Genomic DNA, 513,730 nt, shown 5'->3' with positions numbered 1-513,730 from the left:
TGCATTGTGTCAGTGGATTTTTAAGTCAGTTCATTCCACATGGTCCATCTTCCCTCAGACAAGTCAATTGCTAAAAACAAGCAATAAGTCATCTCCGTTCTTTTATTTTAATATTGTAAAAAGTATTTGTTTTTATAACCAAATTGATTTAAGACTCAGCCTGGCCACAAAACATTCTAAACAGATGTCTAACTTGAAAGACACTAATATGCTTTCTTTCCACACTGTTACAGAAATTTGGGGTGCATGCAATCTGAAACCTAGACTTTAAAGCTCAAATGAAAACACATTTAGAATATATATATATTATTATAAATAAGTATTTTTAATAATGTATTCCAGTGAATAGAAAACATGCTTGCTACACAGCTCTGTAACTGAATTAAACATCATGCTGTCAGAAAAGTTGTTATGAAACATTGGATTTAGGTACAGATAGGTACAGAGGAAGTATCACTGTATTAGTACAGTGGATTTTGTTTATAGCTATAGAGGGCTCAGAGTTGAGAACATTTTTATTGACACATATATGAAGAATATGATGTGTTGCACAGCCCATGAGCTTTCATGACTGTGTGTAGCACTTCCTCTGGTATGCATCCAAAATGTTTCATCCTGAAAGATGCAATAACAGAGGAGCACCAAATGCTTCTTCCTTTGACCTTGGGCTCTGAGTTATGACAGTATGGTAACCATATTCTCTTCAGAAAATTGCCTGCTGCCTTCCTCTGCCTGGTGCATTGACTGATAAAGTAGGAATTGCACATTCATCAGACTCTTCTGGAGCTTTTCCAGTAGAGGATTAGGACTGCTAAAGAGGCTAAGCTCAAATCAAAGAGGACAAAACCAACCACATTAAAGAAGGGAATCATCCTGAACTTTTTCTGAGTCCTGCATAAGATAGAGGGTATTTCTTCTATGAGGTAAAAGCTCATGGATCTGATATGAAGCTACACCAGTGCACCTCATCCCTGCACACAACTCACTTGGACAGTGCAGGCATAAGGAACGAGTGTGGCTGGCAAGAACAGATCCCACAGTGCTCCACCACTGATTCTCTGTGACTCCTAGCCTGCTCCCTCTCTACAGCCCTCAACAAAAGACTGTCTGAGAAAGGCAAATTAAGCTGCTTCCTAAAGGAGCCTCTGTCATATGAAGCAGAGTGATATGGGAACAAGTGCCAGGCTGTGATGTGGATGGGAAAAAGGTGGTGCTGGTCAGGGATGTCCTTAGCTCAGTTCTCAGTTCTTCTGTGGAGAGCTTCCTGAGATACTTGGAGCAGCCTTAAGCTGCCCCCTCCCAAAGGGCAGCAGCCTAGAAACTGAGGATAGGGCACAGCTGACTTCTGCTGAGGAAGACAGAGATGGAGAGCAATTGCTCATGCTTTGGATGTCCTTATGAATTTCAAACTGTCAGAGCAGCACTTACAAATGGTGTATGCTTGTGTACATCCATAGAGTGATGAAGGGGAAGGTACACATGGGGATATTTTTATATTTTCGTTGAATTTGAAATTTTGACTATTGTAAACTGTCATTTGATGCCCAGTTTGAGCACCTGGACCTGCCAGGTTCCTCATGGAGGATTTCAAGAAACAGAGAGATTGCACAACTGAATGAGAACTCTGCATATGCAGCAGCTTCTTGCCTATTCTACCATAAAGTATAAATGTTAGTGGGGAGTCTCATTTGAGAATGTCTCCCACTCATGAGACCTCGATACGGCCTCATTTTCCCCCAGATTATAGTTTGGCTGTAAGTATTTTTTGGGCATGATTTTTTCCTAAAATATAAGTGTTACCAAAAGTGCAGATATTATGCATTGTGCTAACAGTAAAAGCTCAAATTAAGGGAAAGGGAGAAGTTGAGATAATATTACAAACAAAATGAAGTTACTGGAGTGGACTGCATTCCTCAGGGTTGTTGTAAGAGGACAGCATCCCAATTTTTAGATCTAAAAGCACTTTGCTCCCTTAAGAAGGGGAGAAGTGAGGCAGGTGCTTGTCAATTCTTGTAATTCATGGTTTTCTTGTTTGTTTTTTTTTTTTTTCCTCTCTCTCTCATCTATATTATCACTATAATCATCAATAGTATTATTATTTTTTTCTGGGTTTTTGTTTCCATTATCAAACTATTCTAAACTCAAAAGTTTTATGTTTTTTTCTCATTCTCTTCCCCATCCTTCTGAGGGCAGAGAATGCGTGAGAAGCTGTGTTTAACCCAGCTGCCAGCTGGGGTTAAACCACAGCAACCTGGTAGTGGTTTAAACACTTACATGCTGATAGAAATTGGGTTTGGGAATACTGTAGCTTAGAAGATAGGAAGCAAATAGGAAGGCCAATGAGTATTTAAGGCTGAACATGAGGTAATCAGACATCTTGACTCTACCTCCTCTTGGAATTTCTATCTGAACACTGCTGGAATCCAGGAACTGATAGCTGTATGCATGCTTTTCTGTATCTTTTTTGTCTTTCTTTCTCTTTCTTACTCTTCTAATTCCCTCTTCTTGGAACTTTTGAGAAACTTAAAATTGAATGGGCTGAGAGTTCTTTAATTTGCATGGACCAAGTTAACTCTTTGAGAGGTGTTGTATGTTAATTGAATGTTGCACTAAACCTTTTGCCAAAGTTTCTCGATTTTCTAAAGTTGCCAGTAAAATCTTTTAGGTTGTTTAGATCTCTTGAGGATATCTTATCGGTATTTCTCCTTTGTGTCTAACTCAGAGTACGTGAACAACCGTGATCCCTGTCAAGTACCTCATCAAGCGAGTTGTTTGGGGCCTTACACTTGTTCTCATGGGGTTTGGCTGTTCAGCTTTGCTATGTACCATGTTACTTCTAGATCAACTGGTATTTTTAACAACCATATACCATTCAACCATCTCGAGTCCCTCTTCTTGAGAGGTCAGGTCATCTGGCGAGTTTAATGCTTTCACCTTCTTCTACTGTCATCCTTTTCCTTATTCTTACTTTTCCTTACCTTACTTCAGAGACACCTTTGAAAAGTCCCAAAGGCCTCCCTTTCCTCATTCAAACCAGAAGTTTGGTATTTCTTTATCTCAGCAGGTCAGTACATTTCAGGAACAAGTGAAAACCTTGTGTTTGGCAGTACAAGGCTCCATGGAAAAAACACAGCCAAAGTGTTGGTTCAGTGCTCCTTTGCCATCTTCTTCACTGTGATTTATAGGGGACTTGAGACAGTGATAGATAGATAGATAGATAGATAGATAGATAGATAGATAGATAGATAGATAGAACTGTGCTATCAAAAAATGTTCTGAAATTATATATACTGAAAACTCAGAAACTTTTTGTGAGGTCCATGATTGCTTTGTGATCCAAAAGGTATTTTGTAGAAAACAAATCCTTACCTTGTGCAGTGCTCTGGTCTTGAGTGTTTCTGTGATGGGGCTCATGGTGTGTTGGGATGGCCCACGAAAGCCAGGTACACAGCCCTGCAGGAGAAGCAATGGCTAGGTTAGAAAGCTAATGCAGGGGACATGCAGGGACTGATTTGATTGATTCCAAGGAGTGAAGGGGGAATAAGGTAGGTTTTCCCTTTAGATATTAAATACTTCTAGATTTTATGGTTAATTATAAAACACACTTAATACAATTAATTATGGAATTGCCTTTACTCTTTAGTGGACAATTTAGATATTGGGGACAAATTTTGGCATCCTTTGTAAATACAGGATGCATAGTATTAGCAGGTCTCATGTTGAGTATCCTGAAATTTTCTCAAAGGCAATGAAATGTTAGAGTTTTGATGCGGCAGGTCAGCTGAACTGGATGGCACTAGACCTTTACACTTATTTCTCCAGCTCTGGCCATTCTTTGTCCCTTGGTTTCCCAGATTCTCACCACTAGAGTTGGGGGCTGGGGGGAGGTGGATTGCTGTCTTTTTTCTAAGCTTACAAGAGGCAGATTTTACTCTCCAGAAATAAAGGAGACAAACCAGAATAAAATCAGACTGAGATGGCACACACAGAAGAATGTGCAAATGTTCACATTCAGTCATTTTCACTAGGGTGCTAATTCTGATCTTCTAGTAGTAAAACAGAAGGAAATAAGAAACATATAGTCTTTTCTGTAGGGAATCCTAAGGAAATTCTTCTGGCACATTTTAGTTTTGAAATCAGCATACCAGCCCTGGGCAGAGAGCAGTTTTTACTATCTTCCTGAAATGTTGCCGACAGGACAAGTGTTCTCAGGGGAAGGAAGCTGGCTGATGTTGGAGCAGGAGGATAGTGTGCCATCTCCCATTTCTGCAAAGTCTTGTCAGGCGTCAGCTCTCTGGTGCACTCTTTCAGGAGAAATCGTCAATCTTGTTTCTTGGCACTTGTTGTCTGTCATCAACATCTCCTCTGTTGGCCATGCCTAAAAGTGTGGATCTGAATGAGTGTACGACGCCAACAATCCTGTCCAATTTCAGAGCTGGGAGACATGACAGGAGTCTTGCCAAGAGTGCCGTTTGCCTCAAGTGGTGTTGTTGGCCACTTTCAAATCCTTGATCATCTTTTTATGTTGTAATGTCACATCTGCAGCTTTAAACAAGCATTACAGTGTCGATACCACCAGTTTATCTGTCTATACAGGATTGCCTGCATCACCACTTTATCCCAGGGGCAGGCATCTGTTGACCTGATAAACTCCAGCAGGATTTGCCAGTGTGTGCCTGTTGACTCCTAGATTGTGCAACTTGGCTGTACCACAGCTTTACGGTGGAACCATGCCATTGGTTCACTTTGACCCCAAGAGTGGTAACATGCTTCAGATTTCTCCCTCCACCCTCTCATTCTTCCCATGAAGCAGCAGGTGGTGCCTTGCCTTGAAGCAAGAGACAGCTGCAGAACAGCAGGCCTTTGCAAATGACTAGCCAGTCCTTGACTACACTCCTGTGATTGCCCTTGTGGATGGAGCAGGTTTGCATATCCTTCTAAGACAAGAGACCACCTTGGGCAGCAGTGGGATTTAGTGCTGGACTCTCAGACAAGGGCATAATGGGACCAGAGGTTGTATCTGGCTCCCTCTGTCTTTCATAGGACGTGGACTACAGTCCTACATCAGGAATATTGCCAGAGTCACTGTGATGTGGGAAGCTCATCTACCATTCACCAGGATTCTGATAGTTTTCTTGCACTGTCTTTCCTCAAGAACTCTCTAAATCTCCTCTATATGCCACTTCTTTTCCAAATGGAAAGCCTTTGCTTGCTTTTGAGTGTCCAGATGTGCAGATTAGTTTTCCTCGTTTGGGAGTAAGAGGTTCAAGACGTCTTAAGCATTTTGGTATGTACGTCTGGAAATTGAATCCACTTCCTTTTACAGTTAACTATTGCTTGACAAAAAGGCATACATATATATAAATTTGTTTGGTGAGGCAGAACATAATACTACGGTCACAGATTTATACTAGCAGTGGGAAACACATAATAATGCTCTTTTTGCAAACTTGTTGATAGTTTTGAACTTTCAGAGCTTTTGCTTATGTTGTTCTTCACCTCTGCCCTTGAGAAGCTCATTCTGTGTATTTAAGGACAGAAAGTCACATACAAATTCTGGTTTTGTTTTAGGTTCTTAGTGAAAGAAGCTAATACTAGAAAAAAATCGTGGTGAGTAGTTGTAGTATTGTCACAGCAACTCATGCTTTTCATGCACTCTAAGCAATTGAACTAAGAGAAACAGATTTCTGACCAACAGGTAAAATGACAGGGTGCATCCCATTTCCCTCTTCCTCTCCTGCTCCAGCAGGATCTGCTAATGTTATTCAAATTCTTGCAACTTTTAGGGACAGATATAGTTAGTGAAGGACAGTGAACAATTTTGGCTTAAATCTTTGTTCTAGTTGTAATGCTATTCTGTGGAACCTTTGGAGGAAATAGGCTCCTAGAAATTTCAGTACAGTAATTTGTGGAATTCCATTTGCGATTTCTATTTTTTGACTGATAAATATTTGTAATTAAATTATGTTGTGTCGTGTCACCAGTTATTTGAACAGGAAATATGCCATCTGATGGTTTGTTGTGATTCCCAGATATGGCTGAATTGAACTAAAAAGTGGAATAATACATATGCTGTTGTGCCTGAATTGCACTTTTTTGATTTCTTTCCTGTCTTCATTTGATCATTGGAATCTGGGAGTTCTTAAACCTTTTTCTGCCTGGTATTTTCCAAAAAGGGTGTTGTGATACAAGCAAGTTAACTTAAAAGCCAGGATGTTTCGGAAGGCATAATCCTCCTCAATTGTGCATTTCTGAATCTTACCTTTGTCCTTATGTATGGATCTCATCTTGCCTTGAAAGTTTTACATTTTGAAAGTAACTCTTTAGAGAAAGGTGGTAGAAAATCAGTGGTTTTCCCTCTCTCCCCCCCACGTTTGAGAGTACGTTTAGGTACTCTTCCCTTTAGTATTCAGGGAAATAATTTCAGGTAGGAGTTTATCTAATAGTTGGGTTTGTTCAGTCATTAGATGATTGAAGTTTTCAAACAAATGTAATTAAAGCACACGGTTTTTATATAGTCAAGCGCTGCTCTTTGTACTCTGCCAGAGCTTCAGTTGTGATGACTGCTGTGGAGCGTGTGTCTTCTTTTGGTGCTAATTCAAGTGACCAGAAATATGCATTAAAATGGGGTGTTCTCTGAAATGCTGTCGCAGCTGTAGCCCTGTAGCCAGCTGGTGTCTACTAACAAGCTCCAACCTAAGGATTTTGGTGTGCTGTGCTCAATAGAAATGCTTTAATATTCTTGAAAAGAACTGAAATGAAATCTAGCAGGATATTTGTAGGACTTAGATTTGTATTCCAGTCTTGAAGGTGGTATCACATAGGATGCTGGTGAGAAACCTGTCTCTCCTCAAATGTGATAAAATGCTAAGCATGGTTTAAAATGGTAACCTTCCTTTTAGCTTGCTTTGATTTGTGGCAGAAGACCCCAAATGGATGTTGAATACGTCTAAGTTTGGCTAAAAAAATAGAGATGGCACAAGTGGTTTAGGTTAGTAGTTTAGGTAAGTCTCCCTCTTGAGGCTGTAGTGCAGGCAAATTGCTGGTGCCGTGGGTGGCAGTGCTGTACCACAGCACGGTACTTGATCTCAAGTGTGTTCAAATGGCAGACTAAGTTAGGCATGCTGAAATGTCTCCTATTCCCAGAGTACATGACCTATTTTGAGATAAGCATCTACTGGCGAATATGAAGAAGGAAAAATAGTCAGTTACATTAGCTTTTGTGGTAGTTTTTTCTTTTGTTTTGAGGTTTGGGGTTTTTGGTTTTGTTTGTTTTTGGGGGGGGGGGTGTTGGGTTTCTTAGCTTTCTGCAATCCTGTGAAAACTGGATGAGAGGAAAAATTTTGAATTTTTGATTGAGTCTGCTGCAAGTGACATGAGGTGTTTTGCCTTTTTTCTCACACTTGTTTTTAAAGCTTTCCTTTGAAAAACAGGACACACAGATTTTGCAAGATAAACTGGATACACTGTGTGACCTCACTGGTGGCAGAGTAGAGGGGAGAAATTGAAGAGCTCTCTAGACAAAAATGTATAGATGTGTCTTTTATGGAGTAACTCTAGCTTTTATTGTCTAGCCTTAGTCTGAATTGTCTGGTAATGGCTTCTGAACACCGGACACCGTAAAGGAGAGGAAGGTTGAAGCTGTCTGTGTGATGGGGTAGCAGATGGCTTAGCAGGAACAGAAAGCTCATGCCTTTGGCCAAAGTTATTGGGCTGGCTCTTGCCTGCAGGAAACTGACTGACTGGAAGTTCTTGGAAATAGGAACACCACATTTCTTGAGGAAACCATTCTTGCATGGCTTGAGGGGATATAGAGATGCCATAAGTGTAATTGTGGATCCTGTTTATTTCCTGATGCTGTTTTTCAAAAGGTTGGTTTCCTCTTACTCGTCCTTGGCTGGTGTTTCCTAAGTGAATCTCCCTGTTCATCATGATGTTGTCTAGACTAACATGCAAAATGAAACTCAGTAAACTTCAGCTTAGTTTATCTGGCTTATTGCAAATGTACTATTTGGTGTGGACTTAACTCGTATTGGAGGAAAAGGTAGGTGTTGATTACAGTCATTGAAGTTACCTTTTTTTAGAGACATATTATGTTATGCTCCGTTAGGAAGAGAGTCATGGTGACCAAAGTTCCATGGACATCATGTAGAGTCAAAAGGAGAAAATGAGTAGAGAGGAAGGTAAGAAGGTCTCTATTCAACACAGACAACCAGTCTGAGTCATTTAAAATTGATTGGATGACAAGGGTGGTTATGCTGTGTTACTGAATTTTCATTTTTTTATTTGGGGAAATAATTTCAAGTAGGAGCTTGTCTAATAGTTGGGTTTGTAATGGAAAGTAATGGAACTCCATTGGAGGGAATTCCAGTCTCCTAAGCAGCTTTTTACCTGCTATTGAAAGTAGAATCTGGTCCATCTTCTACACATCTACCAGTTGTTTCTCTACAGGTACTCCAGCTAGGAAAGGGAGGTACTCCTTGTCTCCTTTTCTTCTCGTATTAACTGACCACGGAAAAGAAACTAGCCAGGCCCTCTTTCCCCTGTATTCCTTTTGCTGTGGAATCATAATCTGTGGTGGGGAGACAGATGCAGTTGGCACATAACTACTAAAGCCTCAAACACAGAAGCAGGAATACTCTACAGATCTGAAAAGAGCAATCCATTATTGTATCGTTTCATGTGTTGTGCTTGTTTTGCTCAGCTGTGAATGTCGGCGAGGAGACGGCTTCATTTCACACTCAAACTTCCTCTGCTGCAGATGGAAGTGTGTGGCCGCCTCCTAAAGTCCTGCTCCTCAGCATACATTACTTCTGCCTGCAGAGAGTACCTGCTGCTCTTACAATTCATCATCCATCTTCTTCTCTGGGTGGGCAGGGAAGAGAAGGATTAAAGCAGTGAAAGCATGGAGAAGAGCAAGGGAGAATGGTTTGGGAAGAAAGTAATCAAAGCTGTTTAGAGTAGAGCTATTTCCTGTAAGGCCATCCTTAACTACTACCTCTGCTGTGGAAGGGCCCATCCCCTGGATACAGGTGAGGTGCACGGTTTAAATGAGATTATCCTCTCTAGGGCAAACCCCTGCACTGTCAGTTGTATGCAGACCATGGGCAGATGGCAGACTGACTGTGTGGCTTCAGAAATTCCTTTTTCATCCTGTTTAAGTGCTTCAATAACCTATTAAAAGCTTTCCCATAATTGTTTTCTGCAAAGCACGTTCTTTTATTCTGGTCCTTTTCTCAGTAAAGACAAGTAATCATCATTCCATTCTGAGAGACTTAAATCTCTTCTAGAAAAGAGAAAAAAAAAAACCACCAAAAAACCAAAACCCCAAAACAGTCTCCTGTCTTTTTCCACACATCATTATTTCTAAGTTCTCATAATTCTTGCTGCTGTACTTGGGTTCACTTTTGGGTGGTCTTGTATTTAAAACTAGGCATTGCTTCAGTTCGCCAGTAGCCTCTTACCTGAAACCAGCACTCCCACATGGCTGGACCAAGATAGGCTGATGCTTGTCCAGCATGGCTCATTTTTCAGTGGAAAGGTAGGTAAGATGTGAGCAACAAAGTAGTTTACTTCTATTTCCCTGGAGAATATGTGGGCTGGGAAACACAAAGATTCCAAAAAACCTAATCAATACAGAAATTAAGTGCTCCTATCTGTCTTTAATAGAGCCTTATAAAGTTACCCAGCAAAAATCTTTTTTGCTACATTCAAATATTTGGAGAGAAGGCAAAGTACATGTTTGTCCCAAAACAGAACTCAACTCTGTATGTCATTTCTCTTTCTTCAAAGGTTATAGACAGCTTTTCAAAATAACCTGATTTTTTTTTTCCATAAAAATACTCTTCAAGGTAAGATGCAACAACTTCTTTAGAATTAGACAGCCCCAAGCCACTTATTGCTTTGTGTTAATTCTTGTTTATTCCTTGTATGAGTGGCTAATACAGCAAAGAGTGACAAGATTAATTAAAACAGTCTGGCAAAGTTGCTTAGGGTAGGGGGCCTGCACTGGAATACCCTTAGCCATATTTGAATGAAGAGCTTCGTAGATTGTGTCACTGACGGCAATATGGTCAGGACATTTTCTAGCCTTAGCTAGAATCTAAGCTAAAATCTGTGGGGAATACTATAGCTCAGTGCCAGCCCTGTGCTAATAGTATTCCCCACAGATTTAAGGATTACAAGTCTCAGCAGGAAGAAAAAATTAAGCAATGGTGATTTCTGGTGGTGTTCTCTAGCAATTTGGAAGCTTTCCACCTTCAAGGCTCCATTTCCCAGTATGGACAAAGACTGTGGCTGGAACTGGTGCTTCTCAGTGCTGCCACTGGTAGTCTTACCTTCACTAATGATGTTGGGAGGGGGAAGCAGGAGTGGGAGATATTCACTGTGCATGGCAAAAGGCAGATCTGTAAGACTTCTAATACATACTTACTGCCTGTTTCCAAAACGTAGCTACAGCATGAGATCTGTCCCTAAGCAGATTGCAGAGACACACGTTAACCAGCTGTTCAAACCTGCGGACTGCTACCAGCATCTCTACGTGTCTTGCTCCTCAACTGACCTCTGTGTTCTGGTGTTTTTTCTCTATGACATTTGCCATCTTTCCTAAACTCTTCACAAAAGCCTGTGCCATGTGCCATGCCTGAAATCATTGATAGGAACGAGCTCTTTTCCCTTCCAGTAGCTGACTTGCTTCTTGCAATCATCTGTGGAGGAAGGAGAGATGGCACAGATCTTTGCATAGGAAAAGGAGTGGACTGTTCCTCTGCTGGTCCCAAGAAGGTCTACTCCCACTGCAGTGAGACAAAGAAAAGAGGAAGCATCCCCAGCAGTCCCTCTTGCATGCCAACTGGAATGCTGTCGTTTCTGAGTCACCCACCACTAAGGCTTTGAGTGCTCTCTTCACATCCTCTTATCTTCTAGTCCAGCCCTGACAGACAGTGTGGAAAGAATGTAAGTGGTGTCATTCCAGAAGTCATCCCCCGCTGTCCTCATAGCCAGTGGAGAGGGTTTGAGGCACGGACTGTGCTGCTTCTCATCTCTACTGGGCCTCCTTCATCCTGGGCTCCAGGCTTGTCCCATGGGGAGCAGAGCATTCCTGCTATGCAGGAAGAACAAGGCAACTGCTACAAGCCACTTGCCAGCAGAACTTCTATGCACTGAAGATTCATTTTCTGAATCTGTTCTTTACTCTTTTTCAGTCTACCATTTGGATTAAAACCAAGTATTTTTAAAGCACAAAAAGGTCATCATCACACCATTTTGATAATAGCTAATGATCATTCATACATGCTCTGTGCACTTAGTGCTGAAGTTAGATTTGCCAACTTTTCAATTTGGTTTGCGTGGTTATATTTAGATAATAAAGAGTATACTACAGAGCAAACAAATGAAGATACATATGGAAAAGGGAGACTCTTATCAATGTATATAATTACCTGAAGAGGGGCTGCAAAGAATAACCAGGCTCTCTTCATTGCTATACAGTGCCAGAACCAGAGGCAATGGGCACCATCTGAAACATAAGAGGTTCCCTCTAAACATCAAGAAACACTTTTGAACTGTAAAGGTGACTGAGCACTGTCACAGGTTGCTCAGAGAAGCTGTGGCATGTACCTCCTTAGAGATATTCAGGAACCATCTGAAAATAGTCCTAGGTAAGAGTGTCAGGGTGACCCTGGTTGAGCAGGGGGCTTGGCTCAGACAACCTCCAGAGGCCATTTTCCCTCCTCAGCCTCTCTGTGATCTGCTGTGATTTATGATTCCATGAAAAAGACACAAAAAAAACTTGTTCAAAATTTACAATACTGACTCAAAATCTTTTTTTTTTTCTGTCACTACAATAAATTATTGGCAGAATCATAGTTTAAATGTGTCTTTTTATTTCCATAAAGTTCGATAGTAATTAGATAGTAATCAACATCATGTCAGAATGCAGAATTTCTACTTTTCTACCCATTTTCTCTGGATCTTCTTTGGCCACACAGAACTCTACTGCAAGAAAGGGCAAACCAATTCTTTGATGAGTCACGCTGCTTATTTTTCTGTCCAAGTTCAAAGTCAATGAATCCTGGCTTTCTTACTACTCAGAAGGAATGGAAATACAGAGACAGAGATATGTGGGGTATTTCTGTGACAAGTGCGTCAGTCTTTCCCTTAGTACATTTCTCCTGTGGTTTTTGTGGTATCCAATATGATACACACCATTCTCACTTTTGAGTGCATTCAGTTCATCTGGTGCCTGATCTCTGTCTCTTGTTTATTAGTAGCACTGTTGACACACTCTGTAAACCTAAAGGCAAGGAATTTATCATGAAAACATAGGTATTATCAACAGCACAACAGTAATTCTGTGTACAGTGGTCAAAGAGTCAGAGATCCTTGGTGGTTTTGTTTGCAATAGCTTTGCTTATGTATCAGTGTAGAAAAGAGGGTGAAGCTTGGTGCTATTCTGGACATGAGTCCTTCACAATCCTTCCCCCAGGAATCATCCCAAATCCCCGGGACAGAGAGAAGGAACCCTTTAACTGTGTCTATAGGTTTGACACCTCAGTGTATCTGACAGACTTCTCCGGTGCAGAAATTGCTATCAGGCTTGCAGGACAGACAAAAATGGTGTCTGGAAAGAAAGTGTGGAGTCAATAATTTCAGAACCATACATTGGAGATGCCAACAGAGCAGTGAAGCTACATTGATACCTGGTGGAAAGGAGGAGAACTGGAACAATCCTGTGAGTTATATAGTTCATGCAGGTTTTGAAAATCCTGACCCCAGTTTTCTTGGTGGCATGGGAAGTGTCCTCATGCTTCCTGCTTAGACAAGTGGTGCAGTCTTTGATACATGCCAAGAGAAGGAAGGACGAGCAGAGCTGGTTCGGACCTTCTGCTAATGGTCATGGCTGTAATGCTTTTAGGAAAGAGCTCATCTATTCTGAGCATTAGCACTTTAATAAAGCACGGAGCTCAGACTCACAGATCCTGCAGGATCTGACTGTTTGCATCGACTGTGTTTCCAACAGCTGTGGGTCTCAGGAAGCCTCATCAGCTTGGGCACGATGTCAGAACCAAAACCCCTGAGTACTTACAAGGGCCTGCACATTGCCAAGTAAGCATCCTGGACAGTGAGGGACTCGAGAGCAGGAGGGAGGAACCTAAGGAGTTCTCCTTGTGTCAGCATGGGTCCAGCGGACTGGCGCAGATCCAGAGCTAATGGGCCCCTGCTGAACTGACCCAGCTCTGCCTCATGTATTCACCACTGAGGAGTGTTCCAGTGGTAGAACACTTTCTGAAGCTACTAAATACTGTGACACAAAAGTTGACACAGGTTCTTTCCCATGTCTTGCTTTCCTTATCTCCTCTGCTGATCGCTGTGTTGCCCATAGTTCCTTTATCCTGCCGTGACACTAGCCCCAAAGGTTCACATCCAGGAGGTGCTGCATGCTGCTACCTGGTTGAGCAGTGAGCTAATAAGCCTTCCTGGATTTAGATAAGCACTAGGTAGTGACATAAGATGCTCAGGAAATATTGGGATTTTTGCCAAAGGTAACAAGCCCAATGGACTCAAACTAATTGGTGTTCATCTGACAATGTAGCCCAGAAATAGCTTGGTTATTCTGCTGACAAGGATAGTATAAATTTGTGGACAGCTAGCAGGAGCACTCCAGACTTACCCAGATGAACAGTGGTCCTTAGTTACTTGTTTACATTCTCTTTCTTCAGTAATACAATAAATATCAAGTTTCCACTCTTCTGGAACTTGAGATAGAGATCTGTCACATTTTTCAGTCTTGGCACAAATACTCTTTATTAAAAACAAAAATTGGGGGAGGAGGGGGAGTCGAAACCAGAAAACTTCTCATAGATAGTTCCTCTGCTGAAAAGAAGGAACTGATAATATCAGTAGATTTGACTTCACATAGTTTGTGTAAGTGCCTGGACAGCAGGAGTCCACAGGTTCATCTTTACCACCCATTGCAGTCTTCTGTTTTTCCCTGAAGTGACTGGAAGCAGAGAACAGTTTGTTATTCCTTCAGTTTACTCTGCTTACATAGCTTACTATTTACTCCCTGAAGTCTCACTCATTTATAGAAAACTCCTTGATATTTTTGCATATTATAAATATACAGGAACACAAAAAATATTTCTGTGTTCAGGAGCTCTGCATGTTTGACTGTGCCATTTCCAAAGAGATCCCAGTGGCCAGAGACCACAGAAAGAGCTCACTCATGAGGTGTACGCGCATCTCTCAGGTTTCTTCCCTCCAGCAGAAAGGCTGTGCCAGCTGCTGACTAGAGTGGAGTGGATCTCAATTGATGCCTCTTTGTAGCTTTTGGATTACAGCTATCCCATGAAAATAAAGGTCTGTGGGACTAAATTTGTATTCCGTGATAGAGGGCCAAGAGAAGAGTGAGAAAAAGCCTATGAGGCTTTGATTGCCAAGGTAAAGGAGCCCTGGGCAACTAAGATGGGAGAAAGAGTGGGGAAAAAAGTTAAAATAAAATAAAATAAAATAAAATAAAATAAAATAAAATAAAATAAAATAAAATAAAATAAAATAAAATAAAATAAAATAAAATAAAATAAAATAAAATAAAATAAAATAAAATAAAATAAAATAAAATAAAATAAAATAAAATAGTATGTCTTCCTTTTGCTTATAGGTGTTAGATGTGGATCCTGTTTGCCATTCATTTACCTCCTAAAAAAATAAACTTGTGGCACCATTGGGTCTGTAATGTCCCCAGACAGCTGAAGAGGCTGGGGAGGCAAAAAGGACAGTGGGCTGCTCCGTTGGTTTGGCATGGTCTGATTTTTGGTAGCAGATGAAGGCTGCAGAAGTAGCTTCTGTGAGAAGCTGCTAGAAGCTTCCACCACAGACCCAATCCCTGATGGCTCTGAAGATGGACATGCTGCTGGCTCAATTACAGAGGTTGGCAATGCCTCTGTGATGACATATTTAAGAAGAAAATCAAAGCAGGCCATGTGCAGTTTTTCCCAGGAGCGGCGAGGTGCCGCTGCCGGGGCCATCGCGGCACGGCCCGCAGCACTGTCCCGCTGCAGCCACCGCCATCTCAGCGCGGCCCACGGTGAGCCTTGCTGCCTGGCCACCCTCAGGCAGCCGCACCGCGGGCAGAAGGACAGAGGTGGCAGCAGCAGCAGCGGCTTCTCCTTCCCCGCACCCCACACGAGGAGAGGCATTAAAAAGCACCCGCGCTGCGATGGCCGCCGCTGCCCACACGGTGGTGGCAGGGCCGCCGGGCCGCCAGCGAAAGCATGAGGAGAGATTCCCCAATGCGGAACCTAGGCAAGATCCACTTCTTGGTGCTGCAGGATCCTGCAGGAATCTTTGAATTAGTGGAGCTTGTTGGCAATGGTACCTATGAGCAGCAGTTTTTCTTCTAGTCAGAGAAGAGGACACATGAGGGACAACAACAACATGGCGGCACCAAGGTCAGTGGGAAAAAAGAGGGAGAGGAGATGCTCCGAATGTCGGAGCCAAGATTCCTCTGCAAGCCGTGGTGAGGACTATGGTACAACAAACTGTCCCCTTGTAATGCATTAAATCCATGGAGGATGCGGAGATCCACTCACAGCCCGTGGGGAAAGTGCTCACACTGGAGCAGGTGGGTGCCAGAGAAAGCTGTGATCCAGCGGCAGACCCGAATAGAGAGAGAGGTCCCCTGCTTCCAGAGCTAGAGAGAAGACCCTTTCTTCCAAACTAGAGCAGCCTATCCTTAGAGGACTGCATCCTGTGGTTGAGTGACCCACGCCACAGCAATTTTGGGAAGACTATTTGCCCATGCAAGGGACCCCACGGCACAGCAGAGAGAAGACGCCTCTTCCTGAGGGAACAGAGGAAGATCTTGAGTGACAAACTGACCAAACCCCCCAAGCCCTGTCTCCCTGCGCTGTTCGTGGGAAGGAGGGAGGAGCTGGGGGGAAAAAAGGTGTTTCAAAGGCTTATTTTACTTCTCATTATCTCATTATTACCCCTCTGACTCTGTTGATAATAAATTTACTTTATACCTGTAAATTTGAACCTGTTTTGCCATCAGAGTGTTTTCTCCCTATCCTCAACTCATGAGGCTTTCATTAATTTTTTTTTCTCTCCTCTGCCCAGCTGAGAGCAAGAGGGGTGAGCAAACAACTTTTCATGGGTGCCTGGCATTTGGGCAGTGTCAAACCACGACAGCTGCCAGGACTTCAGTGCCTGGCATGGGCAGTAGAGCCATGTGCAGGCAGCAGTGGCAGTGACTGCTTTGGTGGGCAGTGCTGAGGCTGCTGCCTGGGGAAGAAGCACTGCTGGTGCCTGAATACAAACCCCCAGCTCACCAGGACACATCCAGGACAAAATGATAAGCTGGGAGCAGGGTGCTGCTACCAGCTGGTATAGCTGCTAGTGGCTGTCTTACCAGCCATGCAGTGCTGAAAGTTAGATTGGGTCAGGATGATTGTTGGGATGTCTTTTTTTCCTATTAGTCAAGCAGGTTTTCCAAGTTTATATGTTGTCGCAATTTTTATTTTTCCGGGGCCTCTTTCCTTGGGTCAAAAAATGTGTAGTCTAGAGCTCTTTTGTTTAGCTCTCAGCTTGAGAATGGGAAAAAGTTACTCATGGCTGAGTTCTCTGCATATAATTTATTTTCCTGGGTCTATGAACAGCGATTGAAACTGGTTCTATTTAGGACATTTGTAGCAAGAGCACCTAGGAGTTGAGTTGGCAGGTACAGGGATGCTTTCTCTGAAAACCCAACCCAAGTAGGAATGCTACCATTTGGTTATTTTGTGTGTACTTTAGTGTTATCTGTGCTGATCAGCCTCCTCAGTATTTGGTTGTCTTTGTTTTCATTTTCACATGAACACAATGATGGTGCTTTTAAACCGAGGTATTTCAGGCACAGTCTTACGCAATTTGCTCTTATACAGCTGAGACATGGGAGCCTATCTGTCTATGACAAGGATTAGTTTATTGCTTATTTAAAAGAGATCTTGAAAACTTGTTTATAACTGTTTACATACAATTTTTCCAACAATTCGGATTGCCTAAGGCTACGGCATGTTCCCTATGCTTATGTGCAGTGTGCAACCCCCATGTGGCCTCAGGCAAATGGAGTGGTTAAAAGATTTATGCACTATGTGGATAAACAAAATCTGGGAGAATTTCCCTGAGGCTTTGCCTGGATTGGCAAAATGGTGTGATTTTAAAACATGGTAGCTAGTACCTGGTATTTCTCATATATGCTGGCCTGATGAGGAAAAACCTGTATGAAAGAACACGAGTTTTTTAATAAGCCCTACTTTGGCATAGAAGATGCTCACAGCTTGCCCTAACTAATGTTTTATAATAAGGACAGCAGCTACCATCACTGAAAAAAACCCTTTTTTCTTAGAGTAGACATAACCTGGCACAAAATAAATACTTTGAAGACTTTCAAGAATTTCCCTGACCAGGCCATGCAAAGAACACACCAGACAGATGGAAAATTAGGGAATTTCTCTGAGTAGGAAGCAAAGAGTAGGCTGCCAAAATCTCCTGCGGGTTAGAATTCTGGCCTGACCCTTGTGGAGGATTTCCTGGAGCCCAGTATCAATGGGAACAATTCCACAGGCTGAAAAATTGGAGGATTTCACCTGCAATGTGTTTCCCTTGTTCTGGTTTTGTGTTAAACCCACAAAAGCCTAGAATTTAGTGGAGTGGAAGTAGCCAAAGGATATGAAAAGCCTTGCTCGCTCTTACTCGGCTATTTGTAGGAGCGTGCAATACTGATTTCTCTACGGAAGTGATTGATCTTCTCTCAGAGCAAACCAGTCCGTCACCGGCTCAGCCCGAAACGAAATAGAGATGCTGCCTCGGTTTCCAACACCGACGAGGAAATAAATTTTCAAACAGCCCCGTCCGTGGCAGCGGCACCGCCCCCCCTTGCGCAGCATCCTTGCGCCGTTTCGGAGCCCCTCTCCGGGGACAGCTCGGTGGGTGCCGGGGTGCCCGGGGGATCCCCAGTCCCGGCGGCGCCCCTGGAGCCGCTCGCACGGAGCAGCTTTCCCGCTCGGGGCTCGCAGGCGTCCCGGGACAGCGGCGGTCCGCGCCGCTGCCGCTCCTCGGGGAGGAGCCGCCTTCCCGCCGGGAGCTCCCGCGGCCCCGGCCCGCGGCTGCCGCCCGCTGGAGGGAGCGGGCAGGGCCGGGGGCCCGGGCTCTGCACGGCCCCGGGACTCTGGCGTTTCGTCCTCTGCCACCCGCTGCCTCTGGATCGAGTTACCGCAACCCTTGGAAAGGCACCTGATCTCAGCGGGACGGCATCGGGACGAGGAGCAGCCCCAGTTACCTGCGAGGCGGGTTGGCTGCCCATCACTTTCACTCTCAAGATTACTCTGCTAGAAGTCTCTCTTTTTTTTTCCCCCTAATTAAAAAGCCATTCAGCAATCCTTTTTATTCCTGAGGGGATTTATTATGCATTCAGCTCATCCTAGTTCGCCAAATTCCAATTTATAACCCCAAAATTAGGATGGCTGGTAGAAGACATCCTCTCTCACCCATCGCTTTGAGAGCTCCTGTCAGCACCCTCACCTGTTCTGTTTCAACATCGGTGTGAAATGTAGGTGTGAGGTCCAACAATATTTTGTTGTTGCACTGCCCAGGGCTATATGGGAAGGTAGCACTTCCATGTCTTACCACCATCCTGCCTTTATGTATCATTTTAATCCTTTGTGCTGGTGCGAACCCTCAGGAGCCCCTGTTAGACGCCTGCCCCAGTGATCCAGAAACACTACCGACTCAGAGTATAGGCTTTTCCCTGTAGCCTCTGCACACCAGTTCCAAATTCAGAGTTTTATTTTTGCTTTGAGATGCCTTTGTAAACCAGCCCATGTCACAGAATAAGCTAGGCTGTATCACATGTATCCCTGCCCAGTCACCTTTCTCTTGGTAAAATTGGTGCCAGCTGTAAATGACAATGATGATTTGCACATTTCCTTCCATATTATTCCTGCTACTAATGCCTGTGGAACAGCTCTAGAGAAATCTTTGACCAACAACTGCTTTTCAAGAGTTTTTATGCCTGTCAGCTAAACAGATTTAATTTGGACAGTTTCTTTTCCATAAGTCATGCTAGACTGAAGCAAGGAGTTTATCAATGCTCATGTGACTTTTATCAGTGCAGTTACCTTTTTCTATCATAATTCTGACTTTGCCTAAGAACAAAACCAGATTTATTTTATAAGGTTGTGGGGTTTTTTCCTGTAGAAGGGGCACTAATTACACACAGCTTTCCCTCGTGACTCTTTTCTCAACAAGCAGCCACCAATGGGCCTCAAGATTTCAGAATTTTCCATCTTCCAAGGTGAGATAATAAGTTGAGCACTAATGGTCAGCCATTATTTTGGCACAAGCGTCCTGCACATGTTAATGAAAAATCCCCAACCACCCAAATTTGGTCTTTCCCTCTAGCAGAAATCCAGTGTTCTCTTTTTGTAGAAAGAACTATGGGATTCTTAGCCATCCTCATATGTCAAGTAAGCCATCACTCATAAAACAATATCTCACTGCTTTCTAAATACATAAGGTACTAATACTTTCAATATTTTCCTTTTTTGTATCAATAACAATTTACCACTGGCATATACTAATAGGAACATACAGTTTAAAATTTTAAGTTGTTTTGTTCTCTGTCTAATACACCTCAAAAACTCTCTTCTTGTATTTAGGTCTGCTGGTCAAAACTTCTTTTCCTACTATTTATTTATTACTGTTGAACTTCATTGGCTTCTTCTCTATATTTATTACTATCGATTTCCATTTCCTTCTGTTTGATAAACAATGCCCTTTGCCAACAGGTACATTTATCTCCACTTTTAAGTGAACTCTGCTTGTGTTGTTCTCTTCACTTTATCACTAAGAAGATGAACTGTGAAACCTCCCAACACAGCTGGTTTAGAAATTAAAGGGGTTTGGTGGCAGCATGGTAGTGAGCCACTTCAGGGAACCAGACAAGTTTATAACCATTTGTCATATGAGGTCTTTCAGTTCATGGTTTTACCTTTGTCATCGGACATTCAAATTATCTGGAAAAAATAAAATCCTGATTATGGCCTACTCTGCTGAATCTTGTAGATTAGATTGTGAGGAAAAACTGTTGAGTTTGATGGTTTCACCAGCCACAAACCAGGTTGCTTCTGTTCAGGAATTCCAAAGTGGTAAGATAAAGGTTGTAGACAGAAACTTTCAAACCTTTCTTTCGCTGTTCTGTGGTCACATTCTGGAAATCTTCAGTAAGATTAAATGATTTAAGGAGAATTCTGCTGGCCAGAAGCAATCATCTAGCATGAAGGGTTTTTTAACTCAGTGGAACTATTTCTTCTCTTACTGAAAATGACTTAGCAAAGAAATGAGTTAGCAAAGAAGAGTTAGAAAAGAGAAACTGCAAACAGTTTTAAGTGAAGAGTGTATGCTTGAAAACTATCAAAGTAAAGTTCTGACCTTACTTCTCTATATAATTATTCTACTCTTGCTCTTTTCTTTCATATCTCATGAAAATATTTGTGGTTGTCTGATCAAATGCACTGGAAGAGAATTGCTGTTCTTTTTCTGTATCAATTTAAAACCAACCTTGTGTTGCTGTAAGAGAAAAAGACTAAATGAGCTATTAATATTATTAGCCCTTATCTTATTTGGACCAGATTTAAGATCTGTGAGTTCCTAACTCGAGGTTATATATTGAGAGAGAGGGCAGCAAGATAAATTGGCAGCAACTGGCTTTAGAGCTGGTCATGAAAGGTATTTCTTAACCCTGCTTATATTTGGAACCCATCGTTACTTATAGCTTACATAGGTTCAGAAATATCTTGCACAGATTTCTACAAGAAAAATCCAGTGAAGATCATTATATGCAAAGATTCCACTAAGTTCTCACAGACACACTGTCTCATGGAGCAGTGCATGCTGGGAAATATTGTACACCCATATTTATTTTAACTATATACAGAGCAGATGCTAAAAACCACTTTTTAAGGTAGGACACTGGATTAGATGGAGCTGTGGCCTGACCCAGAACAGCCTTTGCGTGGTCTTATGTACATTAATCCAGCTCTCCCTACAGCTGCATCCCAGTTCCTCTGGGACATTGGAATCCTCACTATCAGGTTGTGCATGTGGCATAGACAAGACACCACAGGAAAACTGCCCATGCCAGCGTGGCTTTCAGCACATATATCCTGTGCAGGAAACCTAGAGAAGTAGGGAGAAGGGTCAGGTTATCCTTATCCATTTATTGCTCTTGTTCTCTTCTCCTTCCTTCTAAGCACTCAGCCTTGTGGGTTTTCACTGCTCATCTTGCTGCTCATGAGTGGCACAGATTTTGGCTTTCTTGGATGTGTCACAGCATGGTTTAGTTTCCTGGATTTCTACATAGTCTTTGAACTGAGATTGTGAAGGTGCTTTTAGTAGGAACAAATTCTTTTTACTGCCCAGCTGTGCCTGACACAGGCTGTCCAGAAGCAAACTGCTGTTGCTTAACTCAAATTCAAACCTGGTCTGCCAATAGGTCTACAGTGAGAACATTTGAGAGGAACCTATGACTGTATCAGCACTTAATCAAACCAAATATAAAGTTCTGTGGTGAATATGTACAACAGGCCTCACAAGCAGCACTTTCTCCCTCAAAATCTGGCAGTGCAACTAAGAAAGTTGCTCTGTTCCATGCTGTTGAGTGGAGTTTAGTTTAAGAGACAGAAATAGCACAGTTGTGTGTAAATTAAATGACATTATTTGAAAACAACTCTGAAAGAATGGAGACTAAAAATCTCATCTAATTAATGTGTAACAATAGATGATGATTTATTGACTCCTCTGTGAATATACAGTTTCTATTGGCAATATTTAGATATGATTTCTCAGAAATTTATAATTATTTATGTTTAGTAATTTATGATTAAACATTTTACAAGAAACAAGGCACTAAAATGTACAGTTAGTCATCCTCATTACATATGCTGGGAGTGTCAAACATACAGTACATTCCCCTGGCTAAACAATTATTAAATTTCTTTCCCCAGTGGTACTTTTTGTTGAAGCCATGAGAATATATGTATTTTAGGGTCCTACTTTTTTTCCTTTTAATCACTGTTTCCATAGGAAAACCAAAGAATTTGCTATGAATATTAGCTACACAATAAAGATAATGAAAACTACATTCATCACATTTCTAAGGACTCAGACATACTATGAGATCCTTACAGATTCAAACTATAAAATGGGTGTTTTTTATTAATTAAAAAAAAAAAAGACAGTACAAAAAAATTTTGTTTCATGGTGCAATTCCAGAAGCTACTTCCATGCACTCCAGAACCTGGAGCTCTGGTTGTGTCTGAGGCACTAAAATACTAAAACGACACTTTACAACAGGTGAGATGACTGGGCTGACAGCATACTAGGAAAATCAGATCAATCTAGGGGCAGCCACTTAGCTAAAAAGGGGATCTTAATAGTGTATAGTTTTTAGCACAATTTAAAAAGCAAACCCCAGAAAAAACTTGCTACAAAAAGTGCAAAGACCACAAGAGATACCATCTAATAATCCATTAAAATACTTAATATCAGAAGGAGTGATTGATGTTCAAGTATCATATGACAAACGGCCCAGTAATTAAGTGCTCGTTTCAGGTTCTTGCTGACCATTAGCACAAACATGACAAAAATATAATTTCACATATTGTTAAAATACAACAAAATTTAATGTCACATACAACACCATGTAAAGAAACAGTGGTTTCCTAATTACCTGACCATTTATACAAAACACAGTGAGGAGTGCCTAGATTCAGGTTTCTCCTTGAGATTCTCAAGCTCCTGTGATGGCAACATTTTAGACAACCAATTTTTAATGCCTCTGCATTTGGACTGCAGTGATCCTGAGCCTCCTGAACACACATGGAAAGATTACCACTTTCAGAGGTTTTCATAGGATCCTTGCAGTCTCCTTAATCAAACAATCCAGGTGCAGATTCAGCACTGGTGGAATATACATGCAAAACAGGGGAAGATTCTTCTGGATAAGAAAAAGTGATGATGGAGAAATAACCACATGGCACAACCTCAATTAATACCCTTGGCTACTGCCAAATTCAAGTGAAAGTTTCTTTTTCACCTTGGAGAGATAAAACTTCTCAAATATGGCCGTGTCTTGGTTTGGAAAGACACGTGTCTGCTAAGGAAGGCAGGAGCCTCCCCTGAAATGGAGAATGTAAACCCACCCCACCCCTCCAAATTGCTATAAATTTTAAATTAAGGCGCTCTCAGGCAAAACATATGGGAGCAGGAAATAACAGTTCTTTACTAGGGAAGAAAATAAAAAAAGATAAAATAAACAATGCAGTAAACTAAACAACACTGACCAAGTCAGAACAGAATCTGACACCCTGTGGATCAGGATGCTGGTAGCAGTCCAATTGGAATGGTGGCTGCAGTCCTCCTGGAGTGTCAGGCGTGGTTCTGTTGGAGCAGGGATCCTGTAGAAAGGCTGTAGTCTTCCTCTGAAGATCCACTGGAAGAGGCAGCTGTTCCTCTGGGAAATCCAGTGGAGAAAGCCATGCTGGTGTTTCAGAATCTCCACATTATACCTGGGTAGGAATGCTTGGCTCCTCCCTCTGGGCAGAGCATCTCACAATGGGGTGCTGCAGTTCTTATCAGCCATGCAGGGACATTCAATTGCCTCTTATCAGCAGATGTCTCCTCGGTGGGAGGAGTGGTTGTGGAAAGGGAAAGAAAACTGCCCACTTAACAGAAGACAACTGCCATACAGATGGCAAATAGAGCACAATTTGCTCAGCATTCCAGGACAGGCCACCATTAATGTATCATCACAAGATGGCAGTACTAGCAGAGACAGCCGTAACACATTTGAAAACATATTGTCTCTTAAAGCATTTCCACTTCTTGGGTACTGTAAAAATAATGCTGTTAAACTGTGTGATTTTTTGGAATCAAGAGTTTCTTCCTCAGCAGTGCCAATCAGTCAAAAACCCAGAAGGTCAGCACCTCTGAAGAACAAGACCTGTACAAATGAGTGATGCTGGATGGTAGCTGGTGGTAGAAAAACTTGTGCAACTTGTGACTGGAAGTTCAGAAATGCAACCACAAAAAGAAGGGCATGATTAGGGCTATGCCTTTAGGTCTATGGGAAGCAGGACAGACTGGAATATCACTATATTTGGATTTACTGATTGCCAGAACTTTTTCTTCAGCTACTGTTGTAAAAAGTCATAGCCTCTGCATCTCAAGAAGATGAAGATCAGACCTCTCATTATTGAACCTTAAACTTCTGAGGAAAAGAAAAAGTGGAAAGTATAGACAAATGCAAAAGTCCACATGTAGCTGAGAATACAAAATATTACAAAAAAGGTAATTGGTTTATATGAAACATTTATTTGGTTGAATTTATGTATATATTTAAGTGGGCATGGATTAAAACCGTTGGCTTTTTTTTTTTTATTATTTAAGAATGCTGACAGAAAACTGCACCTGTCAGACTGAAGCTGTGTTAATTTATTGCTCTTGGTAATTGAACACTGACAAGGCATAATTTTAAGTTGCCCCATGATTTGGAACATTTTAATGTACAATAATTTAAAAAACCAATTGTTTAGTACCCAAAGCCTGTTTTATGCATCACTTAAATTTCTCACGGCTGTCACTATGTCCTTACTTGTGCTTGAAGCTGTGGCAGGATGTGGGATTAAGTTTGCTGTGCTGTGGGGCTTCAGCCACTTGTGTCTATGCTGGATATAAGAGAAGGGGCCAAGTTTAAGCCAGTCTTGTCCCACACCTGATGTTCTCAGCCTGGCTCCCTGACAGCACACTTGCACTGGATTTATAGAAGTAGAGTTTGTGGCATTTGGACCAGATTGAGAGCAGAGATCAACACGTATCTACTGAGGCCATGGCACGGTGTAGAGAAATTTGCTGGCTTCAGTGGGATTGTGGAAATGTAAACTGGAAGTATCCAACTTATTTATCAGTCTACTAGAGAAGTAAAAGCAAGATTTACCCCATAAGACAGTGTTTTAACTGGCTGAGACAAAGCACCGTCGTGATCATTTATTTATTATACCTCTAAATTTGATGCCTTATCAATTTTAGAAGGCACCTCAGCTATACAGTTAGCAATGATGGTTGTCCTTGCTGGCTAAAACCTCTTATTTTTTTATTCAAATACATTCACCACGGCTGTTTTGGTAACTGTTTTCCAGTTACCAAAACTGGATTCAAGATGCCAGACAACTTGAGAATGTGAGCAGCTTGCCATGGTTGAACTGGCACCACCGTGTGGCTAAATATATCCCAGCAGAAGTATTGCATTTGAGGTCAACAGCATAAAATCAGCAGGGGAAGATTTCCTATGCTCTGAGCCACCAACAGAGTGCAACTTAACGTCCATTGCAGCCTCAGAGCCCTCCTGCAGGCCAGTAATTGAAAGCAAATTAAGTGCATTTTGGAAACCAGTGTTGCTTTATTTGGCAAGGACTTCTCATTATGTTTCATTTGAGACAGAAATTTGGAGGTAAGGCAATATTTGTATTGGATATTATTGTTCCCAAAGCAGAGGTTGAAACTTTCTATTAGGTCAGCAGTGATAACTCCCAGCCTGCCAAAATTTCTGCCCTGGTTTAAATACCAAATTCATCACATCACCTTCCTAATTTGCACTATTCAGAATCTCAGTATTTATAAAACCTTTCCCAAATAAATGGAATTTGTGTTGGTGTGTGTCAATTCAGACTTCCCACAGTCCATGGGATTGGAATTCAAATAGTTATAAAGCCAAGCAATTCATTGAGCTGAAGGAGTGATCAGTGGGACCATGTAGGTGTCTAAAAGAACAAAACAAATTTTGGCAAAGCTTTGGTGTGAGTAACAGGTCAAATTTCAAAACTCCACAATTTAACAGATGCAGAGGGATTTCTCCCCATACCCACATTATAGTATGACACAGAATGTGTGGCAGGAGTTTATATGGGCAATTCAACTGGTCCATTTGTGGCTTAGTACATAATTTCAGAGCATAACTCAAAGTAAAGAAGAGGGATCTGTACATGACCAAACAATGGGCAGAGCTTGACCAGCTCATATGGCAACTTGTAAGTGCCATATAAAAAATAAATTACTACTAAATAGGCATATAATTCCAGTTTCATGTTCTGGTCTCTTCAAGAACAGCCTCTTATAGCTGAGAAGGAATATCTGAAGATTTGTGGAATACAATTAATCTCAAGTTGTGCTGAATACAAACCCACTTCAACTCTCTTGCCAAACAAATTTGATTAATGAGGTGCTCCAGCAGTTGGTTAGAGACTGAAGCACACAACTATTCTGATGCCGGACTGAACAACAAAAGAAAGACAAACAACCTTAATCAACATTTTTAAAACTCAACTAAATAAAATAAGGACAATCTAGGACAATCTACAAATCTATCTTGACTTATTTCTGTTAAAACAGGGACTTGTTTCCCTAAATACATACATGTTTAGTGTAGGCTTAGTATCTAGCCAGCTCTTCATCAAGAAGGGAACAGATTGCTTCTAGCAATTTAAGTGCTTAATTTTTTTTTGTTCCTTTTACTTTTTTTGTGTGGCCGTTTTGACAGATTAGAAGACTTGGCAAAAATACTTCTTGATTCTTAGAGAGGTTGACTGTCTGGTCAGATTCATCCACACACTCTCCTGAATACAATAGTTTTACAACCCACAGCCATGGAGTGGACAACCTTTTCCTGTTCCTGGCTGTATATCCTCTGCCATTTGGCAGACCGTGTGCTGGATAGATTTCACGTGGCTTTCCACAGTGTGTGTGCATGTGTGTCTGGATAATGTAGTCTTGGAAAACTGTCCCACCTCAGTTTTACAAAGAGTGAGGTCTAGTAACTCTGGTGAGATTCCTACTTGAAAGTAGCTACTTTTCTTATTGTCAGGCACTTGTGAATGCTATGATAGAGGTGTCCAGAGTCTCAAAGGAAAGAGAAGTGAAGAACATAAGCGGAAATTGGTTGACATGACTGACAATGTTACCTCTTGGGACAGCTAAAAGCTGTCTTCACTTTGACTCATCCTGAAAACCAGCCTTTTTTTTTTTTTCTTTTTGACTTTGCAAGTTTTTAATTTGTTATTAACATGACTGATGGTGTTGTCAGATGCCTAATCCCTTCACCATCAGAACAGTAAAATTTTCGGAGCCTCAGCTAGTATATTTCTATTTTCTAGCTCTAGTTTTAGGTCCAGCAATCTGTCCACATTTCTACATGCACCTTATTTAGATATCAGAGAATCAAGCTGACCATCAGCACAGAAGTCAGTCTGTGATACCAGAAACAGAGGATACTGCTTGCTTTCACTAGAAAACATATTACCCTATTCTTACAGGTGGCAACCAATGGTCATCTTTCTTTTTATCAAATGTACAAAATTCAGGGAGAGTGATGATGAGTGAATATACAGTCAACTGTCTTGAGAAGAAACAAAAAAATAAAGTGGGAATACAGGTAATTATCTTATGAAAGCAACTAAGGTACATCAGACTTTTGAAAATAGCAAGGTAGCTCAAAATATGAAATCACAGGACTACCTGTGTGGGACTTGTCTGGAAAAAAAATCAGATGTTATTTTAAGATTTACATGTAATTCCTCTACTCACAGAGTAGCAAAATACAAATGTGTAGCAGTTTATTATTTCAATGTCATAATGAGAAAAATACCTGAAAACATGATGCTACATGATACTACATGTAAGTGTGGTTGTACAGACTGCAACCACAGAGATTCAGAACAAAACTGTAACATTATAATGCAAGTGAGGAGGAAGGAAAAGGACACATAAAAGCCACTGTAACTACAGCCAGAAAAAAAAAATCTGCAAAAGATCATTGAAAACACCTGTGCAATCATACAAAAGCTTGGGAGACTGCTAAAATTTGGTATTGGAAGCACACAGAGATGAATGCTCATTAAACAAAATCCAGGACAACATCCCCAGCTGCACTAAATGCTCCAAAAAAGGCAGCCCTGAGCCACCCCTCTTTCTCTGGTCACAGGGCTGCAATGAGAAAATTGCAACCCTGAGTAGCAATAGTTCAAAGTCTGAGAGCTGAGTCCAAAACCTGAGGGCTGAGCTCAGCCACACCAGGTGCACCTGCTCTGTAGGAATCCCTTCTCTGAGCAGTGCCTGGGGAGGGCTGCATTTTCAGCCCTGCCTAAACACATCTCTGCAGCGTAGGAGCTTCAGAGAGAGGATTTGTGGCAAGCAGCAAGCTCCTTTGCTCTGGTGATAAAGCAGCCTGGGCATTGAAAGTAGAATAGGTGTCAGGATAGGTTGTTTGTCAAGGTAAGAACTTTCATTTGAGGAAGCTGTGAAAGGGTTCCACTGAGACTCCTCAACTACTGAGGAAGAAGGAAGTTTTTTACCAGGAAACCTCAAACCTAACTTCAGCAGAATCCCAAGAATTTAGGAAGAATCAAAACCAATAACACAGCTTCAGCATCCTGCATTAGCTCTGGTCCTGATGAATAACTGGTCACAGGCTGTCCTCCCAAATTATATGGAGCTGGAATGGAGGAAGTGCTCTTCTCCATACAGACCTTTCTCAATACCAACCTCTCCTCAAAATCCTCTAATATGTTTCCTAGCCTGCATGCAGAATCCAGAATGTACTGGCAGCTGTGTGGAAAATGTAACTAACCATGCTTTCTGTGGAAAGGGAAGGTGAGCACCCATTCATGTTCAAATGCTGTGATATGAGCAGTCTGGGCAAGAGAAAGGAAAAAGGAAAACACATGTCTCTGAATGAAACCTCCTGCTCATACTGCTGATTAAAAAACTAAGGGTGAACAGAGACATAAGGAAAAACATGCAGGAGGAAAAAAAAAATCAAGACATGGAAAAATTTATACTGGGCAAGAAATTAGATTACCTCCAAGGAAAGACAGCACGTAGAGCTAGGTTCATGTTAATTTGGGGAGCATAAAGGAATTCATCACACCTTGTCTAGAAGGCCCTTGTTTTACTTCATAAGAATACAGCAGCTGAGAACAATGGCCACTATGTATCTGGTCCATATGCTTTTGTATGGAGTTAAGAAGGGATCATTTTGCCCTGTGTATCTTTTACGTTCATTCTTGACAAAAAGTTTTATAGCAAATCCAGAAAAGAACAGGCATGTTCTTCTTAAAATACTGCTGTATTCTATCTGTGGAAAAACCTGTAGAATATACATATATTACTTGGCAAAATGGTTAATAGGAAAACACAATTATGTGAAGGTATTTGAATGCTGTAAGCTAGAAAAAAGGAGAGAGAAACAAATGGACATACTGTCTGAGATGGCTATATTACATATAAGAAAAGTCAAACACAAGTGAAGATAAACTCTACTACCAGAGGGAGTAAATGCAACAACAATTAGGGCAAAAGTAATTTCTCAAGTAATTTCAATTCCATCACATTGATCACTTTATAAAGCCAAAGCATGGCAAGGAGATACATTACTTCCTCCTGTTGATCTTTTACATTTTTCTGTGCTTGTCACCCAATTTAACATCAACCAACAGTAAACTACAAATGGGAAAGCAAGAGCCTGTGTCACCCGTGAACGATCTATTGTCCGTACCACAAAACCATCTTGTATAATTTATGTTAGGTGCAACATTCCCATTCTTCCCCTGTGCATGTAATGGTCATTCTTTCTTTCATACCTTCATCTTGGCTCTTTCTAATATTTCTCTTATGATCTTCTTTCTTGTAAATAGAACCTGAATTAAAAGGGTCTATTGTTCAGCCTAAGAACTTAACTTTTGGTCTCAGAATAAGAAAATATACCAAGAAGCAAGGCATTATCCACCTAGCACAGTTTGAAAACATGCTTATTTTAAAGGATTTTAAAATATAAAAATAAAACAATCTTTCATGAGCAATCATATAACTTCCAGGAGTTCAAGCTACCCTTATCTCACATTTTGTGAGATCCTCTCTGACTATTTCATCATTTTCACAGGGCTATCAGACCTGGATTGTCTCTCTATTCTTGCCCTCTTCACAGTGCTGAAAATGTCTCAATTCATTACCTTCTAACGCCTGGTTTTCATTTACTTTCACTTAGAACGAGTGTAGGTTAAGACAAATGTCTTAATTGGTTAAGACAAATGTCTTCCCTATCCTTTTTTCTGGATGGTGCCTGAACAATTGTAACAACCAGTCAAATAACTGACTCATGTTCCAGACCACAGAATGCAATCTCTCAGAACAAGGTCCTCACTTCTGTTTACTTTTCTTTTGCCTCTACTTTATTATACCTTCCAAAAGTGTTTTCATTCAGCAGAAAAATAGAAGTGCACTTAACAGCATCCTTCTTTAGAGTTTCTGCACTTTCTTCACACAGCCAATTCATAAGAATATTGAGTTTGTGGTCAAAAAGATGTCTTCAGATTTCACCCAGGGCCTATTTTTTTTATCTTGCAGCAGCCCAGCATATTTTTTTTCTCTGTCATATAAAATGAGTTGTAATAAACAGCTCTCATTGTGATTGCTGGTTTTAGCACATTTAAGGAAGTAGCACAGGTACCACAGTGTTAACCACAGTGAGTCCTGTGGTTGATAATGGCAGTGCTAACAAAGATGAATCACCAGCAGTGAAAGCAGGTCAAAAAAACCACACACACACACACACAGAACCCTACTCAATCCAAAACCAAACCAAAAGGAACTCACTCCACCAGAAAGGATATCCAGGGAAAGAGACAGGAGTGTAGCTGGGAATGTATGCTTTGTAATATCCTCTGCTTTGCACACCTTGCTCACAGTATGGACTCACCCTCAGGAGTCATGATCTGAAAATACTTTATTGAATAATGCGATACTCAGATTTTTCAATGAAAATTTATGGTTTTGTTCATTTTTCTCACTGCTTCAAATGATGGTTGTACACCTTCCTGTAAAACAGGTTTTCAAACACCAGAAGTTCTTATGAATCCTTGCGGGGTTCTGCATTTCACATTTTCTTAACTCTTGCCCCACTAGAAAAATGATTGCCAGGGTAAAGATTATTTTTATTTGTGCTTTCCTACTACCTACCATTCTGGACATCCAAAATCTGTGGGGACTTTCATGTGAATGCCTTCATATAAAGGGTCACCCCTCACTGACAGCAAAGGCAAGAAACACACCACCATAACGCACAGGACAGAACAAAACAAAACAAAACAAAACAAAACAAAACAGTGCTTCAAGATAGGAATGATTCCCTTGAACTGCTTTCCACCCTATGAGAAGGAAAAGAGGGTGAGTCTTAGTCTTTTCTTCTAGCTAAGGAGAAATAATCAAGCTAGCTGCTACACCATCAAGTATTGCATAGGAAAACAGAGGGAGACTTTGCCAATGGACTGGCTGGCTCACTGCATTTTGAGAGCTTTATGAATTCTTAAAAAGCTCTTCCCTTCAGAATGACTTCAGGTGAACAGCACACAGTGCTGGCAGCAGCATTTGACCCTCCTGTTTGGGTATTCTAATTCAATACAAGATGGGCCTAGAAATGAAAGAACAAGCACAGTGGCTTTTGAGGAAGAAGTCACCTTCTTTTTTACTTCCCTAGTGTCAAGGCTCAAACAACTGGAGGACCATTCCACAACCATCCTCTCAGTCAGCCAGCCACTACTGTTCTTCAGAAGGAGGGGCTGTTACTGCAGTGGCCCTCTTGATCTATCCTTCATATTTTCTATGAAAAATAAGTTATGGACTGTATTAACTACCTTATTTTCCCTAAGCTTCAGCATAATGATCCAACTAATAGCTGTCCATCACCTTTTGTCTCAAGAGCAACTCCAACCCTTGCCTTCATGTGAGAAATGGCAGATAGGAAGAGACAGAAATCAAAACAAACACTACAGCCCAATGTTTAAAGCTGTTCAGTTTTCTTAAGAACTCCCAATGTAAGAATACCCAGAGTACCTTAAACTTCACAACAATCAAGGGTGTTCTGAGAGGAGAAAATATGTTCGTATTTTAGAACACTGTGCATGTCTGTGAGTTAAACAAATCAGAACTACCTACAAATAAACAACAGAGTTTTCCTCTTGGTGAACTATACCACTGTTTCCCTAAACATTAAGAGTCATAGTGTGTTCACTATCAGCCAGGCACCTATCCTGTCACTGTACATTCACAGTAGAAAACCCTCTTTCCAGTGTGTGTTACTCATAAATGTGCTAAATCAGACTGACTCTCTGCCCTCCTGTGTTCTAAGGTGAATTAGGAAAGGGTCTGTTATAGGATGATACAGGCCATTCTTTTGTAATGGTCTGCAGTTTTCTCTCCCAATACATTTTCTTTTTATTTAGCACTTCCATTTTTATCCTGTGTTCTTCTTCAGCCATCTCACACTCTCTTTCTATTTGCTGTATCTTTGCCACATGAACTTCATTCATTTGGATTAACTGGAGTTGCAAAATCGACATTTGCTGATGATGTTCTTCCTCATGCATCTTTTTCAGAGCACTTTCCTGAGATGCTTTACTTCTGTAGTTCTTATCTGCTGCTATTCTGACATCAGAACACGAAGGCTCAGGCTGGGAGGTGCCTTCGCATACTGGAAAATGTACCAGCTCTTTGTCTTCATCACAAAGTTCTCTGTTTGACACAACAAATGACTCTGCAAACAAAAGAAGAAAAAGTGTTATATTATTCTCTTCCTTCAAGAAACAGAAATGTGATAATGTAAGTTACTGACACGTGCATATAAAACTTGTGCTCCAGCAGCAAAGCACAGGAGCCACTACATAATGCAGTTCTGCTGCAGAATACTAAGGGCTCAATGGGCTGAACAGAACCACTTGGGGCTCTGTTGAAAGACCTCCAAGGCTATAGTGGGAGTTCAGAAGGTTCAGAAGACTAAAGTGAATGCAGACACTTGTAAGTGGACACCTAAATTTAGGTGGCTGAGCCTGGAGCTAAACCTTAATGCAGCCATTTAAGCAAAATCCATAGGTGATTTGCAATATTTTATGAAAGATCTGAGTGTCAGGTGAAGCTGTGTCAACATGAATATCAAAAAACTGAGGAAATAGCAGGAAGAACACTTTTTATTCTTTCCTTATTTCTGCAGCAGATGTTGTAAATATAGTAGTGTATATTTTTAGGGAAAAATCACACTATTGTAACTTAGAGAAGGCTCTACCAATTCTTCTGAAATAAAAGAGACTACACAGGGAACAAAATAGTTACCACTGCAAATGAGGATCAGAAAACACATTCCTATCCAAATCCAAATGACTAATTATGGTAAATACAATTATGAAAGAGGCATTCTAAGAATATTATCTAACAATGTAGCTGCTGTTGTCTTTTGAGCAAGGACAGTCTTCTGTGTGAGATCCTGACATAATAAAATTTGCAAGAAACTGCTGTAGCCACTCTCCCTCCTGGTATTGAATTATTCCTTCTGGGTATGTTTGCCAAACAAAGAATGTAGTGCTGAACTTTTTCAGAAAAGCCATTCTCCAGTGTGGACTGCAGTGTGAAATATGGCTCCATACTCTTTTTAGTCCTTGAAAACAAAGGAGGAAAGACCACTGGGAACTCTTGCAGCAGGCAATTGTGTATCAATTTGCTGCTGGTAGCTTTTTTTTTTTTTTTTTTTTAACCAGCAAAATGATACTTTAAAACGATAAAGATATCCTTGGGACTGTTCTCTGGAAATCCAGCATGTGATGCTTGCCACAAAGCAGCAGATATGTCAAAAACAGATGAAAAAAATCTGTAAAAAACCTCACACCCGTTTAACTCCTGTAGGCCTTGGGAAATACAGACAGCCTTGAAATATCATAGTTCTGAAATTACTTTTCTATATCCAGCAGTGACAGCTAAGTGGAGAGATTTGAAAAAGAATCACTGGCAAAATAACATACAAAACAATAGGACTTGCATCATTACAGCAACATTTATACCTTGACTAGAAGCATCAGGCTGATATTCAGAGTCTTCTTCTGGTGGGCTCTGCAAAAAGTACATTTGCTCAGGTATTATGCTTCCAATCTTCTCTTTCCCTACGATGTGAGTATTTATAAGTGGACTAATACTTCTTTTTACCTTCTCCCGCCTCTCATGTGCCATTATCTTTTTTGTCCGTGCCTTGATATTTTCCCAGCATTTCTTTAACTGTTTGAAGTCTCGCAGTGATACACTGGGCTGTGAATTATATTCATGAGCTAGTGCTTGCCAGGTGCGTTGTTTCAGAGCAATAGTTCTTGCATCACTTTTTTTACATTCAAGCACGTATTTGTATTTCTCAACTAATGCAAGCAGCACACTCTTCTCCACTTCTGAGAAGTATTTAGCAGGCTTTATTATTTCGTTTTGCATTTTCTACCGTTGCTCCAAGAAGTCAAAATTCCTACAAAAACAATAAGAAGAAAAAGAAAAAAAAGAAACACAAGTTAGAACTGGTTGCAGTATCAGGATTCTTGTTTTCTAGAATAGCTTGTGAATAGTTCTAGAGTACATAATGGAATGAACAGGTAAGATAAAATAAAATTACACGCTAGTTTGTGTTGCCACTTCAGTGGATACACAGCGCCAGAAGTAGACTATAATGAATAGTTGTCTTTGCTACAATTTGCCTGGATACAAAATACTGAGTATTTACTTAGTATCTTCATTTTAATATCTTGTTTTCCTGTTCATTGCACTTTTTCACTCCCAGAAAGTTTTCCAAGACCTCAAGTAAGGAACAAGTTTCAAAACTCAGCCCTCGCTAGCTTCAGGTTTTTGTCTGAAGCCACCTTCAGCATGTTTGGGTTTGGTTTTTTTTTGGTATAGAAAATACCCATTTCTCTCCTTGCTGATTGTGTATAATTAATTTCTCCTACCTCTCTCCAATATTTGAAAGCTGTATGAGCAATGATAGTAGGAAGCTGTCCTTTTAAAGACCTGCCAGCTCCGTTCTCCCCCATGCTCCATCCCCTCCTGGCTGACACCCAACCGGCAGCAGGATCCTGACCTGTATTACAATACTGAGAAGCAGCAAGAGTTCCAAGGAGACAAGAAATAGCAACAGAAACCAACCACGTGGAAGGTACAGGTCCTTCAACCTTGACTGCTGGCCCTGCACGTGTGGCACTTCCTTGCACTTGTGCTGCTGGTCACTCAGGAGCCAACAAACAGGCTAAAAAGAGTTTTGGCCTTAACACAGCCACTGCTGTACACTCACACCATGTCAGCAACCATCTCTCTTCTCAAGCCCAGCACTCACATAGTCAATAGGAAAAAGGTAGCTGATGACCAGGGAATTTGTGGTCATTAAAAAAAAAAAAAAAATCTATTTTTGCTTCTTCTACCTTTTCACACTTTTCTCCCCCTTCCTTTCTGCTGTAACTGTGTAACCCAAATTACTTTTGGATTTTGGGCAGAAATGCTGCCTAGCTCTCATTTCTTTTGTTTTTAATCATTAAACCCAGTGATACAACATCTATAAGATAACTGGTTCATATTCCTAACAGTCTAGGACTCTCCCAGAATGAATTTTCTAGTTTTTTTGCCTGTTGTTTCTACTACTCCTCTTATAACCTTCCTTGTTGGTGAACTAGATATTACCTTCAGGTTTCCTCTTCTCAATATATTTCTTCCTCAACTCCACTGCACTAGGACTCTCTTTGTGCCATCCTTGTAGTTCCTTTCCTCCAAACATCTTAGTACTTACAGTTATTCCCACCTCTTTCAGTAAAGGTAACTACTTATATTTATAAAGAAAGCTAACAGACAAACTAATATTGAAATGAAAACCCAAGCCTGACATAAAAACAGTGGCTCTCTTGAGTAGCCCATAAATATGACAAAGCTCAGCTGCCCTGGTTTCAGCATAGACAGAGTTAATTTTCTTCCTGGAGGTTGGTACAGTGCTGAATTTTGGATTTAGAGAGAATAATGCTGATAATACATGGATGTTTTAGTTGATGCACAGTGATGTTTATTCTCCATGCTCTGCCAGAGAGCAGGTGCACAAGAAGCTATGAAGGAGCACAGCCAAGGCAGCTGATCCAAACTGGCAAAAGGGATATTCCATACCATAAAATGTCACATTCAGTGTATAAATGAGGAGGGAGTTGGCCGAGACCTGCAGGTGCTGAGCAATTGTATCGTGCATCATTTGTTTCTCTTGAGTTTTCTTCCTCTCTCTTTCTCCCACTCTCTTTTCCACTACAATTATTATTATTGTTACTATATTTTATGTTGTTTCAATTATTAAGCTGTTCTTATCTCAACCTACAAGTTTTACTTTTTTTTCTGATTCTCCTCCCCACCCCACTGCAGGCAAGGGGTGAGCAAGCAGCTGCACAGCACTTGGTTGCTGGCTGGGGTTAAACCATGATGCCAGCAAAACAAAGGAGTCAAAGAACAGGGGACACACTGGAATAGCAAAAAAGCCTGGAATAGGAAAACTGAAGCAAAGTGAATAGAAGTAAGTAACAGTCTAGGTCAAGTCAGTAGCTAAGTTGTACTCCTACTGAAAAAGGAGCAAACACTTGGTTTGCACCTTCTGTCAGTGCTTGTCTGGGTTATTTCTGGGCACCTATGTGGGTCCTGCATAGTCACAGTTCTGCTCTCTCTTACCAAATCCTGGTGTCACAAGGACATGGGAGAGCTGAAGTTTTTGCAGCAGACAGGATCTAGGGGACTAAGGGAAAGATCCATAGGAAAATCCAAATAGTGCTACTGCTCATAGAAGAACTAGTTTATTTTACATGAAAGCAAAAGGAGGAAGAAGGAAGAGAGTTGGGTGGCTGAGTTTAAGGAAGACAGTTTCTTGACCCAGTATTTCCTCTGTCACACTGTGTCAAGTTATTTTTTATAGTCTGTGAAAACTCAAGTCACCCCCCATGTTGGTGACAGGAATTCTTAAACAGCTATAAACCCAAAGAACAAACAAAGTGTAAGTAAAGAAACATCTTTCATTGCATACCAGTGTACAGCTGCTTCAGGAGTTCCTTAAATAAAACACAAATTAGGAAAAAAGTAGTCAGGAAATTGACATCCTAGCAAAAATACTGAAAACTGGCAAGTTCACTCCATGAAACCCCTTTGAAAACACTTAAAAGAAAAGAGACCTAGAATGGAATAGAGTGTATCTACTAATCTATTTTATTTCCATACTTATTGCACCATTCCAAACCATTCAGTTGCTTTGGACAGATGCAAATGAAATTCTTGGGACTAAATATCAGTTCTCTATCTTAACCTCAATTCCACCCAGGAACGGGATGAAATGCAGTCCCACCAGCAAGTTGTGAGGCCCAACAGTTTATGACCCTGAAAAATCAGGATCACTCCATGCGATCAGAAAGGACTGATTCTACCTTCTGCTGATGCATGGAAATCTTACTTCTAGTTTTGAAAAGGTGAGAGAATCTCAGATGAAAAAAATCATTACATGTTTATGTTTAGAAAAATCCCTTTATTTAGAAAAACAAGATTTTCAGAACTTTGGAGAGTATATTCAAAAAGTTAAACAACATTACTAGGATCCCAGGTGCTAAATATCTAGCTCCACAGGCTGGCCATCAGCTGGGTCAGTAAATCAGTGATCAGCTGATGTCAGTAAATATCAAAACATTTCTAAATATGACTTCTGATATATTAACACATTATGTACAAGAATAAAGGCTCATCTTTCATGGATGGAGCATGATTTAAGCATCACTTTCATACCACACTATGATTTACTTCTATTATTTTTCACTATTGTAGCTTGGGACTGAGGACTGAGATCCCCAGTCGTAAGTTCAAATACTAAACATTAAAGAATGGAAAGAAAAGTCCTACTCTGAGAAGAACATATTGGTCTTTCCTTCCACTAATCACATTCCTAGTACTTGTTTCCTAAACATACACACTGCACTTGTGTCCTTTCTGTGAAGAAGCCAGGATTATGATCTAGTATGCATAAAGGAACTCAAGAACTCATGTGGGCAGTTTAATACATAGAAGAAAAGAGTTTTGGAAGGCTCTTCTCAAGCTCTTACATGCTTAACCTACTTTCTTCAATGTATTAAAGCCCATTTGCAATGAGGTGAACAAGAAAGCACTCTGAGATGTCAGGAGAAGTTAGAATAGCAAGAAGTTGTGTCAGAACACCACCATGTACTTATATTCACCTCTTTTTTCTTTATGCATATTATTCACCTTCTGCAGCCCACTGGTACTTCTGCAGAATATGAGAAAGGCCTCACAAGCCCACAGAATTTCCATTTTGAGGCTAAACAGTCCTTTCAGGACATTTGCCTGGGATATAATTTAGCAGGAATCCGTGCTGAAATCAAAGTAGTTTACTGTGCATAGCTCATCCCGTAAACGGGATTGATTTGTGTGGGCACATGAGGACAGCTGCAGAGTAAATTCTAAGAAACAAAGACTGGGAAGCTTCTCCCACTCTTACAGGTGCCTAGGCTCCAAGACACATGCAGCAAGAAAGCACTTTGTCCTAAGTATATACTCCTGGCATAACTCAATTCACAACTTGCCTTAAAGCAGTGTCCTAAGCATTTGTCCTCTCACACAAACCGCTATGGCTTTAAGATAACAGAAGTATCACTCAGACTCAGCTCCTCATCTGTACTGTGAAATGTCGTGCAGCATTCCTCTTTTAAAGGCTATGTGATGTGATCTGCTCGAAGAATAGCTTGAAAAAAAATTACAGAAGTTAGGAAAAGCACATCTGTTCAAAAAAATCTCACACACGTGCATTATTTTGCTTGCACACATCTAAACAGACACCCAAGCTCCAACCAGTTTGCAAAGAAGCACAGTAAAAGGAAAAAAAAATTGGTTTAAGCTGGCATGTGTCAGCATTTTTAGTCTATGAAATGTCTTTTTAGGCACAAGAAAACGCAGAGAGAAAGTTATGGTGGAAGACTTATCCCAAATGTTAAAAAGGTTACACTAACCAAACCCAAAGAAAAGAGTTTGTTAGCAAACTGTGATCACTTATGCACTTATGGGGTGAAAATGAAGTGCACTAACCAGTGCCAACAGAATTACTACCAGAAATATTCAAAGGTTGATAAAAATAAAATCTATGACTCTAACTTCAATTGCAGGTGAAACTCTAAAGATACCCAGTAATTAACAACATTGGAAATCAAACATAGTTGTCCTTTTTATCCAGTGCTTGAGGACTAAAGAAAAGCATGGAAATGCAATGACCCAAACTAGTCACAACAGGTTTATATTTCGTTTGAATGACAGAAACCGCAGTAAACAGTGTTCTTCCTTAAATGTTTCCTTGGTTTTCCTCACCAAGCTTCCATCAGTGTTCCAGGCCTGACCCTGCCTACCTTGAGACTTGAAATCAGCAGGTAATTAAGAGCACATTGCAAATATGAATGAGATCTATACAGAAAATGTGTTTTAATCAGATTTTTAAAAATCCCACCTCCTCGGGTGCTTGCCCCCTATGCTTTAATACAAATGAACAGTTATCATGGATCATTCAGCAAACAAGATCATCTATTAGTAAAATTCACAGTACTTTACCCAAATTTCTCCTATCAGGTTTTATATAGTTATACAGGGAAATGTATTAAAATATATATGTACCTGTACCATATTACACTATAGATACACACAGATTTTAAGCGGGTCATCCCGCTACCTATGGAGGACATCCAAAGCACTTCCCGCAAGCAAGGTAATGGACGCAGGTTGTTATTCCGAACGACTGCCGGAAATCCACGAAAAATAGGCACAATACAGCAATCTTACCAGACTCTCCCGTACCCGAACTTCTCAAACATTAACTCGAGCTTGGTGCGGTTTTTCTAATCTCCTCACTAGCTCCTCTTCTGCTTGAAGGAGAACGGAGAGCGGGTCCCGGCTCCACAAAGGCGGCCGCTCCCCGCCGGGCGGGCGCGGAGGCTGCGGCGCGGTGCGGGCGCATCAGCCGCGGCGGCGGGGGGGGCTCGGCGGGCGGCCGGCCGCTGTCACCCAGCGCCCGCGGGGACCAGCACCGGCGGCGGGGACAACCCCACCCTGCGGCCCCGCCGGCTCCTCGTAACAAAGCGCCTCTCGGCTCCCTCCCTCCCTCGTTCCCCGCCTCCCTCACCTCCCCGCCCGCAGGCCGCCGCCGCCACCGCTCCCTCCAGCTCCCCGCAAACCCCGCGCTGGATTCCCGCCCGCCGCAGCACGGGCGGCGCGGCGCCGGCCTCTCCCGCGGGGGACACCGCCGTGTGCCGCGGGGACACCCGGCCCGGGCCACCCCGCGGCGGCGCTGCGGGGAGGCGGCCGCGGGGAAATGCGGGTGTGTATGTGTGCGCGTATGTGTGTGTCGTGGGGAGCGGCGTGCGAACACCCGGCGGCCGCCAGGAAGGGGGTGGGCAGCCCCGCCTGCACCGGGCACGGGCGGAGCTCCCAGGAGGCACGTCCCTAGCGCGGCGTACCCATCCGCATCCCGATCCCGGGGCCCCGGAGCGGGAAAGGGAATTCCCGGCCCGGTACGGTGGCCGCGGACCCAGCTCGGGCTTTACCTCCGACAGCGCCCGGCGGCCCACGCGCCTGCGCGCCAGCGCCCCCAGCGGCGGCCGCGGGAAGGGCCGGGGGCTGCCGCGGCCGCCCCGTTCCGGTTCCCGTTCCCGTTCCCGTTCCCGCCCGCCGGCGCCGAGCTCCCGGCCCGCGGCCCCGCGCGGTGCCGTGCCCGGCCCCGCCGGGCTCCCGCCACCCCTCCGTGCCTCCTCGCGCCCGGCGTGGCGCAGTTCCCTCCCGCGAGCGGGTCGGTGGCAGGTGCCGGTGCGGCAGCGGGGAGCGCCCTCAGCTCCTCCGGGCTCTGGACCCTGCCCGGTTAGTTGTGGGCAGCGGCGGCCCGGCGGTCTGCCGGCTCCGGCGGGAGCAGTGCCTGTGTCCTCCCCGCCGGGGCTGGAAGTGCCGGGAAGGGCGCCCTCCCGCCTGCGCCGCTCTTGGCGAGGGGTTTGGAGCTTCGGGGCCTCCCTGCTTCCCTTTCTTCGCTCCATTCCCTCTCTCCTTCCTTTGCTTCCTCCCCCCTTCCTTCGCCGCCGCGGTCCGGGTGGGAGCGTGTCTTTCCTCCCGAGCCCCGCCGTGTGCCTCCTGTTCCCCAGGCGCCCCCCGGGCACTGCGTGCTGGTAGTTCCCGATGTCATCTGTGCCAGGCCATGCGCGCAGTCCTGTCCCAGGAAAGAAGGGGGAAGCTTGAAATGCTCCGGATTAGTTTTTGTTTCATTAGTTTTTGTTCTGCGTAATCTTTTGGTGACGTTAATGTTTCCCGAGGGAAGCTCGCGGAGAACAATTGTTTCTTTCCGTGCTGTAGTTTTGCTCTCGAGTTGAAAATAGGATCATTAGCCTGGGAATTTGAAGGTTGAATATAACTCAAGGCGAGGGGCAAAATAAAGCTGGAAAGTGCCCAACCCTTGTATAGACGGAACAAAAATGTAAATAATTTTGTGAAGCTCAAACAACAGTTTGCAATCTTTCTGCAATTTTCATAGAGTGTTTTATCATCTGAAGATTGAATATGGACCCTGAAAGTGAAATAAAGAAGCAAATAAACCCCTTTTACTGCAATGTAAGTATTCACTTAAAAAGTTGTCCTAAATCAAATGTGAACGTTCTTTTTTTTTATTCTCTTGAGCAAGCTTGATAAATAGCATTGGGCCTGAACTTATTTTGGTGACTTTGTCATGTTTGACTTGGCTGTGTGTTAAGAATGGCTTGTTAAAGTGAATAATATTATGTTTCTAAATAAAGGCATTCAGTTTAGTGGGTGATTAAGTGTAGATCCTGTTCAGAACAAAAAATCCTGATTTCCCTAGTTGTCAGGTTTATTGCTGTTTTTTTTAAAGCATACTGGGATGTTAAGAGGAGAAGAAAATATTTGGGCTGCTGCTGTTCATTCACGTGGATTTTAAAACCTAATATGCTCCAGTTCTGAGCTGGCCCAGGCATAAACCAGCTGTGATAGGGAAGTTTCCCAAGGGAAGGGAGCGAGGCAGGCCCTGAGCTGATCAGAGTGAGTGTGTTAGTGTGGATGCAGCGCTGAGGGGAGCTGGCCACCTCTGGCAGGTGTCATGCCTTGTCACAATTACGCCCTGCCTGTGGCTCACCCTTTCTCTGGAGTGTGTGAGGAAGGTCTTGGATCTGTCTTCACTTATCCACACATGCCCACGCAGACAGTGTTATGAGACAGCTGCAGAGTTCTGGAGCATCTGAAATTCTTCTGTGATATGGAATCTGGTTCATTCCACTGTGTTTTGGAGGTCTTGGAGCCTTATAAATTCAGTTTCAGGAGACTGCTCTAGTTTGTCTTTGAAGTAGTAGTACTTTTGTAGAACTTAAGCTATACCAACAATTTGATAGTAGATCTGTTTTGATATAAGCGGTATTTTATTTCTCTTGGTCTGTGTCCAATGCTAGAAATACTTCTCTTTAATCTAGATATGCAAAGTCTGGTGTTCTTCTGCATTAAACTTGCAGGCTCATTTCCTTGGGGCAAAACACAGGACGGTAAGATCAGTTTTTGAATGGACTTTTGGTCAGATTTTACCAATTTATTTAGCAATGGATTGTGGGGTTTGAAATCTAGTTTTTATTGTGGTGGTGAAACATAGAATTTCAGATATTTAACTAGTTTTGCTAATTTACTGTCTTCTCTACGGTGATAAAGTAGAAAGTGGTTTTGTACATTAGTCCTGTCAGAAAAAGTTGCAACTTTATGTCTAGTAAAGAGAGTACATGAGAATACATGGCTGTTAATAAAGGGAAAATGAAATTACTTAAATCATAGACAATCTCCAGAAGAAAAAGGGACGTTTTCCTTGTTTAATTTTCATGTAATTGTTTACCTAAGATAGTCTGTGCTCTTCTTATTAATCTAAGTTATATATAATGAAAGCTTTGCATTGTTGTTTTTTGAATCTTGAGTGCCTTTTTTTTTTTTTGGTTGATAACTTGGTAATTTAGATTGAAGAAGTAATGAAAACTCATGGCATGAGTAAGTGCAAGATTTTTTGCTTCCTGTTGTGTCCTGTACCCACATCTTTCTCCCCACCCCATTGTAGTTGTTTATGAAACAAATGAGAAAAAGACTTTCTCAAGACTTGTGCTTTAAGACCTGTCTTGTGTTTTTTAATGATATAACTGCCTAATCAATCAGTAATGTGAGCAAGAGGTACTCAAAGTTGATTAACAAGTGCTAGCTAGAAGCCTAAAAATCACCTACATTAAATTTTTGAGAAACCCTAAAGAATTCAAGATGTTAGAGACCTTCAAAACCTAAAATATAATTTAAAAATCTATGCTTCTTAAAGCATGTAGAAATACTGTATATACTTTATATTTCTTTTTGGAAAAGGGGTTAATTTGCTTCAACTAATTAAGATATTTTTAATACTTTTAATAGGCTTAATAAATTGTTAAACCTCCTCTGGGTCTTGATGTACTGGTCTAGTTCCAGAAAGAGTGAAGGTCTAACAACATTTGCAATTGCTCTCCTCACTTGGTTTCATGATGCACCAAAATGTCTTTTCAGGTTTCTACAGTTCACTGCTCCTAGAATTTGGTTTGAAAGTTGTTGTTCAAGTCAGACATAGTCATTGGACCTACCTGATCTGAGAATTTTTGTTTGGACTGTAATGGAAATTAAAGTGATGAAATATTTAGCAGCTGTATGCTTGCTGAAATAAATGTCCTGAAATTCCTGGATGCCCTCAAATGTTTAGAGACATTGGACTTGATGGATCTTCCTCTCTGCCTGTTTCATTGAATTGCCTGACATGAAATAACTTTGTTGTTGTTTAGTGTGAATGTTTTTGGTGCATCTTCTAGAGCATGGTGCTAATGACACCAGGGTCATGGGTTCAGTCCTTGTATGGGACTCGATGATCCTTGTGGGTCCCTTCCAACTCTGAACAGTCTGTGAATCTGTGAAAAACATCTCTTAGCACATTCAAAACAACTTAAACATAGCTTAGTTTTCTCATGTCAACAGAAGCTCAGAGTTTTTTTCGAGTAGTTAGTCAGTTATTTTACCAAATTATTTTTTATACTAACAATTTTATTTCCACTTCTGTGGAATTGTTTTGTTTTCTTTGGTTTTCTTCTTTGTTGGTTTTTTTTTAGTTAAAACAGAAGGTTGCTTAGGAAAGAAACTGAAAACACCTGTGAAAATTCCTGATTTTGGTAAGAATGTTTAACATCTCCCCCCAGACCTCCCCCCCACCATGGGACCATGTATGAGAAGGGATTCACTTGTATGTGAATTTCTTACAGTGCCACTTGAGCCCGAGAAGTTTCATGGACAGACATTGGAAGACCAGCTTAATGCATGTAAAGATTCAGAACCTGCACTTGGTGAGGGCTTTTAATACTGGAATTGTTTGGTTTTGTGGTATTTACTTTTAAAGAGTACAGACCAGTTTTTTAAAATGTAAAATTAGGTAATGGGTTACAAAATCTTCTTATGGTTGTACTGAGTATCCAGTAGTATGGTATGGAAGTGACAGATTCTAGTGACAAAATCATTGGATTTCACCTGAAACATATTTGATTTGATACTTCATGTTGACAATATTCTCCTGACACAATCTAAAGTGATATGACAGACATGAACTTGACCTTAAGAGATCAGTGTGGCTCTTTGCAATTTAACTACCCATCTAGTGGAGGGGAGATAGGAGTTGACAGAAAAAACAACTAGAGACTTATATTAAAATACATTCTCTTCTAATTAGTTAAATAATTGTTGCTATTACTTTTTAAGATTTTTTAAAAAAATTGTTGAGTCCTATGTAATAAGCATAAGACGTCCTAAAAACACCAGTTTTATACCTTTGGTGATCAAAAAGTCTAGACACCCAAAGGATTTATAAAATATCTGATGGTTCCAGAAGTCTTCATTGATGTATTTGACATGCAGTAGTATTCTTTCCGTATATGTCAGCGCTTTAAGATCAGTTCTTTTGCAGCCAGCACTGATGATTTTTTCAGCAAACATAAAATTTCCTAAATTAGTTGTTTGTTTTTTTCAATACAGGACTTAATTACATAACAGAATATCGAACAAAAGACAATGTTCCTTTTCTCTATGAATGTCAACTATGTTACTGTAAAACAGCACTGAGTAACATGTTCATGCATGTTTGTGGTTCCAAGCACAGACTGGCATACTTGGTAAGTTGTTTTGTTTGTTTGTTTTAATGTAATGATTTAAGGAGGGCATTTGTTAGTCATATTTTGATTTTTAAAAAAATCGAAATTACGGTTTTACATAAGCTTCTGTGAGAATCTTGGTATTGCAGTTGTGCAGCTGTGATGAATAGACTTAAAATTCTTCTCATCAGTAATGTGTATATCTGTCCATTGCTTGATACTGAGTTTAGTTTATTCTGTTTTTGTCAACCAGTAACGAAATCTATAGCTAAAATGGACTAGAGATAGATGTTTGACTGATTTTTGTATTTTATGTAAGAGAACACTATCTATCAATGAAGAAACTATTCCATCTTTCAGATGCATTGAAAGGAACGTATTTGTAAATGAACATGATGTATATTAGAGAATGTGATACATATTAGATTATTAGATACTGTGACTTGGAATCAGTGGGGGGAAACCCAATTCCTGTTCTGTTTTGAGGCTGGACAAGAAATGTCTGTTCTGTTGCTTATTTTATGACAAAGGTCTTGAGATTCATGTCAGTTCACAAACATTCAAACATGTTATCATTTTCAATATGTTCAGAGAAATGAGGCTCTCCAGTCTCTGAATGTTTGGGGGTATGTTGGCTTAGGATGGGCTTTAACAAAACTGAGAAAGCTATGTTCTGAAAAGTATTTTGCTGCTCCCCATAAAAGTCTCTCAAAATTGGTATTATGTTGAACACATCTTAAAGTCATAGACAGCTGAGTTCACTTGGTATTTTGGGGCAGCTTTAGGCCTAATGTTGGGTGTGCTGCTGTGGATCTGCAGTGATGTCTTTCATAAACACCATGCTGTTTCTGGTCATTCATTCAGATGAACATGCTGAGTTTTGATGTTCTCAGCTATTGCATTTCTTGCTTACATGGAACTGTTTGCTGCAGTTCTGAATCTTACACTTGTTAACTGCATCTCTGCTAAATTCTTAAATACTATAAAAACATAATAAGTCATGAAGGATAACTTTTAAGTTGTGTACTTGAGCTGGATTACCCTAGGTAGCAGAAGAGTCAGGAGACTAAATGACTGGAATTTGCTCTGCTGAAAAAGGAGCCTGGTGGTCCTGGTGGATAACAAGCTCAAGATAAGTAGTGTAGCTTGGTGTCAGTGAAGGCTAGCAGCAAGCTGAGCTCTACTAACAAGGGTACAGCCAGTAGATCAAAGGAAGTGATTATTCCCCTGTTCTTGATCCTTGCTAGGCCATATCTAGGGTATTGTGTTCAGTTTTGTGCTTGTGCAGAAAGGAGGCTATTTATGAAATTGAGCTAGTCCAGTGGAGAGCTGCCAAAATAGTCAGGGGCTGAAGCACACTCGTACTATGAAGAGAAGTTGAGGTAATTGGGTTTCTTCTGGCTGGAGAAGAAAAAGCATCAGAGGGATCTAACAGTAAGCCTCTGGTACTTCAGAGGAGGTTATTAAGAAGGCAGAACCAGACCCTTTTTGGAGCTTCTTGGCAGGAACATAAATTCAAGCAGGGGATTTTCCTGTATGACATAAAGAAGCTTTTTGCTGTGAGGGCAGTCAAGCATTGGAGCAGGTTGTCCAGAGAAAGGGGAAAATCTCTCTCTCCAGAGGTTTTTAAATCCACGCAGGCAAAGCCCGACACAACCAGTTCAGCATTCAATGTCAGCCCTGATTTGAGCTGAAGATTTGGCTTCAATTCCTTAAATTATTCTGTGCATAACTATTTTAATAAGTTCTGTTCTGTATATGTAGAAGTTGATTTATCTCCTGTGAGATAAATTATTATCTGTGATTATTAACTGTGCTAGATCTGGAAGGAGTTGTGTGACTTAAGGACTTGCATTTATTTTCTAGAGACAACATTATCCAGAGATAGCGAAATCTGATGAATTTAAGGGTAAAGGCTCTGAACTAAACAAAAGAGTTAAGGAAATTGGATTAACAATTGAGAAGAAAGAAGGAAGAAAACAAATACAGGTACATTTCTCTTAAGAATTTCAGAGGCTTTATATTTAGTAAAGGAAAAAAAAAAGTAATTTCCATTATGGTGGGCAGATTTGCTTTGAAGCATGGGCAAATCTTGCTTTTTTAACCTTCTTTATAGGTGCTTTTTGTCATTTTGGTAATTCTTCCGGGATTATTCTGGACAGAATTTCTCTATCTGAGTGCACAAATAATGCAAAATATATATTCTAATACTTAATCAATTCTCAGTTCTCTGTGTGTGTGTAAAATAAGTTGGTTTTTTGTTGCTAGGAAACTGCCTTTATAACTTTTCTGAGTAGTTTCTGCTTTGTAAGCAGCTTGTGGCAATTCTCAAGGAAGCCAGGTAAAATTTCTCATAGTACAGATGGAATTTGCAGGTTGACATGAGATAATCAGCAGTGCTGTGGCATCACAGAAGTGCCATAAACATAAATTCTTAGGGAGCTGCACCCTTAGAAACACATTCATGTGGAGATATCTTCATATTGCTCTCTGTTGATACTTACTTACACTGCAGCAGTATTTATAATACTTTTATGTGGACAAGATATTGGTGGAGTTTCTTCTTGAGGTGCACCTTACCACCAGCCGGTTCATGACAAGCTTATTGAGGTGCTCACTGTTCTTCATGGTACACGTTAAATTTGTTTTCTCCATCAAGTTCAGTTTCTGTCAGCAACCTGCTTGTTAAGCAGTGTTTCTTGACAGGATCCCTAGCTAATGCTACATAATGTGCATTTGGAAGGATGTCTCCTTCCAAAGTGCAGCTCCCAAGGTTCCTATGTTAAAGCGGGCGGTGTCCTGCCCATTTTGCGTGATACTATGACACTTAGGTTCAAGGATTAGAGCCTGCTCTGATCCTACCCTTTTCTGATAAAAAACAAGTATGGAAATATTGGAAGATCAAGTCAAGAATGAATGCTGTAGAAGGGATAGATTTCAGATTATCAAATCTATTCTGTATGCCCTTCATTTTTAACTTCTGCTTTAAAAGAAAAGCAACTGACTGTTGGTGGCAACATTTGAATTTGACTTACTTGAATTTCTTCTTGACTTGATATTGTTTATTTTACTTGAGATTTATGTTCATGGATATGGAAATATTTCCTTCCATCTGTATTTTGTAGACCTTTTTGTTTTTCTGGGTAGTTTATTACCTCCATAGCAATCCATTCTTGATGTAAGGAACTTTTAAAGAAAGTGTGTGTAACCTGGTTTAATTTTACTGCTATATCTTCTGAAACCAGCTGTTTAATTTTCTTTTTTTTTCTAAACTCTAGAAGAAATTAATTTGTGGTAAATAAATGTCCAGGTAACTAACTTATTGACTTTTTGAATGTCCATTGAGGGATTTACACACATGTGTTTTACGGTACTGGTCATATATTCCTAAAAAAAAATAAAATTAATGCTGATGAAATATCTATGAAATAATTATATCCACAAAATAACTAACATAAGTTTTATTTTTAGGTTGTTATAGGTGTTCCAAAAATGAGAAGGAAATGGCAAGAATGTAAGTGTGATCAATGAGGTGCAAATTGTCCACTACTAATTTGGCCCTTTATAAATCAGACCAGGGTAGTCTCTGCAGTGCTAGATACTCACCAGCATTTTGGTGAACTGGACAAAAGGAGCAGGTTGGGGCTCTATGCTAGTAGTTAATTTACAGTACTGAAATCCACACAATTCTTAAAGCACAGCTATAGATCTTATCTCTGAAAGAACACTTTTTGTTTTACTAGCCATTGATACTCAGCAAATTGTAGGAATGTGGTATCTCTGAGATTTCTCCACTCAGTTAATGTTTTAAAACTCATTGTAGTACAGTGTTATCCAGGTGGACAGACAGTATGACTGAATGCCACTTGAGGAAATTGCTAAACTTTGCTATGATTTGCATTACCTGGGAAATAAAGGCTTGAATTAAAACTAAGGTACGTAATTTTAATGTATATTAGCATGTAAGCAGTACCTTAAAATAACTCAGTAGAAGTAATGAGATCATCTGAATTAGCAGTGTTTTACTCCAAAGAGAAAAAATAGCCATTTTGAATCTAAAAAAGTGGTCTGAAATAAGCTGAGCCCTATTCAAATTAGATTTCTTGACTGTAACCTGTTGGTTAATGTGTTTTATTTTGCATGTGACTTTGTAGCATTCTACTACATTTATAGTATTTACATATTTTAGGAGATGCAAGCATGTAATTACAACCAGGCTATAAAATACTTTAAACTTTGTTGCCGATTTATAGTTCGCATTTAATATGGTATCACATAATAGTGCTTATAAAATTATTCTTGATGTTTGTAAGTACTATTGCATAGAAACAGAGCTAGGTGAAATTGAAGTGCAGTAGTAGAACCACCCTCTATCAAGATAATGTCCATTGTGCTACATTTCAAGCATGTTTGTTTAGCTCTCAGTGCACTGGACAGCCCTTCAAAAGCTAAAGTTCAGCATGTGGATGCACCCCTTAGTAATGCAGAAAAAACAGATAATAAAGATGGGAAACTGACAGAGCCTATGCAAGGTAAGAGGAGAAATTATTTCTTTTATTGGTTTTTTAAAAAAATTTCATCAGTGCATGAGTTATTTACTACTGCATGTGCCTGTTCATGGCTTCCACAGCTGAGTTATAAAGGTGAATTTGCACAGTTGTGTGGGTGGCTTTGGGGTCTGTGGCAAAGGAAGGAATAATCCCAGTGTTTGTGAAGAAAACGTTCTACTTCTACTGATTCTTTTACATTCAATTTTTATTTTACTTCTTCAAAAGCTACATTACTTCCACCTTTAGGTTTTATGGATGTTGTCTTTAGAAGTATTCTTTGCTTAGAATATTTTTTAAATTAAAACACTGGAAAAACATCACTTAATATACTTTTTTATTGTTTTAGATGAAAATAATGTTCAGGAGGAGAATGAAGAAAGGCAGAAAGAACAGGCAAAACCAGATGAAATAGTTGAACCTAATAATGCTATTGAAAGCAGCAAAGGCAACAACTCAGAATGGTAAAAGAAAAAAAATCACCACCTTCAAACCCATTTAAACTAACTTAAAGGAAAATGTGCATCACAATTGTCTTTATTGGATTTGCATAGTGAAATCCATATCTTCTGAAATTGTGCTCAGCTGTAAACTTCTGTAATCGACAGAAAACCTGGTGTATGTAAAGTGACCTCAGACTTTGCTCTGGATGCAGCTGGCTCTTGTATTTACCTATTATCCTTAAGGTATAGTTGTCATGTGCTGCTCAAAATGTTCCAAAAGTATGTCTCCTCATGGTTTAAAACTGCCTCTGTTACAGGTTCGTGTCAGATAGTTAAAGTGCTATGTGAACTGATTTTGGAAGGGAAAGACAATCAGTAGTAGTTGAAACAGTTGGGGTGTCTCCTTTACAAATGATTTTGTGGAGGAACAATAAGTGTTTCTAAATGGTGAAACTGTGCTTGCTGCTTGTGAGCATCTTACTAGTAACAGAGTTGTGAGTTGAGTAACTGTGTGAGGAGGACATCTCCAGCATTGGCCATCTTCCTGCAGCACCATGAGCCCACAGGAGGGCAATTGGTAAGGGATATACAGGCATCAACCCAGACACAGGATTTTTGTTCCAATTATTTAGTTACTTGGTTTTTTCTTGATGGCGTTCCCATGGAATGTGTTTTAACTTTAAACCAGGCATGGGGGGCTAACACTTTTTGCTTGTTTATTGTTAAAGGAGAAATTTTCATGTTCCTGAAGTACATTTTTTCAGACTTGCCTCTCTGTGGAACAGTCATTATGGAAAACAATGAGTTGAAACCAGATTCAAGTCCAGGTTTATGAATCTTATTGGCTTTCAAATAACTAATAGTTCTGAATCGGAACCAGTTTGTGAAAACATGAAGAGTAGGAAATGGATAAAAGCTCAGCTCTCCACATCTGGAGATGCTGAGGACTACTTCTGCCTGGTACTGATCTTCATTGTGCAGTCTTGTACTTTAAATTTTTAAGAACAGCTTCCTTTGGAATATCACTTAATGTTTTTCTTTTCTGGCTTAGATGGATTCTGGGTGACTATAAACAGCCAGGTATTTCAGTGAGAGACTGACTTGGAAGTTAGTTACTAAATTAGGGCTTCAGCTTGTTCCTTTACTATTTATTTATTTATTTATTTATTTATTTATTTATTTATTTATTTATTTATTTTTGTGAGACTACTGAGAAGATATGAACTCAATATATAGTGTCTTAAAAGAACTAAGATCAGATCCTCACTGACAGCTTGTTTCCACTTAAAGATTTTGCAATGCCTGTCTGAGAATTTCCATGACTCCTCATTTCTTTGTAGTTAAGTTTCTGAACAAACAGTCATCTGAAGATGTAAATTATTTTATCATCATCTGTTTTTACTAAACTTTTGATTCCTAAGAAACATTTCAAGGCAGAAGAGGGCTTAGGCTTGGCAGTCATATGATTTTGGTTAATTTAAGAAACACCCAGCCACTCTCAGCCCTGGTTCCTGGGCTTGCAGAGGGATGGAATGTATCTATAGTAGTTGTAATGGCAGAACAGCACAAATATGGCACAGGAATGTTTTGCCATATGAATATTTTTATGCCCATTATTTGGTAACTGCATTGTAAACCACTAATTTTTTATAACTTAATTTTTTAAAGGCTAGTTTGTAAAGTGCTGATAAAAATCCAACTGTAATTAGGAGCCTTGTCTTGCTGCAATGTGTACAAAAATCTTACAGCTATTACCACCAATCTCAAGCTTTTTTATTAACTCTGGGTTTTAAAGCTTATGTGCTAGATAATCACACTAAAACAAACCCACACTGCATAAATAATTTTTATGATGATCTGGTATGACTAGGATTTCTTTGAGGAAATAATATGTGACCTTTCTTTCAGAGTGTGTCAGAGCTACTGTAGTAGTAGTGTGTCAGGAATTTAAACTGATTATCAGTTATTGGCTGGCTACACATTTTTGCTGGATCAGCCAACTGAATGTTTTATTTATTCCATTTTAAGGTGTGAGACCAATGAACAATCAGAGGAAGAAAACAAGGAAGCTCAGGTGAATCTTTTTCTGTTAATGGGTTACTTCACTTTCCAAATAGTTGGGGGAATAATTAATATATGATTGGCAATGGTGTTTGCTTACTCAATATTATTCCCAATAAATTAGCTACAAAGTTCATAAGGTAAAACTATTAACAACAAGGTTTTTTTCTACTTTATTATGAAAACCTATGTACACATTTCATAACAGCACAAACAATTTGAATTTTTAGAGTAACCATAATTGTTTTTGTTTATTTGTATTTACTGCATATAACAGATCTAAGGATTTCTTTCTTTTTATGTTAAACAGCAAGAATTTACAGCAGATCCTGAAGAATTCACTAGTCAAGAAGAACTGTTGGGTTATTTGGTGAGTGTTAAATCCTACTTTGCAAGATAATTTTCGGAAGAAAAATTAAGAAATAAAATTACTGGTTTGCTAAGTCTAAAATGTAGCAAGTAATGAAAGGCAGAATGTAGGCAGTCTTGTAATATAACAGATTACCATTTTGCCAGAAGGCAGGATTCAGAATAAAATGAATGTCACTGAATTTATAATGTGTCTATTAATTTTCAAGTTTCTAGACATTGCTTTTGCCAAAATATTGGTTTATTGTCAGAGGAATTACTTGCATTGAAAATTCATTTTTTTTCAACTATATCTTAGCTTCACTCCTTAACTACATGTTGAGGTAATATGACCTTCTTGAACTTTATTTCTCCTTTGTTTCTATAACTGGTCTATAATTTTCATATGAGGAATTTGGAAAGATGCAATTCAGTAACGGAAAGAAGCAGAATGAAGACATATATCAGAGATATGTAGAAAGGTAACAAGGGATTTTTAAGAAATAAAATGCAAGTTGTGTATTTAAAACAGCGCTTCCCCACCACTATGGCCCAGACTGCCATAACTGCAAAATCTGCCTCTCTAAAGTAAGTGTCAGTACACTGGAATTCTGTCCAGTTGTTGAAAATGTCTATTAGGTACACATGCACAGCAGTGATACAATCACTAACAGCGAAAAACTGTCAGTTTTCAGTTGTTGGATGTATCAACAACAACTGTGATCTTGCATACAGAAATGGTGATTTCCATAAAAGCACTGAAAAACTCAATGGAAATCTTTACTGATAGTTGCTTGACTGATCTACTGCATGGTAATTTAGGCACTATTGACTATCATAAAATGGTTTTGCCCTCTTTTTTTAAAGGGAATTATTAGGTATAGAGATTATGCCTTGTTAATAAAACTTGAATTTGTTTTAAGACATCTTCTTTCTTAGTATGATTGTCCTCTGAGAAGAAAAGAGGACTCTTGGGAATGTAATTGGAACAGTGTTGTTTTGGAAAGTGTGAAAATCCTTTATTTTTCCATCTACAGTAATTTTTTCAAAAGCTGCATTGTGTTTTTATTGTTCTTGGATTCAAAGGTTTGCTATATGGTGAAAAGTAATTTTACAGGTATCTTTATTGCACTTGCTGTTTGTATTCTGTAAAGCTGTACAATAATTTTCCATACTATATTCTTTTATTACCTCCTAGCAAAGATATCCTTGCCACAATTTACTCTTCTTTATCCAGCTAGCTTTTGACAAGATCTTCCTTAAATATAACTTGTGCAAACCAGGAGATAGAAATACTATTAGTGGTAAAAATATAATACAGTCCCTGTTACGCTGTTTCATAAGAATTTAATGCAAAGTTTCTGTTACTTATTTTCCATTGTCTGTCTGGTGTGTTTAAAGGTGTTTGTTTCTAATCCAGAAGACTTTGAGCTGTTATGACACACCTGGAGTTCTTTGCTTTGTCCCCAGGAAAGTTTTTTCAGCAGCTTTCTTGGTATAGACAAGAGGATGACAAATGTAGCCCTTTCTGTGAGTGCTGTTGTTGCTAGAACTTACTTCTCTAGTAAAACATCACAGCTTCAAGACTGCTTTTCCTTAGACTTTTAGGGAAAAAGAAGGTTAATGTAAGGCAATGCAGCATGTACATTTAAATTCAGTAGCATTCTGGCTTTTTGCTACATTCTAGAGAAATAGGTTATGACTATATTGCCTCAGGGAAGGTGTACGCATTCATTTGTATGAAGGCGTCTTGGCAAGAGATCAAAATACTTCGGAAAAGCATTATCTTCTATATATTTCCAGGCATATTTTTGTGTTACTCCTTTTCAAATGATTGTGTTGGGTAGCTGCATCTTCCTTCTCTTAGGTTTCTCTTTCATTCTACCTTCCTTCCCCCAGTTTATGGGATTAAAAATAAAAACTGTATTTGCTTTGTAATTCCATCCAAGTCTGACAGAAGGGTGGAGATACAGAGAAAATGAGGTTCCTGCAGGTTTGTTTATAAATTTTGATACTTCCGTTTTTTTGAGGAAAAATCTTTTATGGTGTGTTGTTTTGTTTCTTTTTTTTTTTTTCCCAGCAAAATTTTGAGATACTGAATGAAGATGATGCTTCATTTATCCTGAAAGTTACACAGACTCTCACAAATGCACTGGTGGAATATCGTCAGCAGGCTGCATCAAACAAAGTAATGTGGATTTTGTTTTGGTTTGTTCTACAAACCTGTAGATTCCTGTGATTGTGCATTTTTATTATTATAGATTATACAATAAACCAAAAAATGCTGTGGAGACTGTATTGTAAGTTTTGCTCGCTAAATACATAAATTTTGGTAGTGATGATAGGGTAAAATTTTAGATTTTCTGTTAACAGCTCTTTAATTTCTGTTCAACAGTGCTTGCTTATTTTTTATTGTTGATAGAAACTAAAAATCATCTTGTCACTTATTTCCTTCCATCTAAGTTTTTCTACTACTTTTGCCCATTTTTAATTTGGACTTAAGCTTTTCTCATCTCTACTGACTTGCATAATACTCCTGTTTCTGTTCCCAGGCTTCACTTTATTCACCATGTAATCACGCATCAGTGATGTGATTTTTTTTTTTTTGTTATCCAACTTCTGGTCCTACTCTTTGGACTGTTCTTTCTGAGGTCTCATTTTCCCTCCATTATTAGAAACCCAGTTTTTCTCCTCTCTGCTATTACTTGTGACTGACTTAGCTTTACCTAGGCAGTACACATGGCGGTGTTTAGAGTACTTCTCTGAGACTGCCGACATGTTACAAAACAATGAAGTTCTAACTGAAAAAACTTCTAACCTATAAGGTGCGGAAGACCAAAATGTTTTCCTACATTAGGCCTTGTTAGTATTCTAAACTGTGATCTTTCAACTGTTAATTTTTTAGCTAAATCGTCTATTTTCAGTGTAAAATGCTTCCTTTTTAGAGCTGACAAATTGAGAATTAGGCTCAGTGAGTATCACTTCATTGCCTAATATAGAGCCTTTTCAGACATAGTGTACAGAGAAGTTATTAGCCCTATGATTTGCAAAGAAATATGTGATTTTTCAGATTTGGTAGCAGAAATACTGCTCTTTTATTTTGTTTGTGATCATTAAAAATGTAATAGTTCATTGTTCCAAGAAGCTGTCCTGACGAGATTTAAATTTTTTTTTTTAACTCATAGGACCACTTGGGTGCTGGATATAATGGAGAACCAGAACTAGAATATTCCACAGAACAGCCTGGCCCAACTTCAGCAGATATTAAGGACTCTGACACTGGTAATGTTGGCTTTGCAGTCTTTAATATGGTTTAATCTTAATATTGAACATTGTATAAGTGATAGTAAGCCTTTCTTTCTGCTTTTCTAAAAGCAGTGCTTAAGAGTAGAATAAAGCCAGAGTCAAGTAGCATAAATGAATAGTTTTGGGGTTTTTCCCCCTATTCTCTACTAATATTACAAAGAGAAGACTATTAAAACACATTGTTCCTGCTTAACTGTAGGATTTGAGGAGAAATTGAGTTAATTCCAACTCTGACTGTCCTGTGTTCAAAGGCACCTGTTTCTAAGGAGACTTTGAAAGTCTCTTTGGCTTTTTTTTCCCTCAATATTTTTTTCCCTTCTTGATGGAGGAGATGTTTCCTGCAGGTTTAGTCAGATCAAGAGGTTAGTAGAAAGATATGTGGCAGAGGATGGATAATTCTCTTTAATACCCGAATACTTCAGCTACTTGGGCTCAGTATTTCTGATTAATTTTTTCAAAGAATCCTGGATTTCTTGGAGGTCATTTTCTTCTGATAGAAACAAATGGCTGTTTTTCTTAAACATAGGAAGTACAATCCTATGCTTGGAAAGCCAAAATAACTGGAATGCTAGCGAAGCTATTTTGTGTGATTTTTTTTCTGTACTTTGTCAGTTTTCTATTTTTTCTAGAAAGTTTAGCTTTTGAAAACCTTAATTTTTACAATGGTAATACCAAAAATTGCAGTGACTTTGAATATATGAGATTTGAGACTTTTATTCTGTTTTTGTAAGTGTAATAAAATAGCTTTCACCTACCTGTCCCCCCTTGTTTCTCCAGGATTTTCTGTAACTGGACAGCATTCCTGACTCTTGGTGGTTTGAAAATGCAGCAAAGTCAGGTGTGATCAGTACCAGCAAAGTTGCTGTGCCAGACTGGACATGCTTGCTTTGAAAAGCCCTGTTTAGAGAAATAAGTGGTGAAGGCTCTTCAGAATCCTCTTTTACTGACAAACAGTATTTCCCTTCTTTAGACTACTCAAGCAGCTGGTCAGCTAAGCAGTTCTTACCAGCCAATGAAGATGAAGCCCAGAACTTTTCAACTGGCTCTTTGGAAACAGCATATGAGAACAACATCACGACTGAGTTTTTGAACAGTGTAAGAAACATGAATGCTGAGGAAGTTACTGACACCCTACACAAAATAGCAGCATCAAATCCAGCTTTCAGAGGTAATTTGCATACACGTGTACACACACACACATGCACATATATGAACATATACATAACATTATTTATCATCTCTGGGAAATATTAAGGACCTACATGAGTCGAAGAACTTTGAAGTATTAAGGAGGGTTGAAGAGAATTCTTTTTTCTCACCCTCTAACTTTTGCAGGATCCAGTTTAGGAATGGTAATTCAGAATAGCTGCTTTCCCACAGAGGCATTAGTAATTGCTGATTCTTTTTTAAAAATTCTTCTCTTGTTTTTGCATAGTAATATTTGCATGGCGAGAGACAGTAAACTAAAACCAAATATATTGTTATTAGAAAATTAGAATCTTCTCTGAGCTGTAAGTGGAGAAATGCTAGTTTTTGAATAGCAAAGTGAAGAATTTTTTATTTACCAGTTCCTGAAAGAAGTGTATTTGCACATTATTAGAAATAATAATGAATCAGAGAGAAATAGTCTCTCTTTTGCTTACAACTTTCTAATAAGCGTCAGCTATTAAACCTTCCCACGTCTTCAGTCAACTACTGCTCTCTGTTCAGAAGCTTCCTGTGTATGTTTCTAAGCTTCTCAGAGTGTGTAACCTCATAAAGGTTAAAAAAAGAACATTAGAGATGAGTACATTGTAGGAAAGCTTACAGTTTCCAGGCACATACTGATTGTTCTCTGTTAAGGTATTTTTCTTTTAATAAGGAAAGATCCAAAACTCATCTCAGCATCTGAATGTTTCAGTATAACATATGTTTTTTAATGAATTTTATGAATTTTAGCTTGTTTCTTGACTTTGTTTGTTTCTTTGCCTTTAACGAAGGAATTGATATACCGAATGTTATAAGGATCCTGACTGAAAGTGGAACTCTGAGGGGAACAAGCAATGGCAGCACTCAGTGACATGGTACTTAAAAGAGATAATGTGGCAATATTTACTTTCTGTAAGTTTGTTGTTCTAGTTCATTTTACCTCAGTGGAGTTATTTTGTTTTACATTTAAGTTTTGTACAGTGGTTTTTATATTAAATAAATAACTCGGTTTTGATATTCTTGTTGTTTTTCCATTTAGCTGAAAGTACTGTACCGTGGAAAGGTTGTAAAACTCATTCTTTCTGTGTTAAAACAGCTTTTTAAAACAGGTAACTTGCTTTCTTCAGTATTATTAAATACTGTACATTGACAGTCTGAACTTTTCTTAATGTTGATTCTTTTACAAAGAATCATCAGCAGAATGAACTACTGCACTCAGCAGTATAAACTCATCCTACAACAAATGCTTGGAAATTATTCCCTGTGGCTGCTGACCAAAAACCCTTTGTAATCAAAAACCCTTTTCCATATAAGGGTTATGAACAGGTCTCCACATATTTTTCTTTATAAGATTAAGAATAATAATAAAAAGTCAGCGCTGTCAGTCTCGTGCTGAGATGATAAGTGCCTGGATTATAGCAGATTTAGAGAGCATAGAAGCTCAGCAAAGTTAGTAGAAGTTAGGTATGTTTTGCAAATTTAGAGATATTTCCCCACAGGAAATATAAGCAGGCACTTGCTAAGAGGCACTGATGTGGTGGCAAAAGTATCTTTTGTCTTTTATCCTGCCAGTATGAGAATGAAATGAAAGCTGGCTTGCACTGTCCTTCAAGCTCTTTTAACATAAACTTTTTTCCAACTAAAGTAGTACTGGTTCTGATTGAATGTATATGTCTCTATATTAATGACTTCTGCTTTTGTAGGAGGGTGAAAAAACATTTTGAATGGTTATAGATGAGTTTGCTTTGAAAAAATATATTTTTTTAAGTGATTTAAATTCACTTCCTGCTCGTGGTGCTGGGTAGCATTCAGTGGTTCTAATTAGAGCTCTTCAGCTTTGCAGCCAAATACTGGTGTAACTTAGATACGCTGGGGCCAGATGGCAAATGAACTTTTTAGTGTTAACTTACATTTTTTTTGAGATCTGGATAGAATTTGAGAATTCTCATCCTGATGGTTTCACATCTTCATACCATGGATTGCAAGATGCAGTAAAACTAAGGTAACAAAGAAAGCAGCAACAAAATTTATGAGTGTTATTATGTGAATGGACCCAGGAAGAAAAACAGTTCACAGAAAAATTAAAACACTGTGTTTTAAAGAAACTCTGAGGAATTTCTGGAATGCATCTAAATCTGTTCTTATCAGAGGCAGAGATGGAACCAGAGTTCTTACAGTTCATTTACTCTATATAGGAACAGTGTTAATGCCTACTTAATGGAGGTGAACAGTAAAATTCTGAATTCTGAAAATAAAAATAGAAACATCTTTTTCCTGTTTGTTTTCAAAATGCAGAACATTCTTTGTGTTAAAATAACAAAATTAGAATATTCAGCTGTTGTAAATGACTATCTCTGAGACAGCTTCTTTTTCCTCTTACTGTGGAATCAAAGTTGAAATAACTTGGATTTGAGGTGGATTTTTTTTGCTTGGGTGCAGGAGGAGTATGCTGAAAAAGGAGAGACCCCTAAATCTGTAGTACACTGTAGACATAAAATGGTTGAATGGTGTGCTGCAGAGTGCTGCTGTGCCTCTAAAGACAACTGAGAAACCTGAACTGGGTAAGAGTCATTAAGTTTATGCTTCTGGAAATGTTTTCAGAAAACACAGTCCAACATAGTCCATTCAGCTGTACAATTATTTTTATTTTTTCCTGTCTTACTTGGTGCAAGTACTTACTTGGTACTTACTAGATGCTGAAGAAGCATTGTATTATTTTGTTCTTGTATCTGCCTCTGTTTTGTGATGGCTTGGTGTATTCTTATACTAATGGAAAACTGTATATTTGTTCCAAAACACATTTTAATGTTTTACTTGTGCCAGTACTGCACACTATGGGAAAAAAAGACATTATTGATAATACTCAAACAATGGTGTTGGCTGTATTTAATATTACATTAGTATTTATGGTTTCTCAAAATAACAGGCAGACTTCTGACATACCTAGAGAATTAATAAAAGTTAAGCAATAACAAAAATTAAACCAAGAGAAAATTAATTTTCTGTAAAGCTTCATCTGTGTTTTACATATTTTATTGAGACCAGAGAGCTTTGAGGAAATTATTTTTAACAAAAAGCTGTAGAACTCCTAGTCCTCACAGAAGGCAGAAAGGGGAAGGGAGAAGGGTGTTCACAGGTTAATTGACAAGAAATGAGAAGTTTAGAGTGTGTAACTGCAGAGTTACTGTCTCATGTAAATCGAGACATTGTTGTAGACAGGTGTGGAAACATCCTCCTCGTTTGCTGCTTCCTGGTTCTCCCCGAGTTTTGCACCCTCTTTCTGATGTGAGAATTCATTACCCCTTTGGAGCAGCAAGCTTTATCTGGGTATGCACGTACAAAAGCGTGCAGCACGCCTCATGGTTTACATGTGAAATAATAACAATAACCTCAAATGCCAATGCTGACCCTGCAGTGCCTTCACTGCAAGAATCACAGAATCAAGTGGGTTGGAAAAGGCCTCTCAGATCAAGCCTAACCCATGACCCAACACCGTAATCTCTACTGAACTGTGGCACTCCTGTCTTTCCTTAAATACCTGCAGGGATGGTGACTCCATCACCTTCCTGGGCAGTCCATTCCAATGTTCAACCCTTTAGCAGTAGAGAAATTCCTCCTGATGTCCAACCTAAACTACCCCTCGCATCTCAAGACCATGTCCTCTCATCCTGTTGCTGATTGCCTGGGAGAAGAGGCCAACCCATGCCTGGCTACACTCTCAGGTGCTTGTAGAGTGATAAGGCCTCCCTCCACCCAGCCTCCTTTTCTCCAGGTTAAACAACCCCAGCTCCCTCAGCTACTCCTCACAGCACTTGTGCTTATTTGGGTACTGGTTATTACTAATGCTTTCTTCTTTCTGCTGTGCTGCCCGAGCAGCCATGCTTCAGGGGGAGGGAGAACATCTTCGCAGAGCCACAGAATAAACCAAGGTGGAAGGGACCCACAGAAATCACTCCGAGTTCAGCTCCTGGCCGGGGGTATATCCTGCACAGGATACCTCAAGAGCCACACCATGTGCTTGAGAGCCTTGCACAAACACACCTTGAGCTCAGGCTTGGCGCTGTGATCACCTCCCTGGGGATCCTGTTCCAGTGCCCAGCCACCCTTGGCGTGAAGAACCTTTTTCTTACCTCCAACCCAAACCTGCCCTACACAACTTCAGGCCATTCTCTCGGGTCCTGCCCACTGGTCACCACAGAGAAGCGATCAGTTCCCGCCCCTCTTCTTCCCCTCTCGAGGAAGATGCGCACAAGCAGAGCTCTGTCCCAGACGAAGCCGAAGTCTTGGCGCTGCGTTCCCGCCGGGCCGGGAACACCGCCGGGACCCCCGGGGCCGCCCCGCCTGCAGGGGGCGACAGCGCGCGCGGCCGCGGCGGAAGCGCGCGTCCCTCTGGCGCGCGGGGCGGGCGCTGGCGGCGCCGCTCACGTGGGCGGCCGCTTCCGGGCAGGAGCTCGGCGGGGGCGGAAGCGGGGCTGGCGCTGCCGCGCGCGTGGTTGGTGAGTGAGGGAGCGAGCGGCCGCGCGCGGGCGGAGCGGGAGGAGGCGGACGAGGAGGAGGATCGGGATCCCGAGCCCGGCGCGGTCCCTCTCGGTCCGTCCTTGCTCGCGGCGGCCGCCGCGCTCGCCCGGCCCCTGCGCCAAGGGCCGCCCGCCTTTTGTGCGACCCGCCCTCCCCTCACGTTCCTGCGCCAGGGAGGCGGCGGGAAAAGCGGGAGCCGCGGTGGCGCGGGCCAGGTGCCGCTCCCGGGGAAACCGGCGGCATCGGCTCCGCCGCGCGTCGCCGCCCCTGCCCCATCTCCCCCGGCGGCTTCTCCTCGCCGCCGCTCCCGCTTCGCTCGGCGCTCCCGGGGGCCGAACTCGCGGCCTCCCCGGCGCTGCCGGGCCGACACTGACGCGCCTTTATTTGAACGCCTCGTAGAGCGGCTGGAGCGGGGCGGAGGGAAGCGGCGTTCGGGGAGCGAGCCGAAGGATGTCCCGGGACGGCGAGGAAGGCAGCGTGACGGCCTAGACCCGCGGGAGGAGCGGCCGCTCCGGCGCTCGGGTACGGCGAGCGCGGCGCGGGGTCGGGCGGTGCGGTGCGGTCCGGTCCGGTCCAGGTGGCGGCGGCGGGGGATGCGCTGCCGGCGCGGGAGCCGCGCGGAGGTGATCGCATGTAAGTATCGCTGTGCTGTAGCGAGGGAGAGCTCGCCCGGGGGGAAATCCTTATCAGATCGGAGGAGTCGGTTAGGGCGTGTGCCTTGCCTTCGGGTTTCTCAGGATTTTCCTGACTGAGCAAGGTTGTGGGGTTCCCGAAGGATGCCGCTTGAGAGTTGCGAGGGAGTGAAACCAGAATCGTTTGGTTGGAAAAGAGCTCCGAGATCATCGGGTCCTACCTGTAACCGAATATTTTCTCTGAGCCTGAGGTGTGGGTGCCTGAGTGACATCGGAAGTGGTGTCTGAAAACGATGCATGCTGCTTTAAGTTTAAGAAAGCCTGCATCATTGGACGCTGTTTTAATGTTTTGGGTTGTAAAACCGTGTTAGCGTTTAACTGTTAGGTGCATTTAGTTCAGTCTTGCTGGAGGAGAGCCAGGTGAAAATGCACAGAATCACAGATTAGTTAAGGTTGGAAGGGACTTCTGGAGATCATTTAGTCCAGTCCGCCTGCCAAGGCAGTATAACCTCGAGCAGGTGACATAGGAATGCATCCAGGTGGGTTGGATTGTCTCCAGAGACCTTTCTGGGTAGCTTGTTCCAGTGCTCTTCTACTCTTTAACTAAAGAATTTCTTCTTCACGTTGAAGTGGAATTTCTTGTGTTTTGGTATATGGCTATTGTTCCTCATCCTGTTGCTGGGCGCCACTGAAAACACTCTGGTGCCATCCACTTGGCACCCATCTTGGAGAAATTTAAATGCAATAATGAAATTCTCTCTCGGTCTTCTCCAGACTAAACAGGCCCAGCTCCCACAGTGTCTTCTAAAAGGCAGTTTGTGTGAAAAGGCAGCTGTTTCAGCAAGAAGTTTCATTGAAATGGTTACATAATTTCATCAGCTGTAGACAGTTTTGCCTGATGTCTTATTATGTAGCCACTGTGGTGCTTACATCTGTATATTTTGTAAGGATTTCATCCTTTGGTATGGCATGGTACATATGAATTGGAAACGGATGGGCTTAGATTACTAATTATTCCCAGAATATTTATTGTGAGGTAAACTGTGCTGCTTTTAGTAGGAGAAAGGATATTTTACAGGTCTTCTCCTTTAAAAAAACTTAATTGACTCTGTTCAGTTGTGTGCACATCTGTATTGCAATGTTTTTATGCTGATTGGGAGCCAGACATCTACTCTTGTAAAAGCAAACCTTGTAAGTGGAAATAGCCTCTAAGCCAAAAGCTTCTAGCTATTTCTATATATCAAGTGGTGAAATTCTTGTAATTCTTTCCTAAAAAGATGCATATGGTAAAAATCAAACGTTTATAAAGCCATGGTTGTTATAGTTGGACACTAGAGGACCTTTTTCTTTTGGCACCTGGCTCCAAGTTTTTTAAAAGCCCTTTGAGTTGATAGGTTACTTGCACCAAATTTGTACTTTAGTAAAGTGGTCTTGCATATGGTTTTTTAACCTGGTGTGTGAAAAGCAGAAAGTAAATTGTAGTCAAATTTTGGTGTAATCAGTTTGTTTTAAAACATTCTTTAATGATTATCCTGTTGATGTATATGTTAAATACTCCAGTACAGTACAAATTTCAGCTTGAAGTCTGTTGGGAAAATCAGCTGTAGGAATATGATCACATCCACCAGAAGCGAATCATTATTTGGATATGTTATTTAGAAATTTCTGGGTTTAGTCAGTTGTATTGTTGGGGTTTTTGGCTTGGGTTTTTCTTGATTCAGGGTTTTTTTGGTGGGGAAAGTGGATGGTGGTTTGAGGTTTTTTTGAGAGGATTAAATAAAGCAATCTGTGGTGTAGTGTTTGTTGGGGCCTTTTCAATGTGTTCATTTTTTTTTAACTCGGTACAAGTGTGCTTCAGTATCAGAACAGGTAGAACAAAAGCAAAAAGCTATTTAGAAACTTATGGGGGTTTTAATTTGTTTTGGTTATTGTACCTCTATTCCAGTATGTTTGTACAGCTTACAAGTATAGTGGCTTAGATTCTCATTTCTTATGCCTTATTAAAAATTTCTTTGTTTTCCTTTTTTTTTTTGCCTGTAGGTGCCCATTTGTCCTCTTCTTTCCCCCTACTTCTAGTTATATTTCAATGCACAGACTGGTATTTTCAGTGTAACTTTTCTTAGGTGTTTTGTGTCCTTTTATTGGCAAAGGCCTGTTTAAACCTATGATTGTAAATGTGCAGGCTGTGTGCTGTTAGTGATGGACTTAGTGAGCAATGTACAATTGAAAGGGAACGGGTCGCTGAGCTCCTTGGCTTGACAAGAACTGAGTATGTTGCTTTGTTGGCAGGAACTTTTTAAAACAAAACCAAATCAGCAAGTTAACTCACGGTAAAGCAGTGGCAGATACAGATATATGAATGCTTTTTTATAAAGTAGTTCTCAAAGCAAAGACAGCCGAAGGAGCAGCAGAATGTTTTCTGCATGCTGGTAGAGCAGCTGCAAGAAATCAGTCTGCATGTCTGTTTAGTCTAGCATCTTGTCTTATGAGTGGACACTCATTTATGCATAGACAATAGAATGAAAACAGTAGATGTTGTTAGTAGGTTGCTGCTCTTTGGTGGAAAAACTACTTTTGTTTTGTATTTAATCAAATTAAATTCTCTTTTTGCAGAGAATCAGAATGACTAAAAAAAGGAAACGTCAGGAGGATTTCCAGAAAGTGAAATTAAAAGTTGGGAAAAAAAAGCCTAAACTAGAGAATGCAACTGATACTACCTTCAAAACAAAGGCCATACAAATTCCTGAGCAGCTTAAAGAAGATGGAGTGCTTCCTACACAAAATAGAAAACTTAACATAAAGGTATACTGTGATATTACATTCTGAAATGATAAAAAATTGCTTGCCTTTTATCTAGGTTGACTATGTTTACTGCAATTTGGGAAAAAAACATTTATAAAATAAAAATAAATGCAGCAGGCTATCTGAATGCAGCCTTGTTTTTAAACAATCTTGTATTTCTCTGTGGGGTGGATTTTTTTTACTTCCTTTGTGTCATCTTCTGTCTCTTGGAGCTCTGTGCTTAAACGGAGGAAAGGTATTCAGGCTGAGGTTTTGTAGTTCTGCTTTTGAGAACAAGAGTGAGAGGACTTTCCTTTGGTCATCCCTCTGCTGAGTCAGTAGAGTTGTGCATAGACTTTAGAACCAGACCTAAGGACTAGTCATTATATCTTGTTTTTCCTATGACTGAATTTTGATTATTTGTTAATTGTTGTGCTATAAAATGCATACCATGTTTGTTCTAAACCCATATTGTTATTATGAACAGCAGTACATCGTAAGGATATTCTGTATTTTTAAGTTTTTAGGAAAAATGTGCAGAAAATACATGGGGGGAGTTTGAACAACCTAAAATAATGATGGCAAGTGTATATGTTTGTTTCCTTATAGGATCTGCTCTCACAGATGCATCACTATAGTCCTGGGGTTAAGCATAATGCACTTCTTGGACTCAAAGAACTCCTGTCTCAGTATCCCTTTGTAATTGATGCACACCTTTCCAGTATAATAAGTGAGGTGGCAGCTGTGTTTACAGACAAAGATTCCAGTGTCAGAGGAGCAGCTGTTCACCTGCTGCAATTCTTGGCTTCAAAAATAAGAGCAGAACAGATTGCTCCATTTTTTCCTTTGGTAAGTGCCCATCTCTCTAGTGCCATGACTCATATCAGTGAGGGAATTCAGGAAGATTCATTGAAAGTCTTGGACGTTTTATTGGAAGCATACCCAGCTCTTCTTACAGACCGCAGCATTATATTGTTGAAGAATTTTGTAGAGCTTATTTCTCACCAGCAACTCTCAAAAAGACTGAAAAGCAGGGACAAACTTTCGTGGATGCTCTCTGTTAACCCAAATCGCAGAGTAACTTCTCAGCAGTGGAGGTTGAATGTCCTTACCAGGCTCAAGAAGTTTCTCCAAGCAGTGGTAGATGGATCCAGTGATACAGACGATGAAGGTCTTCAAGAGCAGAAGGACAACTCTCATTCTGTGAGGAACCCAATATATATTAGTTGGAAGCTCCATGCAAATAATCAGCAGCATATACAACTGTTTGAAAGTGGTGGCTTACGACCAAAGATCAACTCATCATTTAGACTGAGGTGAGAAAATGTTAACTAGTTTGGGAATTAATGTCAACTGTGTCATTGCAATTTAATTTTTTTGGGGGATTGTCCCTTAGCCATATTTTAGGACAGTGTAATGTGTAGTCTTACTGCAGAGGCTTGAAAATACAGAAGTACTCAGCAGATAACTGTGTTATGTGTATATCATGAACCTTTCCGTTATAAAGTCTTTATTTTATGCTGTTAGTGATAATTTTGGATTACCAGCTCTGTTGGAATATTTTTGGAATGTAAACTGACAACTTCTTGCAAGATATCTATCAGACCTAGGGGCAAGTAGGCAAATTCCTTTATGTGAAATGTAAGTTTGTTTGTGATAATGAATTTTACTGAAACTTCGTGCTTTTACCTTCAGGAGTCTATTATAACCTTAGGAGTGTATTATCTTTGACTGTAGCTCCTTTTAAAAAGGACAGCAGGATGAGATGTGTCTGGTGGTATGAAGTTCTGCTGAGTTTCCAATTCTAGATATTTTAATCACTTCACCAGTTTATATATTCTCTGTGGATGAAAGATGTCTCGGCTGAGACATGCTGATGAATATGAAAGGAAGCGTAGTGTGCTTAGTCACAGGAGGGTTTGTGTGGGTTTCAGTAGTACTCTAAACAGATGTGACCTGAAGTTAAGGGAGAAACAAACAGCTGTTTTGATTTCTCTTCTCCACTCTGATTCACCCACTAGAGGTGAACCTCCCACCTCACTTTATGGTGCTTTTTGAACACTGGCATCCTCATATGCATTACTGTGGATGTTACATACCTGCTGGCAGGAGACCTGGAATGTTGACTTAAAAAATGGATGCAGTTTAGCTGTTACACAGTTCTGTTTCCTGTAGATACCAGAGTGATTTGAAGAAAAACCACAGTCCTTGTTTTACTGCTGGAGAGGACAAAATAAGAGGTATAAAGCAGTTACACCAAATTCGTCTAGAAAGTCAGTGGCAAAAAGGGGTCTTAAACCCACTGCCTACTCCATTTCTATGTCAGTCTTATGTCTTTGAAGGAATGAAGGACAGAAGAAGAGGTGTTCTTTCTGAATACCACAGATTGACCTGAACTGGCAGGTGTTTTCCATCTCTGTCAGGGAGAGACATCCATTCCTGCTCTCCTAGGCTTCCTCTTTGGAGGTAGCATATTACTTATGGTAGGTATAGGAAACATATTAAGCTAAGTAAGAAGGTCAGCTTTTTCTCCTAAAAGTGGTTGTCAGCATAAGTGTTCAGTCATGACCAGCAGTATCTGCTGCAGGTAAAATTTTAGCTGGCAACTAAAATCACAACTAAACATCACCAGCTATGCTGGTGATGCCCCCTTGAGGCAGGGGAAGGGTTCAGTTCTGAGCACTGAACAGTCCTTTTGAGTTCCTCTTTGCAGTCAGAAGCACACCGTTGTGGACCACTGTGTATCAGAGGATGCTTGTACTGTGCCCTGGGTGATATGCAGTGTATGATGTACCAGGCTGTGTAATAGCTGAAGATGCATTGTATCCAAGGTCTAGGAAAATAAATTTTACATCTGGTGTCATCTGAATTGGATTCCGCTTTTCTGAGGAGCTAGATTTTGGTGGGACATCGTGATGTGCTTCTGGTTATAAATACTTACAAAAAGATGTTTGCAAGCATGAGGAGGAGCCAGAAGAATAGAAGGAAACATGGCTAGAATCCAAGGCGAGATTGGCAAAGCAAGCTGATGGCAGCAGAACAGAAGAATAGAAAGGGAAGGATCATCTGCTGAAGGTACTAACATGTTCTCATTTTATTGCATTTGTGCATATTTTTGGTGTATTCGTTTTTCACAAGGGTACAGCTTGTTTTAGTGACTGTGTGTGAAGTTCCAGTAGTGAAGAGTTGTGGTGGTGGTTTTTGTATTGGCCACTGAAATAATTTCTAATAATCTCAAGGTTTTTAATTCTGTCACTTCCAATCCCGATTGTTGCCTTTTATGGGCATTCCCAGGCCTCTGCTATGGCCACTACTACAAGGATAGAAATTAGTTGTAATAAAGAGGTGCCATACTCTGTGTGTGTGTTTAAAGTCAAATAGTCAAGTCTATGACTAGCTAAGGAAAATGAGTTGACCAAACCATAAGTAATTATTTGCAGTGTGTGCGTATTGGTGGTCTTGTCACTAATACTGCAAGTAAGTTTCAACTTTGTTTTTCCAAATAGCATAATAGCATACTAAATTTTTTAAGTTCCTGTATCTATTTAATCTTGCAAGCTCATTGGACAGGGCTGACATATCAATGATAACCTAGTGATTATGGAATGAGATTTTCTGAATCAGTTTGCAGTATTATTATTTAATAAAAAGGATAGATTCTGAGTTTGGAATGCTGGATGATTCAACGATGCAAATCTTAAGACTTCATTATCTTCTGTTATGTGGTAGATCTACCTACTGTGTGTAAATTAAAAATTACAATGTATTAGAAAATTGTTAGAATGTATTCTCTGCATTATGTGCTGACTGTGCTGCTTTTTGTATCAAACTCATTTCAGGTGTGGAAAAACAGCTTTCACAACTCAAATGTGGCAGTACCAAGGCATGTGATTTTTTTTTTTTTTTTTTTTTTTTTTTTTTTTTTTTTTTTTTTTGACTGGAAGAGAAACAGTTGAGCTTCAGATTCTGCTGAGAGAGTTCAACATGAAGCTGCAGAGAAAAGCAAAAATGACTTGAGAAACTGAAATGGAAGATGAAGCATAGCCAATAAATATGTACATGTGCATCAAAGAGAAATGGAGAATGCAGTTCGCTTGGTGTGTTGTGTGTTTGCTGCATTTGGCAGTGCACACAGGAACGGAGGACAAGTCACCTGGCTTAAATTGCAAGCCATAAAAACTTTAACTTCCAAAGACTTTTCCTGTTTTAAAGAACAGCAAGTTATTTCCTTGTTTTCTATTTCTTTTGTGCTTCCTTTACTTCCCTTTGCTGAATTTCTGTTGTCTTCTTACTGTCAAATGGAAGATATTTACACAATTTTTGTTTGTTTGGTCCTGGTGTATAAAAATACTGGCATTTTAAAGAAAAATGGCAGCTTAGAGGGTACACAAATATCTTGCAGCTCCCTTCAATAGTATTTCATTCTGATATAAAGGTAATATGGTTTGCAGTGTTTTTAAAAGTGACCCTACCGCTCAAGAGTAGTGATAATGGCTATGTGACAGCGCAATTGCCATCAAACCTGCCCAGGTCAAGTGAACCTGTATTGTTAAGGATACTGTACTAATCAAATAAATGCTGGACAGATTGCTCTAATACTTTGTCATCATCTGTTACTGGCACCTAGAATCTATTTTGCACTTTTATTGTTAACCTTGAATATATGGAGGAATCTTACCTTGAGAGATAGGGGCTTCTTCTGCAGGGCTACATGAAAGCTATGCTAAGTATTCTTACCCCAGTGCTTTTAGCAGCTGGGAGCAGTACCCCTTTTGGCATTAATTCTTCCTTTTTCCATTCCTTTTTTCAGAAAAGTACTAAAATAATTGTGTGTGTTATACTTCTGTAGAAATCTTCCAGTGTGGATTACCAGCTCCTCAGGTTTCATGCACTATTCACTTTTTAATTGGGAGATTTTTGTGTTCCTTAAATAAATAACTGGAATTCCAGAGTTCTGCTGTAATATCAGGTATTTTTAGAAAAGAAATTCCTAAAGACTACTACTTCAGAACTGTTCTGGCCAATTACTGAAATTTCAGACTCTCATCTGAGAGCATAATCCTGTTACAGCATAGCATTTACAGGACAGCCTCACTTTTTCAATGAGATTATAGTCTTGGTATCAACAGGCTTTAGAATTCATTGTGATTGTAATTGAAAGATGGGATTTGTCTGCTGTATTTGAGCTGACTGAGAATTAAGAAGTCTAAGATAGAACCACTCACCTTAAACTCTTTCTAGTCTGAAAGAAGCTGGTGTCTACTGCAGTGCCTGCACTGCTGAAAGGAAATAAGACAAAAAAAACGGACAAATAAACCAAATTATATTTATTGGATATGTTGGTTGCTGCAGTTAGAGCTAAGTTTAATAAAATTTTAACGTTTGATAACTGTAGTAAGTAATAGTAAAGCAATTTTTTTTCTTATGATCAGTTATGTTTCCACTTATCCCTTTTATTTTGTGGTGGAGATCTAAATTCTCTCCCCCATCTTGCCTTCATTGAAAATAGCTTGTATTTGTCTCATAGTTTTTTAATTCCTTCTCCCTGTTCCTTTTACATGTCATTAATACCTGGGTTTTGGTTTAGTAATTTTCTTGATACACTGTATCAGCTAGAGAGAAATGGCAGAATAAAATTATTATTATTTGTATTGTAGATGATGGCAACAACATGTAGCTAGAAGGATATAACTAATAAAATATATAATTAATTGGATAATTTAGGAGTGACTAGGGAAAACTGCTTTACATATTCAATATGAAATTAAAATACTTGTCAACAAAACTTCTGTAGGTCTGTTGAAAGTTTTTCCGTTCCTATTTTGAGTATATATGTAAAGAAAAATTACTTGGAGATCATCACTGAAAAAGAAGGGAGTTTAACAGGAGGTTCAGTGTGCTAATCTTATGTATGTTAGGAAATTAGAATTAAAATAGGAATTCCCTGCTATGAATTAGGAAACAAAATCATAATGGAAACCAATTTTACAAAGAATCAATTGAAACTGTTGTTGCCTTTAAAGGAATCTCTACTCCTTAAAATTAATAGGATTTATTCAGGGTTTTAGTTCTTTTAAGGAATCTGCTTTTCAAATTGGATACAAATTGCTTGAATTTATCCAGGTAGCAGTGTTGGGTCATATCTGCTGATTATCCTTTCAGAGATACAAGGTGTTTTTTGAGTAGGGGGTGAAAAAGAGTTGGTTTTCTTTATTTCTGGGAGATGTTATATCAATTTAAACTGTATCTTAGTTTTTTCATTTTTTAAACTTCATTATCAGATAATTTTCTGTTTAGTTGCTTTTCAGAGCATAATAGCTAAACATCAGGTGGGAACCAAAGGTGTATTTTTACAGAAACATTTTTTTTCATTGTGTTTATTATAGTTGGAGATGATTATTAACTGTAATAAACCTCATGCATTTGACAACACCTTGTAGTCAGCTTCGTTATTTTGCTTTAATGAGCTTAAAAGGGTTTTTAATTGTTTTGTTGTGCTGAATATAATTAATTCCTTCCCATTGGTTGAAGGTGATAGGATAATGCATATTGTATTTCTCCATTTCATAGACTTTACATGTAACAATGGGGAAAGAAATACTGAAATCTAAGAAGTTGTTAAAGAAGCGCACAAACTTGCAGGGAGACTTGGGAGCAGGTTTGTTGTAGATGGTTTGAACTCCCTTTTTTTCCATACTGAAATATCTAGCATGAAAGCCAGCAAATATTTAATGTGTTAAAAAAAGTAACTTTTCCCATTATTTAGAAATCAGGAAAGTGGTATTACTGTAATCTTGTTTTGAAAGGTGTGATCTTTATCTTTTTATGCTTTTTTGCTTTTGTTGTTTAGGTCTCTGACAAGTGTAATGGACAGTGCAGAAAAAGGCCTGTCCTCGGCTGAAAACTTAAAAGGTTTTATTGAGATAATAATTCCATTACTGATTGAGTGCTGGATTGAAGCATCTCCTGCACAATCAGCTCCCATTCTTGGAAACCTTTTGGAATCAGAATCTCAGCAGCTTATGCAGCAAGTTCTTAGCATAATACATTTATTGTGGAAACTCACAAAGCGGCACGATGAAACATACAAAATGGTAAGGGACAAATGATCCTTGGCATAATGATGACAGTTCATTTTGTTTTGATTAGAAAATAGTGGTTTGGTGATTTGAAGTACTGAAGACACTTTGTTAAGAGAGAAAAAGCCTGGGTGTTGAATAGATTTTGAATCTGGATTTTGTTGCCTCTTACTGCAGAAAAGAATCTGTGAAGTGAGCCATGAGTAAATAGTAAAGTTCAGTAATGAGTAAATTGAGTAAAGTTCAGTAAATAGTCTCCAGGAATTCTCCTTGACTGCAGCACAAAGGTTTTGAAACTGGAAATGGTAATGGAGAAGAGGAGTATTTTGTCTCCCAGAAAACCTCTAGAATATAAATTGGAACCAAGTGTAGACTGGAGTTGGTTGTCCCTTGTGTTTGTGTGTTGGAAAATTTCTTGGGGGAGGGTGGGAATGAACAAACCCTAAATGTTTGGAAAGGTAGAAGATAATGGTGGTCTGAGATCCTGTAGTTGCTTGGTGCAATCTGTGTTGCTGTGTCGTGACTGGTAGGATCGTAAGACATTGGATCAAAAATTATTTTAGGAAGTATCCTCTGAAGTTTTTTTGCCCAGGTTATTTTGTCTGTATTTTACTTAGATAACTGAATTGCTTTTTTTGGTAACTTTTGCCGCTATTCCAAAAATATTTGGAAATTGGAAAATTTGGCTATTGTGTAGTTGGAAGAAATGTCTTGACAGCTCTTGGTTTAACCTGTGTATAGGACTGTAGGTCCTTTTGCTAAATGAAAAGTTACACATAGGGTAATAACTGGAAAACATTTATGGAATCATTACCTTAGACCAAAATTACCAAACATACCCAGCTTTGAGGGATGGATTCAGTGTGTCTGAGCAAAGCACACTGTTGCTCTTTTTTCTTCATCTTTTCTAGAGGCCCTCTTGGAAGTGGGCAAAAAGCAGGCACTTGACCTAGTAAATTCCTGTGGCAGCCTTCTGTCCCTAGCCTTTTTCTGAAGGATCCTGGAAAATTGCTGCCCTTAGCCATAGGGTGCCTGTGGTTTGGTCACGTGAATGGCATGCTCCTCTGTCAAGTTATGAACTGGTTTGAGTACACACAGTTGTTTGTGGGGAGAAAAAAATCTGAGGTTCATACAACTTGTTTTTTTGTGGAGTAAATTTCATTTTAGATTTATGGTTTGTTTTATCTTTATAGTTACCATTATATACAAAATGCATTCAAATGGCTCAGTTAGAAAATGAAAGCTTTGCTTATTTAGTAGCCCTTGGGCTTACAGGCCAAAGTGGTTATTACAGTCACTGTGGATAACCACTCTGAATATGCTTGGAAAGCTATTGATCTTTGAAATAGTTTAATGGCCATTCTTTGCTCTTAATAGTCAAATATCGAAAAGATTATTCTGCCTGATCAATTTGACAGCAATGCAGGCTTTTTTAGTGGTGAGTTTTGCCGGGCACTTTGTGGAATGGTGACTGTCTGCTAACCTGCTAAGCAAAATTATTTTAAAATACTGAATCATTTTTCTGTAAGGGTGGCCTCTCTACTGAAAAATGTTTTGTCAGTGGGCTTTGAGCCACGAGTACATTAATGATAGGGAAAGGTGAAAGAAGTATCGGAATATGTTTTAATGAAAAAGTCAGGATAGTCATTGCAAGTTGAACAGAGTCCACTCTGATTTTAAGAACCCTGATAAATTGATATAAAAGTACTTTCATTCAGATCTGTAACTCAGATTAGTATTGCATATATCTACATAAATATGAGCTAAAAAATAAAGTGGTTCAGTTAGCAACATGTTGTTGCTCAACCTTAACTTACAGCATCTTGTTATACTCTCTTATTTTGTGGACCTTCATGCACAGCGCTTGAAAGTAAAGATGTATAAACAACTTGGAATCAGAAGCTAAAGTTCCTAGTTTCATTGATTCCAATAATGAATTTTGGGACATAATTGTCTGGATTTACTTAATTTGCTATTATGTTTTCTGTCTATCATCTGCTTTCCTTAACAGGAACTATGGCTTCGAATGAATTACCTTGTTGATTTCAAGCACCACTTCATGCGTCATTTTCCTTATTCTTTACAAGATACAGTAAAACACAAAAAGAAAGATCCATGCAAAAGGTAAGAGTAAAATCTATGTCATGTATCAGCTTTTAAATTCATAAGAGAAGTGGGACAATGTGACTCACGTGCTTTATCAAATATTAAGTTTTTAATGGTGGAAAATAAAACTTTTTTATTGCGTATTTCTTGAAGATATGTGGGGATGTAGTTGTCGGAAGGTTGCACTACTTCAAATTGAGAAGTTTTAGTTGTTCTTTGTAAAAGTATAGGAAGTTGTCTGAATAGCAGCCAGTGGAAAATTAAGTGCTGCCTTAGGGAAATGAAAGCATTTTATTCAGCTCTTGATCTGGAATTTGCATATTGCTAAATGGTGATTGTTTTAGGCTGACTGTTTTCATATTTCTGCATGTTTTCTTCAGCTGACTGCTGAATTACATTAAACCTAGTTCAAACATTCTTTTCACCTCCGTGTAGTCTTCTCTAGTTGTACTATGGGGCTGGGTGAGGACGGCTTGGAGGGGAGATGGGCACACTGTGGCTATCCTGTAGGGCAAAGCAGTACTGGAGCAGAAGCCAAAGATACATTTCTTCACTATTGAGCTGTCAAAACAGATGCACCAATTCTGTTTTGCTACAGGCCAGTAGTAACTTTTCTCCATTCTTAGCGCCCAGATGTGAGACTAAGTTCATGCTAAAGTTGTTCTGAAATCATTCTACGCCTATGCAGTCTATGTAGAACACTGGTGTATGTACAAGGGATATCAGCTGGTGTCCATTTTTATTTCAAAAATAATTTTTTGAAATCTTTCTGTTCCCCCCCCCTTAGCAACAGGAACTGTATGAAATCCTCAAACAACATCGACCATCTTTTACTGAATTTAACCTTGTGTGACATAATGGTTTCATTAGCAAGCGCTTCAACACTTCAGACTGACTCTGGTTGGCTGGACATGATAAGGAAATTTGTGACAGACACTCTTCAGGATGGCAGCAAGTTGAATAGCAAGCAAGTGAACAGATTGCTTGGGGTGACTTGGAGACTAATGCAAATACAGCAAAACAAGGGTAAGATGAGTAGTTTCTGGAAAGCAAAATTATGCACTGACAGAGCTTTGAGTTGTTTTAGCATTTTAATGTGCACTTTACGTTCTCAGTTGTTGCATCAAAATGCATTTTGTCATAGAGGCAAAATGAATTTCATGGTGATATCCTTGCATGTAGCATTGGAGACTTTATTTTTGGAATGCTGTTAGATTCATACTGTTGATATCCGAAGTATGAATATATTTATATCTGTTTTCTCGTTTTGCTTCTAAGATACTCTTATAAATGGAAGATTAGCTTTATATTGAAAAAGTAACTACTAGGCTGTAGAGGGGCATGATACTTTAATGTACCAGTCCTTATGTAAAGTCATTAACATAGCTGATAGACTGTCGCAAATACTGTCAGATGATCATTTTAGTTCTGTGGTGATGTGAAATGCCAAGATACTTTTGATGGAAGCTGCTGTTGAGTATTTTCCGAGGTGTTTGATTTGAATTCTTTTCCAAGAGAAGACATTTCCCATTATGACTTGCAGAACCAGTCTAATATTTTATCTTGCTTTTTTTCTTTCATTTCAAGTGCTACTTGGTTGTATTCCAAATGTGACCTTGGATATATAGAACTTTAAGAAAGGACTTTATCAGTAACCAGAAAAGTGACAGCAGTCTTTTATGTTTTACCAGTGTGATAGAAATGAATTCCACATCCAAGTAGTTTATAGAAAAGCCCTTAGCAACAGATACAATTGTTTGAGTTGTAAAATGAAAGGTGCCAAATGTCCCTCAAATACATTTTGGCAGTTAGTTATATTTCCTGCCAAATCCATTTTAATTGGGAATCTGTCAATTCCTATGTCTCTGGTGGCAAAGGTAATAACTACTCATTCCTATCTGCACTTCAAATGTAACTTTGTGTTGAAGGAAAATAATAATCCAAAGTTAGAGCCTGTTGCACCACCTGAGCTAAGGCAGAGGAGCTGCTTCTCAGGAAAGTAGCTTCCAAGCAGTCGTTAGACTGTTAGATCAGACACTTCAGGCTGTTCTTTGTAATGAAATATTGATTTTTTTTTAACTTTGCCAAACTTCTACCAAATAGTGAATAATTTAATAATTTTGTGCTGCTCCTGTAGAAGTTCAATGTCAAATTAGTTACCTCACAAAGCTGTGTCTGTTTGTGTGAATGGTTTATCTCACCCCTTTGAGATAATCCTTGTGCAGTACTAAAAACCTGATTGAGTGTCAGATTGTAATTCATCTACCAGCTGTAGAGGAGATACAGCCTTGACATACTGGAGCAACAGGAGAATGGTTCAACAAGGAGAAGTGCAAAGCCCTGCACCTGGAGAGGAGCAATCCCATGCACCTGTACCTCCTGGGGGACAACCAGGTGGAAGCAGCCTGAGAGTAAAGGACCAGGGGTCCAGGGGGAGCCAGCAATGGGCCCTTGTGACAAAGAAGCCCTGTTGGGTCCTGGGCTGCATTAGGAGTGTTGACAGCAGGTTGAGGGAGGTAATCCTGCCCCTTTACTCTGTACTGGTATGGCCACTCCTGGAGCAGTGTGTCCAGTTTGTCACTCCCCAGTAGCAGAGTGGCGTGGACATACAGGTATGAGTCTAGCAAAGGCTGTGAAGATGCTGAAGACCCTGGAGCATCTCACCTGTGAGGGAAGGCTGAGTCAACTGGAGATGAGAAGATTTGGGAAGCATCTCATCAATGTATGTAAATACTTAAAGGAGGGGTGCAAAGAAGAGGGAGCCAGGCTCTTTTCAGTGGTGTCTAGTGACAAGACAAGCAGCAGGCACAAACTGAAACACAGGAGATGGTGTCTGAACATGGGGAACACCCTTTTCACTGTAAAGATGACCAAAGCACAGGTTGCCCATAGTCATAGTGGAATCTCCATTCTTGGAAATACTCAGAAGCCATCTGGACAGAGTTGTGAGCAGCCAGATCTAGCTGATCCTGTTTTAAATAGCTCAGAGTCATTCATTTCCACTTTTATCATTATGTGATTCTATGGAAGAAAAACATTCTGTCCTTGATTGGTTTTTTCATAACGTTCTAGAAATTTTGAACTGTGTTGTGTCAGATGGGACTGCAAGAAAGATGGTACATAGAAAAAAATTAAAATTTGACATTGAGGTTAAAGCCTGGAAGGGTATATGTTATTTAGAAGACAATGCAAGGTGAAAAATGAGCCATGACAGTAAAAAAAAAAAGTTAGACCACAATGGAAATCAAAAGAGGGGAAGTTTACATAGAAAAACCAAAAGAGCTAATGAAAAAGAGATTAAATAAAACTGTAGTGAACCTCCTGTACATTATCCTGCACAAGCATGGTTCCATTTTTCCGGATTGCCTGTTTTGAGTAGAGATTTATGCTGGGGTGAAATGCAAATATCCCCTTTTTTCTGGGAATGTGTAGAAGAGCTTGTAGCTGTGTTGTCTCAAGATTTATCTCCATTGCTTAAGATCAAACTTGGGACATCTCTAGTTAGGAGGTCTACTCCTTTCTTGCATTTCTCAGGTATAACTTCAACAGCAGCTTGCCTGCTAGTTGTGTTTTTGATAAATTTTCTTCATGCAACAAATGAGAGCACACACAGTCACTTCAGAAGGAAGCTTGACATGTGCCAGTTAAAACAAAAGTATTTTAAAACCTCATGAGTTCTTCAGCTGTGTTTTGGACATCTCTATGATGTGGGCCTTTTAAAGTATTACTTTTTAAGAGTACCTTTTAAAATTGCTTCCATTTTTAAACTTGTCCAGTTCACATGGAACAATTCAAATAGTAGGACCTGTTTTACTTAACATACCATAGAGTTTTAGGGAAGTGAAATTCTACTCACTTAGAGTACTTATTTATTTTTATATTTTCTGTTAACAGTTCATCAGTTAGCTATAAATTACATAAAGTTGTAATTGTTATTCATTTAAGAATAAGCCAGTGTTCTGTTTAAAAAATGCTGTCTGAGGTGAATCTTCACCTGAAGAATACGTGAATTGAGTAAGCTGATACTCCTGATGCATTGAAAATAATTTAATAATATATATCTTAGTTACATGAAATATTAGAATGGATTTTATTTTTCTGTTGAAAAATATGGTATATTTTAACTTCTAAATGGCTCCTGCTTCATGCTGGCATGTGACCATGCCATTTCAGGTGATTTTTGTAGTGTGCTTTGTAGTAGAATCCTTATAGTGTAACTTGAAGTTGAGTAAGAGTTTTGCAGACCAAGACTGGCCCTTGACTGGATCCAGAATCATTTTTAGAAAGGAGCATTCTTGTCTGTCTCTGTGGGCAGAAGCTGAAGTGTGGAACACAATATTTTATCTGGTTTTGCACACATAACTTGCTAAGACTGATCTGTATACCTGGATGAAAAGACAGATGTTTCTGTCTGTGGTTTATGAAGATAGTGAAGTGATTGCTGCTACTTAAGTATGCCTTAATTGGATTGAATTCCTTGGGACCACAAGCTCTTCTGTGACAAACTAAGCCAGGTCTCATACCTTTCATGTATTGCTTATGTTTTCAGATGCTTTCCTATTCTTTCCAGGCTTGTCTTCTCTGAATTCAGGTATTTTTCCATGCTTTGTTAATTTTTCCATCTGGTGGTTTAGTCTGGTTTCCAAAGGAAATGTTTGGTTTCTTTTTCAGTTTATTACAGTAAGTTCTGTGTTTGCTGGCTAATTTTATCCAATTTGGTTACAGTGGTAAAGCTTTCAAATGTTGTGTTAAGTCTGGTGATAACACATGGTTGTTGAGAGCTTCAGGGCAGGAAGGGTTGCAGGGGAGTTAGCAGTTCTTGCAGTGTCTTGCCAGCAGCCTCTTGAGGTATTTATTTTCTGGTTAATTAGCAAGTGTAACTTGGAGCCAGCTGGTTCAGAGACAGGGAGAGCTGGTGAGTGTGTGGCAGGGAGAAAGGGATAGTGCAGGGAGTACTGAAGGCACTAGTGATAGTGAGGTTTTAGGGAGCAGAAGTAAATGAGAACATTAGTCTGAAGTTACTGCACTAGGGGAAAAGAATTGGAAGATAGCTGTGAAAAGCAGGAATTAATTACTTTTCAGCTATTTTGCAACCTGTCTTCAGGAAGTTCGGAAGTTTTCACTTGCATGTTGTCTCTATTCTTTTGTGTTTCTGTTTCTTTTTTCTTTGTTTCTTTCACAAGCTGCACAAGAAGAGTTGTTTCAATGGTTTAGAAGTCAGTTCAGAAGTTACTTCAAAACTTCCCTCTGGACTACAGTGTAAACAGTTGTAAATAAAGATCAGTTCTGTGTGTGTGCATGTATAAAATCAGAAAATTAAAAAGTATTACTTCCAATTTTTTTTTTCCCAATAGCAACGGAACCCTTGATAAAAGCAGTATATACACTATACCAGCAAAGGAATCTGCTCTTTCCAGTTCGTACATTGCTTTTGAAATTTTTTAGCAGAGTTTACCAAAAAGAAGATTTGAGGACACAAAGAATCAGGTAAAAAAAAAAAAGGTGTATTATTTTTAATTTCAAAATAGTGTATTTATTTTGGGAGTGAGAATACTGAATTTACATGTAGATGTCATAAAACTTCATGCTGAATCTGTTTGGACACTGTGTCACTGGAATTTGAAAGTTTGTGTGCTCTGTGAAATGGAGATGTACCAGCTTAATTGTCTATCTTAACATAAGTACTAGATAGATGTTAATGACTTAAACTTTAGCTTGAAGTACACTGCTAAAAGCTTATAGTTACTGACTGTGTGGCAGTCAGTGGATGTGTCAGGATCATGCAGCTGTAGCCGTGGAGCATTTCCATCACTTCAGCCTGAGGTCATAAGCTTGTCACTTAGTGCCTTTGTTGGTGTTCTGATAGTGGCTGGTGTAGCCTTTCTGACTTACTTTCTTCAAGAAAAATACTCTGTTGTTCATCTAGTTCCAGGACATAAAAACCTTTAATACAAATCATGTGTTCATGTGTATGCATCAGTCCTGGCTCGTTTAGGAGCTGCAGCTGCCCTTCAGGTACTGTAAAGCAGCTCTAAGGCTCTGGGAAGACCTTCTCTTCTCCAGGCTGAGCAACAGGAGCTCTCTCAGCCTGTCTTCATAGGAGAGGTGCTGTAGACCTCTGACAATCTTTATGGCTACCTTGGACTTGCTCCAGTGGCTTCATGTCCTTCTTATTTCTGGGGACCCAGAGCTGGATGCAGGACTCCAGGTGGGATCTCGCCAGAGCAGACTAGAGGAACATAATCCCCTCCCTTGACCTTCTGCCCACAGTGCTTTTCATACAGCCCAGGATGTAATTGACTTTCTGGGGAATGTGATCTGTTTCTGCCACTAAAAAAATCAAACCTCAGGTCTCGGAAGTTATGGTATCTGCTAACACAGTCAAGTTTTGGGAAAATTGTTCCCTTCTACAACTTCGTTGCTTTGTTTAATCTTCTGCTGTAGTAATGCCTGAGTACATGTAATTAGATCTACAGCCAGAAATAATCTAGTGCTATGCTCTGAGCATTATAAAAAGTGTAGGGAATATGAAAGACAGGGAAAGCCACTTGGGAATAGCCCATTTTTCTCCTCTTTTCACACAGAGTGAAAAAGAGATCTTCATGCTAATTAATTTCCCTGAGGTTACGTAACCACTTTTCCCTGTGCTTATCTGAAAGTCTTGAGCATCTCAATCAGTTTCATGTGATCATATGACCATCTGGAAAGCTTTAATTTTCTATCTTTAGACATCACAAATAGCAGTAGTTTTGCTGCTGTTCCTCTTAGTCTTCTACATGGATCTGTGACATTTTTTAGTAACAGATGAACGAAATCTCAAAACTTCTTTGCAAAAAAGTATGACTGTTTTAGGTCTGACAAGACATTTGAAGACAACATAATATTTGTGTACTACACTATTCCATTTCTTTCCTTTAGGAACAAGTGGGGTTTTTTAATTTCTTCAAAATGTGGGTTGTTCAGTAGCTCCTGGACATTCATATTGTTCCATTCAGTTTGATGTCGTAGCTCCTTCAGCCCTCTTCTGACTGTTCTCCTCATTCTTTTAATTTATTTTTTTCTCAGAATCTTGTCAACAGTGGTCTAAGAGGAACAGAATTCACATTGGAGCATTTTTCAGAATTTTTTGTGAATGTGTTTATTTTTTAAGTGTGTCTGATTCAAAGGATAAAGTAGGAGCTTTCAGTCTGTTGCTGCCTTGTGGGAAAAAACCCCAAATTGACTAGTTTATTACATGGTTCAGAATTAAGTTTTCTCTTGAAGTTTTAGTTTATCTTTACCCCTAATCACAGCACCTAATCAATACCGTGCACTGTGTGTATATATGCATATGTAGTGTGTGTCTGTGTGTGTGCACATATGCATTTATACTGCATTTATACTGGTAAGAGTCAGTGAGTGTCTGTATCATGAGCTTTTCTCATCATTCCTTGGACCAGTCTAAATCAAGAGCAACTGCAGCATCCTCTGGCAGGGAGTGACGAAGCTCAGCTGTGTCAAGACCCAACTTACTTTTGCTTGTTTAATCCTGGCTCCTTCTAGCTTCATTTGGTACTAGCATCTGCTTCTTTCTGTGGAAGACAAATCGAATGTTTTATTCCCATGTCAAGTGATTTGAGACCTCTGACCCAACCTCCAACTCACCCACTTCAACAGTCTGTTCTCCAGGCTTTTCCTGCTATTGAGCAGTTCATCTCTATGCAAGACCCTTCTCTCTTGTGTCATGGGTACTTAATTTCCTTGAAAAGTTTTTGGTTGACAGGTCTTCAAAAGTGAAATAATCTGTATCATTATCATGCTACTCTTGTTGACATCTTCAAAGACCTACTTTCAACTTCTTGATTTGCACTTGGCAGCTTTTTTTTCTTGTGATCATCACTTTAGTAATAAGCTGATGAAATGTGTTTGGCTTCTAAATGATACTTGATTTGATAAGCCAGAGTGGCATAGAAATTGTAGCCTATGAAACAGGATTAGTCCATGCAGTTGTTTCAGTTTGAGCCAGAAAGGAGAAATAAAATCAACTTAGTCAAGACTGGGAAGAGAAGTTTGTGTGGGTTTCTGTTGTTTTATCTTCTTTTTTTGCAACTGATTTTTCCCTCTTTCTTTAGAAGTCGAAGTAAAGTTTTATCTCGTTGGTTGGCTGGCTTACCTCAGCAACTGGCTCTGCTTGGCTTGAGGAACCCTGAGCTTTCCAATCAGCTCATTGATATCATCCATTCCGCTGCTTCTCGTTCAAACAAGGAATTGTTGCAAAGTTTACAAGCCACTGCTGCTCGAATATACGGTAAGACTTTGACACTACAGCATGAGGCAGTTTTCCCTCACCTGGCAGGCAGGTTCCTAGGTGAACCTAAAGACTGCATGGGGGGCAGGGTTGCAAATTAGTTCAGTCTGCTAAAGGTTAAAATGAACTATGTGTGTCATTTACTAGAGAGTAAAAAGACTGAGATCTTTAGTTCAAGTTAGTAGGACTTAAATCTGATAGACTGGAAACTTCAGTTTTTTGTTTGTCATAGAATCATTTGGGTTGAAAAATACCTCTAAGGTCCAAGTGGTAACCCAGCGCTGCCAAGTCCACCACTAAATAGTGTTCCCCAGATGCCACATGTTTTTTGAACACTTCAGAGGATGGTGATACCACCACTTCTCTGGACAGCTTGATCCAATGCCTGACTACCCTTTCAGTGAAGAAATTTTTCCTACTATCCAATCCAAACCTCCCCTGGTACAACTTAAGGCAATTTCCTCTCATCCTGTCCCTTGTTACCTGGAAGAAGAGGCTGACTTACTCTCACCTGGCAGCAGCCTCTTTTAAAGTAATTGTAGAGAGCAATCTATTCTTCTCTGAGCCTCCTGTTTTCTAGGCTAGTATTGCCTTATTTTTTTCTCCATTTTTTCCCCTCTTTCATGTTGGTTATAACATCCTCTTGTCAGTGGGTAGCTGGGGTGGTTGGTTGGTGCAGCTGGGGTGTGTGCTGACCGTGTGTTGTGTGCCGCAGATCCGCTCGAGGGCACGCTGGTGCTGCTGCCGGCCGAGGCGCAGCGGCGCCTGGTGCAGCTCGTGTACTTCCTGCCCTGCCTGCCCGCCAGCCTGCTCGCCTGCCTCAGCCGCTGCTGCATCATGGGCAGGATGTCCTCCGACCTCGCCGCCACCCTCATCGGCATCCTGCACATGAGGTAGGGTGCTCTGTGCTCCGCTCAAGCCAAAAACAGCCCCGGGTGGGAAGAGTTAGTTATGAGCCGTGAACTTGGTGATCAGTTTGCACACAGGAAATCCATATAGTGTGCAGGAACTGGTGGTGTGGTTGGCCTGCTGCTTTGACTCTGTCTTCACATTGCCATATTTGCTACAGTACCTGTTGAGAAAATCGTTCTGCTGTTTAGGTTGGAAAACACCTTTAAAACCGAGTCCAACCATTAATCCAGCACTGCCAAGTCCACCACTTAACCATGTTTTTAAGTGCCATGTTAATCTGTCCATCTTATTTTACTGTCTTTGTATATATTAATGAAGTCTGCCAAGAATGTTCATTTTGAAATATAAATATTAGTGCTTTCAATACCTGGGTCTTTTCAGTAAGGATGCAAAGCAGCTTTAGCCTATCTCTTATAAAATCTGTAAGGCTGCACGGTATTGAGCATCTTCTACCCCGAACATCATCACCAGTGGTCTTTGTTCTGCCACTAATAGCAGCTTCTCCTTGTGAATGCTTCAGCTTGACACAGCTGATTGGGAGAAACAACTGACCAGTTTTTCTCATGTTCTGCTTTCTTTCAGCTCACTTTTTCTCCAGTTACCACACCTAAATAACCAATTTACAGTTGCTAGGCAAGTGCCTTGTTTGAAATTATTAATGCTCTTGGTTTTTTTGTCCTGGCTTAAAAGAGGGTAGGTTTGCCTGTGAGTCAGGGAGCAAAGCTGCTGTTCCATTGAAGTGAGTGGAGGGCTTGCTGAGATTTCACAAGGGTGTCTTGCTTTGCTGCTTCTGGGAAAAATACATTTTTGGTCAATATTGTGGAACTTTGGATAAGCAAGCAGGAATTAAGCTTATATGAATTATGCTTAAAGTGATTCTTGATGCTTTTTGGATCTGAAGCATTTTTGATTAAAATAGGACACAACACAATGTACTGTCAAATAACAGACCTGTTTGTATTAGCTGTGTAACATGTGGATAAGGTGACTAACATAAGAAACAATAGTGGTGAAATTTATATCCTATATTTGTAATGCATTACTGCTGTAAAAGTGAAATTCTGTCTAGTTTTGGGAAGCTGGGCATCAGATTTTATTTTTAAAAATGGAAAATTGTCTGCCATATACTGGAAGCTCAGTGGCAAAGTGTAACCAATTCAAAGACAGTCATTTTAAGAACTGAGGCCAGTGATAAGCACTCAGGTGCTTGAACTGTTGTTAGATCCGAGTGGATTTTCATTGTGGGAGATTTTTGTAGTAATGAGGTGCCTGTTTTCTAAAAATTACCTTAATGGTGCAGGCGGGTTGTGGCCATATGATCCTTTTGGCAGAAGATCCAAGTGGCAGACAGAAGGCAGTGTTCTTACCAAAAGTAGGTTACATTCTGAGAGCAGAGGAGGAGTAAATTCTTTTGTTTTCAGAAGTGCAAAGGAAGTATTTTGATTTAAATTTATGGCATTTGAAACATGTTTTAAACTTACTTTGGATACTGTAGATAATCAACCAAGATCAAGAAGTCTATGTGAAATCACTAATTGAAAGAAAAATGTACTGATGTACTTACAATGGTGCAGTTTTTTTTATATTGGTAATCCCTGACAGTCCATCTTACTGGAGGCCTGCATATTTTGATGAAACTTGAAAAAGAGAGATTGTTCTTGACTAAGCATTGTTTTTACTTGATAAGGCTCTTCTCACTTTATTGAGAGGAATCAGAATTAAGAACAGGAAGGTGATTAGTTTTGTTTAGAAGCACAATCTCTCTGAAAATAATCCAAGCCCTTGGAAAGATTGAAATTACTTTTTCATAGACAAAGTGAATGGAAGGTATTGAAAATAAATTCTTACTTATATATCCAAGTTAAAAACTTGTACAGGTTACAAAGTGCTTGTAGATGACTGCTTTTTTTAGCTTTGGCTTAGGTGAAATGTATTTTGTGGAAGGAAGACTCCTTTTACTCTCTCGTTTTTTTAGTTTTCTTTATTTTACCAATGATCATGGCAGTAAACATTTTATCCTAAAAGATTCATCTAGGGTGTCTTAAAGACTTAAGGAACCAAGATGATAGGAATGTTTTTTGCTGAGGGGGTTGTCAAAAAAAAGTTGCTTTGTCTACTTAAAGATGCAAAGATAGGGATATAAGTAAATATTAACTTTTCAGGAACAGAAGAGTCTGATACTTCTTTTTCATTGGAAAATAAGTTGTATAGTCTAGGAAACAACAGTAGATTTTCTAGATATGAACCTTAGCTGGGCTTTATGAGCTTCATAACCTGTTATTGCACACAGGATAAATGAACCAATTTTCTATCTTTTATCAGAAAGACCAAGCCAAACTGTTGTATCCCGTTTTCTGGCTCTTTTTTAGATAATGACATGGACAGACTGAATTTTCAAGAAGATCAAAGAATGATAGTCTGTCAGTTGTGATAATGGGGAATGACTGACAAATTGTCATTTTAGGTAGATAAGGCTGGGAAGAAGTCAGAGTCAGCGGTGTACAAGGCTGTTGAAAAGGAATGGGAGAGTGCAGTTTTTAGCAGGATTAAAAATACAGACCTTAAATGTCAAAAGAATGTTTGGTTTGAGTGCTAGCAAATTTTTATGGAAGCAGAGATGCATACTGGAATTGGTTGTGTAGCAAGGGGACACAAATATACTTCACTGGAAATACTTAGCATCAGGCAGTTGGGTTGGGTGTGGATGGCGGAGGGTAAAGCCTTGAAGGAAGTCAGACTGGGTAACTCCTGGTCATCACGTACAGCTCTTGTGATACTCAGAGTTAAACTTTCAAGTTTGTAAAATGCATTTTAGTATAAAAAACTTGTGTAATTCCATATTTCTGTGCCACAGCCTGGTTCCTGGGACATATTCTGTACTTTTAGATTGTGACTTGCACGGAAAGCTGTCCCAAATCCACGGGGAGCCGTCATTTACGAGTACCCCGCTGCCGTCAGTAGATGGCGCTGTTTCTCTTCCGGTACATTCCCGTTCCCTGTGCTGAGGAGGGACTCTCCCCAAATTTCTTTCCTCCTTTGGAATCTACTTATCAGTCAGGCTTTAAATACAATGGATTCAGGAGCGTCAGAGGGTTTGGTACTTGTTCTTAATTTCTTCAACAGCCTTTATTCCCGTGCTATTTTGACTGGCAGAGGACGGCTGTTTTTACATGCATCCAAGAGTGCTCGTATGGAGCTGTGTGTATTTGTCAGGAACCAGCAACGTTAAGGTGGATTCACTGAGAGTACCTATGGATCATCATAAAACTTGCAGTTATTCCCTGGACAATCATTAGAAGCTGAAGGAACTCGTAGGTTTTTTTGTATGTAAACTATAAAACTAACAGTAAGAGTATCCAGGTGGTTCAAAGCCTGTGATGATATCAGGTGGTAACATTAAGTTATAATTATTGTGTGTTACCTTTCAGACCTTTTTTTTTTAGTTTATTAGAAGAGAATTTTGAAAATATGTAATAGTTTTGCTTTTTATTTTTGCAATGGTGAAGTGAATACCCGAGTGGTGTGTCGGAGGCCATTAAGTGAGCTGTGTGTGCTGAGAATCAAAATGATGTTGGCAGTATTTCCATATAGATTGGGAAGGTTTGTGAGCCCCTGGGAGGTTGGTTTCTGAAAAGAGAGCTGAAATGCACCCACCCCGTTTTTGATGCTGCTATGAACATGGCCAGGTTTGCACTAATTGGTCATGATCTCTGTGCCAGAGAACAGACATTGCTGGTGTTGAGGTCACTGGGATGGCTACAGCTGGTGAGTTTCAGGTGAAACTGAGGACCAGAAGGTCTTGTAGTGGCTTAATTTCCCTGCTGTTCTCCTCAAATGCCTCCCTTGTGCCTACTGTATGGGATCTGAGATTTAAGTAGCTTCAATAAATCCAGGCAGGTGGAGTTCTGAGAGATGGAAGCGTGCCAGGGTTTTGGGTATAAGTCATACAGGTGAGGAAGGGTGCAGAGTGATGTGAGTGAGCAGTCTGTCACTTCTGCCTGAGAAATGAGAGAGAGCAGCTTCTTGACAGAAGATGAGTTCTCTGATTTGGTCCCTGATTTAAGCCTCTGATAAGCTTACATTTATGGAGTAAAATTGAAGGGTCAGGGTAGTATTTTAGAAAGTCTTTTGCATCAAATCTACTGGATAGATTTCTTTTGGATCTTTTAGGTGGTACTATTTTGATATATTGAGATAAGCAATTCATTATGATGCAGTGTGCCACATTTCTAGAAGAGTTAATGTCAGTATTTATTTTTCATTTATGATTTATTGGAATAGCTATTAAATAAGCAAATAGTAGTTCACTGCTACTTCAAGATAAATGGTTTGAGTGTTGGTTTGGAATATACAATATATGGTGTGAGTGGATCTTTGGCTTGACAGTGGAGTTCTGGTAATTCCTTGAGGCCATGGATATGGACAGGTAGACAGTTCTCTCCAGGAAGTGAAGAAATATGTAAATCATTGATGGCCTGATATGGACTAAGGTTATAAACTTTAGCAGTGTCAGAAGTAGAGCTGGAAAAAATTTTGGTGTAATCTGCCTGTGCCTGTTTTCCTGCATTAATAGGGCAGAAGGGCTACTTCAAAATGGTTTTAAAGAACCAGTGAAGCATCTGCTTAGGTTTTGAGCACTTTTTGGAAGACTGACTTTGAGGCAAGTATTTTTGTCAAATGTGGAAATATATTAAATATTATAAATGTACCTTCTTGTAGAAGGTGCATTACTTTGTTTGCCTGAAAAAGTGGTCTGCTGCACCAAACTCTGTACTGTTGCCATTGCAGAGAAATCCATTTGTCAGGCTCAATGTCTTTTGCCACTCAGTGATTTTGTGGTGGTTGAGTGTCAGATACTCTTGCAAACAGAATTATCTTTTTTCCTTCCCTTTTGTATATGGTGTTGTGTTTAAGATGAATAATATATAATCTGCGTACTTACTGTTACGTGTTCTATTCTGTGAATTGTGGATTAAAAAATGCAGATTATGGTATTGTGATAAAAAAATATATATATATATATCAGGAAGTTAGATTGCTGACTTTATGGGAAAATTTTGCTGCCTCCTCTCATTCCTTGAAGTACAAATAAGGAAACTGAAATGCAATTTATTTATGTGCCTTATTTATGCATAATAGTTATGGCTGTTTTACAACTTTTTATCCATTGGAACAGTGTGTCTGGAAATTATTTCACTGTAATAGAGAGTTGGACAGATAATATTTCACTGTCTAGATAAAAAACAATGGGAGTTAATTTATGGCATTTCTCTCTTGAAGTAGAGTGTCCATAAATGAGATCTCCAATGGCTTCAAACAGCCATTTCTTATTCTTTTGGGACTCTTTCCCTGCTGGGGTCTTGCCAAGTGTTGTTTCTGTTGCTGTAGCAAAGGAGCAGGGTGAGGACCATATAAATGAAAGCTGAGTGCTCTCTGGCATAAATTGTGTGGGAGTTCCAAGTTTTCATAGGTTTGAGATAACCCTGGGGGTAACTTGCATTCTGCTTGATGTAACTGTAAATGAACTCTTAAGAGGTAGTGCCTTTAAAATATTCTGCTGCTTTCCAGACAATAATGAGGGAGCTCAGCTGGCATCTCATCAAGCATCCAGGCATGCCTGTTGGTTCCTGCTATCCTCTGGAATCTGGTGCTTAGAAAGACCTGAGATGGACATTTTAACATTTGTTTACTGTGAGGTGTAAAAAAATTCTATGTCTTCAGATACATTACTCAAAGATGTTTTAGGGTTATAATAGAGTTCTTTGCGGATATTTCCATTGTAATTAAAGGCTACTTTTTCTTTGCTTAGTCTTCCTAGTTATTTTATCTTCAGCCTTTGCCAGTACAGCATGAGGAGGCACAGTGAGAATGCAAAATGTAGCTAATGAAGACCTTCTACACTACTTGATTAAAGAATTATTGAATGCATAATTGTAGCCAAGGAAAAGAAAACTAGCACATTCCCCCAAAGTGTTTGCAACCAGGAGAGAACTTGGAGAGGATATTGTAACCCATTATTGTGATTAGCAATACTGATAGAATAACTGAATTCAGTAATTCTCATGTAAGTAAAAGTGTAGAAGGTGTTCCAGAAATGTATATTTATTTTTAAAAGACATCAATAAAATGAAAGTTTTTCCAAAATAAGCTAACTTCATATTAAATAAATAACACAAAACAAAGAGGAAACTCAGTTTTTATATACAAATGGTATATAATGGAAAGTCAGCTCAGTACATATTGGAGAATAAGTCAAAAATCATACATTTATAGAGAGGTATAGTAGTTATGAATGGGTTGCTAGGAAAAATGCAACAATAGTAAGGTCTGTGTTCACTGAAGTGCCTTTTCTGGCTGTATGTTTACACCTCTCAATTTAGAAACAAAAGTAAAGGAGGAAAGTATTAAAATAGTAACAAAAGTGCTTAAGGCAGTGTTGAATAAGCGAAACATTTATGCTTTCAAAATGCTTGCTTTTCCCTGTTGGGGTACTACTGAGGATGAAGGGTAAAAAAATGATCTGTTTTCCTTGCTGAAAGATGAGAAAAGATCTGTAATTCTTGAGAATCAGACCCCGGGGTGGGTTACACTGCATTCCTTCATCCACATCTGGTCAGCAAATTTCCTTTTCTTGCTCACTGTTTTGTAAATGTCTAGGACTAGAAAGAGGGAGAAGTCCAAGCTTGTATTTAAGGACATAGCCCCTAAATTTTTCCCCAGGTTGGTTGTAGTGTGAGGTTCCTAATCAAAGGCAAAAGAACTATATTGCTGCACTACAATTGCCGCCGTCAGTAAATGCCGTTTGCTCATTAGTGAATGTTTCTTCTGATTTGTGCTCTCATTTATAATGTGAAAGCAGTGCTTTGCTTCAGACAGCCTCTGCAGCTCTGGAGCAAATGAGCAGCTGACAGGCTTACTTTTAACAATGCATAGCTTAAATTGTTGTTTTCTTAAAATAGGCTTCATATTTTCCCTCAAATCCCTGGTAATTCCTTTCAGATGTTTGTTGTATTTTGCTGCATTTTCAAATGGAAAGACTTGATCCTTCAAAAGAGATAATGAAAGTTAAAACAAAAAACTCACGCTAACAAACCAGTGGCTATACATGGTAACCTGTTGGAGGAAAAGGAAGATAAAAACCCCTCACTTGTTCTTGGAGCTTACATTCAGGCCCTGTACTACCTGGAGCTAAGCTGGTCTGAATGATGAGATGGGTATACGGTTGGAGAAGTATTCAAAGATTCAATTTTTTGTTTTTTCTCCTTTTTTTCTTTAGCAATTCAGCATAATTTTTACAAGCATGGTTGCCTGTCTTTTTCAGAACTGATATGAAAACTGAGAGTGCTGATCCTCATTAGCAGTAGAACTCAAAACTGATTTGATTAAGTTGATGCAGGGACATGAGTTTATACTTTATTGCAGTTGCATTTCAATCTGACAGAAATTATTTTTCATTAAAGCTGAACAGGAATAAACTGTGCCAAAGCTGAGATAAATATTGGCACAGGGCTTTTTAATGTTTTAAAAGAACACGTTTTACAGAAGTGCAAGTACATGCCTACTCTGGGAGAAAATGTTGTATATTTTTCTTCCATAAAGGTGCAACAGTCCTGATGTGGTACTTGCATGTAATTTTGCTCTTTTTAGTGTGTTTTGTTGTTTAAACATAGAGTTCCTGACAATGATAATATGGAAGTTTTTGGGATGTACTGTAACATACTTTCCATGCTCATAGGTAATTCCATAAGTGATCCATTACCTCATATTTGACAGGTGTTTTAACATGTAAGCACTATTTTAAGTGGCAGTCAGACAATGAAGCTGTCATTACACAGCTGGCTGGCTGTATGGCATGCAGAATTCATAACAGTCCTGTGAGAAGGCTGGCTAGGAGACACACATGTACAATGTTGTCCCAATGTGGTTTTATCAGCAGAGCAGTGTTTCTGGGCTCAGATAGTGACCCCTGGGCACTGTGCTGAAGGATTTGAATGGGTCCTCTAGAGCTAAGGGAAGGATGATGCAGTATCTGTTGTGGAAATCTCCCACTTCTGATGCGTACTGATCAGTAGCTGAACGGTTCTCTGTTGATAGATAAACTCTGGGCTGATGTTAAACTTGCTGTGTTGAGAGGTCATAAGTAGCACAGCTCATAAAAATTGAAAGCCAAAAGAAACACACTCTACACTCCTCTGTGTATCAGCAAAGACCTTTTTCTCAATGCAATTTCTGATTGAGCACAATGGAAGATTCACAAGTGGTAAAGGAGTGCTGTTCTACGTATCTGTGGCCCTGGGTTGTGAAGGAAACTCAGGCCTGTTTCATGCAGTGGAAACAATTCTTTATGATCTTTGGTTGCAGTGTGATTATTTTGGCTACTGAGGAAGAAGCACTTTGCTTCTTATATTTCCAAGGCCTTAACTGAACTCCTGGAAATGCCAAAAGAGCTGCTCTGCTGTATCCTGATGAGTTGCAGAACAACAAAACGTGGGAGGTGCTGGTGTGTCATTTCCACTGTTGGGTAGATAAAGTGACCAAATTGCTTTGTCAAGAGACAAAAAAGGCAGGGTAGCCTTGATTAACTTACATTTCTAAGTACTTTTGTATAGAAATAATGTGGACTTTTGTCATGTCTCTTTCTGGATTGTACCTTAGTAGTCACCAGTGGTGTCCAGTGATGTCTGTCTTCTGCTGTATCAGCTGATCACTTCTACCTACCATCTCCTGCCTTTAAACCAATTGTCTCTTGATATGAGGACTTCTGTTCCTACCCTGAGGCTGCTTAAATTTCTCGGATTTTTTTCCTAAGTGTTTTTGATATTCATGTGCAGCTACCATTAACAAGATTTCTAGGAGATGCATAATGTAAAAATTTTTTTTAGAAACCATTTGGTTTGTTTCCAAGTGTGACACAGGTGTTGACCAGAATACCCCCACCAGAAAAAAACAACTGAAAAAAACCCCAAAAACACCCCGGCGTTTTTCACTCCATGTTCTAGCGGGTGTCAGGGAAGTTCTCAGGTATCAGAATGCTCACGGCTGCTAATTCAGTTCGTTCTTGCCTTCCCCTGGAGTTCTTTTGCAAGGTGAATGCCATCTCATTCTGGTAATTCCTTTATGGTTTTTGTGCAGCTGTTTGAAGTTACAACAGATTATCTTGAGGAGTTGTTCTGGGATGGGAACCAGAACAGTTTCTTCTCTGGGGATCAGATTGGCAGAGTTCCTGTAGCCACTCTTCTAGAGCCTTTTCATGCTTGATTGCCATCCTTTTGCAGTGCTTGTCTGCTGAGTGTACAGAATCTCAGGAAGTTTTCTGCTCCTGATGTGTTTGAACAACAATTTAATAATAAATTAGTAATAGTATTGTGGTGGTTAAAGCCCTTGCTAAGGTTGTGGAAAGTCTGTCTTCATTGTCTTCATCTGAAGGGGAGATTGATTTCCTATTTCCTAATGTAGTGACTTAGTCATTGAACTATTAGGAGGATTGGTACTTAATAATTTTATTAAATTTTCAAGAAGTTGAGGCCTAGAATGGACTTAGTTTTTTTCAGGAAATGAGTGAATCAGCTACTGACTATGCCTGTGACTGTTCAAATGTTCTGTGTGGAATGGAAGTATCAGCAAAAGAAATAAAGGGGAAACTCCTTTTGCAATGATTTTTAACCTAGAATTATAAAAACAGTTGTGGGAGGGCTTGGTTTAAATCTTTGATCAGTGGCTGATAAAATCAATTTAAAATAGGATCACTTTGTACTGTACAAGTTGTGTATCTCAGGCTGTTGTCTTGCCAATGATCAAATAATTCTGTAAAGCTTTGGGAATGCTCTGCACTAGGCATTCCCTCTGATGGTGCTGGGAGCATTTTCCTGTAAGGTGAAGGAATTGGATTTTATTTTCCTTGAACAGAAAACACAAACCCTTGACCTTGCACTTCTCGAGTGTTAACAACCCTCAGATTTATGAGCAAAAGGGCGATAGTATTAATGCCTCAGAAGAACTGTGAACCTTCCATTTGCTTTTTTATGTTTTACTTTAAAAATACTTGGAGGCTGAATTTGGGATTGAAATTAGTCACACTTTTTTTTCCAATTTTATTGCTAAAAACCATAAAATCAAAACCCAACCCCAATCCAAATTCTAAGGAAAACTTAGCAAGTGCTAGACAGGTGAATTGCTGTCTGTGCTAGAGTTTGTGCAGTGTGTTTTATAAGAGGACAAGTGGAAGGATAATTTCTAAAATGAGTGCAGCAAGGTTCATCAGAGTTCTTCTACTAGAGACCTTTAAATTACCCAAAGACTTCTTGTGCCTGTATAAGCCAAAATCAACACCTTAAACCTGAACCATAAATCAATTAGCTAGTTCAGGTCAGGAGGCACAGAGAGATAGTAGTCTGCAGTTGAGGAATACCAATTGTGCACAAACTTCAGTTCTTATTTTGCAGCTGTGTGATATAGCCAACCTGAAAATAACGGCAGCATAAACTAAAGTAGTGAAGTTAATCTGGAGTTAAAAGTTTGCAGCAAGTGATAAAAGAAATGCACTGCACACTTGCTTTGACTGAGAAATATTTGCTCTACTAATGACAAGAGAAGCAGTAATTTTTAAGTTAATTAGATTCAGCTTTTCTTTTAATACCATTTGGTGTACAGAGGAGGTTACCTAAAGGTGCAATTCTAAACCTCCAAAGAGAGGTTCCCACTGAGAGCGGGTGACCTTATGGAAATTACAAGATGTAATTCATCATAGTTAATGTGGGTTTGGACTACATGACTGGAGAGGTCTCACTCATATGTAGTTTGATAACAGGTTCCCATTGTCAGTAATAATTCATACAAAAAAGTGTAGTTATAATATGCTTATTACCTCTCTTCCACATATAAAGCAGATAATTTTTTTAGTCAGATGTCTGACATGTAATTTACAAGCATCTTGAAAACACATTTGAAAAGTGCATACAGTCCCCAATTATTCATGGTAGTCTTAATATATTAAATGGAGATTTAAAAAATAATTTTAATGTACTTGTAGTACATCAACATCTGTTCTAGAATCCACGTTCTTTACCTTATTTTTTATTTCCTTTAATGTGAACTTCAAAATTGCGCGTCTTTAACGAGTGTCTACATTATAGGCACTTGGGTTCTAAGGTAATTGGGGTGCTGACAGCAGGTTAGACTTGTATTTAAACAAACTTCTATGCTGTAATGCTGCTCTGTTTGTGTTTTTATTATTAGAAAGACATTGCTTTTGGTCTCAATTTATTGTGAGAGTCTCATGATTCTTAATTTATTGCGTGATTCTCATGAATTACATGACTTCCTGTTTTTTTCCGTCCTGCTTTCTGTATGGAGTACATGAGCACTGAAGGAGCATTTACTTCATGTTACAGTTTGGCCCTGTTTCAGTAGGACGCTCCATGTTTTCTCTATTGTATTAGGTCCCACTTGGAAAACAAAGGGATTCCCTACCCCCACCCAGGGAAGTTTTTTGTTGTGCTCAAGTAATTTTCTCAGCTGCAGGAGATGGGAAGGTGATGTTTTTCCCAGTTTAAAGATGAGGAACTGAGGGAAGGAAAAGGTGTAGGCAGAAGTGCGTAGAAGTCCTGGATAACTTTAGGAATTCAGTATGAAACATTTGGGCTCTGATTTTTCAGAGCGTCTTCTGTCTTGAAAACAAAAAATTACCTCACATTCACTGTAAATTCAAGTAGAGAAGTAGAGATCAGATGGGTGCTACTCTTAGAAATGTTTGAAACTGTATCTCTCCACAGCTGTTAGTGACATTTTAATCTTTTAATCACTGTTGAGCTGTTGCAGGACTGTGGATAACTAGCTGAAAAAAAGGGATGAGAGAAGCTTCCAGTATGAATTATGTGAGCTTATTCTGTCCTGAAAGTTAAAAAAAATTAATCTGATGATACTGGTAGAAATTACTTACCACTGACTTTTGTTCCACAATTTCAAGAAGTATTTATCTCGCCTCTTGTATAACCTACCTGAATTTTTGAGCTTGTGCTTTCTTCTACCTTTTTAATTATGCCTCATACACTGTGCTCATTATAGATGATGCAATAAATAGGGCAGGGACAGGTCAGACTATGTTGTCCTTCATGGTGTAATCCTGATTGATCCATTCATCCATGATTTGAATGAGACATAGATCTTTAATTTTTTTTTCAGAGAAAATATGACAAATAATATTATCATGCTCTAAGGCGTACGCACAGAGAGGCCAAGTTGAAGATCAGAGTCAACCTTCTCTGTCACTTTCTAAATTTAATGCTAGATTATTTTTAACCTTATTGCTCTTTTAACATTGAGGCTGCTTCTGTGCATGTAATAGCTTTCACTTTTTAAAAAAGCAAACTGCAGCTGAATTTGGGGATCTTGATTTTGTGTGTGTGTGACTCAGTATAACTCTGTTTGTAGAGATGAATCTTAAATTAGACCATTTAATAGCTCTGTCAAGGGTTTGTTCCGTATGCTGCCTCCATGTTCCCAGGGCTGAACTGCAGGGATTCTCTCTGCTTCCCCTTATGTCTGTATCAGTGGCCCTTAGCCTTTCTCTTAGGATGCTTAACATGCTTGTCCTGTTTGTGAGTTTGTAGATGCGTGGGAAAACAAAACTGATGAAGTGTTTGATTTCCAGATGTTTAGCAATAAGCTTTGGAATTATTTTTCCTGTCCAGGCATCTCCTGAGCCAATTACAGTTTCTGCTTACTAACCTGCAGTGAATCTTGAGTTTTTGTTCAGTCTCTTCTGGAGGTTATATAAAATTCTTGAGTGCACTAGTCCTGTTGTAAGGAATTCAAAGCATCTGCTAACTATTGCATATGGAAATGGAATTTTTCCAGTATGGAAAAATATTTTTTTATTTGATTCTCTTAAATCAGATTCTAACAAGATTTATCATGCAAGTCCCTACTTCCTGAACTGGGGCTTATTACATGTTCTTTCTTTCTCTTTTCATACCCAAGATTTAGTTATTTACACATGTGTCTGATTGCCTTTTCAGCTTCTCATCTGTTATCTCTCCCAGCCTCTTGCATTCCCACCTTTTTGCTCATCACAGTTTGAATTTCTGTGTCTAGTCTAGCAGGTCCTAAACTCCCTTGAATCTCTCTCCATGCTCCTCAATGATTATTTTGGTAAAAAGGAGTGACCTCAAGTCAGAATCATGGTCTTTCTGCATCAGATTTGGGGAGATTCTTCTGCTGTGCTGAACAGGACATGGATTTCTCTCTCTCTTCTGGTGTATGGATCTGATTTCTGTGTGAATATTTGCCTTATGTAGGGGAGTAATGGCAAGGGCTCCTGCTGATTTAATTGAGTATGTGTGAAGTCTCTTCCATGCTGTAATGAATGAGACTGGGACCTCCTTGGAAGGATAGAAAAAATTCACCAGTCTCCAAGAGACCATTGGCCATGGCCAAGGGATTTGTCCTGGAAGAACTTGGCAGCCAAGTAGCAGCCTTAGGTCTGGGGAGAGATGGAGAGACTGCAGGTAGTGAGCCAGGCCTCAGGGCAGGACCAAAGGCGTGCTAGGAACCAGAGGGGAGCGTGCAGAGCTGCCTGCACTGCAGAGTCACTGCATCACCTGGAATATGGCAGATCCCTACTGCCAGGCATCAAGAATTCAATGTGAAGGGGGAGCTTTATTTAATAAAGCCTTACTTAGTGCTCTCTCACCTATGATTTTTGTCTCCCTAAAATTAACTATGTCCTACATGGTAGTCTGATGGAATCCTGAATTTTTTCTTTAATTTAAAGAAATTCTGAAACTCTCGGGTTTTTCTCCTTCCTTTTTGAGCAACTCCAGACACGTGCATATTCTAGCTGTCATTTTTGTGGATGCTGAAATATTATGGGTGGATTTTTGAGGGTGGCAAAATGTATATGCCTGGCACAAAAGTATTCCAAATTTGATATTTTTGCTCTCAAAGCACGGAGCTGTAAAAAATTCCTGCGTAACAAGCTTTCCAGAATTTTGTTACCCATGAGCTAAGCCATTTTGGCTGTTGGCACAGAGAAATTAGGGAAAAAAAAAGTGATCTGAGGCAGATAGTTGGCTTGGAAAATTGCATTCAGAAGCTCTGAAATTTCACAAGATTGTAAGAGTGGAAAGCAGCAATCTCTTACAGCAAAGATCCATAGTCTGCAGTGCCAGTGCCAAAAGCAGCATACAAGGCAATTTGAATAATATGCATTTTTGCATAATGTGATGTGGGTTTGAGCTGCAGCCTTTGAGGAAAACATGCCTGAGATGTCCTTGTTCCCAGCTCCTGGCTTCCTCCTGGTTCAGCACTGACACATGGACCAGACTGCTATTAGGTGGTCATTGGTGTCTGTTTGCTCTGAGTTTCCACAAGCACTGCCTTCTAATTTGGGCCACCAAAGCAGGCTGGTGTTCCACGTGTTCCAGATTGCCCTTGAGATGGAAAGTGTCAGACAGCTTTGATAACGGGTTTTGCATATTGCTCCTTTTTGTGTTCTAAATCTCCAACCAACTTTTTAACTAAGCTGTGTTTTAATAGCTTCAGCAGTTTTGAATGAGGTGCTGAGACTACTTTCAGTGGGGTTTGTTGTTTGTGTATAAAAAGTAGAGGATATGATGAAAAATATAACCCAGCATTTGTAATATAAAGACTTTTACCAAGTTATGGAAATAAAATTAGTTTAATTTATGGTGTCATCACTGTACTGAAGATTATACCAGTATTAATGAAAAGTTGCTATCTCCGTTAATTTAATCATCTTAGCAACCTAAAGCCATGCAGGAATACAAAGTTCAGTCTTTAAAAGAGCCAGTTCTGGTTTTGAAGCTATTTAAAATGCTATTCTAACAACAATTAGAAACAGGAATGCTAAAACTGTAACAATTTAGGCATGCTAATTGATTGCATTGTGCAGGTAGGCTATGAATTCTTAATTATATGGTTTTTAATAAACTGTCTGCTATTGGTTTTGTGTAGATCATCCTTTGCAGGCTGGAAGTGCCAAGTGCAGGATAATTCAGTGAATGATGTGGACTACTTCAGCTTCTTGTTTTCAACCCTTATAGGTAATCCATATGAATGTAATGATTCAGAATTAACAAAATAAAATTTGTTGTGATAGTCAATTACTGAATTTAATTTAGAGTAAATGGTTTAGTAAGTGCTTCCTGAAAATAATTCTAATCTTGTTATATATTTTTGATATAAGATTTAATTTTCTTGATCTGATTTTTGACACTCTAGTTTTACACTTTTCCATTTGGGCTGAGTATTTGCATACTTTTCCTTCATTCTAGCAACTTTTTCAGGAAAGTCTGAGGAAAACCTAAATTTAGCATATGACATATAAACAAGATTTTTTTTTCCTAGCTTGAAGTAAATGCCTTTTGGCTCATAACAATATAAATGAGTGCCTCTGGGATTTCCTGTGAACGTGCTTACGCTCTTGAAAACATTCCATCAGAATAAAGTAATCAAGTACGTTAAAGTGAGCTGGCCAAGGTCAATGTGAGCAGAGTTACTTCTGCTACTGGATTCTTACTCAGCTATAAAAATAGTTGCATTCTGTGGTGATGCAACTTTAGGAAGTTACAGTGCTTAAAATGGTGTAATACTGCTGAGAAGTAATTCCCACTAACTTGTGCCATGGTAAAATATAGTGTGTTTTCTTTATCACCTTGGTTATTTGTAATGTTCAGATACTTTGTATTCAAAAATTACCTTTTTGTTCCTAAAATAGTAAAAAGAGTGCTGTACTGATAGCAGAGAAAATGAAAGCAAAGCCCAAGTTACTCTTGTGGAATGGTCATCGTGTTTTACTGAGACATCTTGTACCTATCTAGAAATAATAAGCCAAATGATTTTTTTTTTTTTATCCCTGAGGGTATATTGTTTATTACCAAGTTATTGGGAATACATGAAGTAGTTTGCATTATATCCATTTTTGTTATATTTTTTAGAGATGCATATATTGAAAATAGCATGACAGGCCTCTTAAGGTGGTTTTTATATCACATTATAGTACTATTGAGCTTTAAAAATATTTTTATTTTCTGTCAAAAGTCAAAATTTGTACTTTAATATACTTAGTTTAGTAAACCAAGCAAGTGCTTTTAAGAAAAAATTGTTATGTTGACATAGTGTAAAAGACGGTGTTTGTCAATGATGCTGTTGAAGTAGAACACTGTTTGGCTTGTTTTGTGATACTGTTGTACTGCTTCTTCTTCCCCAGGGTTTTCAAGAGAGGAGCTGACTAGTCTCCAGGGCATTAGAGGAAAACCACACATTAGCCAGACACAGCTTTCACCTATCCGTCTTTACCTAACTGATCTGGACCAGTTTTTACACCACTGGGCTGTGACAGAGGTAATACATCAACCCTAATTCTAAATGACAGCATACAAACTCTGAGTGCTCTCCATCCCTTTTCCACAGATGGCTAAATCCTGTCGTGATTTGAGTTGACAAAAGAATGAAAAATGTAAAAGCTGTCAAACAACCAACATTTTTCTACAGCCATCAGATAATATTTTGAAGGAAGCTGCTTTAGAAGTTAAATGTTTAGACACATAGTATGCAAAGTAATACTCAAGGAAAAGATTGGTAGAAATCTTGGTGGAAATTCTTAAGCACTAATATTAGGACCAGCAATATATTTTGGCTTTCAAAAACAAATTAATTGTAAAAATATTAATTACAGTTTTTCTGGAGAATAAGTGCCACTATTAATTAAGAAGCACTTGCATTGAATAAGATTTGAACTTTCAAGTAATATTAAGTTGGCATTAGTCATTATTTTGAATAATTCCTGATTAGTTAACCAAAATATGCTGGGTTCAGAAACTTCACTCTGAATTCAGTACCTAACATCATAAGAGCTGAAAACTTAATTTGATTGTCAGTTCTAAAAGGGATTTGAGCCACCAGATTTTATTCAAAACAGGTGCATTAGCTGTCTTTCTGCATCAGCTCTTTTTATTGTTTAGCTCACCAGAAACCACTTTGAAGTGTGAAATCATGTAGGTGATGTGCCAGTTTGACAGTATTTATGAAGTTGTAGTCCTGCATTCAGAAAGAAGAGCGAAACAGAAGGTTTTAGTTGTGTGTTTTTTCATTCAAGAAAGCAATATAGTAGATGTTTTCTACTTTGTAGTGTTTAACTGATAATATTCTGAAATTGATGATAGTCTGAGATGCAGATTGCATGTGTGCTGCTTGTTTTAAGCAGGGCTGTTGTTTGGTACCATGACTCACACACATTTTAAGGCCTTCAATCATTCAGTCTGTGGAGCAGTTGAACTTTCTAATTTGTTTTGCTTTGTCTCTTCTGGACAGTAATGAAATGTTTTCTCAACAAAATATCCCTCCAGTTTGGAGGGATCAGAATACTCTCTTTCTTGTTGCTCTGTGAATGCACAGGGCGACTGTTTGTTTCTCAGAGTTAACATAGTCCCATACAGCATCTGAAGGATTTATGTACACCTTACCTGTTTCTAAAAATGTCACTTTTAGTGTTTTCTCCTTCCTCTTTTTCCTTCTATTCCATAAATTTTTCCAAGTTGGCAGTGAAATAGGACTATTTTCACAAAGGTAACAGTGGAGTAGTTTGATTTCTTTTTGTGCCTTTGGTTCCTGGTTGCAAGTTTGGGTCTCTTCTACCACAATGTTCAATGTTTTGGTGCTGTCAGGGAGAGTCAGTATTTTCAGAAACTTGAGACTCACTTTTCTTGAAGTGCCTTTTCTCAGGAAAGAGACAAGGTGCTCTCCCAGGTTGTTAGAAGGGGATAGTGGTCAGTAAGCAAAGAGCTGGATATCCTTGGTTAGTAATGAAAGATGATTTGGACATCCTGTGTAGCACTGCACTACTTCTGCACTTATGTGTCAGCCCAAAGTCTATTCTGGAGACTATTTTATGAAAGAAAATAGGAGCAAAAATCCCATACATCAAAAATCTGAGTGAAGAAGGATGAGACCTTCTAGACCCACCTGATTTTGTGGGCTCTTAACCAAAGAGAGTTCTGAACTGCTGCATTTTCCCCATGAGGGTGGTCAAATACTGGAATGAGTAGCCTAGAGACATTCTGGTTCCCATCTATGGATGTGCTCAGAACCAGGGTGACTTGCCCCAGGTGACTCCACTTCAGCAGGACCCTTGGATTAGAGGAACTTGGGGGTATTCCTTCCAACACTAGGGATTCTGTGATTATTTAAAAGCTCCTTTTGAAACAAAGTCTTTTTGTTTCACCATCAACAAATCTCTTTGTTATTTTTGCTTTTTAGACAAAATGGAATTCACAGTATGAGTAGGGGTTTGTTGTTTTCTTTTATTTGTTAGGTTTGTTATGCTTATATTTGATCTAAAAGTCAAGCTGCTCCCATTAAAGGCCTGACAGGTACTGCAGTGCTGTTTGGGGTGTTCCCCCCAGTTTTGCTAGGTTTTTTTCCCCCCATGGAATTTTGGGATCAAAAAAGTAGGGGCACCTCTTCAGTAGTTTGCTTTCATACTGGAGAAAATTTAGGATCATTTTGGCTTTGATCTGGTAATAATGGTGGCATATCTGGTTGTGTTACAACAAGAAGAGATCATTAGTATTGAGGCAACCACTTCCTTTTATGAGTTGCAGAATTACATTCATTTTTCACTCGTCTGGTTTTGATTTCAGATGCAGCCATAGATATGGTAAATGGTGCATAAACAAAACATGCTGAAGCTCTTCAGCTTTTAGATAACTTTTTTCTCTATGTTTAAGTATCTAATATAGCACTGTGTTCTTCAAGTTTTGGGGGTTTTATCTTTTCCTCATATGGGTACCATTCTCCAACCTCAAACATGTTGACCAATATGGTATATAATGCTCAGTTTCTGAAAAAAAATGCTCTGGGGACTGTAGTCCATTAAAACCTTGGGATTTGGAGTCTGCACAAATTTTTAAAACCAAGAAGGTAAAGAAGAAAAAAAAAGAAAAAGGCAAGCTTGTTAAAAAACTTTGCATTCAAGATTTGCCACAAGCTGCACAGGAATACTTTTTGTAGATCGAGTAGTTTTCACTAGGTACTGAACAATCTAGTCTGTTCTCAAAAGGGAAAAAAAAACCCTAAACAGCTACAACAAAAAAATCCCAGCCAGAAGAGCAAAGCCCAGAGTTGCAGGCTCTGGGGAGAAGAAAACTGCCAGCAAATTATGGGGCTCTCCTAGGGTGTCTGGAAGCACAGTGTGATATGAGGGTTCCATGTGCATTGAGTGTGAGGGAGGTAGGCTTGGAGACTGCCTTCTTGCAAGTGGAGATAGTTCAAGGTGTGATAGAATTTTGGAGTCAAAATATTTTTAGCTGTAGCAGAAAATTGCTTTATTTAGATAGAGAAGTGCTACAGGAAATAATAAAGCCTGACTTGAATTAGTCATGCTTTTGGTGGAATTTGGTATGGTGCAGAGCTTCTGAATGCTAACCTTTCATCTGTTCCCTTGCTGGATAAGGAAGGACAATGGTGATGCTGTAATGCTAAGCAGAGTGTTTGTAGTAATTTTAAATACCTGCTAAATGAGAACAGTGCTTGTTGGCTGCAGATCAGGCCTCTACTCTGTGTTGAGAATTGTTTGTTTAAGAGTTCTCATTATGTAGTTGTAATTCAGGATTTCCTCTCAATGGAAAAGTAGTTTAATGTGGGTGAAAATAAATAAGGAACTCTGATGGAATCAGAATTTGATGACCTGGTTTCCTATCAATAAATGAGACTAGTGATCAGATTCCTATTAGTCCTTCCACCATCTTCTTTCATTTTTTCCGCCTCTAGTTTTGTCTAAACCATTCTTTGTTTTTAGCTCTCTGCTGAAAAGAATAAAGTTGCAAACACTAATTCCCTGTAAGTTCTATGAAAATAAGCAGGTGGAAGAGAAAAATCTCTAGTTTAGAGCAGGGTGAGTTATAACTCCATTCCAGCATCCTGCTTGGCAGCACCCAGCCTGCAGGGGCTGTTGCTTGGCCAGCGGGGTGTCGGGGTTGTGAGGCAGCAGCAGCAGGGATGGTGGACTGAAGAAGGGTCCCAGGTGGGAATCTGGAGGCCACAGCTTGTTGGCCTTACTGCTCACTGCTCAACTTTGTTTCCCAGTGCAGGGAAAGGCAGTCCCACCTTTCTGTCCGTAGCTGTGCTATGGGTGACGTGTGTTTTTATGGGTAAAGAGCTGGAAGAGGGAATTTCATGTCTAACGTATGCCTGTCAGAGATTTGGGAGAAAAAGCAGTGTGCTTCTGGGGAAAGGGCAGCTTCTGGAAAGGAAAATAATAACTTGAGGCATTTTCAAGCAGCAGTTTGCACTTCTGGAGTGTTATTATAGCCAGGGCACTTGGTAGCATGTGGATAACAGTAACAAATGCACTTGTGATAGGAAGTAATGCTTTTAGGTAGTTTTTTAAAAAAACTTGTTTTCAGATGGATATTGTTTGTAATTTTCTTTTGACTAGAGAGTGGTTTGGAATTGGAATCGTGGCAATCTGAAATTGTTTTTTCAGCTTTTTTTTGGAAGCTTTTAAATAGTGGTGATTTTAAGTTAAGAAGCGATGTTTCCGGAAAGTGTCTCTTTAGAGCTATGCAAAGCAGCATTTAAAGGTTAGTCTTCATGATTTGTCTAAAAGAGATGTTAAATGTGGGAACATTGGTCCTTTTTCTGGAGGAACTTCTGCTTAAAATTACTTCTGTCTTGTTGAAGCCAATTATTTAAAATCACCCCCCTGTAGCTGAAATAAATGGGACTCCAGAATAAATGGTTGCAGCCCGAGGGAAGAGCTTCAGCCTTGGCTCATTTTAACTGTGTTTGTCAGTGATATTGTTCACTCCCCTGTAATTGAATTGCTCTGCCAGGATCGAATGAAAAAGTGCCCAGAGAAATGAAGAGTTTAACAAGGTAACAGTGTACACATGGTAATTTCTGTTGTAATATTTGATGTTTGTGACGGTTGAACATTTCAGAGGGGGAAAGCAAATGATAATTGGAGGGTTTGCTTGAAGTCGAGATTCCAGAGCTGTATTGAGCCCACAGCAAACTCAAAGAAATAAAATATTCAACCAATTGTTTAAAATTTTTAAGAGCAAACACTAGGGAAGGTCAGCTGCTTTTAAAAGCAGACTTGAATTCAAAAACTTGGAGATGAATGTAGTGTAATACACTAATCTGTGTCCAAATCTGTTCAGTCTTATAAGTGAAATACAGTTGGGAAGGCTGGATCTGGAGAGATGTGCTATGAAAAAATCACAGCCAATCAATAAAGATAGCAAGTCAGTGAATATAAATTAAAAGCCCTGCAAGGATGTTTTCCTTGAGAAGTAAATGGTTGTATTGGAGTGCTGTAGCTTAATTTGAAGCAGAGATTAATGCTTTAAAAAATCCCTAAAAATTTTTTACAATTTAGATTTTTGAATTGAAGTTCCTGAAAGATTTCAGCTTGTTGTCTTTATTGAGATTTACAGGTCAAAGTTACATTAGGGAGAAAAGGCAGCTGAGGGTAAATAAACTTCCTTCTAAATAAAATTCCTTCTAAACTATAGAGTACAATTTTAATCTTCTTTAAGGAAGACAAAAAATTCTGTATAAGCCTGTTAGCGTTTAGTAAAGCTACATCCTATCCCAGCTTTAATGTTTAGAGGTGAAAATATTTACTTTCTTGGAAAGTAATGCAAAGTCCAGAGAAATAGAAGGGAAAGAATTTAAGTAAAAGGAATGCCTCCTAAAATTAATCAAGCTCTTTAAAGATCTCTTTCATAAGATGTAAAACTTAAACCCAAAGCAAACAAAAAAGCACCAAAACTAGCCCCCACCTGTAAAACACAAACAGTAAAACACAAACTTCCAGAAAACCTATGCTGATCTTCAGGCCAGTGCTCCATTGTACCTGCATCATATACTTCCAGCATATCTTGTAACACCTTGGAGCTGGGAGCTCACTGCAGTGTTACTGCACATAACTAGCATGAATTTACAACTCCACAGGTACCGTGTATTGTGCTTTATATTCAAATCCTGGTTTGTGATACCTAACCTACGTTTGCTTAGAAAGACAGGCTTTGTGGGCCAAGAGCTGAATGTTGGGTTTTGTGTGTTCTCACATCCTTTTGTTTGTAGAAGAGGCAGGCAGGTGAATTTGGAGACTTCAGCATCAGGTGTTCCTTAGACTGTCCTGCATGTAGTCTGACAAGGAGGCATCCAGAGAAGGAGCAATTGGCTGGGGTGACATTTTATAGCTGTGAGGAAGCTGCAGAGCCATGAAAGAAGAACATATTATGGCTGCAAGAGGATGAAACAAAAGCTGTTTTGTGGTGTCCTTTCTTTGAATTTTGTTAGTAAGATGGCTCTGAGAACCTGACCTGTGACATTCTTCAGGTATAGCTTTGCGTGCTCTTGGATAGCACAGTGGCTGTTGAGCTTAACCCCTGGTTTTGCTAATAACAGTGTTTTCAGAAATGCCCCTCCCTTAGAGAACCAGGGTGATTGTCTCCAGCCCTCCCTGCCTGGTAGCACCAAATCTTGCTGGTACTCAGACTTGAACACACGATCAAGTTGTTGCACAGGAGGTGAGCTGTGGTGCTTGCCATTCAGGTATTTGTGTCCAGTGGCAAATAAAGATAACTTCACTTAGTTTAATTGATTCTCAAATATAGATTTTGTATCAGACCTCGTGTCACAGCCAAGGAGCCTGCAACCAGACAAGCATCACAGTTAGCAGATGCAGTGAGTTTGTGTGCTGCAGTTACACTGTCACCAGGACGTGAACTGTGTGTCATAATTCTTTGAAGTCTTTGGAAATACCAAGTCTCTATCAATATGTGGGACATCATATATGTTCTTAAACATTTATAATTCTTAAATAAGTTTTTGCATTCCCATTTTGCTACCTTGAATGTAAAATTAGCCCAATAGTGTGTTTTTTTTCCCTTGTTGCTCACCTGTGTATGGTTCTCCTGCAGACTCTGTTCCTCTTTTTGGCTGTTTCTTTTTTTAACTTAGGTTTTGTTTTGTTTTACTGCCAGCGTGTAGAGTTTTCATGTGGAGGTTTTTATGGGATTTTGTTAGGGTTTTTTTTTTTCTTTCTGGAGTCAGTGAATCAGGAATATCTTTCATATCCACCCCTGTGAGCTTACCCAAGGCAGATGAACAAAGATCTCTTGTTGTACGCGGCTTTCTCAACAACTCAGGGCACTGTTAATATTGCCCTGTCAAATCAATTTATTTCAGAAGGAGAAGCAGCACCTGTCAGGGGAGTACAGTGTCTGATAAGTGAGAGTGCTTCGGGGGAGCTGGCCAAGCTTCAGAAGCCAAGCTTCATTGCCTGCCCCATCACCTGAAAACTTCTCGTTTTCTACGCTCTGCACTAACATGTTACACTGGATACAGTCCTGCTCCAAACAGGCATTTCATGAAGGCTGGGGAATTCACCACAGAACAGCCTGTTACATTTTAGTTATCCATGTCTGAGGTCCATGTCAATGGGAGTTGAAAAATATATTTTAAAGTTCACCTTAGGTTATAGTATCTGGTGTGTGCCAACTTTCTTTTTTTTAATAAAATCATTTCTCAGGGAGTCTGAACTGCCTTTGGTTTGGCTCCACATAGTGGCATGCTAAAATACTTGATCCATTATCATTCCTTCTTGCTTGGGTTCCTCTCTGTGCTCCTGCTTGTGTGTGTCTTCAGAGAAAGGTGACTATTTTTCTTTGAAAAAAAGAATACTTTGCAGCATGACTAAACGTGAAATAATACAAAAATTTTCTCTGGACAGTTGCTGATTATTAGTAGTTTCCTTGAGACTTTGAATCAGGATTCTGTTGTGTTACAGGAAGCATTGAGGGAGTGGGAACAGTTCAATAATGAACAAAACATTAGTTTCGGTTCATCAGGTGTGCTTGTTCCTGCTGCCATGAGGGCTCACACTGAGACTGGGCTTCCTTGGGTCATCCCAGCTCTGTCTTCTGGAGGCGAGAGCATCTTAGAGATGAACAACATTAAACTGATGAATTCCTCTGATTCTGCATTAGAGCTGTGAAAAGCCTGTGTGGGATTGCATTGTCAGTCAGGGGGCTGACAGTGGCAAAAATGCTTTTAACTCATTCAGTTGAAGTAAAATCCTCCATGGTGTCAGGATCTCCAAAAAACCTGGGTCAGGCTACGCCTCTGAGAGGCCTTTACAGCATTTTTTAAAATTTGTTTGTTTGGGGCTGTTTGTTTTGTTTTGTAGTGGTTTTTTTTGTTGTTGGTTTTTTCTTCCCTGTTGTGGTTGGCTGCTGTTGGAGTTTGTCTTCAGTGTGGCAGGCAAGGAGGCCCCTGTAGCAATGACTTCCCAAAGCACCAGTAGGGAACCTGCTGTCACAGTTGTGTGGCTTGTGATACTTGGCCTTGACTGATCAATAGGGTTTGGTTTGAAAATCTGCCAATGGATTACAGGGCCTGTAGCATTTGCTGCATAATGATAACAGATAATCCCTGTGTTTAAGAGAATTATTTTCTTTAGGTGAATTTATTCAAATGACCATTCAAACAAAATCAAAAAGAAAAAGAAACACCCCAATAAAATGTCTAAGCCTAAGCCAAACCTGTTATAAAATACTTGCTTCAAAAAGTAAAAACCCACCCCTCCCTGATCAAAAATGCCTGTTCTCAGTCCATTCACTTCAGGATTGCTTTGAAACAAAACTACTCTGGCTTTGGTCCAAAATCAATCTATGAATGTGCCAAAAATGTGATAAATGTTAATCAAATGTAATGTAATGAATCAGCTGTGACATTTTATTATGGAAATTAAAAATCATGCAAAACCTTGCCTAAGGAAAATAAATTGTCAGGGAAAATACTAATTTTCATGTAATAATTAAGTTTTCTTTTCCTTTCATTTCCATGTCTAAAACCGTTTCAGTTACACTTTTTTATAACAGGCATTTGATATGAAAGCCATTTCAAGCAGGATTTAATTTATGGATTTGAAAAGAATCACCTCTCCCACTTAATTGTAGGAAAACAGAAGTGATGTAGGGAATGGTACTGCTGTTTTGAGGGTCCAAAAGATCTAAAAGATTGAAAAATCAACTTGCACTTTACCACAACCCTTGTAAGGAATTATGCTGCTGTCCAGTAGTGCCTGTTTTCCTTGCCAGTTGGGGAAGAATCTATGCCAGAAGGGCATATTGTACCCGTAATGAAACGCTCCTACAACTCATCCTCTCAGGGAGAGCCTCAGTGGATGGTGGGCTTTTTCCAGGGACAGAATCCCAAGGGTGAAATATTAATAATCCCAAGGGTGAAATATTAATAATGGAGCTGTATTTTTGTTGGGTGGGCCTGGTGGATTTGCCTTCAAGGTCTTTAATTTGTGGGTTTGTACTGAATCAAAAGGGATCTCTCTGGCAGACTGTGTCTGGTGTGATGTGCTCACAAGCGCATGGCAAACCCCTTTGTAAAGTGCCCAAGTTTTGCCCTATGAGTAACAAATGTCTTCTGCATTTTCTCCTTTCATAATCATCCTTCCCAATTTCCATCTCACCTGTGTTCCCAGCCAGCCATGATCATCGTTATGTTTAGTTGTTGTTTGGTTACATTTGTTTTGGTGCATCATTTTTCACCACTCTGTAAGTGACAATAAGATCCCTTCTTGGGTGTCACTTTGCCAGCCCAGGCAGGTTCAGTTCTTTGCCTTGACACCGGAAAGACGGGATCTTTCTTTGTGCAATTTTTCTGTTTGGTTTGAATTTGCCTTTCCTGAAAATGAGTGGCTCCTACTTTGCACAGTATGTCAGAAATTGTCTAATTCTAAGTAAGATCTTACAGAGTAGTAATGGAGAGATGATCCTTATTCTGTCTGAACACTTCTGTTGGGATTATCATTATTTTTACATCCTGAAGTAACATTTGCCCCTTTTGTGGTTGTATCACAACCACTTGTGGTCAGCTGTTACAGAATTTCCCTCTCGTTTCCAACTGGTAAAACTCATAGCTGCATACAGAAGTTTTTATCAGTCTCCAGGCACATGACCCACCACTTTTTTTCACTGATTTTTTTCTGTAGCTGTTACTCATCAAACCTGCGTGATCTTTTCCATAGGTTAGTCCAGTCCTCCTGCCTTGGCAGGGTTTCTCAGCTTGGAGCTGTCACCCAACAGATTTCATCAGTGCAGCTTTACCTTTTGTGTAAGTGCTGCTCATTAAAATACCAGATCAGATTGGTGTCACAGTTTGTCCTTGACATGACAGTCCCCAGTAATAACCTCGGTTGCAGCTTCATTTTATTCCTTGACACTGCTAATAACACAGATGTTTTGAGGGGATTTCTTGGGAGTATTCCAGAGTACTTAATATTTTATCACTTTGAAATTGCAGTGGACAAAAGCCCTACTATATTTAGGATGGTGTACTCAGTTTTAATAATATTGTTTCATAAACTTTCATTCCATAAAATAAATGTATAGTAAAGGTATTCAGTGCAAGAGTATCTATGAAATTGTCTTTTAAATAGTCCTGCTAGTCAAACAAAACACCTGCACTACACCTGTGATACTGATTAACATGAGCAATGTCCTGACAGCCCAACAATGTTATGTGCCACTAGGCAGATGTGTTAAGGATCTCCTAAATTTGGCTGGCATAAGCAGGGCTAAAAACAGGTGTGGCATGTAATTTTGGAAAAAACTGAGTGCCCTTCTGTATCACCACAAATGGTGCCTCTTGGCCATTTCTGATTAAACCAGCATTGGCATCCACGTTAGTTAAAGCTGAGTTTTCATACCACAGGACCTTGAGCTAATGGTTCTTTCCCATCCTCCAGCTGCAGATGTTGTGGACTATTATTTTTGACACAACATGGTTGATATGTTCTATTTTGTCATTATCTCGTTTGGGTGTCTTGACCTGTCTGATTGAACTAAAGTCTCAAAACCAAAACAGTATCACAGAATTTATTCCCTCAGGTCAGATCCTCCTGTGCAAGTTCTCTTTAGGTTTTGAGTCATGATGCATCTTAGAGGAATACATTTTGCTTAGTCGAGATATTTGTAAAACTCATGGACTTGAATTCTTTCATCCTTCAAACACCTGATCTTGCTGCTCTCTGATTCCCTTAAGCACACAGGGAAGATTCCATTCCTCACCTCTTGGTTCTTCCATCTTCCTTGTCCTTAGGAGGACATCACAATTGCTCATGGTCTGATAATGCACTTGTGCTGTGCTTGTTGGCTTCTCCAGAGGCTTTAGTTGCCACTCTGGTGAGATAAGCAGTGAACGCGAACAGAGAGAGGGCATCCAAGCTCTCCAACTAGGTTGCGAATCATTGGAATAGAGGGGAAGGAAAGGAGGAACAGAGAAAGCCATCTACTGAGGATTGCAGTACAGCTTACCAGCAGTTCTGCTGGAGCTCTGGTTTCTTTACCCTATTCAGGAGACAGAACATTTCATGGTAGTTTGCTAGTGCCTGATTATACAAGCACCAGAAAGTTTTATGCAGTTTATAAAACAAGATTTTCCATTTTGGATCATTTTTGACCATAACATTTTTGGCACTGGAGAGGAAAATATGTTGAAAATGGATCATCGCTACAGTCTTCTTTTTTGTATTACTTTCCTGTTTCACTGTGATCCCTGTGTTTCATGCTTGATGCAGTTATTTGAGAGGTTGTTTTCTGAAATTCTTCAGCTCCGAGGAAAGGCATTTGGAGGCTTTTTGTAGGAGTCTAGCTTGATAGAATATTTTTGGCCTTCTATCACACAGATAGCAGAGAGCCTTTTCCAAAAAAACCTAATGGTGTAGACCATCATCTCTTTAAGCATGGAACAATTTATGTTGACAATGCTACTCTTCTACACTGGAAGAATCAGTAATTTGAGACAGAGCTGCTTAATGTCCCTGTAGGTTCTTTGGATTTAGGTCCATCAGCAAAGTATGGCTGCGCACTGAGTGATTGCTGGTTGCATTTGGAGTGCTTAAAAATAGTTTTGTTTTATTAAAACAGGTGATCTGTCACAGCTTGTCCACTATACCTTCACAAAGTCAGTGTTTTGACATTCTCCAGACTGGCATCTGTAAATATCTGGTAAGTACCATTTTGTCTTCTACATTAAAACTTACTTATGATAAATTTGCTATCAGTCTCATTAATCCTCAAATCCACTTATCCTGTGTATTTAATGTATAATTTCAGCATTTGAAAAAGCTTTAAACAGGATTTGGGGGAGTTTAAAAAATACATGATAACTGTTGGTATCTAAACTTATATGGGTAATTCTTCTCAGATTTGTGAATACTTGAGTTTGTCTTCAAGGCAGTTTGTCCATAAATGAAATACTTCTTGGTTTGGTTTGCTTTTCAAAAGAGCAAACAGCAGCTTTAGATGAGGTTTTTTACTTCATCTATGTAAATATGTATCTAAAGAATGCCAAGATGATGGATGCCAGGTTCTTTGTGGTACTGAGCAATAGGGCAAGAGGCAGCAGGCAGAAACTGATGCTCAGGAAGCTCCAATTGAACATGAGGAAGAACTTCTTTATTGTGTGGTTGACTGTGCCCTGAACAGATTGCCCACAAATGATATGGAGTCTCCCTCACTGGAGATACTCAGGAACTGTCTGGACACAATCCTGTGCTTTGGGATGACCATGCTTGAGCAGGGCAGGGAGGTTGGACCAGATGACCCCTGTGATCCCAACCTGACCCATTCTGTGGGTTTTACAGCCTGTCTTCTATCCTGAACATGCATGAGCTGAGGAGGGGATGGCAAAGCCAGAGCAGTCAGGGACAGAATCTGCAGTACCCTGTGATGCTGCCTGATGAGAGGGAGGACCACAAGGTCTGTCCCTGCTCTGCTGTCAGGGTGGTTCTGTGATCTAACCAGTGTCTGCCATTCCCTGCTTGGAGCCATACTGAGAAGTTACGAGAGCAAAGCTTCCATAGGGAGTAGCTTACCTATAACCACAGTCTGGATTTTGAGGGGTGGATGCTGACTTAAATCAACTTTAAAAAGGCTTATATGTTCTACTGCCCTGTCCCTTTGAGAGCAAACCATTAAGGTGGGTTTTATGGTTGGCAAGGCTGCTGCCCAAGGTCTCCAGCTGGTGGCTGACACCTCTCAGGGAGCAAAGGCACCACAGAGGCAACATCCTATATGAGAACCTATCTGAGCAGCCTCATCTACTGGACTTGTATAAATTGAAATGTCTCTGTTCCTGTCATCTTTCAGACTGGCTGACCAGCACATTCCATCAGTACTGTTGCCTCAGGTGGTTTTCAGGATGGTTCTTTTTATCCACCTAGATCGCTGCCATTATTTCTTTCTTACAGTTGATCAGGAAGAATGTTACTCATTTTAATTGTTTGGTGCCTCAGTGTCCTGTAGTATTCAGCAGGGTCGTGGTGACAGCTGCAGTCCCACCTTTTGTCAGACAAAAGACCATCATCATCCTCCTCCTGCCTCTGCACCTGACTGGCACAGGTCAGCCTGGGACAGCAGTCTGTGTTTGTGGCCTTGAAATACACCCAGTGTCTTAGACTGGAAGGATTTAAAATTTCAACTCATAGTTGTTCTGTATCTCTTACCTCTCACAAGTAATGGTATGAATGAAACACATTTCACATTTCTGTAGCTTGTACTTTATTGATCTTTTTTCTAAACATTTCTGAAAGAAACAGCTGACCTTGTTAAGTGAACCAATTCCCTCTGTCAGCTTAAAACAGTGTACTTGCAGGTGAGCAAATTAGACTACTCTCAAATTCCTTAAATAGTTCTTTAAAGGTAAATGGTGCCACACTAGCAGTGCATGATTTTTTTATGGCTTTACAAGACAAAAATCTAGGGTACTTACCCCATAGTACTTCAAAATTTAACTGCTTTCTAATTCACTGCCTCTACAAAAAACAAGATTTTTTCCTAAATTATTTATCATGCCTATAAAATCCTTACTCAAGATGATGTTCTCTCTTTAACAACAGCAGAGCATCACCCCACTTTGTGCTCACCATATATTTCATTAGCTTTGATTAACCTTGGTTCATAAAGCTCCTGTTGGGCTTCAAAGGAGACGCCCTGGTGACAATCCAGAAGAAGCTTTCTTTTCTGTAGCATAAATCAGAGTTTCCTTCTACCTCAATGACTGCTCACTGCCATTTCAAGACTCGGAAGGCCTTCCCAGTCCCATGATATATGCTTAAAAGGAAAGACCTGTTCTGCCCAGAAGATTGTTTTGCCTGCATTGTCATTCAGAGCAAGGCTCAAAGCAGTGCTATGTTTTGCAAATATGTTTTGAGATGAGTGTTTGTTTAGAAGGCATGGAATGAAGATGTCAATTTAACCTTCTGTTGGTATGGGTGGCAATTTATTGGGAAAGCAGGGATTTGAAAAAATGCAGTGGTCTGTAGAGTTTGAACAGAAACAAAGTAATACATGTCACCACAGGAAAGCTCTAAGACTGTTTGAATCCCAGCAAAAAAACTTTTGTATAAAGTGATGAACTTGGGTTGTTGTTTTTTTTTTTTTGTCTTGTTTTAATACAGGTTGGATTGGTTGTAATACCCGATAGCACAGCTGGATCTGTTCTATGTGCCATAAATAAGCTCTTGGATCAAGCCTGCATCATAAGTGAAAACCTGCACAGGTTCTTGGCCTCTTGTTGTTACAGTCTTCTGTACTTTCTGCTAACTATAGACAGAGAGGATGCAGAACATTTACAGAAAAGGTAAAGCTGCTCTTCTTACCATCTTGTCTCTATCTTTGCAGCCACAAGTATTTAGAGATATGAAATGAAAGGATACCACCCCCCTCCCCTCAGATGTTTTTTTTTCCTGTCTCTCTTTTGCTTACTTCAAATCAGTACTTAGATTTAAGAAAAATACCTGCAAAGTTACCAGGAATTACTTAAAAGAGTAACTGAAGAAGGTTTCCTCTCAAATTGTTCTACTTGGGTGTCAAAACCCTCCTGATTTTGTAAAGCTGGATATTTATACCTCAATCTTTAACCTTCGCTTCATCAGATACATTGAAACGCACCATGTAAAGGATTTGGCTTTATGAGTATGTACTCTTAACTGAGCTGATGTTTCAGTTTTAAAACTTCTTAGACATCATTACATAGACTGCAAAGCCATTTGATTTAAAAAACCCAAAAGCTACAGATAATGAGTTCAAATAAATTCACCTGGAGGTGTCTTTTAACAGGAGTGTCTTTTAACAGGTCAGACTTTTCCATACACAGAAAAGTTGTTAAAAGCATCCTGAAAATTCAAAGCCCAAGTCCTTCTTCTCTTACTGTATTTAATGACTTGCATATCACAAATAGCTGACTCCATTATTTAACTTCTTATGAATCTTAAACTAAGGTTCAGGTGTACCTGAAAAGTGACTGAAACGAAAACCTCTTTGCAGCTGCATGAAGCAGAAATTGCACTGCATGAGAGATTAAGCAACATTTGCAGCTTCCAGGGCAAAGCCTTAAGGCTTTTCCAGTGCTGGAATATTTTCAAGTTTGGCTTTTTCAGGTACAGATTTTCTGCTTTGCCACTAATTGTGGTGAATGCAGCTGGCGTGATTAGGTCCACAGAAACAGGTTTCCTTGTACAGCCATGCAGCCAGTTCACAGAAGCATCCTTGAAATGTGTATCCTCAATCATTTCAGTTTTGATTATCTTTTCCTCTCAGGGACATGCTGTGGAGATCATGCATTTCTGCATTAGCACTCCTGCCACGGCTACTGAGGCTGATGCTGCAAAGCCTGCAAGTGAGCCGGATCTGTCGGGAAGAGCTGCCCGTTGTTGCTCAGCTGCTTCGCCTGCTAATGCAGCACGGGCAGCTCAGGAGCCATATGATCACAAACGAGTTTCTGGTGCAACAGATCATCAAGGACATCATGGTATGAACCTTCTTGTTTCCCAGACACCACATGTATGTCATGTTTATTTAAAAAATCATTCCAAACGGTCAAGAAGAGCTGTTTGCAAACAGTGGTGGTGAAAGCAGATGTAAGACACTATGGTGAGGTTCTCTAACCTGCAGGTTAGGAGGGGGTTGTTTCTCTTTAGCATTGAAAATGCTACAGCCAGTTGTTGTGCTGTTCCACGGTGGGTGGGTTGTGTTTGTTCTTGTTGGGTTTTTTAAGCCACCTACATAATCCTGAGAAGATGTAATTCCAGGGCTGGGCTCATCTGTTGGCAGCAGTTCTCCTTAGACTGGGCTGGGGTGGTCTCCTGCACTTGGTAGCACCACGTTCTTTTGCATTTTAATTGCCTATAAATTGCAGAATTGCAAAGTAAGTGAGCCATTCTAATTAAGAGTAAGGAAAGCACATCTGGTGTTAACTCACACACTTGGTAATGCAATGACTTTATGTACCCAGTTGTAACACTTTATTATTTGGGCTATAGCAAACATTGTGTTGAAGTGTATAAAAGAGAAGAACAATGTCACTGTGTCCAGGGGAACAGGGCTGTCTTGTACCTTTAACAGTGCACCTGATTACCTGTACAAACAAAGCCAAGTTTTGCAAATGCTTGAGTTTTACCTTTTTTCTCCTTCTTTCTAGACACTGAAGAGCGGTGAAGTTCAGGAGCAGTGGCTCACAGACCTCCATTACTGTTTCAACATCTACCTTGCCTCTCATCCCCAGACACCTGGCCCTATAAACACAGTATATTGAAGAGGTCAAACTGCATTTATTGTAAAGCATTTACTTCTATTTAGTTTTGAATGGAAGATGTTGGAACAAAGCTTGTCAATTTTTTTGTAAGTGAAACAATAAAAATTTTACAGAGAACTGCAATACCTCTATTGCTGTTTTTGTCAAGCAAGTAAGATCTTACTGGAAAGTGTTTTAGTAAAATATGGTCACTAGAGTGAGGGGTGTTAAAGAAAGTCCAGTCCTTGATGCTGAAGAGCTTGCAGAGAAACAGACTTCAACTGACTCTGCTCATCTATTATTTTGTAACATCACATTATTTAAAAAAATAATAGAATTGTGTAGTATCAAGTAGGAAAAAAAATTAGAAAACAATATACTTTAGAGTAACATTTTTTATTTTTGCTGAGTTCATATTTTTAAATAGTTTGTGCAAGGTAAATACTGTACACTGTGGCAGCTCCAAAGCTATTACAAGAACTATTTTTTTTTCTAGAATAGGGCCCATCTTTTCTTGCTTTTTTAATTTAATGCACATAGAAAAAGAGTTTTTTAAAACATTGGTGATAATTTCAAAGGGTAGAAGACACAGCCCTAATATTTTCCATAGGTTATGAAAGCAATTTCTTTAGTGTTTTATGTCAACATGTCTACACTTCCTTCCAAATGCATAGTTAGCTAAGGAACAATTGTTTCTTTAGTAGAGAAGTGGAGCATGAAGGCTGTTCTTCCATTCCTGCTTGGATTTTGAAATTAATGAACTTGAGGTAAAATTGAACATTGGTCTCTCAGAACTGTCGTATCTTAGGTACAGTTTCCCTCTTTTTTGAAATGCTGTTTGATGAACACATTCAAAATTCTTACTTTTTGCAATGGAAAGCTTTGATTGCCTCTACAATGTTATTGCAATACTGGGCTTAGTACTTCATTTTCTGTCTTCAAATGCAATGCAGATTTCATTCTGTGTTGATAAAGAAATTAACAGTTGCATTTAAAAAACAGTTTGTATACAGAATGAGTCCAGCTCCTTAAGTGTCTGCTTGGCATGTAATGCTGTGATAATACAAAACTGAAAATGTTCAAGTTTAATACATCATAGATGGCTTATACATTATGAAAGATAACAGCTGTACTGGAATGGATTTTAAATTCCAAACATCGTTTTGCTTAATGTTTCAGTCTTGCATTTTTTGGTTTTGCAGAAGTGGTTGGTCTCATGTTGTAGGAAAATTGCCTTGATTTTCCCATGTTCTCCAACAAATTAACACACTGTAAGTTGCTCACTGTAAAAGAACAAAATAGTTTTGATGAGTAACCCTGGTGGGTGAAAAGCAGCTTCATCTACACTGTGTTCTAGATTTCATAAGCAGCCAATCTTCTGGGAGCAGAAAATGCCTTTTTCCTGGCATCTCACTGCTGATTGTCTCTCAGTGGAGTTTGGTTTCTGCAGCGCTGGGTACAGCTTGTGTGGAACATTGATGCTGCTGCGTGTGGGACTTCAGCAGCCTCTGATGGGCGCAGTGAGGTTCACTCCCATAAATGAATGCAGGGCTCCAGACTAACACTACTCTTGTGAATTTGCTGAAGAGCAGAAAGAGATTATGTTGAGCAATCTTTAGCAACATGAGCTAGGCAGTGGGCTCTTTCTAGAAAGTCAGGGAAACTAGTCCAGGGGCTAAAGTGAGTGCTCTGAATTGCTCATGCAATGTTTTTTTATTTCCTGTAATGTGCTATAAATAATATGCAAGTTTTCCTTGCCCTGGTTTGTAAAGATTAGCTGCAAACATTTCAATGCTTTATCCCAAGCTAGAATGGGATAAAGGGTTCATCCCAACTGCAAATCCAAATGTTTCATTGAGGGTGTGAACTCAGCATATCTTAAGGACTCTTTCTAATGCCAAGAGTTGCAAAACCTGCTCCTTTGCAACTCTGAACACACTTAATGTCCACAGTGAAGCAAAGAACCAGGCTGTCTGCTTCTGCTGCAGAGCACCTCTTTTAAGTGCCACTTGCTGAACTGACAAAAGGAATCTATCTACTTTTAAAAAGCCAAACAAACCAGAGAAAGAACAAATTTCAAGTTCCGAAATGTTTGAATCGTAACAATCTTAAAGGGCCTATTTCCCAGAATATTCCAAAGCACTTACCCCATGCCTGTATAACCCATCCCTTTTCTGCCTGTCACCTTCCTTACTGAACTTTTCCTTTGCACACCCTCTGCATACCCCCCTTCCAAAGTGTTTGACTGAGTTGGGTGTCAATCTCCATCACACATTTGTCACCGCATGCTTCTTCCACGAGCCCTCTGAACATTAAAGCTCGGGCTGACAGTCAGCCTTCACCTTCCCAGATGCACCTTCTGCAGGGGAAGAGTGAAACTGAACAGTCCATTCTGACCTACTCCAGGCACCTACGTCAGAAACGGAGTATCTGGCATTAGCCACTGACAGCTCTGAACTTTTCCAACAAACGTAATGTTGTCATGCACAAAGGCAGGCAGATGAAAAACATGTTATTGTCTTTTAAGTAAGGGCTAAAGTTCCCTGAGCTCCTATTAGGTGAATAAAAGTAGGTAGTGTTCTAAAGGAACTGGGCAGAGTTCCTATCACTAACCTATTCGTCACCAAGTTATGAAAGCAAAGGCCACTCCAGCCTCAAGAGAAAGCCTTTTTATTTCAGAAGACAGGGAGATCTGTTGTCCTGAAAAGTTAAACAAAAAGAGCTAAAAGCTCTTTTAAAATTTAGATTCTTATCTGCGTGAAGAGGTGGCAATCAAACACCTGTCTGGTCATGCCTCTTAATTAAAACAGTTCCCAGACAGTGAAAGAAAAAGGCCTCTGTCTCTTCTTAGTGAGGCAGAAATTCACCTACAGTTTTAACAAAGTTCAGGATAGGTCCGCTGTCGGATTTCCTTCTGACTTCAGAGTTGTGTTAAGCTACTTGAAAAATGCATTTTACTTTCCTTTGCAAATTACCTGAACTTCTGACTCCTTGAAGCAGTTGCTGTGTTCCCATCTAGCTGTGGCCTGTCTGACTGAGGTGAAGCACAGCCCGGAACACCAAATGCCCAGCAGGGCACTAAACCTTCACGTGGTGAAGCACCAACATTACCACAGCTCCCAGCCCCAAGTAAGTCCATAATGCACTTTAAAAAGTCTGACAAATGTTATTTAGTAAAGAAGTTTTTCATCCAAATCACTCAAGGATAGAAGTGCAGTGCTCAGTTAATCCCAAAAGTAGTGAAAGGAGTGTGCAATCACAACAGTTTGCCGCTAGTTATGCATTTTGGTAAGACAGCCCAGTCTTTAAGCAGATTGATTTCTTATCTAAGGAGAAACCAATCTCAGGTATATAAACATCAAAGTATTCTTCAAATGGATGTGTCTTACCTGAGACCAGCTGCACATCAGAAAGTTTCAGCTTAGAAGGAGATCTTGCTGACTGACACGCTTTGCCTTCCTGAGAACGCCCTTTAACAAACAATGTGAACAGCTCTGTATTTATCACATAGACATGTGGAGCATAGCTACAAACTATTTCAGTAAGCTTTATTTTATCCTAAAAATTACTCTCATTTTTATGGGGAAACTCATGAGACATTCCATTTGACAGAAAATCTTGACAACCACAACTGAAATTTTACTAATGTTAGAATACATCTTGCTATTAAAAAAAAGCTGCTATTAAAAAAAAAAAGGAAAATAAATTTCTTAGCTTTATTTATTTTATCCTTTTTGGTTCTCAAAGCCCAGAGCCAGGATAGAAGTGACTTACCACCTGTTAAAGTACAGATGGTTAGCATATCCTTACTCTGTGAGTGATCCACACTGTAAAAGAACTCAAGGTCAAGAAGCAATTATTTTCCTCTACCTTTTCTTGAAGATGCACTCCTTTGCCTGTGTACGTTCAGACACAGTGCAAAGCAGTGCAAAATTATAAAAGACAATCTTGGTCTTGCCAAGAAGACCACATCTTCATACAGGAAAGTTATCAACATGGAACATATTCTTCATATGAAAATGTTTTTAAAACAGTACAAAAAAAACAAACAAAAAGTTTAAAACAATGCTTTAAAAAACCAAACCATGATCCAGCCAGCCACTCTGCATGGATACAGCCAGCTATCCCCAGCTTAACTACTCTGTTCTCTTTCCACATTGATATATGCGAGCAGCTCTGGCAACAGAATTATTTGATTGCTCAAGACCTGTGCTGAAACAATGCTGTGTGGGGATTCAAGCAGCTTCAGCAGCAGCCATTTTAAATCACTGAGTTGTTTGGTTTATTTAACCTGAAACAGAAATACAATTGCCCAGAACACCTGAGACTAATTTTTATAAATAGTTGAAATTCTTAACAATTAGGTAAGAAGTGCATAGATGAATACATTCTGTTATAAAGATAAAAGCACAGTTATACAAATAAATTATACTGAAAAGAAAATTACCATATATCTGCTTTAGGATGGACTGCTTGCTGGTTTTTATGGCTGAGCTGGTTTTGTTTACAGATTTCAGATTTTTACATGAAGGAGCTGATTTCAGAGGGCTATGGTTCAGCTGCTTCTTCCAAGCAACCTGAATGAAGAAGGCAGCTGCCTCTTGTCTCCATTTGTCTTCATCTTCCTTGCAGTGCCGCTTAGCACGAAGGAGCTGAAACAACTCCTGTCTTAGCTGGTAACTAGAGAGCAGAAAAGAGAAGAGCACTTGTTTTAGGTGACCTGTTTTAACTTCCGTGCTTTCCACGCATCAGTTCACCTGGTGGATTACATGAGTAACTGGGAAAACAGAACTCCCACTGATGTGCTAAGTCGCTTGGATGAGAAATGTTTGCTCAGAAGAAAAAGTAGGAGTTGGGGTCAATTTTGGATGCATCCATTATTTCACACAGTTAGTACAGATCTGGCATTACAGGTATCAAAAGTTACAGTGCTTCAACATCGGCTGCTTTATAAATAGAAAATCATCAGAAGACAAAACTATAAATATTTATGGTACCAGTATAATCAGTACCGCTTCCTCATTTTCACTATATTCACAGCTTAGCAACACCAAACTTTCTCGTGTGCCTTAGCACCTCATGTCCTCAGTCAATCAGTGCAAGACACAAATCAAATCTGCCTCCTGTGGGTTCCACTGCACGTTTCCTCTGCAGAAAGCTGAGCGGCTCTCCACCCCTCCTCTGAAGATGCTCCCCTCGCCTTGGTTTCAGCAATCTGTGTTTTTTCCCTTCCCTTGAAAGGCTCCCTGTCTTCTGACCCAGCCTTGCCCCAGCTGCTTTGATCTTACACACAGCCACATCCCTCTGTGAGTGGCAGCAGCAGATTATCTGTCCCTCACACTCCGGTGGCGAATGGCACTGGCAGCAAGGAGCTGAGGAGCTGTTTGGGGTTTTTTTCCCGCTGGAATCGGACGCAAGTGTTCAATGGGATATCGGCATTTCACAGTCCCAAGTCAATCAGCTGGCTTAGCAATTAACTCTGAATCCTCCCAGTACAAACCTGTCACAAATGAGCATTGAGTAACACTTGTAAAATATTAATTATAAGTGTTTGGTAACAGGCCAAAACACATTGATCATCATCCCCTCTGGCATTCAAAAAGGCTTCTGCTGGATGCCCTGGTAAAGCAAAGGAGGAAGGAGAGAGAAAGAGGTGATTTTTTCTGTTGCTCCCTCTGCAACAAGTTTTAAATTAAAACAAAAGACAACAAGCCAAATACAAATTGTTTAAATATACGTTCTAAGCCAATGAACTACATAACTCAAACAAAGCAGCAGCCATATACAAAAAATGAGTACATAAAAGCACAATAGAATGCCAAAGGGGGATGATATGCTCCATTACAGCCCAAATAATTTTAAACTTCCAATAAGCTTAGTAAATTACCTCTGGGAAATTTGCTGGGTGAGACAAATGTATTTAATCTTAATTTAGTGAAGCTTCAGAATTCAGGCATGTACTGTTATGCAGCTCATTGAAGTACAGAAATGCAGGCAGCAACTGCATCTTGCCAGGGCCTGCAAGTTGTGAAGCATGGTTTGAATTCAGAACAGGAGTATTACTGAGACAGAGGGAAAAATGATCCAGTCTTCTTAAATAATATGCCACTTTTAACTTTTCGACAGGCTAAGAGAGGAAAAGAAAGTGAAGAGAGAGCACAGTTGCAGTGACTTGGTAACATAACTTGAGCTAAGGATGGGTTAAGTGAATACGTAACTGCAGAAAAAACAATTGGGGAACTGTTTTATACTGGAGCAGAAAAGAATACTAAGCTACTCTCTTGGAATTCAGTAATTACTGCCAGATGCCTTTGCTGATTCGTGAAATGACCCATTCACAGTCACTGCACCTTTGCACCCAGCTGTGATTTCAAGTTTGCAGAGAACTTCTGGTAGTTTTTAGCAACAAGAAAATGACTGAGAGGTTCTGACACTGAAAGATGTAGGCAATTATCTGTACAGCAAGTGCTCTATATTGTTTTAATTCAGCTCTCTCATAAGAGATCATTCTGATCCTAGTGAGAAAAAAGGAGAATGGGACCAAGTTTGATGCAACATGAATCTGACACGGTGCCTTAAAATATACCTGATGCTTAGTCAACAAAACTGCTGCACATAAAAGAAAAGTGGAATATCCACGTGCAGAACAACAAAGCTGGCAAGTGGTATTCTCACTCCTTGTTACAGAAGCTCTAATCTTAAAAACCACTGCTGGCCAAAGTATGCACACAGCAATAATATATTTTAAAAATACAGTTTGACTCCAGTGGGAGAACAGTGACAGCAGCCAACTTATTCCAGCTTCTGTGGGCCCTGGAGCATGGTACAGGCCCTGGTGCTCCCCAGGAGAGAGAACAGACACAGAATCTGTAAGCCTCACTGAGCAGGATAAGCAATTAACCTTTGGCAAGCCACACACCTTAGAATACACACTTTTGAGGAGTACACTTATAAAGTTTGCAGATTTGGGAATTGAAACATTCTCCTGAGAACAGCAAGTATAATACACTGAAGTAGACCAGTACCAATCTCCTGTTGTGTTTGCTTTCAATAAGTAAATCAAGACTATAAAATTTGCAGAGTAAGCCAAATGCATTTAGTTCTAATTTAGAGAAATTCCAGAACTCAAGCATGTACTTCTACATGTTTCTAATGTAGAATTACATGATAACATTGCATAATTTTACTGCTGTCTACTGGTACATGCTATTTACTATGTGCAAGTTTGGAAGAAAAGCAAACACAGGACTGTGGAAGAGCTGCCCAACTAATGTCTCCTGCAACCTTGCAAAATTTATGATCTTTGTTAGTGTTCTATGAGTTCTTGCAAACAGAACAAAGATATTTATTTTTCACTATTAAGTATTTAAACAACAAATGTAACTTAAACAATCTTTAATGCCCACAATACCCATAAAACAAAGGGTTAGTAAGCACATGCACTTCTGGGAGAGAACACACACCATCCCTGCTTCAGCAGGTGCACAGTTTTGAAAGGCCTATCCAAAATCTGTAGTGTGAATGGAATGCAGATTTCTGTGCAGGTAAGGCAGCTTAGCAGAGCTTTGGATCCCAGTTCTTGTGGGGAAATTTGCACAAGCACTCACTACACGTGGTTCTGCTTTGTCTTAGAGCCACAGCAAGTGCCTGCCCCTCTGTGACAGAGGATTTTAAACTGGTGTTGAGAGAAACCACCAGCAGCAGCATCACTCGCAGATACGCTCTCCTTTCCTACTCCTGGCTTCCTTTAGCTTTTGGTACCTAAGTGACTTGAACCCATAAGACAAGAACTTGGGATCTAAATCAGAAAAGAAGGCCAAGGAGCAAGCAGCAGAGAGAGCAGAAGTGGTGGAACCCTGGGAGAAAAAGTGGCTGCTTTGCCTCACAGTTCAAGGAATATGGCATGGAATCACAGGACCACAGAGTGGTTTGGGTTGGAAGGGATTTTTAAAGATCAACTCTGCCATGGACATCTTCCACTCAGAGTGCCTCAGAGAAACTGTTAAACTAGTGAGAGGGCTGGAAAGAATACTAGTAAACATATGCAATTTATGGTTTTCTGCATCAAAAATCAAAAAGTTTAAATAAAAACAAGAAATAAGAAAAATTTGCATATTATATACTTGCCTTACGTATTCTTCTTGCCTGTTTTGATAAGAAATTAAATATTAAGGAGCATGTACTTGTAGAATGACTCTATTTCTGAGGCTGAAACTCACACATTCATGAAAGCAGGATAAAGCTGTGGAAAGCATACTTCTAGAATTCTAGAGCAATTGCTCCTGCTTAATCAAGGTATTCAAGCTACCCTCAAGCTTTGTCAGTGAACACTCAAAGCTCCCAAACATTCTGTGGTTTGATTACCTGGTTAAATGTTAGATCAGAGCACAATTTCAAGTATGTCACTGCACTCCAGGTTTAGGCAAATCCTGATTTGCACTCTCTAAAGAAATATCAAAGCTTGAAATAGAAGTTTATTATCAAAAGTCATCACTTACCTTGCACTTTTAATGAATTTACTAATGTAATTCTACACCACTGGAACCCACTTCCCCTTTGTGGAGAAAGATTATTGTGGAGAGGGATCATTAACTGCCTTGTTTAGCACTGGCAACATTGTAAGCAAAATAAAGCACAATGCCAATAAGCCTAGTTCCATTTACATCTACTTGTATCTCACTCTTCTCTAGCCACTGAAGCAGTAATCTTACCTTCTCCACGTCCTCTGGATGACTGTGGCAGCGTAGTTCTTCTTCCGAAAAAGCTCTTTCCTTTTTCTTTCTTTTTCTATGATCTGCATTCGAATCTCTAAAGGGATTAGTTCAATATTTGTACTTTGCCACGGAACAGAACATAATTGATCATCTGCATTCCTGGATCCAATTATGCCTGTTTTTTCCAAGTTCAAACCGTCAACAGAAGCAGAACTTGCTATTGGGTTTCTTGGCACAGTCCTGGTGGGTTCTGCCTCAGCAGGCAATAATGAAGAGGCCTTTTTTGCTATTTCATTGTTTCCCACTTTGACAGTTTGTTCTACAGCATGCAGGCTGTCATTTCTGGTGCTTACAAACACTGTTTTGGCACTTCCTGGTCTACTAGAACCAGCTGGTGAACATCTCTTATCATTTACCTCTTTATTTCTGGGTTTGTGCTGGTGCCTTTTGCCTTTGGAAGAAGCTTCACCCAGCTTTGAGTTTTGCGCCGCTCCACCGGTACAAGCGACATCGCAGAAGAACACAGCCCTTCCTTCGGCGTGGTCTCTCTTGCCAGAGGGAGGCTGACTTGGATCCTTCAGCTTCTCCCCAGCGCTGGCAGTCCTACAGGCAGAAGCAGAAAGCCTCCTGCTCCTCCGAGCACAGGCATCAGTTGTGTCGACAGCGCGTTCCTTGTGCTTCTCTCCGCCCAGCTCCGCAGCAGCTGCAACCTGATGTTTCACTTCAACTTTTGCTCCCTCGTTTGCTTTGCCACAGTGGAAATGGACACAGCTTGACTTGCTTTTGATGTGTTTCCTCAGTGAATCTTTAGACAGAGGAATTGAAAACAAATTCAGTCTCTGACCCAGCAAAACATAATTTAGGTCTCTGATTTTTTTGCTCAGTTACCTTTGGGGCAGACTAGGAGTCACTTAAATGAACAAAAAAATGCAAACAGGAAGAATGAGAAGAGGACATGATTGCCTGTCACAGTAGATCCCAAATGCCTTCATTTGCTTAATGTTGTACAAATGGTTTTCTTTCTAACATTACATTTGAGTTAGATGCCTGAAAAACTCCTGCTCTATCCATGATGTATCATAGCACAGGACAACCCACTGACGCAGGAAGCCCAAAGCACTGGGCTTCTCAGTACTTCCCTTGACATCCTGAATGAAATTATGAAGTCCTATTTCTCCCTTGCTGCTGTGTGATCACTGCTTCTAAATACTCTGGTGAGGGTGACCTGGAAGTCAGATTGGAATGCAAAACTGAAAATTCCCCATCTTCCATCCATCTTTCATTCTGCTTGTAAATTAACAGAAGAATGAAAAAGGAGACCAGAGAGGATGAAACATAACAGACAGGATGTTACAGGGAAGGTAGGAGGTAAAAAAGAAAAGAAAGAGATCTTTGATACACTGTCATTCCAGAAAATCATCTGGATCATCCAAAACCTGATGAAATTATGCTATATTTGTAATGCCTTTTGATAACCAGATCAGAAAACACCCAACAACTGAATCACGGTTTTCACAGCCCAAAGGGTCTAAATTTATATGTAATTCCAATAAAATGACCAGTGAAGTCCATTAAGGTTTTGGTCATAAGAGGATTGATTAAAACACCTAATGAGAACTGACTGTACAACTTCATGATTTGATCCTTGTTCCATCAACTTTCCTGGCATCACTTCAGTAACAAAAAGAGAATGCATACCTAACAAAGGCATAGCACTCTTTCAAACCAGTGGGATTGAGCGAGAGGATAAATCCAGCTTAAAAACCAGAGTCACCATTTCTCCATTTACATTCTTCATGTGCACTACAGATATGTCAAATATCTTTAACCTTTTTTTCTCTGAATGGTGCAACTAATAGAACAGTTGCCCACAGCCTATTTTCCCATATTCTAGGTATTTTTATAGACACCGTTAGACACTGTACTGGTGTTTTTCACTACTTCACCCAGAGTAAAAGAATCTGTATCTAACTGCACAAATCTGTATCTCTGCTGCACAAATTGCTCAAGTGATGAAAGAATATGAAATCACAGAAGGACAAAATGGGTTCTATATATAAAACACTCCCAAGAAGTGGACAAAGCAGATAAAAAGCACAATTTAAAAAGATCACAAACCTTGCCTGGTCTTATGACCTTGGCTCTGAGGCTCTGCTGACAGGCAGCTCTCCTTTGGGGTCCCTTTGTCATGACCAGATTTAGGTGAACCTCTGCCGTTTCTCCCTGGCTGGATCTGTGAAGCATTGAGGGACAGAAGCCTCTTGCTCTGTGTGTCAGCTGCTTTGCAGGGTAACCCTGGGACACTGGTGGCCTTCTCCCGATTTGCGGGGTTCTGTTGTACCTGAAACTTGTTTTGTTCCGCATTCTGCACCCCCTTCTGCAGCTTGGCTTCTTTCCTCTTACTTTCCTCTTCACGTTTCCTGCAATTACAGCCCATACCATAAGAATTTTGAAGATTAAATCTTGGGAGCACGTATCTAACTTGAACACACTCCTCTCTAAAAATCTGACACTGCCACAACAAATCCTTGATTTGACATTTTTTTGGTGAGAAAAGGACACATATTGCACTGAAATGTCTTAACTTGATCCAAAACAACAACTGACTTGCAGCTACAGCCTGATGAAGGTTAAGTCCCTGTCAGCCAGCTGCCCATTCAGTTTGCAGTTGTTTTGACTGATCTCAAAACACTCACTTACTGAAAACAACTAAATTTAGGGGGTTTATAAATATACAAAAATTAAAAGCAGGATTTTAAAAAGAATCACGACACTAATAACTGTGTTTGTAATTACGAATGAGCAATGTTTTCATGTGAATAGTAATGCAATGCACTGTATTGGAAAAGCAAAACAATTTAACAAAAGACACAATATCTTAGAAAATTATCTTTTCTTACTTAAATGTGTTAGTACAATTATAAACCAACTTTGAACTAGCTACTGGTAGCAACTTGCTGCTATGTATTTGTCATTGGTGGATAACTAATTTTACAGAAACATTACATGTCATTTAAATTACAAATACTGATAATATGAGATGTGAATTAAAAACTCGTGTGCACATAGTATGCCAATTACAATGGCAACATTTGGATTTCCAAAATTAAATACGGCATGCATCTCTTAATGGAGTAGCCATAAATGAGAATTTTGGACAAACTTAGGAAAGGCACATTCATTGAATAAAATCTTGCAGCCCATTTTGAAATATAGTGGGCTGTCACTGCACTTCATCATTTAAATTCTTGTTCCTACCGAGCAGAATAAACCCAATAGCACACGGCAAATGTTACATACCTACTCCCACTGCATTCGTTTTTATAAATGAAGCCCTGGCTGTTGGATGAAGTGACACTTTTCCTGTTGGAACGGACAGGCGGTAAATGCCGTATCATGTAGCTGCCTGGTATTTTAACTTGCTTCCAGTGCTCCAACACAGCGTGCAGACTGTTGCCACATCACCTCCCAGCACGGCGTGTGACAGGTGAGTTATGCAGCACGCCAGCCCCGGTTCCTGTGAGCGGTGTCACTGCCAGCGCGTGTCACTGCGGCGCGAGCTGCCAGCCAGAAGCCCTAACTTTATCTGTCAGTGCTATCTTATCAACTATGCTCTGCAGAAGAAGCTGATTGAACTTTGCACCTGAAAAAGCTGCTAATTGATCTAAAAAAATACACTCCTAGCAGCCTGGGATTCAGTATTCCCTCTGGCATGAAAAAAAGTGGCTGCTTTCCATTAATATTGGCATTCCACAACCGGACTAGGCGGGGATGTTGGGACTGCGTACAGTATGGATCTCGCTGCCATTACTGCGCCATTTGAGCTGATAAATCAGATCTTGCTATTCACAGAATAGTAATTTTCTATTCTTCACAAGAATAGGCTGCCTGTTAGCAATGTCCTCCATTCAGGGTATTAGAAAAGGAAGTGTAAGGTGTGCTGTGTGATACACAATCAAGCTGGAGTGACCTGCACTCCTGTGATGAGCAGATCAACTCAAAACAACAACTTCAGCAACATACCAGTTGTGAAGTTATTGAAATGATGCAGGACCAGAAACCAAGAAGTAAAAAGGGTTGTTTTTTTCTTTAAAAGTTTTATCTGTGTGCTAATTTTTCAGATTCAACTCGAGAAAAAATAAAGCTCCCTATTCATAAAGCATCATCACAATTGTCACAGTACAGCTCAGTTGAATAGGCTCCTGAATACATAAGACCCTCGCCTTGTGTTTTGCTTTATTTAATCAGAAATTCAGTTTGTATTACAGTGAAGGATCTCTTTGAAATTAAAATTTCCAGGTTTTACTGTTGTCCAATTTGAGAGGCTAGGTTTCATGAGTAAGTGAAGGAAGTAGACAGGATTCTAACTTCAGGGCTCCCAGTCATTCTGAAGGTTCTGGCAAACCCAACAGGATCCAAATCTGGGCTCACAAGTTAGACAGCTACAACTCAACAGTGGAACAGAGCTGTCAGGCCAACATTTTCCATTGTAAATGTAACTGGTTTTGCAACAATTTTGCCATGAATGGTCATAAGCTTGTATTTTGTTGCAAAAGTGAAAGAATGAAAACTGAGCCTTTAGCAGATGGAAAGGAACAGTTTCCGCCTTACACGCACATTTGTGAAGACACAGAGATGTTTTGAATTTTTAATTCTGCTAAAATGAATTCAACCTTTTCTATTCTGTTAAGAATAGAAACTTAACTTTTTAATCTACACGCTGAAGGATATTTTAAAGGAGAGTGCTTTTAAAGTTATCCTTGCAAAAAGCCCCCAAAAACTTACTTTAAAAATCTCAACTAAAAATAGATCTCCAGGTACGATCCTATTACTGATATAGCTTTCTCTGGACTATGAGCAGTTACATTTCATGTTGTATAAACACCATTTCCTGCTACACAATCTAGCATAAGGATTATTTTCAAAAGAATGATACCCCTGACTCATGATGTGTTCAGATTCTGATCTATAACTATCTTTTAAACTGATAGTCCTTAATAAAAATGTTAACAGTCATTTTCTGTCCAGCATTCCTATGCTGATGAGTCCTCCCAAACATGTAGAGCAGTCTGTTAGTTCCTACCTAAGTACCTATTTTTTCCTCAGTCATTTCTTGTATGTATTTTACCACTACTCTGATTTCTAATTTAGTCTTCAATGTACTTATAATCTTCTGCATCTGGGTGCTATTTTCAAATTCAAATTTACTTCTTAAATGAAAATACAAATTCTTGATGGATTTGTATGAAATTCTCATCAATACACACTTCCAGTTTAAAGGTGGCAAATGAGAAATTTCCCATGAGGAAGGATGAAGGATTCAGGCAAGTCTGAATGACAGTTACTGTTTCTCCATAGCCACAAAACTTGTTATTCAGACACAAAAGAAAATTGAGTTGGTTTGATATAATTTCTTCTGAAGTGTAAAAAAAAATCCCACAGAACAGTTCAGTCTACTTAGCATCTCTCATGGACCAAATGTTTCTTTACTCTTCCTTTTCCAATGAGTATGTTTACAATGTTTTTTTGTGATACCTACCTCACATCCTTTGTCAGTTCTTATTTAGCACCTCAGCTTGTTCAGCTTTATCATTGTATGTTCTTATTACTGTCAATTTTAGTAATTTCATCAAATTTCCAATATGTGCTTTCCTTTTTCAGGTTGCTGAAGAGCTCATTATTTTCTCTGTTGCCACACTCCCCTATCTTTTCTCAGCATGCAGGACTAACCACCAGTCTTCTGAAAGACCTCATAATCTACTTGTTCTCTCTTGGCTTGTGAACATTTTTCTAAATCTCCTGAAGGCTGTTTAATTGAACTGCTTATTTTCTTCCTGCTTTTCTCTTCCTAAATATCATGAGCTACTTACTCACTTTCATCCATTTCCCTTTCACATCCACATTCTCAATCAGTTTCCTTCAACTGGCCAGAATGAAAAACAGAAGTATGGATTCAGGAACTCATCCTGAGAAATTGAAAGGGGAGGTGAACAAATGAGGAATGAATTCTGCAGCCCTTTCAAAATTCAATACATTGGAAATTAGTTTTCTCTGAATATGTTTTAAACACGTAAATATTGTTTTCTTAAATACCTGGTTTTGCAATAAGTAAACCAAAATCCTCTTTTTAAAGTCTGGAAGGGATCTCAGGAAGTCAGCAAGGCTAACAGGCTGCTCAAAACAGGGTCAGATTGGGTGGCTCAGGTTTTTATCCAATTATGTCTTGAAAACCTTTATGGACAGAGACAATACAACCTCTTTGGGTTGTTCTACTGGTTGATTGTCCCAAGGGTGAAAGAATTTATCTTTATTTCCAGACAAAATCTCTTGTCCCAACTTTTGCCTGTTAAAAGTTTCCTGGAGACCAGAAACACTGACCAGACCACAGATCCCCAGATTTTTTTTTTTTTTGGCCCTTTTTGAAACTGGGTGCACCATTTTCTTTCCTCCCATCACAGGGGGCTCTCCCTGGTCTCTGTGATCTTTCAAGGACATTGGAAAGTGACCTTTTAAGGGCATCAGTTAGTTCCTTCTGTACCCTTGGATGCAGCCAGCCTGGTCCCATGGACTTGTCTGGGCTGAATTCTCTCAAGCCTGACTTAATCTTTATTCACAGCTGGCAGTTCTGCTCCTCCTTGAACCAATTCTCTTAGCAAAGAGGCTGGGAGACTTTCTTCTGGCAGACTGAGGAACAGAAGGCATTGAGGGCTTCTGCCACACCTGTCTCTTGTCACTAAATGCACCATTCAGCAACAGGCCCAACATTCATTGCTCAGCCTTTTACTAATGTATTACTACTTTTATTTACGTAGAAACACAGACTCACTTTGTAACCTGGAACATTTTTTTTTTAAGTCTCAACTCCATTTGAATTTTGGTGTTTCTGACACCACCTACATGCCCAAGCAATGCATTTCCACTCTGCTTTTGCAGTCTGTGCCAGCTTCTGCCTTCTGTGAGCTGCATTTTTACATTTGAGCCCTGTCAAGGATTCCCAGCTTACCCACACTGGTCCCCTGGGGTGTCTCTTTGCTCAGTGACATGATAGTGTGCATGTTGTTTTGGCCTTCATCAAACTTCATTTTATAAAACACAATAAACATGGGAGATTATGTTTGTATAGAAATATTTCATAGGCTTTAAATACAGTGAATGTAATTTTACCAGAAAATAATACAGGTATGGATGACTTTTTGTTACTGTAAAAAGGAAAAAAAAAAACCAAAACAGAAAAAGAACAGACTATCTAAACCCAAGTAGATTAAGGAGTGATTTATCTTAGAGAGACTCTCTAAAGTAACATATTACAAAGCAAGTTTAAATATCTACACTGACATAGTTGGGGAGAGGGTGTGTGTCTTCAGTCTAGGCGTTCACCATCATTCTGGATCCACACATAATGTCCCCTTTTATCTGGAGACCAGATTTTTAAACAGCAGTAGGGATAATAGTTTTCTGTATGCAGGAGCACCCTGGCCAATTTCAGCTGTGGAATGCACAGATGGGTACACAGAATGATGACAACATAATGTCCCCTTCAGTTTATTACAGACCATAAAATTGCAATTAAATAAAATTTGTTATGTGACAACCTGATTTGCTTGTACACTCCAATTGTACTGTAATTCTCTTTTTATGGTATTTGGTACACAGACTTTGTTTCTATTGTTTTCAAACAAATCAACAACAGCTAAGTAAGTTTCAGAAACTACATCAAAAACTCACAAAGGAAAACTATTATAAAAATACCCCCAAATTTCCATGAGGCAATTCTTTTCCATTTAATCTTCTACATGGTGGATCAGAGATTCTTCTAAAAATGACTGTCATCACAAAGGATAAAACTACCTCATTTGGTAAAGTCAGTTGTGACCACACAGCAATAAGCAGAGCTCTCCACATTAAAAAGAAATATTTTCCAAGGCAGCTTCTCCATGCATAGTTTTGACTTGCATTGATTTCAGCACAAAAGGCAAACAGTAGGAGAGCTACAGGTTACAACTTCAGGATGTAGAGATGTGAGTAAGAGATGAATTATCTGGTGTTTCTAGCTTTGATTCTTCCTAGGGAATAATAATTGTTTTATAGTAGCAACAATCAAACCCAATGAAGGTCTGACTATGCAGAACACCAAACTACCAAATTTGATACAGAGGGGAGTGCAGTTGAATTTGATACAGAGTGAAGTGCAGCTGAATATGTCTGTGATACACAGATGCAGCAAAAATACCTCTAGGTGCAATAATTATGTAGTGGGGTTTTTTTGTATGATCTCTCTTTATCAGAATAATACTCCCAAATTATGCAGAAATCTTTTCAGACTGTTATGTTTTTTCATTTCAGAATCAGATTTCTTCAAGAGAAACCAGGTGCTAATTTCATACTAAGAATCTTAAGGATAAGCTCCAAGGAAGGAATGTATTGTGATAATCTTTATGTACCTTCTGATTTTAGAATTTCACCACTGTGCTACCATTACCACATTTAAATTGGGCTGAAACTCAGCCAGAACCTACACATCTTGCTGACAACAATTTGAATTGCATATGTTAGTTAGCTGTAATCCAGTATAACCAATTCCTAGGAACTCTGTAATTCAAGACCAGAAAATGTAAGTGCAGAGAATAATAAGGCTCAAAATGAAATTGCAAATAGAAACCAGGAGTCCAGGTTGCTAGAGAAACATCAAGTTAAGCCTTACTAAACCAGGCTTTCCCTGGTTTGTTTTTGGTTTTTTTTTCCTCAACTACTGATTGACTTCTGTTCAAAACTGATATCAAGACTTGATAGGCAAATAATGATTTTCACTACCTTAAAGTGATAGATGTTTTCCAAGCCATTTTGTCATACAGAGTATCAGGCAGAGATTCATGGACACTTACATGCTATTTCCTCAGCTTTTGGTATTTTCCCTTGCTATGGTATATTATACAAAGTTTGTTATTTAAACTGGGATTATATGGAAGATAACTTCCATCTGTCCATGGTTATATGGAAGTTATACACTTCCTTTAGTTTCATTAATTTTACCAAGAGAAACAAAAACTGATGAGCAACAGATAAAATCATGCACAGATAAATACAAGCTTACAACAAATGTCTATGTGCTGTAGTAGGTTTCAAGCCTCAGACTTACTTGGCAGCAGCATCTTTTCTCAGCTGTTCATGTTTCATTAAAAGATTCTTCCTCTCTTGAAAAGCCTTTCTAACTTTGTATCCTTTGTAGACAGCCTGAATTTTGAAAGCAGCAATATCCTGAATGGCAGCTATAGACAGAGCCCCGTGTTCTAACATGAACTGAATCACTTCGTGGTGTTCACCAAGCAAGGCATAATCAAGTGGAGTATATCTAAAAAAATAAATAAAAACCATAACAATTACTATTGATCTAGAATTCTAGCTATCATGTTTCTTCACCCTCATTTCATAATAAAGCAACTTCTAGCATGAAGACAGATTAAGCACTGTTTCAGTAGGCTGTTTTTCTCATCTTCTTAGGCATTATTTTGCTACTCTATTAATTCTACACACCATGGTTATATTTAAAGCTTATTTTGGTCTCCTAATATGGGAGGGGGGAGAGGGGAACCTGAAGTGTTTGGACTAAATCTCCCAAGGCCCCATCCACAGCAGTAACTGCTTTAGGAAAGCAGTCTTTAAAATGTGTTATTGAAGTTTTCATGTAGAAATATATTTTTTAAAAAAAGTAAGTTAAAACATTTTAGTGTTATTTCCATATGCATTTAAAGTTCTAGAAAGCTACTGTCAAATCTGGCTTAGCTTCTATACTGAAGACACTATGACTGAGAGAGCAGCAGGATTAGATCCATATAGAAGGATAATATCTATTTTAAGGTACTAGGAAAACTTAAGAGTGTTTTCAAACGGACACAGGTGTTCAAAATATTAAATTGCTTTGGGGTTTTAATGGTAGCAAGGACGCCTAGGCCTTTTTCAAAATAATTCCCAAATTTGCTACATGGGAGCAAAATCTATCTCCCTCACCAACACTGAAACTTCAGGGAAAGACATTTAGTGACTGAAAATTATCAGTCACAAACCATAATCAAGACCATGTAAGATAAGACTAGCCAATAGCAGGTGTCAATGCCTGTGACTGTGAAAATTAGGGCTCTTGCTGATGGTAACTTGCTGGGACGCAGTGCTGGTAAGCAAAGAAAAACAGACAGAAAGCACAATTGGACCTGCCACACAGCAATGGTTTGATGGAAGGATAAACAGTATCTGAACTGAAGTGTCTGCAGGAATAAAGACAGTGACATAACATGAAAATTTGGATGTCAAGGTGTGCTGCTGATAGCATTTAAAGAGATACAGATTTTTGATAACCCAGAAATGGCAACTTCAGAAAGAACGTTATTTCAGAGAAACATATTTTTAAAGTATTCCTAAATTTTGAGTACTTTAAAGACACAAAAGATACAAAGTAAACTTTATGAAGTTTACTTTAGCAGTCATGAAGATCCATATTTTTAAACATGGATTCTCTAACTCCATCTGAGCTACCTTTGAAAGTAAAAAGATCACTTAAATCAAATCTGAAGAGGGGTTTTTTATGCCTGCACACTTACATACACTCCTCTGTTATGTCAGTTCAAAGCTTGATGTAAATTTCCTTTTCCCTTGGTTCTCTCTAAAGCAGATAGCTTTTAAATCAAGCTGGCTTCACAGGGAAACACATGAAGACATCAGCCATCAGCTGCTAGAGGCAATTTACCATGAAGGTGGTCAAGCAGCAGCTGGATGCACCCAGGACATTAAACTGGATTACAAAATAAATTTGCAAAGAACAACAAACCCAATACCCTCCAGATTAGCACTCGATCACATATCTGGCCAGCAAGCAGAGACTTTAAAATTCTCCATGCAATCTCAGCTCTATCTTTTCTGTAATCTTTTAGTTATAACCACTTTGTTTGAATTTTAATTGCTATCTCATACTACACTCTAAGAAAGTAAAGAAGGGAAGCTTTTTTTCCTATAGTGAAATTGTTACTGATTAAAAACCAGTTTCATCCAATGACAGGTGAATCATATCCATGAGGTTATTTTTCCTCTCTCTTACAACACTCAACTTTATCTTCCACTTTCCAAACTCCCACTCTCTTAACAATAACACAAAGTTTGTAGATATTTATTAAGATGCAAGTATGCCATTTTTATACGTATTTTAGGAGAATTACATTGAAAGATCGAGCCATCTAGAAATAATGGGGATCTCTTTTGTTCTGCACATGCACTAGTGCTTATCAGCAGACATTTGGAATACTGCTAGCTGTATTTTGATTAATCTAGATTTACACATTAAATATATATTCATTCCAGAAGGGAAACAAAAATATATGCTATCTGAATGACTGTGATAAACCACAACTAAGGTCTTTTCTTGACATTTGAGCATCATGAGTACATTTCTACAAAGTAAGGATAACAGCAGTCTCCAGTCTGGCAAAATTGTGGCTTTTAATCTTACTTATTAAAAGTAATTTAATTAAAACTGTTTATTCAATTTTCTATCAAAAATTACTAAAGAGAGCCTTGACACTACTTAATTAGAAACTGGTTATACTTTCATTTGTGTTTCTCAAGAAAAAATAAGAACAGAAAAGGAAGATAGATCTGAATGCTTTAGAGTGAAGAATGAAAGAAAAAATGATAGGGGAAGAAAGCAATTAAAACATGGGGTTAAGTACCGAAGTCTCAAATTGAAATATGAGGTTGCAAAAGCCTTAAGTTATTTAAAATGCTGAAATATTCACATTTATATGGCATGCTGTTCATAATCTTATAATTATGAGGAGGTCATCTACTCTAAAAAAAGGCATTAGAAATTTCTGCTAATAGTAATTATCTTCATGGTCAGGTGATTAATTCAAACTCCACAACCCAAATCACTTTTAAAAATCTATTATTTATATGTCAATGAAAGACAAAGAAAAGAGATGCAAATGTGCTGTCTCTTTATGATTATAGGAGACCTTTTGTTAAAACCAGGCCTTTCGAATACAGGTAACCACCAGGTACTTTGCAATCACCATTTTAAAACATAACATTACATTTATCCCATTATCTTTCTTCCTGCTGTATTTGTATCAAATATAAAATTCCAGTCTATTCCAACAGCAGCAGAACTGCCTTTTCATCCTTTGGCCATATGTATCTGCCATCAACTCCATATAAATGAGAAAGCTCTTTAATATCTCCAACAACACTAGAATGAATAAATACTTCCAGAAGATGGTTCAGAAGTGTGAAAGTTGCAATGTCTTAGTTAAAGAAGTGAACTTTCACATCAGAAAAGCTGCTTACACTGAAGCCCAAGGTTACAGCACTGCTTTGAGATACAAAATGAGGATTCTCTTGCAGCATCTGAACATTTAACATTTAAAGGGAAGGCACTGCTTTGGCACAATTACAAAATAACACCTTGAGACAAGCAGTACCTCTCCTCACTGTTCTCCATGTGATTGGGGAAAGCATCAAAGCCCAGCAGTAACTTTATAGCATCAAGGTAGCCGTTGTTACAGAGCCAGTGCAGGGCAGTTCTGCCCTGTAAAACAATAGAACAGAACAAAAATAAACATTACCCCCAAACTCTACCACGCCACAATAAAAGTCATAAATCATAGTGCAATTCAATGCTTTTCTGGACATGAAGAACAAACAGTTCTTCTAAATAAACTTCCTTGTTAAAATAAAAAGAACACAACACTTAAGAAATGGATTTTTTTTTAACAGGATTTCAACACCAGTGCTTTTTCACCTAAAAGAGCTGAAAAGCAACATCAGAAGACTAGCCTTACAGCCTGTACAGCTTTCTTTGCAAAAGAAGTACAGCATGCTCTGTAGAACTCATACTGAAAAGCACATTTCCATTACCTGGAATTATCTATGCCCTACGACAAACAGCTCCAGAAAATTTCAATAAATTGGGTGAAGCTCTTTTGACTGACGAGGTTCTACTGACTTCTGAGAAATTATGTCATACAACAAAGAAATCTGTTATACATTGCACAATTATCCTGGCTCCTAATTTCAATTACTGCCTGAATAATGGCATGAAAAACAAATAAACCAATCAGGTTCTTTTTTTTTTTCACCTGGAAGAGTGATACAAATGTGGGTACTTAATGTGGACAAGCAATTGAAGCAGTTACTGTGCAATCTCACTTGCAGTACCTTACTTTCTTACTTGCTCTCTCTTTCTATTCTGGAGAAGAGACTAAAATCACATTCCCATGTCAGCTGTTAATAAGGAATTATAGAAGAAATCAGATCATTAATATGATTCCTCAAATGATCATGCATTGATAAGGAAAAACCAAAAGTGATCTGGAAAAATACCAATCTTCATGCTACATATTAAAATACTACTTTTCTTTTGAGATTTTAGAAGGAAATAGGGGAAATGACATCAGGATGCATTTCCTTTTATGACAAACAAACAGCAGCACAGATGTTTCTATGTCCTGGAAAAGAGAAAGACTTTGAAGAAAAGGAAAATGTTGTGATTTATGGTTGTTCTAAAGTTAATGATATACCTCAGTGAAGAAGAACAACATACCTCTTTATCCTGAATATTTGGATCTGCATTGTTTTCCAGCAACACCACCATGCAGTTAATGTAACCTCCATAAGCAGCACACTGCAGAGGTGTTCTACCTGCATAATCCTGCACATTAGGGTTGATTTTGTTTTCTATCAGGATTTGGCACACATCAGCGTTTCCTCCCAGGGCTGCCCAATGAAGGGGTGAATGCCCATCCTGGTCAACCAAATCTACTCTTGCTCCTCCTGTAAAAACATACATTTTGAGCACAAAAAGAAAATTCTGCTGAATTCGAAGAAAAGAGTGAGTTTATGTTCAACTAGAACTTATTTCATAAATTGACAATTCAGAGAAGTATTTCAGAATCCTAAATACTCAAATCCTAAAACTTAAATCAAAATGGGAACGAAATAGTCTCAAAGAGGGTCAGGAATCTACCTTTTTAAAAATCTGCTGACTATCCTCTAACATGCTTTAGAATATCCAGACTTATCAATTGCCTATGAATAATCTATTTTATTTGTTTCAGGTCCACGAATTTTCAGTAGAACTTTTCTTTCTTAACAACAAAATAACTTCTAAAAATTAGATTTCAGATTAAATGTCTTTTTAAATCTCTAAAGCAGACAAGATAAAATATCCACAATGTAATAATGATTTTTAAAATAAGCTTATTTTTTTAATTTAAGCATGATAAGACTCTTTTATGCAGATAATTAATGTCTCTATATGTTCTTGCAAAAAATCTGTACAAAAGTAAAACTCCACAAATACCACAAATACAAGAACTTGAACCAACCAGCAACAATGACTCTCTATATCATAAAATATTTAATTAAACTCAACTCAGATTCCCATAGCCAAGCTTCTTCCACCTACAAAAGCTAAATGGCATAAGGACTGGGGGAGAAGAGCTTAACAGGAGGTTAAAATATGCCCAGCAGATCATGGAAGGAAGAACACTTTTCAGTAAGAAAGGCTGATTGACGAAAAACTTGCAAACTTTAGCTTGGATACTTCATCTGTCCATAGGTGGGATAAGGTCTGAAGCAGGAAGGAGATGTTTCTGGGAAGCTAAAATGACAGAATTTTGCACCTAAGATGCCACTCTTCTTTCACTGCACTTCTTACCCTTCAGCAGATATTTTACTATTATCTAAAACTGTGTACTTTATTAAATCCTATTTCTGTCTACAAAGAAAATACCGTTTTTAAAAACCAACCAGAAGAAAATATTAATGATGTAGGACGTTTGATATCTATCTACATTAAAAAATAAAAACTCACTTAAAAAGTCTTCAAAGAACCCTAAAAATGGTTTTTCACTAAAGTGAAGAAAGCTTAATTTGGTCTTATTTACTGGGGAAAAAACAAAAAAAAAAAAACAAAAGAAAGAAAGGACTTGCTGGGGGAAGAGTTGGTTTGAGAGACTAGAATGTACTCGCAAAGGCTTGAGCAGAAATAAGCTTTGAAAAGAACAATTCCATTTATGAAAGTTTTGTATTTAACACTTCTATCCATTTTTGCACAACTCTGATAACCTTTTAGATTCACAAGGGGAACTTACAAACAAAACCTGCTTTAGGGAAGCAATTTCCTACCCCACCTCTTGCTCATCTGTTTATTTCCCATCCCCACAGGAAGCAGCAGCAGAAATCCTGAAGAGGTTTGGAAAGCCCTGAGAGCTGACCTTTGATGAGTGTTTGAATCACCTCCTTGTGACCCATCTCACAGGCTCGGAAGAGCGGGGTGTGCTTCATCACATCCAGGGCATCCACCTGTGCTTTGTGCTCCAGCAGCAGCTTCACTGTGCTGACGTGGCCAGAAAGGGCAGCAGCGTGTAAGGCTGGAAGGATAAAGTAGCAGGGGAAAAGAAACCACAATACCACGAGCTTTAGAGGTCCACAATAAGAACAGTCAAGATAAAAATTAGTTACAACTATTTTAGTGGAAAAAGTACTTTTTAACCTCAAGAAACTGAAGAAGAGGTGATGTAACAACACTTTCTTGCCATACAAGCAACAAGCAGAAAAACTATTAGCCCTGAAACATGTTTCTAACTCGCACAAATAGAAATTTTACATTTAACACCACCGAGATTGGCTTATCGTGAGGATTTGTGGAAGAATAGCAGCTTCTGATTAAGGGAACAGAACATGATTTACTTCTGCCTCTGCTTTGTGGCATTTCTGAGATTGCTCATCATCAGTGAAAGAAAGCTTTCATTATTTCTTCAACGCTTTCCTGAAAATGACTTTTTTCTTTCAAGTAAGCAAAGTTGTCTCAATTAAAACTAACTTCAGAAAACCACCCAGCTGTTCCTACCCCTCCTTGCCTCCCCCTTTAGTTTCGGAATTACTTGGAGAAAATTTTATATGAAATTATGTAGCAAGACCATCATATCTTGCACAGTATCCGTCTCCCTATTTTCTTCAAGAAAAAGAAAAATGCAGAAAAACCAGATGCTGCTACTTCAGATACTTCAGAACTCAGGTAAGGATGTGGTGCCCTGTAACTGGAGTTGCTATTGCCTAACACAGCATCCCGCAGGCACTGTCAGCCAGAGTTGTGGACAGCCAGTTCATGGCTCTTTTTGAGGGAAAGAAGAACTGCACACAGCAATGAGATTTCAAACCAATGGAGAGCACAGGTCTTGGTGGCTTCACTTACAGTTTGATTTCAAAATGCTTTGGGTTATTTCCAACAGTTAGCAGTCAAATCAGACAATCTACATTCTCATGCCGCCTTAAATGTAGAATATATTACAGACAATTAAATCAAAATAATGTGGAATAAAACCACAAAACAATGCTGTTTAAAAGTGTGCATTTAATAAAGTGAATTCATATTTCTCCATGAAATTTCAGAAATATTCATGCTTAGTGAGAACTGAATCATCTGCTCATGCAAGCAAAATATGGGGCTCTAAACACTACCTACATGTCCACATTTGTTCAATGTTAAGACAGGGTCAGGATCCAGCAGAGGCATTATACAGAAATGCACACCACAAAGACCAGCATTAGAAGGAGCAGCTTCTTGGACCGTAGGCAGAGTATAAAACCAGCATTTTTGTATTTGCCAGCCGCTGTTTACAACCAGTACCAGCTTTTGAGACAGTAACCCAGCACAACCTGTTACACAGGCCCTCCTAAAGCGCTCAGGTTGCTCATGCTGTCATTGACCCGAATCCAGCTGGTGAACAGAGTCACAAAAGAAGTGACAGTAACACTGTGACACGGACTAAGCACCGGGGGCAGAGCCAGAGACGCTGCGAGGAGTGAAAATTGAACTCGTGCCTTTGAGAGGACGCTGATTTAAGCGCAGCAGCCCGAGAGCCTTGCGCTGGCCAACAGCGAGTGCCTGTGCAGCGGCCCCTGCGAGTGGGTGGCTATCGGTAGGCGTTGGACAGGGATGAGATCCCTGCCGTGCCGTACACTGGGATGGGCCTGCTTTCCATGGTCTGACCTCACAATAAACTCTAGGTTCTGGTTTTTGTCCTGAATCCCTTATGAAACCCAAGGCAGTAAACCACTCCATCAGATGACACATGGGGTGTGTGTAACAATACAATAGAAAAAGAGCTGCTGTGTCAGCTTGGCCAGTTCTTCCCCCCTATCACTCATTCTGACGCAGGCATCTTGTTTCGCACTTTGTGCTCAATATTTTCTTGTAAGCCAAATTTTCTGTGATGGAGTCACGGTGACTGAAGAGATTCTTCAGCCAGCTGGTCACAATGGGCCCTTTGTTCGGCCGACAGACAGAGCCCTCTCCATTGTGCGCAGTGACGGCAGAGCTATAAAGCTGCCCCTGTAATGCTCCTGCAGCGCTGATCTCTGAGAGGAGGGAAATTCCTTTCCCTTGGTGTCATTCTCCTACACAATGCCCAGAGTCTCGATGTTCTAGCGGAGCTCAATGGAGAGCTTGCTCTTTTTGAGAAAACGCAAAAGGCTGCGTTAAGGCAACATTACAAGCGAGCTGAACTGAGCCTGCACACAAAAGTCAGAAAAACACAGCCTTGAACTCTGCTCAGCAACTGTATCCCAGGCACGGAGGCATGTGCGCTATTTTCTATTAGCGCATAGTTTCCTGTCCGAACGCTACACTGCTTTTCCCTCACGAAAACTTGGGAATGATTAAAGCCCTTTGGGAAGAAAAAAAAAAAAAAATAAATCAGAGTGTGATTTACTGGTGGGCTTCCTTTTATGTTCGGAGCTCGTTACAATAAAGCCCATGCTAGGCGCTCGCTGGCACAAGGGTGCAGCTCGGGCTGCTCGGCAGCGCAGCTCCCCACTTCCAGACTCCTCTGTACTCTACACAGCGGCACTCTCAAGCAAATGGAAAATCCATTCATTTCCTTGGATTAAAAGCCCTACAAGGAAACTCAGATTAAAAGGTGATTACATATCACCGCGAGGAAAGGTTTAAGACTGAAAGATAATAAACCCAAGCACCTGAATTATTCAAGCATGAAATCCACACCTGAGTAATTTCAGAAACACAGTATGTGATTACCGATTACTGCCTGCAAAGAAAAAAACCCTTTGTAAGGAGGTTTGCACAGTAGCAACAACATTGCTGCACCTTAAGGTCTGAAACAAATACTGAGAGCTATTTGAAAGGGAACTGTCATGAAGTAGCAAGAGTAGGTGAGACTGATAAAAGATGAAATAAGACTAAAATTGTAGAATATTTAGTTTGTACTGCCATCAAACATGAAGACTGAGATTTTATTTCTTGCACTATATTTCCTACACTCAAAAATTTCAAACTATCACAACGTGGAAAAACTGATGTATTTAGTGTGTTTTACATTGCAAGAAAAACAAGAATTTAGATATTTAAACAGAATTTTATGTTAACTGCAAATTGCTTTTTGTTAAGATCCAGCATATCATCAAAAGAAACTTGAAAAATTCAATATTGATGCATACTAAGTTTCAAATCCTGAACCACACAACCCTGACATATATTTTGCACTTCTAACTCTGTGACTGTATCTGGCATTGGGTAGTTCCTGATCTCTCTACACACAGGTCACCCTGAAGCCCTGCTATCAACCCCCCCAAATTTATACCAAATTTACCCACATCCTGATTTTTCATTCAGATGCCATCAGCATACTATACAACTCTACTTTTCCTAAATTTCCAACGCTGCTGAATACATAAACACTTCAACACCTGCCTCTCTCACCTGTCAAAACTGTTATTCTGTTTTTGTTGAAAGCACTGCATAGGTACAATATTTCTACCTTTTTTTTTCCTTAAAGGAGATAAATTCGTAGTTACTACAGGAATTTCTGTATTTCATTACTTGCACGCTTGAATTCTGAAACACTGTGTTGCCTACTTTTGTTTCAGGTAGATAACATTGGGGGATATCAAGCTCGATTTCTTGTTTGGACAACAGAAGTGCAATAGATCTAATCTTTATTTCACTATCTTGAAAAATAACTATGGAATGATTTTCCTGATAATTTAGCTACTTCAGTGGTTAGTTTGCTCCATATTGTTTCAAAGTACTTGTGTACTGTCAAATACATTTTTGAACAGGCATTTTCAGGAAGAGCTTTTTATGCAACTATGTTTCATGTTATTCTTCAAATTACAGAACAACTCTTCCTTTCACAGGATTACAGAATTTACTAAATAGCATTGCAGTACATTTCTTCTTTCTACATTTCAAATGCACTGCTCCAATCTGTGCAGGAAAGGTTTGTTTCTTTCCCACAATAAGGCGAAGAATTGACTGACACATATAATTACGATAATGCAGAAATGTTTTCAGGATTGAAGTACACATTCAGAAAAACATTAATACAGACTATCAATATTTCCACTTGGTGGAAATCACACAGATTGGAAACATGCAGTGGCTCTTTACTGCAAAGCATCTTACCTGTGCCGGCGTATTTGTCTGTCATATTGATATCAATATCCAATTTTAAAGTCAGCATAGTCCTAATGACATCATCACTGCCTTTGCCAGCTGCCCACATGAAGGACGTTCTTCCCTCAAGATCTGAGTCATCTTTTACAGAAGGATGTTTCAAAAATACTTCCACTGTTTCCTGAAAAGACATACTGTTGAAATTAACATTAAAAGGAATCTGCAACAACAAGAAACCATTGTCTCATGTAGCTGTCTATGAAGCAAATCAAAGTTTCATTTTTCTTTTTATATTTATAAAGAGTAACTGCTTAACAGCAGTTACTATATCTTCTGCTATGCCTTTTCCCTCGCCAGTGATCACAGTGCACCCTTAAGTATGAGTTTAACACTGTCATTTAACACTTTTTTCTTTTCAGTGTCAAATGCGATGTGTTCGCCACAAGGAAGCAGAAGACACCGTAGTCTCTGTGAAGAAAGAGATGGGAAAAATATCATGGGTTTATTCAAACATGACTGTAATACTGTGATGAAAAAATTACAGAATCCTTTAGGCTGGGAAAGGCCTCTGAGATCATCGAGTCCGACTATGACCCAAAACCACCATGTCAACTACACCGTGGCACTGAGTGCTACATCCAATCCTTCCTTCAAGACCTACAGGGACAGTGACTCCAGCACCTCCCTGGACAGCCCATTCCAACATTCCATCAGCCTATCTGTGATGGGACTCCTTCTGACATCCAACCACAACCTGAAAATAATGTTCTTTCAAAATATTTTCCCAATATATTTTTTTCTCTCCAATTATAAATACAACTGCACATGCAAATATTTTACTTTGCCTTTCTCTAATATTTTGACTGTTAAAAAAAAGGGGGGGTCAACATAGACATATTTCCTCATGTTTAATAACATCATCAGGTTACTAATTACTGAAATACTATATTTCAAAAAATATTAAGGAAATCTTTACACCTGAGTCCACTCTTTGCACTGTAACTGTTAAACTAAAATCTCAAATCAAGGACAAGAATAATTATTTCTTTAAATGCTGTGTTTGTGTTAAGCTGTCAGCAAACAAGTCCACTTGTTTAAACTGCTGCTAGATTCTTAATGAGTCACCCAGGAAAGCAAGGGAGAGAAAATCACAACTATTAGAAAAAGACTAAAAAGGAATATTTTCCCTTTTCTATCTAATGCCTTAAAAGGCCATGTATGTAACAGCTGGGAAATATCTGATATGAGTCACTGGTAGGCTAGCCAATAAAAACCTGAAAAAACCCAGGTTTCATTACTTTACTTTATATTTTACTATCAATACTATCTTAGCCTTTCCTCTGTGTGACCCCACAATAGCTCTATCCCTACTCTTGGCAGGACAAGAATTTCCTAGCTATAACAAACTAAATTCTTTTAATCATGAAGGTGTTTGAATGCCTAAGTACCATGGATCAATTTGGATTTGTTTTTTCACTACTACTTACTATTTCATCCCTCTAAAGAAATAGGAAATGTCTCATTTATCTTATGCTACTGATCTAGGATCCTTACAGCTTTGTGAATTTAGGTCTGAAGTACCAGTTTAATGTGAAAAGGTCCGGCCAGAAGCAGGGAGAGATGGAAGCATAAAGCTTTCCACACAAACCCAGCATGAGTTTATATCTCTGTGTATTCACACTGACCACCACTACACCTCAGACACAAACAGCCTCTCATTAGGCCAGAAACTCAGCACGGTCCCAGGGCTCTGCCCTGCTGGAAATCCTGCAGAGTGAAAAGCACTGCAAAGGCTGCACTTCTTCAACACTGAGGCAAACAGACTAAAAAATACAAATATTTTATTCTTCCACTAAGTTTTGGCAAAGCAACGCTTCTTTCACTGACTCTTTCTTTCCTACAGCTTTTAATTGGAAAAAGTAGAAGAAAACCCCACAGTACTATAGGCATTATTTTCCAAAATGAAGTTACCACAACTTGAAAACAAAACAAAATTTAATTACACCAGGATAACTAACAAATCAGGAGATAGAAGTATCAATCAATTTAATTCTACATGTATTTTGTTATGAAAGATCATGTATTCTAACACTACTAAAAAAAGTGGAGGAAACAACATAAAAAACAACAAATCTGAAAAACAACAGTAAAGGAGAGAGCTAAATGTGAAACATTTAATTTTGTGCTATCAGGAAACTGAAAAATACTACATATTATTTTTGAATATTTAAAAATAAGACAGGGGTCTCCACATTTCATTTACTAGATCAATCTATATAAATACATGAATGGAAAGGACATTGTTTTGAACACCTCTGGGAAAATTCAGGAAAAAAATTTAGTCCTGCATACTAAAATCAATATGAAGGGAGCATCTTAGCTCAGTTGGGTCGAGCACGGTGTTAATATCTAGGTTCAATCCCTGTTTGGGCCATTCACTTAAGAGCTGGATTTGATGATCCTTGTGGTCCCTTCCTACTCAGAATATTCTGTGATATGGAAATAAAGATTCTCTGATCTTCCTTCACATGTGAAGTTCAAAAATCTAAATAGCAGTGTTTCTTGGGACCTCCTTGGGACACCCAAGACATCTAAATTTGGGTGGTTATATTGGGTAATGTCTTTTCTTCTATAACTTTTCCTATCTATAGTAAGTAGGGATAAGTTAGTCTTAAGGAACAAATGCTTCATATACATTAAGTACTGGCTAATCCTCTTCAGTCTTTAAAAAACCTAAAAATGCCATATTATAGTGAGTAACCCATAGAGAAACAGAGCAAAGAACAAGATATCAAAGCAAATAAAACTGAAAGCCATGCAAACATTTACTGTAAACACAAAAGAACAAACTTTCTTCTCGTTAGGGACTAAGAAATATCACATTTTAACTGAGAAAAACCACACCTAACCAAAGTTGGGCAGACTGAATAGAACTGAATAGAACAATGTGGCTCTCAAACCATGAGATGCTACTGCCAGAAGAAACATGAATGTATCTCCACTCAGTTGTTTGACCACGTATATGGAGTGCAGTGGTGGGAATTACTCAATGATATGCATGTAAAGGAGACAAAAAGGCAAATAGTGGTGCTCAGAAAAAACTGGACCAGTGAAAACAGACTCCAGCTATAATTTAGGCAGGGGCTGTTGGGTACATCACCAGCTAAAAGAGGCTTGCAGATCTGAATGAAACTCTCCTGTGTGATTTTTCATGTAAGATGGGAAACAGTACATTCATTGTAAGCACACAAGATTACAAAAGAATGTCTGATTCCACCATGTACTTCACTTCCCCTTAAAACACAGATGATATCACAGTTTGGCTGGCTGATGGGATCAAAAGGCAGCAACATAATGAAGATGTTTCATTTAACTGAATCAAGCCCAAGGAAAGAAAACCAGTATGAAAAATCTTTTTAGGAATACATCAATATAGAAAAGAAAAAAAAACAAGATAAAAGAATGTGGAGATTATCTCCAAATGGTAAATAAAACTTCTTTTTCCCTATGAATGTAACTCAAACATGAAAGATAGGCTTTTACAACACAAATATTTTAAATGTGTGAGTATACAGCCCTAAATCGACAAAAATTCTCTAAAGTGAAGATTACACAGAGAGATATGTTTCAATAAAAATCTGAATTTAAAAAACATCTGGATGGTTTTAGTAAGACCATCTCCAAAAAAAACCCCGTCAATGCCCCAAAACTCACTCGGGAGCAAAAATATTTTTCAATACTACTTCTAGATTTGTTAACTTGAATTGTTCTCAGGGGCATTTAAATTCTCCTTTTTTCTTTTCCTTGGTATGCAAGAAAGATCCAAATTACTATCCCTGCTAAGAAAATGTTACAATGTGGACCACTCAATTATTAAATTAATTAGGCACGAAATAACTCTTTCTATAAAGGGAGGGTATGGAAACTATGAGAGGTAAAGGAGCTTAAGAAAAGCTTTCTTAATTTCTAGTGTTTGAGAACTACTCCTGCAACATCTGTAACCAGCAATCATTGAAGTGCTGAGTTTTATACTTGGCTCTACTGTACCTGATCTTGCTCTGGAAAAAAAAAATTACCTATTATACCAAAGTATAAAAATTAAGCTGTCTGAAAAACCAATGTTCTTTGTTGTCTGAGTTTAAAAATATTTCTAAAAATTTAAAAAATATAGTGTTCCTGAAGAATTATGACAAAAGGCACTCAACTCTTTAGCTGTGCCTCATGAGACAACAGTTCATTCATAATGCCAAATATTCATAAATTAACTACCTTCTTGAATGCAAAGACTGGTTTGACTGGTCCTGCAGCAGCTGTGCAAATATTCCTACAGGTCATCTTACTCTTGATACCTTATAACTGCTTAGACTTCATTATAATGAGCCCTAAAACCTGAAAGCACTGTGAAATAGTAGGTGTCATTCTGCTTTCTGTTGAAGTAACTGAATGCCTGTTGTGTTTTGTGATGCAAAGATATAGGTCAAAGGGCCTGTTTTTTGTACAGAAAGTTCGTTTTTGTACATCTATCTTTTAATAGTTTGAAATTAACCACATTTGTATCAGATTACATAGGAGAACTTTGAATTAACTCAAGCCAACAACACTGCATTTATATTATTTCAAAAACAAACACTCTGCTAAACTATAAAGATTTCAGCAAAATATCTTTACTTCACATTTAGGGTGTGTTCTACTTACAGCAAAGTTGCTCTGTGCTGCATAATGTAGGGGTGTTGCACCTTGACTATCAGATGGGATAGTTCCAAACTTATTTCTTTCTAGCAAGAGATGGACAATCTGTGCATGACCTGAGAAAAATAACGTAATAAAAACAAATTTGTATCAAATCCTAAAGTCACTAAAAAGCTTAGTTAATAAAAAGGTAAAAAAAAAAAAAAACCATTGCTGACAAATGAAAAACCTAAACTCAAACAGAACAGAAGAAAATGAACAGACTTTCATAAATAGTCACATATTTGTGTTGTAGGCATTATAGTTTAAATGTAAGAGAGAAACATAAGACTTGATATTTGAACTATTAAGCCTGGCATGTAGTTTATTCCCAATAGTGGTCCAGTGCCCTACTCTGTATTGTCATATTTGGGGGGCATCTATAAATCAGAATGACTTATAAATACAAAATTTCTTTTAACAGAAATCACTAGAGCTTTTCCTTAAATAAAGGAACCAGCAGTAACTGGTCTGATTGCTATGATATTAACTTCATGATGAAGTGGTTGAATATTTCCAAAAAAGCTTATAATAACTCCATTGAGATGCTGCATTTGAGTGACAGGTCAGTCAGAAACAGAAAAGTGAGCATAGGCTGACGATGATGAGCATTTGTCCATCTGCATTAAAAGACAAGCTAAATCAATGTTGACAATTTCATCACACATCATATTGTTTTACAGAAATCAAGTGTAAATTCTTCACTTCACTTAACCAAAATGTCATCTGAGAATGTATAGCAGAATCAGAGGCTAGTCTACTACCAGCTGCTATAAACAAGCTCACACACAACTCCTTCATAAAAACAGATCAAAATATTTTGAGATTAAAATCACAACACTTTTGGAGGATGGGTAAACTTTATATTCACTTCACAGACAGGAAAACAAAGACAAATACAGTATATTGCCACTAAAACCAACCAGTCCATTCATACACTTGTTCCTGTCGGCATATGCAGCTTACAGAGTATCTTAATGATTTTGTATTTCAAGCAATACTATAAATCCACTCTGATTTTACAGGTGAAAACCTCAAGTACCTCATATGTCAGAAAAGCAATCAATTTTGCAGCTTGTTACTTTTGCACAGTTGTCTTGAATCACTTTAGAACAAGTGAAAAGGTAGGTAAACCTTCCTGCTAGCAGTAGATGAATGAAAACACCAACAGTTGCAGAATGAAGCTGCAATACAGTTGTGCTCTGTAGCTCTTTAAAACCTAAGACATGGAGGACTAGGCAAGCCCTCTTTTGTGAAATGAGACCTTATATGTACAGAAGTATCAGAAATGAGAGAAAATGGTAACTTGATTCAAAAAGGATGAAGAGTTATGTGAGCATTTTTTCTTTCTAGGGGCCTTAGGGTGTACAGGAAGGTTCCTCTTTCTTGTTAGCCATTAAGAGAATGCTGGATACAGAACATCACATTATTCTGTCCCTTCCTGCAACAACAACAACAACAAAGAAAACAATTAAAAAAAGAGAGATATAATGTTGCTATGCTAGTCCCACCTGAAGAGTATAAGATGTAAATTGAGGTTCACTGGAAGAAGATGCTTTGGAGTGAAATCCTAGCAGAAAAACTTGAGGAGTACCAAAACTGAAAAAAAAAGATTCCTGAACTTTCAGGACAGACAACTAGAAAAAGTGAATCTAACTCCATAATGAGAACAGGGTCTAGCTAAATTATCTATGAGAATAAGGCTTGAGGGAGTTAATAAAACATTGCCTTGGGTGCAACAGTAAAGAAATAAGTGGATCTCACTTGACTATTAATGTAAGGAATAAAACTAATTTCTTGGGGTCAAGAACAACTGTCATTACTGTTGTACTGTTGTACTTTCATTTAGCAGAGATGTAACTGGTAAGACTTTTATCTACACAAAAAAAAAAGGTAAGAGGAGCAGCAATTCCCTTAAGATGCAGCCACATGCAATCCATCACATTTAAGAAAAGTTGTGGCAGCACCCTGGCATTGCTTTAAATTTCCTGTTGTTAACCTATATAGTAACATCTCACTCTCTTTAAGACCTACATAGAACATTACCTTCAACTTAAAACTATAACCCTGAAAATTAATCATGATTTACTTACCAGAAATTCCCAAAGAGCATATGCCACCTAGAGACCTCATCAGGTTCACAAAATAGTCTGGAGGTCTTGGCACATCTTCCCCCTTTATTCTACATTGATTAGACAGCCCATTTTTCCAACAGACAAAACTTCTCTCAAATACAATCAATTTCAAAATACAATAAATTTTGGTTCTTGGACAGAACCAAGTGATAATGACTATTTCTTTGGAAAGCTGATCCTATGACATTTAAAATGCTTCACAATTTCACTGTTAAAATTCAATATCCTTACATATATACAAATTTGAGAACACCCTTCCCTCTTTTTTGTTTTAATAAACATAATCAAATTACATGCATACTGCCACTAGAGTTGCAGTAACCCGCTCCAGTGAACATCTGATTCTGATTCTTATATTGGCATTCTTTGCAGTGTCCCAAAGGATCATTGGGATGAAGCCAGTTAAAAGGGGAGGGAGACTGTTTGAAGATTCTTTTATCCAGTGGTTATTTTCTCCTCCTGAATGGAAACAGGAGGTAAATTTTCTAAATCATATTATTTTTTTGTCTGTCATTTTACGGGTTGTGTTTCCCTGCATTTAGACTATTTACATTTAATCACATTTTAACTTGCTTTGCAAGGATCCAGTTTTTGTAAATACAAATCAAAATTCAAATATGCAAGGTTACAATTTACAGAGTGTCTGAGTCTCAGGGTAACAATCTAAACAGAAAAGAACTCTATACAAATAAAACTCCTTGTCAGATCTGATTAGATTATCATAGCGTGTCTGATGAAGAGCTTACACTAGAAGTGTCAACTCTGCCATTTTTTGTTGTTTACTTGCGCTGGCATTATCTGAGTATCTGCATTTTGTTTGTGGGAATCTTCTTAAGCCCCTTATTTAGTTTGTGAAGGGTAGTTTAATAAAAACTAGATAATATAATCATAAATCCGCTTAACCAGGCAGACATGAACTGCAGCACATCACAGTAGGCTGAAAGTGAGCATGTGACTCATGATGCCACCATCAGCCACTCTGCATTGTGCAGCAGCTCAGCTCCGCCAGGCACCCTGCAAACACCATGTGACCCTTTTACATATGGGCCAAACAAGGGTACTAGCTTGAATCTCTATATGAAATATTAGTCAAGTTATGTTTTCAGATTAAAAAATAAACTCTGATATTTTCTTCATGCACACCCATAGACTGTGTTGCTTTCATGCTGGGCTGGGCATACCCCACTTCAAACACCCCTGTTCTAGAGCATTTTAACCATAGGTTTTTTTAACCTATGATCCAAGCTGCACATGCAAGAACAATATCAATATACTCTAATTGAAATCACCAGCATATATAACCCGGTGAAGGGATGCATTGCACAATGCTTTGCAGAATCTGAAGCTAAAATAAGCACTCTACACACCAACTTCTAATCCTTGTTGAGCAGAAACTCTTACTGCTCTAAGAGATGAGTTATCATACTGCCAGCTGGAATTAAATAAAAATCAGAGACAAAGATTAAACAGCACAGTTAATTCATGACTAAGTGACTTCAGCACTGTCCAGTTTACCAAGTAAGGCTGCCCAGTAGAGGGGAGTTCGAAACAAGTTGTCATAAGATGTCACATTGCAGCCTTCATAGGAGGTCAGGACATCCACAACTGCCACATTCCCATCTGCAACAGCAAAATGAAGAGGAGTTCGTCCTTCATAGTCTTGCCAGTTCAGCAGAGATTCTGTAGGTGCAGCTTCCTTCAAATATAAAAGAAACAACAAAATTTGAAGAATATTTAAATTTAAAAGAAAACTTATACAATCTTGACAGGCGCTTTTTCAGAGAGATACACTGTCCTTGTTCAGTATAATGTAGCTCTACAACCAAATGCTTTTGCTACAATATAGTATTTCTTTCAATATATATATTGAAAGAAATACTTTTAAGTATTTCTTATGGAATGCTTTTTTATACTTAATTACTGTACGAGACCAGATTTCTGGTACATACCTCATAGTTTTACCAGTCTGCTGTGCACGTGGTTCCTTAAACAGATCTTTACAAGATTAACTCTGGCTCTTATGAAAATAACTAGAAATTCTTACATGATTTACAAGTTGAAAATGACATATATTTATCTTCAGATTTTCTCCAACAACATTTCCAAATTTTTACACAAATTACTTTTATGACTTTTGCTATAATATTTTTCTAGTGTTTTATACCCCTGAAGTATTTCCAAAGGAGATGTCTACATCTCTAGCTGACAGGATAGAAGTGAGACAGTACTTGTAATAATGCATCTACTTCTAATGGGCTTAATTTTGAATTTTAAAACTCTTCTAAAGTTTCATGATTAGTCACTTAATCATGTAACACAGGCATTAATAAATACTACTTGACTTTTCATCACCTTTCCTTAAAAAAGATGCTAAATTACTTTCACATAAGGTCCCTAGCTATATAGCTTTGTATTGTGAAAATTTAATCTCTCAAATGTTTTTCTCTACAGATTTCTCTTCCTGACTTTCTTTTTCAGGCAGAAGAGCAGAACAGGTACAAATGAACATCATCTTAGCATCTGAGAGATCTTCAAATAGCAAATATTAAAAACACCCATGAAACACAAACTTTAAATATCACTTTTCTGAAAAAAAAAAAATTACTAAAAAATGTGCTAAACAATAATAGAGTAGAAACTCAGGAAGCAGGACACTAAACATCTAGAGTAGAAGCAGATTGTCAAAACAAGAGTTAAAGTAAACCAGAGGGAGTGAGTCTGCTTTTCTGTCTCCAAGAATTCAGAACAAATCAGTTAAGTCAGGGGAACCCTGTGCAGAATTAAAAGGGAATGTAGTCCTGAGATTTTTAACTTCCAACACTAGAGGGGATTTTAACTCATAATAAGTGAGAAAAGCAATCCTAAAAATACAGAGCCACACTATATATCACAATACATTTATGAAAGAGGAGCAAGGAATTGTGGTAAGTGCAGCTTGTTAACTGTTAAAGCAAGTTCCTGACCCCTTTCTCACTAAACTAACTGCAATCTTTCCTTTGGACTCCACTAGGTTCACAAATTGGCTGTAGAATCACTTGCATTTGCATTACTTGATGTGTAGTAACTATTACGCAGAAAACAAATATCTAACATTGAGAACAATAAATCAAGAAGAAGAAAGGAAATTCCAGAATTATGGTTTCTACGCAAATACTAATTGACCAAAGTTGTACAATCTGTATTTTCTATGTAATGGATAAATAAATCCTCAAAACCCTTCAAACACTTAGAGTCATATTCCACTATATTTTTTAAGTGCAATCTGGCTAAGTTAACACAGCAGTAGTAACTTCAATTCTGCAATGCTCTGATTCTTTGTTTCTTACTATTTGCTTTCTTGCAGTGCCAAGTTAAACCTCCTACTATTTGGTTAATGTAAGTTTCCTAGATCTAAGGAGCTACATACTCTGCACACTGTATGTAAATCACAGAATGGCTGGTGTTGGAAAGGATCACTGGAGATCATGTAATCCAACCCCCTACTACAAAAGGTTCAACCACAGCAGGTTGCACGGAATTAAGTCCAGATGGGTTTCAAATATCTCTTGAGAAGAAGACTCCACAACCTCTCTAGACAGCTTGTTCCAGTGTTCAGTCGCTTTTCATCTCAGTAAAGATGCTTTCCTTCATATCCAAATGGGAATTCCATGTTTCAGTTTGTACCCATTGCCCCTTATCCTGTTGTTGAGCACCACTGAAAAGTGTCTGGCTCTATCCTCTTGACATCCACACTTAAGGTATTTCTCATTGATAAGATCCCCTCTCAGTCTTTTCCAGGCTGACTGGTCCCAGCTGACTGCTCCAGATCCTTCCTCTTCATAGCACTTAGCTGGAACCTCCCCACTCACTCCTGGTCTTTCTTGAACTGGGGAGCCCAGGACTGGACACAGCATTTCAGATGCTGCCTCACTAGGGTTGATCCCTAGGTTGATCCTCACTAGATCACCTTCCTCAACCTGCTGGAAATGCTCTTCCTAATGCACCCCAGGGTACCAATGGCCTTCTTGGCCAGCAGGGCACACTGGTGCCTCATGGACAGCCTGTTGTGCCTCAGGAGCCCCAGGTCCTTCTACTGGCACACAGTATGGTTCCTCCCCCCGTGCAGGACTCTCTATTCGCCCTTGTTGAGCTTAGATGAGACTGCTCTCTGCCCAGTTCTCTGCCCAGTCCAGGTCCCACTGACTGGCAGCACACCATGGTGCTGTATCAGCCACTCCTGCCAGTTTTACATCATCAGCAAACCTGCTGAGGGTACAGTCCTTCCCTTCATCCAGGTTATTAGCAAATAAATGGGAAAAGACTGGGCCCAGTACTGACCTCTGGTGAACACTTCTACATACAGACCTGCAACCAGGCTCTGTGCCCCTGAGCTCTGACATCCAGCCATCCTCAACCCAGCCACTGCCCACTCAGAGAGCGCACCCTCCTCGAGCTCACCTATGACAATGCTGTGGGGGACAGTGCCAAAAGCCTTGCTGAAGTCAGGCAGGCAACACCCACTGATCTTCCCTCATCTCCCCTGCCAGTCCTGCCATCACAGAAGGCTCTCTTACCGGTCAAACATGAATTCCCCTTGTGAATCCATGCTGACTACTGACAACCTTATTTTCCTTCACATGCTTAGAGATAACATCCAGGAGGAGCTGTTCCATCACCTTTTCAGGGATTGACTGATACCTGCGGTTTCCTGGGTTGTCCTTCTGGCCCTTTCTCAAGACACTGGAGTCACACTGGCTTTCTTCCAGTCCTCAGGCACCTTTCCTGTTCTCCATGCCTTTTCAAAGATGATGTACAGTATCTGAGTAATAACATCTGCCAATGCTAATTAAATGCTAATTAAGCTGCCCATCTCAGACAAAAAACGTCATCAGTTTTAGATTAGGTATCAGTACTGTCAGCCATGCTTTGTTAGAGTCAAAAATTAACATACTTAAAACATACTGGAGTTCACTAACATATGTAGTCACCAGTACAATAACAAATAATCTATTAAAAACATAAAAAAATTGATAATTATGACTCTCAACTAAAAATGGAATCAAACTTAACATTGTTACACGCACAAACCACAATAATAAAAGCCTGCATAACAGTTCTTTTGAAAAGCATTCAAAAGCATTTACCTGAACCACTACAGTGAAAACTTGTGTGATGTTCCCTGACTTAAATAATTCTGAAGAGAAAGCTAACTGATAATATGCTTACTTTTTGTCTATTCATAGAGCTCAGCAGGGGGAGCATAGAGCCTACTGCAAAAATTCATTTTATGAGAATCACTTTTAAGAACGGCTAAACATGAATTATGATAGGCACAGAAGTTATTGCTGAAATTCTAAGTCCACCAGAGGAAAATGTGTTTGAACAAAATGGACAAACAAGAAAACAAATGCTTCTTCACTCATAATTTGCTGATGTAGTCCTGACAGCTAATTTTCAAGCCTTCCAGAAGCACAACAACATCCTAAATAAATGAATCCTAAAACTCCTGGCTTAAAGTCATTGACGTTGCCAAGAAATATCCCCATACTCAAAAGCAGTACTTTTGCAAAATGGTAAAAATTCTCCAGTGACAAAGCCACTATTTATATTCTAATCTAAAAGTATTCATGTGTTTTGAATTTTTTGGCCACCTAAATTAAAATTTTCTAGGTCTGTTTCTGCCTACATTCATGAGTATAATGTCTTTAGATTTTAAGTGGGTTTGGTTAGCTATAATTAAACTGTCATACTGTATTAATATTTTAAGCACAATACAGAGAAGAAACAGAAGCTAAGCATTTTTCTGTGGCAATTAGAACAATGGAATCGTAGGCAATAATGGAAAGTGTGGTATAAACAAATGTCATGCCTCTTACCATGAAGAATAAATAAAGAGAAGAGATACAAAATAGACAGAGAGTACTAAGCAGTTGCTTCCATCATAATAATGGAACCTTATGCTGTTCTTTTCTCCTTAAATCTTCCCAACGGTTTTCACGTAAACAAGCACAATCTGGAAAGGTGGAAAAGGAAGCTGACCATGACAGGATCTCCAGATTAGGGTTTCTCTCAACTTCACATGTTTACTTTCTCCATACATTGAGTTCTGTTTTGGCTGTATTTCATGGATTTCAATATCAGATATAACCAATTTGTGCCCAGCTGTCACCCCTGCATACCCAAGCTACTTTCTCAGCATTCAGCTGAGCTCTTTTCATAATTGTTTATTTTGACAATACCAATGGACTATGTACTATACAAATACAAACAGAAAGATGATCCTTAATTTTAAGAATTTATAAACAGAAGACAATATTTGGTCACACCCAAAGGGCAGAGCACAGAAAAACAAGACAGTATTTTTCAGTACCATAGACTGTGGTCTCAATAAAACCAGTAGCTAAACTCTTGTCAAGTTTTTGTAAAGCAGCACTGGAGAATTCAAAGTGGGATACTAGAGAAAAAATAATTTTCTGGGGAATTCTTCCACAGTGTTAAAGACAACAAGAGAGAAACAAGAGCAGTGTTGTTTTTTGTAATTTGGCCAGCAGGCACCAAAGGCAGTCTGGAAGCAGACACTGATACCTCACTGCTGCCTGGGCAATGGCACAGTGCTTAGAGAAAGCAAAGTGAAATGGTTTGGTTGGATGTGATTAAAAATGGAGAAGCAACAGTGACACAGACACTTGCCTTTTATACTGCTATCACCACAAGACTGTTTTTGCAAACTTAAAAATGCAATTATATGTTAAGACACAAGATGAAAGAAATTTTCACTCTATGGGTACATCCATTAGAAATACAATGTGGAATGTGAAAAACTGTAAAGTTAGAAGACCTAGAGAGGACTGAGAATCAAACATGATGCTTAGACAATAGCCTTGGAACTGAGTCATATGGCAAAAAGCAGCTAAGAAAGGAGGGGAAGACTGTGAGCTCTGCTGTGTCTGTGCTATGAAGCTCTGTCACTTCAAGACAAGTAAGAAAAACACTTCAATTTGGAAAGAAGCTGTCACTACAGAATTAAACTCAGGGCACTACCACCAGCACAAGAAGATATTTATACTCAACAAAAAATTCAGTCAACCGATTGAGTACTAATAACAATATTATTCTATCATCAACTTTACAGCATAGCTAAATTACTTTTCCATTTAAACTTGTTATTCACTTACTCCATTATTAAGGACATATAGATGTAACTAATTGCAATACAAACAATTAAGCTGATGCATAAAAAAGCCTAGATGAAATCACGAATACACTCTTTTCAGCCCAAAGTGCCTCTATACCTCTGCACCCAGCATGAGCAACCAACAGGAGGAGTTGGAAGCCTTCAGAAGAAAGCCATGACCCAGCTGCCACTACTGAAACTTGGTGGGATGAATCCATGGCTGGTGTGTGGCTACAGGCTGCTCAGAAGGGACAGGACAGGAAGGAGGGTCAAAGGGATTGCTCTCTACAATAGATGGATAAAGTGCAACGTGCTGTCCCTGGAGAACAGCCATGAGCAGGTAGAAAGCCTGTAGGCAGGAATCAGAGACCAGGGCAATAAAGGGGACCCTGTGGTCAGTATCTACTACAGGCTGCCTGACCAAGGGGAGCCTCCCTACAAAGCCTTCTTGCTCCAGCTGCAGGAGGCATTGTGCTGGAGGCTCTTGTCCTGCAGGGGAGCTTTAACCACCTTGTCATTTGCAGAGAAGCAGCACGGTGAGCTACAGGGAATCGAGGATGGGATGAATGGAGGATAACTTCTCAAGACAGGTGACAGACAGCCCTAACAGAGGGAATGTGTCACTGGACCTGGTGGTCACCAAGCCCTGCCTGACCAACCCAGTGGCCTTCTATGATGGAGTGACTACACCAGTGGAATGGCTATGGATATTACTGTTCTGGACTGCTGCAAAGCCTTTGATGCAGTCCCCCACAGTGTCCTTGTCTAAAATTGGAGAGATTTGATGGGTGGACTGTTTGATGGATAAGAAATTGGTTGGACAGTTGCATTCAGAGCAGCAGTCACTGTCTCAATGTCCCAATGGAAAATGGAGATGTCCCTCAGGAGGCTGTGCTGGGACCAGTGAGATGTAATGCACTCATTAATGACACAGGTGAAGGGATTGAGTGCACCCTCAGCAAGTCTGCAGGTGACACCAAGCTGAGTGGTGCAGCTGACAAGCCTGAAGGATGGGATACCATCCGGGGGAACCTGGCCAAGCTCAAGAAGTAGAAGTTGGCCATGGGAAACTCATGAAGTTCAATGATGCTGAGTGCAAGGTGCTGCACCTGGGTCAGGGCCACCCTAGCACTAACACAGGCTGGGGGATGAACAGACCAAGAGCAGCTCTGCCAGGAAGGGCTTGGGGGTGCTGGGTAAAGGATGAGAGGCTGGACATGAGAGAGTAAGGATTCTGCTCCTCTGTTCTGCTCTCCTGAGACTCCACTTGGAGTACTTCATCCAGCTCTGGGGTGCCCAGCACAGGGAAGATATCAAACCTGGTGGAGTGAGTCCAGAGGAGGCCACCAAGATCATTAGAGGATGGAGCACCTCTCCTGTACAGAAAGGCTGAGAGAGTTCTCACACGCAGAAGAGAAAGCTCCAGGGAGACCTTACAGCAGCCTTCCAGTACCTAAAGGGGGCCTACAAGAAACCTGGAGAAGGATATTTACAAGGGCATGTAGTGACAGGACAAGGGGGAATGATTTTAAACTGAGAGTAGCTTTAGACTGGATATTAGGAAGAAATTCTACCGTGAGGGTGGTGAGGCACTGGAACAGGTTGCCCAGAGAAGCTGTGGATTCCTCAGTCCTGGAAGAGTTCCCAGGGCTGGACAGGGCCCTGAGCCACCTGATGTAGTTGAAGATGTCCCTGCCCATGGCAGGGTGGTTAAATTAGATGACCTTAAAAAGTTTCCTACCAACTCAAACTATTCTCTGATTCTTTTAATTGTCAGATTTAAAAAAAAAACAACTACTAACACAGACCAAAAAAGTCCTCCAAAAATCCTGGACATGATCGTGATTCTGGATTACCTAAAGAGAATCTCTGAGAATACTTTCAGTAAAGAGACAAGTATTTTTGACATTTTGTAGTACATCTCTCTGAGATGGAGTTAATTTTCCTTGCAGCAGCTGGATTTGTATTTGTGATTAAAACTGTTGATAACACACCCATGTTTTGGCTATTGTGGAATAGCATGGATTCCTCTTTTTCACATCCTGCTCCCCTGCTTACCCCAGTAAATGGGCTGAGGGTGGATAAGAGACTGTGACAGCACACAGCTGGGACCTTTGACACAAACTGACTCAAGCAATACATCATACCATGCAGTATCAGGCTAAGCAAAAAACCTTAGGGACAGGGGAGGGCAGGAAGGATGTTCATGGCTACACCATTTGTTTTCCCAAGCACGATTAAGCACGCTGAAGCTTTTTTTGCATTTTGACAGAAGTGGCAAAATCTGCCTGCTGATGGGAAGAGTGAATAAATTTCTTTTTCTGCATGCAGCGCTTCCTTTCTGTACTGGGCTGGCATTATCTTCATCCACAAGACTTCTTGCCATCCTTCTATTTTGTCTGCCTTGAAAGAGGGCAGGTGAGTGAGTGGCTGTGTGGGTTTGAGGCTCTTGTCTGAGCCCAACACGCACAACTTTAAAAAATATTTGTCTTTTGACTACCCAATGTTTGAAAAAGTCTGTACTTAAATACAAAGATCTATATGTATTTTGCAGCAAGTTTACTTCCCCAGTGTGGCAGAAAAGCAGATACAAATTCAAAGTTTGTGACAAAATTGTGTTTCTAACAAATTGTTTCACAGCTGAATACAAATTACAAATACATTGAATAAAGAGCAGTATTACAGAAATTCAAGCTCTTTGATGCTGGAAACTTCTCTAAAACTATTTTTTATAGTAAAAAATGTATCAGTAACTGTAAGATTGTCAGTGAGATTTGAGAAAAGCAAAGAAAGTTTTCATTTTCATATTTAAGTTCTCAGCTTAGCAGCTAATCAGGCAGACAGACACACAAGTCCTTGTAGTTAAAGCACAATCATCATGTGCCTACTTCTGAAAGACCTTTGAAAGACAAAGATACAGGAAGATTGTTCTAATGTGACAGAAAATTTAAATTGAGACTTCTGTATCTTTCCATGTTAGTGAAGCTCAGAAATTTTCACAAAATAAAAATCAAGGTAAAAATCAAGCTGAGCATATGATTTCATTGTACCCATTATAACTTTCATTGCAGAAGATAAACTCAGATATTGCAGAAAGAGAAAATATGCTATCAAGGAAACAGTATTAAATTCATACACAAAAAATCATGTTGAAAATCTCTCAGCAAACTGATTGTGGGCTGACTGACAATTGATCAAATATTTCCCAGAATTCTAACCTGAAAAACCAAATTAAACTAAAATTTTCAGTACAGATAACTAGATATAAACTGTCAAATAATGAAGGAAAGACACATAACAAATAAATCAGTGTGCAAAATGCAAGTGAAATGAGCAATATGACTGGCCATTTTATCCATGAAAACTTTTAAGTCTTTCCTCCCCCCCTTACAAGACTTAGAGCAAAGACATTCACCCATAGAACTCGAACACTTTTTGAGACAGCAAAAATTTTTAGGATTATTTCTTACAAAGTTCTGGATGTTAGGAAAAGCAAATTATTTCATTCTCAAAGAGTCAGTGGACCAAAATGAGAAATGCTAAGAGAATAAAAAAATATTTATATCGGAGGAAAATATTAAGTACACAAAGTGTTATATATTGCAGACTTTCTTACCAGAATACATTTCACCGTGTGGATTGCACTAGGGTCCTTGTTGTTAGCTGCCCAGTGAAGTGGGATTTTTCCTTCAATATCAGGAATACCAATATTTGAATCATGTTTGATGAGAAGTTTCACATGCTCTGGGTTGTTGTAGTAGGCACTCCAATGCAACGCAGTTTGCTGCAATATAATTTTCACAACCTTTTTCAACACATTGAAAAATTGTTGAAACATGAAAATTAAAGTTGGCTAAAACCAGATTTAAACAACAGGTAAATAAGCAAGCATTTGTTGCACTTCAATAAAGTGGACTGACAAAAAACTGAGCACATGTACCTGGGGTGGCTGACAACTGAAAATCTATGAAAATAGGCTTTAAACAAAGGGCTCTTTACTTTAATAAGAGCAGATAATCACACACCTACTGAGGTCTGAGTCAAGTCTAAGCTGCACCACCTTAGAGGAGATCCAAACTGAGAAGCCCTTATGCTTGGAACATAAGTATCTCTGCTAGGAGACTACTTTTTATGAAGATTTGTTGGACTATGGCAAGAGAAAAATGTTCATGCCACTTAGCACTGCCCTGATGGCTATTTGGTGCAGCAGTTCAGACCTAGAGAAAATATCTGTGCTTGGTATTAAGCAATGACATCCAAGCCAGAATGATCTGAACCAGGCCTCAGCCCCCGAGCTGCACTACAGAACAACTGCAGTGATTAGTGTGGTCCCTCTCAAATTTCAGACTCTGTTGGGATAACACAAATTGACAGGGACTACTTTTCACTAGGGGAAGGTGACACTGTATGCTGACACTGGACTCGGATCCATCTTGAACTAAGGTTTTGACTTTACTGTCTGGGATAACTCAGAATTCTGAGGCTGAATATTAGTGAATCTAATGTCCAATGGCAGACCAATAAAACTTCAAAAGGCAATCCACGCTCCTACTGCCAATTCCTGACTGCCAACAGCTTTTTCACAGGCCTTATCAACATTCATAACTACATAAGCAAACCAACGTGTGGGGGTTTCTTCACCAGCAAAACATTGGCATATTAACAAGTATTTCATTTACCAGACACACCTCTCCCAGCTGCCAAGTAACAGAGAGTTATAAGATAAAGAATGATTTTTTTTCCCCAGCTCTCTTACCCCCTCACCCCTACTAAACATTACCTGGTGCTTCAATTGGCAACAGAGAAATAACTCCTGCAGGACATTGTGTATTGAGGTACAATACCCTGTATTAGCATCCTGAAACAGTGACACGGAATTTGTAAGTTCACCATCATATCCTTAACTCCTCTGTGAAGGAAGAAGGCAAAAAGGAGACTATTTGTGTTCCTTGCTGCCAACTGTTAGCTCAGTACCGTGGTAACAACAATAAGATATCACAGCCTTTTTTTCTGTTGGTCACTCACTGAAGAAGGGCTCCGCAAAGTGCCACCACAGCCTTGTACCAGTAAAAATTTGCACTAAATCAGTGAGTGTTATTTATTAAATGGAGCTGACCAGGGTTCCTGGAAACTGGCAGTTGCAATGAAAGCAGAAAGTTTTGGTTACCAGAAGGCCAACATGGCCTTGGTTCACTGACTTCTCTCACCTACAACCAGTTTCAGTCAGTTACTGACATGGAAGCAGATGGAAAGGACACTTGTTCTCCCTCATGTTCAGGAATTGTATTTGACAATTTTGATGTGCACAGTTGCAGCAAGGAAAGTGAAAAAGCCACGTGCCCAACATGATCAGGCAGGTTGGACTCTGTGCCTGAGATCATCTTTCACCAACCTGAATTCCATTTTTCTACTGTGACTACTCATGACATGAGCCGGGAGAAAAGTGCTCCATGTTTTGTGGGGAATCTGGCAGTGCTTTAAATACTGGCTTGGAAATCTGCTGAACAGACAAGGTTGCTAAATGGTTTTGGCTGGTTTATCCATACCTTTGCTAATTAATTAGCATGGTCATGAAGTCAGCATGACTTCTCCAGAATGACTGCTCCAATTATAGGCAGTTTTCTAGTGACTCTTATCATTACAAGATTCTAAATGTGAGGTTTTCCAAAGGCAGAAAAGCAACATAAGCACATGCTATCCAGACTCTAACAAGGATCACAATGGTACAGAAAGACTTGGATGGGTTTTGAATCCTCTATTGTTGTAACTGCTCTCAAGAAGAATGTCAGTGGAGCCAGTGCAATGAACTTTGACATCATTAACATCAGGAAAATATTAATATTTCTACTTTGAAGACCTAGAAAAAGTTTATGACAAACAATTTTTTGAGCACAACTGCTTGATGTAAAACCAATTTTTAAAGTTGCTACAAATCTTAAAATAAGCAGTTGTAAAATAAGCAGTTGTCTTCAAATAAGCAGTACCTTGTTTCTGTCCTGGGTATCCACTTCTCCAGGTGCCATATGTTTTAACAACAAAGCTAAACATTTTGGACTTTTGTGACGTGTAGTTAAATGCAATGGTGTCATATCCTCTAAGTCCTTCTGCATCCAGTTCCCTCTACGAGCCAGCAAAAGTTTCATGAAGCGGTAATTTCCCTGGGCAAAGAAAAATACCAAAAATTTATGTCAGTTTATCAAAGCAAATTATGATACTTAGATATATATATGTATTTCTTTTTACTATATTGCACTGCCTAAAAAATCTTGAAGCAAAACAGCTCAAAGCTTTGGAAACATCTAATGAAGATTTTTTTTTTGTTAACATGAACAATTTTTTTTGTAACATCTTGTTAACTCTTCATTTTTAGGTCTCTCATGCTACTTGGTTTTAGATATTTATATTCCATTAGCAGAATAAGACAGGGTTCATTAATACCAAAAATTCTGTAATATTATCAGTGTTTTAACTGTTTAACCTCAGTAAAAATAATGTAAAAAACTGAAATAAGATCATTACATGCTGGTTTCAGCAAGGTAAACAGTTAACAGATGAGGAATAAAACTAAATATGAAGAAAGAATATAATTTTCAAAATGAAAGTAAGAAAAATAACCAGGAATGATTCAGAGAGGTAACATGTACTTATCTGAATACATAGCAAATATATGCAGAAGTGATTTTTTCTTACATTTTTAAATTGAGAACTGTATGAGTTTTGGTCTACAATATATATAATAAATTAATGGGACAGCTAGCTTTACAACACATTGAAAATACTTCACACTAGGACTTTCACTAGGTTTTCACTATGTCTTCAAAAGAAATAATGTAGAAATAGTTCTTTGATATAAATATAATGATATGATAAATGAGGGTGGATCCCAAAAAACCCAATCTGCTTTTATTTCTCAAATCACTGAAGAAGCCAGTGAAAAATTAAAGACATGAACATGCAATCATGAAGAAGCTGTACTGATTTAGTAGTACAAGCAGCCTTGACTTGCTACTACCCCTTGCTTGAAAGTTATTTTCCATATAGGAGAGATGCCACACACAACATTTTCATGTTTCCACTTCCCAAAGTCTATGGGTTTATCAAATCACCTTCAGCACTTAAGTTGCAACTGAGGACCAGCAACTGCTGGAGCAATAACTCATTAAAGCAAAACATCTGCACCTGCCTTCAGTCATCATGATTTAAACACCCCAGCTCTTTTCACACTGTAACTTTTAATCTTTCCTAAAGTGAAAGGAGTATGTTGGCTCCTAATTTTGCTCACTGTCTTCCAATTTTTCCCCACGATACTAGTTTTTGCCAATTTCCCATATAGATCATTAACTGTAACTATAATGAAAACAGAAAGCTCAAAAGAGAAGATAAATTCTACTAATTCTCCCCTACTCAGGGAAAAGCTGGAGCATTTGATGAAGCTTTATCAGACAATGTACACAGGAAAGGTGACACTCAAATCAATAGAAGTCATGTCTTTGGATTCTTCTGCTTATGAAACCCTCCGCAAATTAACATACTTCAGTCTGCTACAATTCTTTTACAAATTCTGCATGTTAGCTTAGTTCCCTTAGGCTGTCTTTGGAAAAACAATGAAAAAAGGCAACCAAGTAGACAAGGGCAAGCAGTGCTAATGAACGGGGGCCCTTTGGTACCTCATAAGGCAAAGCGTTTTTGTCAGCAGAATGATAGGATGGAGACAGGCCAAAGGATTCCAGAGGCCTCCACAGGATCTAGTGCCAGGGCATAAAAAAATATACAAATTTCATTTTTCAAAGCAGCCATAAACACTGGAAGGGCATACTTTACAAAAATTACTGTATTTTTTTTTTGTCTAATAGCAATGGAAGACTCGAGCTTTACAGATGCAGAATGGATTTCACCAGGTATGGCCAAAATAAATGAATGTGACTTTTTTTCCTGCTACATTATTTTATTTTAAAATACAAATCAAGGAAAGCAAATCATGAATGAGCTCAGACAAAATTACTTCATCCTGCTTCTACTTTTTATTGTTACTAATCCTTGCCAGTCAGTGACAGCTTACAAGAAAACTCTGCCATGGAACCTACCAGAGACCTGCCTGAACATGCAAACTTCTCTTGCCAGAGACAGCAGGGCTACTACAGCATTCCCAGTGAGAAGGGACCAAATACACCTTTTTTCTTCTGCTGGGTGTCAGGGAAAGCATAACCTCAGGATTTTGTCCCTGTAGTACACAGACAAATACCAAGCATACTCTGAAGTACAGGGGCAAAACAGCGTGATGTCTGCAGAGCTCTTAAACCACAGGGAACATACTCAGAATTAATTCATTATGCATTTGGGGTGGAGTTAAGGATGAGAATACTCCTCATTATTAGCAAATATGTACAGGTAAATATGAAAAAAAATTTTCAAAACTCATTAAAAAAAATTAAAACTAGCAAAAAAATCTTGGTGTATCATGATGTGATTAAACTGGAGGAGGAAAATATTAAATAAAGAGAATATTAGTCTTGGAAGAAATATAGCTGCTTTTCTCCATCACAGAGGATAATACATTTTTTACATTTGTTGTTTTCAATATTTCCTGTACACAGTGCATGCATACCCATGAGAGAAAAAAAATTGGTTTTGTCTTTTTGATGGGTACTTATTGGAAGATTTACAAGTATATTCTGCTTTTTGAATGAATTCCACTGTAAAGAAGACTGAAAGTTAAAATAATGCATAAAACTAAGGAAACATGCCCTTTTATTATTAGAATTTCTCTCCCTATACTGTATTTTATATTTGCTATTACACATTTTTCCATCAGTTACTACTACATTATTCTCTTGCATGCTTAGCCAACAAATTCCTCTCCTTAGGAAATGAATTTGTAATAAATCCCTTCGTTCTGAAACACAAAGATTCTGTTTCTTCCAAGTGATTTAAGATTTTTTAAACATTACCACAGAAAACACCTGTACTTACATTACTTATTTGAATTATCTTATTCATGCTTTTGCTTCTGACTACTATTCTTTTCTTTAGTAATACCACGAATTTTACTGTCTTCCTTTCACTTGTTAGAAAACAATATTGTACTTTTTAATGACAATGGAAAATTTGCCCACCTTCAATTGATCACTGCTTAAGTTTATAAGTATGGAATGTATCAACATGACTTGAAGGCAGACGTAATTTAGGTCTTATTAGGTGGAGGGAGGGAGGGAATGCTTAATTTGAAAAGCCAATTCCTCCATTTTTATAAAGTTTTTGTGTATAAAAAGTCTTTAAGCTGGCTAGGTTTTTACTCATAAATAATGCACTTGACTGGCCTAAACATTACTGGGCAGCATGAAGCTCTCTGAGTCAGTCCATAGTCTCTTACCCTTGATAGTGACTCAAAATTTATTCTACTATAAACAGAAAATATCATGAGCAAACAGGATTAAATACTTGTACAGAAAACCTGGTTCCTGGCAGCCAAAATTTACCATTCCAATGCTAATTCTTAATATTCCATTAGATTCTGTTAAATTTTTTTGAAAATCAAAATACTTGACTCTGCAAACTACCAGAGTTTCAGAGAACAGCTGACTTCAACGTAATCAGAAGAAATCCTTCTGCTATTTCAAAAATTCAGCCATAGGTAGTAGTAGAACACATTTTTTGGTAGACAGCTCAATAAGCAACCATGGCTCTGCCATCAAATAATGACTTCAAAAAAAGTTCAGGACTCCAAGCTAAGCAGTAAGAAAAACTTTCTGAACGTTTTAATGGAGAAGAGAGTTATGGAAGAAGTATTTAGTCAGAACCAATGAGTTTGCCAGAATTTAGATTATCTCTGAAATTGAAAAAATTATCCCCAAAATTGCAAGTTTGGTCATTAAAAAAAGCTGTCTAGCATATTCAGTATGATTCTACTGCCAGGGAAAGGTTTCAGTGGAAAATCACTGGTAAATTTTTCTACCTAGTTTTCTGGGTCTAGAAGAAAACATGTTTATTTCTTTATTATTCTAAAGCAGCTTTTTCAACCTATTTCCTCTCCCTGGCTTGCCGAGGAAGTGTAGTGAGAGAGCAGCTGGGTGGGCATCTGTCAAACAGCCACAGTCAGGCTGTCCCATATGGTCACCTAAGTGAAAGGCTGAAGAAAAAATGAGCTCTGCTCAGTGGTGCTATAATTCTAATCACAGGTTGATGCTGAAACTACTGGTTGTATTGCCACTGCACTAAAAACACTGGCCTCACACTTCACATCTTTCAACTCTGTACAGCCCACAGAGTCCTGCTCTGAGTCACCCAGTGCCATGTGCCCGTTTCAAACACTTCCTAAGAACTTAAGTACTTTTTACCGCAAATTTTAAGTATTTCACAAGTATACAAACTTGCTTTAAAGAGTACACCTGGGTTCTAGAAACGTTTGCTGATGTGCAACAGAGGTGTGTGAAAATTTATTTCCATTCTCATCCTACTATTTCTTGGTGAGTTAACTTGGTCATTATGTTAAGCTGTGTGCTTCTACACCGACTAACCCCCTCTCCTACCCTGTAGTGTGGGTACATTTCTGACACAAAACTTTTCATATTCAGGTTTTAAAAACACTCTGCATATATAAATACAGCACAACATAAATAAGCACAACACCTTTTAGAAGGGGAGAAACTGAGCTGTACAGGGTAAAGCTAAGAGTCAGAGGAATACTGCATCTCTCCAAGCACATCAAAAGCACACCCACAGTTAGGCTCCCATCCCCTCATCATCACTGGGATAAAAGGGGACAATGCATGTAGAAAAATTGCTTATTTCCCTATCAATTGCTGAGACCACATTTTCAAAACTCTAACAGTTCAAATCCACATGAAGTACTTAATATGACTTGAAAGACTGATCTGTAATAATTTACAATGTAAAGCACATGAGCTGACAACGCTTGGAGTACAGCTAGACTTGAATTTTGGAATACCTACAATGGAGCCGTGAAGATTTAGGGCACTGTAAGGGTTGCTAGAGGAACTGGGGAAAAAGCAGCCCAGCATCTCTATACAGCCTCCTGGTAAAAACAGCAGGGGTCATGAAAAAGAATGCCAAGCTGTTAAACCGTGAAGATGCTACTTTGGCTCCACTCCAAAATTACATACCTGCTTTCCCAGTGCTGGGAACAGACAGACCAAAAGAACACAAACCCTTACAAAGGAGGTGGTTTTCCAGGGCTTTGCACTGCTGACAGTCATAAGCACTGAAGATGCAGTCAGAGCATACACTTGCAGAAGAACAGAAAGCCTTAGAAATATTTACAGATAAACCACAAATTAGAACTGAAGGCTGAAATTGACCCTCTGGATTAGTAAATCCATCCTCTAGCACCGTAGGGAGCAAGAACATCTAATCCTTTTCAAAAATTCCTAGTGATTCCTTTTAAGTGGAATTACAGTGTTCAGGATTTTCTCCTCCCAGTTCTCTGTTTCAGACTCAGGCTTTTAGGTTTTGTTTCTTGTTCGGATTTTTTTTTTTAAGCCAACACACACACACACAAGGACACATTTCATTCTTCTACCCATGAAAATACAGTGTGGCTTTTAAAATCTAAACAAGCATTGGTATTTTTACCTCAGTAACAAAGGATAAACCCTACACTGCCCTCAAAAACTCACCAGCTCTCTGCACTCATTCTAGTTGGAACTCTTCTGTTTTGAACACAAGTAAGCAGAGATTACAGGGCTACCAGGGGGGTCCCACAAAGTACCCTACTGAATCCCAGTGACACTTGTCTACTGCTAGTGCATGCATCTTGTCAGATATACCTAAAACAGCACTTCTCCCATAAATTAAGTACATTCTCCAGTTAGCACATTTCATCCTTCTCAGTCATGTTTCAAATAGTACATTTATAATCCATAGAATTAATCATTAGGTGCGTTGTCTGTTATCCCCCCACCCACCCCCTGGGACTTGCATTTTGGACTATAATGCTTCTAATAATTTCAAGTACTTTCAGTATTCCTACTCTTCTGATATCCTAGCCACTGCCATCCTCTCTTTGACTGACAATCATGCATAACACTGTGCCACTCTTAAGGATCCTTCAAAGAAATACTACTCATGATTCTGTTTGCTCATGAAAAATACTGGCGAATATTAGATTCAAGTGCAACTATCAAGGAATTCCAACACCTGCCTTCTGATCTTATAGCTCATATTTCAATTGAATCTGTTTTCAGTTCATTATCAAATAATAATTTACCACTCTTTTACATTTTGTGCCCTAATTTCTAATTAAGCTTGCAATTTTCCATCTAGCATCACAGTTAATATTTTGTACAGGCCTAAAAAGGCAACCTTTTGAATTTATTTCCATGAAATGAGCTAACTAACTATCCAGTTACTCTTAAAGAACCTGCTGCTGACAGAAGGTGCTCATTTTACCCAGTTTTCTATTTCTGCATACATATTTATCCCCACATAATTTCAAATTCTTATTTGCTTCTGACGTCAAATAGGCTACCTCTCTCAGCTGCTTCCTTCTTAAAACATTATTTACCACTATTTTAAAGTGCTGTAAATGTCTGTAATGTCACAATTCCTAAAGAATGATTCATTGATTAAAATTCATCTGCACCTTATCCCTTGCTGTTTCTGTACTCATGCGATGAAATTTACCAAAAATCAGGCGTTAACCACTGGCCACAGCCCCAGACAGAGAGCCCTGCAGTAACTAAGCCTGGTCAGTAAGTGTGCAGGCAAGTGGTAAAACAGAGGCTCCACAAAATCAGGAGCACAAAGGTCAGCCTATTGAAAGGGCTGTGTTTGAAGACTGCAGCGCAGCAAGTCCTCCAACCACGACTGAAAGGATTTCAGAGATCTGATAATTATACATCTCTGCCACAGGTTAATAATTTATTAGCTTATTAAATTTTGATTGCTGAAATATATTCATTATTAATTAAGCAGCACTTATGTAAGACATTTCAGCAAAATTTTCTTAGCGATCTTTTGTGCATTTAACAATCGATAAATCCACTTCAGAGGAATGCAATATATAATTCTGTTACTTTTACTCTTTCACAAACAGAACAGCACAAAATTATTACAGTTAAATTAATTGTAAAGATAAAACATCTCCTGCTCTAATACTACACCAATCATAACACAGGCAGTGATTACACAACTATTAGATTATTAATATTTAAGTACAATAATAATTACGTTTTCATTTTTCTTTTAAACTCCTAAATAATATTTAAGAAAGTAGAGCTGGAATATATATATAACAGCATCTTGAGAACAGAAAACAAATTATTTCATGGGTTATAGCATACATATTCACTCATGTATACTTCATTTGCTTTAGACCCAGATTAAGAACTGGTAATGTACATTGAAATTTAGCATACCAGGCCAGTCATCTCCTTTTTCCCAGAGAAGCACATTCTGTCCCAAGCATATAAATAAATAAATAAATAAATAAATAAATAAATAAATAAATAAATGTAAAAAACCCAAAACAGATTGTTATGATCTTTTAATAGTCAGATTAGATTACTTAAGCCTTTTAAACCCAGGACTCCTTAGAAGCTGGAGTCAGGACTTAATTGTTGCTCGTGCCTGAAACACAAAAATGTCTATATTTTTTTAATAGTGGCACATCAGTTTCTAAAGCCTGTAGAAATCTATACCTTGACAAATACTAAATCATATTGTACACACAGACACTCATGGAGGTAAAACATGCACAATGTGAAAGTATTTCAGATTTTGCCTTAAAAACCTAGGGAGAACAGATCAGCCCCTTGGTACTGCATTAACAAGCTTCACCAACAGATAGCACAGATGCTAAAGCCAAAGTTGAGAACAGTTCTTTGCTGTCAGATGCTTTCAAGAAGCAGTGAAAGTCAAAAAACTTGAACTCCTTAATTGCTAGCTAAACCTTTGAAAGACAAATACATCCATGAAGTTTCTCTTTAAAACCAAAATGGCAACTGAATTTAACCTGCTTACCTTCACAGAGTAGAAACTGCTCTTTGATCTACCCCATCTTACAGAAGATAATCTTACTGTATACACAAACATGCTCACTCTCTCTCCAGTGAGGAGGTGCTGAAGAGAGGATGCTTTACCTTACAAATAAACTTCACACAAAATAAACAAATTTTCAACCCCCAAATAGTTTAATAACCTTGGAAAGGGGCTGTGGACATGGTTTCTTTAGAGGTTGTTTCATCTTTTAGCGTCTCTTTGAGAAGAGGCACATTCTAAGAACGTCAGAAACCACTTGGAATGATGTGGACTTCTGTCACCAACACCTACCAGTTTCAGTACCTTTTCAGGAAACAAACTAAGCACTTAGAAAACCAGAATCTGTTCTATCATACTTCTAACTTGATATCTATAGGAACAGACTACTGTTCCAAAAGTTACTGAAATCCATACATCAAAAGGAGTATTTTGATTGGCTTATATCATCAGCTACTTGCCAGAAATCTCACAAGAATTCTTCAGAAGAAAAACTACTAAGAGCAAGTAGATATATAAAAAAATTTAATTGCAAATAAGAATTATTTGGATTTATAAATTAGCACTTGTGTTTTGAAATCTTACCTATGCATAAAATACTAGAGCTTCTTGTTTTCAAATACACTGAAACTGAATTCATATTGCCTGGTTACAACAGCGACAAGCCCTGTAAAAGTTACCCTTTACTGTATATGACTGCACCATTCTTACACTACTTGAATATCAGTACATTTGTTTTAAACAGCTCCTGAAAAAAACCCAAAGTCAACATAGCTACTTAGAACCCCATTTTCTAGTTAAAATTAGTAAAGTTACCATCAAAATATCAGTCTCTCTGGTTATCACTAAATAAGGGTTAACAAAGTAACTGAAAAATAAAAGTAGAAGAAAATCTTTAGGGTTATTGTCTTAGACATAACCCTTAGCAGTTATCCACTGGACTAGAGCTTTGAAAAAAAAAAAAACCATCTGCAAACTCTTTATTACCTCTGGATAGTAAGGATGATGCCTTCTATCTAACAAACCACTGGTGGATTTAAATATGTAATGCTCTGCTAACCCCTTCAAGTCAACCGTGACAAAAACTTCACTGAGTTTTGACATTGGGTTTAATTTTGCGAAGTACCCTTTTAGCAACTTTGTTAGCAGCATTCTAAACTCAAAAGTAAAACACTCAACTGGAGAAAATCTCTCAGACAGCTGAACAGAAACCTTATTTACCAGTTTTCAAGCTGAACGTGTTCATCTGTCTGGCAAAGCATCCTAGGCAATACATCAGCAGAGAACATCAGCAGGACTTGAGGCCAGCTCTGACTATCAGACATTTTGACTGAAAGCAAGGCAGTGTCTCAACTACAAGCAATTCTCCCTAAAGCCTCTTGCAAGATTGGCTTTACTCTCTTGGTTTCCATAGGAATAGACAGAACTATCAACTGGCACACAGTTAAAGAACACAATAGAGAAGACAATGGACCAATGTTGTAAAAGCCAAGGTAAAACTGTTTCCCAGCATAGGCTGAAAGAAAATAGGTGTTTGTATCTTCCAGCCTTTGGCCTCGTTTATCCATGGCCTGTGCATGTTGCTCCTTTGTAGTGTTCTCAGCTCCTCAGCAATAAATGTTATGGTCAACCTACAGAAATTAGTGGCTTTCATGTAAAAAAACACTTCAAGGATGAAAATGCAATTAGCATTCTCATTTCCAGTTGATCTCTTCCACTGTTACTGAACTTGTTTTCCTGTAGTGTTCTTTTGAAGTCACTCAGGCAGAAGTACCCTCAACACACAATCTCTGGGGATTTACAACAAAGCCTGAGACGCATCATCCATATTTACAGGATCACTGCCCACCTCTCCATAAAGAATCAAACACTAAGCTTTCAAAAAATACTTTATTTCAAAAAACAGTGATTTGAAAGATTTGTCAGAAAGTCCTGACTCCCTCCTCTGCCCCCCAAAAAAGTACTAGAAAATAAGTTACTACATTTATTTTCTTCATCTTAATGGCTTTGAGTTGAATTGTCTTGAACTAAGAGCACTGTAAGAAAACTAAGAAAATATACCCCTGAAACTGATGTATGCCTTTTAAAAATGTAATAAAAATGTTACAAATCACAGGATAATCCATGACAGAATTCTACCTGAAAACAAGTCTAAATAACAGCCATTAGTCCAGTCCAACTCTTTCAATCCTACCTTTGTGCAGTGCAATTTCATTCTGGAAGCAAACTAATTGCCATTACTACTAAGCATCACTCAGACTAGTACTGTGTCACTACTGCCTTGTACTTCTTAATTGCACCCCTCTATGTGCATGTCATGTCCTTACAGACTGCTGGAAGCAACAACGCTTGCAAAGTGAAAGCGTTGCATATATGTTCATTTTTGAGCACAGCTTCACGGAATTTTTTGTTATTATTTTAACTGCTGTTTTATCTGCAAATAAAAGCATGCCTTTTGTGTGATTTAAATATATTTCAAACATAATAAGTCCTATAACAAACCGCTGTGTGAAATAATTGCAAATCTACCTATCAATTTCTATTGGATGAGAAAAGGTCTCCAGCCACAGTGAAATCTCCAGGACTATTACAGAAGTAGACAGACAATCCATATTGAAAACAACCAGCAATAAAGGTAGGTTTGCTCTTAATTTAAATAATTATTCAGACACTTCAGGCTACTTTTACATATGGCATAATTTTATAGTTTCTATAGATACTGCAGTGATGTTTGATATTGAAAATGAAGCCATAATCTATTTAAATACTGGTAGATAAATCAAAGCCTTCATAATCTACTCAAACTGCATCCTAGCAATAATAAAAGTACTAGATTTATTTCTCTTTGTTTGGACTAGAGGCAGATAAAATAACAGCTCAAAGCTGGTGTTGCAAAGCCTTCCCAAATCCACATCGTATTAACAATGTTGAAAAACACATCCTTTTTGTATAAATGTCTATCTATGTTTAAATGTTGCCATCACAAGGCTGAACACAGAGATTATATTAATAAACATAAATCAGTTAATATTTCAGCAAAAATTATTCCTCATTAATAAAAACTGGTAGCATTTTTCCTTAATCCTTCATTAATAAAAAAAAAAGTGTAACAAAAGATGGCTCCAAACTGCTCTACAAAGAGACAAGAAAATTCAGAATCTTAATAGGCAAGTTAAATTAATTTTATGAATTTTATGAAACACTGACATTAGCTGTTGCTTTTCAGGCAGCAACAGAATTTGCTTATGCAGTTCATACATATCAATTTTGACTTAAGTGTGATTCACTTAATTCTCTTTAATCAACAATTTAACCAACTGTTTGCAGACAAAGAGAGAGACAAATGAAAGATTAGTGCTCCTGGAGTTTGTGGCTGGCCATAAGGTCTGAATTTATTTTTCAAATACCTCCCATAGCAGTAGGCTTGCATGCTGAAGACATCCTATCTTGTATCCTATTGATTCAAATGACAAGCCTGAGCATCAGATTAAGGATGTGTCAGACACCTGATAGAAGATTCCTGGAGATTTCAGCAGAAAGGTGTCCTGCTTCAAAATGATCTATTGCTGGTACTTCATGTATTGAAGCGTAGGTGGGTACATTTAACACAAAACTAATTTGCCTGAAGTTAGAATAACATTTATAATCAGTGAAAACAAATATCTTCCTTTTTTACCACAGAATAGCTGGGAAAAGACACTTTATTCCAACAGAAATCACCCTCCAGTCCACAAAATGGGACTAAACCAAACTGATGAGCTAATAATAGTGGAAGTTCTGTTTTAATTTGTCAGTGCCAAATCTGGACGCAAACAAGTAAGTGGTTCCTCAGTCCCAACAACAATATTTCTTCTCATAACCATTAAAGATCACTTGTGGGGTCAGCTGCAGAGGGGCAATTAATGCAAGAATGATGTTTTAGAAAGGACACCCAGACAGGGAAATGTCTTTGTCTGCAAAGGTACTTTTAAAGGTACAGACTTGGCAGCAGACATCAATGTCCTGGGAGAAGAGCTGGACAAGTCTCTTGTGCACCAAGGGATGCCACAATGCTAAACATGCTCTAGGAACAACAATAAGTGAAACAAAAGGAATCCTCTTCAGATCTGAAGTGTAACTCTCCAAGTACTTCAAGCACCATATTTAAAAAGAAAATACCATTTTTAAGATGCAACCATTATCTTAAAGATCAAATGATAGAGAAATTTTCATCTGTCTTTTGAACAAAGCAAAATGAGAGAGAGAGAGGAGGCAGCTGTTTGACAACAGTAGGGGAAAACCAGCAGTTGAAACCAGGATAATTCAGTCAACTTAAGAGAGTCAAATACTAAGAAATATGGAACAGTGTTCTTACAGAAAAAGCACTGCTCGTGCCTGAACAAATTATTTGTGTTTGCTGGGCATATTTATATCATATTCAGTTCTAGTTCTTGCAATAAAATCTCTGAGTTGAAGTCACGCACCAATACTTTTTCAGACTTAAGTACTCATTTAAGGTGTTTTTTAAAACAGGATCGCTTTACCTCCTCACTCTTGGTAACTGAAAGTCTTCAAAAATTAATACAAATTATTTTATTTGTTGATAGTAACATGAAAAATTATTGTTATGGAAGAGGACTTAGCAAAGATCAGAAAAAGTAACAATAGGTGAGTCCAGAAGCTCTTCCAAATTTTACTCACAAAAGTATGCACTGAACTCAATAGATGAAAATAAAGTGATTCTACCAGCTGGCTGCACAGATATTTAAGATATCATTCCATATGCTATGTAGAATTAGTTCCTTTTCACTGGGAAACACAACACAAGCAGAGCTCCTCAATGTTCTGCCACCATGGTTTGCACTTAAACCATATTTGCAAAATCTTTTAGAAAAATCACTGCAGTTGGAGGCATTCCTCTTATTATTTTAATGAAATTTCATATTCAAATTTCAAGTGCTCAAGAGCAAGACTGCTCAACAGAGGCACAAGGATGATAATACAATATATATTCTGGGTCTGACAATATCCTCCTTGGATTATTTCAAGCACAGAATGCATGGTAGCAAAAGATATAAACCCAAGTGTAGGAAAGGAGGAGACTTACCAGAGCAAGAAGTGAAACAGAGATGCAGAGAAGTAAAATTACATCAGGTTTGAAAATGGGAGAGAATGGTTTGTACAATGAAAAGAAATCAATTTTGTTAATGAAAATAGCTGTGATATTGCTGGAGCAAAAGAGAAAGAAAACATCACCAATAGTGATGAAGAAAAAATGGAAAAAACTGGGGAAACCACAGATCACTGTCATGGCAAGGAAGTTGTCTGGGAAAAAAAATGGGTAAGGATTTTCATACCAAATGTTTGGTAAAACTTTAGAAATTAGGATACTGAATTATGACACTCTTTTAATCACAATGGATAAAACAAAAGATGGAACTTTGCAAAAAAAAAAAAGATCAGGGAAATGGATAGATTTTCAATAAGGTAAATATATAACTTAAAAAAATAAATAAATAGGCCTGGGCTTGCTCATTTTACCACAGTGTGTCTACACTGCAGACAACCACACGTGCAGAAATGCTGGGTCAGCTTCATGGCTATTATGGATACTGAAGCCAACCAGGCCACAGCAGCACAATACTTCTCCTGTAGCTCAGCAACCTTCAGCACACTTCAAGCTGTGAGAGTAGGCTATGATGTCACTTCTTCATCTGTCCATCCTGTAGCTCACACCAAGGTTAAATGTGCTTAAATCAGGTTAGTCAGACTCAAAAATAAATATCAAGATCATAAAGTCCAAGTTGGGGAAGCAATGAAACAAAGCAGAGAAAGATAAGTCATGAGAACTGGATTATCAGAAAATAAATTACAGAGGTACAGTACCTCTCAGATAAGTAATTGCAAACCCAAAAATTATTCAACACACTGAATTCAGGCTCTCACACAAAGATGAGTGTTTGAGAGCATGGCAGTTAGTCTCAAAGGGATAAAACCCCCATGATTCCTGACACATAACGCCACTGAAATGTGATAACAGACAATCCATTCAAGATTCCTGCCTGTGGAATACTTACACTATTGTACTAATCTATGAAGATAAACCTGAGATGAAGGATGGGTTTGCCAGTATTTACAGCAGACTACCAGTAAAAACAATGTTGCAAGTCCAGATGACCATCAATAAGTGCTGCAGGGGAGAGAGGGGAGCAGCAGGGGAATCAATCCAAATTGAAACACCAATAGTAAAACCACTACTTCAGAATAAATGACCAAACACATAAGAAAAAAATCTGTGAGTTTTGAAATACCTAGAAGTCCATTAAAAAAAAAAAAGAAGAAAAATATAAAATTGTCTTTTGTTAAATTAGCCGATGCAAAATAAAGAGCTTTATTCCACTGTCTAAAAACCCTGCTATTTCGAGATCTGTTATACAGATAACTATGGCCAAGTACTGCAGATCTCAAGGCAAATGTGTTACTTAGAGAAGGGGAATACTGGCATGGTTACAGTTAAGACTTGCTTACGAGAAAGTGGCAGGATAAGATGACAAGAAACCACTACTTCAGTAATTTTATAATCAAATCCTTCATTAAAATGCAGTCCTATTATTTATTCCGATAAGGTAAATATTAGCACACATAAAACTACATGTTCTACCAGCATAATGGGTCTTTCATTGGATTTATTTTACTTAGAACTACAGAAATCTTTCTCCAAGAAACAGGCAGAAAGCAAAGATCAAAAACAACAATAAGAAAATGCAGACAAAATTCAATTGATGATTTTGAAGTCCAGCGCAGGACTGGGTTGTAATAATTACTCTACTTACTTTGAAACAATTGCTCATATCTCAAAAAATATACTGGCATCAACATATCTTTACAACAGAATATTAAAAGAAAGTATTTGATTTCCTTACAGCTTCCATTGATAGATATTTTCTTCCCCCATGTCATAATCTTTTGCATTTATATTCCCTATCTGAGTAGTTAACTGGCTTTTTCTCAAGACATAAAACCAGCCTGATCCGGTATAACACTGCCAAATCTGTTTCACACCAATTCTGCCTGTCTCAGAGCGAGCGAGAGAGCGCACACCACGCATCCTCATTAACTAGAAAGATATGTAATTAAACAAGAAAGGGTTAAAGCCTATGTTAGCCTATTCTACTTTTCTATCTGTTACTTTTTAAAAAGCTTTCATATGTCTTCTTCCTTGTTTCTGAAAGCTAACCATTCCTTCTTCCTTTCAGGCAAGCTGACATTTGACAGCTTAACATAGCTGACAGGGTTACCCAACAGCTCACCCTCCCTATTCTCAATCCAATTAGACCTCTAATCCTCCAGATGAAAGGCCCAACTACTCACGTTCCTCATGACAACGACAGCTATTGATTATTTGTCACTACAGCTAACACCTTCTCTGTCGAGGCCACTCTGACAGAAGCAAACCTACCAAATTAGACAGCACTTTATCTGCCCTGGAGGCCAAATGGCACAACAAGTAAAGGCTAATAAATGGTATAAAAATGAACAAATCATAACATTATGACAGGTTGATCGTTGCCAGCAGCTTCACAGCTCAAGCTTGATGCTCTGTTAGACCTGTTCCTTCTCTTTTCCCTTCCACTCCTGCACCAACTTTGACTGAATTAAAGGCCAGAACAATTAAGGCATTTGACCAGCAAAGATAAGCTAGGATAGAAGTATCATCAAGGGACACGAATGTCAATAGCAGACTACCGTTTGTCAATAAAAACATTCCAGAGATGCAAATGCTCATGACTCTGCTCTCCACTAGGCTGTACTGACTCCCTTTGTACAGCTCCTCGAAAGCCCAGGCAGACACTCCGGGAAAATTAACCCCAGAAAACCAAGCTTGAGCTGGGAAACATTGAGGCAAGGATCTGCACCACTGCAAAAGGAATCCCAATACCGTGCTAGATGACAGAGAGATGTTACAGTCGTTATTCCATTTAATATCTACTCTCTTTTTTTTTTTTTTTTGTAGCAGAGTGACAGAAACCAGGACTAAATAATTTGAATTTATCATTATAAATTTGCTTCAATTGTTTTTTCTAGGACAATATGCAGTATCTAGTAACATAGGACCTCACAAGTCACATCACTCTGAGGCAAATTGAAACCATTTATTATTCTCAGGGTGGTACTATCCAAAACCAGTGAGATTGGAGGCTGTTTGCTACAGCAAACGATAAAACACCAAAATAAAACACCACAACCACAGGAATATTGTTAAAATCAGGCAATCAAAAGAATCAGGCAACCAAAAGAATGCAAGTAAAAATACACATATTACTTAAACAGTTAAAAAGCAATTGATACTGCCCTGCCAAAATTAATTAACTGATTCTTCAACTATGCTAAAAAGAGTATGTTTTTCAGCAAGGGATTCCTATGCTTCTGGAAGTATTTAATAACAAAAATATTATTAAATGAATTCACATGAAAACTTAATTTAAACTTAAAATTTTAGTTAAAGACATAAAACATGAATATCTGCTGTTCTCCTTTAACTGAGGAATGTGTTCTTGCTCGAAACACAGCTTGCAAAGATAAAGGAAATTACTATGCAAGTGCAAGACAGTATTAATTTAAGAAATCTAAACACTGTGAAAATATCTATTCAGTAAAAAAAATGTAATATTTTATTGTTTTAACTTTTTAGGCTTACAAAATATTTCTGGGGGTGAATACGTATTTATTAATAGTTTCAACCAGACACAGATGATTTAACACTTTATTTATGGGTAGTACAGCACAAAATATAGATCTTTAAATAAGTAGTTTGGCAAACAGATCCTTTATGACTGTTGGCTGAAAAAACCCTTGAACTTCAGGACATTTGGGTAAGTTGGCTCTCACAAACCTCAAGCAAACCTATAAATAAAATTTGAAGCAGTATGTAACATTGCTACGAATAAATTTTAATTATTACTATTCTACTCTAAAATGTACTCCAAATACAATAAATCACTGCAACGAGGAGACAAATATTGTCATTTTCAAATACCATAGAGTAACACTCAGTAGATACATTTTTATTTACATTTTACACATTTCAAATAGCTGCCTGCCCTTTCCAAAAGGAGACCAGTTCAGAATTCCTAATGCTGAGCCCCACAGAAGCACCTGTGTGAAGGAGACCTACAGAGGTGCAACTGGCCTGACCCAACCCTCCACCCCAGGGAAGAGTGAGCAAACTCTTTCCAAACTGCCACTCATGCACAGGCACTTATGCCTATACTGGTGACAGTGAGCACACAGTGTTCTCAGAAGCTGTTCTGGTTTTCCAGCATCAAAAACTGCTTTATTGTTCATGTTACAAATCTCCTACTTATCCCAGGTCATAGTCACTGCTATGGTTTGGCCTTATTTAGCAGACTCTCATTCTTTTTAACACATACCTCGATTAAAGAGAAATGGAACACATGTCATTCTCCCAATTTGCTTTAAAAAAAATTAAAAAAAAAAGAAAAACAAAAACCCAAAAAACCAAACCAAAAAACCCAACAATGGTAGGTGGGGCCAAATAGTGAAGAAAAAAATCACTGTTCTTAACACCTAATCTTGGCAAAATCTGTAAAAGTCTTTAAGATTTAGACTTACTAGTCCAGTGAGCTGTGTACCTGTTATCACTTGTGACCTTTCTGCTGCAAGCCCAAGCCTTATTTATATTTGGTATATGATCACAATTCTTGATAAGTGAGAATCTTTTCCACTATTACAAAACAAAATCAGAAATGGTACACCATTGTATTTTTCAAGCTGTGTTCCAGATGTGCCTCCTTGAGAATCATACTGAATATCTCTTACACAGAGCAAGAACTAATGCACACATCTTCCCAAAAACCTTAGATGTATTTATTCTTTCTTCTGCATTTAGATTATGTTTACAACCTCACAATTAAAATAAAATCCTTGGATACCACAAAAATAAAAATTGGATACAACAATGATGGCTGACAGTCAACAACTGCCCCAGGCAACTGGAGACCAACGCTTCAAATGCATGTCCGAGGGAACACACTACACTCAGTCCATCCCTTTCCATGCAAATATACTCTATTACTGGGTAGACTTTCGGGGTAAATATTCCACACGTGCTCCTATTGCAAACCCTCTCCTTAAACATCCTCCATCCTCCTTCAGCTTTTACTTCTACCACTCTAAATGGGGGAAAACACCATTTTGCTATTCCAACTGGAAGTAGATAGAACCATTCTGCCTACAGTAGGCTACAGAGCAAATCTGTTATATTTATAGAATAATTCATTTTAGCATCTCAGACAGCTTTATTTGTTTTCTTTCACCAGCCAATCCTAAACACAGACAGTAACAGAAGCTATGTTTGTTATAGCCATGCTATAACTCCTTTGATGTGTAAAATGTCTGCTGGAAAGTAGCTATAGTCAGGGAGGTAGCCACAAATTGCAAGCAATACTTTCAAACATGTTTTACCAGAGGAAGTTAGTTTAGTAACCAACTGCTACTAAAATAATTTAAAAATCAATTCTACAAGTGCCATTGACTATAGACATTCATACCATATTTATCAGTGAAATTTGTTTAGAAACCAAGTTTGATCTTATAGTTAGTCTGAAATTCCAATCTTGAACTTCAAGTCAAAAGAATACTTTGGCAAGTGAAAATTTTTGCATAACCTTGTCTTAAAATATGGCTTCATGCTAACATAAAATCAGTGAGAAATCAGATTCAGATGTCTTAGTATCTGCTGTGCAACTGAAACCTAACATGTAGAACAGTATTTCCACAGTTTTATCTTCTGCAGAGAAAATAATTGGCTGGATTTTAACCCACATTTTGACAGCAGAGACAGACAATTGTTGGATACCATATGATTATAGCAGCTTAACACTTAATGAGGAAACAATAATGTGCATGTTCTTGCCTTGTTACAAGACATGACAAAGTGTGCAAGCTGAAAATGCACTCCCTGAATATATGAGAATAGCATATCAGGCTTGCAAAGTACTGCCCAAATTTCAATCTGAATCAAGACACAGCAGAGGCAAATGGAAGTATTATTGAAATCTAAAGAACAGTCAAAAGGAGAATTAGGAAATACATACAAGATTCTGAAAGAGAGCTACAGCAGCAATTTATCACACACAGGAAAACACTAATTTCAAAAGGGCTGCCATCCTTCCTGAACTCAAATAGGATGCTAAATTCTTACCTATGGTTTTGAGAATATTTTCCATTATGTCAGTGTTCATTTAGAAAATTCCAGCTTTGCAAAGTCTCTTTTCTTTTGTTCATTCTCAGCAGTGACAGCACAACTTTCTTGGGGAGCATACTGGGAATCAGATCTCTTAACAATGCGAGTTTTCTCTACTTAAGTTTTTCCTGTAGCTATTTTTAACCATTTCAATAGGGGTTGAAGCACAGATCAATGGTAGTATCAACCAACAGCAAAAATAATTTGGGGACATGGGGCCTTGTGTTAAATAGGCAAAAATTTAATTGTTCTTTTGTAGAGAGCATTTTCTGTCAACTCACTGCCCAGTGAGCAGTTCTACAGCTGTGAAAAGGGCTCAGGGGAAGGCTGTGGATGGTACCAACCCCTTGGTAGCTAGGACAGCTTATCTATAGTGTAACACACACACAAATCACACACAAGGAACTACTCTGCCTTCCACTCTTGAGCAGCTTCAGGCCACATTCACTAGAGAGAACTCATTGTTCAGGAAACTAAAGAAAACATTTGCATCATGGTTATTTCTGTGGCTTAATTAATCACAAAGGAAACTACAGTCCCACATGCTAAAAAAAAAATCACCTCTTCTGGCAGGTAGGCAAACAGTCCTGTTTCACATCCTGGTGCATTCAGATTTTTCACATTTAATCAAATTGTATGTTCACATGAAAATGAATGTATGTATGAATGAATGTAAAGTTCATTTACATTTCAGGAACCTACATGCATAGAATTAATATTACTCATTATGAGCTCTCAGTTAAGGGGGAACATCATAAAAGGTTATTGGCCTGAGGAAAACAAGAACATGAACTGGCCACCATTGTCTCTGACATGGTCATTTATTTTCATTACATAGATCGGGAAAGAAAGTTAGAAGCACATGTGCTCTTTTATGCAGATCAAATAAAGCCTTATGAAAGATCTGAGAGAAATACATCTTGGAAAAGGTAATAAGAGAAAAATGTATAAACTGGCTCCCAGGCAAGTTAATTCTAGAGTTTTTAATACAAACACCTTTTATTTGCTCAAGAAAAGGAAAAAAATTCTCTTTTTGCAGCTCTTGGACTAATCTTACTGTACTCATTAGATAAGACTTGAGAATAAACTTTCATAAAATAAGTGAACTAAAGACTACCTTGTGTTTCCAATTTTCTACCATGTCTAATGCTTGCCACAGGCTGTCTTTACTTACTTTACTTTTACTGCTGAGTATACAGGAACAACCATTTTTCCTAGTTAAAAAAAAAAAATCAAAGACCATTAAAATATCCTCCTACTTTACACAGACTTGCTCACTGCATCCTGGATGTACTGTTATTTATCAAGAACCATGTAAGCAAATTTATAATATAAGCTACACAATATTTAACTCTGCTAAAGTCACATTTTCCCTCTGGGGTTGTATTCATCTTCCTGAAGCCAAAATTAATATCCTCCTGACATTTAAGCATCCTGATAGATTATTTGAAGTGCATATTATTAGAAACCAACAAAAAAATTGAATTTTTTCTTATATCCCTATGAACACAAAAGGCTAAAGTATTCAGAAAGACTCAGGTAGATTACTCCCCAAAGGAAATAGATAGCTAATAAGTGAGATCCCCTGTGAGAAATTTTGAAAAAGGCAAGCCTGCTTTCCACAACCGCCTTAAATTAAACTGGAATTACTTAATGAAAGATAAATGACAAAACATATACACTTATTTTGGGTAGGCAGAAACACTTCCATTCATAAGTATCACATGTGGGTGTCTCAAAAAGTTGCAATTTAACATCAGAAACAAATTGCTACAAATGCAAAATGCCTGCAACTGAAAATGAATGTCTGCTGTTAAACTGTAATCCCAGCACTCAAATCTCCACAGCATGTTTATTTCACAATAATCTAAATTCTACAAGTTTAAATAATCTGTACCCATATAGTACTACAATTCCTCAGTGCAAAATCACTGACAAATTATGCTAATGATTCTACTTCTGTTGCAATCAGTCACAGTTTCAGTTCCCAGTAAATTACATCCGTGTTCAGGAAGTTACAACCACCCTCTGAAACTCCCATGGCAATCTTTGCAGGTGCACTCCTGCAATAATTTGTATCAATTTCTGGTGGGTTTGTATTTTTAAGGGTTTTTTTATTTCTTCTTCTTCTTTTATTTCTTCTTCTTCTTCTTTTAATTTAAATTTTATAAAGTTAATGACTTGACCTGCCTCTTTTTCTTATTTTTTAAGAGATGTGCACCCTTTCAAAATTGCTTGTGAGACCTGTCCACTTGAAAAGATGGACCAAAGGAGTGGAACAGTATAAAATCCAAAAGGAAAAACACCAAATAACTTAATTTGCATGGCCTTCTGCCTACAAAGACTGAATCATCTCCATCATAAGGCTGATGAAAGAAAGACAGATCCTATGAAAGATCATGTCAAGGACAATCAGAAAATGAATTGCTAAAAAAAAGTATGCCTTGGGTGAGATTAATTCGTCACAATTACAATATTGACAATACAAAAACCTACATCAGACAGATGCCTAAAAGAAAGAATCAGCTAGTCAGTGTGCCCTAGAGTACTCATCTCACTTTAGGGTGAATGACTGCAGCCTCAAGTGCATTACTTTTAAGTTATCTACATGACTAGCTCATACATAGATTCTCATATGTCTGCAATATAAATTTTTAGCCACATGAGATTATTCTCAGCCCATCATCTCACATTGCATTGTACCATATTATTTCCCATTGAAACAAGATATACTTGTTCCATTTAAGCACACAGAAAGTTAAACTATCTCTTTATTCAAGCTAAAAATCTTTTTCAGACCAAAATATGTATAAAACTTAAAAGCTGTAATACAAAGGATGCCCATCACTAAACAGAAGACTAACCACTAAGAACATAATTATTAGCTTGAAGCACCCACTCACTGAAGGTTATAATTTCAATATAAAACCACAGGTGTTTTTCAAAAAGCATTAGTGTTTCTAATAGTACAGCCAAAATTTCTGACCTTACTTTATTAATTTCAGGAACTTTCTGCAAAGAAAGGTGGGAGAATGCTTAGTCCTAGAAAGCTGACAAGGGTAGTAAGTGAATATCCAAAGCCTTACCTCGTGCAAATAGTCCAGAATGTCCCTAGTGAAATCTGAGGCAGAGAGATTATAAGAATCTTTTGTTGAGATGAGAACAGGTGTTGAGATGAGAACCTGACAGCTTTTCACCTAACTATTGCTTTGTAGACACGGTCCAGTGACAAATACTGTTTGAATGAAGCATGGCAGGACCAGGATGACACAGTGAGTTCTGAGACATGAGTTTCCTCATTGACTGGTAATATGGCCTGGTTACTAAAACAGCACTGGACAGAGGCGCTGAAATCATCAGATCACCTTCACTTCTTACCTGCGTTGAAACCCTTGGAACAGAAAGAACATGTAAGAGCACTGGCCAGGCTGCCTAGGTATGCTATCAGAAACAGTTTTGGTAGAGACTGCAAACTGCCTTTAAAGCAAGTGCAAAAATTTTGGTACTTTGCTTATTGACACTCAAATCAAAATAGAGCTACTTTGACAAACTATGGCTCTGAAAGATGTCTTCTAGGACATTTGTGAAACAAAGCAAAGGCACTCAGAGTGCGCCAGAATATTGGTAGGAGATCAAGTACACAACTGCAAGAACAAAGTAACTACTTCAGGAGGACTTAGAGGTGCCATCAGGAGCAGAAAAAGGATTAAGGAGCTGCTGTTAAACTATCAATCAGATAATGTTTTATATGACCATATGGATAGTGCCAAAATCATCACCTATAGTTTCAGAAGAACTCTGTACTAACAACAAATAACAATCTGCATTTTGAATGCTGGATGTGATTGTTGGCATTTTGAAGGACTGGAAGAAATGCTTTTACAGAATGAACTCCTTATGTAACAGTAATGACAACCATGACGAAAGCATAAAACTTGCAGAAGTAATGACAACCATGATGAAAGCATAAAACTTGCAGAGAGGTGGATGTTAAGAATAAAATATAATGTAGAGCTGATATGTACACATGTGTATGCATACACACACTCACCCAGCACAGCCAGGTTTGCAACTCACGCAGGTTGAGCCAGGAGCTAATGTTGCTAGTGTTAATGGCATGATGTGTTACAGTCCATTTAAGTCGTTTTCAACCAGAAATCCATCCTAGAGAAGAAAAGCAACTGAAGCCCTAATCCATTTTACTTAATTCTGATGATTTATGACTGAATTCAGGTCAATGCCCCATACAGGGATTAAAAAACCCACAAGCAATTTTACTAAGACTGAAAGACATGAACTGGCAGTTCTCTTACAGTGAAATCTCCAGACAGAAAAATGGTAACAGTTTCACCTCATCCTGCAGAGAACAAAACCAAAAGTTTTTATGATAACCAGGATTACTAATGGGAGAGACACCATCTTGAATCCAAACACACAAATTAAGACATTCAGCTCTCTTTAGTCCTTGACAGCTAAATCATTGCTTCTGTTTGGCATTAGAAGAGCATTTTCTCACAAACTCTTTGCCTCTGGGACAGTTCAGAGGTTCCCAAAAAAAGGCAGCAGAGACCACTTTTTGTGAAATCAGCTGCAAGACTGTTTCAGAGGAACAAGTGCAAAGGGACACGTAAAGGCAGCCTGTAGAATGATGACCTGAGGAGTCTCAAATATCCTGGCAACAAACTCTAGCCCTCAGAATGTCTGTCTGCTGTGATCTGATGAGCAAAGTGTCCCAAAAGCCCTTCAAAGAGATGGCAAAGAAAAGCAAAAGTAGTCCTGGTACTTGGAGAGGAAGGTTCTGACTCAGGAAACCTTACTTAATTTTACCTCCATCTGCTTTAGTTAGCCTCAGTGCAGAAAGAAGTGCAGAGAACCTCTTCACTGGCTGCACATAAAGGTCTGTAACTTAGCTTCTCTCTCCAAAGAAAAGGAAAATTAGGATTCAACCCAAGTAGAATTTAGGAATCTGAATCTCCAAGCACTGCCCTTCTAAACAGCTTGTACCTGTGACTACCAATTAATGGGGATTTATTAAGTCATGTGAATCTGGTTTTGATGAAGCACAGGACAGCTACTGACTCACAAGCTTGAGCACAACAAAAACCATACAGTGACCCTGGTAAATTTGTATATTCATGATTAACCAACAATGACAAAACAACTTTGGAAATGGGTGATCTCACAGCATGTTTCTTTTTCTATCTGAAAGTCAGCTGTATTGAGAAATTTTACTTTTGGAGAAAAAAAAAAGAATATAAACCAAAAGTATCACCAAGATATAAGCAGAATGCAAAACATTAATTAAACAGTCAAAACTGCATGAAACATTAGGTTGTTTTGAATTTTAATTTTATGTATTTTTCAGAATACACTCATGACAGAAATGTAGATCTAAAAATGTTAATATGGAAAGACTACAGACAACATTTCACACACATGAAATGTTAATTTCATAAGCTGACATCAATAGCAAGTAACTGCTCAGAAGACACAGAAGGGAATTTTAGAGGACAGCTAAGTGAGACAAATAAAAAGCAGTTGCAACAGCTGTTTCCTGACCCTTTTTGCTATGGAGTGCATCACATCTTACACAGTAAGTGTGTGACTACATAAAATCTACTGCTAAAATCTTTGTCTCATGCTGTTTTACCCTCCTTTTCATTTGCACTGCCAACTGAAAATCCATCTAAGATGGTCCAAGTATCCCATGCTATAATCTGCACTTTCAGGATTGAAGCAAGGCATAAGGAAATGGACATTTAGAGGATATTAGCCAAGGCAAAAAGCTCTCTTGCCTTGATTGCTATAATACAAATATCCCCAATATGAACATTCAGACAAAGATTTAGACAAGAATTTGTATTGTTTTAATATGCTAAAATGTATTTTTAAAATCCGGGGAAAACACAATTTTTAAAATGAAGTTTTTAATATGGTTAAAATGTTCACATATCTATCACATTATAAAATCTGAATTCCTGCATGAATACAGTAAAGTATGTCACAGCAATTTTTTAAGTCTCTGACATGGCTGCTTTTATGAAATACCTCTCTCTGAAACAAAAATATTCAAGTAAGCTGATTGGTCCCTTAGAAATACAAAATTAATCCTGGAAACAAGGCTATGAAGATGATTGAATTATTTTCATCAGAGTGTAATGGTATGTAACCAAGCAGATGAATTAGTCATTTCAAGTCAACCACAACCTACAACACTTTATTTCCCTGTAAAGGATGCAGTAACACAGACCACGCAGTCCCTATGAACCCCCATGCAAATGTACCTGGAGAATATCACCTTATTATAGTCTTCCCAAGATGGTTTTCTATTTAACTGCTCCTTACTGGATACCATGACTACACTATAGCTGCCTTTACATAAACCTAATTAAAATAAAATTATAAAAAAATGCAGATTGTATTAAAATATCTGAAAAATGTGAACAATTACGAACAGGTGACAAGCTATATACAGAAATGGTTTGCTATGAAAATCATGGCAGGCACTCTAACTGGTACCAAAACACAGTAACACAGACAAAAAAACGCTAACTTTTGGGCAGTTTTGGTTTTAAACATACTATAAAAACTTAAATAGTAAATAAAAGGCTGTTTGTTTCAGTTTGCATTTCTAATCTTCTCTGTGGAGTCTTTTTCACAGTTTATGAACTCAAATGTCTTGGTTAGCAGCCAAAGCCCTCCCCTTTCCCCCCAGCCCCTGTGGAGAGACCATGGATCCTTCCTCCAGGCCTAACCACACTCAACATTTCTTGCAGCTCTCAAGTTATACTTTCAATTGCCTTTTATTTTATTGTTGAATACTTTAGCACTTCTTCAGGGGGACAATGTAACTGGGCAGATTGTAGAGGGGAAAAACAGACAGTAATGAACTGACAGCATCCTCCTGCACCACTGGCTGCTGGGTAAGGTAGAGAATTCAGGGGATAAGTTAAGCCCAGGAAGAAGGGTGTGGGGAAGATGACTTCAGGTGTGGGTTTATTTCTCATTATGCTACTCTGATTTGACTGGTAACAAATTAAACCAATTTCCCCAAATTGAGTCTGTTTTGCCCGTGACAGGAGCTGGTGAGGGATCTCTCCCTGCCCTTATCTCAGCCCATGAGCCTTTTGTTATATCTTCTCTTCCCTGTCCAGCTGAGGAGAGGAGGGATAGAGCAGCTTTGGTGGGTGCCTGGTGCCCAGCCAGGGTCAGCCCACCTCCCAGCTGTGGTGAAAGCCCTAACTTCATAAGCAGTGCACAGTAATTACCTTTTGTGCAGCAAGATGGAGAGCAGTTCTTCGGCTGCGATCCGCTCTGTTAACATCAGCTCCAGCCTTCAGCAACGCCTCTGCACAGTCCAGCCTATCAGCCAGCACGCAGTACATAAGGGGAGTTCTTCCAAACTGGTCCTCTTTATCTTTCAGCTCAGAGTTTCCTGAAAAAACCAAAACAGAGCGCCCACTTAAACCAGTAAAGTATATCAGTATCTAGCTAAAAGCAGTACTTTTTAATTAAAAGTCATCTTATTATAATATGAACAGCAGGTATCTCATTCTAATATGACTGGGCTGAACGAAAAATGGAGTATGTGATAAAGTCATTACATTTTGTCCTACTTTTACAGAATATTTCAAAATATATTTGCAGGAAAAAAAAGTACATTCAGAAAACATTAGTTCCATGAATACACCTACCACCAGTAAGATTCTGCAGTGGCATTACTATAAATAATTTTCAAATAGTTAAATGGATCTCAGCTGCACAGATTAGTTTAAAAAATATCAACAGCACAGAAGCCAAATAGACCTCCTGAAACCTGTGAACACTGTAGCTAAAACAAACTTTGACGCCTACTCACAGTAATGTTTATTTTAAAAGCATAAACATCAATATTATATCAATACCATCATTTACTTCAGGGTGCCTTACAATATGGAAACTACTAAAATACTTCTCAAGCTTTATTGAATTGATAAGATTAGTAAGGCAGTAATCTCAGATCCTGTTAAAAAAAAGTCCAAGCACTATTCCTATTCACGGTCCAAAAAACCCTCAAAACAAAGCAGTTTCACTATAAAGTTTCATATTTCCATGATGTCACCACATGAAGGCAAGCACCTTTAACTTCATGGCTATCAACTACCCCACACATTCAGATTCTCCAGATCTCCAGCGGAGAACCATTGTCTACAATTACCCAAGGAACATTGAATTTTACAGGCAAGTTAGTTTTGCTTTTTAATTATTCCTTTGTCTGCATGACTGTTGATGCCTCAAAAGCACTCCAGCAGAGGCATGCTGCTTCTTTCCAGAGTCTTTGCTCTCCCCCAGCATATTATACTTATCTACATATCCAGCAATTTTATTCTTAATTATAATTTCTATTGATTCACCCAGAAGAAGAATCAAGGAGATTAAATATGAATCAAGGGGAATATAAAGAATTAAAATTCATTCCCTACCAATCAAGCCACTTACAAAAAACACTGTCAAGTAGGCTATTGCCAGTTAGAGAAATCATTTACTCACTCAGTACATTTTTTAGTTCCTTTAAAGCTATAGAGTGATTACCATGTCAATCACATGATTCACTATGTAACACTTTTTTTTGGCTGGAAAGTGTGATTTGCATTGAGAAAAGTCTTTTTGCTCTGCAAAAAAGTTTAAGAACATTTCCAAACTTCTCTGTGATGCAGATATAGAAAAATTCTTTTTATTCTTCACCTGTGGACTGTTTTCTCTGACTGCCACTTCACCTTGACAACCCACTGGTTTTACAACTAATCTTGATGCCACTTGCAGTTTACTAAAAAACCAAAACAACAAACAAACAACCCCCAAAAAATCCCACAAGAAGTCTTCTACTGGCCTACATCTAGCTTTCTCAGGAAAAGGCTGCTTTCTGAACACTTTTTGCATTATAATACTCACCTTCACACTGCTATTTACCCTGCTCCTCTGCATACACTGTCCCAAGCATGATTTAACATGTCACTGTTCCCAGCCAACAAGCCAGATTCTCTAATTAACTATGTACATTCAGGTGCTCTTCCAGTATTAGTTCAACATGGTCACTTAGACATCACTAAACCACATTTCACTGCTAAGTTTTAACATAACCTCAACAGGGTCTTAAATTGCTTGAAGCTGATGGGACTTGAACAAATATATTAAGAGAAATACATAAACATTCATTTCTTCCAATAAGACACAAGCACATGGGCTTATGCTCAGATGATGCTGGTTCTTATATCAGCAGTGTCCAAAACCAGCACCTTTCTCTCAAATCCCAGTTCCCCTTCTGTTATAGAACGTCAGAGGATATATATATATATAAGATTTAGAGACTAACAACAAGCAAAACTGGCCTAAAGCTCAAATGCAACATAACTAAGTAGAGCAACAGATATCTATGTTCATTTTCAGTTCCCAAAAAGTGACGTAGCTGATGACAAGGAGTTTCCATGACTGCATACAGTCTGAGGGAAAAATGAGCAAGAGGCTCAAAACTTCATGCCAGTAAGTTGCCTGAAGCTCCTGCACTATTTTTGAAGGTAAAGAAACTATCTTCAGCTAGCAGTAGGTTTTCTCCTGTTGTTTACCAGGGCTCTGTAAGGCCCTTAGAATGGTTAAAATCCTATAAGCATGTCCCTAAAACGGTGTCTTTGTGCTCAGGCTAGGAGACAGGACAAGGGCGAGGAGCTACTATATCCCCATCAGGTGCTAAGGGGAGATTAAGCTGATGAAAGTCACTAGCCACAACACCTTGTGAACTTCACAGCTGCAGCAAATTACCACTTTCTGCAATCAAGAAAGCGCAGGTAGCCTTCAAAACATTCACATTTAGGTACACAGTGTACCTAAAATGTGCTTTAGCAAAAATAATTTCTCTTCACATACCTGCCTAATAAAGAAAATTTTTAGATGCCTCCCCTTTTAGGATAAAAGTCCTCAGCCCACCAGAATATGCATTCCATAAGCTTATTGCCAACAGAGGTCATGATCACAACAGAATCCAGGGCCCAAATCCAAAATTTAGCTCTCATGGCTGTACTTCATCACTTCCTCACGTTCTATACAAACAGTCATATCAGACTCTTAACATTTCTATGCATTTTTCAAACCAGAAAAGGAGAAAGGGCAGCAGGAGGCTCTGAATTCTCCCTAATTATTAAAAGACAGACTATTTCTTGTCACTTGCAAGAATCTTGCCTGCTGCAGTACCTGAGATTTATTCCACCTCCCACAATATAGAACAAGCAAGAGAGAAGTAGAGAGTAGGATCAAACAACAGCACACAAGTACATATTTGTAACCTATAGTTTAGTTAAAATTTACAATGAAACATCAGAGATTTAGAAGAATTTGGATACAAGCAATGCATGATAAGGGTTTTAGAATGAGGAGCTGGACTGAACAGACACTTCAGTATAATGATTATTGTAATAATTATTATGTTCTTTTTAAAAATTAAAACAATTACATGCCTCTTCCCAAAGCATAAAATGGAAAATGATCCTCCAAATACAAAATTAACTTTTGCTGGCTTTTTCCCTAGGATCAAAATCATACAGATGGATTTCAATACTGAAGAACTGTTAATTAAAGACATGCTCAGCGCTGTGTAAAACACAGGACAGAAAATACTGTGAGCATTCCCCAAAGCCCAAGAACATACAATTGTAAAAAAACATGATACAGTACAGGACAACGCATGCAATGCAAACAATTAGCACATTTCTGTTAGAACACTGGTTATACAATTAACACTTGGCATGTACTTTACGGCATTTAACCCACAGGCTTTTTAGAAAGTCCTGTGATTAAGCATTAGCAGTGGTCAACATAGAGATACTTTGTTCCAAAGCCCCCTTTCTCTAAATAAATTTTCCACCTACCTTTGATTCCGCCTGTGCCTCTTTCTAGCACAGGGTGTTAAAAGGAACACAGAACACACTGTACTATTTCAAACAACTGTTCCTTTAAAATTCATCCATACTCTAATTATATGCAAATAAAGCATCTATGTTTGTATACAGCCACACACACTCCACCAAGCTACAGATGGCAGAAGGAAAAATCACCAAAGATCTTTGAGGGGCTGCTCCAAGAGACTGTTTCGCCATCCTCTATGCCCCTCCTATGTTAATAACTGAACAGGGAAAGCATGAAGAGGAAAGTAATAATGAATTTAGGGGCCAAAAGGTCCTCCCTGAAAGGAGGAGAAAGCCAGGACTGTCCATTGCTGCATCTACCTCTAGCTACATATCCAAGATGCAGAGCTTGGCTGTATCAGAGAAGTGTTGTTAAGCAATCCAGCAGACATAATACTGGAGTACTGTCCTGAATTAGCTGCTGCTGCTGCGTGCAGTCATGGAACTCAGTGAAAAGCACCAATTGCTCAATTTGCTTCTGGCATCAAGTTATACTTTCCACAATGACTGGTAAACAGCTAAAAATATTACTTTAATGCATTCTTCTTCTGCTAGGCAATACATGAAGTTTTGGGTTGGTTTTTTGTATTTTTTTTTGGTCCAGTTCTGGAAAAAGTAAGGTCTGTGTCATATCCTGTCAAAACACGGCAAAGCAGAAAAGCCAAATTTTGCTTGTACAGCAAATGCTACAAGGATTGTGCAGTTTTCTCTCCCTTGCAAAAGTAAAACAGCATTTTTGTCTTCTTGCTGCATGATCATCGTTGAAAGAAGAGTAATTTCCTTATCTGGTTCTAATGGCTGTTTTGTGGTATGTTTGACAAGCTGTACCAGTAACAAGAAATAATATTTCCTTCATGTTTCCAAAAATATGTCTTTTGGCACTGAGATTAACAAAAACACACCGAAGTTAGCAAAAACTCTTTGTTGCTTCTTCAGAATTTGAAAGCCCACACTTTTTTCACCTCCACATGAAGGCAGAAGGGTTTTTTAGAAACTTGGATATTTAAAGCTACTTTGTAGTTGAATCTCACAGATTTCTAGAAGTATCTCCATATCATCTGCTGTTTATAAAATGTTTTTAAAAAGAGCAAACACATAACATTAAATGCATACAGTATATGTTTGAACCATCATATGGGAAAACATAGCTGAAGGGCCAACAAAAAATAACTGTTTCAACAAGTGCAGCTTCTATCAAGTCAGTTCCCTCAAATGTGTTCCTGTTGGAGTCAAATCAGTTCTAGTTATGTTTTGAGAAAATTAGATACACCTTGTAAAGAAGAGCCCCTTACTACTTTCTGTGCAGCTTGGACATCACATTCACAGAGGTCTTCACCTTGCCTTCAGCACAGGAGAAGATACACACTGACTGCTGTTTTCATGCTGTTAACAATAAATCCTTCACACACATTAAAAGTGCCAGTAAGTGGCATAAACATAGCCTGTGCTTCTTCCTATTTCACATCCTTCAAACCCTTGCTAAGCTCTGGGAACATGATTTTCCAAAAAATACTGAGCAAATACAGCTTCTTCAGTATCACCTGGAATTGCATTTAATCAGAAGCTCTGAAAAATCCAAGTCTTCATCTATCATATGTCAGCCTTCCAAATATATGCAAGACTGTTTTTGGAACATAGAATATATGCTGCTTTTAAAAACTATTAACTCCAAATGCCATAACATTCCTGAAAGGCAAGGGAAGGCAAAATCCTGAGCTTTTTAATGGATGTGATTTTTTTTTTCAGATTCAATAGGACTAGACTCTCTCATTACCTTTAATTTCTCTTGAGAAACATTGCCAGTCTATCGGAATCAAAGTAATAAATGAGGCTGGCTCATTTTCACACATACTACACAGTGACAAGCCTTTAGAAACAATAATAAATTATCTGTAAAAACACATGCATCAAATTTCCCAAAAATCAATTTAAAAAATTAAGCATTTGCAGCTAAAGTATTTTGGCATGAAGCACTTCTCCAGAACATCAAATTCCCTGAAAGGAGTTCTATCACTTACCAATTTTCTATTTTACTTCACAAAGAAGTACCAATGAAAGGCAACAGGTAATAAAAAGGTCAGAAAAATCAGTTATATTTTCAGGGCAACAATTATTCTGGAAGCACATATAATCAAGACATCAAAAGTATCTTAAAGATCAGAGCTGTAAGTCGAAACCAAAAAGCTTCAGTTCTGAAGCAATCCAAATGCATCTACAGTGAAAACATTTACCTGCTATTAGCTTTTGGAGGGTACTCTTATCTCCATTAACAGCAGCAGCATGCACTTCAGACGCTAACGAGGAACCACTGAAGAGGCAGTTTGCTGAAATATTCATACTCCTTCAAGGTATTACTGTAGGTCAGATCTGTGCCACCAACATTTTTTGTAGAAATTCAGTTCTAGAAAAAAAACCCAAAACCACATTAATAACATAGAATTATTTTCATAATGAGTCATTAACATTATTCAAACAATGCTAAAGAGAATAAACTTCTGTTAAAAATACAAAAGAAAAAACACAGGTTTTATCAGTGAATTAATTCTACCTCTAGCCAAAATTCACCAGAAAAAAAGCCTGCATTAAGAAATATATACCCATATATTGTAGTTTCATTGCCTTAAACACAAATTTCAGTTCATAAGCTTTGCCAAAGTCTGTAAAGTGTTTCTGTGCAAATCAGAGTGTTCCTCAGAGTGCGGCAATGCATGCTTTAATTCAAACTTTAACCAATGAAGTTATCAAGTATCAACTTGCATATAGAATCACAGAATATCCTGAACTGGAAGGGACACATGGGGACCACTAAAGTCCATCTCCCAGCCCTGCACTGAACATGTCCAAGAGTAACCCCATGTGCCCCAGAGCACTGTCTAAACACTTGAACCCTGTCAGGCTGGTGCTGTAACTACTTCCATGGGGAGCATGTTCCAGTGCCCAAGCACCCTCTGGGTGAAGAACCTTTTCCTAATATCCAAACTAAACCTCCCCTGACAGAACTCCAAGCCATTCCCTCAGGTCCTGTCACTGGTGACCACAGAAATCAGTGTCTGCCCTTGTCCTCCCCTCACAAGGAAGTTGTGACTGCAATGATGTCTCCCCTCAGTCTACTCTTCTCCAGGCTGAACAGAACAAGTGACCTCAGCTGCTCCTCATACAGCTTCCCCTCAAGGACCTTCATCACCTCTGTAGCCTTCCTCTGGATGCTCTCTAATGGCTTAATATCCCTCTTGTATTGTAGCACCCAAAGCTGCCCCCAGCACACAAGGTGAGGCTGCCCCAGCTCAGAGCAGAGCAGGACAATCCCCTCCCGTGCCTGGCTGGCCATGCTGGGCCTGGTGCCCCCCAGGACACACCTGGCCCTCCAGGCTGCCAGGGCACTGCTGACTCATGGTCAACTTGCCATCCACCAGGTCCCTTTCCACGGCACTGCTTTCCAGCGCCTCATTCTCAGTCTGTCCATGCACCCAGGGGCAGAATCCAGCACTTTGCCTCCTTAAACTTCACACGGTTGGTGACTGCCCAGTCCCCTGACTTGTGGAGCTCTCTCTTCAGAGCCTCTTTGCCCTCCAGGGAGATAACAGCTCCTCCCAATTTTGTATCACTTGCAAACTTGTTAGTATCCCTTCCAGTTGCACATCCAAGTCAATAATGAAAAAATGAAAAAATGGAAAATCACAGAGCGGAGGATGGAGCCCTGCAGAGCCCCACAAGTGACAGGTCCCCAGTCTGGTGTCACCCCGTTCACTGTAACCCTTTGTGCCCAACCCGTGAGCCAGCTTCTCACCCATCACATGATGCGTTTATTCAGTTGTGTATTTGACATGTTGTCCAGGAGGATACTCTGAGAGACAGTATTGAAAGCTTTACTGAAATCCAAAGAGATTCCATCAACTGATGGAATTGACCTGATCTTACTTCCACTGGGCATACATCTTCATTTTACCATCATCTCCAAAAGAAGATCTGTGGTCAGCCAATCCAGCCTTCTACCTCAAGTGCTGACCTCTGACATTTTGGAATTGCCAGCCCCTGTGCCCTTAGAAGGTGGTGCTTAAGAAGTGATCAGCACTGATGGACTCCAGCACCTTCACAAGCATTTTCTCAGGGGATCTTACTATCCAATTCCTCCATTTTCTTCACATTTTACCTCTCAACAAAGAAACTAAAATATAAGAAATCTAGGGGCAGCAGCACAAAATTAGGCAAATAGCAAAGAACTCAGTGAAGCACCAGAAACATCCCAATAACATCAACAGTACTTTTTCCATAAAACTGACTGCATACAGAAGAGAATTAATAATGAAAAAATGTTAATAGTTTCCAGATGAAAGCAACAGCTCTGCATAAAGTGTTAGTAATTATACAGGTGAAAGAAGCAACCTATTACTTCCACAGCAATTTTCAGTAAAGTGTTATGATTCCATTGAATGGGCTAATTCTGCATCAGAGAAGTCCTGAAATATTAAGAGGGACTAGAAAAGGAGAATTTGTAACATTCCTCAGGTACTTTTCTCATGTATATAACAAACAAATGAACTGCTATCTGGAAGACTTGCTTGATAAAGATTAACAAAAAAATAAAGCATGTAGTCAATAAAAAAATCAAAAAATAAGTAAAAGGTCTCCTTATAAAATGCTACATAATTGGCAACATCTGTAATATGCATCATATTACTGGAATCAAGTAAATAATTCACTTTTCTTCTTTAAGCTAACATGTAGAAAAATATTAGCCTTCTCCAGTCACTTAAAATGAAGGGAGGACACCAAGGCCTCTTCAAGGTGTGTGAAATTTCATACCAAACTACAATATTTTGTCTACTTTGCATAACGCAGATAGCAAGAATTACATCACATTTCTACTCAGCAAAACATGAGGCTGTTAAAATTTAAACATGATAGCACAATCATGCTATCAAATTTTATTGAGAGTTTCCAAGTGAAGACTGAGCTTTGAAAAAATATCAAAGATTTTTCAAATGTGAGTTAGTGCACAAGCTGTTCATTCTACAGATCAAAGAGCACAAGTTCTTAAGGTAGTCATGGCAAAACCGATAAAAGCCAAGTTTCAATTTCAGACTATAAAAATACATGACTTGTATGTATGTCGATGGGTGCGAGAGTGTTTGCAGCTCATGAAACTGACAGGCCACGAGATCTTTGCAGGGCCACACAAAGTCTGAGCCTGTCAGGCTCTCTTTGAAACCAAGCGAGTCCTAACTTGAAAAAGGCTGATGTAAAGGATTTTCTTCTAAATGGTGTTACACTCCCTCCCCCTCCTTACACTCGTGTGCATACTGGAAATGTGACAAACGCAAAGCGCAGCCTTCTGTGATCTTTTTGAGACAGCTTTGCAAGGTCTCAGAGCGTGTGCGTATTCTGCAAGGTCCAAAGTTTTACTGGAAGAGGGCCGAGCCCTGAATTTCGGGTATTCTTCATTTTCAGCGTTTACAACTGAGGAAGCGCCAGAAAGCGCACATCTGTGGAAGCACCGAGGGATAAACATCGACGATGACGTTCCACCCGGGCTGAAGTTTCCCAACCCGCCCAGCCCCGTCACACACAGGCTTCCAAGCAGAAAGTTTCCTCCCAAACTCCGAGGGCACGAAGACCGCAAAGAGCACGGTGCCTGAGCACCCCTTCTCCCGTTCCCCACGCCAAACTCGCGTGTCCAGTCCCGGCTGAAGGTACAAGGCGGGATCCAAAGGAAACGCGGACAGCTGCCGGGAGCTGGCAGGGAGCGATGCAGAGCGGAAGAGGGTGCGGTGCCACGGGACAGCCGCGCCACCAAGGCGGGAAGGGTTAACCCTGCCTCGCCCAGACCGCCTCCTTCTCGCCTTCCTTCCTCCCCTCCCTTCCCTTCTCCCCAGCCCGGCGCTACAGCTGCGCCCCGTAACTCACCTCCACCCCGCCCTTCTCCCCATCGCGCCGCCGCCGCCTCCAGGCGCCGCCCCGCGGGCAGCCCCGGTGCGCTCTGGGTTCCACGCCTCCTCTGCCGCTCTCTCTCTCCTTTCCTTCCTCCTCCTCCTCCTCCTTGCCCTCCCCTTCCCGGAACTACGCTTCCCGGCGTGCCCCGGGAGCGCGCGGCGGAGCGCGGGCCCCGCGGTGGAACTTGCCCGGGTGTTTCCTGGCGACGGGGGGAAGTGCAGGAGCCGCCGCCGCTGCCGCCGCCGCGGAGAGTGGGAGCCGCGCTTCTCCCCTCCCCGCTCCCGGGCGTCCGATCTACCATGAGACCCGCCATCTTCCCGCTCCTGCCTGACCCTGGCTGCCTCCTGCTCCTCCTGGTAAAAGCCGCCGGCTCCCCGCTGCCCTTCCCTTCCCCGCGCCGGCTCGGGCAGGGCGGCGCTGGGGTGGCCGGCGGGCCCCGCTCGGGGCTCCTCTCTCGCTCCCCTCCCCCGCCCAGCAGGTGCCGGCGGCCGGGAAGGAGGGAGGCCGGGAGGGAGGGAGCGGCCCCGGCGGCGGGGCCCGGCGGTGTGGCCGAGGCCCATAGGCTGCGCGCACGGGGTGGGGCCGGGCCCGGGCCCGGGGCAGTGGCCGGGCGGGCGGTGCGGCCTGGCCCCGTCTCTTCGGGTGCCGGAGCCGGCGGGAACGGCCGTAACGGGGCGGCCTTTGCAGCCCCCTGAAAGGAGGCTGTGGCCAGGTGGGGGGCGGCCTCTTCTGCCAGGCAGCCAGCGCCAGGGCGGGAGGACGTGGTGCCAAGCTGCGCCAGGGGTGGTGTAGGTGGGACATGAGGAGGAATCTCTCCACAGCAAGGGTGATTAGACGCTGGAATGGGCTGCCCGCGGAGGTGGTGGAGTCACTGTCCCTGGAGATGTTCAGGAATGACTGGATGTGGCACTTGGTGCCGTGGTCTAGTTGACACGGTGGTGTTGGGTCATAGGTTGAGCTCGATTATCTCAGAGGCCCTTTCCAGCCTCATTGATTCTGTGATCTCTAGTTGACAGACTGACAGACTACAGCTTTTTTTTTTTCTTAGGTTTTTTTTTTAGGCTGGCACTGCATGCATGACCTAAGCCACCTTCCAGCTTTGCCAGCACACAAATGCAATCATTGATGTGTGTGTTTTGTGGAGATAACCTGCCTGCGCTATAGTTCTTTTTTTTTTTAAAAAAAAAAAAGAAAGAGGAACCAGGCTGGTGTGGGGATTCTTACTTTTCCAGAGATGTATTGGGTCAGACTCTGGACCTTCCATAACATAAGTGACTTGCAGAACTAAGGGGGACTTGTGTGAATAAATTTTAGTAGGATTTTTCTCTTAAGATACTAAGGATTTTAGTCAATCTATTTCAAACATTTGGAAGAATAAAATGGGCCAGGAAATTAAAGAATAATTGGAGGTAATGGTAGATAGAACTCTAGAAGTCTAAGGAGGAGTACAGAGTAATATAGCTGCTAATGAATGGATGAACTGGTTAGGAATGTGAGGACACTTTGTAATGAACGGTACAAGTAGTCATTATCCCTTTGAAACGTGCACTTCTACCTGGGTAAGCTCTGGTTAAAGTAGCATGAACTTGCTGTCATTTCAGGGTTAGAACACATGTGATTGGTAGGGTTTGAAAAAACACACTTGAAATGTTTATATATAGATGGCAATAGCATGCTAAAACACCTTATGAGACACTGAAGTTAGAAACCTCATACTTTTCAGTCATCTGTGTATTAAAACAATATTGCTTATGTGCTAGATTGGTTTTCACTATTGTTTTACATACAGACTAATGAGCAAAACCAAGGAGCATGAACTTTTTAAAGACACCATGGAATGTGTCCATTAAGTAGACAACTACAAATTTGAAAAAGTGGGCGGAAGTTTGTGAGTTTTTCTTTCTTCATGGCACAGTTGATCAATACAAGTTAAATATGCATCAATAAGAGTTATGTTTGCCAACAAAAAAGAAAACTAGCAGGAAATAGCTGCAATTATTGATCTGCAACTGCTGTGTATTTTGTCTGCTGTTTCTTTTTGTATGGGTCATTGAAACCCATTTCTAACGTGGTTTAAAAGAACAGAATACATTAAAAACTTTGTAAAAGTGTGTTGTTTGTTTTCTTGTGATACTCAGTGTCCCTGATGTCCCTGAGATGTATCAGATAAGGTTTAAAGTTCTGGTAACTTTGTTTTTCTTGTTACCAACTGTCTTGACTATTTAAGACCAGCCATGCAACTTGGCCTTCTGCTCCACATCTAAAGGGTGTGGAACTTAACAGAGACTCTTGGAGCATGGCAGATTTTGTGGATAAGTGGATTTGTTAGTGTTACATCAGGGGTTCCTAAGACAGAATACACAATGATATGTAGCTGCAAAAACAGCTTATTAAGCTGGTCTTGCTTAGTAGTAGCAATGAAGTTATCAGGAATTCTTTTCCAGACTTTTGGATAAGCATATTTCTTTTCCAGGTGGGAATTTAATATGCTGCAAAAAGAAGAAAATATACAATGTCAAATCAAAATAAATTTTCTTGTCTAAAATTTGACAGTAGGAGATCACTACAGTTGAAGAGGGCTTTGTGTCTCATGCTAAAATTCTTCTTCCCCGGTGTCACTGAAGTTTGGGTTGACATGAGGGAGATTGCAGTGCAAAGGGATACCTGTAGTCCCAGCACAACTCTTTGCCCTTCCAACTTTTCAGCATAGTACTTGGCTGCTGGGAGTTGAAATGAAGCTGGAGAAAGGACAGGGGAGGTACAAGCTGGCACGACCCCTGCCTCAAGAGCTGAGTGGAAGGGTGAGCAGTACATGGCACAGGCTGCAGAGGGTCTTGTACAGCTGTTTGTTTGCAGGACAGGAATAAGAGATGCACAGAAATGTCATGGGGACCCTTGGAGAGTGAGATGTTTCTGCCTTGTTGGTACGTTGCTTAATACTGGGCAGGACAGATCTTTAAGATGAATCCAAGACAGTGGAATAAATGCTGATGGGAGTGTGGCTCATCATATTCTCCCCTAAGGCAAGGTGTGGCTCTTTGGCTTTGCTCCATCCAGTCGTTCTCTATGTTTGCCGTAGTTGCAGTCAGGTATACTTTGCCTTTAAAGAAAATTCTAGAACAAGACACTATTGCACATGCTTCTTCTGCATGTGTTTGAGAGGCACTTGTATTGCTCCGTGCTTCCCTGGGAGGCTCATGCACAGTCCCCCTGAGCAAAAGCTGTGACTGGAGGAAACCACCAACGGATAGTGAGGGAAATGAAAAGGGAAGTTCCTAACTGGAAAAAATACTGTAGGGTAATATTTTTGTTTCTTGCTTTACTGCCACTGCCTTTCATGTCTTGATAACATGACACCAAGTGCCCAAATAATGAAAGTAAAATTAAGTAAAAATTGTCTTTTAACTTAGTGTTAAATGTGGAGTAAGTTGCCCAAGGAGAAGTTAAACTCTGTGAATTTTATGTCTAGACCATATATTTGTGCATTTGCCTCTCTCTGCCTTTGTATTAGAAAACTAAATTTGTAATTGAGACTGCTGCTCAAAATACTATATTCTGAATATGGGAATGAGTCAGAAATTGTGATTACAGGCAAAGTTTGGACCACTGAGCCTTATACAATGAAATGGGTTCCCTTCATGGGTAGCACAGGACTTCTGAGTTGTCCATCATCTGCCATGATTTCTAAATGAAATAGTAAGCAACTGAGGAACATTCCGCTTTGGAGAGGCAAAGCAGGAGAGTTTTGAATTCCTGTGAAGACAGCTTGTATTCTTAGTGCTATGCTAGGCAAGTTTCCTGTTTGGAGTGCTCAGGAGGGAAGAGAGAAGAAACTGAACTGTTTCTTGAAACAGAAGACTCAAACAATTTCGGAAAATGTATAAATGAGTTATTGACACTAAGATCTCAGAGATTCTTTTGCTGGTGGCTGTGATGACACACTCCTTGCTTTTTCCTTTGATATCTTTACTGTTTACTTCCATAATTGCTTTGGTTTTTGTTTGGTTGTGTTTTTTTGGCAGGACAGCTTTCCTAAGCAGGAGATTGGCTCTTATATTGCTTTCTCAAGAAAGCAGAATTACCACATTCTGTATCGTTTAATTAAACCTACTTCATTTGAAAGACTTTAGGATTATATGCTTCTATTCAGTAGAACCAATTTTTCACCTTGCAGACTCTTTTATAAAAAAGCCTCACTTGTATAGCTTCCAGATATGTTGTTTGTTCAAGGGGAAGGAATTGTCTCATGCATAAGGCAAGTGTACAAATATGCTGTAAATTTTATACCTGACCTTCTTCAAAGCCTCTTCAGGAGGGTCTAGAGATAATTCAAAAACAAGTGCTTTAATAATGCTTTAAGTGGGTTTGGATGCATTAGAAATAACTCATTCATTATTCCCCCCACCCCATTTAAGAGTTAGTTCTCTGGTGGTCTAGAGAAGGAAACACAGGAATGTTTGGGGATGTAAGCAGAAGCAATACAGGGTGTAGAGATCAGAACCTAAGGAATATTCTTCCAAAACTCCAAACTGGAGAAAGCTCCTAGAGAAGTAGAGGAGGAGAAGTGTTTTATAGGGAATTAGGAAAAGAAGTGAGATTAAATTTCCTTTTGAGAGTTTTGCCTTTACCCTTTTTTCTCCTTGACTTGTCTTCCTTCATCAGGAGCATCCTAACCATCGGTAGAAACACATGCATTTTCCTTTTCCAAAACTGTTAGTAATGTCAAGTGCTCATATAGTCTAATTAAAAAAAAGTTCATAGATAAAATTTTTGAAGTTTGAATGGCTTTAATTTTATTTTCAAGTTCACTGTCTCTCAGGTATTTATTTTTACATTGTTAAGAGTTATTCTGCAAAGTTATTGCTATAATATAACACTGACTCAGAATGTTTTTTTCACTGCTGGTTGAGGATGCTCTGTTTTTCCAAGCCAGCTGTAGCACTGTTTCCATGCTTTGGTAAAAGTGCCTTGCAAAAAGCAACAAGGCGTATTGGGAGAGAATTCTACAATTTTTCCTTTTTATATATGCTACTACTGAGAAACTGACTACCCTCATAATACACCCTTTATAGCTAAGAGCCAGCCATTCATGCCATTAAATCATGTGCAAAGTTCCAATACTGTGTCTTCCAGAAAAGCACGTGTGACTTGGAGCTTCTACTAGTGAAGGAAGTGAGTGAACCGAAACCTGGAAGCTCCTTCACATGCATGCACGTAGACCTTCAATGGTAGTGATCCTCAAGATCTGCTCTATGGGTGCTGATAGGACATAAAAATGTCCTCTACAGTGGCACTAAGCAAAATGCAAAGTGCAGTGCTCTGTGCCTTAAACCATATAGTGGTTGGAATGGTGAAAGATCAAGGACAGAACATCACACATGGTTACTTAAAGGCAGGTGCTCTGGGCATACTTTCAGCAAATAACTGGTAATCATATATGCAGCACAAGGTTTCTGCTGAACACAGTAAATATCCTTTTCATCTGTTGTTATTATGGTAAATGTTTAGGTTTCTTCCCTCCCTTCTTTCTTGAGCTCTGTCTGGCTTTAGCAAGAAGGCTTTGATGGAGAGGAGTATTGAGAGTTTCACTGTGTTTGCCTGATAGGATCAAGTTGTAGAGTTCTGTTTTTTTTGATTGCCACTGGAAGTTTGATCATTTAAATTTTAAAGGACTTCTTAAAGTCATCTGGTGTTACTCCCTGCTCAGTGCAAGACTAACTTGGATGGAATTGCTCAGGTTTTTTTCCGATTGTCTTATAGAATTCCAAGGATGGAGGTTCTGCAACTTCTCTGGTCATCTGATTTGGGGTTGAATCAAAACTTTGTTGCAAGTTTTCTTTGAAAAGTCTGTCTGAAGGTGTGGATTGTATATATTGTCTCTTGTCCTTTCACTGCATCTTTGGGAAGAGTCTGGCTCTGCCTTCTCTATAACCTCTGATTAGGTCACTGGTAGCAGCAGTAATAACTTTTCTTTAAGGGTGAGCAAATGCAGCTGTCTCAGCCTCTCCTTGTATACCCTGGTCTCCTGTCACTACTCACCTTCATAGCCATCTGCTGGGCTTCACTTCCATATGTTAATGTCTTGTACAGGTGGTCCCAAAGCTGGGCAGAGTCCTCCAGATGTGCTCACACAAGTGCCAGATGAAAGGAAAGAATCACTTCCCGTGGTCTTCTGGCTACACTCTTGCTAACACAGCCCAGTGTGTGGTTGTCTCTGCTGCAAGGTCATGCTTCTGACTCCTGTTCAACTTGCTCCCCAAGACCGTTTCTGCAAAGCTGTTTTCCATCTGGTTGGCTCACAGCCTGTTATTCCAACAGAGATACAGAACTTTGCCTTTGTGGAACTTTGCAAGGTTTCTGTTAGGCCACTTCTCCAGCCATTTGTGGTATCTCTGAAGAGCAGATATTCCCTCTAGCTTATAAAGCACTTCACCCAGTTCCTGTATCCTTGGGGAATTGCTGAGGAGGCACTCTGTTCCATCTTTCTGGTCATTACTACAGACAAATCTCAAACCCAGTATTGCTCTGGAGAAACTTCCTTAGAGGCCACTTGGACATGATATCTTTGGCTACAGCCCTTTGAGCTCAGCAGTTCAGCTGCTGTGTCACTTCATAGTTCACTTATTCAGTGCATGCATCAACAGTTTAGGTCTAAAGATCCTTTGAGGTGCTGTGTTAGAGGCTTGCTAAAGTCAAGGCAAACAACATCCAGTACTCTTTCCTTGTTTACAGAGCTAAATGTCTTGCCACAGAAAACAGATTGATTTACTTATTCCAAATATATGCTGGATGGATGTGGCTTCTGGAAAGAAAATTTGTTTCCATGATTCTCCTGGTGACCCAGAGAAAAAAACATTTGGTGTGGTTCTGTGTCTTTCTGTATGTCCCAGTTGCAGAAGAGCTTTCTAACTTGGTCTTCTACTCATGTGAATAATGCTTCTTTCCCTGGAACTCTGTTATGGGCTCAGACCTCATCAGTATAAAATCAGCCAAAGACAACATTGAGTGTCTAAGCCTTTTCTGCACGCTTTGTCTCTAGATCCCCTGCTAGCTGAGCAGCATCCTACAATTTTCTTACTCTTCCTCTCTTCCTTTTGTTGCCAGTTTACCTTGACATCCCTCTCTCAACTCCAGCTGAGATTGGACTGCTGCCAGCTCAAGCAGTGTTTCTCTCTTCCTACCAAGTATTTTTCTTACCTCTACCTTCTGTCTGCTCCCTCTTTTTTTTTTTTTTTAAACTCATCCAGAAATTCTGTGTTAATCTGTGCAAGTCTTCTGCCATGCCAACTTTCTGCCCAGTGGAGTGGATTGGTTTTGAGCTCTGAAGAGGTTCTTCTTGAAGGTCAGCAGGCTCTTGTGGGTCCTTTTGGCTTTCTGAGCCATGTTTTATGAGTGAACTGAATTAAGACTCAAGTGCCTTCAAGTCTTGTCACTTTCTTCAATGGTCCTGTGAGGTACATATTTTTGAGTAAAAAATAAATATTGTAGTAGATGATAGATGGGATTTAGTGTGAGCCCCAGTCATGTATGTAAAAGTTGCATTACCAGTGGCAATGAAGCGACATACTAGAGGTCCAAAATCTTCTTTCCTGGAAGATGTAATTTTCCACATTTTATGTGTTGGAGTCTCCCAGCTGCTTCACTTTGGGACCGAAATGAATATTTTGTAAGTTCGCAGAGACATTTCAGCTATATAGTATGCTACATTGTTTCAAAGCAAGATACTGCTGTTTGGATTAGATTTCTTTAATAATTGAAACTTTGTATCCTAAATGATGTTCTGGAAACAGGAACCTGAGCAGAACGTAGAACTCTAGAAATGGAGGATAGTAAATGACCTGATTCCTTGGCATGTTTTTTTGCAGCCAGCCTGTCTTGTTTGGCATCAGTGATTCTTGCCTGTTTCTTGTGTGTTTCATTGAGGTGCATCCAAAAAAAGTATGAATGTCTGCAAGGGTTTTTTGGTTTTATTTTCATAGATTTGTGAAAATGAGAGAAGAAGAGCAGTCTAATCTCTGTTGTAAAATAACTGTCAGTAAAGCTTATATTTTGTCTCCAACTGGATTCGTGTGGCAATTGGGCATAAACACAGAGAGAACTTGTTCATTAGGAACTCTGCAAGGAAGTATTTTGAAAGGCAAGGAATAGGTGCCTGTTCCAATGGTCTGGAAAAAGCAAACAACAGCTGTGATAGTGTTTTGCTGTTTCCCATAGCTGTCGTGATTATGAAGTGATGATATAATTAACTTTCTCAAAAGCTGCACAAAGGGAAGGCTTTTCAGTGATGCATCCATATTTGTAATCCCAAGAAAAGCTTTTTGTTCCTTTAGTCAGTCTATCACTTCTGACTCTCGTAAATTACTGAAATCCCCTTTCTTAACTCTTGCTAGAAACACTTAGCTCCTAGATTCTTTGCCAGTCATACAAAGTATGAATTTTCATAAACGTGTGTATGAAACAACTTTTTTTCTTTTTTTTTCTTTCTCCCTGTTGAGTCAATTCACTTGGGAATTTGGACACAATAATGAAAGACAAATTCGTTGCTTCACAAAGGTAATTAAGGCAGTATGTGGTGCAGGGGGTGAACAGTTAGGGGTTCTTTCCTTCTAATGATCCGTTAATTAGTGAAGGGAGCTCAGCGAGTGTTTGGGCCTCTCAGGAATTACCTTCGAATGGCATTTAAATCTGCTTTGGTTAAAAAGATATAATTGAAGGGGGAGAGGTCTTTTTAGAATTTTTTTCTGTCAACGTGGGCCAGCAGAATTTGCTAAACCAATGCAAAAGTCTACATATAATTGGTGTTATATAGGTAATAAATATTTTAAAATAAGCCATTAAATAGCTGTGATACCTCGCTGAGGATTTTGGTAAGAGTTTTGGTTGCAGCAGTCTTCCCTGTTGAGAGCAGTGAGATTGCTACATGAAGCTGGTTGACTGCAGAGCCAGGGTGTCTGAAACTTGCTCCCAGTTCAAGCACTGCACCATGTTAGTCTGTTCATACTATTTTTAGGACCAGTCTGGAATACTTGCTTGGTTGTTTTTGTGGGAGTCAGCTTGAAGCTGGCAGGTCTAATATTCCTTGAAGAGAAGTAGACCAATCTCTGTATGATTCTCTTTTGTGCATTTCAAAATATCTGTGGTATGTGTCCGGTCATCTGCATTATTTATTCTTCTGCTGTCCAGAGTTATCCAGGATAAATTGACTACATATGTGCAGGACCTTAGCAGCTGTTTAGGACAGAAAGAAAATAGGTCTTATACAGTCTGAAATAAGCCTCCTCTCATTCTTCAAGGTACATGCAGCTGTGGTCCCAAAGGTGAATTTTTCTCTTCAGGTTCAGGTAGCATTGCTTTAATCAGTGGTTTTCCCTAGAAGATAAACCAATGGATTAATTTGTAAAAAGAAATTTTTTTTTTTTTTTTAACCTCCTCATTTGAACTGGGAGATTTTTCCAATGCCAACTTGTCAATTAGAATGCAGCTGTGGAATAGTATTTCTGTTACACAGAATACTGCTTATTTGGAAAGATCTTTTCTGTTATCCACTCATATGTCATTTTAAGGTAGCAAATAATAAATGCTAGCCTAAAAATTGTTTGCTAGAGACAAGCTAATGGATCTCCCAAGAGCTTTAATACGCTATGATTGACAGGTTGCATGTTGGAAGTTTGTGGAGTATGCATCACAATTATGCCTGGAATGAAGAAAATAAAATAACCAAAGTAATGTAAGTTCAGATTATGTTTTAAGTGGATTTATTCTAAAGTTCAGAGTTCTGATGTTAAGGGAATGATAAACAGAGATCATCAAAATGCCACTGTATTTTAGAAAGCTTGTAATTTTGACATTCTGAGGTGTTCCTCATTTTGATTTCTCAGAAAAAGAGGGAGGAGCAACACTGGACTTAATCTCAGTGGTTTTAATGTGTGGGCAAACACTTCATACACTACGAGTGGCTGCATCACAAATTATTGTAGCTGTCTTTTGATAGTTGTACAAACAATACCTTAGCCTCTTGGTGCAGTGTTAGCAGGTAATTTGAGAAAAAATGGCATCTCAATCATGCTGAAGGAAAAATAAAATCTGTAGCACGAGGAGTGTCATAGTGATATTAGTATTATTGGTGCTGAAAGCTCTAGATCTGAGGTTAGTAAATGGTGTTTACATGTGGGTACATTGTGGTGGAGATTGCAGACCATAACATGACTGTGTACTAGTGAAAGTGGAAGAGGGTCAGAATTTAAATTGGACTGCTAATTACCGCAGAATCATCCATACGTTTTCTGCATGCTCCATTGTTCAGTTCTAACCATCATCGCCTTCAGCATCAAACAAGGGTGAGCTGAATCACAGTGGCTTCGATTCTGTGCCTGTGTGCTTTCAAAAGGATTTTGTTATTCAGAAGTACAAACAAGCAGCTGCACTAAGGTAAATGGTGCAATTTAAACAGTGTTACCAAAACTTGCTTGTCCACTTGTTTTCCCTTATATTCCCTTTAGAGTGCAAGTTAAACTAGTATGTTTTTCATCCCTTTGGGTGGACTAGATGAGGAGAATGACCCAGCTGTATTTTTCATTTGAGTATTTTGTTTGTCTATTTGTTGCTTTTACTGCCTTTTCTCTTAACCCAGTGCCTCAGCTGCATGCTTTAGAGCCGTGTTGGTCCAGTGTGGGTATTGTTCTCATGGAGGGCTAGTTGCTGTGTGTTTATGGTAGTCGTATTATATTGGCATTTGAGCAGTTGGTTTCAGTAATTCATACCCACTCTTAAAACAAGTTCCAGCTGAAAGGTAAAACTGAGCAGGTTTGTCTTCGCTTAAAGTTCCCTCCTCTCTTGATAAGGCAAAGATACAGAGAACTTGGTGTTTTGGAGAAGAACGGTAAAAATGTGTTCAGTATTGCAACTAGATTGTGTCATTAATAAAAAGCTAAGCAGCTAGAAGTGCGTAGGTGTTGAAGTTGATCTTTTCACTTTAAAAAAAGTTGGTTTTGTCTTATTGAAGAATAAATTCAATATGTAGTAACATTTGTCAAAATAGAAATTGTGTTTATTTTTAAAGCAGTAGAATGTTTGCAGGCAGCAAGGATAGAAAATTCTGTTATCCTCTAATATATTCAATATTTAAAATTATTTCAAGGTCACAAACATTCATGTGACATAAAAAATATAGTTTCTTATGGAAGCACTACATCTACTTTTGGTTTCTTCCTCTAAGATTATGCTTTAAAGGAGATATTCTGAATTCCACGGCCACTCATCCTGCAGAAGGATGTAAAAGTTTTTGTTTTATTTTAATATGTATGCATTTTCATCACCAGTCCAAGAATGAACAAAACATAAATACATTTGTATTATTTAAAAAAAAAACAAAACTAATTTCTTGTTCTGCAATGTTCCTGTGTAAATACTACAATAAAGAGCACAGGAAAGCCCATAGATTATAATGAATAGTGGGGTAATGTGTTGCTTTTTGTAATCAGGAGTGGAGTTAAAAGTACACAGTCTCCAAGATTTAAACTGTCTACAACAATTTTTTGTGGTAGTGGGTTTTACATTTAATTGCAGTGGCCAAAATAGAGAACAAGGCCTTTTTCCTTGGCTTAGTGAAAAGGGACAGCAAACTATTCTGCTCTGCCAGCCTTACCAAAGTCTTGACAAGACCGAGCTGCTCTGTATTTCATATTGCTGGATCATGCTTTAACAAGTTGAGAATCTTAAAAGTGCTGGCTTTCATACACAGCAACAGCTGCTTAATTTGTGCTAATCATTTTGGAGATTGCATTTGTATTTTATGTGTGTTACTCCTGCTTGAAAGTGTATCCTTGTGTTGTTGCCAAATAATCAGAGCAGTTGGCAAAATGGAAAAGAAAGAGTTATCAGAACATGAGGTGTTTTTTTCCTAAAAGGCTGCACAAATGTGACCTTTCTCTTTCAGGGGAATTCTAGCTGCTTGTTTAAGAGAAGCAGCTTGGTAAATAAAATATGTAAAGATTCAGAGTTTTCCATAGTTTTCCTGGGGAGCTGAATTCATAGCTTTAAATCTGTGAAACAGGCTTTAAGGTAGATTCCTAGTTTTGAAGATGCGGAGCACTCTGAACATTATTCACAAATTGATATAGATGTTCAGACATCTGTTTACATCTTTTGAAGGTGTATGGACTGTGTTCACTCTATGTGGATGTATAAGGCAAGGAAACCAGTGGATCATAACCCTGACTATAGATTACTCTTTTTTCTAAAGGCCAAGAGAAATAACTGAAAGTTACAAATAATTCAACTGGAAATAAATTACAGGTCTTATCTCAGTGACATTTTTTTAGACATGCCTCATGTCATTTTTTTGAACCCTTGCTTAAACATTTTTGTAAAAGACCATGATGCATAGGTTTGTGCTCAGAGACTTCAGCTTTAGAATTCTGTTTGGGTGCATGGTTCTGCTATTAACAGCTTTGTGAAAAAAAATGCAATGCATTGGGTGGCATGTTGTGATAGGTATGTTTAATTCTCATCTCTGCAATGGACTATTTGAATGAACATCTTGTGTCTTCTAATGAAAGTGCACAAACTGTTGAGAGGTTAACTTATCCATTTTTCTGGAAATCCTTGGTACTGTGGTACCAGGCCATTGAGAGATGTCTGCAGCTGTGAACCATTCCCAGTCAAACAGGACAATTCTTCAACTCCTTTGCTTGTGTGCTAAGTTCACTATTAGGAACCATTAGCTGCGAGTTCTTTTTCCTAATTTGGCATGTCAAATCAATATAATTTGGGTTTTCAAAGATAGCATTATAAGTTGTGGTTTTTCTGTTCCAATAGTTTCATTTGAAAGTAAGATTTTCAGTATTAATAAGATATGCACCTACTCCAAATATTCCTTCCACACACTTAAAATGGGAGCAGACAACAAGATATGTGGAAGACAAAAAATTGCATGACTTCTTTTTCATATGATGGTCTCTACTTAGCTCTGTGCAGTTACAGCACTGTTTGGCCAAAACAGCGTAAAAGTGAACTGTCTGTCAAGGCTGAAGAAGTAAGTTTATTTTTCTAATTATTTATTATCCATATTTCTGTTTAGTTTGATGCTTTTTCTCTGTTCTCCTGAACTTTAGTAACTGCAATCTTTAAATGTTTTAAGTAGCTTCTTTTGAGCATTTTAAATTTTCCTGACTAAATTTAAGATACAGTTCCTAAGTGAAAAATTATAAGAAATTATTTCTTGCTACCTACCCATTTAAAAATTGCTCTGAAAACTTGAATGTAATTGAGAAGGGATCGTTAGTTAATGTTTTGAACTAATAGATCTTTGTCTCATAGTCTTATATTGAAATCAGCTTACCTTACCAATAAAAAAAACCCCTGCATATTCACCAGGGATGGCAGCAGTCAGTCTAACTTATGAAAATATTTGGGCACAGTCTGAAATCAAGTGGTGACAACTAAGAATTGAACTGCTCTCACTGAGAGGGTGAATAATGTTCTTTTTTTATTTTCCTTCAGCATTCTCTATTTACTGTTACCTCTCTCTGCTCTGAACTTTGTGGTTCATTATGGGGCTTCTGGGAATGCTGCCAGCAAGATGTTCCTGATTGATGGTTCTGAAACCAAAATTCAGGGGCTCTTAGAATGTCTAGCAAGCTTTGGCACTGCTGTCTTCTGGGATTGCTTTCAATTTGTATCATCCTACAGCAGGCTGTAAACCCGTCTGCTTCCTGTTGTCCAGGAGTTTAATGCAGACCTCAGAGCAGCAGCAGATCAGCAGCATGCATAAAAAAAGAGGTACTCAGGAATTGACAGTCAGCAGCAGGGTCCTGGGGGGCTTGGACTTCAGGTAGTAACTTCAACATGCCAATCTGGATTAGGTGTGGGCTAGACCTGGTTGCCAAATGTAAAATGATTTTGTGTTAGGGGAGAAAGATGGTTTAGTTGTCTGCCTTTAGGATATCCCAGCAGGAGGAAAGGTAAATGAAAAGTTTAGCAAGTGAAAACGAAGGCTGTTCTTGTTGATTGCTTTGCAGGTGTAGTACTAATTAGAAATCATAATGCTTCATGAATACATTTTCTGTATTCTACAGACAGTTTGCTTTAAAAATGAGGACTTCTGCTTCATTATGTGCATTAAAAAATAAAGGCACAAAGAACTAGAATTCAACAGACCTAGATTCTTTTTTCCTTTTCTTTCAATTTTAAGGTTATGCACATTTAAACTGTTAAAATCTTCTGCAAGAAAGTGGCATGTAAAGTAATAAACACTTGAAAAAGAAATACCATTGAACTATAGGTCTGTCTCTCCAGTTAGCAATTAAAGAACTAACAACACTAACTGGTGCTGGTAAAATGTTGATAAAACGTTGATCTAAACCTCTTGAGTAACCAGCAGGCTTTATTAATTGGATAATTTGGAATGGCAATTGAACAGCAATACTGTCAGCAGAAGGTGAGTTGAAACTGGATGTGCTTTTATTCCCTCTTTGGGAAAGTGGTGTGACACCTGGCAGAGGTTCAGTGTTGGGCATGAGTTGAATGGGTTCTGTCCAGGCATTTTGTTTTGCATGAGGATACTTGTGTGGCATTGCAGGGTGTGTTTGGGAGGATCATAGTGACTTTCCAGCAGTGCTTTGAGGTCTTTCTGTGGAAACAATCAGAATAAATCTCAGCTAATTACTCCTCAGAAGTGACTGCTACTGGCTCTCTAAGCCATTGGCTGACTTCAAGTGAGGACCAAATTTTGATCAGAAACACTAAGATTTCTGTACTAATTAAACTTCACAGTAAAAGCATGACCACTGTTATCTTCAAAAACTCCTGGGAACCTGAGCCATGATGTTCCTGCTTTCTGGACAGTATTTCTGAGGACTGGAAGAGTAAAAGTGTATGTCATTGCCTCTTCTTCTCTCCCCACATGAGCTAAATTTTATCTTTGTGAACACATTGTTCAGTTCCTGATTTTTCCTCCGAGCAATGTATTCTCTAAGTGCGTAAAGCTTTCTGCATTTTCTTGTTTCAGTCTTCATTTGTTTTGTCATTTTTCTGTAGTGTTAAATGACTGTGAGATTATAAACATCCTGATCTAACTTGAGCAGGCTTCACTCAAGTATTTAATGTATTATATTCTACTCTATTTTTAAAAATATTTTTTTCGTAGCTACTTATTTTACCCTCAGATTTTCCGTTTGAATGTTTAAAAAATAGAAATATAAAAAATACTTAATTTTATCCAATGTAAGTGCAGAAAGTTGAGTTGTTTTCAGGTGTGCTTCAGTAACCAATTTTCCTTTTGAAAAATTTTTTTGAGATGCTTTCTTTAATGAGTTTGTAGCTATCTTGTAATGCCAGTTTGAATTTTTTTTTTACTTCAGTTACAAATATTAACCATCATCCATATGTCCTGCTATGAGCAGTGGAATGTAAAGTTTGCATTTAAAAGTGAAAAATTCTGAATACTTTTCTTAGCCAGTATGTTTTTCAGAACTTATGTTCAATACCTGTTATAAAGTCTGTAGCTGATATTCAGAAATTATTTCCTCAAAAATGTCTTGTTTTTTGCTCATGAGTATCAAGCACACACCTCAAAAAAGGTCAGAAAATATTCTCAAAACAGTGTAGCTTCTTAGAAATTTAAATACAAATTTGTATTCCTTTATGATAAATATTAATACTAGTAATATCCTAAACCCTCTTGCATCCCATGGGACAGCAAGATTACTGGGTCAAAAGGAGGTGTTTTCTTCCTTACAGGCATTATACCTTAATGAAAGCTTCAGCCTGGAGCGTGTCTTGCATATTTATTGACATTTCTTCAAGGAATGCTTTTTTTCCATGAGTCTGTCTACTTACTATTAAAAGTTTGGCATCCACAATTATTTCGTCAGTATAAAATGTTTGAGAATGTGATTATGAATATATTTGACAAAACAGAAATTTTCATACTTCTAGTGGGCAAAGTTTTTCAATTATCTCAGATTTTGTGCAACTTTTGGGGGAAGGTGGTTCTTAGTCTCAGTATTTTTCCACTACTGTAATACAAATGGACAATAGAGTGTATGGTTAATTTGTTTTTCACCTTCAATACATGAAGATGTTTGGAATATTTGTTTTGGTGTTAATGTCTTAGTACATACAGCTTGCACATTTCCACAGTAAGAGTTAAGAATGCAATCACAAAATTTATTTGCGCTATAAAGAAGTATTAGTTTTAATTCCTCTTTTCTAGAAGAGGATCTCATTGGTTAGTAAGTCCTGTGCTTTCATGGTGCATTTAAATATTTGAATTGCAAGTTAATGTGTTTCAAGTGTATTGTGGCAATCTGCAAATATGACTACAGTTCCTGCTCCGTTGAAGTATATCTGCTAAGTAACAGAGCCTATTTCTTGACTGCAAATAATATGCTTATCTATGTTATGTTTAATTTATGTGTAACTTATCCTATTAGATAAGATTTGTCTTGCTGCTGGAAAGTTATACTAGAAAAAGCCAAGAGGGTTTAAGAAATTGTTATCTTACCCATTTAATTTGTTTAGACAATATGAAGTGCTACTGATGAGCTCCTGTGAAAATAGTTACACCAAGACCTACAATGGAAATTCTTTCTCAGTATGAATGGTGATGCAGAGCTTGTGTGCAGCAACTGAAAAGTTCCTGCTTTCTAGAGGCTTGTGTGGATTTTCTCTGTAAACAAAGATTGTCCAAGATTACAGGCAGGCTAAGTATCTTCAGGGTGATCAGAAGTTCTTGAGGCCTTGCAAGGCAGTTAAAGCCTTAGAATATTGAATTTGCAAAGTCACCTTCAGGAGGATCAGATGATGGCCAAGAAAATGATTGTTGAAATACTCTATCCATTATTGTCTAGAGCAATATTTCAGCTGTTATTGTTAATTGTAGCTACTGCTTCAATTGTACTCAAGTTAGGTCAAACCTGACATTTGCAACAAAGCAACACATGTGTACAAACAAAAGCTGTGCCAGCACATGCTGACCTGACCCATTACACCCTACAAACATAACTTCTACTACCAGAACCTCCCCCCAGCAACACCATGGAAGCTGTCATCCCATGCACTCCCCAAGGGGTGATGGGGAATGTCTGCACTAAGGATTGCCATCAGCTGTTACTTCTCTGGCTATAATTTGGCCAGTGTGGATCTGGGCCATACAGGTAGCTTCTCACTCCAAAGGCAGAGTCCTACCTTCTTTCTGCTTACTAGTCAGCAATGTCAGCATCTTAAGAGGAATTCCCTGAACACTGGCCTGCTGGAACTTGTGCATTGCATAGCTTGCTTAATCAGATAATTTTTTGGCAGATCATGTGGTTACACTGCCTGTTTTAATCTCTGGACCTTGCAGCTCAGTTTGTTTCTCTACAGTTATCTTAGAGCCACAGTTTAGACATTTGTCTCAAGCAGTTAAGTGCCACAGGAAGACTGTACAAACTCCACCACAAACCTTAAATTTGCATTTAAGAATGGCATCTTATTCAACTACCAAGAGAGGAGCACTGGTACATATTTTGTATTCCAACAGCTGGTGTGTTTTCAGCCTGTAGTGCAAGATAGTTGTATGCTACCCAAGGGCCTCCATATGGGAAATGTGAAAGGATTGCTATCTTCACTGGGAAGTGATTAGTGATACACATTAGTAATCTTTCTTATTAGTGGTCCACAAATCAGAAAGAATTGAAAATTATTAATTGCTGCAAATCTCACCTGTGTGTGATTTACAGTGATAGTTTTAGAGCTGTTAACAGTATCTCACTGCAGAAGTTTCCTACCATCTTTGAAGCTGATCTTAAGGAAAGCAGGAATCCAGTTTGGTGATTTTTTTTTCCAAATATTTCATATACACTTGTAATAAATGTTAGGAAATTTGGTGTGTGACATTAAATGAGTTTTTTTATAAATTGTAAACAGTGCCAAAGGCAGGTGTATTCTGTTCTGTGTAGTCATGGTCCTACTATAGGTTCAGGATAGGTCTTAAGCTCCTCCATAAATGCAGAGAGCCTTCTGTCACTGGTTCCTGCTGTACAGCTGCTCTGTGTCATTTTATTTGGATGGTCTTTATGCTTTTAGCTGTGTTTTTCCTTGGTGCCTCTTGACCCATAGGCAGATTTTGTTGGCACCTCAAGGAGTAAATAAGTCTCTGGCATGTATAGCATGTATGTTGTGTGTTGCTGCATCTCAGTGTGGGATGTCTCTGTGTGAATCTCTGGTCTCTGCCCAGCTCCTTGACCTGTGCATTCTTCTCTGTTCTCTTCCAAAAACCTCCTTTTCCTTTGCTGTTACCTCTATCAGCTGAGGAACCATACATCAGTTGAAACCATGAAGACATCACAGCAAAGCATCTGGTCCAAGCTCTGACTGTGCTTACAGAAGTGATGGCTTTCTGACTGGCTTGCTCAGGATGGAAACATTCATGTCCTGGACAAGAATCTATATTATCCTACTTAAACATTTGCATGCTTGTCTCTCTCAGAGCAAAAGTAAATTGTAATTCACTGATACCTCTCTCACCTGGGATAGAGCTCTACCTCCTATTTCTTCCACTGCATTTTAGAAAAATAAAGATCTGGGCTAACACTGAGTGTCCATCCATAAAACTGTGTATTGCTATGAGAGTTGCATACACAGAGAGTAATACAAATGTTACATTGAATGATTTGGCTGATGTGGTGTCTTGGTTTTTATAGTCTGATAAGTCTATTGCATGGTGGGACTGAAGTAGTGTCAAGTGGAAATACAGAAAGAGATAAAAGACTGTAGCTAGTTGATGTATTGAAATTGTTTCCTAAAACAGCAATATGATGTATTGAAATTGTTTCCTAAAACAGCAATAAAAATGCAGGTAGTTGAGGCTTTGGTTAATGAGAAATTTTTTGTCAGACAAATCCTGTAAGTGACAGAAGGAATTACTTGTCTCTGGGTAAAACCTATGTGCCCACCTGTGTGAGATTGCTGAAGTGGGGTTTAATTTCTTTCTTCAGAGTGAAGTTATGAATTTAAGTTACTCTTAAAGGTGCAAATTTACCTGTAACATTTCTGGCAACATAATAGAGAATTGTATTAAAAAATAATTTTTCTTTAAATGTGAAAGTATGTTGTATTGGTAGTTTATTTGTATATTGTAGTACTGCAGTCATCTGAAATGCATTGACTGAATTACAGTTCTTTTACTGTTCTTCTCCAGCTTTTGAACTGCAGCACTTAAAAATCACATATGAGTTACTGCTTCACTGCTGAAACATACCTTACTGGTTTGCTTTCTCTTTTTAGGTGTCTTGGCTTTTTAATCCAGCAAGAAGCGAAATAACAAGTCTAGATAGTGGAAATATAGATGACATTTTAAGTGAGTACTTCTAATAATTTTCTTCTTTGTATGTCTGCAGTTACTTATCTCTGTGAATATTGCAGTGGTATTAAATGAATATTCATACCCTAGCTTTGACTATATGAATTGCAATCGGCTTAGAGATATTAAATGCCTCTGGTAGAAATTAGCTGTCTGAACTAATGTATTGCAATGAGAATTTGAAGTGTCTTAAGAAAATAACTGTTATCTTGTTTGCAGAAGGGAATGCGTGATTGCATAACCAAAACTAGTCTAGAAGGCATTTTAAAAGTTCCCCCCCCCAAAAATAGCAAATGAAACCCATGGTTATGTACCTTAAGTATCTTGGTTGTTCAGCTCTGCCTTTTCTCAGGTTAAGCACTGTCCTGTTTCTGGTGGCTCATAGAATGGAAACCTTTCAATTAAACAGATATGTGTTTCTTGTCTGAAACCTTTCCCTCTGAGAAGTATGCAACTTGCCTGTATCTGGTTGTTTTGCAGGAAAAGTTATTACATTGTTTCAAATATATCCGGGCTGAAAAATCTTTAATAAAGTCTGGACTAGAACCTGCCTTATGATATGAGATTGCTTTGCGATATGAGAGCTGTTTGTAAATACTTTTTCTACAGTGGAAGATATAAAATTATTTTATACAATGTAATTCACAAAAGGGAATATATGCTAAGTGTGAGTGCTTCTGAAATTCATCCCATTACTTTCAAGAAATATTTTATATTGGAGGTGACCCTAAACTTTTCAGTGCTTGTTATTTACCTATTCACCACTGGCATCCCTTGCTGATAATGAAAATCTTAAAACTATAATTGTAATCAAACTGTGGTGTTCTCTAGCCTACTCAAGAGTTGTCTTTATCAGCATGTTGTCTTTTCCAGGCTTTCAGCATCCTTATCTTCACATGTAACTGCTCTGTAGCTTTGTCAATTTTCTGCTTTGTCAGCATTTCTGCTTTATAAAGCTGTGGCTGATACTCTGTAGTTTGAGTATGTATTTCATATTTTTTTTCAGTGTCTGGGTCAGTACTACTGCTGAAAATTAATTTAAAGCATTAGTTAGTATTATATTCTATAAAGATAATACTTCATTTTTGGGTCAGAAATTTATCCTTTTTCGATTTTTTTTTTAATATGTAAAAAGGAATGTATAAGAACATTATTTCATTACTTCATTATATGTATCCCTGTAGTACTGCATTTTTTTAGTGTTCCTTAGCATTTTTCTATTTTTGGGGACTGAAAATTTCTTTGCTACCTTTTGCCATAGTATCTCGGTTAAATAAGACAAGTAAGGACAAACCAGAGCAAGTTGCACAGACCAGTTGCCTGTTCATCAGTCTTCTACCCCAGTTAGTTGGGATTTCCGCTTTTAACTGATTTTTAACAGTTAAAATTACAAATAATAGAGTTATTATTACAATTATTACAAATAATAGAGTTAGTGCTTAAGAGCTACTAGATTTCAATTTCTAGATGTCAGTGCCTTAATTTTAAATCCAGAAATAATTTTTGCTGCATGTGTCACTTAATTACTTTGTGTGTCTTAATGCCTTAAGTACTTGCATTTTTTTTTGGTCTTATATATCAATGAAGTCAATAGAACGCTTGACTGAAAGCTTCTTCCATCTTTTTCCCATGTTATAGATTATAATTCTGATGAGACTTACTCCAGCAGTTTTCTAGCAATCAGACTAAGCTTTATGCTGAATTATCTAGAAATATTTGCTTTTGTAGTTTTTTTGCACAAACTTAATACTTTTGTAATCTCGAATAAAAGAACTGAGAAGTTTGCCTCACAATGTGACATTGGGCTTTTTCTTTTTCTTTCTTCTCAGACAATGCAGATGTTGCTTTAGTTAATTTTTATGCTGATTGGTAAGTTACTCAAGTTGTTTTTGTTTTTTTTTTTTTTATATTTAAGCATCTGTCTTTTGAAAACTGTCATGTTTGGCTATAGTTTTCCAGTTGAAAATACAGAGGTCTCTTGTTTTCAAACCAGTTCTTTCCTGGGTTTATGTCCCAATTGCTTCTCCTTCTGTCTGTGCTTGCTTGGTTCACATTATAATAGGCTATATTTTTAAAACATTGCAGCCTTAATTATGATCATTACTTTTAGGCATACAGCAATAATCCCTCAACATAGCACACGGCCAGTCTGTGATGTAACCTGACTTAGGAGTGAGAGCACATCAGTTTTGGTCACAGAGTTTCTCTGTTTTAAGGGTGGAGAAGAATGGGGGACAAGAAGCCATTGTAGCATTTAACATATATATGCTGCATAAATGTGTAGCATGCAGCTGGGCTGCCCAGAGTCAGGTTTTTTCAGAAGGTGGACTTCAGCTCTCTTGGCATTTTGAGAGCAAGACTTGCTCTTCACTTACATGTTTGCTGTTGCAGACATAACTGCATCCTCAGGCTGTCACTGTTATGTTTAAGGTTGGTTTCAGTGCAGGCTGGTTTATTGCAAGTCTACACCTTGAAGTCTCATTCTCCCAATTTCTAGAGTTCCATTATGCATCTCCAATTTAAAAATCTGCCATATGGTAGAAGGACAGAATATAAAATAATTTTATTTATATATTTGTAATGGGCTTGTGCACTGCTGTTACCCTAAACTTCTTAAAGCCATTGAAGCATCTTTACATTCCTACCACCTTTTCTGTGGGCAAAAAGAGAGAATTTGCATCAAAATCTGACATTACTGGAAGAAGGGACCCTTAGGGTTCTCTTTGTTCTTGCTGCTGTAAAGGTAGTTTGCTCAAATTCTGCCAAACCTGAGCAATAATATAATGCACAATACTTATAACTTATATTGTTGAACCATAGAAAATTACCTGTGATATTTCTTGAAGGTGTTGGTAAATATTTCAATCTCAACAATCGAAGGAACAACTTTTACTACATTTTAAAAATCATTTTCCATGGGGTAATTCAGGTATTAAAAAATTAACAACATACTTTATGAATAGAATCTATTTCCTAAAGGCTTATAATTGATTAATGGTGTTTCCTAGGGAGATAAAGCAGGGGAGCATATCTTGAGCTATGTATTCTTTCAGAATTACTTTTTTTTCTGCACCTGATTCATTCAAGTTACTTTTGAACTGATTTTTATCCACTCAGTTACTGGGATGATTACAGGTAGATGTGATTTTTTTTCCAATGGCTTTTCTTTGTTTTCTTTTTTCCTTTTTCCTTCAAAGATAGAAATGTTCCAGTAGTCATCAGTTGAAATATTTCAAAGTGATATTTTGAAGTCACGATTTTGTGTTCTATTTACAGGTGCCGCTTCAGCCAAATGCTGCATCCTATTTTTGAGGAAGCTTCTAATGTAATCAAAGAAGAATATCCAGATAAGAATCAAGTGGTGTTTGCTAGAGTAGACTGTGATCAGCATTGTAAGTAAATCTTGATTTAGGTTTTTCTGCGCTGCCCTACTACCAAGTTAGTAACTGTATTGAAAAATATGCTAAATAGCTGTGCAAAGTGTAGCTGTAGATGGCCCATCATTTAGCCCAGGGTTGCTTTTAATATATCAGCAAACCTCTTCTTCCAAATTTGTCAGGGTAATTTCCAATACTTCTTTCTCATTGCATCCATCAACATTTTTTTTTTAATCAGTTCAGCCTATCTCATTTAATGAGGAAGATAGGGCTATGATTATAAATTGAATTGGCTCATTCACGTGTCAGAGAAGCACTAGTGCAACAAATGATGCAGGTCTTCACAACCAAGAGAAGGAAGTGGTAGCCTTCCACTGTTAGCATGAAGAATATGTTCTGATCAGATCTTCCTTCCACCTTGGAGTCATGGTGGGGGCCTATAAGTTTCCTTTCACACAGCCAGGCAGGGATCAGAGCTTTGCTCTCCTATTGTTACACCTGCCAGCAAACAGTTCCCTATTTGGGTTAGGTTTTCCCTATGCCCAGACATGAAAATTATATGCAATATCTTACTTTATGCTGGCACTAATTCCTAAAGTTCTTTTTAAATCCCTTAATAAGTAAAATGTGAGGAACATCTGCTGCACATTGAAAGGCAAATGGATAGTACCAGGATTTTTATTACACTGTTGGATCAGCTGTATTATTTTATGCTTCTTGGAGACCAGCATTTCTAGGAATAATTTCTTAATAGAGGCTTATGATTCCCAAAGAGTATTAACAGAAAAATTCAGTTTAATCAATAATGATTATACTATTTGGGGCTTTACAAAACTGTTAATTTGTAAGGACAGGCATCACTGGAAATTGGCTCATCTTTTCACGTCAAGATAACGACAACAAAACTTTCTCTAAAGTTCTCACTAAAGACCATAGTAAAATCAGCCTGTGTTGTTGTGTTTTGTTGTTGAGGTTTAAATTAACTGCTGCAGTCCTTGCTTTGGTTGCTGTAGTTTCAGTTGCTTGAATAACTCTGAGAGTCTGGGCCACTGTTTAGCTATGAGACCTTCTTGTCTTAGCAGCTATAGTTAAGAAAACTTTTTTTTGCCCCCCACCAAATGTTTGAAATGCTTTAAAAATTTGTTGCTTGATCGTTTCATATGCTCTTTGAATTAAGGTAACTGGCACTTGTTACAGAGAGCTGAGAAGAGGAGATGCTACAGGAGAGATTGTCATCCCTCCTGGGCATACTTGTAGTGGGCTAAGTAGTAGGAGGCAGCCAGGAGTTTTGCTTTTTCTTTATATTTCTAGAATACCATTAGTTCTCTGTATTTACTGTTTTTGTCCTTAATTTAAGTAGATGAGGATGACTCCTGTTGCAGAAGATGTAAAATGTGAGAATTAAAAATAAAATCCTTTAATGACAGGCAATTTACATGGCCTTTTTGAATTGAAATAACAGAGTTGTGCATGTCATTCCTAGTTTCTAGTATTTATTTGCTGGGTTTTAAACAACGGTACATTTTATGGCAAACACAATTATTGAGCATGTTCTAAAGTTTTAGGTATTTAAACTTGGATTTTAATGTGCTGCAATAGTAGCTTTTTAGTAAGAAAGCAGATATTACTGTATTATCAAGGTTGGGCCTATGTAGTATTTTGCTGAATATTGGTGTCAATATTCTTAGTGGTTTGGGATTTTTTTACACAAGCTTTATATTTTTGTATGTGTTTACATATTTTAGCAACACTAGAGGTTTTATGTCAATATTTTGGTGGTTTGTTATGCCTGCAGATTTCATACCATAAGTAATTTGCTGTTAGAATGGTATTCTAGAGATGGTGGATTATTTGCATTACAAATGATTTGGTTCTTTTTGAGGCCAAGACTCTGTAGGGAATCTAAATAGCTGATTTCTGGCCACTCAAAAACAGCTTTTAGAATGGTTACTCAGGCATAGATACTTTCTATTTAATGCACTATTATTGAAGCACACTGCAGGGCCCAACAGCTCACACCAGCTTCTGAGGGTAAAGCAAATTAAAGAGAATTATTGATGTACTGCCAAATGTTTGATGCCTAATGACAAAACCATCATTCTGTCTGCTCTTATGGCCAATATAAAGAGGTTTTTCTGGAAAGTGATAGTTCCTGATGTGATAAAATACAAAATATACATATTAACACTATATTAAGCCTCTGTATGTGTTATATTTTACACTAGTTTGTAATATTGTAGAAGATAATTATACCTGAAATGTGTAGGTAAAGTCACCAGGCTGTGTTTAAGCTGGTGTGCAACATACACTAAAGGTAAATTTGGAGCAGGTAGTTAAAGCAGGTGCTCTTTGCTTTTCCAAAACCACATTTTTTTATAACTTAAAGATGTCTGAGTTCTGCTACATTGTGTCTTGTTAAAATCTTTGATGGTTTTGGTATGTTCAGTTTAGTAATTCAGCTATCTTAAATATTAGACACCTCTCATCCAAGTATAATACCTAGTAAAAGTGATCTTCCATATAAAATTACAGAAGATCTTACTGCATAGATGTTATTAGGAAGGTTTTGTTTTGTGGTTTGGGGTTTTTGTTTATTTGGTGTTTTTTTGGGTGATTTTTTTTCTTGCTTGTGTTTCAGGATGTTTTTAATCATTTGTATTAAGCAGCAGAGTTGGAAACTCACTTGGTACAATACATTTCCTCTGTTTCTGTTCTCTGTGAGTGGATATTGCAGTCTATAACTCATGTTTCTCTGGGGGAGAGTTTATATTTTGGGCAATTTCTCTAAATTCAGCATTAAGAGCTGTGGTACAAAATTCTTGTCAATTGAAGTATATATATTGGGGGTTTGATTTTACTGCACCATGTTTTCCTTTGGTTTCTGAGTTAAATAAAAATGGTAACTAGTTTGAATAGATCTTTGTGCCTCCAAACATAAATGAGTTTCTCACTGAGGGTATGTAAGGAGATGCTTTGCTGGACAGACTGTTTAGGGAACTGTTTTTTCTCTCCAAATGTGTCTGGGAGTGGTATTTTCCCTAAATTTTATGAGCTGTTGTTCTCTGTGACTGGCTGTTCCTGCAGTGTGTGCTCACGTTGCTAATGTTAGCCTGCAGAGATGAGATTGTGTTGCTACTGTGCCTTTGGTAAGCAAAAGAATTCAATGACAACAAATTTGGAGGTTCATAAATGAACTCTAAATGAAACTCTAAACAAGCATGAGGATTTCATTGCATTCTTGTCACTTTGCTTGGGAAAAGAATCAGTCTGAGAGAGTTATCTTTGGGTAAAATAAAAAGTGTAAGTGATTTGGAGAGGTTGTTGATGGCACTCCTTAGGAGAGCGATTTTGTTAGTCTGTCAAAGAAGATTATGGGATGCCTACTGATGAGGCCCTGCTTAGAGCAGGCATGGCTGTTGTGAATGCTCCTTTGCAGCAGGAGGTGGTTTAAATTTGCTGTTACCTGAGTTTGATATAGAATATTGATTGCATTCCTTCTACCTGTTTTGGTCCATCATACAAGTCACCAGTATCACAACCATTGGAGTAGGATGCTTAGTTAATATGCTTTCCCAAGTTCCTTTCTAATTCTGCTTCTTGGGAGTATTCCACCAGGGTTTATGATTTCTTGCAAGTGTCACAAGAGCAGTAGTTTAACTGGGGAGAATTTATGGTGTATTATGAAAGTAAAAGGTACCTATCAAAGACAGATTTCATTTGTCATCTATAGTGTGCCCTAGTGGGTAGCCTGAGGGACTTCAAAAGATGTTGACTGATCTCAAGTGAGCTAGCAGAATACTCATTTGGTCATTCCAGCTTCAAATATACAGCTGAAAGGATTTGTTATTTTTGAGATGGAAGATATTGCAGAAGGGTAAGGAAGACTTAAGATGATTTGACACACAAAATAAAGATTAGCGTTAGATCCAGAAAATTCAAACTCTCCCTATGTGTAGCTGTGCAACTCCTATCACCATCATGTAACACCAAAGTTAGGAAATGCAGTAACTTGGGTTTGTGCTAGCTCTTCCTCAGACAACATGAAGAGACCACTCCCCTCTCCTCTAGGAAGAGGGACACTGAGTATTTTCAGAAGTTATTTTTACAGGGTTTGAGTTTTGAAACTCTGATTTTCTTTCAGATAACTTTTCAGGCTGTTACAGTCCTCTGTTCAGCATGTGAATTCTTCAGGTGCTGCCTTATATGATGAGGTAGGCATTTAGAATAGTTATCAATATTGTTGAAATCCTACTGGACAGGTTTTTCGAGAACCAGTCCTGTAGACTCAAAATCTAAATATTTGTTTAGTCATAGTGTGAATTATGGCCCTGAAAAATTAGAGCAGTGTACTGAGTTAATGGTGACTCTTGTAAATATTGCTGGTCCTTCGCTGGAGAGGACCTTCTTAGCTACATTGTAGGTGGGAGCCTTTTTCAATGTAGTGAGTCTTGGTGCAATTTTTCAACACTTTATTCAGTGTACATTTAATTTCAACTTGGTGGCAATGGAATTGAGATTCTTTGCGATGTAATCTGATATCTAGCTAGCTGAACTTTGGATAGTGTCTTGTGGTGTTAACCTAGAACGGTGGAGTCGGAAGCATTCTGGGAAACAGGTCACTGGCTGTGTGCTTGCTTGAAGCTGTGGCATGGGTAATGTGTGTACACACCATGCAAAAAGCCTGACACCCCAAAAAATGGGCTTTGGCATTCCTTTGAATAGAGGAACACACAGTGCTCTGGAGAAATGGCTGAGAGTACAAGAGATATGATAGAGATATGGATCACAAATGATAGCTCACAAATCCTGCTTTCTTAGAGGATCTTGCTCAGAAGGTGACGTGGGAGACTGTCTTAGAAAACATGACTGTAAATGTCAGGTTTCACATAAAAGTTTGTTTCAAAACAAGAGCTGCTGTCTCTTCCCTGTTGTAAGAGAGAGCTTTGCTCAGGAGAAGTCCCAATCAGTGCGTATCTGAAGAGAACTGGGCGACTGCAAGATATTCTTGTTGGAGTTGGCAGAATGAATAGTGGAAAAAAGTCTGGGCAGTTTGGAAATGGTTGAATGCAGGTAAACATGCAAAATGGGGAGGAGAATCATCTGAATCCAGCAGTAATTGCCAGTGACAGTGATCAAAGTTTCTGTTTTGTAGAAGAGAAGAAGATGATCGAGTATGTCAGTAGTTTCCTATCATAACTAATGTGAAACTATTCTGGTAAACACTAGATTTGTGATTTAATGATTAATTCAGCAAAATACAAACACAAGGTTTATTCCTTTTAGGTACCTTCATATCTGAAGAAAATAAAAAGTCATAAAGTTGTAGTTGGGGGACTTTTTTTTTTTTAGGTAGGTTGCCCTTGTCTGTTTCAAATACCTCTTTTCATCAGAAATTGGGCAGTAGGAATGTCAGGAAATATTTTTAAATTTAATTTAGGATTTACTATAACTAATGCAATCTGTGAATGAGCTCAAACAATATTCCATGTATTTGCATTGTGTATTTCCAATTTTAAAAGGAATATAATTTTGTAGCTGCACTGCTTATGCTAACTCTACCTGTATCAAATGCCAGGGCTTAATGAAGCATTTAAGGTTTACTCTATTTGACTTTTGAATTAATTCAAACAATTTTTCATGTACTTGCATTTTATTTTTTGTAAAAAAATGGTTTTCAAATACTTACTTGTGTAGTAGTGTCATTTCTCTGTGCTAGTTCAAATATCAGCATTCATGGAATCTCAATGTAATTTGTAAAGATCGTGCAGGTACTGACTTACGAAATAATGTTTGAATTCAGCTTTGACAGTGGGCATTTATTGCCATTACTATTTTTACACAACTTCAGTGCTTGATGAAGATCTATATCCTTAGGTACTGCAATCTCCATCTTGGAGAACCTACATGCATGACCCCCTGAATGCCCCTTCTTCACCCCTTGCATCCTCCTATAGCTGTGAAAATAACATAAGGGAATAGTCCATTTTGTGAGACAAAGAATGTGGGGTTTGGTGTTTTCTTGCTGTGCAGCTCTGTAACAGGAGGAGTCACTAAGCTCAATGTGTTTCTGTGAAACCTTGACACGTTGTGCTCCTTGTCCCTTATCAGACCTTGGTCAAGGTTGGATCAGCTCATGTACTGTGACCAAAGGTCATCTATCAGCAGGAAGAAGGGCAGCAAATGCCTGGCTTGCAGATGTTGTCTTCTACCAAGCAAATATTAAGTGATTCTTCTCCTGCTGTACTTGCCACCTTCTTGCAGGCAGCTCTTAGGTACTTTAAGGGAAGAAAACATTATTAATCTAATGTTCATTAATGTTGAATATATTGACATCCATCATGGAGAAATTTGTATTAATTTGAAATAAAAGTACTCTTCACTGAGGACATAAAATGTTTTACCTTAATTTTATCTGTAATTAGTGCATTAAGAAATGCACTTGTGGGATATTTAGGAAACAAGGCCTCTTAGTCAAAATTGATAGGCTGAATTCTGTGCTGTTTTATAGTGCTGCAAAGCTTTCTAGGAACTGGGCTAAGCTGGTGAAGCTTTGAAGTTTACTTGGGAGATGTTAGAGAACATTTTTGTGGAGTAGACCTGGTTCATATTCTTTTGCTATGCACACTTTCTCAGTTCTCAGACTGATCTAATCTGTGCAACTTGTGCAGAGACTGTATTCAGTAACTAAAGCTGCAACTAGGATTAGTATTGTTCTAGCAGCAGTTGGTTTCACTGAGAGTTCTCCAGGCAGCATAGAATTCAGATTTCTCCATTCTCTTTAAAAAAGAGTAAGTGTAAGATAGAAACTAAATCTGCTTTGTGGTAAATATATAGGTGAGGAGGGATGTTTTTGTCAGAGTGGATTTGTTCTCACATCATTCAGTACTGTGCCACATGTGCTCATGGACCCCATTTGGTTGCCTTCCTGCTGTAGGCTAATCCAGGTCACCTGAAGGGGGTACCCTGTGACTGGTAAGGAATCCCTGAAAAGTAAGGATACAGGCCACACTTGCAATGCCTTCCTCTCTCTGTCAATTGAATGAAACTTCTCTGTCTCCAAAGGACAGATCAGTCTGCTGAATTCACCACCTCTGTCTTTCCTTGAGAGAGTAAAGAAGGGGAAGTGTGGTGGGTGTGGTTGGCTGGAACGAGTCTCCTCAAATGGTTAAGTAGCTTGGGAAGGTGGGCATATTTGGGGGACATTTAGTTGAGTTTAGGTCCAGAGACATAAGTAAACTGCATCCCACTCTGTAAAAGAAGATAAATTATTTTCAAAGGGTCTGTGAGATTTTATTTTTTTTCTAGATTTATTTCTAGGGGAGGAGTGAACAGGAGGGAATAATTAAGCAAAGTAAAATCCAAAAGAAAGTGCTGCTGGAAATCTAACATTATATACTTTGTTTTTATTGTTTGTTTTTATTTTTTGTTTTTATTTTTGCTTTCCTAAGAACCCAAAGTATATCTGGTTACCTCATTTCTTCAGTTCTTCCTCATAAAATTGTCAAGTTCTTTGCTGGACTTCAGCCACATCTGAAAGGGGGACTAGCATTCAAAGCTATTAAATACTTAAAAACTTTGATTAAAGCAGTTGCTGAATACTGGAGATGCACAAAACAAATTTCTACAGCATAGCAAAGGTTGTAAAAACTCAAGGCAGCTGGATCCTGCTCAGTGTGCCATGAATCACTTGCTGGTTCTGTGTAAGCTTCCCCATCTATTTGTGGCTGGGAACTAGCTGCAATTCCTATTGCAATTTGCTGCATCCCAATGATTTAGCAAGGTGGAAGAGGGACAAAGGGGCATGTTAAGAACTCTGGTGGGGTGTGGTGAAGAACCACATTTGTACCTTAGTAGCGATTGAAGGGGCACAGGATGCGCATGTTAGGGAAACTTGTATTGCTTCTACTTAGCTTTCTTCTTTGCTGCTCTTTTACTTTTCCTGTAAAGCCTCTTTCTGGTTTTATTCTTTTACATTTGTAAATCTTGTGAATAAATAAAGAACTGAGCTGTTAGATAAAGGTGACAATAGCTAGTGCTCTTATCCCAGATTAATGCCAATCACATGTTACTTTGTTGTGTGAACCTCTCTGTGGTCCAGGTCTAGAAGACTGGACTGTATGTATAGATGTGAATGAAGACCTGTCTTGGAGGGAATGATGATACTGGTTGACCACAGAGGTGTTTGCCTTAATCTAGAAACCTGGAATTTTGTCATTGTTCAAAACCTCAACGTCTCAAAACTGAAACAGCAGTTCTGGCCTTCACTTCAAAAAATACTTTGCACAGCATTTACATCCTCAAACATTTTAGACATGACAGTTATATTTCCAGCATTGCAATTGAGATGCAAATCCTAAATTTGAAGAAAAATAGGAGATGATTTATTTTACTAATATTTTCTCAAGTGGTTTAATTAACTGGGATTGGCAAGCTTTGAAGATTGTCATGTTCTTGTTATGCCCTTAAATTTGCCTTCCTAGTTGTTTGTAGGAAGTGTGCTAAATGAGTATACATGACCAAGCTGAGTCTTTGCTTAACACAGATTTTGGTAATTCTTTCCTTTATGACGATGAGTACATAGGAGGAATATAGGTGTGACGAGTTTTGGTGCTTTTGCTTTGGGGGTGTTTGGGGGGTTTGTTTTTGTTGGGTTTTTTGTTTGGTTGGTTTATTTGTTTGTTTTGTTTTGTCATCTTGCTTAAAGACGTAGGATGGCTGGTTCAGACATTCCACATACAGGCAGACATATACACGCATACGAAACAATCTTCAGTATATTTCTGTATTTGTAGGGCATTGCTTTCATTTTCTTAATTTCTTTTTAGCTGATATAGCTCAGAGGTACAGGATAAGCAAATACCCAACTCTGAAGCTCTTCCGGAATGGCATGATGATGAAGAGGGAATACAGGGGCCAGAGATCTGTGACAGCAATAGCAGATTACATCAGGCAGCAGAAAAGTAACCCTATTCGGGAGGTCCAGGATTTGGAAGAAATTAGTTCTCTTGATGTAAGTGTTTCAATTTTATTTCTTCTCTGAAATTTTTTTCCATGTTGAACCGTGGAATGTTCAGTACCTTGTGGTTTTTGTTAAATTGAATGGAAAACTGGATCATCTGCAGTATTACAAATTAGTTCAGTATAGTCACTTTGAGCTGCATTCACTCCACTACTAAGTTATTTATCTTGCTTTTAAAAATTTGAATAGAATCCTGTGTAATATTTGACTAGATACTTTTAATATTCCTCACAAAAAAAAATACTCACAAGGATTCTTCTGAATATTGAAAGGCAAAAAAGAAATAATTTCTGCATTCACTGACTGTTGAATGAATGGCATCCCTCTATTTAATATCTGTAGGGAGTAATGACAGTTTTTGATAACTTGATGCAAGTTATAATTCAACCTTTGTTTTTACAGCGCAGCAGAAGAAATATTATTGGGTACTTTGAGCAAAAAGACTCTGATAATTACAGAACCTTTGAAAGAGTAGCGAATATTTTGCATGATGATTGTGTGTTCCTCTCTGCCTTTGGGTAAGTTTTGAAATTTCTTGATTTCATGACTTCATTATTGAAATTCTGTTAATGAGGTCTATATAATTATATTAAATAGACTTCTTTATTATTTTCAGTGTAGCATAGCTGAAGAGACTAAACCTTAATGGATAAATACACTGAAGGGATCGAAGGAGAAAACTGTTCTTAGCCTTAATGTTTGCTGTGAAATTAAACTTTTATTTTTTGCTTCCTTTTTTTTTTTTTTTTGTACCATTCTTTGTCAATATAGTTTAAATGTACCTGAGGAGGTGTGGGTGGGGGAATGGTGGACATTTGTGTCCCAAAAACCTGCCTTATTAGAGGGAAAGGGTTTTTTTTTTCATTCTTCCCTTTCTTTTCCCCCCCTTTTCTCTCTAGGGAATGTAGTTGCTTACTCATTTCCACTTGGTGTTAGGGGAGCAGACCTTGTTCCAAAATACCTTATTTCCGTGCCTCCTTTTCATGCAAGTTTTATGTCACTGTGCAGTGTAATAGCTTAGAAAGAAAATTGCATTGGTGAGCTATGCAGTGTAAGTCTAGAAGAAAAATCTACAGGAATTCAGATTTCTCCTTGTACAGATTTACAGTGATATTTCAAAATATTCAGTGGAAGAAGGATAGATTGGGAGTGATTCACTTTTTAACTAGCATATTAAAATCTAGATTCATTCTGCAGTGTTTAATGTGCTAGCACTGCCCAATTTGAAGTGATTGGGCATTAATGTGATTGTAGTGTTTTCCAGTCTACCCACAGTTGCAAAATCAGGAATTTGCATGGTTTATTCCAGATTTTATGCTGCACAGAGTTGCCTCAGGAGTTTTGTTTTTTTTTTTTTAATTGGATGTAGTGAAGAATAGCAGAGAAACTGAACGGATGTATCAAGGTAGAAAATGTTTCATCTGTTCGGACAAAACTTGTTGTCAGTCCCTAATGCCTCTTCCAATATGTCTCTAAAAATAATTTTGGGGGTGGGCTAGAGTGTTTGCAGAGTGCAGGGTTACATGTGGCTTTCTCTTCCTTCAGTTCCCAGTCCAGTACTGCTATGACTGTGTAAGCAGCCTTGGCCATGACTTGTAAATCTGTGGCCTGTAGGTCTGTCAGTCTTATCCCCAGTTAATGCCCTTATCTCAAGTGTTTTCTGATGGCTGCATCGATCCTTGTTCTCAGCACAGCCACTCTGAGTTCCTGTTAGAATTTTAAATTATTTTTTGACCCTCATTCAACTTTTCAAAAATAACTTAAAAAATTATTAGTAAGATAGCACTACTTTCAACATTCACTCTCCTGTTTTTTGAGTCTATTCATCTTTGGTTTGCTGTTTGCCAATTGCCTATAATGAGAAGCAGTTTCCCACAACTGAGTGTTAGCACTTGGTTGTTGGGCGCTGTTCTTAAAGTAAGTACTATAGGGGGTTTATTTTTATTTTTTGTCCAGATATAAGCAATAAGCAGACATAGTGGAATGGATCACAGTTTGATATATTGATAACCTGCCTGTGTAAATACAGATTGCACAGCAGGTTTATTATTATTCTTATCTCCAGACACCCATTCCCTTTCTAGCCTGGAGCTGTTAGTGTTTTAAAGTGCAGCCTTCCCAACAGCAACCTTGGGAGCTAAATGTTTTCATCTCTCAGTAGCTGAGGCTCTTCAACTTCCTAAAAATTGTATGTGAAAAGACTTCCAAGGGAGATGCTGGCTACAGATCAGTGGTTTTTCTTCAGATTATATATAGCAAAATTCTTCATGGGGAGCTGGCATTGATCAGTTGAACTCTTCTGACTGAGCATCCTAACAGCCCCTGGAAAGGACTTATGGTTTTGCTATGGACAGAGTTCAACAGCGACATGGTTTGGGGAGGTTACATGAGTGGTCATGTTCAAATTTCTCTTAAGCTAAAATAAAACAATCAGTTTGACAGGAGAAACATAGTTGCTTGACTAACTTCTGTCAAGGCAGAGCTGTCCCATTATGCCAAAATTATTCTGGCTTTAGGTACTTGTAATAGCTTATTTAAAAACTCTGTTAATAGTACTTAGTTGCAGATGATTTTGATGGTTTAAACTATTCTTAAATTAACTGGTCCTTACAGCTCTGTTAAGATATGAAGCGACCACAGAACAAGATTATTGAAAGAAGACTTGTAAGTAGGAGGAGATAGATGAAGAATCTGATTAAGAGATTGTTAGAGGTAGATTTTAGAAATAGAGAGGAATGAATCTGTAATGTTTGTGAACATGGAAGAGAATGTTGAACAGGGGAAAAAAAAAGCCAAAAATACTTTTATCTTAAAATACTATGATGAACTATAAGTAATTCATGGCAGAAAGTGATAAATCTAAGAACTGTTTTAATTTTACATTAGCAAGTAAATATGGCAGGGGAGGGTGGGGGGGTTGTGTGCTTTCCAGAGATTCACCTTGGACATTACTGCTTCAAAAAAAGACAAAATGCAAACTGAAGTGTTTCCATTTTAGTAGTTGTTTTAAAAAGGTGTATCTTTAGGCATTTGGGATTTTCACATCATGTCCCCACTTTATTTGAGTTATCTGAAAAAACAAATCAGTCATAGCTGCAGCTACTGGAGTGGAAGAACACAGAAGAGGACATTCTGGGTTCTACCACAGGGTTACCCTAGAGCATGTATTTCATTATAGATTATCATCAGCTTAGCAAGCAGTGATTGTGCAGGTGGCTTCTATGGCTTCACTTACTTATTCCATGAAGCCTTATTTGGAATGCAAGTGGTTTATCTCAGTCATGATTGTCACTAGGAAGGCTCATTTCACATAATGGGGAGAGTCATGTTGGGAATACAAAAATGCATTTTAAATTACACATCTCTAAACTGATGCAAATACTGGTGGTGTAACATAACTGATGCAAGGCACCTTTTATATGTGATAAGAAGAGATAATTAGATCAAAAGAAATCAATAAAACATAGGTACTTTGAGTTAAGCCTTATGATGTCTGTAGTTTTCTTGGCACTCTAAATTGTTCAGACCCCCCTGGAAGATGCAGCTCATCTTGCAGTGAGGTAAATTTAGATAATTTGACTTCTCTTACTTTTCTATCTCCTTCATTGGATGCACAGCTGTTCCAACTTACTTGAATAAGAGATGATAATTTTGGGGTACAAACTAGCAGCTTTCAGGGCACTTTGCTGTGATTTGGGGTAAAATATTCTAAAGGCACGAGAGAAACTTAGCAAGGTGAGGTAGTAAGCTGAATACCAAGGAGGAATTGTATGTCTTAGAGGTACACTTGCTGTATTATCAGTGGCCAGAAACTGCATGCTGTGTCTTCTCTCTAGATGTGTTTTGAGGGTAAAATGGACAGTGGGGGATCACTTGCTCTCTGTTTTCTCATTGCTTTTGCCTACAGAACACCTCAAAGCCCTTCTCTGTCAGGGTAGAGGAGATGTAAGTTCATGGTGTAAACAGTGGAATAGGAAGAGTAAATGCAAACAAGAATCCACCTTCCTCTTTGCTTCCTCAAGATTTTTTCTTCTTTGATGGTCCTTACCCAAAACTGTCCTGGCATTTATCATTGTCACTTTGATGCCTTTAGTCCAGACTTCTGATCTTAGGGATGCATCTTGCTGACTCCCTTAATGCCCTCTTATCCAGGCGGGCCAAGTTTCTATGGAGTCACTTTACAGTTTACTTTAAAAATTAAGGGTTTTAATTCTCAAATTGTAAAGGGGAAAAAAAGGAAGTAAGAAGAGGAAAGAAAATTAAAATATGAATTTTGGTATCTCAGTTATTTTATTTGTCTGTACTAAGACATGCTTACTGGTTGGTTTGTTTTAGGGCTATTTCAAAAGCAGAGAGATTTAGCGGAGACAATGTAATCTACAAGCCACCAGGGGTAAGTGTAACTATGTATTTTATTTTGATTGCTGTGATTATATGTGAATACAAACAAATGGAGTCTGTATTCAGATCATTCAGTGTATTACTGCATCTCAGATCTTAGTTTTATTCCATCACTAAATAGTGTGAGGAATAGGATCATAGAAATTAGGGTTTCTGAGTCAGTGAAAAAGATCAGTCTGACATGTTAACCATTAATGCACAGAACCTAAATGTATAGTTTGAAATAGCCATGTCAAAAAATTTAATCTTTTTTTTTTTTAACACAGTCAACACATCATGTGTGTTTTCTTTAAAATCTGTGAAGCTGGTACACTTCATGTTTTTCAAAGCAAATGACAAGTACTGTGTATTTTTATGACTATTACTTAATTGTCTTGTATGCCTTAGTCCACAAGGGTTAAGAGCTCTTCTGTTAATTAAAAAAAAAGGAGAAAAATAATTAATAGAATTAATTGTGGGTTAGCAAACTCTCATAAACATACTTTAACTGGAAGAAAAATTCAGTACAGAAGAAAATTTGCAAGAATTGCTTTATAGAGACATACTATCTAAAACTCTGCTCCTTTCTCAAATTTACTGTATGAAAAGAGCTGCTTACAAAAGAGGAAATAGATGCAAATAGACCTGAGGGGAAAGGGAGTTTCAAAGCAATTTTTTTTTCCAACAATAGAATTTATGAAGTTACCTAATTTATACGGCATTTCTGAATTAAGGTGTGCTTAATCATGGCCGCAGCTTGCGAAGTCATGCTTCATTTCGTGTTAACCAAAATTGTAATTAAATTAAAGGATGCTAGCACCGAATTATAAGTTAAAGCTACTAGCAAATAAAGGAAAATTATTATTTATTCATATCTCTTTGGCAAAGCAAATGTAAAATAGAAGTTTCAAGTCCTGTAGGACTTTAGGAAGGGGTTTTGATGAGTCCCTGTAACTATCAGCATTCACTGAAGCAGCTCACTATTTGCACTTAGTTTAGGTCTGGAGATATTATTTCTCAGCCTAGCAGAAAACAGAAATCTAAATACCCCTTACTTGAAGCATCCCTAATTTGGAAACAAAGTATCTCCCATTATTTATAAATTGTCTTATAAAATGGAGTTGACTGCATAAATTATCATATGTAATATTTATTTTCTATTTGTACTTTTATCACTTATTTAATAGAAATCTTGCATGCACAAGGTTGAATATTGGTGTAAGATTTGTTTTAAATATTTGTATGAATATTGTAATTTTATGTTGAGTAGGTAATCTTTGTAGGCAGCAATGTCATTTCTACTGTTTCTCATCCTACTGTATTTTTCTTTTCAACAGGAAAATGCTCCAGATATGGTGTATTTAGGTTCACTAACCAATTTTGATTTGATTTATGCATGGACACAAGACAAATGTGTACCATTAGTTCGAGAAATCACATTTGAAAATGGGGAGGTAAGATTTTTTTGTACTATTCTACATTTGGGGTTTCTTTCTTGAAACGAAAATGTCGCTTTCAAGGTCTCTATTCCACATCAAACAACTTCGTGTATTTGGTTTAGACAGAAAATGGCTGTCACATAATGTCTTTTCATTCTTTAGTAGCTTTTTGGTTACTCTTGAAATTCACTGGAGGCAGATCTTTGGTAGTAGTTTCATACACTACCAAAGTAAGAGGCTATAATTACAGAAGGTTGGGAAAGACCTCTGAGATCATTGAGTCCAGCAGTTAACCCAGCACCACTGTGCTCAGCATTAAACCTTGTCCCCACGTGCCACATCCACATGTTTTTTTGAGCACTTCCAGGAATGGTGATTCTGCCACTTCCCTGAGCAGGCTGTTCCAGTGCTTCACAACCCTTTTCGTGGAAAAGTTTTTTCCCAATATCCAATCTAAACCTATCCTGGTGCAACCTGAGGTCATTTCCTCTTCTCCTGTCCCTTGTTACCTGGGAGAAGGGGCCAGCCCCCACCTGGCTACACCCTCCTTTCAGGCAGTTGTAGAGAGCAATAGGGTCTCCCCTGAGCCTCCTTTTCTCCAGGCCAAACATCCCCAGCTCCCTCCCATTGATGTTAATGTGAGTGGTAGAAAAATATTACTGTATTAACCACTTCCAAAGCATTATCTCATAAATAAGCACATTAAATGCTGGCTGACCATGGAATCTTCTGGGAATGGTAATGAAAACTATGTGGGATTTTTATTTTCAATCTGTGTAAAAGCAGTGGCAGCTTAATCTTTTTAGTTTCATGTGTTGTTTCCCATGTTTTTCTTCTTTTGGCTGCAGTTTGTCAGGTGAAATTTGGGAGTTTGTTTTTAAATATCTCTTTTCTTCTCATTATTATTTCTTTCAAGGCTTTTTTGTTTTCTTTTGTAACTTATTCTTCTTTTGTCCATATCCAACTCCATATTTTTTGTTCTTTGTAAAATAAATAACGGGGAAAAAAGTCCTTAGAAAATTATCAAGTTTGTAGCATCTCAAAAGGAGTATTTGTACAGAGGTACAGAATCTGTTAGAAAATTTGCCAAGGTTTGTTACAAATCATGGTACGTTGTCCGTACTGGATGAGAAACCAGAGAATCAGTCATGATTCATTCACGGTTTGCACACTTAATTCTTTTTATCCTGAATCTGCTGTCCTGGGCACATGCAGCCCAGAACTATTCAGGTTTCCCACTTCAGGCAGAGGGATGGACAGGGTGATTTTACTAAGGCCATGTTTATTGACTGTTTTCTAGTCAATCCTGCCAGCTTTTACTGGAAAGTTCTGATAGTTAACAAATCTTAATTCTTCATTTGCTCAATATGTAAAAAATGTCACATGATAACATCTTTAGAAGTGTGTGGTAGATTTTCAGTGTACTTTTTCCATGGTGAAACAGGATTCTGAGTCTTGGAAGCCAAGGTTCATCACTGTTAGCTTGTACCACATTCTGTTGGGGTTTCTCTGGTTGTTCCCTTAACCCTTGATTCCTGTTTGCTTAGGCATATAGTTACAGTTACAATGTGACATTTCGCACGGCAAAGTTTGTTCAAAAATTTCAGTGTTGCTGGTACCCAAACAAATTTAAACATGCCAAAATTGAGATGTTTCTGCATGCTGAGATTGTACAGTTATTTAAATGGGCTTTTATTGCGCATACTGCACAATATTACAAGATAAAAATATGAAGTACTGTGACTGTTAAACTGTGTTGATGGCACTAGAATACACTTAAGGCACACAGTAATTGATCTCTGAAGCTCAATTACTGTGTCTTCTGCTCGAGGATCGTCTGCTCGAGGACTGCCCATTTGAGACAGTTCCTGCTTGACTGGCAAAGGCTGTTGGGATCAAGATATCATTCAGAAGAAGTCCCTGTTTAACCTGGAATCAGGCTGTGTAGTTCTGTGTTAAATGGATGCAGTGAACCTGTGTCATCCAACGGTTGTACTGAACAGTCAGGTTTGGAACCAGTAAGAAGCTTCTCAAAGGCACACAGAAGTGATGTGGGAAGCTGAGATCTAATGGAAAATCTTCTGATTTTCTTAGTGCCAAACAACAGAGCAACTTTTGAGGGAGCTTCCACTTGTCCTGCCTGATCAGTGAGACATTATATGAAAGCTGGAATAGCATAGGAAACAAAGGGAGGTATCTTATAGAAGGGCTAAAATTAGCAAGGTTCACGCCAGCTCTTCTTAAAGCCTGTTTGGAGATGAATTGATCTTGTGAATGTAACTTGTTGAGGTTGTCATTTTAGCTGCTTGCAAGCAATAGAAGACCTTAGAGCCAGATACCAAGCTGTTTAGGAGTTTGCCCCCTGGAAATGTACTTGCTGAAGTGAGGGAAATGGAGCCATAATTATAGTGGCACAAAACAGACTTTTTCCCATCCTGTAGTAGGAGAGGAGGCTGAGACCCAGCTGAATGTGTGTGTGTAAAAATGAGAATGAGCACATATGATTAGTTGTTGTTTTAGGGATTGGACTTCAAGAGTACTGAAGTTATGGGGATCTGCAGTCTTCTGTTTAAAAAAACATGCTTCAACTTACCTGATAGACTTGGTTGAAGGGAGAACAAGAGCCATTTCATGTACCCTGTGTAACTGGCTGCCTACTGATAGGGGAAGTCTTTCCTTCAACTTCCTGCAAATTGAAGATATCTGAAGAAACCCTTCTGTTTGGTAGCAGAATAAGCCACTACTATCTCTCCCAAAAAGCACAGTCTGGCCTACATGCTAATGTAGGCCAGAATCAAAGCAATAGCAGCACTTGCTTGTTATACAAATGCAGTTTTGCAAATGAAAGATAGACAACTGTAGGCATTTCTTAGATGGTAAATGATTATTTCTTCAATCAGGCTGTTGGGAGTTGAGGTGACAAAAATCACTTTTGGAGCAAGCGTTTGTGTTTTGTTTGAGTAAAAGAAAAATCCTGAATAAATTATTCAAGGCACTCCTGTATTTATCTGTCTGTGGGCAGAGGTCTTTAAAAGACATTGGGCTGCAAGAACAGATTCATACAAGGAACTAAAGTTTGCCTGTCCAGTCAGGACACAGTTACTGGCCGGAGAGCAGCACTTGATCATAACTGCTCTGGCTGTGTCATTAGCTTCTGCTTTGCTCTTTTTTGGTGAGGAGGGAATAGAGTTATTCAAAGATGCTTCTGGTGTTATGCTAAGAAACCACCAATTTACTATGTGAATAAGCTAGAACTGGGTTCTAGGGTACACCCTCAGCCTTTTGTAGCATGTAACAACCATGGTGCTCAGGCCTTATTGTGGTTTCTCTGGAGCTGCTGTGTTTACTCTGAATCAGGGTATTTCTTTTGCATAAGTATTCCAGTAAAAGTGTATTCCTTCCCAAAATGCTGATAACGACTTGCTCTTGTTCTTTACCTGTTGTGTATGATAAGAGGGAGGAAACATGGTTAACTGTATCACTCAGGTATCTCAGAGGAAGGGTCAGCAGTTAACGTCTTTGGTCTTGCTCTTTTGCCTGTTTTTAAAGTGGAGATCTCACTGAATTTGAAAATTGTTGGAATCACTTAATTTGGTGCCCTTAAGAAATGAAAGAAATTAGTTTGTCCTTTGTTTTCTGTGCAGGAACTGACAGAAGAAGGCCTTCCTTTTCTCATACTTTTCCACATGAAAGATGACTTGGAGAGTTTAGAGAAATTCCAACAGGAGGTTGCACGGCAGTTAATAGGGGAAAAAGGTTTGTAATAATTCCCACTACTTCTTGGTTTTACTGGTATAATTTTTTTCAGACAACTCAGTGGAGTGGAAGCAAAGGCCAAACAGAATTGTAGCTTTCAAGCTCTTGAGACTGAAGGGCTTGATGCGTTTTTGACAGTGAGGACCAACTCCTCTGGAAATTATTAAAATAGATGCACAATTTATTAGTAAGTAACTTTCAGAAATCCTTCTTGTCTGAATGACTTAATGTGTTTTGAGAGGGCATTAAACAAAGCTCCAGTTTGTAATACAGAAAAAAAACACTTTTAAGAAAATCTATTATTTTGGTGGTGTTGCTTATTTAGACCTATTCTCAGGTTTTGCATGTTGTATCTATCTAACATCTCCACCTTTGTAATACTTAGGAAGGTGGTTTCAAATGGGTTTCAAGATGATGATAATAAAAAAATCCTAACATGGGTTTTTGTCTGCTCACAATATTAAGGTACAATAAACTTCCTCCATGCTGACTGTGACAAATTCAGGCATCCACTCCTCCACATTCAGAAGACTCCAGCAGACTGCCCTGTCATTGCCATTGATAGCTTCAGGCACATGTATGTCTTTCCAGACTTCAGTGACTTGTCGTAAGTATTTTTCTTGGTGCATTTTAATTTCAGAAGAGCAAGTGAAAAGGCTCATACTTTAATCAGTACTGTGGTGGAAGATGTGTCAATCTGGGGTTGCTAAGGCTGCCTCTGTGTGATTTAGTGTCAGAGCCTTATAGCAGGATGAGGTGGTGTGAAGTCATTGTTTAAATGGAGTTGTATTACTTTATGCAAGAAAAGAATCTTGTATGAAGTTCTTAGATGCTTTTCTTTCACAGTTTTGCTGTTTTCCACCATGGTTAGGCATTTGGAGCCTGGCATGGCATTTTTAGTAGTGATCTAATAAGATCTAGATATCTCAACTATAAAAGATTAAAAATACTACATGGAATGTGAAGTACTGTGTTATTCAGGGATTAATGTAATAATTCCCAGCCTGCTGGTTTGGGTTTTCCTGCAGTGCAATTCTAGCCTTCCTGCATTAGTCTACACCTGGAAAGTTGGCAAAGAAATAGTTGTGTGGGTTTGTGAAATTTTCCATGTGCAACTTGGAAAATGGCCAGTCACTGGCATGTTTATCTGGACAGCCAAGTACCAGAGTGCTTAGGTGAATACTGCTGCGATAACCCTCGTTACCTCAGCCTGACCATGGTGCACAGCCTTGGAAGCAGGTGTTCTGTCTGGCACTGGTCAGTCAAGGAATGAAGATGTGTAAATGTCCTCTTCAGGGGATTTCAGCCTGACACAAGTGCTCTTTGTCTTCTGGTTGGGTGTTAAAAAAAACTCCTTTCTGTCTCAAAGGAGGCAGCTGCACATACACTCCTGCCTAACTCCTGGTTAGATGTCTAGGCTGGGTGTTCCATTTTTGTCAAAACCAAGGATTCAGACATGCAATGTCAGTGTAGCATGCAATGTCAGTGTAATATCATGTTTAGTTCTGCTGTTCCAGGAGACATTCTTCTATCTGAGATACTGATATCTGGGAGGAGATTTCAAACTTAGCTTCTTTTTGCAATTCTCCACAGACTTATCTATAAAATGTTGACTCTGGTGTATCTTATGTATCTTGAATAGTGCTTTTCAAATATCTGAAGCTATGCATGTTGAAATTCTTGATAAGTGACTATTTTTCTCCCTGTGTTTCTGTTTCATTGGAAGATTGTATTCACTGCACACCCTAGCAAAAAAACCAGGATATTTGCATTTTAAAACCTCTCTTTTTATTGGCACTTTTTAAACAGCCCTAAAACAAATTAACATCTCACAGAGAGGTAGTAGAGATGTTTAGTTTAGACTTTAATGTTATGTTTCGTAAATGTTCAGTTTCTGTGAAACACTGTCAGAATAATGAGAGCTACTTGCTTGATGTCTACCAGTTGTCACTTACAAATGAAGCTGAAAGAGAGATGTTGACAGTTGCCTAATGATAAATAATTACTCAACCTTACTCTAGGATGTTGAGCTGATACATAGAAATAGCAAAACACAGTTTGAGAACAAGAAGAGCTTGAAGCTCCTGGGAAGATAGTCTTTTGTGTATATGTGGTTTGGATGTTTTTGTTGTTTTGAATGGTGGTTTTATTTTTTAATAATAAGTAAAATCTTAATTCTGAGACTTTCATCTACCACTTCAGTAACCTTCTGGACTCTTTCATAAACTGGCCCCAGGCTGTCTCGTGTAACCTCAGTGCTGCCACCAGCCAATAGGGTTTGGATATGGCACTTTGAGAGCTGGGCTACTAAAAGATTTCCTCTCTCTTTAGGGAGCTCATTGTCTTTTTGGAGAATAGGCACTTGGCAGGCAAATGAGACCATCACTATTTTATCCTCATCTGTTGGCCACCTGGCCCTATTCATCCTGCTGTTCCAGGCTGGAAATGATAGCAGGGAGTGTCCAACAGATGGGTTGTAGCTTCTCAGCAAGAACAGGCTGAGCTACGCCAGGCTGCAGGCACTGAGTGCCCTTGCTGCATTAGGAGAGGAGAATGTCTCCAGCAATGTGCCTCCCCTACAACAGGGGCAGGAGCTCAAGGAAAAGCAGGGAGCAGTAAGTCTGCTGTCCCTATAACTAGACTGGAATGAACCCATTTTTCTCCATTGTTACTAATTCATGATCTCATCTGGGATGGGAAGAGACCCCTTAAAGTACCAGTGTAATACTGATTGGTTACAGACATTGCTGTAATGATACCCTCTGAAACAATATTTGCTGCATTTTATCCATAGCATTTTCTGATGATCTGTCTGACCACACTTTCTCCCTCTTTTCTAAATGTAATTAGTTTCATGAAAGACTCCCTACAAAACCTGTGTCCATTCACACATTACCTTTAGATTTCATGCGGAGTGCTCACACTGGCGTTTTTTATCTCATCTTTAATACTTACTAGATTAACTCTTCACTTTGAGATTTTTAGTCAACTTGACATTTCACAAATAAAACTGGATGTTGTAGTTTAGCACGTTTGCTGTGGGTGACAGTAGATGATCTCAGATTAGATTTACATTGATATCTTCTTAGTGCTTATCTGTGGTGTGTGTGCAGTTGCTGAGGCAGTAGAGAGCTTTTCAAAGATGTTTTGTCAATAGTGCTCCCCAAGTGTCATTTGTATCTGTAAACTGTGCATTTGGAACCTGCTGTTCCCTCTTACATTACGGTTAGTGGGGAGCTGAAGGGAGTTCACAATGAAGCTATTGGCTGATACAGCTCTGTGGGAGTTATTGAAAAGATGAAATACTTGCTGTGCTCTCAAGAGACAGTGAAAAGAAAAAGAAGCTGGTGGGATACCTTAGCAAACCGTGTGGCTCCCTGTCCTCTATTAATCACCTAAAAGTAGGCATAGTGTGCTAGGTAAACAGAAGTTGGCTACTCTAAGCAGTGCACTTTAAATCTACTGTGTTTGGACTTAACTTGTAATAAACATGTGGATGTTTCTGTTGAATTTGTTCCAGAGTTCCAGGTAAACTGAAGCAATTTGTACTAGACTTGCATTCTGGAAAATTGCATAGAGAGTTTCATCATGGCCCTGATCCAACTGATGTAGCACCTGGTCAGGTAAGGTTACAGCAAATACATATCATTTGGCCATGTAGTAAAGTCCTTTTTATTACTCTTTGTCAGAGCAGTACCTTCTAGTATATTTGTACTTTTAACTTCTGTCTTTTGAAGGAGAAAATTTATTAACAGAAGCATAACATTACCACTTTTGCTTGGCTCTTCACCCTTCTTTGGGTAAAGGCAAGGAGTATCAGGGGTGGTAGGCATTAGGGGTAATATGGTACCTATTTGCCTTGAATAAGGGAAGAGTATAAGAATATTTATTTTCTCCACTGAAACAGGAGATCTTGGGCTGGATGATTGTACTGACTTCACAGAGCTGCTCTTAGGTTCTCCTGAGATTTCAGTGCAAAAGCTGATAATCCATCATTGTGGTTTTCCACACAACATACTACTACTACTAGAGGGTGCTTCAAAGGGAAAACAACAATAGAATATTTTATATATTAACAATATAAGCGGGAAGCAAATTATTAGAGCATCAAGAAAAGATGGGTGAGCAGTAACAGGCCTTACTGCTTTTGTTAATGCGGTTGACAAACAGCATTAGGAGTGCTCACAGGCTGCACTTGTCAGTTTGATTTCTTCATGGTTCTACTCAAAGCTTGTCATGTTGTGTAATTACATGCCTGGAAGTCACATCTGGGATCTCTTCAGGAACACAACTACTAGATCCTTCTCCAGACAAAAGTCAGAAGCCCCTCAGTTCAGAAAAGAAAGGATATGACCAGCCCCAATTCCCCCTGCTCACTGCAGTCTTCTAATGGTGTCTCAATCAGCCTTGTATCTATCTTCTTGATACTCCACTCAGCTCACATGCTTGAGGGCCTGCTGAAAAGTGCAAATTTAACTGTCAGGGAACATTTTCTCTACCTTGGGCACCCTCCAAAGAAAGAACTGTTTTTAAACACTTCTTTCAAGGTATGCATTGTGTTGTCCAGGGCTCAAAGAGCCACTTTGGTCCCAGAGGAGCCCTGGTGCCCTTGTGCTGGGGAGCCTTGGGCCATTCCATGGCTGAGGGACAGAATCTATTTATGGCTACAGGCTCCTTTTCCTGCTCATCTGTGGAATGTGGTAAGGATGGCACTGCTCTAAGTGGATTGAATGCAGCCTCCTGTTTCCCTGCTCAAAAGATTTAGAAGTGTGAAAGCCCAGGAGGGCTTAGCCAGGAGAATGACTGCTTTTGAATGTTGTAATGACTGGCTGTGAAAACACGTGGGCTGAATTGTCTCAGCAGTAGTTCCTTTGAGGTGTAGTTCCCTGTGTTACTCAGAAATTCATTGAGCGAGGTCATCAGTAGGAGGGGCAGAAATAAGGGCTGGAGACTGGGGCATAGGCCAGGCACTTGCCCTGAGGAGGAGGCTTGGCCAGGGAAGGAGGAAGCCTGTGGAGTCCCTGGATCCTGCTGCCTGCCCGTCTGGGCACAGGCACAGGACCCAGAGCTGCAGGCTTGCTCTTGCCTCATTTCTGCCTTGAAAAATGCACACAAAACCTGGGATGTTTACATTCCCATCTCTGTATGGCATCCTGCCATCTTGTGGAAGATGTGGATGCAATGGAAATAAATACTGGCCTTCACTAAACCAGAGGCTGCTGTCGTGGGTCACCTATGCGCCTTGAATTGCATGGGCAATTTTTGTATGGGGTGTTTTCTTCTCATTTCCATGGAAAAGCAATTCTAAAATACTTTCGCAGTGAAGTCACTTTTGCTCTGGTATATCTCATAAAACACATGCAGATAAATCTAGAATACCCCCAAAGCAAGTGGCAGGTTCAAGCAAATACACAGTGGGGTACATTTGAAATACTTCGGTGTGACTTGCAGAGAAACTCATGTGATGGCCGTTGCCTTGAGATGTTAAAACAAAAGGAATACCCTTAACTGGAATTGCTTAATTATTGTGTGTGTTTGTGTTCCATCTACTTGGGACTCAGAACATAACTCCCAAAAAAACCCCCAAACACTATTTATGAGGATGCTGCACATTTCTGCATTCACATAATGCTAGAAATTCATTTATTGGAGATGAATTATTATTAGTCTAACAAACAATTTTACTGTTTGTTCTGTTTTTCAGCCAATTCAGGATTTAGCAAGCAGCCCACCAGAGAGCTCATTCCAGAAACTGGCACCCAGTGAACATAGGTACACCTTATTGAGGGAAAAAGATGAACTTTAAAAAACTTGAAATAATCTTGCAAGCCTTTCAGACAGCAGCATTGACTTCTGTGTGGTGGAAATAGTAAACCTATATTTTCATAATTCTATGTGTATTTTTATTTTGAATAAACTGAAAAATAATTTTTTTCTCCCCAGGCTTGTAAATACATTTGTTTGGTGGGTCATTCTGTACAGCATCTTTCAAACAGTACATTCTTAATGCTATAGTAAAATATCAGAGACCCATCCAGACTCTTGATCTAACTCTGTAAAACTTTTATAATCCAAATGAAGGTATCCTTGCCAGAGACATGCTGTTAACTTGCACTATCCCATTAAATAGGACTTTTGGGTTGTTTTCTGTGTAACCTTGGTAGTATGTGCTTTTTCTTCTTCTGTGAACAGCTATCCTGGTAATCTATTTCTTTGTCACATTTTTCTCCAACTTAAGAGGGTCTTCTATTCTGGATACTTGGGAGGGGAATAAATTAAAGTTTTACAGAATCTTGTGTGGTGCTTTACTGGCTGTAAATATCTAAGCAATTAAACAATCCAGAATACTAAAATACCAAGTGAGGAGAGGAAAAGTTCTGATGATAATGGCTGTATTTTGAATGAAAGGGCTGTACTGACCTGCTCTGATTTCCTGGAACTAAGATTGTTATGCTGCCCACGAGGTTGTGCTAAAAGGACAGGAATGTTAAAAACCTTTCAGAATCAGAGAGGACTAGGACTGGACTGCTGAGTTTGTAAGTCCTAAATTTTTATCTGTATGTATGTTACCATTAGTCTCTGGGTATTTTGTTTTTTTTTCTTTCTGGGTCCCTGCCTTCCTGGCAGACACTGTTCAAACAACCATTGCAAATTTTCTGTTACTCTCTTTGACTGCCTTGTGCCTTACTTATTGTGTAGTCTTTGAATTCTGCTCTGAAGAAGGAATTACCATTTTCCTTGTGGCATTGTGTTACGGGCTTTTCTCAATGAACCTTCAAGCTGCTGGCTGAGGTGAACATACAGTAACTGTGAGATGGCAGACTATCTCTTGACTTGTGCTGCATTGCTGGAGATTACTGGATTTGTACACTTACTGCACAGACTGTAGGTCTGTGACTTGGGCCCAGGGTTCAGTGTCCTTGGAAGCAAGTTTGTTCTCTGGACAGGTGGAACACTGGGTTCAAGGTTTACTTAGGAAAGTGCCCCAACCTTTGCAGTCACTGCTCAGGACCATTTTGCATCTCATCTCGATGCCACTGGCTCAGATATTGACTGAGGACTTACATGGTCCTGTGCAGCTGTGGCAGTTGATTGATCCCACGGCAGGCTCCTGACTCAAGCCCCTGCAGTACCAGGCACAGCCTATTTCTAGGGAGCATTTCTGGGGAGACAGTTGCTGGTGCTACACTAAGCTACAGCTGACTAAGCAGCTGCAGAGTTGGGAGCTAAAACAGTATTGCAAAGCTTTATTTACACCTTTACTTTTTTGTTGGTTTTGTGAATCTGCATTTTGGAGTGCACATAAAATGCTTGAAAGCCAGGTCTTCTCCTGCCCCATTCTCCATCCAATCACAAATCAAGCATTTTTGGCAGCTGAGACATACTGCCTTCCAGCTGAAATCAAAAGATGTGAGCAAGGTGTGGTTTTAAGGCTGACACTTTAATCTGTAGGTTGTGTTATGCAACTTCTGGAGGAGTTCTGGCATCTGAAATTTTAGTCAATTCTTTGATACCTGCAAGTACTTACCTTACTCCTTTGATGCTCTTATTTTTCCTTGAGATTCTTGGAGGAATGGGATTTATAATTGCTGCACTGGCTGGTGCTTTCAGCTAGGAAGTGAAAGAGATGAACCCCCTCTGCCCCTCCTTAATTCAAGTTTGCTTTTGAGAGTAAGGACTTGCTCCCAGAGCTTTGGCATCCCCAGCACTAGGCTGATGGTTAGATATAACAGTTTTATAACAGTTACATGCTCAAGTAATTTTGGAATGCATTCATTGGAGTTGGACCTTATTCTCCTGGCTTCTTGATGACCACTGACCCAGCTGCAGCAGTGCTCGGGTGCCTTTTCTCTTTTTAGGCAGGAGGTTGAACAGGTAAAGCTGAGCTGGGCTTGCCTATTCTGCTGAGGGGCACTTGAGCTTTTACCTGGGAAAGCCAAGTACTTGTCAAAATCCAACTTGTGTTTCAAATTGAGCTCTTCCACTCTGATCATCTGCATCTGTGGTTTTAACCATTTGGTGCTCAAATTCCCACTCCCTTTAACATTTCTCACAACTTTTCCAGGAGAAGTTGTCACAAATATTAGTGTTATCCCCATGCCAAAAAAACATTCCAAGCTGTCTTCCACTGAACTTGAGTCCATTTCTGAGCCACTGTGTGTGTACGAGTTCCTGGATGCCTGTGACATTTTAGGAACTTATATTCATTTCAGTCAATGTAAATATTTCGATAGCTGAAGTATGTGTTTGGGAACTCATTACAGGATTCTTGTATCTTGGTAGTGCAATTATTTTAATAATATAAATTTTGAGAGGGATTAATCTTTTAGATGCTGAAAGGAAATAAACCTTGGTGTTCTCAGTAAATGCTCCAACCAGTCTCGTAGGCAAAAACTTTTATTTTATCTGAAAGAATTATTTATATCTTACAGTTCTTCTGAGTAACATGCCTAGCAATTTAATTGCTAGTTTGGTTACTCACATGCTGATGTTTCTTTGCATATGTAAATAATCCACCTATTTTAAAATATCATAGCTTAAATAACAGTCTCCCACATCTAGTGTGTACACAATGATTTCAAATTGCTTCCACAAGGATGCAAGGGGGAAGAATAGTTTCTGTAGTAGACATTTCATCAAATGAGTGCACACCAAGCTGAATTTGTATAAGCTAGGGCAGGAATTCAGTCTTATGAATTTAGATTGTCCTGGCATTATTCCAGCCTGGGGGGAGAGGATGGAGTCCACAACATTGCTGATGTGGCTGTTGTCATTTAAATGCACGAGGTTTCACAGCATACAGCAGGAGAGCAGAGAGCGCATTGGAAGATCATACAAAGAATCAAACAGTTTCTGATTAGAAACACTTTTTTTCTTAGTGTCTTCCTTTAAATGTAGAAAATAAATACCAAAGGAATGAACAGCCTTACTATGAAGTTGTTACAAGCTCATTAACTGTGTTTACATCCGAAGTAGATGCATTGAAAGGAAAGGGCTTTTTGCCTGTCAGAAGCAAATGAGCTGAATTACTCAGGTCATGTTTTGCACTCCAGCTGATTTTACCAGTGCAGGCACCGAGGCTTTAACACATGCAGTTTTTACAATGTCTGCAATTACTTGTGGAAAGTATTCTTGCACACATTGTTTCCCTGAATCTCAGACCTACTTAAAATAGATATAATGCTCTGGCTGATAGCAATTTCAGTATTTTTAAAAGTAATAAGGAAGCACTGCTTCGAGTAAGTTATTTGTGCTGTAACTAACAGTTGCTTACAATGTCTCTAGGCACAAAACCCCATTATCTGTCATTAGCAGACAGTGATTTCCAGTGATGATATCGAAGTACTGGTTATTGAAAGGGAGCTCTTTCTATAGTACACTGCCCTGGCCCATGTTCCCTGCAATACTGACTTCACTGTGCACCTCAGAAAACAACTCAAGCAGAGCTCAGGATGAACTGACCAATCTAAAAACTTCAAAAAGCGGCGTCCCAACCTCAGTTTCTATTCCCCCAAACAGTAGCAGCAGTTGTGTGGGAAGTGTCCTGAAAGGGTGGAGGTAGGACCATATTCAGAACAGTAAATTATATGACAATTGTACAATTATGTGACAATAACAACACATTAACACTTTTGCGTTTAACAATCAAAACTCCAGAAGCAAAAGGCTTCTTAAGGAGGGTAAGATAACAGGCGTCCACTACAAAAAGCAAGCAAAAGCACTGCCAGCATCTCACCCCATACAGGCTCCATAGCATGTCCCAAAATCTTGAAGAGGCTGAGCAGCTACACTGCAGTGTGGGTGGAAGCAGTTTTTGGCACTGGAGAGTAATGCAAGAGTGCAGCTGGGTGCTTTATGCCGTAAGCTCTATCAGGTTGACATTTCTGACCCCGTCCCCACCTCTGGGGCTGCCAGCTGGCACTGCCGGCGTGAAGGGACCTCGATGCTTCTCTGCTGGCCTGGGGCTTCGCACCACCCCTGAGGGACAACAGCCCATGGAGGGAGTGGGCCTGGCTGCAGCACTGCCCTCCAGAGAAGCTGTTCAGCTCTCCCACCAGGGCACTCTGGGCTCCAGGAGAAGCAAAGGCAACATCTTGCAATAAGTGCTGCTTCCACATGTGAGGCTTCAGGTTCAGAATGCCAGAGCTTGGCTCTTCATCCTGTATAGTGTTCTCAGGACAAGCCAAGGAGCCGAACAGCTATGGAAAATTATTACCCTCCAGTAGCAGTGCTGCAGGGTTGCTGCTTAGACTGTTCAATTCACAACTACACTTGGAGCAAGGTGGGGAGCTTACAAATTAACTACCGTGCCTGGAAAGGGGAGAAGCTGCTTCCAGTGCTGATGTGATATATACATAACTTTTTTTCCCCTTTGCTCACTCAACATTCTCACCTTTTCTTACAAGAGCACATGCTTCCCTGTGTATTATTAAACAGGCATAGTCAGTCATATCCTGGGGAACAACAGGAAGAGTTTGGGAATCCAGATAAATTAAGGTAAATTTAAAATACTATGAGCCTGAAAGAATGATGCTATTTATTTCCTTTCTTTGGAGCACTACAATAAAAGCTCCATCTTCTCATGACATTCATGGGAAAGCACTAGGATTTTCCAAGTATCTCTTTGCATTGCCTGCAAGACACTTTGTGCAAATTTGGCATGAAGCACCTGTCACCCATTATTACAGCTGCGAATATAGCTTACCTAAGAATTATGTAATTAAAAGTTATCCATATAATTTTCAAAGGACTGATATCACCGTGTCTGAAAAGAGAAATTCTGACACGACTTTTTCAGCCCTCCCAAGGAACAGAACTGTCATAAAATTCACACAACTCAGCCTTGTATATAAAGCATAAGGCTGCAAGTCTGTCATTAGCTCAGCTACTACACTGTTATTCCTGGCCATAATGAATCTATACCTCAGCTGGTTTTTTTGGCACTTTGGTGAGAAAGCTCTGGACAGCTGGAAGAGACCTGCTCTATCATTTTTTGTTTTTTTCTTTGTATCAGTTTTCCACCTGTGAAGCCCAAAATCCCACCACCAAGTGCAGCTGCAATTCCTGCTACTTTGAAGCCTGCAAGGAGACCAATAGGACCCCCCACCACTCCACCAATGACTGCACCTGCCACAGGCAGAGCTGCCAGCTTGTATTTTGCAGCCTGTAAAGGAAAGAAAAAAAATAGTTAGAATACTTGCCTGTGGCGATGTGCATTTTCCCCTCACTGCTCTTGGCAATGACATGAATGCTCAGTGATAAATAAACTTTACAAATTAGTATTTAAAAAAAGTATGACAGAACATGCTAACACCAATTCAAAATCCTGTCTTGTGTATGCAATTGTGAACCAAGTCCTCTCACGTGGTTCTAGCTGCTATGTACACTGGTCACCATCCTTAAATCAAAAACTGAGAAAATGCTCAGACTTTTCAGTGATGGGTCTGACTGCAGCTTTGGGGTTTATTTAGCAACTGACATGGAACAGGATGGAAATGACAGGATATCATCAGGCTCTTGTTTAATGTTTATGTGATTTTTGTGAGCCAGTCACTGACTGCACTTGTCTTTGCAGGTAAAACAAAGTAACCATCAGAACAGTGTTTAAAAGGCCCCCCCAAAATTAAATAATTGTATTTTCGAGCAGCCTGGGTGCAATAGAAAATTACAAGACAGATTGATTTTTTTTTTCCCTGCTACCTGTGGGTCATTTCTTCTTTATTTCCTTAATTGCTGGTTCCCTCAGCATTAAAGACGGCAGATCAATGGGGTTAATACAGAGGGTAGCTGGGAGGCAGAGCGCCATTGATTCACCAGCAGGAGCAGATCCCTACCTTCCCCAAGTTTTTGGTTCCCTCTTCAACATTCGCAGCAGCACTGTTGACATGGTCTTCAATCCTGTCAATCTTCTCCTGCTGGGACTAGATGCAAAGGAATTATGAGTGAGGGAACCTGCTGGGAAGCAGCAGTGAGCCAATACACACTATTTTAATGCCTGTAATCAGGGCCCCACAGCAGCTTTCATCTGCACCCGGCAGCCTTAGTGATGCTCCATGATTAGCATCTGCTAAACTCTGCTGAAGCTACACACTAACTTCAAAAAAATCTAAACTATTAAGTAATAATATGGGGTGGATATTAAACAATGTCTTGCTGCAGTTGGAGAAAACAACTCAAAATGATTTCTACATCTTTTCTATAGATAGAGGATTCACAGTCCAAATGGAAAATAATCCAAAGTAGCCTGTTTTGTTTCCTGCGGAGTCTCACGTTCAAAAAAAATTCTGTTAGGGGCATTGGAGTTAGTACTGATTTATAAGATCAGTACTAACTCCAATATACAAAGCTGAATCAAAAAAATCTAAGAAGTATTTAATTACAACATTATAGAACAATGACTTCAGAAATAGTGACAGCACAGAAAATATACTTGATGTTGCTCTGTATTTTACTGTTTGATTTTACAAAAACATTCTATCCTTTCTCCAAATGCAGTCAGTCAGTCAGGTTCCCCTGCAGTCTCTCCCAGGGAACACTGGAGCAGAAGATAAAGGGGTTTGTTTGTTCTTATTCTAATCTGAGCAGTACGCAGGCTGTTTTATGTCACAAAATAATGAGATGGCCAATGTTCAGCTTAAAATAAAAGGTATTCTGAACTTTTTGCCTCTAAGTCAGAAACTGCTGAGTACACTAGCTCTGGTATTCATCTACAATGCAGTCCACCCACCTTAAATACCTGCTATTATATCTAACGATGGTTAAGTGCAAAATCCAGTAAGTCCTGGGAACAGGACCTCTTCCTTTAACCTTTAGAATACTGAATGAACATTTCTGCAGTCCCTTTCTAATCTAATGGCTCTTACTTGGGTTTTTTTGTATAGATGAAGCAGCACATACTCAGCAGAAAAGATAAAAGCTAGGTTGTTTATCCCTACTGACCCAATAGCAAGGAGATTAAAGAACTCTCCTAGGAGATGAGAATTGTGCATTTAAATTCCCTATAGCACAGGAAAAGCTGAACATTGGGAACCGACATTTTGGCAATGCCTTGAGAGCAGAGAAGGGGCATGATAACAGTGAGGATTTTTCTAGCACTCCTGATTAAGTGAGAAAAGATACCTGACAAACACACACCCTGTGCAGTAAGAGCTGTCACCACCATTACAATCAGAAATTGTAAAAACTAACAGGACCAGGGTAGGAGTCTGCAATCAACACAGCAGAGCTGCTGCTAAGGTTCAGCTCATGGCCATGTGCACTGGCAGGAACATCGTAGCTGCTCCACTGACAATAATTTGGGAGCAACTCCCAGCACTAGTGCTGAAAGAGGAGACTGCTGCCTCTTCAAAGTGTCACCTTGGCAGAGCCTGAATCACAGGAGAGATACATCCTCAGCTTTTTTTGTCCCCACCCAACCCCTCCTAGGAGTTTCTCTTGCACCCTGTTTCTGCAGGAGACTCTGTAGGACAGAATGCAGAATTAATACTTACACAGACTAAGAGAGAAAACTCAGTCACCAACTGGCTCAGCTCAACCAAGTCCTGCAAATAAAAAAAAATGTTATTCTGTGATAGTTGCTAAAACAAAGAGCACCAACATGGCAGGGAGGGAGTTCCAACATACCCCTTCTAAACTTTCCCAGGACTCAGCTGCATTTTCTTCCTGAGGTATTTCCGGAAGGCGGGAGTAGATCTGGATCAAACTCTGGGAGCCATCCTTCACTTCTGTGTTATATAAAGTTTCTGAATGAGAAACATGATGTTTATAAATAAATGCACTGAACCAGGATGGCAGGTAGTGTGCAGAATTTCTCACTCCTGAAGTTTCTCAAGGGTAACCTGATACTTAAACTAATTCAAGCCAAGCAACAGCCCCAAAAATGCTCATATATGGAGATGCCTTGTGGCACTACTCAGTTTCTTAAAAGGATGTTATTGACAAAGAAATAGATTCATTTCTATCAGCACATTTTCACAACCAGTCCTGAAATGATACTAAATTATACTTCTGAATTCAAGGTCATTTAATTCATTTTGTATCGACCGGGCTGAGAAAACTGGGCTTGGGACAAGAACTTTTCATTTATGTACGACACATAAAAGCGCTGTGCTCCCAAAACTGAACAGACAGTTACTCATTTTATGATTGGTCATCATGCTACTGGTTTGATTTTCAGCCATTGGGATCTGAAAGATGCTGAAGGAAAAAGCTTTCAAAGCAAAAGCAGTGAAACCCAAGTAATGTAGTACCCAGCATGCCATGCTGGATCATTTGGGTAAATGGTACTGTGAGGATGGCAGACATTTGCAGCTCAGTGCTGTACATAAGACATTGTCAAGTATGTTCCTCCCTAAATCACCTGGACTGACTGCAGAAGGCATTTGGACAAAGTTTGGTGTTAAAAACGGGGAATGACAGACAGTGAGTGGCACTGGGGAGAGCAGATACATGAACAGGCTCACACACCCCTCCTCCAGTCACAGCCCGCTCCAGAGCCATTGCAGATGTCATGGGCGTGCCTGTAATTGTGGACAACAAATTGAGTGGCAATAAAGAAAAATAATAAACAAGTTTGGCTTGTCAATACAAGGATTGAGAAGAGCTTGGGACTCTGAAAGGCAGACTGGAGAAGGTGTACATGTAAACACAGTGCAAAGGTCATCTCAATTCAAACAACTTCAATTTCTGAAGGGAGATCGCTCCTTCAGCAGGACACTGATGTTTCCTTCCTTGGGAAGGCAGTCCCAAGAGAAAGCTTATTATGGGGAAAGGCTGGTTAGATACATCTAACAATACTAAAGTGTAAATATTGTATTAAAATCTTTAGATACAACGATTGTGCCAAGGTACGATAATATAACTGTTACAACAACAGATATGTCCAATGGAAAACAAATAAATATAATCATATTCATTAAAAAAATCAGGTGCATGCTTATTAATGGAATTAATTTAAGATGAAATAAAAATGATACATTTTCATAACATTTGTCCATTTCTCAACATTTTTATCCCAACATCTCAAAATAGATGAAGGACCCAATCTTCCTACTCTCAGCTCAGCAGAAGTCTAACATGAATGAAATTGATATTTAGACATAATTCCTAAATAAGCAGAGTAACAAGAATGCACTAAGCAGTTTGGGGGCTTGACTTGGGCTTGTTTTTCTTTTTAAGTATTTCTACCCCTTTTCCTTTAAGAATCCAGACATGCAAGGCACTTCACATTCTACAATCATCACCTTTTCTTCCAGAACATATTTTTGATTAACAACCTCAGATTAATTAAGGTTGTATACTCAGTTCTAAAATATTCCTTTCCCCTTTTTGATACAATTAATTATATATCCAAACGTGTGCATTTTTTGAGAAAACTGTTCTGCCACATACTCTGACATTTATCACAGGTTTTGAGGATTTTATTTCATTTCAGTCCTACACAATCCTATTTCAAAATCAAGTTTCTTCTGCCCAGAAAGGTGTACTCTTCCCTAATCAACATGCATGCTAAATCAGTTAAAATTAAAGTATTCATAATTCAAAAGCAAAGTAAAAATCTCACTAAGCAAAGCTGCTTCCTCCCAAGACCTTGCTCTGGTCTGTTCCTAACAATCTCTGCTGACCTACGGTAGAAAAGCATATCCTTGAAAGTGTTGTAAAACCAAGGTTTTGCATGACACACATTCCAAATAAATTAAAACTGTAGGTAGGTTTACATGTTATCATTTTGCAGTAACTAAAAATCAGTGAGAAAAAATTCTTCATGAAAATTCTTTATTCACTTTAAAAAACTAAGGTAAAGAACAGGAAGGGTAAGAGGTGGCCACATTTGGGCTGAAAGTATGAGTAAGAAATTTATATTCACTACTTCGCTTTTTATCAAGTCTAACCAATTTTAATAGAATTGAGAATGGAAGTGACTTTACCAGTTCATTTATACAGCATCTCCACAGAAATACAATAATACAAAACACCTCTGCAGATTTCACAGAGGAGCCTTACACCTCATTACACTCAAGATAAAAATCTAATGCTCTGGAAGATCCAATATGTTGCTTAAAAGATTTTGGTAATTTTAAGAGTGGAGTCTCACCTTTTGTTAATATTTGTTTAATATGCAATTAAATTCCATTTCTATTGGCCCTCAGCTAAGGATGGTGAATGGGGGAAGGGACCGTATCATATCACTGATATGCTTTCTAAATGGGAGATTTGAATTTGTAAACTCCTTCCTTCTCTACCAGATGGGAAGCAACATGCTACAAAGAATGGGCACGTATTGAACTTCCTTTGATTAAGATCAACAGCCAAGATTTGCTTTCAGGACTGCAGCCTCTAAGCACAAAAGAACAGGCAATGCACTGTGTCTGGGTTTGCAATTCAACAGGGCTGCTTGCACAGGCAGGCAAACTTGAAAAAAAACCTGTTTAATTGTATTTAGTTGTCTGTCTGTCTGTTTCACTTTAAATAGGGTGAATTATTTCCACATTCCTGAGCAGACTTGCAGATGCCTGTCATTCCAGTAATATTTTTTCTGTTCTTCTCATCTCCATCATTCTACGTCCTCTGTAGTTCAAAGGTATTTTAGATTTCAGAAATAGTCTTTGTTCTTTGAAATTAAACTCTAGTTCCCATTTGCTACCTATGTAATTGTGTAAAAAAGAGAAGCAGTAAGCCAAAATGAAGCCGTTCCAATTAAATATTGGAATGTAATGAGAACACTGCAGAAAGTCGCCAACAGAAGAGGTATCTTAAATTTAGTTCTGATCATAACAGAGAAGAGCACACAAAGAGACTGAAAGTAACAGCTAATATATATGAAGGGAATCACTGAATATCAAAGACAATGAGCTCTCCACAAAAGAGATGTCAACAAATTGGGTAAAATTATTAATAGAAATTATGTGGAAGAAGTTCCTAAAAGATAAAGGAGTGCAGAACTGCTGGCAGCCACTAAAAACAAGCTGTGCTGAAGATGACATCAAATTGTCCTGATGCAGAAGAAGAAGTTTATGGCTTCAGCAAGAGCTCTTCAATGCCCTGGATTTCAAGAATTTGACATACAATATGAGTACAAGTTAAAATATAAGCATGGAAAGGAAGACCAGGACATAAATATATTGCAACTACCAAGAGGCATAAATGGTAGCAAGGAAGTTCCTGTGAATGTTTTTGAAGTTACAGGAAGACCAAGGATGTGGAAGTGCATTGCCAGATAAAAAGGTAGCTTTAAGCAGGTATTTGATGCAATTAATTTAAGAGAGGCTGAAACATAAAGAGAACAGGTTAAAAATATTTGGATGAGCTAGGCCTATTTAGGGTCTGAAGGTTTGATGAAATTTACTCTAGAGCATTTTTAAAAAACGGCCTTTGAAATTTCAAGCATATTTTTGAGAACTTGAATAAGGTGGTCCCAGAGGACTGCAAGAAAAGAGACTTTGAAATCCATGAAGATATTAGAACAAACTGCTGAACAACTAACTACAACATGTTGAAGGTGTTGAAGAGGTTGAGATTCTTATGTCAGAAGCCAATTCAGTCTGTTCTGCTGGCCTTGTAAGAGAAGTTTTTTACAATGGGGGGGGTGAGGCACCGGCACAGGCTGCCTAGAGAAGCTGTGGATGCTCCCATGCCTGGAAGAGTTCAAGGCCAAGTTGGATCTGAGCAGCCTGGTCTGTCGAAGGTGTCCCTGTCCACGGCAGGAAGCTTGGATCTAGATGATGGTTCAAGGGTCCCTTCTAACCCAAAGGGTTCTGTGACTGTGTCTGATTTATCTTCATGTTCACAAGGTTTTCTGATACTACTGCACGTGACATTCTTGAAAGCAAGCCCGGTTGTCAATTCTCCTTTTCTCCCTGCTCAACCATGATGCTCACTGGCTTGTTAATCACACTTGAAAAGAGTGCTTGTAGTTCTGTATGCAGCAACAAGAATGGTCATGAAATCAAATCTGACAGCAGGTTCTTCTACAGTGCTACTGACTGAGAATGCTCTTTTGATTTTAGGACACATGAAATGCTCAAATCATTTTAAGTAATACTGCTACTGCAGCAATCAAACTAATTACAGCTTTGGGAAGGGTTTAATCCTGATGGAACCAACCTTCTCACAGATCATCAGGAGAGAGCCCTAGCCAGCACCAGGGCCATAACAGAGACTTCTCCTGAAGACAGAATGGTAGAACGAAGATTGAAAGACATTTTATACAGAAAGGAGGGAAGACCAGCAAACATATCTGATTTCTAGCATGTCACAGTGTGTTTTCAAAATCTTTTATTTAAATCGATTTATACTCCTTTCTTGTCAGTTACCAAGTAAAAATGTTAAAGGAAGAGATGTTCTTCCTTACTTAGGAATTTGCTCCTCTTTTCCCATATATTTCATCAATGCTGTATTACACTGTCTATCATATAAAAATCTTCCCGGTATTTCTTCACTAATTCAATGAAAATGGCCAAAATGATTACTTGCACATGATCAAGTGATTTGCAGGGGGGACAAAAGAAGCCAAGCTAACTTAAAACATAAATGAAAGTATTATGGTTCCTATGAACAGTCCACTATTTCAAGATCCAGGGGCCCAGGACCTTTGTCACAGAAGGCCATATTTATTTTTTTAAGATTTTTAAGCATTTTCTGCTTATCAAAATTCAGTAACAGGGCTGGTGAAAGTGTGGTGTAAGGAAAGAAATCTACTTCTTCATTAACAATACTCTTCACCTGAAATCTTGTCTGTTTACTTCATTTATATCTGGTCAGAGAAATTGCATACTGGATACAATGACAGAGATACAATAAATACAGAAATTAAATTCCACTACCTTCTCCTAGAGTTGCAGATCTGGTTAAAGAGGCATCCTCCTGTTCTTTGAGTTGCCTTTTAAGTTCTTCTGCAGATTCAGAATGCAGCTGCAGGAAGTCCTTAATGGCAACTGAAGCTTCCTCTTTAATGGGATTTATCATTCTCTGCAGAACTGGGATGTCTTCCTGCCGGACTCGCAAACACAGCTTCTCCATCTCTCTCATATTGGCACGGAGTTGCTGCAAGAGTATTAGGAGTTATTTTGTAGCTTACCTTGTGAAAACACCAGACACCTCCAGTGCCTGGGAAGCACCTATCATCTTTATAATCAAAGGAGAAACATTTTTGAAGCCATCACCACCACTATTTTGAATTTTCTGGCTGTCATTTTTGTACTTTATCCACTTCTCCGAGTCAGTATATTTTATTTTGGGGTTCAATTAAAATATTTAACTAATTAATTCATTGTGTAATCACTGACGCTATTTCTGTTTCTCTGGTCAATTTAGCTCTTTGCCAAAATATTTACACAAGTTGCAACAAGTTGCAATAATATCTAAGTAAGTGAATGCTTCTCAAAATTTGCTTTTTTTATAATAATAAGTGACTATGATGATCACAGGACCTCAGGATACAGTCATTCATAATCCCTGACTACCCCAAAACTTTTCATTTTGTGAAGACAACTTCAGGGACAAAGGAGAAGGATTTCATTTTTATTTTTTTTTCAGCTGAATAACAAATACATTTGTTTGATTGGAATAGCAAATTTAATAAAACATGTAAATACTTCTTTAGTTACAAGACTTCTGAGGAGATATAAACTGCTCACAACTAGCAAGAAGAGTATGTGTACAGGCCTTTCACATGAGATACATTTCTTTCTGCATTAAAAATAAAGGGGCTTTTCATTGCCTGGGCTTTAGAAATGCACACAAATTTTCTTTTTCTACAAATGAAAAGACAAAATTTACAGTTTAAATTACACCACTTACTGTTTTAGGACAGAGTTTTTATCTAATTATAAAAAAAAACCTAATAAAAATATATTCTCTGTATTACTTTACAGTGACACAATAAATTCTTTGTTGCATTATTTACCAATTAATTTGAATACTTTTCTCACAACAGAGCAAGAGAATGGATTGACACCAATGAGTGGTTAGAAATAGAAAGGTTTTCTTCCAGAATACAAACCAGGTACAGATAATGCCTTAGAGAGGTAAAACTGACTATCTGGAAAAGCAAGATCTAGATGGAACTAATTTTATTTCTATACACTAGTGGAATTAATTGCTTTTAGTATTTATTAAAAAATAGCAGAAAATATAATTAGAGAACAAGGAAGGGAATTATTCAACAGCCTGTTGTACAAGCTTCCAAAGAAAGAACTATTGATTCATTGAAATCATGTGGCAAATTACTAAAATTAGATTAGATTATACTGTATGCTTAAATTAAAAGTACTATTAACCAAACTAGGCTGCATTATTCAAGACTAACCTCAGGTTAAACCACTGATTGACAATTAAAAGAAAGAGAGATAAAAAAAACCCCAGCTGTGGAAGACACTGAGCTGAATTAGAAACATGGTAGCCAGTAACTTTCCTCATCCATTCCTCATCTCAGTCCACCTCCTGGTATCTTCCCCCCATGGTGTGCCCCGCTATGTACCCAGAAAAAGAGAATGTCACCACTTTCATACTGCACCATGTGCCAAAATTCTTGGTTCATAGAATCTTAGAATTTCATTTAAGTAACAAAACAGGACTATCAAAACACAACACTCAATCATCTAATTTCTAGAAGTATATGCAAGGCACTGAGGTTGATCATGTTGTTTTATTTCAGTAAAAAAAATTATTACTATTATCCTATCTTTGGCAATAATGGAGACCAAAAAAAAAAAAAAAAGGCATGTCAAACAAACAAAAACTAGTGAAACAGTGACAACAGTGAGTTTGGGGAGAGATAACAATGGTTCCACAGCAACTTCTTTTTCTTTAAAAGAAAAAGGAGAATTTTGCCATTGAAATTGAGTTAAGTGTAGCTCTACTTGGGATCTGAACCACTGCAGCTGCTGCTGGGGCAGCGTTACAAGCAAATTCCAAGTTTGTGCAGTGACCAACAAAACGCAACTGGCTGATGGGAGTTTGCACAGATCCTGAACAGAAGCTTTTAAAGATGTATGAAGTACTCAGCCTAAGGAATGGCTAAACCAGATCCTCACTTCCACTGCTCATTATTACCTTGCTAATCAAAGAGAAATATTTCTGAGCAAGAAGATGGAGGAATCAGATGATGATATTAGCCTATTTAGTGAAATTTAATTTTAGTAGCTCTTCCTTTGTGGTTTTGAAGGGAGGACTTGTGTTCCACTTACTGTCAATTAAACAGAAGGTGAATGGATTCAGCCTAGCAGGAAAGTTCAGCCCTGCTGTGAGGAGACACATCCCAGGAGCCCACCAGGGTGTAACATCACAAATGTTATGGATATGCAAATGACTGTGACTTCTTCTCATAATAATTTTAATGGCACTGAGTTTAATTTCTAGGTGGAACATAAAAGTGTCTCTCATCCCAACTATATGCACTTTTAAAACCAAGATTACTTAGAGGACAGTTACTCAGATTACTTATGAGGAAGTAATACAAAATTCTCTTTCCATTTGTGAAGACTCCTGAGTTTTGCATTCTCCAAATTCAACCAAAAAGACACAGAATTTTTCTTTAAAATAATTGCAATTTTGGTCCACTAACTTCCAAAATCAAACAACAATCTTTGTTTAAAATGGCTTTCTCACAAAAACGGTAGAAAAATAGAACTGGTGAAAACCTTGGGAAGTTACCCCTTCAATGCATGATCCACTGTCCCTATATTATTTCTGTCAGTTGTTTATCTAATCTGGTCTTAAAAGGACTTCTGCATGAAGAGCTACAACCTTCCTTATACTTCACTGCCAGAATTCAGTACAGCATTTCCTTATGTCTAACAGCATATGCACTATAGCATTTCCTTATGTCTAACAGAAATCTCTCTGGCCTCAGTTTAAACCAGGTATTTCTAATCCTCTCTGTGCAAAATAGGGAAAGACAAGCCCTGTCCTCTTTGCAACCATCCTCTCCATATTTGCAGACAGCACGATGCTGTTGGGGGCTCTTTGGGCAAAATAACTGATTTGCTGATCTTTACCAGAAGTCCTGTTTTCTCAAGTTCTGACTGCATTCACTGGTCTCTCCCTATTCACTTCATGCCTTCCTTGGAAGTGTGGTGCCCAAACTGGACAGACTACTCTACCTGGGATCCTCCTACTGCTGACTGAAGAGACTGTAGGAGAGACCACACAGACTGCTCTCCTGTTTATATATCTCAGTTATGGGGCTTTTTTGGACGACTACCAGACAATCAGTTCACTTCTACTCTGTGTCCCTCAAGTCTTAAAAAATTCATGGCCTAGGTCAAAGGAACTCTGAGTTTAAGGATATCTTTACCCTGCAGATGGCCACAGGCTGCAGTAATGATCTGGTTTTACATGATCCTTCACTGATACCACAAAGAATCTCCTGCAGAAATAAAGTTTTCTACACTGCTCCTCATGCCCTCACAGTATGCCTGAGGATCATTTCAGAAGACCTGAGCCATACAAGACCTTGAGCCAACAACCTGAGCTTTGAAGATTTATGCAAAAAAGAGCTGATCAAAAACCACCTTTAATTTGTAAACCATTTTCAGCTGAACTAGAAACCATAAAAGTGAAAAAGAAAGAACAGATTAACATTTTTCAAGCAGCTTTCCAGGTTAGAGTAATACAGTGGAGAGACTATGTCAGCCTAAATATGTTTTGCAGAACAGAGTCTTTTTTTGTGGGATGAATACAGACTAAAGCCAGACTGTTCATCCACTGCATTTTCCTTTTTTTTTTAGTTTAATATCTTATTTCCTCTCAAGTACCTGCAGCATTTCCCTTCCTCTCACCACCTATAAAATAATCAGGGCAGTCCTTAGATGTTAACAACAAAATACTGCCATTCCATTGAAATTAGCTTAAACTTGGCAGTAATTAACTAACTGCGTGGTACAGTCAGTGTGCATGCAGACAAAGCCTAGAAAACTGCAAATTCATTCAGGCTCTAACATTTTAAGATGTCCATGGACTGTCCGTAAAAATAAAAAAATACAAGAGCACATTCAGAAAAACTAATGCATGATACAGAAGAGCTATTTTCTCAATATTTTTGGAAAGGTCTCTTCATGCCCTGTACAAGATTTATCTGTTTTCTTCATGTTCCTTTATAGAAGTTTTCAATGTGTCACCCAGCCACTTAAAGCAGAGCAACAGATTTACACTCATCTATACTTCTATTATAATTTTGACCATCATCAAAATTACAACAGAAGTAATTATTCTGGGTAAACTGAAAATTCAGAAAAATGGCTAATTATGTGCACATGGATTAAATGTAGAATGGCTGTGCATATATTTGTCTAAAACCTGTGGCGGATGCCTAGGGTCAATATTGACTTAGGGATTCCTAATGTATTTTTACAACATCTAATTTTGAGAGCAAAGTGTGTGCTGCAGAGAACATTTGGTATCACAATAATTAATCTGATTTCTTTGCAAACAAACAGATCACAAGTCCATCAGTAAACATTTAAACAGCTTACGGCAAACACATTCTACATGTCATATAATTTATTATCAAGTACTTCAGACTCCTAACTATTTAATTAAAACAAAGAGCCAGTCTGCTCTTCTTGCATGGACCCAGATACTAATGCTGCTCTCTGGATATCAGAATGTGAACCACTTTAATGAATCTAGATCTGTATCCAGAGCTAGAAGCAATAAGCATTATATAAAACCTAAGAAAATTTACTTAGACTGTAAGTAAAAACAGCAAGCTTTAGATTCAAAACAAATATAAATGTTTCTAGAGACAAATAAGCAGTTTCCTTATTAAAGCACTTAAAATATCTAAAAATAACATCTTCAACACAATTATTTTTTCTCTAATTATTGATAGATTTTTGTCTTGCTAAAGAAATTATACTGGTAATTTAAAGCTACAAGAGAAGCTTTTCCCACAACCTTGATGTGAAAACAGATTAGAGAACAGACATAAGCAAACATGCTTACTGCACCACACCTGTTAAAATGCCATTGCTTTAACCGAACTTCTACCTTTGGAAGCCTCTCTGAATATGAAGAATAAACTTCTATTAAAATTTCAAAAGTACTTGGTGAAAAATCAAAATACACTTAAACCTCCAATGAGCAGGAACATTAACTGGATTTCATGTGTCATTTCATATCAGTTACACTAAAGAAAAAGCTCACTATTCCTCAAAAAAGACATGTAACTCCATCTCTGCCTACTATCTAATTCTGCTTTTCAGTCAGGATTAAGTTCCTCTTTCTGAAGTGAGCTGGTTTTGGTGGTGGTTTTCTTTTCATTTTTAGTTTGTTCTAATATCCCACAAGAGTCAGTAAGGCACTGAAACAAACACAGGAATTCACAGTATTAGAATTGTGAGCAATGGTTTAAGACTGTGCCAGCTGTACTGACAAATCCTGCTTGTCCATGTGCAGTGTAGGTCTTTACAGCAGCAAAGACAAGTCCCTCCTCCGAACAACACCTGTGAAACCAAGAGAAGATGCCTCTCCTGGCCAACATACATCTGTCTCCAGAACACTGGCAGTGCAGCTGTTACAGCCACCAGATGCTACATCTGTCTCAGCAAACTTTGTGCTGCAGATGTGGTCATTGTGTTCTTCTGTACTGATAGACTACTTAGCCTGTGTGCTATTTAGCTGGTGTTTGGCTGAGTTTCTGCATCATTTTCATCAAGACATTATCTATTTTTAGAAACAGCGTATAGCTCCCTGTGTGCTGAGTTATGGATGACCATGGATGAAGTCACTGAGATGATGCCCGTGCTGACAAATGTGCTGGTATTTCCTCCCTTGATGATATCATGTACCTAACAACAGATGTGCACACCAAACTAGTAGTCCAGATGTTCTCTATGTCTGAAATAATACTTTAAAATTAGCAGTATCCTTAATTGCAAGAGCTGTCTCCTAATTTAATAACATAAGAGAAAAGTTTGCAAAAGATTACAGTCTCCAAACTTTTGCTTGTTCAAGAATATAGAAACATTTCTGACTGTATTTGCCTCATAATACACAATTAGGAAATCTCTAACTTTTAAATGAAGTAAAACTAAACTGTGTGCTTGCTTTTCAAACCCACCAGTCAAGTGTATGTCTCTCTGAAGGTCCATCCCTGAGGTGATCAGAACTACATCTGTAATTCAACCCCATCAGCAGCACAGACACTTTCATATCCTTACCTGAACCGTTCGTCCTGCGTTGATGTGCTCTTCGTGCAATCTGTCCCAGAGCCTGCATCTCTGATACTAAAACAGAGGAAAAGGATCCTTAGAATTGCTATTTTTACCAACTGGCTGGGCAGAAAAAAAGCCACCTTTGGTAAATTGTCACTTTAATTTTCCAAAACTGAAAGTTGAGTTATGAACAGTTCCATTGCAAAATTAGAGAGGTAAACAGTAATGCATTTTGCGAAAAATTTTGTACAATGTATTTTAGTGAATTACAGACAACCAGGGTTTCAGTATCAGTTTTTAACATCCAAGTGATATTGCATCCTGACACTGCTGTGGCATAAATCACTTGGTGGGCAGTAGAACAAATGGCAGAAGAAGGAGAAAGGAGTGGAATAGTGGATAAACAGTACTGGTCATACAGGACAACGAGGTATCTGATACTACTGACAAAGAAAATGGTATTCATTACACAATGCCACTGTCTACATTTACACTGAACATTTCTATATAGTTACAAGCACAGCTAGAAGAACCATCAGGCCAGATCTGGCACCTCCATGAGGTTCCACTAACTTCAGTGGGAAACTATCCATACAGTACTTCCCATGGGACAGAAACCAGACTAACTATTACATTAGCAGAGAGCAAGTTTGGCAAAAGAACTGTATATTATCACGGATCAACCTTTTCATCAATCAAACAAATCAGTGCCTGCTACAGGCAGTTGACACAAATAATATAGAGACTTTAGCATGAAAAAGAGTAGCAAAGTAAGAGAAGTAGAAGCTATGATTCCTGGAATGTGTGCTGAAACTTTCAAAGAATGTATTTACAACATTAAACAATATTAAAATATTTATTTAATTATTTAGATACAAGGCAAAATATTTACCATGATTTCTAAGGTATTTTTATGTAAAGTTTAATTCCTCAATTTCTTAATAACCTTTGTTACCAATAAAAAAACTTTATCTACAGCCTCTATCTTTCCATAATTATTTTCATAATTTTAGATGCCACAGCAATAAGGATCGTAAGTTACTCAGCTTCCTAAAGTGCAAGGAGAAATCTAAAGTTACTACTTATTTTCAGAGCAAAAAGTTCTTTCATGTTAGGACTTTGTAGTCCTATGAAAGATAAAAGGTTTAGTGTTCAACAAAGTCAGATTAACATCATTCTTCCAGGAAATTGAATAATAATAACCTCTGAATAAATTGCTATGCCATTAAAATTACTGCCAGTGTTCTTTAAAATAAAATAGAAAGCCCTGCATCAACAGTAGATCTTCCAATTTAGTTGTCCCTCAAAGAGTACTGAAACAGGAATTTCTGAGGTTTTAGGGAAAAATCACCTATTTCACTTCAGTGACTGTAATACATCGTCCAAACAACTAATAATAAAAAATCCTGTTATCCAGTTAAGAAAAATTCCTCAGGAAACCTTTACTGCACTTCATAATTTCTTCTAGAGATGTTCAACAAATTAATCTGCTTAATATATTGTTTTATTACTTTGCTTCAAAATTCAGAATATGCTAGTGACGAGCCCAAAGAATCCAATGACTTAACACATGACATTCACGTGGTCAGAGAATTCCTTCTTGTTGACTTCTCTTTGTCATGCAACACAAAGTAGGCCACACTCCTGGACAGTGTTCACCCTGGGGCCTCAAGGATAGTAAAGCTTGAGAAGAGATGGTATTGACATTATTTATTATGGAAACTGGGGCTGTTCAGCCTGGAGGAGAGAAGGCTGCATGGAGACCTCACTGCCACCCTCCAGTATCTGAAGGGGGCCTACCAGAAAGCCAGAGAAGGAAACTTCATCAGGAGCTGTAGTGATAGGACAAGGAGCAATGGGTACAGATTGCAAGAGGGGAAATTTGGGTTAGAGATTAGGAAGGAATTTTTAACTTGAAGGTGGTGAGACACACGTTGCCCGGAGAAGTAGTGGATGCCCCATCCCTGGCAGTGTTTAAAGCCAGTTTGGGTAAGGCCTTGGGCCAAGTGGAAGGTGCTTCAACCCATGGCAGGGGGGCTGGGACTAGATGATCTCTAAGGTCCATTCCAACCCTTTAACATTCTATGATCTTATCCTGATCAAATACATGTAAAACTAAGGGAGGTCCAGGAAGTAAAAACATCTATGGAATCCTAACCTCTTATGTCAGGTCCAGAGAGGGCCACAAAAATGGTCCAAGGGCTGGAACAGCTCTCCTGTGAAGAAAGGCTGAGAAAGTTGGGATTGTTCAGCTTGAAGAAGAGAAGGCTCTTGAGAGACCCTACTGCAGCCTTTCCATAAAGAAAGAAGGCTCAGGAGAAAGACAAAGACTTTTTACTAAGGCCTGCAATGACTGCATAAGGGGCAATGCTTTTAAACATTTAGAGAGTAAGCTGAGAATAAACATAAGAAATTTTTTTCTAATGGGGGTGGTGAGGAACTAGGACAGATTGCCCAGAGAAGTTGTGAATGCCCCAGCCCTGGAAGCCTAGGTTGGAAGGGGCTTTGAGCAACCTGATGTAAAGAAGTATGTTCCCATGCCATGGCAGAGGGTTGGAGTAGATGATCTTTAAAGCTTCTCTTCCAACTCAAATCACTCTATAGTTCCATATTTCTGTGTTATTTAATCATAATTGTGCTATAGCCAAATAGTTTATAAAAATATAAACCATTAGGTTACTCTCAGACACTTAATCTCTTTTGCTCTATGAATATTCTCTTGAGAGCCCTCTTTAGAAGAAACTTTCATGCCTCTGTTTTTGTTTTGGATCCTTTCCACCTCTCCTTGAAAGTATCCAGTGGACATGGAGAGAACTCAAAAGTTTGTCATACCATTTTGTGTCACCTTAACATATATTCTCACCACAACAATGGTTTCCAGCCAAAGGTAAAAAGTGTTTCACACAACATCCTTTAAAACAGGTACAAAAAATGAAATTGAAACAATGAAATGAATTTTTTCTCTCTTGAAAGCAAGACAGAAAGTGTCTTATAGCCCTTTTTTTCTGGAAAGAAATGTTGCATATCACCAACAAAGTCTAGGGCAGTAAGCCAAACAAAATCTCCACCTTCCTGTACTACCAAGTATGGGAAGTGTAGTACCAATGTACTACCAAGTCAACTGCTGATATCTAACAGAAACTTATACACAACTGTACCTCTTTTGGATACACATGCATTTTATTCCCTCTTGGAGTGAAAGGCCATCTAATCCATGGAATGTGCTATAGAAAACAAGAATTTTCATAGGGAAAACATGTAAAGAAAGAAGTATTACAGAGAACTTATTTCTTAGGGCTATAGCTTTTAAGTCTTCCAAAATGGTCATACAGAAAGTTGGACCCTCATATAGTTGAGAAGCAATGATGATGAATTTATGGTAGCCACTTCCTCTGGAAAGGTGTATTCAAGGTCAAATTTCATTATATATTGATTTTATAGTTTCTTCAAACAGTGATTTAGGAGATTAATTGTTTGGACTATCTCTGGAACCTAAGGTTTAAATCAATATTCATGAAATGAGGTTAGAGATATTGGCTTCATCATAAGTAAATAATGTTGCTGCTCTAAGCAATTGGACATAATTAGTGATTTTTGCTTAAAAGTAGCCTGTAAAATAAACAGAATCAGATTCTACAAAATTATCCTTTTACCTCTAGGGATGTTTGGTTTGCATGGCTGAAAGTTAATTTTACAAAAACTATTGAAGAGAAAATCATCATGACAGCTCACAAAAGTACTGTAACACATTCATTATGGCTAAACTTCGTGTAAAAGATATAATATGAGAATTATCATACAAGTACTTCAACCAAACTACTGCTAACATCAGTGTTTGCTTCAAATGTAAAGGCCTTTGTGCACACAATTACAAACATAGAACTTTCATCTTTAGCCAAATTTGAATCAAAGCATTTTGTCATCAACTTCTCATCAAAAACTCTACATAATCTTTCAGTGTGACTGCTTCTATACTGCAAAAAGAACTACATTAGTAAAAAGTGAACACTAACCTTCTCAATATTTATTTGGTGCTTTCTTAACCTTTCCAAATCTGTTGGAATTGCCACTTTAATGAATTTCTGAATTGCAGGTTCGATTCGGCGGAGTTTAACTTTTTCCTCATCAGACATCCTAAAAGCAGCTTTCAAGTCAACAGTTGTCCAATATACCTTCACCAAGGTAAAAACCCCTAAAAACAAAAAAAAAAAAATTAAACAAGAAAGTTAAACCTCAATCACTTTTTAAAGAAATCAAAATGAGATACATATGTCTTTCTGATGATCACGTATCCCCCAAAACCACAATTAAGCAGTATTAATATCTGGATATTTGCATTTAAATGTATTATCTCTACCTATTTTCAGGCTTTGGGGATCATTTTTCATAAAACTTAACACTAACAAGAAGGAAAAAAGCAGCTAAGTAATTAAGACAGAGGCAAATGTTTTACAGCATAATGATACAAAAAAAGGTTTGAAAAAAACCTTCCAATTAGATGCTTTGATTGATCAGAATTGACATATTGCCAATTCAATTCAGAATCACCCTAAAATTTGTAAAATATGTCCTGAAAAGACACCAGAATATAATTAATTTTGGAATTCCATTTCCTGGAAATGTTAAGGGCTCCTGAATGAAGATTTGCACTCCAAATCGCATATGTTCCCTGCTAACAATGACTAAGGCATCACCTAACGAGGGATATAAATAGGCTGCTGAAATATTTGCAGGACCAGTAGGTACATAAGCAGCCTGAATTCTGTTCCCTGCATAGTGTAAAATATAATTTTTGAGTTTCACTTCTCTAAAAGAGAGATGTGTAGTATTGTATGCAATAGCACTTATCTACAGAGCATAGGAGTAATATAAAGGAATTCCATTATGCTGAATGCACACAAGGGGAAAGAAGACACATATGAGAAAGTGTTGGTCACAAGTGTCAGTAAAAAGACATGCGCTAACTTGGTTATATGGAAGTACCTGAAGTACATCAGCTACCGTATCAGAAAGCTTTCCTAATTTTCCTCTTTCAGTAACTAAACTTTAATTAACCTAGCATATTCCCCCTGGATTTAAAGTAATTAACCCAACATATTCCTCCTGTTACAGGTGAGGCACGGCAGAACATAACAGGTTAAAAAACGTTCCTGTTTTTCACACAGCCAAACATATTATCAACAGTGAAATTAGACATCACTTTTCTCACATCTGCCTAAGGTGTGAAAACACAGAGGGAAGGTGTTGGTGTTTTTCTGAGACCTGTGATTCCTGCAGGCAGAGAGAACATGGGGGCAGACACCAGCTGATGGCATGGGGTCTTTGACTGAACCGCTCAACGCTCAGCCCCAGCCCTCGGTGCAGGCTGCAGGGAGCACACCTACAAACCTGCTCCAAACTCAAAGGAGCCAAGTGGGAAGCATCTTCCAGGAAGAAAGGGAACGCACTTCTGGCATAGGGAGGCAGATGGTTGCAAATAAAACAACACTGCATTTTTCAGAAGAACAGAATCCTAACAGGAGTTTCTCCTCCTTTGATCTATCCCAATCAACAAAGAAATTGAAAACTGTGGAAAGTTGAATGCTTACTGAGAGGAGACCAAGTTAGGGGAAGTCAATCTTTAAGGTTTCAATGACACATCTTTTCTTTTTCCAGAACCTCAAAAGGAAATTATTTCATCAACTGACTTTGCAGTCATTGCTAAACCATATCCACTTCAAATTATAAAGACACACTATCAAACTGTCTAACAAATCTCCTTCTAACCCAAGGCATTTAATAATAACCTTCAAATAAACATGCAGTGGATGGGTGACCTCACATTTTTCAGGTTGCAAAAAGAACTTTACACCTTTTGTATTGATTCCCTCTTTTCACCATTCCAAAAACAGCAGTTTAAACGCAAGTTGATAAAAAATACGTTCTATTATACCTTGGTCACTACAGTCCCTAACTTTTGAAAGAGGCACTCATAGATCACAGCTGAAGTCTATTTTAAGTCTAGAACTGACTTTTTTTTTTTTTTGTAATGTCCAAAAGATAAGAAGCATCATACTCCAAACTGCAGTACTTCCTCCTCAAACAGACGTTTAATTTCCTGGCAGCTTATACACTAATCCATGAGTTTATGAGCTAGAATTAATTAAAAATTGGTTCCCTAAAGATATTTAATAGCCATGCCATGCTTTTCCTTAATACAGAATCATCTTGAAGAAGTGTTGATGCAAATTCTTCAAACGTGTAACACAACATGAACTCCCAGAAACACACAGCTCAGGCTGTCTTAGAAGAAATACAGCAGAGACTAAGTTAAATTCACCATAACTTTGTCCTTAACCTTTCATGACATCTGGAGATTGATGAGAGTCAAAACTGATAGTTTAGATGACTTACAATCTGGAGCACTGTGAAAGCAGAGTTAATGTAAACAATGGCCATGTGCCTTGGGTAGATGATCTGAATTCTGAATTTTGAAGACTTGGCTGCATGCAGAGCTCTGGCTAGTCATTTTCTTCTCATTAAAAATTTCCTGACAGTAAAGTAACTTCCATGACAGTGTCTACTCTTAAAGACACTGCTGCCTAAAATTCACTGTGCAGCAAGTTCGAAAAACTAAGAAAGAAATATAAAAACTCCTCACATTCTCATCAGGTCTCTTGATTAATTTTCTCTCAAATAGTATAGTAGCTTCTGCAACAAAAATTCTAAGCCATAAATTATCAATGCAATGTCTTACTTTTTTTTAACATTCATATCCTACTAACATTAAATAAATAAAATTAACATTATGCATTTCTGCTTGTTGCTGATGCAATTTCAAGGAAACCTTCCATACTTTACATGACTGGTGTTCTCCTAAGCATGACTTTAACAACTCATTTTTGAAGTAATAATGCCTGTTCTTTCAGCAATCACAAAGTAAACAGGACAGTTTAGGTTGGCAGGGATTTTCACATGCCATCCAGTACAAGCTGAATCAGATGACACTGCACAGACCCTTGTCCAGTAAAGATCTAACACCTCCATGGATGGACACTCCTCACTCACTAGAGACCTTCCTTCAGTGTTTGACTATTGCCCAGGCTAAAAGCAAACAAACAGACAAACAAACCAAAACAAAACCACAACCATGAAGACCTTCCTTGTAGCTAAACCAGCTTGTGTCCACTGCTCCTCATCCCACTTTGATGCACCTACAAGAGCAGCATGGCTCTACAGCTTCTACTCACAACAGCAAGATCTCCCGCTCCTTCACCTTCTCTTAAGGCTGAACAAACCCACCTCTGTTTCTCCTACAATACCACGTGCTCCAGCCCTCTAAACACCACAACACTAGTGTCCTTTCCTGTAAGGCTGCTCTCCATCAAGTCTTCCCAACCTGTTCTAGGTGCACAGCTTTCTTATTGCCTCTGCTGGAATTTCTGAGGTTTCTGCCTGCCCGTATCTCCATCCCATCAAGATCCCTCTGAGTAGCAGCCCTGTCTGGCCTATGAACCACTCTCCTCAGGCAAGTGAAAACACTGCACTCAACTTCAGCTTCTTAGGAAGGCTAATTGCCCCTCTCCTTGGATCTGAGTATCAGTGACTGAAATAACACTAATCCAGAAGTGATCAAGACTGAGATGCAGAATAAATTTCAGTCAACTAGGTAAAAAAAAAAAGACATATCCAAAGCAGGCTGTAGCAGCACAAGCCACAGAGTTGCAGTCAACCAGAAGTAAAATTCTTCCCAGGTATGGTAACATACTTGTTATAAATTTCAGAAAACGCTGCTAACACACCTCAAATGTTAATACTCATGAACTTTTGTTTGTTAATACTCATGAACTTTTGTTAAACTGCTTACTGTTCTCCCATGAAACCCACTACAACAATACACAACAAACCTCAGGAGTTCTGCTTGCCCAAGGAAACACAATGTAATTCACTAATTTGATTTTAATTCACTTACAACACTTTAGACAACCACTGCCACTAGAAAAAGTACCTCCAGCATAAATGCCTTGTTGATAAGGGCTGCAAGGCTAAAAAGTTTTTCTCTGTAAATAAAATTAACTAGAATATAAGGACATACAACAGCTTTCTCCCTTTGAGGATGACCTGAAACATTTCCTAGAGTGGTACTGGCCCCAAAATTGAGGCTATTGCCCACTCGGCTGAGGCCTGTAGTTAGTGAGGAACACACCCCTCTTGTAGGCTAGAGCCAAACTGCACTTTGGCACTAAATTACATCTTTTACATTTTGTCTTTAAAACGAATCAAAAGAAAATAACTTTTTTAGGCTGAAATAAGGCATAGTCACCAGCCCCAGCGTGTTCACTAAGTAACATGAAACTGCTTCATGAGATAAACATGGGGATCTCCCACAGAACACCCGGAATCAGCAGCTGTACATGTCAGGCTGTGGCTCCCAGCAGATCTGTGCTCTTGTGGATACCTGGCAACACAAACTTGATCCAGGAAAGGCAAGTGCACATGACTGCCTTTTGAGAAATCAGAGCAGACAACAGGCATTTTGTCTTGGACTTGTATGTTTAAGCCAGCCGCAGAAGGCAGAAAATACCTAATGACTAACACGTGAACACCTTTGCACAAAGCTGAACCGGTGGAGCCAGTCTGCAGTGGGCTGATGCCTGCCATGGGGCCACAACAGTTCAACCTGCAATCATAATACTGAATTCTCAGTATTAACAGAACTACACCTCTGGTCTCACTCCAGAACTACACAATTAGGTTGGAAAAGACCTTTGGGATGATCAACTCCAACCTATCAACACCACCCTGTCAACTAGACCACTGCACTAAGTGCCACAGCCAGTCTTTCCTCAAATACCTTCAGAGACAGTGACTCCTCCACCCTCCTGGACAGCCCAATCCAATTTCTAATTAACCTCTGCGAAGAAATTCTTTTTGATGTCCAACCTAAACCTCCCCTGGTACAGCTTAAGACCATCAGGTTCTGAAGGCCTACCCTGCCTGTACCATGCCCTGGAAAAGCAAGGTGAGCATGAAAAAATGAGAAGCATAAAAAATAAAGACAGGCTTCAAGTCTTACATAAAGGCTTCAAGCAGACTAAACGACTTCTTTTTTCCCTCACTTACAGTTCTAAAAGCCTCGGCAATGCCAGGCTTAACAATTTGTCATGCTGCAAAGAATAAGTAAATAAGCAAACAAGACAACCCAAGCTGGTGTGACATGTTCTGTCCCGATCAACACCCCGCAACCCGACCGCGGGGGAACCTTGGACCCAGCCGCTGCTGAGGGTATCTCCGGCTGGGCACCCTCAGCCCCTCCGCCGGGCAGGGCCGGGAGCAGGACGAGTCCCCGCCGCTCTGCCACCAGCCCCGGGCCCGGGCTGGGCTGGGGGCAGCGGCGGCCGCCGCGGCCTGGCCGAGGGCCCGGACCCGGGAGTCGCGGGGGGAGCCCGGCGCTCGCTGCGGCCCCCACCGGCCCCGTCGGCAGCGCCCGGCCCAGGGCTCACCGTGCGCCCGCCAGGCCCCGGCCCTTCCCTTTCCTTCGCCTCGCTGGCACGGGGAGCGAAAGCGAAAGCGGAGCCGCCCGGCCCCGCTGCTCGCTGGTCCCCGGTCCCTCCGCCCCCGCCCGCCCCCGGTCCCAGCCCCGGTCCCTCACCCCCTCACCATGGGGCGGCCGTGTGACGGGCGCTGACCGCGGCCGGCGGCAGGCCCGGGACGTTGGGCGGGAGCCGGCGCTGGGCTCCCCCTCCGCCGCGGGGCGCGGCCCAGCCCCCGCCCGCCACACGCACACCCCCTCCGCCGCCCCCGGGCCATGCTCCACGTGGTTGTTTCCCTTCGGGAACCACCGGTCGGGGGCGGGAAGGACGGAGAGGAGGAGGAAGAGGAAGAGAAGGAGGCGGAGAAGCTGTCCTGGCCACGGAGGGGGTACCGGGAGTCTGGTATCAGGGCTTGTCGGGAGGGAAAAGTGAAATTTATTCATCTAAAAGAGACCCAAAAGATTCCGACAAAAATTTAAGAGCTCGTTATAGAATGATAAAGTTTTCTTAGCTAGAAGGGACCCACAAGGGTGATCGAGTCCAGCTGCCGGCCCTGCACAGGACCATCCCCAAGAGCGCCCCGTGTGCCCGAGAGCGATGTCCGGACGCTCCTGAACTCTGTCAGCCTTGGTGCTGGGACCACTTCCCTGGGGAGCCGGCAACCACCTCTGGGTGGAGAACCTTCTCCTGATATCCTGCCTAAACCTCCCCTGACAGAACTTCAGGCCATTGCACTAGTATGTTTTGAAAATAAGTGTAACCTATTTGTGCCTGACACACTGATAATTGGATCCTATCCCGACACCGCGTACCCCGGCTGGCAGAGGATCTGCCTCTGTAGGCGTGCCCGCACCTCTGGGACAGGTGGAGCAGAACCTCCGAGGGCAACCTGGTACCACTTCTGATCAATTTATCACATCTGAATCAAAGTGCAAAAATGTCCGGCTACCTGATAATATCTGTAGAGCAACTGTGTTACGTCAATATTAGACCATTTTTTAGCTAAATATCAATAAAACAAAGTTAAGAAAGATCTCCAGAGAAACAAATATGAATGTATGTTGATTGTGATGTTCTAAACAAGATTTATGTTATCTGTTCATCTGTTGTTCCATGACTTTTTTGGCCGGCTCCAATCTAATTTGGAGGAAGTCATTATGGTTCTGTAAGTTTGGTGGATATTGATGTGTCACTGAGGAAATAAACCTAAATTTGTTTCCGCAGTGAAGGAATAGTAACCAAAAAGCTCAGCTCTTACACATTCTTGTAGCAACAAACAGCCGGTCAGTGTGTATATGTTAGCCATCCACTTTGTGTAGACACAGTTCCAGACTGCTTGATAGGATTTTCAGAGGAGTAATGGGGAATAAGTTTTAGTTATAATTAAGCCTATTTAGGGGCTGAAGAATCAAAATTAACAGAATCCCATGGCTTCATTAGTTCTGTTGTTCGCAGTACAGCTTCTGGAATGGCAATGGAATACTGGGGAATGCCAGGGTACTAAAAAAATGCTTACATTGAACATATGTTTTAAAAAGGTTAAGGAAGATGACACAGGCTAGCAGTTTCACAGTTTGACCCAGATTAGGAGCAGAGTCGTGGAAGTGCTGACCTTGGACAGAGTCATTAAATGCCAATAATTAAATGTCAGTCAACATATTTTTATGAAAAATATTTGATTAAATGTTTTTGGATTTAACTTTGGTAGATAAAGGTGGTAATGATGAAGTAATAGCTTCCATCTGGTGTGAAGCAGTATGGTATTCTCATAAATACAACGAGGAGTGCAAGTTCCGTGTAGTTCTCAGAATCATAGAATTAGAGAATGGGTCAGATTGGGAGGGACCACAGCGGGTCATTGGGTCAAACCTCCCTGCTGAAGCTGGGTTATCCTGCAGCACATGGCACAGGATTGCATTCAGATAGCTCTTGAGTATCTCCAGTGAGGGAGACTCCACAACATCTCTGGGCAGCCTGTTCCAATGCTTGGTCAGCAACACAGAAAAGAAGTTTTTCTTTGTGTTCAGGTGACACTCTCTGTGCATCAGTTTCTTCCTGTTGCCTCTTGTCCTGTTGCTTGGCACCACCAAGCAGAGATGGGCTCCATCCTCTTAACAGCCTCCCTTCAGATACTTGTAGAAATTGATGAGGTCCCCTCATAGTTGTCTCTTTACAAGGCTGAACAGGGCCAGTTCCTGCAACCTTTCCTCATAATAAGTGATAATAAGATCATAATAAGTGATTCAGGTGGCAGTTCTTGAGAGGAGTGATTCTAAGTGAAGATTTGTCACTAGGTTGTCTTGGTGTTATTCTTGGCCTGATGCTAATATAAATCACTGACACAAAAATACCAAATGACTACGTTGCTCTTATAAATAGAGATAAGAGCAATTTGCTTAGATAAACTCCTTTGAATTGCTTTGTAAGCTCTTCTGCAAAAATACTCCTCTGAAGCCAGTCAAATTGGAGGCCGTGCATTCAAGATAAAGCCTTAAGCACACCTTGAATCTGGGAGAATGACTGGCATAAGACAGTGCTAAAGAGGGCCTGGACATAATCAGCTAAACATAAGGTCTCAGAACAAAGCTTTTGATAGCTAATACTCTGAAGAAAACCAGAGGAACATCAAATACAACTGGAATGGATATTCCCCCTTTTTATAGAACTGATGAAACCATTATCAAAAAAATGCATTCAGTTTGAGCATTAACACTTCAAAGGGATGTTAAACACTGAAAAGAGTTTAACACAAGAAAGTTATGAAAGGTGTGAAAGATGTGCATTACCATGAGATGTATATATATATATATGGATGGATGTATATTTTAACAATATAATCCAATTCAGGTGAGGAGGCACTCTTGTCATAAGCGTAGTAGTACTTGTCTAAGTAGTACTTAGAGATATTTGAGGAGAAGTGTTGGTTTTCAGAAAATTACACAACTCTGAAAGCAAAACTAGAATAAAAATGAGACTAGAAATGTGACATATCTTAGGTTGCTATAGGATCAAATTGTCTGTGAAGCTGTTTTGAAACAATGCAGAATTGTCAGTAAAAACATGGAGATTTTTTCCAAAGATACACTGTAGTTCAGGCATAAACAGCAGAATACATCGGTCCAGTATGGATGTGGCCCAAACACAAGGTTATACTCAGCCAATCCTTTCCTTACACGTGATGACTCCAGAAAAAAACAAGAAGTCTACTTGTCTAGCAGCAAAAGAAGGAACAGGATCACAATATTTCCAAAAGGAAAGATTTTTTGTGTGTGTGTGATTTCTAGCAGGCAACATCTGAAGAACTTCTGGCACATTTCATTGTGAATATGATGTTCACACCTGACTACCCATTTCTTCTACCAGGGCTAATGCCGTTTTCCAGACAGCCCAGCAGTGACTTCAGAGAAGTCCAGATCTCCTCAAGCTAAAAATGACAATGCAAAATGCTATGTCACTCATGTTAAGATCATCAAAGGAACAAGAGTTCCACCTTCAGGTCTGGGAAAATACTACCTCTGATGGCAAAAGATATCTCAGGGGAAAAAAAAAAAAGTGTAGATGGAGTTCAACTTCCTGAATTACAGACGGACTCAGACTTTCATTGCAAGTCAGTGATCAATTCTGAGAGGTCTCTTACAGATCTGATGACTGTGTGCATCCCTATATAGTTATCAAACTGTTCTGTACCACCAGTAAATATGTAGGAGAAAATAATAGGGAATCCTAGAAAGGCACAGAACTTTGTTGTACATCTGATTGAGGAAGAGCTTGCAGCATTTGCTATTTCTTTCTCCACATGAGATCATTCATAGTTTTCTGATACATGGATTCAGAATGGGCAATTAATTTAACATGCTTAGCTCTATTCCCAGCAATCTTTCCTTACACACAGACTCTCAGATAACTCATGCTGGGGCTATTTCAGTGGGTGTTGCTCAACAGACGCAGAACTTCCAAGATGCTTACATTATGTTCCCAAAGATGTAGCTTTTTCCAGTAAAGCGTTTCAAAATTCTGTTGCCTTTTTCAACATTATTGCTATAGATACACTGATTTCAGTGTCAAATGGCTTGTGCTGGCAAAAACCATTCATAAAGTTTCCACTGTGTCATGGAAAACAGCCCTTACTGTGTTACAGTGAACACTGCTCTCTCTCACAGTCTTTCAGGAGCACGAGCCTCTTTGAAACAAGATCCCTTTTTAACATACATCCTTGGGAAAAAAATCAAACTCTTTCCATAATTCTTGACTGAGGGATGTTCCTTCTGGAATATGTGGCAGTAATTTAAAAATACATATTCTTGATGTAAGCAAAATACTGGGGATTAATTTGGGGATAACTTGTTTCATCCTGCCGGCAAAAGTTATGCTATAGTTTTTGACACTTGCCAGAATTCTGATCCAAAGTTCTTTCTGTGTACTTTGTGGCAAAACCATCTCAGATTTGGCTGAGGATCATTTTTATAGTACTACAAAATGTAGGGCTCTCAAATGGGAGTGAAATAGAAGAGGTTTATCATACATTAACATATTTCCAGTAGCAGTAATGGTGCATGGGGTGTAAAAGAAGGAGAGAAAGAAAATAGGGCAAAGTGGATTTTGTTTTGATAGAAGGTTGCACTGGCTATTTGGGTCTTTTCCAGCATATTCACAGGTCCCACAGTGTGACCTTGATGCAGGAATGGTTTGTAGTATCTGTCACAGATCTACCCCTGCAAGGGTCATACAGGAAAGCTTGCACAGAGAGGATGGTGGGTACAGAGACTGTCTACAGCGCCAGTAGGATTTCCCTTCAGACAAGAGCAGGGTGAAACAAGCATCACCAGCTGGTAGGAGCTCGTGTTGCTGGCGCTTAGGGAATGTGCACCTGCAGCACTTTGCCTAGGGTGCCTTAGCTATCCACTGCTGGCATAACCAAAGGAGGTAAAACATTGAAAAATGTGCTGCAGGGTTATGGCCATACCTAGGAACTTACCCATGACTAGAATTTCATTAAAATCCGTGTTTGCTGTTTTCTTCCCAATGTCTTTTTGTTCCCACTGAAGAGGATTTCTCCCACACAGAACTACTGATCAGCTTTCAGCATGTGCTGTAGCAATGGTTTAAGGATAGTCCCAGTTTTGTTTGTTAGGTCACCTCAGCACCTTTTTGTTTTAGAAGAAGGTTGAGCTCACTCGGCTGTGTGGGAAGGTCTCTTGTGCACATTTGTCTCTTGTTATACTGCATTGTATTGGCATGATCTTAAGCTAAATCCCAACAAGTCACTCCAATTTAAAAAAAAGGAGTTTCCACACAAGGCAGTTTTACCAACTAAAGGAAGTTGGTCCATTTCCTTGGGGTTTTTCTTCAAGACCTTAGAAATTCTCTGTCAAATCTTAGTGCCAATCAAGACAATGATAGCATTTCCATAAAAATCAGCTTGGTGAGGATTTAATTCTTTGTCAAAGTTCCAATGCTTCCCGAGTCCAAAGAAAAAAAAAGACTAACCATAGTTAAAGATAAAAAATAGAAAATGGCAAATCAACTGAACATCCATCCATCCATCTATCCATGCATTCCTTTTTTAAAACCATTCAGCCGTGAAGGAAGGATTCAGGATGTCTTCTAACTGCCAAAACAGAGGTGTAATATCATCATCTTACATTTATAATCAATTTATATTAAAGTATTTTTAAAAGCCATTTTTAATTTTTCTTGCTTAGTTAGGAATGTGTTTCTGATTCTGCTGTTTCTCTAACATGTGCAGATCATGAGCAACTGCCTGTTCAATAAAACCTTAAGTGAATTTGAGAAAAAAAAAAATTAGAGTACTTACATACATTCATTTAGGGTCCTTTTCCACTGACTTGAAGTTGCGTATTTACTTTTAAGATTTTTAGAGCTGTCTTTGCCTTCTGTCTTCCACCTTATGGGATAACCAGAAAAACATTGTTCAGCTCTTCCAAAGTGGTTTCTTGTGCTGAGAGGTGAATAAACAAGGGGACAGGGAATCTTTCACTAAGCAGGTTGCTTAGAGCTCTATCCAATATGGTCTTGAACACTTCCAGGGATGGGGCATCGACAGCTTCTCTGGACAAGCTGTTTGAGTGCCTCACAACCCTCACAGAAAAGAATCTCTTCCTAATAGCTAACCTAGATGAAGTTTAAGGCCATCGAGTTGACATCACGTTGCTCAGGAATTTACCTGTCAGAACAATGAGCTATTAATCACACTGCTGATTCAAAGGCCTTGTGTGCCATAGAGGCTTGCATTGTCTCCAGCAGTGGCCACAAGTGCACGGTGAGGTCAGAGTAAGAAAGCGTGTGTGCTAGTTCTTCCTCTGTATTCTCCCAGCATTCACCTCTTTTGGGGAGGCTTCCTGAACAGGAATTGGTTTGGATTATCAGTAATCTCAGTGGATCTCTCTTCCAAATGCTCTACCAATCTTCTCTAGAGAGTAAGGCTCTTTTGAGCAAAAAAGTTCTTTGGCAAAGATTTTCACAGGTCTGCTGCTGTCTGTATAAAAAAGCTGATTCTTCTGACAGTTCATTGCTGTCCAACTTCCTCTTGCTACTCTTGCCCCAATGACCTCATTTCTGCTCTGCATTGCCTTTTCTTAGTCTCAACCACTCCTTGTGGTCAATGTACTCAATAACTTTGATCATCCTCGGAGTTTTTCTCTGGGTGTTTCCCATTTCCTTTTTGGCTTTTTTTGCTTTTTTTTCTTTTTTTTTTTTAATGAGGTGAAGAAACCAAAGCTGCACACAGTATTCATTTTGTGGGCAAATACATATTACGCAAGGTTATAATTATATTTTCTATTGTGTTGCCTATTACTCTACTCACAGTTCCTAGGGTTTGATATGTCTACCTCTTTTTTTTTTTTTTTAACCATGTCTGAGAAGTTTTACCGCAAGTCTTCCTTCTAATCTCCAAGTCTTGCTTTGAATAGTAATGTCCATCAAAATGCTTGGCTCCTTACCTTAGGAATGGGCCACACAGCTGCACTGAAAATGATTGAAGGCAACATAATGAATAAAGCAATTGTACAGAGGAATACTTCTGCTCACAAGAAAGGCTGAGTCAGAAGTGAAGGAATGGCCGAGGTATAGCTCAAAACATATTGCTAGAAAGTATCTGTCATTTCTAATACAATTTTAAATGTAACTGAGACATTATCTTAGCAAGATAAAAATATGTCATAAAATGTACTTTCTCAAATGAGAAACTTCTTTGGCCTGGTGCTGCTTTGATTATTTCTGTCGTACACATATTCCAGAATCATCAAATTCTTTGCAACAAAGGAACCCCTCATCACCTGGATCTTTAGAGTGATGCTCGGTGGTATTATCTTGAAAAGTTTAATTTGCTTCTAGCAGAAGTCAGACCCTTTTCTCTGAAAGACACAAAATGAGAAGGTAGTCACAATTAACTCCTTCACTGTCTCCTGCTTCCTCATAGGTCATAGATGTATCTAAGCCATGAAGGGGGATGATGGCCTAAGACAAATGGCTTAAGTTCACTTCAAACTTGTTTCTTTCTTCCCTGATAGACTGTTTTAGTGCAGAGGTGCTCATCAACACTTATTGAAAAATAAAATCAATAATCTAGCATCAAAGATGCAAAGCTGAAGGGTATCAACTCAGTTGTGAAATCAGATAGATCTTTTCATTACTTCTTATTACTTCAGTATCATGTATGCACTAAGTGCTCAACTTCTGTAACAGTAGAGACTGAAGATCCTGCATAAAGAGATATGCGAAGAGACTTGGTTTCATAGTAAGAATTCTTTTTATAAATAATCTTTCAATCTTATTCTATTTTCCTTTAGTATGGCAGTAAGAATTTGAAGTCCTTAAGTTCAGTCTTGTAGATACAAACCTACTTTAAAGTTTTGTCTCAGAGAAAGAAAGCCTCTGAAGGCTGTTTTACTTTAAAATGTGGTTGAAAATTTGGTTTTCTTGATAAGTACTTTGGGATACATGTTCAGCTAGCTATGTGGAGAATTAGCAGTGCAAGTCCCATTAGTGCTAATGCTACTTCTAATTCTCTGCACATCATACTAAATATTTACATTTTTGTTTAGTATTTAGATGAGCCATGATAATATTGCTTTCTTCTTGCTGCAGTTTTCTGTAATACTAAAAGGGAAAACATAAACATGTAATAAAGACCATTTTGAGTTAAATATCTTCAGTTCTATTTAAAAGATAGTATAATTACAGTTTGAATTAAACACTAAATTGTGATTTAAATGGCTTTATTTCATATCTCGGAAATAGTAGATTGGATTAAAGTTCTGTGGGCACTGTGAATGTAGATTATTTCTTTGTGTGCAAAAGCTCTGAATTTCAGAGAAGCTTAAGAGGGCCCTTAGCTTAACACTGGGGTGGTGCAGAGAGTGAGTTATATAAGCAGTTTTATATTTGGTGGCAAATACTGCCCGCAGGATGGACTTGGATGATTTATGAATGGTTGTCTTCTACATCAGCTGCAGGCAAGTAAAACACCGGGAAAACAAAAGAACTCTTAATTGTTGTGTGACTGTGTTGGCAATATTGCACATTGATTGCACAGTTTGAGGAACATGATTGGATCTTATTTTCAGTCTATCTGATTGCTTCCTGCTGAGGGTCAGTCTGAGCTGGACAGCAGTCCCAAAGTGAACAGCATGGAGGTGATCAACACAAAATAGCTTTTATGAGCCCCAAGCTTCAAAATAAACCAAGGCAACACTTTTGTCAAGCCAAGTGCTAGTTATCTTTCTTTTGCAGGTAGTTTCTTGGGTTTCTTAGTTGGCCCCCTCAATTGTAATTTTTAATGTGACTCTGATTATCTTAGGATTTTATTGTGAGTTTTACTGCTCCACTGCTATATATATTACTGACTCGTCCAGTCTCTTGCTATGCCTACAACAGAGCTACAACAGAAATAGTTGTCATCATTTTCCCAAGCAATACGCCAAACATTTGGAGGGAGAGAGGATCCAGTACCTCAGGAGATCATCAATATTATTCTTCTTGATTTCTCTTGTGAAAAATAATCGAGTTCTCTTCACTAGTCCCCTTCACTCCTCAGCATCAGGCCTTGGAAGCAAATGGGGAATCTGCCAACACCTTCACTTTTAGTATTGTAAAATTTAGAGGTAAGGCCAGGACAAACATGATGTGGAGGGTGTCTAGGTATGGGGGCTGCAAGAAGCAGGCCAGAAGTGATGCAGTTCTTGGATGAGAGCAGAAGACACCTGATCTGCATGGCAAAAGGACTATAGTGAAGGTGGGAATGAGCTTAGATTCAATTTGTTTGTCTGGGAAGTCTAGAAGACATATGGGAGGAAAGTAGTTCAAGAACCAAGCTAGAGTGAGCATTAAAATTTGGCGCTGTTGTGTTTTTAACCTAATGCTGTGTGGGTTAAAATTCTGATTTGGGATTCTGACTCAGGGCTTTGTCAAATTAGAGTCTGGCTCTCCTAAAGATGATTCTTAGCTCTTTAGTGAATCAGATGAAAGTTTGCCGGGAATTTGAAAGTGCCTTGTGATTCCCAGGACTGTTTCAGAGCTGATCACTAAAGAAATTTCCTGGGACTAGCTGAACCTCAGTCTTAGTGCTCAGGCTAACGGACTCACAGCAGAACTTGATGTTCAGATGCAATAAACAAGATTCTTGTAGACTGCTTTAGGCTCCAGTTACTCTATGAGATTTATGTTAACATATATATTTCTGCCATTTCAGAAGTACCTTCGGATACATTTAAGGAGAACAAGTTAGTCTTTCATTAACTCCCTCACTGTAGCCCTCTGTCCTCTATGACTTTCTTTCCAGGATTGCAAGCATGGAGCATGAAAAGCTGTCCCACCAGTTGATGCTCTTAATACAACACCCAGCTCTCTACCAGTGGTGGCTCCTAGGAAAAAGGCTGTGTGCAGATACAAGTGGAGGAGCAGTGAAGCGACTTGTGTTTCCTGTGGAAGTCTGTCTTCACAGGTAGTTCTGCAAAGAAAGAACATAAGTGGGATGGTAGTTTGGCTCTGCATCCTTTGGATAAGGAAGGAGGTTTTCAGGGAGCAGTAGGATGAGCTTGCTGATTGGAATGCTGGGATCTGCCATCTTCCAGCCCACACCCTACATGTGTTTCTTGTTATTAATAGCCTTGTTCTTTACATAGCCACCCTCAGAGTACTCTGCCACTAGTCTTTTCTCTCTGTCCTTCTTGTTCCTTCTCCAGCTCTGTTACCCTATGGATGACTCATCCCAAAAGCTTTTCCTTCTTTTCCGCTGTCCCAGTGCCCCGGGTCTATACTGCACTACAGCAGACCTGGAAGCACTACAGCAGTGCTAAAAGCATTCATAACAATATATAACAAGGACAATACTGTAAGTTCAGGAAGAGGTGTCAGAGATACACTTTCACCACCACTCTTAGCAGGGTGGAGTCTTCAGTAGTTTTGTCCTATCCACTCATTGTTGAAGCAACTTCCAAAGACCAGGCAAGCTGCAAGATACAGTAACATTTCAGAAGAAAATGGTATGAAAAATTAAAATTTTGTTGTCAAATGTTAGATTGATGTAATTATAGAAATGTATTTATTTTATCTATTTGTTCTGTTCTTTTGTGAGTTTGTATGTTAAAGAAGAAACTGGAAACAATAGAAATTCAAACTATACAAAACTGTTTGACTCTTTAACAATATTTCATTTCATTAGCATGAGGCATGAAGAATGCAGATGTTATGCTTTAAAACTCATATTTTTCAATTTAAATTTCCCATGTCATGGTCACATTTTATCACAGCAAGTGGGAATCTTGCAATTAATTTCAGTCACTAGTATTTGACTCATTTAAGAAGCAAAAATATCCTATTTCAGTGTTGACATATTGGAACTCAAGCAAAATCTCTTACCATGATTATACAGCATAGATATGTACTTTGGAATTTAGGTTGACTTGGTTGTTTTTGTTTTCTTTTTTGCTTTACACTGCAGGTGGGCTCTGTAGTTTTTGTAGCGTTTCTTCCTTAGATTGATGTCCAGTCTCTCAGCAACCCTTCAACAGACATTTTCTGCTAAGGCAGTGTTATTTGTCACTAAGTGCATGTGGATACAAACTGAATCATCAAATGTGGACTTAAAAAAGCAAGAGAAAGAGAGAGAGAAAATAAAGGTAGTTACTCTGTACAAGACAATTAACACTGGCACCTTTACAAGATGGGGAAATGGTAATTCCTAGAAGATGAGTTGGATATTCATGGACACAAGCAGATTAGCTGCTGTTACAGATAGTGCCAAACGGAAAGCTTTTGTAGTTTTTCACTGCCTGCTACTTCATTTAATCATTTGCAGCAATGAGGAGTGACAGTAAAGGCACATACAGGAAAATCAATGTGATAATGTGTATATATGTATTGCACAGCATCTGTGAATACACCAGAGGTTATCCACCATCTACTGCTACACTTGCGTCTTATGAGAGAAAATGGAAGCAGACTCTGAATAAAAAGAACAGTGGGAATCAATCAATTTCCTGCCAATGTGCAGACATCTCTATTGAGATGCTCCCAATCTTTAGCAAAATTACAATATGTTGTCCAAGATCTGTGTTTGGCAGAGATGGCTGATGAGCCCTCAGGTAGTGTGCTGATTTTTTTTTTGGTCAATTTTTTTTTTTCTGACATAGGCGTTGTTGCTATGGTCTGTGACCCAGCTCCATCTTAGCTACCCTGAAGGTTTTGAGAGACTGGGCAGTTGTTGGAAACATTGACTGAATGGTGACTAGAAAGAAGGGGAATTTTATCAGCTAATACTGAAATTGCCCTGACACGCCTTGTGTGTAGAATTTTACTGCAGACTTCCGGGCTGCAAACCTAAATAGCACAGCTCAAACGTTCAGCTCAGAGGGGGAGTTTTGATGACAAACTGAGTGCGCAAGGTGGGGGAGAAATACAGAGCCAAAAGATGATCAGCCAGATAAAAGCAAGAGGCTGAGGCCAGTGGGAGTACCAAGGGAAAGAAGAAAAGAGTAAAACCAGATTTCTGGATGTAAATCTGGTTGTAGTGTAATCCCCATCATCCCAGGCTATAAGGTAACACACTTGGAGCATTTTTAAACACACTTGGAGCATTTTCTTTTAAAAATCTCATTGTGTGTTATAAGGTAACACACAATGAGATTTTTAAAAGAAGCAGATGCTTAGAAAAGAGAGGCCAAGTGAGGGGTGCAGCAGGGATGTGGGTGGCCCTGGTGCAGCAGCCCAGGTGCAGGACCTCAGGGCTGTGCTACCTGAAGTCCAGCAGCAAAGTAGGGTTCACCTTCAGCCTTTACTTTGATGAAGGCATTGGTAGGGCTTTCACTTTTCCCTGCTTGTCCTGAAACACGGAAAGGATTTTCTTCTTTAAAACCTCCACTTTTCCATTGTATTTGGTTGAGCACACCCAGTGGGGTCTGATGGACAAATCATAGCATAAGATTTGTTTGCCTAGAAAACCTGGCTAGAAGGGGCATTAAATAATATTATAGATGTCCATGGCGCAGGAAGTAGTGGCTGAAGTAGAACAATTTGAAGAGAAAAATATGTTCTTGGGCTTAAACAAGATGGATTCCTGTGGTGAAAAAGCATATTTTCATGTAATTGTGGACTATGTCATAATGCTTATACAGGAATGGAGAGAAAAAAGTTTCTTCAGGCACAGAAGATTCTTCTTCACTCTTATTTCCTAACTTCTAAATGCTTGACTACAGCTACATAACTTTTTTAACAATTTTTTTCTGAGTGTGTGAAATACATGTATAGAGTACAGCAACTGTTGAAGTGTGAATTTATTTTTAAATAGAATTGACTCCTTGTATTAGTATAGGTGCTATGGAAGTAGAAACATTTCTATATTATCACCATCTATCTTTTGAAAAAGAGATATATATTTTTACCTTGGCAATTCTGGTAGCAAGGTGGAGGCAGTTTTACAATAATCTGAATATATTTAATGTGTGCAGTTCATTTCTGTATCTAATGAATAACTGTGTGCCCGAGTGGGTGGATAGAAAATAAGAAGCCTTTGGATTAGATAGAGAAGGTGAAACATGTTACGTTTATGCACATAACATAGATATTTCAGTACATTTTATAAAGTCACCGTTAAATACCATTTTTAATGCATGTGATGGCAATCAGTTTCCTTTGAAAACCGTGATTCTGGGGTGGGGGGTGGGAAGAAATGTCTGTACCTTTCCGAAATGAATACAAGTGTTTCATTTAATTAAAGCAGAAATCACGTAATTCTGCAGTCAGATTTCTCCTATGGCCCCTGCGGTGCTGCGGGAGCGATGGAACAGAAGCTGGCACAGGCTGGAAGGACTGCCAGCAGGGTGGGCGCTCGCTGCCCCGGCCGGCGCTCGGCTTCTCCTGCACCCACTGGGGTCCTGCACCTTTGCTCTGCACCGCCCCGTGCAGCTACGAAGGACAGGCTACCAAATGCTTTGCTCACACACATTTGGCGGTTAACAGTGAAGTGACGACTAGGAACGCTGAGGCAAATTAAGAAGCACGTTATCAGGAGAGTGCTGTGGAAACGGTCCAACATTCTGCACCAGGGAGGCTTCAGGCACAGAACAGAAGGAGACCTGCAGAGATGTCTGGGGTTGCACATGGGAGTCTTCTGCCCCATGCCTGTGCTAAAGGATGGACAGTCCAAAGCACCCGTCAGTTCTGCCGGCTGGGAGGTCTCAGCTCGGTACAGGCAGCTGCTGTCCCTGTTGCCCAACTAACCAGCAACTACAACTAAGCAGCTAACCAGCTGGAGTTCGGGGAACAAGATGCTCCCTAGCTACTCAAAAGTCATCTTTTGGGAGGACTACAGAGCTTTACTTCCTCCAAGCAGCCCCATTCGTGACCTGGTCTGATGAAATTCTCTGTGTTCTTTAGCTCTTCCTTGGTACAACCAGCAAAAACAGCTCCTTTATCTGTAAGAGACATTTTGTGTTGGTGTAGAAAAAGTAAGCATCCCTTGGGAATTACCTGTGCTGGCTACTGTTCCATTATTTTTTCCAGCCCTTCCTTCGGCAACAAAAAGGGGTCCTTCATTTGTCAGGAATGTTTTAGGTTGAGATAGATTATCTGGAAGAGAAAGAAACATCACATACAACAATCAGAGTGGCATTGATTAAATTGTGCTCTTTTTTTTTTCACCTGTGTGACTTTTATATAAAATATGAAACGTGATTCCAGTAAACCCGTTCTGAAAGACCCTGTGGCCTCAGAGCTTACAGTCTTTCTGTGTGCTGTGCCTTTTAGAGCAATTTCATCCAGCCTTTGTGCCAGCTTCCACTGAATGTCTTAGAAATGTTAAAATCATTTAATTCAGCATTATTTGATTGCTGCATATCAATACAGAAAACAGTGCATTGCAACACTCTCATCCTTTGTGCAAAAAAAAAAGCAGCATTATTAATGAGAAAGGGAAAAAGGAAGTGTGACAATAAATTCAAGAGGCTGTTCATTTAAACAGCTTCTAAATTAAACATTTGCACTTTGTGAATAAATCTACATCCTGATGCCTGATATCTGGAGCAAATCTTGACACACCTTGGCTATCTGCATGTTTGGGAGGTAGATCCAGTTTTACAGGTAAATCTGCCCCCTTCCACACGTTTGGCTCTCAGTACTCTCTTCTAAACACAATTACATCATAAATTCTGCACTCAGTAGTTCATGTTTCAGGAATGAATGAATCCTGGGAAGAAGACACAGCAGAGGGAAAACAGATATGCTATTTCTTGGCTTCCAGGTCTCCCATGTGAGCTATTAATTACAAAGCAACCTTAAGAAAGAATGCCGATATCCATGTATAGCCCCCTTACCAAAATAAAGTTTCTTCAGAATACACATACACCATTAAAATTCAGAAATAATTTCAACATAATGAAATACTAATTTGAAATGCGTTGCCCTAGGATAGTATAACAGAGGGTGAGGCATGGGAATGGGAGAAGAAGTACCAGGGAAAAAGTGCATGACAGAGATGGATTGCTCTACTAAAGACTTGCCCATTTTCCTGGTGGTTTGAAAGACACTCTCTCCCATGGAATAGATGCCTTGGCCACAGCAAGGCCTGCTGCCCAAGCTCAATATACCCATAATCTATGCAAAACAGCTAAATCCCAGCCTCAGAGGGTACCAGCAATTTTAAACCAGAGCTAGATTTAGTGTTTTCAAGTCTTCAGGTCATTTCCCTTTTATCTCAGACAAGGCTGTGGTCAAGCCATTGTGTGGAAAACATTACTTAAGGTTTAGGGAGGGACTGGTAAACATGTTTGTAGAGGAATGATTCTAAATTTCAAGATGTGCATTTGAGAAGGAGAAAGAAGCTCTTTAGATCATCCTTGCTTCCCCTGACTGGTAAGCAACTACCACCACTTTGAAACCTGGTGGTTAGTTTATTTATGTTTTCAAAGTTGCCTCTGGAAAAAGAAAATAGAATCAAAAATTTGATTTTAAAATTACATATCCCAAAATTCGATGGTTTTTAGGGCGCCCGTCACTGAAAAGGTAGTGCTTGAAATAAATTGCAAGTGTGATGCATATCAGGGTAAACCTCAGAATTTTCCCAGATATTCTGAAAAGTCTGGAAAAAGAGATGGGTGCCTGGGGCCTTGCTTAGGCATCTGTTTGCCATATGTTTTCACTAAGGAAATGAAATAAAATGTCAGAAAATCTGCAAGAGGTAAAATGTAGGAGGAAACAAACTAAAAATAGCAAGGCTTACATGGGGACTGGACAGCTGGGTCTTCATGGGCTCTAAATGGAGTACAGCTAATGCAGTTTGTACCAAGTGCTTCTGAAGCACAGAGGTGCTGGTCCTCACAGCAGCCATAGCTGATCCATGGATCTCCCCCAGTCCCTGACCAGGGAGGAAGACTAGATTGATTGCCACAGTTGGAGACCAGATAGATTAGAACAGCAAGTTAAAAAGTTACACGGGTCTGAGGTGCAGGTGTCAGACATGAAGGGAAACTTGTCATGACATGGGGTGCAGGCTGTCTTGACATCGCTCCAGGGGAGAGAAATGTCACTGTGTACTAACTGGTACAGACCACTAGCAGTTAAATAAAGCAAAATGTTGAGGGCTCAACTAGATGGGAAACCACTGGAAAGACAAAGGAGCACAGGGAAAAATTGCTGAAGAGAACCTTACAGGAACAAAAGAAGAGAAAACTTGGAGAAACAAGTGGGAAACAGCGCAGAAATCAGAATGTAAATATGTACAGTAAGGTGCCTAACTGCATACAAAAGCTGTGCACAAAGCCCAATAAACCTATTGAAAGCTAATATACCTGTGTCCTTCAGAAAACAGACAACCCATAATATTTTATTGCTATTATGGCTATCAGTGTTATTCCTCAACTCTAGATTTGGAGCTGGTGAAACTGGAATAGCTCTGTCAAAACTAATAGAGACAGCAGCTTGCGCTAGCAGGAAAATCAGGTCTTGTCTGTTTGCACGGAACCTTTGTCAAGGTGGTGTGTGATGAGATTGCTCTGCTGTTTCCTAAAAATAGAGCAACTGGCTGTGTCAGTGATGCAGTGTCAGCATGGGTGTTAGTAGGACTGGATGGACCATTTAGCCTTTTTTTTGTTATTCACAAATCATTCACTAACTGGTCTTCATTCCTCAGGATAGATTCACTTTTCAAAGACCTCACCTGAAGATTTAGAAGGAAAATATTGTCAGTGCTTGTGAGTTGTTAACTGTGACTAGTTGCTGCTTGTGATGCATAATTTGTCACTTCAATTGCATTGCAGTTTTTATGCTCCATGATGGGACACATGAATTATTATGCAAATTTAATCAGTGGAAACTGTAGCAATGACAAAATAATTCACTAATAGATTAATAGGAACCAATTCCTGAGTTACAGCCTTTTAGTTCCATATAATGTGATGCTTAAAATCCATGGATAAATGATGTAAAGTAGAGGCATGTGAATATAATGTATGAGGACAGTTGTCATTCTCAACCAGAGCAATAGCTGTGAAAAATAAAGTTGTGGAAGATAAAACAAAGAAGGTTTGATTTAAAAGACCTGCATTCCATGTAATCATATTGATTATTATTAAATGCACCTGAAGTGTTCAATTCTGTGTTGTGGGCTTCTAAATGAAACTTCTCATTATGTGTCCAGGTTCAGCATCTGAGTAACACATTTGTATTTTTCTGTATTATCTCTCTGCTATTTTAAAATATTTGGAATACACTGGCAATTGAGAGGTCTTTGAGGTTTTTCCTGTTTTCCATGCTGTGTTTCCCTCTAAGCTTCATGATTTGTATGTCTGTAATTGCAGCTGACTCTGCATCATATTTTTATTCATTCTAGATGCCAGGTTTTCTGGACCATCTACAGTGTTTTATTGGGCAGATTTATCCTCCTGCTTCCTTCTGAAATGAGAAGAGAAATAGTGATGAACACATCTGTCTTTTCTGAGCCTCTGTTCAAAATTGTAATACCTGTTTCTAGCAATGGACCAATATTTGGTGCAGAATTTTTTTACTCTGTTTCTTGCCTGTTCTTTCTAACTATGTTTCCTATTGATCTTTTCTGATATATCTGTTTTTAGCAGGGTACATTTTTTAAAATTTGCAGATAACTGCTATTATCCTTTTTCTGCATTCTCTATATATTTATTGCTAGTGTTTGACTAGAAATTCTGCATCTTTTATATTTCACAAATTTTTTCCTCCCCAGCATGAATCCTTTTCTACTTGCAAATTTGCGTCTTTTTTTTTTTCATACTCAGTAGAATGTTCTTGAACATTTTCCAGTTCCTATTAATATTTCCCACATTAAATTGATGTTGCTAGCATGTAAAAGCAACAGGGTTTCTTAAGCTTGGACAATTTGTCCCTTTCTGTTTCTGAGTGGTATCTCATTCAAAGTGCATGAAGCAGATAAGAGAGGGTTGTGATTACAGGTAGCCAGATAGTCATGTCTTTACCATCTTAAAGTGTCTGTATTGGCTGCAAAATGCCTGTGAAGGCAATAGTCCAGTGGGATGCAGGAAAAATACAGAACTTCACTAGTATAGATATGTAGTTTATAAAGAAATAAATATATGTATGTAGTTTATACATAAATATGTGTATATTGGGGGTAGATGCTCAAAATTGTTTTAGTGATAGAGGCTCACAAAAACAAAAGTCTAAACTTTTGTTTAGACCAGTGCCTGATGAGTAATTACACTGTTAGGTTTTCAGTGATCCTATAGTCATGATCAGCCTGCACAGCCCATTTCTGGTTTGTCCTGGCCACTGTCAGGATGCTGGCCTAGATGGACCTTCCCTTGGAACTATCATGACTCCTTATGTAGTCTTAATCAACAAAATTAAAATCTTCTGCAATTGTGGATCATCTGCAGCTTTCTGACAATATATGGGTTTTGATTTAAACCTTTTTTCTCCCTCTTGCCTCCCTACTGAATTACTATCTTTTAAATGGTCCAGTCATAAATCACCCATTTAATAGTCAGTATTGAAAACAAACCTGTTATATGATATTTTAATTTTTTTTAGACCCAGTCTGATTGTAATAAATATACGGACAGTTACAGTGACATCCTTTGCTTTATATGTTATGACTTGCAGGTTTCTGTGACTGGTTTGGGCTCCACAGACTTGATGGTGACAGCTCTTCACAATACAGATTTGATTCTCAGATTTGAGATTCATATCAGTAGTCCACTTCCAAAGAGTTCCTCTGGTCTAGAAATTTATAGGTTTACAACCAATATGGAGCCAATAACTAGACTCTTATTTTAGGGCAGACTGTTAGAAATGCTCTCCATTGCAGCTTCATGTCTCTCTCTTTAAGTGCAGAAAACACAGTAATTTTGGGAGGATTTACTTTTCAGGCCATCTTCACATGCCTTCTAGCCCTGCAAACCTGATGGATTTTGCAGTCCTGGCTGAGTCTGATTGAAGCTGACATCTGTGGGCTTCTGTGAGGGATGTGGGAAGAACGTACTAAATATGTCAAGTTAGAGTCTCCCCAAGCAATTTGACGATTGTTAGTCCGAAAGCACCGCTTTGGAAAAGGATGCTGACTCATGGCATGAGAGAGGGAGGATGTATTTTTTAAAGCAATGGGCTAGTATGGTAGGATCTGGATTAACTTCTTAACTTTCCCAAAGTTGCCACATGACAGAACCAATCTCTAAATGCCGCTGTCCATAAAAGTTCTCTCCAAACAGCAGCTATAATATTATTTTCCTCTGTCTCATTTCATTTATTGTAAATGTCTTTGGACCTGGAGGTGTCTGTGGATGTCTCCAATTATGTAAGTGAGGAGAACTTGGCACAATGGGCCAAGTTATTTCAACTGGGAGTTCTGCAGGCTACTCCTGTGCAAATAATATAGGCAGTAAGATTCCAAAAAGTACCCATGCCTATTCTTAGTTCTAATTGATGCTATGGCTATGCAGCAGATCTAAAAATTTGGCCAAAGTTGCAATCAGGTCTCTGTGGAGCCTTCTCTTCTCCAGGCTGAACAACCCCAGCTCTCTCAGCCTCTCTTCAGAGGAGAGGTGCTCCATCCCTTTGATCACTTTTTAATGGCTCTCCTCTAAACCCTCTCCTACAGGTCCGTGTCCTTCTTACACCAGGCACCGGGCAATAACTGGACAGGAGGAGCACAGACAAGACCTGGGAAAACTAGGTTAGTTTTAAGCCAGATGAGTTTCTTGCTGTTTTTCCTCCCATTCACATGATCCCTGCCCCAGCCCAAGGAAGGGAAGGCACTGCAGAGGGAAGCAGTGAGTGTGGTGTGTTGGTGTCCCTGCTGCTGACAGTTGTTCTGATGTGCGCAGGTCACATCTGCAATGCTGCAGCCTAAATGATGCAGTAGCTCAGACAGAACCAGGCCTTTCCTTGAGCTGCAAGGGTAATGCACTATGGAAAAGTAGAGAAAGCCAACACCAAAAAGTATTTTCCGCCATATTTATTAGATTTTGGGGATTTTTCCTGCCCCTGAAAGCCTGGGGACCTTTTAGTGTTGCATTAACAACTCCATCTCATGGGAAGAGAAGCTGATTTGGAGGCCTGGAGTAAAACAAGCTTTTTAAAAAAGTCTCATGTTTCATAAGAGAATTTGAAGATTTCAGTTAAGTTCATAACATATATTTTTTATTTATATATTATCTATTTTTATCTGTCTTTTTAGTTTCTCAGGTTTAGCCATCCTTGTTAACTTACCTTGAAAAGTCTTTCACTGAACGCTATAACTTAGGTCCAAAGTGGGTGTAACTGTGCAGCTGAACATGTGGATGCATCCTGATTCTCTTTCCAAAAGACTGAAATATGCCAGCTTGCCCAGTGGATGGAAATACTTTCCACTGTGCTTCCCTCAAGAGATCAGTTTAAAACAGAGTGTCGTTGCTTCTGTAAAATTTGAACCCAGAGCCCTCCAGCTTTGGCATTTTATTTTCATGATTTAAATTTGTTCCCCAACTCCTTAATTTCAAAGGGCCAGCAGTCCACCAGTTTCCTTTAGCAATCAGACAAAAAGCAGATGTTCATGCTGAATATTGCACAGCTCTGTACAGCAGGCAGGAAACTTCATGTAATAAAATTATTCAGTGTGGAAATTCTTGACTGTGGCCCAGTTCACAAAGCTTGCAAAAAGCCCTGTCATGAGTTTGGCCTTTTGAAATGAAGGATTGGGGGAACAAATTTAAGTTATGAAAATAAGGTCCCAAAGGCTGAAGGGTTCTGGGTTCAAATTTCTCAAAAGCACTAGGACTAGGTTTTAAAACTGATCTTTGCAGTGAACTGCAGCAGGAGGCATTGTCAAAAACTAGGCAAGCTGGCACAGTCCAGTCTTTCCTCAAAAAACAGGGAGGCAAACATAAACTTCTGAGGCAACAGGCTTTTTTCCAGTTAAAGGCATTCTTTAGTTGTTAATGTCAGCTTTCTCAGTGTCTGTGGAAACACACACTCCTTCTAATGGTTCGCTTTTGACTTGAATGCCCAATCTAATTTTTTTTTTGTTTTTCTAACACATAATACTGTTTATTTCAATAAGATATACTTATAAAATATAGTAACTCTTCCCTGGTTTCAACTATAATCTCCTACAAAGATTCAGTGATTTGCCATCAAGACCAACTCTCAATTCCTTCATATTTCGTGAGACATTTTTCCAGAATTTAAAGGTTTTTTTACCATCCCATCACATAGGGAAAGAAGATGGTGGTCAGATTCAGAATTTATTTTTCAAATACCTGTTTTCCATTAATAATGTACAAAATCCATTGATTTCACCTGTAACAAAGATGATTCAGGTGGCTCCATTATTTTTCTCTCTCTATCTAGTAATTTGTAGTGTCTGCAGTATAAATATGCTCTAACCAATTTGATTTATCATATTTCTTTCCAAATTTGATTTTCTCTCCTTGGTTTTGTTTGGATGTCTTTTTTATTGGGAAGACAGTTTGACAACCAGCTGGGACTTGTCCTCAAGTTAGCTGCAAAATGGGAATCTTTTACTTTGAATGGTAGACACTTCTCTTTCTTACCCTGAGCATGCACAATGAAATAAAACCTCCCCTCTTGCTGGTGATGCCATCACAAATTTACCTTCTTCCTTTGTTAACAAATGAATACATTTTGCTTTTTGAGAGGCTCAGAAGTTCACTACCAACACAGGGCTTGATAAGACTTTTGAGATAAGACTTTTGGGTGCTAACTCAGTTGGATGACCATAATACATGATTAGTCATAGAGCCATAGAATGGTTGGGGTTGGAAGGACCTTAAAGAGGATCCAGTTCAAAACTCCTTGCAATGGGCAGAGACACCTTCCACTAGAACAAATTGCTCAAAGCCCCATCCAACCTGACATTGAACAGCTCCAGAGCATCCACAACTTCTCTAGGGAACCTGTTCTAGTGTCACACAAACTTCAGAATAATGAATTTCTTCCTAATGTCTAATATAAATTTATCCTCTATCAGTTTTGAACCATTGTCCCTTGTCCTATCACTCCACTCCCAGATAAGGAGTCCCTCCCCCTCTTTTCTCTAGGCCTTCCTAAAGTACTGGAAGGCCACGACAGTCTCCTGTGGACCTCTCTCTTCCATGTGAACCCCAATTCTCTCAGCCAGTACTCATGGGGAAGTGTTCCAGCCCCCAGCCCTCTTTCTGGGCCTCTTCTAGCTCTTCATTGGAACAGGGCCATGTCCTTCTTATATGGAGGGCTCTAGCCTGAACACAATATTCCTGGTGGGGTTTCACTAGAGGGGAGTGGAAGATCACCTCTCTTAACCTGCTGGCCATTCTTCTTTTGATGCATCCCAGAGTACAGTTGTATTTCTGGGTTGTGAGCACACACTGCAAGCTCATATTCCGTTTCTCATCTGCCAGTCCTGCTGCATCCTTCTCCACAGGGCTGCTCTCAGTTGGCTGATCACCCAACCTGTATTCATGTTTGGGATTGACCCAGGCACAAGAGTTTGCACTTGGCCTTGTTAAACTTCATGAGGCTCATATGGGCACAGCTCTCTGTATTATTGCATAAAAAATTAAGTGTCCATAAATGCTTTCGATATGCTTGAATTAAAATATTTAATATTCTTTTTTTGGACGATCACAGAACTTAGGCTTCTGTGAACAGAAGGTTTGTAGTCCTCCTTGAGCAAGATTTAGCATCTACCTTTAAAAGTAGCTTGGAAGCTACAGCTAAGCCTCCATACCTTTCCTTACTACTTTTGCACATGCTGATGTAGAAGCCAGCTGGTTGTACTGAAACTTGGACTAATTTGAAGTGGAAGAAATGGAGCTTATCACAAATGCAGGTAGGACTGCAGTTGCTTCTTAACTGAGTGTGTGAGAACATATAAGAAAGGTGGCTGCAAATCAGAGGAGGTATTAACTGAATCCTGAGGTCATGCGGGAAAAAAGCTGTACACAGACTGAAGAAGTCAATCGTTAAAGTAAGGTATAATGAGAAATGGATAAAAGAGGGAAAATTATATGGGAGCACACTGAAAACATTCCAAGTTGCCAACCCTAATTAGTGTTTGTGAAATCCCTGACTGTTGCCATGGCAATAAATGTGATACTACAAATGCAGCATTCTGACTTCTTCACAGGATCAAGCAAAGTTGGAAAGGAGCAAATCCCTATGTAAACATCAATATCGTCAATTAATTAGGAAACACAGCAAGATAAATAATAGGAACCCATGAAAGGTAAATTAATTTCTGTTTTCTGCCTGCTATATTTGAAAATTTCCCCAGTACCAAGTATTTCTGTAATTCACTTTCATTCTACACTAATGTTTTATCATAGACTACTGTGCAAGTTGTCATGAAGAGAGTTTTTTAATACATTATTTAGCTAGTTAAAGACTTTGGCTTATTTGAGCTATTCCAGCAACTTAAAACCATTTCTTTCTTTAAATGTCACTTAGCAAGTTTATTTATTTATTTGTTTATTTGAGATAAAATTCCACCTAAATAAGCCCTGAGTTCTCTGTTCCTTTTAGGAACTGATAAACAATCTAAAATGGAGCTGGTAATCCTGAGTGCCAGCAAGTGGCATATACAGGACCACTGGGGAATCAGGTCCAGACAACATGGGTTTATGAAAGGCATGTCCTGCTTGACCAGCCTGATCTTCTGTGACAAGGTGACTCACTTGGAGGATTAAAGGAATGTTGTCCAGCTAAACTTCAGTTAGGACTTTGACACCATTTCCCACAACATTCCCCTGGAGAAATTGGCTTCACATGTCTTGGATGGGTGTATTCTTTGCTGGATAAAAAGCTGTCTGTACGGTCAGGTCCAGAGAGTAGTGGTGAATAACATCCAGCTGATGGCTGGTCACAAGTGGTGCTCCCCAGGGCTCGCTGTTGGGGCCAGTTCTGTTTAGTATGTTTATCAATGATCTGGATGAGGAGATCAAGTGCAGCCTCAGTAAGTTTGCAGACTCTCACCAAGCTGAGTGGGAATATCAATCTACTGGGTAGGAATATTGATCTATGGAAGGGCTTTTCAGAGGGATCTGGACAGGCTGGATTGATGGGCTGAGGCAATTGTCTGAGCTTCAACAAGTGCCAGGTCCTGCCCTTGGGTCACAACAACCCCAGGCAGCACTACAGGGTCTGGAGTGTCTGGAAATTGCTGGTAGAAAAAGACCTGGGAGTGCTGATTGACAGTGACTGAACATGAGCCATCACGTGCCCCGGTGACCAAGGAGGTCCGTGGCTTCCTGGCCTGTGTCAGGAATATGAGGCCGAGGAGGGACCATCCCTGCGTACTTGGCACTGGTAACGCTGCACCTCAAATCCTGAGTTCACTTTTGGGTTCCTCAGGACAAGAATGACATTGAGGTGCTGGAGTGAGTTCAGAGGAGGGCAATGGAGCTGGTGAAGGGTCTGGATGGGAAGTGCTTCAAGCAGTGGCTGAGGGACCTGGGACTGTTTGGGGAGAAAAGGAGGCTCAGGGGTTGTGGCAGCAGCTCTCTGGCCACAGAGAGCAACAGACAACTTTCCCAGGCATTTTCTTGGGGAAGGCTGTCAGAAGATCAGAGAAAAGAATGAGAAACAATTCTAATCTCCACTTGCTATGCCTGTTGTTGTGCACATGTGGAATGCGTTATGGAAATTTGTTTACCAAAGGGTGATTTCTTAATTGGATACTGGATGGTGTTTGATTCATTGACCAGTTAGGTCAATGCTGTATCGGACTATCTGTAAGGGGATGAGTTTATTAAGAAATATAGTATAGTATAATATAATATAATACAATAAAGTGATTGATCAGCCTTCTGCAATCATGGAGTCAATGATAATTATTACCCAGCTGGGGACATGTGACAACAAGGGGTGACCTCATTGCTCTCTACAACTGCCTGAAAGGAGGGTGTAGCCAGGCAGGGATCAGTCTGTACTCCCAGGTAACAAGTAACAGGACAAGAGGAAATGGACTCAGGTTGTGCCAGGGAAGGTATAGAATGGATTTTAGGAAAAATTGATTCACTGAAAGGATTGTCAAGCACTCAAATGGGCTGTCCATAGGAGTCACTGCTTCTGGGGTATTTAAAAAGCATGTAGATGTGGCACTTGGGGACATGGCTTTTTCATGGACTTGGCAGTGCTAGGTTAACTGTTGGACTTGATCTTAGAGTCTTTTAAAACCTATGTGTTTCAATGATTCTATGAAAATGTTAATGCGAAAAAAATGCCTTTTTTTCCCCATGGTCTTATCACTGGCATGACTTCAGAACCTTGTACTACTTGAGTAATTTCATTATACACACATAAGTATCTTACCATATACAGAACATCATTTATATCTGTGCTGTGGTTTAACCCCAGCAGGCAACTCAGCCCCACACAGCCACTTGCTCACTCCCCACTGGTGGGCTTGAAGACAGAATCAGAAGAGTAAAAGGGAGAAAATCTTGGGTTTCTCCCAATAATAAAGACAGGTTAATAGAGAAAGCAAAAGCTGCATATGCAAGCAAAGCAAAACAAGGAACTCATTCATCCCTTCCCATGAGCATGCAGGTGTTCAGTCATCCCCAGGACAGCAGGCCTCTATCATGCTTGGGACTTCGGAAGACAAATGCCACCATTCTGAATGTCCCCACCTGCCTTCTTCTTTCCCCAGATTTATTGCTGAGCATCATGCTTATGGTATGGAAAATCCCTTGGATCAGTTGGAGACTGCCTCGGCTGTGTCCCCTCCCAAGTTCTTGTGTACCCCCAGGTTTTATTGCTGGCAGGGTGGGGAGCAAAAAGAGCCTTGGCTCTGAGTAAGCTCTGCTCAGCGGTAACGAAAACATCCCTTTGTTACCAACACTGCTTCCAGCACAAATCCAAAGCACAGTCACACATCAGCTACTGTGACAAAAATTAACCCTATCGCAACCAAAACCAGCATAAGGTGGAATCCCATGCTTCTTTATAAAAAAAATCCTTGGTTTTGTGGGGTAAGGTCAGAATCTTTATCTCATTTGGCTTTCACAACCATTTAACAATTTCAAGTACTTAAACTCCTGTGATCAAATGCAACCACAACATTCCATGTTATGAATATAAGCATAAAGGTGACTAAAGCTAAAAAAGAAAACAGAATAAAATTTGCTATAAGTGTTACCATTTGGTAAACATGTTTCTTTTACTTTTATTTGACAAATCACCGCATTAGTAATACTCACAAATGCAGGTCTGGAATACAATTCTCAAATATATCCTCTGCTGCTAAGAGTTTGATTAACTGGCACCCCATTTATTCAATTACTACATCAATGGTTTTGCATTTTTAAAAGTTAATACTTATTGTCCATTAGTAATTATTGTTTAATCCATACCTTGCAATATTCCTAATGGATAGCTTCATTAATTTAATAAAGGACAGATAAGTATTTCTTTTCTAAATACTATCTAGTTTGGTTGACAAAACATATGATTTACCATGATTTTGAATAGTCTCATGGATGACTTCATAAGGAGGGTAAGAAAGGTCAGTTTGAATACCTGGGTTATTTTGAATTTGTCAATGCTTTTATCATGTTTTTATAATTTGATACAGTGGCAGTATAATGGAAAGAAAAGGAAAATGAAGACCATTCACTAGACACTAGCTCAGCAAACAGAAGGTTTTATTTCCAGCTCTATGACCCAGATGCTTTATGCCCTTGGGTTGGCATTCTCCTATTTCTTTTTATTTTATCTGTTTGGGTTGGAGCTTCTCCTGGGTGGGAACTGGAGATGCTAATTAGAGTAGGCAGCAAAATGGGGTCCTGATCTCTGTTGTGGCCTCTAGGTGTTGCTATAATACAAATAATTAATCAAAAGCCATGTTTCAGTGTCCTCAGAGGGTGTTGCCAATTTTTCCCAGAACCACACTTAATTTTATACAATTAAACCCCCCTCTCTCCCTCTTCTCTACAGCATAACTGAAATTTTAGCTTTCTATATTGGGCAAATGAACCTGAATGTGAAAAGTAAAAGTAGGAAAGCTATAGAAAGAGATTTGACTCACCTCCAGTCAAAGTTCCTCAATTTTGGGTGCCTTTGTGATAGTTTCTTGTCCAAGGGTGGTTGCTACTAGACGAACCTATTATTATATTCCTGACTCAGCCCAACCTTCCACTGCCAAAATCAACCTTTGGGCATCACATCCCTTAGCAAGGCCTCTGCTGCTGATGTGTTTTAGGGGTATAAGCACACAAGGCACACATAAAGACACAAGTGCAGGCTAGATCAGGATATAGGCCTGTTCTCATGTCTAAGGACACAAGGCCCTAAAGTAATTACAAAATGAAGTACTTGTAAGTTTAAGTTTAGTGAGGATAAACTTTGTCTTGTAGGGTGAAAGTTCAGACCCTGGTGTGGCTTGATCTCAAGATCTGCATGTTTTGCTCAAGAGGGAGCTAACATGCAAAACTCATTGTCATTATCATTAACAATCTTAAGATTCGTAGTTAAAATTTTAAAAATATAGAAAAAAAACCAAACCAAAACAAAAAACCCCAAAAAACCCCAAAAATAATTTGGAAGAGTTAGTGCAACTTTTGTCACATTTCCAGGGGAAGGGGCTGCCAATCCTGCAGCCCAGCACAGCACATCATTTGATGTAGCCTCCAGCTGAGCAGCTCCTGCGGAACAGCGCTCGCGGAGGTGTGCCGGAGCCATCGGTACTACGGCAATGCCCGGAATAGTGGCAGATGCCTCTCAAAACTGCGTTTGTTGGAAATGCATTTGTAGCCAAACAGTTTTGTCTGGCAGGGGAGAAGCGATCCCTCCTGCAAGGCAACAGCACAGTAAGGAAAGGAGCTGGATGGGCATTTGAAGAAAATGATGCAGGTGCCTGCTGGAGCGATGCCTTAGCAGGATTTACTGATGCCAAGGGGCTGAATACAGGATGGGAGCTCTGTCCTCTTCCTGGCCAGACATAGGTGCTATGAGCCCTGCAGCCATCCACTCCCTTCTCTGCAGCCCCATCAGCTCTGGATTAACAACTACATTCCCTTTTTGTCATGGAGGAGAAATACAGGGAGGGGTGAATAGTCTCTCTGCTCTGGTCTATACGTGGTTCAACCATGGTCCAGCTCTCAATATCTAATTGAGATTGCATAACCAGATACTGCAGGCATGTATTTATATAAAAGCTATTTTAATCAAAAGACTAGCCATTAAATTGCCAGTGTTCTTAAGCATGCTTCACCAATTTTTCCACTTTTAAGACTCAAGTAGACAATTTTTTTAATGTTTTATAAATGATAAAAAATTCACATCAGATTTTAACAGAATTAAGCATACTTATTCAACACACATGGGGCCTCTGAAAAAAATGTTATTCAATTTAATAATTTTAATTTACATTGTATATGTACATGAGCATTTCTTTCAACCCACAGGTTAACACCACAAAAAAAAAAAAAAAAGAAAAGAAAAATGAAAGAAAGAAGGTACTGTGGTTAGCTGAGTGAAGAAACTCTTGAGACACTGTTGTCTGAAATAAAAGCAAGGCACTCTCCCTTAACACCTGATATATTCCTGAATTCTGCCTAGACAAAGGCATGTTCACACTGAGAGAGCTCTAAGAATAGTAGTAGATTTATTCTGCATTAACTCTTTCCTTTACCACTGTGACAGTTTGTACTCTAGGATGAATCAGTGTATTGAAGTTGACATGAAGGACAATTCCACAGATGATGGGATTTGGGAGAGTATCACAGCTAAGACTATCTATGGAAGACTGGAGGACACAGACTACGTGAAATCTCACACGGGGCTCTCAACCTGCTTCCTCCCACTCACATTCCACTTAATAAATAAACCTTGCTCAACAAAAAAGCAATTTTACTGTACTATGCTGATTTGCTTCAAAATCCTTGATAAGGGCACGCTTGCAAAAAGCTCCTGCAAGCCCTTGTCTGGCTGGTGCTCAGCACCTGGCAGGATTTGTCCTTTGATAAAAGAAATTTCTCAAGGGACCTTGTGTCTTACACAAGGAGACAAAAGCAAACATTCTTTTTTTGGATTTTATGTCTGTATGTTTTTGTATGCGCACATGTGTGTGAGTGTATATATATATATATATGTATATATATATATTTAGTATATACAAAAGCAAATTCAGTCAAAATATATTTGTCTTGCTGGTCAGGCTTGTTACAGCAACCTACAAGAAACATTAGCTTCTCTGATATTTAATTATGCTATTATGTTTGCACATAAGCTTAAAAGTCAATACAAAAAGCAATACTTCTCCAAATATTATCTGCAGGTAAACCAGAAATATTAACTATAGTGATTAGAAGTCTGTTTCCCTATTGACACTACTATAAATCTTGATATAAGAATAATTTTTTCATAAAAGCACATCCAAACATAGTAAGTGATAAAATACCAGATTACTTTTTGAAAACCATACAGTGACTCGATATCTGGGTTATCCTTTGCAGCAATTAGGCAATTCATTTGGCATCTGTTTGATTGTATAATTTAATTTCCATATAAACAGCATAGTTTAAAAAAAGACAAAAGCTAGAATGTTTAAAGCTAACAAAAGATACAGTGACATCAGGTTGACATTCAAAAATTTCTTTAGCAAAATGACCAACAAAATTTTGACTTAATACAGTGCATATAAAGTTTTTTAGAACTGAACTTTTTAAATATTATTTGAATTTAGCAAAACATGAGCAAGATTTTAATATCAAAGTGCTAAACAGTACTGCCTTAGAAGTCACTGCAAATAAACTGTAAAATAACTCTGCTTGTGATTTGACAGATATTTTATATACAAATGGTTAATAAAAAGACACGCGCACACACACACGCACACAAATATAGGTATATACATATATATACATACACATTATATATATGTATATAGTTTTCCAACTGGTGTATCTGAGTCAGTGTGAACACCCCATTTAGTTATCTTGTGTAACAGGGTTCCCATGAGCTGGCAGTCATTGCAATAAATACAGGCAAAGCCATTACAATATACCATGCATACAAACATTTATACAAATAAAGACACTATGCAACAAATTATCTCATATTAATATGGCATCAACAGTATAAACATACAAAAAGGAGTACGAACACGGAATGTTTAAACGCAGCCCACTATATCCTTCCTAGCACTTACATTCATACTAATTTACAAGACTTGCTTGTTCTTGAAAACCATCTTCTGTCTGCTTACTAACGAGTCGCTTGTGTTAGAAGTCTAGAACTGAACTATCCCTGATACTGACCCTGTATGCTCCAATCACTACTTACTCGGGTTTCCTTAGCTAAGGAACAACTGAGCCACAATTGCTCCTGTGTCTTCCACATACATTTGTCAATAAGTCACGCTACATGGAATCAAGTTTGGAAAACTCTGTCAGGTAAGTTAGTGCATGTAATTTTCTCCCTTGATTTCTTCTGTTTGTTTTCCTAATAAAATAAATTAGTTAATAAACGAGACTTAGTAAGACAGCACTTTAAAAAATTGCACTTGAACATGGGAGCTAACAGCCATTGTCATTTTGCTATATTTGATTTGTATGAAATGTTTAATTGAATGTACTTTGCTAAAAAAGTGAATTTTTGATTAGATTGTGCTGATGTATGTGCCCTTGATGCAGGAAGTATGCTAAAGGTATCCTCACAAAACACATACTACCCTGGCAAACAACAATTTGCTGTTCTTTCAAACACAGCTTCTACAATTTTACTCCTCATAGACCATGAGGTGTTAAACAACAGATTTAAAACAGTCATGTTAACCTTTTACTGCTGCTGGGATAGCATTGTCCAAAAGTGCCATATTAGCCATTTAAAAAACCCAAATCACACGAAAGAAAACAAAGAACACAACCCCAAACCAGTAAGCCAGTAAGTTTCAGGCCTCAGGTTGTAAGGACAAAGCGCCAGAAAAGACCTCATGTTAGACTTGGAGCGGCTTTTCTGTTAAGTGAGGGCAGAAATGTTAGCTGTAAGTCACGATCCGTTTGCCTGCTCTGGCGGGCGTTTGCCTCTCAGGAGGGTGGTTTGACTCAGAAGGGTAAGGTGTCCAGAAACAGCCTGTCGATGATGGAAGGGGCTGGCACCAAATCTTCCAGTTTCAGGTAAAAGATGCGCTGCAGTCCCAGTGTGCAGAGAGAACGCAAGTCAGCCAGAACACCCAGTACCTTCGGCTCTGCAGACTCGAGCGGTTGTCCTTTGTTTTGGCAACTGAAAGTTAAGTGATCTTTCAAACTGCTTGTGATCTTGTTGCATAGCTCTTCCACTTTCTTTGGTTCTTTTAATCCATGTCGTTCTGCAAAGCCAGAGGAAAAAAAAAACACATCAGCATCCCTATCACAAATGGAGAGAATGCGTTTGCTTAGGTGTAACCCAGATGCACACTCTGGAACTCAGAGCAAAAAGTGCTCTGAGAGTGTAGATTTCTCAGAACAGCTGGGGTTACATGGAGTCAGTTAACCTTTTTGCCACACAAAATAAGAGAGGGCAAGTGCCCTTTTCTCTTTATCTACTAAAACAGGTGACAGAGATGCTCAGTTATGACTGAAATTCTCGTACGAGGAATCCAAGCATCCTACGTATCTGACATAATTTTCATGATATGAGGCAGAATTAATTGGGAGATTTTGCAGCAAAACCATCACAGGAGGTGTTTTGGAGATTTCCGTGCTTCCCCACCAGTTGTGAATGCTCAATAACTATGGCAACCATTATTTATTCAGTGAATTCAAGTGGCGATCAATATCCTTAGCTAGCTCCATCAGCGCCCAGCCTAGAATTCCACCAGGAATTTGCAGACACTCTTATAAGAAACTAAAGACACCTTACTACCCTTTGTTATTTTGATCAGCTGCTGCTTTTTAGTTTATTCATCTTTAAAAGCTCTAAGATAAAAGAAGCCTGGAAGTCAACTATTTTGCTTTGAGTGAGCAATGCCTGAACAGCTGCTATATTATCCATCACAAAAACCTCAGCACTCCTAAAAGGAAGGAGAGCTGGGGTTTGTTCCCCTTCAAATATCTTTTTAAAGTACAACAATGATGTTAAATGAATTCACAGTTCTTTAAGCATAAGTAGAATGAATCAGATTTGTGATTCATTAAAAGCAGACTTTTTACAGGGGAAAGAATTCTGTCTTGTTTGCTATCAAGGCTTAGTGGATAAACTAAAGTAATGGAACAAAAAAAAATTCAGGAAAAAATCTCAAATTTGATTTGTGGTGTATTCATTTGCCTCTGAAATACACAGGTAAATAAGAAATGGCTTCCCAGCAAAGTCATAATAATTTACATGTGAAATGGAATGGTGCCAGATACAGTAAGCAAAGAAAATGCCAGTTACATTAAGTCAATTAGATATATAAAACAGTGACAGCAATGGATAAGGCAAAATTGTGGCAGTTCTTGTGTTTGATGCTTTTGAAGTCATCTCCTTCCCTGGGCCTCTCTCCCAACCCTGGTAGCCAGCAGCCACATTGTGCCCATTGTCCCAAGTCTTGTTCCTCCATGTCAGGAGGCGCAAGCAATAGACATGTCCTCTGTCTGTCCCCTAATGAACAGTGAAAGGAGTACAGTTCTCTTTACTTCCAGAAGCAGGAGTATTGCCTGCACCAGGAACAGTGGTGCCTTGCCCAGGCCTGTGTATATAAACTCCTTGCTCACCACCTGTTTTGGCTTAGATACTCTGTACAAACCAATAAAACAGACAGGATTCAATGAGGGCCGTCAGAAATGCAAAGGTCTGGTTTTCCACTGATATTCACCCATTTTACATGTTTTTTTTCAACTGTATTTACATAGGCAGAGTTAGCTCCTGAATAATACTGGTTTGGGATCAGAATCAGAGATGTACAGACATGCACATCTCTGTCCAGAAGTTACTGTGCTCTATCATTTAAGTACCGTCTGCCCTGTTGTTTCAAAGCAACACTTATCCAACCAGTGACATCTGCTTCAGACATCATTTTCACCTTGCAGGAATTAAAAACCCTAGGTATTCTAAGTGCCTTGTTTACATTAAAACATGAGAAGTCAATGAATATTTAAAGCCTTTCCAGTAAATGGTGTATAGTGTAATTATGTAAGCCTTAACTATACAGGTCACTGAGAGTAAATACTTAGGCAGATTCTGCCATTAAAAATCTTGGCAGATAAATATTTTATACAGATTGGAGAGCTGTAGGGCTTTTTTTTTTTTTTTACCACTAGCCTACTGAGAGAATCTGCAGGACATTAAATTAATCTTGCAATCTTTGAAGAGTTCCCATCTTTTAATCTGTTTTTTTCCCTAGCCGTGTAAGTGAAGATATTTTTATAGATGTAGGGAGCTGAAATACTAGAATGGATCCAAAACCTCACTACAAATTAGCAGAGCACATTTTCAAACCACTGCCTCAGTAGGTGTGTACCTTGCTGCAGAGTATGGAAAATTATCTCTGGCTCTGGAGCATGCAGCAACTTTGTTAGCATTTCCAGCCAGAACTAAACAGCTTGTCTCCCACTGACAAGTTCAGAAGGTTTCATGAAAAATCATGTCTTTCGTGAATAGCCATGAAATGTAGGAGGCAAAACACTATGTGTGCAGAGATTATCATCTTAGTAGCCTTACTTTACATAACAAAATCGTGGAAATTCAGAATTAAGAGATACTCTGTCCTTAAAGTCTGGTGCTACAATATTAAAGCAGTCCCTAATAAAACAAATCATCCTCCCCTGAGTGAATTGCCATACAATGGCCTTCACTATTTGCACATCTCCATAAGGGCTAATTCCTCATGCCTGGAGCTGCCTCGAGGGGTTTCAGTCGTAAACTCCAAAGGCATCCATAGAAAGCCAAAGCCATCTGTGTGGAAGCCCTTCTGCTAGGGAAGGACCCCGCATACACCGGCACTGCCACCGCAGTCTCTGGTGGTAGAACACAACTCCTTTCTGAAGAACACACTCATCTAAGAATGGGCTCCTCTCCTTGGTAGACTTGAGGCATCTAGGGCCTAATTTGCTCAAAGATTTAGATTGAACAGGGTTCAAATAACAGGAAACACATTTTCTTGCCTTTTTCAGTTCTGTTTGCACACAGAAAGACCCACAGTCTTTCTTATACAACCTAGAGGGAGCAGCACGAGGCCCCTGTGGTAAGGGTGTGCAGTGGCACTGAAGCCAAGGGCCTCTAATCATTCGCAGTCTTCCACAGGATGTTCTTATCCACATGGGAATGATAAGGCCAAGATTTATCCCAAGAAGTACAGCTAGTCAAAATAGATAGGTTTTCTTTAACTGATTGAGGACATGTGTAAATATTATGGTAGTCAGACTTTCTTATAATGACAAAGGCATGTGTAAAGTGAATACAGGATTTCTCAGCCTGTAACAAACCAAGATTGTGTTTTAGGATATCATTGATTTTTGCAAGAAAAATGGTGATTTATGGCAAAGATGCTGTCAAAATGACTCATCAAAAGTCTTACCTCTAAAGCTCTGCAAACTTAGCTTATCCTGGTAAACTGAGCACAGCAAGTTTTTTACACCTTTTTCCTTTTCCTGGGAAGCTGAATATGGTTTTGTACTATCATTACACTGATCAGCAAAAACTCAACAGGAAGAGAGCAAAGACCCTAACCTCTAACCTGAGGTAAATCATGCCAGGGTCAGGCAGACTGAGCACTATCTTTACAGAAAATGCCTCTCAGAGAGTGTGAGTACCTCAAAGACCCTGGGCTCTGCACTCTGTGTCATGGAGTATCACTTTTAGTCTCAATTAATTCTGAGGTGTCCAGAAACTCAACAGATGAACACTGCAGACTTAAAATAGGCCTCTTGATTTTCTTGGTTTCAATGTAGTTATGTGATTTTCTCTTCCTCCTTCACATTTCTCTTCCCCTTCTATAACTCAAATGAGCACAAGGCTAAGTTGCCTACAGCTTTCTCGTGCACACGCTGCTACACAGGAACATTGCAACTTGGCAGATCCAAGAGTCTCCTTTCCTGTTGCAGTCTGAGCCATATTTATCCTGCCTAACTCTCAGACACTTCACAAGGGTCCCCAACCCTGGTGCACAGACCTCTCAAACTCCTCCTAACATCAGTGTAAGGATGGGCATTTTTAGAAGATTATTACAATTTTAGGTGCATTAATCATCTTCTGGCAGTGCCTTGTATTCTCCATCAGCTGTGCAGGGTACCTGAAGTCAGGTGAGAGGAGCGGTCACACAGAACACCATCATTTGCTCCCTCTTTTAAGAAAACCACAATATAACATGGAAACTACTGGTTGCTGTAGAAGCAAAGCGTTCTTGCCTCAACAAAGAGGTGGGAGTGAAAAAGGAGGAGTGAGTACTTTACTTTGACGCTGACAGTATTTCCCTCAGCTAAGTGGCAGGGGGAAGGCAGACAATGCAATCTGGAGGGGTTTTTTTTATAACTAGCTCTCCTACACTCCTCCAGTCTGCCACCTGCTTGTATGTAGACCCAGCACATGAAGCACCCACTCCAGAGGATATCCTGGCAAGAGGACTGAAGGATATCTGCTGCTGAAGAGTAGGTAAGTCTCGATTCCATTGGAAGGTTGGACAAAGTCATGTTCAGAAGGAACTGCAGCAGTCATACTCTTTTTAGCCACACTGGTCTCAGCACTGTTTCTTGGTATGACTGATGGTGCTAAAAATTGTGTCTGTAAACTGGAACGGAAAGCCCAACAGCAGGAAGACAAACACAAATTCCTAATTAATTGAAACCTCACAATATTCTTCACTGGTCTGGTGCCAGTCTAACAAAGCATTAGGAGTGTGAATAAGCCCAATATATACAGTGGTTCTGGGCTGGTCTGTAACACACTTAAAATAAAACATATGCTGAAAGATCTTGTCTGAATGTAGGCTAGCATGCTCTGTACTCAGCAGCATCCCACTGAGAGTGTCAAGTGGGCAAAATAATAATGGTTTGATGTGGACAGAGAAAGGAAGGGGCAGAGAGGAAAACATAATCAACAAGGAGAATGAGAGAGAGAGAAAACACTAGCAGCTCTAGAGCAGGCAGAAATTTGAGGCTAAATTAGAATGTGCCCTTCAGATGATCTGTACTGGACTCTCAGTCTTTTTATTTTCACACAGATTAAAAGAAAAACCTAACAAATGGTCATTTGGGAAGTTTAGGAAGCATTTTCAAGCATAGGCTGAATTAGTATCGAGTCTACTTGGCAAAGCTTCATCTTCAACACTGCTCAGTCCGTCATGGAGTGAGTGTGCAGGAACACTTGTGATCCGTGAACACACTAAACTCATAGAAATTGTCTGTGTGGAACTAACAACAGAATTTGACCCAAGAAGACCAGCATTTCCTTTCCATGTTGGCACTCTTCTTTAGCTCATTAGATGCTACATACCAACAGAATAAGTGATCCAAAGGAGAAGAACATGACAAACCTAATTTTTTTACTTTCAGGGGTGAGGTGAGTGTCATGTGTTGTTTCCCACCTACTTTTTTCTGGGTGATGCTTAGAGCAACACTCATATGCTGTGGAGGAAGTTGTGTCCAGCCTCTCTAAACCAACTAAAGGAAGTAAAAAAAGAGAAGAGAGACAGAGAGAGGAAGATCCTAAAGGAACACCTTACAGTAAAAAGATGTGTTCTGGCATGACAGAGTTCTAAGTTAACTGTTTGCAAGCCTCCTCAGTACACAAGATGGGACTTCTTTCATTCTGGGTGCTCTTTTAAGCTGATGTCTTATCTGAGAGGACCTGAAAACTCATCAGCAACCTGACATAATGCTTTTCCTTCTAGGCAACATACCATAGATTTCCAGGACATATAAAAGATATAGAAAAAGCAAAAATATATGGACTAAAGGTATCGTACATACCTTTAGTTTTACCCAAAGCAAACAATGTATGGAACTATACCGAAAAGAACAAATGACCCTACATGCCTATAACCATGCATCCTATGCTGTTATCTGCAGCTGTGGTTGGGATAGGACATGGAGCTTTGCGGCTCCAAACAAATCAGCGCGGTTAGTTGAAGGTCACTGGAACTCCTGGAGCTGTTACTGGGGAGACAATTTGACATCCCAGAATGAAGGAACAGCCTTCAGTATATTTTAGGACAGTGGGACCAGTGGAATGTCTTTTAGTCTCCAACACTGAATTTTACATTTATTCCCTCTTCCTTCACTGGGAGACAGACATTAGTTCTCCTTGTCACTTTTGAAGAACACAGAATATGTGAGAGTAGTGACTCCTCTTACTCTTCTCCCTCAGCAAAACTGCCAAAGATTGGTAGCATATAATCAAGTTTGCTTTCTAAGAGCAAATCCTTGTTTGGGCTAAGGACAGCACTCGTGAAATCAAGAAAGATTACCAGCTCACTATTCTCAGAATAAATTTTTCTTTTTCTGGAAAGACAATTCTTGAATTTAATGCTACCTAAGATGCTGTACAGTATTAAAACAGGCTATGACTACTACAGATCACAGGGCTGTTGTCTTGTTTGTTTGGTTTTTCTTTTTTGGTTAAACCATCAAATCATAAGCAATTTGTGTGATAATCAAGAAAACTTTGCTTAAGGCAGCATTCTGGTTTTGCAGTGTTGTTACTAAAGGCAAACAATTAGATTCACAAAAGAAAGCTTTCCCACTTCTTCTTATTTGGAAGCCTAGTGACACAGATATCTACCTGGAACATGGGAGAAGCATGGTCAGATTCCCTTCCTGTTGGAATCAGACCAGAGATGGGGCCTTGGGTGTCCCTCTGACAACTAGCTTGCCCACAAATCATCAGACACAACAGCCATTCTGTGGCCCGTGAAATGTATGAAGTTCTCTTAAGACAAAAGACAGTGGTCCTCAATAGTTGGATATCCTGTGCTCCTGGGAAAGGTTGCTCTTCCTTCGTCTGACTGACAGAAAGGGTTTGAAGCAGAGTTTGCCAACTACCCATTGCTTCCAATAGTCCGTTACAGGAGAAAAGGGTGCCTTCCCTGGAGATAAAGAATGGCACCTAAACCACCATCTAAATCTAAGCCAAGCCTCAAAACAATGCTTAAAAATGTTCAGCATTTCAGACTTCTTCAGGTTTCATCTTTGCAAATTTTCTCTTTGTTATTTTTTCTCTTTTGGTGTGACTAGCTAAAAACCATCATATGGTACTCAAACTGCAGGGAGGAGAAAGAAGCCATTTCTTGTGGGTTGCCACATCAGAGCCAAATCTCAAGGTTTTCCTGAATAAAAAATTTCAATACACTAGCTAGAATCGCCTGATTTCCTCTAACATGTTTTATTTTTAATATTGTTCATCATTGTACAATGCTATCCGTTTTCAGGTGACCAAATTCCTGGCTGAGTCCCTGAGTTAGCTAAGTGCCCTTGGATATCTGAAACCTGTGAATATAAGTCACTAGAGCTTTGGTCTAATTTAGATCACATGAAAATACATGCTGTCCTTAGACCAAATCAGCAGAGATATACCAGCCTCACAAAATAAAAGAATAAGCAGAAAACAACATTAGTTTTAAACACCATCTCACACCAGAGAGAAAATCAATAGAAGCCTGACAAACAGAGAAAATCTTAAAACTTCTATGTACAGAAAGAGTCTCCTTATAAAGGCAACAATTGCTTCCATTTGTTTAGAAATTTTGGGAAGACCAGCACAATTTAGCAAACTCCTGGAAGTGTTGTGATCAAGGAAAGGAAGAATGTGGGATGTATCCAATTAAAACCTGTTTCTAATTATCCTAGGGTGAACTGAGCCAGCCACTGGACAACTCTGACTCCTTATGTAAGGCCAAGCAAGTAGTGCTTAACTGAACAAATTACCATGTTAAAACAGAACGTGGGTTTGTAAGCGCAGTAAGTTTTCCTCCTATGCATTTGCTTTTGCTGCATTCACGTAGCTTGCTGGGAATCCTGTTCATCAGCCTGCATACTCTTGGTCTCCAGGAGGATAATCAACTACACACTACCTATGACTACCTAAAAAAGACATATTTCATATATAGTAAATAATCTAAATCCCTCATATGTGCTATATATATGAGCATATATGCCTGTATGTAAATATATATAGAGAGGGACAGCACCTGTCCTTGATTTAGAGATATCTAAATGCATATACATACCTAAATACAGTATGTATTTATATAAGTATCAATCAGTTATTCTGGTCTTAAATGCTTTATCAAAGAAACCAGAATCTGGATCTTAAAATACCCTTTCCAACTGCAGAAGAAATTAACAAAAATTAATAAAAAACCTGAAAATGCTTAAGAGACAAAGAGATACACTAACCCTTCACCAGAATGCAGGAAGATAGCATACTGTGCAAACTCTGAACCCAAAATCTTTGCCCCACAAATGTCAGCAGCAACTGGCCAATTTTTTTTTTTTTCATATCTGTCATTGAGTGCCCTGATATCGTTTTCATCCCAGGTAAAATGAAGACTACAGACGGTGTTGCTGAGGCCACTGCCTGCAAAGTAGTGGATGACTGAAATGCAGAAGGAAATCAGTAACTACTCAAGTGGAGCTTATAAGCATCCCTAGGAAGAGCCAGCTCAGGGCACACTGAAGCCCAGTCTCACAGTGATGACACAGCTGCACTGTTAAACTACCAGTTTTTCTGATATGAGTGCAAGGCTCCTTGTGGAGATGACTTCTGCTCCAAATTCTGCTGTGTGGTTGTCAGACACCTTTTCTCCCAACTCCTGTGGCCTTCAGCCATGACTCTTCTATTGCAAGATGCCCAAGGTATGCTGGGCTTTATTGTTTTCAGGGACGCAAAAATTAAACTTTAAAAGGTTATGTTCCCCTATTTTGTACTTACTGGACAGATTTGGCAGATTCTGACATTAGTTTCCTGCTGGTCACCCCAGCAGGCAGAAAGGGTCATACAGTCACATGCACACCCAAAAGCTTTTGTACAACTGTGGAATGTGACTTTTTTCTCATTATTCTCTGATTTTCCTCTCTCAGAAAAGCAGTACATGGAATACCTAGGCTAGCCTGGCTACCAAATGCAGCCTGCCTACCCTCATGGAGCACTCTTTCTGGTCTAGCTATCCTGCTGAGAGATGAGCTATGCTAGCTATACGGCTTCTAGGTCTCAAGCTGCCTTGATATTACTATTCCTACACAGAAGACCTAGCTCTGGTGATTCCATTTAAGATTTTCTGGGACTTCAGCAAGTATCTCGAATATTTTTGTAGGAGCTACACAATTTCCTTGGAAGCAGTTTGCTTTTTAGAGACTACTCCAAGAAAACAATGAAGCTGCAAAGAAATACTTAGACTATATTTTAAGAGGGGTGTCCAATAGCCTATTCCACAATTAATCCACAATTTCAATATGGTCATGCTAGTGCTTAAAAATCATAATCACTTCACCCTGAATATAGCTAAATTAACTGAAATTGCTTGAATCTATTATAAAGCACAGCACTAGAGTCTGAAGCTTTTTGTTAACAAAGGAGCACTTACCTGTAATCATAGTTAGAGCTGATAGACTTGCTAAGGCTGGGATGTCAAGGTTAAGGCTCTTTAAGTTTAAGGAAAAGTCTTTAATAGAGTCGAGCCACTCCCCAAATCCTCGAAGGCACTGAAGTCTATGAAGCACGAGTCCATTGCAGAATACAAACTTATCCTCAGCAGTATCAGACCTCAAATAAAAACAATTGAAAAAATTATAAATGCATCTTCTACTTTACAGAAAAATGCATAACCAGTATTGAAGTGTCTGTCATTTAAAATCCAAGGCATATTATCCTGAGACATATGTGGGCATTCACGTTTGACAATATGTTTCTCCCTTGGGGCCAAAGTACAACAAACAAGCTTCTGTGACTGCTTACTTGGTAGAGTTATAAGCCTGAGGTTAGCTGCAGCATGTGGTGTAGACTGTCTAATTAGTTAAGATTTTGGTCCTGCCCAAAGGCATAAACAGAGAAGACATTTTGCATTAAATACTGTATGTTTGAACCAAAGGAATACTAAGTGAGTGCATTTTGACGTACAAAACTAATAAAAATATAGGTTCAGCAACCCTCAGCATTTACTTAGTATCATCTGCATTTTTCAGATTGTAAAAATTGGCGAGGAAAAAACAATGGAGAACACACACAGTAATGCAGGACAACACGCATAACTGCATAAACTCTTTTATATAAAAACCTGTGTGCAAGAGAGAAAATATAGCCAAGCTCTCCTCTTGGTCACTCTCCATTACCAATATTTTTGTTAAAAAAACACATGAAAAGGTCATTTTCAACTTAAATAAACATAGGCATAACTGAAATCACCAGTCTGCAATTTTGCCAGTTCCTGAAAGTGAAATTGGTAAAGTGTCTTAACTAGTGCTAGACTGACAAACAGCATCTCACTCTATTAAATGCCTTGGTATTAAAAAGAAAACCAATCTGAAGATTTAAAATCTTCTTCATCCCTTTCAAAAACAGATAAAAAAGAGAAAAGAAAAAAACTTAATATCTGAAGAGTGTTTCTATATTTCATATTTTTGAGTACAAAGCAGACTTGCTCAAATAGTACTTGAGGATCAATTTTGATTACTATGTAGGAGGAAGATGGGACAGATCAAATAAAAGAGCACATTAGTGACACCTGTGATCTCTTTTTAAATCACCTTCTTGATTTTTCCTGCAGCGTAAAACAAATTAAACACCATATCCTTTGTATGCAGACACTGCTGATTTTTTGTGCTTTTTTCTTGGTACAAATGACAATGTTGAAAGATAATCCCATACTTATTCCTTAAAAATATTCAGATGGATGATTTTTCACATCATCTTAAGAGGAAATTAAATAAATAATTACCTGATGGAGAGTCTTAGTACAAACAGCTCCAAAAAAGCTGATTCTATGAGTAATGTCTGATCTTCTTTTGGGAGGTCAGTAAATCCTGGGATTTTTTCTGCCCAGCCTCTAGTTATGTCAATGGAGGCAGTCAGAAGATTATAGAACTGTTGTACATGTTCTGCATCTGTGCCTGCAGCAGCCTGATCAGTGGAACAGTACTAAAATGAAAGCCACAGAAAGCAAGGTTATATGCATTTAAGGGCATTCTGTGAAACATACAGCATTATTTGCCCGACAACATTTCCTTCTGTGGCAAAGCTGGTATTATTTATAAAGACATAAAACTAGGTCTACATCTACCTACTTATTTGGTTACCTACAGGCATTTTGCTATTCAGATAGATATTACAAAAATATTTCCATATGTATAGAAGTAATTTCAAATTTATAACTAAAATATAATATCACATTTTACAAGTGCCTGTATGCTATTAGTAAACAGAAATAAAAAGCTGGTGGGTAGGATAATTTGCATCACACTAGAAGAGGAACATTATTTGGCTTACTACAATGAAACACTTTTCCCATTGATGAATTTGTCTCAGTATGTCGGAAATGCAGATTTCTTCCAAAACCTCACAAAGTGCATTTTATCTGACAGTGATAGAGACACACAAGATAAATCACACTTTATCTGACACATGCAGCATTGCTTCATTTGAATACAGAATTGGTTCAAAGTAAACCAGCTGCCCCATATCACCTCTTATCCTTCAAATTGAAGCATTTGAGGTTCAGCAAAACCTATTATCCTGCTTATGTGGCCATAACTCTTCCAGGCAACCATTTGACAGTCTCAGCTTGCTCAGCTTCCTTGTGACCCTCTGACAGCTCCCTCCCCACTATCTCCTACTTCATCACCAGTGGATCCCTGTCAGTCCTTTGACACTGCTCTCTCTCTCCTGGCAGAAAATAAAACAGGAGCTTTTGTGGCTTAGTCCAATTCTGTGCTTGGAAAGTGCTGCTGGTTTTCTGAGCAGGTACTGAATAATGTGCCATTTATTGTAGTAACATCCTCATCATCAGCCACCTGCTGGGTTATTTCTGGGAGAGACTTCATATCCACTCTCCCTCTTATGGGTTCAGCTGAGATAGCCTCCATGGCTTAAAGAAGCCTGCATACTCTTTGGAAACAACTTCCCACATGCACTTAGGCTTGAGTCCATCAGCCTAAAGGCCACTCCAGCAACTCTCAAAGCCAGAGTGGAAGCAGAAAAAACTCTCTCCCCATCAGTAACAGTGGTCTGACAGCATGGGAGTACCTTATTACAACCATGGGCTGCAGGTATCACCCAAAAGTCACCTCTGTGCAGGACAGAGAGATGGAGCAGCAAGCAGAACTTCTCAAGGTAGCTGTCCTGTACTCTGCCTCTCCTAGCTGGAGCTCATTGCTGTTGGCAGGTAAGGGATGAAGGACACAATGTCAAAGTTGCTGACTGATGGGAGAACCACAGCAATCCTAGAGACTTCTGTTTATATCTGGTTCCTGGTACCAGCTCTTACTGACTCTGTTCTGCTTAGCCAACACTAACTGCATGAGTTTCTCATGGTGCCATCCAGCTCACATCCCTAATCAGCTGGTAAAACACGTACAATCCTTCTTATAAAGTTCATTTAGACACAAATTTTGCCTCAGCTACTCCAAAGGATCCTGTGACACTGAGGCAGGTAGAGGCCACAATACAGAGAAGATGGGGAGCATCAGTAGAAAAATCAGTATGCTGCATCATATTTGTGTGTTCCCCCACTTGAATGGACCCCCACTTGAATGGAGCAGTTGAGGATGCTCAAGCAGGAAGAATCAACTACTCCTGGTACTGGACTGCAGCAAGATGCACACACTAATGGGTAGACCAAGACAATTTGCTTTTTCAGAGACCATGCATGTTCTGGACCCTCTAGAAGTGACAATGCAGAGCAAGTCACAACAAGTGTGCATTTTGGCACTAGGAGATGTGCTTTGCTATACAGGGGCTGACCTATGACTGACTCTTACTACACAGGGAAACAACAGGCTGATGGAAACTCCTGCCTCACAACGGGTATTGCTAAGCTGAGATGTATCCTTGATCCTGTAAGCAGTAAAGAAGAAGGAAAACAAAAGGACAAGAAAAAAAGGTACTACCCATTCTGAATGGGTTTATTCTAAATATAACTCATCACAGCTCAGCGTAATTATGTCAGGTGTTAATTTGTTCCCAATATTTATAAAATATTCCTTTGGCAAAGGTAAGGCAAAGTTTTAACATTTTCTAATGAAGCTGAATGCAGCATTATGTCATGTAACTGTGAGTGCTACAGTGTGGTATACCCCACGCTGGGCACTGAATCAAATTAAATTCATCTAAAAAAATGGTAACGTGTACTTTTTTTGCATGGTCTTTCCCATGAGAGCAATTTTAGAAGAAAGGTAAAAGATTACATGGAACTGTATAATTTTCAGCTGCTGCAATACATCACTGCTCACTATAAAGTATTAGCACTTACAAAGAGTTGTTAAAATCAAATATTATTTACTGGTAACAGACTTTGGAGCATACAAGTAAACATAAACAATATGTATGTTTCTGTTTCATGCACCACAATTGTGGGTTTTTCCATGATTATTTCACGGAGAAGAAGTGATATTTGACCTAACTTGTGACCAAGACAGCTCGCAATCCTGCCCTTGGTCAGGAGGCGTCACAGGACGGAAGGGCTCCCTCCAATCTGCATTTCTAAACCTGCCCTATGCAAACTGGAGGCAAACCAGGAGAGAGACAGAAGACAAAGCTCTGCCCCACTCCCTTCCTTGGAGCTCCTTTGGGAATCAAATGAAATATGACTGTTACTTAAGGAGGGGGTTGCATGTGTAACAAGCAACATTTATTTGTATATTATATCTGAAGAGATTTGGAAAGGCTGAGGTTGGGAAGCCCGATAGCACAACTTAGCTCTGCCCTTTGCCTGCTTTCATCAGTCCTTCATCAACGGCTACAGCTGCAAAAGCCTAACAATAACTTCTCTGCACAGAAGAAAGCCTACACTCATTTTTCCAAAAGACATGATATGTGCTTAATTTTGTGGCCCAGGAAGGGGGGGATTATTGCCTAAATGTTGCGCTCCCCCTCTGAAAAGGCAACATTTATATTTACATTGGTGCCTACTCTGCATGAATAAAAATGGCAAGGGTCTGTTTCTCATCTCACTTCCTTAAAAGCGTAAACTCAGGGAATTGTACCAGTAAACAGGTGTGAGACCAGACTAGGGCCCTTGGCAATTGCCTTTTGAAACCAAGTACCTAAATATACCACGGCTGTGGACTGGTAAGTTAAAACCAGTGCTGAGATGAAAAGCAGCCATGTTCTGAACAGAACTGTTTCCAATGTTTTGGTGTAAAGTTTGTAGCTTATGTAATTTATTTTTGGTTTTGTTTTTTTCCTGGGTTGCTCTGTGTGTGTGTGTCTACAGGGTTTTCTGGAGGGAAGGGATACACACTTTGCTCCGAAACTTTTATCAGTAGTTTTAAGATGGTCAAGATATTACAGCTTGTAAACATGAAGACCACGCTAAACATTAAGGTCGTATCTGCAGAAGTGTCAGGGCTGACTCCAAAGCCAGGTTTCCAGGTCTGCCCATTTGTGGTGCTCAGCAGGGTCACAGCCTAGCTGAATGTGCCATAAATTAGTCTTTACAGGTACAGGATTATTCTTAATGGGAGTATTTTAGCATTGCAGTGTGTTTATGATATGTTTCATTAAATTCATTAAATTTGTTAAATTCAATTAATCTTGCTCTTTAGACAGCATTTGTTTTTTGACCTCTCCTAACTTTTCAATGTAAATATAAGGGTCTATGAAAAATAGAAGAATCTACTTATTTCTGGTAGAATATTTTTGTCATTTCAGTACCACTGGGCATAACAGACTATTATATATTTTAGTGTAAAGAAAAACTTAGATATTAATATGTTCTAACAGATAATCATACTTAATCTTTTAGCTACCAAGACTAAATTAATTTACTGTCAATCATATGCTCCCTGTAAAGTCCAACAGAATTGTTCAACAATTAAATCTGTGTCTTGTTTTCATTAAAAGAGAAATAATTACTGCAGGACAAAGAAAAAAGTCACATAAAAGTACATAATTTTTGTTCAGTTTTCTGTAAATGCAAAAGAACTTTATATTAATAAATAAATATAAATTATGGCCCCTGGACTCCTGCAATTCTGTGGAACCCAGTAGATTTCTATCAAAGAGCACAGCTCGTCACACACCTTGCTATTTGTAGAATGATCCCTGAGACATTCTGGGTAAGTTAAGGTACATGCAGGACATGGCTAATGCATTCTCTGTATAGTAGGTTGTCAGACACTGAACAGCTATATTCTTGATAATAACTTGAAAAATAATATGGTTTAACACTTCCAGATTAGTTTGAAGAAAATACGTTACAGCATGCGTTACATTGCTAAATTATATATATAAGTATAGTCTAAAATAGCATAATGTAATTTTTATATAATTGCAGTAAATATGCTTTAGGATTAAATATTACTTAGCAACAAGTGATAAATGGCCAGTGGAGTTATTGTCTGAGTACAGCTGCTATTTTTAACAATCTCAAATTTAATCATATTTCTTTAAGGGGGAAAAATTTGATCTTGTTTTTCTGTAGCTGTAGTTTTTTTCTTATCCTATATCAACCTGCCTAAAAATTGTATTTAACAAGCCATTTCAATGTTGTATTTTAATAACTACAGAATTTTTTTCAGCTTTCAGAATATTCCATGAATATTTAATATTGTGACTATGCTATATTAAAGAACAAGGTTACAAAAATATATGATCTTTGGTAAAGCTTTGCTGATTTTTCAGAATTTTAATTTTAACAGGCTTGTTTTAAAAATGTGACTTTTACTGAAGGAATATTTAGGCTGGGATATCCAAAGCATACCTTATTTCCAATCAAATAATGGCAAAATTCCTGTTGATTTCAACAGGAATGGTCCTATTCATCCAGTGTCACACTCTGCAACCCTTCTATCTGAATATTAGGGAAGTGCTATTAAATTTTAGCCTTCAGAAAACAGAAGTTAAGATATTGGACATACAAGTACTGCTCCTGGTAAATCAATGACACCATAATTGATCGTGTTTTGGCACAGTCCATTTGCAAGAAGAATGCTCTATTTATCCATGCATTTTTTCTTTAAGTCAACCACTGAATATACTGCAGATTATTCGATTATTTTGTGATTGAGATCCTCACAATAAATAGTTACTAACACTAATATCTACTGCACTTCCTTTCCTCTCATTGTCCACCTATCACGAAAAGACAACGGCTGGCTGGACCGATTTCTACCGTCATCCAAATTTCACACTTAATTTCATTTTGGCAAAGCAGCTGGTAAGGAGAAATGCAGCTCGCAAATCATTTCTGTGTGGAAAGCAAACAGGGAAAGAAAAGTGAGACATACTCTTGAATAGTCCAGCTCCCTGGGCGTGGAGTCGGTTAAAGCTCGAACGAGGGCATTCATCATGCTGATGGGAGGAGAGGGCGGGGAGGGCTGAGAGGGTTCTTGCTGTAAGGGGCTCTTTGGTTTGGAAGGCAGCCGACCTCTTCTCCCTTTCAGGCTGTCAGTACGGACAACTAGGTGAAAAAAAACCCCAAGGAAATCAGTTGTGAAGGTACCAGCAAATGATGGATCAGAATGAAGACTCTGCTTTCCTTACGGCAGCCAGACCAGCAAAAATAAGTGTTCTCCAGTTTCAGCATGTGCTCTTGATGCCTTTGATTGCAAAGAACACAAATGGCACCAGAACGGTGTCAGACCTACGATCGTAAGCAGCAATGTAGCTGCTTAGTGAGATCCCAGCTGTGTTCCTTGTGCCCATGCTTTGTTTGCAGCATGTCAGTGTGCCCGTGACAGTCCACTGCTGAAAACAAGCTGAATGTGAAACACAGATTTTAGTGTTTCTACTAGCAGTGTCCCTTTTAAACGGCAGAGGCATTCATTCAAAGTAATTTTAGCTTTCTTGAAGCATTTGAAAAAATACGGTCACACTATATAGGTTATATTATCCATGTCACTATTTGCAATGGGACTGCTCACACAATATTACTCACATGCTTAAATATTTGCAGAATTGGGACTAATGAGTTGATCCTGTTTCCATTTAAATTAATTGCAAATTTACAATCAGCTTATGGGAATGAAATGAGATCCTATGTCAAAATGCACACAATCCAGTGCAGCCCCCAGTGAGAGAACAAGGGGAAGCCAACAGCATTATCGAGCAATGCTCAAAGTTAATAAAGGAGACATTTTGGCCACTGTCAAATTATCCTCTTGTGACCTTGCTGTTCTTGAACTCTGGGGTCTATAGTCTAAATATGATAATAGGGGTGAAAAGCACAAAATCAATACATTATTACATAAATGCACATATTTTGGGGTAATTTATGAATCTCATCACTGTCAAATTTATTGTAGAGACATCCATGATCACACACACACACACAGACACGGATTCATAAAACATAGTATTTTAGTTTTCTGAGATCATAAATAGCCAGAATTCTTACCTTCTTTAACCATGCCGACACTGAGACACTTCTGGAACCGGCAGTATTGGCATCTGTTACGACGTCTCTTGTCCACTGGGCAGTTTTTATTTGCCAGACAAACATATTTTGCATTTTTCTGAACTGTTCTCTGCGAAAATGCAACACAAAAATAGTAAACTGATTGTTTCTTGAGCAGCTTAGAACCTGACAAAATGTGTTTTAATTACAACATGAAAAGTGACAGTGCAATTCATATAATTAGATAAAATTAATTTCCTAACACACTAGCCTGCAGGAAAAACAATTTTATTAGTGCTAGCTGCTGACAATGAAAATCATCTAGGATTTTTCTGAAGCAAGTCTCTGGAGACAGGCAACTTTGAATGATAAAATCATATCTGAAATTACCAGGTCATCACATCTACCTTTGGGGATTAGATTATCTCCGCTTTTAATATCCCTTTGGGAACAATTTTCTACTTGGTTCATTCCCTTGATTATTGCTGACCTTATTAAAATAAAATCAAAATGATCTGCAATGTACTTCTCTTGCTATCACTATTGTTAGTCAAATACCACAATAACTGGTTTGGTTAGCCATTAAAATCATCAGGGAGAAAAATAAAAATACCAGTAACCCCGACAAAATATGTTTGGGTAAATACTCTGGGAAAGTTAACCTGACCTGAGGAAAAAGGACAGAATGGTGACATAGTTATATAAATTTAATTAACTCTAAATTCACGTTGAAGAAAATAAAACAAAATTAAAATGTATAGAAACCTGGTAAGCTTTGCAAGAATGTAACAAATATCAGTGCAAAAACATATCATGTTGCCATACTTAAAATCAAAGATACATCAATAAATAACATTCAAAAAGGTATTACAGGAAAGACACCAGGAACAAATTTATCAACTCAACATTCAATATTAAATCTTTAACTGTGATTAAATTAATGGATACATTTTATTTCAATATTTGTGTTTGTTATTAAATAACAGCCTCAATGTACTAAATATATGAGTTACAGCAAATACTGTTCATTGTTATTTGCAACTGAAAACAGTCTAATTTTGCAGAATAAGGTACTGTTGCAACTCAAGGGTATGCTATTGGTTTCCACAGGGGCAGGTTTGGGATAAAAAGAGCTGCTATTTCCATGTTATTTGTGTTCCCTTTTCTAGTTATATTTAAATAACAAATTAGTTTTATAGGAGATGTGTGTGTTACCACGTGGTCAAAAGATTATTATTGAGTAACACTGACAACTCCACCTACAATAAAAAATGCTGTAAGCCTCCCCCCCAAATATTTTGGGGCTGTTTTTGTTCCCATTGTATCTTTTACCAGAATAGGGGCATAACCGCTATCTCAGCAAGAAAAAAATATACATAATCAACCCCAAATGTTTCAAATCTTAAACTTGCAGCGCAGAACCATCCTACCAAAAGTCAATCACTAGCTCTTCCCTTAAACAAGCTATTTCTGAAATTAATCTGGAATCTGCACCTTCAGACTCAGCTGAAATGAAATTACAAAGCACCCAAACCTAAGATCTAAAGAGTATATTCAACTCTTGAAAATCTAAGCACAAAGTTCCAGCTGAGAAACTGCTGTGTGTAAGTTATTTGTGTTGCTACTCAGCTGCAAAGCTGCCCTCATTGCAGAGCAGGCACCGGGACCCTGTGCAGTGCTTAGTCACTGCTCTGCAGGCAGCTTTCCCCTGCTAAGGACTCCCCGGGCTCCTGAGCTGAAGGGTAATGACAAGGCAGCAACCAAAAGCAACTAGGAGTGCTTGGGTTTGTCCCATGAGTGAAACCAGTTTCTTCCCGGTGCTGACCACCCGGCATTCCTCCTCATGCCAACCACCCCTGGACAGCAAAGGGCACTGCTGCCACCACCTAAAATATTAAGTGGACTTTATGATTTCAGGGTTTCTTTTCTCATCTAATCTAAAAACAGAGTGTAATTGGAATTAGTGACTGAGTAAAACCCAGGTTGAATGTACTCCAGATGAGTTGCACTACAGAATAAATGCCGTTTATAGCTTAAACTGGGGTGACCTACGTTTCACTGAGGAATGCTGGCAGACCAGAGGCAGCTCCCACAGATCACTGCCATGGCCTCTTCTCAGCAGAGCCTGGATGATCCTTTTATCCTACAGAGGGCTTTCCTTGACCTTCAAAAACTTTGGGCGTCCCTCCCACCCTGCTGGGGGGAGCCCTGAGTTTCAACACAGGATGTCCCTGAAGCCCCAGGTCAGGACCAGGAACGTGTGGGGACAGAGGGGGTGGGAAGTGAGGCGGGATCAAGCAGGGAGGGGAGCGAAGCGCGGATCTCTCACCTTGAAGAAGCCCTTGCAGCCCTCACATGTCCGCACCCCGTAGTGCTGGCAGGCGGCATTATCTCCACAGACAGCGCAGGTGCCTTCCCCGGACGAAGAGCTCCGGCTGGGAGGAGACGGGAGGCCGCTGCTGCCGCTCCCGCTGCTCTCCCCCATCAGGCTGGAGGCGGCTGCGTTGAGGCCGAGCGGTGAGAAGGCTAAGGTGGCTGGTCTTTTGGCCAGGTGAAGCCCGTAGGAATGGCCCTCCATGGGAGCCTGGCTGGCGGCGGGCCTGTCGGAGCCCAGGGGCAGGCTCAGCGAGGCCGGGTCGTAGCACATGTGGGCGGCCGCGGACGGCGTGTGCGGAGGCGAGTGCTTGAAGTGGAAGAGAGGGAAGCGCGGAGGCACGGTCTTCATGGGCGCGGCGTCCATCAGGTGGCCGGGAGGCAGGCAGGTCTGCGTGGGCTGCAGCGGGGGCTCATCCCACAGGGCCTGGTGAGCAGGGAAGCCCGGCGTGGTGGGCGTGGAGGGTGGGGATTGCTTGAAGTACATGGAAGTGCTGGGCATCCCCTCATCTGTAGACGGGGGCAGTGAGGGCTGGTATGGGGACAGCCGGGTGTCTTCCATCTTTATGAGGGGCCTCTGGCCAGAGGAGGCAGTTTGCATTTGGTAGAGGCAGGAAGGCTTGAGCTCGTAGCTGCCAGAGTAACCCTCCATAAAGGTGCTGAAGCTGGGAAGGGAGGTGGTGGCAGTGGCAGTGATTTCGGTACTGCTCAGGTCCATGGTCAGCTTGGCATAGTCAGGGTTCATGATGTCTGAGCTGTACTCCGAGCCATAGGCGTAGGTCTGGGATGCATAATTCGAACCGGGCGGTGAAGGACTATACTGCGCTTGCACACAGGGCATATCTGCAAGGGCAAAGGGGCTCGTCAGCAACCAGCCCAGTGCGCCAGGCTGCGGCCCAGGCCCTCACAAACTTCTTTGCGAGAAGCTTTCCCAGAGCTCAGATAGGCACCCAACTCCCATTCGGACATTTAAATTAGCCTCGAGCTTTTTCCTTTTAACAAGAAATATGCACCAGGGACCGACTAAGCATTCAGTACTATGGAGTCTGCTCTCATCCAGTCAAGGGAGAAACTCACATTTATACCAGTGTCAGTGAGAGAAGAATCCATCTCAAGCTGCCCTACATCTGCTGCTTAATATATGTAGCTGTCAATGAGAATTAGATAAGCACAATGAGAACAGTTTATGACTCTAAATCTACCTCTGGATGCATGCAATCATGCCGTAAAATTTTCACGAAGGGTGAACGAAATTATCAAATGCATAATATTAAAAATTACATTTATTTTAAAAGAAGCAGCATCTGCAGCGCATGTCAGAGGAATTACTCAAATCACAAGGTTTGCTACTCAGGACTTGCAAATATCAGTTTTGCTTACTCAGCTCTGGACCTTTGAAGAATATTTCTGGTCAGCTAATGATTTAAGGTTGCTGTTTCGTTATTAGTTTTAAGGCTTATCTTTGGGAGAATGTTCTCCTTTAAAAAGTGGAGGGTACAACATCCCCTTCAATTTGCAAAAATGTAGGATGAAAGGTATGTGGTATTTCTGTTTTCAGGGGAAAGCAAGGTTGAGGCCAGTAATACAGTTGGTTTTATTCATTAGTCATGAAATTTAATGCGGTTCACTGATAGCTGGGATGGTCAAAGCAACACAGTGCCTGGCTAAAAAGATCTGATTGTTATTTTCTTTTACATTTTCTACTAGTTTGCCATGTAATTTGCTGGTCCCAGGAAGTAATAGACCCATTTCTGCAATTCACTGTGGTTTGCTTGACTAAACACTGTGAATTCTAGACCAATATTTTCAACTCAAACTAAAAGTGTGTGGCGTATTTTGGTTTCACAGCAGAGGAATAAAATGCATGGATTAGTATAAATTTTCTCATGAAGACAAAAGCAAATATGGATGAAATGTATATCAAAATTAAGTGCAGTTCATATCTTCTTAATCATGGTAATTTATATTCCAGAAGCACTTGAGAAATAATTCATGTTAAAAAAAAAAACAACTTGCCTTGGAAATAATGATGTTTCCCTCATTATTTTAAGAACTCTTTTCACTTACAATTTTAAAATATTCACTCCTGGCATGCAGGAATCCAAATAATTTGTGTTAAATCAACTTTTAATTCTTTCCTACCCACTTTGCAGATAAACATATTTAAACTAAGCACCAAATTTGAATTATCACGCTGTCACAAACCATTCACATCTTTCTTCTTCTCGAGAAAACACTAAAATCTGAGAAAAAAAAATAGTGCTGTTTCCTGAAATTAAGACCTTCTTTGCCTTAAATCCAAAAGCTTGAAGAAGGAGGCAGGACAACCCTCCCCCCTAAGCCTTGCCTCCCTATGTTATTTATGTATTATTCTACTGTTCTCTTTTTTTTCCTGTCAATTTCTGTCCATGCCATTCCACGCACACACATTTCCTGATTTCCTGGCAAGTCGTGTCATTATCATTTGTTAGTTTAAGGACTGGCTGTTAAAACATAGTGATCAGTACTTAATCAAATAAAAAGGGAAAGAAATTCTTTCCAGACACCTCCACTGAGAACTGATGGAGGAACACAACAGAGTGAGTTCACAGCTAATGTCACAACTGGACGTGTTGATATACAGCTCTAAGAAGGAAAAATGCTTTTTTGCTAGCTCAGAAAATGAGCAGGAGTTCAAAGGAACAGATCATTATGCCCTTTTCCCCTGCATTTTTCTGAGCATAACAGAGTTATGCCACTGAATTCTGTGTAAAGTGGAGGAGAAAAACAGAAGTCTAAAATAACTCTGACCGGAGGACTGAAAAAATATCCCTAACCTAAAGGTCTGGTCTCTCCTGGCTCTGTGGGACTCCTCCTACCTCGCCTTTTGCCAGCGCACTTGTCTAAGTCTAACCCCTACTTTTCCACTTAGGGCACCAGTATTAATTCCCCTGCAAAGTAAATAACCTGGGATTTTTTTCTTTACCCAACAATATTAAAACAAGAAAAGAAAAGGCCCCACAGGAGGTGCATTAAAGACCAACCTGTCATCAAAACCTCAATGAATGGCTAGAAGCATCAGGGCAGGGACATTAGGAGCTATTACCATGGTGTTCTGCTTTATTTGCGAGAACGTGAGGTAAAGGATGCCCAGTTTAACGCCAGGCAAGCTGGGCGCCTCACAGGGACACTAGCACCCCCAACAAGCTTCCCCTTAAATCTGGCACGTCTTTGGCGAGGGGGCTCGCAAGCCCGTGTGCTCAGGCACGGCATCGCCAAAAGCGCTGCGAAAGGCACGCGCTGCTCTGATCCTTTTGGGATTTAAACTCCCCGGGATGTCGGGGGCCGATGATGCCAAAGGGATTTGGGAAGGGTAGGGGCCGCGCCAGTAGTTCCCGCACCCCTCTCCTCCTCCTCCTGCCCTTCTCCCGGAGCGGCAGCTTACCTGGTGGGTATCTTGCGCGCTGAATGGTGGGGCTGGAGGTGCGGACGGAGGCGGCGGCGGGCGGCGGCGGCGGCGGGGTGGGTGCCGGCTGGGACCTCTCTGCGGAGGCGGGCCGGGGGCCTGGCCTGGGCGGGGGGCGCTCTTCCGACCCGGGCTCTGTCCGCCGGCGGCGGGAGACAAGGCACAGTCAGGGGCGGCGGTGCCCGGCGGGGCAGAGGGGAGCCCCCCGCCTCCCCCCGGCGCGGCGTCTCGGGGGGACGTGGTGGCATCGTCCCCCGCGCTCGCCCGCCAACCCCCCGCCTCGCCCCGCGGGTGGGAAGGGGGAGCCGGGCCGGGGAGCGCATTCCTGCCGGCTCCCGCTCCCTCATCACACAAAAGGCAAGAGAGCACCGGGCTGGGACAACGGAGCCGCCGGTTTGTTCTCCGGGAGAGGAGCCTGGGAAGGCAAGAGGAGAACTCCGGGCGGGGTGACTACAACAAGCGGGACAGCATCCCCGAGCGTCCACTTCTCCGTGAGAACTTTCTCTCTTTGGGATGCAGAGACCGGGAAAAAGCAGGCTGGGAGTTTCTATGCAAGGTACCGGCCAGACTCGAGGGGTGTCCTGCCGGCCCGGCTAACCCTGTGCTGCGTCTCCGGGCCCATCGCCGGCGCGGGGGAGGGAACGCAGCCCAGCCGCCTCCCCCCGACCCTCTGGGCGCTGCCAGCCGGGCTCCGCGGCAGCGCGGGTGATGCTCGGCCGCGCCGGCCCCTGCCCACGGAAGCCGCTCCCCGGCGACTCTTTCTCCCGCTCCTCGTCTTTCTTTTGCCTTCCCCGCGCCCCTCGCCTTTGAACCCCCGCCAGCTCCTGGGGTGTTAAGTGCCTGTCAGCTCATCCCTTTCTCTCCCGAGGGTTTTGTTCCCTTACGAGCTCCTACGAGACGGTTTCCCGCTCGGCGCGGAGCGCCCTAGGGCTCCTCTCTGCCCCCCCGAGCCGCCGGTTACCTAGAGACACTCGCTGCGCTTTTAACCACGCAGCACCCCTCCGGGCTGCCGCCGCCCGAGCCAGGAGCGCAGGGCCGTAAGGGCTGTAAATTAGGAGGAAATAACTACCCTTGTCAAAGCTCTTTTCTTCCTCCGTGCACTTTACATTCAGCCCCGAGTGACACCCCTCCCCACCCTGTAATACGAGGAGGAAACCGTGAAACACTCCATTGTGATTGTGACTTCTTCAGGCAAGTTTCGAAACCTTCATTTACCCGGGAGGGACTGCGGAGGGGGAAGCTCCATTCAATTAAAAAGTTTCGTGCTGGATTTCCACCGCCGGTTAGCTGGCGATTTTTTTTTGGGGGGGAGTGGGAGGGATCGCCCCGAGCCGCACGGTCACTCCAGCAAATATCCACGAGATCGCGTGAGATTCACCTCCGAAGAAACCGTCTGGTCTGGTTTAGTCCATTGTTTTTTACCGGGGCTTGACTCCAGCATACAACGGTCTCCACGGAGGAGAGAAAAATAGGGCGAAGAATGTAATCGAGTGAAGCGGCTTGGATAAAAGTTAGCGATTCATTCCCAAACTTTTTTTTCCTGGAGAAAAAAAAATCCTATCCCAACACACTAATCCCCCTACATAAAACAGTGTTTTACGCCCTTTCCCTGGGAAATACCCTCTCACGGATCCCATCGTATCCAAAAATTCCAAGTTAAGTAACAGCGTTCTTAACTAGCCGCGCTAAGGTGAGCGGCATCTCCGCCCGGGACAGGCTATCGCGATAATGCTGTCCCGATAACTGTCCCTCTACATAATATCACAACCCAACGCCCGCGCTTTCTCGCCTCTTTCCAAGACTGAAACTTCTTTCGCAGCTATTAAGGCGAGAAGGCAAAAGCGAGAGGCGCCGCGGGGGCAGGGAGCGGGGCAGCGGCGGCGCAGCCCAGCCTCCCCGCACGGTACCGCCCGTGCCGGGGCACCGCGGCCCCTTGTTACCACTTCTGACCTCCGAAGGGAAAAGTGCACATTTCCGAGGAGCAGATGCCGGGCAGACGTGCCGTGCAAACATCCCGTCTCATTTCAATACAATATGTCACATTCCAGCAATTACCTCTTGGGCGAGCTCTTTGGGCTGCCGAGGGGGGCTGCTCTCTCCCAAAGTGAGATGAGCTCAACCTGCCTCGCCGTCCCTATTAGACAGCTGAACTTGTGCAAGCAGAACCACCTATTTCCCAAGCGCGGCTAAAGGAGGGAGACAAATTGCTGCCATTCATCACCGGCGCTGTAAACTCCCCGCCGCCGCCGGCAGCATCATTTCCATGACAACAACTAGCAGAAATACCTTAGTACCACCGGCTCCGGCTCCCGCTCCGCTCACCACAGCCCTCCCGTTTGCGAGGAGCAGCAGTGCCCCGCGCACGGCAGGAGTTGCCGAGACGGCAGGGACGCTCAGAAGACGAGCGGCAATTGAACATCCACGGGGAGGATGGGGGAGGAGGGGGGGGAAGGTGAGGGAAAAGTTTCAGCGAGAGCCCGGCACGGCAGCGCGTCGGCTGAGCCGCATCGCTCTCCGCCGGCATCTCCCCAGCATCTCTACCCCGGCGGCGCAACTTTCACGGAGTGGGAACATGCCGCACTGTCCCTCTCCCTCAGCCGCTCCCGTTCACTCGCATACGTACTCGGTTGCTGTGGAGGTTCCGTCTTTACATCTAGTTTGTAGGTGCCCGCTTCCTTAAAGGAGTGTGTAGGCGCTGTCCAGCGGCAGGACCCGAGACACAAAATTCCTCAGACTCCGGGTAGCTGCAGGTCCAGAGGGTGCGTTATCCCGAGGCATGGAAAAGGATTGAAAAAGCCTGAGGAGCCAGGAGCCCGTCCACGGGCGAAGGGAGGGAGTGAGCAGGCGGGCGGGCGAGGGATGCCGAGCGGCGGCCGCCGCCGCGATGTGCCTTTGTGTGTGTGTGCGGCGGGAGCCGGGCCGGGACCTGTGCCCGCGTCCCGGTGCGAGTGCCCCGGGGTGCGCGTGTGCCTGCGCCGGAGAGAGGGGACGGAGGCGCCTCTCTGCGCTGCTCTCCCGCTCCCTCTCTCTGAACGTCATTTATGTGAGAGGAGCCCTAGCGGCCTCTCCATAGAGCGGCTGGAATGCGAAACGTCAATAGTGACGCCATGGGAGCCTGACGCTACTGACCCCCCCCCCCCCCCCGCCCCAGTGTGTGCGCCGCGCTCCCGCCGCACCGCGCCGCGCCGAGCTGTGCACAGCCGCGCACAGCCGCGAGGTGCGGAGCGGTGCGGAGCTCCGGCAGAGCCGTGCTGAGCCGCCGGCAGCGGGACGGCACGGACGGCCGGCCGCCTCGGGCCCGCCTGCCCGCCACAGCCTGGCGAGTCGCTCCCAAATCCGATAATAATAATAATAATAATTAAGATAGTGAAAATAACAAAATTATTATATCTTTACTGAAGTGGCTCAAATGAAAAGAGCTTTGCTTGGTTATTCAGTGGAACTTTTAGGATTAATTAATAAAGGTTTCTTTCACTTTTTTATTTTTCATTTTTTAAAACGTTTTTTATTTTTGCGTTTTAATATTTTCCCGAATTATTTTCTCTTCTCGGACTTTTCTTTTTTTTTTTTTTTCCTTTTTTAAACTCTTTTTCTTTTCTTTCGAAACTTTCCAGCAGGAGCCAGGAGCAGGTTGCGGGAGGTGCCGCTCATAGAGCGGGCACAAATGCGAGCAGCCCTGAGAAGCGTCCGGGCTGCCTCCTGCTTGTGACTGTCTGTCTGTGTCCGTGTGTCTTTCGGTGTCCGTGTGTCTGCCTAGGGCACCGGGCTGGCGACGGACGACTCTCCCCCTGTCTCCGCTGGCAGCAGTCGCCCGCCGCCGTGCCCGGTGCCGTGTTTACATCCACCGCCGGCGGCCGGGATGTTCGCGACTGTCACTGCAGCCGTGACGGCCGGTGCTGCGCTTGTGCTTCGCACAGAGGGGCTCCACCAAGCGAGTCCTCCCGACGGACGGGAGCCGGAGCGGACGAGGCGCCTGCCGACCCGAGGAAGAGGGACCGGCGGCAGCGGCGGCACTTTCGCTTTGCCTCTCGCTCCTCCATCCCGCCGCTGGCACCGCCGCGGAGCGTGCTCCCTCCCGGGGAGGCAAAGCCGGGGCTGGCGCAGGGTTCGGCGGAGGCCGCGGACCAGTGGCGCGACGGCCACGTCCGAGCCCGGGATCCCCTTCCCGAGGCGGTGCGCGCCGTTTTCCCCGGGCGCCGGGGCGTCCCTCGCTCCCTCCCTCCCTCCCTCGCTCCCTCCCTCCCTCCGGGTCCGCGGCGCTGCCAGACCCCGCTCCCCCCGCGGGGGAACCCGCCGGGCTCCCCGCGCGGCCGCGCTTCCCCTCCGGACGCCGCCGGCCCCCGGCGGGGGCCAGCCCGCGCCCCCACGTCACCGCCCTCGTGCCGCCGCCGCGGCCAATCCACGCACAGGACGCGGCGGGCCCCGTTCCGAGGGGCGGGGCGCGGCGGGGCTGACGCACGGCGGCCGCGTCATTGACGCAAGCGGCGTTGCTAAATTTAGCCCCGCCGGGCCCCGCGCGAGGCGCTCGGGATCGCGCGCTCGGGAGGGGGCGGGGCAAGAGCCCATTGAGCGGCGGCGGCGGGCGGGAGCGCGGGGCTATTTTTGGGACACCCCCCTCCCGGCCCCCCCGGTTGTGATCCGGCCAAACCAAATATAGATGCGGGCGGGTATTTATAGCGCCGGCGAGTCCCATTGTCGTGGGGCCACGCCCCCGCCCGGCTTCCTCTGCGCAGGGGGTGGAGTGCGGGGCAGCGCACGGGGACCCCGGCGCGCACACCCATCCTCCCGGTAGCGCACACGGTGGGGGGGAGGGGGCCGCACGCTGGCGAGGGGTGCCAGACCTGGCTTCTTCCTAAAAAAAAAAAAAAAAGTCTCTTGGTGGCTGTGGCTGGAGTTCCCCTCCGCGTGGCCGGCTCGGTGTGATTTCCTCGGTGCGGCGCGCTGCCTTCCCTCCGTATCGTATCGCATAGCATCGCACGCCATCCCTGCACGGCCCCCAGGTGAACCACTGCTGACATTCCCGAGCCACGGCCGAGCGCCCTCTGCGCGGGGGATTGGTGGTGCGGAGGCGGGGGAGCGGATGGAGGCAGGATCACCCCCCCGGCCCGCCGGCGAGGGACACGCGTAGCAGCGCGGGTGTTTCCGCGGCGGGGATGCCCCGCTCGGTCCGCCGCGGCGGGGATACCCCCTGCCTGACGCAACGGAGCGGAGCAGGGGCGGCGGCGGGCACAGCGCATAGCGCCGCGGTGACCTCATGGCAGAAGCGGCGCTGGTTGGGAGTCCTCCCCCCGCCCCCCCCTCCAAACCAGCCCTCCCTCCCCACCCGCCTGTTGAGTAAGCGCCGGGAGAAGCGAAAATGCCATGACGGGCCGGTGCGCTCATCCCCGGTGCTGACACGGCGCGACAAGGGAGATTCCCTTTGATGCCGCTGCCGGCGTGGGCGGCTGAGGGCAAGGGAGGAGAGACAGAGAGAGGGTGGCACTTTCCGCCCACCCCTCACCCCGGGTACTGGCCCCGATAAAAATACTCCGTTTTCCATGCTGTCATTTCTCCTTTGCATCTCGGCCCCTCTGCTGGGAACGGGACTCCGCGGAGCGCCGCCGCCCTCCTCCGGGCCCCTCGCCCCGCTCCGGGCGGACTACCCCCGAGAGGGGTATAAAGTTCCAGAGTCATCCCGGAACTCGCAGCTCCGCACTGAAAGTGTGTGCAAGAACAAAACGTCGGTGCCAGGTGGACTGTCCTAGAAACCGTATTGCCCACCCCCCCCCCCCGCCTTTCCTCCCCCGAGTACTCCGTGCAACTTCGCAGCTTCCTCGAGCTGTTCCTGTCTCCCACGACGTGAAAATATCGTCATGCAAGAAAGCTAAAAAAAAACCCCAACCAACAAAACCCACTCCAAACCCAAAACCGGCGGCAAGAGTGTTTTGAAAGCCTTTAAAATAATCTTTGAGGAGCTATTTAAAGAACAGGAAATGGGATGTTTGGAGAAAATGATTAGAAAGTGGCATTGAGTGCGCTATGTACTTCGGGCAGATGCGGGTGTTGTGCGGGAAGCCGGGTACTTGCTCACCGCCCGACACAAGGCAGTGGTTCCCTCTAGGGAGAGCACGGTCTGCTGTCCTGCATGAGAGGTCACTCACTATACTCTGTGTGCTTCCCATGAGGCGAAAAGGAAGTTCATCGTGCAAGGAACTCCCAATCCATTAAGCATAAACACCGCGGCGGGGGTGGGGGGAAAGATAAGGGGACAGGAACAACAGTAGGCAAATTGTCTAACTGGTGTGTACACAGCTTGATTCGCTGGAGGCGGCAGTGCAGGAGAGAGGGCCAGAAGGATGTCATTCCCAGGGCTTATTGGATAACTCGGAATAATAAAACCAGGCACTGCAACAACGGGAGGAAGCCTGCAGCAGTATGAAGGAGGCCTTGGGTGAAATAAAGTTCAAGGAAGTGGGGAAGGTTGTTGAGGGACATTTGCTGGGTGCTGCCAGAATTGGGGAGACTGAAGGTTACACTGGGAGCAGACAGTGTGGAGAGGCTGAGGGGTTCACTTCCAGTACCCACTCATGTTTGCATTTATGGCAAAATAACTTGATGACAACTCGTTAGCAGAATCTGCTCGGCTACCCCAAGACCAGGGCCAATCTTTAGGCTGCAGATTTCTGGGGCCAAGATAATGAACTATCACTGTTTTTAGGGTTAGGATACCCAAGTCAAACTTCTGAAATCCTAACTGGCTGCCATCTATCCAGAGGCACCTAAATCGGACAGTGATAAGACAAAGGAGAAGGGCCTTAAGCTGAAGGAGTGTGGGTTTAGATTAGATATTAGGAAGAAATTCTTTACTGCAAGGATGCTGAGGCACTGGAACAGGTTGCCAAGAGGTGTTATGAATTCCCCATCCCTGGAGGTGTTTAAGACTAGGCTGGATAGGGCTTTGAGCCTGGGGGGGGGGGTTGGAACTAGATGATCTTTAGGATTTATTCCAACATTCCAACCCAGGGCATTCTATGATAGATTCAGTAGTACTATAGAAATGGCATCTAGTCTAACCTCCTATGCAAAGAGTATCCCCTGGCATTATTTTAAATAAAATTTCCTGTCTTCCTCCAGGATGGAGAAAACAACTGATCATCTACCTAAATGCCATTCTAGGGAAACCCCAAAGAGGAGCTGGCTGGTGCACCTAAATTACACAATAGCTCCGTAGTTCCAGCAGTTGCACAGAAAACAGGACATTAAGATTCACAGAGTTTGTCCGGGCCAGGGAGGCAAGGATGGGAATGGGGAAACTTAACCTACATTCCCCACCTCCCAGGAGATTGCTTAATCTCTGCATCATTCTGGGTGGTATCTCAACCACTTGTTTGAAGTGGTGAAACCACTTTCACATTTGTGTGCAAGCACTGTAGTCTAGTGCTTCAGGCTGTCTGCTAGGTTGGAGGAGATCTGCCTACCCTATCCATTCCTGCTCCAAGGAGGGCTTGTGTTATTTTATATTACACACCTATAGTATAAAAATACTGCCATGGCCTTAAGAGAACTTTCTTGCCTGACTGAGCATGATTTCTATGTTAAAGTTCCTTTATCCCCTCCATACCTTCCTAGACAACCAATAACCTGGTGATGAGGTCATTCTTTCTGATAAAGGTCAGTGTGGATTTAAGTCTTCTTAAGATAAGAAAGGAGCTGAATCACATATCTTCTGTTTCTAGGGAGCGCTGTAATTGTCAGAGCTACAGAAAGTAGCACCTGTCTCCTTCCAGATGTGTCTTTGAAAAATCTCATAGGTGAGGTAGGGTTCTAGTAGCCTAAGACTTCCTGCTGTCCTAAGCTACATCTCCTTGCTCCAGGGGGATGGGATTTGGGATACGGCCCTTATCATAGTGTTGAATTTGGTCTTGTTTTGTACCCTTTCCTCACCCTGCAATCATTTGAAGGGTTAAATGATTAATTTGGATTTCTGAATTTGTGGGCATGGGGCACTAGAAAAAACACTGCAGTTTTTAATCTCGTCATCTAAAACATCGTTGGATTTAGGTCTGAGTCAGAATCCTACCCTTCAGAGGTATTCTGTTGTTCAGAAAATAAATATAACACCTTCTGGTGCTGATCAAGGTGACTAAAGTCTTGAAAATAGGGTGTCACCCTGGTCAAAATGACACTTAGCAGAGTTTGATAGCCTAGAACAGCAGCTCTGCCTCAGCTGCCGTATAACATTAGGCCAGCATGTTTCTAGATGAGAGGTAGCATGCAACAAAAGGTTGTCAGTTTATCACTGCTGGGTTTCCAAACTGAAAAAGGAACTCGTTCTGCCTTCTTTGCTTGAAAGGAGCCTTTGTCATAGAGAGGTCATGATGAGGAAGAGGGGAAGGCCTATCTTGGTCTTTGGTGGTGTATTTGGCAGGCCACGCCCTCCTAAAACTGAGTCCTAGTCTTCAGTAAATGAAGTCCCGATATAATCCAGCCTGCTGTCCTACTTTTACAGTCAAACATTTATCTTTTCTTTTTACAACTAGTTAAAGACATGGTTGCATGGTTTATGCTCAGATTTTCCAAATGACTATAATTGGATTGTAGCCATGCATTGGAAATTTTTGCCCCAAAGGAAGAAATTTTGAGAAAGATTCAAATGATTCAAACCAAGTCTTTTATGAATGTTAGAAATATGCACAGTATGCTTTGTTCACAATAGCTCTGTTTTCCCAGACAGAAGCTCCACCAACTGGTGGAATTGCCCTGGAATTCTGCAATACCACAGATGGGGAGGCTTGAATATTCCTGGACTGACTCAGCCTGTTCACTTTGCCTGCCTTGTAAGACAATAGACGATTCTTCCTTGGTTGTGGAGATCCAAAATTAAAAGTAAAGGAGGTCACATATTAACAAATGGAACAACTGCCTTTTAGACAAGCCCACAGACTGAACTGTGATCATATTAAGCAGAGGGGCTGTTGACAGTATAATTCCTACTGCCAACATAAGAGCTGATTAGGAATGGGAGAAGCCAGGACCAGACAAAGTTCAGACATGCAAGCCCAGCAGAATATTAAATAAAGAGATGAAGGAGCATTCAGAGGGATCTTAAATGAAGTACATTAATTATGTAATAATGAAGCAGCTTTAAACTGGACTTATAATGGATACAAAAGAACTACATTTTGCATTGGCCTTGATACTTTCAAAAGGACAATCTGACTTGATTGTGCTCACTTAAAGAAAAAGGAGATAGTGGGGAAGAAAAGAAAAAGGCTCAAGCTCATCTTATCCTAGGCAAAGATCTCACAGACTGTAATGTTTACTACAAAGAGATGGATTTAAATAAAAGATCAAGGCCATGGGACTGGTTACAACCCCCAAAATTTAATATTTTTTCCCTCAATCTCATAATTAATAAAATTATAGCAATTATTATTTTTAAAGTTATTTTTCTGTCTTCCTTTTGGGCCCTTCATTTCTACATTTCATTCTCGACTGGATTGTCAATCTTTATTCCTAAGAAGGAGTCTATTTACTTACCACATGAAATACTAAACAAATGCAACTCTATAGTTGTAAAAAGAAAAAAAAAAGTTTATACCAGATAATGATTTAGGCTTTTTCAGCGGGCACTGCCTTTCTGGCAGACTTTCTATTTGCGTTGATAAAGGATAGCTCCTCAAAAGCAGCAACTTGTTACTTATTTACTTTTTCTAAGATCTTTTAAATTTCATCTGCTTTCTATTACATTGACTTTCTGGTTACTCTGTTTGTTTTGCTCCTAATGATTTCCAAACCTATGGATCTTTCTATGTTATTCAGCATTGAATTTCATTTACTCTCTTACCTCTTCTTGGACTGCATTTTCTCTGTTTCCTACTATTTCCCTGTCTGTTTCTCTGTCTTCTCACTACTGTGCTGTCTGAATTGCCCATTCCCAAGACCCAAGCAGTAGCAGTTCTTCAGCTGTAGTAGGATGAGGGGTTTGAGGAGAGAAGCGAGGGATCCCAGCTGCCAGGGCAACTGCCCGTCCAAGTTTGCTTTTTGCTTCATCTCTGTCCTGGCTTGTGCCTTTGCACAGTTTCATTTACCTCTACCTGCTCCGTTTCCCCATCTGTAAAATTACATCAGAGTGTTTAGGAAATAAAGGCACAGAAATGAAAATTAATTACTATTATTATTTATCTCTTACTAGTGCACAAGGCCTTAAACTCCTCAATGACAGTAATTCCTTTATTTTCTCTTATATAAAAAATGAATAATTTACCTGAGAGGATTTGGACTGTTTCTTTCAGGCTTATCATATCTTAAAGATCAGAAGTGGGCACTAGTATCACGTCACAGGTTAAGAGAGTTTAAGCATCAGCTTTCTTCAATCACGTCTAAACCTTCTGGCATCTCTGAATCAGCTGAAATACGCTGCTAGAATGAGCTGATGAAATCAGTTCCATTTCCACCCCCCTGCACTATATGTCGTGGTGTATGCACCTGAACTTACAACCCCAACTCCACAAGCAGGGTGATGAGCTCAGAGTCCAGTCCTTGGGTTTGTGAAAATTATGAAATCCACACTTGAATGAAACTGGCAAGCTGGGGCTGCTGCAGCCCAGAGTGGGCTGGAAATGCCATGCCTGGAGCTGTGTTACACGTGCTCCTCTGTGCAGCCCTCTGGAGATAGTGGGAATGAGGAGTGCCAAAACAAACTTAGGAACAAAAGGAGCAAAGTGCACTGAGTGCAGGTGTGCTGCTTAGATGTCGCGGTTTAACCCGGCAGGTAGCTAAGCACCACACAGCAACTGGCTTACACGCCCCATCCAGCAGGATAGAGGAGAGAATTGGGGGGAAAAAAGTAAACTTAACAGGTTGGCATAAAGACAGTTTCATACAAAAGAAATAGAAGGGAAAGTCTTATTCCTACTGCTAATACTACCACTAAGACCTCTAGTTAGAATATACAAAACAAGCCATGCACAGCACAACTCACCACCGGCTGACCAATGCCCAGCCTGTTCCCAAGCTTTTCCCCAGCTTTATGTGCTCAGCATGATGCCATATGGTATGGAATGTCCCTTGGGTCAGTTAGGATCAGCTGTCCTGGCTATGTCCCCTCACAATTTCTGCATGCCCAGTCCACTGACTAGTGGGTTGATGTGAGAAACTGAAAAGTCCTTAACTTAGTGTAAGCTCTGCTCAGCAACAAGCAAAACATCAGTGTGTGTTACCAAAGAACTACACAAAAACTTACAGGTGGAATACTGTATGAGAAGATGGTGTGGTTCAAATAGCAAAAAATGTGAAGTATCGTAACAAGAAGTGAAAGTCAAACACATCTAAATAGTTTTAGAGAACAATCATTACTGCTTCTGGGGCATGTAGAGCAAAGATCCAGTTACAGAAAGCCTATGTGTCTCAGTGACAGAGATGAAGGGTAGAATGGCAGCAAAGAGATTCCATGCCTTGTCTTCTGCTTGCTTAAGAAATCCTCCTCTGAGTGTTTGAGCTTCATGAAGGCAAACGGAAAGCACCAAGTGGAACTGAAAATCAGTGGAGGTGCTCACTGCTGCACAGATGAGCCATCCCTCAGCAGAGTTCAAAGTCAGGCTGGATGGGGCCCTGATCAACCTGATCTAGTGGAAGGTGTCCCTGATCATGGCAGGGGGGTTGAAACTAGATGCTCTTTGGGGTCCCTTCCAACCCAAACCGTTCTATGATTGTATGTGTTTCTCTGGTAAAAGGACCTTTGCATGTTCCAAAGGAAGAAGAGCAGCAAATGTCTTTGCAAAAGACCTTGTCCTGCATAGTTTGGGCCAATCTCAATACTCTGCCTTACAGGAAGAGAGCAGAATGTTGCACAGCAAGAGAATTAATGAAGAGAATTATTCTCCTATTTTGTATTAGGATATGTTTTGTATTTTTATAAGAAATTCATTGTGGACGATGAGGCAAAAGCTTTGTCATGTTGCAGTTAAAATTGGCAATAGAAACTAATTAGAAGTTCTGGGCAATTTAAAAAGCAAATTTCATTCCCTTTTTCTCTTCCCATTCACCAAAGCTTTCATGTGCTGAGTGCAAGAATAACTGTGGTGTTTTCACCCTACCAAAATTCCCCACTGATCATTCTGTGCAGTTGTGGTTCCATGCAAGGGGGGAAAATAGCTTCCCGCCATCTGTTGTAAATTAGATATCTTTTCCTATTATATTTCCCTGTTTTATTGTTTTTGTTGCTGATGACGTAGTAAGTTAAATTTTCAGTACTTCTACCCTTCAGAGTTTAGGCAATTCCCTTTATTTTCCATGCTGCTGCTCTTATATTGTCATAATATCATGCTTTCAACAGAAAATTAACTTGACTAAGCTTTACAATTTTATCATTCATTATACCTGTTCCTAGCATGGTATTTAAAGAATGACAAGAACATGAAACCCACAGTTGGATCCTTTCCAACACTGGAGGCCTTTGGATTTCCTCTTTTCCATCTTCTATAGCATCATCAACCCAGTAACCAGATTATCTCACCAACAAACTCCTTTACTATTTACTACTTTTCCACCTCGGCATTAATGGATCTTATTCTGTCTATATGCACGGGAAAGTCCTTCTTGGTCAAAGGCTGGACTGGATGATCCCGGAGGTCGTTTCCAACCGATTACTCTGCGGTTCATAAATAGGCTTTTATTAAAAACTGTACCATTTCACGATTCCTTTCTTTCTAGCTGTCCAAATGGCTCTTTAATTACTTTGCCGTATTACAAACATTTCTGGGGGCCTCCACGTTACCTGCAGGATTTGAGTCACACCAGCACACTAAACTCCCTTAATCTCTCATTTCTGCTCACGCGCTGCTTTCGGGTTTGTTTTTAAACCTTCACCGGCGGAGCCGCTGCCGCTTCCCCACCTCCCCGAAGAGTTTACTGCCTTTTGCCATGCCGTGGGGTGGAACCCAGCCAGGATTAAATTAAGCGGTTGTTCCCAGGAAAAGCAGCCGCAGGACGCCAGCTGGGACTATTTGCTTTAACCCCTTTCTCCCACCGTTTACCGGGGGCCCCCTCGGAGGTTGGGGGGGGGGGGAACCACCCATTTCCCCGTTCCCTCGGGGCTCTCCCTCCCGCCCGCCCTGTCCCCCGCGGGGCGCGGGCAGGTGACAGCGGCGGCACGCGCGCCCGGTCCCGTGACGCGCGCGCCCGGCTGAGCGCCGCGTGACGGCGACGGCGGCGCCAGCAGGTGTCCCCGCGCCGCTTCCCGGGACACCCCCGGGCTGGAAGGGACCGCTGGAGATCATCTAGTCGAAAGGCCCTGCCAAGGCAGGGTCACCTAGAGGAGGTTACACTGGAACGCGTCCTGGGAGACTCCACGATCTCCCCGGGCAGCCTGTTACAGCGCTCTGCCACCCTCAGTGTCAAGAAGTTGTTCCTCACGTTGAGGTGAAACTTGTTGTGATTTAGTTAATGGCTACTGCTTCTTATCCTGCTGATGGGCACCGCTGGAAAGAGTCTGGCCCCACACTCTTGTCACCCGCCTGGAGACATTTACAGGCATTAATGAGAGCCCCTCTTCAGTCTTCTCCAGACTAAACAAGTTCAGCTCCCACAGGCTCTCTTCGTAAGAGAAACTTCAGATCCCTTTCGGGTCTGGCCTTGGCGCGGGGAAAAACTCCGAAAAGCCTCTTTGCAACTTTCGGGAGCTGGGAAGGGGACCGGACTGTCATCGAGAACAACTCCGGCTCCCGGGAACGGCGCGTCCCCAGCACGGCATCTGCTCGGGGTCCCTTCCTACAGGGGGCCCGCCGGCCCCGCGGGGAAGCCCCGCTCCCGCCACGCTGGGACGTGGCAGTGGCAGGAAGGCGTTCGGAAGCTGCCGGGGGGCTGCTCGTCCCACGCAGGCGGCGGGACGAGCGGCGGCTCCGGAGCTGCACCGCCAGACCCGGGCGGGCGCAGCTCCGCTTCCCGGAAACCCGAGCACCGCCACTTTTACACTTTTTATTTTCCGTGGGGGGATTTCCCCGGGTGATGGGGAGGGGGGGGAGGGAGGAGGGGGAATCCCCCCCGCGCGCGCCGCCAGCTCGCACCCGCCGCCTCCCCGCCCCCGTCACGCGCGGTTCCCCCCGCTCCTGGCCCTGTCACCTGACGGCGCCCACGCCCTCCCCCCACCAGAGCGTGCGGACGGCGAACAAACGGCCCTTTCCTTTCCTTTCTTTCCTTTTTTTTTTTTTTTTTTTTTTAATTTTTTTTTCCCTTTCCCCTCTCCGCCTTCTCCCGACTATAAATAGCTCCTGCGCGCCGTGCGTGTGTCACGTTCCCATTACGTGCGCCTTACGCTGACGCACGGGGGCGGTGCGCTCCGTGACGTCAGCGCGTATCCGGGCCAAGCTATAAATAACCTTCCGGCGGCCGGTGCCAGTGGCGGGCGCGCGCTGCCGCTCCCGGTGGCGCTTCCCGCGGGAGCCACCGGCCCCGATCCCTAGGGGAACTCTGGGCTGCGTGCGGACAGGCCCAGCGCGGGCAAGCAGGGCAGGTCACTGCTCCGTGAGCGCCCTACTGCGCTCGGGCAGCAGGTGCTGCTGTCTCTGCCTCCGCCTTTCGCCCGGTGGCGTAACGGGCCCTGAGCGGTGGCAGTTCGCAGCCTGTTCAGAGTTCAACACCGTGAAATGTTAAAGGGGTTGGAAAGGACCTTAAAGATCAACCAGTTCCTGCCACGGGCAGGCACATCTCCCAACAGACCAGGCCACTCACTGCTGCATCCAACCTGGCTGTGAATACAGCTGTGGATGGGGCATCCATGTCCGCCCTGGGCAGGTTGTTTCAGTTTCTTACAACCTCACAGTTAACAATTAGTTTCATACATCTAGCTGAAAATTCCTTTTTTTTTTTTTTTTTTTTCAGTTTGAACCCATTACTCCTTGTCCTATCACTACAGCTCCTGATAAAAATTTCTTCTCTGGCTTCCATGTACTTCATGCACTTCAGGTACTGGAAGGCTGCAGTGAGCTCTCCATCACAGCCTTCTTCTCTCCTCCAGGCTGAACAGCCACAATATTCTTAGCATGTCTTTGCAGACACACAAATCATTATGTGCCCGAGTGTTGGCCATGAGTTAGTAATTCAGGAGTCGCTCTGCAGACAGCATGAGTCCATGTGCAGCCAAGATGAGAGTTCATGGTAGGAGCAGTAGCTTCTGTGCTGCTGTTCTCTGTAGTCTGAGATCCCAGGCAGGGTTGCAGGCAATCTGTGCGTATTTTAGCTGGTTATTATAAACGTAGGCAATGTATCCCCAGCTATACAGTGGCTGTCTCAATAGGCTTAGCTGCAGCCATCTCCCAAGAGGTAGGAAATGGTTTTTTTGGATGCCTTTCGGTCCAGGAGAGAAGGGAATGTTCTCGCAGCCTAGACAAGTCCTTTAGCTGGTGGTCTGCTGTGTAGAAGTGGCTGTGATGGCTGGTCTCTGTATGTCAGCAGTCTCTGTGTGTCAGCAGGCACTGGGCCCCTCGGGGCTAGGAGTGTATGTAGCAAGATAACTCATTTTGCAAGCAGCTGTGCTGGCTGAAGATGCAACTCTCCCCCAGCGATTTGCTGCCTTTCCTCTGCCAGAGTTACCGCCCCCACAGCTCTTGAGTTGATGTTGGATAAGCGAGCAGCTGGATGAACTGTACTAATACTGCCTGAGGCACCCTAAGGAGGATTCCTGCGATCTCTCTTGCTGACAGAGGTTTGGACTCGTTTTCTGTGGCTGGCTGTGATGGCAGCACTGCATGGCAATAGCACCTATTGCAGTGATGCTCAAAAGTGCCTGTCTGTCACTTTAGGCATGGGGTCAACTTTCCCGTGAGTACGTGGGGTACCTGGGGTTTGGGGTGGGTCCACAAATCCTCAGGTCAGCCTGGTTGGTAACACTTCTGGGTCTGTTCACAGCAGGGCTGTGTGCCAGGTAACCTCTCTGGGTGAGAGTGTAGGCACAGGCAGCGTGTTTGGCTTTCCTGACTGGCCGTCTCACTTGCAATCCTAAGTGTGTAGGGCTAGGTTCAAAGATAGGCCTGTCTGAAGAATCTAATGGAAAACAGTTCTGTAAAAAGAAATTCAATTCCCATGCTTAGACTGTTGCTAAATAGTGTTAAATCATTACCTAGTTTTGATTGTAAGGTTTCTGAGTACAGGAGCATCACAGTTGTCTCTCATACCCCTTACTGCTAGCACCAAGGTGTGTGTTTCTTCCAGAGAGTCTTTGCAAAGCAGTAACAAAGAAAATTTAAATGGCAGATTTACTTAATAGAACTCTTCTAGTGCTTGGGGTTTCAGGAAATCCAGCCATTTTAATGGCTTTCTAGTCTGTGGTTTGTTGGCCTTCTTTGTGCTTCATTTTGTTAAAATTTGACTGATTTGCTTTAATTACAAAGTACTTGATGTTACATTTTTCTTCTCTTGTGCTTTTATATCAGTGGAGTTCAGAATAGTAACTTCTCTTACTTGTGGAATTAGCCACTTTGGTGATTTAGGGATTCCACTGAGTTCTGTGCATTTGGGGAGTTTTGTATGTGTTTTCTAGCCCTGATAGAGCAGACAAACTCATTTCTGTCTGAAGATAAAGTGAAAATTTTACAACTACTAGTGTGTTGAATAGTGATACTTGTAATTTCTAATTGCTAGTCAGTCAGCTTTCTAGGGCATATTTGACATAGTAATTTCTTGGACAAGTGTGAACATTTTTAAATCTCACAGTGTTTTGGATGTATGCCCTCCTCTGAGGTGCATGGTCTGTTGGAACAACGTGCAGAGACTACGTCAGCCTTCTACCATCACCTTTGATGCTAATGCCAGCTTCAGTTCTCAAGCAAAATGGTTTACTTCAGTAATTGCATTCATGGAGAGAAGTTCAGTGGTTCTGCAGTTACTTATCTGTAAGGAGGAGAATTTTCCTACACTGAGATGGCTGCACAGGTGAGCTGAAACTAGGAACAGCTCAGTCATCTGTGACAGATTTCTTTTGGCATATTCCACCATTGCAATAGCAGAGATTACCTGTGACATCATCAGTGGCATAGATGGTATCATTGCCATTACCTAGTCATCCCTAAGTTACGAATTCCAAGCCACTGGCAGCTGTCTAGAGGCAAGGGAAAAAGGTGAAAGGATCTAGTTCTGAACAAGCTCTCAACCAACCTTTCTGAAAATGGTGGAGTTGAATCACAGCACTGTCTTTCCAGGAAATGTTGGCTTAGGATCTATTTCCTGCGAAGTTTCAAAGAGAACTTTGGTGAGAGCTGTCATACACTGTACCACTGGTGGGTGAAAAGTGATCTTTAGATTTATTTGACGAAAAACACTCTTAGCAAACTCATCTTGAGCTTTTTGTTCGAGGTTCAAGTGTTTTACTGATGGGCGATTTAAGGGTTTTTGATAGCAAAAGCATTTAGGGGTGCAGTAACCTCTCTTCCTGTGGAAAGTCTAGAGTTGAAACAGTTGAGAGTGGGGCAAGAAAAGCTAGCTTTAACATCATGTCACTTCTTGATGGTGGTACCAAGGCCTTGAATTAAGGAGCCTTGAATTAAGGAGGAAGAAAAAAGTGGGAAGTCAGAGGTGATCTTGGTGGGGCTCAGCCCAAAACAAAAAATAGCAACTTTCTCAGTTCATGTGCATGGACAAGAATTCTACCAGTGTAGTGATTCATTTGAATAGAAGAGAAATTTAACCACGACAAAGATAGAGCTTAGGGAAAAGCAAAGAAAGATGAGTTTGACACAAAGTCATACTTTGCATACATAAAGCAAAAAGCCTGTCTCCTTTATAGCTATCTCCTCTGGCTTGGATGCTTCTTAATGCTCAGTGGTGAGAGTAAACAATCCCCTACAGTGATGCTGTCTGTGATCGGGCTAATCAGAAGTATTTCTGTCATTGCAAAGGGTTAACAGTAAAAATATATTTGCAGCAACAATTGGTCAGATATTAAAATAAGAAAATCAGATGTTAATTTGACAATACTGATCATTCTTTGAATACTTCAAATGAAATTCTTGGTGGGTTTTTTTTGTTTATTTTGTTTTGTGGTTTTTTTTGTTGTTTGGTTTTGTTGGTTTTTTAAAATATCTATTCTTTCTAAAGATTATATCTCTAACTTCAGGTAGACTGCGATACTTGTCAGTGAAGTCACTCCAGTCTGTTTTACAGAATTCAATGTGTCAGATACATATTCTAAATACAAAAAAGAAAGGCATTCTATTCCTTCTGTGATATATGTCTAGGAGCAGATTTGCAGAGTTTTATTTTGAGCAAATTCTTGTTGATTTTTTTCCAGAAATGTTTCATTTGTTGAAGTGAAGAAAATTAATTTAGAAAAACACGTTTGGATGGAATATAACAGCGTGCATGATTGTATTAAAATCCAATTTGGTATCTGAATTACAAGCAAGTGTGGCTTGGTACATTTCTTGAATATGATTGTAACAATACTGTATGCAAGGGTTCCAGGTTCTAAAAAAGATTTAAGTGGCATTGTTTTCTTTCTTCCCTTGTTTTTCATTTAATGAGAAGCAAAAATGGGATAGAGTGGGAAGTCATAAGCAGATGAGCGCAAGATAATGTGGTTTGTTAATGTCAGCCTTCAGCTTATGTCTGTGGTCACACATTAAAATGCCCTTCTCGGTTTCTGTGTTTTCTGTTCTACTTTTTATTCTAATCTCTCTTCTGTCTTGTACCTCTAGAGTTTCCAGTCTCTGTTTTGGGTCTCCTTGCTTCCACAGTAGGCCAGTTCTGGACTTCCCTGCTTCACATATCCCTGATTTTTTTCGTTTATGTAGTAAAATTAAGAAGGGATTTCATATTAACTTTCTACGATTTTAGTAACTCTTATTTATTTTTTTTATCCAAGCTGGTCTCCTTGTGGGAGAAGTGCTAATGAAACCTGCTAATGTCTAAAGCATGTGTGGCTTTTTCTTTTCTACATTCAGCATTTTTGTAAACATTTTTGACATTTGCCTTTCATTATGCACTCTTCTACTTACTCTGTTGCTCAGAACTGACTTCGGTCATGAATTGAAACTAGTAAGGAGTTCTGCTCTGGGGTCTGGCATGTGAGGGAGACAGAGTTGCTTATGTATGATGAGATCTGTGCATGCCTTTATACATCATGGCCTTTTCTGCCAGGGAGATCTTCCCCACTTACTTGGTCTGCAGCTTGCTTACTCTTCCATGGCAAAGCCATGACTTTTGCACTGGCAAGAAGACTCAAGCCTGAGGTGTGATATTCTTAAGGCTTTTAGAGCCAAATTGCAGCAAGTAGTCACAGAGGACTGATGACTGCTTTCCATCTCCCATTCCTCCAAGCTGATTTGGAGAAGAACTAATTCCCTCTATGTGAGGAGAGGCAGTGTGGTATTTCTTTGTGTGAAGGGTACTGGCTACTGTAATGCTGGCCCTTTTAATTCTGTATGTCAAAGTGATATGATATTGTATGTATTCTTAGTAATTTATTTACAGAAATATGCTTGGGTAATTTTATTGCTTGCTTGGAATTAATTTGATACTTAAAAAGTTCATGATGCTCTTAATTAACTGCTTGCACTTAGTTGTGTAAGAAGTTCTACAAAAATAATGGAAGGTAACCAATGCAGTCATCTGCAGGTTATTCTAATTTCATTTGAAGTACCTCAGTCAATGGTGAGGGAAATGCTAGAAAATGGGTGATTGAGGATATAAGTAATTGGTCTTGGCTGTGATCATTTGGACATTGGGCTGATTATTGGTGGACGTGGTTGGATAGGGGAAGGGTAGACGTACAAGAGAAATTATTTGAAAATGTTGTTGATAGGACTTGCTTGGAGTGATAAAACAGGAAGAATAGAAGGAAAGAAGTCTGTGTAATACTGGTAATACTTGGTAATACTTGGTAATACTTGGTAAACTTCAGATCTCTTAAAGGTTGTATGGACTGGAATAAGTGCATTTGGAGACCCAGAATTAAAATAGGGGAAATGTCACACTGAAGTTCTGCAACTCCAGTAAAGATTTTGGTTGATTTAGAGCTTGTGTTTTGCAAAATTTTATGATGTAGACAAAACCTGATTGTTAACCACTACTTCGGAATGATGCTTGAATTGCCCTCATAAAATCAGTTTGTGCATCCTGGTATAATAATTGTATCAATGTAAAGATTTGAGCTTCGATGTACACTTTCACATGAACACTTTCCTTTTTGAAAACTCTGCTAATTGTTTTTCAAAACTGAAGAAAGGAGTTAAATGCTAAGCTAAAGTAAGTTCTTGGCTGAACAGTGTGTGGGAATCAGTAGATTCATGGATGCATAATTGTACTGATAGGAGGAATGGGTGTGTATGTCTTTACAAATGACTTCAGAACAAGGATCTGAAAGATCCTTGTGCGTGGGGCTAGATGTTGTAGGGGAGATATGTAGTAATAGGATTGGGAAGGCTGTACCTTCCTAGTACCTCAGCCAATGGGGAGAGCAGGAGGGCAACATGCAGCAGGAGTTTAGGACAAAAGGAGGCTGGGTCCTCCAACAACTCGAGAGACCCCATAGGGGTATGACCCAGTGGACTCTCCCATTATTTGAATAAAGTTGGTTTCTGCAGGGCTCCTCTGTCTCCTTTGTGGACACAGGCTTTTGGCGTGATTTTCCACACAATATGGATTTATTTATATTTAAGCAGTTTCCTGCATTCAGATTGTGCCTGTCACTTGTATAAGTACTGAACCACTCCCTCCCCCCATAATTTCACTATAACTTTAGAAGCTACAAATCCTTGTGCTTGGGTTGGCCACTGACTTTTAGTAGCCAGTCATATGGTATAGATTTGCAAAGCTGACGCAAAATGGAGCCATTCATCTCCTCCCTATTACAGGCTGCTGAAAGCATATTGCCCTGAAGTTCTCTCATTGCACTGTAACCCCGCTGAGCACCAAGGCAAGTTCAAGGTTTTGGTTTTGGTCTTACACTTTACAATGCTTGGTGGCAGCAGCCCAGGCTGCCCGAGGGAGCACCTTCTGCAGTCACGGCCGCTCACGACAGCTGCATTCCTCTGGAACAATGGCATTGTTGGTGAAATGGGGAATGAATGGGAGAGACAAACTGCTTCTGCAGCTAGCCCACAACTGAGGGATTGATTCCTGGAACACATCAGAGCAACTATAAACCTCCCTGTCCTCGGAATTAAGTGAAAATTCACTTGCTTCAGCCTCGCCTTTCCACAATGACCAGGGGAAAAAAAATCCCTCGGGCGTAGACAAGGATGATTTCCGTTTCTGTTTTGAAAGCCCAAATAACAATGTATATGAAAGTACAGGGTAAGAATAGGGTAAATTTTGTCTGCTCTCCTATGCAGTTTTTCATAGTCTACCTTATAACTCCTGCCCTCACAACTTTCACTTGGCTGGCCAGCAGTAAAAGTGTTACTTAAGCTTGGGTTTTCTTGGGTGAGGAAAAATCCCAATCAAAGAGGAGACAATAGAAAGTCAAGCAGAAAGACAACTCAGAAGAATGTTTGTAAAAATTTTATTTTAATTTTTTCTGCTTCCCTCTTTGCACATCTATTCTTAAGATACTTAAAATTTACAGATATGTTATATATTGTTGAAATGCAAGAGTCTAATTTATTAACTGTTGCAGCTGCTCTTGGGACAAAAACCTCATGGATCTGTTGCAGCTTGCATTTAAATTACATATCAAACATCAACAAGAAAATACTTGCTACAATTTTTTCCAGAAGAGCATTGGACAATGTTGATAGCCCATTTGACTGTTGTTGTCCTTTTGCTCGATAGTTCAGTTTTGAGCCTGAGCCTAAAGAAACTGAATCAGTTCACAAATAGCTAACAAATGGCTCAGTCTTCAAAAACAGAAGTCCCCCAAAGAATGGGTGTCTTTAGAGGGTGACTAGAGCCCAAGTGTCAGCGTTGCCAGAAGAAGCTGGTGGGTGTTCAGAACAAGAGGAGGTGGTTCTTTGCGCAGTGTGTGGCTAAGCTCTGACATTCTACACCCGATGACATGACAAACACTACAAGGTTCTCTGGGTCCAGGGAGACAGTGGTGCGGAAAATTGAGCCAGAACTATAAACACAGCATGCAAACTCAGGAGTAGTCAGCAGTGGTAGGTGTTCCAGGGTTGTGTTCTGATGCTATTCTCTAAGCATCTTTGGTTTTAGTCAATATTGCACAGAATGCTTAGGGGATCACTGATATGGTACAATGCATATTTTTTATGTCTGTACTTTTATGTTTAAAAGTTTTTAAACATAAAAATTTCTTTTAAACATAAAATGAAGTCTTTTAAACTTCTTTTAAGAGGAGAGTGAGGGGAATGACAAAGCTTACAGAGACATCAAACCTAAAACTGGCTGTAAAGCAGCTTTAATACAGAAAATCTTGCAGTTCTTGTATGACTGAGTGAGAGAATGGCAGAGGAAATTCAGAACTGATAAATGTAAAGTAGTGCATATGCACTAATGATATGTACACAGTGATGTGCTCTGTTTTGTCTGTTAACACTCAGAAATTATCCCGGACTCGCTGTGAATAGTTATGTGAAAATGTTAGGTCAATACTCAACAGGGGTCAAAAAGGCAAGCAGAACCGTTTAAGGAAAAGGTAGAAAGAGCAAAAAGTTTAAAAAAAAAGTGGAAAAAAAGAGAAAATTACATCAAACTGGTATATAAATCCATAGAGATCTTCAACATTGCATGCATTTTCAGCCACTTTATCAAAAAGAAGGTAGAATAGATTTAAAAAAGAAATCCAACCTCAGCAAAGAAATCATTGGAATACTTTTCATATAAGAACAGAAATGTTTTTCCCCTTAAATAATAGATTTCAGGGGAGAGGAGTTGATAGCTCTTTACAGAGAGATAAATAGTGGACAGAGGACACACATAAAACAATTTCTTTCTCTTTAATAAACCACATAATAAATTTAAGTCTTCAGGATGAAAGCTTAAAATCAAGCAAGGTGAGGTACTTCTAAAGGGAAAAAAACCTCACAAACAAAGGTTGTGATGTCACTTCTGGTTCTGAAAGACCTTGAACTGGCTCTGGCCAGGAATGGTACTATGCTTTCCCCAAAGGGAAGCTAGTGTTGGCCACTGTCAGGGGTGGCAGCTTGTTGTGGGAAACTCAGCCCTGACATCAGGAGAAGTTGCTGTGATGCTCTCCAGTGTGACCTGTAGTGGAGGAAGAATCTTGTGCACATGGTGTGGTGTGTGCCTGTAACAGATGAGAAAAGGAGTGCTTTGTTTCTGAATATAAGGAAATGGAAGTGAATCGAATTCAATGTAAAATCATACAGAAGACCATGGCCTGGTTTGTTACCTGCCACACCTTGGTTTGGTGGGTGATTATAATAACAAAATGTTAATAAACTTTCTGTTGGCTGTGGAAGATGATCACTGGGATAGTCCAAAGCCATATAGCTTCAGGTGCATCTTATTGTCAGTGTACCCATTTTCATTCCTAAGCCTTTGAAATGCAAGACGGGAATAAAAAAGGTTTTTTTACTGGCCTTCTGGGTATATTAACTTCATATATTAACTCTCAGGGGAGAGCCTAGCAACAAAGACAGTCTTGTGAATGCATGTCTGTATAGTGTGTTAGATGCATTTCCTCAACCATAGGCTAATAATAAAAAGAGAAAATGAAACTTATAAAGTTATTCTTTATTGTCTGCAGGATTTAATCACTCACACTGGAAGTAACTTTACTCTTACCAATGTGTTCTTTTTCCTCTTTTTTTTTAAGAACACTGGTAAGAACAAGTGAGCTAATGCTGAAGTATGTGTTTTCTAGTGCCTACCTGCTTGGCACCTGTTAGAAAATACCAAGAAGTTGTCCCCATGGAAAATGTCTCTTGAATCAGACTGAAGGCAATAAGAGAGATTCTGTGGTTAAAACTTTTGGCTATAACCAAGTTCTGAGAATTGGTGTTGGAACTCCCATCTTCAAAAAAAGCACAGTAATTAGATAACGAGGAGTTTAGTCCATATACAAGCAACACAGATGCTCCATGGAAGTACTTTTTACAGTTAATAGGCAATGCTAAGTGATTTTTAACTCTTAAAATAGTAATTGAAAATATCTGGTATATGTGTACTGGTTTGAGTAATTTCTTTCTTCGGGTTACTGGACTGAATTTGATTTTTCTTTAAACATAATGTCACACTTATCTCCTGTAGGTAGGTCTTTGCTGAGGCTTTTACATGTCCATTTTTGTCAGCCATTTTTGACTTTTCAGTTGGAAGGCCCAGAAAAATGTGCAGTGGTAGAAGGAAGAGCAGATTTAAACCTGTGAGAGTTCTCTTGGTGATTTTGTGGTACTTGAGTCCACCAATGCTTTGAGGGTCTCTGGAATTTGAAACAACTTATTTCAATTCTTAATGCTTATAAAATAAATAAATGAAACTTCCAAACCCCTTCTCTGCACAGACACTAACAGTTTATCCCAAGTGCGTTGCTGACTTTGCCAGTTGCCTGCTTGGCACATGTATTCATGCATTAACTAGAGATTTTCTTTCAAGTAACTTGCTGGCATATATGTGACTGGCTGTGGAAGATGGTCTGGCTATATTTGTCTTCACCCCACAGATGTACTCCTTCTCTCATGTCATTGTCTCTGATGGGCAATATGATTTGTCCTAAGACGAGATACCAGGAGGAACTCTCTGGATGCTCTCATATGGAATATATTCACTTTTAGACAGGTGAGTAAAACTGCTAAGATATGATCACATGTGGAGATAAACTCATAAAGTAGCTCTATAAGTGCTTTGTGATTGTGTGTTCTGCAAAGCCAAAGACTGCAAACCTGTAAATTTCTAGCTCAACCTGCTTATATTGTTACCCTTTAGACCTGCTTATATTCTACACTTCATTGTCAATATTTAGATATTGTATTAGCAAAAAACCTAATCACAATCATCCATGTAATCAATGGTGTGTTCCTGGTGCCTGACTGAGATAGTTCTCTTCTACTACTCTGTTACAATATATTCAATCCAATTTAGTTATTCTGGACGAATAGAATCTGTTTAAGTTTTCCTTTCTACAATACTAAGGAAGTTATGAGCTGGTAAGAAAGCTGTTGTTCTGTTCAAATATTACTCCATGAATTCTTTATTGTTAAAACAAATTACCTATTCCTGTATGCTGTCTTTTCCTTTTTCCTTTTTCCTTTTTCCTTTTTCCTTTTTCCTTTTTCCTTTTTCCTTTTCCTTTTCCTTTTCCTTTTCCTTTTCCTTTTCCTTTTCCTTTTCCTTTTCCTTTTCCTTTTCCTTTCCCTTTCCCTTTTTCCTTTTCCTTTTTCCTTTTTCCTTTCTCAGAATTTAGTCAATTACTAGATGCCTTTACTGGTTTGGTCAGTAGGTCAGACATACTGGTCTTTGGTTTCTTGGATCCTTCAAGTCATTAAAAATCTTTCATGTCCAGTATCTGTCATTTCCAGAGGCTGAAACACATTGAAGTTATGTGAGAGACATGATAGTTTACAATTTGGGGAAAAGTACTTTTACATCTTTGGTTTTGTCCTAACCTGTCACAATACAGGATTCAGCTGACTCCAGATTTTTGGCCTAGTGTTCAAACTCCACTGGCCTTATGAAGACCCTTATTCATCCCTGATAGTAGTGACTTCTGACAATGTAACTGCATTACATTGTAATTAAAATAGAGTAAAACCCCCACAGTTTAAACCAACCAATAAATCCAAAAGGTAGGGAGGTCATGAGAAAAGACCTAGACTCCTTTTTCCAGAGTTCATTCTGGTAGTCAGCCTGTTGAAAAAGGAGAATGCTTATTAACCTCACAGCATTTTGAACTTCTCTGTAAAATGGTTTTTTTTAGTAAAAGTTGTCTTTGCTCATCCATTTATGCAATTCTTCCACTGTTTTTTGTTTGTTTGTTTGTTTAATCTGAATCACAGAGGACTATGAAGTCCTTTATACAGGGGCAGAGGATCAAAGGTGTGATGTGCGCTTGGATGTAGGCACTTAGCATCCATGTTTCTAACGCTTTCTCTCTCTTTGGTCTGCTTGCTCCTTTGCTTTTCCCTCCATTCTGAGTGGGAACCAAGAGAGGAGGTAGACAGGAGTGTGTTCAGCAGGATTACTTTCCCCCAATACTCTTCTAAACTGGATCTCTGGAAAAGGGGCCTTCTGCTTCAGGACTGTCATGCAGTATTAGTGTGATGTTTGACTCTGCATTTAGAAAGTACCCATCTGGCTTTGTGGATTCTGCAGGGAGCTTTTGTGCTAACTACTTGCCCGGTGAAGAAAGCTTAACATGTGAGACTAAACTGGGCCAAATTGAGAAATTTTGCCAGCTAGGTGGAGCTCCCCCACTAAGTTTCTTCCTGTCTTGGTTTGTACAACCTTAATTACTATTGCTGAGTCTGAGAGTTCATTTAAAAGATGGCCAGTTTACACAGACTAAATGTAAGACAAGCTCTCTCTTTGCCACAGGTGGAGGTGAGCGCACAGTAGTCCAGAGATGTGTAGATCTGCATTGTTGAGCCTCTATCTCTCACTGGTGGTTTCATTCAGTGTAGTCCTGGAAGTGCTGGTGACACTTTGAGTCGTTTTCTTTGTGGATAACAGGATTTTTAAAATACTTTTCAATTACTAAAACATAGTCTGTAGTTTGCTGTAAGATAAACTTACCCCTTAGCTGTAACAAACATCTCATAGCAAAACTTTATCTTCCCCCTACAATCAAAAAGGGATTCCGTAAGCTAGGCATCTTTTGTTTCCATATTTCCTGGGTCTCTAGAGAGCAGCAAATCAGGCGATTTCTGTCTATGTGCAATGAGGCTGAGACTTCCTACTGCAGCCTGAGATCTGAGTATCAGATGGAATTCACCACACATTTCTATTCTGTCTCCACAGTAAAAAAAATTACAGAACATTTTAGGCGTTGATCTACATTGAACCACATAATTTTTCTATTGGCCTTTAGTGGTGTTGAAGACACTTAGTCTTCAGTAATTTTCAGTAAATACATGAAGCTCAGTACATGGTTTTGCTGATAGTTCAGGAAGAAATGCAGAATCTAGACTGCTGTCTAACAGTGAATTTTTATTTTGGAAAAAGATAACTGCGTTGTTGGGTTGTGAGAAGAGCATAGTGTATATCCTTACAAGTGTTCAAAATAAGGGATCTGATTTTGTTAAAAGCATGTGTGGGGTCAGTTACTGCTGCTCAGCTGTGGAGCAGTAATTGTTATATTCCAGTAATATGTTTGTTGTTTGCTGTGATATCCATATGGTGGAATAAAAAGTTATGGTTCTGGATTTGAAATGTAATAAAATAGAGCTAGTAAGAAGCTAATTTCTTTTTCCACAGAGCTACTTTTCATAGTATGTTTGAAGTTTTAAGGACCACGTTGAAGTATAATTAAATAAAGCTTTTTGGGGAAAAGAAATAGTGAACAAATAACTCTCTGTGCCTATAATCAAAGACATTTGATTGTAACCAAATTTCTCCAGCAGAAATTGATGTATGTTTCTACTGTAATATGACAGTAGACTGTAGCCTTATGTTTGATATGTATGAAGTATATTGAACCACTTGCAGTCATTATTTCAATTCACCAAATAACCAATTAAACGGAGAAAAACAGTATCATATAGCATTAAAATTGTCAAGTCCTTTTTTATTTTTCCTGAGGGTATGCATACATTACTGTAATGCTGAAATTACTTTTAATTCCACCCGCATTGTGTAGGAAAAGTTTAAAGATTTGAAGAATCCCTTTAGTTCAGATGAAGGCAGTCTCTGAGATACCTGCTGACTCATTTCTGAAAAACAGTGCCCTGGGGAGTAGCAACCTTCTATTAGTTAATGTCTCATGTTTTAATCAATAATGGTGGCACATTAACACAATTTGGGTATAAGATGAAACACCAGAAGGAGAAGGCAGGAATTTGGAGAAAATTTCAGCGAGTCATTTTCACATGCCTGCTTTGGAATGGTAACTACATTTATGAAGTTGTGGAAAGAAGGATATTTAAATGCAATGCTAATTTAGTTTTATGAATACAGAATTATTATGAAACCAAAATCTATTTTTACATATTTGTCATTCCATAACATTGGAAAAGCTGTTGACCCTAAAGCATATGCAGTTGTTGAAACTTAGCAGCCTGTGGATTTATTCACAGTTACAATCCCAATTACTTATTAACTGAAGATTTTTTAACGTAGCGTTGTAGAATGATCTCATGTATTCTGTGCATTGTGCATTATGTGTCTTCTCATCACAATGTAGACCTAAGCTATGCAATGATGATTTGTGGCTATGAGCACATTTAAATTTTGGAGGAAGATGAGGATTTGGGGCCTTAGTTTCAAGGAATAGAGTCAATCTTCTTTGCAACCTAGGTGCAGTCTTTCATCTGATGATTTTGAGCTAAGGAGTGACCTGATGTTCATTGAGCACCACTGACTGTTGGTTCAAACATTCAAAGCATTATCTGCATCAGTGACTAAGGATTTATGTCAGTACCATAAATTTTGGTTAGAACAGTTAATTTAACAACAGGATTATTACTTAAAATAAAAAAAAAAAATTGACTACTTATGCAGAGCTGTGCAGAAAGATCTTCATGCTCTGGACAAAGTCACCAGAATATGTCAGTTACAAGTGTTCTACTTTTCATGAAATCATAGAATTACAGAACTATAGAACAATGTGAGTGGGGACTTTTAAAGATCATCTAGTCCAACCAATAGGCAGGTGTATCCTTCACTAGATCAGGTTGCTTAAAGCCCTGTCCTATCATAGCATAGGTCCCCACTGGGTAATAATTAGCTTGACTCCATGATTCCAGAAGGCTGATGAATTGCTTTATTTTACGATAATATATTATACTTCTAAGAAACTCATTGCCCTTGCAGTCAGTCTGATACAGCTTTGACCAGATTGGTTGATTGAATCCAAACACCATCACCAGTGGCCAATTAAGAAATCACCCTTTGGGTAAACAAATCTCTATAACACATCCACATGTTCACAACAACAGGTGCAGCAAGTGAAGATAAGAATAGTTTATCATTCTTTTCTCTGATCTTCTCACGGCCTTCCCAGGACAATGCCTGGGACAGTTGTGCCTGCTGCTCTCCGTCCCTCCTGGCTTTGAACACTTCCAGGATGGGGCATCCACAGCTTATCTGGGCAACCCATCCCAGTGCTTCACCACCCTCATCATCAAGACATTTCTTCCTTACTTCCAGTCAAAATTTACCTTGTTTCAGTCACGTGCTTTGTTACTACAGGTACTTGGTAAAAAGTATCTCTTTTAACTCAAAGTGTGAGGCCTTGAAGTGCAGTGTTTCACTCTCAAAAGCTCTCAGTAAGATTGGCTATCAATAGGAATGAGTGCCATGATATTACGTGACTAGGGGGAGAGTAGTTAGTTTAAAAACACAATGGCAAAGATGTATCAGAACAACTTATAAAAAGAAAAAAAGGTTCTCTCAGTCAACTTCTCCACTTCTGGAGATGACACTTCAGAATTAGTGATTTTCTATTTCTCTAGACTCACAGCAGAGAATTTAAATGACATGATATATAAGGTGCTAATGTTTCAAACCAAACAACAGGGCTGTACATTTGACTGGAGAAGTTTGACTAAATATTTTTCAGAAACCTTGAAAACTGAAGATGATGGAAATTTTCCCTGTAGGTAAAGGCATCACTGATGTAACCGAATGATTTCTTATCTGTTGGCATAATGACCACTTTCCTCCTGGGCTGCCACAATCAAATTGCACAATAATGGAATAGTCAAGCTTTCACTGGCATCCTCTTGTATTTCAGACCATTACCTGAAGGCACAAGGGTGTGTTTCAGTCCTTCTGAGATGGAACCACTGTTGAAGTCAGAAGCCAGATTTCCATGGGTGATGCAAACAGTGATTTTTATGTATCTGTATATTTATGGCAGGGGTTATTACCTATCCTTGAGAAAGTATGTAGGTATGAGGTTACCAGTCACTATCTTCAGACCTTAAAAGTTCACCGTGGAGGGGAAGCCTTGAAGGCTGAATGGGGCTAAATGCTGGATCCTACCAGGCATTGTTTTCTTCTGCGACACAGTCACTTCACAACCAGCTGCTAACTTCATAAATAGCTGGACTTGCTGGAGACGTTAAAATACCATCTCTTCATTCACTACCCATCTTGCTACTGAAGAGTATCTTCCTGGTAAATCCTGTAATGGGAATAGGCATGCTTATGTTATCCACTACAGGCCCATCTAGAAGATTGGATTAAAACAGCTCATAACCTGCTGACTGGACTGGTGTGAGTGAGGTAGGGCTCTTTGATAGATAGAGGCTCTGCAAATGGTAACCTGCACCTGATGGGCTATGAGGAGCAACCAGGAGGGATGGCAATTTCATTCTACACAGATAGATCTGAAAGAGGATGCATGCATGCAGAAGAGCTTGTTCTTACTCAGCGTGCCACAGCTTCAATTTATGTTAGTATGGGAAAATGAATACAACTTCCCCTTCTCCAAACACAATTATTACTAGTACAATGTTGTGTTTTAGCTATAGGCTGTGGCAGTGTAATGCCAGATTGATATCTCTGTTCCTCCTAACAGTTTTGCTTAAGACATCACACCCTTTACTGAAATCTTCAGGTGTCTACAAAAACAAAAAAAAAAAAGTTATATAGTTGAGTATTTTTTGTGGTTTCTCAGTAATGTTGCTCTGGACAGGTAAATAATTTAAAATGTTAAGTCAGAGGGTTTTTTTTAATAGTGTAGACTGCTCATAATAACTGTATTAGAATAAATAGGACAGGTATTTGTTTTTACTTGTTGAGTACAAATATTTAAAACAGATATTAATCCTTGGTTGACTGTGTATTGGTTTTGTTTTGCAATTTGTAAAGAGAAACTCAGAGAAGGAAGTGAGAAGTATTTTACAACTTGAATTAGTTGTAACCTCCAACAGACTTGCTGCAACATCTGTGGCAGGAGCCTGTGGGGAACATGAATATTCTGAAAAAGAATCTTCATACCAACTTAAAGACTTAAATTGTATATTTACTTGTTTAGCATCAGCAAATGGAGTGCTCTTGGCACTTCAAGGCTCTTGACTAGGAGAACAGTGTACTTCAGAATGAATGTAGTTTACAGACTATTTTTCTTACTTCTGCATATTGTTGGATTCAGTAATACTTATATATTTTTTCTTTTCAAAATACAGTGCAAAACCATCATGAGATGTACATAAATACATATATTGCATAACACCTGCTGAAAAGATTATACCTCACTGGGGATATAAAGAGATTTCAGAATAATTTTAATATAAGGAGACTATTTTGAATCACAACATCTTGCTTCAAAGGCAAATGTATTACTACAATGAAAACTGTCCATGTCTTTGTGTGACATATTTAAATTAACTCTGCAGCCATAAATGAAAGGCTATTAAGATAGCAAACAACAAAACAAAGAAGAAACTGTACTTTAATATTTGTAAGGTAAGAAAAAAGGACGAATGCTATGATTATGGGATAAGTGGATAGGGTTTATAGTATCATGCCCTTTACAAGTTGAGGGGGATTTTGAAGCAATGAGGAGCTTTTGATTGTAGTTTTGATTTGTGATGATGGGTCTGGTAAGTGAAGAGAAATACACACATGGGATATATTGATGATATTGAGCATGCTCTTCTTGCTTCCAGCTTGGGATTGTCCCGCACTTTTGGTTATAGCTATTATATCATCCAGATAAAAAAAATTATGTACACATTTCTCCCCAGTTTTTACAACACAGATGCAACTTTTGCTTCTCTGCTCTCTACTGTTTTCTACACTGATGAACACTTCTAATGTGACTAATATCTCCAAAACAGTATGAATATGGACTCCCTGTGCTGTGCTAGGGAAAGAGGCTGTTTCAAAGGGTATTCAGGACCTCCAATGAAGTTGTTTTCAACAGTGACATTCTTTGAAGTTATTGACAATTCACAGAATATAGGGCAAGTACTTCACATTGTTCTTACTTCTTGATGACAGTTTTCCTGCCTGTGTCTGCAAAAAAATTGAGAGTACAGGAAAAGGCAGAAAGGTGAATATAGTAGTGCCAAGCACAGGAAAAGGATAGAAAACTCTTAAGAAAAACTAAAACTTTTTGATGTTTCAAACCCCTTCAATGATTTATCTTCTCAATCCATGATCTGTCCCTAGTTTTCCTAGTTTGTTAAGTTTCTAATGTGTCACTGATCATATATTAAGAGTACCAGGGAAAAATTTCTAATGAGTGAGGAACTGTAGTAGACAGCAAGTCTAATCTTGAGTATGATGGTAATTCTCAGAGAAGTAGCAAAACAAATTCTAATACTAACTTGAGGAGCAGCTTTTCTTTGTTCTGCTTCTAAACAGGATATACTTGGAGATATGGTCAAGGTCGTATTCAAGTGTTGTATTGACCAAGAAGACATTAGAGGGTGGTCTGTTCTCCATCTGCACATCCAGGAGAGGGTTTTAGAATGTTACTTCTTTTAAAGATGTTAGTGACATGTATTATGCAATTTGTAAAACCATGAGACAGGCATCAGACTTACATCTAAATGTGATGGTAGCTGTTGCATGAAAAAGATAACCTATGGTATCTCCATCTCAAAAAATACCCAAAATGAACATCAAAGATCCTATATATCCTGTCAGACAACTCACATGACATTTGTAATTCCATAATCCCATTTTTTCTTTTGATGAGTGAATCAACTACATAAAGATTCCCCATATTGGTTGCAGTACAGAAATGGGTAGAAAATAGAGCAGCATGTGGTAGGAAGAAATATAACCTTTATGGGAGTAGTTTTTGGGTTTGTCCATAAATGAAGGCTGGATTGAGAGCAGAAATCAGAGTAATCCCAACTGTGAGGTGTACCCTCAAGCCTGAGCACCATCAGCTGAATGACAATGTGTTTCTGTGACATACCTGTGTCACCATTACTGGTTTATCCAAATTTGTAGAAACACTTCTTCTATCCCAAAACCACAATGAATGTGTCTTGGAAAGGCACTTTGTCTCTTTTGGTGCTTGGAAGGAATAGCCATGATTAAGAGCAGTTTCTTAGGTAATGAGCCAGGCATTGCGGAAACCACAGTGTGGTTTGAAGCACAGAACATCCTGGTCACTCCTTCCATGAGGGAGCAGACTGGTAAGAAAGGGGAGGAGAGACATCTGTAGCAACATTGTTTGGTGTGAGTTCCTCTTGGTTAAAGGACAGTCACATAGTCCGGCATGCTGCATAGTCAGCAGCAGGGAACACCACCACTTTAATTTCAAGTGCCCTCTTGTAAATGACAGGAGACTTGTAGGTGTCAAAAATCCATCATTCTCTTCCTTAACCACAGAAATCTTACGCAAGATGAAATCAGGCAATCTAGTGGCAATAAAACTAAGTGGGGAAAATGTTGGGCAATACCTGTTGACATCACTATCTCTAGACAGCCTGTATGTGGCTGCCTTCAACAGAAGTATGTAAACTTCACTGAGCTGTGGTGTGCTGCCAAGGCTGAGGTTACTCATGCTGGAGCTCTAAAAGGTCTCTTGAGGGAAGCCCACTTTGGTGACTTTTGATACCCAAAAGAACTGAAAAGGCAGAGTTTTTCTCTAGGCAGGAATGCCCACATCTGCAGGGTGGTCATCAAGGTGAGCATTGGTGTGGCTCTGGAACCTGCTGCTCCTCAGAAGAGCCAGAGCCTTGATGGAGAAGGGGAATCTTGGTGGTAGTGTGCACATGCTGGAGCTTTAAATCTGTAGAGGTGTAGCAGGCAAAAATGGTCTGAGGAAAGTGCCAGGAGTAGGAGGATGGAGGGGAATGTGGGTTAGGTTGGTAGTTGCCAAGGTTTCTGATGGATGGGTTCTTGTTGGCCTCATTCTTTCTCTGGTACCACCACTGTGCTGTCTCATCAAACCTTTAAAAGAGCCGCTATTGAAAACAGTGTTTTCATAGACTTGCCGGCCAGCCTTAGAGCATTTAGCCTGGCCTGCTGCACCATACTTTGGGAATGCCTTCTTAAGGGGAATTCTAGTCTACTTATTGTAATAAAGTTCTTAATTCATTGTCAGAACACTGAAACTCTTTTGGGGATTCTGCACTATTGTCATTTGACATGGTGGCTGTTGGGGATTGTGGATGGTTTGGAGGCTTATGGGGGGTATTGGCCTATCACAGATTCCCTGGAAGCTGCTGTGTGCCATGGGGGGCCTTGGAGTCTATTCTGTCTTGCAGAAGGAGCATGCTCTACCACCCCCAAGGAACAATAACTTTCAGACAAAGAACATTTTTTCCAGATCTCTTTTGCAAACATGGAGCTGAGCGTAGAACCCTTTCTGAGCTGAGAGGTAGCTGAAGAATTTTGTGCATCTGCTCAACCATGAAGCCATGAAGGATGAACATTGGACAGAAGTGTCTTTAGAGGGTAATGTCTTGGGACTGTCTAAGTGCAGATGATTCTTGTTACTCTAAAATCAGGAAAAGAGCTTCTGAACCCTAGACAGAAAGTTTTCTGTCCTTGTTATTGAAAACAGATCCACTGAATTACGGAGTAAATGCCAAAATACCTTGAAAAGCTAAATGGAGTGCTCTGAAGTCGTAGGAGGTAGTTTGATTCCTGAGTAAATAAGCTAGTTTTGATGAAATTCCAGGATAGCTAGTGCATCACTGAGATAAATTCTGGATCTAGACCAGGTGTGGAATGTGTGGTACAAAGACACAGATATGTCTGCTCAAGCAGGATCTTTTTAGGGGATGAGACAGAATGAGGCACACCAGCTCACCACTGCCATAAAATGAGATCCTCTACCCTTCTCTGCCTTCCTTTTTCTGTCATATCCTTAGTGCTTTCTCTGACACTTGTATTTCTCCAGGAGCTTATTTAATTCACTGAAATGAAAGACCCATTTGTGTCATCTACGTTGTGGGCACTCTTCTGAAATTTCAGTCGTAAAATGGGACAGTGGACTATGGTGGCTTTCAGAAGGGAACAAGAAAGAGAGCGGCACAGAAAGTGAGAAGGAGGAAAAGAAAAAAAAAGGGCAGACAGACTTCATATTTTCAGCTGCAAGGAGATATTTATTGGCTTTATCTACCCATTGAATTTATGCTGTGGCTTTATGCCACTTAAAACAATTTTTCCAATTAAAATTGAAGTTTTCCTTACTAAAAATTGCAAATGCCATTTTTCCATTTTTTTCACTTGCATGAGGAACTGATAGATAAACTTCATTTTTAGCTCTTCACATGCCTGAGTTTTTCTGAACTTGCTAAATTCCATGACCTAGATATTGGTCTTCTCTTGTTTCATGAGGTATGTTCCATGTCTTCTGTAGGTTTTTTTTCACATGAATCACTTAACATCTAATAAAATCTCCAGCTAAGGGAAAAATAGATAAGTAGAAGTCAAACAGCAACAAAATACTGAATGTCAAGCATATGGCAGTCCAATTTAAAATGTGGAGTAAGCTTCACTGCTTTACCTAGTCCTTTGTTTCTGTGGACATTCAGATTAGACCAAGAAGAGATGGGGCATAAATACACTGCTCTTTAGAAGCAATGACTAATAGGGAAAGACAGGTCAAATATCAACCAACATTTTTAGCCTGAGACTCATGAGGATTATACACTAACAGCAAATATAGGATCATTCTCCTAAGTTCAGACAAAATAATTAAGGACAGAGAGAATTTTATGTGGTTCAGGGCCCACTAGGAAGAGCAAAGTCAAGTAATATATTTTCATAAGTTTGAATTCTTGTTTTCAGTGAACAAACTGACTTGAATGACTGACAACTTCAACACTCAGTTGGACAGAACAAACCTGTCCCTTTCACTAATGACTGCAGAATTTGCTTTACCAAAGTCCTTTCTGTCTGTAATAGAAACTTGGGGAAAACTAGATTTTACTTTTGGGAATATTAGACTACGCTAGGTACTTTGTTCTTTTAAAAATTGTGTTAGTTGAATAAAAATAAAAAGCAGAAACAATTAGACCTTTTTTTGGCAGTATCAGTAGTAGTGGTATAAGCATTAGTGGTTCAAGGATCCTACATTTAGACTTTAGAATGTCTTTCAGGGAGTGTTTCTGTTTATCTTGACATTAATTAAGAAATGAGATCTTTATAAAAAAGTGTTCAGAATAACATATATTTGCAACCAGCTCAGACCTTTTGGGCATGCACCTTCACCTTGGCCCTAGGTAGTGTTTTGCATACAACTTTGATGCATGTATTTCAGGGTTCCTTTTCCCCCTGCTCGCCCACTCAAAACTGTGCTTGCTCTTTGGATGGGACTAGGCTCTGGAGTTTTTGTCTTTAAATGGTTACTACTAATTACCAGTGGACACTGCAGCAGCTGTCAGCAAGAAGGGATGAGGAGCAGGCAGCCCCACTGGAGGGAAGGGGCTAGAACACCTGGATGTAGGGGCAGTGAATGTGTGCCCTGCAGAGTCAAAGATTCTCATATCAGGAACAGGGGAACAAACATGGGGTCACACAGAACACTAACTGAAGATGACAAATGGGAAAAGCAGGTATAAGGTGCACATGGAAAATTGGGAGCACAAGAAAAAGGGAGAATGTGAGTGTGATGTGTTACAGCAGTTCTGCTGCTTTAGTCTGTCGGTGTGATGTGACAGTATGAATGGGATCCACATTTCTGCCGTTCCTTACACATTCTTGTCACACTGGCTGGTTTGCAGGCATATATCAGAGAATTCGTTTAAATTTTTTATTTATATCTGAAATCTGCTCTAGAGGAATTTGTAGGTCCTTTGCCATGGATGTTTTTATCCTTTGTCTTCGTAAAAGCAAAGATCAACCCACAAACTTTCATATTTCTTTACTAATTTAGTATTGAGATGTTTATTACATCTCTCTTGCCTGGGGAAAATCCCATTTGTCTTGAGCACACAGTAGTTTCTTCTGTTTCCTGTGAAAAGCTGTTCTTCTCAGTAGGCTGTGCCTCAAAGATACTTGCTCTTAAAGGCAGGCTCAACAAAAGCCATGCAGTTTGCTCCATCCTATCTGCTTTAAGCAATTGTGCAGCAAGAGCTTCTTTTAATACAAACAAACAGTACATTCTGAAACCTGAGTATCTTTGAAAAGGTGTTGATGGAGAAATGTAAATGAGAAGAAATCAAGTTGACAATATTTTTTAACCTACTTTTAAAGCTTACTTTAAACTTAAACTTGGAGTAAGTTGAAGGGTTGGAAAGGAGTGGGGGGAATGAAAAGGATCTCTTGCTCTTTCTTTCTTTCTTTCCTTCTTCCTTTCCAGTTTGTTTACTCTATCCATGTGCCAGCACAGTGTGGGTATTCAGTTTCACTCTTTTCGTAAGAGTTTTCTACAGACATGCACGGAGTTATTTTCATTTCTATGATTATGGAATATGGGGGATGTGAAACCTGTTAAAAAAACTCGAGGTTCTACAAAGCCACAGAAAATATCCCATGAGATTTAAGGACAGATGTGGGATTTGCCCTGTTTCATGCCATCTTTAGATTGGTTAGATTTCACTGTGGTATGATTGCTTTGAAGAGATGGTTGCCACAGACTGTATGCCAACGGACTGCTCTAAGGGTGACCCCAGGGCATGGGGTCAACTACTTTTGGCTGCTACTAGGAGCAAGTTTACAACTTCTAGCTCCATCAGCATCCCCCCCCCCCCCCCCCCCCCCGGTCATGTATGCTGGGTAATATGTGACAGGGGAACAGTGTAATGGTTCTCTAGATATCCGATCAATCACAGGAAATAACTGGCACACAGTCTTGCTAATCTTTAATCTGAGTTTGGTTGCATGGGAGAATTTTCTTGCTTCTTCTCTCCATGGTTATAATCTACCTTGAGTTTTTTTACTCTAGATAAATATCTGATAAGAGATCAAGGACACGATAAGTAGCTGTTTCATATGAAATTTAAGAGGCCATTAACATTCCACTGAATTGTAAAATTGTCAAGCTAAAACCAGCTCTCCTGGCGTTCTGCACAGATGCAATAGCAAATCACTGAGTCACAGGAAATGATTCAGTCAACATTTCTAAACTTTCAATGTGTGTTTTATGGAAGAAACTTGATGTAAATGTTTAGACAGTTATGGTTTTGGAGATAAATATTGCAGTTTTATGTAGTTTGGGTTTTGACGTACCAGAATTGTGGTGCACAGTTGTCAATTTACTGAACATCTAAAGCTGTTCCATCATTGTATTTGATTCCAGTGTGGGATGTATTTTCTGTGGCTAATGAAACATGGTGTTATATTTGGGTATAACAGATTACACGTCAGAATATCAGAGAAAAATTATCTTTTAATGACCTGGGATTCCCTCTGCACTGCTGGAAGAGAACTTGCCTGGGCTGCCACACTGTTTTCCTTAATTGTTTGTCTCCTCATCCTGCAAATACAGTGCTTCAGTGATATGACCTCTCATGGCAGGTTATCCTCTGCCCTAAACGATCTCACTGGGTTAAAATGCTTTAGAAGGTTAAGTTAAAATATTTCCTTGCTTCTCATTTTAATTTAATTAATTAAAATAGTCAGGGTGCTGACAATTCAAAATTCACCTTTTCTTATGTTAGTTGCTTGTAGTTAAAGTTTTTCTTGTGTTTTAAAAATAATTTTCCAGTAAGATTTAAATAATGTTTTACTTGATAAGTAAATGGACCTGCAGTGTGCTTCGAAGACATTAAATCAGTGTTATGGTTCCTGTTATCCTTAGGTATACTTCTGTGAAGAAGGCTTGCTACCAGCAGCATGATAGACAGATTCTGCCTTCAACCATATAATTTCCATGTGCCTAACTTGTCTGTTGAGGAAAATAATCCCAGGAGACAGCTTCTGCAGGTGAGCAAGTGTGTTCCCACACTCTGCTGGTATGGGGAAATCAGTGAACCTGAGACAGTGGAAGAACAGGGTGTTGAATGTTTCTGGCTGTAACAGGTGAGGACAGACTGTCAAGACTGATAATGTCTTAATGGTTCTAGATTTCCCCCTACAGGTGGGCTACACTGGAAAGATGGGAAAAGAGACCCCTCTGAATGACCAGGATGAATCAGTCACCCTATGCACCATAGGGCACCAGAGGGTGACCAAAGAGTTTGGTTCTGTTTGGGCCATGCTGTACCAACTGTGGGTGCCCAGGTGGTGGCAGGGGATGATGCAGGAATCTCTGTGGCAAGCAGCCAGGGCTGCCCTTTGCTGGCCACAGCCCATTCCAGATGAATCCAATGGCCCCACCACAGCCCTTGGCTGAGCCCTTGGCAGCCAAGGTGGTGGTGCTTCAGAAATAATGTATGTGAGAAAGGGCAAAATGCTGCCTGGCAGTAAGGGGTGAGGAAAAATATGAGAGAAACAGCCCTGAGAGCCCCAAGGCAAGAGCTGCAGGAGGGGAGGAGCTGCTCCAGTTGCCCAGCAGAGACTCCCCTTCAGTTCCTAGAGAAAACCATGGTGATGGAGGTTGACCTCCTGCAGCCCACGGGGGAACAGAAATCCACACTGCAGCTCATGGAGGATCCCATGCTGCAGCAGTCTTATCCTGAAGGAACTGCAGCACAGGTGAAGGGCCTAAAGTGGAACAGTCCATGAAGATCTGCAGCCCATGAAGAGGACCCAGGCTGGAGCAGAAAACAGCATGAGGAGAAAGGAGCAGCAGAGAGAATAACATACCCCATTCCCCATTCCTTACACTGCTTGGTGAGGAGAGGGTAAAGCAGTCAAGGGTAAAGGTGAGCCTGGGAAGAAAGAAGTGAGGAGTAGATGGTTTTACTTATGTCTTTGTTTCTCGACATCTTATTGTAGCCTTTTTTTCATGTGGCAGTAATTGATGACTGACCTCCTTGTCTTTATCCTTACTAATTTTCTCCCCCTGTCCTGCTGAGGAATAGGAGTAAGACAGCTGCTGGGTGGGCATCTGGCAGCAGAGCAAGTTCAGCCCACCATAAATGCATTTTGTTATATGTGGGCACTATGAATATTCTAATTAAACCAAATACTTGCTGTGTAATTCCTAATGATGAAGTCTTTGATGTTTAATTGTTTTCAAGGGAGATGTAAAGAAAAGGTGAGCAGGGAAGCAGACCTAATATTGAATAGATACTCAAAGAGCAAAACGAACACAAGTAACCTTCGCTGAAAATTGTCCTAATTTTCTTGTAAGATTTGTAATGACAATGTTTCTTGATTTTATTTTTATCTCCAGGGTGAATTTTCTTAAGTATAAGGCAAATAATAATACTAATAATAATAAAAATTAAAAAATCACAATGCTAGTGATATGTAGCAAAAAACCCCAACCAAGCCCCCAAAGTCTAAAAAATGACAATGTGTCCTTTGTTCAACAGCCTGTAATAGCTAGCTATGATAATTCAGTCCTGAAGCTTCTGCATTTCCTTTTAAAAAGTTTAAACTTAGTATTGATATGGCCACTTGGTAGTCTTCTTGAAAGGACAGAGAAAAACATCCTTATAGGGCTTGTACCCTGTATTCAGTTTTGTAATTATAGCATTTTTTTTAAAGTGCACTATTCTTTGTGAAATTTCACAGGCAGCAGATGGCCAGAAATAAATTATTTTTACAACAAAACAAAAAATTCCTTTAGTATCACTGATACATGCAATTTATTGAAACTTAAAGAAACTACTGTTAATTAACTTGTCAAACTTGCATCCTTCACCTATAAATCCTTTTCAAAGTATTTGTTGCCAACTAATGTTTACTTTTCCTGCAGAATACTTACTACTATTAATATAAAATTGGCTTAAAGTAAATAACGTAGTGATTATCATAGCTAAGGTATAATATTGAAATTGTTGAGAGTGTATGCACATAAAAAGGACTGTGACTCATGGCATATCAGACTAGCTCAAGAAACAAAAAGTTGGGGCTTTTTTTAGTATATTGCTTCTGTAATTCTTCTGAGTCTGTCAAAGACAAAGTAGTTACAACAGCAAATGTAAAATATACATGTCAAGTGAAACAGTGAAAAAGAAATTCTGCATGAAAAATGGGTCAGACTTCTTTATCTCCCTTTTTGAACAGATTTTACGTTTATTCTGACTTATGTGATCCTTCTCTTTCAACAAAATTGTGGTAAAATGAGTCTGCAGTAGTACAGTAAAACAGAAAGGAGGAAAATGTTAAGCTTCTGTTTAAGAATCATTCATGGAATTATCTGTCATAATGGAGTTAGTAGAAATTCATCAAGGACAAATGCCAAACCCTGTGCCAGGGAAGGAGGGACCCCATGAGGACCACAAGCTGGAGACAGAGTGAGCAGCTCTGTGGAAAGGGCCTGGAAGGCTCATGGACATCAGGTTTAGCAGGATCCAGCAATGTCTCCTGGCAGCAAGGGAGGCCAACAGCATCCTGGGCTAGAGCAATGGGAGTCAGTGAGTGGCTGGAGGGAAGTGATTATTCCCGTGTGCTCAGCACCTGTTAGACTACATTTGGATCTTGTGTTCCATTTGGGACCCTTGCAAACAAGAAGGAAATTGGCAAACTGGTGTGGGTTGAGTGGAGGACCACAGTCAGGGGCTGAAGCGCTTCCCCAGGGGAGAGAGTCTGTGAATGTAGGGTTTGTTTAGCCTAAGAAGGGGGGGGAATTTGTTGGGGGCCCCTAAAAGCAGCATCCCCCTATATGGGACAAGGTCATAAAGACAGAGCCTGTCACATCTCAGTGGCACAATGTGGGGGAGTGGCAGTCAACAAACAGAAGTTGAAAAAAGAGAGGTTCACAGTATGGCTGAGGAGAAACATTTTCACATCAAAGAAACTCAAGATACTGGAACATGTTTTCCAGAGGAGGTTGTCTACTCCCTGCTTTTGAGGATTTTGAAGTCAGATTGAATGGACCCATGAAGCTTGTCCTGCTTTAAGCAAAATATTTGGCTTGAGATCTCCTCTAACTTTAATTACTGTGTGATTCTATGCGATGATAATATTGTAGGAGGAGAGACTTTGACAAGTTAGGGAGCTGGACAATCACCAGCTGTATGAAGTTCAGCAAGGGAAAGTGCCAGATTCTGCACCTGGAGTGGGATAACCCTGGCTATACAAAATCAGGAATGAGATTTGGAAAGCAGTGCTGGGGAAAGGGACCTGGAGGTCCTGGTTGATGGCAGGTTGAATCTGAACAGTGTCCTGGCAGCCAGGAGGGCCAGGGGTGTCCTGGGGGGCATCAGGCCCAGCATCACCAGCTGGGGAAGGGAGGGGATTGTCCTGCTCTGCTCTGCACTGGGGCAGCCTCACCTCGAGTGCTGGGGGCAGTTTTGGGTCCACAATATAAAATATTAAACTATTAGAGAACGTCCAAAGGAGGGCTGTGAAGGTAGTGAAGGGCCTTGAGGAGAGTCTGTATGAGGAGTGCCTGAGGTCACTTCAGGTGACTTCAGGTCTGTTCAGCCTGCTCTTCAGGAGAAGAGGAGACTGAGGGGAGACCTCATTGCAGTGTATGGCTTCCTCACGAGGGGAGCAGGAGGGGCAGGCACTGATCTTTTCTCTGCAGGGACCATTGACAGGATCCAATAAAATGGCCTGAAGTTGTGTCAGGAGAGGTTTATATCAAGAGGTTTATATCAGGGGTGGTTGAATATCAAGAAAAGGTTCTTCACCCAGAGGGTGGTTGGGCACTGGAAGAGGCTTCCCAGGGAAGGGTCACAGCACCAGCCTGACAGGGTTCAAGAAGCATTTGGACAGTGCTCTGGTGCACATGGTGTGACTCTTGGGATGTCCTGTGCAGGGCCAGGACTTGGACTTGATGATCCTGATTGGTCCCTTCCTGCTTAACATATTTTTTGATGATGATGATGATATTTTAAAATTATTTTCTGCGAGAGATTGAAAGACTGTTGTAAAAGAAAGTCCTTTCCAGAGTTTACATTCAGTCTCATTTCAAAAGTACCCTTAAGTACTTTTCATTTGTGCTGAATGTGATTTGATATAGATGAAACAAATGGTGTCTGACACAGAAGACTTCAGAGCTTTTAATTCTGTAATTTCAAGATGTGTAGATAATTACATATTTTTCCTCAAATAAAAATAATCCTCTGCTCATTTTGGCAAATATTTATTCATCTCCGCTGTTTTAATTGGCAATTAAATGAATGGAGCATGACTTCTTTATCAAATAAATACTTACTTTAGAAATTAAGGGTATAATTTGAAAATAAAATGTAATCTTTGAGTAGAACAGATTGCTAATATTCAACAACTATTCATTATCTATTTTTACTTTATGTCTTGGCTGTTTAAAAGGATTTAAGAATATATTCCTAAACTCAACGTTAGATGCAGGAGCTACATTTTCTGGTTGGAAGTTCTTGAACAGACCTCACAATAGGTTCAAGTGATCTAAAAATAAACTTCTAGCAGTTCATATTAACTGGGTAATAACAGGCAACAGCAAAAAGCAGTATCCAGCTATGATGAAAACAGGAAGCACATTACACAATCTGCCCTTTCCAGATAGGTATGAATTCTTAAAGGCTTAACTAAAATAATAATCCCTCAAAGTTTTTAATAAAAGCAGAGAGTTTTCTATTGTTCATAGCTGAGTGGAGACGAAAAACATGCACCCCAGTACATTGTGAAAGATCTGCTGTGTCCTGGGAAACAACACTATTTCCATTTAGTTCTTGGTAACCCTGATTCAATTTTAAGTAGTGGATTTGATCCTGCAAAGGCTGAGCATCTGAGCCTTATCCAGCAAAACTGCATGATGCTGTTAAGCCTGGGAGCATTGTGAGACAGAAACCAAGAAGGTGACCCCTGGTTGACTCGGGTGAGAAAAGAGTGCTGAGCTCCTGTCATTGATGCTGAAGGTATCTATGCTCCAGCATCTCCCAGGAAACCATGTCCCCTCTCTGAAGCAGTAGCATCCTCTTCACCTTTTCTTGGCAGGTAGAGGTGGCAACAGGGTCTTTTCCTCAGAAGTGAAGAGGGAAGCACTAGCTAGACCTAGACCAGTCCAAGAGAGGTTTTGGTACAGGCATACTACTCATTTTATTTCTGTGGTCAGGCCAGTAAAAGAAACAGCACCCCTGCTGCCAACTCAAGGTATCTACAAAGGTCTGTGTTTTTTCAGACCCTTTTTCTGCTTGTGAGGTTGTAAAAAGTAGTGGAAAGTAGTCATGTGGAGAACCAAATATCTGGTATATCCAAATTCCTGTTGTCTTAAGTCTGCTGCCATTCTGAGTACCTAAGTGTTTTGGATGCAGGACCATCTTGTTTGCATTTTTTAGGGTTAACACTTTTTCTGATATGTTAATTGGACAAATTACAGCATCTTAAGCACGAGGTGCTCCAGGAGTGCCCTGTGCTTGGGTCAGGATCCAACCAGACTGCGGTAACAGAGAGTGTTGCCTGTCCAAGAAGGGCATTCCTCATCCTAACTATGGCCTTCTTCTGTCCTGGAGTGCTGGCTGATCCCTGCTGTGCTTTTGCTGCTGTTGTTCCTGCACCACTGGAATGCCTTCTCAGGGAAGCTCTTACCAGCCTTTTGGGACAATAGCCTTTCACACTGTGGCTCTGCCTCTGTGATATAGGAGTCTCTGTGTACGTGGTAAACGTGATACAACACAGCTTTCTTCACCCTGTGTGCTCAGGAGGCATTTGCATGGCAAAGACAGGTCACTGTGTATTTCTCATACCAAACAAAATCATGTTAGACTTTTAGGTTTGCTCTGATTTGTTTTTGTTTTTTTTTTCAATTAATGCTGCCCATTTGATAAATTGACCTCTGAAATTAAGATGTTGGAAAGTCAGAATTTACTTTTTCCACCTGACAGGATGGAACACAGCCATGTTATTAAATAATGACAATGTTGAATTACTGTTATCAAATTCTTCATAGAAGCTAAATGCATTAAACAGTCTGTGCAGGTAATACCCAGACCCATGGATGAACTATTGCCATTATGATCTTATTCTTATCGTACAACTTTGCTACTTTGGTACACTGGAAAAAGCTGGTACTTTGTGTATTCATTAAATGATTGTATGGTCTGCAAATGGTCCTTATCATATTTCAGAAGTACATAGCCAAAATGATTCTTATGATATTCAACAGCAGAAAGCTTCTTTGTAAACTAGAGATAAGGTTTCCTGTGGAATCTCCTCAGGTTTAAAAATTGGAAGCCGCGTCATTGCCTGCTTAATTTGTTTATGTTAGTTCATGGATTACAATAAGTGCTTCCATTTTTAACCACATCTTGCTCCAATGTATTTCTTTTTGCTGCTTGTTGTGGTTTGGCCCTGGCTAGATGCCAAGTGCCCAACAAGAAGGGGAGAGAAATAAAGCCCAAGAGAAAAAAGGAATGATGCACAGTGCAATTGGTCACTACCCCCTGAGTGATGCCCAGCCTGTCTCTGCCAGCGACTGGGGCCTCCCAGCTAACTCCAACCTCATTTATGTCCCTTTGGTTAGTTTGGATCAGCAGTCCTGGGTGTGCTTCCCTCTTGCTTCTTGTGTGCCTGCTCACTGGCAGAGCATGGGACTCTGAAAAGTCCCTGACTTAGGGTAAGCATGATGGGTTGAGGTAGCAGCAAATCTGTGCAGAACACGCTGGAGAAAGTTGGTTTTGTTAGTTTAACAGTAACACCATTGATTCATTTTCTCTCTAAGTTGGTCTGCTTGTTCTTAAAGTTGCACTGTGTGATACCTGACTTGCAGTAGGTGTTCCCCACTGTGCTGTTTGTCACCCGTGGGAACTGGGCCAAGGTTGTCATGTTGTACTTTGTAACTCTGGTTTATGATATGGTAGGATTGCTGGCTCTGAAATGGATCTGGTATTTGTGCTCAGTCTTGCAGTCATCTCAATACTTTGGAAGAATCTATCAGAAACTGTTAATAACTGTACATTTTATCTTTCCTTCTTGGAGACCCAATCCATAGTGGAGATACATCTCCTCATCTTCCCCTTCTCATCCAGGCTGTGATTACAACAGCTCTTGAGAATTTTGAGTATATTTGGGATGTTGAAACCAGCATGACTGTATTGCTATATGTCCTGAGTGGGTTCCAGGTCTTGTTTAGGAGTAAAAAACTGTTTAATATTACCCAGTGGTCTGCCCTGAAGCCAGATAGTTATCAGTGGCAGGGTATATGGGAGAGTATGGGCAAGTGCCAAAGGCTGTGGGCACTTCCAATGTTTCGGAACTTTATCCTTGAACAAGTGCAGAATCTGAAAAAGCTGGTAAAATGTTTGGAAAAAGTGTGCTGTCAGCCTGGCAAATCCAGAGAGACAAAAATCAATGCAAAGTGCTGGGCCATGGCTGAGGCCTTCCAAGCCCTGTTCGACCATATTCATTACCCTCAAGGGGAGGGAAATGTCTCTGGATCAGACAACAAAACAACATCCTGTGCCAACCCCTGTGACAGGCACTGCAGCTGAACCAGAGCACCAGCCTGTGCTCTTATACACAGGGAAGAAATGGAGTCATTGCTTTTAGTAAAGGGGGACCAAGCAGATCCACCACAAGAGGAAGAGGCAGAAAAGGAGGCAAGCACTGGATCCCTATCCCTGAGTGAGCTCCCGCATATGCAAAGTATTTTAGCTGTCAATCATATGAGCACATCTGGCTGCCTGGGTGATGGGGTGGTGAGGCTATTAGTCTGGAATTACAGGGGAAGAAAGCCAAACAGCTGGGATCATTTTCTAGGGAAGGGGGCATTGGCAAGGCACTTGAAAAAGGGATGCAAGTTCTCAGCCTCTGGAAGCAACTCCTGTCAAGGGTGAAGGAAAAGTATCCCTTCAAGGAAGACATTTATGTCACTCAGGAAAATGGACTACCATGGAGAGAAGTATCCAGTACCTGAGGGAATTAGCCATGCTAGAGATGATTTATTATGACCTGAACAATGTGCAGTCACCCACAGATCCAGAAGTCCAATTTACATGTCCCCTGTGGCAGAATCTGTGTGTATTTAGCAAAACACAGGAAAGGTGATAGTGTATTGGAAAGTGTGGGACTTGAGCATGACATAAATAGAATAGAATAAGGGGTGGGTACTGTCCTGCTTTCAGCTGAGATAAGGGTAATTTTCCTCCTAGTACTTGATGCAGTGCTGTATTTTGGATTTAGTAGGACAGTAATGTTGATAAAATGGTGATGTTTTATTTGTTGCTAAGAAGTGCTTGCCCTAAGTCAAGGATTTTTCAGTTTGTCATGTTCTGCCAACAAGGAGGTGCACAAGAAGCCTGGAGGGAGCATGGCCAGGATGGTGCTATTTAGCCTAGGAGTGTGTGGGGATACAGCTGCTGAAAGTTTCTTTGAAGAAGTTTTTTTGAATCCTGAGGAAGCTGAGATGTGACTGGCAAAGGAACTTAACTTTACTAGGTCTCTTTATCTTCATTTTGCCTTTTTGTGAAACACTCCCTCTTAAAATTGTGGTGGGGTTTTGAAGGCTTGGAGAGTTCTCCACCATCTGCCGTCAAAAAACCATAATTAAGCTGCAAAGACTTAAGGACTGACACTAAGATGGCACAGTCTCCATGGTTTTGACAGATGAACATGGAGAAATGCCAAATTATGAGAATTGTGTGTGAGGTCCTGTCTCTGAAGAGCTGATTTATTGTCTCCTGCTGACAGAATACTGAGGAGGGAGAGAGGCAAGGAGACCTTTCTGACTGTAGCTGCTTGTCCCTTGCAGAGTGCCTGTTGGAAGTGCTGCTGCAATGGACTGTGGTCAAAAAATGCCCCTCAGCTGCTGCTTGGAGGGAAAAGAAAGGTAAGTGACTAAAGAAAGACATGGGACAAGGAAAGAGCACATCTGGAAGAAGAGATCTAGAAATAAAGTTGTAACTGCAAATGACAGTGACTGAATTTTGACATGTTAGGGCACAGGTGAAGAAGTATTTATTATTTTCCCACATAAGTTTTGAAAGAATTGAAAAAATTATTTGTACAGTTTTTTGTATACTCTATATATACATCCCTTGCTATACCTTATACCCCACCCCCAAAAATTCTTTTAATAATGCAGTCTGAAATATCAACAAAGATAAATATTTTTAATAAAATGGGCATTTAATGAAAAAATTACCAACTTGGTTTGAATTTTTTTTTCAAAATTACTGATCAAAACCCCTTGAAACTTCTTACTATATTCCCTGGTTTTCCTACTGCAGTGCAGGATTATTCCCAAATGTTTGTCAATGCTAGTGTTTATCTAATCTACTATTATATGTAATAATTTAGTTTCAGAGACCAATTAAAAGTGTTTCCTACTGTTGAAATTCAACGCTCATAACTTAATTTTTCCTTGATATTTGTGTAATACTGTATTGTATCTCTCTAAATGATTCTGCTTACAAACCAGTGTGGAGTTTACAAATTTAAAATATTTGTTGTAGATGTAATTGTAATTTTATGTCATTTAATCAACACTATACATGTATTTTCTTTTAGTTTAGTCTCCCCTAATTATTTTTGAAGCTTTTCTTTGAACTTAATCCAATTTGTCTATGCTTTTCTGGTAATTAGGTGCCTATAGCAGAAGAGCATTTGGACTAATTCCACCTGTTATGTGAAGAATCATCTCCTTTTATTTCTTAAAACCTGTGTCTTACTAGCTCTCATTAATGCCCCTAATTCTTCTGTTTGAAAAACCAACAGCCACTTGATTTCTAGCAACCTTTCCACAGGTAGTGTGATCATTTTGCATTCTGTAACCCAGTCACGGTTCATTTATTTTGACTTCCCCAATTGCTTGCCTTATTATTTTTGTGTAGGAAATAAGTTAAGTTTGTTCTGCTCGTGGTTTCCGGAGCACTGTGGTTTTCTTTCCTCATCAATAGAACTGCCTCTGTTTTTCTCTAAGCTTCTACTATTTATTTAGTTACAGAGTCATTCCCTAACAACTTCAGCGGTTGTTGATGCTTGACCTTTATCTATGATTATGCAAACAGTTGACCTGTTAAAATAGTGTTAGTGTGTCAAAGTGAAGATCTTAAAGGAAAAACAGAGTTACAGTTTCTTGGGCAATACTAATTTTGGACCTCACTCACTTGTATGATGATTGCACCATTTTTTTTTCTTTTACACAGGATTCTGTCTCACTAAATGCAAGAATAGGTAAAACCAAGCAACAAAAAAACTTTCACATCTCTTCTTTAGCCTTTACCTGTATCATATTTATTTTAAAGATGAGGAAAATATGTCAGAAAGGACTTTTTATGAGATAACAGACTTTTGCTAGCAATTAGGATAAAGTCTGTCAGTGTGAAAACTCCCAGCATGGCTCTGGTCTTCAGAGCTGGCCGTGAGCATGCTTAGGAATGCACACTTGAGAAAGTGCATGGTCATATCACACCCCTGAAAGTCAGCATTTCAAACAAGACACACCAAAAACTGAGGACTGAAAAATATTTCTATCTTGCAGGCAGGGAGGGAAATTTGAAAATTTCTGTGAAATCTATGGAAGGGTCAGGCACGGAAGTGAGTTCACCTGTCTGAATTCCTGCTTCCTAAACTTTACATCTGCTCTCACCCTGAAGTCCCTCTGCCAGACTCCTGTAATGCATGAAGCCATGTAGAAAATGAGGCAGGGACAGAATCAAGACTGTTGATTGCTCTGGTCTGTGTACATACCCTTCTTTCTGTGAGCTCTGTCAGACCGAGGGGAGTATCAGAAAAATCAGGATTTGGATTGTAATTTAAACCAAATTGTTCTCCTTGTGGATAGTGGACATTATTCTTGCTTGGGCAAGAATCTTAATTCTGCACTTCTGAAGCCTTGAGTACTAGGTCCTAAAAAATATTCTTCAAATGTTAGTTTAAGGAAAGAAGGAAGGAAACAAGCAAAATTCATCAATTAATTAGAAGGTGGAAATTTGGCTTCTTCTTATTGCTTTTATGTAATTCTAACACTGGTTTCTGGAGATCTTTTTAGTCAAACAAAGGTTAAAATCTTCAGAATCTCTCTACTCCTCTTTGTAGACCAAACGGGGGAAGGTGATGAGGCCTGTGACACACTAAACCCCTGTGATATGCATTATACAAACCCAGTAACTTTGGTAGTATTGATTCTAAGGGTCATCCTGAGATTGTCTACAAAAACAGCCCTGGTCTCTGTTGGCAAGGGAGCCTTGAAGTGAGGCCAGCTTGTGTCAAGCATGATGTGCAGATCTCTCTGACCCTATGACTGTGTACAGCTGTCATGTTGGACTGGCAGAATGTAATTTCCTTCTTTCCTTCCTTCTTTCCTTCTTTCCTTCTTTCCTTCTTTCCTTCTTTCCTTCTTTCCTTCTTTCCTTCTTTCCTTCTTTCCTTCCTTCCTTCCTTCCTTCCTTCCTTCCTTCCTTCCTTCCTTCCTTCCTTCCTTCCTTCCTTCCTTCCTTCCTTCCTTCCTTCCTTCCTTCCTTCCTTCCTTCCTTCCTTCCTTCCTTCCTTCCTTCCTTCCTTCCTTCCTTCCTTCCTTCCTTCCTTCCTTCCTTCCTTCCTTCCTTCCTTCCTTCCTTCCTTCCTTCCTTCCTTCCTTCCTTCCTTCCTTCCTTCCTTCCTTCCTCCCTTCCTCCCTTCCTCCCTTCCTCCCTCCCTCCCTCCCTCCCTCCCTCCCTCCCTTCCTTCCTTCCTCCCTTCCTTCCTCCCTGGATCCCTCTCTCCCCTTAATACATGTGTGCCACTTGAAAAAAATTCCCCAATCTTTCTCCTTCTTATCCAGACAAACATTTATTTTTAGCTGGACAATGTTATGATGTGAGATACATTTTGTTATTTTATTTTCCCCCACCAGACATTTAATTTCTCACTCTGCCATTCTGTGGTGATTGTATGCTCAGTCTGTGCATGACTCTGTGCCTACAGATTTTTACAGCTCCCCCTTGCCTGTAAACCAGTGCCTGCTAAGTGCTGCATGCCCTCTTGCCTGCCTTCCCAGAGTGCCCACAGAGCTGGGTCCAAACTGCTGGAAGTTGCTGTGCTGCAAGAGGAACAGGAAAGGGCAAAATGAGTCAGTAGGTGAGTATCAGCCAATGCAACAATCAAGGAGACAGTCTATGTAAACCATGTTTCGTTCAGTATTTTTTCAGAAGCAGCAGGCACCACAGTAGCAGAATGGACAAATTTGTAGATAAAAACTGTATCAGTTCAGAGTACAGAGTAATTCCCTGAGATGGTAGGGATTTCCTTCATCTCACAGTGGATCATTGTGTAATAGCCCAATATGTACAATTGTGAACTTTTATCAAATGTCAGACAAGCACCTTAAAGCTTTGCTCTCAATGAAAGGCTATCAAGGTTCTGGGCAAAGGGAGGAAAATTAGCAGCAGGTGATTTGAAATGATTTAGAAATCAGATGTTGAGGACTGGTCTCTCACAGAGCAGTTGGACAAAGAAACAAAACCTGCAACTACTATGCACTATCATAAGGGTTCTGTGTTATCATTTAAAGTGAGATAGTTTAAGGAAGTATCTGAGGAAGATTATTCCTTCCAGATCATGGCCATAGAAGGATGCAAGGACAACTGAGGAAATTCTGTATTCAATGAGATTTGTAGAAACAAAATAAAAACCAGGACTCTATTTTGTGAACTTTTCATTAATAAGTAATTGTGAACACTGGGTAGGGGGGCTTCTGCAGATTTTTTTTTAGCAATGTACATTTTGGCCATCCTTGATTGTTCTACTAACACATTTATTTGTTCATTGCTCATGGTCCTGCTATGATGAAAGAACTCTATCTTCTGGCATCCAGTAATATTTTTTCTTTGATCCTGTAACCAAAGGATGCTAGTCACAAATTTATTTTAATTTTATCATTAATTCACATGGTGTACTTTTTATTCATTTTGGTTTTGGCACACACGGCATGGAAACTTAACCCAAATAACCACTAATGTCTTTGCAATAATGTCAATTATTTCACTGTATCATTTTGGAAGGTGTTTGACACTGACCTGATTTCAAATGGGAACAATTGTGAGTTTATGAAACCAAGCATGGAAATATAAACTAAATAGCCAGTCATCTCCATCAGCAATTATACTCTTCCAATAATATTTATTTTCAACTGGAAATCAATACACAACAAGTAAGGGGTGAATAGGAGGCCAAATAATTCCTACTAAAGAGGCTAAGATGGTGGCTAGGCAGAATTTTGTTTTGACCTTTATATTTTGTCTTAATTCTGTTTCATGTTAGAGTATTTAGCTGGGTTTTACAGTATCCTTGAAGTCATTCAGCTTGCTGTAGAATAATTAAAAGAATGTTGATTGATGTGCATTGCTGTATTGGAAGCCACTGATATACTGTTTGCACAGAATGTTGTAGAGGGAGCTATGTACAAACCGTGAGTTTTAAATCACAATGAATTTTTGAAATCAATTTTCGATCTTGCTAAATGAAGAAAAGAGAGATTATTCCAAACATTGGCATCCTATAAGTACAGGTGAGTCTAATAGGTAGGGTAAGAAAACAATGCATTGTGTATGGAAGGAATAGTTGGTAGTGACTGAGGGCATAGTCTAGGAAAAAGTTTATGGAGTAATATCATATCTGTCTTGAAAGGACATCTGTAATGGCTAATACTATTGACATGTAAGAGTTAGGAAAGTTTGGGACAGAATCAGTTAAGTTACTTGGTAAGGAGCAAGATAGCTAGTTCAGGGGTTTTAGTCTGGTTAGATTGGATTTCAAGTCTCAAATCCTTATTTCATTTTAGGATTAGTTTACATGTCTTTGTCAGCCCAGTAATATGATACATTTTTTATAACTTAAACATAGAACTAAAAAGATTCATAACATCAACATCAACTAGGTGATGGGTTTTGAGTCATCAATGTGGTGGTAGATGATGGTATTATTGTTATTGTTATCACCCTCATCATCATTGCCATCATCCTCAGATTTCACAAGATCATTTCAGATTTTCACAATTTTATTTTATCTGGATTTAGGTGACAATACTTTCTGCCAGCTCCTAGTGATTAAGCATAGTGGGGATAGGTACCTAAACTATATCTCAGTCACATTTTCTTGTGGATACTTGAAGTTTTATTTTGCATAGGATAGTCTCAAATCTACCGGGATATAAGAATTGTTAGGTAATTTTCTGTTGAATTCTGTGATAGCCTGAGAAGAAGTTGCCTGGGCCGTGTTCTTTTCATACCACAAAAACTCAGAAGTGGTGTGGCAGCTCCACAAATAAATATGCAGCTTCAACTTAAAAGAAACTTTCTGAAAGATCTGAAAAAACATTTGCCAGAGATGAAGTATTAGATGGTAGAAGTGCTGCTTTGATTTTGTTGCACAAGTCCAGGTCTGTTTCAGGTGCAAGAAGGTTCAATTTTAACAGGATAGTTCCAGCCATGAAACCAAACACTATCTATGAATTATTGGTTAGTTTAAGGTAACATAAACAATAAACCTTTATGTCTGTCCAGAGATATTTAAAATTAATTACAAATAGCTGCTATTCAAAAGTTTTCCAAAAGAATGGACATTTCTGGTTTGCGCTGTAGAGGAAAATGCTGTCATATTGCCCAATAAAACCCTTACCAACCATAATTACTACTGATTGCCCTAACCTCTCAGTTTTACCTGGCAAAAAGAAACATGGAGTGCTGTTCCAGTTACTCTTTCCCTTGCCCCTGAATCTCCACAAGAATGTCTAGCTGAGGTGGCTACATGGCATTTTACTATAAACAGCACCACATTTTCTCCTGCCAAATCCAGATGGTTCATACATGCAGGTGAAATGTTGCTCTCACTGTTTTTTGGGATAGCATTCTCAGGCTGCTCTCATCCACATGTGTTAGGGAAGTGGGAAGAACTTGAACTGTTATTCTCAACAGGCGCAGATATTTATTGGTGAAACCCTCCAACATATTGATTTTCTGGCTTGCAATGTGAAAGACACTACTTTTACTTTGACATTTAACTCAACACTTCAAAATTGTAGCCTCTGCTTTCTAATAGAGGAATCCTAAAGAGGTATTATGAACAAGTTAAAATCTACTGTAATTTCTCTCCAAGCATTCATTGTCTGCAGGAGGGATAAACAATTTTCACTAATAATCTGAATCACATAAAATATTAGTTGTAATGAATTTTTAAAAAGATACTCTATACAGTTTTTATTCACAACTGCCATTCTTTGTAATGAAAAAGCACTTTTAATTTATACTTAGGGCCAATTCATTATTGGCTTTTTGTTAGCTCAAAAACTTGCCTTTGAATGTGGAGAAAATGCAATAGGCGGAAACTTCCTAGAACTGCAAATTACTTCAAATTTGTTTTGCCCAGCATTTATAATAGCTAAAATTCTTCTAGTAATGTCTCCTGGTTGTTATTTAAATTGCAGACACTGAAATTCACACAGTTGTATGGTGAAGGGACAAGGGAACACATGCATTGCTGGGAGACAGTAGGCTCTATAAGGAGTTTCCTATTTGAATATTTACTTAAATACTTACACTTTTGAATGTTTTGATTTCCATATCACAGAAGCACATTAATTATGTTAAAATACAGTAAGAGGGTTAAAACTAATCTACTTTCTCTAATTCTGAAGAGCAGAACTTGATGGCTGTCTTGGTGGCCTTTTGCTTTCTTCAGAGTATCTGCAGTTGTTAAATCTGGGAATTGCTCATAGCAGAACTGATAAAGGAAATGATTTATGAATCAAAGGCATTGCTGGACAGTGTCAACAAATGGCCTGTCACTTTTGTAAGACCTATTGTTAATGACTGTTTTGAGTTCTTAAATGGAACTTTGTCACAAAAAAACTTTTTGGGTAGTCTTCTGCAAAAGGGTGAATATCCTCAATGTCCTCCTTAAATTTTCTAGGATTGTTTTGTTTCCTCCTTCATGCTTTGTAAGGCTCAGGGGGCGAATGCAGTATTCAGCTATTCTGGCATCCAAACATTTCAAACAGTATGTCTGTGCTCAGGAAGTCTTATTTTTAAGTGAAGTGTTCTTTTATTGATACCTTGTTTAATGTAGTCCTACCATTCAAATTCAAGTTGATGAACATTCTGAAAATATTTGCACAGAAACACTTCCATTTTTATCCTGTCCTGGTGAAGAAATCTTTGCATTAAGCAAATCTATTTTCTTTCAACCCTCCTCCAGTCTGCTGGAAGCCAATGGGCTGATGGATTTTGCAGGATGATGTTTCTGTTCTTGCTGCCAGGCTGAGGAAGGTCTGTCTACAAAAGCCTTTTCCTGCCTACAGTCACGTGCAGGTGCTGTCATCTCTCTTTCTCCCTGAGCTGAGAGAAGCTTTCTAGAAAAGGGATCCATGTTGGCCCCTTGGCAGACTCCAGAAATTCCCATTGCATTTCTGCAATGTCCATCTCATTACATGAGATGTACACAGGCTCTATTCAGATTGATTGCTTGGATGTTGTGCCTAGCCTTGCTTGCAGCAGGAAGTTTTCGAATGTATTTGGTAATCCAGTTAGAGCTTGAAGCTTGGGGTGTGGAATTTATTAGCTGCTGTTCTAATTAAAATTGCTGCATCAAAAAACTCCTTGTGAGCAACCACAGTTGTCTGATGAATGCTGAAATGAGGTGCTTTCTTTGTGAAAAGTCTGTCATACAAGACCTGAAATAAAAGCCTCTAGTCAAAAAGCATGTAATACAGATATCTATAATTTGGCTCAGTTAAAAAATATTAAATTGATACATTTTTAATGTAAAGATTCAGAAAAACTAAGATAAATTCCTAAATGAGGCAGACTGATTCTCCCAAAGGACTACCTACATTGTGTTAGTTCCACTGTGGTGTTACTTTTATGTGCTACTCAAAATATTTTATAAAACCTTTTCCCCAGCATATTTCAATAGAAGGATCAGTTGTCTGGAAAGGTACAGATGGACTTCTTTTTTCAGTACTTTTGATAGGTATTTCTCATGACTCTAGGCTCTGGTACCAGTCCTGAAGAATGGAAAGGAAACATGCCATTGTTAAATGAGAGGTGTTAAAAACCAAAGCAATTATCTGTGAGAACTAGGCACCCAATGCAGCTTTTTTATATACATACTTTATGTAATCTTCAAGAACAGTTTTTATTAGATGCAAAACTGCTCTTATAATATTTGTCTATGATGTGTAAGCTTGACAGACAGAAGAGCTAAAAATGTCCCTTGTGTTGTGTGAAAACACTTGGAGAATACTTGGAAAGATGTACACTTGCAAAACAATTGCTTCTTTGTTTCTTGCAAACTTCAGTAAACTTGTAATTCCCCAAATGTCAAATAACTATTTATTACTTAGAATTCATAGTCTCCTTGCCTTCTTAAGCCCCCTTCTTTTTACATTTTTCTTTTTAATTCCAAGAAATGTTAAATCATGTGACAAATATTAACTGACAGTTTAGAAGTAATTTATACAAGAGTACCTGGATTCCATGGCCTAATAGTGATAATCAGAAAGATGGCTCTTGTGCTCAAAGACAGAGAAATGTTATAGAGAAATGAATTTGTTCTTGATAAATAATGGGATTTTACAAGGCAAACAAGAAGCTGAAGTTTATAGAAAATTCTTATATCTGCCAAGAGGTTTGAGATTTCATAAGATTTTAAATTTTTTTTTTAATAACTAAACAAGAAATTCTGGAATCACACCACAGTAAAAATTGTAATTACTTTTATGACATTCAAATCTCTGGTAGTAATTCTAGTTGAATGGACTGCCTAAAATAAATTATTTTTAAGCTGATTTTAAGGTTTATGGAAAAGACTTATGCTGTGGTATTGTCTGTTCAGCTGCCATTTTGACACTACTAACTTTCCTTTAAGTTATGTGAAAAATTAGGGGTGGCATGGAGGAAAGAGGCTCAGATTTGTGTGCTGCTGAGGAAAGGCTGGGCAGAAAGTTAACACTCCATTTTTATTAGGCAGCAATGGGCAAAGTCTAACTTTGGACTATCCACATTGCATATGCTCTCTTGCCTCTTTTATGGGTTGAAGGGGACCATTTTTCATTAGTTCTCCTTATCAAGGAAGAGCTCATTTGAATGGCATTGCTATAGCTACCTGAGCTCCAAAAGACAGGATTTTGAAAACCAATATCATATGCTTTATTAAATTCAAGTCTTAAGTAAGGCTATATATAATCATTTTAATTTCTGAGGTTTCACAAGTAATCCTGCTTAAATATATAGAGAAGATTTATCATAAGTTGTTAGAGCCATTTTTCTTGATTATCACTTACTGAGGCTTCAAAGTACTCACTTTGAAGTGCTTAAAAGCCAAATATGTTTTTTTTTTCTTGCCACAGCATCCAGTAACCTAATAAAAGACAGATTATACTGATTTACTGTGAAGTACAAGGGATAACTAAAATATTAGGGTTGTTTTTACATGTTTGCCCCATAGGTTTGTGAGTTATTCCGGTACTACAGGCAATATAGATAATTTTATATTACAGGTACAGAACATTTATGGGTTTTAAAAATCTTATTTGACAAAGGGTATGACAGAAAGGGACTTCAGTCTTGAAGCCACAGGGACTCGTGGTCATTTGGCATTTCTGCTAGAGGAATCTGTCTAAAGACAGAGTCCCTGGAGAAGCCCTGTCATGCATGGATTTTGGCAGGAGACCATGAGGATGCTGCCCTCAGAACACAATGCTGTCTTGTAGGCAATGTGCAGCTGGCCACTCTGGATGTGCCTGGTGTGCCAGCAGGCACTGGCCACTCTAAGCCCCTGGGCATCCTTGGATGCATGCCCCCTGTCCCCCTTGCAGTTCTTGACAGAGACTTCTCCAGGCATCCTTCAGAAGTCAGTCAAGAACTTTTCCTTGGCTGGCCAGCACGCTTTACATCACTGCTGAGGCTGTGGGTTTCACTCTTTGAGAAAGTTTCAGTGTCAAATCATTTTCCTTTAGGTGAGAGCTTAGATCCCATGGAGGGTTCTGAAAGGAAAAGCAGAAGAATTTCATTCTGGTTTAACCTGAGTGTCACTGTGATGGGTGCTGGGTGACCGGTGTGGCTGAAAGAGTTGTGCTGATGCGCTTTGAACTCACTGGAGCAAGTCAGCATCAGTTAAAAATGGCAAAGCTGTTCTTGCAGTGGCCAAACCTGGGAGCTACACTTAGAAGAAAGAACTTTAATTAAATCAAATCAGGATGGGATAGAAAGCTTACATAGTGACTGAAATGATAGGAAATACTCTGCTATGTTGTATTCTGCTTTCTGTAGAACAGCTGCACCATTTTGCACCCTTAAATTTTTTCTTGCTTCTTAGCAAGCATTAGAAATCACCCAGTTCTCTCAATTATGCTGGAGTCATGGAAATAATTATGGGATCTCAGCTTACCAAGAGTCAAAACATTAATTTAGGAAAGTTATGAGCAACCAAAAATAATGTAAGAATTGCATCAGACTAGACTGATAGTACATAAGAATAATCCTAACTGTATATATTGTATATATATGTATATATATGTAATATATGTAGTATTTGGATTGCTGCAATGACTTAGATCCACACTCTTCAAAATACTTCACTTTATATTATGATTTTGAATACATCTATGAGATATTATTTCTTTTATTTCTTTTATGGACCTCTTACATCGTAATGACCCTGGAAAAGCAAAAAATCTCCTCCAGTCACAGTAGGAGGAATGGGTGAATGATAAAGACACCATGCAGTCCAGCCTGTTTTTCCAAAGAAAATGATGCATAGGAAAATTAAGTAATTGCTGGTGCAGGTATCTGAGGCAAAATTTGGAGTGAAGCTCAGGTATCCTGAGTCCTGGTTCTCATAATACCTATCTATATAATACCTATCATTGCTAGGTATTATATTCAGCACATTTACAGGTCCACTGTATGATATTACTTATAAAATGCAGTGGGTAGAAATTTGGTGATGTTTAATACTTCACCTCTAATATCCTGATGGTTTGAAAGGCCATGCTAAGTTTTCTGGAGCAGATCTGCAGAACTGCATGGAAATACAATATTTATGAGCAAACCAGTGATGTGGTTTATTCATTATGGTGGATGTTATAGTTCATTATGGTGGATGATATAGCATTTTAGGATATTATAATTATGGTGGATGTTGTAGTCTGCTATCAGGATCTTCTGCTGCAATGTTTCTTCCTTGCTGCGTGACCTCACATGACTGCTAACTCCCCAGCATGTGACAAGTCCCACATGGGTGGTCCACAGGATTCCAGGAGTGGTTCAGTGCTCCAGAGACGTTTGGGAACTTTGATTTATCCCGCAGATAGAAGGGGATTATCAAAGTTTTCTACTGTTTTACTCTCCTGTTAATTGCTGACGATGTTTGTGGAAGAATAGGACCACTGTCTTTTCTGGGTGATCAAATGCTGCTGCAGCTGGTGACAAGGCTAAAGGGTGGAGAAGAATGAAACAACAGCCCCCCCCCCCTTTCCCCCCCTTTCTTTTAGCAGTGTATTTTAATTCTCAATTCATCTTTCAACTTAATAAAGAAAGCTGGGATTGGATTTGTGACAAATCTCCACAACTTTCTTCCTTTTCCCGTGAAGTTAAGATTGTATCTATGCTCAGAAGAAAACTTGAGGGCTTAGTTGTATCTCATGGTATTGTTTTCTGGTTTTATGATACTTTCTTACCCCTGGCATTGTTGAGAAATTTGGATTAAACTTTAGGAAATAATAAATGTTCTGTTGTATCTTTAATGGACTAGACATGTTAGTCCTTGTCTTGGCATGTTGTGGATGGAATAATATGATGTCAACCGTGGAAAATCAAAATACACTCTCTTGTAGGCATTTCTAAATCTTCAAACCAAGGGCACTGTAACAAATAAGTCAAACAGCCCAGAATTGTGGACCAAACCCTACTTCAGTTCTTTCTTGCAAAGCCCTTTTCATCTCCTACTTTCTGTACTGTGCCAGTGGTCAGTCAGCAGTGTTTCAGCAGTCAGCAGTATTTCTTTGAAGACACAGGTTTGAAAGGCCTCATAGAGACTGCTTTTTTTCACTGTCTTGGCAATGAATCTGTTTTATCAACATGGATTAGTGGTTTAGTTCTGTGCTTGAAAATGAGCAATTTCATGCAGTGAGATACAAGTGGAAGTTAGGCTGAAGTTCAGTGATGGATGGTGTTTTATTTCTCCTCCGCTGCTGTGATGTTTTGGTCCCTCACAAAAAGAGAATGATGGATTCAAGTGAAGACCTGTTGAGAAAGGGGCTAGTCACTCCTGGAGATCATCTTGAGGGTGTTGGGGGAGAAAAAAGCTTTCATACTCCTTGGTTGGGCAGAGGAGCCATGTCTGAGACTGAAAGCTGTCCAAGGAGCGGGGAAATGGCTACGGAGAGCAGGGAGCAAACACACAACTGGGCCTAAGTGATTCTCAGGACTGGGGGGGCACTGCACAGAGCTGAGCTCCAACCTCAAGAAAATAGATTGTTGGGTGGCCAGAAAGGCTAGAAGCCTAGAAGAAAGGATGTACTTCAGGAGAATAAGATAATCGGGGAACCTTTTGTTGCAAACCATTTTAAAATTTCATTTCTGTCTTACCTAAGGACTTGATTTATCTCCATTATTAAAAATTAATTCTTCTTGTTTGCATTTTACTAGAATCTTTTCACTTAAAAAGTCTTTCAATTTTTTTAGGAGCAAGGGAAGTTCTTCCTGAAAACTTTAAGCAAATCTGCCTCATAGTTCCTATCCTGGAAGTTTAGTCTTGGCTCATCTGAACAGTGGTTTTCAGAAACTGCTTCTTTTAAAAACTTGAATTTTTCTAAACACATGTTGACTGCATCATGAGAGTGCAGGTTTAATTTGGAGGCTTAATAATGCAATACAAAATCTGTTGGGTTTTTTTTTGGGGGGGGGGGATGATGACTATTTTTTCTGTCCTTTAAAGGGGATCACTTATTTCATTAGTTTGTCACATGAATTTAACATTTGCAAAGTGATGCTAAAACATATGCTCTTGATTAAACTTTGTTTTCAGTGTGGAACTTTTCCTGCAGAAATACTGGTGCTATGTAGAGCCATTCATATGTGACACAAAATTTGAAACATCCTCTCTTCCAAGATTTATGCACAAGTAATACTTCTTGGTAGAACTACAACTTTGTGTACATGATAATAATGTGTTCTCTTTCAGATGAGAAAAAAATTAATCAATTAAGTTGGAAAGGGTATATACTTTCTTTCTGGCCACAATCTCACAATTTCTCTGTGAAAATATCAGTGTGTCTGCTAGCTGTTCATTAACACAACCTCGAGGGGAGAAACAACCTCTGTCTATTGATTAATTTAAAAAGGAGCACTGGACCTCTATTTGGAATAATTGCAATTCAAAAAGGTATAGTGCATTAATATTATTTGTCTTTTGAAAACATATAATAATTTATAAATCTAACACTGACTTTGCAGAAGCACTGGTAGGTTCCTGATCCCTTTGCACAGCAAAGTATGCTGTACATAAGTTATTATTCAGATTAAAAAGTGCAATCATGTTTATAGTAACCTTTCTTCAATGGCCAAAAGAGTTCCAGAGTTGCAGGAGATATTTCATCAGCATTGAATATTTGGAACTACTGATGCATAACTCCACAAAAATATTATCTCTGCTGTCAATTTAAGAAAAATGTGTTAACTGTGCAGTTGAAGGGATCTTGAAGTTTCCTCACTATTAGAAGTTAGTTTTCTACGTTAGGCAAAGATTGCTTAATTGCAACTTCAAAATTTTGTAAGGATGAGGAGGATGGGAGTGATGCTTTCAATGACTAAATAACTACTTAAAAGGTTTTTTTAATCACACACTTAAAAATCATAACAACCTGCTCTTCTCTGTGCTGAAGTTAATGATGTCATACTTTTTATGAAGGATAATCTAGGAAAAGAATTGACAACTGATTCATGCATCACAGTCTAATTCTTAAATACACTTCACATGAAAGCAGAAAAAACAGCCAGCATTTCATTCACCTTTCAAATACCAGAATTTGTATGAAAGCCATGACAAACAAAACGGAATTTGAACTGAGCCAGTTGCTTCCTGTGGAAAAAGCATTGTCCTTTCAGGAAATCACAGATGTTTGAGGCAGGCTGAGCTTCCAAGTCTGGATAAGGAACCTTTGACTGAAGAGTTCTGTGGAAGGCAAGCATGTCAATAATGCACCTGTGGCACAAGCCTTGTGTAAAGAAATTGTCTATGGCTCTATCTTTAAGCTCTTGTTCTCTCTATTTTTCTAAATTCATTGACTTTAATATACCCTCTGCTGACTTGAGTGCACACTCTGGAGAATATTTGCCTTTTAAAAACAGATGGTATGGAAATTTTTGAAATATTGCTTCTGTTAAGCCCAAGCTATATATTAATGTTAACTTGAGCTGAACAAGTGAAAGGATGTGCAAATTGATTTTAAAAAATAATTTAAGAACTTATATATATAAAAAGGCATTCGCTAGTGTATTTATCTCGATAAATTTAATATGATAGTACAACAGTGAAGGCAACAAGAATGCTGAATGATAGCAAATTGGAATGGAAACAGTATTTCCCTTCTCTATTATGTCTTCACTCATGAAAGATGATGACCTAATTTCCAAGGCAATTAAAAGCCATGTTGTCAAGAATATGGCATCCCTTATGGATCTCTGGTAACTGTACTGCTGGTCTGCCCTTTAATCATGAAAAACCTCATCTTTTTAAGCTGCACCTTGCATATAGGCATCCATATTAAGTGGCAGTAGTTTCAAGCTTGTTATATTACATTTTCACTCTTTAGAAAGCTTCTACTTATAAACAGATTGCATTTGTTTGTTCTGGTCTTGTCTTTGTTACAATGGCATGTGCAGAGGCTTCATTGAGGTGTGCAGGGAGAACAACTGAATATATCTAGATGAACTTCATAAGTTATATTTTCTAATTGATTGTTTTTGGCTTATTTTTGGGGGATTCTTTTTCATAATCAGCTTCTAGATGTGGGGTACTCAGATCCAACTTCTTTATTGCAATTAAGGCCTAGCCACTACTGTCTAGACTGCAGTAATGATGTTGGTTATTCTCCTGTAATAACCCTATTGATAGGCATCAAAATAGCGCTGGTCCTGCGAGCTGACGTTTGCTGACTGTACAAATAATGGATGATCAGCCATTGCATCTAGTCTGGTTTTTGCTGTAATGGGAAATTACGGTAGAAATTTTAGAAATGGCAAATTTTATCTTTAATTGCATTTAAGATAAAAATCATCCTGTAAGAAAAGGGAAGGCTTTACGTGTGAAGATGTTTTTCAGCCCTGCTTTGGGAAACTGTCATTCAAGCTCTCCAAATCACGATTGTGTCACTCTAGGGAGTGATGGCTCCTGTTCTTACTCTCTCAAGGCAAAAGGGTGAAGGCAAGGGCTGGGATCTAATGAATTGCAGGCTGAGGGCAAATTCACCTTCCTGTGGTTTAATTCTTTTTCAGCAAATTGGACATCAGCCTGAAACTTACCATATTATTTCTTGGTGTTTTACAAAAAGACATCTGTATTAGCTGCAGCACCAAAAAGACCTGTTTCTGGATACTGAGAGTCATGTATCTTTTCTAAAAGCTGGACTGGTGTGATGGAAGGTTGTAAGTGCCTTGTCTGGCACTTAAATGTCTGAGGAGGAAGTTCCAGAGGGTGTTTTGGCATGGAATTTCTGCAGTAGCCCTCCATGGTGTCAACATGCTCATACTTTTCTTCAGTTTGGAAGTCTCCAAATCACTTCAGAGAAACAATAGTCTTAAGATAAGGGCAGTAAAGTACAGTTGAACAAAGCTGTCACAGGGGAAGCCATCCAGCATTGCTCATTGCCTTGGGGTCTGCAGTGAGTATTTTTGCATGTGAATCACTCTCCCTTTTGCATAATTTTGTTATTAATATTGTTGCTTTTATTGTTTATTTCTTATCTCATTGCTGTTTCCAGTAAATGGTTCTTATCTCAGCCTGTGATCTTCATCTTTTGTGCCTCCAGTGCTCAACTCCATTCTGCTGCAGCAGAAGTGGCAAGGGAAGGGGGAATGAGAGGGTGGCGGGTGGCTTGGGAGAGTCTCAGTGAGGGCGCTGAATTGGGGAGTACCATTCTTAAACCATGACAACTGCACAAAAATCCTTTGCACATGTATCTTTGGCTGTGAGGGAGACTTATCTTCTGTCTACTTTTTATTGGGGTTTTTTCCCCCATTAGTATTCATGACTTAATAAAGCAATAGAGCACAATGTATATGTTTCTTGAATTGCAGTACTTGTTACAGCTGAGGAATCCACACAGAGAGGAAGAAAGGGACATGACTGGCTTTAATGTGTGCTTCCCACACAACAGAAACCCATAAATATGTGCAATTGATGAGCAGCTAAATCAAGTGCTTTGTTGGTCACTTTATTGGCTTCACATAAGGTGCCCTGCTTGACTGGCACTCAAGAACTTGTCCTGTAATATCTGCTAGGAGTCCGAATTTGTTTTGGACCTTCCAGGACACTTGGGACAGTAATCCCACAAAGAAGAAGGTACCAGTCCTAGGGAATGGGACTATGATGTCGGACTGAATGAAAGCACACAGGCTTGAGTTGACTTCTGCTGGCTTGTGGGCACATCAGGCAGGGTGACAGAAATCAGTACACTCGTCCTCACTCTGCCAATGATCTTCTGATGTTTCCTGGTAAGTCACTTTATCATTCCCGGTAGCTTCAAACAAGGAAAAATGTTATCCTGGGGAAAAGTTTCACCTAAAAGAACCAGGAAGCTCATAACAGAAAAGTTTGTCCCTGTGATGTTATAGAAATTGCCTCAAGCTTGTTGCAGAAAAAAGGTTCCTTGCCCCTAAGGCATCTATTTCCTTTATGCTCTTACACAGTGGTTGGTCACAGATTCAAGCTGTTCAGTTTTAAAACAAGAGAGGAGTGAGTGGTTTCAATGAAGATGCATTCAGTCAGAGACACAAGTGGATAGAAGTGGTGCACAATGCAACTGTGTTTCTAAGAGTGTTCTTTGTAGGATCAGTTTTCACTATTAAGGAATCACTAAAAATAGAAGACAATGCTATTTAAATCTATTCTTACTGATGAGATTTGTGCAAATATAAAATTGTGGGGTTTTGGTTTTTTTTGTAAAATTGGTATTGCTCCAGGGAGAGCAATTATGTTTAGCTGTCTTGGTAAAAAAACTAACTAGGTCCTGGCTTGAATTTAGGCTAACAAGAGAGAGATTACTGGGCTTCAAATTTGAAATTCCTGAACATGATGCAATAAAGCAAGAAGCTGGCAAAAGCTGCAGCTGATACCATCAGGAATGGCAGAATCACCTGGATTAGAGTGTCAAGCTGTTTATGTCATGACACTGGGGCCTGTGGGAAGAAAAGTAAGCAGGAGTGGTTGGTGTTTATTTGGGAGAGAATGAGAATGGTGAAACACATGAGAGTGAGAAGGAGAAAAGGGAACATAATAGGTAGCAAGCTGTGATTAGTGCTGAGTGGGGATACCTGTTGGGAAGTCTTGTACTTTGTCACTGTGGCCTGAACTAGGGCCATAAACCAAACTTCTTGTCCTGACCATAGCACATGCAACAAACCTGCTTCCCTAATGAGGGAGAGAAGCATGCTTTCCTTAGGCTGCCAGGGAACACTTGAGTCAGATCAGGCATCAAGGTATGACTATGACTGTACCAGGCCTAAGGGCACTGGCATTCTCCTAAAGACTTCCTGCCAACATCCACAGGTGCCAGTGTAAACCTTGTGCAATGAAACCCAGTAGCAGCTTTTGAGCCTGTTTCTTCATGCTGCTGGTAGAATGAACTTCAGGAACTATATGAGATAGTGGGAAGGACCTCTGATCACCATCTGTTCCTCTCTTTGGCTAAATATAATTCCCCTAAAACTAAGATGGTTTATTAATGTGCTACGTTTGGAAAGCACTGGTTCATCAAAAGAGCTCTGCAAATACCCCTGAGAGGAGTGAGACTTAGAAAAATATGAGTAGAAGAATCAGCTTTGCATTGTTAGAATGAATCTATTGCTTTCTTTCTTTAACCTAGGAAGCCATTGCAATAATCAGGAGAGTCGATGCAAATAACCCTTTTGTAATGTGAAGCCTGGGCAAATTTAGTCATCCCTGTGTTGTCCTCCCAACAAGCCAAAAGGCACAGTTTGAGAGCCAATGGCCCAACAAACAGAGCTGGTCGGGCAGGGGACAAGTAATAGGGAGGCAGCCCTTCACTTTGGAACACTAGATTATCACCAGTAACTGTAAGAGATTTCTTTTTCAGCATTGTTTTGATTTTTGCTATGTGAATGACCATGTCTCTAGGATGGGGACTGTCTGTAATGGTAGCAGGTGTCCATGAACGTGCTCTTGATACCTCCTGATGAACTATGCACATGTCCAGGTGGTAGCTTTAAATACTGAGACAGAACTGTCAGCTGTAAATTAACTTGCCCTTTGAAAATCTCACTGCTAACAAGGTACTTTTCACTTGTCTGGAAATGATGGTAAAGATGGGGGTGCAGCTGGGTGAAATTCCTGTTTGCCATGTGGCAATACTGTCCTGGCAGACCCTGCTAAACTTCTGGGAAGAAAGTTGGAGATTGTGGTGGCAGAAAGACAAAGTTAGGCACAAACTGATTTGGGATCTCAAATGGTTAATATTGCCAGAGATATCTCTGTTCTGGTTTGCTCAAAACTAGACAGCATAACAAGATTTTAGAGTTTGAGATGGATAATTTGAAAATTAGTGTTTCTCCTCTGTGGATGAAGCAGAATGATTTTTTTCCCCCTCCAAAGGACCTAGTTGGGAGTCATCAAACAGCCCTGTCTGTGGTCATCACCTGTAGGCTCATAAATGCTATTTACAATCAAGTATTTATAGCCTTGTAGGCTAACAGACATATTTTCAAGACTTGGAAGATACTACTACTTGTCCTCACCCACAGTGACTATGCTTGCTGATATGCCTAGATGCATGGAAAATTTATAAACTTTCACCATCCAGAATTTTGCCAGAATTTCTGGCAAAAACTTGCTGAAATTAATTTAAAAAAAGAAGTTTCACGTGAGTTTTGATTTATGTTCAATTTTAACAAAGTTTTTAGCTTTCCCTCTCTGCCACATTTTAAAATCAATTATAGAACTTCTCAAAATTTCACTAAGTTAAAGAACTTGACAGTTTTATGGAGGAATTCTCCCTCCTCCTGTCTTGTTTTGTCACTGTTGTGACAGACTATAATGGCTTGTAGGATGGTGGGAGGTGACTTGGAGGAGCAGTGAACTCAGGAATATTGTGCTTATCCTCTGTGAGCTCTGAAATGATGTCCCAGCAGACTGATGGAATAGTGCTTCTTGAGACCAAACATTTTCTCTTTTGGAGGTCAGTGTAACCATAAGGTTCCATAGTGATTTGTGCAGAAGCAGGTTTTGCTGGGAAGAAGGCAGAGCTACAAACTGGTTTATGCATTTCCATCTGAGAAGAATCCACTGGTCAACAGATAGGAACTGTGCCAAAGAATATTTGGAGCTGCCAGCTTGGTGGCTGGGGACTGACTGGTGAATTTAACTGTGGATGTTTAAGGGATGGCTGGTCCCCAGCTGTGTCAGTTCCCAGAGATTACTGCTTCTGCTGCAAAGGGAGCAAAGCAGGATTCACATCAGTTCCTTGGCTGCCCCAGGTCACTCTCTAGTATTTCATAAAACTGTGTAAGGTAGTGGACTGACAGGCAGACCCATGTACTCTACCACTGCCTGCTCTATGTGGGTCGCAATCTTGTGGCAGGGAGGTGCAAAAAAAGAAGCATTCAACAAGCTCCAGTGATATTTTTGACTCAGATAAATAAATCTTCCAGAGTTGGTCTGCCACTCATCTTGGAAGAGGTAGAATCAAGGGAGAGCTTGGTAGTGAGCAGGGGCCAGCTGGAAACCACTTCTGGCTTCTCCTGTACCGCTGGCGCACTTAAGAGTATGAATTTCCTAAAACAGATACAGGGTGTTCTCGGACATCCCTACCACACTGACCTGCATAATCTGAGAAACTTCTGCCTGAGTTTGGTTGTTGTTATGAAGTTCTTTTTTTACTCTGGCCATACATATTGTTGTATCATAAATGCTTCTTTTACCCATGTGCATTCATTTTTGTAGGTGAGAGACTGTCACAGCCCTTCAGATGAAGGGTGATTATTAGCTCCTAAATTTTGATGGTTAGTGATTGAAATGTAAAACATTTGAGTCAAGGACTGAACTTTTTTTAGAATAAACCATTCTGGCTGTCTTGTCCTTAAATGTAGGTGTTAAAAGAAAAATATCAGAGATAGGGAAAAAAGCATATAAGTGGGGAAATGCAGGGAAAAAATATTGGAGACAGATAAGACGCTCTAATGGGCAGGTTGGGTTAGAAAACAACGGTTGGTTTGGGAGTTGTGTTTCAGGAGAAGGATGTGATCTGATTGGAAATTCCTAAGTAAGTGAGCTCAGAGGAAGGCTCTGATAGGATGGTGAAAGGGAGAAAGGCCTTGTTCTTTTATAGATCCATGTATTTATTATGGCATGAAGTATGTGGTGGTGGAATCTTAGTGATCTTTGTCCATAAGCCCAATGTGTTTTTTGTTACTTAGCTCGGCTGAGTGCTTGTAGAGTGCTGCATGGTGTAGTGGAAAGCTTCAGGAGTAAGTTCTGGGAGATAATATATTTCAATACTGAGGGACCAGCCTTAAATCCTGTGGGGACAGAAACTGATTCTATCTTTTTAGCAAGGAGAGAATACAGAAGCTGAAAACTAGAGATATCAGGTGAGTAATTGTGCTGATCCTTCCTATATTCCAGAAGTGTTAGATTGGAGGGAGGTCACTAGCTGGATCTTGCCCTGTTTGGCCACGTACAGCTGTGTAGCAATAAAGTCTTGCTCTGTTCTGTGTCTTCCTCTAAAAATGTAAGGTAGACCTATTTCCACCAATTCATTTTATGCGAGACACTCCATGTTTATTCCTTATGGCTTCCTTTCCCACATCTTACTTGTTGTGGCAAGGGCACGAGGCTGTTCCCAGAATCTCAGTAAGTTTGCATTAACAAACCTGTGACCCAGAAGAAAAGTCTTAGCTAGGGAAATAAGATATGGTTGAGGGAGACTTGAAAGGCTACTGATAAAATTCCAAATCCTGGCCAGATATTGCCTGCACGTGTGTGTGTGTGTGTGTGTGTGTATAAAGTACTGGGAAAACCTAGGACAGGAGTCCTTTGCTTGCCATACAGTGGAGGGAAAGGATGGCTTGAACTGTGGTTTCACTGTCACAGAGCATCCAAAATAACCTGAAGCTCTAAGTGCTGGTCCTGTAAATTACTTATGCCTCTCTAAAAGTACTCAGTGGTCCTTAGGATGGTTCCTGCTAGTGTTTGCAGGCGTGTCCACTTACCCCAGTTTTCTAGGAACCTTCCTGCCTTTAGGGTGATTTCTTGGGACTTAAGTGTAGTTGCATTTCCCAGAAGCAGTAGAGACCCTTCTCTGAAGGAATTGACTTCTGTGGCCTACTCATGCTCATAGAAGCATAAAAATGCAAGGGAATGGCAGTTTTGATAAAAAAGCAGCAGGCTGGTGAGCACTGAGCAAAGAGGAGCTTGCTTAGAGCTGCAGGGCTGCCTTCAGTAGGATATAAAGTTAATTGTCATCTGGCCTAAGTTAAATGGATGACCTCATGAGCAATAGTGTGTTTAATCACAAAGCCACTAGAAACATCTTGACATGAGATGGAATTGCTTTGTCAGAATTTGTTCTAAAGGGATCAGGAACAGAGGCAGTGAGGATATGACAAAATCTGCCATCAGTACAGAATAAACCTTGCTGTGTCTCTCTCCTTCCTCACTGGTTTGTTGTGAAATGGTAGAATAAATGTGCTACCATCTGAAAGGTACTACCTGCCTTGAAAATTTAGGTCAATCCCAGTCAGTCCCCAGAAATGGGGACCATCAAAAATACTACATTGCAGAACCCAACTTTATGTCTGAGATCCTGAGTGATATTTTCAAAATATATCTGAATTAATTACTTACCACTTGTGTGGTGGCTGGAACTCTGAATTAATTGAGGAGCCTAGTGATTATCTCCAGTAAAAAACAAAAAGAGGGGAGAGATGGGAAGAGAAGGGAAGGAAAAAGGAAAGGAAAAAGGAAAGGAAAAAGGAAAGGAAAAAGGAAAGGGAAAGGAAATGCAATCTCCACACATCTCTCAAATCTCTCATTTTTTTTCTATTATTCTCTTGGAAGAACCGGTCTTGAGTGACTAAGTTAAATAACACAAGCAAAAGATGATGATTCATGCTGCTTTTCCTGATAGTTTCTAGTGCTCAAAAGCCAGTATCACAGCTGCAGCTTTGAATAAATGCGTGGGGAAAGGAATAAAATTATAGTAGGTATGTTAGCGTAATGTTCCCAATGTGCAGCCTGTGTATGTGATTACCTAATATTCCTTACCAGCTGTTTCTTAACATTAGTCATAGTGATCTAAAACAACCACCCTCTCTTCATTTATCTCAGTAAACATTGTTCCTTTTTGAAGAGGTAAGCTGTTTAGGAACAAAAGTTGTTCCCTCCTCCCCTTCAGCTTTTTCGTCTGCATGTCGTAATTGTCTTGAATTGGAAACAGCTATAGCTGACCGTGTAAGTGATAAACAGTAAGGAAATATTTAAACACGGTAATAGCTATATTTGAGTACCATTATGAATGTGTTTCCTAGTAGTGTCTAGAAAATGCAAGGCACTGTTCTCATGCCAGGACAAAACTAAGATAAGAGGAGGAAATGTTTTAATTTTCTTGTTTAACACCACACTTCTGTCTTTCCAAATGGAATCAAGACACCCTCTGTAATTCAGTGTTTATCTTCTCATTTGAAGCTGCTTGTACTGTGCAAACATTTTGATTTTATTTAAAATGTGCTTTGTCATAATTCATAACCTGTTCACGCTAGCACTTTCATAAGTGTCTGTCCTACTTCCTGATGGTGAGCAGTGCTTTATTACTGCAAAACTCCCACGAAACTCGGTGGGACATATGTTTCCAAATACACCGCGACACAAGTGCTGCTCGGGGTGAAGAGAATCTGCTCAAGGTCTGTCTGAAGAGGAAATGACAGGAGTGCTTGTGAGACTGAGGAGAGGCAGCAAGTGGATCTCCTCACTCTGTGGCTTCAAGTACACTCTCTGGGCAGGGTGGTGACCTTCACTGACAAGGCAAGCTGCAAACCAAAACCTCTCAGTAGCTGAAACCACAAGACTCGTTCCTTTCTCCAGAAGAAGGCCAGAGTCAAGACATGAAATGATAATGGGTCATAAGCTGATCATAAGCAACCTGGGTTGGACCATGTGATCTCTAAGAGAGCTTCTTTGTTTTTGTGTTACATCATTGCAAGCCTGCAGTTCTGTCCAGCACTTAAAAGCAATTATTTCTCAATGGTTTGTCTAATGAAGGACCATATTAGCCTATATTCTAGAATGTGTATGGTACTGAAGAGAAAGCTGAAATTTTCTACCTGATCTTGAGCACAGAACTGATTGACAGGAATTCTTTCTTGTCAGCTGTAAGCAACAGGAAACCTTTGTGCTCCTCTGCGAAAACAGAGCATTCATGGAACAGAAATCAATTCTACCTGAAAAGTTTATGCATAAGTATTTAGATAAAGCTATTTAAAACCCTGAACAGAAAGAAACTCAAAGGAGTAACCAATGTGGAGAAATAATCAAACTGGGCATATATGGAGGGAAAAAATACCCTATTTTCAAGTTTTAAAACTAGTACAGATATCAAGGATGAGTGTAGAGAAGGGCTCAGCTGGGGTTTGATTAAAGGTCAGTGAGGAGGTCTCATTAACATGTAATGTGCAGTGCATGTACATCTTTGTCAACATGTATCTGGTGCAAAATCAAGGTTGATTTCTGAAAAAAAAAAATGAAATCCACATTTTTTTCTTTTATCATTCTGCTAGCCTACTCAAACTGTGTCTTCTTCTTTTTCTTCCAGCACCATGTTCCTGATAAAACATATGGACAACACAAAAGAGGAGTCTTCTAATCTCAGATTTTGTTATTTTATTTTATTTTATTTTATTTTATTTTATTTTATTTTAGGGGAAGAAAAAATCAACAGCTTAGAGAAATTCAAGTAATTATTTTTCCATACTTGCTGCTATGTAGTTGATAGCCAAAGCTCTCATTTTCAACAAAGCAGTGTTGAAAATGAAGTCACAGAAAATGAAGTGTGCCATTCATAGACGTAAAGAAGCCTTCAAAACTGGAGCCCATTGATCAGTGCCACGCATTCTGCCCTTAAAGTTGTTCAATATATGTAGAACGCTGGCATGAGGTATGTACAGTCATTGTTTCTCTTTGTACTTTGTTTGCTGCAGCATCAGAAAGAGATGTGTCAGCTGAAGCATATGTTGGGATACCTGACAGAGTAAAATTCCAGACATGGAACTCAAATACTGCGTTCAGGTCTTTTTGTGTAGGTAACCAGATGCTATTTAACAAAAAGATGCCACGTAATCATTCACAGGGAAAATATTTGTAGTGAACACATAAGCAATGAAAGCATGCATTCTCAAATAGTTTGAAAACAACGGTGTAAATGCAATTTATTTCCAAGGAAGTTGAATTCAGCATACTGCCATACCAGCTCACACTCCTGCTGTTGCCTGTACTTTGTGTTTATGGAAAGTAACAGCTGCAACATCTGTTATCATCACAGCATATTTTCAGCACAGCATTAACACACATTTATACCCTTTATATGGTCTTTGTCTTCTCCTCACCTCTTCATCTGAGACCACTACCCATCCTTCAATACAAACAGGCTGTGCTTATATAACCTGAGCCTCCAGAAGTTGAAAGACATTCTCAATATATCTGGATCTATTGCCAAATCCTTCTTGACCGGGAACATACAGAATACTCTGGCTGGGAAAACCTCAGCAATTAAAAGCATTCAGGGTTCTTGAAAATTAGTACACTCTTCATTTTTGTTTATCTGATTCAACAAGGATGTCCCCTGAAGTCAACATGTTAATATTTCTGGGGTGCCAGCAAAGACAGTAACCGATCTCCTGGATTTCCACAAAGCATGTTTTCTTCTTCTAAAACCAGTTGAATCAAACAAGGGATTTAAAATCTTCTTAATTTTCACTGGTTTGTTCTTTCATTTTTTTTTAATCTTGGTACTTTCCAGGAAGGAACAGTAATCAGCCAGCTAACAAGTAACTCATACACTCAAATTTCATGGTTCTTTCACATTCTCGTCCATATTTATAAATCTGCTGTGAAATTCACCTCTAATTTTAGTAAGGCCTTGTCTCCTAGAAAGATGAAGAAATAGCAAGTGTTTGTCATCAGGCTGTTACAGATGAGGAGAACTGAGTCTGATGGCATATCTTTAGTTGCCTTTTTCACTTTCTCTCACTCAGTTTTTGGGTGTTTGGTTTTCACTCAAAGCCTGACAGTTTGATTCACAGGTTGTTTGAGCTGACCAGTGCTGTGTAATATCAACCTCTATGCAGCACTCAGGGTCACACCTGCACACATTTGGCTAGCTAGGTTGGTGTTGCTCTACATATCTTTCTTCACCACTCAAACACAAGAAGAGTTCATGATCAATATGAACATAACACAGTTTCAAAACCATTCCAAAATGAAAGCCCCATCATTCATTCAATGATCTGTGACTAATTGCTGATGTCTCAGGTCGTTGCTTCCCTCCATAAACTCTGGTAGAGTTTAACTCTTGATAGTTGTTGACAATATTGACAATCATCAATAGTTATCTAAGATTGCTGTCTGTGTTCACTCTGTCCAGGTAAAACAGCCAACTAAGAAACTCATATGTTTCTTCCTTATTTGCTTTGAAGAGTGTATAATTGAGATGTCTGTACTGGGGGACTGTTTGAAATTGTATTAGTGTTCAGCTTGGGTCACTGGTGTTATCTGTGATCTGTCTTGTTATAAATAGGCATCGAATCATCTTCACAGAATAATAGCAATACTCAGAACCTCCTATTAAAATGGGTTTTGTTTTTACACTAATCTACGCTATTAATATCTCCAAAACTCCTATGACTTTGGTAGTAATTTTCTGAATGAGAGAATAACAGGCTATTAATGATATACTTCAACCTGTATATTACTGCAAGCTGCTTACTCATTTGCTACTAATTGGTGGCTTGCTACTAAACAATATTTTGTCAGGCATGGTGCATCTAGGGAAAGCTCTAACATAAAAACCTTATAGAAATCATATTTCAGAAAAATCAGGGGTGCATACAGTTACAGCTCCTTTCCTATTCAGTATCTGGAAGTATGTTGTTATCATCCCCTGCTTAGATTTTTCACCATAATCTCATGTACAGCAGCAGTTTCTCAATGTCATAGTTTACATTTCATTTAATAATGAAATGAAAGGTAAATAAGGAGATGAAGCTTGGTATACTTATAGATCAGGATGGAAGTTTTTGCTTGCACTCATTGCCATGTACATTTCTGAACTGATCATGTTGCTGTAAGAGCAAAAGCCCTTTCCTGAAGAATTTAATAAACAGCTATCCTTGTTTCCAGAATGCACGAGGCTTAAGGGGAGAAGAGACAGTCATGGGTTCAACCAACATTTTAAACTGGCAATAAAAATCAATGGACATTATTGAATGATTTTAACAAATATTGGATACACAGTTTCCATGTAAAAAAAGTAATAAGCTGGGATGGAAAGGCAATCGAGCTAAGCTGAGACCTTTGATAAGATGGCTACCCATTCAGATAAGGGAAAGGTGAAAGGCTTCTTGGAAACTATTCACTGGGTGGGAAAACATGCCTTTGCTTCCTGTGCCACAAGGAACCATTGTGCTAGTTGAGCAAGGACAGTCAAAATGAAACAGAGTGAAGCTGTTCACTGTCTGGGAGGTGTCACGTGTGGGGTCAGGCCAGAGCATGTGCACAATTGCTTCCCTGCCATGTGTCCCAGTGAGCATGTGAAATCTCAGCCAGGTTTCTGCAGTGCCTCCAGAAGTTGTTTAAACTCGAGGTACACCCTTTTGTCTGCATTTAAGTTGCAGTTAGTAGCATGAATTATTGTTTAATCTTCTAAATGATTTGTTGTGATTTTGCAGAATGACTGCTATGTGAAATACAGACAGTAAAATATTGATGGTGTTCATGCAGTAGCTGGGAGCAACACTTCTTTAGCTCAAGAAGTTGCAGGATGAAATTCTGTGCCTGGTGTTATACAAAGAGATCAGAACACATGGGCCCCGTTGGCCTGAATAACCTATGAAACACCTCAATAAATGTAGCACCTTATTCACTAAAAAGACAAATCTCAAACCAAGACATTGAATTTTTTTGTCTTTGTTTAATAGCATACAAGAATAAAGAAATGAGAACAGGGATGACAAAAGTAATGACACTTGAAAGTAGAACATATAAGAACAAGAGACAATAAAAAGTTATGAGAACACATTAATCACACACAGTCTCACCATCTGTTGACTCCGTATATATACCCCATCCTACTACTCCATATGCTACTTGAAGATAAATACATATAATGATGGATAACAAGCAAAAAATAGCACATAAAAGGTCTAACATACACATAGTAAATAAGCATATGGCATAATGACCCCATTTTGGTGTATCTGTGTGACCTCCCAGAACACACAAGCAAGGAAAGGAGCTGATCAGAGATTGAGCAAATATGGCATTAAGGAGATCTAATGACTTCAGTCATTGAAAACTCAAAAAACCTCCTCCATGGAAAAGCCTAAACTGAAAAAACAGTCTAGGAACATTAAACAGGGACATAATACCAACAAAGAGCTCTGCCCAATTCCTGTCATTCTTCTTCCATCATCCTCTCTCTCCCTTCCCTACATGTCCAAATATGAGTGACTTTTTCTGATCACTAATCCTATTTTGCTCTGTCAGTGGGTGTCTTCAGTGATGGAGTGTAACATGTAAGGAACTAGACATCTTCAAAGGTACTTTTCTGTGGCCTGTGGAGCAGAGGAGAGAGGTGGAGAGTCTGTGCTTCCTCTTTTCCTGATGACCATTTCCTGTGCAAGGTAGAACATCCCTCAGCTAAAAGCAAGGTCCTCTTGCATCAGAGAACAAGGTTGGCCTCTGTAGGACAAATGGAAGTGATATTGCTCTGAAGGTGCTTGGTGTTCCAGAGGAACTGGTAACTCTCATTTTAATTTCCCTCCTCTTGCTTCTCCAGCCTGCCAAGTTCTGGGTGGGAATGAAGTTCAACTCTCTGCAACATGATGGTTAGCAAGTTTTAAAAGGTTCTTATTGTTTTAAAAGATTCTTATTATCTTTGCAGTCCCTGCCAGAAAGAGATTTTTCCACCTGTGACCTCTGGGCACCAAATAGGGGCATCTTCAGCATTTCGTTCTGATTAGAGAAGCTGGATTGACAAACACCTCATGGTCTTTTTCAGATGTTACTTTTGTGTCATCTACTTCCATCACTGCTTGTTTGGCCAAATACATAGTCCCACAGTGTTTCATAATTTTTGTATGTGTAATTAATGGGTGGATAGACTATTTAACACTGTCTACATTTCCCTCTCAAATATGTAGAACCAAGGATAGAAGTTGTCTTGTTGTAAGTGGTAGCAGTTCCTAAATGAATTTTCATTTGAGGATCACCTCACACACCAGTGAATTGGACTGTGCCACACAGATGCAGATCTGATAGCAGCTATCAGCTCACAGTTTACAGTAGCCTTTCTGATTTGTAAGGAAGCAGGTGTAAGGAAGCAGGAGGCAGCCTGGTGTGCAAATACCACTGATAGAGAGGGAATTCCCTTCTTTTGCACCCTCTTTCCTTCACCTCTGTTTGTGGGCTTCTATGTCATACAGAAGATTTGAGCCTTTGGCCATTGGTTACTGTGGTTTTCATGGCAGCTGCAAAGATTATTTTGGAAGGCAGTTGACTCTGGCTGGGAACTTTGATCTTTATTTCTTAATGACTTGTGCTCAGTGTACAACTATGTTTATATTTCTGCTCCTGTTACAACCCAGAGGTTTACCTTTGCTTTTTTAGTGGGAATATTTTCAATCCAGCAATGAAGTTATGCCTGTGCCTGAAGGAAAGGCACTGCAAACTGCTAATTTAGTGGCTGTGCTGTAGGGCAGCTGCCTTGGTGTTGCTGTGAGCTGCAGGTCAAGGGACTGACCATTCTCCATTCCCTTGCTGGTCCCGTGCAAATGATAAACCTGGTGTGTGCTTAGATTCTTCTTCTGGAATGTGGAAGAAGAAAAGTCCTGCTGTAGCGCTCTGCCTATCTCTGTGAGTAGCTCCAACATTTAGAGCAAGTGAAGTTGCCACCCTTTTACAGAAGAAGGGAGAGGATTAAATCTGGTTCACTTCCCAACTACTTTTGTGATTGAAAACAGGGAACTCTTGTTAAGCTCTGTTTACTGTTCTTAGTTATGTTTTCTTTCCTTGCAGCTATGTGATCCTGATGTATACTTATGGTTGCAGATTCTCTCTTTATCACTTCTGTTGTCAGAGCAGTAATATGTGTTCTGCCAGGCAAAATTTTGGGGTGCCTGTATTTTTGTGGCAAAACGGTGAGCTAAGAGAATTTTATGAGGGAGTTTCTTAAGAGAAATTTCTATTTGTTGAGCACAGGTAACAGATGAAAGATCCAATAAGAGCTTTCATTTCTCTCTGGAAAAGTGACCTTTTTTATTTATTTTTTTTGTGGTTGAGTGCTTGGCTGCCTTCACAGACAACCCTGCCTATGCCTCAGGCCGGATCTAGGTGGGTTGTGTTTGGTATGCTAGCTGAAGAATCTGACAGACTCTGCCACTGGCAAGGTTGGGGAGAAGGATTTCAGTATGGACAAAGAAACAACACCCTCAAGAAATCCTTTAGACATTGAGTACTACAGCCATTGTGTGCTTGACTATTCCAAAAGGCACCTGTCGTTATTCACATAGCCTCAAGAAAATAAGACTGACTTTTCCTCTGTGATATTTTCATTTTACTTTGCTATGTTTTTAACAAAAAAGGTTCACACTTGGCATCTGAGCTGCCTATGATGGGCCATCGCTGTGTACACATTATAGACCGTTCTCCTATGTGAGGAGTTATGCTCAGACCCAGGCTGTGCAAAACCAACGAGTGTAAAGGCACATCCTTATCACCTCTCCCAAGGTCCACAGCCCAGTCTTTCCCCCACCAATACCCTGCCTGAATGTCTGAATGAACCTAAGTTTTTCAGAAAAGAATCCACTTATGACAGTAGTATGTATAGCGTGTGGCACAATGCCTACTTCTCCTGTTAGACCTTTAGATTCCAAGTAAAGAGTATTAACACAAGCAGTAAGTAAACATCCCGTGATTATAAGAAAAATTTTTTTCAAATGGATCTATGTGACGCTTATTAACCAAAACCTTTGAATGACAGAAGAAGCTGGCATCACTTCCTGATTCATTTTCTGTTAGGAAATATCTGCGGTCAGAGCATTTTCATCTATCATCAACACAAGATTCTAGATTAAGAGAAGTGGCTGAAATGGATTTTTATAAATTCAGTGTAAATACCGCTATTTTGAGGAAGTGAATTTCTGCTGCAAGGTGCACTTGCTGTTTGCTATCCAGGTTTCCTGATCTAAATGATTTACTGTTTACTGCCTCTTGAGAGCTGAGAAATTTCATTCTTACAATGGAATCTCCTGGGCAGATGCACTCATTTATAGAGTGCTTCAGTTCAGATGAACTATATGAGTTTGTATATAACAGTACCAATGACAGACCTCCTTGGTTGATTTTTTTTTCCAATGTACACTTGTGTATTTTTTCTTTTTATAAATTTTTATTTTTGGGGCATAGTATCTGGGGATTATAATCTTGATTGGGATTTCCAGTTCAAAAAGGGAGCAGTAATTCTTTCCTTTGTTTGAACGGCATTTATCAGAGTGGTGCTTATTTAACCTTGTGGGCGTTGTCGTGTGATACCACTTTTGGGTCTGACAGCCTTGGGAGATTTCCTCCTCTACCACTTATGACTTAGCTGTGCAAATGAAAAAGGGAACTTAGTTTACTTCAGGGAACAACTTGCTTGTAGTCTGATAAGATTTGGTGTCCTTTCACCTCTAAGCTTACCCAGAGTTCCCAGAGATTAACAATGAGGGTAAACTGGGTTTAGTTGAGCTGTATTTTTAATCCTGTCATTTAAAAAGTAATACTGAACACTTTAGGGGTTTTGTTTGGGGTTTTTTGTTTGTTTGTTTAGCTTTTTTGATTTGGTTTTTTGTTTGTTTTGTTTTGTTTGTTTTACGAGTCATCTAGCAATCAATGAAACTATTGATATGAAGTAGAAATATTTCAGGCCTGAGACCTGTCCTACAGTGTACTTTTCCCCTTTCTCCATTCCTTTTCATCTTTCAATACCTTTTTAGACAGGCACTGTCTAACACCTAAAGAGGTGTTCCCTACAGAAACCATGAGGCTACATGCAACAGAAAAAGGTTATGTATGCTTTTATTGAGACATTGACTTTGGTCACCCGGTCTCCTTCTGGACACCAGAATGTCAAAAAGAAGAACCTTTTAAAAGCCTCAGCCATGAGAAAAGCTTCATCTGCATCTCTTGTATTCCAAAGTCAGACAAACATAAATCCACAGAAAATGTGAGTCTGGGTTGATGGAATGGCATCATAACCTAACGCTCTCTCATGACCCAGTCTCAGCTGAAGATTTTCCCTTTATTATCTCCATGCCTGTCCTCTTCTCCCAGTCCAGATAAGGAGGAATTAGTTTTCCAGCCTTTGAGAACAAAGAGTAGAAATGAATGAAGAAGATGCCCACAAGGGACCTGAAGGGAGAAGCTTGTTGCCTCATCTTCACCTTGGCTGCTGTCTGGTACTGTGCTTTGAATGAATCCCTTGGGCTTCTGAAGGAAGCCTTGTGCTAGAGTCTGTGCTGCTGGTGCTCTGCACAGCTCTGCTGTGGGACATTGACTTATGTGAGAGGTGTAAGAGCTCTGCAATGGGGATGCCTTGGACCATGCAGTATCCCTGGGGCACAGACCACATCTGTTCTCTATAAGATCTTGCCTGTTCTTTGGAGTTCTGTTGAGAAGTGTTGAATAACTACATCTCTACTCTGCGCTCTATGTAGAGAAGAAGCATTAAGTCTCAGCTAAAGGACAGCAATGAATGTAATTTTGAGACCATATGTGACAGATAATTTCCTCTCCAGGCAGATCAGGAGCGTGTATCAGCTGTGCTGTGTAATATGCTAGGCCTATATATAGGTGCTATAGAAAGATATTCTTGCCTCTTCACTTCAAGAAGGCTGCAGGTTAAGCCCAAATTTCTGTTAACAGAAACCACACATTGTGTAATTTGTAACCTCAGAAAACCCTCTGGAGTGTTTGCTATGAACCCAAGCAATCTTTTATTAAAACAAAGTTTCAGTGCATAACTCTTCCAGCAAAGTACAAGTCTGGGAGTCACTGGCACTCTGTGGAAAAACATAATAGTCACCAAAAAATTTGTGGTGCCCTTCTTGAATTCTTAGTCAGTGGGATCATGCCCACAATCTGCAGTCTGTGTTAGGACATTTTCAGAAAGGGGTACTACATACACAATAAAGTTTTCTGCCATGGTTTAAGTCCTTGTTTACAAGTCCATGTTTCATAAGCAACTTGAAAACCTCGATCTCTGAGAGGGTTTCACCTTTATACACAAAAATTGCAACACTTGTTTGAAAGTGATAGCACGTAGCAGTCTTTTCTGTACAAGGACAGGGTTTCAATTTTCCCTGATTTGTGATATAAACAAATGGCAAGTGGCTTTGGAATGTGCATCTTGAATAGGTCAGCCCAAGAGTAGAGATGGCTGCTCTTTCTGTCACATTTTCTTAGCTTTTGCAAGTTTCCTACAGTAGAGGAGGCAGGGCTTCTGCTGAGGCAGGCACCGTTAGCTCCACTAATGAATGGAAAGTGATGTCTGACCATGTGATACGAGAACAGCACTTTCCATGTTTGCCTGATTATCGAAGAGCTGGAATCAGCATTGACGAAGATAATGTGATGTCACTCTTTAATCTGGCAAGCCTGCAAAACCACTTCCTCCTTGTGTAGGCTGGAGGTCTCATGATTGCCATTTCGCTCTAAAGCATTCATTGAAAGTGATGTAAGACAGAAGAGCTTTGACTCTCTCCTGTTTTTTAAATGAATGAGTGCTATTGTGAAATTCCTTGCAGCTATATTGGGAAATACATTGGTTATTCAACAGAGTATAGTGATTATCAAACAAAAAGGAAAAAAGCCCTAAAAAGATTGGCTTCTTCAAAAAATTTAGATTTCTTTTTGAACTTTAGCTTTGATTTAATTTAGTATACATAAATAGGTGAGCCATCAAGTTAAAATTCTTGTTCTGAAACAACAGAGCCTGGGTATTGCCAGGATTTAAAGAAGCTGGTAATCATAAAGATGTGGGAGAAGTGGGTATTTTATACCATGAGGATCCTGTCTGTAACTTCTCTTAGTATAGTTTTAATAGGTCCCCTGGAATAGAACACTTTGAGATTCACATTTCTAAAGATTTCTAGATGGGAGACCTTGCAGGAGATTACTCCTGTGAGGGTTTTGTACAGCTGTGAATCATGTAGTGGGGTACATGCTTTTGCAAAGAGTAGTCCCAGGCTATTGCTGATAGTCAAGGGTCAGCTAGGGATGACAGAGGTTTCTCAAGTCCTTTTACATTGCACAGTGCCATGGCTGCTGTTGAATGTACACTGCTATTGCAGTATATATGCATTATAACATGTATATATAACGAATGCACTCATAACAGGAGCTGGCAGAAAGTCTTCCAACTGTCCTCTTGTGCTGTTCTCATTCTTCAGTCTTACTCTGTCCTGCCAGTGAGGGTTGTGAGCTCCTTAGCTAGGATGGCAGCTTCTGCCAGTAGCTTCACCAGAACATATAGAAAGTGAAACTAAATTTTTGGGAGGCCTTTGGAACTTTATGCACTACAGATATTAATTTCGGTTACCTTGTTAAAATAGCTTAGTTTGCAAATTAGGGATGAAAGTGTAAAGCAAAACAATTAATGCAAATCCTGAAACTTTGTTTGGAGAATAGATAAAAAGGATGGGAAAGCCTCCAAACTATTTTTCTCAACATGTGTTTGTCCTAGGTCCTTAAAAGACCTGTAAAGCAAATGTTGGATGCTGTTTGAACCAAATGATGAAATGAAAGATGCCATAGTAGTAGATCACCTAATGAATTTTCTATTTATGTATTTTGAGGAATGTAGTTTGAGATTGTGTTTTACATTCTTCAGGATCTTCTTGCATATCATATTGTAAAACAAAGAGTGTATTGTCTCTTTAAAAGATAGCTGAAAAATATGAAATCTCTAGAGGTCAGTTATTCTAGGGCATTATCCTATGGGGGAAAGAAATATGATATGATAGAAACTTAAGAGTTGGGTCCTTGTGGTCCCTTCCAACTCATTTTATTCCAAGACTCTGTGATACTTTTGTTGTTGAAGGAAGCAGGGGAATTGAAGCAGAAGAATAATATCATGGTTAATAAGAGTATAAGCTAATCTTTATTTTTCGTTTGCTTAGATTGCTGAACTAAAAGAGATATCAACTTTTGGCATAGCCCTGTTCAATTCAGGCTTCTGTAAGCTGGCAGCAAGAGGTTCTACGAGCTGTATGCATGTCACAGCTGTTACAGAATAGGACAATTCCTCTTAAAATCATTCTTTATTATATGTGACATGAAACACAAGGATGCCTGCACACTCACTGGCACAGAATGTGACACGGAGTCTGATGGCAAGGTATGCTGGGTGCAAACACAGGGCTGGAGGGCGCAGCCCGGCCCTGCGCGCTCACATCGCGTGCGCTGCCCTGACTCTGCCGGGGCTCCACACTGGCTGAAGGGCACTTGGGGGGACACGCTGCTTAGAGGAGTGGACAGTGACAAGGTGTTCTCCTCATGGCTCAGGGAGAGAAGGAAAACACAGGCGCATCTAGAAGGCAAGGATTGATAGCAGTGGTTTGTTTTGAAGCTTCACCCTGTGTTCAGAGAGACTGCCCATCAATTTCTTAGTCTTCAAAGTCACTGGCGTCTGTGACACCAAGATGAACCTGAGGCTTGGTTTTCTTAAAGAAAACTGAGGAGTCTGAGAAGTGTGTAAATTCTGTTATTCAAATTCCTGCCCAACACCTGTCAGATATTTAAATTTGGATCCTTTCCTTGTCTTTAGTGTCACCAGTGGCACAACTGAAAGTGCCAACAGAAACAACTTTTGAACCCCAGCCCAAGCCATTACTTGGCAATTCATCTTGTGGAGTTACGCAAGGTCTGTGATGCTGAACACCTGCCAGCATGTCCCTGAGGTACTGCTGATGATGGATGCCCTTGAGAAAAGCTTATTCTTTCATCAAGTTGGTGCTAAAATCACAGCAACAGAATGTATGTTGAGGACATTTCAGGATGGTTGTATCAGAGTCCAGGAGGAGGGGTGTGCTGCAGTGTGCCTGGCTGGTGCAGAGAAGCAGGAACGGCCTAGGCAGATCTTTACTGAAAGCGTGTAAAGGTCTTCTTGACTTCGTACATAGTACTGGGATTGTAAGACAGAAGCACGTCTTGAGAGATAGAATAGCTATAATATGATGCCTTTAAAGGTCTAAAAGCATTAAACAAAGGTAATTTTATGTCCTTTTCCCAAGTTTCTCTGATGACACAGCTTTCTTCTGCCATTCATGCCTTGTTCAGCCTCTGGCAAAGTGTCTTATTAAAAGACACCTGTGTACCATGGAGACTCCTAAAATTAGGGATCCATGTACAAATATTCTTAGTTTTCTTCCTAAACAGCTGAACAACCTCTTCTTGTATGTCCTTCACTGATTCTTTCTGAGTGGTTTCTCAGTCCTTGAAACTTCTAGTTCTGGACACATAAACCAGGCAAACTTTTAACTGCACAAATTTGAGATGTCGTATATGGCCAAGTGAATTCATTTGGAGAAGATCATAGAAACCAATCTTTGTGAGTACAAAGGGAAGTCTTTCTCACTCTTTGAAAGATCTGAAGAATCAGTTCAGACCATGTAAGAACTCTAAAATCAGCATGTGAGGGAGTTTCAGGTGCGGTTGCCTGGCTCTTATTTTCTTTTTTCTCTCCCCTCCCCACAGCAATGACAGCACTGCTGAGTGGACCATTAAAAACTAAGCAGCAAGATGCACTGTGTGAGGAGGTCCTCTCACTGACCATAGCTACAAATCCAGCAGTTTGGCAGTTTCTGCAGGAGAATCTTCCCTTATCCTGCCTATGAAAGTCTTGAAATTCCTCATCTTGTGCTGTTGTAACTGCAGGGAAATTTCCCCTCAACATGTTGGAAATAGTAAGAGCTTTGCAATTAGCTAGTGATCAAAATTGATTTATAAATCTGTTCCTGTTCCCCCATCTTATCCCTCTATGGCCTTCACTACCATGGCATGTATCAGAGTGTGTTCTGAGTATATTTAAAACTATTGTTTACGTCTCTTTTTGTATATCTAAACCAGCTCGTTGGGATGCTGTAGTTAAAAGCTTAGTGTCACTCTGGAGCTGTAGAGGAAGAAGGCTAAGAATGTGGATGCTTTGGGATCTGCTCTTCTAGCACATGTTTGAATGACTCACTAAGGCTAATTTTAAATGCTGGTGGCATACCCTGTCATGTTGGCTTATTTTGGCATTATTCTTTAACCCTGAACCCGGGGCCAGTTGTGAGGTCTATGTCCTGCTGTAGTCTGATGGTTGGTGTTAAAAGTTCACGTCACTGTGCTCTGCACCAGTTGTTTTGTGGCATAGTCCTCTAATAAAAGTCTTCAGAGTCCAAGATAATACCAAAGCTCAGAAAGAGGTCAGATGACAAGCTTGTACATACCAATATTGTGGTTGACAGAGTTATGCTGATTTTTACAAGGGAACAGAATATCCAGCAACACTGGAAGTAGTTGATGTATTAATTCTTGACCTTTCTACTTGTTGTGCTCATCTTCTTTCAGAGAAATCTGAAAGGTGCCTGCCCTACAACAGTTCCCAGTTTTGATCTGTTTTTAGGAAAACCTTCACAGAATTCTGCTTATTTCCAAATTTATTTTCTTTATCTTTCTTCTAGGTTTCTCTAAAGGGCTTCTATATGGTGGTTGTCTTACAAACATTAATGGAATAATCTTGACAATTTCCTGTGAGAAAACTTCAGCAGATATTTATATATCAGTCACAGAAGTCTGATTCTTTGAGTCATTGGAGTTTTTTCTGAATTCTTTTGTTGATTGAGAGAGTAGAATCTTTTTAATGTTTAGTATATATCCCAAAGCAGACATTTTTGCATTTCAACAGGAACAAGAATGCAAAGGGACATCCTGTCTTGTTCATTGTGACACAGGAAGCCAGTGGAAACGCACAATTTGCAGCCAGATCTCTGTTCTGCCCTAGGACCTTTTTCCTGGCTTTTTAATACCTTGTGTTTGAAGGCCAGATGTCAGTAGTTTAAGAAATGGAAAGCTGTCATGCTTTATTACTATGGAACATATTTGATGAGCTGACTGACCCCTGTTTCCTTCAGTCCAGGAGTGGTCATGGTCTTCTACTGTCATCTGTCAGATGTCAAATATAGTAGCTTGACTTGCAGGACAGGAAAAGTGAGCTACAAGGCTTTCCTAAGGAGAAATGAGCTGGGAGCCTGCATAGCACTACTCTTACAGACACTGCCTGGTTTGAACTTGCAGTGGGGAGCGAAGTCTGTCCTGTCTGGCATCTGTCACTGGCTGGGGTGTGGGTCTGTGCTCTGTAGCAGAGATATTGAATATGAGAACTGTGTCTCCTTTGGAAGTATTGGGGGACACTGCCATCTACTGTCTCCCTTACCTGAAATGACAGTTTGGTTATCAACTCGACAGAAGAGTTTCTTCTCCTGCTGCCACAATTTTTTTTTAATTGCTATTTTCAGTTTTTTGAGTTACTTCTTGCACATCTCTCTTAAATGTGGAGGGATCCTTTTTGAGGTGCAATAGAGAGAACACGAAGCTGAGATTCAGGGGGAAGAGCTTCTATTTCTATCTCCACCACTTGGCATATTGGAAGACCTTAAGCAAGTTCCTCTGCCCCTATTTTCATCCTGCTGATATGAATGATGCTGATCTGTCCTATAAACTGCATTTCTGTTTTAGCAGCAGGTCACTGTCATTAATACTCGTTTTAATACTTACATATTCGTACTAGTCCAGAGGAGGAGTAAATCTAGTTTGGGAAATCCATGCACAGGTGTGAGGGAAGTCATTGCCACAATATTTTCTTTTTGAGAAAAGTAGTCAGTGTGCTCTCTTTCTTTCCCCCTGGTGATAGGGACTGTAGCATGACATGCAATCACACTTCTTTTTTATCCCTCCATTGGTCTCTGTACCTTTCCCTTGGATAGGGCATAGACAGAATCTCCATCCTCATCTGTCCAGTGGGAGCAGCATACGTACAGCAGTTGAGGGGAGCATGTGCACAATCACGATATCAAAAAGTGTTTGCAAAACAGCAGAGCCCCCCCAATGGCCTTAGAATAGTCATACTGCTCAGTACAAAACCAATACAAAGAATGCTGGGTTCAGTTCTAATTATCCATTCATAATTAATTCATACTTAATAACAACAAATGGCACGGCTGTCCCACTCATTTAATGCCTTCAATACTGAAGGCTCTGAATCAAAATTTTAATGTGTTTGCCTCAAAATACACTTGTGTGAAACAGCTATAACTCAACATTGTACTCATCTTTTGGAATTGATTATCTTGGGTAGTAAAGCTAGGCATTCATGATAAGGAATAAATAAAATTGTAACTCCTTGTAGAGGGTTTAGTAATTTTTGTGGGTTTAACTTCTGGACAATAGTTATCACTGGGCAGTAAATTACTTAGATCAAGTCCCAAGTACCAAGAGGCAGAAAAACTGAGAGCAAGAGTTCCAAGACATTCTCTTCTATTTTTCCTCCACAGGCACACGCAGCTGGTGGGAGCTAGATGCATTACTCTTCCCTGCTGGTCAAGCTAGATTTACAAACCCGAGTGTTTCCAGGCACTCAGGGCTACAAGGATGCTCTGGGCATGTGCCATTGTCTGACAAACTCTTCACCTGGCTGGGAATTAACTTTTATACCTCATCTATAGCAAATAATAGGTACAAGCCACCAGGTCACAAGGGTTCCCTGGTGTTCAGGTAGAAATTATGTATTGCATTGTGTGTCCATTGCTGTTGTCCTGTCCCTGGGCTATAGTGAGAACTATCTGGCTCCCTCATCATTCCTCTGATCAAACACTTATATCTTTGATAAGATCCCCCCCTGAGCCTTCTCTTTTCTGGGCTTAATAGTCCAAGCTGTCTCAGCTTTTTCTCCAGTCTGATAATCATCTTTTCTTTTTCAAGACTTGCTATTATGTCTGTATTTTTCTGTACTGTGAAGCCCAGTGGAAACTAGATGCAGTTTTCCAGACGTGGCCTCACCAGTGCTGAGCAGAGAGGAAGGATCATCTTCCTCTTCCTGTTCCAAATGCAGACAATTGTGTCATACAGTCCTGGGAGAGACCCCTCCAGATGACAGTGACAAGCAGTCGTGGTTGAGTGCCATCATGCTGGACATGTTTGCCTGAACTCCTTGTGTTTGGAAAAGGCAACCATGAAATCTCTTACCTTGATCATTGTGATACAGCTCCTCTCTGGCTATCACTTTTGCATGGAATTGATGATCCATAGACCAAGGTTTCTTAGAATTTCAAGACAAAATTCTCATTTTTCTCATCTGTCTAACCCACCTGGGTGTTTTAAGATTAGAATTGTATTTTCAGATGTATTATGGAAGAAGCAGACAAGTGAAAGTTCAGAAAGTTCTGAATCCAACTATTTTTCATTGTGAGAAGCATAGACGATTCTATGAATCTTCTATGAACAGAATCTATCCTATAGAATTAGGAAAAAATACTGTCCTGCATATATTTCTCAGCTTCCTCATCAGATTATAACATCAGAGTATAACAAGTCATATCAGCCATCCAGGATACCATTTTTTGCATCTCAGAGCTTCTCCTCAAACTACAGTGTCTCTCTCTCACTTTCCCACTCTCTCCTTCTCTGTCCCTTCTCTCCTTTGTCTTCTGTAGGCAACTTATTCTTCTGACCATGACTAGCCTAGAGATCAGTCCCATATGCTCCTTATGTTACTCTTGCTTGCTGTTTCCTTAGTTTCTAACACCTTAATTCTTTCTGTGGTTATAGAACTAAAAATCTCAAGGGAGTTAAAAAAAAAATCCCTTAAAGACATCCTGTCTTTCTGCCTATGCTAGTGAATAGTGTATCTTCTAGGGAAAGATTTGTAGCTATGACTCTCCAATCTCCTTAGCCCACACCATGAAAATCACTTCTACAGCTGTCTTCTAACCACGAGCACCACTTTCTGCATACCAAGATTTACTGTCTTCCCAGAACTACTCCTGTGACCTTTGTTTCATCTCTAGTGCAGTACAGTGCATCAAAAAAGAGTTTATGCAGAAGCTAGTAACTGATGATCAGATACCTGAAATCAAATTGTGGTCTTAAAAAGCAGTGAAATTATTATGGCTGACCTGTAGAGAGTGGAAGGGGGGAAAAGGGACAGATTTTATCTATGATAGATTAACACATGTCTGTGGACACCAGCAAAGTAATTTTCAACCTCTGTCAGTAAATACTGCTTTTCTGTTTATTGCATCTTTAAGGAGAATGTCACCTGAAGATAAAACACGAGGCAGCTTTACTTATCTGACATGAAACCTTTCATTTTCTGTTAATACTGCAGAATTTATAATAAATAAAATGGCAGGCTACATTTTTTTGCTGGGTAGTGTCACATTTGGGATCAAAAGTAAGTGAGGGATGTGGTTCAGAATTCAGTTACTGAACTGGGCAATTGTGATAACATCTTGAGGGTCTTCCTGTATCTTGTGGAATTATCAATATAGCCAGGGAAGAAATGTTCCTCATCTCTTAAACCTGCTGCTGTAAAACAGACCTGACTCCCTGGAGCTTCCTTGTTTTGGTGACATAAGTTTAGATCTCCAAGTGTTGACCAGATAGTAACAGCTGCTGAGAGTATTTTATAGGATCCTGAGCATTTTAAATTGGTTGGCTTTTGGTCAGATTAAGTCTTTTACTATGCTTACAAAAGAACTGTAAAGTATTACAAAACTCAACTGTGCTATCAACTGTGCAGCAAACTGGAGAACACTTGATAGCATACATAATAAATCCTGTGATGTTTCCATCACTGTGCAAGATTATCTGAAGAATTACTCCTCTCGTCCCTTGAAGTGGTTTGCGGCATGAACCACTGTGATGTAGGAAGTTGTTTAACCAATGAGCTGGTTATATCCCCAGGCATTTGAGTCTGAATGAACAGAGGGCAAGATTCTCTTTGTTGAGTCCAGATAATCCACCCAAGTAAAGGGCCTCAGCTGTGGGGCATGACATGTCCTGATCATGAGGACTCTGACACAGCAAAGTCAAGAGAGGCTATGTGTGGTATTTTCAGGGTCCCCAGAATGAAGGAGAATTTGACTCCACATTCTTAGAAGGCTAATTTATTATTTTATGATCTATAATATTAAAGAATGCTATACTAAAACTATACTAAAGAATAGAGAAAGGATACAGACAGAAGGTTACAAAGAATGATAATGAAAACTCGTGACTGCGTTGAGTCCCGACACAGCTGATGGTGATTGGTCATTAAGTAAAAACAATTCACATTAAACCAATCAACCAACCACCTGTTGGATAAACAAGCTCCAGACCACATTCCAAAGCAGCAAAGCAGGGAGAAGCAATCAGATAATTATTGTTTTCATTCCTCTCTGAGCCTTCTCAGCTTCACAGGAGAAGAAATCCTGGCAAAGGGATTTTTCCAGAAAATGTGATGGTGACAGATATGTTTGGTTCAGTGTAGTATCATTCAGCACAAAGTGAGAAAGTGAAGTATCACTCATAAGGTACCAAGAAAGGACTGTTCATAATGAAACTTGGACAATGAGGAACAAGGTAAAAGAGGAAGATACCATTAAGATATAGCTAGTCAGCATGAAAAAAAAAGATCAATAAAGCCTGAGGGATGGTGGAGACATATATAATATAGAATACAATACTAGTCCTCAGAGCAGTTAGCACAGATGAACTTAGCAAGCCAGTATCTATGAAGAAAGCCCTAATTGTCTTAATTTACAACAACAGAAAAAAAAATCCTTTTAAACAATCAAAGAACTAGTTGAGGCAGTCTTGGCATTGATCATTACCCATGTAACTACTACATGAAATACATGGTCAAATAGTAGCAGTTTCTGCATAGCCTTACTCATGGTAGCCCATGCAAATATTGTCCAATTTGTTTTTAACGGAGGATGTCCTACTGTTCAGTGCAACATTTCACAGTTTAATATAGATAAATCTCCTCCCTTTCTGTTTTAGAGGTAAGGGGACCTATTGATTTGAAAAGTGCAGCCACTGAAGACTGAAATTTGTTTTCACTGTAGAGTTTGCAAGATATGTGGATCATGCTGGCAATCAGAAGTTGTCATTTTTTGTCCCCTAAGTATGAATCCTTTTCCAAAATTGCTTGTCACTGAGGATTCAGGACAAAGAGAAATGAACTACTAATGCTTTTCTAGCAAAAACCTTGCAATGTAACTACAGTCACCTGGATGTCAAGAGTGGCCCTTTATGACAGGATTTTGCTCTGCAAATAAATACCCACTCTGCTGACATTTTTATAATGTAGCAAGTAGTCATCCAGATATACTGAGTGCTCCCTACTTAGCCCAAAGCTCTGTAACTGCTTCTGCTGGGGATTACCATTGTTTTAGTGCAAGAACTCTCAAGGTTAGTCTCAGCATAGCCATAATAACAACTGTGTGTTTTAAACCCTGTCTCTGAGTTGTTTGTTGCCTGCTTTTTCATAAAAAACCAAGTTCCACTGCCAAGAAACCAACACGTCTTGGAATTTAGGCAGATTTCTGTAGACACCAGCCCTGCTTTTTCCTACAACAGCTGGGCTCTTGTTGTTAAAGGTAAAGCTTGGTGTCTGTGCCTCCAGCTCAGCTGTGAACAGCAGTTACCCATCACTGCATTTCCCTTTTGCTTTGCCTTCAGATACAGGAGGAACGCTCCTCACATTGACACAGATCATAGAGACTCTGTCAGAACTGATAAGCTCAGCATCCAAACCCCTCCTGAGCCATAAGGAATGACATACAAGCCTGTTGGTCCTGTTGGCTGATCTCTAAGAATAGCTGCACCAGTGTCCCTCTTCTGCAGCCAGACTCTTATTAAAGACATGCTCAATCACAGGAAAGATGAGTCTTCCTGAAGGGTGCGTGATAGCTTTTCCCCTGACAGGTCTTACTCTCTAAGCATATTTTTGATTTAATGGCTGTTCTCTATCAAACTGATGGTATTCCAACCTGGACTTCAGAGAGGGATGAGTAGGAATGTGACAGCATTCTGTTTTCACTGGGGGAAAAAAGGAGGAAAAGAATGTGTAGGCTACTTTGTCCTCCTTGCAGCTTTTCTTAATTTAGTTATGACTCTTCTGATAAGTCTTAATTTGCCACTTTAGGGACTGGGCTTATATTTGAGGAAATACTAAAGAAATATGAGCTTGAACCTCTGTCCCCATCCCACCAACCAAAAAAACCCTGAGAAATGAAATTGACCCATCTGTTGTTCAGTGCTATTTTTCCCTTGATGTGCATGATTCAACTGAATAACAAACACCAGTTTGTGAAAGAGTAAAGGAAACAATCATGAAGGCAAATTGACAGAGTAACATGCAGTGTCAAATTACCTTTTTCCTGAATTCTAGCTGTTCATGCTGTACCTCTGCTTTTTTACTTGGACTACTGATAGGTCACCTCATGGCTTCCCACTCCCACTGCTAGCATGTCTCAGCATTGCAACACCAGATAGACAGGGATGGCAGAGAGGGACAACTGAGAACAAGGTGGTGTGTTAGTTTCTCTTTATGACCTGTCTCGTATGCAGATAAGAAATGGAAAAATACCGGACTCATAAAAGTTATGAAGACACTGGATCAAATCCAGTTCTTGTTACACAAAGGACTGCATATTATGAAGTCCAGAAATGGAGGCCAGTTAAATCCTTCTTCTTAAAGTTCTTAGAAGACCAAGGAATTAATGTTTTGGTTTTGGTATACCTGTTTTCTGGATCAATGACTGGCAATACCATCAACCAATTCAGGTGGTGACAGAGCCACCACCAGAATAGAGCACCTGTATGTTTGTCCCTCTCTCTGTACACAGACTATGTGTGGGTGTATTTGTCACATCCCTGCACATTAACAGGCTATCAGAATTCTTTCTGTGTTCAAACTGATAAAAGTCCCTATGAAGCAGTTTGTAAACTGATCTCTTTCAAAAAATTAGTCTGAAAATATCTTCAAAATCTTTCCTTTGGGATGATGCAACCTTGTGTCTTCAGGAGTACAAGAGCACCCACAGAAGCCAGCTTTGCAAAATAATTCTTACAAATTCCTGAAAGGCTTCCCAAAATTGAAGTAATTTGCTTAGATCTGTGCTAGGAAAGGTAAATTAGTGCAGCTCCTCGGAAAGCCCACCTTAATGCTGTTTATGCTTCAGTCCTTTCTAAAGACTTAAAAATATTGTTCACACTTCTTTACTGACCATTAGAGGATTGCTTGGTAGTCAGCAGAGCTCACTGTTTTTCAGGAGTTGGAATTAATCATGGTTTATTAACACTGCAACATTGTCTCCTGCTGGCCACCGGCAGAAACAGAGTCAATTCTTTGGCGTGCCAGATCCCACCAGATCCTGGCCCATTTCCCTGCATTTCAAGAACATTCAAGGAGTGTATTCTCTTGAACTCACAAAGAAAATGAAATATTTGCCAAGGAATACCCTCTCATCCTTCATATCTACATAGTACTTTAATGATGCAGCAGTCAAAAGGAGGTAAATGGTTTTTGAGGTTTTGAGGGGTTTTGGCTATTCATATAGACCATTTTGCTTTCATGTTCGACCAGAGGACAGGGAAGAAGTAAGATTTATTTTTAGCCTACTTCTTTGAATGTAATAATTGGTGGCTGTGACAAACTCCCTGGGGAGCCTTGAGTTTGAGCATCTGCTCCCCACAATCTTTTCACAGAGACAGCCAGAGAGCCTCCTTGGTTACTGCTGTCCTCCAGGAGACGCTTACACGTCTCCAGACTCGTGTGGTCCGGAACTAAGATTTCTGCTTGTTTCCTTCAAAAGAAAGCCAGGAATGTCAAAACAGCCCAAAGTGCTATAATACTTGAAAAAAACTGCTGTTCAATTGGGGTGTCTGTGTACTACAACTTTATTTATATTCTATAAGCTTGAGTAATAAAGGTATTGTCAGTACTTACCTAGCTTGGAATTACTCTTAACTCATTATTTTAAGGCAAATGCAAATAAAAATTTCCAGAGAAGGTGATGTAATTGCAAACATTGCAAACATTCTCTTGCTTGAGAACTCCAAGATCATAAAATAGCAACAAAAGGCATGATAAAAGGGTGACTAATCCTTATTGCTTTTTTTCTAGACATATTTGAGCAGTAAGTAAAAAAATCTGCAACACTTCTATGCTTTTCTTCATATCTTAGGCAAAATTGAAAAATCAGAATAAAAGAAAATGGCTTTCTCAAGTGCTATTTTGACATTGCATTTATTCTCTGTTTCTTTCATTTATTGGGACTGACATTGTTCAGAGTTGGGAGATCCATGCCTTGGTCTCAGAGTGACAGGTTGTATTTTATCTTTGAGTGAATGGTGAAATTATGCAATTGTTTTAGAGAGAATATAAATGTAGAGATAGAATAAAAGGGCCCAGAGGGCCAAATTCTGCACAGACTAACACCTGTTTGCCTTAGAGATTTAAATTAAGATTGAATTTCTTTCTTGTGCTAAATTCATCTCTCTTATGTGCAAGAAACTTTCACTTAAGCAATTTTGAGTTATGCGGATCTAGCAAAACAAAATATGGCTTTTTGAGAAGAAGTGCCAAGTTTTATTTAATTTGAAACCCCACTGACTTCATTTGTGCTACACAAGTAAAGGAAAGCATTTTTAAACCCAGAAACTTATTGGTGAGATCATTATGATTTGGAATACTTGCACACTGTCACTTGTTCTTCCACTGGAAGACTTTTTCAACCACTTCACCAGAAAGTGATTGAATGGGTTAAGGCTATAAACAGCTCAGCTTTAAAGTCCTTCCTGCTGCTGTAAAGAGTAAAATCAGAAGAGGAAACTCTATCTAAACCAGAAGTGATGGTGGACTGAGTTTTACTTGAAAAAAAGTGGAAAGGATGAATTTATATCCCTAGTTCAGAGAGTTCTCTGAACTAAAAAATTTGAATGGGGCCTAGTGGGGTCTTCTCAGACATCCTTTCAAACTGAACTAAGTTGAGTAATTGTAGACAAAGGCTGCAACAAAATGTGAAATTACTAAGATTTAAAAAAATCTGATCAGTTGTTCAGTATCCATGAAATCTAGCCTCTAATCCTTTAACATTGGTCCTATGCACGTTGGGCACTTGCAGGAAAACTGGCTTCCCACATTTAGCCATTCAAGTTGCTGTTATTTTAAAAGCTACCAAAAAAGTTGTAGTGAGGTGCTGAAAGTAATTAATGCTCTCCTCTTTCTAAAGGCTGGTTGAACTGCCAGGTACTTGAGTAACACAGGCAAAGTGCTGGTAGCACATGCTGGTAACATGCATATCTGCTGCTAGGTATACTCTTATGGAAATTATTTGTCTTGATTTAAGAGTTTTCAACTGTATTTCAACAGCTACTGAAAGTCTGGAAAGGGAAGATGAGTTTCTAAGTACTTTAAATGAATGGATTAGGCTGTGAAGATTTGCCCGTCTCCTAAAGACAGACAATAAGGCAAAATGGGTGTGAGAGAAGATTATATTGCATTCTTATTTTATTTATTAGCAGTGTAAAATATTATTCCCCAACCTGTGTGTGTTATAGGAGCTATGAGCAGGTGTTGTGTTCAGTACATACATTTGGCAGCCATTGGTTGGTTCCTGTAGCTATGTAGGATAAATACAGTAGCTCCAGTAAGCTTTTTCTAGTTGTGTGGGCCTGGGACTTTTTCTGAAGCAGACTAACAGTGAAACAACATTCTGTAGGAGAAATATGGTCAATCTACTGGGCAATGTTTTTGTTCTGGACTCTGAATTGCAGCTTGTATCACACCAGACTGTAATTTGCTTTCATAACCATGGTTGTCTTCTTCTCCAAATCAGCACTAGCAAGAAAGGAAGGAATGGATGTGATTTTTACAGCCGTGATTGCAACATACCTTCTGAAAAGGAAAGGTATACACACAGTTAAACTGTGCTTTCACTTCTCCAAATTCTGAACTTTGCCCAAAGGCTTAGTCATTGCTTGAGAGGCCACCCAGGCCTCTGGGCAGCATGAGAACGGCAGGTGAATTGGCAAGCTTTCCAACCAAAAAGGCAACATTCACAATGCTCATGATAATGTGACTGTTTCAAATCATCCAGCCCATTGTTTGAGATTCTTAAATTAGTTTGTAGAACTTGTACTGAAAGAGAATTTAGCCCTGAGAGCTCAAAGAGAAGTTGCTTTGCTGTAGTTTTTTTCCTTGCAGATCAGTTCTGAGAAAAAAAAAAAAGCCTCCTAGTTGAACAACATTGCTAAAATTATTTTCTATTTTGAGCTGTGTTTAAGCTAATCCTTTTGTTCCATTCAGAGCTCATCCGGTGATGCAGTGTTCCCTTTTTTAGTTCTCAGAATTGTTGCCCATAGCTAATCTATGCTCATATCTAAGCCTTTAGTGTTTATACCCTCTTTACATGGACACCTCCAATTTCAGCCAACTGGACTGGACTTTGTGAAACTCTAAATGAATGGAGTAAACAAGGCTCTGATGACAAGACATCTCGTAGGACATGCAGCTAGCAGCAAAGCATGAATCATGAAGAAAAGAGTATACAACCTCAACTCTGGTCTAATTTATGCCATAGCCCTGCAGTGGTTTAGCCTCTGCATAAGGATAGACAAGCCCTCAGATCTTCTAAATTTTCCTTAGACCTGTTAAAAGAACATTCTGTTCCTTTCATAGTGAGAAACTAACAAGTAGCATCATCCTCTGATCTTGATAGATTCCTATGCCTAAAACATAAAAAGTTATTTAAGAAAAAGAAAATACCTTTTTTTTTGTTTTGTGCTAGAGTCTTTTAGATGGCTTCAGTGCCTACTCACATTCCATGTATTATATAAGGTCAGTGCTTAAAATTACCTTTCCAAGAAATATTTTCATTCCTCAATGAATGTACCACCCCACTGTTCCAGCCTGTGTGGCCTTAGCTCCCAGCTACATCCTACACCTTTTCACCATTTCTCCCACTTACTACACTGTCATCTAAAAATAAAAGATGGAAAAAAACCTCTGGATTGTAACTACTTTACTGTTATCTCCAGACACTGACTTGTTTCCTATCCTGCCCTATGTGGCAGCATGCAGAAACAAAATCTCAGCTTTTAGGAGCAAGTAAAATAACTCTACGCTTCCAGGAAGAAAAAGGTCTGTGTTTTGGAATCACTGAAAAGATTTGATGAAAGTCAAAGGGTCCTTCTAGTTTTCTAGTCCTAATGATTTTGCTGTATGAGTTGAATGCTACAGGAATCTGTGAAAGTGAAAATAATGTTATTATACCAGCCATCCATTATCTCACATATTACAAATTGTCCACAACTCTTGGAATTTACCAGTAGATCTTTAAGTCATCTGGAGCTATTTCCAAAGTACAGGAGCCTGTCCCTTAATCAGTCCCCATAGAGTCTTGAAGATTTTTATATTTCTCCGATTTCCAAATGTATTTAGCAGATCATTGCAGCGCCTTTATAACACCATGAAACATCCAACCCCTGCTGGGCAGGCAAGTGACTTGGTGTATCCAAGGATCCACCACATGTAGGACCCTTTTTAGCAGTACTGACAGCTTCAGTACTGTTTTAGCAGTACTGACAGCTTCAAACCTTTTGTTTCAGAGACCTGGTGCAACTCAACGGGATGCACAATCCTAGTGCACACACAATCTGTTTTGGGCTGGGACAGGCGATGGGAGCGGTGTCAGCTATTCCCATGGGTCTTCTTCTGTTAACAAAGGGCATGCTGACATTTCTCTTATTGTGTGGTGTATTATAATACCCTAAAATGCTCTAAAGCAGGCCTCCCTGGATGGGCTTCCAAATAGCTTGCTGTGGTCTTGTTGTTATATCTCTTGCCAGTTGAGACCTACATCAGTAATTTCTCTTACTGGTCCTGTCAATTGTTACATATTTATAACAACAGTCTTAGAAAAATGTAAAACTACTCAGTGGTTAAGACCTTTGGAAATGGATCAGATTCTTATGGTAAGGATAAGAGTAAAAAGAAGGTATCAATCCAGTCTTCCTGTTTGAAGGCTTTGTTTTTAATACTAATGCAATTTACCAAGCGATGCCTTAGGGAACATTGTACTCATATTGTGAAAAGCAATGGCTTATGCTTGACACAGCACTTCACATGCTCATTATGACACAGCCTTTTCTGTTACTGAATGTTGTTAAAAATAAGCAAACAAATTAAGACTACACATCTGTAACGTCATGAAAGATACAGAGGAAATGCAGTACTGAAGATTCAAATGGATTTTTATAATAGGTATGTACACAAAAAGATATTTTTTCTTTAATACATAATAACTATATATATATAATAAATACATTACAAAAAGGCTCAAAAATGGATATATTCAAAATCTCATGCTTTATAAATTGTTGAATTTGGAAATTTTAAGAACTCCCTGAATAGTTTCAACATACTAACACTCAGTAGGAGCACTTGGAGAAGAAGAAACGATAGTCAAGTGCCTGAAAAGGATCTCTGCATGATATCCTGAAATAAGCACAGTATCTTAATACTGCCATCTATTTGTGTGCACATAATTCGATAGCTATATGTAGAGCTAAGAAAATAGGCACTTATATGATTGAGAAGTGACCTTTTTCTTTCCTTCTTATAGGTTTTAGACTGCAGTTACATCAAATTTAGTGTAAATGACTGTGAACTATTACTTAACATTCACAGACTACCCATTCATGTCCTTAAGCTGCTTGGGCTGATGCTGTCAGCTGCCACTGCTTTTATGCTCACTGTAGATACTACAAAGATCTTTCACTCTCCAAAAAAATAGGTCTGTTTTGGATCTCTAAGAGGTAGGAAAAAGCTTTTACAACAGTTACTGACATCTGTTTCAGCATGTCCATAGTATGTAGCCTCAAAGAATTTCTTCTTTTACCAGTGAAGATATTGTTTAAGAATTTCCTTCTTTACTAGAGAGGACACTGTTTAAAGATGTAGATAAATTTGAGGAGTACACAACAACTTATATTTTTCTGCAATAGAGAAAATGTTCTGCATGTTTTAATCTTTTTGTTAGGCTCAACAAATTGAGGATGAATATAAATCCTAGGTTTTACCCCAGGAAAGATTCCTTCCATCTTCAAACAAAGACAAATCAGAGTATTTTTAAAAAATAATATCCAGGGCACATATTGACACAACCAGAAATTTGTATCATCTAAAAGCAGTGCTCAGAAAACTTACAGAGATGCTAAAACAAGACCATAAAATGTTTGAATTTGAAAATGTATGAAATGTTCCCTCCCGTGGTTCTGGTTCATTTTGTTTGTTTGTTTTTATTGTTGATTTTTCTTTTTCTTTTCTTTTTCCTTTCAGAAAAAGGAGACACCTCCACTTGTTTTTGTTTGGTAGAATCTGGAGGCAGAAAAAATACATTCTGTATAAGAGTGTTTATTTGTACGTCTTGTTCCCTCCTTCCTCCTCAATTCAATGCACGAATTTTTGATAATTTTCTGCTGTACTGCTCATCACTGGCAATTTTGAAATGTGCTCTCCTCAGGTGTGCCTATGTCAGTCACCTGCCCCTTAGAATACACTTTAACAAACCATTTATTTCGTAGGGATAAGTGGATAGCCTAAGCAAACCCCAAAGGCCAGTCCTGGGATGCAATCAATGGGAAGACTCCCACTGACTTCAGCAGAAAGGAATGAAACATCACTTCAATGAACCTGCAAGATTTAAATAGTTTAGATAGCTCTCCCTCCAGCTGCATCACTGCCAAGCCCACATCTGGATACACCAGCAGTGGCTGCTCTCTGGCCATGCTCAGTCCTTGCATGGAGCACTTCAGAAATGTGTTACTGGGATGCACAGAAAAATCTCCCGGCAGCTGAACACTAAGGGCAAAAGAAAATTGTGGTTTTGAGGAAACTTAATGTCTGAGGAAACAGCTGATGGCAGGGTGTGATCCTCTTTCCCTGAAGCCAATGGATCTTCTGTCATTTACTTCAAGGGAAGCTGGAGCAAACGGTGGGCCATGAGTTGGAGTTTGGTCCTTGTGCTAATCCATTGATTTCTAATATTTACATGATAACTGATGGGAAATTCCTCTCATGAAGGGACAGCACAGAAGTGCTCTCACAGCATCCCTTTGTCTGTGTGTCCCTCTTTCCTCTGTCTCTTTTTAGCTGTCATAGTCTCCCTGTGGTGGGTGTTCATGCTTTTCTTCCAAGGCTGGTCTTCACCCCTGCCTATCCACAAGTGCAGAGGGGCAGAGAGGGCACGCAGAGCTCACTGGGATGGGTATGCAGGGCAGGCAGAGCAGGCTGTGCTGACAGCCTCCCCAGGGCCTGCTCCTTCAGTCGTGTGCCACAGCTTCCCTGGCTCTCTTGTACAAGGACTTCCTCCTCTTTTTCATTTGGGACTGTTCTCAGCAATGGGGCTATGAAAATGCCCGCTGATGCTATCTTGTAACAGAGCAGATTAGCATGTCTTCCATACATAAAAGTGGTGGTATTTAATAAATACATTTTAATTTCAGACTTATCCTCTAGATCAGAAAAATATCACCGGGGTTTTGACAACATCCTGTACAAGTTGAACTCTTATTTAAAAGAATAAAGAAATATAAACATGCAAACATGAAGAGACAGGTAGTTGTCATTTGCAGAAAACACTGCAGGTAAACAATCACAGTGGCAAAATGCAACCTCGCTTTGTGATCAGTGTGATCTGTTTAGGAAGAGGTTTCAAATACTTCAAATAGATCCTCTTAGCTTCTTTAGGGTTTGGTTTTTGTTTTACTTTTTTTTTTTTTGTCAGATGATGAAGATGTCAGCCACACACTCGGCTCTCTCTTGGTGCCTGTGGTATCGCTGCTAATTTCAGGCTCTAGCATGGTAACGTCACTTCTACATGGTTCCAGGAGAGCTGAAGTAAACACTCCCATGCAGTGCTCTGAGAGCCCACATACAGTGGCTCATGCTTGTTCTGCCAACAGAGCTGTTTCATCCCAGACACTATATTGTCTGCATAAATAAACTGTAACAGGAATTCATACACCAGCAATTCGTCAGAGATTTTATTTCTATTTTTGCAGCTTGCTGTAATTATTTCCTCATAGGGAAGCTGATTCCGCTTATATGGACTTTTCTTGAGATGGAGCATCTTTTCTGTACTTTTTCTTACACTTGTTATAAAGAAAGATTATTCATCTCTAAATTTATAGCATCTAGACATGTTCCCACTTGCAGCACCCAGACAGACAGTTATTCACTTAGCTCTTCTCAACACCCATTTTGAAAAAAAATAAGAACTAATATTTTCTTTTTGTAAGTTACCAAAGTCTTTCTTTTTCATCAACAGCTTTTTGATCTTATGACTTTACAAATCCATGTTTTTCTTGCCAAATTCCAAGAATTGGAACTTTCTGAACTTGTTTATTCTCCTGTGCAAATGCTACTATCGGCCTGTTTGCGGCCAAACTGTAATAAACTCCTAGAAAATAAAATTAAAATATGCATTTAATTAGTCAAATTAATAAGTAGCTTTTAACATGAACATACATAAATGCATGCATTTTCAATTAATAGAACCTCATAAAACACATGTGATCAAGCTTGTCTCTGGGCTTTGCTTTCAGACTTCATAAAACTAATTCTTGGTGATAATTTCTGGAAGCTAAGTTGTTCCTCACTGACAAGCTGATGCTGCATATCTTTGAGGCGTTTTCTGTGTGAGGAAGATGAAAGTTCTGAGTTGAAGGGGGAATGTGGCAAGGTCTCTTCTTCTTGTGCACTATGATTTTCCACCTCACTGTTCTGATGGGAGGCATAAGAGATTGCTGGTAATACGTGGGGACGTGAAAAGGCTCACGACAGTGGGAGGAAGCAAGTGAAGTAGGAGGTTCTCATTGCATCAGATCTGACCAGGTCTAAATCTGTCCTCTGACTTGTCTGCGTGTTCAGCATGTTGTACTTGCACTCATGTTTGTTCCTGTCATCAGAGGAAGAGTGAGGGCCATCAGCTCTGCTGTCCACGTTTGCCACAGAGCCTTCTTTGCACTCCCAACATGAGGCCAGCTCAGGGTTAAATTCAGGTGGCTCCATGGCATGACATGAGCTGTTCTGTCACACAGAGCATAATGGCATCCCTGCAGATGAACACTGAGTTCCTCACTGAGGAGGGCCAGTCAGCATGCCGGGGTCAGAAGGGCAGCTAAGGACAAGCCTTCCAAATGACACAGCTTGGGCAGCAGCGAAGGGTACATGGAGCCACCAGCCAAGAGGGGCTCAGTCAGAGCCAGCATGGCATGTTGGTGTGCCCAGGGCCCCAGCACCTGAGTGTGGTGCTCAGCTGGGGGCATGAGCTTGAGTTCTTGTCCATGAAGGAGGAGCTTGTCAGATGGAAGAGGGAATACAGGTCTTGAGTTCATGACCTCCCATAACACTGACTGAAGTTTAGTCCTTAAGTCATTTGATCTCAAGTCTTTGGTATTAAGCCCATGGGTTGCTGTGGGAAACCAAAGTTTTGTGAAAGCAGACACTCTGCCTGTTGCTCATGCCCACCAGGTCACTGGTGTATGCGAGTTCTACCTTGTGGTCAGTAAGTTCAACTCTTCCAGGGAGCCTAGTGCTGTCTTCACAGGCCAGCTCTGTCATCCATGACTTTTTCAGACCCCTGGCTACCAAAACCATCTTTTCTAGCTGAGTCTTGACTTTCACCTTCTTCCTGCAATGACCTGTCTACTGAAATGCATTTGGAAATAAGGTGAAGGGTCAGAAAAGGGGGGAAAAAAATGAGAAAGATGAAAATGGAGAGGAAAGAAAATTATCATGGAAACACAGATCTCAGTTTCCTCCTGCTAGACACTAACAAAAAGCTTTGAAGTGTTAGACCACATATTTTCAGATGGGATCACTCTGCTAAAGCTGCTGATCACCTGCTTTTTTAGCTGTGAGGTTGACTCTTATGCTAAATGCCCACTCTGCCAAATCCATCGTCAAGGCAAAATACTTCACCTGCTGTAATTAAATCTCATGATTTTTTAAGCTTGTCTCCTGATTTTTGGAGCCTGACTCATGGTTTCTGTGGAAAACTTAGGCTTGGCAAATGCTGAAAGCAGTGGGAGTATTTGCAGCTTGAAGGCACTGTTCAGCGAGAGGAAGGGTGGAGGAATCTGCCCCTCAGCAATTAGTAGACTCGCTTTCTACGAAAGGACGTGTCATTTGGTAGGTTATTTTAGCATGCTGTACAGATGCAGATTATTTTTTAGAATTTTTAATTGGTGATACCATAGCAACTTTATACAATGAAAAACAGTCCAGGCCAGATTGTGCCTGACAACCACCCGCCTGTTTGGGGGTGGCAGAAAGCTGTACCGACCCAGGAGGACTTTGAGAAGCTCTTGACGCTCTGAGTCCTGATGAGGAAGGCTGTCAGACTGGTGAAATGGGCTCCCAGCCCCACAGCTAGAGGGGGTTCTAGCTAGTCCACTGCCTTGTCACCTTACAGTCTTTTCCTCAACATTTTGGATTGAACAATTTGGATTGAACAGCTAAATGCCTGAGATGCCAGAAAATGATTTAAAATTCAGGGCTCTGATGGATTTTTGCTGTCTGTGAATCAGAGATGAAGAAGTAGTGCTGGGCAGAAATACATGTAACAGATAGTGTCTAGGCCTACTGACGCTGCAGCACTCAATCGTTTCTTTCAGTGATCAATGGAAACTAGGCTTTTCCTCTGTGCATTTGTCTTAAACATTTCCTACCTTCTGTGAGGAAAATCTGGATGGGATATGTTCACTACTGGCCTCTCTTCTCTCACTATTAGTTTAACAGCAAGGGGCAAGGAAGAGTGTCACATCACTACCTTGATGTAGCTGTTCTCTCCTTAGCCCTTTGTGTTCTCTTCTTAGCTAAAGAACTGAATCTCATACCTCAGGTACACATAGATCTCAATAAAGAGATAAAGGGGCCATACTCAATTCTGCGCAGAATTGTGCTCTCATGCACCAAGTCTTTACCTTTCTGCCATGTCTAAGATATGTGTATGTAGGTATATATATGACTCTGAGACATTTTAAAGTCACTGAAAGGAATGGAAATGGACAGTGCTGGACTGGTTGAGTAGGCTAGGGATCACCATGAAGAGGTTGAAGGAGTGAAGTGGACAGTGTTGATGTGAATGTGTATGTGAAAGGGAAGGATCTTGACTAAAAGATGGAGAATCGATGAATCATAAGAGCGTTGTGGTTCCCAGCCCACCTAGGGAAGCTGGAGAACAGACAACGACTTTAACTGAGAAACCCACTGCACAGTAATGGGAAAAAAGAGACTCAGGGAAGCAGAGGGTCTTTCAGAGGAAAACAAGATGTGATGCTCAAGGCTGGGTTGGATGGGACCCTGAGAAATCTGATCTAATGCGAGGTGTCCATGCTCATGTTGGGGCAGTTGAACTAGATGGCCTTTAAAGGTCTCTTTCCACTCAATACATTCTGTGATCTTTACCCTGTGATATGTAGTTAGGATAAAAGATCAAAGCAGTGCTGTATATATACTGTTTATTGCGGACACATATTGCAGCAAAACCAGTCTCTTAGTGAGTATAAAGTCTTTACCTGGAGGCAGAATTCGGCACATGATTAAATTGCACAAAATATGTGGAGAATGGTGACTACTGGGAAGGAATATAGTAACAAGAGAGGCAGATATTGTATGAATTGTGCAGAAGCTTGATTGCACAGAAATGAGACTGATCCCGGTAGTGAAGACATGAGGCAAGTCTCTTGAAAGAGGCTTTTAGAAACCTGACACCACAGGTTTCTAAAAGGAAAGATAGGTTTCTAAAAGGAGAGAGAGGTTTCCCTCTCTCTGTATGGAAGGAAGGTGAGAGGCATGGAAAGAAAGTAATTTACCTTGATAACATCAGACTTCCTTTTGCAAGGCCTCCATCAGCCCTCTGTTGAACATAAATATGTGTGTGGGAAGGGGCTTTGAAGGAAGAGCAAGTGCAACACTTGGGAGCTGCCTGTTTCATTCCCTATGTAAATTCATAGAAATGCTAACGTGGAGTATCACCATGCTAAATACTCATGCTCAAATGTTTACCACCCTTGTGGGTAGCCCTAAGTCCTTGGTCATTCCCTAGAGATATGTCTTGAAAAATACAGAGGAATGTTGCTGAGTATCCTTTTATTCAAACAGCTTCCCATCGGATTTTCAGTGGGAGAAAGAAATCTGATTGTGGGAAATGAAACACTTTCGGAGCTATGGGCAGAATGTATCATGAGCTAATGCTATCACAGTGGAAAAACCAGAAAATATCCCCAGGATTTTTTTAATAACAATTTATTAATGGATTTTTTCTTTGAAAATGGAAGAACATGCTGTGTCAGTGTATATGTATGTTATTATTAATCTATAGAAATTTAACATTAATTAACAATTTAAAGAAATCTACCAAACACTAATTGGATTTATTTTTATAAGTTTTGCTGCCTATGAAGTTCTGCATTTTGAATAGTGCTCTATGAATCATGGAAGTGTTTCTTTTTTAATTAGGGAGATATTAAATTCTGATCCTGATTTTGCCAATGTGATCAATTAATACATCCCTGCTAGAATATCACGATTTAAAACATTTGTGGTGGTCACTTATTTTTCAGAATGCATTCATGATAAGAAGCTGAGTTTTTCACTCAAAATTATTTTTTTTTAAATGAGATACTAAATAGGAAATGAAGCCAGAGCTTATGTATTTACTTCTTCATAATGCTGTGCTCCCCAAATTCTTTCTCTGTTTTATTAAATCACAGATAACAGTTCCCCTTCCCAAGTAATCTCAGTTTGGTTTAAATCTTTATATCAGTTTATGATAACAGATTATGGTAACAGAATGTAACCGCTTTTTGAAGAACCGTATCACTTCATCTTTCATAAATACTAATTAAACAACTCAGGCTTACGTCAGTGCCAAGATTCATGTCAGCAGTTAGTGCAACTTGTTATTGTAAGATTAGTTCTGACACATTCCTTCCAGCACAGCAAGCAGTGGGATCCTGTGCAGCACTGGGAAGAAGTCATCTCTCTAGAGACTGCCAGTAGGTATCCAATAGGAAGGAAGACTGCTTTCTTTAACAAGATTAAAAACTCTCTGCTGACATACTCCCTAACTGAATCATCCTGAACTGTAAGTCTCACCACGCAGAAGGAACGAGCTCGCTCATCACCCAGGCTTCTCCCTCTACAGCACTCAGGCCCTTGGCATTATAGGGTCTGCACACTGTGCCCGATGGGACTGGCTTCAGGAGCCATCCCTGCTCTGGTCAGGGATCATCCACAGCTGCAATAATTGGCAACAATTTCTTGACTACAAGAACATCAAGTGAGGCTTACTCCTCTGAGCAATTTCTTGCTGTGAAAGAGATGTAAGGGAGAGAAGTGACCTTATTCTGTCCAGCTGGCACATACACTGCTGATTCAGGGGCATTCCCTGGGCTCTGCTTGAAGGGGTGCTGGTGATATTGTCACTGTCTAAATGCTACTGTTTGAGCCGAGCAACACGCAAACATTGGAATTTTAAAAGCTGTGTGATTTTAAGGCATCTCCTTAGCAGAGGTCATCCTCAAGAGAATTGCTTTCATTGTTCAGATTGACAGGTGTTACGGTGCCTATTGAGTGTAATTTCTTTTTGAATGCTTGTGAAGATGTAGATTATGGTGACAGGGAGATAGGGACAGACAGAGTCTGCTTGCCCAGCAGTAGGTTCATAGAATACTGGTTAGTATTGTGTCCTGTTTCACAACAGGTTAAGACTCAGATTTTTCAGAATGGTGGAAGCATTTGGTGGTGTGTCCAGCTGGCATATGCAGTCGCCATGAATATGTGGCAATTTCAGTAATAAGTAAACTTAAGGGACAGAATATATATCTATAGGCCTGCGTGCCTAAAGAGATTCAGTGAGTAGGGCACTCACACAAAATTGGATTTTAATCCCGTTGCAATTCTGAAAACTTAGATCCTCACATGGACTGAGGCATAAACTAGCATTACTGTGTATGTATGCTAGCTAGTATTCCCTATTCCCTCTTTTTCTTTTTAATTTAATTTTTCCTAATCAGATACCATTTATTTTCAAAAAGACACCGCATATCCTCAATCAGAAAGTTATTAAGTAGGTAAGCCTTCTTTATCCTCCTGTTGCTGCTCTGACTTCAAGTAAGTACGTGAAGCTTTGCTCTCAGTTTGGGTAGTTAAGATAAGGTAAGACCTCAGCATGAATGAGAAAAAGAAAACATCATGACCCAAAGTGCTCTGACCGATCCAGGAATTTCATCAGATTTTACCATGCCAAAAGGTGCCTTTACATCCTGCAATCTGTAATCAAGTGATACTTGGAATCAAGTGTATAATTCAGAAGCTGTCTTTGGCAATGTGTCTAAACACATATTGGAAAATAAGCAGTTATGGTCAAATGACAAGATATGTGACTTTCAGGTGTTGTGTGTATGATGCTTTTCTGAGCATGCTGGTACATAGAAAAGAGTTATAAACACAAGAGATGGCAGAACAATTTTTAGTTTCTTTCTGCATCAGAACAATTTTCGGTTTCTGAACTTCAAGGGGGAAACCAAAGCATCTTTACAGAAGGCAAAGCTGTGAAGTGTGATGCTACTTTTTGGCTTTGTCACATGTGCTCCATGAGTGACAGATTAATCTAAGCAGTGTCTTGTTTGAAGAACCTAAGCCTGCACAACTGGTGAGGCTGAGCTAGGCTTGGTCTCAGAGACAGATACATGAATGCTTTGAGTTCTCTAAACCTCCCAGGCTGGAGGATGCTTCTTAGCAACAGTTTATGAAATAAGCAGAGATACAGTGGTCGTGGCTGGGTGCATCAATCATCATCTTTGTCATTATCCATCCAAAATGGAGGGGTGTTGTGATATTTATTCTTTGCTGAATTTAAATGTGCAAGTGTGGAACAAAGCTATGCCATAAAAAAGTCCTCTTGGTTTTGGGGATTTTTCCTGAAAAATGCTGAATCCCTACTCTGAAGAGAACTTTCCATTATTAAATATATTAAATGGAGAAGAAAATCTTTATTAAGGTTTTTATGAACAGCAAGGGACCATAGCTATGACTTTTTAAGGAAAGGTCTCAAATATTGTCATAAAGGGCACTTGGACATCCGCTTTTTAAGACAGAGAGAAATAATTTTAGTCTACTTAAGCTGATACTAAGATTCCAGTCAAGAACTCATATGCACTGGCACATGTGGGGCTGCATCTGGAGACAAAGGAAATTTGGGGAATATTTTTAAACTCTTTGAAAATTATTCAGAGATTTTAATGTTTATGTTTCTTTGATTTATTTACTCCGAGGTCTGCATATTAGAGCTCAGACAGCATGTTTTCACATGCAGAATAATATCCCAGAGGTATGGGAGGGAGAGTGCTAAGAACAGCTCTTATACTAAAGGAAAAGGGAATGGAAAATAGAAATTAGTCACATTATTATATAGGAAAGAGTTGGCAATATTAATGATGATGCAGATTTTGCTGAGATGAAATTTGAAGTTTGTTCCTTCAGGCATTTTTGAGTTCTGAATGTATAAGTGTTTTGTGTAGAACATACGGAAGAAATAAAGCTTTATCTCTACTTGCATGGCTCAAAAACTTGAGTTTATAGGAAAGGAAAAAGAAGAAAAGGAAAAAATGTAAGGAGAAAAGCAAATTTGGCTGAGATCAAGCATGAAAGATTTACATTCAAAAGAAATAATTTTGTTTTGTTTTGGTAGAGTATATTAGAAAGAGTTGTGAGTGACTGAGAAGGGGAATCTGAATGGGAACCAGAACACTACCTTGACAGATAATCAGCTACACAGACACCCAGATATATTTAATGCTTGTGAAATTTAAAGAGTATGATTTATTCTGTCCTTATGCTTAAATTAACAGCATTTCTAAATGCATAATGTGCATAAACTGGAATGCTGGGGAGGGTAAATCAGTTCTTTTAAAGTGTATTCTGCTGTTTAATATGTCCCTTATATTGATACATGGCAGGTATTCAGTTGAGTATTACCGAAAGCTGACAAAATAACTGGACTTCCACCGGAAGGAAAGAATTTATTCTCTCCCCAGAGCAGAGATTGTTGTTACCTATTCCAGAACAGTAACTGTTAAAGCATTCAGTGTCAGAGATACTCTAATGAAGACAGAAGGTTTTTATAGGCTTGGCTAGTCCCCATGGAAACAGCCTTTCTACTGGGTTACCATAGGAATCGTCAAAGCCTTTGTAAGCCTCCCTTAATAGCGCATATACGCTTTCCAGGCAGACAGGAATATCTGCTAGAGGATACACCTCCTGTTTTTAAATATAAATACAAACAGATTTTGTTTTGGAGTGGTACTCATCTCTGTTTAACTAGCTCTGCTATTCTTTACGTTAGAGTTACATTAAACATTGGAGTCACCTGTGGAACAGGAGAACCTGTGAGGGCTGGGTGGGTTTATGAGCGAGGCAGGCTGTGTACGTTCGTGCAGAACCTGTGGGGAGCCACCAGCAAAGACACCATTCCACACAGCACTTCTGGCACAGCCAAAAACACATCAAAACATTACCCCTCCACCTGCCCGTGGGCATTGCAGAGCTCAAGTCAGTCTGAAGCTTTGCTGGACAAAAGTTATACAACAGGAAACAAATAAGCAAGAAATAGAGCTGAAGGAAACAAAGAGAACACACTGCTGAATGAAACTAGCAGAAAGCAAGCCGTAGGGTGACTTCTCTAAGTCTTTCAAGACAGTTGCTGTTTTGACTTCTAAATAATGTTCCTTGAAGCCATTACCTGGGAATAGGATGAGTAGTTTCTTGGATAACTAATGAGGAATTGCATTTTCACGCTCTTGATCCTGAGGCTTTGTAAGAACAGAGAAGTCCAGTGAGGAGCTGCAGGTTGTGAGGGAACCATGCACCTACTTGCTGGTCTTGTCATTTTGAGCTTAATTTTATTCAAAGGACCTTTATAAATGAAAAAAAAGTATAATTTTGGTTCTGTTTAAACTCCTGGGATTAACACAGTGTTCCCCATACAGGGGATTGACATTAATAAGACTACTTGTTAAGGAAATCTAGCCAACATCTTCAGGGCTTGTTATTTGTCCAAACAAATGCTAGCTACAAGGCTTTCTTCTGTAAAGCCTGACATGCTTTTATATTCCACTTTCCAGTTGGCTAAATTTCATTATGCAGTTTGGGCATATAAATCAGTGGAGCTGAATTGAAGGACATGGTTTTTACAGGATGACATTAGCAGAGAATTTGGCCCTCAAATTCCAGTTACCAAGGTACCAGCTCCCATACATGTAAAGATCCCCATGAAAAGCAGTGGGACTGCTTACATGTTTTGGTTAGGCATTCATTGCCTTGCCAGAGAAAGAATTCTGATTGGACAAAACAAAAGTTTTGGATTTAACCGAAAATGTATTTGTTTTAAAATGGATAATTGGAACTACAGATGTGAAAACTGCTATATATTGTGGTAAGTTTGCACAGATGGTATGGCAAGGCATGCATCATGTATTACTCCTTTCCAGAGCTGATAGAAAGGCAGTATATTCTTCCAGGAAAATATTTGAATGAAGTCAGAAATGTCTTTGATTTTCCAAGTGACTGAGGTGCCACTGTTAAGGACATTTTTGGGCACCCTAGCCCAAAGATGGTCTCTCTAGTTACCCAAAAGTAGTTAGTGAATATCTGAGGATTGCAGTCATCCAGAAGCAATCACTGAGACAGAGATCTTTTTACAGGGAAAGGGGATAAGAAAAAAAAAAAAAGAGGAGATTTGTGGAGGAGTTAATAAGGGATTCCTCTGTGCATTGATAATTTAAAGGCTGCTTTAACTATCCTCTGCCAGTTATGACTTGCTCTTACAGAGAAGTTGATCCCATAGTTTTGGTTCCATTTTAGGAGCTGACAGAGGTGTCAAAGATGGTATTTGGAGCAGCAAGAGGCAGGATTATATTGGGTGTGACAGTGTGAGTGCTCTCCAATGTGTTCTCCCACCAAAAATGTAGAATGCTTACTATTTTTGGAGGTCTGACTCCCTGTGCCATGCACTGTCATGCCAGAGACAAGGATAGTTGCAGGAGTACCTGAAATGAAGGTCTAAAAATAAAGCCATGAGTAATTCATTGTATGGTTCAACTAGTCATGTGTCCACCAAATGGAACAATGCCGCTGTAATGTCAGGCATTTTGTTCTTTGACCATGAAAACAAAGAGGATGATGTGGCCCACATAACATACCCAAACTCACTATTATTACACTTTCCCTGAAAGGTCTTGTAAGAATTACTGTACCTGGAGGCTTCTCTAAGAAGTGCACTCAGTGTACAAACTGCCCCTGCTTGTAATCTGCTTGTTGCCACTAAAATGTCCTTACTGGTTCACCCAGAGAAGCTGTGGATGCCCTATCTCTGGAAATGTTTGAGGCCTGATGGTCTTTGAAGTCCCTTCCAACCCAAACCATACTATGGTTCATGTTGCAGAAACCATCCCTAAAGCTTTTTGCGGGTGAGAAATCCCTTGTGATTTGTGTTTTGAGATTTTGTGGCTGAAATTTTTTGTCAAGTATGTCAGGTTGTGAAGAAACTGCTGCATCCACTGCAGCCTTCCAACAAAATAGCCATTATGTTCTGTATGTTTTTATGTTTGCATAAGAAATCACTGACAATCAAATTGTATCCTTGAGCAAAATGTGACATGGGAACAATTTGCTTGGCCTGCAGGGCATGCATCACATCTGCTCTATTACTGAAGGTGCTAAAATGGGTGGGATAGATTAGGCATATTTGGCAATTTTATGGTAAAAGGAGCTCATTCTAAACTCCACTTTTAGGCTAACTGCTGACAGATACACCATCTCAGCGGGAAAAAAATTGGTCGTAGCATTTATCGTCTGGTGTCTGTGTCTATGTGCCCTTGCTTCCACTTGTGTTCCCACCCCTTTGTCTCCTCCCCACTTTGTCTTCTCCTCCAGAGCCAAGGGTCTGGAACAGACCTCACAAAGGGCTGAAACACACAGCCCTCTGTAGTTCTCTCTCTGTGTGGGTTTTTTTGTGCATCAAACGCTCATCCATAGACCTTGTTTTCATTTCCTCATGATTATGGGCATACATATGCACCACAGTGCATTACCTTTGTCTTCCTGATCTGGAGAACCACTTCTCCTTCTGGCCATTCTCAGGAGCACACATATTAACATACACATATTAAACATATTAACTTACACAGACACATCTGCTGTAAATCCTGACCAGTAAAATCACCTCTCCTAGTTGCCAGAAGTACCTATAAGAAAGAAGTAGATGAGGACTTCTTCAGGAAGAAGACTTATGCTCACAGGCCCTGTTGCTCACAAGGGAACTTCTGCCACCACAACAACTTCTGGAGGGACAACAGAGATCCAGTGGTCCAGGAGGTCTGTAGAGTGCATAGAGTGTACTAATGACAGTTTTCTAACCCAGATGGTTAAGGAGATGACGAAAGGAGGACTTTGTACTTACAAAAAAGAAGAAACTTCACTTTTTTTTTTTTTTTTTTTTTTTTTTTTTTTTTACTCTGGGGATGGTCAATCATTTGGAAGTTGCCTGGTAAATTTGTGGAATCTTCATCTTGGGAGGAATACAAAATCTAACTGGACAGAGCTGGGAGCAAACTGCTGTAAGTAACTCTGCTTTGAGCAGGGGGAAGCAGTAAAATGACTCATGTAAGAGCGAAGGAGAAAAGGAAAAATTTAGATTGTAATGGATCCAGTGTAGCAGCAGAAGGAAGCACATACCAATTTCAAAGTAAAAGCAGAAGAACAGTAAAATAGGGAAAATCAAGAGTGTCCTAGCTTACTGTCCATCCTTCCTAAGCAATAAAACATTAGACAGCAGCTCTTTTCCAAAGGGAAATGAGGCATACCTGGGTTGGAAGGAGGTAGTGAGAAGGGGCCTGCCCAGGCACAGTACTGTTCTGCTGTCTGTGCTGTAACCTGTCAGCTGGAGATTCCTACCCTGCTCTTGACATGTTCCTCACACGGCATATGTGCTGAATGGACTGGAAGGATTTCATGCTTCTTCCTTGCTCCTCACACTCTCTGACCTGACAGCGCTGTCCAGCTGGCCCCAGTATCTGCGGAGCTGCAGAGGCACAGAGCAGTCACACGTGGTGCAGGACTAGAGGCACTTGCTCCCTTTGCATCTGTGTCTGCACACACCTCTTCAAACTTGCATGACAGCGCCTTTTTGCAGTCTCAAAATCTTTGTATTCTGCTTATGTCGGCTGGGTATGTCAGGCCCGAGCTGGTTTAATGTTCATGGATACTTTTTAACTTGAGGGAGGACACGTCTTAAACAAAGAAAACCAAAAAACAGCTGAACATGATTATATCCCTGTTTGGAAAAGCCTGGGCAACCATCCCTAGGGTAACAAGGAAAAGAGGTCACTGAAGAAATGCTGCAACCTACAGCAAGAATGGGAGGAGGATTGAGGTATCTGAAGCACAGGAGCTGTTGACAAGGAAAACTGAAGGCTTTTTAAAGTAAAGAGAAATTGTGTCAAGGAATTCTGTCTTTTTCATCAGGGGTACCTTTCTGAAAAAAACAAAGCAGCACTACAGAAAAGGGCTCAGGGCAGTGGCATGGATACTCTTTAACTGCAGTGGCAGCTTGCATGCCTAGGGGAAGTGACCAGTGTTAAATGCAGTCAAAGAAACTGTGTAGTGTTTTTCTTGCTGCAAATGAAAAGTAAATGCCAATTATAAGGTAGTAGAAAGGCAGGAAAGTAGCTTGTTTTAAAAGATTTTAACATATGGAGAATGAGCTGAAGACTAACCCAGACAGAAGCCCAGAACTGAGAGTCAAAGTGAAGGGAGGTCTAAGATCCTTTGTGTTCATTCAGGTTTGTTTGTCTAAGATATTTCAGCAGCTGAGCAGCCTTAGGTGCAAATGTGCATAAGTCTTTATTGATTTTTGTGGAAATGTTTGTGTGAATATACTCACTAAAGGATGCATGCTTGAAAATCATTGCTTCATTCAGTTAATGCCTATTTCTTAAGTAATTTTTAAGTATTAAGAAATTACACATCAGAAATACCAAGAAAATAAAATGGATGTGGCATGAGGGGAAGGACATGGAGGAGGAGGAGGTTGGGGTCTGGTGTAAAGAGGTGGGGAACTGTGTGTGCCAAAGGAGCTGCTGAATGGAACTGTGCCAGGAAAGACACTGGAGAATTTACGCTGTATGGACAAAGATGATCTTTCTTTCTGCCCACAGTTAGTCTGTTAACAGCTTGCAAGATCACAGTAGACATGAGGAAGAAATAATTTTAAAAGATCCCAGAAATGCTGAGTTGAAAGCAAGGAAGTGAATGTTTATGGGAAACATTTATGAGAATATTAACTGTTGGCAACGTAGGCATCCCTTTCAAGTTGAATGGGAGGAATAGGGTTTAAAATCTTAAGGAACCCTTTAAAAATTCATGCCAAGATACAGCCTAATGGGAGCAACAGGGTAATGAAAAATATTTCTTAGAGCATTGGTTGCATCCTTGTTTGATGTGTGTAGAGTAAATTAAAAATAGTATTTAGTAGGAATGATAAAGAAGATATCAGGTGAAAAATGCACTCACACAGATCTGTCAACAGTCATTTATTTACTATTAGTTGGTCAAATAATGAAGCCTTAGTGAAATATTTTCTCAGGTTTTATTTCCTTTGTTATGGAAATATTGACTGAGTAAGGAAAATTGAAATAAGAAATGATTGCTTATGGAAAAGTGCCTGCAGTCTCTGTCCGAATGGACATTATATTGTCTGTATGGGCTTTATAAGTATACCTAGTATATGGTGATTGGAAAATTTCTTTTCCAGAAAAGGAAAATATTGCTAAGAGCTGTAGAAGATACTGATATTATAATTTCAACCTTTTTCTTAATTTTTCTTATACGGCTCTGTAGCTGTGGCATCACAGAATGGAGATTTAAGAGACAATGTTGGAGAAAGCAACAAAACTATAGGTTATTCATTGTAAAAACAATATGAAGAAGTTGAAACTATTTAGCTCCTATAATTCACAACAGAGGAAAAAACACGCCATGGTCTTTTAAAAGACTTTATAACTTTTCAGATACATATGTGTATAATTTTTCAGATACATGCTTTTTTTTTTCCCTCGGCAGAATTGCCATGTCTAACACTATGAGCTTGACGACAGGCAGCAAAAAACTCACCAAAGATTACACCTTTTAGCCACCACTTTGTGTTGTAATATATAAAAGACGTTCTGTAAAGGCTTACTTTTCTAACATATTCAAGTTAACCTTTTGACTTAAATATTTTAGGATCTGGATTACTCATGTTCTATGAGAAATAGCTCTACTAAACATCGTTTATGCACATACTCCTGCACTCCTACTGCAAAGGATTCTGTTGAGATGCCCACCTCCTAAGAAGCATTTAAAACTACTTTTAATTTTAATAAATGTTGTCACTATATGTTTTTTAATAGATGGTTTCACTTGAGCCTTTTGAATAGTTCACACAGAAAATTAATTAGAAGAATGAGAAAACAGAGATCATTTTGGTGTCAAAAATCATTTTCTTAGCCTTGTCTGTGCAAAGTATGTGAATGAACTTTGAGACTGAAATATTATCTTCTACCTCCTGAGCAAAGATTAATAAAATGGATTTTAATTGGGGATTTGGCAACATATCTAAGTAGAAAAATGTGAGCAAATGGAGGAAAAAAATCTAGAACTAAATTTTCTAAACTGGACTGATACCAATCATTGCAAATATAAACATTCACTGCCTCCGTTTTTAGTTTATCAGCATTACAGATACACATTAAAAAGTCATGTGCACTTCAGCATCTGGTAGCCTGTGTTTTTATATTCCAGAACAATATTCCTGACATACAATCATAATAAAGCTACATCTCATATAACTGGTAGATATTTTGTGTCTTTACTGGTCTTGGATATGCATTATTGCATCCAGTCCTTTTATTTAGCACTAAAACATTATGGGCTCTCTCTCATTTGTATTTCTGTTCCTTTCTAAGTGTCTGCTTGTGTAAAAGAGCTGCAGTTTTGGCAGGGGCTTTCATAGATATGGCAGCCTTGATGAGTTCATAATGACTTATAGTGCCCAATATGTGAATGATGCAGAACAAAAGACAGTGGTTCATTTACTGTCATTTCCTGCACTTGCCTCTGCTCATGCAGTGTGGCTGTGAAACATTTTCATTTCCACAATCATGTGTTTTGCTTGCATTTTGCAGTCATCTTCCACATGTGTAAATGGAGCAACAGGTGTAAGATTCCTGTGTTTTCAAACTTTATCCCTTCCCACAGATGAAATTGTAAAACATAAGAGAAGATGAGGTTACACATGCAGACAAGAAAATGTCTGTGCTTATGTTTTTTAAGATATTACGTATTAAAAATGCACACACATTTAACAAGCCCAGCCCTTTTGATATGAAGATGACTTTAGGCAGAGAAAATTATAGATGTAGAAATACTGTAGCATGCACTCAAATGCAGGCTTGGCATAGCACCACATAGTAAATTAACAAATGTTGTTCATAATGCTTGTTGCAATTAGAGATTGGATTTAACTGCAGTGAGTGACATGACCAGATGACATCAGGGGAAAATAAAAGCTCTTTTGTCAATACTCTTGTTTTCTATCTTGCTACTTGTCATTAAAAAGTCAATATTAAGTCAAAAGTTTCTGTTTAATAGGATGCAAGATCATATGCCCAGTACCCAGCATTTTCTGAAACCTGTATCTCAGTTGTAAATGTGTGTTCACTGTATTCAGAATATTTACGAACTGTGGTCACCAGTGTATATTCACTTCTTCCTGTCATCTCTGTTCAGATCTGTAGATTTGTAGATGCTCTTCTGCTTGAACAAACTGGTGTAGTTCATGCAAAATTACACATAACTGAGCCCAAATAACACATGTTTTTCTTTAGCTTTCTGTTTGGGTTCAGTTGTGACTAAAGTTTTCTGCTTGTGCCCATTACAGTTCACTGTGTGTAAGTGGTATATATGATATATAGGTATCCTCAGTCTTACTGCTCCTGTGAGACTCTTGTTTCTGATATGTTCACACAAAAACTTAAAATTTCTCATCCACAAAGCATTTATGACCACAGACAGCTACTAAGTGAATCACTTAAAGAGATTCCCTGTGAGCATTTACCATTCAGTTTTCAAGAATTCTTTGCAGGAAATTTTGTCTCTTGGGGTAAAGGCAAGTCTTTACAGCAAGTCACTATATCAAAGGAAGTGGAGAGAAAAAAAAAAGAAAATTTCTGGCCTTATAAATTCTCTGATGAGTTAATGAAGAAGAAAGGAGGGAAGTATTGTCTACTTTAAAAACTTAATAAATCTAAAAGGACTAAATCTGAAACCAACAATAGGTTTCAAAAGTAGATCACCTTTCAAATGCTAATGTGATTATGAGAATCAAGAGCAGCAAATCATAAAAATCATGGTAAAACATGTGTGGTACTTTAGCATAGTTAACTGAAGGCAGGTGTGAACCAACAAGCTTTAGTGGTTAATTCATATCTCTCTGGTAGAACACTTTGGGACTGGTTTGGAACATTTTTAAAGATAATGGTTTAAAAGAACCCCATTAACTGCATTTTGGGTTTTTTTTCCCCAAAAAAGTTAGTTTTCTGAAGTAAAAACATACAAATTCTTCCTCATAAACATGCAATATATTAAATGACCTATAAAAGGAGTAGATGCTGCTTCCAGGTATGGTCTGGAGCAAGACCAATGGATCAAAGACTGTCTCAGGTGAAGCACAAGGAGAACAGAACCATTTGAGACACCCTTCTGAGAATGGTTTCTTTGCTTTTCCACCCTATTCTGCCTTGGTGATATGAATACAGCAATGCAATTCCACCTTAAAAAGGCCAGAATTCTCAATAGATATCTTGTCAGTGCAACAGGATGTGTGCATGGGTGGGGGGTTGCCTGGGACAGAGCAGTGATTCTATACACTTGTCACTGGAGGGGCTCAGAAATTTTGAGCAGAATGTTTTTCAGAAAATGCCAATTAATTCAGTTGTAAATGTTATGTGGGAATGTGTCAGGATTGACTATACTTTGTTTGTTTTGCTTTCAATCAAAACAAAGCATTCTGATAACTTTTTTATAATCTTGTCATGACAGAATATTTGAATGCTTTATTTTGGAAGACATTTCATTCAGGATTGTGTTTGATATTAGAAATTGGGGGAAAAAAAAGAGTCAGAATTAAAACTTTTCATCTAAGTTTACCTTAGGTGAGTTTAAAAAATAGTCCTACTATTTACTTTGCTTCAGTTTAGGACAGGTGAAATTTTAATGTGCCAGTACTTTCCAGGAAATGAAAATTCTACTTTCATGAAAAGTATCTGACAGAAGTCTATCTTTCATTGTTTAAAAATGAAAATTTTACAGTTTTCAAAACAAATTAAACAAGTAGTTAAATGAGTAGAAATAATTTTTGGAGTTGTTTATTTACATATTTTTTAAAATTGGGTTTTTCATATACTAAGTTATTGAGAAGATTTTTCTAAATGTCCAAACCAATATTTGAATATTTGAGACTTGTCATTGGGAACTACTGAGAGCAGCCTGGTTTTCTTCATTACCTCTCATCAGGTGTCTATATACATTCATGAGATTCTCCCCTGAATCTTCTCCAGGCTGAGTCTAAGCTCTCCTTGTATGAGATGATCCAGCCCCTCAGTCACCTCCACAGCCCTTCACTGGCTTTGTTCCAATAAGCCCATATCTCTCCAGTAGTGGAGAATCCAGAACTGGGCTCACTATTTCACGGCTGGTAATGCTCTTCCTCTTGCAGCCCTGAATGCTGTTGGTCACCTCTGTCACTATGGCTGGTTGCTGGTTGACATTCCAATTGCTGTCCACCAGGATCCCAAGCTCTTTCCCTATGGAGCTGTTCCTCAGAAACTCAGTGTGTGCTGGTGCACGGGGTTATTGCTCTGCACTGGCAGGACTTTGCATTTCCCTTTTCATGTTCCTCTCTGCCCAGTTCCACCCTGTGCCGATGTTCTCTTCCTCCAATTTTATATCTCTGAACTTGCTGAGGGTTTGCTTTGCCCCATTGTCGAGGTTTTTAACGTAGAGGTTAAACAATATTGGCCTGCCTGTTGACCCCTGGGGTACACCACCAGGGAGGTGCCTCCAACTGCACCTTGTGCTATTGATCATCACCCCCTGGGCTTGGCTCTTCAGCCACATTCAATCCCCTCGCTGTCAATTGACCAAAGCCATGCAATGTCGCCTTGTCTTCCAGATTGTTATAGGAGTCTGTGCCAAAGGCCTTAATAAAGTTGAAGCAAACAACAGTCATTGTTCTTCCCATTATCTGACAAGGTGATTTCATTGTAGGAAGGTATTTGCTTGGTTAAGCGTGACTTCCACTAGGTAAAACCACATGGACTTCTTCTGATCACCTTGTCTTTCATATGTTTGGAAAAGGCTTCCAGAATTAGGTGCTCCATGATCTTCACAGGGACTGATGTGAGGCTGACCAGCCTGCAGTTCCCCAGATTTTCCTTTTTGTCCTTCCTCAAATAACATTTGGTTTCTTTGAAGATAGGAGTATAGCAGATAGGAGCATTTTTTTCGTATTTCCTTTACTTTCACATTTTCCCTTCTGCTGTGGGCAGACACAGAGTATTCCTGTATTCATTTGTTCCCTTCCCAGGTGCACAAGCAAGGTTATAGATTTCCTTAACACATGCACAGTCATTGCTCTAGACTCCTGCTCAAAACAGTGGGTAGGCTAAGAAACAGAATACTTGAATAGTACTCTGAAAGAGCTTTTTCCTTCACCCTGCTTTTGTTTTTAATGTACATCCAGAGGTTATTTAACATTTATTACAGTCAAGAGAAAGAGACCCAAAGGGCTTCTTTCTTCCCAAATAAAGAAATTCTCTGGACCCCTCAGTCTTCACAACTGAGCCTACAACTGACTGGATTGTCTTCCTGGTTAGGCTTAAGGACTGCTTATAGAAAAGTGACTTCAACTAAATCCTGTAGTGTAACTGCTCTGTCAGGAGTTCAGTGACATATGCAGCCCAAAACCAACAAGGTTTTTAAACTTATGATAGAGACAAGTAATACAGAGTCTGTTGCTCCATTTAGCACTGTTTCTTACATGTTGGCTCCGAACCAATCTGTCAGCAATCTGTCTAAGGCTTTGTCAAGGATAGGAAACAATATGAAGATGTAGAAAACTCCTGCTCATGTGGAAACTTACAAACTTGCAGAACTGGGACACCAAAGAAATATCTGAATATAACTCTTGAGATAAAGGAACATTAAAACCCCAGAACTACGTTCAGTAACAATGAGGCATGATTCAATGGAAATTTTTATTTAAATAGTTATGGGAAAATTAAGAAAGAAAAAAGTAATCTGAAAATAGAATAGTCATCTTGTAGAGACCACCAGGCTAGATAAAAATAATAAAATATTCCAGATCAACCCATGTAGTACTCAAACCACATAGTTCTTTTACCCATGGGGAAATTTTAAATATGTGGACATCTGCTGTATTACAAACATTCAAACTTCATTCATTAAAGTGCAGTTCTACTCTTTAAAGCAGATGAGTGAGAATAATATTTAAGATCTTCATGTTTTGTGACCTTTCAAAGGTCATGCTATCTGCTTACTGGTTAAAAGATGCTTCTGTAATACCAGTACACAACCTTATTTCCTCAAGGTAGCCTGAATTTGCTGCTTATTTGGTACTGCATGAGAATATTCTCTGCATGGTACATTTGCAGCCTAAACTTTTCTGGACATTTTTAAGTAATCAGAAAGTAGAAAACATCACTGTAGGAGAGGCAGAAGGAGACATAGAAACAGATTCTCACTTGGTCTTGCTCTCTTTGATCCTTTGGGGTTTATTTTTTCTGTACCATTACCACCTTTGATCAATAGAAGCCATAGAAGGGACATACCTAAAACAGCCCCTTTGCCTCTTGCCCTTAGAAGCTGATTTCTTGTTACCTTATTCTAGAAGCCACAGCCTAAACCTAACAGTATGAAAAGCAGCCATGAACAATTGTTTGGTGGAGAGCTGCTATACAGTCTCCGGAAGAGAATAATGAAGAAATTTTAATTCTACGCTACAGATCTGAACTGGATCTTAAAAAGAAGGTGCTCAGGAGTGAATTATGAAGAAACCACAGTGTTAACCTATGATGAGGGAAACATATTAAAATCAAGGGGCTTATTCTTGATTCTACCATCCATTCTGCTTGTTAATTTAACCAGCTAGATGAGCAAAGTCATTTTTGCTTTGAGTTACTGTAAGCTCTCTCATAAGCTTTGAGTTACTGTATGCAAAATCTACTGAGAAAAAGTGCTAGAATCTATCCTCAAATGTAGATTGGAAAGGGTAGCTACAGTGTAGGTAAATAATGCCCAGTTTTTGCTCCCATCAGCCAAAATAGCTATATAAAACCTATTTTTAAAATAGGGAAGGGAAGGGAAGGGAAGGGAAGGGAAGGGAAGGGAAGGGAAGGGAAGGGAAGGGAAGGGAAGGGAAGGGAAGGGAAGGGAAGGGAAGGGAAGGGAAGGGAAGGGAAGGGAAGGGAAGGGAAGGGAAGGGAAGGGAAGGGAAGGGAAGGGAAGGGAAGGGAAGGGAAGGGAAGGGAAGGGAAGGGAAGGGAAGGGAAGGGAAGGGAAGGGAAGGGAAGGGAAGGGAAGGGAAGGGAAGGGAAGGGAAGGGAAGGGAAGGGAAGGGAAAGGGAAGATTTGTAAAATCACCATTTATCGTCCTAGATCACATTTTTGATATATGAAGTGTATTATTTTTGTACAATCCGAAAAAGGCTCCTAAATGTTTTAAGGTATAATTAGACTGTATTGTAGTATTAAAAAAATACATTCTGAAGAGGTGTATTCTATCAGTCTTCCTCCTTCCAGAAGGCAGCAGCCACTTGCTGGGTGGCTGGAGGGACCTAAATTTTCCATTTAGGAATTTAGGAAATACAAAAAGTAAGCTAGCCCTTATTTTCCTGTACAATAACAGAGATGCTGTGCTTAATTTATTTTACAGTTTATGGCAACGACATACCTTACCTGTTGAGACATTTCTGAAATGTGTTTAATACAGCATTTGTTTTATTAATGAATTGCTGTCATAAAAATATAGTTTAGCAGCATAATCTAGTCCTACAAAGGTAATTAAACATATTGTATTGTTACAGGCCTCAAAGCTGCACAAGAGCAGAATTCTAAGCAAAATCACATTGTTGTTAATGTTATTATTAAAAAAAAAATTGCCTCCTTCATTGTGAAATATAAAGAGTATCCAATTATATGTTGTGCCCTTTCTTTGCTCCCCTCCCTTGTTTTACACAGGATGGTCTGTGCCCTCAGTGGAGAAGGCTTGCACAGACAAGGAGCTGCTCTCTGTAGTCTGCCTTCATTAGCTGCAGAAATTGGAGGGTGCACAAGGAGACTGGGGGGTGGGGTAGGCCAGAAAACAAAAGTTCCTCTTTGGATGCTGTTCAGATAATTGAATTTTATTTCTTGTAGATGTGAGAATTCCCTAAATCAATTGTTTTATGGATGATCACTTAAAAGTTGTTCTGCACCGCTTTACGCTATTGCCTGTGGATGGCACAGAATCAATGGGATCCTAATGTTGGATACATAAAATGCTGCATATCATCCAGAGCTCCTAAAACCCAACTATGAGGCATTCCAAAATGGACATCCATATTTTTGTCTCTAATTGCCCTTTGTTTCTGCTGTAGCTCCACAGCTTGGGGATATCCAACCTTGTGTCTTCACAGGAATGCTACAAACATAAGTTAGTTGACATTTTTAAATAACTTTCATTCAGAAGCTGCAGTGATGAATGTCATTAGTGAGCTTATGGAAAATTAATTGCAAAATGTTGCAGATTTCCTCACTTACTGACTGATTCAGTTTTGAACTGAGGAAGGAAACCTGAAGAAAGATGGTACAAAATTAATTAGTTCTCTTACCAAGTGCTGTATAAAAGCACAATGAAAGTCAGTTAAAGTTGCACAGAAATTTAAATTTCTACATTACATACCTCCTAAAGAGTTTACTCTGCAAATTTATAATTCTCCTAATGCAGATATTTGGTGGTTTGTAGCACAATGTAAGCATTCTTATAGTGTTTTATATGAAAAAATTGATACTGTATTATGTGTACTTACTGGTTCTTTTTTCTTACCTCAATTACACTCATTAACAGTGACAACTAATACTGTCATATTCTTTAGGTCACATCCTGGAAAGCCATGTGGCCATTTCCCTCTATAAAAATGTTTTTCTGTGGATCACCATCAACTTCTGCAATGCCTATGTAAAATACTGCTGCATGAAGTTTTGCAAATGTGTATGCAAAATGTTGTTTCCATAAACTTTAGCATAAAAAGATGTTTGTAAGCAATTTTTATTTAAAAAGAACAAAGTTACAATTTAAAGCTCTAATGTGTTAAAGCAAACATATAGAAAAGAGAGCTGAAATGATTTAATGAAAAACTTTACTCTCAGTTTTATTTTGTTCACCTGACATACAGAATCTTGTATTCCACAGAGAATGAGAATTCTACCTTCATCTTGCACTGTCTTTGTTCAACAAGCACATCTTTGTGACTCCAGTTCAATAGGTAACTTGGTGCACAGTAACATTTAATAGCTAAGGAAGCCAGTCAAATTTAATGATGCCACTAATGGATGCAAAAAATCAAGTATGCGCCTAAACACTGTGTTCTGGACATTACCTAACACGTACAGTGCTTAGTTAATATGCAAAATTTCAGTCAAATATAATATGAAAGACCTTTTACATGTGTAAAGCTCTGATAAGAAGAGGTGAAATTGCAAAGCTCATATGTAAGGTACACAACATAGGAAGATAACTAATTGAGTGTTCTCTTTGTAACAAATCCCATCCCTGTGGGTGATGTAGTCTTGGACCTTTGCATCTGAAAAGAAGCAAGAATGATACACTGAGCTAAAGCTGAATCTGCTTTTTAAGAAAGACATTGATTCCACTCCACCTGTTCTCAAGAGTTTGATTTCAATCTTCAAGAATACAGCACACTTCAAGTCAAATCAATTAATTTTTTTTAATGACATGTATCATTATCTTATACACACCAAAACAGATGCAAAAGTTAGGAAAGCTGTTTGTTGTTTTTGTTTTCCTGAAGAAATGCTGTCATGACACAAAAAAAAAAATCATATAGATTTCATCTGCACAGAAGGTGAATGTTCTAGCATGCAGAAAATTTTCCATGCTGCTATGACACAGCCAGGGGCATAAAGGTAGCTCTGTAACACCTGTGTGTCCAGTGTTGCTTCTGGCATGACCTGTGCTATAAAGTCCAAAAACTCCCCTTCAGTGCTCTCTTACAGAGCTACACTTTAGCTTAGATCTGATTTGTTTCCCACTAGTGGGTTTTCCTTTCAGGATTTGACATCCATCTATCTATCTATCTATCTATCTATCTATCTATCTATCTATCTATCTATCTATCTATCTATCTATCTATCCATCTATCTTTAAATGGATAGCATTTAAAGCAACAAATAGCTGAATTCTGGCAACTCTTAGCACTCAATTAGGAATATATCCTCTTCAATACCAGCATTTTTCTGAAGTATTTCCTTACAAGGAATGTGTACCTGTGATGGATTTCCACATTTTTTCCAATTTACCAACACTGCACCTTCTATAACATCAGCACCTTGGTCGGTCCTCTGTTACAGTGTTCTTCAGCTGTAAGGTTTTTAGATGCAATCTTTGTCATGGAATCTTTTGCACTTTTGAGATGTGATGTGTTATAATTCTCTTCCTGAGAAAGCTTTATTTTTAATAATTTTTTAAATATTGTGGATTTATTTAGCAGCTCTTGACACCATTTATCCATTACTTGCTTAATTTCTTTTCTGTTTGAGAAGTCCTTCATTGCGTTTCCTAGGATGTCTCTAAACTTGCCTGCTGAAATCCTATTAAGCTGACAAAATTTTATTTTTTCTCTATCAGTACCCACTTGAATATGCTTTAAGGTACTACATGCATACTGCCTTTTCCCTTGTCTCATGCTGCTTTTTTTTCTGCTCTCTGTCTTTCATTACATATAGGATTCTTGCCTGTTCTTGTCATTTTTGGAGGTACTTTGGAGAAAGTTTTTTTTGTTTGGTTTTGCTTCTTTCCCTTCATTTTACTTATTCTTACTTCTCCAGATTTCTATATGGTTTATATTTAAACCAGATACTATTCTGACAGGTTTTGAGCTGCCACATGAAGAAAAGCCATAGAAACAATGTTTTTTGGTAGACATAAATTTCAGTACCTAAATATTTTTCTTGAGGCAAATTTGAATTTGCTTAAACAGTATGTCTGCTCATCCAGTAACTGTCTCATTGCAGATGCAGTTTTGCTTCTGAATTCAAACATATATTTATGAACTGTATTTTTATTTTTAATACTTTATGAGGCTGTGATTTAAAGGCATTGGTGCTATTTAATCCTGTCTGTTGTTTTCTTCATGAATTGATAGTTTCTTGTTATGTATTTCATTACCATTTAATATTTAAGTTCTTTTCCTACCACTTTAGGAAGCCCCCTTCCTTTTGTTAATTGCTTTGTAATGAGAAGCATGTGAAAGAAAACATAAAGGTCATCATGTAGTTGGAAAATGTTCTTGACACATCTTGGCCTCTTTTATGACTGCTGGACTGCTGCCATTTGCTTCAAGGGTGGTGTGAACAGGGTCTGGAGGGCAATGTTCTTCTCTCATCACTGCAGCATGAATACACCTCCAAGTCAAAAGACTGGTGTCTGATACATGTGTTTTCTTATGCTCTCAAATAGCCGCAATCAAGACCCAGGCTCTAAATGTATTCATTTCATTGCACGCATGTTTTACAAATTCTGGTTGTTGTGAACTAAATGTGAGCTTTTAGTACTTGTCTGGCTCTCTGAAAATTCCCATTTCATTTTAGCACATGAGTTGATAGTTTTGGTGGCGGTGAGCACCAAAGACACACGAGCATCTGAGGCCTTGGAGGGAAAAATATTCTTCTGGGTAACCCAGGATGAGATCAGGTATAGTTTAAGAGAGATTCACAAAAACCCAGTGTTTTGAAACAGACATCAGTTTTCAGAAGGAGCTCGGTATGTCCAACTTGCACAACTAAACATGACGGTATTTTAGGGGAATGTAATCCCTCAAGTGCATTTAGGGGAATGTAATCCCTCAAATCCCTCAAGAGTAAAAGAGAGTTGTTGGCTGTATACCCTGCTGATGAATTTTCCTTTAATTGTATTCCAGAAAATTCATTCTGGAATTGATTCTCAGGTTTAAAATTATATACTGGGACATGATGGGGGTGCAGTGTTCCAAACTTGTGGACATCTGTGGCCCTGCCAATTTCAGTAGGGCTGCAGGAATTTTCAAGTATAATCTGGTGCATGAAATTCACACAGCATGACCACAGATCCATTAAAAATATATCAATGAGCAATTTATGACTTTTTAAAATTAATGTGGATATAGAAGATGTTGAGTAAGTTTTCCTACAGCAAATGTTAAACTAAGTGGGACATCATTCATTAGCTACTTATGATATTTCATTGGCTACTTAAAGCTTCAGCTTTCTTTCATTCAGATGTATCCAATTATCTTTTTTTTTTTTTTTTTTTGGTTAACAAATGTATATTTGTCAGGCTTTCTGAGCTATGCTTACTACCTTCCATAAATATTCAATTCTAATATTACAACTTTTTTTTTTAATGGCTTGTAGCATATCTAGTAAAGTATTATTCTTGGGTTTGGAATAATGACTGGCTTAAGAGTATTTTAGGAGATATAAATAAAAAGAGTAAATGAATATGGTTTTGCTTTTCAAAGGACTTAAGTGCTCTTCTTGTTTCCCGCTACAGTGTTATCATTCATAAATACCATGAATTTGTTTTGAAGTTCATTTTAGTACTAAAAAAGTCCCAGAAAGCTATATTAAGAATGATTTTATGCATGTTGTGACTTAGGAACAAATCTGATTTAAAATACTTTTTCATGGCTGTTGGAAAGGATCTTCTGTGCCCTCTTTGGAGAAGCCAAATAATTTCATCTGGAATTTAATTATTCAAACAAACAAACAAAGAAACAAAAAAGCTTTATTTTGGGTTAGTTAGAATGTTGCTCCATGATATAGTCAGAAAAATGTTCTCAAACAACCACTGCAGAAAAACATAATTATGCTCACAAACAGAGTCGTTAGAGATGAATGAGCAATGAGTGGACAGAATGTGTTGCTTGATAAATTTAGCTCTGCCTCTGACTGCCGCTTGTTTGTGAGCTGCTTTGGTCCTCCTTGAATCCGTTTGTTACTCTAAATTAGCCTCCAGTCATGGTGGCAGCTCCTGTGTGTTCCCACGGCCCTGGGAGCAATGCCAAACGTTCTGCTGCAAGCAGAGCCCTCTGAACCGGCTGGAGGGGATGGGCCAGAGTCAGGATCTGGTCATCTTAGCTTGGCCTATGGGCAAAGCCTGAATGTTCATCTCCTTTTGATATAAAGCCAAATAAATATTACTGGTAAATGATAACACAGATACCTTACCCAGGTATAGAAAACAGACTGAGAATGTGGAATGTCTTGATCTCATCAAAGGCAAAAATCTCAGCCAAATATGGCGGAGCAGCTATCTCTAAAGCACATCCTAATCTCAGGAGAATGGAAAAAAAATGGAACCTCTGAGTATGAAAATCTGCTGGTGCAGTTCCTGTCTTTGAAAAAAGCAGTGAGCAAACTTGCTACCAGGATGCCTGTTCTCGCTGAAGAAACACAAACTGAGTCTACAGAGAACTTGAAGGAGCCCATAGCCGCTCTCAGCAGTGGCATTAAAATGATCCTTACACTAAGGCATTATAGGAGGAAAATAAGAAAGAACTCACAGCTGCCCACAGTGGGATCAGAATAATCAGCTCATTGTACTCACAATGGTATTTGCAAGAATATTTTAATATTCAGAAATGGAATTCTTACCTACTAGATCAACCATGAGCTGCCTTAAAACAACAGATTAACACAGAGCCTAAGGAGCACAGTTGTGATTCAGGCCACTGTTGTGCAAGAGAGAAAAGAGCTCCTTTAAAGATGTGAAAATAACAGACAAGGCACAGCTGAAACAGAGAATCCAAAACAGGCAGGATGAAGAAGAACACTGTGAAGAACACAGTGATGTTGCTCACCTAGAGCTGGTATACAGACAACATTGATATTGTAGCTGTGTTGTAAGCTATATGGTCACAATAAGAAAACAGTTTTAATGAGTATCATCTTGGTGAAGTGGGTAGAGACACAGATTCAGAGACATTTTCTTGGCAGAAGAACCACTTGTGGAAGCAATATTTTTTAAAAGAGCATAAGAAAGCAACTAGATAATAAAAGTACAACAAAATTTCCAATGAACTATTAGAACATAAGAAGGTTTAAATTAAGTCTAAGTTATTTCTATGTCAGGAATTCTGAAAAAAATACAATTGATGCAAAGTAGTATTTTACTATGTACAGAACTTTTTACTTCACAAGACCCCATCTGATTTTTACAGTTTTATATATGCTTAAGAGTTGCATAGAGTTTTTAGTAAGAAAATATGAAGGTATTACAGAAAAAGAAGTGGCTTAAATATTTTTGGCTGGTCAACTGCTTGAGAAGAGATGGAAATACATGATTTTGCCAGAAGATATGTGATGATATAGCTCAGAGAGTACTGTGGTCACAATGAAAAATTTGGATTCACAGGAAAAGTACTAAACTTTGTCTTTGCAGAATGAAACAAGGAAATGAAATCTTTGCCTAATTTGTTATGAAGTGATGCTAATTCAGAGTCTACAACTGAGCAAAAGGAGGTTGTAATGAAGAGGTTATTGGCTTCTTCTCTGAAGTAACAAGGGATGGGACAAGAGAAAATATTCTCAGGTTGCACCAGGAGAGATTTAGAATGGATATTATAAAAGCTTTATTCACAGGAATAATTCACTGGAAGGGCTGTTAAACAGCCAGGGAAGTGATGGAGTCAGCATCCCTGGAAGCATTGGAAGGTGTGGGTGGGGCAGTGAGACACATGGTTTGGTTGTGGGCTTGGCAGTGCTAGATGAACAGCTGGCCTTCATGATCTTAACAGTCTTTTGCAACCTAAATTATTCTATGATTCTGTGCCATGATAAGGTAGGAAGTAATTATTATAGTGGGAAGGGGAAAAGTGTCGTGGTAATTGCAAAAATCTGTCCTTGTTTTAGGTGGCCTTTATTGACTTCTAATTTGTGCTGATACATACTGGTGGTCGATTTACCATTCATTAGATGAAAACCAGGGTATAAATGACTGTTTAAAAGCTGTGCTTGAAGTGGCAAGAAACTCCAAATAAATCTAAAACTATGAGTGGATGCTGAGCAAGCTTGCTTATAATAATCTGATAATACCAAGAAATCAAACAGTGTAATACTTGGAAACATTTCTTGCTAATAATGCCTCGTGAATGATGTGCAGCAGAAGCATGATTTCCTATTTCTCTAATGAGCATATTTAGACACCAACAACCACTGGGGAGAAGCAATGCTGCATGTCTGTATCTTGGTCTACACATTTTTTATCAGGATTTATGATGAGCACATACAATAAGGGTGAGAAACACCTGGTGTTGAGACACGCTTTGGTGAGGAAGGACAGCTGATACATAAAATGAAATCTTTGATAAAGATTTCAGGGGTGTTAATGAAGATTAATACTTGTCAAAGTATTGATTCCTGATAATTTATGTGGGCTGGAGGGCTTTGGTGTTAAAATAAAAGCTGATTGAGTATCTCATGGACGGCTTTTTACGTATTCTTTAAATGTGTGGCTCACCACAGTAAAAAAGTATAACACAGAGGGAACCAAGCCTGAGAAGTTTCATGTAAAATATCTGCAACAGGAAGAATGTGACTATGGTAAGTTGTTAGAGTGGTCCAGGATGCCTAGCACCCTTTCTGCTTCAGCCCTGATTATTATTTTTTTTAAAGTATGTGATATGGAGAATTTAATACCATTTCTGCTCCTAGATGCAGACCCAGCTAAAGGAAGATGTCAGTGGTTATATCCAGCTAAGGAAAATCTGTGAAGCATGCTGCCTACATGTGTGCCTGGTATCTGCACACTAAAACTGCTCTTCAATTTTCACTGAGTTTGCTATTTTGCAAAGCAAGTTCCTAGGGTATACTTGTCATGAATCAATGTGAAAAACAGACCCCACAGGGTCATACAAGGTAAAGTGAATGGAGTTTTCTCTCTTAGATATTTGCACAATTTTATCTCTTTATTTTTTATTTTCTCTCTCTGTCTTGAACTTCACTTATTCTGTATGGAGGTTAGAACTTGATAAATCCAATTAATTAGTGCGCAGTTGGCATCTACAGAACACACACTACATCTTTACATAAAACTTCTTCTGCAATAGTTGTTGCATATGTAACAACAGTCAGTGTTTGAATGTGAACTTTTTGGTAGGACCATTGTGCACAAACAGATCTATTAGAGTTACATTTCCATTAATTTTTAACTTTTTAAAAATTAAAAAATATCCAATGGATTAGTACCAATTCCAGATGTCTATCTGAGCCAAGCAAACCATCAGACTTCTGACTTACTGCAAACTAGTAAATTGACTGTGAACTCACAGCACTTTTTGTGGTATGATTCTAGATTAATCTGAGGGAAGAGACTCTGGAAAAAAGGACACACATGATTTGGGATAAGGGATGACAAGTGGCCAAGAGTGTTTGCTGTAGATACAGGGACATTCACTTCTAGAGTACAGTGAAACATGAATAATATGGATACAGTTCAGCTTAGAAATCAGCTGTAAGGAAGCCTTTGAAGCCAATGAGTTTGTACATGAAGCAAAGAAGGAACTGGTAAAGTCCATGTGAAAGAATCTTTCACATCCTCTCTGCTTTAGCCAGTCTAATGCACTAACAAGGAATATATGTATTTTTATTTCTTAACAGGGCTATTTTTCAGGCAAATATTTCTTGATTTCTTTTGATATTAGAAGACATCACCTGAAATTAATGATCGACTAATTTTTCACTGAAGAGACAAAAAAATTATTTAAATTATATTTAACTGTTAATGTATGCTGTTATATTTACTATATATGTACTATTACATTCAAATAATATTTTCAATGTCTATTTTCCCTGGTGGCATATTTTTCATACATCTGGTATTAATACACTTGTGTGAGAATTTTCTTAAAGATTCTAAAAAATTCTTTTCCCTGTGGTTGACCCCTATATTGTGGATAAAATAAGCTATGCATCATTTACCAGACACATGGAGTAACTGTAATTCATGGGATTCAGAGTTTATCTTATTTGAACATTGCTAGCTAGCACTAGGCTTCATATTGCTTCCTCAGTACTCAGTAAAAAAATAAGAAAGTAAATTCTGTGATGTTCCACTCTTTATAGCCTTGGTGTTTGAAGTCCTGTGAAGCCATCTGTTAGACAAAGGGAAAGGGGGAATAAGAAAGCCATGTTTATAAAGTCAGGGTTCAGGGCAAACCTTAGATCATCTTTTCACAGGCAAAAATAGTACCTATAACTCAAAGGAACTACATCAGAATAATTAAGATCAGAGAGTGACCCTTCAGGACACATCTTGCTGACTCTTACATTTTGTATGGCTCTGTAGCAAAAATGGGAGAGGGAGATACTCCCAAGAGGTTACAGAGAGATCCTCATGACATGAAGGATATGTGGGTGCCATTAAACCGATGCATCGGTTCTGTCTCTGCATTTCCACCCGAGGGATGTCTGAGCTTGGCTGGGATCAATGGTAAGTGCTGGGTGGCATGATAGGAATTGCTGTGTGAGATAAAGCCCTGTAGAAGAACAAATAAATTATGGGTATAACCTAGTCATGTAAAATACTCCCAGACACATGTGGAACCAGGAGGTTTGTATAACTCACTGTAACCTCTGGCTGGAATGGCACAGATCTTTCCATAGGAAGCAAATTATGCCCCCTCGGAAGCAAGGTTACAAGATTTTTGCCACACAGGATTTTCACACAAAAATCACACAGGATTTTTTTTACTGGTATGGGATCTGATAAAGATTCCAGAGTTTGCCTAAGGTTTCAGGAGTGGTACTACTTGTCCCCTTTTGGGGGGAAAAGGGGGAAAGGAGGAAAAAGAATGAATGGTTGTTTGAAAAGCTTTTGCTGACTTGAGAATTGTCTTATTCAGCTCTTTGTCAACTCTTGCTAAGAAAACACATCAACAGGGCTTTCACCAGGATAATTTAGGGAGGAGTTACGTGTGGGAAGAGGAACAACATTTTCAAAATTGTTCTGGTTCCACAGTGAAATAGCCATGGGACCTGGTTGTCAATTTATTGGAACAGGGATTTGTTTTCTGGGTATGCATAGAAAAAGGAAACCACCCCTTTCTTTTCTCAAAATCTAGGTCTTATTTTGATAATGATATTGATAAAAAAGGTCAGGAAAGAGCAGAGTTGTAAAGAAAAAGCTACATTATCATCATAATTTCTCAGCAATGCTCATATTGATGCTACTACTTACAGAGAAGTTTTTTGACCTGAAAAGATACACTGGAACACTTCACTGGCCAAAATTGAGGATGCTGGTTGTCCCACAGTGCAATGTGTGTGTGTTTCTCAGTCACCTTTTTTTGCTCCCAAGGAGGTAACACATCTGGGTGGAATGTGGATCTTCCCTCCAGTGAAAGTCATGCAGCTGAAGCAACCTGAAAATGCTGTTTGTTGCCAAAATATTATTCATTTTTGTGTCTGAATCCTGCATATTTGCAAAGCTCCCTCTAGGTGATTACAGATTATTGCTAGCCCAGGTATATCCTGAAATTCAGTGAGGCTTGGTCTCTTTGAAGTTATATCACCCTCAAGTAGAGTATGGCCAGATTTCCTTTGATTTCAAACAGCTGTAATTTTTTTCCATATGTATTAATGTTGATGGTGTGCAGTAAGTCTCAGGAGTTTCCTGGAAGCTGGCAAATCTTTTCTATGCCAGTAACATGAACCAAGAGATGTCTAGTGGTGCTAACTGGAGTGAAACACTTTTTACTGCTTTCTTTGTACAGAGAATAAATAAAAATATTTGTTAAATCTAGGGGTTTTTTTAACTCAAAAGGTATCAACTTGATGCTTTCCAAACAGAAATTATTTTTTAATTCAAAAAATTCAATCTTAGAAGGTAATTACATTTAATAGTGAACTAGATGAAAAATAATTAAAAAAAATAAATAAACCCACAACAAACAAAAAAACCCTACCCAAGCTTAACAATTTCATTTGATCTGAAATGGAACAGCTTTCACTCTTTTATTTTACTGTGGAAAAAATAACCAATGGCTGATTGTCAAATGGGATAAGTCAGATGCTTGTGCTGCCCTAGTTATAAACACCTTTCAGTTCTGTGACAATTGAAGACAAGTTGCATGTCTGATGTTCTTTTTCTTACAGTCCATATTTACTGAAAAAATAAATACTATCCATGACCTCAGACTGTGCAATTTTTTTTAATAATGAAAAAGATACTTAATTACGAGTATTGAAGCTGCAAACTGTGAACAAAAGTGGTGTTTTTCCCAGTGACACACAGTTGCTGGTTTGCTGTGGAAGGCCATGTGCATCCATGAAAGTGATTAATGCTCAGTCCTGGCTGCAAAGGGATAATCACATTCTTTGATGTTTTCTATCTTACATCATGCTGTGCTCGCCCTTTTTCATAAGCAAATCTTTGCAAAAGAGAGAACTACCTGTACCTGCTTTCCCCCTCTAACACAACTTTCCAGAACTTCATGTGAAAAAAGTAATTTTCTCTACCACTAGTTTGAAGTTTGAAGAGTAGTTTGATGAGTAGCAGCAGAAATTTTTGTTAGTGTTGTAGTTCTCAATGCTAACTTGCTGGCCTTGTTTTCTGTAAAATTGCTGAAGTGCTACCTGAATTTTAAAATATTTGAATTTTACTTACAATATCCTTTGACTATTGATTTATTTTTCAGTATAAATATTTTCATTAATTCAAACTCAAATTAAAAAAAAAAAAAAAGAAAAAAAAATTCCCTCCCCCTTTTCTAAGGAGCACTTAAGGAAATGTGTTTAGAAATGCCACACTGAAAGTTCTCACCCTTTTAATTGCACACTGTCCAGTCCTGCTCTTTGTGGTTCCTGGAGCATCCAGTTGAGATCTGGGTCTTGCTCCTGCAAGCACTAACTGAACATAATCAGAGGCAATCCTGTTTCCAAGACCTTCAAGGCAAATGAAGCAAGACAGGAAAAATAAGCACCAGTGTTCCTGCTTTTTCCAGCTGGGCACTAAGGGACTGAGTGATTAGGACACTTGCCCAGTGTCAGTAAAGTTTATTGCAGTAACAGGAATTGAACATATGTCTTCATTTTCCCAGGCTCCTGCTTTAAATAGAGACCCTCTTTCCTTCTGTGAAACCTTATTCTGTCTGAAATGCTGTATTCAAAATTCATAATGGTTGAACCTGAATATTTGAACATATGTTTTTCAAATTTGTTGTATTTTTGCGAACTTCAGAAAAATTTGCCTGCTAACATTGTGTCTTCAAAGGCCATTAAATAGTCTGGGCCTAGATGTCAGGCCACAGTTTCAAAAACTTTTGCCAGCAAAAATATCTTTCTTATGCAAACAAATCAATATTTATGTGCCTAGCTGGACATTTGCATGAACAAATATGAGTTTTGCCTGGGCAAATACTGGTGCATGAAGCCTCCACTGGCATGTCTCAGGACAGAGTTTTAACTAAACATGTTTTCTAGCAATAAGTGTCCATTTTGAAAGTGTAGATTTTTATTGCATAAGGAGAATGATGAACTTCATATTAGTAAAATCTGGAGAAATAAATGCTTATGGGGCAGAGAGGAAATGTTTAATTCAACATTTTCTACTAGCTTGTGAAGTTTAGTAAGTCTTCCTCCTGCAAAGCTATTTTCTCCTTTTGCAGTGTATTCCAAATTTTTACAACAATTTCTAGATGCAAATTCTCCTACACAAATCATTAATTCAATGTCTGTTTAGCTTCTTGGTTTTGAATTGCATGCTTTGATTCAGGGCAATAAATCAACAACATTTGAGGGGGCAGGAAGAGAGAAAAATCCTGTGATTTTCATTTTCACAGAAGGGCTGTTTGTGTTCTTTTACTTAGGATTTATCTTGGGTCATCCTTGTTGGCTGTAAGTGCCCAGCAACATCAAATAAAAGATCCTAACTTGAGAATTGGAGACTGTCCAAAGTTTATGGAATTTAAATAAATTTAAATAAATATCATCTCACCTGCAGTGCAAGTCTCCTGTTCAGACTGGGAGGTCTTGATAGAGTCTGCTTCCTTCACTTCTACTGCCCTGGAATTCAATCCAGAAAAAGAAGTAGGTGCTCAAATGTGAAGCTGTAATCCAAAAAACCTCTGCTTACTTGCTACCAACTCATAGAAGTGTCTAAACTTCACACTGAAATAAATCGCAAGCCGTAGTGTGATTTATTTTTTTCCCCAGACATTCTTAGGTATCTGAAACATGTGTCTCTCCTTAGATCATCTTATGAAATTGTTTTTCAGCCACTTCCTTCAGTAGAGGTCTGTGAGAGACAGAGGGATGGTCTGTGAGAGACAGAGGGATGGTCTATCTGACAAACTAGATTATTTATATAAAGAGTCAAAAATCTGGAACAATTTCTTCCTTGACCCATTCCTTTTCTTTGAAAATTCTGTTAAAAAAAACCTTCCACTGATCCCAGCCAATAGTGGAAGATTGGCCCAGTTTTGGGAACCTTCTTGAAACAAACCACAGCAGGGGTTTCTCAAGAATGTCAAGCAGCATAAGCTAGCCTGGCCTTGGGAGTATTTTTACACAAGATTTCTTTCACACAATAATTTTACCTTTGCTGAGAGAATCCATTCCCCCTTCCCATCTTTTGTTGTTAGGTAATTGTCACAGGATAAGTGTGAGCTTCAGACAAGGCGTGCCTTAGCCTCAGGTTTTGGCAATAATTTAAATTTAAGGAATCACTCTGGCCTGCACATTCTAAGGATGGCAGATCAGGTCTATTTATAAAATGAATTATTTTTAAACAGACAAGAGATAACAGATAAAAGATCTTAATCAGAATTACTTGCTACACTATATAAAACTAAAAAGAACTACTACAGATTACAGCATAACATAAAACAGTGCATTATATCAATATACCTACATTAAAGCTAGCAAAATAAATAGTATTGAATAGAAGCTGAATGTAACTCATTACTGAAATGACAATAACATGCACAGATTCCTTCACTTAATCCCTGGAGAGCAGCCACGAAGCAGGTGTCTCTACTCATGGAAGAAACTCCACACATTTCCAGGGAAATGTATAGAAGACTTCTGCTTTGTAAAGTTTGGTGTAAAGCAAGCATCAAAAATCCAGCTTACCTTTCCAGATCACTTAACAAATGGTAAGATGTTTATTGGCAGCTGGGAGGTGCCAGACAATTGTCAGCCCCATGGTGCCAAAATAACTCACTGTTATCTTGTCCTGTTTGAGTTTTCTGGCTGGTTAACAAGCGACAGATAAGCTCTGGTGGGGGTGAGGTGCCCTGCTACAATGATGCAATTCTGCTTCCTCCTTCACATCCTTTTCACCATGCAGCCTTTAATATCAGTTGTCACCTGTCACCACAGGTGTCCTGGGCCACAAACAGTGTGCATTCATTGTCCCTTCATTAAAGGCCCTCTGGACCTCAAAATTAAGGATGAATAGTTAATCCCTTTACTTCTACCACAGTTAAAAGCAAAATGAACTTTGTGTTTAGAAAGAAGGTTGTAAAAATTAAAACTAATAACCCAGTTACTTGTGCTACTTGAAATATAAGGCAACACAATCACTTCAGAATTTCTCTTTTAAGATATCTCTTCATTTGGACTGACCCCAGTTACTTCACAATTGTTCTCTCACACTCAGCATTCGTGGCGTAAGTAGTTGGATGTATTGGGTGATGCACCTCATGTGCAGAACTTGTCCTCTTGCTCTAGCTGTGTCTTATGGTTTGCAACTCAAAATTAGTCACAAGAAACTTAGAATTTTATTCCCAAATGCCCCTTGACTGTGAAGTGGGGATAATTTTATCCTTTCTGCTCTCAGAGCATGCCTGAGAAAATACAGAAGGACTTGTCACAAGCCCTAATAGCTGAGTTTGACTCATCAAGCATAGCTCCATCCTCCACAGTTCAACTTTTCAGAATAGAAGTTGTGTCAAGACATATTTCTTTCGGCTGTACAAAATCAAACATTAGAATATTTGAAACATCCTCTTCCTCCTGCCTCCTTGATATAGGTGAAATTCAGTGGCCTGTGATTTTGCTTAAATAATCCAAGATAAACAAGAGAGAAAGTGGAGTAACCAAACTCAACAGCAAATTCAAAGAGCAGGCAAACCACATGTGTAGTTTGGGCTTGGGCTTGCTCATTAACACAAGTCCTTACTTTTTTTCAACTTTCTGGAGCATCTAATAATATGGTCTACTGCACAGCTCCAGCAGACAATATGTAAAGATATTCCTAAAGCCTATCCATGGCCTAGCAAGGAAAACGTTCTTTAGATCCTTCTGTAATCAAGGGCCCAAGTTTGGCTATAGATTAAACCCAAATTTGATTAATTTTTATTGATTAATTTCTGAAGGACAATATCGTTCGATTCTTGGTCTAAATCACGTTCTAGAGAGCACACCTTTCAGGGTGACTTCAGAGGGAAGGGAGAGATTGGCTGTTGTGGAGGCTTTTGCTGTTTTAATAATAATTTATCATCAAAAATTATGCTAAATATTAACAATTACATGCCAGCCCCAGTAACATTTATTCATAGAACTACATAGAAGCTAAGCAAAATACATTAATAATACCAGGAAACAGAAATTAAATTGTACTGGACAGATACTGCCCCTTTAGCAGTTTGGGGAAATCCAGTTCCTTTTCATACCACCTTTCTCTTTTTGCTTGCTGGCAAAACATGAATGGTTGACATAGCCAAATCTCTTTTAGTATTTAGGTATCTTACTTCAGATAAGAAGGAAGTGGTTGTTCACAAGCATTTGTTGACTTTATAACCTTTAAATTTTATGTTTAAAATCAGATTGTTTAATGAAAATCTGGTTTTGATGTGTGCCACAGTAGGCTGAAGATAGTTGTAACTCAGGAGATACAAAATAAAGGATCGACTTGCCTGAGTTTTCCTTCCTCATTTAGCACTCTATGTGCTACAGTGCCTGAATGAGTAAAACTTGTGGAGAAGACATTACAAGAATTGTCTGAGAAGTCAGAAAACAGAACAAAAAGTGATTAGTGCCTTCTCATTCTTTCACCTTCAAACAGGGAAGCCTTCAGAGGTTTCAGTTCAAAGAAGCCTACTAGCAACTGGCTGGGTAGACACTGTGTCATGATGTATTGAATCCATACCTACCCAGGGAATCAGGAGATGCAATAGACCTGTCAGCATTAACAGGTACAGGGGGGTGTGGGGCAGTTTTTTTATTCACCACATCAAGCTGGTAACATCAGCTTGCATTGTTCATAGGAAATGTAACAATAGGAATGAGATGAACCTATTGCTGTTGACTTAACTGCATTCTCATCTGGTCATCTACTTCATACAGAGAGAAAAGTCCCCTTAGGAACCATCAATTTTCCTCCTAACACCCTCCTTTTCACTGTTTAACTGAATGTCCTCCATTTTGTTTAGTTTTGTTTGGGAGATTTCTTTTCTGATCAGATGGTTTCCAGATCACAGCTGGGAAATCGACTGTAAACAAATGGTAATTTACACTCCATATAGAACTTATTTATCAAAAGGGTCATCTTTTTCCTATACTGCAGTCCTTCTACCCTGCATCACAGGGGCTTGTGAGACAAGTGAAGCTTGAGGAAAAATTAGGAGATACCTATAGTTATATCTATCACAATTCTGTGTCACGTTAAAGTGGCTTCTGGAGAAGAGACCATTTAAAATTGACTCCATGCTCATCTGAAAATGATATTTCCAACACTGAATTTTTAATGCAAAAAATACCTTCTATTTTCACCAGACTTGGCTTTTTTCGTAACGTCAAGATGCTTTGTTGTACATGTTCCCCAACCTGACCATGAGGACTTCATCCTGCTTCTTTGAGTCTGCCCACAGTTGTGGTTTTAACCCCAGCAGCAGGCAAAAACACAGTATCATAAGTTTTGGCAGGAAGGGGAGGCACCTGAACCTGGCAAGTGGAGCATGTTTTGTGCTAACACCTTCAGACAAGAGAGAGTCCAGACTGCCAGAGAAGCCCCCAGTGACATGGAAGGCCCAAGGTCAAGCAAGCAGGTCAGGTCAGCAGCAGATCAGCAAGTCAGTGTAGGATTACTCTGTGCTTGGATGCATCTGCAAGGGTTGGACACAGCCTGTTGGTCAAAGTGTGAGGCAGGTCCATGATCAAGCCAGAGAATCAACTCAGGGCACGAGGCTTAAGGTGCAAATCACCAGGATACCCTAGCCAGGACTGGACACAACTACCATGCAGCCACCCTAGCCAAAGCTGAGACCAAAACAGTCTGCAAGGGCATCAAGAAAAAAAAAAATTATTATCCACAAAGAAACTGGCATTGTTGATATAAAAGTTCATTCATAGCTCCTGGTAATTTTTGTTATTTCTCATCAAAATTCTGAAGTGTTCACAAAGGAAGCCCCCATTTAAACAGAAAGCAACTGGCTTTTAAGAACAATCACTTCTTGCACTTTTTTCCTTAAATGTGAACACAACTTATGAATTTGTACTGTCACATTAGAACTCAAATTTGTATGCTAGATATTAATAAATCATTTGCAATTTTTTGAGTCAAGCATGTAAGGGATTTTATGAACCAAGTCTTCACACATTTCATGGTCCCACACAACCCCTCAAATAGATTATCATAGATAAGGGCCAAAGAAATGTCCGTCAGATTTTATGAAATCTGTGTTTTTATCTCTGACAAAAACTGACAAATTTCTGACGCACTGTCTTCCTATACTCGTTGCTAATGGACTGGTGCTAACCCAGTAGGTTCATGTCCTAGATTGATGTAGATAATTAATTAAATTAGGTATATTTAATGAATTTCAGACTATTTTTTCAGCTCAATTCTCCAGCTTGTAGACACCCAGCACTCTTGTAGATCACTCCTCTTTTGTGTCATTGACTAATAAATGTAAGCATCCTCTCATTTTCTTCGTATAAGCTGCTAATGAAAATACCAGACACTTTTAAACCCAGAAGAGCCTTTCATGGATCTCCATTCAATGCTGTCTTTGGGTTGATGGTGAACCATTTTTAACTACTCTGTGTGCAAACCGTGCTGTCTCTGTCTACACACGATTTGACTCAGAGAAGCTGTCTCTTTGTCCTGCTTATGCGTGTTGATTTAGTTTTATGGAAATTTTGGATTGTGTCACCTAGACTCCTTTAAGATGAAGCTAAATCTGGATTTTGACTTCAGACATATAAAGAAAGCTCTGCAAATCTGTGCAGAGACTGGTGGAGTACAAACTAGTGATTTGTTCTTTTGGTGTCTTTGAACACAGGCCTCTAGTTGTGTCTACTCCTGTTGTGTCAGACTGTGTGTTGTGTACACATGTTCTCCAGGCTTGTTTATCAGACTATCATCAAAGACAAATTTGAGAGTTCTATTAAAGTAAAACATACTTTGGCATGATTCTGATTCCATACCTGTGCTACAGCGACTCTACTCCCTTCTTCAATTTTTTCTGTAATGGATGAAAGCTCCTCTGTGATTTGTAACTGACTAAAGGAATATAAATCTACAAATGCCTAAACTGCCTCTTGATATGTCATGGGAGCTTCAAATCATTGTATCAGTCAGAATTTTGTGAAGTAGCATTATAGTCTTTCTCTCTGAAAGCTGCCAGTTTGAGCACAGTATTTGTCAAAACTGGGGGTTTTTCTGCTCCTAGTTCACTTTTATTTGTCCATTTTACAATCAAAGGATATGTTTAGTAAGACAGTTATTTCATCTGTATTGGTCCCTGCATTGGCTGTAGTTGTAGGAATGTCTGCTGCCAGCTTTTTGAAGGAAAATGAGCTGGTCACTCATGGTTGCTGCTAGTAAAACCAATTGTAGGATCTTCTAAGCAGCAGGAACATCTGTAAAATTCTTTCATAAAATGTGTCTTTCCAGGGCGAAGTACCAAAGCATGCAGCTGGGGGAAAGAAATGAAAGAAAAGACAAGTTTCCTGTCCCTCCTTATAACTTCAATGAATCCTTCATGTTGGGAAGTATCATGTTTCTTGAACCAGCAGAACTGGGATGCTGAAAGTTTGTGAGAGGAAGCTTTAGCTGAACGCAGCCCAGGATGCTGGGCCCAGTCTTCTTCTACCATAAATGGGTGGGGCCACATCTGTGGAGAGTGTGCCATTTGATACTATTTACACCTTTTCCATGGTACTACCAAGCCTCTTTTCCAGCTGCAAACTTTTGCTTTGTTCTCTGACTCTGTTTTCTAAGAGCCGTATATTTGCTTAGTAGTATTTACTAAAAGATTCAGTGCCCAAAAAACTTTGATGCATTTATCACACTCTCTGCTTTTGGGTCTAATTCTCCTCCAATGTTTTTAATCAATGTGAAATAATGCATGATGGTAGGGGCAGTGCCTTTGGTGAAAGCTGCAGGAGAATCAGGCCACACATATTTTTGTTACTTATATACACAGAAGTTTCTACTCTGAGAGTGATTACAAAAGTGACCATGGCAACAGGACTACTTCCCAAACAAACTTATCTCCCCTTGCCATCAAGAATCCCTCCTCAGATACGCCCAAGCCTCCTTGGTTTTTGTTGGTTGCATGGCCCAAGTGGCATGTCCTTTAGCTCAGCCTCGTGCTTCCTGTGTCTGCACTAAGTCAAACAGAAGGTCCATCCAGATGGTTTGTGTTCAAAGTGCTGTCCCCAGCGAGATATGTGACTGCCCACATCAGACCATCACTTCACACAGTGGCCACGATGGCAAAGCATGTGATTCAGTAAGAGCTGTAAAGACCTGGGGGAACAAAGGAGGCCCTGGGAGATTGGAGCCTTCCCACAGCAACCAACGAGTTGTGTGTGGTGCCTTTCAGAAAAGTGACTTTGATAAGAGGAATAGCTCAGGCTGTTGAAAGTGGTGTTCCTAGGTTTCTTCAAGGGGGAATTACTGATTTATCAGTTGATATAAATGCTGAATACATAATATAAATACATAAAAGAGTACATTATATAAATACATAATATAAATACATAAAATACTGATTTAATCAATTGACTGGCCTCTGCATCAGATCATTGATTCATATGATGAAGATTTTAATTAAGGCTAAGGTCTATCACTGCATGCAGCAGTCACTTTCTTGTCTCCTTCCTGGGGATCTTTCAGCTTCAGGAAGTGATTGGGCAAGCAATAAAAAGCCCATTTTGTAGAGTTGCTGATGAGTTGTGTGGGCCAGTCAAAAGGGAACAAACACTTCTGAAAAGGCTTTGAATGACTATGAGCAAATCTCTGGTTATCATGCAATTGGAAAGAAATAATATCCTTTGTAACATTTCAAGTTTTTCAATTGCTCATTGTTGCTTGTGATTCTGGTTGCCAGGACTTAATGACCATAAATCTTCATGTGAAAGCAATGACTTCTCTTTGGATTTATGTAAGATGTGTTAATATATGTTAAGATATGGCAATAAAATCACAGAATAGACCAGACTTCGAAGGACATCTTAAGGCAATCTGAAGAGAACATTTGCAGGTCTAGCTATAGGCCAAACCCTACTGGCTCAGACTTCTTTCCATGATTCTTTGCAGATTTAATCTGTAGGCATCTTAGACTGGCTGGTCCATAATTTTTTAAAAGCAAATTTTCAATCACAACTTTAAATACCTCCAGGAATACCAGTTTTAACACAGAAGAGTCTTCATGTAAAAGATCTTGTCACTGTGGAAGAATAGTGATGAGAAGGTCCTTGGCCAGGCTTGAGTGATTTTATGGATGATTATGATTAGATTTTTGCTGCTACTGTATCTAAATAGTGCCCATGCTGTATCTAAATAACAGCTCTATCAAGTATTAGAAAGGATTTTAGTGGGTTGTTGTGTCACAAGATTCACAGAGACCCCTTGCTTTCTAACTTTCACATAGATGCCTAGGTGTGGTTATATCCATTAAGTCTCAGTTTTGATCAATTATTTATGTTTAAAGGGTTATAATAAAAGAAGATCCAGCTAGAAATGTACAGGTTTAAGGTTTTTTGCCTTGCAGATTGGCAATTACAAAACAACCAAGCATCTATGTAGCTACTCTAGGATTTTATCTCCTGTTCAATCCGATCTTAGTGCTTTTTACTCACCAGTCCAAAAATGAGTGTTTCCCATTTTCATGCTGGACATACCCTGCAGATGTCCCTGCCAGAGATGGGAATCTATCCAGACAGCTCATCCTGAAATACTCACCTAGTGTTCTTATCTTGGGGCAAATCACATGGCCCATGAGATAGGGAAAGTGTGTGTGTGTGTGTATTGGAATAATATTCCAATATTACCGGATAGCACGTGTCTGGGCTTGTCCGGCCCTCGCTGCTCGGCCAAAGGCAGCTGCTGTGGTTTTCCGCCACAGAGATCCCTCTGGCTAGTTAGGGGTTGCAGCTAGACACTGAGAACAAGTCCAGGCTGGTAGAAACTCAGGTTTACCTCGTTGATAGTCCTTAGGCTAGGTGAAAAACGAAAGGAGTGGATTCTACTGCAGGGTTTAATCCAGAGCTTTATTCCAGGATCATAGATGTCTGAATATGGTAACAGCTACAGTAGAATGAAGACCGCATGGTGCCCAGGTCCTTTTAAGCTCAGGAAGAGGGGGAGGGGAGAGGATAGGTGAGCTACCAACCAGGTGGGAGAGGGCGAGTCTCAGGGGACAATGACACTTGGACAGGCCAATGGCCCAGGGCTGAGGGGCATCTTTGAACTTCTACCAATCACACGACGCTCTTACTGGACTGTTAAGTTTGATGGACATCACTTAGGAAGAGAAAGGGGGAGGGGAACAGGAAAGCTATACCTGGGAAAGGACTGGGAGTTTGAAACAGGAGATTGCAACACACTACAACATGTGTGCATGAGGATACATGCAAAGGCACAACTTTCATCACTGCCACAGTCATTCTTAGTCTTGTCTACGACTTCTCATGTGTTTAGTGTTGCAGCATGAAGTCATTTGTCCTGATTGCTTAGTCAGCCTCCAATACAATATAACTGGTTATGCCTGTAGCTGATATCTTGCCATTACTTTCAACTCAGCAGTAAGATGAAAATGCCACAACTGCATTTCATTTTCTGGATAACATGGTTTACTTGGGATCATTGAGTTCTTGCCATCATTTGAGTGGTTTAACTGAAAAATTTAATTTTAACTAAGAGATTTTTGTCCTTTTGTGTACCAACTAAATACACATTAAGATTCCATCTTAGGTAATCATGTACTATCCCATAACTTTATTTTCATGATCATTCAGTGTATTATATTATGAGGAAAATAAAAGAAGGTGCTTCAGCAAACTTGTGGTTTACTGAGGAAGCTGTACTTATTCTCCACAAGTTACAATTTGCTCTTGAAACATTAAAGTAAAATCTGCTGCTTGAAATCTGCTGGGAACTCCAGTCTGGTCCCCTGGAATTCTAAATATAATGCTGACCCGTGCTCTTCATAAAGTAGTGGGCAGCTCTATGATGATAAGTTCTATGTGAAGCTGAATGTCATCTGTTGGCAGCTGAGTCACACATGCCCTGCTGCTGGCTCTGGGCAACTTGCTCGACCCGAGTCATGCTGCTTCTGCTAGGTATCATAATTAGCTATGTTAAGGTTCCAAATATATAAATATATATCTGAGACACTTTGCAGTGAGTGCCATCTATGCTTTGATGTATCCTTGAGTGTTCAAATATGTTGGAAAATCTGGAATAACAGGCTGTATTGTCTGCAAATGTTACCTACAAACATAGTGAAACAAAACGAAACAAAAAAAAAAAAAAAAATCCAAGCCCCTATCACTGAGCTGAGAGTGGTGGAACACTGCCCATGCTTCACCTCCACCTTCAATTTAAAAATGACCTCAGGCAGAGCAGCATTCATGGCTTCCTGGCTTTTGACACGGGGAGTAGTCATTTGCAATGGCTTCTAGGAAGGATAACGAGAAACACTGTTGTATTACCAAGCCTTTCCACAAACCCTTTGGACCACTAAATTTCCATAGCAATTCTCTGGGACTGGGTTGCTTCACCATGGACTCATCATCATCATCATCTTGTCCAGGTGCTGTATCAGTCCTAAATGGAGCTGCCATAAGCTTTGCATACACTGTGTAATGAAGAGGGCTGGTATCAGTAGATTGTATGATGACCTTTACAATATACACCAGCTTGGACATTCCAGCAATAAAACTCTGGGAAAAAAGCTGCCTGTTGGAGTAAATAACCTGTACCATTTGGATCATTGCATTATGCTCCAACAGAAGCTTCTGGCTTCTTGTCTGTTCCGACTATCATGTTCTCTGGTCTCTTCACCTCAGTAACAAGCAATAGGAGAACAAGAGGAGATGGCCTCAAGTTGTGCCAGGGGAGGCACAACTGTCATCCACACTGGCAGTGGAAAGCAGTGAGAACTATTAGCATGGGATCCACTTGACCTACCTTAAATATCTGCCTAACACAGTTTGTGTTCATTAGACTGACTAGATACCCATTGACTCTAAGAACAATTTGCAGTTATTAACTCCTGTGTAAATGTCCACACTGTACCTTTCAACCATCTGGCAAATGGTGTTCCTAATACACAAAGTAGCTGATTCCACCTTAATTTATCAAGATTTCAGAGGAAACTTAGAGAATCCAAGTAATTGTATAAAATAGCTGTTATTTTGCTTGGTGCTCCTACTTCTGACTTGTTTTGCTCCTCCTACTGCTGCTATTGCTACTTTCCATTGGAGCAACATGGAACATATGTGTCAGGGCATGCAGAATAGAACAGGGCGCATTACTTCTCCCAGGAAACTTGATTCTGGTTACCCAAGGCTGTGCTCTCCTTAGGCATCAGTGGTGCATCAATTGCAGAAAGCACTCAGCATGCCTGAAAAGCAAATTATTTCAACTTAGGTGTCTTCCATGCAGTTTGAATGCTCTTGTCCCAGGCTTTAGCTGTGAAGGAAGGGTGCTTGTGACACTGGGCTTTGTGTTGGAACATAAAGTAAAGGAAACGCTCCCATTTTTATTACCCAGAAAGAAGGATTCTCTTTCCTCTCTCCTAGCTGCTACTCAGATTTTTGAAGAAGAAAAGGCTAGCACATTTTTTGGCACAGAAACACTTCCAGATTGTGTCTTATTTCTTTGAACTATGCGGGCTAAGATAATGATATAAGGATAATTATATTTCATGCTTCGAACTGAAGTTGATAGGAGAGAAATATCCTTCTGTGTGGAGCTTCTACATCATGTTTAAAACATCTGTTATTAGCTGAAGCCAGAAAGACCTATGCATGTACTTAATGAATATATTTAAAGAATAGAGAACACAACCAGCATTAAAAAAATTTTAAACCCCCTTTTTCTCCTTATATTAGCTAATCTGATATTTCAGTTGCATCAACAGCGAAATTGTCAATGATATATCCCATGCTGATCATGAGTGTACCTGAAAAGTAATTCACTAGCAGCTTCAAAACATGCAGCTTCCAGAAAAAGATAACAGTAAAATTATCTTTATACAAGATACAAAAGTTCTTACAACATAAAAAAAAAAAAAAGAGCTTCAAGATAAGTAGAGAATGCTTCTTTAGAAACAAGCTCACTAAAAAGCAAAGAAAACTCATTGATTTAGACTGCTGCTCTAATAATTCAACTCTGTATGCAGTAGAGATTAGGTCTAGAAATCAGGAGGCTGTTTCCTGAGGGCTGCTAAGCTCTGTCAGCAAGGGACACCATGTAAGGCTTTCTATAACCTCTCTACAGACCCTGTCACCATTCAGGAACCTGAGTAGTGATGTATTGAAGGCTGCTTCAAAATTAGTTCTTAGATAAATTGTTGCAAAGGGGCTGGATTGCCCCTCTTCTATGTTTTGCCCGTTTTAAAACCATACTGAGTGAGCATAGATCATGCCAATGAAAAAAATATGAATAAGGAAACTTCTTGGGACTTAGAAGAAGACTTCTTCTGAGGATCTTTGTTGCTGAGAGGGAAGCTGGAGGAAGAGCACTCCAATAATGCAACAGTAAGCATTGAGGCATGGTTGGCATTTGCCTGTCTGCTGGAATATGAAGGAGCAGGACTTCTGTGTCACAACTGGCAGGACAAGTCTGGTAAAATGCCTTGTGAGATAAATGAAAGCCATCTCCTGAAATGAAGAATGGTGGTGGACTGAGAATGATTGTGCTCACACAAACTATCTGAGATGTGAATACTTCCTCTTTTATCATTTCACCTATAATGCTCTTGGTGTAGATGCTTTCACGAGAGGGAACTGGAATGTAATTGAAAACCTTATGTTATCAAATTAATTCCTCTGGAAGAAGAAGAAGGAATTCCTTTGTTGCCTTCATTTATCCTCCAGTGTAGATTGTGTAAAATTCTAGAAATTTTGCTTTCCTTCTTGTCCATTAAACTTAAAGAATAATTAAATAACTCCTTATCTTTTTCTTTCCAGGCACTAACTAGTTTTGATACTTTACATTTGAATCATTGTGAGGTCTTAAAGCTGTGACAAATAAATCAATAAATAAAAAGCTATCACTTTGGAGTTGGCTCCAAATTAGTGGTTTGTAAAAAGGGACAGAACATCAAGACCACCAGACTCTGGTAAGGATAACTCTTTCACACTATTAGGGTAATAAAGGGCTGCAGAACATAAAGTGGTGCCATTTGGAAAGGAGCTAGGGCAGCATCTAACAGGATATTTGACAAAGCAGTTTGTTTGTATGTCTCTTGCTGTACACACCGTGAAGTGAGCACTGGCAGAAGCTGTCTGAGTGAAAGGATGTTATTAGGTCCCCCTTGCCTCTGTGACTGGCAACGTGACTGTAGCTGACTGATTAGTGAAATTGCTGATCATCATTTTTAGTCTTGAAATTGTAGGGCTGTGGTTTTTGTTTTGTTTTGCATTGTTGTTAGAGAACAGGATAATAATTCATGATGAGACCATATAGGCAACAATAAAAAATCCCATAAAACAAAAACCTTTGCAAAGCAGTTGGTATTCAGTTCTCCGACAGGCAGAATTTAGAATAAAAGGTTGCTAACATTTTGGCAGTGTTTTCCTCAGGCTTTCTCTTGTATTTGTGCCAAATATCTCACAAGGCTCAGATTTGATTAAAATGGCAATGCTCTCTGCTACTTGAATGTAATTAGAGCCATTCATTACAGCTTTAGTTGACAGTTTGGCAACCTGTACATTTTTCTGAATATGGACAGCATTCCATGGAAACAGTTCAAGGGAGGAGTGCAATAAGAGGGTCCTCTCTTGAACTGCAGCAAATGGAAGGCTGTCTATGTTTAGAGAAGTTTACAGGTTTCCAAACTGTCAATCGAAGCTGCAAGGAAGAGCTCTAATTAGATTAACCTAGCAGAGCACTGCAATTTTTGTCAGCCAGCTCCTGTGAGCCCCTGCTGTGTAGTTATCACATATGCTACAGGACCAATAAGTATTTCTATTGCAAGTCACTCTATTTTGCTGCTATTAACCCCGGCCTTAGAACACTGTTGGATGGAAAGCAAATCACGAAAATGTTTGCCTATGAAAACCTTCTCTTCAAGCCAGCTTTTTGCAGAATTTACAAGATTTTTAATCTGTTTGAATTCCCCACCCTTTCTAGTATGAGTACAACAAAATGACACCAATAAGGTCAGAGGCTTCTTTCAGGTTGCTAATGAATTGGATCTTTCAGTTCAAAATAGTAAGTCAACTATTGTTATTTTCATTTTGCATTCTTCAGTGCTCTGTCCTGAAACAGAAAAAATACATCAAGAAATGTCATCTAAAGCATTTCCCAAATCATCTGAAAACACAAACCTTGTTGATTCCAATCAAATTTTCTTGTGATTAAAGTAGGGATGTGTTAGTCCAAAATCTGATGAGAACAGCTCTTTGTTTTCCCTGTGGCTCATCACTGTTAAAAGGGAAAAGCAAGGTGCAGATTAATGGATGGGGCAACGTGTAGTTTGGTTTTACATTGCTTGTTGCTGGGCTACGTCACTATGCGAGCAGGGGGATGATAGCCTCATTGCCCTTTTGGTTTCATGGCAAACTGAGCACTGAGGCTTTGCAAGAAAGGGGGTATATCTGGATGAAAAATGAGTTCAAAGCTGGGAAGTCTCTAGATCATTTGTTTGTTTACATAATTGTACACAAAGCCCAGTTCCTCTCAACAGCAACAAGAACATGCAGACCACGAGCTTTTGCCAAAGTGTCCCACCAGACAGTTTAGCCATGTGCCAGAGAAACATCTGTCTCTTTCTGCCTCAATTCCTTTATCCTCTGACATTTAACTGCTTTCCTCATTCCCAGCCTTGTTAGATGTCCCTGAATCCAGAATCTCAAAAATCCTCTTAACTCTGGGTGGAGTCATGGCTTTGGGCTGGACACGAAGGAATGCTTTTATTCTGCTCTGCAGAAGTCAAAGTAGCAGAGCTGTCACAACTCCACATGGAAGACACCAGGAAGCTGTAACTTTCCTGAACCTGAACGTGAACACTCCCCTTTCCTTCCAGATTATCTGGACATTTCTGCTCATGTAACTGCTTTTACAGTACCTGTGATGATCCTTGGTGTAGTTGCTTGCTTTGTCCGTTCTATTTAATTTCTCTTAATCCCTGCGTAATTTTATACTGTGTTAAATACATTAGGTAAGGAATACAGTCAGGCTAAGTCAAACAACATCCTTAGTGTCACAAATGTAATTACAAATGTTTAACTATTTATGTGGTATTCTCCCCTTCCAACTTCTCAACTCATTATTGCAAATCCATTTTATCCCTTTCCCATTCTTGTTGGAACCTCCCTCTGTGTGATCCTCCTTCTTTCCCACACAGAATGTAAATAACAGCTTTCAGATGCTGTTGTTTGGCTTGGCAAAGAGCCTCATAGGCAATACCTGCTTAAGTGATTTTAACTCATAAACTGGGATTTTACTGGCAGGCCAACCGTGCTCGGTGCCTACCTACTTACAGAAGTGTCACAGTTGTGTTACATTCTCCCATGGGTTAGTGTGTTTTGAATTCCTGCTTCTCATGGGAGTGCAGTAAATACATGTAAGTGCTGAAAGTTTCTCTATGCCTTAGAAACATTTTTATGCAGCTCTGCCTGAAATTTTCTCTAAAATGTATATGCATTTAGATGTAAGAAGGCGCTCATGTCACCTAAGAAGCATCCTAAGCTTTGTGTATTCCACAAGCATTAATATCTGTGTCAAATATGAAAGGGAATTTGAAACAAATATAGATAAGTTTATTAAGTCCACAATTCGACTCTGAGACTACATAAAGTTGAACGAAAAGCAAAATAAAATGTTCTTTGGAGAGCTCTGTGGTTAGTTTTGTTTCTAGCAGTTTTCTAGCAACTCATTTGTGGTTACTCCCTCTGTTTTGCAGTCTGAAGACAACTTAGATACAGAGACGGTCACAAATGGCTTTCAAATGCATTCCCTACTTGTCTAGGATACTCAGCACTATTTCTTTCACCCGATGCATGGGAATTGTTGTGGCCAAATGTGACACACAAGACTCCACGATTCACACTTCAACTTGTCTAAAACTGCTATAATTCATGACTGATATTACATTCATATTGCAAAGTTGGTCCCGGGCATTAGAATAATGAAATCACAAAATGCAAGTGATTTTTTTTTTTTTTTAAATCCTGGAAGTGACACCTTCTTCCCCAACATGTCACAATCCTGGCTTCTGGGCTCAGCCATGCCCTGTGGTTGGAGCCATCTGGAATGGGCTGAGTCTGACTTGAAGCAGTCTGTCTGCTCCTCACAGAGGCTGCTCTGCAGACCCCACAGCCAGCACCCCAGGACAGCAACCCATACACATTTCTAGACAGCTGAGAAAAGCTGTAAGCCAGCCTGGAATCACCTTTTTCAGAACACATATAAGGCAGATGTGATGGTACTACTGTGTGGTGGTTGTCCTTTCTCCTCATTCCTGGTTGTTTTCGTCCCTTTGCAATCCAATTCTGCCACAGAAACTCTCCTGCTGTCTGTGCATTTGATCTGCTTTCACTGATGCTGATATGTGAATTGAAATTCAGCTGAGTGTCTCAGTCTGGAGTACCTTTCATTTATCTGGGGTGGCCTCAGGGGTACATGGTGTGTGCCAGATACATCTCTCAGTTCAGTGTCCTTTTCTGCCTTTGCACTCGAGCTCATGATGAGACTGATGGCTGGATTCTGTTTATTTATCATCAGCTTTCTCTAAGGACAATCCATTTTTTTCCTGGGCCAAGCTCCTCAGAACAGAACTGGTGCGCTTATTTTGGCTGTTCAGGCTCCCCTCTGTTCACCACCATCTCTCACATGGTAACTGAGGCTAGGCTGTTAAGCTGGACCCTTTGGGATGCTTTTTCTCTCAGGTTCCTCAGGACCACAAGGGTGGCACATTTGTAAATATCCTTCTGTACACAGTCTCTGATTGTCTTGTCAACTTGTCTGCGTATCTTTCTCCCAGGGCCTCCCTGGCATCTTGCAGCGTGTCAGTGTGCTTTCCTGGTTATCACCAGACAACAGAAGACACTTCCATCTGTTCCAGTGTTACCTGAATAGTTCCTGATGTGATCTACTCTGCTGCTCTTCGGCTCCTCTGGAAGGTGTGTTGGGCAGTGATTCTACATGACGAGGTGCCTCGGGCCCTGCTTAGGGATTTGCCACATTTGTTGGTCAGGAATGTACCAGTGATATCCATACAAAATCATAACTCACCAATGTCAGGTCAGGTTAGCGTTACATGACTCATACATTTATGTATGCAATGTACATAATTCTCTTACAATATATTTTAAAATACACAGCGAAGAAAACTCAAGCTTAATCCATTAAAAATTACATCGGAAAGGTTGCTTTTTTCCCCTCTTTCTTCCCTGTGGTGGGCTGACCTTCTTGGGATGCCAGGTGACCACCAAACCACTCTATCAATCCCTGTTCTCAGCTGGACAGGGGATAGAAAATAAAATGGAAAACAACTCATAGGTTGAGATAAGTCAGTTTACCAAAGCAAAAGTGGAAGTTAGGGCATGCACAAGCAAAGAGAAAAAAAAAAAGTTTTATCCTCTGCTTCTCATCAGCAAATGATGCCTGGCCACCTTCTGGGAAGCAATGCATCAGCATTGGAGTGGCTGCTCCATACGGCAAACATACGGCCACCCCTTCCTTCTTTTTTACTTAGCTTTTATATCTGAGCTGACATCCTATGGTATGGAATATCCATTTGGTTAATTTGGACCAGCTAACCCAGCTGTGTTCCCTCCAGGATCAGCCTTCTGATGGAGGGGGAAGGTTGGAGGGAGCTGTGCTGCGTCAGCCCTGCTCAGCAGGACCCAAAGCGCAGGTGAGTTTTCAACACCTTGCAGAGCAGAGCTTGGTGAGGGCTGCTGTGGGGAAATGAGCTCCAGCTCAGCCTGAGCCAGCACATTAACCCTGCCCATTTAACTTGCTGAAGTTAACTTGCTTTCACTGAAATGATTATCCCATTCAGGTCTTCATGTAGTCTCTGCCTTAGTGAAACACAATAACTTTTAGAGCAAGATTCTTGAAGATGTTCTTGTTAAACACTTTATTTCACCACAAAGATCACTCTAGATTATCTTTTGGCATTCTTCTTGGCTAAATTAGACACTAATCCTTTGGATCTCCAAATTCCTCTCTGTTAAGCTTTCTGCACAGTTCTCCTGACTGAAAAAATTAACTCCCATCCTTTAACTTTGGTGACTTTTAGGCACGTTTGCGTGTGAAGTGGATAGAAATCAGTATGTTAACAAACATGCTGGATATGTGAGGGAGTTAAATGCAGGTAGGTAGTTTGCTTGGCTGAAACCAGACACCATGACACTTGCTCCTGCAGCAATTTGACCCTCACTTTTAGCCTTTCTCACTTCAGCTCCCAGTAGTGCAGCTGTCAGTCTCAGCTCCCCCTCTCCTCTCAGCCCTGTGACCAAGGCTGTGCCTACACTCTGGATGCCAGAGCCAGCTCCAGACTCACTGCATGGTGTTAATGTGCTGCCAGTTTCCCAGAAAGGAGTTGATCCCATCACATGGCAGACGGCTGAAATTGCTTAGGCAGCTCTTGTCCTCCAAGTGCCCACTCTCCTCCTCTGAATTTGAAGGGTTCATGTGTGGGTATCTACTCTGCAGATAGTGTTTCAATGTTGTGTGTGTAAAAAGCGAGAATTGCAGTGGTTTGTAACCTAACAGGGTAAATGTGACATAAATGCCGTGTTGTTTTAATTAGGCAATTGCCTAGATAGCACTTTTAAGCCTTTTGGAATTTTGTTCTGTAAATGCTCTCGGTTCATGTTGGCTCAACTGATTTAAATCTCTCTAGAGCCTATAGAATCACACAATCCTAGCATTGTTTTGGTTGCAAAAGGCCAAGCAGTATTCTAACACTGTCAGGCCCACAGCTAAATCATGTGTCTGAGGGCCATATACACGATTCCTGAACACTTCCAGGTACCGTGACGCCACCACATCCCTGTGCAGCCTGTTCCACCCTCTCAGTGAACATGTTTTTCCCACTATCCAGTCTAAGCCTCACCCAGCACAACCTGAGGCTGATCAGAATGAGGTACAAATAAATTGTGTGTATGCATTGATTGTCATGATGAGCTGGATGCATTTGAAGCAGGGGCAATTCACTCCCCTTACACAGAGTATGACAGCTGAGGACACAAAGCCACCATCCAGCCTGTTTGCCAGCACAGCTACCCAGAGCACTGGGTGGGCTTCCCACAGTGCTGACACTTCTGTGGGTACTCACATCTCGATCTTGCAGTGCAGGCTGAGCAGTGCCTTGCTGAGCACACCAGGATGAATTCTGGCCAAAAAACAGAGATCTGAAGCCATGCCCCTGCATGTGCTCTGGGTGAGCACTTGGTGCAGGACCTCAGTAATGCTGGATATTAGAGAATTATGGATATCTGCCTCTGTTTTGGCAATCCTGAGGGCTCATCCCTTGTGTAGCTCTGGCAGTGCTGGGATCTGTTTTATCTTGCACAGCAGTGTACTTCCAGAGCCTGGGATCCACACGACTCTCCAAAAAGAGAAGCAGGCTTTTAGTGGATCATTTCTGATGTCCCAGCTTTGTGAAGGGAATTTTACCTAACCAGATGGGTGAGTGGCAGCACATGTTGTGACAAGGGCAAAGCCAAGCAAGGTGCTGGTTGCCCTGTCAATACACACGTGCAGACTGGCCACCTGTCTCCCACCTATGGCCACACAGTGGCTGTATCCCTTCGGCAGAACCATCTTGGTTCTTTTTCCTTTACCCAAAGAAGTGTTTTCTCTTCGATATCTTCATCATCCAGTCAAATGTGAATAAAAATACTCTGTTTTTTCAAAAGAGAGAAGGAAAGAAAAATGTATGAGTGGGCAGATTGTGATAATCCAAACCTTATTTCCTTAGAAACCATAAGTAATCACGGACCTCCAGAATTCTGGAAAATTAGAAAAACTCTCTGGAATGTTACAAATGGGAACATAGTATAAAGGGTAAAATATGTTCTAGTTTTATTATTTAGGTTCAGAGCAGCAGGGCTATGAAGCTAAATCTGGAATACATATGGGGAGGAGATTTGATTTTGGTGACTGGAAGCCAAAACATGGCCATCTCAAACCAAATTTCCTTCCTTCTGTACAGTTTTCTGAGGTAGGGTTTAATGTTTTCCCCGGAGAGAAAAATAAAATGTTTTCTTGAAGAGTATTTGTAAAACTGAAGTCTACATGCTTGTGACATCAAATCACAAATGTAGTGCTATATTGCCCCGTGGGCATGGAAATTTCAAGCTCTTGAGTACACTATTATAATAAGTTTAAAATGCAATTCTTGCAAACAGTGTAATTCCTGGAGACACTTTAGTTGTACATTGGTTTACAGATTGTTATCACAGTTGTGTAAAGAAAATAAGAAAATATTTCTATTTCCAAACACCAGAATCAGGCTGACAGGCCTGTGCTCTCTTTGAGGGAGCAGCGGGGACTTCTGTTTTCCTCTGACTATAAAAGTGCTTTCCAACCCTTATGCAAAAGAATTAATCTTTGCTTAGAAACAAAGCAAGCACATCTATTCATTAAAATTCCTTGAGAATTTATCTCAGTACGCTTTCAAGTAACAGTTCTGAAATTATTTCACTAAAGCAGGTTAAATGAAAAGAAAGATTTTACCTGGAAAAATAGCCATGACTTTTAGTCAGATACCCATGTCTGGCCTTGCTGTCACATTCAGGTTATGAGGCCATTGTCAGCATACTTGTCTGTTCCACGCATTTCGAGAAAACTGGGTTGTAATAAATGGGGACAGCTTGTGACAACATAATGTTCAGCTCACCAGAGCTATTCCTGATTATTTGGGTTAGTTGGTAGTGAATGGATTCCCCAGTTCATGTCTTTGCATCTTGAAAGCTATGATTTCATTATTCTGAAGTGACTCCCCACAGACCAGTATCTTGAATATCCCCTGTGAAGTTAATTTCATAGCTTTTCCTGGCACCTTGTTCCTGCATTTGCATCTATGTTTGTTTTGCCTTCACATAGTTATGAAAATTTCTCTAATTTTTAATCTGCTTTTTTCTTTGTTAATGCTTTATTTTAGTACTTCCTGATCTTCCCAGTGGGTTGATGAGATTGATTTATGTTTTATTTGATATCCATTCATATGTCTGTGAATAACCCTGCTTCCTCTTTTCTTTCCATGATAATTCCATAATCGAAGATGTTTGCTCTTAAACTCTTCCAAATTCAACTGCACTTTTAAAAATTGCCCCTATATTAATAAAGGAATGAAAAAAATCAAGGAAGATTGGAGCTAGCTGTAGTGACATAGTTGTATATTTAATATGCTGTTTTTATTAACACTTCTCAACCTGGTGTTTGACTTCTCTCTGACAGAGTAACTTGAGTTCAGTGCATTAATAGTTTTAATCTTCCTCTCATATAACTTGCTTATGTCCTTATAATGCTGATTTTGATTAAGTTTGGATCAATGTGAATAAATTTTCCTCATTTGATTCAAGTCATATTTATTTCTCTAAAATCCTGGGCTTCTGCACAAAAAATCAGTAGTGAGTTTTAACTGTCCCTTTTGGCCCGTGAGCAGACTTCAAATGCAAAGTTTTTGATGCTTATTTCAAGAAATACAATACATTTTAGAGGACTCAGCGCTTGAAAAGTGTTAGAAAGTGCAAGCTATGAACGCCTGGCTTTGCTGACCTAGGGAGAGCTAACTACACTGCTATGACGTGGTAGAAACATAAGCAAAGGTAGGAGAAACTGCTGGGATAGTGGGAAGAAGCTGGTAGCTGCTACCAGGAAGAAAATCACATGCAAAGACAGAAAAACAGATCTAAGCTGGAACCAGCAGCAAGAGAAGTAGTTTTGTTGGAGCCGTGACCGAAAGCTGAAACATTAGAGACTCCTAAGAACCTTTGACAGCAGCACGTGAACTCACAGGAACCTGCAGGAACTGGATAACACTTTGGACTGGATAACAGCAGTTTCTAACCTGAATGACTTACCCATGCTAACGAAGATGGAAATGGGCTTTCACATCCAACTCTTACAGAGTTTTCCTCTATGTTGTATAAAATGGATTTTCATTTTATCACCGATGGCAGGAAATTGCCCAGCTCATAACTAGGATGGAATAAACCTACCTAATCCAGGTATGAAATGGCATCCTTTGAAAATGTTTTCCCCTAGCACTAAGTTTTTTCCAATCTGATTTGTAGTACTGCATGTCATTAACATAAAATGGATTGCTGAGTAAATCTTCTGATTTGGGCTTCTGCTAGACTAAAACCATCCACTTCAAGGATTGTCCATATCACATTAGTGAAAAAGATCTTATTGCTTGTTTTAAAATTCTGAATTGGGACTGGTATTTTAGTCAATCCCAAAATTTGTTCTGGTTCCTATGAGACAAATACTTAAATGCTTGTCTTCCTTTCCTTGTCCTGGGTAGGATACTGGATATCCTGGGTGAGGCTGGACTGGATTATAATTATGCATCAAAAAGACTGCTACAGGATTTCCTTGAGCAGATTTAAAAGTTCTTTCAAAGCCTTCCACTATGGACAGTACCTTTTCCATTGCCCCAGATCTGCTGCTACAGAAGCAGCAACTGATTTTTGGTTTCTTATTGGTCTTCCAAAAATCACATAAATGTTGTACCTTTGCTCCAGCTTCTCTAACCCTTTCTTGCCTCTTGCTAAAACAAATAATTTTTGTTGTTATGAAAGTGGTCCCGCTCAAATTGTGTATGCAGGCTGATGATCTTCTGTGATAAGATACTGTACAACTTTACAGTGCCACACACTAAACACAGCAGCATGCAGGAGCTCACATGATGGTCATTTAATATCCATGACTCACAGTCCACAGGACTAGGACTCCAGCCAGCCAGGATTTGTTCTAAGTGGCGTGAAATGACAAACAGAGCATGATATACAGCTCAGACACCAAACATGGTGGCCAAGCCTTTACAAAAACATGGCTCCTTGCCCTCTCCATTAAAAAAAAAAAAAAAAAGAAAGAAAGAAAAGAAAATCATGCAGTAGGTTCCCCCAATGACTACTGAATATTATTTTTCAAAAACTTATGAAAAATTAAGTGCCAAGATAAAGAGCATGGTATCTTGGCCTTTCTGGGTGGTTTCTGCACTCTCCCTGGTTTCTGGTTGTTTTCCCTTTGTTTAATTTTTCAATTTGAGTTTTATGTTGGAAAGTGATAACTCCTCTAACTGCGCTTGTGATATCTCTCCCTGATTTTTGTACGTAAAACTGCAACTTATTTTCCCTGGCTTGATATTCAGCTGGGATGTTTTACAGTTGTAGAGTGCAAGAGGGATTAGATGCTACTCTGTGATTCACCCAGTCCCTGAGGACAGCTATATAAAGATCATCCTCTTCCCCTTGGCCCCAGGGAAGCTAGGGGGCAGATTACGAGCTAGCAGAAAAGACGAACGCATAAAGGAAAAAAACTCACCGTCTGCAAAGAGGCTCCTGGAGCACACATTCCCCTGCTCTCACATTGTACAGAACTGGGAAAAAGTGCACTCCACTGCTGGCCTGCAGTTGGCATAGCCGCAGAGGGGCAGTTCAAGGGAGAACAAAGCCACTAAAAGTTCTCTTTCCCACATTGGGACTGCTGCTTTCACAGAAGTTTCTCAAGGTTTCCTTTTCCAAGGAGAAGAAGGTGATGGGAAAGGCAGGACCCAGAGACCCTGCTGTTTACAGATACTTTTTCCCTATGGCCTGGGAATCCTGAAATGTGATTGCCTTGTAAGGGCAGGTTATTTTCAGCCACTCCCTTCATTATGTTCCAGTTAAACCCATGGCTCAAGTGGGGATTCTGTGCTGGAGAGATTTTGCACTGGCTCTCTGCCCAGGGATAGATTGCAGCAAGGGTAGACTCTGACAGAAATAGGTGGATATGTGTGGAGACCTCCAAGTCTTGAAACAAGAATATCACTGCTAGAGGTCAAGGCTTGAGCTTGCCAGTATTTCCCTCCTTTACTGCAGTCAGTTGATGCTCCCTTGCCAGTGCTGGCTATTTTTGTAACAGTGTCACAGTGGTGGGGATTTTCCCATTTCGGACCATGTCACAGAAGTGACACAACTTGGGATACTTTTGCCTCTGAGACTTCATTAAGAAGTGCAAACTCTGTATTTTCATGCTGCAATTTCTTCTAGGTTACTTGTTTACAAGTAAGAAGTACTTCAATTTTTATAAAATATTTAATTGTCTTTTTATGTGTTTTATCTGAAGCTTTAATATTTTAAAACTCTTATTTTTTTCCTCTGGAAACACTTGTCTTTCTAATTTCTCAGAAACAAAGTTTTGAAAAGAAAATCAAGATTATTGGGTTGCAGGATTTTAGGATTTTTTTAGCAGATATGCAACAGTTTTAGATGGCTTTTCAAAACACTCAGAATTATGGATTTAAATTAAAAAAATCTTATATCTGGTCCTTTTCCATGGTTTTTATGGAAGAATCAAGATATGATTTGAAAAAAATGAAGAAAGAAGGAACCTGAGAGCTGACAGCTATGACAACACCTGCCTCAGCTTTCTGGGTTCTGCATGGCACATTTAGTTATATTTATCCTTCTATTTTTGCATCACCATTTTGTCCTGCATCTCGTCACATGCAGCAGGGTTTTGCTGCTTCAAAGTCTTTGTCAACTGTAAAGTCACTGCTCTGTGTAGCTCGTTTAACATGGAAAGCCTTTCCAAAAGGGGGGGTTTGGCCTTTTTACAACTGGAGCAGTGTACTTTATTTCATTTTATTCTATTTTTAATCAAAAATTTTGCTGCAGCACTATCTGGTATTACCATTGGCTTTCTTAAAGCTTCACTGCCTTAACTTTTGTTTTTAATGTTCATTATGTTCAAATGTGTTTTGTTCTAAAATATGTGTTGCTATTCATGTTACTGAGAGCAAATTCAAAATGCCCTGTACAAGAAGGTAATGAGATTTGTGATGATTCCCAGTTCCTTGGGGAATTATTTCAGCCTTAGTTGGCACTTTGAGAACACTCTGTCCTTGCACAAGAAAGCTTCCCTTAGTTATAAGTAGATACTTAATATAGGGCAAGATTAAAATCCTTGACAAAGGTTGTAATGACTTCACTGGGTCAAGGATTTTACCACAGGATAGTGAAACAAAGAAATGAACAGAAATGAACAATGTATGACACTGTCTCCCTTGTGAAGGGAGATCACTCTTGGCATGGATCTTGGACCTCAGCCAAGCACTTTGTCTTCTGAAGTGAGAGCTGTAGCGTGCTTGGAAATTAATCCATACCGTGCTACCTGCTGGACTTTTTGGATTGGCTTGTGTTTTCTTGGCAATAATACACAAGGAAGAGAGGGATGAGTCTGTGGTCATTTCTCCTCCATTAGATGTGCTTAAAAATTTGTCTGTCTGGCCTCAATTTCTTTACTGAAAGGCAGTCTAAGCAATAGTTCTCACAGATTTCTGGGCACTGAACCGTTAGATACCTATCAGAACACTGCAGCCACCTTTTGACAATAGCTGTTGCCTTCTACCAGTTTCCATTGAGTATTGAGCTATTCAAGAACCCATCTCGTGTCAGCTAGGCTCTGGAGGCTACTGATGTTTTCTGGTACAAATATGGGAACAATGGACAGGATTATAATTTTCAATAAAATTTTGTGTTACAAAGAACCTAACTGACTAAGGCATTTTTCTGAAGTGTTATCGTAACTCCTTAATGTCATATAATTGGGAGGGAAAGGAATAAAATCTAAAACAATTTTTTAAAAATTAAAAAGATAATTAAAGAAAAAAAAAAGGAGTTGCTTAGGTTGGAATATTCATTTTTGTCTACCTAGCTCTATGGTTTATTTTTCTGAGGAAGAAAAAATTTACTCAGCCTTGTGGTACCCTACCTCCCACAGGCCTGTAGATAAAGGCCTGAATCAAAGCACCTTGCTCATCTAATTCCCAACACTGCCTCTCCCTGTGCATCAGCTACTTGCCCACTGATCCTTCTTCCTACTGCCCTGCACAATTTCTTCTATCCTGTGAGAGGAATACATGCAATTGTGTAGGTCAAGCTGATGTATGTTTCAGTTTGCTTTGCTTAATGGTTTGGGTGTGCTCACTTTTGTTTGCCACCATCTCCCTAGTCTGGTTCTCTGCCTGGAGGCCATGGTTAGAAGGTCATGTCTGCCTGGAGATACTGGTTTCTGGTATTGGTAAAGTCAGGATCAGAAGATGTTCTGAGCACATGTTTTGGAGAAGATATATGAAACTGCAGTGAAGTTGAAGGATCTGTTTCACATTAAAAAATGTCGAAAGAGTCTGAAAGGCTTTTAAGCGGGAAGTATTGTAGGAAACCACCTTCTTGTAGAAGAATGTCCCAATACAACTTGCTGTCTTTTGCATCTTTAGTTTAGCAGACAGAATGAAGACAGATCTACTGTCTGCAGGAATCAAATTGTAGAATTCAGTGTCTCACTCCACTTGGACCTTAAAGGTCTTCAAAAATAATTTGAGGCAAAAGGAAGGGAAAACTTGTGATGCTAGGAGACAAAAAATATTACAGTTTTATAGATCAAATTTCTAGATAGAATCAGATTGATTTGCGTGGATGAATTTTCCAGGAAGGAAAATGAATGAAGAAATACTCAGCTTCAGAGACCTGGGATGAGGATGGGTAGGAGCTCATTTCACAGTAAATTCTGTGTGTCCATGTGAATGCTGGTGACAGTGACATCAGTGGTGGCACTAACTTTTTTAGGAGGTGGGAGATGGCACAAAACAAGGCAATGCAAACAGCTTCAGCAGAACACTTCCAGGAGAAGAGAAAGTGACTGGTAGAAAACTCCTCTGTTGTCCATCTGTCACCAGTGAAGATTGATGAACCTCTCTGCATCTCTGTCCTTGTCTTTTCTGTGAAGAACCCTGCTAGCTTTCTCATAGTGGCAAAAGTAATTAAAAAGGGAATCAACTTCAGAGGAACATAAACCACAACAAAAGTCTGTCTCTTTAATGATATCCCCTCCATACTTCACTGGTGGCAGGCATTCTGCTAATACCTGTTAATTCTATTTCTAATCAGGTCTATAGCTCACTAAAGACTGTTTTATATCTAACACAGGTACGTTTAATGGTTTTAATCCTTGTCTGGGGAAAGAGTCTGGGGCTATGGAAAGAGATTTTAGAAGAGACTGGAAGACATGGCACACAAGATACTGGAAGTTCAGTAGATTTTTATCTTTGCTCAAAACCACCATGGAAGATGCATGGAACTACACTACTTTGAACAGCAGTGGATTTCATAGAGACAAAGTTCAACATAGTCATAAGTATATTAACTTTCATTACAGCTATGTTTCCTGCAATGTTTGAAAACTCAGAAAATTAGGGCCACTGTGCTGTTGGCAGGATGGAATTATGAATCATTCTCACTTCCCAGTGCCCATCCATGACTGTAGTGAGCAAAGACAACACCTGGCTGCTGGGGAAAGAAAACCTCTGAAGAGCAGCTCTACATGTATCTGTATGCATTGCCTCTTCTGAGGGCAAATGTACCTCTTCAAAGTTAGGCTGAAATTCTTAAATTAAATAGGGTTTGATCAATTAATATTTATTGAGGGTATTTTAAAAGTGTTTTTCATTACTTTGTAACACAGGTGTCCCGTAGAATTCCTGTCTGAGTTGCTGGATTCCTGGCAAAGGAGGTCACTGATCACTCTGGTTCCAGGGAGATCCAAGAGGCATATTGCCAAATGTTGGGTTCCTCAATGGAGTCTGAGGTTTCCCAAACTGTAAGTCTGAAGGCTCTTGGAGGAAGGAGGCTCTGAAAGCTCAAGGTTCCCCATCACAGAAGGTCCTGCAAACCCTGGAGTTGGCTTCCAAGGACTGTAGCTGGAGCACATTCATGTAGTTATCACAGTATCCTGAAATTCTCACAGTCTGGGTCAGTTTGGGTCTCTCAAACTCTTGTACTATATGCTTTAACCCTTCAGTTTTTAATTTGGTGCGTTATTTTTTTTCCAAATATTCATGTCCTTATACACTGACAGAGCTTGCACAAGACTAAATCAAGCCAAAATAAAACATCTGGAACTGTCAAAACGTGGATGAATGGAAGTCTCAGCTGGATTGTTCCATACAGTTTTGGATACCATACTTCAGAAAATATGTGGTCCAAATGGATGTACTCTGCAGAGATTAAAAAGAACAACTGGAAACTGTGATCAGCAAGGAAAACAAAAGCAGAATTAGGTTTATTTAGTCTGAAAAAGAGAACTCCAAAGGAAGGCAGGAGAAATATTCCTTAGGTATGCAAGTGCTTGCCGGGAAGTAATGGTTTGTTGTCAGAGCATTCACAATGCATACAACAAAAGATAATGGACCTAAACTGCAGTAAAGGAGATTCATGGCCAAATCAAGGGCTAAAGTATGAAAGGGTACCCTAGCACTGAATTATATTGCCTGAGAAAGCTGTAAATCTCCATCATTAAGGGAGATAGTTGCTGTTATTTTAGGCAAGTATTTCTCAGTTATGTCTGGATGTGGGTTAAAAGAAGGAACTAAGCTGATTTTTGAAAACACTTCCAGCCATGTTTTCTATAATATATTTTGGAAGTAGGAAAGGAGAAAAGTTTGGAGATGGAACCTGAAGAAACATCCAAAGATTATGATCTTTCACATAATTCATTTATTGGCAAATACTACATATAAAAAGTAAAGGAATTACTTGTATCTTCCCTGATACATGAAGATTTCAAAAAGTAGCTGTCTGCTCTTCTGCTTTGACAAATGTGGTGAATAGATAGCCCTATTATTATCTCTGTCCTTGCTCTGTTACTGAAAGAGCAATTGAATAAGGTTATAATATTTATCTTCTAGTAGTTTTAGGTATTAACACTAAATAACACTCATAACACTCAGGTAGTGTTGTCAACCCTGCAATGGACTCTCACTCTGATCTTGTGCAAGATTCAAAACATTTGTAATGATCTTCTGCCTTACAGATGAGGCAGAAGCTATTCAATACAGACAGTTTGATCTATGTATTTCAAGAAAATATAAGATATTAGTATCTTACTTATTAGTATTTTTAAGTATCCCCTAAAACCTCCTCTATTTTCCTGGTTTTGCTTTTTCTAATAGAGCTTTTACAACCAGTACACCAAAATTAAATTGCTTTCCTATAAAATGGCACATATGCAATTTTTCTTTTCCTTCCTTCCTTCCTTCCTTCCTTCCTTCCTTCCTTCCTTCCTTCCTTCCTTCCTTCCTTCCTTCCTTCCTTCCTTCCTTCCTTCCTTCCTTCCTTCCTTCCTTCCTTCCTTCCTTCCTTCCTTCCTTCCTTCCTTCCTTCCTTCCTTCCTTCCTTCCTTCCTTCCTTCCTTCCTTCCTTCCTTCCTTCCTTCCTTCCTTCCTTCCTTCCTTCCTTCCTTCCTTCCTTCCTTCCTTCCTTCCTTCCTTCCTTCCTTCCTTCCTTCCTTCCTTCCTTCCTTCCTTCCTTCCTTCCTTCCTTCCTTCCTTCCTTCCTCACCTAGTTTCCATGACATCTGATAGAGAGTCAGAGATCTTCAGCACACTCTGTTCCTTGAAGCTTTATGAAATTAGGCACAGAGTAGGAAAGGATGATACTCTTAATCTTTATGGGGGGAGAAATGTCTGCCTAGGTTATCTGCCAGGGAAACTCTTGGAAAGGAGTTGTTATGATTGATCAGCCACAGGAAATGCTTCCTGTAAGTAACATGGGATCTTGCTCTGCACCAAGGTTTTTTCTCCTGTATAGACTCAGTCTCTGGTCAATAATAATGGCATAAAGAAGTTTAAAAGTCGGTTATTGCAAGAACAAAAGCTGTTCAAGATTAGGCTGCATTGGTTCATGGGCTCACCCAGCTACTTGTTTCCTTGTAAAGAAATTTAGTTAAAAAAAAGTAATGATCAGAATCCTGTGAGTGAATTGGAAAACAACAAAAGCTGAGAAATCCAAAGGTAGGTGTCTGTAATCTTGCATATAAATCATGTATTATGAAAACACTAAAAATGTAGTATTTTGTGATAAATTTCATCATGATTGTTTTCAAAATCTATTGTAACTGAAAGCCTTTAATATTCCTCCTAACCTCCTTTTAGAGCTTGTTTGTTGCTGGCTTTTCTGGGTGTGAGGAAAGCAAATGTTACATTGGGTCTCTTCTCTTGGGCATGGTCACTGCACTGGGCATGGTCAATGGTGCTAACCATTATTTGCTTGTTTTTCAAGTGTTCTGGGGCAAAACAATGAGACAGGACACATCTGACTCTGTCTGACACTCCTGTGGCATGGACCACGCTGGAACAGCTGGGGCTTCTTGTTTTGCTGGGTGAACTGATGCCTAAAGAGGCTCACCTGGAACAGAGGCTAGACAGAGTTAAAGGAATAAAGTAGTTATTTATTCAAAAGCCTTTAAAGGATACACCTTGGGTAATACAACAGTCTGGCCATGGATCTGCCTAAGGTGGACAACCGGTCACAAGTTTTCATACTTTTATAAATTTTGGTCCATTTACATGTTGGGGTTAACTGTCCAATTACAGCTTCAGGTTATGAAGTCCCATCCTCCCAGATTGCTCTCATCAATTTGCTGTTATTTTTACCTTTTGGGCCTGAAGCTGCAAGTGTCCTTGGTTCTCAAGCTGGAAAAGGATTGTTTTGTCTAACTACCCTGCGAAGAGAACTTGCTAACACTTTATATGAAGTTCAGAGTCACACGCTAAGGCAGTACAGAATCCAAAAAATATGAAAGCTAAAGATTAAGACATCATTTCCACCCTTTAGAGGCTTTATGAGGCCTTTACCTTGTTGAGTCACTATTCTAAATATCCACTAATAATAGATATTTAATAACAGATGAATATCTAAAAACAGAAGTAACTAACAATAATAATAAACGTCTAGCAACAGATAAATATCTAATAGTAAATAAATATCTTTGGCTCAGTCCAAAGTTTCTTCATACTTTTTCACCTCTCCTGTTGCATATATCCTAGAAAATTTTTGTCAGGGTCCTAAGCGTATTAATGAATCTTAGCTGCTCTCATCATACTCTCATTGGGCCTCCACCCACATGTCCTGCTCAGGGGCTCCACTGCAGCTCAGTCTCTTCTGAGCTCTGCTCTAGCTCCAACTGTGTTTCAGTCATGCCTGGCCATGGCCCCTGCTCCTAGCTTGACATGGGACCTGCCCTGTCACTATGGACTTGCCTGCTGATCATGAGAATGTGCTTGACTCTGGCTACTGCTGTCAGACCTGGCCTGGCCCTGACTTGATGATTTGCATATAAATGCCACTACAAAATACTTGGGACTACTGGAAGCCTCACTCCTCAAAGGTACACAGCTGTGGCTTGTCTTAAATGGGTTGAGGTGTTTCCACAATCTGACTTCTCTGTCCCTTCTGTGAGGAAAATTAGCCTCAAAATTAGATCAAGCAAAACATTGTTATTTTGGTCAGCCTGTGCACATGGATTTGCTCTTATCCCTCATTCTTGCACAACCAAAAAATCTTGGCTAAAATCAGATGTCCCCCTGCACGTACTGGTTTTTACACATGTGGGATGGTACACTGCTGCTAAGGCATGGCTTGCTATTGCTAACCGATTCCCCAAGGAATGGAACTATCCTGACAGGAGATAGTGGGACTTACAGGCCCTGAATTTCAATTACAGGGGGAGGAAGGGAGAGAGGGAAGGAGAGCTGGGTGTTGTTGCTGCCTGCTTCCCTGTGCACAGCACATATTTCTGCATGGATTTCCAGCAGCAGTCATTGATGATCACATCAGCAGCAATGTCCCTTGATGCTTGCAATCCTTCTTAAGGAGTCCAGGGATGGTAGCACTGCATGGAAATGGGGCTGAAAGCAGGAAGGAATACCAGTGACAGGTGAGTAGAGAGTAGAAGAGCTGCTCTGTGTGTGAAGAAGTTCTATCCAGCCTAGCACTTTTTCTCTGATGAGCCAGCAGCAGATCCTGCAGAAGAACTAAGGTGCTGGCCCTTTCTGGAGTGACTCCTCCCTTGTTACATCCCTCATTCCTATCTCCAGCAGTCCCTGGGCTAGAGACTTACTGGTCAAGAATACAAGTTGTTCTGTCTGAAGACTCCCGATGGACATGACCATCATTCCTATGCTTTGGGGCAACCTAATTTCATCCTTCCAGCACCTGAAGGGAGCCTACAAGGGAGATGGAGAGGGATCTTCTACATGAGCATGTAGTGATAGGACAAGGGGCAATTGTTTCAAACTGAGAGTAGGTTTAGATTAGATCTTAGGAAGAAATTTGTTACTCTGAGAGTGGTGAGGCACTTGCACAGGTTGCCCAGAGAAACTGTGGATGCCCCATCCCTGGAAGTGTTCAAGATCAGGTTAGATGGAGCTCTGAGCAGCCTGGTCTAGTGGAAGTTGTCCCTGCCCATGGCAGAGGCCTTGAAACTAGATGACATTTAATGTCCCTTCTAACCTAGGCCATTTTGTGATTCTATGATTCTGTGTTCATTGTCTTTCAGAGAAGTTTATTATGCTTGCCTAGCACAGGGTAACACCAATATGCATAATTTCAATATGCATTGTGCAAATCTATCCTCTCTATTTTATCCTTCCATGCAAGGTCTTCTATTCTAGAGATCTACCTGGAACAAGTAATCTTCCGCAGCTGATGGAGGGTAACTTGACTGCACTGCTGCATTGCCAGCTGTGACTTGTTCAGCTACATGTGCAGTGGGTAGAAGCCCGGCTTCCTTGTTTCACTTTGCCATAAACTTCTTAATCTAGGAGCTGTGATTCCTGTAGTTTTCCCACTGAAATACCACACAAGATTATCTGACTAACCATGCTTCTGTAGACAAAACCAGATGCAAAACAACTGCTCTTTTGAGCAGGCTGAAGCTAGGTCACATCTTTAAAATTACTAGATGCATGGATAGATGGGCTGACTTGGTTATTTATCTTTATATATGGATTATATAGATTTATAAATTATTCATTATTTTATTTATTATTTTTATTTGATGTACTGTTTCTGAAGGTTTTTTACAACAGCCAGAGTTATCTTGATTTGTACTCTCCACTTCTTCCAGTAAAACCCTACGAGATGACAGCGGAGAAAGGAGGAATTTTCTGAGGTTATTTTCTGCTACCTGGAGACAGGCAAGAAGTTCCATTATGCTGTTTCTGTAAGATCTGCAGTTTCCAGTCATGGGAATTGCTTGTGTGGCTGTCAAGCCCATTGTGTATTCAGATAAGAACGACAGTGGTTCTCTTTAGCCAATATGTTTCTTAGGGTGACATAACAAGTGCTACCATCACTCTCAGTGTGTGACTGAACAACTTTTAAGTGTCATCCTTCCTGGCACCCTCAGAGATGGAGGATGAGGTTTACTATTTAACAGCTGTTGGTGACCTTCTTTGCTCACCAGTTTGGAGTCAATGATGTTCTAATTCTCTTGTTTACCTGGCAGCTGACATTCTAGAGGCAAATCAAAGTTTGGTCAGTCCTCTGGGCTGGCTTCCAGTGGCTTAATAAAATGTTTCTTCATTGGCCTATATTCTGTTCTGATCAATAAAGCCCCATGGACTTTGCTTCTGTGTGATCTCTTATTTTTCTCCTTGTAATTTCCCAGCTAATTCTTTAACTGGTCCATAACTTGGTTGCAATCCTTTTGGCAAAAACTGAATTAATGAAGATGCGTCTCTCAGATATGTGTTTCAAATTAAAATTTGCCTCGGATCTTAATTTCAAACTCCTAAAAGAAAGTATTTTTAAAATGACAGAATTACAAGAAAAACACCTAAGAAAATTATTTTCATTTTGGTAACAGTGAAGAATGCTTTTAACTTAGCTATTTTTCTTTGTATAGCAGTCTACATCAGCCTTGGAAAATGGTTGAACTAAGGATATTTCCTGTCAATTAGAAGATGGGTTTGAGTTGAATTAAATCCCTGCTTAGAATTCCACCTTAAATTCTACAAAGACGGTGCTTGCTTAAGGTTCTGAAGATGGAAATATGATCTGCTAAAAATCAGACAAGTGAGCAGAAACAAACTATGACTTCTGCCCCAGGGGTAATGGAGATGGAGATGAATCCTGACAAGCACACACATGACAAGACCTAGGCAGAGCAAGAACGCGTGACTCACAAATTGTAGTGGCACGTTCTCTCCAAGGGCCTCAGTGTGCAGTAATGCCTGAAAGATCTCAACCAGGATCACATGATGCATACAGTGGTTGGCTGACTGTTGAGCCATATAATAAAACCCCAACAAATTAAGTATAAAACAGCCTCTGGTGAGCTATAGCCCTAATTAGAAATAGAATTAACAGGTAGTAGATTAGCAGAATGCCTACCAGTGAAGTATGGGGGGGATACCATTAAAGAGACAGACTTTTGGTGTGTGTTTATGTTCCTTTGAAGTTGATCCTCTTTTTAATTATTTCTGTCACTATGAGAAAACTAGCAGGACTCTTTCGCTGAAAAGATGAGGACAGAACTGCAGAGAACTTAATCAATCTTTATGGAGAAAGATGAAGAATGGGGGAGTTTTCTACCAGTCACTTTCTCTTCTCCTGGAAGTGTTCTGCTGAAGCTGTTTGCATTGCCTGGTTTTGTGCCATCTCCCACCTCCCAAATGGTGAGTAAAGTTAGTGCCACCAGTGACCTCACTGTCACCACCATTCCCCTTGCATGTGGACATGGAGAGTTTCCTGCTGTTGGAGTTTACTGTGAAATGAGCTCACGTTCAGTCACAGCCCAGATCTTTGGAGCTGGGTATTTCAGTCTCCCAAGGTGTTTTCATCTGCTTTTACTTTCTTTACAGCTGCTTCTCTTTGTCCACTCTGGTCCTTCTTTTCTCTGCCATGTCTTGTTATTCCTTTTCTTTCTCCTCCTTCTGGACCATTTTTTTCTTTTTCTTTTTCAACTTGCATCCTCTTTAGTTTATCTCACTTTATCCATTCTGCACAAAATGCAGGTCTGTAGTGTTTGTCCCTCACCTTGCCAGATCAGAGCACTGTCCCTTCATGCCATCTGAATAAGGGTAATCCTGGACACACAGACATTGCATGCAAATCTTCATGCAAGCATGGCTATGGCAAATACTCAGAGCAGAACAAACAGCAGTGGCAGTGGGGGCAATCAGAGGTTGTCTCACTTTTTAATTCATCAGTGACCTCCTTCTAGCCCATAATTCTGAGATTCTGAGTCTGTGAAAGAGACCCAAGGACTGTATCCCTTAAATCCAACAGAATGGATTCTGTGGCAAGCCATCTCTTGCCTGCAGTCTGCTGGACCTGTAAGCATAGAGCTGGTCTGTGTCCCTGCCAGCTCTGCTGGGTAAAATAAAAACCACCAGTTTCCGCATTTAAGCACTGGAGGGGTCTCGTTTCCCACAGTCTCACTGCAATGCTGCTGGGCCCAAATAGCACAGATCACCTGTCAGGTGTGCTGGCCTTGTTGCACTTAAAATGCAGAGCTTTTCTGTGCAGATGTAGTGGTTATTTAGTGGTCATGATTATGACAAAATTACAGTCGTGTCTTTTACTTTCAAATTTTGCTATTCTTGCTCATATCCCTCCCCAGAACTGCAAACTTTTAGAGAAAGAGTGACCAAATTAGATTTGAAAAGGTTCTGTGAAGATGCCTTCTGCCAGAGCAGTCACGTCAAGGGAACAGATTGGCCAGACCATGATGTTCAGAAAAGTGGCACTTTTTACAGTGTCCTCGGAGAAAATCAGGTATGGGTTTCAGTTAACTGAATACCCAGGAATAATTGTTGTCCCCCAGGTTCTCAGGTAAGTGCAATTCATAGAAAGTGATTTAAAAACTGTTATTTTTAGGATGCAACTATGCATGTCAGTCTGGGTAGTCCAAATTTGCCAACAGGAAGCGCTCCCATTCAGGGTCTGAAAGCATTATTTACTTTCTCCTAGGTGTGCTCTGTGCAGATGGCTTTTGTCTATTTCCTTCCTATTAGATGTGACTATAATTCATGAGGGATGGAGAGGGTTCCAGCTGAAAAGATGGATAGATTTTAGCAACTCTGCTGTTCTTTTAAAGCCATGACCCTAAAAGGCACACATGGTATGAATTGGCCGACAGTATTCTGGCAGACTCTGTAGACAGCTATTGAAGTCAATTTTTGGCAAGAATTTAGCTAGCTGAGTTGTGACCACAATTTTTATATAGCTACTGTGGTTTATTTTGACATGGAGGGAGTGACGTGGCACAGACACAGCCAGCTTAGATTTTTACCATGTTAATGCTAAGAATGTAGACATCAAAGGGTGGCAAATGTGTTACTGCAGTTCAATGAGTTTCTATTGTCATTGCAAATCAGCTTGATATCGATCAGCTTTGAGTATATCTGGATGGAGATCAGCCATCCTGAAGTATGAAGTGGATGCTGCATACATCTAAAATACCTGTCTTCCCTAGTGCAATCTCATTTTCTTTTTCAAATCTGTGCAATGATGACTGCATTTACATGGTTGTTGTCCTATTGGTTGACTATGTCTCAACTAGGAAAGGCATTAGAGAATCCTTGTTCTGCATATGCTGTATATATGATGGCTTGAAGATATATCTATTGATATGCTCTTCTGTGAGGGCTTGAAGAAATAAGCTTTAGTTAGACATTAAAGCTAGATTAGTATTTTATAGAATTAAAACGGTAGATTGGGTCATAAATGTGAAACCTCATTAGACATGATAATTTCTGTTTATATATTTTCTTCCACGCACAGAGACACAGAGACACACATACACAGTGTTTGTCACAATTCAGTACAGCTGGTAATTTTCAGTTCACCAGAAACTCAGAATAGCAGAGAAATTGTTCAGTCAGGCTTGATGTGGAGAACAAGTGTTTGCACACACTCCTCGCTCTGTTTCTGGGAGGAAACTATCAGGAGAGGTTTGAAAAAGAAATGTCGGAGAGAAGAGTCTCAACACATTTGCCTGTTCTTTATAATGTACTTATTGCTGATACGCAGGTGCAGGTTTAGCTGAGAAGTGAAGCAGGAGTTTGGATGCAATGTTGCTTTAACTGGAAAAGTAGACTGGAGTGAAGCAGGCAGCACTTTGCCACAGAGAATCTTCTGCTGAGTCTCATATCAACAGAAAATACTTGAGAGGGTGTTCTTGAAAAATAACTTTTTTTTATCTTTTTCATCTTTCCTACCCTAGTAGACTGGAAATCTTAAGACCCATCACAGCCCTCTGAGGAGGGCAGGATTGACACACGACCAGAAAAGAGCTTGTTAGCTCAGAACATTGAAAAAACCCAAACTGTAGATAAACACAAATGGAAGGTAAAGTATCTCTCTTCTACCTTTCTACCCACCAGACAATGTTCTAGAGAACAAAGTCTTTTGATTTCATGATTTCAGTTCTACACCAAGCACCAGACAAAAGTCTCTTTTGGGGCTGTGTATTCAGTGTGAGAAAAGCCAACTTCTCTCAAGAGTCACAGTAGATTCAGCTGTACCAAGAAAAGTTGGAGTTATGTAGATACTCAAATCCAAATGCTCCCTCTTTCTTTCTCTCAAGGCCAAAATATTTCCTCAGATATACATATTCATCTCCATTGAAGATAATGAGAGCAAGTCTCAAGGCAACTGCACAGAAACCAACTGTTATTTTCTGCAGTGAAATATGATTTTCTACAGAGTAAAATATGTCTCTTTTTAAAAATGTAAATTCCATATATAAACTCTTGACCTATCATTTTTTTTGAAGGATCCCTCTCTCTTTGATGTCAGCTGAGCAAGGAGACTGACCACTTTATTAATTTGTCTTTTATGACATTGGGGAAAAAAACCCATCCATTTTTGCTATAGCATTAACATTAAGATCTAAAACTGAAATGCATCTTGTCTTCATGAAACAAATCTGAGATTTCGTTTTCAGTTACATATATTTTATCTACATCCAAGAGCACCAGACAGTTTACTGAAATCCATCCTTCTCTGACATTGGCAATATCACAGAAAAAAGATCTAAATGCAACATGAAAGATGAAAGTATTTAACACATTATAAATATAGATAAGTATATTTTTAATACAGATACATTGAAGAGGCATGGCAACCAGTTAAGTTCCTTTGAAAATGCCAAACCAATTGTTTATCTGATGCATGAAGCTGTAGGCAAGTATCCTAGTGATTTGCTTGCAATGTACGAGCTTTTGTTCATGTTACACAGTGAAGACAAACAAAATCTGCAAACTTCTCAAGTTTGTTTACAATATGATCCAATTAATTCACATATGATATTGAATAACTGTTTCTGCTGTATTTAGTTGCTAACCATTCTGGACACCAAATACTTTTCCTAGTGGTTTTAGTACTCATAGTCAGGGATGGGAGAGGAAGGTGGGAAATCTTGATGGGATTAGATAGGGGAGGTCCAGCTACACCCATGTGATTCCCTCAAGCTCACCCTATATTCTTAGATGGGTTTGTTGCTTTCTGGTGCCTCCAGTTACCAGGGTATATAACCTTATACCAACTGCTCTTACTCTTCACTGTAATAGACAGTGGAAAGTCAAATCCACAATATTATCTCTCCTAACCTCTCACTGACAGGCAGGCTGTCCACAGAGTTTTAAGCTGGAATTTCCTTAATGCTTTGGAAAATTAAAAAAAGTACCATAAAACTGCGCAGTATTTTAACTACAAGAATGACTTCATGGTTACTTTGCTTTCACTGCAACTTGTGTGCATTCTCAGATCTTGCAAAACCTTTCTAGTGATTCCACCAGAAGGTAGTTGGCATTGCACCTCTGTGGCATACACACTGGCTAATTCAAGCAGAAGACAATTTTGGCTGAGTGAGCTATGAAGCAGTGATGTCTATTCCATTAAGTACTCTCATTCCAGCTGAATGTGGTTGCTTCAAACTAACTCTGAAGATACTGAAGATAGCAAGGTTGGTTCAATTATCCATTTGTACAAAACTTACCTGTTTTATTGTTTGAGAATCAATCACAAACATTCATCAGCAACACATAAATGAATATTGTTTGTGACATGTTGAACTGTTTGCTGACTGCAGGCTGCTGTCTGATGGGTACTTCCTGTAAACTCACAGGAGCCACTCACAATGCATTCTGTCTGACTCTTGAGGAATCATTTCCAATATGTTCTTTTATGTGACTGTTTAAAAAATATTTTAAACCTTATTAAAGATTTTAATGCAGGAAAATACTAAATAATTAACTAAAAAGACTGGGGAAATAAGAAAATTTTCAGTTTGTGAACAAGCGCCTTTTTCCACTTAAGAAATTAAGTGTGAAATGTGTGAGTGCCACTTAGCAGCCATCAGAAGAATAGATGGACACAAGTGGTCCGCTAAAGAACCCTCTGGAATACAGCAAATATATATTTGTTTCTCCCAACACCTGCACAGGCTGCATCACTGCTGCTATTTTCATCCAAATCCTGCCAATGGGTAATCAAAATCATCAGGGAGAACTCACAACAGTGAAACATTGGCTGTCTTGAGCAGTTACAGTGTATTCATCTGGACAAAAATGTGAGTGTGGTGTAAGTCCATTTTGCAGATACAGATTAGAAGATAATAATAGAAGCAAAGACTGACCAGTTATTATAGCAGTTATAATAATATGGATGTCTGGGCTGTGTCTGCTCAGATGATGCATGCAGAAACAGAGCAGCCTCGTATCATAGTAAAAATAGGAGAAGAAACTGCCACTAAAATCCTATCTAGTTCTGTCATTAGGAAAGGGTTCAGAAGAGAATAACAAGTCTGAAAAACCTATGTAAGTGTGATGGATGCAATATGCTATTAAGAAAGTACTTAAAAGAAGAGTCATGCCAGAAATGAGCTGTTGAACATTAATAAAAATGGCAGAAATGAGACTTCTATTTCTGGAAAGTAAATGTAGAAAATCAAGCTAGAAATTATGTGCCTACCTCTTGGTGTGGTTTGTTGACCCCTGGAAACTACTCACCTAGACATGAGCCTTGCTTCTGTCACATGAAATTGTTAAGCCAATACTGGATATATGACAAAAGTTGTATTTCACCTCAGTCAGGAGTTCTGAGTTTGCAAGTGTTTTCAGGTGTTGGACGAAAGAGGTCAGCAATCAAGTAATCCCAAAGACCCTGCTAAAAAGAAGAAAGTGCTTCAAAAAACTTACTTGGAAAGCACTCAAGTGGAAATATTAGTCACGGACTGGAGCAAACATATTTATACAATGCTATATATAAAAGCAGAATAATTTTGTGCACTGAACAGTAAGGAAGTTTTCAATGCTGAAATTTTGAGCATTTTACCACAGTAAAAAATAATAACTGGCAGCTTGCCTGTAACAGAGGAATCTCATCTAGGCTTTTGTGCGGAAGCAAAGGGTCTCATAGCACTTGCAGCTGAGTTGCAACGCATCTCCGGCATAAGCATCATTTGATAACCATTATGCTTTCTAATCACTTTCTAATTAAGCTGTGTTATTACAAATACGATGTGCAGCTGTACTTTATTTGTCATATTCTTCCTTGGACTTATTGACTCCAACCTGTAGTCTAATTTTCGTACTGTGGGGCTGCTTGGAAAAGTTCATTTTGTCAGTTGTGGCTCCTAAGTTGAAAACTTCGTTCCTGCTGCAGTATGTTACCTATGCCCATCTCCTTTGATATTTCCCTCCTTTCTTTCTTTCCCTTCCTTTCCTCCCTTGTTTTCCTTTCCATTCCTCCTTCCCTTCCCATTTCTCCTCTCCTCTCCTCTCCTCTCCTCTCCTCTCCTCTCCTCTCCTCTCCTCTCCTCTCCTCTCCTCTCCTCTCCTCTCCTCTCCTCTCCTCTCCTCTCCTCTCCTCTCCTCTCCTCTCCTCTCCTCTCCTCTCCTCTCCTCTCCTCTCCTCTCCTCTCCTCTCCTCTCCTCTCCTCTCCTCTCCTCTCCTCTCCTCTCCTCTCCTCTCCTCTCCTCTCCTCTCCTCTCCTCTCCTCTCCTCTCCTCTCCTCTCCTCTCCTCTCCTCTCCTCTCCTCTCCTCTCCTCTCCTCTCCTCTCCTCTCCTCTCCTCTCCTCTCCTCTCCTCTCCTCTCCTCTCCTCTCCTCTCCTCTCCTCTCCTCTCCTCTCCTCTCCTCTCCTCTCCTCTCCCTTCCCACATCCCCAAATTCTCCTGCTAAATTAAAACAAATGTGGCCCAGACACCCAATGTAATTATGACATGGCTGTCTCTGTAGCTGATGGCACCCCAGGCTGACTCCTCCTTCCACTTCAAATGATCAGATCAGTTGGAAGCCACCTTTGCTACACGGCCCTAAATTCCCAGCTCTGGATTATAATGACTAAGGAATTAAAGGTAAAAGGGGCTTTTGACAAAACCAAGTAATGGCAGCTTTTGGACAGAATATTGTATTCAACCATCTCACATCTGAATGAGAATCACATTTTCAAATGTTTTGTTCATCTTCTCACTTAAAAGTATAATGTATTCACATCATTGGTTCTAATTGCATTTGTAAAACTCATTGATAATTTTCCTATTTTACACTGCTTACTTGTTTTATTTAGTGCAAAAAGAAATGCACTAAAGTGGACTGCAGCATTACTAAGGCATAATGTTTCACAGTGAGAGGTCTGGATACCGTAAAAAATCCTAAATGGATACCATAAGTGAGATGGGGGAATCACTACTGTATTCTAAATGCAGTTAATACCATTCTACTGACTTCACTATCAGTGTTACAAGACTGCAGTACAGAATATCCTCCCAAGACTTTGGAGATTTAGCAAAGATATTTATGTTCAGGTTTCTGAAGAGCATTTGTATGTATGTTTCTGCACCACCCATTACCCAAAAGGAAGGAAAAGAAGAGAAAGCATAGTTAGTTTTATTCACTACTACTCTTGGTTACCACTCTGTTTTTTCTGGGGTTTTGTAACTAACGTTACATAATGTGTGCAACAATTATCGTGATATTTCCATTGTAGGCTTCTAAAGAAATGAAGACGTTTAAAATGTCTGTTAACTACCAAGATAATGTTTCATCATCCCCTTATTTGGTGGTAAAGCAAATACAGAATTGAAAAGATGCATCTCCATATTCTCATGCTATACAAGCAACATTAATTAATTCAACATGACAAGCTTTGTGAAGTATCTGGGTAAGTCAATCTAGTATCATTTTGTTCATGAAGCCCAAAATATAGACTGACAAAGCACAAGTATGAAATGCATTTCAATCAGTTTAATCAAATAGAGTCAATGTAAAGAAAAGGGGCATTGTCAAGATGTGTCAGTGAACATTTGACCTGCCTTGCAGTTAATATTGTTTTTGTGCAAATTTCTCTTGGGGGGATACCCCCTCTGCTCTGCATTTCAGTTCTAAAAAATGAAAATTATTTGTGATCTATTGAGTGGAAATATTTAGTAGGAATGATATAGGAAAACATCACTTGCAAATAATTATTCACACACTATCTGAACTTGTAAAATCAAACCCTTTAAAGAAACTAGACTATTCAGTGTGACTTGGACTTGATTGTAGGAAATTCTGCTTTCTCTGAATGATCTTTTTTGGTTTTTTTGTGAGATGCCAAAGACGAGACTATAGAGTACCAAATTCAAAATGTGCTGGACAGTTTAGCTTGTTCTCTTCTCTAAGACTTGCACAGGAAAAAGATGAGGGTGCAAAGTGAACCCAGGCCAGAGCTTGGCAAGCTGTGCCTTTGAAGGGCAGTGGAAGGGGCTTGCCACAGATGGCTTCAGTGAGACTTCAAGAGGGATTCCCTGGTAAGATAATTCAGGATTTCTCCCAGGAGAGAGTACCCAAATCTGCCTTACTTACTTCTCTGCATCGCAAATCTCCCTTTATCACTTTCCATGATCCGAGTGAAAAGCAAAGCAGAATGCAGGTCTGTATTTATTTCTGAAAATTTCTTAACAGATTTGTTTTCACAGTGCTTGATCTAAGGCTACAGTTTCTGATCATGCTCAATATGCAGAAAAATTTAATGGTCAAATCACAGTACAAAAGGATTCTCTTTTTTGTCTGTAAATCTACTCCTCTGCCAGGGAATAATGCAGTTGTTTTAAGGGCTTTTAAATCTGTCTGTTACTTTCTCTGAAAACTATAGATTAGGCAGGATGAAATTCACTGACTGAAGACACACATGTATGCTCAGCCAAAACCAGAAAAGTAGCTGTTAACTTTTTTCTGAAGAGAAGAGAAAGCTATGGGTGTGACCAAGATTTGGAGAACAACTTCAAATCCCATTTCCCACAACAATATGTGTTTGATAGCCTTCTTTCATTTTCTGGACCTTCAGCTTTTGCTGCCTAAAAAAATCATCACTGTCTAGCAGCTGTGGTGACTTCAGACACACAAATCAAGTTTGCCAGGATATGGAGAGATCTGCAAGGTGAGTCTCTAATAAATGCCTGATCAAACTTCTCTATCCACCCCTTTGAAGTGTTGAGTGTTAGCCCCAGGAATGAATGCTGACTTACCAAGGCCAACTTTTCTACCACTCCTTAGGGACAAGAGGAAACCCACAAGTTCTGTGAATTTCATCCCCTCTGATGATTTGCACCCCCTCCCCTGATTTCTGGTCCTTTCCCCTCCCCAAATGCTGATGGAGCCATTCCTAGAGCATACCAGAGCCTATGAAAGCACGACCAGAGCACAAATCAAGCTCTGGAATCCCAGTGGACCCAGTCATATTTCCAATATGTGCACACTCTGGTCTGAGCAGGGACCATTCTAATGACTCATCTGCAGGGCGGGTTCTTGAAGCAATGCTCCAAAGATCAGGACCACACGTTTTCCTCAACCTGTTGATGGGTGAACCATGAGATGTTCACAAATCCAGAGAGCTCTGTCCAGTGTTTCTCCTGGACCTCTTGGAACCTCTTCACCATATGGAAGTGTTGCAAGTTCTTTTACATGATTTTTTTTTTTTTTTGGAATGAGTTCTTCTTCAAACTTTGATGGAATGAGTTTAGAGCTATGTGGAAAGAATGATTAACTGCAGTTTAATGAATCACAGGAAAGGTTCATGTCTGGTTCCAGCTCTGGAGACGCACCTGTATCAGTCTTATTTATTTGAAGTGGTTTACCCTGTAGTTTTATAGCCAATGAACTAGAATAACCAAAATGGTCTGAAGTGTCTTATTTTGATATTTGCAGCATTTTCACCCCAATATTTTATATAAACCTTTCTGTTTTTCATGAATATATGCTGCTTAGTCCTTGACTAAAACATTTAACAGTGTGAGAGTTGAGTATTTTGCTGCTACAGACTTAAACCTTCTGAAGAGCCTAATCAAAACCAGATTTTTTTCCTTTAATTGGAAAAGAAATGAGTGTTTTGCACTACACACTAGCTAGTTAGTGCTATCATAAGCAACCCCCTATTAATCACGTACCATTTTTTGCAGCTGTGTACAGTAACTGACCTGCCTAGATACACTATAACTGAAGCAATTAAGGATCTTTTGTATTTTTTATGTAATTACCACTTCTGAGCTAGCTTGCTAAATACTTGGGACATTTGGGGTTATAATTTCAAGGTCATTATATTTTTGTTCATCTCATTTCCTAGGAAACCTATTTGCAGACTTGCCTAAAGCATCCCAGATACTGTACATTAAAGTATGGCAAATTAATTCAATCCTACCTCCTTCCACTCAGTAGGTACATGTCCATTTTTCCAGTGTCTAATACACAGTATATTTTTAAATCGTAAACTATTGCATGTTTTAATGATGCAAACAATGGAGAGACCAAATAAGCTAAAAGAGCTAACACATTTATCTCTACATTCTGCCATCTGTTTGAAACTGCTGATGTAATTCCAGTTTTAAATTACATTAGATCCTGCCTTCTGGACCCCTTTCCCTATTTACTTTTTTTTTTTATTTTTTATTTATGCCTTTAGAGAAAGCAGTGCCTTCAGGTTGTTGACTACATAATAAGAAACTGTGTCTTTGACTGTTTTCAATCTAGACTTAAATTTAGGTTTCCTGGACAAAGAGGTATAGTGAAATAATAGCTTTATTTCCAAAAGATGGAATTATTCTCTGTGTACAATTTGATGAGATGTGTTTTCAGCAATAATACTAGCAACCAGCAGATTTGTTTATACTGAAGAAACAGCAAAGATTAAGGTTTGTGTTCTTGCATATTCTATTGTCAAATGATGGAATTTTCAGTTTTATCTCTGTGCTTATGCTTCAGAATTAGTTGAATTTCTTTTATGTAACCTCTTCCCCTTATTTTATTGGCTTAGTTAACAAGCATGTATTTATTTTTCTTAACACTTCCTTTGCCTCTTCAGTCCACAGTGGCAACTCTCCATTTCTCTCTTCTTCTGGTATCTTATGGCTCAAATCACTTATTTGTCTGGATCTGATACTAATGTTGATATTTTAAGGATTTGCTTACAGGCATGTTGGTCAGGGTCTGTCTTCAGCATTATCGATTAAACACATAGCCTGATTTTTGCATAGTTATTTAAATGTCTTGAAAATTCAGTCTTTAAAACATTTGCATCACATAAATTAAGTGATTATATTCTGGTTTACAGTTAATTAAAAAAAAATTATTTTGTTTACCTTCATTATATACCAACAGAATATAGAAGGACTAGAGAAGGACTTTGGAGAGAAGTTGGAGATCTATGCTAAAAAGTTTTCAGACTCCTCATTTGAATTGATTTTAAAAAGAGATGTCACATAATTAAAAATCAAGAAAAAATGCATTTCAAGCTACATTTTATTCATCATAGCAAAGAAATTTTTCATAAGCATATTTTCAAAAGTCATGATAACATTTAAAGAAATCGTACAGATTTTAAGATGATTGGAAAAACTTACCCGCTTAGAATTTCCGAACCATACCAGACAAAAGTCTAAAGAAAATGTTGAAATAGATTGGTTTGATTCTGATAATTTTCTGGAAAGTTCAGATTGTTAATGAAAATTACTTTCATTACAATATTTGCCTAGATTCAATTTAGAAAATTCTTTAAAATTAAATGAAACCCCACAACATTAAGCCTTTTCTTTTTGTTCGCTTTGGAAGGGAAACGGACACTGGCTTAATTTTGAATTCAAACAGATGATTTTATCTTTCACTATCTGACTTAAAATGTAGAAAAATTGTTATTAATAAAATTTAGAAAATTTAATTAATATTAAATGCTAGTCCTCTTAAAGAATGGTGTCTAGGAGCTGTAACTGTTGTCTTACACAAATCTTAAATATTCTCATTGAACCAGCTTCCAGAATGGTGGCAATTTTAGTGCTTCAGTCACTGATCCGTGCCAGTTTCTGGTGAGGAACCTTGACCAAAGTTTCAAAATTCCTAAAGCACTGCTACCTATAAAAATATACACAGTCAGTCACTATGACTTCAGCTATCATCATACTCAATGAAGACAAAAGTCTGGCGATTGAATTGTGACAAACTTAGTGTAGGCTTCCTGCATTTCCTCTCCAGACACTGAAGCCAATGGTTAAACTTAAAGTGGTGGCCAGCTGTTGAGAATATGGATGACTCCCTTGATCCTTTGTTTAGGCTGGCCATCACCAGTGGTCAAAATCTGAAGCAGGTAGGTTCAGTATAATATTCCCTCTCACTCCAGCATTACTAACCTAGGTTGGATGGATATGAAAAAAGTCAGCAGATTCCTATCAATTTTTGAGGACTAAGTCAAGCATTAAATTGTGGATTTTCAGAGATTTCTGGATTTTCATGGTATAAAACCACGTAAACCATTTATTCATATTTTTATATAAGACTATGTTCTATGGTGATTCATCTTGCCATGAAAAATAAGTGCATAAAAGTTAAACCACAGACGTCCAGGTATGGTAAAACAAATATGTACTTTATATAGATCTGAAGCTGATATAACAGATTCATAGAATCATAAAATGGCTTGGGTTGGAAGGGACTTCAAAGATTATGGAGTTCCAAATCAGGATCCCTGGGCAGGGATGTTCAGGGCCCTGTTCAACCTAACCTTGAACACTTCCAGGGTTGGGGCATTCACAATTTATTTGGACAAGATATACCAGTGCCTCACCACCCTATGAGCAAAGAATTTCTTCTTAACACCTAGCTGAAATATTTCCTATTTTAGTTTAAAAACTGTTCCTCTTGTCCTGTTACTATCTGCTAACATAAAAAATTACTCTTCCTCCTTTTCTAAGTGACCTTTAAGTACTGTGAGACCCCAGTGAGGTCTCCCTGGAGCCGCCTCTTCTCCAGGTTGAACAACACCAACTCTCATCCTGTCTTTACAGCACTGGGAACTTTTTTGTCCCCCTCCTCTGGACCTGCTCCAACAGATCCACATCTTTCCTGGGATGAGGACCCTGGAGGTGGATGCAGGACTCCAGGCAGGGTCTCACGAGGGCAGAGTAGAGGGTCAGAATCACCTCCCTCGACCTGCTGACCAAATATTATCAGTTGAAACTGGTTATCGGGGTTATATCAGATTCCATAGGCACAGAGAGGGACATGCATCAGAGGAGGGAGTGTGGATTTTCTGCTTACAAAAATACAACTGACTTATGGAGTCTGAGCAGTGTTTCCCAAACAAAGAATTGACTCCACCCCGGCCTACAAAGAAAAAATAATTGAAGTCACATTATTTCTTCAAATACTCACGATTCCAAGTGTTTGGTAACCAGCTGCCTGTTGTGGTAATGCTCCTTCTTCTGCACAGAATTTGTATTCTAGACCTACATAAAATTAGTATACAAAATGAACTGAGTGAGTGATTTGTTGGAAGAAGTTTTTGTTGTGAAAATGTAATGAATATTTCATGGTTCAAATTCAAAGCAACTATAAAATATCAAGTTTTGCTCTGATGCATAAAAACAATTCATCATAACTGTTAAATACAAACCATATTCACTCATGGTATGAACCATAAATATGACAAGAGGTCCCAGAAAGTTGTAGTTATGGTTAAGAAGGAGTCTGCAGTGAATACAGTAAAATTCCTCCCAAATATTTTAAATAATCCTGTCTTTCCTGATGATAGATTGCATTACATCTGCATCAAGATTCACAAATCAGTCAGGGTCACCAAAACTCAACTGTTTTCACTGCATCCCTAAAACAATGTTGTCCTGGGTTTCCTCCCAAAATCTGTCCCAAACCAGGACAAATATAACATTCAACTATATACAAGAATTTATTTTAAGTCAAAGAATATGATTTGCCAAGTCCTGAGACAGTTTATTTGCAACAACCTCCAAATATTTGACCCCATCTGCACACAAGGCTTTTCATCACAGTTCCTGGTCTTATGGAGAAAATTTTGAAATGACAGATCTCATGGAAGTCAAAAGAACTGTTAGTAAATTGAAATGTGACACTAATGCCATGGACTGTATATCCCGTGGTGTAAAATATGTCTTGTTGATCTTGAGATCTATGTTGTTGAAAAACATCTGATATTTCTTTAGCACAGTAGTGCATGAATCCATATGATAGCAAGACTGATTTTTAAACTGAATGAAAAAAATTTATGTGAACGGATAATTTATTTAGTGATACTGACATCTGACATTTCCTTCAGTTCTTTTCTTACTATTGATTTATAGAACTACATTTCTTGAGTGAAGGCATCTGTGGCAGCTGGATGGATGGATGGAGGTGTCCTGCTACAGGCTCTGTAGAACAGTGGCTACAATCTGTGTTGTTTTACAGAAAAGTCTCTGACTGTGGCATCCTCCCTTAAAGGATTGAGCTGCCTGATTTGGACGCACAGTGTAAAACTTTGGACAAAGAGCAGAAACACTGTGGTTGCTGTAGTGATTCAGAGATATAATGGAAGTGAGGC

The 513,730-nt window shown here is 39.7% G+C and overlaps 7 protein-coding genes across 16 annotated transcripts; 3 read left to right on the top strand and 4 right to left on the bottom strand.

Annotated features, from left to right (window-relative positions):
* Positions 1-29,387: 29,387 nt before the first annotated feature.
* On the bottom strand, positions 29,388-40,067 carry MSANTD3 (Myb/SANT DNA binding domain containing 3). Of its 3 annotated transcripts, XM_084216489.1 has the most exons (5): positions 39,781-40,067; positions 38,541-38,698; positions 34,114-34,417; positions 33,972-34,020; positions 29,388-32,677 (listed from the first exon to the last, which is right to left on the bottom strand). In XM_084216489.1, the coding sequence occupies exons 3-5, from the start codon at positions 34,384-34,386 to the stop codon at positions 32,268-32,270; spliced, it is 732 nt and encodes a 243-aa protein (XP_084072615.1). In that variant the 5' UTR covers positions 34,387-34,417; positions 38,541-38,698; positions 39,781-40,067; the 3' UTR covers positions 29,388-32,267. The 3 variants fall into 3 exon arrangements, with proteins under 3 accessions (XP_084072615.1, XP_084072613.1, XP_084072614.1); XM_084216487.1 differs by having other exon boundaries at positions 33,972-34,417; XM_084216488.1 differs by lacking the exon at positions 38,541-38,698 and having other exon boundaries at positions 33,972-34,417.
* Positions 40,068-40,247: 180 nt separating this feature from the next.
* LOC311162209 (uncharacterized protein) lies at positions 40,248-59,896 on the top strand. 4 transcript variants are annotated; one of them, XR_014616695.1, is made up of 19 exons: positions 40,248-40,851; positions 41,513-41,589; positions 42,459-42,527; positions 42,984-43,014; positions 44,142-44,201; positions 44,292-44,372; positions 45,055-45,191; positions 47,037-47,159; positions 48,642-48,684; positions 49,589-49,702; positions 50,067-50,181; positions 52,189-52,234; positions 52,532-52,591; positions 54,650-54,757; positions 55,755-55,851; positions 56,846-57,043; positions 57,855-57,975; positions 58,103-58,172; positions 59,503-59,896. XR_014616695.1 is itself a non-coding variant. In XM_084220433.1 (18 exons), the coding sequence occupies exons 2-17, from the start codon at positions 41,539-41,541 to the stop codon at positions 57,932-57,934; spliced, it is 1,413 nt and encodes a 470-aa protein (XP_084076559.1). In that variant the 5' UTR covers positions 40,248-40,851; positions 41,513-41,538; the 3' UTR covers positions 57,935-57,975; positions 59,503-59,896. The 4 variants fall into 4 exon arrangements, 3 of the variants coding, with proteins under 3 accessions (XP_084076559.1, XP_084076558.1, XP_084076557.1); XM_084220433.1 differs by lacking the exon at positions 58,103-58,172; XM_084220432.1 differs by having other exon boundaries at positions 58,103-59,896.
* A 1,606-nt stretch (positions 59,897-61,502) lies between these two features.
* On the top strand, positions 61,503-116,135 carry TEX10 (testis expressed 10). 2 transcript variants are annotated; one of them, XM_084213046.1, is made up of 16 exons: positions 61,503-61,559; positions 61,981-62,103; positions 64,827-65,015; positions 65,604-66,310; positions 71,845-72,088; positions 74,085-74,197; positions 74,967-75,205; positions 79,534-79,666; positions 82,291-82,466; positions 83,182-83,359; positions 98,352-98,440; positions 99,607-99,740; positions 111,356-111,436; positions 113,890-114,071; positions 115,031-115,241; positions 115,911-116,135. In XM_084213046.1, exons 3-16 carry the CDS (start codon positions 64,836-64,838, stop codon positions 116,022-116,024), a joined length of 2,781 nt encoding a protein of 926 aa, XP_084069172.1. In that variant the 5' UTR covers positions 61,503-61,559; positions 61,981-62,103; positions 64,827-64,835; the 3' UTR covers positions 116,025-116,135. The 2 variants fall into 2 exon arrangements, with proteins under 2 accessions (XP_084069172.1, XP_084069171.1); XM_084213045.1 differs by having other exon boundaries at positions 61,981-62,214.
* Positions 116,136-116,413: 278 nt separating this feature from the next.
* Positions 116,414-196,759, bottom strand: INVS (inversin). Its single transcript, XM_084211334.1, has 16 exons — positions 196,598-196,759; positions 190,701-190,867; positions 164,180-164,353; positions 161,812-161,979; positions 152,558-152,738; positions 148,875-148,984; positions 144,189-144,360; positions 139,978-140,133; positions 138,303-138,532; positions 137,182-137,288; positions 133,854-134,066; positions 126,836-127,137; positions 124,715-125,522; positions 120,451-120,683; positions 119,393-119,473; positions 116,414-117,286 (listed from the first exon to the last, which is right to left on the bottom strand). The coding sequence occupies exons 1-16, from the start codon at positions 196,701-196,703 to the stop codon at positions 117,171-117,173; spliced, it is 3,324 nt and encodes a 1,107-aa protein (XP_084067460.1). The 5' UTR covers positions 196,704-196,759; the 3' UTR covers positions 116,414-117,170.
* Positions 196,760-200,418: 3,659 nt separating this feature from the next.
* Positions 200,419-248,277, top strand: ERP44 (endoplasmic reticulum protein 44). 2 transcript variants are annotated; one of them, XM_084226495.1, is made up of 12 exons: positions 200,419-200,653; positions 219,564-219,636; positions 221,469-221,508; positions 222,916-223,031; positions 231,842-232,026; positions 232,438-232,553; positions 236,371-236,428; positions 237,753-237,869; positions 241,499-241,610; positions 242,076-242,217; positions 245,131-245,233; positions 247,315-248,277. In XM_084226495.1, the coding sequence occupies exons 1-12, from the start codon at positions 200,597-200,599 to the stop codon at positions 247,414-247,416; spliced, it is 1,221 nt and encodes a 406-aa protein (XP_084082621.1). In that variant the 5' UTR covers positions 200,419-200,596; the 3' UTR covers positions 247,417-248,277. The 2 variants fall into 2 exon arrangements, with proteins under 2 accessions (XP_084082621.1, XP_084082622.1); XM_084226496.1 differs by lacking the exon at positions 221,469-221,508 and having other exon boundaries at positions 200,594-200,653.
* A 3,849-nt stretch (positions 248,278-252,126) lies between these two features.
* On the bottom strand, positions 252,127-276,535 carry STX17 (syntaxin 17). Of its 2 annotated transcripts, none has more exons than XM_084222867.1 (8): positions 276,404-276,535; positions 270,778-270,956; positions 266,771-266,836; positions 260,432-260,651; positions 255,234-255,352; positions 255,101-255,151; positions 253,445-253,531; positions 252,127-252,774 (listed from the first exon to the last, which is right to left on the bottom strand). In XM_084222867.1, the coding sequence occupies exons 2-8, from the start codon at positions 270,895-270,897 to the stop codon at positions 252,535-252,537; spliced, it is 903 nt and encodes a 300-aa protein (XP_084078993.1). In that variant the 5' UTR covers positions 270,898-270,956; positions 276,404-276,535; the 3' UTR covers positions 252,127-252,534. The 2 variants fall into 2 exon arrangements, with proteins under 2 accessions (XP_084078993.1, XP_084078994.1); XM_084222868.1 differs by lacking the exon at positions 276,404-276,535 and adding an exon at positions 276,247-276,335.
* Positions 276,536-304,647: 28,112 nt separating this feature from the next.
* On the bottom strand, positions 304,648-333,541 carry NR4A3 (nuclear receptor subfamily 4 group A member 3). 2 transcript variants are annotated; one of them, XM_084207615.1, is made up of 8 exons: positions 333,142-333,541; positions 330,498-330,653; positions 327,030-327,916; positions 324,701-324,830; positions 323,592-323,764; positions 318,086-318,285; positions 316,736-316,914; positions 304,648-307,567 (listed from the first exon to the last, which is right to left on the bottom strand). In XM_084207615.1, exons 3-8 carry the CDS (start codon positions 327,912-327,914, stop codon positions 307,305-307,307), a joined length of 1,830 nt encoding a protein of 609 aa, XP_084063741.1. In that variant the 5' UTR covers positions 327,915-327,916; positions 330,498-330,653; positions 333,142-333,541; the 3' UTR covers positions 304,648-307,304. The 2 variants fall into 2 exon arrangements, with proteins under 2 accessions (XP_084063741.1, XP_084063742.1); XM_084207616.1 differs by lacking the exons at positions 330,498-330,653; positions 333,142-333,541 and adding an exon at positions 328,151-328,347.
* Positions 333,542-513,730: the final 180,189 nt, after the last annotated feature.

This window comes from Fringilla coelebs (assembly GCF_963513975.1).
Source record: "Fringilla coelebs genome assembly, chromosome: 1".
Taxonomy (NCBI): Eukaryota; Metazoa; Chordata; class Aves; order Passeriformes; family Fringillidae; genus Fringilla; species Fringilla coelebs.
This window is presented reverse-complemented; position numbering and strand designations above follow the sequence as displayed.

Bases quoted from the DNA above. Each gene is read 5' to 3' on its own strand.
- NR4A3 (XM_084207615.1), bottom strand. From the start codon at position 327,914: ATGCCCTGTGTGCAAGCGCAGTATAGTCCTTCACCGCCCGGTTCGAAT. The intron at 324,831-327,029 runs GTGAGAGATCCG...GCATTTTCGCAG, and splicing joins GCTGCAAGGGCTTCTTCAAG to AGAACAGTTCAGAAAAATGC. The intron at 318,286-323,591 runs GTATGTCTCACT...CTTTCATTTTAG, and splicing joins GGGAGCTGGACTATTCAAGA to TACTGTTCCACTGATCAGGC.
- STX17 (XM_084222867.1), bottom strand. From the start codon at position 270,897: ATGTCTGATGAGGAAAAAGTTAAACTCCGCCGAATCGAACCTGCAATT. The intron at 260,652-266,770 runs GTAAGGATATGA...ATACTCTTGCAG, and splicing joins ACGCAGGACGAACGGTTCAG to CAACTCCGTGCCAATATGAG. The intron at 252,775-253,444 runs GTAGGGATCTGC...TTTCCTTTACAG, and splicing joins GAACCAAAAACTTGGGGAAG to GCTGCAAAATACAAGCTGGC.
- INVS (XM_084211334.1), bottom strand. From the start codon at position 196,703: ATGAATATTTCAGCAAACTGCCTCTTCAGTGGTTCCTCGTTAGCGTCT. The intron at 140,134-144,188 runs GTAAGATGCTTT...TTATCCTTCCAG, and splicing joins AGACAAATACGCCGGCACAG to CCTTACACGCTGCTGCCCTT. The intron at 134,067-137,181 runs GTACTGCTTGTC...TTATTTTTTTAG, and splicing joins ATGGAGAACAGTGAGGAGAG to ATATACTCCACTTGATTATG.
- ERP44 (XM_084226495.1), top strand. From the start codon at position 200,597: ATGAGACCCGCCATCTTCCCGCTCCTGCCTGACCCTGGCTGCCTCCTG. The intron at 221,509-222,915 runs GTAAGTTACTCA...TTCTATTTACAG, and splicing joins GTTAATTTTTATGCTGATTG to GTGCCGCTTCAGCCAAATGC. The intron at 245,234-247,314 runs GTAAGGTTACAG...TCTGTTTTTCAG, and splicing joins CTGATGTAGCACCTGGTCAG to CCAATTCAGGATTTAGCAAG.
- MSANTD3 (XM_084216487.1), bottom strand. From the start codon at position 34,386: ATGCAAAACGAAATAATAAAGCCTGCTAAATACTTCTCAGAAGTGGAG. The intron at 32,678-33,971 runs GTATAAATGTTG...TTTTGTTTGCAG, and splicing joins GCCTGATGCTTCTAGTCAAG to AGTCATTTGTTGTGTCAAAC.
- LOC311162209 (XM_084220433.1), top strand. From the start codon at position 41,539: ATGGACCCTGAAAGTGAAATAAAGAAGCAAATAAACCCCTTTTACTGC. The intron at 41,590-42,458 runs GTAAGTATTCAC...TCTTTAATCTAG, and splicing joins TAAACCCCTTTTACTGCAAT to ATATGCAAAGTCTGGTGTTC. The intron at 54,758-55,754 runs GTAATGTGGATT...TTTAACTCATAG, and splicing joins AGCAGGCTGCATCAAACAAA to GACCACTTGGGTGCTGGATA.
- TEX10 (XM_084213046.1), top strand. From the start codon at position 64,836: ATGACTAAAAAAAGGAAACGTCAGGAGGATTTCCAGAAAGTGAAATTA. The intron at 72,089-74,084 runs GTAAGGGACAAA...TTTCCTTAACAG, and splicing joins ACGATGAAACATACAAAATG to GAACTATGGCTTCGAATGAA. The intron at 111,437-113,889 runs GTAAGTACCATT...GTTTTAATACAG, and splicing joins CTGGCATCTGTAAATATCTG to GTTGGATTGGTTGTAATACC.